Source organism: Artibeus jamaicensis, unplaced genomic scaffold (assembly GCF_021234435.1).
Source record: "Artibeus jamaicensis isolate MK-2021 breed Jamaican fruit bat unplaced genomic scaffold, CSHL_Jam_final contig_373, whole genome shotgun sequence".
NCBI lineage: Eukaryota > Metazoa > Chordata > Mammalia > Chiroptera > Phyllostomidae > Artibeus > Artibeus jamaicensis.
This window is the reverse complement of record NW_026521807.1, coordinates 668035-1176387: the sequence shown is the minus strand read 5'-3', so window position 1 is coordinate 1176387 and position 508353 is coordinate 668035. Positions and strand designations below refer to the sequence as shown.

The window sequence follows — 508353 nt, the reverse complement described above, 5'->3', positions numbered from 1 at the left end:
GGCTAAGGTTTTAAGGAAATTAAACCACGTGTGGAGGATTTAAGAGAAGGGTTTTTTCTCTTTGGGACTAAGACTGATAAGATCTGGAGGAATGTGGGACTCTTCTATACCTGTGCGCTCAGCTGTTTGTCAAATGTGGAATGTGTGAGCGACCAGATGGGTGGCAAAATAAAATAACTGAGGTAGAAGAAAAGGTAACAGAGTGGCACCATGGTTAAGCCTGCAAAGATACTGAAGGGGGCCAGCTGTTTCCCATTTCATATGGGAGATGTAGTCCTAATCAAACTTGCTGAAACTCAGATTCCTGGGCCCCACCCTCACAGTTCCCACATCAGTCGGTCAATGGACCATGGATTTACATCTCCAACGAGATGCCCCGTGATGCAGACGCCAGAGATCTGCAGACCAAACTTAGAGTAGTTATTTAAAAACAGCCACAAAGGATTTCAGCTGGACTTGGGGAAATCTCATTCAGATGGAGAGCAAGAGGATTCTCACCGCCTGCCTCCTTCTCGTGGGCCTTTGATTATCACTTGGTTGGAATGGAAAGAGTGGGATTTTTCTTCCTCTAAAAGCAGTTGTCTCTACTTTAAAGAGCAAATCAAAGGTGAAGGCCACAGGTTGAAGCACAGCACTCAACTGACCAGTGTTCACCCAGAGGGAGAGAATTTCCTGTGTTTCAAGAGGTGCTGAACTGACTTGAATGTCTAAGTTTCATTGCACTTCTATAACTCAATTCCATGTATTAAATATTAACAATTAAGCCCATACTTGCACATAACCAATTTTCAGTATGAATGTGTGATTTAAGGCCCCAATCAACAGGTAGTCTAGGTTTCTTAGAGATGGTGGGGAATCATTGTGAACTATAATGGTCCAGGAAGGATAGAATTTGCAAGTGTGGCTGGAAATGGTGGACCTTGAAAAATGCCCGAGTTGGAGGAAGAATGGCCACTCTTGGAAGACAGGCAAGGACAAGGGACAATGGGGTGCGGGATGAAGGTGGGAGGGGGTAGAAGCTTTGAAACCGGACAGGAGCATAGGAGCATTTGAGAGTTCTTAAAGGTTTGGGGCATGGGCACTGCGTGGTGCAAGGGAGTTAGGGCAGGGGGGTATCGCAGGAGGCGTGGAGGATGGACTGGAGTGGGGACACGTGGAGGTGCAGGCGCCTGATGAGGGGGCTGTGGCAGAGACAGCGGAGAGGTAACGGAGAGCTTCCGTTAGTCGGCCCCACTGAGAGTGATGAAGGGGAGTTTTGATACAAATAAGTCAATGCCATCAACACATATAAATATCACAGATTGTAATAGAGTGCCTGTCTGTTTATGGTAGAAAATGAGGGTTAAAGCATAAGTAAGCGATCTTCAGGAGAGTAGTTCTAAGTTCATGTTCTAGCTGGTCAGTTCTTCACCGAAGGGTCTGGGGAGATTTTGAGGCTCCATCATGACTAATGTTTGTATCGAGAAATTAACACTAAGAAGAAATTAAAAGTAAAAGCAAATGCTCCTGATCTTTTTGCAAGTGCTGAAATTAATCTTTTGGAATTCAGTCTGTATCCATTGGGTAACAGAACTTCTCCACAGAATCTCAAAAAAGAAGTTTGTCTGCAGAATTCCGGGCTACTGTCTCTTCAGGTTTAACATGGGAGGGTGATTCAAATATATACGAGGCAATGTGCCAGCTGATTTTGCCATCTGACTGTGCTTGCAAGAATATTAAAAACAAAAACTGAGGCCATCTTGTAAAAATGTTTTTTAAAATAAAGCAAAAAGTTTTTTCATTAATGTAAAATAAAAGGTGACATCGGGAAATTAAGTACAGTAAATAGTTTTTAAAGAAATATTGTTTTAAAAATGATTATTTTCTAAAGCCCATCATTCTCCTTTTTCGATAAGGTGAGATGAACATGAGGGGTTTGGGGAAGAGGCTACTTTGTTTATAACAATAGCAGATCATTTATGTCAAGAGGTTCAAGCAGGATTAACAAAGGTATGCTTGAGCAAAAATCTCGGCATGCAACTTTAACATTCCATTCATCTTTGAAAGGACTTGGTGATTTTCCAATAATACCGTGTTATTGATCATTTTCACATATTTACCAAAATGGTGACCGATGTGCTTTCAAAGCATTGCCAGAAGAGAGGCATGAAAAAAATGGCAGGAAAGAAATGAATCAAGGTTTTTTTCAAAATCCTGGGAGCACTTGGGTTGTCAAGGTTTTCTCTTTCCCCGTCCTAGTAACAGAGATGCTGAGCAGGAATGGTACTGTATTGCAAAGGAGACACCTATATCTAAATAGGAAACCATTACAGTCCAACATTGTTTTTTTAAAGGAATCAGAACAGAAATGTACACAACAGTCAGCGTTTCAGTTCTCAAAACCATAAGTGGGCGTAGTGGTGTCTGGGAGACCAAAACTAGAACTGAGAGTCTCTAAGCATCACTTGACGGGGGAGAAGACAGAGAAGCACAGAGTCGGAAGTACCCTCCGAGCCTCTGGAGAATCTCTGCCTGTTGCTTTTTCAGTTGGACACATTTTTGTTTACACACTGACATACATATTTTTTCCAGTAAGGTCCTTTTTCTCTTTACTAAAGTATACAATTTTTGACAGCTTTCAAATATTTTGTCAATGTTAAATCTGCAAACCTCCCAGCAATCTTCCCTTTTTCTCAGCTTTGAATTCTAAACAAATCAAAGTTTGGAAAGACTGTTTAAACTTTCATTTTAGCACACAAATAAGTAAAACCATGCACAATTCCATTGTTATTTTCCCCATTTCCCAGCTTAAGAAAGAACTGTGACTTGGAAGATGAGTCCCGGGGTCACCTCGGAATGAGCGGGAGAAGGCAGCATCCAGGTGCCCCCCCCCCCACATTTTACCTGCTTTATCCTGCTCTTTTTTCAATTGTGTTTATCACCTGACATACCATATAGTGGTTTATTGGTTTATTGTTTGTCGGCTCCTTCTAGAATGTGAGCTTCTTGACAGCCGGGGTGTGGTCTAATTCTTCGCTGCTATGTGCCCAGGCCTTGCTGCAATGCCTGGAATGTAGTAGCTGCTCAATTATTTTATTACAATTATAAATTAGCTAAATACTAAATATACCAGACACTATACTAGGAGTAGTTGTTACTTTCAGTCCTGTAACTACTCTGTGAAGAAGGTATCATTCTCCTTATTTAACAGTGAGGACTCAGACTCAGAGTCTCACGGGTGGTAAATGTAAGTACTGGTTTATCTGAGTCCAAACATCACCCACCACCCCCCAGGAAGCCAATATTTTGTTCGGGGAACTGATAAAATTAACTACAAATGTCAACATGTTCACCTTCTATTAAATACATGTTCTCTTCTCCCAGGTGAGTGTTAAAGGACTGACAACAAATGTCCCCAAGTTACCATCATTTTTTGCCATCACGAAACTCTAGGGACAGGTCCAGTTGGTGTCCAGGCCCTACCCCGGATTATGGTTTCACTGGTCATTCCTTGCGGTTCCTTATTGGTCTCATATGTATTAATGTGATAAGATCTGAAAGGCGCTCAATAAAGAGCTCTACCACATACCCGTCAAGTTGTTCCGAATCAATTTTTTATGATTATTCGTTCTTTCCCATCGACTTTAACGTCAAGTATGCTTTATCTTCATCTCAGATTGATCTCTCTTTGGCAGGAGCTCTTGGTCCGAGCTGACTGTTCTCTGCCTGACTCTTGCACGGCCCTTCTGGAACATTCTGTCCTTGTGGATGGGAGGCAAACAAACTTCCATCTGACCCAGGAAAGCTTAGATATTTTGAAAGAAACTGCATTATTTACCAGGGAATGAAAACTAAAACACCCACTATGTTGTCAAAAAAGTTAAACGTTTCTCCCTGACTGCTGTGGCTCTGGGTTGAATGTCGTCCCATAAACTGAAAGGTCGCCGGTTCTACCCCCAGTTACAGCACATGCTTTGGTTGCAGGCCAGGTCCTCAGGAGGCAGCCAATCAATGTTTCTCTGCCTCTCTTTCTCCCTCCCTCCCCCTCAAAAAATAAATAAATAAATAAAATCTTTTAAAAAATAAATGTTTAACAGGTGTGGGCAGTCAGGAGCTCTTATACATTGTCAGGAGGTGATTATTATGAGCATTCTTTTTGGGGAATAAGTTGGCGATCTCTAGCTAAGGTAAAGATGCAGATTTCCGGAAATCCTGCAGTTCCACATCTATGAATGTCCTCTAGAAAAGCACCCACATACAGAAATACACGTACAAATGTTAACGGCGAATGGCACCAAATGTTAACCTCAGTCATTGATTGAGTTTGGGCTAGGGAAGAAGTTAGAGCCAAGACTCAAATACAAGCAAAATTTTATTTAGACAGTCACAGAGGTGGAAGTGACTCATGGAAGAAGGGAGCCAGCGGGCTGTGAGGGCTCCGGAGACAAGTTACGGAGGCAAAAGAAGGGCCCTTGGAGCTGAGGAGAGAGAAAGCAGAGGTACACACCTGGAGGGAAGAAAGGGGGAAGGAAAGGCACCGGTGTGCTCTGGAGAGAGAGTGTGTGTGCGGAGGGTTTTTATCTGGAAGTATCAGGGGAGAATCTCAAAGGAACATTCATCAGCTTTCCAGATGTATCCCCTCAGGGCCATGGGGGGATACAGGGCCACTAGTCTCTGCTGACTAGTCAGCGCCAGGGGATGGGGTCATTAGTCATCACAGCGGGTCGGGTCCCGACGTCAGCCAAGATGTCGCCTACCTGGCCTTGCTGCTTTTCTGGGCCTGGAGCTGAAACACAACTGAGGACCAGATGTTATCTCTAGAGCTTAATGCTTAAGGGAGTGGTCGTGCAAGGGAGTCTCTTGAGGCTGTTCTCTGGCCTCCTTGTCCCTTCTCTAAGGGGGTCTGCCATATGACTAACGACATGGCAGGAGAGAATAGGTTAGGGGAGGATCCGAACTGCATGACCAGTGCTATGGAAGGTCAGAGGGTCTAAACCACATAACCAGCGATATGTTAGGGAAGGAAAGATCACCCTGGGGGTTAGGTCCCGCCTTATAATTGTCTGTTGCTAGGCGCCCAGGACTTCCTGCCCTGGTGAACTTCTGTACCTGGCTTATCATTCCTACTTTGTTCACATCTATCTCACTGCCGATATCTCACAAGAAAATTCATCCCAGAGAAAAACTGAAAACAATTGTCCTTCAGTGGGATAAACACATTGTGATATGTAAAAATAAGATAGAGTATGGCCAATACGATGCAATGTCACTTATGTATAATTACAAACATACAGAATAATATTACATGATACATATTGGGACATATGTGTGTAGTAAACATGCACAGGAAAAACATACCAATTTCAGAATAGCAATAACCTTCGGGAAACTAGGGAAGGGAACAGCAGCTGAGAAGGCAGACAAGGAACATCAAATACGTCTTTAACATTTAATTTCCTTTTAAAAAGTGAAGCAAATTTGGCATTTGTTGCTTCCAGGTCTTATATATATAAATAGATGTGTGTGATATTTTATCCTAACAGTCTCTATGTTTGGGATGCTTTTCAAATATTTTTAATAGGAAACATGCATTCCGTTAATATAGTCAAAATAGAAGTAATGTCTTACATTGTTGGTTTCCAGTTTTTAAAGTTCAGATTCATATAATTTTCTTGATTAAGGAAATCTACATTATTTCAGAACAAAGCCTCATGGAAATACATATATTGATGGTAGCGATTTGGATATGCAGACACACACATCTTTCTAGGAAGGTGCTTATTGTCTGAAAAGGAATAGTGCTTCCACCCCAAACTCAGCTGCTCCCTCCACGGCTTCTGGGACCCACTTCCCGATCACTGGCTTCTCTGTTTGGGGGTGTTCCAGTGATTCCTGGCTCCCCTAGCTCTTCGCTGAAGGCATGGGTAGAGGACTGACTATAGGGCAGTTGTTCCCTAAGTAGAAATTGCTACCCTTTCACAAAGTACTGCTTAAACATTGTCATGGCAAGCCCCTCTATTTTAAAACCTCCACTTTTTTCCCTTTGTGTAGCAAACCAGCTGCTAAAGTTCAGTTACTCAGTCAAGAGTGAACTTCACATCTGGATCTGTTCTGCCCGAGTGTAAAGGCCCCTAGTGCGCAAAGGAACACCACGGCAAGGGCAGCCGGTATCGCCGGTGCCTGGCTTCCGTCACAGGACAAACACCACTGTCACCTCAGATTCAGCAGAGAAGAAAGTCAGCCCATCCAGTTCCACGTCACCCCCAGTCCGCCAGTGGATCTTTCCTCTGCTTGGCACGCTCCGTTAGTACATACATTCCCGTGGCTTAGGTTCCAAACCTCAATCTTTGGATTCCTCTGGGATCATTCCTTAGCATCCAGTCTGTCATGACGATCGGTGGGTCTTTCAATATCTCTCTCGTTTGTTAATGTCTCTTTCTCTTTGCTCTTGTTAACCTGAAAATATAAGGCCAAAGTGAGAAGAAACGAGAGTTAGAGGCTTTGTTTTGTTTTTTAATAGCAATTTGGGAAGCACTGATTCAGTAGAGATCCAAGTGGAGTTCTGATTAAGAGGTGAAGGCAATTACACGAATAGAAGGAATTTCTATGGGACTTAAACTGAGGAAGGAATTTCTGTAGGTGCAAGTAAGTTAACATAATGATGCTAATTCTAAAAAATGTCTTTAATTTTCAGCAGGTAGCATGATGTCTGTTTTCCTAATAGCTTTGCAAACAGTGCTGCTTTAGGCCCAGTCTAAAGATTATTTCTCACATTAACATCCCAAAGAATTGAGGAGTAAGATGTGCAAGGCATTTCCTCCAGGATGGCAGTTCTGACTCCATTTGAAATCGCTCCATTTACGTTATTCTTTACACTCTCATGTAAAGAATACATGCTCTTACCTGGGTTGTTGGTTTAAGCTCTTACCTGGGTTGTTCCAATGGCTATTCCGTATTGGGATTTTTTTTTTCCTTTTTCCAATTTAACTTGATTATTTCCTCCTCTGAATTTCTGTATCAAATACCTTTGTTATACTTAGCTAATTATTAATGAGGAAGAAAGCCAAGGGAATTGGACGTTCTTGAGCGTGATCAACGAGGGAGCATAAGCCTGTTTTCTTCACAGGGAAGCTGCAGCTCACACACTCCAGGGGTCGAGGATCAGGAGCCCTACCTTCCCCCCTCCAGTACCAGATTGTTGGGGGGGGGGAGCAGGAGGAGGTGAGCCTATGCACAGAAAAGTCAAAATGGCACAGGGGAAGGTGCTTGACCATAGAGGCATGTCAATCTAACTAGGACTAACATTTAATATGACACAGAAGCCTTCATTTTGACTTTGCCGAATACACAGTTGGACTTTTTCTTTGGTGGGAGGGACAGAGATGGGACACAGGGGCAGCCTTCCACCTGAATAAATCTTGGTCTCCACACCATGGTCTCTGCACATGGGTCAATGGAATGCTTCTCTCTCAATCCTGTGAAACAACCCCACTTCCGCCGGCAACACCTTTATTGGTGCCCTCCTTTGAGACTTTAGCTAATAGAGTTGCTATTTATGTTGTACTCTTAATGTTAAAAGAACAAGCTAGCACTTGGAGCACCCAGATTTCAACTCTACTTCCCAACTGGGAAACCAAAGACGTGACCCCCGAGGGTCCGGCGCGGCGGTGTAGGAAGCCACGGCTTTGGAAGCCTGCCGACCTCCCACGTGTAAAATCCTAGGCTGGGATTTTCTTCCTAGAGACTTTTGAGTCTAAAAACTGAGAGCTTTCATGAAGTTTGAATTTTACCTTTGCCCAGAATAAGTAGGTGTTCAATAAAGATTTGACAATCATAGTAGAGAGCTATTCGGGCAAGAAATGACATTAACAAATGGAGTCCAACCCTGGCTGGTGTGGCTCAGTAGATTGAGCACTGGCCTATGAACCAAAAGGTCGTGGGTTCAGTTCCTGGCCAGTTCCTGGGTTGTGGGCGAGGGCTCTGGTTGGGGGCAATGTGAGAGGCAACTGACTGACCTGTCTCTTCCTCTCTTTCTCCCACCCTTCCCCTCTCTCTGAAAAATAAATGAATAAAATCTTTTTTAAGTTAAAAAACAAAAACAAAAAAGCACATACAGGGTCTTCCTACTATTAAGTATTAAGATTTATTAAGATTAAGATTTATCATTTGCTCTCTACAATTTCTGAGCCAGGTCAGTAAAACCGGCTGGTTTGTGATGGCTTCTTTCTCAGTCAGCACTGGCCGCTATGACAAAATGCCATAGGCCAGACAGGGTAACTTAAACAATAGGCATTTGTCTCACAATTCTAGAGGCTGGGAGGCCCAACACCATGGCTGCAGCTGGCTGGGTTCCTGATGAGGGTCCTCTTCTTGATTCGCAGTTGGCCCTCTTCTCATTAGGTCCCCACACAGACTGTCTTCGATGCTTGCATGCACACGGGGAGGGAAGCAGAGAGAGATCCTTGTATCTTTCATTTTAGAAAATCATTAATCCCATCATGAGAGCCCCACCCGCAGGGCCTAATTTAACCCAATTTCCTCCCCAAAGCCCCACGTCCAATACCATCACATTGGGAATTCGGGCTTCGACATAAAATTTGGGAGAGAAAGGTGAAGTTGTAGGAGGGAACACACTCAGTCCATAGCAATTTCTTTTCATTTTCCTAAAACTTCTGTATTCTAAGCATGTTAGAGTGTCATGGTCATTTTACCAGATTACATGTGCTATGTTTTTGTGAGACTTTGCTATGGACAGAGACCATGTATGCAGAGTAAGAGTGGTGTTGTTGAAGTGTAAGGCAGGAACCTTGTGCCGATCCAACACGGGTCGAGGGGGGGAGGGAGGCACAGCAGCCACCAGAAAACCACTGCTCATGCTCTGTCGTGGTGAACCCTTAGTGTTCATCGTTAGGGCTCTCAAACCCTTGGCTCTTCTTCCCATCCCAAATGGTGCGTGTTGTCTAATAGTGTTCATTTAAATTATTTTAAAAGGCATTTTTAAATGTTTTCACTTTGAGAATGACTTCTACAATCTCTTGAAATAATTGCAGACATTCCAGGAGGCAAAATTAAACAAACCAGAACAGAATTAGGAATTTACTTTTTGTGCACTATCATGTTAACTTTAAGTATCCTTTAAAATGTGGTGAATTCAGCTCTTTTCAATATCTGGAGTTCATAGCTTCTCAGAAAATATGTTAATTGACATAAACAAAGAATGAAAGACAAATTCTAGTTGGAAATGCTATTGAGAAAAGTCCTTTTAAATAAGCCGTAAGAGTTATGATCAAAAATTTGACAATCTGGCCCAACACACACACAATTTCTTTTTGAAATTACTGAGGATATATCTAGGATTCTAAATCCCTCATGGGCCAGAAGATCTGACCTCATTTTTAGTTTACTTCTGATTTCTATGCTAATCTTTTTATAAACAAATTTACAAATAACACTTTTAAATCTTAAGTGACTCGTTCATTCTTCATTCTATTTTAGCATTATGACTTTTTTTAGTTCCTCTACTTAAGTTAGAGCATCTCTATGATAATACAAATTTTAATAGAATTCAGTTAACGCGTGGTATCCACTCTGTGGTTAGTTTTATGGTACTTGAACTCAAAAATGAGGTCTTGAAATTCCATTCCTGTTGACTTCTCTTGATATAGCTGCTTAGTACCTTAAAAACAAAACGAACAAACGAACAAACAAACAAACAAACAAACAAACAAAAAACAGGACCTAGTGGCCAGGGTCCATGAAGGAAAGGGGACACACTCTCCCCTCTGAAGTCTTATGCCTGGCCAGCATTGGCTCTTCCCCGGGACGCCTCTGTCAGGCTCCATTAGTGCTTCTGATGAAAGAATACTCTTTTAAAACACTAAAAAAGAAGAAAAAGAAGAAAGAAAGAAAAGGAAAGAGAAGCATTGATGTACAAAATTTCTATTTCCAGATAATTTTCATATTGGTTCTCCAGGACTTGGAGCTGCTAGTAAATCATCTGCTGTTCTAGTTTAACCACTCTCAGGTTTAGTCTTTGCTTGTATAACCTGGGCATCACTCATAGTAGCAACCCAATGAGTATCTGTCATACCAATGAATGATTAACTTCAAATTTCTCTCCAAAATCAATTTCACAGTACATCTTCTATCACTTACCTTCTTCAAACTGGGGTCCAGAAATCAATTTCTTGCCTCTTCTTGGGTCTTTAATGCCAATAAACCCTGTGTGACTTTCAGTTAAATCTCATATTTGATAAATGACCATGCAAACAGTGTCTGGTTGCAGCAGAGAGCTAAACCTCGGCACATGACCTGTATGTAAATTAACAAGTACCTGCACTGCAATATCTCCCACCAAGAAAAGAACAGAGCAGCAGCACAGCACAATCATATATGTGTAATATAAGCATGGAGTTGAGAGAGAGAGAGGCAACTGTGAGATCTCTGAGAAGGAAAAATGCTCTGGAGTCTCTTGGAAAGTTACATGCTTTCAGTGCAAGGTCATTCACTCCAACCAGCCAACCAGTTCAACATCCAGAAACAGTCTCACAAAACATGGATCTGTCTTTTCTAGGAGCTGCCCATTGTGGACAGGACCATGCAGTGAGAAAGCATCCAGCTAGAGAAAACCCTGTAGTAACAGCAGGTCATACTGGCTCCAGCTCCAGGAAAAACAGCCTTGGGTAAAAGTTGCATTGACACGTTCTCCTGGCTCCACTGTCTAGGGACCAGCACAAAAAAGAGGGGTCAAAGCCGGGCTGCATAAATAAAGGTAGACAAATGACAGGTCACACCTAAGAATAGAAAAAGAAAAAACCCAGGGGTCATGGGAGGCTTTGAGCATCCACAAAACACTGTCTGGGCCAGTGTGACGCTGGTTTCCACCGCTGGCTTAGAAGAGAGCAGGAGTGGAATTCCTTCTGCCATGTTCTTCCTCCACAAGCAGCTTCTCAGTGATGAATGCAAAGTGGTAGGTATTATACTAGGGGAGAATCTGAAGGGAAGTGGTCAATGATTACCTACTTGGGAGTCAAGAAGCCAGGAATGGCTTAAAGATAATTATTTAGTTTCTGAGAAAAGGGATGAGTTGGGAACTGTGGTGAAACTGTGCCCTGAAAAGTGTGTTTGTGAAAGGAGCTATAATGTAACAAGTGAAACTGAGTAAGATACAGGAGGGACTTGCTGCGCCCTCTGCCATGAAAGGGCATAGTGAGTGTTCAGCTTGAGGACAGCCTTTCCGCCTGCCTGCTGCTGGATCCTAATGCCCATGCATCGTGCTCTAAGCAGTTGCTGGACTTCTCTCTGTTCAGTTCTTCTGCAGATTCAGCAACTTCTCTGACATCTCCTCTGGGAGGATCTCATGTACATGTCAAGGAGGGGTGGAAAAAAAAGAATATAAACCACATGCCATGCTCTGTAGTAGCTTAAGTCCCATTTTGTCCTTGCCCTAAATTTGTGTGTGTGTGCAGATCTGTTATTACAAAAATCCAGCTGGGTCCATATAACCTAGACCAAGTAGTAAGAGTGGTATGGGGCAAGTTATTCTGTTCACCTAGGCTATAATGTGATAGCCACAAAAAAATGTTGTTTACATGTTTAGTTTCATTCAAGAGTAGTTCAAAATCAAATAACTGAATGGAAGTAAAGGCTCATTTTTATCATTTAACTATATTTTCTGAATTAACTACAGTGTGTGTCCTTTATAATGTTGCTCTCTTATACAGTTGTAGTTGTTTAGTTAAAATAGTGTGGAAGCTTAAAAAACTGAATATTTTTTTCTCTCCCACCTTCTAACTCCTTCTAGCTGGGCTACTAATCAAATTAACAGCGACAGATTCATAGGAGAAAAATCAAATTGGCAACATATGCACAGGAAAATTCCTAGAAGCACGAAACTCCAAAGCCAGGGAGGCAACATCAGGTATGCACGATGTTCTGGACAAAGGAGAACGTGGGGGTTGGGGAAGTGAGCATGGGCCATCTCCTGGCAGGCGAGGAAGCGTGGGGCACACACGGTGGGCACATTCTCAGACAACTCAGAAGTCATGGGACCCAGGGGTCACCTCACAGACAGGCCACTTCCTGAAGTCCTCCGACTTCCACACTTAATCCCAAGTGGGCTGTGGTGAGCATCCCGAGATTGCCTTCCTGAAGCAGGTGTTTCTATTGGAATCTTTTGGGCAGACGAGGGGAGAGGGTCAAAGGTTCTTTCTGAGCCTTTTGTTTCTTAATGAACAGCTTAAAGTCTATATTCCAAAAGGCAGCTTCAGGAGAGCAACATTTTGGCCCCCTTCAATAGCGAGGTGGTATTCCGAGCAGAGAAATATGTCTCGTTGTCCCAAAAGTTGTCTGTCCAGTTGTGCTGCTTTTACTAGTTTCAGAGGATCACACTCTGTGAGTTCAAATACTTCCTTTTATGCTGAATAAATAGACTTGCTTCCAAGTCAGGACGAGCACATAGTTCCGAACACTAAACACTAACTGGCATTCCTCAGGGAAGGCCTGAACGTGATCTCTAACATCAGCGTTAGTACCTTCTGAACCTTTTTAAAAAGGAGCACAGAGTCATTATGTAGTTCTTGTACAACTGACATTCGTATGTTCATAATATTCTCTTTATATGTATGTAACATATACCTTGCTTTATCATTTAGCACAATAACCAGGCTTTTTATTCAACCCTGTGTCCCTGAGGCCGCGGGGGTCATCTAGGGCACCAGGTGACAGGAGGTGGGATAAAGTTCAGAGAATTCAAACATCATCCACTTCACACTGTTGCCAGGGGGCATCCTTAAGTTCCCCAGAGGGGCGTGCTCTGAGCAGAAGGCAGTCAGAGACCCCTGGCCCTCCAGGGCCTTAGACCTGTTCTACTAGGTTTTTTTGGTTTTGCTTTTGTTTTTTTTTTTGTTGTTGTTTTTTCAGGAAAAAGCTGGGGAACAAGGGGTTTAAAGGATGAAAATCAGATACCCTTGGTTTTGTGTTTTCCCCCTACTACAATAGTGTTTCTTAGTGAGAGAAAGAAGGAAGTCGGAAAGGCTAAGTTGCCCAAGGTCATTCAGGGCTTTTGTCCAAGTTCAAAACGTAGTTGGCTTGGGTATCTACCTGGAACATTCCTGACTAATGACCTGGAAGCAAAGATCTCCTCTACAATTAGGTGCTGCCTCTCCAAAAATATCTTCCTGGGAAAGCTTTACGGTTTTAGTTTAGTTTTAGGTTTTTTTAATTTAAGATTTTATTAATTTATTTTTAGAGAGAGGGGAAGGGACGGAGAAAGAGAGGGAAAGAAACAGCAATGTGTGGTTGCCTCTCAAGAGCCCCATCCTGGGCACCTGGCCTGCAACCCAGGCATGTGCCCTGACTAGGAGTCAAACTGGTGACCCTTTGGTTTGCAGTCCGGCACTCAATCCACTGATACATACCAATCAGGGCAACAGTTTTAGGGTTTTTTTGAGCTACAAAAGGAGGACGGGAGAAAAGAATGGATAGAATTATTTTCAGGGTCAAGATACGGATGTGAGGTATCAGGAGGCTGGCAACATTACACGTGGCTCTTGGCTTGACTGCTTGTTAAGAAGGGCCTCCCACTGTGTAAACAATTTTATGTTATGTGTTAGGGGTGGGGAGGGTGGTGTTTCAGCTGTTCCTGGGGCATACAGGCCCTGGGTAGACATGTTCTTTCCTGTGCCCTAGTAATCAAGTGGGGCCCACAGACATTTCACTTAGCTTGTACCCTGCAGGACCACACAATGTTTAGTTAAATTAGTTGCCAAAATATAAACAGCTGATTGGTTTCTTCCTTCTCCTAAAAAAATTCTAAAAAAGACAGCAACAACCTGGCAGGTGGGGCACACATTCCCATGCAGCAGCAATGAGCTGGGGCGGGGGTGGGTGGTCAGGGACCGGGCGGTGGTCAGGGGCTGCCTCTGTACCTGGGACACAAGCCCTCAGCTGGCTAGAGCCCCGGGCCATGTGTTCTCTGTCTGCCTCTGCCGCCCGAACTCTCCCTCCCCCACAGCCTCACCATCTCGGGAGCACCTGGTGCTGCCGGTCCTGCTAACCCACCTGCGCAGTCAGACTTCCCTGCTGAGTCCTGCTGTCTTCTGGGGGCAGCCACACATGGGCCTGTCTTACAGGCTTGAGTCTTACCCCCTCTCGAAGGACACTTGTTCCCCTCACAGGGGTTTTCTGGACGGGAAAGAGGATGGGGGGTTGAATTCTACATCAGGTAGTGGGACAGGTGGACTGCTGGTTGTGCTAGCCTGCAGGGGCAGGTGGGGAGGGGAGGCTGGCGGCTGCTGCACCTTCCTGAGAGTTGGAACCAACCCAAGATATGAGCCCTGTAATTAGGTGGTAGGGTGGTGGAGCAGTTACGCCTCTCCTGAGAGCCATCCTGGGAAAGGAGCAAGGGCCTTTCCACCCAGAAATTCACCCCCAGAGGGTCGCTCCAAGGAACTGCTCCCAGGGCTTCCTTCTGGGGCCAGGTCAGCCTTGACCAGGGATCAAGTGCCTCAGGAGCCCATCAGAGCCACCTGTGATGCCAGTGGGGTGCTGGGCCTCCTGGCCAGGTACCAGGCACTGCTTAGGGAAAGACACGGCTCCTCCCTCGCCCTGCAGGTACTGCTCCAAGGTCCACGTCAGGCTGGAGGACAGCCAAGATGGGCGTGGCTCCCACAGCCCAGGGGGAAGGGAGCTCTTTCACTTACCAGTTCACCTCTGCCTTTCCCTGTCCCCACATCTGACCCAGTATTGGTTCTGTGCCATGATTATCTGACTGGCAGCTGGTTTAGTTCCTACAGTTTTTCCTTCTTCTTCTCTAAACCTCTAGCTTTAGGAAGTGTTGTTTTGTCTTTTTTTAAATAACTCGGGTTTAAACAAGAACACAGCAAGGACCTGGGAACCTTAAGCAATGATAGGCAGTGGGCAATGATCTCCTTCATAGTCCCTTAGTTTTTGTTCACAGCCCAGAAGGGACTGTATGAATTTGGAAAAATCACACTGTCATCTGAGAGACTGCCAGAGAAAAAAGGGGGTGGGGTGTGGACAGAGAGAACACCCCGAGTTTGGAAATAAGTTATTAAAGCTAATGTGTCTCTGAAAAACGTTTCTAAGTTCCCCAGGTTTGCAGGAACAGGAGAACTAAAGGGCTGAGTTTCAAGTTATCTTATGTATTGTCACTCTGCACACATAAACTCACAGCCTGGATTTAGATCCAAGAGAAAAAAGTGATAGAAAACTGAGAGCGTGCAACTCAATGCTTAAAAACAAAATTGATGATTTGCTGAAGTGTGAACATTTTGATTCAATAGGGAAAAAAGGAAATTATTAGGTATCAGAAATGATTTGCAGGGCACACTTATCGAGTGGCTGATGAGTGCAGAACCTCTGCTCTCAAGAAGTTCACGGTCTATATGGATTAAGGAAGCATGGAAAGAATTAATAACAAAATAAACATTTGCCAGTCAAAGTCAGGCCATAGGAATAAAGACATTTTAAAAGTAAAAACTAGTGTTATGGGATTTTAGGACAAAGTAAAAGTTAGATCCATCAGGGAAGGTTTTGCTGAATTTGGCATTTATACATTTGGTCAGCAAGAACTATGTCTTATTTCTAGCATCTAGAACATGTTGGCGTAGTGTGTGGGGGCTTATTTTATGAATGAATGAGTGAATGAATGACCTCAGATTAGGAAAGCAGGCAGGTTCCTCTGTTTTCAGCGTTCCTTTTAGACGCACTTCCCAGCAGAAGCTGATGATTATCAGAGTCACAAGCCCTCCCCGTATTCGCCAAGACATCAGTCTTGGTGAGGCTTCTTTGCCAGGACAAATCAACAGTAGCAGTTACGCTGCTTATAGCCATGTGACCCTGAGCAAGTCCCTGCATCTCTTAAGCGATTGTGCCATCACGTCAAGCAACACCTGCTTCGTGGGCTGTGGGAATGCCAAAGGAGACAATGGAGGCACAGCTGCTCGCCAAGTGCTGAATGGAACTTGCTTTTGTCCAACTCATTCTAATTTGCATAGAAGAAAATTGCACATTTACCTGCCCCAAAAGCAGGTAATTTTTTAATTAAAAAAAGAACCCCTCTGTTTGGTCTTTCTGTTTCTAACTGAAAAAAATAATTTGTTCATAAATAAAAGAGATTTTCTGGGGAAACATGCACTCGCGTGGGGAGCCAGGAGAACTGCTGCAGAAGGACTGTGGCCTCTCGCTGAGGAGGGGCTCTTGCCCCCCACCCCAGCATGCCAGATGCCAGGTGCCCTGCCCCCAGTCGCCACAGCGACACCAGGGCAGATGGGGTTAAACCGTGCGGTGAATGGTGAACAGAATCTCTCTGGCATCTGCCCCACAAGCCACAGCACCCTGCAAGCTGCAGCTCTCCCCACCTTCTGCTCTGCTGGAAGCAGGCCATTCAGGCGGCTCGTTGCAGTGTCTGAGCTTATCAGGGACAGATTTCAGTGGAGAGGCCCCAAACGGGACTGTACAAAGTCCAGGTAATTGGTCACGCACACATCTCTCTCCTCCATGGACTCCACCACCAAGCCTGTTTGTTCCCCCATGAAGCTGGGGGACCTAGAAATTCTGCAGCAACAAAAGAGACAATGTTGCCTTGAGGGGACCAAGAGAGTTTCATTTCCAGGGAGCTCTGCCAGCTGCAGCACCGGGCTGCCCTTGGCCTTGCAGATGCAGACAGGAAGCCTGGAGGTGTCTGGTGGGCAGGCAGACTTGAGAGGGTCTATCTGAGATAGTCTGAGGAATACACACACCCCTGTCCCCAGCTCCTCTTCTGGAAGCTCCTGGGCAACACGAAAACCAGATGGTGGGGAAAAAAAGAAAAACAAAGACCAAAACAAAACTCTACTTAAAAATGCAAATACCCAATCAAGTGAACAAACATCCTTCAGTTATTTGGGGTGGAGGTGAAACAAAACACTTTTTATTGGGCCAGAAAAGCATCGGTTAGTGAGGCACTCAGTGGAGAGATAGTGAGGGTGGTAGATAAAATTCAGCTTGTGGCTCCACCTTTACTATGTCAGTGATGTCGGTCTTAAGCATCTTCTCACAGTGCCAGCTCATGAGGTGGTGCTGAGGGCTGGATGAGAGAATGCGTGGCAAACCCTTGGCAAGGTCGGGGCACACAGTAAACAGTGCGATGATTAGTAATACCGAATCCTATAAAATCCTGCAAGGTCAGTGTATCATTTTGGGGTCCTCTGGGAAACAGGACCAGCAAGTTGTTCTGTTTCGCACACACTCTCCCCCAGAGCGAGGGGGAGAGTTTCCCAGACAGTGCAGAGAAGCAGAAGCTTCAGGCAGGCGTGGCTGGAGGCTGCAGGGCCGGTGAGTCTGACTGGAGGCCGGGCAGCGTGGGCAGGACTTTGTATTTCCTTCTATAGGAGATGGGATGTGACAGGGGAGTTTTAAGCCAGGAATGATGTTATCTGGTCACTCACTTTCTGGGGGGCTGGGAGGTCAGACCCTTTCCATTTCATCACTCTGCCCTTGAATGGAAAATGAGCTCTTAACAAATAAATCCTTGAAACAGGATTACATTTAATGTCTAAATATTAAATGAGGACAGCTCTTCCCACCCCAATGGAACATTCTTCTGCTTCCTGCCTCCCACTGGTCCCTGAAGGCCCATGTGGCACCCAGGGCCTGGAGCTTCCAGGATGCCCTCCATCCTTGACTGCCCGCCCTTTACGGGCTGGGGCTGGGCACTGTGCCACAGTGGCCAATAAGGCTGCTGGCCTAGACCAAATGACACAGGCACAAGACAGAAGTGGCTAGACCTTCTGCTGAGGAACAACCTGAGAGCTAAAATTAATACAACTTTTAAAACATAGAAATAAACATGAATGAAGAGGGCTCTGTGCCTGGGGGATACAAACCTACAGGTCAGACTGATTTAACCAACCATTGGTCTCTCCACTAATACCCCTGACACTGAAGTCAGGCTGCGGAAATATAAGATGAATGTGTGTGAAGGAGAAATAGAGGCAACCCAAGAGTTTAAGAGTTCACCGGGGGCAGAGGGGAACCCTTCAATATCTGTAGGAAGGCGTTGCATTCAGCCCTTCAAACCCAGGATTATTGTGGTGGAAAGATTCAACACCAAAACGAGAACATATTTGAGAATGATAGGATTCAAGTTCAAAGAGGCTATCATGCACTGTGGAAATGAGTTTGCAAATGAGCGGAAAATCGAAAATAGGAATTTAATGGACAGTTGAAACGGGAGTTCCAGCTTTGAAAGAGGGTGAAAAACAGGAAGCCTGCTGATTAGAAGGAGCCCCTGGAGCCCCCCAGGCAAACCCGGCGCCTGTCAGCACACGCCTGCAGCCTCGGAAGGGGACCAGCCGATGGTGTAGACAGTGCCCTGCGTGCTGGGCATTATTCTGAGCACGTTCATGCATGTTTTCGCTGAATCCTCAAAACCACGTTTGAGGTTGTCTGTCTCCAATTTATAGACAAGAAACCTGAAGCACAGATCGTGCCTGTCCAAGGCCCACTCTTGTTCAAGGTGGCCTCGCTAAGGGGTAGGACTAACTGACCAACGGCTGAGGGTCAATTGCATGGATCAGAGACTGACAGGTGAGGGGAAGAGCAGGATTCCTGGAGCAAGAAAGACCTGAGGTGCTTGCACACCTGTGGCTGCCTCCTTCCTTCCATCCCAAGAGCCAGCAAGCCTTCGCTGCCGTCACCCTCCCACTGCGCTTTGGGTCCCGTGCACTTCGGTCTCTTCCAGAGCCACCATGTCCCTGATTATTGACCCCTTTTCTTCTCCGTCCTTAACCCCTTCTGTGGCTGGCTCTCTCTCAGTAATCTGTGAAGGGGTCCGGTGTCCCCCACCTTCAACGTCCCCCAGCGTCCTGTGCCCTGTCTCTCCTGAAACTGGTGTCGGCCCTCGGCCCCACCCCAAGGCCGCTCCTTCTCACCTTGTTCTCCATCTCAGTCAGTGGTATCAGTATCCGTCTGAGTGGCCAGGCCAGAAACCTCATCGTTCCTGATTCCTCCCTCTCTGCCACTTAGTCATCCAGCTCATCGCTGAGTCTTGTGGATGAGACCCCGCACACATCTCTCAAATTCCTCCACTTCCCTCCGCGGTCACCACTTTCAGCTGTCATCATTTTGGGGCAGCTCACTGCTGTCTGGACTACTCTCCCTTCTTCTAGTTTTGCCAGCCTCCCCGACCTGCCATTCATCTGTTCTCTGCACAGCAGCAAGAGTGGACCTTATAGATACAATGCTGACCCTGCCACTCCCCTGCTTAAAACCCGGTCCTGCCTCTGCACTGCTCCCAACTTAAAGACTAAACATACTGTGGGACATGGACCTTTGGTCAGAGGTGACCTCATGATCCTGGTCCCCTCCCCAGACTCCGGGTACTCTCCTCCCAGAATTCTCTTCCCCGTCACCACCCAGCCAGGGCAATCCTCCTTACCCTTACAAAATTGACTTGGCCCAGAAAGTCTCCTCTGACCTCTGCTGTGTGCTGAGACCCAGTGCTCACCCCTGGTGACATTTATCCCACCATATTTAGTTGTTGATTTGTCTGCACCCTAACTGAAGCATTGCTCCTGATCCTTGAGGACAGGGACTAAATTATCTGTACTTACTCTTTTAATGATAGTGACTCTCAGGAAAAGCTCAATAAACACGTGCTGAGTGAATGAGTGACCAGCAAGGACATAAGGACATAGGAGTAACCACGAGCTTCTCAGAAGGACTTGAGAGTTCAGAGTTCAAAATGTCTTTGTCGTTAGGAGCCAGGTTGGCAGCAGAGCGGGACTGAAGGGTCCAGAGGGAGCCCCTGGGAGCTCACACTGGCTGAATACCTGCTGTGCTAGGTACTTGCCAGTAACTGTTTTCTGTTCATTCTCATAGTAATCCTATGAGGATGTCCCTATTTGACAGATGAGGCTCGGAGATGTGAAATAATTTGCTGAAAGTCACACAGTGGTGATGCTAAGATTCAAGCCCTTACCTTAGGCACGTTTCTCTGTGTTACACTTTTGTACCATTTCCTTCTGCAGGTACTGAGATCACTCGGCTCACCCAGCGTCTTTCCAAAGTTGCCCATGACTCCAGATGCAGAGATAAAACTAGGAAACAATTTGTAAGAAAAGCAAATGTCTTACTATATCTGCCAGTCTTATGCTTAAGAAGTCTGGGAATCTTAGCCTAGCATCCAGATTAACTTAGATTCTGTAACCTTGGAGTCTGAGTGCAGGACAGGACCTTAGAAATCATGTAGCCTGGTTCCCTCCCTTGACACATGAAGGAGCCAGTGACCTTGCCAAGGCCGGTCAACGAGGGCAGAGGCAGGGCCGAAACACTGGGTGTCCCGAGCCTCTGATCAGTTCATGCGTGCGCTGCCATTCTGGTGCTTGGTTTGGCTTATTTGAACCTCAGTAAAATGGCCCTTTCAAAATGTTGAACTGCATCTCGCCTTGTCCAGGAAATAATCTCAGCTTCCTTGATGGCTAGACGTCCTTACGACAGTGGGCCTGGGCCTGCTGGGACCGGGAAGTTCGTGGGATCCAGTGAGCTCGGGCTGAAATGAGGTTTAGGTGGTGAGAGAGGCCTGGGGAGGAGCTGGTTGCAACTCTTTCCCAGAAGGGCTTTCCTCTCACAAATGTCAGGGAAAACATGAGGAGTCTCAGTTTCATTTAACACACACCAGGCAGGGCTTAGTGAAACAAAGGGTTGCCAGTTCAATTCCCAGTCAGGGCACATACCTGGGTTGTGGGCCAGGTCTCCAGTAGGGGGCGTGTGAAAGGCAACCACATATTGATGCTTCTCTCCCTCTCTTCTCTTGTCTCTCTCTTCTAAGGAAATAAATAAATAAAATCTTTAAAAGAAAACACATGCCAGATAGCAAGAACTGGAGAAATTGTCCTCAAGGGCTGACAATCCAGGAAGGCAGCTTGCCTTGGAGAGTCAGTGCAGGTTCTGGAGGAACTGGCTCCCTGCCGGACTTTGAGTAGAAGATGGCAGAGGAAGCGGCATCTCAGAGAGAGGTCCAAGCCAGAGCCAGAGGGGAGGGGCTGGGAGAGACGAGAGTGTCAGTGAGAGCAGAGCTTCTCCGAGCGTGGTTTGTGGATGAGCATTACCTGGGACGAGCATGTCTGGATGAGATGCCAGATACACTGAATCCGAGCTGCCGAGGGTGGGCCCAGCAACTGCTTTAACCAGACCCCCCAGTGAATCTGATGTACCGTAAAGCCACTGAATGAGATCATTCCTAATTGGAAGCTCACAGCGCCCTTGCCCCATGGTAACACTCAGGGACAGCAGGGACGGGTGCAGACACAGAGTGGGTACCTGCACTCTGGTTCCCTTCCGAAATGCCTCTTGGGCCCTGGTCCTTCTTGACTTCACCAAGCATCACATTCGGCACATGCCTACCACGCCAGAGCCCTGCCAGGGTTCCGCCTGGGCCTCTCACCTTCATTGGTCCCTAATGACACAAACGTCACTCTCTCCTATGGACCTTCCTGACCACCTTGTTTGAAACTGTCCTACCCCTGCTCCAGGCACTCCCTCTGCACCGGCCTGGCTTCGCTTTTCTCTATCACATTAATCACCTGTCCTGTGTTTTCCTTTTTAGTTTGCTTCTTGTTAGTCCTCTCAACCTCCAACAGAAGGCGAAGTTCATGGGGCAAAGGCTCATGTTGTGTTTATTTCGCTGCTGAGTTCTCCATGTTTGGATAGAGCCCTGCACATGAGGTGCCTGATTTGTCCAGTGAATGAGTGGTTCATACCATGTGACTCTGCACGTGTGGCTTTGGTTACAATCGATTAGGCCAGGAATGGGCCCCTAACCCCGTGGCAGCCTCCCGCTGCTTGGGCAGTGGCCTACAAGGGGGTCCGACATGAGAGCTTTGTCATGGTCACAGGCCGAACCCACTGGGCCCATTGTTGAGGAGGTTGTGGGACACGGAGAGGGGACCTGAGAGGAGAGTGGCATTAAAGAAAGGGGCCACAGAGAAGAGGCAGCAAGAGCTGGAGGCAGAGAGAACAAGTCAGCAGGAAAAGAAAGGAAGTGGAGATAGAGAAAAGCCGAGTCATCGTAATGGAGGAGAGACTCCAGCCTGATCCTGGAGAATGAGTGGACGCTGCAGCTGCAGTACGAGAGCTGCTGGGAGCCTCCAGAGCTGCTCTTCTCTCTCCAACGACGTCCCAGGTACCCAGGAGACCCTGCTCTGAGGCCGAGTCCTGCCCCCTTAGTTCTTTTGCACATCTTAGCTTGCCATCAGCCAAGATGATGAATGGGAGGGCTCTCTGCTCCTTCAACAAAGGCGCCAGACAACACGAACCTGAGTGGCAGCCTAGCCCCTTGCCTCTGCAGGGCCCCCGGGGACTGGCCCGGGCTGGCCCTTTCTCCTGAGGAGAAGGCGCCTGCACTGGGGGAAAAATGCTAAGGGTGGCACTGGGGTAGTTGTCCTCACCCTTCCCAGGCAGCGATGGTCAGGTAAGGTGCTCCCTTTAAAATGTGGCAATACTTATGGAAGCCGCTGCAACATCCACTTTAAATGCACCCTTTCCCATTACCACTGTGTGGGGAAAAGGTCAGAAAGAGCCCTGCTGCTTCGTCAAGTCAGCAAACAAAATCCCATGTTTGCTGTTCCGGGACGGCCCTGGAGTGGCTCCTCTGAGATGTGCTGGGGGCAAGGTGGGAAGTCAGAGGTGAATGGTGTGCAGGTGGAGGCCTGTCACTCTGCCCCCTCCCCTTGCTTGTTACTTGACCCACACAGGCCCTGGCCCCTCCTGGCCTGCCTGCCAGACACCACTGGACTATCCTGAGTCCTTTCCCAAGGCTGGATCTGGACAGTGTCCCATTGCTCCAGATAGATCGGTTTTTCTAGAGTGTTGCAACTGTAAACCATTTTATTTTTATTTTGCTCCATGCTGAGATTGCTGGGATGCGTACGGTTTTCTTAAATGAAAACCATGCTGTGCAGATAGCATGATAACAAAAGTTCATCCATTCCATGAATAATCATGTTCCACTGAACTTCAGGAACTAAACCAGATATTGAGGAAGAAGCAGTGACAAGAAAATTCGTGCCCTTACTGAGTTTCAGTCAACAGGAAAGACAGATATTAAACACGTGATTATAAATTACTTTGAAAGAAGTCCAAGGTACCACTGGAGCTTATCACAGGGACACTAGGTTGGGAGTCTGAGCAAACATCTCCGAGGAATGTGGAAGGTACTTTAGCTGGTCGGGAAGGTGTGGAAAGAATTTAAGGCAGAGGAAATGACATAGTTGTCAGTCCAGGGAGAAACAGAGATAGGGAAGGGAGGGGCGGGAGAGAGAGCAAGGTGTTTGAAGAAAATATCAAAGTCTAGTATGGCTGAACAAAGTCTATATGGAACCACTGAGAGACACCAAATACATTTTAAAGGAAAATAAAATAGCCTTTGCTTTTTCACACCCACCAAAATCTGTCATTTGATAAATAATGACATTTTCTTTCCCTAGCTCTGCATGACAATGTTTCTACCAGTTCATAAGCAGATAGACAAGCAATCATACTCTGAGTGTCTTTCACATCCACAGGTGATGCATAAGTTGGCCACGCAGCTCGTCACTCTGGCCAAGTTGACGGGTCCAGTGGCACCTGCTCTCTGAGGAGCCAATCTATAGGCCCCGAAATGACCTGCTACAAAAGCCTTGTGAAACAGGGGTAGCCTATGCTACGTGGTGATGGGTGAATTGAAAAGCATGTCTCCCTTCGGGCATTTGAATTCGAGGCATCAGAGTCAGTTAATAGCAGCAGGGACAGGAGAAACAGTCAGAGTCGCCCAGGGTAATGGTGAAACCCTTAAGTGCGAAGCCCCAAAAACCCACTGCTGAGGGTCTTCCATTCCCCAGAGCACAGCTCCATCTCTCTGCGTCCTGGGTGCGGGGCCGAGGGCCCTGCCTTCCTGTCTCTCCATGAACCCCTGCAACCACCTCGCTCACCCACGGGACTCTCCTTCTCACCACAGGAACCCAGACTCCACAGAGTGCGCTGCGTCACATACGCGACACGCTGGCCGCCTTCTCACTTTTCCACCAGTTGTTTAAGCCACAGCCTTACATCCGTTTTTCTGGCTTTGCTCATTTCCCACTAGTTAAGAAAATTTACTTATGTTTTTAGTATTGAAAATAACTCAAACAATTCAATAGCAAAAAAAATATCTGATTAAAAAACAAGCAGAGGGTCTGAATAGACATTTTTCCAGAGAAGATACAGATAGCCAACAGGTACATGAGAACCACTGTTCACCAGGGAAATGCAACTCAAAACCACCAAGAGGTATCGCCTCGCATCTGTCAGAGTGGCACCATCAACAAGGTAAGAACAAGGGTCGGTAAGGATGTGGAGAAAAGGCAAGGGCACTATTGGTGGGGATGTAAGTTGGTGCAGCCATTAGGGAAAACAGTATGGAGTTTCCTCAGAAAGTTTCCAGTAGTACTACCATGTTATCTAGCAATCCCACCCCTAGGTGTTTGTCCACAGGAAACCGAAACATTAACTAAAAAAAAAAATTCTCTGCACTCCCATGTCCACTGCAGCGTTATTTACAATGGCCAAGGCACGAAAACCACCTTGTGTCCTTTGTTGGGCAAGTGGATAAAGAAAACGTGCGCACACACACACACACACACACCCACACACACACACACACACACACCCAGTATTACTCAGGCATCAAAAGGAGGAAACCTCGCATTCTCAACAGCATGGATGAGCCTTGAGGGTATTGTGCTAAGTGCAAAAAGTCAGACAGAGAAAAGCAAATACTATACGATCTCCATTATATGTAGAATCTAACAAGAGAAAAAGTGAACTCACAGATACAGAGAACAGACTGGTGGTTGCCAGAGGCAGGGGGTGGGGCTTGGGCAAAATGGGTGAAGGAGGTTAACTGTAAAATAAACAGGTAATGGAGATATAATGTGCAGCATGGCAACTGTCCTTAGTAATACTGGATTGCACAGTGGGAAGTTGCTAAGAGAGTAGATATTATAAGTTGTCATCACAAGAAAAATATTGGAAACTGTGTGGTGACGGATGTTAACCAGATTTATTGTGATGCTTATTTCACAGTATGTACATAGATCAAATCATGTTGTGCACCTGAAACTAATATAATGTTATATGTCAGTTACATTTCAATTTTTCAAAAGTGGAATAGTACCATGAGAAAAAGACAACTCAGTGGTTGAACAGGTATAATGTGTTCAATAATGATAAAAATGCGGTGTTTGAAAGATTCTGGTGAGTGTATTCACTCCTTGTTTCTTTGAGATGCAGGATCTCCTGGGCCTGGCTTTGGCCCTCATCAGCGTTCCTGGTCGCTGAGACAGGAAGGTCAGCCTGATGGTCAACTGCACACGGAGTGCCAGCTCTGTGCCCCCCATAACATTCAGTACCAGATGGAGGGAGGAAGGGTACTTACACTGCTTAGGACTCACTCTTTGCAGGCAAAATATCACTTGTCCTTAGGACACCCCTAAGAGGGAAATACGATTGCCCTCTTTTTACAGCCGGTAGGAGACAGGATTAGCATCTAAACCCAGGTCAGTCTCTCATTTCCCTGATCACTTTTACCGTACTCTGCTGCCTCATTCATTCGTTTAAATACATAGTGTATGATTCCTACCATGTGGGGGGTATATGACTTTAAAGTTGGCATTGTTCTCATGGGGTTTGCAGTTGAGGGGGAGGCGTCAGGCCAGCACATTAATGGGGACAAAACTGAGTGACTAGTACTGTTCCAGGGATGTGTGAGAGCTCGGAGGAGGAGCAGCTAACTCAGATTTCAGGGACTGCCTGGTGGTGGCCAAGGATAATTTCTTAGAAAAGATTACCCTTGACCTGAGTTTGAAGGACTACTTGGAATTAAGCAGATAAAGGAGCAGAGGAAAGGCTTTTTAGGCCCAGGGAACAACAGAACAGCACCAGGCTGAGACGGCATTGCCGGGCCCGGGAATCGCGAGTGTGCTTTTCTCACCAGGACTAAAGTAACCACGAATATTGCATGGGGTTGGGTAGAAATACAGGACACCCAGTTAATCTGAATTTCAGATAAACAATAGATAATTTTTGAGAATAAGTATCTGCACATTTAAATGGTGTCTATATTTTTATTTGCTAATTCTAGCAGCCCTCATGTAGGGAGTAGCAGAAAAATACGGCGGAGGAGGTAGGCAGAGGCCAGCCTCGGAGAGTTTGTGCTCTCGACAAAGGACTTAAACTTTACCCTGAGGCCATCAAGTACCATTTGGGAGCTTAAAACAGAGTTGTGTAAAGAGCAGACTTGTGTTTTAGAAAAACACAGAGAACAAATTGGAATGGGCCAAGTAGGAGGCAGGAAACCGGCTGGAAGGTGAAGAAACTTGCTAATTCTGTCCTCAACTCCATTTCTTCTTCTTCCCTAGTAAGAACGTTCCAGCTTCCCAGCTCAACAGTTAACTGCTTACTTACTTACCAAAGACAGCCTTCGGTCTTCCTGACCAACTTCTCGTGGCTTTAATTAGCATCGCACTCAGCTGAAAGGGACAGAAAACTCCATCATCATTTGGAGATCAAGCTCCCTCCATCCTCTTGCTCTGCCCTTCCCAGGCTGGCGGCCACCCCACGGTCTGAAATGACCGCTTGAGGTCCAGCTGTGATGTACACATTCCAGGCAGCCTGACCTTTCTGGGAGTTATACTTGACACTTCTACTTACATCCCCTTGGCTAGAAGTTAGACATATGGTTATTTCTGCCTACAAGGGAAGTTGGGAAATGCAGTATTTATTTTATGGCTATGTATCTAGCTAAAAACAGGGTGTCTATTACTAAAAAAAATAAAAAAGGAGAAGAAGAAAACAGAACCAGGGGCCCCTAGAAGCAGCAGTTAGTATCCTCAGGAGTTAAATGATGTAAATATAGGAAGAAATGCTTTTTAAAATTATGCTATAATAATAATGACTTTCCTAAAAAGGTCAAACAGGCCTCATTTATCACTCTAGGGCACGACCGTGTCACTGGTCAGAATGAGAGCAATTTCCCAAGGAGAGGCGATGCTTAGCTGGAGACAGAGAGGATGGATTTTCAGAGCAGAGGTGGGGCCCGTGTCTAGCCTGGTTAGCGTCAGTGATCAGACGGGAGAAACTCTGTCACCCCTGGTGCAGTTCCCAGCACCAGCGGCTCAGGTCACCTGCTTCTTATCTCTTGGAATCAAGACAAATCATGAGTTTTGATGCCTTGAAACTTGAGCTTTGGGGAATTTGAAGGAGCCTGTATTTAAAACCAGATGCGCATGTTTGGGTCACGAGGCCTATTTGTGCAGAGGACAAAGTGGACCACCCCTGCTTAGTCCCTGTGCCCTCACTTCACATGCTGAGCTAACGCTGGGTATTCCACAGGGTACGTTTGACTCCACTGGAAGTAAAGATAGGTGGTCAGAAATAGAATTATGCCTTCGGTTACTAGTGAAAAGTGGCTTTTAAAGGAACCTTACTTTTTCCCAGATTAAACTATAATTTGAAAACTGATTCATTCATTTGTTTTTCATTCTAGGTCAAGCATCACTTGGATGTCTCTGAGCACTCAGCAGGTGTACAGAGATAACTTTTGAAAGCTTGCTCAGTTCTGATAGATTTGCAGGTGTCCACGGTTCCTGGGGACACTCTGAGTTCCTTGGCTTTTTATTCAGATGGGAAGGCAGTGTGGGAGGAAGAGCGCTGAGTTGGGGGACCTGAGTTCAAGTCGGCCCCCATGTGATCTTCCTCGGGTCTCCCAGCCCTTTTGGGGCCCAGCTTCCTTAACTGGATGATTTATGGTTGAGTTAGATAAGGGGTCTCAAGTCAGATTCCTCAAGTGGCCAGGCATGTAACATAAATAGGTGTAGTAGACCTGGCTCAAGAAAAATAGAGGCGGAAGCCCCTGGCTTCTCTCTTAACTCGGGTTTAAGAAGAATAACAATGTCCCCAACACTCAACTTCTCATCCAGAGAAGCCCCAGGGAGCAGTGGGGACCAGGGTACCCTGAAGAGGACCGGCCCCCTCCAGGCGGGGCTGCTGTGGCTTATCTTCAGTTACAAATGTGGGCTAAGTGCTGCCAGGTCTTCTCAGTTTTCAAGAGAATTGAGAAATGTGGATCGTTTTTCTTAAGGGAAGTGTTCTGATCTTGTATAAGCTGAACCCAAGCAAGCCTGGTGTCCAGGGCCCCCCGTTTGTGATCTCTGGCTTACACTGCAGTTTCTGCAGCAGGGATTCTAAAGTGGGGATCTCTGGGCCCACCAAGAGCTTTGGCCAGTCCAAGCCTCCAGCAATCACATGCTAAATTTTGTAAGTACATTTTTGGGATGAGAGGACTCAAGTGTCATGAGGGTAAAGAACCCATGACCAGCGGACTTTTAGGATTCACCAGTTAGCCGAGCACAGGTTTCCAGCACCTGCTTTTCAGAATGGCAGCCCACAAATGGTGACGTCACCAGACACCTGGCGTTCACTCACTCATTTGTTGAACACTTGCTACATCTGAGGCGCCAGGAATAGAGAAGCAAATAAAGGAGACAAAGTACTTGGTTTCATGAAATGCATGTTTTGGTGGAGGGACACAGATAATATCTATAAAAGAAAAAATGTACATGTGATGTCAGGTGGTGAGGAGGACGATGTGAGTCAGGAGGAAAAAAAGTGACAGGTAGGGTGGAGGGGCAATTTAAAGGCCTCTGTCAACATTCTACCTGTGCAGAGGCTCAGGTGAGAAAGAGAGCCATGCGATCATCTGGAAAGAGCATTTCCCGAGAGGCCGAAGTCAAGACCAAGGCCTGAGGCAGGTGCATAAAATGGTCTGTTTGTGGGGCCGCAGGGTTAAGGTTAAGGTAATGTACTTACTAGTGGGGTTGAAGGAAGGCTTCAAGATTTTTTTTACAAGGCAAAGAATTCTTCCAAATTGTTTGCAACAACATTATCTTTTTATATGGGTTTGCCCAGCTGAGAAGCAGATCTGAGGAAAGGGGCGCCCACTCACCGCTGACTGGTGTCGTAAACTGGCTCTGTCTTTCCTGAACACTGTCTAGTAAACTTAACAAGAGTTTTAAAACTGCTCACACCCGCTGACGTGGTTGCTTCACTTTGTGGAATACTTCTACAAGGCTAAAGGGGGAAAAAGTTAAAACCATTACCAAAATGCTTTTAGCAAGGTCTTGTAGCTTTGTACAATACACGTGAAAAATTTAAAACAATCCTAATCCTTAAATTGGAGTGAATGTAATTTTAAAAATACTATTTCAACATGCTTAGATTCTTAACCACTGTTAAAATGACCCATGGTGACAATATTAGTGAGGGGAAATGTCGTACATGAAAAATTAAAGCAAAAACCCAGGATCCAGACCTGTGTATTTATGCTGATCAAAATGATAGAAAAGCTATTGTTGAACATTAACAAAGGCTAAAAGAGAATTTCAAGGGGTCCAAAAAAAGAAAAAAACTTGTCCAGTCACCTCTCCTTTTGGATGGAGTTGCTGATGTTCATAATGGATTTTTAACTTTTTTCTGTTGTTGGGTTACATGTCAGATTTTTAAAAACATTTTTATTAAATTTACTCAGGCAGCACTGGTTAATTACATAGGTTTCAAGTGTACATCTCACTATGATACGTCATTTGTATATAGCATTGTGTTTACCACCCGAAGTCAAACTTTCTGGGCCCATATGTCTGACCCTCTTTGTCCTTTTCTACCTCCCCCCACCCCCTCTGGTACCCACCACACTATTGTCTGTGCCTATCAGTTCTTGTTTGTCTTTCTTCTCCATTTGTTGCTTTCAGTCTTATATTCCTCATATGAGTAAAATCATATGACTCTTGGTACGTCAGATTCTTCAAAACTGCCATTCACCACCTGTGAAGCACCGCTCCTCACTGGTGTCACTGAGTGGGACGGAGCTCTTCCGCAGACACTGAGGTCACTGTGCAACAGTGAGAAACATGTGAGTGGAGTCCCCAGGGGCGTGGTCTGACCTGGCACCCCGCTGGAGCCATGAAACAGCAAGATGTCCTTTGTCGTGGTTTTAGTACCTGCACTACAGACAGATTCACTGGCTGGGACAACACTAACAGCAGCTCAAGTGAGGCAGCTGGAACTGTAAGCCGCCTGTGGTTTCAACTGTGGCGAGGTGGGACACTTCCCACACCCTGCCCGATGCAGCCCCACCTAATTTTGTCGTTGTTTCTTTGAGGGAAGAGGGGGTGCCTGGGCTTATACATTCCACAGCAAAACACTGTCTAGCCCAGACTGAGCTTTGAGACATAGTCTTGTAACTCAGGTCAATGGGCATTTCTTCAGAGAGGGCTTCCCAGGACATGAAATCTAAAGTAGCTCCCACAGTGCTGCTTTGCCTTCTGTGCTGTCCTTCAGACCATCACACAGAGGCTTGTGAATTTGTTTACTTGTCGATTGTCTCTTTCCCCATTATTGTGTAGGCTCCTGGAGTGTGGGAACTACTGTGTCTGTCTTATTTCCTATTGGCGTCTACAGTGATTTCTGGTGCACAGTGGTTCCTTGGTATTTACTTATTTTTAGTGAATTAATAAACAAACTTGCAACAATCAGCAATTCAGGAGCTCTGGACCACCCTGGCTCATCTGGATGCGAATGAAGGATTTCACACTGGAGAATGAAACAGCAGAGGTGCTGGTGGGATTGTTAGGACCTCAGCAGGGGTGTCTCAGGCCCCAGGGAAAGGGCTGTTCTGGGGAAGGAGCGAACCTGCTCCCCGTCCCCTCCTGGGGGAATTCCCTATTGCCCCGCATCCCTGCTCTTCCTTCTCCCCGAGGCTAGACGGCACGTCGGACAGGCAGAAAACCTCTCTGTTTACTTTTCCCCAGCAGCTGCAGGGCCCTTAGAGAGGAGAACTGAGTGCCTGGAGGGTGGGATGGGGGAAGTGGCCACTCAGGACATGCAGATTTGTGGTCGTTTAGTTCTTGCATCATTTTAAACAAACAGCTCACAAAATAGCTCCAGACAAAGAAGATAACACATGTCCTTCCTTCATTCCCCAGAACTGGAGTTCAGTATCTGAATGTCAATGGGAAGTGACACCATTATCCACTGGAAGCTGATTTCCCATGGGCGGGTGTGGAGGGGCTGTCCTAGGAGCACGTGCTGCAGACGGTGCAGCCCCTCCTGCAGTTACTGCTCTGGAAGGTCTGACACAAGGTTTCACACTGTGTGAAGGTGAAAAAATGTAGCGATGGACATGAAGGCAACAAATCCGTCTCTTCCTGTGTGTTTCAACGATCTTTTTTTCTAGTCAGTCGTTTTCCGACCCTTTAAACTAAATTGCTGAAAATGTGCTTGTCTCTGGTGGTGGTTGCTCTCACCTTTACTGGAAGCATACTACCGTATTTTTCAGACTATAAGATGCAATCCCCCCCCCCCACGATTTGGGAGGAAAAATAGTTGTTAATGCTGCTGTCGAGTTCTGTTTACATTTACATTGGTGCAATATTATGGTATTTATGTAATTAATTATTTTACCACATTTTTTGCTTCAAAAATTTTTTCCTATTTTCCTCTAAAGCCTAGGTGCATCTTATGGTCCAAAAAATACGGTAGGTACCTGGCACTCTTCTAAGTGCTTTACATTAACACAACAATTCAAAAGGGTGTCACTACTTCTCTATTGACGAAAACAATTGAGGCACAGAGCAGCTAGGCAACCAGTACAGGTCACCCAGCTGAAAGTGGCAGAGCCCAGAAAACCTGGCTCCAGCTCCACGCTCTTACCCATTCCTGCTACACTGTCTGTATTTAGAAAGAGGGACACTTGTAGATTTAGCTTTATTTACAGCTATGTGCCATATGACGGCATTTTGGTCAATGACAAACCACCCGTATGACGGTGGTATCCCATATGGCCAAGGTGTGGAGTACGTGTGTGGAGTAGGTGTGCGTGAGGACACTTTATGACGCACAACAATGAAATTGCCTAATGACACATTTCTCAGAATGTATCTTTGTCGTTAAGCGGTAGATGGCTGCGGGGTCAAATGACTGAGGTGTGGCCTCCTCTGGTGGAGTCAGGCATCAAGGTAAGTGTGTTGGGAGACACAGGTGAATGAAATACAGTTCCTCCCACTCGCTCTTACCAGTTGAGTGGAGGAGACGGGTACACAGTCACTTTTAACACAATGCAGTGAGCCCTGGATGCCAGGGGAGCTCCTCCACTGAGGGGACGGGGCTGCGGTGGGCTCGTTTCTCACCTGTAAGAAGGGAGGAGATGCGGAGTATGCGATGCAGGCCCCGATCCCGCTGCCGGAGTGAGACATTCGTTTCCCGCTGCCCGAATGCCGTCTGCGGATGGCCGCCGCTGGATCCCTCCCAGGCCTTCCTCTGCTTCACTCGAGGTTAATCCGCACCCTTATCCAAGAACTGGAGGTACAAAGACCCACACCCTTGTCTCATTTCGGGACAATTCTGAAAGCCGTCCAATGAGCAGAGCCTTCTGTGGGATCAGCTGAGACCTCTGCTGCAGCTGCACCACAGTTCAGCTTCCCCGGCCCATCCTGCCTTCCTCACTCCCTCACCAACACTGCCCTCATGCGAATCTGTCTCCCAGAGTATCTTCCTGGGGAAACCTGACCAGAGAAAGTAAGCGAGGCAGAAGGGCCTTCTAGGTTGCGGCAGCAGCGTGAGCAGTCTCCGCGGTGTCTCCCAGCACACCATGCGTCAGTGAGGTGTATGCGCTTGGCAGGAAAGGTGGCTGGACAGGGAGGCAAGGCTGCATCACAGAGAGCCCTGTATGTAGGCTCAGGAGTCGGATTCCACCCTCAGAGTCATTCGTCTACGAATTACGATGTGTACCCCTGGCTGGGATGGCTCAGTGGATTGAGCACAAGCCTGTGGACCAAAAAAATTCTGGTTCGATTCCCAGTGAGGGCACATGCCTGGGTTGCAGGCCAGGTCCCTAGTTGGAGATGCCTCTGGCACATCTCCAGCCAGAGGCAACCGATCCATGTTTTTCTTGCACATGGATGTTTCTCTCCCTTTCTTTCTCCCCCCTTCCCTTCTCTCTTAAAATAAATAATTTTTTTAAAAGAAATACTATGTGTAAGGCATGGTCCAAGACACTAGGGGCACAATGGCAAAAAGTGAAACAAAATGAAGACACTTACCACTGTCTCCCTATGGGATTAATGGGAGGGTGAAATAACAACATCAGTGAAGCACTGGACGCAGTGACCGCCATGCCACTAGGTGCCTAGTACTTGCTATCTCTCTCCCTTCTCGCTTCTCTCTCTGGTGGTAGCTTACTGGGGGCTGAAGGAGGCAAAGGAGGCAGAGGCAGGTAATTAGAGTTTAGAATCAAGTCAGAGAACCTGTGGCTATAGCCAGTGGAATGCTGGAGTGTGTTGTGTGGGCTTGCAAAAGCCTATTGCTACATTTTCACAAATTTTGCAAGCTGTTGCTATGCATAGTCATTAACAGTTAAATTACATAAACAAAATTATTATATTAAAAACAAAGGTCATAAATACTGAGAACATATCACTTCCTAATTATTTTACTGCCTTTTCCATTATCTACGCTTTTAAGATTATTTACACCTGCTGTATCTGTATGCTAGGAATACTATGTAAGAATGAGCTTGGGCCTTTATTCCCAAATCCACATTTGGAGACATCACGCTGGTAGCTGACATCAACCACAGCAGGAGTATTTACATCAAGGAAATCTGCAAACACTGCAGATCTGGAAAGATGGATGTTAAATATTTACCAAAGCACCTCTGGCTACATCCCTGTGCCTGTTGTGTAAAAAATATGAGCACTGGGGTGGCTATGGCTCTGAGCAGCGAGGTTAAGCGCCTGGTGTTTGGGCATTTCTAGATAGAGAGGCAGTTTAGTGTGGTGCAGGGGTGCCGGTGCAGGGTGCCGGTGGGGGGCCTTCTGCCTGGGAGCCAATCCAGGCCCTTCCCTTTACCAGCTGCATGACTTTGGGCTGGTGGCGTAAGCTCACTGTGCTTGAGGTTCTTCTGTACACAGAAACACTTTCAGATAGGGTTGCTGTGAGGAGTAAAAACGCTAAGTGCGTAGCATGAAAGCAGTGCATGGCGCTCGTTAAGCCGGCTCTAATTTTTAGCTATTATCTCTGAGTTGGCTGGCAGAGGAAAGAGCACTTGGGAAGTCAGCCTGGCAGCTCAGACAAGTCAGGACAGCTCAGCAGCCTCCAGGCCTTCCTCCAAGTGCAAGGCCAGGCCAGGACGGCAACGCTCCTCCAGCCCCTCCTGTCAGGGCCCCTTCTCCCACTGAAAGCTCCCATACGCCCCGAATGTCTGCAGAAATAATTCGTATCATCTGGTCCTTGCCTGTTTTTTTGTCCGTCTTCCCCAGCTGGACTGTTGGCTGGGAGAGGAGGAACTGAGTCTGTCCTGCATGTCCACCCTGAATGTCCCCAGCAGCCAGCACAGTACTAGGCAGGCACAGAGCAACTGCTCAAGAAACACTGTTGAGGACTTCCGCCAAGGTGGAGGCGTAGGTGGACCCACCTTGCTTCCGTGCACAACCAAATCTAATAACAACTATTTTTAACAACGGTTAACACAACCAGACCACACAGAAAATCGACAATACGGAGTCCGAAAAAAAAAAGGACGAAATGCTCGGTTAAACGGGTAAGCCAGCAGCGAAGCCAGTTGACCAAAAAGATCCCTGACCTGGTGGCACGCAAGCAGCCGAAGGTGCGGATCGCGGGCTAGCTACAGGCGCACACAGGGAAGAGGCGCGGCTGGCTGTCTGCGGTAGGTCGCGCATTTGCGTGCAGATAAACCAGTAAAGAGGTGAGCATTGAGACCGCAAGGTGAGGGGCAGCAGGCTCGCACAATTCCGATCGGATAAACAGGCCGGGGCAAGTGGTGGGACGGGAAGGACTGGGCTACCGGAGAGGACCGCCATTGCTCCCTCTCTGACCACGCCCCCACACGCAGCGTCACAAACCAGCCACCTGGGTGGCCCCGTCCTGGTAAACAACTAAGGCTTCGCCCCTCTTACTTACTTACCGGTGCGAACAGACCAAAAATGGCTCAAGAACAACTCAGAGCCCCAGAGCCTATAATTCTAAGCGATGAGGAAATAGCCAAACTTTCAGATGCACAGTTCAAAACACTGGTGATCAGGATCCTCACAGAACTGGTTGATTTTAGTCACAAATTAGAGAAACATATGAAAGCTAAACTAATTGAAATGAATGGTAATGCAAAGGATACCAATAGTAATGGAAAGGAGTCTGGGACTCAAATTAATGGAGTGGACCAGAAGAAAGCAAATATTGGCCAAACAGAAAAGAATGAAGAAACAAGAATTCAAAAAAAATGAGGAGAGGCTTAGGAACCTCCAGGACATCTTTAAATGTTCCAACATTCGAATTATAAGGGTACCAGAAGGGGAAGAGTCACGAGTGGAAACCTTATTTGAACAAATAATAAGAGAACTTCCCCATTCTGGCAGAGGAAATAGACTTTCAGGAAATCCAGGAAGCTCAGAGAGTCCCAAAGAAGTTGGACCCAAGAAGAAACACACAGAGGCACATCATCATTACATTAGCCAAGATTAAAATGAAGGAGAGAATCCTAGAAGCAGCAAGAGATAAGGGGACAGTCACCTACAAAGGAGTTCCCATCAGACTGTCAGCTGATTTCTCAAAAGAGACTTTACAGGCAAGATGGGGCTGGAAAGAGGTATTCCAAGTCATGAAATCCAAAGACCTACATCCAAGATTGCTGTATCCAGCAAAGTTTTCATTTAGAATGGAAGGACAGATAAAGTGCTTCTCAGATAAGACCAAATTCAAGGAGTTCATCATCACCAAGCCCTTATTATAAGAAATGTTAAAGGGATTTACTTAAGAAAAAGAAGATAAAAAAGTTGAACAGTGAAAGGACAGCAAACTCACAGTTATTAACAACCACACCTAAAACAAAAGCAAATTAAGAGGACAGCTAGATCAGGAGTGAACCATAGAAATGAAGATCACGTGGAGGGTTAGCAACAGAGGAGTGGGAGGAGGAGATGGGGGGAAAAGGTACAGAGAATAAGTAGCATAGACAGTAGATAGAAAATAGATAGGGGGGAGGGTAAGAATAGTAGGGGGAAATACAGAATCTAAAGAATTTGAGACACGTGTTCATGAACTAAAGGGGGAAATGGTGGGGGAGGGGCATGCAGGGTGGAGGGGGGAATAGAACAAATGTAATGGCATAATCAATAAAAAAGTTAAAATTAAAAAATAAATTAATTAATTTAAAAAAAAAAGAAACACTGTTGAGTGAATGTCTGAACTGCATGCTGACTTGCCCTTCTGGAGACGCTTCTAGGTGAAGCTCTGTGAGGGAAGGGACTGCCCATCTTCCTGAAACACTGCTGTTCCTCTGGTGCCCAGGGCGGGAACGGACACATGGAAAACACGCTTACCCCCAGTGAATTAACTCTGACACGCCAGAACGCTCACACTCTCCCTTCTCCTTTCGGAGCTTGCCTTTCTCTCTGCTGTCTGAACATCAAAAGTGAGACTATTGAGCCAGTAACACAGATGCTTGGCCAGCCCTAAGTATGCAAGGACTATAGATAGCCCAGTCCTTAAGACTGTGGCCTTTAGGATCAGGCCGACCTAGGTTTGATTTTGCTGGTCATTTACTAGCTATGTGTCCTTAGCCAAGTGCCTTAACTTCCCTGAGTCTCAGTTCTCTCATCAGAAAAATGAAGATAATGATATACCTATTAGGTTATAAAATACCATGACAAAATAATTTATTAAAAATTATTTAAGATATAAGTAAAATAAATTATGAGTTAGATATAACTTATTTTTAATTAAGTAAACAAGCTACTTAAAATAAAAATATAATAAATTATAAACTCGTTTAAAAAAAAAACAATTGAAAAATACTGTGTGTAGCCCTGGCTGGTGTAGCTCACTGTATTGAGCATGGGCCTGGGAATCAAAGAATCATGGTTTGATTCCCAGTCAGGGCACATGCCTGGGGTTCAGGCTAGGTCCGTAGTCCGGGGCAGGTGAAACCAATTAATGTTTCTCTCCCTCTCTTTCTCCCTTCCTTCCCCTCTCTCTAAATAAATTTTAAAAAATTTAAGAAAGAAACTAATTTCTTTGTAACCAATTAAGGGCAAGTTGCTTTTTTTCTGAATTATCTTTAGTAACCTTGGCATTAACATTGTATTTATTTAGAAAACTTGGGTGAAATTTACCATAGAAGGAATCATAAAACTGCTGGTAAATAGGTAGAGGTCCAGATGTACATAGGGAGTTCAGAAGGATGCAAGAACGCCAGAAGCAGTCTGGGGGAGAGCGTGACCAAGGGCCTGCTGACCAATGGGTGAGTATAGGGTGATCTGGGGAAGGTGGAATTTCCTAGCATGTGTATTGGGCACTGGCTGCTACAAAACACCATTGCACATGTCATTGGTGCACATATGCAAACGTTTCCATCAGGCATTTACCAAGGAGAGGAACTCTGTACCGTCACATAAGTTCGCCTTCGGCTTTAGCAGGTATTTCCAGACACTTTCCCAAAGTGTCATACCAATGCAGCTTCCTGCCAGCGGTGGGGTTCCTCGATGAGAGCTCCTTGCCAGTACTTGGTGGTATCAGAACATGGTTTTATTTGCCTTTCCCAGAGGACTCACAAAGGTTGTTTTCCTGCATTTAATGGCCATGTTCTTCTGGGCATCTTTTGTGAAAGTTTCCATTTAAGGCTTTGCTCCTTTTCTACTGGGTTATCTGGTTTTTTTTGTATTGATTTGTAGGAGTCCTTAATCTACTCTGGATAAAAGTCCTTTGTTGGGTACCCAAATGCCGATATCCTCTCTAACGCTGGCTTGCCCTTTTGCTCCTTGAATGGTGTTTTCTGATAGATACTGAAGACACACAAAAGAGAACTCCAGCTGGATGTAGATCTAAATGTGAAATGGAAAACAGTAGCGCAGTGAGGTGAGGAGAATGTCATCATGACCTTGAGGTAGACAAAGATTTCTTTTATACGATCCTCAAAACTTTAACCTAAAATGGAAAGGTTGATAATTAGACTATAATTAGACTGCTTTAAAATCAGGAACTTCTGTGCATCAAAAGACACCACCAAGAGCGTGCGCTGAGCACTTGTATCTCACTCAGCCTTTCCAAACCGGGCCGCAGGGATCCTTGTACTACAGATGGGGGTTGGGGCTCAGGGAAGTTAATCAACTTGCCTTGGACCACACGGCTTACTAGAGCAGAAGCTCAGGTTTGAAATAAGGTCTGACTGAATCTAGAGACCAAGCTCCCAAGTCCTGGTGGTTCTGTCTGTCCTTCGTTATCTCCCAAGTGTCATCCGTGGGGCCCAGCACGGTGCTGGGCTCCAGACATGTGTTGCCATTGGCTTCCCACAGTGCCTTCCTGTGTCCAGGGGTAACTGAACATGGCCCTTGTTCCTCCCTATAAGTTATTCATTTCCTTCATCACACTTTTGAAAGCTTGGCCTCCTGGGAAGAGTTGTTCTTTGGTCTTTTTTCTTGGTCCTACGGAAGCAAGACTCCTCTGGGTGTATTCGCTACAGCTGCAGGAGGCAAAGACTTAGACTACCAGTCTGTGGAGTAGGTCCACTCCAGCAGGATGAATGGCACAGCCCCAGGTAACAGAGGAAGAGGCAGCTCTTGATGGGCAGTTCCAGGTCTGCAAGCCCTGTACCCCTGGGCGTGTACTCATGGGTGGCTGGAGTCAGCAAGGCCCCCGTATCCTGAGTGCGTGCCACCCCTTCCCGGCTGCCAGAGGCCCTCCTGTGGAGCTGGGCATCTGGGCACTCAGGCAGGGCACTGTGAGGCTGCCCTGTGAGAAGTGGAACTGCAGCTGGGTTTGGGGGTTGTGAGTGAGTCACTTGGAGTTGCTGCCAGGGTCACCACAGGCCAAGGTCCCTGCTATGCATGTGATGACCATAGAAGCTCAAGTTGCACAGTCCTGTCAGAAGTCTTGTGAGAGTTAGACAGCGCCAGGGTTCCAGCCCACGTGAGGCCTCCAAGGGGACCTGGCTGTGTCTCAACATCCTCATGGGAAGGAGCAGCTTTGACCCAGGCATGCCAATCACAGGGGCTGCTGTTTGCTTAGGACTTACGGCACTTGCCTAAGACTTTCCTTTACATTGTCTCACAAACCTCAGAGAAATGCAAACTGTCATCGCTTCTCATGCGCGGTAGCGGACATGGACACGCAGGGAGACCTGTTTTAGCTTCCTCTGTGCCCTCACAGCTGCTGAGTCGCAGAGTCAGGATTCAAACTCACTTGTCTGAGACTCCAAACTCAGAGGAGTGTTTACCACAAAATCAATGAAGCTTAAGACTCAGGGCCCCCCATTTGCATGGGCAATGTATTCCCTTGATCTTATGTTCTTTAAAAACTTGCAAACCCCTCCCACAAAATTGCAGAATGAATAAATTGTTTCCCTAGTCAGGTACAACTTTCCGTTCTTTCTACTCCATCTTTTTTTTCTTCCACATTACCTTGGTGTTGGTCGGAGTTCTGGCTAAGAGGAATGTGAGTCACGGATATGTTCGGTTTGGGGTTGGTGGGATATAATGATGTGGTTCACAGCCACGGCTGCGGCGGTGAACTGACTGGCTGCCCCGCTGAAGGCTTGGCCTCCGGGAGCACCGTGCTGCCCCTGGGCCCACTCACCTGGCCTGGTGTCTCCGATGTACAGTCAGAGACCGGATTGCAGATATGAATGCGGTCTGTGACTTCAGCACAGGAAGTCTGTGGGAAGTGGAGAAGAAACAGGAGACTTAAAAAAAACTGCTGGTAATCGCAGCGAACTTTACATTTATATTCTCTCTGTGGCAATGACATCACCAAATTGCTGTCACAGGAAGAGGCAATCAAAGGCTATGAAGCCCAAAAAAAATATGTAGGAAAAAAATATAGAGGCGTGTCGGATACTTCATTAATAGAAAATAATGTATTATTTTTCTAGATTTTATTATGGTCTGTGATATTTGTCAGTTTTTTTAAATTTACAAATTGCAGTGGTTTCTTTTCTCATTCCAAATAGACACGTTTGTATCATTTTTCTTAAAAAGTGCTCTTCCCCCGCCCAAATGTGGAACTGACTCTGCCCAAAGTCACGCGTAGCAACAGCCGCATTCTGCCCCCTGCACTGGAAGGTTCGCCAGCCCTCAGTGCGGACGGACGTTGGGAAAAGCTTGTGCCTCCTGCGCTTCAGAAAGCGCTGCAGGTGTCTGCTAATGCCGAGGGGAGGCCGCAGGCGTCCTCCGAAGGAGGCAGGGGGCTGAAGAAGGTGCCACATTGCAGCAAAGCTCTGGGCCTGTGGTGGGGTATGTCTGATGTTTTCAAAGCCCAAAGAGGGAGGGGGACAACTTACAAGTCACTTAGCCATTTGTGATGTGCAGTGGCTTTCCTTATAAAGTCCCAACCAAAACAGAATTTGCTGAGATTTCCTTGGACATCTCAGTCCAAAGGGCATTTGGTGCATTCATGGTCTGTTCTGCCTCCTGTTGGCTTTTGGCCAGGGGACCCAGAAACAGGACCGAGGGCAGGCGGCCACTGGTGCACTTGAGTCTGGGTTGGAGCTGACTGTCTCCTCCGTGGTTCCAGACCACACCGCCTGGTTCATTCCGGCCCCGGCAGTTAAGGCAGCTGCCAGACTGGAACCTGCCTGAGCTTCAGGAACTCCTCTCCTTCATGGCTTTCAGTTCTCCCCCTGGTGTCTGGACCGCAAATTGCAGGAGATGACGACACATCTGTTCTCCCCACTCAACAAAGGGATGGTGGTAGTAACAGGCTCCCGGAGCCTGTCTACTCCAGCTCCCGGAACCTAGCTCTGCTTGCAGCCATCCGGGGCACAAGCTGGCCACGGTCCTGAAGGAAGCTTCACCAGGGACATGTCCACAGAAGGGCTGTTTTGCTCAGAAGCTCTGGGGTAGGAAACAATGTAGCCTCAACTCCAGGATTAAAATGGTTGTACAGAGGGAGCAAAGTCTCACTTGGAATTCTAATAAGCAGGGAGAAGGATGCAGAATCACTGGTCTAAGAGGAGCCCCGCAGAGACCACATAGCCTGGCTAGGCTGCCCTGGAGTGTCCTCCAGAGTTTTCCATTTCTGGCTTATGAGTGCAAGGCCCTGGAGAGTTAGCCCTCAACTGCTTTCTTATGTCCCTCTCTAATTGAACAGCACGCACAAGAAGGAAAAAATACTGTGGACAAAAAGGGGGCTCCGCCATACCTCTAACAGAAAATAACTGCACGGGGTGACCTGCCCACAGACTTCTACCCGGGTGGTCATGCTTCAGGCCTGTGACTTCCCTAGCAGAAGGTCACCTCTGCCTCAGCAGGCCTGTCCATTGCTTTTGTGCACCTATGTTAACACACCTTTGAAATGCCTTTTTTTTTTTTTCAGATCCTTTGGAAGTGTGACCACCCCCCAAGAGAGCATGTAATGTTGTTAACTATCCTGTAATTCAGTCCTGGAGGTTTCCCTGCCTTGCTTTCCCCCACCTTCCTGTAATCTTTCTTACATTCCCTCCTTGATTCCAAATGTAAAAGAAAGCTATGAACTGTCCTTCCCAGAAGCATTCTTCTCAGTCTGCTGGCATCTTGCTCCCAGGTGCGTCCTCTGTTTGGCTCCAGTAAACCCTGATGAACCCTTATAAAAAAACGCCGTCTGCCGGGGTGGCCGTCCCCCCACTGACAATGCGCACAGCTGTGCTGCCCTTCCGCATGGCCGCCGGCGTGTTCGATCACACTCTGTGCACAGTATCTATACACACGACACACTCGGCACACGGTACACACACACGAGTAAGCAGGGATAATATTATGGGCTGCACTGTGCCCCTTCCCAACTTCGTATGTTGAACTCCTCCGTCCTGGTACCTCAGAATGTAGCTGTTTTGGTGATATGGTCTTTAAAAAGACAATTGATTTAAAGGAGATCTTTAGAATGGGTCTTAATCCAGTATAACTGGGGCCCTCAAAAGAAGAGAAGATTAGGACACAGGGGAGCATGGAGAGAACAGCACACGACCAATACACAGAGCAGAGGGCCACGTAAGGCCAAGGGGAGAAGATGCCAGCCCTGCCGGTACCTCGATCTTGGACTTCCAGCCTCCGGAATTATGAGAAAATGAATTTCTGCTGTGTGAGCCTGTAGCAGTCTGTGTGTGGTGCTTTGCTGGAGCAGCCCCAGCAAACTAATATAGACAATGGTAGTGACTTCATGGCACCGGACCTCAGTAAGGAGAAAAAGATATTCCTTTAGGACCTGTGTTGTTTTGTTTTACATACTGATCGCTAGGAATTTCACATTTGGGATTTTGCAGCCACTTGTCCAGGCCAGGCCTGTGGACGCCGCCTCCAGACCCGACAGTGATCCCCGCCAAGCACACGCAGCATCTGGTGAGTTCCCGTGCTTGCCCTCCCCCTGATGCTGCTGGGATGTTCAGCCTGCGGACACATCTTTTCTTTTCCCTTCATGTAAGAGCCTTCTCATACAACAGGAAAGACAGAGAAGGGAGGCAGATGGTGACTGCTCTGGAATACTAAACAGGTCTTCGCCCTGCTGGGCTGGGCCTGGGCAAGCGGGGAGGCCTGTGTGGGGCGATGAGCAGGGCGTTTCCAGTCTGCTGCAGGAAGAAGAGGGGAGTGAAGTTGCTGCAGCAAAACGAAGGGCCCCGGCCCGGGGGAGAGAAGCCGGAAGGAGGGAGAGCAGCCCCCGGAGAAGCAGCAGCCTGCGGAGGGCTGTGTGAACGCACAAGTCCCAGGGCTGTGTTTTCTGACTGTCTTCCGTGATGCTAAAGTGGTCTATGGTAGCCACGGATCACATGGAAACTGAACAAATGAAATGTGGCAAAGTGCGACCGAGGAACTGAATTTAATTTTAGTTATTTTGAATTTAAGCATAAATAGCTACATGTGGCTGCAGCGTGAGACAGCTCAGTTCTGGAGCTCAGGGCTCCTCAGTGGCTACCTCCCTTCTTCCCTGCTCACTCACTACCCGGTTCAACCGCTTTGTTCAGGCAGTTGGAAGCCATGTGCTTCAGAGGAGAGTGAGCTCCTTCCAAGGTGTCTGGGGGGAGGGAGGTCTTGATCAGCTTGTGCCAGTTATGGGAATCATATTCCCCTTGCCAGTGACTGGTCTAGGAGTAGGCAAGATCCAGCCAGTGAGACAATGAGATGGGCTGGGTGGTGGGGAGAGGTGGGGGGCAGCATCCACTGGAGGATTCTGAGAATGTCCCCCTTGATCTTAAAAAAGGATCGTGAAGAGGCTATGGTCCCTGTCTGGCCCTTAGATGTTCGCGTGACGGTACGATGCCTACGGCTGCTGGAACCATGTCCTGCCCACGAGGGGACAAAACCATGGTGCGGAGGACAGCCGACCTGAGAACAGAAAGCGCCTGGGTCCTCGATGATGTTGCTAAGCGACATCACGGCCAACCCTGGAATTGTCCTACCTTCTTTATTATGTGAAATAACAGTTCCCTTCATTAGTAAAGATGTTTGAAGCTGGGCACTTATTTATTTATTTATTTAATCAAACCTCATCAGAGGACATGTTTTTTTAATTGCGTTTAGAGAGACAGGAAGGGAGGGAGATAGAGAAGGAGACATTGATGTGAGAGAGAAATATCCACTGGTTGCCTCTCATAGGCTCCTGGACCACGGACCAAACCTGCAACTTGGGTACGTACTCTGACCAGGAACTGAACCCATGACCTTTAGGTGTACTGGACTGACCAACTGAATCACACCAGCTGGCTCTTCTTTCAAATGCAGTGAAAGGTATTCTTTTGGGAGTAGCAAATCCACGGCAGGCAGTCCGGGTCTCTGCCTCCAATGCCAGTGCTATAAAAGGCAGCACTTCTCCTCATCAATCTTCTCAAACTCTGGTTCCAAGCAGCCACCGCTGAGCCATGGGAGTCCATATGCTGGTTACAAACCCGTCTGCTCTTCCCGCTCTCGGCAAGAGAACACAAGCATCTGCTTCTCCACAGACGCCCCCGCAACATTTTCTTCCCAGTGATCCTGGCTAACAATCAGAGAGTGTTCCTGTAAAATCAGCAATGGATCCATACCCCTGGCACCAGCCCACAGAAACAATTCAAATAAGCCCAAATCAAGGCAAACAGGTTCTCATGATGTCCAAGGACGTTTTTAAAAGTACTTACTTTTTAAGGGTCAATTCATGCTTGGAAGGGAAGTCAGCCACACAGCAATCTTTATTTGAATATAATGGAGCAAAAAAAATGCTCTTTTATTAATCTGATGTACATTAAATACCTTTGCAGCTGCTACATGACTGTTGAGTATCTGACATATACATGTATACACGCTTCCACACTCGGTAGATTTATGCTGTACACGAGTCACCCCCCACGGAGCATGACCTTTCACAAGGATACGCATGGCTGTCTCGGGATGTTTGTCAAAACACACTTGGTCCAACATTTTGGCAATCGGGAATCAGACACAGAGGAGCACACCAGAAAGATGAGTTCACAACAGGACCAGCTGTACTTAAGATGAAGTTTCCAGAAACCCGGACCAGAATTTATTGGGGTTCACACATGCAGCACATATATACAGTACAATTGGGGTCATTGGAACATTCGCAGCAGGAGGCCTTACAGAGCAGTAAAAACAGGAAAGGAACAAGACGAGACGAAACAAGACGCCCAGATGCCCAAACCAAGGACAGGCCACTGCCGAGCTCTCCCTGCAAAGAGAGTGGCCTGCAGGTCCGCCTGCGGGAATGCAGGCCGCCCCAGAGGCAGAGCGCTCCCAGGAGTTTATTGATGGTATCTGGATGCTAGTGAGGGGTGTGTGACCCACCCAATGTGCTCCTGGGTCAGGGCGAGGAAGCACAGCCACACTTTTGGATGCTGTGAAAGCACACATCGAGGAAGAACAATTTCCCCCACCATTTGATATAGGGCACAGATTCGGAACAACAGACATGGTGAGGCGGAAGTGAGATGAAGCCACAAGTCCGCCCCGCCCTGTCTAGGCAGGCCTGGAGAATGCCAGAGGCGAAGAAGGAGTGCCCTTCTCGGGTGCCTGCTTGGGTGTGAGAAGGGAGATACTCTGTACTTCAGACGAGTTTATTTTTGTTTGCACATAACAAAACAGCCAACCTTCTGTATGTTCTTCCTGAAGGAATAAAACCCATGGAAAGCGGTGGATTCTCTGCACTGGGGCATCCTATTCTGAGTCAGTACAAATGTGGGAAGAAACCCTTTGTGCCCTGACAGGAGGCTGAGCTTGCTGAGCCTTTCCTTCCCTCCGGCTCATGGGCAGTGCTGACCTGCACACCCATGGGGTCCAATCTGGTGCGGACTGGGTCTGTGCAGTGGGAGGCCCCCCACGACTCAGGCTGCTGCGGGCAGGCTCAGCCAGTCACTCTCCAGGCACCTCTGCTCCCAGGGTAAGCTGCCAGCTTGGTGTTAAACTCTACCTGAGTCTGAACAGAGGGCTGAGGGCTGCTTTCTGCTCCTCCTAGTTCTGGGAGCTGTTGGCTATGAGGGGAGCACGGATGTGGCAGGGTAGGCAGAGCAGAGGCAACCTCCGTACTTTCAGCATTTAAAGCTGAATGAGACGCACCGAGCCTTTGGCACCAAGTAAGATCCACTTTAGGCAGGAGAGGCGAGTCCACCTTCCACAGGTCAGTGGATTCTGAGAGATGGGTCTCTCTGAGAGTTCGTGCCAGTGGTGCTCCTCCACCTATCACCCACAGGAGCTGAGAAGCAATTGGAAATCTAGCCCAGTGTAGGGAGCTGGGTCAAGCTCAACAGTCTAGAGCTCCCGCCCACGCCCGCACCCAAGTTCTTCATGCGCTCTGTCCTTTGGCCTCCACCTCACATATGACTTGATTGGCACCTTCTTCAGTCCCAGCGCCCCAGGAGCCTGGCCTTGCTTTGAACACTGCTAGAGTCAAGAGGTGACAAGAGGAGAAAAGGAGAACGAAGACTAGAAGGGAAAGAAAGGAAGTGAGTACATACTGCCTGGGGCAGATAGAGAAGAGATCTCCTGGGTGAAAAAAGGAAATCGGAGCTCTCAGAGGGGAGAGGGGAGGGGCACCGACAACCACCCTCTGTCTGTTCTGCCCCCTCGGAACCCCACCAGACCTTTGCAGCTTCAAGACGCTTCGCCCCAACCATGCACTGGTGTTTAAACCGAAATCTGAAAACCTCCTGCCACTGACTGTCAGAACTTGTTTGCTGGGTGGCTTATCTGCTGAGGCTGCTCTAGGATATCTGCAAAGACACTCGACTCAGTCACGAGTCTTCAAAATCAGAAAGGAAACACTGAGGGCAGCAGCCCAGGGACTTGCTGACGCCACTGGGCTCAGGAGGGAACACTCCGGCACCGCCCGCCCCAGCACCGCCCGCCCGGGAGCAGCTTGCCCGCCCCCACCTCTAGTTTCAGGCCATGAAAAGATGATGGTGGAGGACATGGGGACTTAACAATGAACATCGTTCTACCGACGGGGCTATCTTTGCTGCTGCTTCTTTCCCTTGGATAATACCTTAGTGCGATTTCCCACCGAGACATTTTAAGAAACGGCACAAGTGTGGCTCCATTTTTTCAAGTACTAGTTAGTAATCCCTTCAACAAAGTCCAGGCAATTGAGGGGCTTTCTCCTCTCAGAGATATCCCCAAATTTCAAAGGGTTCCTGCACTGTCAACCATAGGCAATTATGTCTTCTAAAGTTGCGGGAAACACCCAACACTGTGTTTGACTGGGAGGGGCTTTGAGGAGGGCTTTTCAATATGTAATGGGGTCAGTATGAGACCCTCCCCCATTAAAGATGTTTTCTGTCTACTCCCCCTCTTTTCCTCTGGCCTCACTGAAGTCCCACAAAGGGTGAACTGTCTGCACACAGCACAGTGCCCCAGCCTAGCACACGGGAGGAACACACTAAATATTTTTATTGAACCATCACATGAGGTGACAGGTCGGCGAATGCTCTACACAGCTCTTCCCCAACTAGCCCTGCTAGCCTTAGACAAGGGCCCAAATGGACCCGTGAACCGTATGAACGAGACGTAGATATTGTCTGAGGAAGACCAAAGGCAGCCCTGGCAATGGCCTGTCCGGTGGGTGAGACGCTGTCAGTACTTAGAGCACAAGGACATCACATGATCACATGGAGAACCGTCGCTCCACACCTGAAACAAGGAAGGCGCACACAAAATGCCTGGGAGATACCGACAATGTTCTTTTGCTTACATGGCACAGATTATGAGAGAAGCTTTACTCAAAACATACTTTGCTGGGCAGAAACAGACGCTGTGAGAAACACACAGTCCATTCCAGAGGCCCTACTGCGTAGACGGCTTCCTGCTGTCCCCCCGTGACTAGCGCTTCTGTGGGTTTGGTAACTGGACTAAGTTCAGCATGATATGGGGGTGAAAGGAAACCCACACATGTAGCCAACATGCACCTAAACACCCAACCAGCTGTCTTTCTACGCTACCAGGTAAAGGCCGAATGCAGACATTCCTGGCTTCAGAGTCTTTAATGCATGAACAGGTGAAGTGTTTCACTGAAGAACTAGATAAAGGCCATTTTGATATTGAAAAAAAAAACGGAAGAATATCATATTCCACTTTGGTTGGCAGAGTGAACCAGAAGGCATTCCCACGGAATGCTTTAGAAGTGGTCCCAGGGTCTAGAAAGTCTCGGCTGCGCCCTAGCCCCTTCCCTGGAACCTTCACGCTGCTCTCTGGTCTCTCCCCATTGCCAGTACACGTCTGTTCCTTCCTCTCCCTTGACTTCTCAAGACACCCAGAAAAGCAGCTCAGTCATTTTGGGGGCGGTGAACCTGCACTCTGATTTGGTGAGATTTGTAAATGAAGGTCTGTTTGCCAACTTCAGTGAAATCACTTAAAACCTGTTCCTGAAGGCTTAGATCTACATAAGCCCATGTCTGAATAATAAAGTGGAGAACAGTGTCAAGAGAGCCAGCTATACAATGCGGCCCTGGTGATTAGTACAGTGATCGGAGAGCCTTCCGTCTGGCCGGGTGGGTCCCTGTCCGGGGCAGGCAATGGACACTGTCCAACCAGCACCGAATTGAGACAATGCTGCGCATCCTTCAAAGCTGGAGCACAAACAGCACGAGGACTTTGCTCTCTGGCCCGTGCCTTCGGGACTTCCCGGACAGCTTCCTGAGCTCTTGCACAGGGGCCTGGAGCCTAATTTTTCAGTTTCAAAATTATTTGGTGCTTATGAAGATGAGTTCAGCATCAAAAGGTAATCAGAGAAAGCTACATTCATGAAGATCCTCTAGAATCCTGAACTAGTCCCTATTCTTTACTCTATAGACAGGGAAACTGAGGACTAGGGATGTTCCATGACTCACATTCTCACCGGCAAGGTCTGGGTCTCACTGTTAGTGGTGGAGCCGGGACCCATCTGTCTTACCTCCCAGGCCCAGCCTCTGGGTCTGAGATGACCCCAGCTGCTGGGTTTGGCTTCTGAGGCACAGGACTGCACCGAGCTGGGGCTGTGAGACCCACGACTTGGGGTGGGATGTGGCACAGGGTCCACAGTTTGGAGTGGCTGAGTTGTCTTTCCTACTGAGAGGACCTGGCGATAATAATAGGATTCAGCCGCAGGCTGGATTGATTCCAAACTGCTATGAGGAAATTTTAGATAGAAAAGGCGTTAGAAGCAGAGGAGCAAGTGGGGCTGTTTCCTAGGCTTTCGCTTTTGCACACACTCTCCCTTTCCTTCAGCTGCAGCTGAAATGAGATGCCGGGTGCAGGTGTCTGTGCCAGCAGCCTCCTACGTTGGTAGAACTGAGTTTCTGTTTAACGGCACGGCTATGTCTTAATCCAGCTAACCCCAGAACAAGCCAGACAGGCCACACCACATACTTCGGGAAGAACCTGAGCTCTTGTAGAAAACCCAGGTGGTAGGAACGACGGGAGGGAGGCAGAGAAATGCTGCACGGAAGGTGGGAAGGTGGTGACCAAGAAGGTTTGTGACCATAGACTGTCCAGGAGATTAGAATAGATCCTGCTTGGGCCACCTGGGAGGCTTGGATTAGGTGAGGAGAAGGCCAAGAAAGGCCCTTTGGAAGGGAAAGCATGGTGGCCAGTCTTATGAAGTGGGGTTCTGCTGGTTTATCCTATTCTGACTCAGGCCAGTATCCAAAGCAAAGTCTGCCTAAACTGAGCTCGGCAGCCTGGGAGATGGTGAATACATGCAGAGCCATGGCGGACACTGGAGACCTTTCTGAAGTAAAGGTAGTCCACTCAGCACAGTCAGCCCTCATGGGAGATGAGAGAGCAACACCCATGCACACCTCTTTTTCTTTTGAACACGTCCATGGAGATAAACACTTTACATTTGCAGTTATCACTGTACATGCCACATTCAGTTAAAAAAATGCCTGCTTAGGTCCCCCAATACGGTTTTTTTTAAGAAGAAAAATCAAGGGGTAGAGATAAGTCTGTAGGAAGAAGAATAACATACAGGTCCCTTCTTGCTTTTGACACTGTCTCTCTTCTCCAACAGTATTACAGTAGGCAGAAGTGAGAGTGAGTTCTGTTGCTTTCCTTGCTCTGTTGATATCGGTCTAATGGCTCTCATCTAGTCTTTATTGATTTTCCTTCTGCCTGCCCCCTTAGTTTTCCTGGGTTGGAGTTTTCCTGATGTTCTGGCCCTGAGCCGGGTCCCCAGGGAACCCCTTTCTTCCTGCCAGCCCCCAACCCCAGGCTGCCCCTGCTCTACAGACCCGAATTACTTCAAGGGGGAGTCGATTAATGGCTTATGTTAATGAAAGAAGCTTTTCAGAGTCTGAACTCTGCAGTCTGGAGCTCCAGGAGGATCATTAGGAAGCGGAGAGGGAGGCAGAGGGGCCTCTGGGGTTAAGACATCTTTGCATGTAATGACTGTAGGGAACAAAGGCTGTCCTTAGTGAGGCCCCGGGCTGAGGGCTGCTGGAAATGCCTATAATAAGCACGGGGTAACCTCCTCACAAGACATGGAGAGTTAAAAAAGGAATATTGTTTTAATATGGGATGTATTCCTGGCTACTGGTCATTGCTGCAAGTCTACAAGAAGGCTTCAGATTTCAAAGATGAGTAAAAGGGTTGAGCTTGGGGGAGGGGCAGCCCCAAGGGGTGAGAAGGTCATGTCGCTGACAGCCCGTGGGAGCGTCCCGCTGACCCTCTCTTCCAGGCCCAGGCAGATTCCACAGATCAAATGAGCAGCCAAAAACCACCAGGAGAGGCCGCGGTGCCTGCCAGAGGGCCCCTGGGGGATGGCAGGCTGTGCTCTCACACAGAACACCCCAGCCCAGGGGACCGGCCTCAGGGATGCCAGCAACTAAGTCCAAGGTCAAACACTGGGGTCACTGTCCCTCAAGGTATTCTTTTGCATTTCCAAATGGCTTTAGGTGTGAACGGCTGCCTAATTTGCGATTTGTAACGATTTGGGTGACTGACCATCCCCATACTAGAGACAGTTGGATGATCGGCAGTCAGGTAGGCAGACCCCATTTTGAGAGAGTGGCTTTCTTTCCCCCGAATCTGCTTTCTGGCAAGATCAGTGGCAGCTGGGGGTGGAAAGCAGGGGTGGTGAAAGATCTTCCTCGGATCCCTGCTTGTCTACCATTCTGAGCCACACGTCACAGCCACGGGCCTTATTTCCTCACATTTTCAGATGTTTCATGGAGCTTTCTGGCAAGATCTTGCTTGTTCGGCTCACACAGGCCTCTGCTCCTAACTGTAGAGCCTTTATTTTTCTTGTCGGTGGAGTCACCTTAATTGTCATTCCTGAAAGAGCGCCACCCAGCTCTGTTTGGTGCCACACGGTTTTCTTTGCAAGGCTCTGCTGTTACGGCTAGAATTGCACGGTGTCCTTTTCTAAATAAACAGGAAATGTCACTGTTTGAAAAAAAAAGAGAGAGAAAGAATCCCTCTCCTCAGCACAAATGCAGTAATATGCCAACTTATATTTCCTGTGAATGTGGAACTAGGAGCAAGATCTATTTCTCACAGCAGCGCAGTCCTCGTAGCCTCCCACCCTCCAGCGAGCAGCAGAATCTCAGGGAGGCCCGATGACTGGGCCATTTTAAAAATGCTTTCATGGATTCTGGGGAGGCAGTAGCAACAGAGGAAAGATAGCGACGCACGGGGGAGGAGGGGTGGAACCTCTGCAAAATCACATTTAAGGGGCAAGATGTTATGCATCTAAATTTTAGTCACAGCAAGAGTTAGTGTTCTGATATTTGACCGCCTTTCTATATCTGAAAAATCCGAAGTCCTGACTCTGTCAGGAGAGTTGATACAGGGCAGATGGCTCGCCTCCCGTTACATCAGGACCTGGGTCTGTGTGTCGGGCAGGCGCAACCCCACCAGTCCCCCACACACGAGCACCGTGGAGGCCAGCAGGATGGGGATGGCTTTGGTGATGCTGACCAGGGAGCCGAATATCAAGTTCCCAAGGACGGCGGCAGCTTTGCAGAGTGCGTTCAAGAAGCCAAAACCCGTTGCCCTGCGAAGGAAGGAGATATGGACAAGGTTGAGCAGGTGACTTCCCAGAGTCTGATTTTAGGCACAAATATCCCATACGGTACTTCCCCACGACCTCCAAGTTTTGTGTATCATTAGAGCAAGTAACTAAATGCTTGTCGGCACATCTGGAGATGGAAACCCCAGCTGCTGGTACTGGTCCTTCAACTGTCTGTTGAGTTTCTCCTCACCCTCAGAGATTCTTATTCTGCCCAGGAGTTCCACTTTATCAAGAGAGCAAATTTCAGAGCCTGGGATTCTTTTCTCTTCCAGAATTAAATGAAAATATGACAATGTATTACTTAGGGGTTTTTTTACTTCCTGGGGTTTTTTTGGTAGCTTAATTAATACATGAGGTTTTAAGTAATTAAATCTTATTTTCAAAGAAAATCAGGGATGAGTGAATTACATTCCTCCTCTTCCCGGTGCCCTGGAGGTGAACTACATGCTCTCTTCCCAAATGTTTCTGGCCACAGGCAGAAACTGAATACCGAGCTGGGGACTCCACCCACGGGCTAGTGAGTAACCCAGTTCTTATGTCCGCTTCAGAGCTCCAGGTGGGCAATCAAGGCCAAGAAGATATTACAGAGAATTATGGCAGGCCCGGCGATCTTGCTGACTCTGCTGGCATTTGAGATGTGCAAGGGGCTTGTCAATAAGACATATCCCAGTCCTTAGGGCATTCTTTGGAAAAGAAAACCTTTACTACTTTATATGTGTTGAGTGTGATTTTACTGTCATCTTCTAGGGAGGAAACGAAATTTTGTTCATGAGATAACAGGAATTTCTGGTGCCGCTACACCAGCCCCGCTTTTGTCTGTCACTGGGTACCTGTGTATTAAAGGCTATTGAATATAGGTAATCCTCAGATACATCGCTTTCCCTCCAGAGGGAAATACATTTTATGTGCTGCAAAATGAAGTATTTAGTACACAGCTTTTTAAAAATTGATTTGTAAATCTGTAAGGATGAGTTTTCCTTTGGCCAGCCATAACAACTACTCATCACTACTTGCGCTGTTCCGATGATATTTTCTCCAACGTGTAGGTATTTACTGAGGTCGTTCTCCAACCCTTCCCCTTCTCACACCATAGGAGAAGACTCAGCCCTCCTCTTGTGCCTGCAGTTAGTGCAGGGCCAGCGGCTTCACTGATTAGAACAGGCAGACCCGAGATGGGGCAGCGAGCATGGCTTTCCATTTGGCCATGACACCCAGCACGCAGAAGGAGGAAGGGGTGTGGCGGTCAGGCACTTCCTGAGAAGAGGGTAAGCTAATTTTGTCTTCTTCTTTTTTGGCTTGTTTGAAAAGAAAGCAACTAGTCATAGCAACAACCACCAGAAAGAAAAGGAGATTTAATATACTGATAACTTCTTTCAAATGCAATTGCTTGAGGCTTCAGACTGCCCATCAGGAAAACTGTATGTGTGCGTTTAATAAGTAGTCAGTAGTGCTCTGTGCCAGAAAAATAATTAAGAGACACTTTTTAGCAGTTTTAAGTTTACCAAAAAAAGGAACACCCCCCCCCAAAATAAACTGAGTGAAAAGAAAAGAGGGTTCCCATACACTGCTTTCCCAGTTTCCCAAATATGGTACATTTGTTACAATTGATGAGCCAATATTAATGCTTTATCATTAACTAAAGTCCACAGTGTATACCTTAAGGTCACTCTTGATGCATGTATGCAGGGGCTTTGACCAGTGTGTCACAGCATGTACCCATCATCACAGCATCATACTGAATGATGGCTTCACTGCCCGTAAACCCCCTGGGCTCCCCCTGTTCATCCCTCCCACACCCCTGCCCCCACCGTTTCTGGCAGCCACTGATCTTGTTACAGCCTACAGTTTTGCCTTTTACAAAATGTCATATAATTAGAGTCATACAGTATGTAAACTTTTCAGACAGGCTTCTTACACTTATTTTTAACTACATTTTCATTTCACGAAGGACCAAATACATCTTCTGGTTGTAAGATAAGTTGTAGTGTTCTAGAAAGAAAATGGGTAGTAACTACGTTGCTGATAAGAAAGAAAAACATTCTTTTGTATGAAGTCTCTCAACGCTGAGACTGCAGACTGACCTGGGAAAAATTTACATCTGTGTTAAAATAACCGTATTTTCCCCCAGCTGTAAGCCTCTCCTATAACTCAGAACAGGGTGTAACATACGGGCGGCTACCTCTGTGTATCACTGCAGCTGTAACAGAGGAAAGGATGACTTCCTGAGATTTCTGTGTGGGCCTGAGAGGGGCCTCGGGAGCATCTGCTATCTGGAGTTTCTAAAAAAAGATGGTCAAGTCCTCACTTCCTAAGAATCTCCTTTTTCCTTTACTGAGCAGAGGCGGCCCTTCGGATAAAAATCTGGTGTGGGTGCAAAGCCTCCTTAAACTAATGTTGGCGTTCAAAAACACTCGACTGTCCTTCTCTCGGATGAGTAAATGATTTCTCCAAACACTTGCAGTGGAAAGGGTTCGAATTTCTATGCGTTGGAGGCACAGATGTCTGAGAAAAGTCATTCTCAGACTGGCTGTCCCTTGGGAGTTACATGTTTATATTAAAGTAAAGAGGCTTTTAGTTGATTTATTCCCTGTTCTCATGTAAAGAAAGAGCACTAACTTCTGCAGACATGCGAAGCACAGATCACCTTGTGCTCCTGAAGGCCTTCGAGGGTGGGGAGCTCAGGCTCGCAGGCCCCACCTGCCACCTGAGCGGCCAGGCAAGCTGCCGCATCCCTGCCCACCCCGACGGTGCCTCGTGCTCTCAGCCAACAAGCACTGAAGAACGACGCGATCTTTCTTCATACCTTTCCATAAGCTCGATCCCTCATTCCCTCTGCAGCCAGAGTTTTGTTTTCAACTATTGTTCAACCTGTTTATTTAAATCTCTTAAATGGAAATCTCCCCCGCTGTGATGGCAGCAGCCCTGTTTGTTCCTCGTTCCACAAAGGTGGCCCCTCTCCCTGTACCATTAGTTCCCTCCTCTGCCTGAGAACCCGGTGCTGATGCGGGCAGCTGGCAGGGGACGTGGCTACCAGAGCATCCCCTCGCTGAGGCTGGACTGCGGATGCTTCTTCGGGGCCTTCACAATCCAGCAAGTTCTAGTTCAGTTATATCATTTTATGTCCTAACTGGTGACTGAGAAAAGGAAACTGCTGGCTCAGTTCTGGACAGAATATGAGGGTGGTTTTGCCCTCCCACCAGCCTCTTTCTCTTTGGGTTTTCTGACTCCAGGGCAGGGTTAGCTGAGGGTTCTAGAGGCTCCCGGGAGGAAGAAAGGGATGCTGACTGCTGGAGACTCTGAGGCCGTGCCCCGAGCATTAGCCATCATTTTCACACTGACCAAATATCCGCCCCATCAACTGATGAAATTGTCAGGAAAAAAACATTTTAATGCTACTTTTAGAAAAGGACTGAAATGACCAAGGCCCAGACTGAGCTCATGGACTACCTGCTAAATGGTACAAGGTGAACATTCTCTTTTCCAGTCTAAACTTTTGGGAGGGAACTTCCCCTGGACGACTCTCCAATCACTGGAAGAAGTTTCTCAACACGGGGCACTTGGGAGAGTGTGGGCAATCCTCAAATCAGGAACGCATCGTGATCTGAAGACTCATCCAGAAGTTGGCCATTTGAAACACGGAATAAATTTCATTTCTCTCACAGTGACGATATTACAAATGATGACTAGGCCCCTGGGTTAGCCTGAAAAAGGTACTTTAACACCGACTCCATCTAAGGTGTTGAAATACAATACTGAGAACACCAGAAGCCTCTTGAATATTTATCTAAAAAGCAAATTTGCCCTTAATAGACTCCTAATTTACATAGTCTTCTCTGTACTTACTCCTTCACCCATCACTCATGCAGCATCTATTAAGTGCTGAGAACTGTACTAAGTGCCGGGAACCCCCAAAAGAATAAGACGAAGTGTCCTGTGCACTAGACAGGTGCAACGAGGTCATGATAACAACCTACGAAGTGCAGTGACACAGGTACCCTGGGTACCACAGGGCGCAGAGGGTAGGGAGTGATCTCAGGCTGGGGGTGCAGGTGAGAGAAGGCTTCTCAGAGGGGATGGGTGAGAAGAGAACTGGTTTGGGGGGTAGGTGGAGCTCACCACAGGATGGACTGTGGGCAGAGGTGGTGTTTTCTGCCTCTCAAAATATCCTCATGTCTTCCTAACTTATCTCTGTGGTACCCCACTCAGGTGGGCCTTAGACAACCCCTCCGGGGGCTTCTCAAGTGGGGCAGATGGCCTGCACCCCTTCAGTCCCCAAACAAGTCTCCCACTTCCTTGTGAAGCTATTCTCAACTTAGGGTGATGGCAGCAATCTGGTGGAAGTAGGGGGACACAGACATGTATAAGCACAGCCTCACCCCGGGGCTGCTCAACCTGGGTGCACAGTGTCACCTGTGCAACTTCTGAAACACGGTAATATTGTAATACCAATGCTCAAGGCCATGTCCACAGAAATTCTGATGTTACTGCTCCAGCGGGGGCCCAAGCGTTGTAGGTTTGGAGGCCGCTGTGATTTTAAGGTGTATCCAGGGCTGAGAACCCTGCAGTCTCCCAGAGACACCTGTGTTTTGATTTGGATTTACTGTTACATACCACAGGAAATTATGTAAGCAAAACAGCCACTCCACCGCTCCAACAAATGGTTTTTATTCCTGAATCCCCTTACATGTGCTTCCAATCATATCCATATTTTTATATATCACAGAATTCATAGAAATTTGCTTTCTGCCTTTCCCCACCAGTAACATAACTATTTGTCCCATGTCGTTGATGGTTTGTTCAAAATGAAGTGATTTGCATATAATCATTATTTCTGTAACCATGCTCTTGGATAGTTAGGAGCTTTCCAGATCTGGGGGAACACAAACGATGGCGCAGTGAACGCCTTTACACCTCAGACCTCTCCTTTGTTTGGCCTTTGACGTCCTTCGCTCCTTTGGGCAGCTCTGGGGGCGGCGCCGCAGCACAGCCAGGGAGAAGGTCTGCGATGCGGCGCTGCGGCCACAGCAGAGGAGCCCCGGGCACGGGCCTCGCCTGCCTCTTTCTTCACCTCCCTCTCTGCTCCTGCGCTTGAACCTCCTCTCTTGCGTACTCAGCTTTCACAGCTCCTCAGCCTCAGAGGCAATGTTTCCCACGCTAGCCAGCCGAGTCTTTCCAGGCCTTCCAACTCGGACTCAGTCGCTGTAGGTTGAATGGGCAGCCATGGAGGCGGGCCCTGCTGGGCGAGGCCCCGCCCCCGCCCCGCCCCCGCTCCCCTTAGGTGCCTGCGGCAGGACTGCTGGTCTGGAGCCTGAGTGAGGTCCCCGCCACAGCCCTGGGATGGGACTGTGTAGTCTTCCCATCCACTCAGCACACCCCTTTTGGGACTGGCACAGGGGTGTGAAATGAATGAAGGGATTTCTGATACCTTTAAAATAGGTTGGAAGTAGATTTTTGTAATGGACATTTCACTGGGCATTAGTTGGGCCATATTTGTTCATTGTTGCCAGACTAACATCTTGCTTTTTCAGAGGGGAAAAAATATCTAATTTTACATTCTTAAGTTAGAAAAGGCTACATTACTTTCTGGTCTTCAAAGAAAGGAAAAGTTTGTCTCACCCAAGTAAGCAGTGTCTGTGTGGTATGTGTGAGGTCTGTGTGCACCTCCTCGGCCTGGGAAGGTGGCATCCCACACCCCTGCAAGCAGGGCTCTCCTCACTCACCCCACAGCTGGGAGCAGCCCCTGGGCCCAAAGCAGCCCTCCATCTCCCTCCATCCCACCGCCATCCCTGGGCCTTCCTGGTGCTTATTCCTGTTGAAATGCAAATATTCATGGACAGGTGATAATGAAAGCCTTTGTGCCTTATCATTTATCTGGTAAACTTAGCTAGGAAGTGAGGGCCTGGGCCAAGGTAAGTATTGATGGAATGAAAGGGAGCTTTGGGAGACAACTTGAAGTTCATCTAAGGCCAAGAGGTTCACCTACGTGGCTGCAAGTCCCAAATGCCAGGTGTGCTCTGAGGAACAGGTCCCTGGGCCTTCACCCCAGACCCACTGGGAGGGGTCAGATTGGTCCGTTTCGGGAGTGGCACCACAGACCCCCGCATCTGCGCTGCAGGCTACAGGCTACACGATCCGGGCAAGTTCCCAGCCTCCTCTCTGCACCTCGTTTCCCTCACCTGAAAACGGAGCGAAACAACCTACTCTTGTAGGGTCGGAGCAAGAATTACATGGGTTAAATGAGGTCATCCAAACACGCAGCTCAGTGCCTGACTCGCCCCCCTTTCTCAGGCCAGGAGGCCGAGCCCCAGAGAGGTGCCATGTGACTGCAGAGTCTGCGACAAGCGGGGGGATGGTGGAGGCGTTCACAGGGGAAGGCGCTGCCACTCGGACGGAACACCGTGTGTTTGGTCTTCACCCCCAGCTCTTGTCACAGAGCTCCTAAAAACCGTCAGAATTTCCTGAGTGACAGAGTCCTTTGTTATTCATCAGGAGCCCCCTTTGACCACACCCATGTTTAGTTCGCCCTAATGAGGTGACTTAGGGTGTCGCCCCCGAAAGCCTCATGATGGGGGCTGATCACCAGAGAGACTGAGGTTGGAACTTTCAGTGGCCTCTGTGGCTTTTGCCCACTGATCTCTGGGGGTAGGGGGGCAGGGTGGGAAGCTCTACAAAACTCTTGAACAGCGAGACCTGATGAACTTCCAGGGTAAAGACTACAAGAAGGTTTTGGGGGTGCGTCACACTGGGGACAGGGCGCGGGGGCTCCGTACCCCTCCTTTCATACCTTCTCCATGCACCCCCCATCTGGCTGGCCCTGAGCAACAGACTTTTAAAATAAATCAGGAAACATAAAGAAATATTTCCCTGTGTTCTGTGCGCCATTCTAGCAAAGTATTGAACCTGAGGAGGGGATCATGGGAACTTTGATTTATAACCAGTCAGTCAGAAGTACAGGCGACAGTCTGACATTTCGTGGAGTGTCAAGGTGAGGGACAGTTTTGCAGGACTGGGTCCTTAAACCGTGGGATCTGACACTGTCTCCAGGGAGCAGGGTGAGAATTGAGTTAAATTTGTAAGGCACCCAGTGGGTCCAGAAGTGAAGTATGGAGAGTAAAGGGAGAAAAGTAGAGATGACTGGGTTTGCAGTCATTCTTTTAGGCACAGAAAAGTAATGCTCAATAAGTACGTACAACTTTAATTTCAAATTTACTGCCCCTTTTTAAAGTGATTTAGGGTAGTTTCTAAAAGACAGAAAATTAATAACTGGAATAAGAGGGGGAAGGCAGGGAGGAGGAGGAGCAAAGCCAGTGTCTGGACCTCGCAGACCTAGCGGAGACGTGGGCTCTCCGCCCGCCGATTGCACATCAGGGAAGGAAACATGAAGACCTGCCCGGTTTTTATCACAGTGTAAATGACTAGACACATGGAGCCACTTTAGAATGGAGTGGATGCTGCCACCCAGAGGAACTGCCGTGCAGGTCTTACACCTCAACCCCTTGGGATGCCAGGGAAGAGTCACCTTCGGACTGGGCCTAGAGAAACGCCGTCCCAAAGACACGTCGGCAAAGGTAACGAGGACGCGGATCTTGTGACGACCAGACCAAGGACCATTGGATTGAAATTGAAAACAGTATTTACAATTAGCTTCACTCTGTCAGCTTATCAGCACCGATAGACATGCTTCCTTCTGTTGAGGCGCCTAACAGATCCCTTCCTGCTGTCCCCTAATGGAGCACTATTTGGGTTCCTGACTGAATCAGTGCTCACCAATAGCTATTCCTTTTGATTTCAAATAAACGCTGTTTCCTCTCACTTTGGCTGTTTATTTTTTGGGTTAATGATACAAAGCAAAGAGGCAGATCAGCTTCTCTGAGGGGGTCCAGAAGCCCCTGTATAACAGGGTGGGAAGGGGTGGACTCTGCAAAAAGGACAAGTGGGTTGTCCTGGGCAATGCCCTGTCCTCATTGGTGTTTTCACAAAAAATGCAAATGTGACCCCTAGTGAAAGTCAAAGGTGTAACATTAAAGGCAAAATCTGTAGCATGGTTGACAAATGTGGCTTGCAAATGTTACAACTTTTGTAGCACCTAGACTGTACCTTAAAACTATGTTTCCCAAATGTAATCATTCCGACCCGGCCCATGTCAGGAGTTGGCTGTTAAATGGCTCTGAAGGCTACTTTTTAGCTTGGGGCCTGGAATCAGTGTCCTCTTCTGGTCACTAAGGGCCGATTCTAGAAACTGGGCAAGGAGTTGGCAGTGCTAAAGTTCTGTTAGGAAAAACTAGAGCCTCAACCAGAATTCTTGTCAGGACATCTATTCTGTCTCCACACAGAGACCAGAGGGGATTTGCACAGCAGAGCCAGAAGTCGGCAGAGGGCTCCTGACGTGACCCAGAGCAACAGGACAGAGACAAAGAGAAGGTTTTAAAGCCTGAAATGGAGTAGGTGGTACTAGCCAATTCACCAAGGCCTTAACGGTGCTGCTCTGGGGCACAAGTTATCTCTGAATCATTGAGGGATGTGAGGGCGTAGTGTTGTCTGGTAATGACCGCTGAAGTGCTGGAGAGTGACAGCCCGCAGCAGTGCGGCTGGTGAGGATGCTCCGCGCAGACCTCCCAGTCACTGCCGAGTCACAGGACAGGAATACTGTAACAGGCAGCTTTCCCGAACAAGCAGGCTCCTCTGAGGCGGACACTGTCATGCCTCTTCCCCTGCAGCAGCCTTGTCGAACCTGCCTCAGATGGCTGGTCTGGGGCGTCTCCACCCAACCACCCATCCTGGCTCCTCACTGGGTGCGGAGTCACATTTTCACATTTTGGGCGTCCCAGACTTCACCCCCCCACCCCTTTCTCTCGCACAGGCACTTCCCCTAATCGAATCTGTGCATGTTTAATGCCATCCTGACCTCTGTTTCTTGGAAGAACTGAACTCACAGAAATAGCAATTTCTGTTTTTATCTTAGTTGACGGTTAACCTTTCCGACAACAGCTGAAAATTGATATCCCAAGAGTGTCTGCGCAGCCCGAGAAAACCCTGCCCCGTTTCAAAGGCCAGACAATACTGACTCTATCCTCCAGCCGCCAGGGGTTCCATGGTGACAAAGCACACAAAAAAATAGAAAAAGGCAAGGCCGTTTGTCTTCACTCATGTCAAATGGCAAAACAGGACTTCTCTCAATCACCCAGCTGCTGAAGCTCTATCCCCACCCCAAATCCCTTCTGGCCCTTTCTTTGATACGAGGTGCAAAGTCTCTGTGTCTCCATTTTGGGGCAAGATGCATTATTTTCTTGTACTAGCAACCTCTTTTGGTAACTGGAAACCTGTTGGACCTTTCGTCCAATAGATCAGGAAGGTCAGGAAGATAGCTCTCTGTGCTTACTTAATGCAGAGCGGATGCAGACACTTGCAAACGTAAGGAAGGACCCTCTCAGAACTGGTTAGTGGCTCAGAGTGTGGGCCAGAACAGGCTGTTAGATTCTGCTCCTCACCACCTTGTTACAGCTTCTCACACCCTTAGTCAGCAAACTAAGGCGTGGACACAATTACATTCCTTCACTGGTTTTGCTGTGAGACAGGATAGTAAGAAGCCAGGAGAATTCCTTGGCAAATAGAATGGGGGCACTGAGATAGACGGCTGATTCAAACTGGCCTCATCCAGCACCCTGACTCACCTGCCTCCTTCTCCCTTGCACGTCCGCTCCCCTACAGCATTAAGCCCTCAGGACAACGAGGTTCTGACCCGCATCAGATCATCTGAGGAACAAAGCCTGGGGTCTGCTGACCACAGAGACCGAGGTTTGGTCAAACGAGAGATGACATGTAGGCCTCAGGTGTGTTGCAGCTCCAGGCCCAGAAAACAGCAAAACCAGATGGAGCGATGCCAGGGCCGCCGTTAGGGCCCGCTGCACTGACTAACGACCCCCTGCCCTGGCGCCAGACCGTCATGGAGGCCGTGACCCTGATGGAAGCACCTGGGAAGCTTGTGAATATTGTACTGAGATCCTTCCCTGAGACCTCCCCTACAATTCCTGCCGTTAGAAAACAGATGAAAAACCTGAAGACAAGGACTCAGCATGACGCAGGCTCTCTCCCTCCCTCTGGAGCACACTCGTGCCTCCCTTCTTCTTTCCCAAGGCAGGTATCTTCACCTTCTTTCTCCTAGGGCCCTTCTTTTGCCCCAGTAACTTGCTTCCCAAGTCCACACAGCCTGGCTGGCTCACACTTTCTGCCTCTGTGACTTTCTTTCTAAAGGACCAACGCACTTAGGTCCAGGCTCAACTCCTCCCCACATTTCCAAAGGGCCAAGGCGGCTCCACCTAGGCCCGCTCCCGTTGCTGAGACCTTGCCTCTTCTATGTTGAGCTCTTCCTTTGTCTCACCAAGTCCAGCGTTAATAAATGTGCTCTCAAAATCGCTTGGACTTGTGTTGTGGAATCCTTCCTGCACGAATTCAAGCACCGAGAGCCCACATCACCGGTAATAACTGTCCTATTAAATCCTGCCAGCAGCTACATTCCCCAACAGCTGTACAAGTGCAACCTGCAACTTCATGTACCAGATATTTTTGGATTTTTACTTTCTTGGAAACATGGCAATTTGGTTTATTTTCTGCAACTTTTCAGTGGTCCTTGTGGGGCTCAGAGCATCTCTTCCTAGAGGCCTGTTTTGACATACCTCCTGTCCGTGGGGTACAGTTCCACAGTGACCACGTCAAGTGAGTTCCAGGCTGAGATGGTCAAGCCGTTGTACAGACACAGCATTCCGATCATCATGGACTCGCTGGTGCCGAACCAAAGGAAGAAACAGCTGATCCCCGAAAGCACCATAGAGCCACCTGCCAACAAAGCAGACGAAGGGCTGGGATATTTCCTGTCATCTTGGCAGAGCAAAGGCTCTGGAGTCTGCAGGGTCTCCCGGCAACACAGACCCCGAGGGGAGGCTGCAGCCTGGGCTTGACAAAGCTCAGGCACCGGTATGTGCACCTGGATGAAGGGCTGGCCTCCCTAACTGCCTGCAGAACACAGCGAGCACGAAGTGCACATCATTAATTACCCAGCTGCTTAAGTGGGAAAATATACATTAGCGGCACATAATTAGTTTTCCAGTCTGTAAACTTATGGAGGCTGCTCAAATGAAATGTAATTAGACGTAATTTTCACTAAAATTTAGTCTTAATGAAAGGTCTTGAGGGATCTCTCTCATCTCGGTGGGGTGCAAATCCCTAAGGAGGCAGGAGGTACAGTGGGAAATGGGCCCCCCTGGGTGGCAGGGGTAGTGCTTTCATTTCACAGGAAACCGAGCCCTTACCCAGCATCGTTAAGCGCCCAATTCTGTCCATCAGGAGAGCGGACACGATGTTCCCAGGTAACACCGCCAACGTTCCCAGGAAGTTGACAAAATAAATCCAGTAGGCACTATAGTCATCATCAAAGGTGATCTGGCATCCCGTTTTATTGTGAAAAAATGAGCAGTTTTGAAATTCGCTGTCAATGAATTTGTATTGCTCAAAATCTGTGAACATAAAGAAAGATGATTCATCAAGCTCTTAAAGGTTGTACACCAGTATTAGAAAGCCTATGAACTTCAGAAAAGAATCATGATATTGGGAATTTCTGGAAAGCTCAAGGCCTGGATGGTTTGACTTTTAGTGTCTGTGCTGGGCCCGACTACAAGGTTTAGGATGTTATATTACGAAGTATGGTTGGCCCTCTGTACGCATGGACCCCACATCTGTGGACTGAAAAACTATATATATTATGTCATTGCTGACGTGTACTACGTAGTCAGGCCCATGATGAATGAATGTGCACTAAACGTGTATAGATATTTTCTCTTGTTTTCCTTAACAATTTAGTATGATGACTATTAGATATTACAAGTGATCTAGGGATGATTAAAGTTTATGGGAGGATATGTGTAGGTTATGCAAATACTAGCTTGAACATTCATGGATATTGGTATCCATGGGTATCCTAAAACCTGTCCCCCTGACACTGAGGCATGACTACCGCTGAATGAATAGCTATGTTGAAAAAAGGAATAAATTAAGCTGAAGAATCCAGTTATCTTCGGATTTCTTTTGATTGACCACTGCTAATTTTAGTGTTTGTTTATGCCTCTGTGATGCTGGTTTGTCCTAATTATGTTACATAAGAACTATCATTACAGTACTAATGGCTTCCATACAACAATTACAGAAACAATTTGTTTCAAAATATGCATAAATCAGACATATGTTCATCATCTCTGCTGACTGTAGTTCAGGCATGCTGACTTAAGCAAACACCAGGTTTAGAAATAAGGATCATCAAAACAAATAAACTACAGGTTAATTCTTCGCTTTAAAAATTACTCACCAGAGGTGAGGGGATTAAGAAGTACAAAGAGGTAGGTACAGAATAGCCATGGGGATATAAAGTACAGCAGAGGAAATGCAGCAGCCAAAGAACTTACACACATGACCCATGGACATGAACAATGGTGTGGGGATTGCCTGAGGGAGAGTGGGGTGCTGGGTGGAGGGGGACAGAGGGGGAAAACTCAGGACAACTATAATAGCATAATCAATAAATTATAATTAAAAAAAATTATTCACCAAACCATTTATTTTTCAACTTTGAACTTCAGCAAGCCCCATTTTCATTGAACCTGACAAAACCAAACAATACGTATCCACCTTTGCGTATTGATCCAACCTGATTTAGGGAATCCATTAATTTATACTTCAATCTCCATGTCCCCATAAGCCCCTGCCCACACTGTCACATGGGTGTCACATCTGTGCAAAGCACCAGGCCCTCTGAAGAGGCCTCCGCAGGGCAAAGCAGCACACGTACCTGTGTGGTCGAAAACAGTATCAATAAATGTGCAGTTCTTGAAGTAGGTGTTGACTGAAGTCACATCCTCAAAGGTGCAGGCCTTAAAAACTGAATCCTTAAAAGTTACAGATTTGAACTTGACCCCCAGGAATCTGCTCAACACACAAAAGATTCACATCAATGATTGTCCATCACGGTTTGGAGCAAAGTCAAACAGGCTTAGACATGGGGTGCTCCTCTATGGCCTCTCGATTATAAAGGACGTTAGTTTCTGGGTTTTCTAAGCTCTTGGCTTCCCCTCCTTTTCTTCAGGCAGACTGTCCTTTGCCTATCCATTGCTCGCCAAGCTTATTTTCCATCAAAAGACGAGGTGGCACTCAAATGAACTTCACTTAGCTTTTTGCAATGTTGGGAAAAGGTTTTGGGGGTTTGCAACTGCAGGTAGAAAATTTGGAGATTACTTGTGGCTATTAATTCTTTATTTCTTTATTTTTAAAGATGTTATTTATTTAGTTTTAGAGAGGGGAAGGGAGAGAGAAAGAGAGGGAGAGAAACATCAATGTGTGGTTGCCTCCCACACGCTCCCCACCGGGGACCTGGCCTGCAACCCAGGCATGTGCCCCGACCAGGAATCTAGCCGGTGGCCCTTTGGTGTGCAGGCCAGCATTCAGTCCACTGAGCAGCACCAGCCAGGGCTATAAATTCCTTATTTTTTAATCCTATCTTCTTGCTCCTCCCCATAAGCCTTCATTTGAAAATTCTTCGTGTGGGGTTAATGGCTCCAACTCTAGGATGTGCTCCCATACACACTTTTAATGGAAATCTGTTCCCTAAATTGAAAACCCAAGGTTTCTTCATTCTAGTGTAGGATTACCCAGAAGGGAAAACCTGAGGATCCTTCGTTTACATAAGGAATGATTGACTCAGGGGTCAGGAAACTCATAGGTCACACTCATTCCAAGAATACTCCTCAGAGCCCACAGGCGCTCCTTGCACCAAGTGGGATGACGAGAGCTCTGCTCATTTTTGGAAACGTGAAGAATGATGAAACCTGCTCACCCACAGTTTCGGGTGCTGCAAGAGGGAACTCGAGGTGGTAAAATGGTAAGTCGTAACAATCCTAACAGCTTAGAAGAGTCTATGATTCAGATCTGTTGGTGTTGGTGAGGACCCCCAGGAGACCTGGATAACTGCTCAACAACGTGTCTCGGTAATTTATCAGGAGACTCTGAGTGTATACTTAGTCACTGGGAGGAAAATGCTGGTTCAGTGGAGGAAGAAGTTTTGGTATCAAATGTCATTCTTATTAAGGGCAGAAAGGGGCTAATCCTCCTTGGCAAGTGAGATGGCTGACTTAAAAGCAGTTCACTAATTTCTGAGTAGCACTTTCAAAATCATTCTCACTTTATGATTGACTGTGCGCTGCGGCCTAACAGACCAGCTGCTTAAACAGCAATCCCATGTCAACCCTTTGCTCTAGTGGTCCAAAGAAATACCATCTAAACTGCAAATTTATCCTCTGAAAGAGGGCATGCATCTAAAGATTATTTATTTTTCTGAAATGGAACCGAATCTGGAAAAGGAAAACCATTTTTTGAATGGGTAATACATGCACAGAGTACACGAGGTACAAAATTAGAATACTGAAAAAGGAAAGAGCAAGTTTTTCCCCACCTATCCTCAAGCCACCGGATTCTTGTGCCCACAGAGAACCACTGTTGGTTTTCCGTGCGCTCTTCCGGGAGCGTCCTGCAGAGGGAGCTCGCAGACGAGACACGTGACTCTATGAATTGCTTTGTCCCTGGCAGGCTACCTGGGGCCTTAGTCCACATCAGAACATGTAGAGTTGCCATTTTATATCTTGAAACAGAAAAGCTCTCTTTAAAAAAATTCTACCACCTTCTAAAATAAATGTATGTCTTATGAGGATATAAATGTATGTTTTAATACTATTAAAATTATTAATCACTATATTGGTAATATAAAGTACTTCTTAGTCATAATTGAACATCCATCTTAAAATTTTAACAAGTATCACTAAAATATTATTGTCAGACATGCAAACATACATTACGAATTTCTAATGAAGTAACAATATTTTAAAAAAATAAATGAAGTGAATTTTCAACCTAGAATTACAGAGCACTTGACTCTAAGGATTCCGTGGAGACCAAGCGCCGACCTGAAGGAGGGTTTTCTGTGGGAGGTGCAGGCGATCCTTCGATTCTTCATGCTGGGATGAGGACCAGGCCCCTCCCTGAACTGTCAATTCAAACAAGTGTGTCCTAGCTGGTAATTCTCCTTTTCACTGTAAACCATTAACATCCCACAGAGTTCTTTTTCATCTTTCCAAACTTGTTTTTGCTCTGGGAAACTGATTATTTTAGATTTTTACTTTTGTTGCTTTTGAAATTGGGACAATTTCCTAAGAACGATGTAAATCTCCAGGAACTCAAACCAGAGATTATTTGCTCAGACAACAAATAAGGGATGCGCATCGTGACCTTGTCCACCCCTTTGCTTTTTTGGATGAATGAACCGGAATCACCTTCCTGAGCCACTTGTCTGTCTTCACCAAGAGGCATTCCAGATTCTATAATCAGAAATATCCTTTGCAAACTTGTTCCTTATTTTCAAAGCCCTTAACTGTGGAAATCATTTCTGTTCTCTAATTGAATCTCTTCCTGAAAAAATTTAACCCCAATTTTTGAATCAGCATAATGGAGAAAAAGGAATCCCTCCTTTTTAGGAACAGAAGGCAGGCAAAAACTTACACTTCAGATTTCTTCACTGAACCAAATAACCTTACAACCCATGTTACTTTCTCATATTCTTCATTCTTTTGTTCTTTAACTTATTTTCATTTCTCACCCGGGTTTCTCTAAATTTTTGTTTCGTATCAGTTTCAGAGGTAGTTTTAAGTGAAATAACTGATCTCTTGTCTTTAATGCCCATTTGGAAGTATTCACACTCTGCTAGAAAATGACTGAATGTATAAAGTAAAAACCAAAACCCCAAACTATGCACATTTCAGTGCAGTGAAGGCTGGTTAAGAAGTAAGTTTCTGTGAGCAGGTAGCATATTAAATAATTTCAAAATTTCTGGACCTGCCGTTGTAGTATTCCATTCCGGTGTGAATCTGATTTTCCATTGTAAAGTTGATACTGAAATTTGCATATTTCTCTCTTGGCACATTCCTAATTAGTAACGCATATTCATCCGACTGCAGATGTTTGATGACATCGGGGAACCATACAGATAATCCATAGTACCTGTGGAGACAGAGGAACGTGAGTTGGTAAAGACGCCTGCACACCGGAGGCAGTGCACGCCGCCCTGACACGCTCAGAGACCTGGTGGTTCCCGAGAGGCGTCCCCTCTGATGATGACCGGCCCCCTAAAGCACTGTCATCCATCACGCAGTAATCTGCATGGCTCTCTCCCCACCACAATTAGGACTGCAAAAAACCAAGCTAGACGTATGGCCTGGGGTTCCCTGGAGAAGCCCAGGAATACCATTCCTGAAGCCTTACTTCGGGGGAGGCATGCACAGAATCCCACGCTGTACCCATACGTGGCCCCCGGGTCCTGATGTTTCCTCATTGCCCCAGACTGCACCAAAGAGCCCCATTTCCCAGTCTGGTGATACAGAATCTTGGTGTCCAAAAACCATGAGGGCCCTTAAATGATGATCTCTTTTATGAATGGAGAATCTTTCTTTGTTTCTACCCTACTCTTCTGCTTTAGCCAAGGGGTAGAGCCCCATTTCTCAAAGCAGTTCAAGGCTCACAAAAGGGCCATTTGGCGATCATCTGAAAATCCAGGTTATTTCTGCTTTCTGTCTCTTGGACTCTAACATGTCATTCTAACAGGGAACAGCTGAGTCACGCCGCTGTGCTGGCCAGCACGGCAGCCACTCCCCACACGTGGCTACTGAGCAGCTGGTATGTGGCTAGTCCAAACTGAAGGGTACTGTAAAAATAAAATATCAACAAGGCTAACAAAAAAGAATGTAAAGTAACTCATCAATCATTGTTATATGGACTGTATGTTGAAATGGTAATACTTTAGACAAGATGAGTAAAATAAAATTTATTATTAAAATTAATTTCACTTGTTTCCTTTGACATTTATTCATGTGGCTGCCCAAAAATTTAAAATGATACGTGTGCCTCACATTATGTTTCTACTGGACAACAATGCTCTAAAATAGTGGTTCCCAGATTGGGGTTTCTGGACCAGCAGCATCAGCATTACCTGGAAACTTGTTAGAAACACAAACTCTCAGGCTCCACACAGACCTGCGGAATTAGCAACGATGGGGGTGGAATCCTCCAGGTGATTATTCTGATGTGCACTCGAGTTTGAGAACAGTTGTTCTAGTTTATCCTGTTGCAAGTCTACTGCTAGGTTAGAATCCTGGCCTCGCCTCTTACCAGCTGTGTGATCCCCAGCCAGTTATCTCAGCCTCACTTACCATGTATACCAGACTTATGATAGTATCCTCCTTCCGGGTGGGTGCTCAGATTAAATGGGATGCAAAGTAGCAGCAGCTAGAGAGTGCTCAAAAGGCAGTATGTGTTGTTTTATCATCACTGTCATCAGGATTCTAGAAACACCTCTGGCTCAGCAGTCCACAGATTTCGACCCCTTCTCTTCATAGATCACAAATTAAAGTACTGTGAAGGTATGGGTGGTGGCCACTGAATACAAAATGACTCAGAGATGCAACATCTATAGCATTAGTCTCTAGCCATATACACAGGACAAAAAATTTTAACAACAGAAACTATGAGGAAGCACTGTAGTGTTCCATCCATGCTACTCCAGAATGTCCATAATTGATGACGTGGAGAAGTTTCAGCCTAGTTTTCATTTATTCAGCCAACATTTACTGAATATCCACTAAATGCTACACACTGTCTGAGGTTTGAGAGATATTAGTAAGGAAATCATAAGTTAAAATGTGGGCAATAATAAATTCTTAAATAAAATAAAGTAAACAAATAATTATTATCATACAACTTCACATCTTGAGAGTAGAGTGTTCATCTTACTTACTACTCAGCCTAGTGTTTAGCACATAGTAGGCACTTCATTTCATCCTTCTCTTCCTTCATAGATTAATAGGTTTTCTAAGACTTGGGTGGGAGTTTATATGTTCTAAACCAACCCTCTCCAATCAGAAATGAGGAACTAACACTCAGTAATGCCCCCAAGTCCCATGCAGAACAAGGGGCTAGGACTCCTGACTACCACTTTCCTTGTTCATCCTGTTATCTTGACTCACAGCACCAGGAAAGATTGGTCCTATCTGATGACTTGCCTGTTGCCATTTGGGGATGTTGGGGCATGGAACTTGCAGCATAAATGTGGGGCTCCACCAGCTACAAAGATCCTATTGACCTGAAAGTGGAGTATATTATTCTTGCCTGTGGAAGAGCAAAGAGGCCGGTGTGGCTGGGGCCAAGCACAAGAGGAGAGGAGGGTGGAGAAGTCATAGGGGACAAATCATTCAGGGTTTTATCAGACTTTCAAAATACTATTGATTTTGCTACCTCATCTTTATGACAAGATAAGTAAAATTATTGGGTGATAAAACCATAATTGTTAGCAAATCTAAGCTGGAAAAAATTCTTTTCTAAAAGTTAATGACATCAAATGGTATACGAAAGCAGCGTGACTGGGAGTTACAGTGTGGAAATTTAAAGATTTCACTCATCAAGAATTCAAATATCACTTACCCAAAGGACAGGGTGAACCAAACAATTGTAAGCTTTATTGTATTTTCCTTGACGGGGTAGTTGAAACACCTCATAAAAGTCAACCAAATCTGTGAAATATTAGAGAGTTAGTTTACTTACGCAGCTATTTAGTCAACCTCACTCCCTTCAACAAATTATTTAAGAGTTGAGTTTTCTTTGCATCGGATTCATTTGAACCTAAAATGTCAAAGCTAAAGGCTATAGAAAACCAAATACTGGAATGTTCGTTTATCAGCTTCCTGGAAGCCAAAGGGCAAAGTAACTCAAGGCTTCAGTGCAAGCGTCACTGCCAAGAATCCTTGCCAAACACCTTCCCTTCCCAAAGACAAAAGTCTTAGTGACCCCGATGAACCCAAAGGATCCAATAACTGGTCCTACTCTAGGAGTCAGGTGTCCTGGGCAGAAGGAACCGGTCCAGCCAACCCTGCTCTGGCCAACCTCAAATGCAACAAGTTGGCAAACAATTCAGGGCAGGCTTGTTACTTACTCCATAGAGTTCTGTGTGGATCCGAACGAAACACCTCCTGTACCATGTTCCTGTGTCACTCTCAATTTCGATCAGCTCATCTATTTGTTTTGGGATTTTGATCCTGTTTACCTGTAAAGAGCAATAGGACACAAAGTGCTGAGTTCTCTCCTCTGAGGCTGCTCAGAGTAGGTGTATTAATTGTTTTTAGGGGAGTGAAAGCCGACTGCAACAAAAAAGCAGGTATTTGATAATCACTCTATACATACATAAGATTACTGGAGTAAGTGTACAGACCCAGCTGGAACCTAAAGAATGGAATGAAGAAGGAATGGGAGGGATGACCATGGAGAAATGGGGGAAGAGCAGGTGGTAATGGAATAGCATGAAACCAAAATGCCCCTCTGCGAATCATTACAACAAAGGCACACATCAGCAGATTAAACATCAGATAGGTTCACTTCTGGATAAAGAATTATTTTGCTTAGACTAAAGTGATTATACATACTTTTCTTTGGGACCTACTTATTTAATGAATTTGGAACCCTAACCATAATTCTTAGTTTACCTATCAAACTTTTATTTTTGGAGCATCACTATGATCCTCTCTTCCTTTTCCCACAGCCTAACTAACCCACAATGACTGGTCAGCAAATACCTACAGGTGACTATGGTGCAAGGTCAAATGGATGAGCTTCGACAGCAAGCATCAACACTGATTCTTCAGCCATACGAGTGGAATGAATGATGGAGTTTTGGCATGAAAATCTGTATCTATTACTTAAGTTAGTTGCCTTTTGCTAAGGAAAAGAATCAAGAGGCAGGAGAAGCAATGCTTTCAAAGTCGAGAATGAATCTTGGGTGGAGGGAGAGAAGGAAAGAGGGAGAGAGAGAGAAGGAAGAATGGTTCCTTTGTTGGATCTGTCCCTTTTTATCCTGTTAGTCCACGTTTACCTGCTCTTGGTAAATCTGAGAGAGGCGCAGAAATGTGCACACGTTATCCCTGCCAGGGACAACCTTTGAACGACTTTTTTTTTCCAGGAAATTTTGCCAACATCCAAAGTAGCACTTCTATTGTGAGAATCTAGGTACCGAGTTTGGCTCTTAATGGAGGTGATCTGGGGACCCTGCCTCTCTTTCAAATTGTACCAGCTAGGCAATAACCTTCTCCTGACTGTGTAAAAAGGATGTCTGTATTTAATGAAAATAGTGTCCTAGTTAAACAAAAGATTCTAAATACAGTCAGCTCAAAATAATCTCTGTTTATAGATATTATTTTGTGACACTCTAGATTTGTTAAAAATTTAGTTTTTTTTTACAGGGGGGAAGAGAGTGAGAAAGAGAGGGAGAGAAACATGCAAGAGATATATCGATTGGTTGCATCTCACATGCTCCCGTCTGGGGACCTGCACCACAACCTAGGCTTGTGCCCTGACTGGGAATCGAACTGGTGACCTTTTGATTCGTGGGCCGGCGCTCAATCTACTGAGCCACATCAGCCAAGGCTAGATTTATTTTTAATTATGGGGTTGTTCTTATCACTCAATATATTACTTTTGGGAGACTTCTCCCCTCATCAGTGTTTGTTTATTCATTAATTTATTGACACCCATGGGGTGTCAGGCCTGACACTGGCCCTTGGAGATGCAAACATCAAACAAACATCATACCCCCTGAGCAATTACTGTACAAAGTAAAAAGTACTCTGATGAAAGTCCATATCAGATGGGAGAGACATATTGTACAGAACACCCAGGTCGATCTGGGAGTGAAAGAGAAGAGAGAAGCCTTCATGAGCTACAGAGTTTGAGCTGGAGTTTATGAAGAACACATCATTTACCATTTGTGCAAACTATTTGGAGGCTATTCCAAGTGGAAGAAATATCATGTGCAGAGGTGTGAGAAAAATAGTGTATTAAGCAACCACAAAGAGTGTGGTATTCCTGAGAAACAGTCCAAGAGCAAAGGGCAGTGAGTAATGAGGGATGAACCAAATCAGTGACGGTAATGGTGGAAAGTGAGAAACAACGATCTTTAGGGTGCAGAATAATAGGACACAGTGATATTTTTTATACAATGAAGATAAAGAAAAGAAGGCAATAGGAAGTTTTCAGGGCTCTAGTTTGGGTGGTACCAGTGGTACTTGCTGGTAAATTTAGGACAAGGAAGAAGCTCAGAAACTCTTAAGATGGTAGGTTTAGATTTCAAAATTCAGAATTTAAAGGGCCCGTAATACATAGAATAATGGCCCCAAAGCTCTTGCACATGCTTGTCTGGCACTCAGGAGCTCATTAGCCTACAGAGACGCAGAAGAAGAGGAGATCAGCTGAGGAGAGTGAGAGGAGTTAGAGAAGAAACTAACTGAAAATAAAGCCCTGGAGAGCAACAGGGGCATAGGGAAAGGGGCTCGGAAAGGAGACCTTGAAGGAGGGCAAGCAAATTCTCTGTATTGTAGATATAATGAGTAAAAAGACAAATTTGTCATGGTAGAATCACATGATGACTTTGGAGGTCACATATAAATGATTTTGAGATTCTTCATTTCTTTGGACTGTTCCTACCTTATTCCCACCTTATAAAAAACCTGAACAGGGAGGAGCATGAGGGGACTGGGTAACTGCAACCTGCTGAAAGAAAAGCAGGTAAGCAGGGACACGAGGCCCTGCAGAGACACCTTCTCAGAAGTCGTTGGTAAAGGATTCACCCTCATCTGGCTGACAAGGGTTAAGTGATATTCGGCTTCTAGACAATGTCTCAAGATTCCTCCAGCCCCACGATCCTTTAATTTAAAGACAGTCTTTCCCTAATATGCATCTATTCAAAGGAATGGCCTAGTCAGACTTCTAGGTCCTCCACCACTGATCTTAATTTTCTCCACTGCACAAACGTTTCTGCTGGTGAAGATCGATGATAATTTGGATAGAGGCCAGACTGAATTGTATCTTCACCTTATGAAAAATGTATTTCCTAGATTAAAATAAAATAAATAAATTAGATATCAGGGGGCTGTTTAACTAGGAACTATTTCATATTTTAAGAACCATAATTGGTATTATTTATAAGACACTGAAGATCTTACTTTTGTCACACTTGTGTGTTACTATATGTCCCCCGAAACCCGTTTTAGACAAAACATTTTTCATCTAATTATATGCTGTATATATCAAGAGATTTTAAAGCCAGTTTCCTTCTAAAAATTCCATGCACCCAATTTTCATTAATTTAGACTGGTTTTCCCATTGAAAGTAAACTTTGTAACAAGAGAATTCATCCATGCAGAGGGAATGGCACATTCAACAGCAGAGTGGCCAGCTTAGGTCTAGTAACATGGCAAGTCTGAGGAATGGAAGGACAAGCGGAGCTGGTACAGGGAGGGGAGTTTACAACCTGGCCTTTTCAGAAAAAGTTTCTGCTGCAGGCACAGACGATTCACTGAGGGGCAGTACTCACCGTGAAGACCTTCTCGGGCTGACCCCGTGCTCTCATGTTGGTGTCATGAATTAACTTCAGAATCATCCAAGCTTCATCATGCTTTCCAGCCTAACAAATGTAAATAGACGGTGAAGTGTAAGGAGGTGAAACACTCATATTCTCTGACTTCCCAACAGCCATCTTGAATTGCCAGGCCCAACTAAGTATAACTGTGCAAACACATTTAGGAGCGTCCCAGTGGAACACACAACCACTGGGGTATCCTTGACCTCAGCAGGTCCATGGACATGCCTATGACTAGAAATAGCACCTACACATGGTAAAATTTCACCTATGAACAATAAGCCACATTTTCTTCATCGAGCAAAAGGCTACTTTTGCTTGAGGAGGAACGTGAGTGCTTTCCGGCCCCAAGGCGGCTTGTCCACATGCTGGTGGTTGAAGGCATGTCTCCTCGACACCAAACCCTCCACAGTGCCACAGTCGAAAGGAGAAGTGTGCCTCCCAAAGAGGCCAACAGACTTCCCTAGAATTAACAGGCAACTCCTTCCAACGAACACGGCTTCCTTGAGTATAGGTAATAATAAGTGTTACCTCCAACAAGAACCGTGGGCTTTCCGGCATGAATGTGAGGGCCACCACCGAGCAGACACAGGGGAGGGCGCAGACAATCACGAACACACGCCAACTGTGAAACTGGTAGGCCGACCCCATGCTGAAGCTCCATCCTGGAAAAGGAGGACGGGAGGACTGAGGGGGAGTGCCTCTCAAGACTGCCGGCTGGGAACGTGGCCACTCTGCAGTCACTGGGGTGTCTATACCTCGAACTTATTAGTCAGCTCTTCCCACACACAGAAGGATGTGCCGATCTGGGCTGACCAGCTCAATATCACCAACGGCACCACCACCGGCAAACAAGACCACCAACAGCAGTGCTGAGAAGAAAGATGCTTGGAACCTAAGGGGTCAGGGCCTAAGCATGGGGGTGCATGTATATTTACATACAGCCAAATTTTGAAGGCTAAGATAAATTAATTTGGGATAATAATTTTCCCTCTAGAGCACCCTGCTGGATATATTCTGTTTGCTCCCGCAGATCACCCTCCACTCTCCACCATGCTGTGTGCCAGGAGGGAGACCTTTGTGGACCGCCTCAGCTGGCTCCTGTGCCCACCAACCCCCGCGTGGGTGTGAACAAAGGAAGCACTGGCAGGAGACCAGGGAGTGGGAGCAGGGTTCAGCATGTTTATTTCGCTTGCTTTCCTTCTCTCTTCTCCCCGGCTGGGTGGAGGTTTGACCCTGGGTTCGCTCATCCACTGGAATCTTCTATAGCTACACCTGTTGCTAGGTTCTGGCAACCCCTTCTTCCCCTTGCCCTTTGAGGTGCAGGTGGATACAGGATGCCCTTCTGCTACCAGCTCTCAGGTGCTTTATTATTTTTTTGGTTTCTCCCAACCCTTCCCACATAATCTTTTTAACGGCTCTTTATGAGAGTATCGTCACTTTGCCTGTTAGCACCCTGGCCGGTACAACTAGTAAGAATTGGCAGTGTGGTATCTCTCCAATAGAGCAAGAGAATTTTATATTTCTAAATAGTATTTTTTATTATAATAAGAAAAACCATGGGATATGAACAGAAATCTCTTCATGAACTAAAAGTAAAAGTCTTATATTTAAATGAATATAAAATGGTTGGAAACAAAATTCTAATATGATTCTAAATGAGAAATAATGAGGCACATCAAATCTAATTAAAAGAGAGGAGCTTATAGAGGCATAGATGAATTATGTGAGGCAAAATCTTGATTTCTGGCATTGCTTGGTATTTGTTATAAGGCTTTTTTGTGAACAAAAGTCAGGTAGTCTACACCCAGCCAGCAGAGGGGCGGTGTAATTGCTCACTGTTTACACAGGAGCCGAGTCAGATTCTGGAGGCGACAGAACTTCCGCAAGGCCACACACTGAAGTTACACACCAGAATCTTCCACCCAGGATTTGAGGCAGAATCTTATAGCACACACGGCCTCATTCACTGTTTTTTTCTTTTTTAAGATTTTATTTGTTTTTAGAGAGGGAAAAATAGGGAGAAAGAGAGGAGAGGAACATCAGTGTGTGGTGGCCTCTTGCACACCCCCTACTGGGAACCTGGCCCTTAACCCAGGTATGTATCCTGACTGGGAATCAAACCAGTGACCCTTTGGTTCACAGGCTGGCACTCAATCCACTGAGCCACACTAGCCAGTGCCACATTTACTCTTAAACACAGAATTTGTTGACAAGTGACGTAAACATGCTCTCTCAGTCGTGGATGACATTTTCTGGAAATGTAACAATACATGGGGATGATGTGAATTGCTAAATGAACCACATTATGAACTTTAGGAAGGGGGATCTACCCTCGGTGTTTTGTGCAGCAGAACTTCAAGTCTCAAGTATCTAAAATGCAGAAGAAATGCTATGATGAAACAGAGAAAACACACCTTGTTCGCATTTGACCTAAAGCTCTAGATCCTATTATTGTATGTGTTAGGTGAAAAATAAAAGCTGTAGACAGTGATTTAGGCAGATGCATGGTTTTAATTTCATGCTACCACCTAGTACATGGGGAAAGAGCAGAGATGAGAGGGAAAGGTCTCTGGTGCCTCTGTGAAAATAAATTAGTTCTGAAGATACAGTTTTAGAAATGCAAACAGGAGGGGTTGGTTTTTTGAAATGAAGTTATTTAACTAAGGAGAAAGTCCCACTGGTGGACAGAGCAGGAGACTCCGTGTGGTGGACAGAATAACGCTCCCTCCCCCGGCCAAAAGTGTCCTCACCCAGATGCTCTAGACCTGTGACTATGTCCCTTTACATGACAAAGGGACTTTGGAGGTGTGATTAAGTTTAGGATCTTGACAGAAGGTGATTGTCCCATGTTTTATGCCTGAGCCCTACATAAGTACAAGAGTCCTTAGCAGAGAGAGAGAAAAGCAGGAAGGAAGCCAAGGCAGAGTGGGGAGAAATTTGAGGATGCTGCAGCATTGGCTTTGAAGATGGGGAAAGGGGCCACGAGCCGAGCAATGTATGTGCCTTGTAGAAGCTTGAAAAGCCAGGGACACATAGTCTCCCCTTGAAGTCTCCAGAAGCCCTGTCAACATATTTGTATTTTTTTAGATTTCTGAGCTCCAGAACTGTAAGGTAATAACATCATGCTGTTCAAAACCAGTCAGTTTGTGGTGATTTGATACAGCAGCAATAAGAAAGCAACACACTTCCCTTTGTAGATAAAGATCTATTGCTAACTTGACTAATGTATTGGGTTGGCCAAAAAGTTCATTTGTTTTTTTCTGTAAGAAGGCTCTAGTATCTCTTAGTTGTCTTTAACTTTATCTGAGACAATTTTGTTAAATTGTATTGTGAATTTAAAAATATCAAAATTGGTACATTGTTGTGTAACCACTTTAATATTGAATATGGAAGAAAGTACGCAACATTCTTGGCTTATTATGCTTTATTATTTCACGGAAGGTAAAAATGCAACTGAAATGCAAAAAAAATACATTTGTGCAGTTTATGGAGAAAGGGCGATGATTGACTGAATGTGTCAAAAAATGGTTTGAGCAGTTTTGTGCTGGTCTCACTGGATCACAGAGATCGGGTAGACCAGTGGAAGTTGATAGAGATCAAAATGAGACATTAATTGAAAATGATCAATGTTATACTATGCAGGAGACAGCCGACATACTCAAAATATCCAAATCAATAAAGTTATTGGTGAAAAGAAAAAATATATCTTTTATTTTATGGAAAAAAATAACTAAACAGACTTTTTGGCTGACCCAATAAATTAAGTTGGAGAATTTCATTTTCTCTGTAAAACCTCAGGCCCTTTGCTTTTGGTTCAATTTCTCCAAATGCCTCACCAAGGACTTCGGGCTCCTTGTTGACAGTCTTAGAAATACTGCCCTTTGCTCTTACTTCTCCCAAATATCACATCCGTGGGTGGAGAGACAGATGGCAGTATCACACCAGTTTTCAGTCTACAGGGAAAACTGACTACACATAGAATCTAAACCTAGAAGAGAACTAGCTGGTCCAGAGTCCAACTCTCCTCAGGTTAGAATGTAGTTTCTACAGGCGGAGAGTCTTCTGTCCACCAGCTGAAGTTTGGCCCATGTTCTGCGGCTCAGGTCCTTGTCTACTTCATTAGCTGTGAATCTGTCTTCTGGTTCCCTGCTTGGGGCCTGTGAGTGAGCATGAGCATGTGTGCACACAGACATGCAGTGTGGTGCCCCTCTCTGTATCAAGGGTGCATCATCCACCCACTTTCCTCTCCATTTATTTGCAATGTGCTTTCCCCTGAGTCTCTAAAACTATTGTACCCTTTTTTAGTCTCTCTTCACATCTCTAGAAGCCTACTCCATTCCTTGCACTTGACCTCACCAGTAGCTTTGGGGAAACAAACACAGAGAGCTACACACGTCTGAGCTTCGCACTCCTGAATCTCCCCACCTAACTGGACCCGTCCATCTCGCTCTGCCTTCCCCTTGGTTACAGTGGATGAACTGTCCATGCTCCTTTCTGCGGCCAACCTGTCCACATGGCCTCTGGAGCCCAGCCAACTCATTGTGTCAAAGACAGAAGTCCTGTGATTATCCCTCCTGTCCAGCTCCCATTGTCACGGTCTCTCATCTTATAGGACTGGTCACTCCATCAGCATAACTCCTCAAAAGAATGGTCTACAGCAACTGTCTCCACTTTCTCTCCCAAAGTTCTCACCCCAAACAGGCTTCTGCCTCATAACTCCACAGAAACTGTGCTCATCAAGGTCACCTGGCCAAATTTAATGGTCATTTGTCCTCATCTTACTTGAACTCTCTAAAGCATTCCACAGAGTTTGACCATCCCCTTCTGTTTGGACAGCTTTTCCCCTTGACATCTCATCACTGCATGTGCTGTTTGTTTCCCGCCTCTCTCTCTGGCTTTCTTTGGTTTTCTTGTTGGCTCTTCCTCTGACTGGCCCCAGAAAGTTGGGGCACCAACACCCAAAATCTTGATCATCAGTTCTTTTCTCTAACTGCATGTCTTCTCTAGGTGGATTCATGTATTTCCAAGACTTTAGGTGGCATCTACATGCCACTGTCTCTGAAATACAGTCTGTTTTCTTCCCAGAGCGCCAGCATCCTACTTACATCTTCACAAAAGTGCCTAACGGGCAGCTCAGTTACTGGGTCCAAAACGGAACTTCTGATTTCCTGCCCTGCTACCAAAGCAAATTCTTGTTTCTCCCTCAATTTTTCCTGTTTCAGCAAATGATATGCTGCCAGCCACCCAGACATTCACGCCCCAACCCAAGACTTCGTTCTTGATTCCTCTTATCCACCAGTCTCAATATCCATTCGGTCAGCAAGTTCCATACTGAGATATATCTTAAAGTCACCCCACTTCTCCCAGTTCCCACAGCACAGCAGAGCTTTGGGCTGGCAGCTCTCTCTCTCACCTTCTGCAGGAGCCTAACTCTCCTTTTCCTGCCTGTCCTGGTCCCCCACAGTCCACTCTCCTGACAGCAGCTGACTCAAATCCTTTTAAAATGTCAATAAGAGCACTTTACTCTGCTGTCTGGGAGCCTCCAACAGCTCCTAATAGCTTTGGAATCAATCCAAGTGTCTTACTGCGGCCTCTAGGGCTGATAGAGGCTGACCCCTGCCTATGCATCTGGGCTTGCCTCCTGCTGGTCCCCTCAGTTTGGGCCAGTTCCATTGACCCACTGTCAGCTCTTCCAACATACAAAGCTTATGTCCAGCTTAAGGGCTTTGCCATAGCTTCTTGGAAGCCTAGCCATGCATTTGAAAGGATGTTTGTTGCATTTTATCCTGCCTTTCTATGATTTTTGAAGTGGGAGGCTTTTTCAGTGTATCTCCTCTATGCAGTCCCCTCAGGGTGTCTGTGTTTGGTATTTTCCCTGCCTGGACTGCTCTGCCTGAATATTCGCATGCATGGATGTCTTCTTCATACCTCCTGGGTCTCAGGTTATCTCCTCAGAGAGGCCCCCACACTCAATGCCACTCTCTATTGCCAAGGCCTGTTCTGTGGTCTCCTAAGCACTTACCACTCCGTAAGGGTGTCATAGTCATTGAATTACTCACACTTTTACTATCTGTCGACCCCCACCACCACGAGAGCAGGAACTCAACCTTCTTTAGTCACCAACATATGCCCACCATGTGTGTGTGTGTATACACGAACATGCAAACTCACTGCAGACTACTAAACAGTAGGTACTCAAGTTTCCTTTTGACTTTTTTTTTTTAAACTGAGTTCACACTAAACAGCAAAACATCCTTGGTCTACTTTCACATTACATTAGTAACTTACATACAGTAAAGTTTATTACTTTATTGTTATATAGTTTGTTAGGAGTTTGACAAATGCACAGATTATGTAACCACCATCATAATCGGGGCACAGACCAGTTCTGTCACCACAGAACAGACCTTCCAGCTGCCCTTTTGGAATCAACCATCTTCCATTCATAAGTCCTGGTACCCACTGCCCTGTTCTCTGTCCCTATAGCTTTGCCTTTTCCAGAATGTCATAGAAATGAAATTGAACTGTTTGGCTTACTAGCATAATGTATTCATGCAGACTGTGGCACATATCAATAACTTTTCCCTTTTCACTGCTGAGTAGTGTTCCATTATGTGGATATACCAGTTTGCTCACCTACTCACCAACTGAAGGACATTTGGGTTGTTTTCAGTCTTAGGTGAGTATAAATAAAGCTGTTACACACATTTAAGACGTGTGTTTGTGGGTCCCAAAGCTTTCCCGTTCCCTTGGGTAAACCCCTAGGAGTGGGTCAGTTGAGTCATTTGATGAGTGTATGTTAAGCTTTATAACAAACAAGCTGCCAAACCCCATTCCCACCAGTAGTGTATGAGCGTTCTAACTGCATCTCTTCCTTCCCACCACTTTTTCGGTCATTTTTATTTTTAAAAATTTTGGCCATTCTAGCAGGTGTTTAGTGGTATTACATCACAGTTTTAATTTGTACTTCCCTAATGCCTCCTGACATCCTGATTTACTTTTTGTTCATCCATTCAAACTTTTATTGAGTGCCTACATGTGCCAGTCATAATGCTGTGATGTGGAGGCCAATAAGACTTACCTCTGCCCTCTCGGAGCTAGAGTCCAGTGGAAGAGACCTATTTGTTCACAAGCCATAGTAAACAGCACTACCCGTGCTGGAACAGGTTATGAAGACAGTGTGCCTGCCGGGAGTGCAGACGCGGTGCCAGTGTCTCTCTCAAGAGCCCTAGCCAAATTTCTTTTCTGATTCGGGTCTATGAATAAAGAGAGTAATTCCTAAATTTCCTTTTTAAAAAAAAATTTATTGCATTTATTAGGGTGACATGGGTTAATAAAACTCTATAGGTTTCGAGTGCAAAATTCTAAAATACACCATCTGCATGTTGTAGTGTGCATTCTCCACTCAAAGTCGAGTCTCCGTCATCATTTACCCCCTGTACCTTCTCTCCCTCCCCCACCCTCTGTCCCTCTGGTAATCACCATACTGTTGTCTGTGCCTGTGAGTTGTTTCTTTTTGTTTATTTATTTATTTTTGTTTTTTCTTAATCCCTTTTGAATTTCTAGCATCCAAATTAGAGATATAATTCAAATCAGTGCTTCAGAAGTAGATGAGACCATCCAGGGACTGTGCCATGCCAGACCCCTGGCTCTAATTGTTCTGTAACCAGTTGATTTGGGGAGAGGGAAGGAGGCCCCAGGGAGGTCGGAGGGAGTCCAACTCCACTCCACATTAAGGATATGCCCCAGGGGTGTGTCTGTGTGTCAGAAACTGATGGATATCCTGTGGCCTGAATGAAAGACAGACACAGCGAGGGTCTTGAGAAATGACCTAGCATATGCTTTGTAAAATGAAAATACCATAAATACCATTATCTGAATTACAAATGAATAAAAGAATGAAGGGGTGAAACACTGACTACTGCCGCTGTGAATTCTCGGGACCCCTCCCCAGCTCCATTTCAAGATGGCTTAAGTCTGGATTTGTGAGTGACACAAAAATCTAAACCACAAACACGGAGTGAAGAACCGGAACGTGCAACCAAGCCACATGCAACTGGGAAAGAGGCCATGGCTTTAGGACACGCATCTGCACTTAGTAACATGGATTCTCTTAAATGAGCCTTTTATGTTAGCACCATGCCTGTTTGTCTTAAAAAAGGAGAGATTCTTATGTGAATGGTGGTCCTTGGACTTTTTTACAAATACCCATTAAAATGTCATACGAGGGGTTTTTCTAAACATAATGTAAACTCCATGCAAAGAAGGACTTCAATTAGGGTGTTCTGGAAGGCAGTCACTGCAGAGTGCTAATTGGTGTGGAGCTAATAAGAGTGTTATGTGTCTTGCATAATGATCAAGGCCATTTACAACCTCAAGCTGATACTTGCTGTGGCTGCAGAAGCCAGCTGCCTCCCCATTGCCTGTCTGCACTATTTCAAGGTGCCAGGGCAGAAGCATGTGACGCACGGAGGAGGGTGCTGGCTTTCAGGGCTCCATCCCTGATGTGCTGGTGAATTCGCACCCACTTTACGGATCTGTGTATGTTTGGTTGCCAGCAACGTGATAGCATCAATGAGAGTCTCTGACCAGACACACTTTAGATGCAAGACACAGATCCAATGTTCTAAAGCATGAGTATAATGTTAGCTACTATTAATAAAAATTGATATAAGTGAGATTAGTTTTCAATAGTTAGGAAGTAAATAACCTATTTATTTGTTGGTAGTCTTTACTCACCAGGCATATAGCTAATTAAAATTCTCTTTGGAAAAGTAGCTCCAAATCCATTTTCTCAAGTGGCCAACAAGCTTAGGAAGGGAGTCATCATCAGATAAATTTCTGCTTTTATTCTCACAGAAGTAAAATTGTATCCCCTTAACGTGTCACTGATTAAAAATGTGAATCCTTCCATTGGTCCTTGATGGGAAACTCAGGTTGCCACACATTGAGCATCACCTGTGCCTCTGGAAGGCTTGACCAGAAGCAGCTGGACAGTCCCCATGGCTGATACCAGCAGAAAATTTTACCCTCTTCCCATTTGTTTAAAAAAAGAGAGAAAAAAGTGTGGATGAACGAAGTACTATAGTTATATAAACTATGGTCCAGCCATGCAATCGAATACCACATAACTACTGGCAGTGAACGAAGCAGATCTTTCTGAACTGATGTGGAAACTCTCCAAGTTGGTGCTCAGTGAACAAAGTTCCTTTCAAAGCAGTGTAAATAGCAGTGACTGCATTTCACGTACACACTACACTAAACATATCGTTATGCCTGGAAAACGAGTGGGAGGGAACAGGCCCAACTATCTAAAATGCTTGCTCAGAGTAGGGGGTGGGAACCAACAGGGCTTTCACTTCTGGCATTATTTCTTTAATTTTTGAGTTTTGTATCACCTTGTATTACCTTTTACTCAGAAAGGGGAAAAAACTTTTTGAAGTTTTTGATTTTTTTGAAATACAAGGTCCTATGGGAAAAGGGAGAAGACGAGGAACCTGGAATGATAACTGTGACGCTTCACACCCATGCAATTCTCAGAACCAAACCAAAGTTGGTAGCTCTGACTGTGCCCAACCTAACCATGGCCACTGCAGCACGCACTTAGGGATGGCAGCGAGACCTCGGGGGAGCCTACCCCGGTGTCTCTCTGGGTGGGAAAGACGACTTTCACAGACCTTTCATTTTTAAATCTGTCACTCCAGTCACATTCTAATTGTGGATTCTTGGGGCAGAGGCCAGTTGCATCTCAAGCCAAAATTGTGTAAGCACTATTGCCAACATCGATACACAAAGCAGTCACAAATAGAAAAAAAATTGGCAGGGACCTGCCTGCAGCACATAATCAGGCCCTCAATAAGTGAGAGCCAACCCAACTGGAATTATACATCCTGGGGAGAAGGCGCAAGGGTCAGATTCCAACCAACTGCAGTAGTCATCTGTCTCTGAGAGCAGGCCCCAGCAACAAGCTGATCTTTCCTGCTAGTTTCTCTACTTCTGTTTCCAGGCTCAGGCCCTGCCATTTGGAAAGCACAGAGACAGTGGCCAATGGCAGAAGGAAGTCACAGTTTATGTCTGGTTCTTGAATTTGGCTAGTGACCTTCACCATGCTTTCAAAGAAACAAATTTCTGGTGGTTCCTAAAACTCATAAATGCATAGGCTTCTTTTTTCAGGGTTATATTTTTCTGGAACCTAGTCTGTGAGTGCTGTAAAAATAAAAAGAGCAAATGAAAGGACCTTTCCAGGAAGAATTCCTTGTGCAAGCATGCAAAACTCCTTCAAGCATGGCGCTTACCAAACTCCGCTGAGAAAAATGAAGAGTCTGAGCATTTGAAAAAAACAGGTGGCATAAAATTGTGTGTGTGTGTGTGTGTGTGCTTTAAACAAAGGCCTTTGGGGATTTTCTTTGTAGATAGACCATAATATAGTATTAACATTATGATGTAGGTCAATCAAAATTTTATCAAAAATTTTTATATAAATATATCCTACAATAGTGTATAGGATAGTCAAATTTTGACCATATATATGAAGCTTATTTCATAAATATAAAGGCAGTTCTTACTCTATAAAGACACATTGTGTATATACATATTTATTATCTTATAGCATAGAGGGGCATGCATTAACTTTCCTTTGCTATTTTACTAACAAATAATTTAAGATGAACTATATATGTTTGCAGGTTTATATTAATATTTACATTCATATAAGCTGATGTCCACAGATGAAAACAGTAAGTTAGTTGAGTTCATTTTGTGACAGGTGTTGTCTTAGGAAACCGAAAAACAGACAAAAGGAAATATTAAGACTTCTTACGGTAGGTAGAAAGTCAGACTAACAGGCCCCAAGGCTCACTCCAGGGTCAAGGCTCTCTCCGATTCTAAGTCCGTCTGCCTGGAGCAGATGAGGGCGCACGGAAATCTCTCTTGAGCACAGAAGCGCGGTAAGAAATGAAACACTTTGAAAATTTAACAAGCAAACTTGTAAACTGCAGTTAGTTCTCACACAAGTGTGTAAAGGTTGGTAGAGGACTTGCCGCAAAACACCGATACCTGTTCTCTCCATTAACAACTCAGCCGATCTGCTGTTAAAGAAGCTGTCCTGAAACACCTCCTCCCCTTAAGCAGTGTCCTGCACCACCCCATGCCCTCTTCTATTCCAGACCGAGATTTAATTGGGTCTTTGCACATGGCCTCAGCAAGATTTTGCTCATGGTCAAGAAAAGCTCTGTCCATTCCCAGAAAATTTTTAATGCTACGACACAAAAATGCCAATGGAATTCATTCTTAGGTGAGAGAGTTTTTCCCAGGGTGAGGTGGCTGTAAGATCTCCAGTGTTATCACAACAGAGGTCAGCCCAAGCGCTCTTTGTTGCTGACGCCAAAGGTCACGCTCAAATGTCTCTGCTAACCGTTGAACTCTCTACCTGCTCCTTTTTTCTAGCTTTTTGTGTGTGTGTGTGCCCTGTAGCCTCTGATTTAGAACAAATCATTTAACACATGACAAGTGAAACAGCTGCTTACTCAGGCCCCAAATGACCCTTAGAGTTTTGTCATTTATGTCAACGAAATGCCATTCTAATGGGCTGGGAAATGCAGGCAACCACAATGCCTTGAGAGCTCTGATTTCCAGGCCTTGTGCCTCAAGGAAGGGACATCACACCCCCACTCCAAGCTCAGTGGATGGAAGTATGACCCTGGAGAGTTCCACTGTATTAGCTCTGTAACTAGGTATGGCTCCCTTGTACGCAACTCAACTCACCAAGAGAACGGCCTTCAGATCCTGAGGTTTACTGTCATCAGCTGCTCCCCCAAAGACCCCCAACCTTCCTCCCAGCCTTCCAGACCAGAAAGGTGGGAGTCAGCTTCTACCCTCCTTCCCTATGGCCAGTGGATCGCTGAGAAATGCAATTGCATTTTTTGTATTTCTCCCAAACCTGTTCCTCTCTCTCTCCATCCCTGCTTTCATCAAGGCCCTTGTCATCTTTCTCATGGGTCACCGGAACAGGGTGGCTCTGCAGCTGGCACGAGTCTGTGTGGCAGGTCCACTGCTGGGATTCTGAGGTGCGCACGTTGTGGTTACTCCCCTGAGCCCTCAAGCCTTGGATCTCTCCACTATCCAACAACGAAAGGGGGAGCACCTGGCCCAGCACCGGCTTTCCTCTCTTCTTACTGGCCAATGCCCTGTTGTTAAATAATTTTAATACCACCTATCCTTTATAGAGTACCCAGCTTCCAATCTGCCTATCTATGTTCCACGTACCTTCAAGAAGCCTTTCTGTGATAAAGATCCCATCCCATCACTCGCTAGCTTAAAACCTTTCAGTGGTTCTTTGTGGGCTGTTGAGGAGAGAGTCTAGACTCTAGTGTGGCCACAAGGCTCTCCAAGACCTGGCTCCTTCCTCTCTCTCCAGCCTCAATCCTCCCAAATCCTTCCTTCTACCCTTGGCTACCTGGTGTGTAACAGCTTTGCATTTTCACCATTCCCCACCCTCATCAACTCCTAAATTCAGTCTTCCATCAACCGGGTGCAAAGGAATATCCTCTGTAACTTCTTTGTATCCTGTCGATTCCCACAGCCCCTAGCACAGGGCCTGGCATAGAGAAAGCCACATCAGAGAGTGACAGGCTGCACGTCTGTCCTTTCAGGGCAGGGGTCATGTCTTATTCATCTTTAGGAGAAGACAGGGGTAAAGAGTAATCACTCTGCAGATGCTTATTTAGTTAATCAGTAAATAACCCACTCCTGGATTCCTTTAAAATTAGAGATTTTAAAGAAATCAGCCTAACACACTGTAAAGTTTTATATTTTGGAAACATACCTATTATGTTGCCTAATTTCCAAATAGATGGACTTTTTTTCTTTCTGTGATTGATTTTTAGTTTAATATCCTTGTCAAAAGAGCACATGCTCAGTTGTTTTTTGAAATACACTGGAACTTGCTTTACAGCACAGTGTGTGGCCCGTTTTTGTTTTATCTGCTTTTACTGATATATGATTGACAAATAAAAATAGTGGAACTTATAGTGGAAAGTTTGGACTTTCTGACCGAAGTCTTCCCATTTCCCCCAGGTCCTAATGTTACACCCACAGCCAGCCAGCTAGGAAAGCCAGCTTCCCCGAGAGCGATGACTGTATTTTCTCACGGACAAATTTAATACTTCACCCACACAAAGGACTTCCACCCACTGGACTGCCTTTCGGAAAAATAAAACTCAAGATTTAATAAGCTCATATGTAGCCCATAGGGGCACTGTTAACATCTTTAAAGCATGTTTCATTTCAGATTGGCTGGGGATAAAATATAAGAGCCCAAATCAGTTCAATTGTTGGCAAAAGCCTTTTCACTCTTGCCCACGCCTGATTTATGACCCCGCGGGAGACATACAAACGCTACTTCTCCTCACCCCCTCCTTCCCCCTTTGTTTCAAAATGTCAGGCATCTACCCAGAGTTAAGTTTCACCTTTGCTCCCTGGAAAGCCTGCCTGCACGGGTCATTAATCTTGGCCCAGAAAGAGGCTCCTCCCTGCTACCGACTGTGGAGATGACTGGTCCTGGTGCATCCCAGGGAACGGTTTTCCAGGGCGATGGCGCCAGAAAAATCAACCCGAGAGTGAGCCGGTCTGAACGGATGCAGCCGTTTTTCATTCCACATCACCTTCTCCAGCTGCTATGCGGGAGAAATGATCTAGTAACTCAGAGAGGCCAGTGACCAAGTACTAGGGCGCCAGCAGACTGCAGCCCAGCAGAGGCGGCTGCAAAACCGGCTTTGACCAGAGTGCTAGTTCCCAGTACTTACAGATTCCCACGTGGGCCCCCTTTCTCCTCCTGACAGCATGTCGACTCTGATTACAGTTTTGGAAAGAATGGGAAGCTCTGAGTACTAACTGAAGCCTCCAGGGAGGACAAAGATGGAGCAGACTCAAGGTCTGCAGCAGATTACCAGAATGGGTACAGCACACCCATTGCGGGCCAGGAACCTCACACTCATTACTTTGTTTAGTACATCAACAATCCTGTAGCCCAGCACCCATCCCCCTGCCCAGGGTGCCCAGATAAAATACAAGCCACCAGTTAAATTAGATTTTTTAAAAATTAGTATAAGTATGTCTCATGCAATATTTGGAACATACTTATGAGGTCCATCCAGAAGGTATCCAGCCATGTAATATGCAACATAGAAATAATTACTGAAGCAGAGACAAAATTCAAGAAACATTGTACATAGGAAAATGAAGCCTTAGTCCCCTTCAAAGTCAGTACCTTGGGACCTCATACAGTTCTAATCACCATCAGCTGCCCCATCATATTTTTCTGAATCTCATCAATGCACTGAAATCTCTTCCTTTTCAAAGGCGATTTTAGTTTGGGGAAAAGCCAGAAGTCACAGGGCACCAAATCTGGGCCGTAGGGGGGCTGAGTCACCTGGGTGATTTGACGTTTTGCCATAAACTCTGCACCAGAGGTGATGCATGAATGGGTGTGTTGTCATGGTAAAGCTGCCAATCACCAGATGCCTAGAGCTGTGGCCTTTTGAATTGCCCAAATGGTTTTCGTGGAGGAAGGTACAAGCTTAATGCAAAATTTGATGCAGATTTGTTGCTCTACTCACTCAGTCATTTTGAATGTGATGGCCACACAGTACACATGCTCACTCAATGGCATCTACCGCCCCCAATGACTAGTACAGTGGAGTTGTCCTTGTTCACCAACATGCATTTTAGTCCACTCTCCTTGGCTGCCAGGTTACATAATGTCTCATAAACCATTCTGGTTATATTAACAGTAGCTGTACTTTTTCCAGTCAGAACTCGAATGCTAAAACATTATTTGTTGTTTATCTGAAATTCACATTTAACTAGGCATCTTGTATTCTTATTTGCTAAACCTGGTCACCACACCCCATTTGGCAATGTCTGGAGACAGCTTGATTGTCATGAGCTTAGGGGAAGAGGGTCGCCACTGGCACCTAGTGGGCAGAGGCCTGGGATGTGGCTAAACGTCTTACCATGTGCAGGGCAGCTCCTCCTGCCCCAGAGAGTGGTCCAGCCCGGGTTCTCAGCAGGGCCCAGGGTGAGAGATCCGGCTATAAATTACTCACTAGGCCTGTGTCACAAGTGCTCAACGTTTATGGAATAAAAAATTAGAGTACTTTGAAGCTTGTTTTCAAATAGAGGTTTGGAAACAGACTTTCAGAAGACTTTAGACTTCATTCCTGCATGAATACATATTGTTTTTATGTTAGTTTTTATTAAGTTATAAGCTATTTTGATTTTTTTTGCTGTAAAATTGATCTTTCAGGGTTGTTGTTTTTTATCATTATATACTTTTAAATGAACCCTGAAAAACAAGCAAAGGTGGCACAGTGTAAGAAGAACAAAGAAATGTTGCTTCCTCTGGGGCTTTGATGGAATTAGCATTCTCCATCAAATGCTTTCTGAAAACACCCCCGGCTTATAAATGGTTATTACCACAAAAAAGTAATAACCATGTATTTCCTAAAGCATTTGCATTCTTATTTTATAAGGGTGGGGAAGGTTTGCTCTTAAAATTCCCTGCTAACCTTTAGAAATGGGAATCAGTATCCTGAGTATTAAGCACCTGGCTTCAAGCACATGTCTTTGCAAGTCACTCCAATAAAGCTGTGGCCAGTCAGCTGGAGGGGCCCACACTGGGTTCCGAGAGACCTGCATTCAGAACTCTGGGAAGTGTGCATTCCCTTCAGGGCCACCTCAGCTCTTGCCTCTTGGAGTCCATCTCTCTGTTCCCCCCTGTCATTGTGGATTGTGATTCAGCCCTCCTACCCTTCAGTACCATTCAGAACCACTCACCTCTGCTTCCCTCCTGCATGGCCACTTCTCGGAGCCCCCAGTCGATCATCCAGTCTCCTGCCTGTTTTACAGCAGCCTCCTCGTCCTCCCTCTTTCCGGATTGCCCAGGATTTGCCCTTTTAGGTATTCCCCGTCTGTTTACCTGCCGAACACCGCTGCCTGGAGCACAAGGCCCTTTGTCACTTGGCCCAGCCTGCTTCTCTGCCTCATCTCCACCCATGTGCTCCCCACTCCAGTTCAGTGATGCTCTCCACTGTACTTTTGTGTGCAATGTAATCACAGGGGACAGTATTGAAAATGCACGTTCTCAGCCTCTGCCACTAGAAACATCCCATTTAGGAGGCCTGGGGTGGGGCCTGGGAATCTGCACCTCAAACAAGACCCAGGTGGTTCTCATGCAGGTATTCCAATAAGAAACACAGCTTCCAGCATCACCCCGTTGCCTCCTCTGGCTTGCACAGCTCTCTGTGCCTCAGCTCAGGCTCTTTTCTCTTCACCTCTATTATCCGCTTAGAAAATTACTATCAACACTTCAAACGTGACCTCTCTAGAGCTTCCCCTGCCTACGAAAGACCTGCCCCGAATCAATGGCTCTGTGTCTGGTATCCCTGCAGTGATTCATGTGTCACCCCCCCCCCCCACTCCCAGCATTTGTCACACATTCTGCATATTTGTTTATAATGTGTACTCTGCTGAATTGCAGAGGCTGAAAATTTAGTCTGTTGAATAACCTTAAGTAGAATGGAATAAATAAAAGGGTATTTAAATTTTGGCATGATCTCCACAGCCAAAAAGGTATGCATGGCACAGACCACCAAGTAAGTTTAAAAAAGTCACATTGCACTTGGACTTCATATACATATACAAAATTACACATCTATGAAGTTTTGCTTCCATGTCTATTATTTATCAGGCTGCACCAGATATTTATTTAAAACTGGGTCAGAGTGACCACATCACTCATCCCCGCCTACTATTGTGAGCTATTTCCAGGCACGCCCGGGAAACAGCTCCTATGCACAAGTGAATGCTGCCTGTCCAATCACCCTGTGGTGTCTTTTGTTTCTCTCTCTTGGGAATCTACTGCCAGGCCCAGAGGCTTTCGATGTGCAGTAAAGCCCTAAGATGCCCTGCTCACTGGTACAGCCTCAGACATTGAAGCATCTGTGGGAAGGGTGGATAGTTCAGACTCTGAATTGGACCCCCACAATTTAAATCCTCATTCTGCTGGTTCCTAGCTGTGAGGCCTTGGGCAAGCTACTTTTCAATGGGTTTTCATCATGGTAAAATATGCACAACATAAAAATCTATGATTTTACCCATTTTTAAAGAACAATTCAGTGCCACTAACTACATCTGCCACATTGTGCAACATCACCGCCATTCACCCCGGGACTCTTCGTCCTGCAAAACTGAAACCCTGTCCCCACTAAATGGTCATGTCCGGTTTCCCCTCCCCCTGCCCGGCTGCTGGTAACCACTCTCCCACCTTCTGTTCCTCACTTTAACTCAGTAAGTGGAGTCACACAGCGCTTGTCCTTCCGTGTGTGGCTCATTTCACGTGGCGTCCTCCAGGTTCACTGATGCCATGCCATACCGCGAGTCAGGATTTCATTCCTTTTCAAGGCCGAGTCACGGTCCCTCGTGTTCTTACACCACGTTTGTACGCCCTTCCTTCTGCCCATGGGCGATTTTTGGTGATTGTTAACTTCTGTGTGGAGGAGCCACCACGCTGACTTGACCATTTTGACTCAGTTTCTTTGTCTGTGCAACAGGCAACTGAAAGGATGACGCCTACAGGGTTATGAGCAGTGCCGGGCAGCACCGAGGTTGCCCCAGCTGTGCCAGATGCCGGTCTGGCCAGTGTTACTACTGACAGGACTGGACTCCGGGGCTCCTTTGACTACTATCGAGATTCCCCTTCTCCTATCTGGAACTCCATTAAGGTCACATGATTCCTTCAAGGACACTTTTTCCAGTTCACTTGGAGTTCCCTCGCTGTGTTCATACTGAGAAAGGATGAGCTAGACCTGTGGGAACAGAAGCTGCACTGTCTCCAATGGCCCCGCTCTTCTCCGATGGCCCCTGGGCCAGGCTTGCTCTCTGGCTCCTCCTTCCCCTCAGGACCCTGCCCCAGGTGGCTCCTCCGCTCTGCCAGGCAGCGTCCCTGTGGGTACAGGCTGATTATGGGCCTTTCAGATACCCTCAGATAATACACTCAGCTCAGACTCCTAAACACCATTGCATAGATTTAAATAGGGGAGATTAAAAAAATCAGGCTTAAAATTGAATCACCACTGTTCAATATCATTAGTCTGCAAAGACGTGCAAATTAAAAACCCAGTAAGATGCCTTTCCATGCCCACCCAGTGTTGGCAGGGATGGCGGGGGAGGCAGGTGGCAACCAGAACTCTTACGAATTACTGGTAGGAGTGTAAAATGGTACAACCCAAGAGAACTGGCAGTTTCTTATAGAGTTAAATATACATCTGTCCTATAGTCCAGAAATGCTACCTCCTACTCCTCGGTCTTGATCCAAAAGAAATAAAAAACGGAAGCGGAGCTGAGGGTGCTCAAAAGACTTAAGACGGATGAAAACACAGCCTTTAGAAAATGAATCCCTCTGTCCCCCAAACCTTCCCCCGCAAAAAACAAACAAACAAATAAAACAAAAACAAAACACCCAGAAGCAACCCAAATGTCCATCAATAGGAGCCTAGAGGAACACATCATGGTGCATCAATAAACCAGCTAGTATTTTACAATAAAAAGGAATGAACGACTCATACATGCAACAACATGGATGGGTTTATAAGACATTATGCTGACCGAAAGAAGCCAGAAAGGCCCATACTGTCTATGAAGTTCAAGAATGGACAGAACTCATATTTGGTGATAGAAATCAAAGCAGTGGTTTCCTCTAGGGTGGGGAGTAGAGAGTTTAAAAATGGGGGTGAAGAACCTTTTTTGGGGAGAACGAAATGTTCCATTATCTTGATTTGGGTGGTGGTTACATGCATGTACACAATTGTTAAAATCCACTGAACTCTCTGTTTATGACTCTTGCATCTATTTCTCTGTAAATTATAATTGCAACTTTAAAAAGAGTGGTCAGAAGCGATAGCAGCAGGGTGACATTACCAGTAATAGACCAAAGCCCCAGGCATGGTATTAAGATGCTTTATGAAGTACTGTATTTTGCCATGTATGATGCATACTTTTTGCTCCAATTTTTGATGGAAAAATAAGGATGCGCATTATAAATGGGCAGAACTAATTTCATATCTATATAAATGGCCTTTAGTTATTTTATTTATGCTTATACATTAAATGTGTAACTTCAGAAAGCAATAATGACATCCATATGTTAAAGAATAAATACTAAGATTCCTTTATAATATAAAAAAACAAGACCTAAATATACATAAGTAAAAATTGAATTAAAAAATTAAAACAAAAATCTTTTTCCTGAAAGTTTGGGCCAAAAACGTGGGTGTACATTTTACATGGGAGTGCATCACAGCAAAATATGGAAGTCTTTGATTTGGAAGTATTCAAATTGTATTGTTTTTGCACTGTTTCAACTGATTGCATCTGAACAGACAACATTCTTTCTGCTCTTCACAGCACAGATGAGAGGCCAGGCTCAGGTTGCAGACTGAAGCTCCTTCTTCCCTCCTGACTGAGCTATCCTGGACTAAGGTAATTCCTAAAGAGGGAATTCCCAACCCCAGGGAACTAAGGAATCCATTGACCTTCTTTCTGACCAGGACCATGCTGCCCAGAGTGGTCTTCCATAGTCGTCTGTATGGATCAAATACAAACTACATCCTGCTTACCCACCACAGAGCCCACAAAGGGGTTGGATGGTCACAGCTACTGACTGTTGAAGGGTGCAAGCCACAAACCAGGTCGTTCTGACTTTTGCGATCTCAACAAGAGCTCTCCCTCCCACCACAGCCCTCAAAACCAGACTCCTCACACGCATGTGGGCTACAGAGAATATTTAACTCCAGAGGTGAGGTTAATCAGTAGCATTGCATGTTAATTAATAAGACTGATAAATAAGCAATGGAAATGAGAAATTTCTTTAACCCAGCGGTTCTCAAGGTGTGGTGCATGAAGAACATCTGGGCTGTGAAGACTAAGAACCGGATGAACGCAATGGAGGGTGCTTCCACACAAAGCTAGATTAAGGAAAATTACAGAAGAGAGGTGTTCAGGGGTCTAGAAGTCACTCTCATTTGGCAGGAGGCAGGTAGAAGTTGAGGTGTTATTTTAGAGACTTCCAAGTCCAAGAGCAGGAGGAACTACTTGGTCACGTCTGTTTTTTAACTGTCAGCATCTTTTGAGAGCAAGTGAAGATAGACCTGGCCATCTTGAAAAGAAAAATATAGTCCTGGCCAGTGTGGCTCAGTGGATTGAGCGCTGGCCTGTGAACTGAAAGGTCACTGGTTCAGTTCCCTGGGTTGCTGGAGGGTCCCCAGTAGGGGGTGTGTGAGAGGCAACAAATCTGTTTCTCTGTCTGATCTCTCCCTCTCTTTCTCCCTCCCTCCCCCTCTCTCTAAAATAATAAATATAAATAAATAAAAGTAAACTGATGCTGCTAAAAAAAAGAAAAGATAAGATAAATATAATGACATTTTACAGGGGAGGTAGATTTTAAAAAGATTTGGGAATGGTCGGGATTCTGGCCAGGAAATGAATTTCCGTGGAAACGGCTCTGCTTCAGAACCCAAATTGCGCAAAAGCAAACTGAAGTGAGTTTTAAAAAATACCTCCTGAGCCCTTCCATAGACTCGATTTTCAGAGGTGACAAAGGCAGGGGAAGCTTCTGACAGAAAATCAGACTTGACACGAATCACAAACCTAGAACACATCTTCATTCTAGTGTTCCAATAAACGGTGAACTGTGATTAACCCTCACCGACACTGGGGGGCACCCTGGGTCCACAAGACACACAGAGATGAGGCTTTTGAAAAAGCCTCTTCCCTGGTGACTTCCATTTGCAAGTCTGAGGGGAAGTTTGGAGCAGTTCAGCGGTGCCTGTCCATCAGGGTTCTCATTTACTCGCATTCTGAGTGAGCTGTTGCGTTCTGCAGTTCAACCTGCCAAGGTACCCACCTGGGGGGATAAATACAGGGTGTGACCAGGAGAGGAGGTGAACTTGATTCACTATACCTGCCTAGGAATCTTTTTTTTTTAAAGATTTTATTTGTTTATTTTTAGAGAGAAGGGAAAGGAGAAAGAGAGGGAGAGAAATACCCATGTGAGAGAGATATATCTATAGGTTGCCTCTTACACACTCACAACTGGGCATCTGGCCCGCAGACCAGGCATGAGCCCTGGCTGGGAATTGTACTGCTGACCTTTTGGTTTGCAGGCCAGCACTCAATCCATGGAGCCACACCAGCCAGGGCCTGGCTAGAATTCTTTTGATCCTTTTCTCTTACCCTCAAATAGCAATTTTGTTGTTGTTGTTTCCCAGGTATAAAAATAATACATGCTTGTGTAGCAAATTCAATCAACATAGAATATAATTTAAAAGGAAGCAAATCACCCAAGTTTTAGCACCCAGAGAGACACATAATTAACATTTTAGATTTAGTACAATTATTAGTATTTAATTAAGCCATAGAAAAATTAGTGAGAGTCATGGACAAAGTAGGAGCTTCACTCACTAATATTTACTATGTGAATGTTGGGCCACAACACTTGGGGGGCAGTCTCCGTATTTCACACCAAATATTAGGGCATATCTGCATCAGACATTGCGTTGTGTACCTGGAAATGTTCATGAACTGCTGTGGCTAACCGGCAGTTCACAGGGGCTGAAAGAGTGAGATCGAGAGAGAGACTCCTCCTGAAGCTAAACACGTGGCCTGGAGCAACGCTTGCGTCATGTCTCCCCCAAGCTGGACTTCTGAGCCTGCAGTTCAGGGGGGGGAGTGCTGCTGCTGCTGCTGCTACTCCGCCACTCGGCTGGCTGCACTGGGTCATGCATTGTATTTTGACCTCTTGCCAAATATGATGAGGAAAGAAGCTCAGATTTTTAAAAAATCAATGAGAATATTCTGCAGTCGTTTTTCATCTTAAGAGAGGAAGAAAGTTCTTTTTTCTTAGAACACATGGAAATACTTGTTTCTAAATTAAACTATACTTGTAAGTAAAGAGGAAAGATTCTAACTTGGTGATTAAGGATTCTGATACCTGTCATGATGCGGGGAGGGGTGCTTCTCCAAACATCTAAGCCATTCTGGACACCAGCTGGGTGTCTTACAGCCCAACTCTATTCTGACAGTAACTATGCAGAGACGTCATCAGATTCTACGGGTTAAGGGCTCAGTCGCACAAGGCACCCCCTGCCACCAGCACCATACACTTCAGACACCAATCACAAGCCAGGTTGTCACCTGTGCTTCTGACAGAGCAGCTACAGATCAGAGGCTCCGGCGACTCCCACCCTGGGTTTGAACAATTTGCCAGAGTGGTGCCCAGAACTCAGAGAAACATTCTCCTTACTAGGGTACCCGTTTATTGTAAAGATATAACTCAGGAACAGCCAGATAAAAGAGATGCACAGGGCAAGGTATGGGGAAAGGACTTGAAGCTTCCATACTCTCTCCCAGGGCACCTCTCTCCCCAAGCACCTCTCTCCCTAAATCTCCCGTGTTCGCCAACCTAGAAGCTCCTCAAACCCTATGCTTTGGGCTTTTCTAAAGGCTTCATTACATAGGCATGACTGGTTAAATAACTGGCCACTGGTGATTAAACTAAATTTCTAGACACTTTCCCCTTTTCGAGAGGTTGGGGGAGTGGGACTCAAAGTTCTAGCCGCAAGGTTGGCTCCACTAGTGACCAGCCTCCATCCTTAGGGGCTTTCCAATTTATTTCATTAATATAATAAAGACATTCTTATCATGCATCACTAAGGAAACTGCAAGGGTTTGAGGAACCCTGTCAGGAATGAGACAAAATATATACAAGGTCTGTCCAGAAAGTATGTACCCATATAATATGAAAAATAGAGACATTCCTTGAAGAAGATACGAGACACAAGAAACATTGTACATAGGACAATGACACCTCAGTTCCCTTCAAAGTAGGGACCTTGGGACCACACACTGTTCTCCCAATTGCCATCAGCTGCCCAGTCATATCTTGAATCTTACCGATGGTCTGAAATGTCTCCCCTTTCAAAGGTGATTGTAGTTTTGGAAAAAGCCAGAAGTCTCAGGGCACCAAATCTGGGCTGTAGGAGGTCTGAAGGACCTGGGTGATTTGATATGTCTCTAAAATCTCTACCCAAGACTTGATGCATGAGCAGGCATGCTGTTGTGATGAAGCTGCCAATCACCAGTTGCTCATAGCTGCGGCCTTCTGAATCACCCAAATGATTCCCATGGAGGAATGTTCAAGCTTAATGCAAAATTTGATGCAGATTTGTTGCTCTACTCAGTCATTTTGAATGCTAAGGCCACACAGTGCACACACTCACTCAATGGCATCTTCCACCCACACTGACTATACAGTGAAGTCATCATCGTTTGTGCATGCACATTCCAGTCCATGCTCCTTGGTTGCCAGGTTACATTGATGTCATGCAAACCATTCTCATTATATAAGCAATGGCTGGACTTCTTCCAGACAGACCTCGAATGCTAAAACATTATTTGTTGTTTATCTGAAATTCACATTTAACTAGGCATCCTGCATTCTTATTTGCTAAACCTGGTCACCACACCCCATTTGGCAATGTCTGGAGACAGCTTGATTGTCATGAGCTTAGGGAAGAAGTCTCACCACTGGCACCTAGTGGACAGAGGCCTGGGATGTGGCTAAACGTCTTACCATGTGCAGGGCAGCTCCTCCTGCCCCAGAGAGAGGTCCAGCCCGGGTTCTCAGCAGGGCCCAGGGTGAGAGATCCGGCTATAAATTACTCACTAGGCCTGTGTCACAAGTGCTCAATGTTTGTGGAACTAAAGAATTAGAGTACTTTGAAGCTTGTTTTCAAATAGAGGTTTGGAAACAGACTTTGAAAAGACTTTAGACTTCATTCCTACATGAATACATGTTGTTGTTCTGTTAGTTTTTATTACATTTGAGCTCACTCAATGGTATCTATTTTTTAATTGCAACATCACAGTGATAATAAATAAGCAAGCAACATTCATTTCACAAAGATGAAATTATGATGGTAAAAACAGTAAGATTTGGGGGGGAGGGGGATGGAAGGAAATATGGCGGGAAGAGGAAGAGAACAGAGACCTTGGTCTGCCTGAGCGTGCCTGCAGCTCGTGCCGTGCGGGGGAATCCGAGGTGAACTCGGAATCCAACTTTATGCTCGTCTAATCCCAAAGAATACTGAGAAATCACTCCCTTCTCAGATTTCTAAATCGACACTGACATTTTAATCTTAGTGCTGGATGTATATATTGCTCAGTGCTGGCATATTGTAAATAAAGGCAACCTTAAATAAAACCATGACATCACTTTAAAATGGAGCCAAGGTGATGTGAACATCACAGCAACTGGGAACGGCGTCAGCTGCATAATAACCACAGGGACAAGCTCTTGATTAAAGGAAAATTTATGTGCTCCCCTTTGCCCTTGAAGTTGAAATTCCATTCCACCCTCCCCAAAGAAGTCTAATCTAACGTAAGCATATTTTCATGCGTAAATCATGTTTGTGATTTTATTGATCAATCTGTTATACTTCTCTGTAACACACATATTCCAAATTTAAAATGGAAAACAATATCCTGTGACCTTACGCATCCTAAGTGACAAAAACATTGTGTTTATCAAGCTATTATTATAATTATTACATAATTGATTGATATAAAATGTATTATACAGTTTGTAAGTTTGTGACAATCTTTAAACTAAAAAAATAAAATGTCATTGGAAGTATATCTTTTAATAACATGACATGGAGGGTGTTTTTTCCCCAATTGCTTCTTTTGTTCATGAGCGAATATTACTTATTGCTCAAGTGAGACAGAGTTTGTCCTTAATTCCTATTCACATAAGTAAATAGGAATAGAGGGAGTTTTACTTACAGCGCCATCATTCAGTTCTATGAACTCTAAGTTCTCTAAGTTACTTATCAAACATTAGTAATCATGTATCAGCTTACTTGATTAGATTCTTCTTTAATTTTGCTAAAAGCAAATAATTCAAAACCAAGTGAAGGCAAAGGATTTATTACTCACTCATCAGTCATTTTCTGTCTCCCCATCTATACCAACATTTTCAATCACCCCCTATTCAGAATCTAGGGGTCACCAGTGAGGACCCTCGTGAGTGCTACCTTCTCGTGCAGAGTAGGAGAAGGGTGTGTTCTCAGGCCAATTTAAGAGAAGTCTGTGAATGGAAGTGGAGCTTCTTGAAACTGGCTTTCTTAAAACTGCCTTTGCTTGTATCCTCCTTGGACAATGAGTGTGCATGTCTGAGTTTGGAGAACAAAAGGCTCTGGAGTTAGCCTGGCGACAGTCCTATGCTGCCACCTCACTGACCTTGAGCAAGGCACCTACTGCTTCCAAACCTCAGTTTTCTCTCATAATAATATTCTGTGATAATAATTATTATTATTAATAAGCCACAGGGTATGAAGGCTTGTAGGAGGTAATGACAGTAAAAATGCTTTGTAAACTGCAAAATTCTATGATACCACTAGGTACTGTTGTTTTTGTTGCTATTTTCAATGCCAATAATCTAAGTGTAACTGTAAGACCAAGGGTCATTTGCCCAGTGATGTCAATCCCTGCACCAGGAAAGCTTGTCAATAAGTTCAGAACACTGGTCTGAACCTCTAACCATAAAATGCTGACTAGGTGCGTGGCTAGTTCTAACACTGGATGGCACTGGTTCTCTAAGTGTGGTCGCTGAGTCACAGCATGAGTGTCATCTGGGAACCTGTTACAGATGCACATTCTCTGGCTCGCCCCAGACCTAGGGAATCAGAAATTCTCAGGGTGGGACCCAGCAACCTGTATTTTAACAGGCCCTCCAGGTGGCTCAGTTAGACGCCAAAGTCTTGGAACAGTGCTGTTTCAGGATGCTAAATTTAAGTGTGGGGACCCTACTGGATTTTCCAGAAGAGTAGGCGGCATGAGAAGACAGGAGGAAGCATTTAAAGTGCATTAGTTCTGTATCAACACGCCACCGATTCCCCAGAGGTCGGAGGTGCCCTTTCATTTTACAGGTGATGTATTATTATGTGCTGCGCCTGGTCTGCAGGTGGCAGGATAAACAATGGGACCTCAGGACAGGCGGCTCGGGGTCTACCCAGGGGTTTTCAGAGTGTGACTTAAGAGCTTTTATGATACGCAAGCTAATGGCTGCTTCTTTCATGGGCAAGAACAAGAAGTGCTTTTGGTCTTCCCTTTATAAAGAAAGAAACAGGATCAGAAAGAAAAAGCATCCATTGAGATTTCAAGGGAGATTAGCTGTGCCCATCTGGCTACCAAGAGCTGGGCTTTGTTCTGGACAGTACAGTTTTCTGTTTCGGTGCTGTACAAGGGTGGCCTGGCCCTCCTTCATCAGTCTCCAGGCTCCTAACACTGACCTGGCAGGTCTGCTCTCAGGCAACCTCGAGTGCATGCAGAACAGGCTGCCTCTTACCCAACAGGCTGCTGTACTAATCCATTATGGCTCATATAGAAAGAATGTAGCTATCTGTCCAAGGGGACATACAGCCCCTTTATTCCAATACAACCTATTCAACGCATTTAGAAAATAAGGGCAAAGGGATGGCTCAGAGATACTGGTGTTCATGGGGTTTGGATGCTGTACAAAGGAAGCAAAGTACAACAGAATGGAGCAACAACGCTAAACCACAGCGTACTCAAGAAGAGAAGCACACACCTTCAGTCAGTGCATTGCTTGTAGGTTGACTTAACGTAGTCTTTTTTAAATATAAAGAGGTTTTTGTTAACAACGTGTAAGAAACCAAATTCAAGTTAAATAAAAGCCTGGAAGGCATTTTATTTTTAAACTAGTTAGGTTTGGAGTTTTCTTAATCACATTTCAAGAAAAGCAGGAGCTGAGGCAAACAAACAGCCGAAACAACAGAGTGGAGAGTGAGGCAAAGACCGGGCATGTGCTGACATTTCTTCACCACGGAGGTAACTCTGGAACATGGGTGCACAAAGAAGGATTAAAGTCATCAATCACTTTATTGTCACACCTGCTTTCTACTTTTCGGAGGAAGAGAATTTGAAAGAGAACAGAAACATCTCTCCACAAACCGGGCGCTCAGAACAAAATATTCCAATTGTGTAGCAAATGCCACAGTAACCACGTGAGGGTTAACACTCAGAAAAAGGGTTAACACGAGTACCCTCGGAAAAAATCTCATTACGAGGATGGTGGCACATGGTTGAGCTGTTGTGGGGTCGACTGGTTGGAGACCCCGGAGGTCTACACACCCCGTGGCCCTGCGGAGTCGTCTTTTGGGTCTGGCTCAGTGCTGCCACTGACACCACATGACACCAGCCCTGTGTGTCGTCATTGCATAAAGATAGAGATATCATCTCACTAATCAAATCGAAGCAGCTGATGGTATTAACATGACTGTTCAAAAGTCTCAGATCCTGTTAAAATGCTACCCAAACTGGCTTGAAATGACATCATGGTGTTTTTCGGTGCCAGCGTTGAATATTTAATAAATAGGGGATTGCATCATGCATCTTTTTCAATCTACTTTCCATGGTATTTTTTGAACTTCTTGAATATGAGAATGAAAAATTGATCAATGTTTTCCATCTGGCATAAGACATTTCCTGTTTGTGTGAGTACATTAAAAATAACAATGAACCCTAGAGTAAACAAAGTCTACTACAGGAGCCTCCAACCCAACATTTCTAATTGCTCCGTCAGCTCTGAGTCGTAACATATGACGCAAGCCATCTATCACCTGTGTCCCTCAAAGAGAGACTATCCAAGTCCTTTGTCCTTGTCTCCTTACGGCTGATCCAAAATTTTCTTTCTCTTCAGGTTTAATAGTGATATCATTGTTTTTGAAAATCAGATTGCTACTTTCTCTGAGTGGCTCAAGCTGCGGCGACAGCATCGTCATGCTTTTGCTCCCGATATCAGCTCTTTCCTCTCAGCACAGAACTAATGGTTAATTCAGTCAGCCATTTGACAATTATTTACCAAACACCTACTATGTGCAGGGCACTGGGCTGGAAAATTGGCTGATGTTGTAGGTGGAATTGTGTTCCCCCAAATTCAAAGTCTGAAGCACTAACTTCCAGTACCCTAGAAGGTGACTGTGTCTGGAGATGCAGCATGTAAAGAGGTAATTAGGTTAAAGTGGGGCCGGTAGGATGGGCCCTAGTCCAATATAACAGGTGTCCTGGGAAAAAAGCACATTCAGACACAGACAACACAGATGACCATCCTAGGACACATGGAATGCGGCCACCTACAAGCCAAGGAGAGAGGCCTCAGAAGAAATTAGCCTGACAAAACCTTGGCCTCAGACTTACACCCTCCAGAATTGTGAGAAACTAAATCTCTGTGTTTAAGCCACCCAGTCGGTGCTGCTTCGTTGTGGTGGCCCTGGAACCAGTCCAACCGTCTTACACACATGTATGCTATGCATTTGAATGACTGCAGAAGATCGTCTGATAATATACGAGTAAGGAACCCAAAGTCCACAGTCATGTGTTCTTCCCTTGAGAATATTACCAGTTCTGCAGCATTCTGAAAGCAAATGGGTCATGAATATAACGTATTTTTTTGGGTTTTTTTGCCACCAGTAACTCTAAATCAGGAACTCTCCAGGCTCTGGGCAATTAATTTCCTGCCTTCAGCACGCAGCCTTGTTTCTCCTCTGGCCAGGTAACAATGCATGCCATCAACTGCCTCACTAGGAGGGCAGGTACTCGCTGACACCTTGAAATTCTTGCTTTCTTATCTACCTCTTTACAAAGTACCAACATGCAAGTAGTCTTTGATTTTCAAACTTAATCTTCGAAGCGAATGATAATGGCATTGTGGGGACTTTGGGTGGTTTAACTGTTTTCAGTTTCAATAGAAAAAGAAAATCTACTTTTGTTCCATAATTTAAAAAAATTTTGAATTAAATTCAAAATTCAAGTGTGTAGATCAACTGCTGAAGAGAGTTTTAGAACTGACCTAGTTCCCAGATGCTGTTACAGCCCTCCCTTTGGTATGCAGTGATATTTTATGTCAGCTTCTGAGTACCCGTGTGCAGCAACTGGAAGAAGGAGCAGGTGTTTACAGCAGTAATAACTCATACTCTGAAATGAGCACACAGATAATAAGTAATCACCTCAAAGGAGGAAATGAGCTGCACTCAGTAAAAGTAATTTTTTCTATTTCCTTTGTGCAATTCACAGTATTTACTTGCACGCCTAGTTGTGGAAAGGACAATTGGCTTTAAGTGAGTGACAATTACAGGTTGATAAGAAGTAAACATGGTGAATGGATAAGGAGCATACAAATAATTGCAGCATATGCCACAGGAAAACATTACTCCATTACAATGGTACCTGCAAAATTGTAGGGTCACCTCTGTGGCACACAGCAGGTCCCAGACACAGTCATCATCCTCGCCTGGTTGTTTCCTCTCGTCTTAGCCCTTTTGCAGCTCACTCGACGCTGATTACTACTGGGTCCTTGCCCCAGGTATGTTGTCAGCATCTCTGACCCCGTCTTACTAATCAGGATACTGGTTCCTAGAAGATTCTGAGTTTCTGATTCTTTAGATCTTTAGATCTTTAGATGCTTTAGATCTAGTTCTTCCATTTCCATTCTGAAAGGGTTATCGGTATACCTCTCAGCATGTAAATCATCTCTAATCATTTCCAGCTAGACAGTTTCAAAGGAACAGTGAGGATGCCACTTGAGTCTTTCTGTAGCCTCTGCCTTTCCCATCCACTCGTGGGTCCTAGTTCTGCGGGTGTTTCCCTAACTCAGGACCCAACTTTTAAAATCATTTGTTGGCACAGGGAGGTGATGTCAGGGTAGAAAATACAAGTGTGTGTGTGTGTGTGTGTGTGTGTGTGTGTTCGTGTGTATTTGGGGGGGTGAAGCATGACAATGGTGAAGACCCTGAATCTTGGTATCTACAGGGACAGGGGAGCAGCACCACTATGTTCTGTGTCATTGGTAGTTGGGCATAATTTGGGTCCATGCAAAGTACTTCAAAGCACTCGCTTGCCCCCTCCTCTTCTACCCTGACTATCGAGTCCTTCTGCAGTCTGGAACTGCTTCCACCCCGCCCCAGTTGTGTGTAAGGTGCAGAGGAAGGGGTGTGTGTGTGTGTCTGTTGTTGCTTAGCATTTATGAGCATGCACCCAGAAGGTACATTTTACACAGTCTCCAACAACAACTCTGACAGATTTTTTTCAAGTTTAGAAAATACTGACGTTGACCAGTCGTTTTGACAATCAGTGGCAACTGAAAAAAATATGTCTAGGTGACTGTCAGAGTACAGAATTTGACAATCAGTAGGACAGTCCACTGGTAGGAGGGACACAAGACTCACTTAACTCTGATGGCACACATCGGTGATTGTTCGAGACAATTACTGTTATTGTCACTTTCCTGTTTAGATAAATACTAGAAATTTTTGACTTGCACCCTGTTTTCTTAGTGCCAGTAATTTTGGTGAAGGAAACCATAGGCCTTACACTGTGACGAAAGTAAAGGTATAAAGGTAAAAAGGTAAACAGAAAGGCTTAGACCTACACTGGGGCCTTAAATACAAATAAAAGGAAGTGACTTTTATTTTTAAACCATTCCCCCTCCACCACCCAGAGATCTTGTGATACAGACATGGAGTTAGAAAGTTGATATTTGCTGAGCTGATGGTCACAGTGTAAACAAAATTTGAAGATAAACATATGCCCTTGAAATCCCCAAACAGAATCTCTATATGCTGGAAAAACATCTTGTTATAGCCTGTGTGTGCACTTCATTTTACACACACACGCACACACACATACACCCTTGTCTCACGGATGCAACTAGAGCCCTTTTTTTTAGTTTTTACTGCAGTGTTTTAGTGGGCCATTTAGTACATTGTCTTCTGTGATTAATCACATCTCTCTTCCTGGCTCCAATAATTTTGTACTTTAAGTATCTTTTGATCAGAAGCCCATAAATCACACAGTGCCCCAAGCCAGCTATGACTCCCTCACAATTTCAATTAGCATACAGATTTAACAGCTGTCATTAGTGGGGACTGCAGTAACTGGAAGGATCACAGCTGACCAAACATTTAAGACTTGGATATGGCCCTGGAACCCCGTCTACTCACAACATTTAACATATCAACCACTCTTAAATCAGGGATGACAGTGAACTTATGGAGAGTGTTGAGCATAGGTTTCTCTGACTGTCTCTGTGGACTCCCATAAAAATGGTCTCCTGGCTACCAAATCTAACAGCTTTTCTTTAATTCTCATCTTCTCTGACTCCCAGAAGTATATGACATGGTGGCTCAGCATCCTGCCCAAATTGAGCTTCTGTCTCTGTCCCCCTCCCACACTGCCCTGGCTCCCCTTTCATGCGCTGGCTTCTCTGTTCTAACAGGGTTAGTCCTTTTCTTCTTCCAAGGTTCAGCCATTCAATTAAGTCAATCATCACTTACTTATTTATTCCACAAACACATATTGAGGGCTAGGTACTGAGGAATCAACAATGACAGCTTACTGGTCACAGGAAACTTACAAAGTAGTTGGAAATACAAATATAATTATATTGATGACAATTAGAACATAGCACAACAAACTGAAGATAGAAGATGTACAGGCTGTTCTGAGAGCTCACAGTTGAGGGGTCTAATCCAATCTGAGGGGGCTGAGGAAGGCTTCCTGGCAAAGCTAACATTAGGCTGAATCCTAAAGAAAGAGACAAACTCTCGTCAGAAGAAGAATGTGTGCAAAGGCAGTGCTCAGACCTTGGGTCTCTTCTTTATGTGCATTCTTCATGAGCGTGTCCACTTCCTACATTTACATGCCTTACCTATCCCGCGAGACCGCCTGTGCTGGCAGGACGTGTGCCCGCCGAGCCCTTGCAATGCTGCTAGTGTGACTGCGGAACTGCAGTGGGTTTACGTGTAACAAATTTAAGTCTCAACTGATGCTTGATTCAGTAACTGACAAGATGTTAAGTATGTTTGGAACAACTTGGATAGGAATCTACTTTTTCAACTCTAAACTTTATAACATATAAATGGAAAAAGCAAGCATGACCAGTGAAAACCTAGATCCAATTCAGATGTTTGGTCAATGTAAACTACGTGCCAGAGTTGAAGACTCTGTACCAAACAAGAATGTAAAATATCTCATTTTTAGTTATCAGTTACATGTTGAAATAATATTTTGGGGTGTTTATTAGGCTAAATAATAAGTTGTTAAAATTAATTGCACTTTTTAAACTCTTCAGTGTAGCTACTGGTAAAATTAAGATTACAAACGTGGCTCCCACTCTATTCCCATTGGACGGTGCTGTGCTAGATCTTGATTCTCTGAGAGCAGGGACTGGGTCTCACTATCTTTCACCTTGGCACTACGTTTGTGCATGAGTATTTGTCAAACACAGAAAATATGTTACATGTGGGTAGGTCCCCTACCTACAAACACTTCATGCAACATTCATTCCACAAATCTTTTAGGAGAACCTACCATACCAGTCCGTCTTAAGCCCAGAGGGACACAGCAGCATGTACAGAGCTCTGGCACTAATGGAGTTTCATTTAATTGGTGATGCCATAATTAATGCAAACTATAAATCAGTGTAAATCATGAGCTAGGATGGATTTGCTACTTTAGGTCAAGTGGTGAGGGAGATCTGAATGTGGTGAACAGTCAGTGCCTATCCGAGGGAAGAACGTCCCAGAGGAGGGGCACTAAAGTGCAAACACGCTGACAAGGAAACACGCATGGTATGCACACAGCAGAGCAAGGCCAGTGTGGCTGGAGCACCATAAGTGAGAGAGAGCAGTGCAGTGTGAGGCAGGCAGGCGGGGCCGGGGAGACCAGGCAAGGACTCAGACTGTACTTCCTGGTGTGATGGGAGGACCGCAGACCCAGACGGGGACTGGCAGGATGCGCGTTTACTTTGGGGGTCACTCCGGTTGCCTCACAAAGAACAGACTGGTAGGCACACGGGGGAGTCAGAGAGACCAATGGGGAGGCTTTGGTGCTAGTCAGTAGCAACTCATTGAACATGGCAGAATATGTGCAGCAGGCAACGAGGACGAATAAATCTGGAACCCTGCTGTGCCTCTTACTACAAATTTAAAACAGTTTTAATCAAGAATCATGATTTCACACATATAAAACAGAAAGCAACAAACAAGGCAAACAAGCAAATAGCTCATATACACTGGCAACAGTATGATGGTTTCCAGAGGGGAGGAGGGAAGTGGGGTGGGGGGAAGTAAAAGAGAGTAAAGGGGTCAAATATATAGTAAGGAAATGAGACTTGACTCTGGGTGGCGAGCACACAATATACAGATGATGTATTATAGAATTGTGCACTTGAAACTCATAATCTCATTAACATGCTATGCCAATAAATATAATGAAAATTTTAAAAAGTCATCTTTTCAAAACTCACTCTTCATGGTCAAAAGCATTACAAGAGTCCCCAGTGTGTTCACACAGGACTGTCTCTTTGTGCCTAGTCCTTGTCTTGGACTCAGCAGAGGAAGCCTTAGACGGAAGTCTCAGCTGCCTCAGGTAACAAAATCCCTTCAGTATTTGCGTCAGTCAGTATCTGCTGACTGCAGAACTCACTGGGGAGAGCCCTTGTGAAAACCTTCACTGGAGGTTTGCAGGTGGTGGACAGAATAATTATGGTCCTAGAAAATGTGCATTTTCTCAGTTCAGGGCATTTCTAAAGTGCAAACGTATCACACTTAAACAATGACATTGCTGCCATTTAGGGAGCACTTGCCAGAACGCTTCACTCCACACCAAGCATTTCACATAGGACATCTTATTTAATTCTATTACCAACCCATTGAGTAGATGATGCTATCTTCATTTTCCTGATGAAGAAACAAAATGTTCCAAGATAACGCAGATGGTCTGTGCAGAGTATGGCTTCAAGGCAATGATACCTGGGTTTAAATTCCACCTACCATCTCTGCACCTACCATCTACATGACCTCAATGCATTTTCTTTCTTCATCAACAAAACTAAGTCTGTCCAACTGGAAGCCACAAGACCAGTGTTCCTTAAAGGCGGTCACATGCAGGCATGTTGTGACCACGGCACCATGGATAAAGAGAGCCTACAAACTCACAGAAAACATAGGTTGTATGCAGAGCAAAGGGAGTCGGAAAGGCATCAGATTCATCAGCAACACTGAACACTAGGTGACTGTGGAGCAGTATCTTCCAACGTTCTGAGGCAAAATGATTTTCAACCTGAATTCTATACCCAGCTTTACTATCAAACTAATATATGGTCTACTAAGTGGGGAAAAGAGGGACCATAAGTCAAAAGGTCTATGGGTCCCAGATCTTTGATAGGGAATCAACTCAGGAGAACTGTGAAAGAAAGTCCAAGTGTGCAGCAGACCCGTGAGATACACAATGCCCAAAGACTCTAGCAGGAACATCTGCAGTGAAAAGTAGTTGAAATGATAGGTTATCTAATATATTTCATTATGTTGAAAACTGTATTAAAAGGCTGTAGATGTGGAAAGATTTTGTAAAACACATATAGAAAGCCAGGCAAATGAAAATACAATATAATTATTAGCTCTAGGAAAGGCAAAAGTTATGTAAGAAAGAAATCATACCACTGTAATCAAAACAGCCTGGTACTGCCATAAAAACAGGCACATAGACCAATGGAACAGAACATAGAGCCCAGAAATAAACCCAACTCTCTACAGTCAATTAATATTCGACAAAGGGGGCAGTAACATAAAATGGAGTAAAGATAGCCTCTTCAACAAATGGTGTTGGGAGAACTGGACAGCTACATGCAAAAAAATGAAACTTGAGCACCGACTTACACCATACACCAAAATAAATTCAAGGTGGATAAAAGACTTAAAATAAGCCATGAAACCATTAAAGTCCTAGAGGAGAACATTGGCAGGAAAATCTCAGATATTTCACACAGCAATATTTTTACTGATATGTCCCCTAGAGCAAGGAATATAAAGGACAGAATAAACAAATGGGATCTCATCAAAATAAAAAGCTTCTGCGTGGCTAAAGAAAACAGTATTAAATTAGCAAGACAAACAACTGTATGGGAAAACATATTTGCCAATGATACCTTAGACAAAGGTTTAATCTCCAAAATATACAAAGAACTCACATGACTGCACTCTAAGAAGACAACTAACCCAGTTAAAAAATGGAAAAAGGACTTGAACAAACACTTCTCCAAGGAGGACATACAGAAGATCTAAAGACACATGAAAAGATGCTCAATATCGCTAGCTATCAGAGAGATGCAAATTAAAACCACAATGAGATACCACTTTATACCCGTCAGAATGGCTATCATAAACAAAGCAACAAACAACAAATGTTGGAGAGGTTGTGGGGAAAAGGGGACCCTAGTTCACTGTTGGTGGGATTGCAGACTGGTACAACCATTATGGAAAACAGTATGGAATTTTCTCAGAAAACTAAAAATGGGCCTGCCTTTTGACCCAACAATTCCATTGTTGGGATTATATCCTAAGAACCCTGAAACACCAATCCCAAAGAACTTATGCACCCCAAGTTCATAGCAGGACAATTTATAATAGCCAAGAGTTGGAAGCAACCTAGGTGCCCATCAGTAAATGAATGGATCAAAAAGTTATGGTACATATACACAATGGAATTCTATGCAGCAGAGAGAAAGAAGGAGCTACTACCTTTTGCAACAGCATGGATGGAACTGGAAAGCATTATGCTGAGTGAAATAAGGCAGGTGTTGAAAGACAAATACCATATGATCTCACCTTTAACAGGAAGCTGAACAACAAAACAAGCAAGCAAGCAAAATAAAAAGAAAGACACTGAAACAGAGAACAGGGGGATGGCGACCAGAGGGGAGAGGGGAGGGAATTTAAGGGGAAAAGGGGGAGGGATTTAGAGGAACAAGTATGAAGGACACAGGGACAATAACTAAGGGGGTGGAGGTGGGAGGGAGGTGGGGAGCATGGGGTGGGGTGGGCTGGGATGGGAGAAATAGACAGAAAACTGTACTTGAACAATAATGAAATAAAAAAACAAAAGAAACCATACAAACATCACTTGGCATAGCAGGAATCAGAAAGATGTCAATTCTGGTTGATGTTTTAACCAAACCTTATGAGTTGACCATATTGAGAGCATGGGGGAAGGAGAATTTGGGGATGGGGTGGAAGTGTAAGAATACTAGTTCTCAATTTCCATGTTACTCAACGAATAATGTGTAACATAGACACATCAAGGGGAAAATGGTTTATCGACATAATTCTGGAGAAAAGGCAAATACAGAGGAAACAACTCTAAGAGTTGAAAGTAGTGTCCCTGAGAAGAAATGGAGGACAGGCAAGGGCAGGACAGAGAACTGCTAGTTCTTGCTGTCATCTCTTAGAGGTATTTGATTTTGTAAAACTATAGACAAATGTGACTGATTGTTAAAGATTAATGGAAAAAGATAAAATGCATCCTGAAGCTCAGAAATCACTTTAGTGTGCTACCCATCGTGCCACAGAGGCCGTTTTGTTTGATGACGAAGGGGCCATGAGAGTCTTCTGCACGCTGCTGACCTAGTGAGTGGAGCATCTGCCGTAAAAATGAAAAGAAGGATGTAATTGCATCCCAGAAAAAGAATGCTTCAGATGTGGGATTTGTTTCTTTGTAAGAAAACACAGGTCTCATCAATAAGCTATTTAGCATGCAGTTTCCACCTTAAGATCATTTTGTCTTCTAAAATATACAAATCCTTTAATTTCATATAAAATGGGGTGGGAAGATAGCTCATATTACCAACTATTTTTTCTCCACTTTAATAAATTTAGATGTAAGAGGAGCCACGCTCATCAGCAGGAAACTAATGAAATATACTAAATGTATCTGTGAACCACATAGAAAAGAAACCAATGTGGATTTGTACGATCATAATGTTTTTCCTGGATCTGCGAATGGGTCGAAGGACATTTTATTGTGTTTGTATGTGTTTTGACTGAGCTCATCTTCCGCCCTCGGTGATCACCGTGTAAAATCAGTGGTGGGGGTGTTGGACAGGAGCGCTCACAAGACAAGCACGAGGAGACTTTGTGCCCTGGTTTCCTGCCACGGTGCAGTCACGGTGCAGTACTCTGTCCTGAGATTTTTATATGGAATGTATTTGTATTATTTTTCCTTATAATTTTAATCTTCCCATCCGTAAGTATATTTAGCATTATATTACAGTTGTCCCAAATTAGAAATGGTTTTTCTCAGTGCTGTGGTACAGAAAGTTTGGCTGCATTTCCCTTTATCAAAATGTTTATCATGTCTTAGAAAAATCCATAACATACCAGGAAAAAAAATCTAACAAAGTCTGGTTTACCTGACCAACAAATATCATGGCATCTCTGCATTTCACTAAAGCATTTATTCCTAGACTTTGTCTCTTTTAAGACATCACAAAACACCTCATCACCATTTTATTTACTTTTTTTCCTTTTGCCCTCTTCTCCATGGATAAATCTCTTTGTTTAGTCTTTTTTCCTGAACCTTTAAATGGGAAAATACCACTTAAATGCAATCGTACTTAGGTGCTTTGATCCTGAAAGGCCAAGTTAATAACCACAGGAAAATGGAAAGTTACCCGGCTTTAAAAACAAAGCAAAACAGGAATGCGTTGTCATCTAGCTACATTAGTTCTTTCATCTACGCTGCTGAAACATCCCAGTCTTAAGAAGTGTGCTACGTAATGCTGACGAGTCTGGCCAGCGTGTGGAGTTACTCTAGCTTTTACCTCCTGGTGATGGTCACTGCAGGACAGCAGTGTGAAACCACTCACCCCTGTCACCTGTCATGACAGGTCAGGTAAGCACAGGCCGCCCTTCTCACTGGCTATAATGAGCTGCAGCTGGGAAGCTTCCATCTCCCACTGAAGTCTGCATCAGAGGGAGAGGAGAAAAAGTCGGCAAATCAATAACCTTTCCCTAAAATGAAACTATGATTTATAATGCTCTCCCAGCATGCCGGGACGTGCGTTTTCTAGGATGCAGGCAGTGATGCTGCCGGCGACCAATGAAAATGGGAGCCTGGGTCAGGTTATTTGCTGCTCAGGCTGCTGCCTTACTGAGGAAGCAGGGCAATATATCAGAACACAGCTTCACTTCTTTGGATGCCTCCACCTTGGAAATCACAGTACCACACGCACACAAAGCATTTGATTCTTTCTGATTAACCAACCTCCTCTTTCCACCCCCCCCCCCAGAACTTTTCCTTTAAAAATTTGCTGTATCTTTCAGATAAGGCCATTGAAGGCAAACCTTGAATATGCTGTAGTGAGTGTGATGAAATGGGTCTGCTACCTGGAATTGTGCTTTAGATTTTGAATCACAATTTTCTTCAGAAACATGCATAGACTGATGATATAATATGAACTGTATTACTCAGTATGAATTTTTCATACATATACTTAATTCTGGGGTAGGCAAAAGGGCAAATATTAAATTACACTGGCTAGGCCAGTCTAGAAACATATACTAGGAGTAATCTAAATTACTGGCTCCGTTAAATTTAAGTATTTATTGAATAGCATGTCACCTTCATACAAATCAAACTAATATGCCTATTCACATCCTATCTTACAACAGTGAACATTTTAAAGAAATAAAACAGCATTGTTTAAAATAATTATATATACATAATTTAAAATGTATATGTAATTTAAAATAAATAAATATATACATGCCTTCCTAATAGAGCTTGTCTCTTCATGTTGGGAATAAATGCAGTTTTACTGTTTTGACATGCAAATTATTCCAATAAAAACTTCAAAAGACAAACAAACCAAAAACCAGCTCTGAGCTGCAGCAGCACCAATACATTAACACCTGCGTGTTTGAGGACCAGAAGAAACACACCCGAACTGAAGGCAGATGTCCGGGAACCCTGGCAATGACTGACTGCACTATGTTCGCAGGTGCTGATTAACCCTGCAGATTCCTGCACTGGACGGAAATTTCATTCAGAGAGCTCCTAGTCCATTTCTCAGCCTCTACAAGATACTTGTCATAGGACAGCCGACTGCTAAGTTGGAATCAGGAGGTGCTATCATGTTCTAGCGCAGGTGTGTCAGGGACTGAGCGACCTGGGCAGCCCAAGGGTATGGGGGTGTGAGTAAGATGGCCTCTGAGTCTTGGCCCAAGACTGTGATACTTTCTCTCTGCTCCTCATATACCTCATACTCAGAAAATATTTAGTAAATGGATAATCAAAGTGAACTACAATGAAACTCCTGACATTTCTTTTCTTTTTCACCTGTACACACAGAGGGCTGAATTAATTTTCCTACCCACCACCACACTATGAACAGCATCATGCAAATGAACATCTTCATTTCCCCCCTTTTATCAACATTTCTTTCCACTCCCACCAACCATGTGTTTGACTATAGATTTGAATTTGAATAAAATCCTTATAAAATAAGTAGCATGTCATTTTTACTTTCATAATAGCAACATGTGAGAGTCCTCTCTTTTCTTACTCTTTTCACTCAGCACTGTCATTATGGTCTATTGTGTCACCACTGTTGTTTCTAATAAACACAAAATATTCCACCGCCCTTTGCATACCTCTTCCCCTAGTGAGGAACAAATAGCTCCAACTGTCTCTTTTCACAAGCAACACTACTGAGAACATCCTCAGATACGGCCCCTGTGAGTTGATGTAGGAATTTCTCTGTGTATGTACCAGGGACGGAGTATGCTAGGGCCAAGTGCACGTACTCACACATTTTGACAAGCATCATGTGCTTTTCTCCAGAATGACTCCCCTACACACTTTAGAAGAATGCCAATTCAACCCACCCTCCGCTCACTCCAAACCTTGTCCTCTCTCTCACTTTAAGTTTTTAGTCAAGGCCACAGCCTTCGCATGGCTTTGCAGAGGAGTGAGGGCCTTGTGTCCTGCCAGTTGACTCCCATGGATGTGGATGCTGTCCACATGCACCACTGCTTGATACAATCCTCTCTCCTCTGCTGGGTACCATCTTGTCCTCTGTAAACAGAATGAGGTAAGGGCTAACTATGCATTAGCCTGGAACTTGGACGTTCAAAACTGAAAAAGAAGGGCCTTGTATGCAGGTGAGGTGAAGGTGGGAGAAGGTGTTAAAGGAGTGAGCGTCAGCTGTCATGGCCCCTAGTAACTGACCCTCTTGGAGGACTTGCATTCCAAGTCCAAATGGAAATAGGAGGTCAAGAGCCTGGGCTAACTGCCTGGAAGGAGCAGTTGGTCTTCGTTCATTTCACTACCTTTCTATCCATTTCTACTTGTCCAGCTGGAAGGAAGGAAGGAAGGAAGGAAGGAAGGAAGGAAGGAAGGAAGGAAGGAAGGAAGGAAGGAAGGAAGGAAGGAAGGAAGGAGGGAGGGAAGCAAGGAAAAAAGGAAGGAAGGAGAGAAGGAAGGAAGGGAAGGAGAGAGGGAGGGGGAGGGAAGGAACTCGAGAGCTGGGAGCAAACCTCGTCTGTCTAGAGATCCTCAGACTCTAAGCAACACAGGCACTGCAAAGCTGGATGGGGAGGGGAGAGCTCTGAGCAGATGAACTGCCTTCTCTTACAGGATGGGGGTCCTCAGCCTGGCAGACGTAGGGGATGGGGCTGGGACGAGCAGGCATCAGTAGAGTTTCCATTGTCAGCCACAGTTTATACAGATGTTGGTTCTAGAAACTTCCCTGCCTTCCTGGCTAGGCTATTTGGACAATCCACCTTGGAGGAAGGGGGCAGAACGAGGAGGAGGAGGGGGAGGAAAGGCATTGCCCTTGAATTTAGAGTCTGGGCATGAGCCGGTGTGGGTACAAGAGGCTTCTGGGGGGTCACACCAGTAGAACGGGAAACACTATGGTGAAGCCACTAACTGTGGTGTCTGGAGGCATGCTGCATGGTTCTGAGTCCCAGCTCCTCTACTTTACTGGTTGGGTGGCCTGGGACAACTCCCTTGAGTTCTCTGGGTCTCAGTGTCCTCACCTGTGAAATGTAAATAATAGCACCTTTTCATGGGACAGGTTTCTCCTACTCAGTCCCACTAGTACCACGTTTGGCTCAGAAAGGGGAACATGCCCCTTCTGCAGCCTTTCTTTCACTTCTCTCTTCATGGTGCTCCACTCTCTGTCCAGTACAAGATTAAAGAATGAACATATGTTTACTTCTCAGAACACCGTATGGTACGTAATACATACTCATTAAATATTAGGAAAGAGAATGACAGCAAATCTTTTTCCAAGAGGCGAGGTGGGGGTTTCTCTCCCCTGCTCCCACCTCCAGTGCCCTCTGTTCCCCTTGGGACAGTGACCTCCACCTCAAACATGGAATCCCACAAATCTGGAGGGTGAACTGATGATGATATTCAGGCTTTAGCTTTCTAGCTGCTCACTTCTGGAGTTTTCTATCCTCCCCACTACGTTGCAGAGTCCTCCTCCACATGACCGTCAACTCCCTGACTTTCCGAAACCTCTCTGCTGTGTGGTTCCACTGCCATGGGTCACAAACTCCCAGGTCACTGTGGTCCACCTTCCACTCTGTCGCTCTTCAATCAGGCATCAGTGCTCTTCAGACCATTACCACATCGACAGGCTTTTCTGTGAGAAAAGCCCGGGTACATCTGATTTGACTGGAACTGATTCTTCATAATAGCAGGAATGTCTCCCTGATGGCATCTGACTCTGGTGCCTGATGAATGTCTGACTCTTTACAAATAAATGCAACAGCCTGGCTCCCTCCAACAGCTGGCAAAGGCCACTGATAGACCATGCCTGAGAATTGAAATGTGAGTTCTGGACCAGGGGGAATAAAAGGAGAGAGAAAAAGAAAAACAACCCAGAAGCTCGAGAATTGCTTTTATTTATAATAATCTAGCAGTAGTTTAGCAATGGCAAAATCTCGGGCAATGGAAGAGCTACTTATAACTCTGCTATTCTAAGCAATATCTCCTCCAGAGGTTTGAGCCAAGTGAAACGTGACAGGACAAAAAGTCTTCCCCTCCAATCTCCATCAGCCACATCATCGTCGGGACAGGAAATCATTCCCAAATATGTTGATTCACAAAGGAAAAAATAGCTTCACAGCACAAGCTTATTAATAAAACTAATTAGAACTTGGATCAGACATTTGGAAGAGTCTCGCATCCCCAGACAGGTCATTTATCACCTGGCTCTCTGACCGAATTCAGCAGAACAGTCATTGTGGGCTAGTCTGGGTCAGGCATTCTGTCTGGTACCATGGAGGTCATAAAGATGACTAAGACTTGCTCTCTGGCCTTAGAGTTCAGAAATTGCTTAGAGCTTATTTTCCATTGAAGCTATAAAGAAAATTCTAAAAATTCTGGTCCCAAAATAAGACAGAGGTGTGCACTGGATGCAAGAAGGGCATGAAAGGACATCTCAGCAAAGCCCTGGGCTAATGGTTTCTGCTACTGGGTCCCACTAGTACCACTGTTGGCTGGGAAAGGAGAAAGTGCCCCTTCCACAGCCTTTCTTTCCCCTCTCTCTCTCATTGTACTCCACCTTCTGTCCACTGCAAGAGCAAAACGTCATCGCTGGCCCTGGGCATCCTTGAGTGCCAACTGCACACAGCAGGGGCAAGGCGGTCATGAGAGGAGCTGGCCCTGCTGCCCGTTCACTCTGTGCAACCCCTGTGCCAAGCCAGCCTTTGTGCATAACAGGTTGTCACATAATTTGACTTTCATCTCTGTTAGGAGATGATGCTTCTGAAAGCCTTCATAAGCCACCAAGGGTGATCCTCGTGTGAAATGATGGCAACTGCCAATAACACATTTTGCGGCCCACCATCCCTTCAGGTCCCTGGAGTGGTCCTTTCTTCTCTTACTAGATGGGCCATACTCAATCTCTGCCCTTCTGGGCTCACTAGCTCACTTACAACCTGTGACCAAAATTGAGCTCTTATTCTCTGGTGGCTGAGACTCTTCCCCTGGGGGCCCAGCGCCATTCCCTTTGGCTTAAGGGCACAGTTGTCCCACAGGTGCCTGATGACCAGGGAGCCCGCCTCCCTTTCTCCTAATTTCACAATTAGGAGAGGCACCACTAGAGAGACAGTGAGGCGCCAGCTCTCCATCACCACAGGCCGATGACCTCCTCTCCCCTACAGGTCAGCTCAGCTCTCTGTCTTAAACCCAGCAGCTCTTGGGCCAAGTGTGGCACCTGGCTTGCATGTGTTTTCTGTTTGGTCCATATAGTGTTTTGAAGACTTTGGGGAAAAATCAGGATTGTGATAGAGCCACTTAGGAAAACAGTTTAGCAATTTCTCATCAACATAAACAAACATACACTGTTACAAAACAACACGGCCATCCCCCTCCTAAGTATTTACCCAAGAGAAATGAAAACTTCATTCACCCAATGACTTGTACCCAAATGTACATAGCAGCACTACTTACTCATAATAACCCAGACCCTAAACAACCAAAAAGGTTAATCAATTGGTGAATGGATCAACAAACTGGTCCATCCACTCTGAGTAACATTGCTCAGCAACCAAAAGGAATGAACCACTAAGTGCCCAGCAACATGAATGAATCTCACAGGCATCGTGTCAAATCAGGGTCCAGGCACAAAAATTCCACACCATATGATTTATATGAAATTGTAGAAAAGACAAAAAAGCACATCGCTGCTTACCATGGGCCAGGATGGTGTAGGAATTGACTGCGAAGGGGCACTAGGGAACTTTCTAAGGAGAGAACTGTTCTGGATCTTGATTGAGGTGGTAATTACACAATTGCATACCTTTGTCAAATCTCATTGCTTAAAATGGACAAATTCTATTGCATGCTGTATTCATCTCCTATTGCTCTGTGACAAATTAGTGTACACTAAGTGGCTTAGAAACCACACAAATGTATTATTTTATAATCCTGGAAGTCAGCAGTCCAAAAGAGATCTCACTGCACTATGAGCAAGGTGTCAGCAGGGCTGTGTTCCTCATGGAGATGCTAGAGGACACTCGGCCTCCTGACCTTTCCCAGCTTTGCGGAGCTGCTCACATCGCCTGGCTCATAGCCTCTCCCTCCATGTTTACAGCCAGCAGCATCAAGCCAGATCTTGTCCATGCTGATAATTCTCTGGTGTTCTCTTCCTGCTCCATCTTCAACTTCTTAAGACCCTTGTGATTACATAGATCCCATTGGATGATCCAGGATAATCTCCCTATTTTAAGGAATATTAGCAACCTTAATTCTATCTGCCACCTTAATTTCCCATTGCATGTAACCTGATATACTCAAAGGTTTTGGGGGTTAGAATGTGGATATCTTTGGGGGACGGTCATTATTCTTCCTACCACATATGTAAATGATCTCTATAAGAACAAACTTGAAAATTGCTGGATTAAAAATTAGAGAGACTTTGTATAAATATCCAGAATTCCACCTTCTCTTGGAAAATCAGATCTGGCAACACTGGGCTTCAGTAGCTGCATGGCTAAATCTGCAGCTTAGTCGTCTGCACCTACCAGAGAGGGCATGGACTCTCTCATTTGCTTCAGTTTTCTTTTTTGCAATTTCACTAATGCATGTTACCTGTTTGGTCACTAAGACACTTAAGTTGACTATTTCGGTCTTAAACTATTAAGTCAAATTAAAACAAGGCTTTTTTTACTCTTTACAACTCATCTTCCCTTTTGCCCCACTCCTCCCAACCCTATGCCAAACCTTTGTTAGGGTTGATGTGTTCTAATGTATAACACTATTTGTATATTAAAGAACACAGTGGAGCTCAAAGTAGCCCAGAAAGGCTGAACTCCCAAATCCATCACAGTATCTGAGAAAGGGGCACTTTGAACCCACAGGCTCAAACAGGGAAGATGAGAAGCAAAGCCTAGATTCAGGGCTCTTCATAGTCCCCCAAGGCAGGATGTTTCTACCCTCCCACCTTAGCCTAGGAGCATCTCTGGTTTCCAACATGGGGCCAGACAGAGGAGACGCCCTCAAAATGCTCACCGCACAAAGTGCTGTGTTACACTTTATCAAGTAATTGAAATGAAGGCTCAGTCTCATCTGGTTTAGCATTAATGGGAGTAAAGTCCTAGATCCATTTCTATGTAGAATAATTTAGATTTACATAAAAAAATATATTGGTTTCATGACCCTCAACCTATTTCCTAACCCTTGCCTGTCATCTCATTAAGACACACTTTGAATTGTCGAGAAGACTGGGCAAAGAAATATGCAAATGGCTGAAACAGCCTATTTCTCTTTACCACCTCTGGATTAAACAATCAGCAAGAGCATTTTTTTTGTCATAAGGAGAGTTCATTGGATTAATATCTATAGTAACCACCCCTCCTGCTCCAGCCCACAGTGTTTTCTTTTCCACGTTTCACCTCCTTTAATCGTGCCAGAGTTAGCGCCTGACCATTTGCCATCACCCCACCATGGAGTTCTCAGGCTCACTGTTCTCCCGTCTCTTTGCAGTGTCCCATCCAAACCTCATGAATGCCTTTGTCTTGTACATCCCACAGTGTGATGGGCAGCCAACTGAAGAGATCACTGGGGGGTTAGGTGTGAGACTGAGGAATAAGTGGACAATGCAATTCAACATGTCCTCAAGTGGAAACATACTCCTTCTTTACAAAAAAGATCAGGAACTTCCTAAAAAAAGCACGCTCCAAACTTGAGAAGGATCTCTTTAAGAATTACTCAGTTGCATATTTAAATTCTCCTCAACATGCTTTTAACCACAAACTCTGTCCCTTTAACAATCTGTTCCTCTAAGGCCTGTTCTAGGCACTGATTGTGTATCTTATGGAAGTGGTTACACAGACATCCTCAGTGTGGTCCAGGGGTGCAGAATGACACTCTGGGTCTTTAACATGGATTGCCTTGAGACACTAGAACAGGGTATGAAGGGCCAAATGTAATTTTAGGACTGTATAAATGTAACTACTCCTTAACTAGGGGCAAGGAGCTCTACATTTGGCCCTTTGAGGGCAACTGTGAGACTGATGTGGCCACTGGCGAGAATGAGTTTGACACCCCTGCGCTAGAAACAATGGAGTAAATCTGAGTTCAATTTTGACAGAGACAGCTGCCAAAAAATATAATCACTAAATCAGACTGTAAAGAGTAGGAACTTCCAGGTCATTCAGCATCAATGCCTCTGCTGGTAGTGTATGTAGAAATGAAAATTTGGCTTACTCCTTAAATATACAAGGATATTGCACTTACCAAAAAACAGATGGGCAGATATACAACCTTTTACCTTAACAATTGGGATAAGGGAAGAAAGCATTGTTTTGGGGGTCCTGCTATGCATACGAAAGAGAAATGGTGTCTAGGTACTGTAGCATGTACACGAGATATCAGGAGAGCCTTCTCTACTCACCCTTTCATATAACTGTAAATGTCTCTTTCCCTCTAAGCCGGTTCAGCATTATTGGTGGAAATCGGGTGAATGATCATCTGCTCAAACAAGGAACATTTTAGAGGATAACAATTTTTATGTTCCTTCAAGTGAAAGTTAATTTAGAAGCACAGCAGTTAGTTATCAAGACTTGGTAATGGTACTAATTGTAAGTCTTGGATAAAGGATCTAATTAGGTTAATGATGAATTCAGCCGAGCAAGAGTATTTTCAGAATAGTTCTTTTTCAAATAAACACACAAAGACATGCATTTTGTCTAGTTCAGAATACAGAAGTGTTCAGAGACATGAGATGGCCACCTCTTATGGAACCCCGAGGACATCATCAGACCTTATTTAAGAAAAAAGAAAAAGATCAGTGTTTCAGAGTTAGCTCTCCAGTAAATATCTAACAAGAAAAACAGAAAAAAATAACAACTCCCAATGCCTTCAAAGGGTGGGGCAGGTAGGTGGGTGAGCTTCTGATGACTGAAGGGCCCTCTGTTTGCTAAGACCACAATGGCTGTTCTGTGTGGACTGTATCTTCCCCAAATCCATATATTGAAGCCATAACCTCCAATGTGAATGCATCCAAAGACAGGCTCTTTTGGAATTAATTAAGGTTAAATGAGGTCATAAGGGTGGGCCTGAATCAGATACAAGACCAGGAAGCAGTCCTTCCTCTACCCACTCAGTGTCTCTCTCTTCCTCACTCTGCTACTTGAGGACATAGCAAGAAGGTGCCCAGGAAGAGAGCCCTTAACTGGAAACCAAATCAACTGGCAAGATGACCTTGGACTTCCCAGCCTGGAGAACTGAGAAAATAAATTTTGATGTTGAAGCCATCCAGTCGATGGTATCCTGGTATGGCACGCCAAGCAGATGAATATAGGTTTCTGTGTGAGTTTGGAGTTAGAACCTAGGCAGAATTGAATGTCTCTGCATGCTTATGCAGGAGAGTGGGTGGGCAAAGCAGTTAGATTCCTGGAGGAAGGAGTGGCTAGTGATGTCGCTTGCTGTGTAGGGTGAGGAGAGAGAAGGCTACCTAATGTAGCCTTGGAAACACCAATGTCAAGTGAAAGTTTATAAAGTTGTGGGGTATGAGGCATGTGATGCAAAAATCTCTTGTCTCTTACATCATTTTCAGTAAGATAATTTTTAAAATGATTGAGTGCTACTGGGTTTTCTTATCACAAATGATGGAGGCTTAGGTCTCAGGCTGTTTTGGAAGGGGCTGTCACAGTACCCTTGGGGGTGGGGAAGGGGGAAGGGGAGGGGTGGATGCCTCAGGGCCACATGCACACACACCTTCTGTGTTGCTCTTTGAGAATGTCTCTTGGCTTTGTCATGTCTGGAGAACATCTTGAAATGAGGATGAGAAGATTGGCTCTAATTTCTAATCTTCCATTTTCTGGGTCATTTTGGGATATGACCGACTTTCCGTACAATAGGTTTTCCATTTGAAAAATGGGAATACCATTTACTACTGCTTTTGCTCCCAAGATTATTAGAATAAATAAGATAATATATGTAAAAATGCCCTTCTAAAAAGGTATTAGTCATTTAATTTTGAAATAATTTTAGATTCACAGAAAGTTGCAAAGATAGTACAGAAAGATCTCATGCACCCTTCACCCAGTTTCCTTCAGTGGTTAGAAAAGGTTAGATCTTACGTAACTGCATTTCCACATCCAAAATAGGAAACTGATGCTGGTACAACGTGCGCCTATACTTCTATGCCATTTTATCACATTTGTGGATGGATGTAACCACCTCTGCAACCAAGAGAGCATTCTTTCTTCCAGGGCTAGCCCACTGTAGTCATACCTGCTCCTCTTCTCATTACCACCCCCAACCTTGACGTTGCCAACCATTACGTTGTCCCTCATTCTGGTATCTGTCATTTCCAGAATGTTAATATATCTTCTGAGATTGGCTTGTTTACTCAGCAAAATGCCCTTGAGGTCTATACAAGCTGTTGTATCAGTTGTTCACTGCCTTTTATTTCTAAGCAGCACTCTATGGTATTGTAGGATATTTTGGTTATTTCCAGTTTGGAGATATTACAAATAAAGGTGTTATGAACAATCACAAACACATTTTTGTGTGGACATAAAATTTCATTTCTCTGGGGTAAATGCCCAAAAGTGCAATAGTGGGCCATATGTCAGGTGTGTCTAACATTTTAAAGAAAACTGCCAAGCTTTTTTCCAGAGTGGCTGTACTATTTTGAGTTTCCACCAGCAGTGCATGAGATTTGTAATTTCTCTGCATCCTCACCAGCATTCAGTATTGCCATTAACTTTTTAACCAGTTTTTATACTATAAAGTGTATTCACTGTCTTCAAGGCAAGCCCTAACGTCAACAGCTCTTGGAGTACGCACCTATATCCACAGTAAACAAAACCAGCTTTTCTCATTTTATTTATGGTAGATATGAGGGCCTACTCTCTCTACTGGAGATCAAGTCCTCCAGGTTTGTGGAGGACCTAGTTTGCTAGTCAGGTTGGGATTCACATTGCTTTGGGGAGGACCCAGTGGTCTAGTTAACTGTGTGTGATCTGAGAACTGGGAAGTCTGGTCAACTGAAATGCTGCAGAAAATTCATAGCAGCTAGGGTTTTCTAGGGCCTCATACCTACATTTTCTGAAACCAACATGGAAAGGCCATGCTGGCCAAACTACACCCACCTTCATATGGGCCCAGATTTTCCTCTCTGACACACATTAGTGTGCCTAGGGACCTTTTCTGAATGACAATGCTGAGACTGATACCTTTGTCAAAATCGTGCACTGGTAATTATTATTTACTAATAGCAGGTGGTATCCTAAGGATTGCAGCTTGCAGAAAAAACAGTTTGTCTCTGAAACATTTGAAGAATAATCAAGCCAACATCAAAGCTCCTCAGTGGACTGGAAACTGAAGCTGTGCAGTTTGAGCCAGCCTCCCTCAGGTTGTCTTTTCTTTGAATCTGGGTGCTTAAATTCTGAGTTTGCTGATGGGTCAAGACAACCATCTAAGGAAAAATTCTTTTGGCTCCTGCCATTGTCTGAGCCTGGTTCTCCAGCATTCCTGGCCATTCTGTGAGCTACTCAGTGGCCTTCCAAAATTTTTCTGTTCTGACCCAGTCAGCTAGAGTTGCTTTCTGCTATTTGTATCCAAAAGCTGACTAATACAGAAAGGCCATATTTAAACTATAGTTAGATTATAAACTATACAAATATTCCTAAAGATTTTTCAGAGGACAAATGGAATGGTGTAGCAGATGTGGTTAGTTGTCTCCCAACATCCACTTGATCCTGACTTGATTCTCTTTCCTGCTTGGAACAGAAGACCACTGCGTCTTTTCAAGACTCCCTTGCAGCTAGGTATGGTCATGTTTGAAGTTCTGGCCAATGAAACATGTGGATTTGTGTGGGACTTTCAGGAACATTCTTCATGGGGGCACAGACATACCCTCAAACTTCTTTCCTGACTTGTGCTGCCTAGAATGTGAACCTACTGACTAGAATGTCCTAAAAAATGGTGGAACTATGAGATAAAAGGAATTGGGGACTTTGATGATGATTGTGGAGCTACCATTCCAGTCCTGGACTTCCTCCATCCAAGCTTCCTTTATGTGATATAAAACAAACTGATATTTTACCTATGTTTGATAACTTGTTTTCTAATTTTATATCAACTTATATAGATGGTGAAGAAATGGAATGTGGGATTCTGGGAAGGACCTAGAGTTTAGTAGTTTCCTAGTATTAAAAAAAGTATCAGTTAATTTCTCAATTCTACACTCATATCTTATTCAAAATTATAGTAGCTACTAGACTACCACAGATGTTACTAGATGTTGTGACTTAATATGCTAATACATTTTGATAGCTATATTTTGAAACAATTGGTTTAATTTACAATCCTATTTGTTACATTTTCTGCATTAAAAAACATTACTCTGAAAGGAGGTCTGCAGGCTTCACCTAATTACCAGAGGGGGTTGGATTACAGACTCAGCTCTGCAGTGTTGCCTAGCAGTGTTAGCAGCATAGGAACCCACAGTTCCTTCACATCAGCACACGAACAGGAAAACTGCCAGATTTTTAAAGCCCATTTCACCATTTTACGACCATGTGCCCAAGGTAATGTGCCTGCCACATTGTCTGGGCCGTAGAAGGCTCTCAACAAAGACAGACACCCCTTCCTTTTCTGGGGAAGCTTAACTAGAGGAGTTAAGACCTAAGCCCCGTGGTAACTGGCTTAATGCCCAATAGAGGAGGCAGGTCCTCTGAGTTCACTATTCAAACTTCAGAGTGAGAATGATGAAAAGCACTTCCCAGAACTGTGAAGAAGGGGAAGTTATCTGTACCCTGGCTGTTAAACATGTTTTCTGCAGGTGATGCATTTAGGATGGGGAGAGAGACAGGAAAGCTGAGTGGGAGAGCTGGATTGTGACTATGTTTAAGAATGAGAAACTTCCAAAAACACTTGATTCTGAGCACCATAAATAATGCAACATAGTCACTGAAAGAAATGGTCATATACTTGTACCATAGTAATGCCTCTGTGACCCCATATCCATTTCTTAAGCCCTTAAAGACCTTATCATTATTGTTTGTGGCTGATGTATCTTATTACTGCATGGGAAAACTGAAGCACAGAGTAAAGGAAACCTGAGCCCAAGGGTCATTGTGTTGAAATAAAAGATCAGGTTGATCCCAAAATGGACAAATTAAGAAATCACACTGGTGTACACTCATGTACTAATCAACTCCCCTTGAATGTCTTACTGAGACCCTTGAGCACAAATATCTCCAGGGCTGTGACATTCAGTAGCGATGGCAAAGCTGGGTAGTAGGGCTCAGGGCCACATGGCACCTGCCTGTCCCAGCTGGGCTGCTGAGTGGGACCCCCGCTCTCATTTTAGGCTTCCTGTGTCATCCTGCAGTGGGTGTGGACTACGGTGGCATGCCTTACAAGTTCTGCTCTTGTAGCTTTCCCTTTTTATCTGTCTCTACAACCTTCAAATGATAAGTGAACAGTTGAGAGGACATGTTTAAGAAAAGGTGAATAAAGTCTTTTTAAGATTCCAGTTCCTTTTTCCTCCCCTCACCTCAATTTCACCTCCTTTTGTAGGAAGAAAAGACTACACAGACTGAACATTCGTGTCAGGTATTGTGCTAAGTTACTACTTTTTGTACATAGTTCTTTAATACAGCAACCCCTGTATTACATACATTTTATAGATGAAAAGAAAACTGAGGGCCAGAGAGCCCATGTAACTGTCCCAAAGGTGACAAAGCTAGAGAATGGCGAGCTGGCTTGGAACCTGAGCCTGTCTTCCATCTAAGCCCATGCTGTAAACTAACTACATACTCCGCAGATGGCCTGTGTCCAGAGTTTATAATGTCTTGCTGCTAAGACAAAGCTTGGCTCTGTCTGTTCTGTTTCTGTAACCTGCAGTGTTGTCTGGTGATACAGCCAACAAGTGAGGGGTGTCAGGCTCTTGTTCTCTCTACCTGGGGAGAATGGCACTATGGTCTTCAATGTGGGTCTTTATATAGTATGTGCCCTTTGAATATCAATTCATCCAACAAATGATTGAAAGACTCTGATTCACTGGGTTCCAGTAATCAAGGTCTTACAGTATTATATTTTCCTTGATTCTCTCTCCTTATCTTAACTTTTATCCTAGTTTGTCTTTCCCCTGACTCCTCTGAGCTTCTCACCCTCTAGTGAAGTTCACACATCTTACACATTTCAGCTCATTCACCCTCTTTCCTGGAGCTCTAAGCCCACACTAGACTGTGCCGACAGAGCCTGGGTATCTGAAGTAGGATATGAGCCTGATGCCAATCGCAGCCACCATTTCTGAGCACTATCTGTGCACTGGGTACTCTAACGTGATCATTAGTCCCCACCACAGTGCTGACTAGGAAGTAGGGCTGATGGAGGCTGAAAAGCTTGGCAAAGCTCACACACTCAGAAGGGGGGGAACTGAGACACAAAACTGGCCCTTACTGCCCAGTATTTTGGCCACAGTGCCTTCCTTCCCTGCTTCCTTCTTTATAGGGAACCGATCAGCATGGCAATGGCAAATGAAACCCAGTATTGATCTGGAAAACAGATCAAATGCGAGGCAGCACACAGGAGCCAGGTGTGCGGATTGGCTTTCCCATGGGGAATCAGGCCTGCATTGTACCTAGGCTGCTGTGAGACTTGCTTTTGCTAAAACTCCCTTGCCCTGAGTTAAGACTGCAGATATTTAATATATATCTCTGAAGCAACTCCCTAAATTCTGTGCTAAGATGTCCCAAGGACAAAATGTAACCAAATCAATCATTTTTATTGTTCCCTTGCATTTGCAACTTTTTTCTTTTTTTGTTATCTGTAAGAAGTAATCACTTAACTAAATCTAGAAATAATAAGAAAGTTCTTTGATGTAATGCAACTAGAAAGCAATAAAAGCCTGTCCAGGCAAGGGTCAGCGTGCTCTCTTGAGAGGGTGGCTGAGACGCTCTGGGGTGCTCTTCCCTTGAGAGTGACCATGCTGTCCCTTTTCCCCCACAGGACTCGGTAGTCCATGTGAATTTGTTTACCTCATCCATAACACACAGACTCCGGAGGGCCAGAGTCTGCTTCACTTTTTTAGCCAGACAGCTATTCGACCCCCTCCTCCTCCCAACCCAGTTTCACCATTAGGGAGAAGAAATGTATTAGCCTCACACACCTTGTAACTAAAGGAAGCAAGGACATTTTGGTCATTGGCAACCTCGGGAATATGTGTATTTTTAAGACCAGACATCTTGTTGTCACTGGAAGGAGGGCTGGGCTGGGCTCTGGCTCTGTGGGTACCCCTGTAACGTTTGCAGTGAAGGGCAGAACAAATGGAGGTGGAGGGGGGCTGCTCTCGGGCTGAGTGCCGCCCCCAGGCCACTGTGGGCTTTAAGAGCTTAGGCATTTCCTGCCCAACGGAGCACCCTCCCACTTAGCAAATGGAATGTGCTTGTTGCACACTGCCATGCATCCCTGCAGGGGACAGCACCTCATCTGATTTACTAATTTAAAAGAGAAAATGACGACAAAGGGCTTAATGGAGCAGTCAGCACTGCCATCAGCAGCAACACCCACGCCTGGGCCTGAAGCAAGCTCCCAGCCCCGGAGGGAAAGTGCCTATGATTCAGTGCTTTGTCCTATTTTCCTGTTAAGTCACTGGGGCTTCCAGTAAATGCTGAGATGCCCTGATTACTAGGGACCTGGGGGAGGGGGCAAGGTTAAAGGAAAATCTTTACACCCAGCTCTCTGTTCTCACACATAGTGCTTGCTCTTTTGTGAACCACTGAGGATCTCCACTGTGGATCAGATGTCATGAGCTTGAGAATAGGGGCAGGGTCAAGAAGAGCCACATTCTAAACACTGGGCCTCCGCTGTCACATGCAACCCATTTCTGAGGCAAGGGCATCTCCTTCTGGGTTGGCTGTTCTCCCACCCTCCCATGGTTTATAGGGACTAGTCTTTGCCACAGGGTGGGAAATAGCCCAGGAGCTCCTGGATGGATGGAGCTGGTCACAAGGAATGTGACATGATGATATCCAAGCACTCTACCGCCTAATGTCTTGTCACAGAAAGCAAGGTAGTTCTATGCTGGGAACATAAATATTGGCAACTGTCGGTCTCCAGGGAAATTTCAGCCCTAAGATCGGTGATGTGAAAGTGAAGTACTGTCATTATCGGACGCTGGTCCAGAAAGTCGGCCTCTGCAGGCCAGAGAGATCCCGCCATCCATCAGGAATGCGGGCACAGCCCACGTCAGCTCGCCGGCCCTAGCTGATGTTGTCTCTGACGTCAGAAGAATCTTTCCTTCCAGCATCTCGGTGATCAGCTAAAGGACCACTTTGTACCACAAGCTTGTCAGGAGCCAGAATTCCAGTCTCATGGCATCAGGCTCGAGGTGTGCCCTGACCACTCTGCCACAAATGCAGAAAGGTGACACCCGGAGACAGGGAGGAGCACATCTTCTCTCATGACCACATGTGTCATTTGAAATGCTTGCCATATGGATGCCAATTATTGACTTCTTCCCTCAAGAGCAAATTACCCTATTACCCATGTGAGAGGACCCGGGACCTGACTCTCAGTCATTTATCATGTGCCCAACCCGTTCCCTGCTGGGTGAAAGCTTAGTACATGTTCGGGTGATGGCGCCCGGCGGATGGGCCCTGAGTGGGAGAGGACGGAGGGCAGGACCTGCCTGCACTTGTTTCCGTGGTGTGGCATCATTTACACACCGCAGAATTTCAGAGGGAAATAGAAAGCTTTTTATTTTTTCACAAACTGCACGGCAAATGGATGTACTTTTAATCCCTTGTCTCTTTTACACAATGTAAAAAGATGTGTCATGAAAAAGAAGAGGTACCATATTTTTTGGACTATAAGATGCATCCCCCCTCCAAATTTGGGAGGAATAATGGTTGTTAATGCTGCTGTTGAGTCCTGTTTACATTTACATTGGTGAAATATTATGTTGTGTTGTTAAATATTTTACCACATTTTTGCTTCAAAAATTTCCCCCCTATTTTCCTCCTCTAAAACCGAGGTGGGTCTTATGGTCCAAAAAAACCCAGTAATCTGAATGTCCAAATTACTTTTGAAGTATGATTCTAAGCCTGATGAGCAGACAAGCCCTATAGCCTGGACGAAACCGACAGTACTGACACTCCCAAACCGAGCCAGTAGGCCGACCCTGCAAGTCAGACCACTGTTCTCCTTGCCCCATTCACAGCCCTCCCTGTGCCTGAGGAAGACCCAGGGGCTTCCGAGGTCCCCCACTGGGAGAGGCAGGGAGCGGAAAGGATCTCAAACCAGGTTTCAGGGGAAAAGCACCTGGGGCCTCACAACCGATCCCTGCCCAGAGAATCTCATTCAATGGACCGGGGCTAGTAGCATGGGTATTCTTGGGGTGGCAGAAGTGGTACACATTTACGGAAAAGTGCTTCTGAAAAAACAGAAACAAACTCATAGAACAAAGTGATGGTTGCAAGATGGGGGTGGGGGGAGGAGAGGGCTGAGTGAAAAAGGTAAAGGGATTAAGAAGCACAAATCGGCAGTTGCAGAGTAGTCACAGGGATGCACAGTACAGCACAGGGAATACAGTCAGTAACAGTGCAATAACTACGTGCGGTGCCAGGCGGGCACGGGACTTCCGGGGGGTCACTCTGTAAGTTACGGGAATGTCTAACCACTCTGCTGTAAATCTGGCACTAATATAATATTGAATGTCAATTGTAATTTAAAAATTTTATTAAAAAATAAAAAGGCATATTCACAAAAAAATCTTAGCTCCACCACTAAAAAAGAAGAAACATTATATATTAATCTATATGGTGACGGGCACAAGTCTTAAGCACCCACCTTACTGAGTTCTATAAATGAATACCTCTGCCTGCCCCCCCATCAAGTTACAGACCACCATCATCCCCCAGAAGCCTCAGCATAGGATTTTTAAACTTAAATCCTATTATTTTGAAAAAAAATTAGGACTCTTCACATTGAAATCATCATGGGTATTTTTATAATTCCCTCTGTTGATTCTAATACACATGCAGGATTGATTGCAATAATTCGCCGTTTTGCCACATTTCTGCCATAGACAGCCGTCAATAAAGCACGAACATAAGGTTCAATATTCTGTTACTGATTTCTTAACCAGGTCATTACTCCTCAAGGCCCCTTCAATACAGAAATTAATGGCAGCCTCAGCCACATTTAATTTTGTCATGTTGTGATTGTTTTTGTGACTTTTCACGCATTGTTTATGATTCAACAAGCACCCTCTTTCCAGTGATATACAAAGGGGGGGCCCAAAATGGTATTTATAAAAAATTATGTATTTATTCTTACATGTTTAAACTTCAGTACCTTCAAAGTACTCTCCCTTTGATGAAATACACCTATCGAGACATTTTTTCCACTGCTCAAAAAACACTTTTTGAACTTGTCGATTTTGATGCCACTTAGTGCTTCTGTAGGTTCTTATTTCACCTCTTCCACATTGGGAAAATGTTTCCCATTGAGGACTTTTCTCATCCAAGGAAACGAAGAAAAGTTGTGGAGGGTGAGATCAGCTAAATAGGAAGAGTAGCACACAGGGATCATGCTGTTTTTGGTCAAGAACTGCCAAATACTCAGTGACGTGTAGGCAGGTGTACCTGTAAATCATCCATCACGAAATGGGTAAACACCTTTAAAGTCTTCCCAAAAGCCCCCACTAAAGATGGACACAGCCTTTCACAACAACACCAGCTGGTATCAATGTACCAGCTGGGTGCCTAGAACACTCGCCCAGAGGGGAAGCCTGCAAGGGGTCCACCCTCCAGAAGATAATTCTGGGGGTTTTTTGGGTCCCCACTCAAATGGCTTAGGCAGACCTTTTTGCTCTACACAAGACTATCTTATATGCGCTTGAGAAAAGTAAAGGTGGCGATCATGCTCAATTTTCGTGGGTCAGCCATTGGCTGAGAGTCAGCAAGGTCAGAGACAAACTCAACCTTGCCCACACCTGCTGGAAATATGTAGACTACAGAAACCAGTCTGAGTTACAAGTTTAGGGAGGCCAGCAGTAGAAACTCTGAGATATGATGGGAAGGGAGGACAGGGGAGACAACAGCTATAAACCCAGAAGCCAAGTATAGCCAGAGTCCCAGAGGTGTGCTGTCATTAGGTGGAGACCCAGAACGAGGCTGTCGTCAGGAGGAGTCCCACTCCCAGGTGTGCCCTGTGCAATTATCTGGTGGAGACAGCTGATGGGGCCGCACCTGTGTCCATCTGCACACCACCACTTACTCTAATTTGCACAGAGGCTACATGTGGACTAGCAGTGGCTCTGGGAGCAATGGTGGGTGCAGCTGGACTCTGCCCAGGCCCTGCATCTCCTTTCTGGCTCCCTGTACATAATTCCTAAGAAGCAATTCCTCACATGACAGAGAAGTGGCTTTTCTATTTGAAACAGACAGCTAAGAGGGGTGGGAGTTAGATGCAGCCCTTCAGAAGAAGGTTCTGCAGGTGGCTGAGGCCCTCAGGTCCCAGATGAAGGTGGAGAAACTCCTTGAATTCCTCAGGTGGTGGCAGAAGACGAGCCTTATGATGAATGGGGGTAACTGCCTGGATGAGGGCATCTCTGGCCCAGAAGTGAACAGTCTAACAGAGGTAAGCCCTGTTAGACTTGAACTTGCTACCCCATGCTCAAATATTTGACAGAGAAAAGTTCCATTCAGGCAAGTAACAGAGTCCTTATGAATTGTTTTTGTTGTTGATAAATGCAATTTTGGTTTGTATGTAACATTCTAGACATATTAAAAGAAAGAGTGCAACAACATGAATTTTTGTAACTCAGTATGATAAACAAATGAGGCTGTATCTGAATACTAAACTCTGTCTTGTCTTTGATTTTAGCAAGAAGTTGAATTCACTTAAGGTTGTTCCCTAAAAGGACTATGCCTTATAATAAAAAATTCCCCTGTTCAAAAAAAATGGCACAAAAATACAAAATGAGCAAAAACTGGATTTTTGAAATCTAAGTTCAGATTGATTAGATTTTAGACAGAACAATGAGTGAGTTTTTGAGTCACACGTGGTTTCAGTTTATATGGTACACAGAGAACCTCTGCACCCCAATGTTCACAGCAGCACAATTTACAATAGCCAAGTGGTGGAAGCAACCTAAGTGCTGTCAGTAAATGAGTGGATAAAAAAAATATGGTACATTTACACAATGGAATACTATGCAGCAGAAAGAAAGAAGGAGCTCCTACCCTTCGCAACAGCATGGATGGAACTGGAGAGCATTATGCTAAGTGAAATAAGCCAGGCAGTGAAAGACAAATACCATATGATCTCACCTTTAACAGGAAGCTAATCAACAAAATAAGCAAGCAAGCAAACTATAACCAGAGACATCGGAATAAAGAACAAACCAGAGGGGAGGAGGGAGGAGGATAATAGAGGAAAGAAGGGAAAGTGTCGTCAAGGAACATGTATAAAGGACTCATGGAGGAAGCCAAAGGGGAGAAGGACTGAGGGTGGGAGGTGGGAGGTGGGAGTGGGGAAAGTGATGGCGGGAAAATGGAGACAACTGTACTTGAACAACAATAAAAAAAAGATCGGATGCCATAAAGCACCAAAGGGGTGAAGAAAATAGGGCCCACTGTCCATCACCTACTTTTGTAAATAAAATTTTATTAAAACACACACACAATTTATACATATTTGGCAAATTTCAGTCTGTCTGCATACACACACACAAATATAACCAGAACACCTCCCCTCCCTTTTTCTCATATATTAAATTTGACTCCTGGATTCAGTTAACTTCTCCCTAAATTTCACTTTTGTGGGTGAAGCAATGGGGAGCCTGTGGCTTCCACGCAGGAAAGTACTGCTTGAAATGTGAAACCTCCGAGTATTCTGAGGTGGCAGGGGCAGTACGCATGGTACTTAGGAGGAACTGAGGAGGGCATCTGCAGAGTGAGGACAGTAGAGTCGCCTCTTAAGTTCTGCAAATTGATAGCCCATGACAGGACAGGGTTCTTCCCGCTGCCACCCCACTTCTGAGCTGTCAGAGAGGGGGGTTGGCACCGGCTGAGCTTTGGGCTGGGCCAAGGGGGAGCAACAAAGGCTCTTATGCGTCTGTACGTATGTATGACAGTCCCCCAATAACTGTAAGTCATGTTGCCTTAATGCTAATTACAATCTGTATCCTCTCCCATCCACTTGGGCAGGGACCCCAGAGTTGATAGCACATAAGAAACAAATGAAAGTGATATCTCTAAAAATAGCAAAATGCTAAACAACCTGACCAACCACGGGCACCATCTTACCTTACACAGATCTCTGTGTGAGGGGAAATCCTAGACATTACAAAAGGGCAAAACGATGATGACAGTGTTGCTCTCAAACCAGCACATACGAGAGAGAAAAGGAGCGGGAACGGAGGCCAATTTAAAACGTGGGGACCGTTCCTACCGTAATGCGGGATGATGGCCCAGGCCATGGCAGAGGCGTAGATGCCGCCGATCATCCAGAACATGCAGAGCCAGCTCAGGTGCTCACCCCGCTTCTCTCGGGCCAGCACCTCAGCAAAGTAGGAGAACACGATGGGAATGGCACCTCCGATCCTGAGGAGAGGTACAGAGAAGACGTGAAATCAGGGCCTGCAAGTCATGTGAGATACAAAGGGCAGAATCAAAGACAGCTCCAAACACATGCTCTATCTCTATCCCAGCATATCAAAGAGAGTGTATTTTCTATTATTTTATAACTTGAATATTATACTCTCCATGTGTAATACAGGTTTATCATCCCTTTAATACCTTGAACCTGCAATGAAGCTAGGTTACTAAAGGGTGGCAGAGGTGTCCTACTCATGGCTTTCAGACCTTCACTTAGGACTCTGATGAGTTTCCAGCTCAGTGGTGAATGGTCTACATATTTGTTAGAAATTACAATATTTGGTATGATATGTCCCACCCACAATGGAGTGACTTTGGAAATAGCTTCAAGCACTTGTGGGAGGGAGGCCATGTCCAGCTGTGCTCACTCACTGCTATGCTATTGCAGATGTGTTGATAAACAGGGTTGTTTCCTAGGGTGACCCTGGTCCCAATCCAGTAGATTCATTGCAGAATGAGTCCGTGCGCAAGGGGCCCTCACAGAACCATATAAGGAGCTACTAGCTGAGACATCAACAGAATGAGGTCCAGTGCTTCTTCCCAGTCAGGGTAATTACAGGAACGCTGAGTTCTAGAGGGACGATATGATTGGTCACTTCTATTCAGGTTAAGGGATCTCCAATGTGGGTCTATTGAATAAAAATTTTGGTGCATTCCAGGAGGATGAGCCATGGATCTCATCAGAAGTTCCAATAGGTCTTAACCCCCCAATTTTAATAACCATTGCCTCACAAACTAACATAGTATGAGAACACATTACTTTCTATCACCATTCTAAACTTTCTATTTCTATTTCATTTCTATTACCATTCTAAACTATATATGAAATCTTAAAATTTTTTTGAAGATGTGACCAATGTAAGCAAGTTGGAGAGACAACACCCTAGTGATATAGTTTTAAAAATAAGTGCTGATTCCTTTATTTTCAGATTTTTGCAGGGTGAATTGATATTGACATTTCATGTACAATTGATGTCAAGGAGTAAAATATGTGTTTCTCCATTTAGCAATAACCAAATGGATTTCTTTAGAGATCTTGCCATGATAAAGAAGTGTGGGCAGTGACCTTAGCGAATGCAATTTGGAGAAAGGCCGTATCTGCGGGAAACTGCGTACCAGATGAGCTGAAGGATCTGCAACGCCACCCTGCCTCAGCTGTAGGTAAAACTACCGCCACTTTTCATGGGTGTGTCCTGCTTAAACTCCTGCACAGTGGGACAGGGGTGGACCACTTAGGCCAGTAGTTTTCAATTAATTTGAAAAATATTAATGGAAATTAATTTAGTAGCTATAAGCAACATTTTAAAAATTAAATAGAGATAAAGATATCTGAGTACCACTCAAGTAATAAGGATATGTATCATTTCATAAAACCTTTGTCTCCATTATAAACATACTTATGTTACAAGTATATCTGTATATATGTATGCATATCTATGAAAATACATAATGAATCCCAATGTGTTCCTAAACAAGAGCTGCTGTTCAAGAGTTTAAAAATCACTAACTTAGACTTCCAGTCAACATGGAGGCATAGGTAGACACACCTCACCTTCTTGCACAACCATAAGAAGGATCACAGCTAACCTCAAAACAAAAAACACCCAGAACTGCCAGAAAACAGAACTGTGTGGAAGTGTGATGACCAAGGATTTTAAAAAGCCACATTTATCCAGACAGGTAGGAAGGGCAGAGAAAGGGGGTCAGGGTGGAGAGGACGTGGGGTGGCAGCCTCGAGACAGAGGTGGCAGGGCAGCAGTGGCAGCTGCCAGCAGAATGGTTGGTCCCACATTCATGTGTGGTGGATAAAAATCAGGAGGGACAGCTAGGGAGTGAAGCAATCCCAGCCCCAGGCCAGACTGCGCAGCCCAGGGTCCTAGCAACAGAGAAATAAAGCCTCATAACTTCTGGCTTTAAAAACCAGTGGAATTTGGGGTGACAGAAGTAACTGTGGGTCTCTCAGGAGAGTCCGAATGAAGGGCCCTCAGGGTCCTAGAACATAGGCAAACCCACACGCTCGGGGATCCACAACCAGGGCAACAGCCAGAGGGGCACCAGCTACATAAATGTCTGGAAGTGGGACTAGTGTCAAACAAGTGTCTAGCAGTTAGGAACAGCACTGTTTCCTCTCTGACCGCTCCCCCACATATAAAGCCACAAAGTGCTGAAGTGAGTCACCCTACCCTGGTGATTACCTAAGACTCCACCCCATAGAACGTTAACAGGTGCACCAAACAGGGAGTCAAAGCAGCTCTACTTAATACACAGAAACAAACACAGGGAGGCTGCCAAATTAAGGAGACAAAGAAATAATGCCCAAATGACAGAACAGAACAAAATCCCAGTAAAAGAACTAAGTGAAATATAGATAGCCAACCAATCAGGTGCAGAGTTTAAAATACTGGTGATATGGATGCTTAGAGATCTCACTGAGTATAGCAAAGGCATAAGGGAAGAAATGGAGGCTACATTAAATGAAATAAAGAAAAGTCCACAGGGAACCAACAGTGAAGAGAAGGAAGCCAGGGTTCATATCAATGAATTAAAACATAAGGAAGAAATAAATAGTCAACCAGAACAGAATAAAGAAATAAGAATTCAAAAAAATGAGGGGAGAATAAGAAGACTCTGGGACATCTGCAAAATGGCCAACGTCCAAATCACAGGGATGCCAGCAGGAGAAGAGGAAGAGCAAGAAACTGAAAACTTATTTGAAAAAATAATGAAAAAAACTTCCCTAATTTGATGAAGGAAATAGACATGTAAGTCCAGGAAGCACAGAGTCCCAAACAAGCTGGGCCCAAAAGACGCATCATAATTAAAATGCCAAAGGTTAAAGAGAAAGAGAGGATCTTAAAAGCAGCAAGGCAAAAGGAGTTACCTACAAAGGAGTTCCCATAAGACTCTCAGCCGATTTCTCAAAAGAAACTTTATAGGCAAGCAGTATCCAAAGTGATGAAAAGCAAGAACCTACAACCAAGATTATTCTATCCAGCAAAGCTATCACTTAGAATGGAAGGGCAGATAAAGTGCTTCCCAGAAAAGGTAAAGCTAAAGGAGTTCTCATCACCAAGCCCTTATTATATGGAACATTAAATGCACTTATTTAAGAAAAGATCAAAACTATAAACATGAAAATGACAATAAACTCACAACTATCAACTACTGAATCAAAAAATCAAAAACTAAGCAAACAATTAGAACAGGGACAGAATCATATAAATGGAGAACATTTGGAGGGTGATCAGCAGGGAGCGGGAAGGGGGAGTATGGGGGAAAAGGTACAGGTAATAAGAAGCATAATTGATAGGAACAAAATAGGGGGATGTTAAGAATAGTATAGGTAATGGAAAAGCCAAAGAACTTATATGCACAACTCATGGACATGAACTAAGGGGGAGGATTGCTGGAGGGGAGGGGGTTACTGGGCAGAGGGGGGAAAAGGGGGAAAATTTGGACAACTGTAATAGCATGATCAATAAAATATACTTTAAAAAATAAAAAAGTAAATTCTCTAATTTAAAGCATCTAGGTCTGTCCCCTTGGGTGATGAATGTGGCTGCTGAACCTAAAATTTCTAACTGTAGGACTCCACGTGACTTCAGATGCAGCACAATTTAATGCTATCACACCAGGGGTAGCCAGGCAGGTCCCAGTCCATCAACCAGATGCCCCCACAAGAAACAAAGGCACGTGGCACTCTCAGAGCTGGCTCCATACCACACGACCCCAGGCACACACAGTCCTCTGGCTGGCTTCTGGAGGACCTCGAACTCTGAACAGCCAGTTAAATTTAAAAATTCAACAAATATTTTGAACAGATTTCAAATGGTTTCATGACAATACACAATTTAATGGGAAGTAAAATCTCTGTGTCATAAATCATTTAATGCTTTTTTTCCCCCCACTCGTTGTGAAGCATCCATTTCTCTGCATCATAAAGTCCCAGGTCCCTAATCTGTGCCCTCACTTCTCGGTGCAAAAAAGAATTTTTTGTGGACTTTTCACACCCTAATTAACATCTCACCAGGATTCTGGACACTGCACGTAACAGCAATGTCTCACACTTCATGCAGGCACAGCTGCATGGAAGACAGGGCAGGCTGCTCTGCACGGAGATAAATGTACTCCGGGCAACTGAAATGCAAGTGGAGGACTGTACACTCGCTTGTTGGTTTTAAACAAGTCATTGTTGCATAGAATATAATACCAGCTTTTAAGGTCATACAAGCAATCCAACTGCTTTTGATTCAATGCCTTTTTTTAAGGTGATTATTTTTGCATGGATGTCTCTCAATGTTTGTAAGACAGATAGCAAGAAACTCTAACATCAATGGATAAATGACTCTGAAGAATGAGGGAGTCTATTTAAATCCTTTGCAAAGTTCTTCAGATTCAGAGACCTACAAAACAATCCAAGCATTCACATTTCTCATTGTGGGCTGACCATCTATTTTGGGGAAAACATTTCTCCCCATCTTACTATGATGTCCTTTAAACAAACATGAACAAAAAATTACAGTGTGCTGCCGTGTTAACTGTTACAGCAGGATGAGGCAAAATGCCGAATGTTACTGCATGCACAAACCTCCGTAAGAACCTGGGAAGCCTGCCTGTCCTAAGCCCGCAAACTTCACAGTCACACCTCGTGTTACTCCAGCTCAGAAGGCAATTCACTAGTGGGTTGCGTTGGCCCTGCACCCATCATGCTGAATTATGCTGGCTATAGAGATGAGGAGGGCCTCAGGTTTCTGCAGTGGAAGAGGGGAGTTGTAGATAAAAAGAGTAATTGCACTTAAAATGGCTTGATGTGTGATAATTTAGGGGAGAAATTATGGAATATATGACTTCTTGTCCTGAGGAGGGATTCTCCTGAGTAACCCTGCTCTGCTTTCATTCTCCAGTGAGCATGTCACAGAGAATAATTTCCTTCTAACTTATTCCACTGTGTGATTGTCATGTCCTTTACCTGGATCTTCCACTTCACATTTCCACTGGAAGTGGGGTGCTATGGGACAACATGACTAAGGAGGAAGTTGAATAACTGCTGTAAAGTCACGTGTTCATACAGATTGTGCACAGAGGGCAAAGTCCATCAAGGGCTGACTCTAGCAGCTTTTATTAAGACAAGTATTATGGGTCCATAAGAAGAATAGTGAGTGGTATAGCTTATGCAAGGGATCACAGTTACAAATAGTTTTTAAGAATATATTTTTAATCCTTACTCAGAATCAACAGAAAAGCAAGGAAGCAATTAAGAACCAATTGACTATGTATGTTTTCAATTGGACACAGAAATAAACAGCTAAAAGCAGCAGCCCCAAAGATGGCCTTTTCAGCAACTTTCTCTTCGTGAAAGTAAATAGACTACCACAGAGGAGGCTGTGCAGAGGCTTAGATGAATGAGCACAGATCTAACAGTCTCTGAATGAGCTGGGTTTGCACAGAAAATGAGATGGCTACATTGATTAGAAGTCACATGTGTATTGCAAGTAATCAAGACGGAAATAAGAGAAGGCTTCCTAGTGTCCCACTCATCAGATCGAGAATGGGAATCCCCCACACCCAGTGGCAGTGCAAAAGTGATCGGTGGTCTGGAGAGCTTTAGTCCCCCAGTCTCTGAAGCCACAGTTTAAAGAATAATATTCTTTGATATAGGCAGTCTCGCTATTTTTCAATAATATATAAACTACCAATAGAATAATTGGTAGCAAACAACTACTTTGAAAATACTGATATGTAAACAAATAATATAGATACAAATTGTGTTTCTAAGAAAACGTAGCTGCAATCCAACCCCTAGCCCTTGTTTGCCATCTGACTGGTGCCCCGAGCTCCAAACTTAAAGAAGTCCGTGTTCCACAGTAACAGATCTTTGCCACTGGGAGGAAAGGCACAGTGATAGACGGGGAGTCTAATGCTTCCTGGAAAAAAATTAATCTGGCTGTTGAAAGAGCTGGAAGAATACACTTATTCCCATAGCACCTAAATGGTGTCACAAATAAAGATGATCATCATGATGAACTGTAAAAAATGATAAAAATATGCAGGTTTTTCCAGGCTGTACATATCTACTCATTAATTCCTCTGTTCGCCCTCCAAACCACCTGCCACTTACCCATCCGTCTATCATCTCCCCAACACGCCCCAACCCAGCCAAACTCTGGGCCGGGCACATCACCAGTTGCTGAAGGTACAGGTATGAAGACCACAATTTCCTGCCCTGGAGGAGCTCACAGAGTTGAATCTAAAGCATGCATATGGCTATTTTTTCACAATTACACGCTGTGAGTCTGTCTAGATCTTTTACTCTGTTACTTCTCTCTCGAGATCAGCAGCAACTTTGCTAAAGGGTGTACCAGGAAATAAAGTATGTCCAGAAGGTCAACCTTATGTTGGAAATTCTCGTAAGAAGCACTGTCTAAAACAGCGCTTTCCAATAGAAATACCATGTGAACCATATATAGTTTTTAATTTTCTAGAAAATATATTAAAACAGCAAAAAAATCAAGTAAAGTTAATTTTAACATATATTCATTTAACCCAATATCCAAATATTATCAGTTTCACACGTGATCAATATAAAAATTATTAATTAATAAAGATTTTGTATTCTTTTACATGTGCTATACATTTTGACATTTAGTGCTGTGTAATGTTGCACTTACAGCCCATCCTAATTTAGCCACATTCCAAGTGCTGGGCAGTTCCGTGTGGCCTATCGGACAACACAGGCCTCAAGAGAGCACTGACCCCCTGTTCACAATTTGGGTTTATAATTATTTTTGGATTAAAGCTAACTTAGCCTGTTGCCTCACATTCCATACTGAGAGAGGTCTTTTCATTTTGATTCTCTAAATCAGAAATATCCTGAACTGGTCTTTCTTTTTAATTTATTTTTTTTATTGATTATGCCATTACAGTTGTTCTATTCCCCCCTTCATTCCCCTCCACCCTACCCCCTCGTCCCCACCATTACCCCCCTTTAGTTTATGACCATGGGTCTCAAGTCCTTTAGATTCTATATTTCCCATACTATTCTTGCCCCCCCATCTATTTTCTATCTACCATCTATACTACTTATTTTCTTTCAACATGTGTACTTACTTAGTGCCTTAGTGCCTATCATGTTTTGAGTCTTGTGTCCTATGAAATCAGACATTTCTTTCTTTTCTTTAAAAAAATTTATTTATTTATTTTTAGACAGAGGGGGAGGGAGGGAAGAAGAGAAGAAGAGAAACATCAGTGTGTGGTTGCCTCGCATGTGCCCTCACTGGGGACTTGGCCTGCAACCCAGGCATGTGCCCTGACTGGGAATTGAACCAGAGACCCTTTGGTTCACTGGCTAGTGTTCAATCCACTGAGCCACACCAGACAGGGCTGAAACCAGACACCTCCTATTGAATCTGAGACAGCACTGCCGGCTGGTTATGAGCGTGGGCTCTGGAGCCAGACTGCCTGGGTATGATTTTACCACTTACTGTGTGACCTTGGACTAGAACTAACCTCTCTGTGCCTCAGTTTTCTCATCTCTAAAGGGGGTAGAATAAATATTGTCTTCCTCATAGGGGTAATATAAGATTTAAATGAGGCGATATTTATAAATTACTTAACGCAGCATCTCTCACAGAAAAAGGTCTTTGATAAAACACACTTTAAAAGTTTTGAAAATTTAAAAAATGGCCTGCATTTTCCCAATAGGATAAGAAAATCAACATATCAAGAAGTCTACTTTAAAAGGAAACCTTATCATCTAGAAACAAACAAAAAAGCAGAAGACCTGGGAAGGCAGGTGTCTACTGAGCATTTGGAAGTCAATCTATCTGTGTCTCTATCTTCTAACTTAAAAAGGCACGGCATTTTTGCATTCCTAATTATTTAAGACTGTTGTGGAAATAAAGGAGATGCTGTGTATAGAATACCTTGAAGAATTCCAGTTAATGGCGATCATTTCTACAAAACAAAAGCATTAATATAACTTAATATAGCTAGATAATGGATAGATGTTGCAAAGAGATATGAAGCACGTGTTTGTGAGGCTCCATACGCTGAGGGAGAAGTGACTGTCCATTTACTAGGGATAGACGCTGGGTAATTTCATCTTCATTTCCATTGCTGTTGTACTTTTCTCCTGACCTTCAGGCTCAGCAATGCCAGGCCCGCAGGGGGCGGCTCCCACCCCGGATGTTACCCAGCTTCTGAGGCATTACCATTCCCACAATTAACAGTGACTAGAAGCAAATAATTTAATCCTGGGCGAATGAAAATGAATCAGGGATGTCAATTCCACTTCCCATCTTTCTAGTTTTCTGTAACAAAAGAGGAGAGGAAAGTGTCTGTTCCCTGGAGTGAGATTCACTCGGAAAGTGAGAGAGGCAGCTGAATAATTGGAGATGCCCTTTGCCTCATTCCTGCAAAACACTGTTGTCCCTGGCAGGAAAATTATTCTTGGCACTGAATAAATATTTCAAGTCCCACAGAATATGGCAGCTGGACATATTTATGTTACTAAGAAAATATACTCGTGACTCGGTGTGGTGAATTAAGCGGAAAGCACATTTCGAGGCAATGAAATCATAAGCCCAGAGAGTCCTCAGGCCAAGCCAAGTTTTCCTCCCTGTCTCCTTTATGTTTAGAAACGGGGGTATAACCCAGTGCTGCTAATGATGCTTCAACAATGAAGTAAGACAGAGCAACCTATGGCATTTTCAATAAAATCAACACGAAGGCATTTTAACCTTGGATTTAGAATGCACAGTTTACTTCTTCACACAGTTGGTAGTTCAAAAGACTTAACTGTAGCTTAAGTCCTAACTGTGTCGTTCCTGGTTCCATTAGTGATGCTTTGGTCTGTGACCCAGAAATTCTCATTCTCCCCTGAGATTCCCAGTGTGTGGAACAGGTGGACACCTGCTGTGCCAGTGTGAAGACTCTGTCCGTTGCGATACAGTGGGATCTGGAAACAACCACGGGACGGATTCAGGAGCCCACTGAATGCACTGCGAGATGAACCTGAGCTAAAACTCCACGGATCATCTGATCTCCATCAGTCCCTTCCCTGACGGTGGGCCACAGTGACATTTTAGGTCTTCTGGAATCAGTGTCAGTTTAGAGCTGGTGCCTAGTAAATAAGTCCTGAAAAGTCTGATAATTTCCTTTTCCCTCATGCACAGTTACCCTGGTAAAAGGCTAGAGGTTCCTTGTGGAAGGCTGGGAGAGAGATTAACAGTGTAAATTTTCAGTGGTGTGCAAGGGTCCTTCCTCAGGAGACCCAGTCTCCCCTCCTCTGTAGCTGGCTCGAGTCTGGGAATTGATTGAGATGCCATGACACTCTGTTTTTATGATTCAAGTTAAACTTTTGTTCACTGGAACTAGGACTCTTCTGTGTATACAGATCAAGTAAGATCTATCTGTTTCACTTCTAGGAGCACCATCCACACAGGTCTGTGCAGTCAGGCTACTCCGGCTGCTGCTTTGACTCTGCCCTTCACAGTAACCACACCTACTGAGGGCTATTGAGCGGTGAAGGCAGGATACTTGTCTTACCAATCCCTACCCTTCTGGAATTCACATGCTGGTAGAGGAGGGAAATAAGCTCATAAAAAGTAAATATAATACTTTTATTATGAATAAGTGCTACCAAGAAGACTAAACAGAACTTCCAGTGTCTTTCTGTGGTGAAGGACACTGGGAGGTTGGTTTCTGGGTGGCCTGAAGTCATGTGTGCTGAGGGTCTGGGAGAAAAGCCTTTAAAGCAGAAAGGATGGCAAGAGGGATGCTCCTGAGCAATGTGTAGAGCGTGGCAGGATCTGAGCACCAAAGGCCCACGACAGAAAAATGCCCAGCATTCTAAAACCTCGCTTCCTTGGTCACCTGGTTTTCCTCAATTTACAAACCAGATCCGATGTGAATGGAGGGAGCTGCTTCACTGAGTAGATATAACAAGATCTCTTACTTAAGGACTCCAGGATAAAAGCCTTAACTGTTTGGCTTAACTTTTAGTAAAGTGAGCTTAAATAAAAAGGGAACACATCAATGCTCCAGCTGCTCATGCACTGAGTTCATACGTGATGGAAATGAAAAGGGTTTACATATTACATGCTTTTAAAAATAAGAGCAGCCTTTATATGGAAGTTTTATCATTTTCTCTTTCTTCCCCTTGTTATGTCTGTTCAGGCACGTACGAGTTCTTAGCAGCTGGAGAGTGAGGGATCTGTGTGTCTTCCTTCTGTGACCAGACTGAAAGCATCTTGCGGCCAGGGCTCATCCATACCTGTGAAAGCCCCAGCATCGTTTCAAAGCTGGGACTACAAAGCTACAGCAGGTGCCAGAGTGTTTTTCTGAGGTGAACGAAGAGGAATTGGAGAAAAGATTTGGCTGAGACCACCCAGCAATTCAGACAGCTGTCCGAAGGAACTCTAGAGCTGCTGAGAAAAACCTATATATGTATGTATGTACACACACGCACGCAATGGAGTATTGTGCAACAATATAAAAAAGAATGAAAGCTCGTCATTTGTGACAACATGGAAGGATCTAGCACGTGTGCCCAACCTGCAGCCCACTATGGCTATGAATGTGGCCCAACACAAAATCGTAAATTTACTTAAAACGTTGTGAGTTTTTTTGTAATTATGTATCACAATGTATTTAATGCGTGGCCCAAGACAACTCTCCTTCCAGTGTGGCCCAGCGACACCAAACAGTTGGATACCACTGATCTAGAGGGTATTGTGTTAAGTGAAATAAGTAAGGCAGAGAAAGACAAGCACTGCATGGTTTCACTTATATGCAGAATCTAAAGAAAAATGAGAAACAAACCCAAAAAACCCAGATTCATAGAAATAGAGACCAAAGGGATGATTACCAGAGGGGAGAAGCTGTGAGATGGGTGAAAAGAGGAAGGAGACTATAGTCAGTAATATTATGATAGACTTTCACAATGACAGATGATTACTTAGAATTAGTGGGGTGATCGCATTATAAGCTATAAAAGTGTCAAAATCACTATATTGTACACCTGAAACTAATATATATTATATCCAGCAGACGATTGTATATCAACTATAATAAAAATACTTATAAAAATCCTCTGCCATAGATGTGGCACTTTATATGTTATATGTAGGTAACATGACCCATAAACTCAGCTGAAGAAGAACAATAACTTTCTTCATTTTCTTTAACAACATTTCTCAGGTCCCCTCAGCTGCTGGATCTCACAAAACTCTGGGTGTTTTGCCACCTGGGCCCAGGTAAGTAAGCTTACGTGGCTCCTCTTAGCCCTGCCCCCAGCCTAGGGACTCTCCATCTCTTCTGGGGGCCAGGGAGGCTTTATGTCACTCGCCCTGGTCTCTCCCAAGTCTTCTGCCTGTGCTTCATCCTTTCAGTTGCCCTCACAGGTAAGACTTAAAATTTCAGAGCCAGAAAGAGGCTTCTTTTTCCCTGTCCCTCTGCTGTCACTCTGAGGCACCGAGTACAGGCAGCTTAGCTGAAGGATGGGACAAAGAGCGAAGAAAACAGGAAGTGCTGCACCATGGGGGAGTGCTCCTAACCCTCATCCTACCTCTCCTCCTCTACTGGGACTTTCAATACATTATATCACTTGATTCTCACACTCCCAGGTAGGAATGTCAAGCATTATTATCTCCCTTTTCAAAACACGTACCAGACTGGGAAGGCTGAGAGACTTTCCCAAGGTCCCACAGTGAAGGGCAGGAAGGGGGTAGATGGACTTGGATTTCTGGACTTTCAGTCCTTGCCAATTTCCCAAAGGCACAGTGCGTTTGCCTCCAGTACTGTAATTTAGACAGCCTAGCTGAGTTAGCAATACACAGTCTGTGCTTTGCCAGGTCAATTATGTTATTCAGAGGTTAGCAGCCCTGAGCTGCTAGCTGAAGAATGATTTGTCGGCAACAGGGAATAAGATGACGTCATGAATATACCCAAGCAGGCTCTGCTTCTGTGCTGCCTGTGAATTAGTGTCTGGACAGTCCATTAGTTTTGAGTGTTTTGTAGCCACCATAATAGCCCTTGTCTCTGCAGTCAACTGGGTTGGCCACATCACAATGCAGACTGGCACTTAAAATCGCCATAATAATTTCACCACAGTAAGGTACTTTTGAGTCTGTGGATATGGGTGAAATTTCCTGGGAAAGACTGCAAATGGGAAGGTCTGGAAACTTCAAAATTTAGGCTATTAGCCTTCTCCTGACAGGCTAATGGTATTACATAGGTAATAGGAAGTGGAAGGAGACCTTGGTTTTTCCTGGTGAAAAAGAATGTCTCATCCCATGGATCCGTAGAAGGGCCTTTAACAAAGAGCCCCAAATAATACCTGTTCTTCCTCAGGTATCCCATTTCTCTCAGAATTAGGTATGCTGTAGCCCTTGAATCCACGAGGCAAATTACCTCCCAGAGTCAGTAGTGCATGTAAGCCCATCTCACACAGAGCTCTGAGCATCAGAGAGGCCCTCTGCTGAGGAAAAGCCCTCCTCCTCCACCATCATAAAGCAAATTATTGATTCTGATCATTTTTTTCTCAAGGAAATAATATTTTTACACTTTCTCAAACTTTCCAATTCTCTAGGTTTACTGGAATGTATGTATTCTGAGAAAATTTCCTGAAGTTTGTGCAAGTTAGTCTCATATTTGCCCATCATATGCAGAATGTAGCATATGAGGGGGTATGAGAAGATTAAAAAAGAGCCTGGTGGTGTGGCTCAGTGGATTGAGTGCCAGCCTGCAAACTGAAGGGTTGTTTGTTCGATTCCTGGTCAGGGCATATGCCTAGGTTGTGGGCCAGGTCCCCAGTAGATGGTGCATGAGCAGCGACTACACACTGATGTTTCTCTCCCTTTCCTTCTACCTCCCTTCCCCTCTGTCTAAAAAATTAAAAATAAACAAAAAACATGTTGTAGTTCTCTGACCTTCTGTTTTGGCAAAACTGTGTTTTGCTGTGTGGGTACCTCCCCCATCAACAACCACAACTGACAGGCTTTTCAAGTTCATAACTCAGCATTATATCCTTCTCTATCTTCATTTGTTTATTTTTATATAATTCCTATAGATTTATCTTATGTCAGACACTCTAGAGAAAGAATGTCTCTAATGAAAGAAAATAAAGTTCTCAAGAACAAATCAGAAAGTTTTTGAAAAATTTTTTTCCTTATCAAAGCAGTTTCTTGAACTCATCTAATCGAGTACTAGGTTTTCCTAAGGTGTGAGTTGACTTTGTGGTAGTGAGTGCTTCAAGCTCCTTAAAGAAAATGGCTACACCAGTGGCTATACTATGCCATTGCACTCGGCTAACAGTACAACTTCTCTTAATTCAACAAAAGTCAAACACAAGCTTCCTTCCTAGTTGTATATGCTGTCAATGTAGATCAATAAAATAATCTTTATTGGAGACACTCTCATCCTGGATTTAAGAAAATGCCTGAGTGGTCCAAACCTTTAATTTGTTCATAATGTAGGACCAGAGCTATTTCTTGCTTAAATTAAATTTTCAGAAGAAATATGCACTTATGAATGTGCTCTGCCTTAGAAACAGCTTTCCAGTTAAAACAACACCCATTTCCCAGAAGTAAAGCACTAAACGAATCAGCCGCGAGAACACAGGCATGTGTTCCCTTCTCTTCTGGACCGAAAGGCTGATGATTACATTTCTAAGAACTGGCACTATGGCCCCATAGGCTGACACAAAGGCAGGGAAGGGGATTTGTTAAGGGATAATTTCTCGGTCATGAGGTCCTCTAGAGTGGATAACATGTACAATTATTAAGAATAAATACATTACTATAAAATACAAAGGAGAAAACCTTACCCGAATCCAGAAAGTAAGCGACAGAAGAGGAAGAAGCCATAACCTTGGACAAATGAAGAAAGGAAGGCAAAGAATCCGTTGACAGACATGCAAATCAGAAGAGACTGCTTCCTTCCCACTTTGTCAGCGAGTCCTCCCCAGAAGAACGCCCCCACCATCATCCCGAGGTAGACTATGCTGCCTGTAACACACAGAAAGCAAAGAAACATGTCAGAGATTGGGAGTACATGACACATGTAACAGCAAAGGAACAAGGGACAAGATACGTTGCAGCATTATGCATGGAAAAAGTTTCCTTTAAAAATATAGCCTGTAGAACACACCATTCAGCTTTCAAGTTGGAAAGTAAGCTTTGTGGGCTACCTTTGGCTGCCGTGACCAATGGCAAGTGCAAAAGACAAAATAGTCACGTTCTCACCAGCCACATGGAGATAGGTACAAAGTGGGCAGACATAAGGAGTCTCTACACAGAACAGTCCTGGAGTTTGAGTCATGGTCACATCCCCTTTGATGTGAACACCTGACTTATCACCACGACAAGGCCAAGATGGGGGACTGTAAGGTCAAGTGTTCCAAGGTCAAAGTGTATTCCCCAGTCTGCTTCCAGTCTCTGCCTGTAGCATATGACTGTATATGACCTGGGCCAAGGTCAGGCCCTTAGGGACCCTTTAGAGCATTTTAAGGATTTTCTCTCTAGTCCCTTCAGAAAGCTTTGGCCCTTCCTTGGGAAAGCAAGCAAGCTAGGGAAGGTGAGTTTAGAGGTTATAAAAGTTAATTTGAAAATACTCTCAAATTCCATTCATAACAGAAAACTTTTTCTTGGAGTCAGGATTTTAAGGAGCCTAAGGAGAAAAGAAAAAGCTATTAGTAGTTTAGGAATTATGAAACTCATCATTGTTGGCTCTGCTTCCATAAGGAAACAAATGGAAAATGAAAAGCTAGAGAGCTGTCCTTCTTGTATCACTATGAGCATACACTTGAATTTCTAATTCACTCGCTGCTTCTAAAGAACCAGGCCCCCCATGGGCCCTGTCCAGATTCTTTCTTAGGATCAAATAACATTAGGTGTGGCAAATGTTACTTCAGAGAGGTTTCCAAAAGGCTGTGCAATGACTAGGGGAAATGGCATAATTAATAATGGAAGTACATTCTATTTGAATGAGGTGTTTAAAAAGCTGCTACTATACCTTTCATTTATTTCTGCTTTTTACCTTCTTCGCCAAAGCACCATTTGAACAATTCCTTTTCTAAAGCACATTTAAGATACTCAGCAGCATCTAAGTAATAAGGTAAAAAAATAAAACAAAACAAAAAAAAATACTGGCTGATTTATTGCTTTAGATTTCTTTGGAAATGGCCTGTTCAAACATTCACCCTGAATTTGTTTGCTTAACACACAGTTAATGGATCAATATGAGATCCAGAAAGACAACAGTTGGCAAAGCATAATGACCCTCACATCAATGACATGCAGATGCTGCTTTGTCGATGCTCAACTGCAGACAGCTACAGTGAATGCCAGTGTCAGAGCAATTGCAGAATAAAAAAAGACAAAAGCTGTTTTTATTTAGACTGGGGGAGACTGCCAAGATGTGACTGGTCAGCCACGCCTGGGTGGACATGGCATATTTTTCTCTGTACTACAGGGCCGACAATACACAGATCATCCTTCTTTTTTTTTTTTAACTATATTTTGTTGGTTGTGCTATTGTAGTTGTCCTGATTTTTTTCCTCTTTGCCCCTTCCACCCAGCACTCCCCACTCCCTCAGGCAATCACCCCACCCTTGTTCATGTCCACGGGCCATTCATATAAGTTATCTGGCTACTTCATTTTCTGGACTGTAGTTTAAATTCCCATGGCTATTCTGTAACTATCTATTTGTACTTCTTAAGCTCTTCACCTCTTCATCCATTCCCCCATAGTTTTTTCCTATCTAGCAACCATCAAAACACTTTCCATATCCATGATTCTGTCTCTGTTCTTCTTGTTTGCTTAGCTTGTTTTTTAGTTTCAATTGTTGGTGGATATGTATTTCTTTTTGCCATTTTACTATTCACAGTTTTGATCTCCTTTTTTTTTTAAACAAGTCCCTTTAACATTTCATATAATAATGGTTTGGTGATGAAGAACTCCTTTAGTTTTTTTCTTTTTGGGAAGCTCTTTATCTGCCCTTTTATTCTAAGTGATAGCTTTGCTGAGTAGAGGAATCTTGGCTATAGGTCCCTGCTTTTCAACACTTCTAATATTTCTTGTCAGTCTCTTGTAGCCTACAACGTTTCTTTTGAGAAATCAGCTGACAGTCTTAGGGGAACTCCCCTAAGACTAACTAACTAACTTTTTTTCTCTTGTTGCTTTTAAGATTTTCTCTTTACCTTTAACCTTTCACATTTTAATTATGATGTGCCTTGGAGTGGGCCTCTTTGCATCCATCATAAATGGGACTCTGATTCCTGGACTTGCATGTGTATTTCCTTCATCAAGTTAGGGAAATTTTCTTTCATTACTTTTTCAAATAGATTTCCAATTTCTTGCTCTTTCTCTCCTTGTTTTGGTATCCCTATGATGTGAATGTTGGACCTCTTAAAGTAGTCCCAGAGGCTGCTTATACTATCCTCATTTTTTTATTCTTTTTTATCTTGTTCTGATTGGTTGTTTTTTGCTTCCTTATGTTCCAAATCATTGATTTGATTCTTGGCTTCAACCATTCTACTGTTCTCTGTAAATTGTTCATTTCAACTAGTGTATCCTTTGTTTCTGTCTGGATCTTTCTTATGTTTTTAAGGTCCTCACTGAGTTCCTTGAGCATCCTTATAACCAGTGTTCTGAACTCTGCATTTGACTGCATATCTCCATTTTGTTTAGCTCTTTTTCTGGAGTTCTGATCTGTTCTTTCATTTGGGCCATGTTTCATGGTCTCCTCATTTTGGCAGTCTTCCTGTGTTTGTTTCTATGTATTAGGTAGAGCTGCTTTGACTCCATGTCTTGGTAGTGTGACCTAAGTAGTAAAGGTCCAGTGGCACAGCCTCCCCCATCACCCAAGCTGGGTACCTAAGATATGCCCTTTGTGTGGACTGAGTACACCCTCCTCTTGTAGTTGAGGCTTGGTTGCTGTTGGCAGATCAATGGGAGGGATTCGCCCAGGCCAATCAACCACAAGGATTGACTGTGGCCACTTACCACCAACTTCTGCTCTCTGTGGGGGACCAGCCGTGCAGGTTCAATGTGGTCGTGCTCCAGCATGGTCTATAGCTGTCCACTGGGTGCACAGGCCCTCGGATTTCCTGAGTAGTGCAGGCCAAGATCAGCCCCCACCTGTGTTTTCCCTGGGGCCACCCTGCCTGAACTATAAAGCAATCTGAGATGGCTGCTACCTGTGCTGGGCTTGGAGATTCCCAGGCAAAGCCAAGCTGTGAATCTAGGCTGGATGCTGCTAGTACTGGGCCTGGGGCCCACTGAGGTCAGCTGCTACTTGTTTCAGAGGATTTAGGAAGTTGTGAAGCATGAGCCAAGATCAGCCATTCGTATGGAAAAGTAGCTTGGGTGGATCCATTAGTTGGGTGGGGTGGAGTCTCTGGGGATATCCAAGGTGGGTCAAACAGTGTTAGCCAGGTTGATGGAGTCTCAGATATAGCACCAGCTCTCCGGCTCTGTGGCTCTGCGGGGGAGGGTTTAGAAAAGGGACAATGGCTTCTGCTTGCTTTGATGCCAGACAATTCCATTCCTCCTTGTATGCCAGTGGTGCCTTTGAAGCTGCTGCCCTGGCAATGGAGCTCAGAGGGAGTGAGTCTGAGTAGGTGAGTCCATGTATGGGTTCTTTAAGAAGAACTGCTTGGGGCTTCAGAAGTTTCTTTCACCAACTCAATCTCCCCTGGTTTTTGCAGCCAAAAGCTGTAGTGACTTATCTTCCTGGCACTGGAAGCCTGGGCTGGGGGTTCTGGTGTGGGGTTGGAACTCCTTGCTCCTGAGATATCTCTCCTGAATTGTATCTACCACATGTGGGTGTGGGATTAGCCTGTTCCACTGCTGCAGCCCAGATGGATGTGTATTCTTTTTTAAAAAAAAGATTTTATTTATTTATCTTTAGAGGGGAAGGGAAGGAGAGAGGAAGAGAAATATCAATGTATGGTTGCCTCTCGTGCATCCTGCTGGGAACTGGCCTGCAACCCAGGCATGTGCCTGACTGGGAATCGAATTGCAATCCTTTGGTTTGCAGGCCCGCACTCAATCCACTGAGCTACACCAGCCAGGGGAGGATGTGTATTCTTTAATTCCATAGTTGTCAGGCTTCCATTCAACTCAATTTTTTAGAATTCTGAGTGATGACTGTTCCACATTTTAGTTTTAATTTTGATGTGGTTGTGTGAAAAGGTGAGCCATATCTGTCTACACCACCATCTTCACTGGAGGAGTGAAGATCATCCTTCTCAATAAAGAGATTACATGTCTCCTGAGGCCCAATGCATGTCCAGAACACAACATAAAAAAATTTATCAGCACAAGGCAAAAAGAATTCCAAAAGCAGACAGATTCACCTGGTGAAATGCATATGCGGCATATCCCTTATTTACAGCATAAGAGGTACAAGTTTGCTTCATGTCTCTTACAAGAATTACCAGTAGCTAAACTTGTTTATAACAATGTCTGCATCTTTAAAAATGCCTACGAATCAGAAAGTGAGCTCTCAGACCAGGAGTGGCCTGTGGCTGCTGCAACCCGAACACTGGGGAGACTTTCTTTGAGCTCCAGCCCCAGAAACAAAATATCACGAGCACTTGCTGAACCCTTACCAGCCCTAAGTGCTTGTGTAAATTAACTCATTTAATTTTCATGACAACACTTGGAGGTTAATACTCTGGAAGTCCAGCTCGCTGGTGAGGAAACTGAGGCACAGAGAAGTTAATGATTTGTCCAAAGAAAAGTGAGTGGTGATTACATTCCTGTCTGTCAGCAGTTTGTTGTGTAGTGTGGTTACGATTCTCTATCAGCCCTGGCTGCCGTCCCGTGAAAACATCCCAGTTTGTCCAGGCCCCTGTGTGGTGGGTGGTAGCACCCAGAACAGAAAGTAGTACCTCCAGCGTCTCTGCAGGGTGTTCTCCCTGGGCACCACTTCCACTTTCATAAAATTAGTTTAAGTCAGGAGTAATAGAAAATGATAGATGGCAGCTAAAAGAAAATAATGCTTCATTCTACTCTACTATGGAACAAGGGGTGCACTACTCCTCCCAAGGGGCACATTCCCAACCCTGGTGGGGAGTAAAGGGGTTAATGCTGAAAACAACTCAGTGTGCAAGAGAGGAAAAGGAAAATCCAATGTCTTGCTAAAAAGAACAGGCTCCTACACTGTGGTCCAAGGAGGGCAATTCTCTTGCTTTTCTGGCGCAGGAGGGGCATGCCCCTGCTGCACTGGTCTCCGTATCCTGTCATTCTGCTTCTTCAGGGCAGTCACCAGCAGCCTCGTCTTCCCTAAGCCAGCATGGCTTTACGAAGTGGTCATTCTGGGACTCGAGGGGCTCAAACTGGGTGCTCAGTCTCCCCCACCCAGCAGTAGTGTGAGGGCACAGCCCAGGAGCTGCAGAAAGCTCAGCGGAAGCCATGGTGGAGCAGGCTGAGCTCGCCCTGGACTTCTGTGACAGAGACGGCTTAGAGACTTGGCAAGGGGCGGAACACCCTCATTCCTCATTAGCGCCTTGGACTTAAGCCATTTGAAAATAAAACTTAAAAATAACATGTACTAGGGACTAATCTATAAAGGAGTAAAATAAAAATGGCCTGTCCTTCAATCCCCTCAGCCATCCTTGTTAATATACATTTAAACATGCCTACATGGCCAAAAAGTCACACCACACAGAAATGCATGAAATGGAAACAAATCTTTCCTTTTCCTCCACCCTTGACCCTCTTCGCAAGCATGACTATTATCATTTTTTCTAATTTTTCTAGGAATTTTATACATACAAATATATTAAAAGGGCTATCCTATAGGTATTGCCTGTTAAATACAGTTTTTGTCCTGTGTGGTGTTTACCTTCACTCTACTTATGTTTAGGATTTCTAAACTAATCAAACTAGAAATAAATCTCTGCCAGACTTAATAACCACTTCAAAATACATTTCATGTCCTTCAGAAATGCATTCAGTATCAGCTGTTTGGGGAAAACCAAAGCAGTTCTTTCTCCATGTTGTTTTATTACTATGCTTAAAATAAATGCACCTAACCTCCTTAAAAGACAGGATATTAAATTCAATTTTAAAGAATTTGTTAAGCACCAGCTTTCCTGAAGTGCTGGAATGTAAGGATTTGTAAGTTGTGTTCCCTGACCTTAGTAGAAAAGTTAAAACACACAAAAATGTTCACGCAATGCCTACTCCAAGCCAGGAGAGCAGGGAGACAGTGTCACACCCATTATTCACGCAACCCTCCCGACAGCCCCTGATCATGTCCACTACAGAAAGGGGCGGCCAGGCCAGAACTCCCCATAGCCACCTGGGGACAGATGACCAGGGCAGAACAGTGCAGCAGTGTCCACTCAGGTACCTAGGCTCCAAGTCCCTAAACTCTCTTTCTACTCCATCAAGATGCTTGTCATTCAGTGAGGGAGGCAACAGGCACAAAACTGGAGGAGCCGCCAGGTTTTGCTCCCCACCTCCCTCCCATTTCCACCCCCCCTTAGTTGTTGTCCATGTGTCCTTTATACTTGTTTTTATAAATCCTTCCCATTTTTCCCCAGTGATGAGGTGTGTGTCTTGATGGAGGCTACTTATCCTGACTGTGGCCTCTGGGAAAGTTTCACCAAGGAGGGGACATCTGAGAAGATTCTGAAGGATAAGAAAGATTTCAAGACAGTACTAAGTTCCTCCACAACTAGCAGGTTCAGTTTTTTAAAAAAGTGGTATTAAGCTGTATCTTTGCTTCTACTCTGGTTAAAAATATGTTTCAGATCTTAAGGCCATAATCTTGTGTGTCTTTATTGAATTATTACTGGTAATAAGACTGTTCCATTGGGCATGCAATGGAGAGAATGAAGCCTACCAAGTAGCTTTTTTAGAGCAAACAATTAGACGGTTTTTTAGTTGATCCTGTGATCTAAGTAAAGCCAGACTTTTTTTTTCATTTTTAACTTTTTAAGCCAGACTTTTCAATGTTAGCAAAGGCACGATGTGAATAAAATTGGCAACTCTAGGATGGTAAGAAGAGGAACTATTTCCTGCCTTGTTTGTTTTCCTGTTCCCACTTTGCTTTCACGGTGTGGTAATGGCGAGTCCTCGAAAACTCAGAGCGGAGACGTTCTCTTGACATAGACCAGCCATTTCAGTTCTCTACTCTTGGTGCAGCTGCGGCTGGTCAGAATGAAAAGGCATTTTAGTTCAGCGTGCCTTATTTTACCAGTAGGAAACTGTAGCTGTGGTAAGTCAGTACTTGAAATGAGGTCTTTTAAATCCTTGCTCCTCAGAGTATAAGGCTGGACCAGCCCCCTGGGGAACTTGCTAGAATTGTAGAGTGTCAGCCTCCACTCTGGGCCCACAGACTCAGACTTTGCATTAGAACAAGACCTGACATGACCTTGGTGCACTTCAGAATCTAAAAGCACTTTTAGGCTGTTGTGCTTTCCAGTGAAACATGTAACCTCTCCAGTACATTATTTTTTTTACTTAAAGTATGTATTTATCTAATACATATTTGAGAGGAGAAGATGCAGGCTATGAAATATTGGAAATCCAAAGACGCAGAACAACAAGATCTCCCGACACAGGCTGAAGATTTCTAGAGGACGAGCCAACACTTCAGGCGCCTCCTAGGACCTGTCCTCCTTGGGACTAGAGGCAGACCTCCCATGGGGAGAGAGACTGGGCAGAGATTCCCAGATCCTTTCAGGAATCTAAAGAAGATTCTAATTCAGCTGGGCTTTCAGGAGGTTGAACCTGGCCTGAGAAACCTGACCTGAGGCTCACTCTCCATCTCCTGCCTCAGCTGGGCTGCAGGCCATTCTGGGCCAGCCCAGCCATTCAGTCTTTTAAGAGACAAAAGAGGCCTCAGGCATGATTTCCCATTAAGGAATTTTCTAACATGGGGGCCTATTCCATTTTTCTTAATCATAGCCTCATTTCCCCTGACAAATATCACATTTCCATATCTGTCTCTTTGCTGAGGCTGCTTTTGATTCTGACAATCCCTCAGGGGCCACATCTTTTTTCCCAGCATCATTTTAAACTGCCTTTAAACTAAATAGAACAATTTTAAGAAATGATCTATAGTGTTTTTCTCATAGCAATTCTTAGCCAGTAAGTTTTTAAAATTTGTCTTAAGTACTTCAGTTACCCATGACTAATGTATTACTCTATAATTTATACCATCATTTATTTATAGATTGATTTTCAATGAAAAACATTTTGTGGCAGTGTTCTGAGTTCAGTGGTAAATAATCTCCATGAGGTGATGATCTCACCTGCCCTTTTAAAGGGGATTTTTCTTAGGTTAAAACAAAATTTTAGGTAAAAGTTAAAAAATAAATATATAAGCGTAAATGACAACAGCTATGGAAATGGTTGTTGGAAACAATAATAGAATATGATCTGTCATATTTAGGCTTTACTGCCTAGATTGCGTTCATTAGTTTTTAGACATCATTCCTTTCACTAGCGGCAGGTGCATTTGTCTTCCCAAAGGTAGGACTTTCTCCCACCGAGCCCATTTTTATTAAACCAACTGAACGAGTTAATCAACCCACCAACAAACACACTGAGAACTATTTCTTTGAACTTCTTCCTTGAACTCACCCATCTTCTTTCTGCTTCACCAGCAGCACTTTAGGCTTACTATAGTTACACCCAACCTGTTTGACTCAGTTCCACTTATCATTAAGTATTTATTTAATTAAACATCAATCAGGTGAAAAATGAAATGGGAGTGTGTAAGGAATTGGAGCCACTTCTATAAAAACTAACTGAAGAAAGATTCGGGAAAACTAGTTGTGAAAGAAAATGACTGCTATTAAACAAATGTGACCACTGGAACTCTAAAAGGCTGAGAAAAGTCATAGATGAGAGATTCTGGGCTCATACTGGGCCCTCACTCCACCTGAGAGAGATTAAAACTGAACGTCAAAATCACACAGTGGCTGGCGAGGCAAGAAAGATGACAGATAGGTACTCTAGTTCGAAGACCCCTACTCTATGGAAAGCCATTGCTCCTGCACCCAAAGATGGTCAAGTGAATGTATGCTTGTATGTTTAAGTACATTTTCTTTCTTTTACTATTTTTTCCATTAACTGACCAATCACCAGTCCAGATTAACTAGATGGGGTTTCTAGATAACAGTGTTGATCAGCCCTGCAAAGCTGGCCCAGGCTTTCTCTTCCATCAGGCGGGACAAGGTGTAGGGTGAGGCGGGCAACCTCTCTCCCTTGCTGCTCTCTTATGGGTCCTCCCCACCTACCTACCCACTGATGTAGAAGCTTTCACAGCTGCTGCCCTGTGGTCACTGCTCTTGGACCCCCAGAATGGTTTGCTTTGAGCGTGGCCAACCCTTGGCAAGACCCCGCTGCAGTGTGTAAAAGGCTGATTCCGAGGACCACTGTCCCTCTCCAGCTACCCCTGCACTCACCCAGTGCAAAGAAGGATGCAGTGTCTCCCCCTTTACCTACAACTTGCTATTTCCCATCATTATGAGCTTCAAATTCTGTGCTTGAATTTTTATTTTCTATTGGATTCTTTCACTGAATGTGTTGAGCAGAGGACCCATTACTAAAGCAATGGGGGTAGAGGTAGGGGAAGAAGGAAGCCATGTTGTTGTTCCTTTTGTTTTTTAACCAAATGCAATATCCTCCATCTTCATTCCACTACTGTCGACCACTCTGAACTTTGCGGTCAGGCAGCAAATAGTTAAGCGCCCAGGCTCTTGAAATACATGGCCTAGATCTGAATCCTTGCTCTAGCTACCATTTACTAGCTGTTTGATGCCAGTTAAATTGCTGGATTTCTTTGTGCCTCGATTTTCTTCTCTGTATGATGGGTTAATAACAGCACCTACCTCACAGGATTTTTGAGGGATTAAATGAGATAAAGCATTAAGAACTGTCAAACATAGGTAGTCAATAATTTTAAAAAAATACTAATATAACTATTAATGTGAAGGAAAGAGAGAAAGGGAGAAAACAAATGCTGGTAAAAAGAGACAACAGGAAGAAAGGGGTGAGCTCTGGAATGTTATAGAAGGCGAAATTACAGCTTCTGGCCTCCCTCAGTTCTACTGAAAAGATAGCACCTGAAACAGCGCTGAAACAGTGATCTAATCTGAAATCTCAGAGACTTGGTTTTCTTTGCAATTTGAAATAATCTAAATAAGTAATTAATAGGCTTCTAAAACCAAGCCCTTGCTTTTCCAATTATTATTTTTAGTTGCCACAGGCAAGGACCAGTATGTGTTCAAATGTGTCTGTGGACCTTCACGAAAATCAAATAAAAATAAGGGAAGTGATAATATTAAAGGCATATGTACAAATGGAAAAAAAGCCCTTTCTAATTTTCAGTGGAGAACATTTGCAGTGAAAGTCAGCTCACCTTTGCTGGAAAGAACTGCAAATATCAGATGCAGTCCACAGCACGCTCTGACTGCTACATCTGGAAAGTCTGACATTTAAGTTCATCAATCTAGGCTGAGACTGACGTAGCTGCTTATATAGGCAGGTAATGACATAATGAGCAATAGTACTGCTTGTTACCTAAGTCCACCTGGGCACCTAAAGACACTTTCACTGAATCCAGTGAGTCAAGTGCAGAAGGAAAGTCCTAATAAGGAAGTCTAATGTATTCCTTAATCTTTCCTGAAATGGCTAACATACAGCATGTCCCTTAGATAGGAGAAGAGATATTAAAATGCTTTTTGTATGTATGGTTCTGCAGAACCAAAAAAAGGGCAATTAGAGCTCATTTGGTGTTCAAAGCAATGCAGAAGCAAGTCTTCGAATCAAGAACATTACAGAAAGTCCCTTTGTGGTGAGCCACGGATATTACATATCAGTTCCACACCAGTGGGACCCATCTGCAAACTTCCCCCACTCCAAGGCCTGTGCTGAGGAAGAGGGGTGGTACCTGACTGAACCCCTTTTTCAGTAATCCCAACCACTGAGCCAATGATAAGCAGGTTGTCATTAATTCTGCAGCTCTTAGAGGACTTCTTGCTATAAGCCAGGCACCTTGAAAGGCCTGAGGAAAGGCGAGGAGGAGAGAGCACAGGGCAGCGAAGAGAGGTCCGCAAACATGACAGGGACCTGGCCCTCGCTCCCAAGCAGCTCGCAGCCTAGTGCTGGTTTTGGTCGAGGGCTTCATTTCGGAATCACCAGAAAGCTTGAAGGAAAAGAACAAAGATGCACAGGACACACCCTCATCTTTAGTTCTGGGGTAGGACTTAGGGACACTACTTTTAAAAAACTTTCAAATGATTTTAATATAAACCCAGGGCTTTAAACTTTTGGTTTCCTGGGAGATCAAAAATATGCAAAAAAATCATCACTAAATGAAACACAGGCTATAATTAAGGTGAGTACATTATGCTTAAAGGGGAAAATGGAAGGAGTGACTTAATTAATTCTAGAGAATTCTGAAAAGCCTCCCATAGAATGTAAGAGGGGGTCATGCTGAGTTTTGAATAATGAATATGAATTCTCTTTGAAAAAGGGGAAAGTTCCAAGGGAGAGAAGAAGATCAAGTTTAAAGGTTTGGAGGTATGTCAGGTGCACTGCACACCAAAGGGACTCCAGGTCATTCAAGGTGGGTAGAATGTAGACTCTGGTGGGGACAGTGAGAGTGATGAGAGATAAGGCAAAAGATAAAGGGAAGTTGACCCAAGGAGTTGGCCTTGATCCTTTGGAAAACGAATGATCAGACTGGACAGCATTCATACCTGAAAAGATCCACGTTGAGGATAAACAGCAGCGGGCAGACAGAGGGGAGGGGAGGCAGGGCTTGGACCAAGGCTAACCAAGGCCTGAGATGCTAGGAACACAAAATTTAAGGAAGCACTCACTGTCAGGTGCTGACTCTGAACTTGCAAGACTCTGTGAGTGAGTTGCTTCCTTAAATTTTGCGCTTCAGGTACCTCACTTTCCTCACCCTAGTCCTGGCTGGGGGGAAAGACCCGTTGAAGGAACAGCACTGAGAAGGTAACTCCAGGAGCCCAGGGAAGGACTGCCGACAGCCTGAGTTGAGGCAGCAGCAGTAGGCTTGGAAGAGGGACAAGGCTAGAGGTGGGTTTTTATAGTCAGAGTCCACAGTTCTTACAAACTGAGAGACGAGGCAAGGAAGTGTGGAAGTTGACACTGAGGATATTGGCTCAGGACAGGCTGTAATCAAACAGAGAGTATAAGAGGAGGGCAGGCCTGACTGGGCCTGTGGCTTAAACAAGGGAGGAGGATGCTCACATCGGTAACCCTCCTTACACTACATGTAAACAGGGTGACACAGGCAAATCAATAAGGCAATGATCAATATAATGATCATCAGGAAATGCTCCAGGAGGGAAGCAGGGCTTGAGTCGAGCCTCAAAATAAAACAAGGAGGTTATGAAGACGCGGATGGCAGAGGAGTGCGGTGAGCTCCCTCTCGGGCACACACGGCAGTGCGGGGACTGGGAAAGAACATAAGGCTGGGAGGGTTAGCAGAGTGGGGGCCTGGGTTGGGCTTATGGAGAAGTATAACTAAGCTGGATAAGTAAGAGAAAATCCTTAAATAACAAGCTAAAAAAATAAAATTCACTACATTATAAGAGAATGGGGAGCCACTGATGGATTCATGGGTGGGGGATTAATGTAATCAGAGCCCTTGTGTGAAAAGACCTGGGCACTTTGATCAGGATGGACGAAGCTTTTCTTTTTTAAAATATATTCTATTGATTTTGCCATTACAGTTGTCCCATTTCTGCCCCTTCGTTTTCCTCTACCCTGCACACCCTCTCCCACCCACATTCCCCTCTCTAGTTCATATTCATGCATCATAAGTTCTTTAGCTTCTACATTTCCCACACTACTCTTGCCCTCCCTCTATTTTCTACCTACCAGTCTATGCTACTTATTCTCTGTACCTTCTCCCCACTCCCCTGTTGCTAACCCTCCATGTGATCTCCATTTCTGTGGCTCAGCTCCTGTTTTAGGTGTCCGCTTAGGATGGACGAACCTTTTCTGTAAAGGACCTGATTGTAAGTATTTGAGACTTTGCAGGCTATCTGTGCCCTGTTGTCCCTACCTACCCCCTCCCCTCCCACCCCTCCCCCGTTCCCTCGCAAGACAGCAGCTGCAAACCACATGAAAGCTAAGAGCGTGGATGTGCTCCAATTTACAAGATAGGCAGAGGGCCAGATTTGGCTCAGAGGCTGGAGTCTGCAGACCCCTGCTCAGGAAGGGTTTGCCTGTAACGGTGCTGAGGCCAGGTGTGGGGGAATCTGAGAGGCAGTATTAAGTTAACACCGGGGCTGGGGTGCCAAAGAGAAGGACCGTGCTCTTGAGGGACTGCAAAGCAGGGCAGTTCAGAGCCCTGTGAAAGACGGGATTTCCCTGCAAGGATGAATGAAAAAGAGAATAGAGACCCAGGGTATAAACCCTTGAGGAAGCCACCTTTAGAGAGGGAAAGGAAGTCAGGCGCACAAAAGTGTGGGGAGGACATAAGAAAAAGTCCAGATGGAGCACAGACCGTTTCAGAAGGAAGGGAGAACAAGGCCCAGAGCACTGGAACTCAGAAAAGCCCTTTGCGCTTGCCTTGGAAGAGGTCACCAGTGGTCACCGAAGGAGCAAGCTCAGCCTGGCAGTCAGGACAAGCAGAGAAGAGCAGACTGGAGCAGAGCACGTAGCTGTGCACAACTGCAGTTCGCAGATGCAAGGGGGCACAATGCTGCCGGGCGGGAAGAAGCGCTGGAACAAACCATAAAGCAGAGGAAACAGCAGAAAAACATCACGCCTATTAACACAGACATGACTGTCCTGAAATCACAGCCACGGACACAACAGAGCACAGCCAGAGCATCTGCAACCAAAGGAGCGAGCTGTTGAGAAGACCAGGGCTGTCGTGTGTCTTGTTTCCGGAAGATGATAAAAAACAGGCTTATGAGAAATGTGTTAATCGCCTTAAGTTTAAGCACACCCGCAGGTGAGGAAAGGATTTTTTTATGTCAGGACAGTGAACAAATAAAGCATAAACTGGTATCTGAGAGAAATAGAATAAGAAAATAATCTCTGGACAACATCCATATTATATCTTTTGATATGTTAAGCAACAGACCAGTCTGGAGCGGGAGGACCCCTAGAGCTTACTTCAGGCCATGCCCAGACACTGGGGGTGTGGCTGGGCCTCTCGGGCAAACGGGTCTGCCCAGGGACTCAGAGGTCACACCGTGCTTGATCGACACTCGTTACACATAATGATCCATTCATTACATCCAAGTAATGAATGATTACACAAGTCCTCCAAGACCCCTGTCTTAGAGAATTACGTGTAAGTTTTCTTTGTTATCGCTGTGTGTGTGTGTGTGTGTGTGTGTGTGTGTGTGTATGTGTGTGCTTTAAGTCTAGGTGGTAAATACCACACAAAAAAAACTATTAAATTATAACAGGTTCTGGTCTGTGTTTAAAGGGAAAACCCAGGAGCCCATTTCCAATGCTCCACTATGACCTTTTTTTCTCTAAATAGGCAGATTCCTAAGCTGCCAGCCCAGAGCCATGAGTAAGTAAATACGGAGATCGGCCTTGAACTAATAATGGATGCTGCTCCTAATCCATTACTGCCGGTCAAGCGGAGGTGAATTCAGAGCAGCACTTCTTGACACTTGGGATTTATTTTGTCATTAGTGATGAAACATCACATAAGGGCTCCTCAGTTCTGAACTGTCAGGGTAGACGTAGGTATTTAAGAGGTCGCCCAATGTTCAGATGTCGGCCCTCGGTACTGAAGCTGTTATTGAGTGGCTGATTGTTTTTATTGTGATTATATGTGATTTGTGCCTAGATGGAGCAGTTTGCTATCTGCTTCTCACATTAAGAAGGAAAACTGATCACCTTGAGAATTAAGAACAAAGTAGAAAGTTTAATCAATTATTATATTATGGTGCAAAAACAAAACAAAAAAGAATGTTGAATCCATTTTGTTTTCTCCTCCAAAACCCACCCAAAAATCTCTTGATATTCCTTAAACACACTATAGTCATTCTTATCTTTGAACCCTTATCCAATTAACCTTTCCAGAAGCATCTTTCTCTAGCCTTTCCTCCAAAACCTGAACCTTGGATTTTACCTTCACATTCTTTGTGACAACACCCTAAACTACTCTAGTTTTCGTGGGTAACTGTTACCTAGTCTCGCCGACAATCTGACTTATATTATTTGTCAGTCTTGTCTCTACAACCAATTTGCAGTTTGACCCCCTGGTAGGCACTATGTGTCACGGCATCTTATTCTGAATTTTCGTGAGACTCCATTATTCTATATACTAGAAGAATGATAATAATTTAAAATAATTGGTAAAACCTAGCTAATTTAAATTTAACATAATAGGTTCAACTCAAACCCTAGTCCTTCTCACTCATAGCTATGCAGTTGATGTAACTAATGTAAATCTGAAATTCTGACCATAAAATCTTCAGTGTCTGAACAAAGTCTGATAAGTGGCATACTTGAGACCTTTGTCTAGAAGACACATCTGTAGGATAGACTTTATAACAAAATTTTCACCAGCCTATAGTGAAATGAAGAAAACAAGGAAAATAATAATCCTTTTTTATAAAAATAAATGTATTCCGTTTGAATGAAACTCCTTTATTCTAAGGGTATGTCCTTCCTATTTCTTGATGTGAACATGCCTTTTGTTTTATATAGTGATATAGAGTAGTGTGTATGGTAGGAATCACTGTTATTTTTATTTTTTTATTGTATTCATTTATTTTTAGAGAGAGAAGAAGGGAAGGAGAAAAAAAGGGAAAGAAAGATCAATGTGTGAGAGATACATCTATCGGTTGCCTCTTACATGCACCCAACTGGGGTCCTGGCCTGCAACGCAGGCATGTGCCCTGACTGGGAATCAAACCAGTGACCCTTTGCTTCACAGGCTGACACTAAGCCACACCAGTCAGGGCCATTGTTATTTTTAAATAAAGTTGCTCAGTAAAATTAAAAGTGGGCTTCTCTATGTGAATCCTTCTCATTAAAAGAAAATAGGCTTTAAAATCTAGAAGACTGGGAGCTACTAGTATAAAACATCAAATAGTAGAAACAATCTTTTGGAAATACTGCATTCTGAAAAGGGCCAAGGAAAGAAATTTCCTAAACCGTGGTTCATAAAATGAGTTAGAGAATAGAGATGTCCCTTTCATGCGTGAATGATGATTATACAACATGACATCCCTCCCATCAAGAGGTGGAGGCTATGTTTCCTTTCCTTGTTTCTGGGTAACTGCTTGACCAACAACAGGGTATGACAGTAGTGACGCTATGTGACTTCCAAGACTGGTCCTAAAAGGCCGTGCCACTTCATCTCGCTCACTAGAACACCTGCCTTGGATCCTAGAGCCACCAACTGAGAAGTGTGACTACCCTGAGGCCAACAAGCTGGAGGGGTCACAGGTGGGCTCTGTCCTCCGCATTTCCAGCTGAGCCCAGCCTTTCAGCAGTCCCGCCAAAGCGACAGTCATCTCCGACCCTCCAGCACAGTCCATCTCCCAGCCAGACACTGCTAAGTGACCTCCACTGGCACCAGAAAGGATCACCTAGCCAGGCCCTGTCCAAATTTCTAACCCACAAAACGTGAGGTATTATAAAGTGGGTATTGCTTAAAGCCACTAAATTCTTAAGTAGTTTGTTACACAATAATACATCTGGAAAAGCATATTCCTTAAAACACTTTTTAAAAATACTTCATTCACTGGAATACCGAGACTATAAGGAATATGGTATTAAGAATCATATATATTTCCTTACTTTCAGTCTTAAGGAAAATCAACATGGTTTAATTGTTAATATTTCTCTTAGGACTGGATATCATGTCAAAAGAAGGACGTAATAAGCAAATCTACGAAGTCCCCCTCCACTTCCAGTCATAAACTAATCCGTGAGTGGGGGACCAGAAATGAAGCTAGAAAGCTGTCCCTTTGGCTCCTGTCAAGTCTTTTTCCAGAAAAATTGCAGGAAAGGTTTCCTGGGTTTTGTCTTGCTTTGCCTATTAAAGGGTTTTGCTTATTAAAGGGTTTGCTTATTATAAAAAAATACCATATTATCACACCTTTAACAGGAACCTAAACAACAAAACAAACAAGCAAGCAAAATAAAAACAAAGACACTGAAATAGAGAACAGGCAGACAGTGACCAGAGGGGCGAGGGGAGGGAATTCCAGGGGAAAAGGGGAAGGGTTTACAGGAACAACTATAAAGGACACATGGACAAAAACTAAAAGGGGGTGGAAATGGGAGGAAGGTGGGGAGCACTGGGGGGGGTGGGCTGGGATGGGAGTAAAAGACAGAAACTGTACTTGGACAACAATGAAAATAAATAAAATTTAAAAATTATTTTAAAAAACCAAAATAAAAAAATAAAAAACCATTAGGGTGGGTTTTAGGCATAGGGGAAAGGAGGAATTAAGTGAATGGTGCCAGGATGAAGCAGGGGTTGTTGCTTCATGAGCGGAGATAGTACTGGGTGATCAGTTTTACGTTGGGACCCTTGGTCATGACTGCAAGGAGAAGAAATATGGAGAGGGCACTTTCTCCCCAACAAAATGTATCCATTAGCTCCTGGAGGGGAGAGCATGAGGACACAAATTCCAAGTGCCCTAGAGCATGCCAGCCACCATGTGGCTCAAGGACAAAGCTTGAGGCAGAAGGAACAGACCGCAGCTCTTCTTGGTGGTGGGCTAGCAGGCTAACAGCCATGGTTTCCTCTGCACCGCTGCCCTCCCCCAGCTCGGATCCTCCAGGCCCCTCCCATTTCCCCGTGTTGGTCTCCACGGTGGGTTAAATCGTGATCATTTAAATCGTACAGCCCAGATTAGACTAAGTGCATTACACTGTGACTCGCTGTTGGCTGCAGCAGGGGTGGGGGAAGGGAGCACGATGCACGCAGGGCTGTCACAAGTAACAAACACTCCTTGGGCCCAGGCTGGAGCCTGACAGCTGGGCGTGCAGATGAGCAGAACGTTGTCACATGTAGGGAGGGCTCAGAGGGCTTCGGGTGACAACACGCCATCACCCGCCCAACACCCACCGCCCACCTGCGACTTGCTTGTCCCAGTGGAGAGGTGCTGACAGAGAGGCAGGGGTGTGGTGGGACAGAGCCAACGGGGCTGATGTTGCCTTTATTACTGAGTTCCACCCTGTCTCTCTCAGGGGCCCCATGCTGACTTCCCCAGAGAATCTGACTCATTAAACTTCCAGGTTGTAAGGTTAGTTTTCACTTCAAACTTCTAATTTTGGCTTTTCAAAACAATAAATTATAGGTTTCTAGATCTTATGTCTTAATTGCTTAGCAATTTAAAATACAATTATAGATAATTTTTCTTAAGTTAAGTGCACTCAGGATTAGGGTTAAGAGGGCCCCCTGAGCCAAACATGTCTCCCATACAAAGTTGTCTAACTATGGGGAAAACTTGGCACTGTTTAACCCTTCTTAGATTCAATTGCTTTCTGCACTTCAACAACTATAATTGTTACCATTGTGTAAACATTCTCAATTCTAATGTGTCCATTTTTCTTGCAAACTAAAACTCTCTCTATTCTTCAACTTTAAAGGGGAATTTCTCTTTTTAATTTAATTATACCTCATCCCTGAGCCATGTGAGTAAAATCTAGTCATGGGCAGATTTCCTTTTGCTTTGAAATAGAGTGATAACAAATGACAGTTTGTTCTAGGTACATTAACTGTTGTTGGCAAGCTCTGGCCTCTAGGGGGAGCCAAAAACTCCCCCCCATTTCACCCAGCGAAGAAGAGCTCTGAATCTGGGAAGAACAAAATGGACACTTTAGACTTAAAATGAGGTCAGAGTACTTGGGGTGGAAAATGATCTCTATTCGGATCATTTTTCTCCCATGTAGTGTGTTCTCGTGTATCATCTCCTGCCCTCACATGCCTTTAATTCCCCTCTCTCCCTCCTCCTTCCTTCCCTCCCTCCAAAAACCTGACATTCCCCACAGCTGCCGCCCAACCCTCCAGAAGACATCTATGACCGTTTGGGAGACCACTTCTTTCCTACCAACCACACTATTCCTCCGCAAGTCAACACCACTCTTCCACCAGCACGGTTTTTGTAGCCAGCCCAATTATCTCGCTGCCTAGCAAGCTGACCCACCCAGTGCCACCTTTCTCAAGCCTCTCGAATTCTACGTGCTGTTGCTGCCAGGACGGGTTTCCAAGCAGCACCGGCAGTGTCTGGTAGCTTCATTAATTGGTTCCACGGAAAGGAACCAGATTAGAACATTAGTTATTATCATCGATCTGCAGTCGACACAGGATTTACCCAAACCTTTGCTAACTGGGTCATGGTTCGATGCATTTGATGGAGTCCCCTGGTGTTACTGAGGGACTTACCAATTTTGTTCCGTATTTTCTGATCCAGTAGTTCATGCGGCTTTCAGAAAGAGAATTCTAACTGACAAGCCTGAGATAAAATATGCCTACTTAAGCCTTTGTAATACCCCTAATTCCTAGTTTTTTACCACCTGGCCACAGTTTTCAGCAACGACTAAGAAGGTTCCTCTGAATATCATGTCAAGTTTAGGTGCCAAGTGCAGTGCACTAGTCACAGAGATCTGAGCTAATCTTGTCCCACTGGAAACTGGAAGGACACTCAGCATAATGCCACAGTGATTCTGGGACTGGCCTGCTTCTAAATGGAATCACTAGCTGCATCTCACCAAATACTAACCACCCAATGTTCCTAGATTAATTCATTTTTAGCATACATTCTGAATTGTCCCAAAGGGTTTCATGGGACAATTGTATTTAATGCTCTTGTTTTGTTATGCTTTTCTTTTCATGCCCAGTTAGAAGAACTGCCTGACATGGGAACCCGGTTAAGTCAGCAATACTTTAAACAACAGTTCATTAACTCAGGGTGAAAAGTAGAGGGAGGTTGCCGGAGCCTTTACACAGCTACGTTGGCACTGAATTAGCTCCTTGAGATTAATGTCACACTAGAAGAATTCATTAAGCACTGGTGTCTATAGGGCAGTCTTGGCATCAAAGGAATGGGGCGGGGGGTTCTCTTCAGGGTTAAATTCGTTACTGGAGCGTCCCCGGAACATCACTGCAGAGCAACTGAAGCTCCCGCAGCCTGCGTATTTTCAGAGAAGAGAGCTTGTTTTATAACTTGTGAGAAAATCTGGAGAGAACCTTTATTCTCTGAACTTTACAGTGCGCACTTATTAGAACATAACTGGGGTGACAGAGATGAGGGCTGACGAGAAAGGGAAGACACATTCACCCAAGCAGAGCCGTGCGAGAGAGCGGGCTGGCGTCAGGAGGGCAGTGCGGAGAGAGCCGCCGCCCCCAGGCCAGACCTGTCACGGGCACTGGGACAGACAGCACCGTTACCCTTCCTGCCACCATCTCCACAAGGAGATTCGGAAGCCAGTGAATTCTTCCTTACTTAATGACTTGTTATGAATCTGTCACACATGAACATTTCTAAAATTTTATAGAATCTTCTTACACTTTCTGCTTGTTTTGCTTGACCACTTCTGTTTTTGGCCAATGCAATTAAAGGTGGTAAAGGAGTTTTACTCATTATTGTCTGACCCACATCCAAGGTAAGGAGGGAGTCCAGGGTGGGCAGGAGGGGTCTGGCAGCCACCAGTGGCAGGCAAGGGAGTGAGTCCGCTGAAGCAGGAGCAGCAGATAGGGCCATGGGATGCAGAGTTCTGGAGGCCGGGCAGTGCCAGCGAGGGGTGTGCTGGCAGGGACCCTCCAGTAAAGGCCGATCAGGGCTGGGAGTGGGTGACTCTGGGCCCATGGATTTTTATCCTGCCCAGAAGAGGTCCACAATTTATGTGCAGGATATAGAGGCCCAGGGGTGTTCGGATACTTGCACATCCATGCAGAAAACTCAGGGACCCTTTCACCGGTATGGCCCAGCCAGGACTTACAAATGATTGCTTTCCACTGCGAAGAGAAGGCAATGAGAGGCTCTAATAGCCAAACCCCTGTGGTGGGTCTGGAAACCGTGAATTCTGCCTGCAAAGTAGAAGCAGCTTTCTCTTCCTCACACACTGAGCTGTCTTTTCTATAACACTTGAGGACCAAAAAGTGGTATCAAATGCATCCTTCAGATTGGGATTTTTTAAAAAGAGCCTAGAAATAACTCAGTTGATAGAGATTCTGATTCCAAGTCCTGGATCTGAAGCCTTTGCCACTCACCACTCCGTGGAGCAGGGCTGGGGGGCTTCTATCCAGACTCTGACACTTGTTAGCCATGTGACCTTGTACAAACTCATTAGCCTATCTGGGAATCAGTTTCATCATTTGTAAGACAGGGATAATAATAATACCTTCCTCACAGGGCTATTATGAAGGTAAAACAAGTTTAATCTCACAAAGTGCTCAGGCTGTTTCTGGCGCATAGTAAAACCTATGTAAGTATTTGCCACTATTATTATCTTGGGTTTCCCCATTTGTAAAGACAAGCTAGCGCTATCTTCCTCTAGCTCACAGAAATAATGGAAATACACACACTCCACTCTGAGAGTCATGGCCACGTGAGCCCTTCCCCCCTCATATTAAGTAGTCACATTCAAGGCCACCAAGACACAAAGCCTAAGAGGATATAGAGCTAGAAGGGACACGAGATACAGAGTCAAATTACTCATTTCACAAATGGAAAACTCTTCTGTGACCTTGAGCACTAGATTCTACTGAAATGGGAAATGAGCTCTGCTGTAGAAAGCTTGGGCCTGTGATATCGAAGAGGCTGAAGTTTGTAGATGCCTAAACTCTGTTGTCAGTCAGTGTCGTCCAGATAATTCCTGTTGCTTTGTGGACGGAGCACACACGAGGGCCCACACACTGCTACAGTCCCGGACTTGAAGGCGTGCGGGAAGTAACACAATGAAACATTTGCCAAGGCAGCTGTCTATTGGCTTGACCCCACCTCAGCTATTTGCAGGACTTACTTAGCATTATATCAAATGATGACTTCCACAAAGGTGCCTTTTATTTGAATTTGTGGCAAGTCCCATTCCTTCTATCATTTTACAGTCGAATCTGGGCAAAGCAAAGATATTTAATTGCTCAAGTAGAGGGTTGTGGATTCTAAATATAAACTTGGAATTAAGAAGTCCAGTTTCTACTTCTTCCCTGTTCCCTGCCTTAAAAGGCTTTGGAATTTGCACCAAGTCACCTCAGCTTCCACCCTGCAAGGATGTGGAATGCTGCTGTGTCATTCTGTGCTGGGTCAACGGATAGGAATTTCCTTCGCTTTGAAAAAAATGCCTAAAACCGAACCCTTACACCTTATCTTCATGTCTGTTCTGGGCACGATATTAACACATGACACCGTGGGGCAGAAACAATACCCAGAGACTCAGAGGAAACAGGGGGCTGGGGCCCTGGGGTTAGTCAGGGACAGGTGGAGGAGACACTGGGTATTCATGCCCCCACTCCACCCCCAACACGCACACACACCCTGATTTTTCTTCCTGGCCACAGCCACTCCTGGATGGGAGTTCCACCCCGACACACCTTCGCCGCGGCTCCCACCTTCCTGGGCACGGCCCTTTGCCCCTCCCTCGGGACCTGGACCCTGACCCTGCTTTCTACCCAGTCTGTCCTGCTGCGTCTCTCCCTCCCTCTCCCTGGCCTCCCCTTATGTGCCCCCAGTTCCTAAGTCAACTCAGCTCCAGGCTTGATCTTTTTCACTTGGATCTTAATCTAACAAAAAAACAAACCAAAAACCCAAGCTCAATAGAGACTACTCATACTACCCAGCAATAAATACAAGCGAATGATTAATATACACAATCACTGATGGATGTCAAGGGAATTAGACTGAATGGAAAAGCCAATTGTAAAAGGCTGTGATTCTGTTTCTGTAACATTCTCAAAATGAGAAAAGTGCAGACGTGGAGAACAGATCAGGGGCTGCCAGGGGTCAGAGGGTTAGAGGGCGTTTCTCTGTGGTGGTGAACAGGGATTCTGGCCATGACTGTGGGGCGAGCTGGTATGAATCTGCATGTGATGCAATTTCTTAGCACTACACCCACCCTCTGAAAGAGTGAATGTAAAAAAACCTGATGAAATTTAAATAAGGTCCATATTTAAATGAACGATATCATACCAATGTCAATTTCCTGGTTTGACAATATATGAAGGTTTTGAAAGATATTATCATTGGGGGAGAAGGGTAAGCAGAACTCTCTGTACTAGTCTTGCAACTTCTTACAAATATTAAATCACATATATCAAATTACATACATCCTCAATAATAAGGCTGTGATTTTACCCTCAGAAGCAGCTCATCCTAAGGAAGGATAAAACATCTTAAGCAAAATGTCAAAACGCCAAAACAATAATTCATTTTCATGGCATTCTTAATGAAAATATACAGAATTTAGTCTTATTAAAAGACTAAATGAGTTGGTATTAAAAACAAAACAAAACTGGATAAGTCACACAATTTAACCTGGGAATGTCTTCGGCTGGCAGAACTCAAACAGTGGGCACATAAAACAGAGATGACAGTCAAGTCCGGCTGGCGTTCCCTCCGGTGAGTGTTTCCTGCCAGTAGTTCTTACTCTGCTGTGAGGATTATATATTTCTCCCTGGTAGGAACAGTGGTTCCTAATGTGCGTGGCTACTGTACGGAAAATGGCCTTGAGGGAGTCTACAAAGGGAACAGGTTAATTCTCTAACAATTCACGAGTTCTTGAAGAGTATTAAGCACCAGTAAAATAACTCCATACTTCTAAGTCAGATTATCTAAAGAAAAAACATGGCACCTTAAAAAATTAATTGTTCTCACTTTAAGAAAGAAGGTGGCTGGAGGGAATGTGGGTGGGAGGGGGTGTGCAGAGTGGAGGGGAGTGAAGGGGGGAAATGGGACAACTGTAACAGCACGATCAATAAAATACATTGAAATAAAAAGAAAGAAGGTGGCTGGACTTCAGTTTTGATTTGGCAATTGAGTTAAGGCGTAGACAAGCCCATTTCTGTCGGCTGCGGGAAAGGTGGCTGTGGGCGAACACGTCTTACCAGTTCTCAGAAGATGGGACAGTAACTGTGCTGCTGGCATACGGACCAAATGTGAAGACTATAGGAGGGGCGTGTGCCAGTCGGGAAGCTTTCCGACTTCAGTGTCTGCCCCACTGCACCTAACCCAAGGCTTTGGAGACATAGAAAGTCAAAATGAACACAGAACAGTTCATTCCTCCTTCTCCAACAGGAGGGCAAGCCTGAGGTTCAAGAGTCCAAAGAAGGTGCTGGCCTTGAAGTGAACCATTTATAATGATGGTCATCACAGGTCTAATTAGATTTTTATTAGGAAAACTCTTAGTGTTTGGTTTGTGTGAGAGAAGGAGGTCAAAGAGAAGGAGGAGCTCTGCTTTGAGGCCAGACTGCATGGCTAATGAAGAGCCAAGTCAGACTTGGGGTAGAGGCAGGCCAACAACACTAATAAAGTGCGTGGTGCCACTACAGAGGGTCATAAACTAGCCGGGTGACAGAACCCTTTAGACCACCAACCTGGAACACACGAGGAAATGAGCTGAGCTCATTTATATTATGCATGCTTAATGCATCAGTATTGATTCAAAGAGAGGATGGCTGGATATAGCCCACCATGCACACATTCATTGGTTCATTCAATCATTAATTCCACAAACATTTCTTGAGTAATGACTATGCCCCAAGCACTGGTGACCCAAAGATGAAGAAACACAGAGCCACAACAGAACGTTTCCTAGAGTCATGGATTTTGACACCAGTTCAACGGTGTCTGAGGCCTCTGAACTGGATTCCTAGCTCAGTAAAGTATTGATACTTGCTTAGTGAAGCATTAATACATGCTTTGTGAGACAAAGAATTTCACAGTCAAACCCCTCTGGCAAAATTGTATCAGTTGCCTTAGTTTTGCATGTTACAGGCCCTGAGAGGTCCTACCATAAAGACACTAATACCCTGACCAGTCCGAGCAGCGCTGCTCTCGGGACTGCGGCCTGGTGTAGGGGCGCGGGGAACACAGGCATCCAGGGTGAAGCCACGGCTAAAAGACAGGATCGAACAAGTCATATATACTTCACGTCCCGTGAAACACCCCAGGGCTCAATCCACATAAGCCAGCTGCCTCTCCAGAAATGTCACTGTAATCTAATTATCTGACAGGATGCCATGTGATATGCATACAGTACTCTGTTTTTCTGGGGGGGGGGTTAACCAACTTTCTTCTGCTGAAAACACACAGAGATAATTCATCCTCCATAGAATCTCAGCACCATGGAGGGCTAGAGCCGGTAAGATTGTTGGGACACTTCTGGTACTGTCTCCTTATTCTACAGATGAGTCTGCACAAAGCTAACCAGTGATGCCGAAGAAACTCCTGCCTCTGATTCCTGGCCCCAAGGCCCTACAGAGCAAGTACCTGTGTGTTGTGTGCTGTGTGCAGCACTGAGTGCACCATGGGTGCTGAATGACAAGGACTAGATTGTTCAAGTCAAAGACAATGTTTCTAATGTCACACTGTAAAAACAAGAACATTAAAATATACACCCATTCCCTAGGAAGCATTTGTGGAATATTCAGGGAGGAAAATAAAGGTACACATTTCATTTAACATATTTACATAATTCATCCAGGTTGTAGCATGGGCTTCATCCTCTTTTTTTGGACACACAGCGCTTACTGCATGTTTAAAACACTGCAGACAAGTCCGAGAGCCCATCCAACACCTGTTGCTCCTGTAGCTCAGTGACTTAGACCTTGTCAGCCTGCTACACTGTTCCTTCTTCAGGAACATAGCCGCCATCCAAAATCTTTCTGATAACCTTGTTTTTCACTGCTGTGGCTTGCTGAATCAAAGCAGCTAAATTTGATAAAGTTCAATGTCATTTCCTTCAAGAACTAACTCATCTTTCTGGGCTTTCATTCCTTTCTATGGTCAAGTAACATTCCATTATATGTACACACCAAATTTTATTTATTCATTCATCAGCTTATAAACATTTGGGCTCTTGCCACCTTTAGCTATTATCAACAAAGCTGCTATAACATCCAGGCACAAGTTTTTGTATACTTATATGTATAGGAACTTTGGTTTTCATTTCTCTTGGGCATGTACCTAGGAGGAGAATTGCTGGGTTATATGATAAGTCTATGATTAACCATGTGAGGAACTTCCAGACTTTATCCCCAAGTGGTTGCACCATTTTACATTCCCACTAGCAAGGCATCAGGGTTCCTACTTCTCTCCAAATGCTTGTCAACACTTATTATCATCTCACTTTTTGACTCTAGCCATCCAGTGGGTGAAACGATGCCTCGTGTGGTTTTGATTTGCAGTTCCTTATGACTGATAATGTTGAAAACCTTTTCATGGACTTACTGGCCATTTGGAAATTTTCTTGGGAGAAATGTCTACTTAAGTCCTTTGCCCACTTTTTAACTGGTTTCTTTGTCTTTTTAGAGTTCTTTATACATGTGGATATAAGTCCCTTATCAGAGATATGATTTGAAAATATTTTCTCCAATTCTATGAGCTGTGTTTTCACTTTTGTGATTGTGTGCTTTGAAGTATGAATATTTTAAATTATAATAAAGTCTAATATATTTTTCTTTTGTTTCTTGTGTTTCGGTGTGATATCTAAGAATACCTGGTCAACCCAAAGGTCATAAAGGTCTTGTTTTCTGCAAAGAGTTCTACAGTTTTACCTCTTTGATCCATTTGAGTTAATCTCTACACGTAGTGGGAGGAAAGGGTTGACTTCCTCTTTGCCTGTAGCTATCCAGTTGTCCCTGCACCGATTGTTGAAATGACCATTCTTTCCACTTAAATGGTCTTGGCACCCTTGTTGAAATCAGTTAACCTTAGATGCATGAGTATTTATGGACTTATAATTTATATCTCATCTTGTGAGGAATCTCCTTAAAAATTAAAAATAGAACTACCGTATGATACTGCAACCCCACTTCTGGGTGTGTACCCTCAGAAACTGAAATCAGACCTGTGAGAGCTGCACGTCCATGGTCACTGCGGTATTATTTACAGTGTCAGAGACATGGAAACAACCTAAATGTCCACTGACACATGAATGGATTTTTAAAATGTGGTATATGCACACAATGCATTGCATTGTCCCCCTGAGAACAGGGATCTGGGATCCCATGTACCCTGCGAGGTACAGCAGGGGTCTGCGGGAGCCACCACCACACACCTGGGTCCCTACATTACAAATTTAATGTGCCCACTGTGCAGAGTGGGGCGGGGTAGAGAAGCCTTCTCTACTAATCCAGCAGAAACCTAGGGGACAAAGTTGTCATGTGTGGTCACAGAGGACCCTCAGACTGAGTCATCTCACCCCCGGGGAGTGCCTCACTACGAGCTACCTTTCCCCCTCCGTGTGCCTGCCCTGGGCAGTTCTGTACTGTTCATCACTGCCAGCTGAATGCTGAAATGTACGCATTTCAATGTTTACTTTACTATTACATCCAGAGGTACCAATAAATGACACTGTTTTCAGTTTGGGAAAATAAATAAAATGAGATAGCAAGTAGCTCACCCTGCCTTCTCCAGGTTTGCCAATTTACCTCTCATATCTACTCCGGATGTGATTATTGGCACATAATAATGAAGAAGTACTAGATAATGGCTATAAATCTGCAATTTTCCTCTTGCAGAAGATGATCAGTATTTTTTCAGCTGCTCTGGTCTCTCGTATAATTATGTTATTAGATGCATTATCTCCAATGAACACAGCACACTACCTTATAACCAATTTTAAACACTGATTTGTTTCCTTCCCTTTAAAAATGTACCTTAAAACTCAATTTGGCAGTTAACCCAACATCTGTCCTTCCATTCTCTGAAACGGTTTTCTCATTGCCATGGCTAATGTCCTCCACTTCTGATGCCCTGAAACCCTCTCCACCCTTAGCCTCCAGGCAGCTGAGACTTCTCCTCCTTTTCCAGTCATTTATTTCATGACTTTTCCCCTCTCGCCCCTCACAGCAGTCGCTGACACTCTGCACTGGCCGTCTCCGCTCCCTCCATTTCCCCCTCACCAGCCCTCCTCTCCTGAGGACTCTGCATTTCTACCGAAAGGTCTGTCCGATGCCTACCTCCAGGGCAAGTTTGCCCATCACGCATCGGAACCCACTTCCAAACACCCTCCTGGATCATTTCTCCCAAGCATCCTGCTTGGTACCTCAAACTCGACAAAAATTCATTGTGCACCATTTACCACCCAGGCTCTGTGCTACATATGTAAGGGTGGTCTGTGAATTAGACACAGTTCTTGTGCTTGCAGGTGTAACTAAACTCATCTTCCTTCCTGTGCCCTGGCTCTCCCCACCTCCTGACCAATCCCAGAACCGCAATTTCTACTTAAGGCACTGCTGCCCAATATGACACCTGGGCATGAAGCCTCAGTGCCGTGCACCTTCCTCCTCCCTGCTCCCACAGCTAACTAGTCACGAGGGACCAAATTCTCGCCTCTCCTTGCCAGGCCCTCTGCCATCAGCCTCAGTCAGGCTCTCGCCACCTATAGGCTGGACCATTCGAATGCAAATGAATCTTAACTGCTGGCCGGCTTTCTCCTCTCCAATCCATTCCAAACACAGCAGGTTCCCAAAGGAGTGTTTTCACCACATCACTTCTCTGCTCACACATGAACTACTCCCCACCTGCTCCAGAATAAGCTCATTTAAAGCTCTGCATGAACAGGTCGGTCCACATCCACCTTTCCAATTGCTCCCTACCATGTATGTTTCACTTGGACAGAACTGACCCACAATCTACTCACAATGCTCAATCCAGGATTTTCATGTCTTTGTGCCTTGGCTCTCTGGTCTCTCTCCCAGAAACCCTTTCTCCACCCCGTGTTTGGCAAGTCCACGTTCTACCTACAATGCAAAGCCTGGCTCAAATACCACAGTCTTCTGAAGGCTTTTTAACATTTTTTAAATGGATTTGAGAGAGGACGGGGAGAGGGAAGGAAAGAGAGAGAGAGACCGACCAACTGGCCACCTCCCACATGCACCCTGACCAGGGATCGGACCCACACCCCAGGTATGTGCTCTGACCGGGAATCTAACCTGCAGCCTTCTGGTGTTCAGGGGTCGGGGTACAACACTGCAACCAACTGCCCCACCTGGCCAGGGTGTCTGAAGTTTTTTTGAATCCACATCTTCCTCGGGTAGAATTAGTCTAAGTTCCCTGGTTCCCATACTGTTCAGATGACAAGGGTCTTGTTGCACAGGTTTTTGTGTGGTAGATCTTTTTATTTGTCACAATACAGAGGGCAGTGTTCTGCTGCAACTCAGTAGGAATGTGAGGGGTGCATGGAGGAACGAGTCTCTGCTACACTTGAAAGGTGGTGTTCCACGAAGACATCTACGATCTGGTAATTAGGGGAGAAGGGATAATGAAATGAACGGTGGGCACCGAGCAGCCAGCCCTCTCTCACAGGTGCAGTCTGCCTCCATTCGGGTGACATGCTGACAGCTGAGTGGACCCTCTGGACACAGCAGCACTTGAATATTTCTGATTTAACTAGATTCTGCTGAGGAAACTAAGCTACTCTCAGAAAAGCCATTTAATTTCATGTAGATAGAAAGAAAAAACCCAACAGGGTGAAATTATAGTTTTATCACCATGACAATGGCACTGAGAAGCCAGTCCCAACACAGCGGAGTCCCACTGTGCCCTGCACACCTGGGGTCCATTCAGGATGTGCAGCTGCACATGTGGTCGGGGACTGTGGTTCCGGCCCCCAACCACTGTGTAGGGGAAAGGCCAGCGTAAACACGTCAATACCCATTTCGTTGGGGAAAAACCCCAAATGTGCATCCCTTAGCTGTTGATAAGAGATCTACAGTTTTGGAAAGAAAACCTTTCCTCAAAAATGGCACAAAAGTCTCCCTTGTAGTGTATGGTACACTACATTGGTGTAACAGTACATACAGTACAGGGTACTGTACATTGGTGATAAGGAAAACACTCCCACCTATGTCATAATCCCCCATGGTCCAAAGTCAGAATATCATTTATAACCTTCACTGTCACAACTGTTGGGGATGCTGCTGCTTCTTGGCTGATGGGGCCCAAGACGGTGCTGCTCAGTGGGGTTCAGAACCACCAGCATCAGATCCCCGGGAGCCTGTCAGATGGAGGCTCTCGGGCCGCTGCCGGTGGCTGCATCCTCAGGTGATTTATTGGCACTTCTGTGTCTGAGAAACACTGGTCTAGATCCCTGTGCTTCTGAAATTTCCCTTTGAATAAGAATCACTTGGGCCCTGGTCAGTGTGGCTTGGTTGGTTAGAGGAATGTCTAGTGTTCCAGAAGGTCACAGGTTCAATTCCTGTTCAGGGCATGTACCTAGGTTGCAGGTTTGGTTCATAAATTTTCCACTCTTAGTGGATAATATAGCTCACTGTCCTGTATTGACAATCAGCATGGTTTACTTGTTCATTAGAAAAAAAACAGTATCAACATAAGAAGGTCCAAACACTTCTGCTGGACTGTGGAACTGCAAGAGGTTGGGAAGAGATGGTTCTCAGCCTTTTACTTTGTAGGGGGGCCTTCACCTCTACCCAGGTCAGCTCTCCAGTGACCTTGTCTTGAAACCTCATGCCCCTCCAAGTTATTACATTTTTAACTGCACTCACTGTCCATTCCAGCACCTCCTCAAACACAGGAGACAGGTGAACTCCATCCACCATCCATCACTGAAGATAGCTAGGTGCACCCATTCACCTCCAAAAGGACTTTCTTCTAATAGTTTCATTCTTTTTTTTCTATATTGTGTTAACATTTGTATAACATAAAATTTGACACATGCTACAACATGAATGGACCTTGCTGGGTGAAATTAGCCAGATACAAAAGGACAAAAGATTATCTGATTCCACTTACATGAATTATCCAGAATAGGCAAATTCATAGAGACAGAAAGTAGATTAGAACTACCAGGGGCTGTGGGGAGCGGAAATAGGGAGTTACTACTTAATAGTTATGGAGTTTCTGCTTGCAGTGACGGAAAATTTGGAAAGAGATAGCGGAGATGGTTACACAACATTGAGAATGTAATTAAAGCCAATTAATCGTACCCTTGAAATTAGTTCAAATTAAATTGAAGGTAAGAACTACACCTAAGGATTTCTTTTACTTTCCTCTCACAATCTTAAAGGCCAATAAGACATTGCTAAGTTTAAGGTAAGGATGTTAGCTTGCAAATATGTGGCTTAGGAATACTCGCTTTAGTAATTTATCAGACTAATTCCTCAAACTGAGTGTAATCGGCTTCCTACTCTCTGAAGCAGACTGCAGGAGGCTTAGGTCCTGCACGAGCTCCTTCCTGTTAGGTGAGAATATTGAGAGGTTCGATGTCCCACGAAGGCTGCGAGTGTGCCTGGATGTGTGAAGTTCACATCTACAAGCCTTTATTATTGGTATTTGGCTTGTTCTAGTTATCAGGTGATAATCTCAGATTGCCTAATTTAAGTCAAAGTCCACAGTTAACCAATTCCCCAAACTGCCAACACATCACCCAATTCTTAGTGACTTCAGGGAGAGTCCCAGACCGATAGGACACAGAAGGGCGGTATGGCCAGAGGACCAGAATCCTCACCCAGGGTCTGCTGCACATAAGGGTACAGGGACTCAGCCTGCAAGAATCGGCCCTCAGGTTCAAAGCTGTATTGTGAGAAATCTCCCCGTGTCCCTCCAGGAGGCAGAAAGGCATTTACTGTCACATTCTTTTTCCTAGAACGCTGCTTATAGCAAGTTTCAGGAATGAGGCTGGGAGTTCCATTCACTCCTGTCCTGTGAAAACTGATCGCAGACCCTTTGGATGGAGATGGCTTTTTAGGCCACTTGGCTCAACTCCATTCTGGTGTCAGACTCGTCCCTTCTCTCAGGAGAATGTGGAAGACGGGAGGAAGCAAGACCCAGGAGTATAACGGCGGTGAGTTACTGAGTTGTCTTCTCCAATTTGGCAATAATGAATCCAAATTAAATTTTGCTGGTGTTGGTAGACAGGATGTTGTCCAGAAGCCAATAACTTTCTAATTCCAATTAGGCTCGCTGGGACAGCCGAGAGCCTTAAGGAGGCCTGAGGCACCCCCACCATGGAGAGCAAAGCTCCCTTGAGATAATGAGGTGGGCCGTGCAGGACGAAGGGACTGGGCAGCCTACGGAGCCGCTGACCGCCCCCACCTGCAGCGCACACTTTAGGGTCTTCACATGGAGAGAACACTCAGATGCCAAATGATCAAAGTCTTGGATGGAAGCTCAAAAATGAAAATGTTTGCCCCACTCTTTGTTATTGGCTGGAACACCTGTCTAGCTGGTAGCCCTGGGCAGGGTGACGCACACCCAGCAAAGACTGGCTCTGAGCACAGTGGACACGTTGCTGTGCTCGGCCTCCAGTCTCATGGCAAAGGGTAGTCAGCAAGGCTAAAAAAAGGGGATCTCAGGAACATGAAGCTACTTTTTACAAAAATACAGACAGCTAGAGATAAAGGACCTACAAATCCCACAGAATACTTCTTCTCTTGTTAATGCCTAAAGGAATATAGGAGCATATGGAAGGACAGAGAAAGAGAAATCAGATATAATGGTTTAGGTCATATCCACCCAGCTTAGCCTTCAAAGAAACTGGCCTCTGTATAAGTAGCCCACAGGGAATGGGGTGGTGGTGGGTTGAAGAGCGAGCAAATTCCCAAGTTCCAAAAAATCCCACCACCTGGATAAAAACTATAGAAAGAGAGGTTGAAAGAGTCACGCTGAAGGCCTACCGCAGGTTTTTCTCCTGTTTTATTTGCTATTATATCTTTAGAGTCTAAAACAGTGCTTGTCATATTACAGGTGTTCAATAAAGATGTCGATGGAAAACACAAGAATGCCAGAGTCTGACTTGATATGATGGACAGCAGAGGACTGAGTGCAATGGAGATCACGGCCCCACTTCTCGCCCGAACCACCCCCAGTCATGGGACCTTCCTGTCAAAGGGAAGGTCCTTACAAAGGACCTTCACTTTTGTTCCTTACAAAGTTTGGGGCCTCGACATCTTTAACATTTTCCTGAGACGGCATTCTCCCTCTTATCTGCCTGGGGAATTCTTATTGATCCCCCAAAACTCTGTTTAAATGTTGCTTCCTAGATCAACTTTTACCAATTCCCAAAGGCAAGTCTAGAGGTTCCTTTTTCTGTGTATACAGCACTGACATGAACATCTCTGTCACAGGAGAAAACACACGTCCTTGTCCCACTGGTAAAGAAGTTCCCGGGTGACAAAGGTCATAACATGCTCATCGGAATATCTCCTATTGCAGCTATTTGGCTCATAGTTGGTACTCGATCAATGTTTATGGAATGCTATTTTCTTATCATTCGCTTTTTATCCTATGGTGATCTAGCCTTGTCCCAGCCATGCTACTAAAACTTCTATGCTGAAAATTACCACGGCATGTGGAAATTAGGTGTTACAGCTGATATTTGCCTTAAAAAAGGATAACAGAAACACACAGAGGATATTTAGTTATTATTTGCTGGGATTTAGTTATGAAGTATATTTTGGTTTAGAATATATTGTTTTCCATCTCTTTTGCACCAGCCAACACTTGGCCATGATAATGCTTTAGGTTCTAAGTCTTACTACAGTTTTGTAACCGCCCCCAGCGAGAAAGCCTTTGAACCAATACTGATGAGGTTCCCACTTCACTAAGTGGGTCTTTGGAGGAAACAGGCCATGGAGCGAGAAGCCAGCCCCTCTAAAGGAAGAACACAGGGGAGAATGGCCAGTGAGGAGCTTACTCTGCTCTGATGGGCGAGAGATGGAGTGGGACTGAGCCTGGTCAGGACTTGAGGCTAAAAATATCATGACATCGTCCTGCCTTAGACCTCGGTGCTCCCCACCCTACCCCACCCCACCCACCCCAATAGCTCTAGGAGCTAAGATGTGGTTTGAGAGGGCGGTGCACACAGCATCCACTGTAAGGCTCAGTGTGGTGAGGTCACAGCGATCAGAATGCCTGATGCCTGAGAAAACCCTGCATGTGACTGGGGCCGGGAAACAGAAGGCACACTGTCACTTCACTCAGTGCACAGACTCCTCCCTTAACAACTTCCCAGCCTTGATCCTTGTGTTCCTCTTAACAGCCATTTACAGCAGCCAATAGCTTCTACAATGCCATACCTGAGAGACCCATTATAGCCTTTACTATGAGACTACAACAACGAAGAATTACACATCCCTTCCTTCTTTCAGCAACTTCCAGACCTCCGCTGCCTCCCAGATACTCCCCCTTCTCTGGCTTCACCTTCTCGGTCTCCTCAATGAGATCTCCTTCACCACCAGCCCCTAAATAGTGTTCAGCAGGAAACCACCCTCTCCCTGGTTAAGGTCACTGGCAGGTTCATCTTAAATGAGATGACTCTCACCCATTGGGTGCTTCAGTCCAAATGGGAAGTGGCCCAGTGGAAAATGGCCCTTCAGATATGCCCAAAAATCTCAAAGTGAGAAGTCTAAAATGAGACCTTCCATCTTTCTCCCTCATACTATAACCTCCGCTCTGCAAGACTTAACTGATGAATTGCCTTCTTTCATTAACTGCCCCTTTCCTCCCTTTTCTGAACTCCTCAGTGACCTAGTACCCCTGGAACAGCCCTCCCACCCATCCCCCCTCCACCGCCTCAATCAGGGCCTTCCCTTTCTATGGTCTCCCTGCCCGAAGCTTCCTTATTAATGCTTTTTTTACTGGCTATCAGTACTTGCTTCCCTGTACAATAAGCCACATATTTGTGATTTCTTCATACTTGACCATGACATCCTTGAATACAGAAACCTAGTCTTTTTTTGACCTATTGTTTTCTGTGGTAACATTGTACTTTGCACATAATAAATGCTCAGTAAACAGACTTCAGCAATAGACAATGGATTATCTTAAAGTGACTGCACTTATTTCCCCAAAGAACCATTCACTACACAATGAAATATTTGGTGTTTTCCCAGGCCAATTAACAGTGTTAAAGATGCAGACAGACCATGTGCACACACTTGCACACACCACATGCCCTTAGCTGTATTTAAGACAATCTTGTAGCAAACAGATCTATCTCCCAAATAATGAAAGCATAGATTGGTTCTTATTTTTTGTTCCTGGCTTGCCTTCAGGAAAGTGACACAATGCATAGTAACAAATGAGAAATTATTTTGCAAATCCATATCCTCAAAATGTCACCAAACACAGGTCATGCATCTCTCTTTCCTGCGTTTTGGTCCCGCTGCTATGACTTAGTGTGGTAATTATGTTACAAAAGCTATTATTTGATGCAATGAAAATGACAAAACAATTTAAATGCTTGTCTAAAAAGGACTCGATTAGTATGCAATTATAAATGAAATTACAATGGCAAAATAATTGAAATGCGAGTCTGGAAGGCACACTGATGAAACCAGTGAGGTGCTTCTGTTGTGGACTCATAACACTGAGTGAAACCGTACACTCCTGGGGACACGTTTTTAATTCATTAGAGCTGGCAACATTTATGGAGGAAGAAAATATCTGTGTGTCACTAGTTTCACAGCATCATCTACGCTCCTGAATGCCACCTGGGGGTGTGTAGCCTCGTCAGAGCTGATAGATTTATAGGCGAGTCAAATGAGAACCATGTGCCTACTTGTGCTTCCTTTCAGCACAAAGATAAAGGCACAAAGGCAAGCTCCACTTAGATTTTCTGAAATGTGTCCAAAATAAAAGGTAGAATCATAAAATGAAAAGATTATGTATTCTATATTTAATCCTACAATTATTAAAATATTTGTGTAGATGTATTTTTAAGAATCTATCTTCTTAAAACTTTCTGCTGATATACTCCTTTAACAAAATCTTGGTAATTATTTTGATGGCCAGGCTTACGGTGGGTATATTTGTTCACCAAAGGAAAAAATACGGTGATAGACACAAAACAGGCATGCTAAAATGTTAATTAGAGTAGTGACTAAAGAACCCCCTGTGAACCATGCATGTTCTGCATTTTGATGGCTGAATACCCAGCAAAAAGCACGCAAAATATGCCCCCTTCAACCAGTACCCCACACCACTTGCTTTCACAGACCCAGTTCTTTCAAATAAATGGGCCACATAAAAGGAATGAGTGTTAAAGGAATAGTGTATAAATCCTTTTCTCATTCATAAATATCTCTCTTGTGTTGTTGAGAGCAGATTAGGAAGTGATCTTTAATTGTTTTTCACAGAGAAAATCTCTCTGCATCCATGATTATCACATTACTTAATGAAGTGACAGAGTTTCCACAAAAACAGTTATATATTTTTGTTTTTCAAGCTTTCATTTAAAAGAGTCCCTTGGAAACAGAGATAATGGGTATTCTTACTCTCTTTCACAGACTCTGAAACACATCAAGATTTAATACTCACATAAGCATGTTCTCTGAGGTGTGCTTAGCAAGATGTGCTGAGCGTCTGAAACAGACTCCTGAGCTGCAGGGGGTATTCACAGTGTGCACGTTTCTCTGCCTTCCTACATTCACTGCACAAGGCAAATGAGTGGGGGTGTTAACTACAGCTTTGTAACAATGTGCTACTTGAGTGCATGACAGCTTTATAACAAATTCCAAATCTGCTATCTAGATATTTTATAGGGAGGTCATATTATTTCTAATAGATATCATGGAACTAATAATATGATTTTAAATAGATTTTTAAATCCTATGTGAAAATAAAGTTTTTCCAGTTTAGGGACAAAAGTATAAAGACAAAGATAGAAAAAGTCATGTAGAGAATAACCTATAAATAAGGGTAAGTGAAAAAACTAACAAGAAAACATACACATAGATTGCTGGGACAGTAAAAATCAGCAAGGTCCCAGAGTGTTTAAACTGTAGTATTAAATGTAAAACTTAAAATTTGGAATTTAAAATCACATTTGTCAGAATTTCATAGAATTAACCTCTGTATTTAGAAACATGTCAAATAAGTTTCATATAACAGCTTTATTAACTTCCAAGGGCATATCTTTGGAAGTCAATAAAAGATAAATCAATACAACAGTTATAATACCGTAAGAAAAATATATGGCTCTAACTTACTTTGAAATGCATGAAAATATAAATCAGATTGATGGGTGGGTAGACAGACAGGTGATAAAGAAAATACAGTAAACGTTAACTAGGGAATCTGAGTGGTGGGTGCATATGGATATCACTGACGATAATTTTTTATTCTTTTGTATATTTAAAAATTTCATTAAAAAGTGTTGGAGAAAATACAGTGCTCTAGATGAAATGTATTTACTCTGCTTGTTAACTGTGCTCAACAAATAAACCAGCTTCAGAACTTGCCTCCCGGACACGATGCACTCACCTAGCCACCCAGAGCCTGAGTTCGGAATGCACAAGTCTGTCTCAGCGCTGGGCAGCACGAAGCCAACCACGAACACCTCCACGCCGTCCGCCATCAGGGCCATGCCCAGGACGAAGAACAGGGTCCACTGAAAACGGCCATGACCGCACTCCTGGATTATCAGCTCATACTGCTGAGCTAGTTCTTCCTCATCAGCTTTCCTCTCCGACTCCAGCTCCTGTCGATCCTTGTACTCATCGCCCTTGGGCTGTCCTATCGACACGATGCTGTCTTTCCCTTGGTTCGTACTGGGGATGCCCTGGTACTCCCCTTCGTAGATTTCATCATCCTCATCGTGACCCTCAGTAGCTTCGCTGGAGCCTTCGTCATCATTGGCCTCCCCATTATAGGTTTCTCCAGGTGGGTAATAGTCATCGTCCTCTTCTTCATCCTGGAACCGACTATAGGACCTCTGGGTGTACTCATCCTGGGCCCGGTCCACTGCTTGATTCACCTTCTTTACTGTTTGTTTCTTTACCTCTTTGGCAATGTCCTTGGCACCCTTCACCAGTGAAGTCCTATCCTTGTAAGAGTCTTCCATCTTATCTCAGCTGAACGCCAATGAGGAGATGGGGCTTCTTCACTGACTCTGGTCACAGGTGCAGCCCTGACAGCATCATCCACTTTGGGTTCAAAGCAGAACTGCGAAAAAAAAAAGAGAAAAGGCACAGAGATATTTATTATTGCTTTCTACATCTTTTTCGCCATTGCTTTCTTGGTGTCCTTTCACTGTCCCCTCAAACTGAGACACATATTTAGCATTTCCTTTCTTTGATATCACTGTAAACATGCACAACTGGTGCTGGTTCTCTGCTCAAGTGTGATCAGCACTTCAAGTATTTAGGGTCTTTACTGTTATTAATGTTTTATTTTTAAGGAATTCTGACCCTGTGTACCTTTGCATAGAGTGCACAGGTGCTCCCCTGAAAATAAAATAGGACACCTGGCCCCTTGAAAAGTGAATCCAACACGTTTTGAAAGTGCTACACAGATGCACCCCGACTGAGAAAAATAACACAGGGCGCTTGCACACATGCACACCGACTACAAAGGCAGAACCAAAGCAGGGGAGCAACTGTCTGACCTTATTTCCTCACACTGAAAAAAACAAAGGAGCGGGCAAGCGGCCCTGTTTACAGTGCTATGTGCATACATTTGTAAAGTGTGTTTCCCTCTACGTTCATTGTATTTCCTTCCTATAAATGATAAGAGACTTGCATGGCCCCCCAAAGCTGACACCAAGTGCTTTCCCCGAGTACAGCAGGCATGTCTGTAGGAAACTGGCAGAGTTCAGCAAATGGTTTCACAGATGCCTTTGTTAGTCACTGAATTAGCACATTTGGCTTGTTTAGTGGGGGGGGGGGGAGGTCTGCCTTTTCAGATGCCACCCCCAAGACAGCAGGGGCAGGTAAGCTACATGTGATGTCCCATCACAACCCCAACACCCCTGTAAGTACTCAGGCTTTGTCCCTACCTTTTCATCTCTGGACCCCCCACCCCACTGCACACACTCCCTCCCCATCTCCTGACTTTGTCCCGCTGCTGCCCAGGAGACCGGAGTCAGCCGTCTGCCCTGGCCATCATTCGGTTTTCTCTCTTACTGACAGCCCTCTGGCTTTTGGCTCATTACACTTGGGCTGGCCTTGCGGTCACTGATCTTTCACTTGTCCACTGAACTATCTCCTTTGATGGCCCAAGCGAGCCAACATCAGGCTCACTCTTGTACGTAGACGATAGAAAGGTGAAAAAGTCATTCTCCCCCATTATAAATCCCCAAGCCCAAGGTTTGGAACGGCAGCATTCCCAGCACAACTTATGTAATGGTCAGTTCTACTTCTCCCTTTTTTACTGAGTATAAAATACTTGGTGTGGCTACTACGAACATACGTTTAGGCTGCTGTCTCAGACTTTGCCAACAAACCCAACAACAGACACAGGCTGTGTGTTATAAACGGACCGTGCGTCGTCACTGCTGAACGCCTGGGGGAGCCCTGCAGGCAAGACAGAAGCATGGCTCTGCACACGTCTGTTTTGGAAGACGACAAAGTGAAATAAAAATAAACATACGATTACCAGGCTTTTTGCCTAATGTCTTAATAAAGGACTTTTCTTTTATTTCGGAGAGCTGAGAGGCAGGGGAAGAGAAGGACGAGAGGATCTGTGAGGAGAGTCAGAAAAAATGGGAAGGCAGTGAGAAGAGAGGGTGAGGATGGAGTGCGCAGAAACTCAAAGAGGAGGCAAGAAAAGAAAGACGGAGAAGGGAGAACAATGATAAATAGCGTTCAAGAAGGAGAGATGTTTCCTACTTTAGAAACTGAAAGCAAAATTAAAACATTTCACACAATCCATGAAGCTGCTCTGCTCCTCACACATGGAGCTGCACAGGCAGACACCGTACACCAGCTGCTTCCTGGGCAGAAATAGCACCGCAAACACCACAGAGCAAGACCCGAAGACTGGCCAGCGTGAGAGCGTGTGGGGCAACCGCAAGGCGCCACCCGGGGAGCGGCGGTGCCTGCTCGTAATGGAAAGCTTCTGGAATAGCGTTCCCTTATAAATAGTAAATAAACCCACTGCATTCGGCTCAGCCACAAATATTATTGCCACATGCTTTAAGGGGCTCTCACCCCCAAAAGATCCTCGTGGGACAGAAAATAGGCACGGTGCCTTAAAAGCAATGGTTATGACAGAGAAGTGGATAATTTTAACTCCCTTACTAATCATGTGACCAATGGAAAAAATATTAAAGATTTTTACAATTAATCATTTATTTTTTGAAAAATGCTTCTTGTATGTCTTACTGTGGCATAAAACAAGGAATGGGTATATGCATTCTCTTTTTGATTCAAGGTTCCACCTGCCCCAAATCCACGCTCTGGCTGATTTTAAGATCCTTGGCAGAATGGACGAGGTCTTGTAGTTTGTAGTCTGACTAAAGCAAAGAAGAGTTTTCTATATGTTTGTGTAAATAAAGGGAGGTCTGAAAACATTTTAAAGTTCTGTGTAAAATCAGATGTTAGTAGATGTTGCCCTTGGTGAAAACAGGGAGAAGGGGAAGGGGATCTCAATGTATTAGTTCTTACAACTGCATGTGAATCTGCTCTGAGTGATGCCCAAATGACACGTCAGACTAGAAAACAGCTTTGTACCAGCTTCACTAAGCAATCTTAGTGAGTGTGCAAGCTGCTTTGCTAGTGGGGAGACAGTTCAGGGGCAGGGTTGTATTCCATGGCTGTTCCTCTCTCTGATAAATGGAAAAGTGAAGAAAGCTTGGCTCACTCCAGAGACCACCAGGAACACGGCAGACTGGTGTCTGAGTTGGAAGGTCATGGCTGCATTACAGCAGATGTTCGAGGTGTAGCCTGCACGGCAGGTGCGGCCTCCGAGGATGTCCAGGAGTAGCTGCTTACTGTATCATCGGCGTCTGCAATCATATACCTGTTTTGGGTGAGCTACTGAGTTACACCATGTAACATGCTCCAGGTACCCTTTTAATGAAAAATGGTTTGACTTTGTGTTTGCTCTATGTTACACATTGTGTGAAGAACTTTATATGTATTCTTTTTTTGTTTTATTTAATCCTTACCTCAACACTACAGAATAGATATTATATTCTCTATTTTACAGGTAAGAAAATCAAGGCTTAACAAGATTAAATGACTAGCCCAAGGTTACAGAGCTTGTTGGAGAGATGCTGGGACTCATAATCAAATGCATCTGACCCCAAACGCTCACCCCTTATTGCCACCTTCCCCACAGAGGGTTCTGGCTGAGGTCTTACAAGTGAAGTAGCATCCTTTCTAGTCATTCTGGTAACTGGTTTTCCCATATAGAAATGGTCTTATAGCCTCATTGCTAAATTGTCTTGAAGGTTCCTTGAAACAAGGAGCACTTTTGTGATGTGTCATCAGTGATGGGCTTTCTATGACTATTAATTCCAAAGTATGGTCCTGTATGTTCAGATAAACTAACCCAAGATGATAGCTGTACTTCAAAAAACAATATGGCCACATTACATATGATGCCAGTAGGCCGAGCAGTCAGGAAAAAAGGCAAAGTGATGAACCCCTGACAACCTCCATGAAGTACAAACTGCCCCTTCTCCCTTATTCAAGGCAGTGCACTTCTCCACGAAATAAAGATAATGAAAACTACCCTACAGCACTGTGAGGGTTAAATGAGTTGGTGTTTACACCATGTTCAGCACAGAATTTGGCATAAATTAAATGCACATAATTCGAGTTCCCCAGAAGCAGATCCTGTGACAAGGAATCAGGCAGGAATCATTTATTAAAGGAAGCCTGAGAGGGAGTGGAGGGAGCCGGCAAGGGAGGGGGAAGTTGAAGCAGGGCTGTGGTTTCAGGCAGTGTCCCACGGGTGTGAGCTTCAGTCTGATCCCCGTCTCTTGTCCTGAATAACTCAGGAGCGTGGTTATGCCTCAGAGCTCTTCCTACTCAAGGCCAAGGTACTAGGCTTTCATTCTCCCACACTGTCCACTTATGACTAAGGGCCACCCAGGGGTGAGGATGGACCAGATGCACCTCTGGCTCTCCCTCCACATTGAAAGCAGTCCCAGGGGTCCCAGGGGCCCTCCTTTGGAGCTGGCTAGGTGCTGTCTGGTGGATACAAAGGCACAATGAAGCCAGGGGAGGGGAGTTCAAGAAACAACACAGGAAAGGGATCCGAGTGTCTGGGCAGAATGTGAACAGTATCTCCTCCAGTTAGCATTCACCACAACTTGTTCAGATGCCCTGCGAGTCACACTAAATGGCAGGACCCACGGCTAACTATAAACGATTTATAGAAGTGGCTGTCAAACCCAATAACACTCACAGCAAAGTTTATCTGATATAATTAATGACCTGCACAGCCCTGGTATGTGTCCATCCCCTCACACAAATAGTAAGTTGTACACATAAATAAGAGCTATTCTGACAAAACACACTTTTAGTTCTTTTTTTTAGATGGCCCATGCCAATCAGCATGTATCCATAACACTAATGCTATTCCAAAGCCGTCCTACACGCGTTCCCATCACCCACAACCCACACGGCCACGCACGGATGTGTCCCTGTTTCCCCACACTGCGCCCAGGCCCCCAGCGCTTCCTTCAGCTTGGCCCCTCACAACCACCATCACCAAAAAAGTTTGAATAAATCCTCCTCCCCAAAACATTCTAGAATCTTCTAGATGCTAGGAGAGTGCATCCTTTTAGTAACTGCATTCGTGTAGCTTTAAAAGCACTGTGCCCTCATCAAGTAATTACAGCAACAATAACAGATCACCTATTATTATGTCGGCCACATACTAAGCCATTCAGAAGTTTACTGCACAGCAGCAATCCTCACAAAAGTCGCGTGTGGTAGGTACCTCTAAAATGCCCATTTTACAGATAGGAGAAAGCAAACCCGCCCAGTGAGAATTGAAACCCAGACAATCCTACTCCTGAGTCCAGCTACTTACCCACCACATCTACTCTCAGTGGAAATGGGAGCCCGTGATGGAAACAGAAATTGGAAACTGCAAAGCTGTGCTAACAGAGAGCCGCCCTCCATGCCTGGCCTCTAAAGTACTTGTAGAGTCTAGTGTGTTGGGGTTAGGGAGAGGGGTCATGTGTAACAACCCTCTCCCCCTGCTAAATTCTGATCTAATGGAGACATCCGACCCAGAAGATGCCATACCGTCTTCCCAGTGCAGGCAGCTGGACCATGCCGGACTCCTTCCTGGGAGCAGGAAGGGGGCCATCCAGGGACATGGCCACGCTGCAAGTAGTAGACCTGAGTAACTTCCTCCCCAGAGGCTGAGGCCAGCAGGCCAAGGTCTTTCCCCAGATTCACCAGAGAAATCACTCCTTTCCTGAGCCAATGTGTACGGGTGGCCAGGGGAAACTGCAAGTGTGTTTCCTCAGCTGTCTCTCCTGCGCAGCAGGGGGGATTCCTGCACCGAAGGGGAGACCCAAGGAGTGGGAATAACATCCCAGATCTACTCGGTGCTGTGGAACTTTGTCCAAGACCATACGGCTGAGCATGTCGGCCCCCCCAATAAGCTGTACCACTTTCCATCTCTTATGAGATATAACATAAGACTAATTGTATATGACGACAGTAATGTCATAAAACAGGGTTTTATGAAATAAAAAGACAAGGAAGTGAAGATCTAAAGTTGGCAGTAAGTCCAGAAACACTTTGAGAGATACTAGAATGCATCACTCCAAATTAATACACATTTTTATTTATGGTTAATACCAGAAAGAAAGGCAACATATAATATTCTCCACCCACAATGCAAATAAGGCTTATTATAAACAACTAGATACTTCAAGGCTGTTTCATGTAAGGCTGAAAAAAATGGTGATTTTTTTTAAAAGCCTAAAATCAATTTCACTGAGGTTCAATAGATGCTCTAGTGATTATTAAAACAACACACTCTAAGAGATTTGTTGCAATATACCATCTAGATTATGAATATGCTTATTCTTGCTGGCAATACTCATTGAAATGCTTTTTTAGCATAGGTTTGAAACCTCTGGACCTTATACTGACTGTCAACAAAAAAGATCAGCACATGGACGTTGGCGGTCTGGAGACAGCAGGAAGAGGCGAGGGTGGGCGTGGCCTCGTGGGAGCTGTAAATACCTTGCAAAGACATCCACATCACTACTGCATGAGAGTTAGACTAAACTCTCATAGTGAGGATATTGGAAGGGGACCAGAGGTGAAATTCAGAACCCCGTGTCTTCGGTCAGACAGTATTCTGAAAAGAAGCCTTTGGAAGGGAGAAGAGCACATTCTGAGATGAAGGAACAGCTACTGACCCATCATCCCAGCCATGCCCAAATCTTTGACATCACACTTTTATCACTGAAGGATGCCTCTTGTCCTCCAAACCTTTAAACTTAGTGTAAACATGTGTAAATTCCCATTCTTCTAGATGCAGTTCAAGGCCACCGTCTTCATGAGGTGACTTCCTTTCGTTGCTGCTTAACCTAAGCACACCTTCCAGTTGGCATGGTTGCTTTCTTCTGGCATTCAGTTGTGTCTCTTTTTTGATTTACCCATGAATGTGATAGTCTTCCCTATTAGAACACAAACTCCCTGAAAACAGGGACCTAGCAAAATAAAACATTATAAAGCACCACAAGCACCCCAAGGGGTCATCTCTCAGATCCCCTTTCCTCAAGAGGAAGTCGTCCAAATCAGCAGTTCCTTGGAGTGCAGTCTGCAACTTGCAGCCCTGCAAGGTTCTCTGAGAGAAAAAAATTCATGCTCAAATCCAGTGAGGACATTTCTGTCTTATATGTCATATATCCTCAATGCAAAGCTTGTTTGTTGTAAAGAATCTGTTTAAATGTCCCCAGGGCTCTCCAAATCCCAGGACCAAGGTACCCCTCAAGGCCTGTTAGGAACTGGGCCACATGGAAAGCTCGTTTGAGCTCTGCTCTCCCCGCACCGCCCGCACCGCCCCCCCCCCCCCCCCGCAGTATTCCACAGAACTGGTCTGGTACCTGGTGCCAAGAAGGTTGGGGATGGCTGTGTTACCCAACCATTTCCCAAACTCCCCTAAAATGGAACACACCCACCCTCAACATGACAGCGCTGAGCACTCCTCACTATACACTATGGGAAAAAGTGTGTTGAGATAAACACCAAGATCCTTTAAAATTCTAATGTCTCTATTATAAAATGCCACAAAACTCACTCATTAGAATTAATTGAGGGAAGCAGGATGAAAGGCAGAAAGTCTACATTAAAATAGTATTTCTAAAATGAAATACACTATTTCTTTCAAGTCTAGCAAAAATGAATATATTTTCAAAATTTAATCTCTTATGATTTCAAAACGGTCTTACTACAAAAATAGAGTATTGAGCGTATCTGCTAAATCTCTTTTCATGTAATAAGTCATTACAAGAACCTGAAAATTTTCATTTTAATTAAATGAATATAGTCTTTCTGCAATTTTGACAGAACTAATTTGCTCTAGGAAAAACAGCTCTCTGAAGCCAGGGTAAACTGGCTCAGCAGTTGTCTAAATCTCCACAAATTCCACATTAGTGAAATCTAAAGGCCTTATCCAAATAGCAAACCTGTTCACACCCATGACCATCTCTGAAGGTCTCAGACCTCCTAATAGATGAATGTTCTCAAGGGAGCCAAAGTGATCGATATTTTCTTGAAGAAGTATCAGAATTTATTACAGCAATCTTTTTTTCTGGTTACAAAAGTAAACTGCACTTAAGAAATAATTGGCCCTGGCTGGTGTGGCTCAGTGGCTTGAGCACCAGCATACAATCCAAAGGGTCGCCAGTTCAGTTCCCAGTCAGGGTGCGTGCCTGGGTTGCAGGCCAGATTCCCAGTAGGGGGCTCTTAAGAGGCAACCACACATTGATGTTTCTTTCCCTCTTTCTCCCACCGTTCCCCCCGTAAAAATAAATAAATAAAATCTTAAAAAAAAAAAGAAATAATTGGAATAGTCAGAAAGTCACAAAGAATTTTTTTTAAATATGTATTTCTGCTACCCAGAGATCCTCACTCTTAACAATTAGCAATTATATTTTCAGTCTCCGGGCTATGCAGGGACTTGAGCATGTGATTAATTTAGATCATACTTACATTTGGACTTGAAGCCCTTCTCAGATTACTCTACTACCTCTAACTCTTTGCTGTGAATTTCCCCAGTCTGAACTATCTCAAATAGTTCAGAACGTCACATGTTTAGCAATTCTTGGCCATGAGCATATTTTCCATAGCAGCGGTCTTCAAGGTATGGTCTGGGGATTCTCAGAAATCCTCAAGACCATCAGGGAAACTGGAATGTCAAAATAATTTTCACAGCAACAGAAATGTTATTTGACTTTTTCACCACTTTTTCGGCAGGTGCAGTGGCATTTTCCAGAGGCCACACACAGAGCTCGGCATCGTGGCTGTGACGGTTGATGGATGCGCACTTGCGGTTTCTCGTACTTCAAAAGTTTCTTGGTTTTAGTTTCTCATATGACAAATATCAATAGATTTAACCTATAAAAATGAAAGCTCTTTTGTCTTTAAAAATTTTTCAGAGTGAAAAATGGGCCCTGGGGGCCACCCATTTTTTACCCATCAGTTTTTATTAGTGTTTGTGTATTTAATATGTGGCCAAAGATGACTCTTCTTCCTGTGCGGCCAAGAGACGCCAAAAGGCTGGACACCCCAGGTTAGACATTTTCTTCTTATTATGCCTGTTACTTAATAGACAAGATGCATATATACACATAAAGTGTATATATATAAATATAATATATATACATTTTAAAATTTTTTATTTATTTGTGTATTTGCTTCTTGGTTTCTTGGAACCATGCTATACATTTTGGCTACAAACTTTAGGTTCTGTCAGATCTATTCGCTGGGCCATGAAGTATGCTCTCTCTCAACAGAACATCTTCCTCAAAGGGGAACAAAGGTGGAACCAAGGTGCCAAGATTCCATGGTGGATTAGATCAGAGGAGCTGCATGGGTGGCACTAACGAGGCAAATTCAGGAAGGGAGGCTCTGACCCATGCTGACAGTCCTAGCTTAGCTTTCCCTCACCGCCCTTCTGCAGACCAGGCCACTGGTCTGGTAAAGTGCTAGAGGGAGCGCCTTTGTAGGAGAACTGGCAGGAGCATCAGGGGTGTCATCAAGTGGAGTCCAGTCCCTAAGTAGCTGCTAGGATCTTGCCACCCCATGGGGAAACCAGATGCCTGTGGAGCATCAAAGCAATCTGCACTGCTAAACACAATCAGTAACAAAGCTGCCATCCACAGTTCCCCCTCTTAAGTAACAGCAAGACATCCTCTTGCGTGAAATGACCAAAGACCTTCTGGCAGATGATTTCCCTGGCATCACAGAGAGGCTGGCCATCCACATATGCAGTAATAAGCACTCAGAGTGAGTGAGGTCAGTTCTTCTTTCACTGGGACAATGAATCACCTGAGGGAAACTCAAAGAGAAAACAAGGTAGGAACTGCACTCCTTCCTGGAAGCACTTAGGTAACACAAAGGCTCTGCAAAGCCAGGAAGAGTAGAAGAGTGACTTCCCTCAATACCTCTCCTCATCTCCCCTGCAATGACAAAACAGCCCCCAAAAGATCCTATCATTCACCCATCCTGTATTTATTAAGCACCTATTATGTGCCAGGTACTCTTCAAGGAGCTAAAAATGAGAGGTTAAACAAAACACACAAAGTCCCTGACTGCAAGAGCTTTCTTTCTAGTGACAAGACAGATATTAAAACAAATAAATACGTAGTTTCATGTAGTGGTGAGTGCTGCAAATAAAAATAAAGTAGGGTAAGAGGTTGGAGCAGTGGTGTCCCATGGGACTTTTGGAGATGTTCTATATCTGTTATGTCCAATAAAAGTACAGCAAAGACTTGTGTTTCAATAACCATACCTGGCTAGTAGCTGCCACGTTGGACGGTGCAGGGTTAGAGTGTGCAGGAGGTGCTGTTACTCTAAGGGAAGTGGTAAAGTGGGAGCCTTTGAGTAAAAGACTGACGAAGGCCAGAGCGTAGGCCGTGCTGTTTCCCAGGGACTCGGAGCTTTGCAGACACACAGAACAGGAGGAGCAAAGGCCTCGGGTGAAGAATGGCAAGGAGACCAGGCAGCCGAGCAGTGTCAGAGAGAAATGACAAGGGAGGTGGCTGGGGACAGATCATAAAGGGCTTTGAGGGCCACAGTGAAGGTCGTGGGTTTTAGTCTCAGTGGGAGGGTGTTACCGTAAAGGATCTAGAAGAATGTAGCTCAGTAAAACCCTATTTACCTGAACATTGGAAAGACCTCTTCTTTAACTGAGTCTCATTAGCCCTGCTCCTTCACATCTGCTATAATCTTTATTCTGACTATAATCATCTGATAATATGACAGTACAGGTGGCATTTATGAAATCTTTAAAGACAGGTTTAAGGATGAAGGAGCTGGAAAAAAAGTTCCTCAATACAGACCAAGTGATCAAGAGAAAAATGCAAGCAACTCTTAGTTGTACCCAGTAGGTGCTTCATAAGACCTGCGATCATTTACCCGTCTCCACGTTCATTCTCTCATCGGAGCTACTTCAAAATGAGACTAGTTCAGTTTCTCTGCTTGCTCATCACTGGGAATAGAGGGGAAAAAAAATGGACCCAGGGAATTTACAAATAAGATAGTTACATCTCATGTGTTTAAAAGTTGGCTATGAAGCCAGTGAAATACTGGTGTTGATCAATTACTGAGACCCAAAGATGAAGGAACACTGAGAGAGTCATGTACTCCATACCCCATCTCAGGGGAATAAACACACAATTGTTCTTAAATTTATACAGGAATGCCAAAACATCCTTTGAGCAAACAGGCGTCCTCAACATATTAAAATGACCTAAGTGATTAGACATAATCAGTGATCTTATTAGTGAGACAAACACACAGCTTGGTTCCAGACTGCTTTTGCCACTAACTAGCTTTGTGACATCAGGCAAGTTACTTATGGTCCTTGGTACTCAGTTGTTTTGTCTGTAAAATGGAAAATGAAAGTGCTCTTGGGAGGATTAAATAAAATGGCATCCAAAGGCAAAGCTTGGTACCTAGTACCTAACTCAGGAAGTGCTAGTTGACTTGAAATTAAAGAAGACTAGAATATAGGAGATCATTCTGCATGGCATGGGCCCAGCTCCCACTCAGAGATGCACAGTACCCATGCCCACGGATAGTTTCTCCTGTGGAGAATCAAGCCTGTATTGTACCTAGACTGCTATGAGACTTGTTTTTGCTAAAACTCCCTCACCTAAATTGAGGCATCAAGTGCTTACTGTAACTTCCTAAAATCTATGCTAAACCTTCCAAGGATGAGCGCAACTAGTTCAACCACTTTTCCCTTTGCATTTGCAAATATCCTTCTTCTGTGATGTGATTACTGGCATCCTCTCCTTTGTTTTCTGTAAAAGGTAACAACCTAAAGTGAACCTGTGCATAGTAAATGAGGACCATCATGTAATGTGCCCAGAAAAAACAATAAAAGTTTGTCAAGGCAAAGGGTCAGGATGCTCTCCCCTTGAGAGAGTAGTCGAGGTGCTCTGAGGCTTTTTCTTCTTTTGAGAGAGAAGCCATGCCGTCCCTTTTGCTTCAGGGGACTCGGTAGTCCATGTGAATTTCTTGTATCTCATACACAATGTGGCGCACTCCATGAGCCCAGGTCCGCATCACTAGAAGAATGCCCTTTGTAAATATAATTCATGGTCTAGCAGTGCTAACACTGGCCATTTCCCTTTATGAAAGGAACAATGACTGTTAAACATAGGTTGTTGTGCTCCTGCCTAGCCAGGAAGTCAGGAAGCAGCTGCCTCTCCTTCAGAAAGAACTCATCCTGGGTGTTCCTAGCTGTTGCTGAGATACACGCTCCAAGACTTAGCTGTAAGGAAAGCACCAAGAAGCATGCCTATTTGTCTGCTTGCCTTTTCTGAGCAGGTCAGGCAATGTGCTTAGCATACTTGCAGAGTGCTAATGCCATTTATAGACAGAGCTAGATTTATCATCTGCCTCACTCATATTACATAGATAACAGCAAAACACTTTCTCCTGAACATCAGTTAACTAACTCCCTCGGATGTCAACAGGATGAGGGAACAGACCCCAACCCCTGGGCTTGTGCAGGTATTCTCTTCAATGTCTGAAAGTGACATTTTTTTCTTTTTGCTTTGTCCATGTTTTTCTTAGTAAATATTTCACTTTGCAAAGTTCCTAGGGTGACGGCTACTTCAGTAACTCCGAGCTTGGGATAAGATCCCTGGAGCATGATCCCCACGGGACATTGGAGCTCACCACCTCCACTGTTCATGGGCTCTGGGAGAGAGATACCAGAAACTTCCCTAAGGCCTCCACCAGAATTCTGTGGCTAAATGAGGGTGCAGCTTGAAGACCAAGGAGTTTCAGTGCTGCAAGTGGTGTGCAAGTCCCCACGGCATGACCCACAAAGCAAGAGAACTGGGGTGTCCATGTACTCGGTGTCCCCTGGTCTGCCCAGGGTTCTCTGGGAACCAGACACTTCTGCAGGATGAAGGTAGCTGGCTGCTGGAGAACAGGAGCCCTCATCTCTCTGTCTCTTTTCCAACAAAACCTTCTCCTTTACTGTCTTTGGAAAAATAGCTGCTCAACTAATTCACACACAACATATAAATGGAGCTCTGAAAGTAGTCCGCCTTCCCCGGAGGTTTTTCTCATTTTAATTTTTTTTTTAGTCTGAGGAAATACATAAATTGAGGGATTTCAAGCTCAGTATGTGGGTTGACAAGTTATATATTGGGGCACAGGAAAGACTTCTTGATTTAAATCCTCCCAAGTGGGCTACTGAATATCCCACCAGTGCATGAGAACAGATCTAGGTCGAAAGCTGTGATCACGAGAGGAGTCAGAAGGCATCCATCCACCCACCAGACTACTAGTTCTTTAAAGAAAGAGACCTTGTTTTGGTTCATCTCATATTCTTGGTGCCCAAGGCAAATCTGGAGAGTCATTCAACCAACAGCAATTTTTTACCTACTCAACGGCAGGGTCCAGACTCTCCCCAGACTCTGTGCATACAAAAATTAAAGGCACAGTCCTCACCATCACCACCGTGCAGACCCCTTAACCACACTAAGACAGTGCCCCATGTCATCATGCTCTCACCTTTTAGGCTGCTCTACTTTTTAAATTTTTGTATTGCACATTTTCCATCACAATTTAACACCCCCCACAAACACACTGTTGTCCATGTTCATGAGTCCTTTTTCTTTTTTGCTCAATCCCTCCACTCCCTCCACCCACAGCTGTCATCCTGCTCTCTATCAGTTTGTCTCTATTTTGCTTGTTAGTTCAGTTTGTTCATATGATGCCATATATGGTATTTGTCTTTCTCTGACTGGCCTATTTCCCTAAGCATAATGGTCTTCAGGTCCATCTATGCCATTGCAAAGGATAAGATTTTCTTCTTTTTTATGGCCAAGTAGTATTCCATTGTGTAAATGTCCTGTAGTCATTTTACCCACTCATCTACTGATGGACACTTGGGCTGCTTCCGTACCCTGGTGATTGTAAATAATATCGCAATGAACATAGGGGTGCTAATATTCTTTCATGGTAGTGCTTTGGCTTTCTTTAGATATATTCCCAGGAGTGGGATCACTGGGTCTAAAGACAGTTACATTTTTAATTTTTTGGGGACTCTCCATACTGCTTTCCACAGTGGCTGCACCAGTCTGCATTCCTACCACATCCTCACCAGCACTTGTGTTGATGTATTGATGGTGGCCATTCTGACAGGTGTGAGGTGATACCTCATTGTGGCTTTAATTTGCATTGCTCTGATGATTAGTCTTTTTAAAAAAAGATTATTCGTTTATTTTTGGAGAAAGTGAGGAAGAGAAACATCACTGTGCAAAAAAAACATCAATCAGTTGCCTCTTGCACACCGTGAACCAGGGAGCTGGCCTGCAACCCAGGCACGTGCCCAGACCAGGAAACAAACTGCTGACCTTTTGGTTTGCAGAATGACACTGAACCCACTGAGCCACACCAGTCAGGCCTATGCCGTTTTTCTTATGTATCACTATATGACAATATATTATATATTTTTATTTGTTTATTGTCTCACTCTCCCCAAAAACTATAAATTCCATGAGAAAAGGAACCTCTGTTTTGTTCTTGGCTAAATTCCCAGCACCTAGAGGAAAGCCTGACATGGTCTAGAATTATTTGTTAAATCACTGAACAGAACTCTAAGTTAAGCAAAATTGAATTTTTGTTGTTGTTGTTGTTTTCATAAGGCTTGTCGGAGCCTTTGATAGACTAGCATGCATTGTGTGCCTCTTTCCTACTGGAAGGTGGAAACTTATCTGAGCCTACAGCCCAAAATAATCTTCCAGAACAAGCATTCCCAGGACTGGTGTTGGGGAGCCCTCACAGGGTGAGACGTGTCAGGGTGACAATGTGTATCCCAAGGCTGCCAACGAGGAGAAGTCAGCTCCCTCCAGGAAGACCGAGGCCTTCACCTGCCGCCACGCACTTCCCAAAACACAGGGGCAAGGTAAACATCACTGCTTTTTAGTCCAACCCCAGGAAAGCAAATTAATTTTGATGTTCCTTGGTCTAATTTTGAGGAGGCAAATTAGTCCGATGCTGTCCCCAGGCGGCAGACAGTGTGCGTCACGGCAGGCACCGTCTGGAGAAAGATGTCTGCCCTTGTCCACTTGTCTCCACCGGCAGCACGGCATCTAATTATAACTGTCCCAAAGGCCCCGCTCTAAAGGGAAGTATACTGCCGGACATATTGGGGCTGGGGGAGAAGGATGAAATTCATTTCCTTTCTGGAAAAGGGCCTTCCTTTAACATCTCTCCATCTCACATAATTCACAAGCAGTCACCGTACAGATTCATCGCAAGTCATCACTTTTGCTTTCACCTCAAGGAATTCACGTGTGATTCTTTAAGAAAGACAGGGCTAGGTTCTGTAAGGCAGGTTTAGATTAAAAAAAAAAAAGTCAGTGATGGTGTTTAGCATTCAAAGGTCCATTAAAGAAAAGCAGCTCCTGGGCCATGGTAACATTTAGTCAGTACACACTCACAGGCGCCCACCCACGCAGAAGCGGAGCGGTGGTGGGATGGGTGGTATGAGACATATCAGAAACCAAGCATAGTGTCACCTGCTTGCCATAAAGATGCTGAGAACCGGAATTGGAGGGGTGGCATGGGAGCCCAGCGAGAAGGAAATGCAGTCTTCTCCCTCTGAAGTTGCTCCCCACTTTGACCCCATTAGCAGTAGCTGAAATGCACACCAGCCTCGGGCATGCTGTGCCCACAAAGGGCTGGGGCAGGACCAGCGGGCAAGGGGTCATTCCACTCGCCTGCCAGAAGGGAGAAAGGTCTACGGGCTCAGGGTGGACACTGCCTTGCAGTTGATTCCACTGCTTTTGAAAGCACTGCAAGCAGGTGTGTGAACGAGGTTTTGAAAGGCTTGTCATGAAAGTGACCAGTGAGTTGGGCTTTAACAGAGTATTTGGGACATCTGGGCTTTGAGGACTGAACCAACACGTCTGGAAGGACAAAACAAACAAGCACACTTGTGGAAAATAAGTGGATTATTTTCTTCCTGGCTGGAAATAGTTTCATCTGTTCTAAATTGAATTTTTTACTTTAGTGAGAGCTTTTGGTCTTCATGATGCAAAAGATTTTTTAAGGATCTCTAAATGTAAGCAAAATACATCAGGCCTATCTGGTCCCTTCTCCCCACTTCCAAATGTTTCCTCGGTTGGTCCATAACACCCAAACAGCCATATTCCACTCCCAGCGCTCGGTGTTCAGGGATATGCATTTATGGCATGTAGCCTGTATAGCAGATTAACATTTATAAAGTATTTATTTAACATACATTACCTCATTTGATCCTCATTTGCACTTAGAGGGAATTGTACAGATAAAGAAATTGAGGTTGAGCCCTAGCCAAGTGAGTCAATTGTTTGTAGCATTATCCCTTTTACTAAAAGTCCACAGGTTCTATTCCCAGTCAGGGAGCATACCTCGGTTGTGGATTCGATTCCCAGTCAGAGCATGTATGAGACAACCGATGGATGTTTCTCTCTCACATTGATGTTTCCCTCTCCCCGCTCCCACTTCCTCTCTCTAAAAATCAACAAACATGCCCTCAGGTGAGGATTAAAAAGAGAGAGAGAGAAACTGAGGTGGAAAGGTTGAGAGATGTAATGGTACTGGCCCAGAATCACAAAGGATCAGTTCTAAGAAATGTGAAGCCAATTCTGAGACTCCCAGCTGAATGCTATTTTGCAGCTGCTAAGCCATGTTGAACCCAAACATTTTGGTTCTCAGCGTCTTTATGGCAAGTTGGCAACACTGTGCCAGCTTTCTGTATGTTTCATCCCATCCTGGCTTCCAAAATCCAGTTTCTAATTTCCCTGCGAAATGCAAACAAGGAAGAACAGCAGAGCTCCATGGTGAGGTCAGGGCTGGTGGGCTGCCAGACTGGTTCACGTCCCCATCACTTACTTCTGCACACCAGCCTCCCAGCTCTTGGTACTACAAGTACAGTACAGGTACTACAAGTCAGAGAAGCTAATGGGGCTGCTTTTGATTGTTCATTCCTGAACGTTAACTCCACAATCCCTGAGGGTCTGCCGAATTAGATTATAGCTCCTGGAACATGCCTTTGCTTGAGAGAGTGTCCTGCCTACTAACTTTACATGCAAATACAGCAATTCTACCCAAGTGTATTTCTATTGATGCTGCACTGTCAAGTAGATTCATGCCTTCCCTTCTTGCAAGCCAGAGAGGAGGCCCACCAGAGATCCTCTGCACCCTTGACTTCAAGCAGAGGGGGCCTTGCTGTCCCATGGCCTCCGCCTGAGGCTCGCTGGCCTCACCAGCTGCTCTGACAGACACCCGCAGCTTCTCTTCTATTCAGTAGCATTCTCTTCCTAAAGATCTCAAAAAAAAAACCCATAAAAGTAAGTCTTCTGTGACATCCATGTAAGAAAAATGCCTCACGATTTGGTACAGAGACACCACTTACAGTTGTTAGGTGATTAAAAACACCACGGGCAGTCAGTCCCCCAAAGAGCGGTTGGTAGCAAGATGTAACCCCTAATTGTTATTCTGTTCCTATGGAAAATCAGAGTTGACTTAAGTCATTGTGTCTTGAAACATCTATTTCATGGTTCATTAGTTAGTCATCCTTGTTTTTGTCTGCACAATCCAGACAACCAAATCAAGTTTTCTTCACCACAACTGACCAAATTAACAAACTGTCTGTTTGCTTTAGGATGGGAATACTGACCTCACATTTTGTTTCCATTTGATCCCTGCATCAAGTAGCAACAGATAATTTAACGCTTCATCTTGAAACCAAAATAGTCTTTTATGTCCTAAAAGGTTAAATGATTTTTAAGGTTATCCCATGAAAAGACCTTTTTTTCCCTCTATAAAATACAGATGTTTATTTTCCCAGAACTGGAAGGTATTTCCCTAACACAGTGAATCATAGCATTTCAAGAACATTAGTGCTTAAAATCTTTTAATAAACATATAGCAATTAAAACGTTTCTTTAGAGAGAGTTCTGCAGATGTCACCCATGCCTCTAACACCTGATCATCTCAGCATCTGATCCGCAGGCTCTCTGCTCCTCTCGGGTCCCTGGTGCTGCCTGCCTGGGCAGCTCGGGGACATCGCACCCTTCTTGTCTCTTTTAATGCACCATATCCTCAAACAGAAGTTACTTCATTATTTTCATGTTATCGTTTAATTGCAAGTCTTTGTTGTCATTTTTTAAAATCAAGAATTAGAAAAAATGCTTTCTAAATACTTTTTAAAATGTTTAATTTGCTTTCATATCACATGATCTTCTGTTGATTCCTCACCCTCCACCAATCATAGGTCATTGGCCCTAAAATAAGGTTCCCTGGGGCTCAATGTAAACAAATACATCTAAAAAAGTGCCTTGGAAAACAGGCATTTTCAACATTTGCCTACTGCATGGTCCAGACTAAATGTGAATGACCTTTTCTTAAAGTGTGGTTTTTGCATACTTAGGTGTAATGTAAAGTTTAAACAGATTTGTAGATATTTTACTGAATTCAAGAATTAAACTTTAGTTTAAAAAGACAGATCTTAACAAAATGCTATAAAAATTAATTCTTTTGTGAAATTTCCTTCTTTTATGGGTCTTCAAATACTCCTATGTCCTAAGGAATCAATTTTTATATACATTTATTATTTTTCTGTGTGTTTTGTTTTGTGATTCCTTCCCTCTTAAGAAATCAATTCTTAATACTGCCAAACAAGTATCAAAAAATGTAATTGAAAATAATCTGAGCCCTGGCTGGTGTGGCTCAGGGCATTGAGCACTGGCCTGTGAGCCAAAAAGTCACCAGCTCGATTCCTGGTCAGGGAGAGTATCTGGGTTGTGGGCCAGGTCCCCAATTTAGGGCATGCAAGAGACAACTTATCAATGTATCTCTCACACATGGATGTTTCTCTCCCTTTCTTTCTTTCTCCCTTCTCCTCTCTCTGAAATACAAATAAATAAAATCTTTAAAAATAAAATAATCTGAAAAGTATAGGTATTATTGGTTGTTCTATCTAAATTATGTATATACAGAATCTGACTTTTATGCCAGTTCGTTATTTTATGGCAGCATTTCTTAAACTAGTTTCAGTGGAACACAGATTAATTCAATATTAATAGGTATTAATATATTACATATTTAGAATTCACAAAAGAAACAAGGTCTCATTGCTCTCAAAATTGTTGAAATTGAGGAAAAGTTTCATGATTCTCACATTTTGCAGCACACTGTTGCTCTTGGTTTAGACCACTTCTACACTTGATCTTAGCCAAAAGGCCGAGAAGCGATAGACCACTTCTAAACTTGTTAATTATTTCATTTTTTTGTTCACTTACTGATTTTCTTAAGAAGCCTCATGTTGGAAGTGTTTATTTTTCCAATGAATCCTATGGTCCTTTATGGCAGCACTTAATTCCTTTGTGCACTAATTTTTGTGGTCTACTTTACCCATCCAGTGTAGCATTTATTGAGCTTCTGCAGGTGATCTGTGAATGCGTTCCCTCTTTTGACATTCAAAGGATCTGCACTGTCTTCCTGCTATGTGCCAGCCACTCAGGATACCACTATAAGCAAGACTCCTGCCTTATGGAGTTTTCATGAAAGCATGAGGAGAAACACAATAAACATAATAAAATAAATCACGTCATTTATTAGGAGATAATTCGTGCCACAAAAAAAAAAAGAAAAGAAAAGAAAGAGGAATGGAGAATGGGGGAGGGGTTACATTGCAGTAATAATTAGGAAATATGGGGTGGGCTTCATGGAGATTAGTTTAAGCAATGACTTAAAGGACTTACATCATCCAAGAGGATATATGGAGAAAAAACTGCAGAACAGAGAAGGCGGGACAAAATCCCTAAGTCAGGAGCATGTTTGATATATTAGAGAAGCAGCAAGGAGGCCAGTGTGGTGGGAACAGAGTCATAAAAGGGAAGAGTAAGAGGCAAGCTCAGAAAGGTAGCAGGGGGTCAGGTCATGTAAAACCATGTGGGCATCTGTAAGGACTTTGACTTTTACCCTGAGTATGATGAGGAGCCACTGCAGGGTTGTGAGCAGAGAAGGGACATGATCTGACTTCCTTTCAAGAGATCTCTCTTGCTGTTCTTGCTGAGGATGGACTCTAGAGTTTGAGAGTGGAAGCAGACACCAGGTAGGAAGCAATTTTAGTAACTCAGGTGGTTCAGACAGGGGTCAGGGGCAGCAATGGAGGTGGTAAGAAGCAATCAGATTCTGGACATAATTTGAAGGTAGGGGCACAAGGACTTTTTAATGTAGGGTGTGAGAGGAAGGGAAGGGTGGATTTCCCATCAAATAAGACAGAATTAGGTATAAAAACAACAGCTTCGGTGGGGGTGGGGAGAAAAGATCAAGAGTCCAATTTTTAGACATACATATTAAATTTAAGGTATTGATTAGACATGCAAGGGAGAGACTGAGTATATAGTTGAAGTTCAGGGGACAGAGATCTGGGTCAAAGTTATATACATTTGGGAGTCAACTGCATAGAGATGGATTTTAAAGCCATGAACATGAATGAGCTTGCCAAGAGAGTGAGTATAGGTGGAGAGGAGGGAAGAAGGGAGGAAAGATTTGTACCCTGGATCACAGGAAGGTTAGGGGTTTAGAAAGAAGAGAATAAATCAGCAGAGTAGATTGAGGTGTGACCTATTAGCAGGAGGAAGCCCCAGAGAATGTCATTTCATTGGGAATTAACAATAAAGCTATCAGGGAGATGTGTATCAGCCAGGATCCATTCAGGAAGCTGAATTGAGAGAATTTAATATAAATAATTATTAAATATGAACTTGTTAACTAGGTAACAAAAACAGGAAAAAGTGAACTCTAAAATATCACAAAGGATGCAACTGCAAGGGGAAAAAACAAGCACTTCCAGGGCTTGGGGAATTATTAAGGAAGCTTAGATAAGGGCCCCACAGAGATGAGCTCAGACCCCAAAGAAGCAGGTGCTGCCCAGCTGGTGCTGGTGTTCCTGAGCTCACAGGAGGGACCACATGGGTCTGGGAACCTTTTCTAAAAGGAGGCTGTCAGCACCTGGTGCTTCTGTCTCTGACAGGGCTATGATGAGACAGTGCATTCGTGTCCCAGGGCTGTTGTAGAAAATGACCATAAACCCAGTGGCTTAAGACAACAGAAATCTGTCCTCAGTATAGAGAATAAAAGCATGTACGCAAGGCATTAGCAAGGCCACGTTCCCTCCGAAGGCTGTGAGGGGACATCTGCTACGTGCCTCCCTCCTAACTTCTGGTGGTTGCCAAGCATCCTTGGTGTCCTTTGGCTTGGAGGCACATCACTCCAAGCTCTGCCTCCATCTTCATGTCGTCTTCTAATAAAGACACCAGTCACTGGGTTTAGGACCCATTCTGACCCAGCATAACCTCATCTTAACTAATTACACCTTCAAAAACTCCATCTCCAAACAAGATCACATTCTGGGGTTCTGGAAAGACATGACTCCAGAAGGAACACTATTCAACCCAGTAGAGATAGGCCGCACAAGCGCTGGAAAAACTTCAAACTGGCTCTCCTCAGCACTGCCTGTGGAGGTGGTAGCCAGCTCCTACTCAGCACCGTGGCTGCCCTCAGACCCCTCATGAAACCCAAGGTTGTCAAAAAGAGGACCAAGCTCTGGCTGGCGTGGCTCAGTGGACTGAGTGCTAGTCTGCAGACAAAGAGTCACTGGTTTGATTCCCAGTCAGGGCACCTGCCTGGTTTTCAAACCAGGTCCCCAGTAGGGGGCATGCAAGAGGCAACCACACATTGATGTTTCTCTCCCTCGCTTTCTTCCTCCCTTCCCCTCTAAAAATAAATAAATAAAATCTTTAAAAATAAAAGAGGGCCAAGAAGTTCATTTGGCACGAGTCTAACCGTTATGTCAAAATTAAGCAGAACTGACAGAAACCCAGAGGCACTGACGATAGGGTGAGCAGAAGATTCAAGGTCTTGATCTTGATGCCCAGCATTGATTATGGGAGCAACAAGAAAACAAAGCCCATGCTGCCAGTGGCTTTGGGAAGTTCCTGGTCCACAACGTCAAGGAGCTTGAAGTGCTGCTGATGTGCAACAAATCCTACTGTGCTGGGATTGCTCACAATGTCTCCTTGAAAAACCACAAAGCCGTTGTGGACGGAGCAGCCCAGCTGGCCATCAGAGCCACCAATCCCAATGCCAGGCTGGGCAGCAAGGAAAATGAATACACAGATTGAGTACACGTTGTATCTGTGTTAATAAAACCATAAAATTCTGCCACAAATCCCTCTTCAAACTGAAATCATATGTGGCAATAGGAAGAAACTGTCACTTCCAGGGTGGAGAAGTTTTTCTAAGCCATAACACCAGAACCACATGGAGACAGGAAGTCCTGGGAAGCACATGAGAAGAAGCCAGCCCCTCCTACTCCTCCAGGCTCTCAGTATGCCCTGTTGACAGAGAATAACATGGCACCACCTCACAGCTACGTTGTAGCTGAATGTCGGGTGCAGAGTCCATTGCCAGCACCAGTAACTGAATATAAATAGGTTTAGAGCTGATAGACAATGTCTTAACAATTAGCACAAGGAGGGAATGATCAACTGTGTCAAAAATTGCTGATAGTTAACTAAGATGAGAACTGATAATTGACCACTGGATTTAGCTTCAATTGTTCCATGGTCAAATAAGTTCAGGAAGTGTTGCTCTGTTTTTTTGTTGGACCGGCCAGGCATTTCAGCACTCTGGCCAGCTCCTTTCCTTCCCATTCAGGCAATTTTGACTGCCATTAGAATACTTAACAGTCATTCTGTACAAGCTGCCACACATACAAATGCTCACAGTGCTACCCAGGGCCTCCACACTGCCTGTCACTTCCCTCTGCTGGACTTTATTTTGATATTTGATGCTTCTTAATTTCAGCAAAAAGACCACGGATAATTGAAAGCAGGTGCTTATGTTTGTCTATTTCTTTGGAGGATGATAAAAGCAAGTAAAAGTGGCAGAAAGAAATCGTTTTGGTAAGTCTGGAGCAAACTCAATGCACATCTCAGAGACCTAGCTGAACCCTTGATACCTCGTTGGTACTTTCTCTGTATATTTTCTGCTGTTCTTTAAAATAAAATTTATAAAATATGCAGATGTCCTGAACATTTAAAATTACATAACACAAAAGGAAAATAAAGAGGAAACAATATAAAAACAGCATTGAACTATGAATGAAGAAGGTTGGATTTCAAGACAACCTTTGTCATTAACTCATTCCATAGTTAGGCAAGTGTTTTAACAGCTTTTGGTCTGTTTTTCTTCATCTAGTAACTAGAAAGCTGGCATAAAACATCTAAAAGAACTGTCAGCTTTTGATTTGTGTTACTGAACACTAAAACCCAGCATGTATGGTAATCAGTGTTATTATGCAATTACTATGAATTTTGAGAGTAGAAGTTAGGAGAGGATTTAACTTTAGTATATAAATTACTACTTTTGTGCTCTATAAAAGGGTTTGAATTTTTCACAGAAAGATGACAGTACTCAACAAATTTATAAACTAATACAAACTAAAACACTGAAAGTGAAATTAGAAAAAAAACCTTACTTGTCTATCACTGTTACCAGTTATTTATTTGACATCTGTGACTTCCTCAAAAATTAACCAGTTAATGTGTCTAAACTAGATAGTAAAACAGAACCAGGGAGCACTCGGTGTGTATCTGCACGTGTTTAAAACTGATAGAAGAAGACAATGTGAAGAAAGCATACACTAAATCAATGTGGGACAGGTCATTCATCTAATTTAGCTCTATGAGGAAACAGAGTCCTGACTTCTTTGTGTTGAGTCTCTATATGTCCCGAAATTACATTGTTCACACTTGTGATTCATTTCTTTGGGTCTGAAACTACCCAAGAACCCCTCTACACTGTGCTAAATATGGAAAGGGTGGGGACATATATGGAACTAGAATTCTACCAGAACAGGTATTTGGTCAAACAAAACTGATCAATAGTAACTGTGGGTATTACTAAAGTATCTTAATTTAGAATAGTATGTTGCTTGCTGATCACAGAGAAAATCAGTAAATTTGGATACACTTGAAAATAATCTCATGAAGGAAAAAGAGGGTTTATGACAGATTCTGCTTGGCACACACGTGTGTTACTGTGACTGTTTCCATTCAGTGATAATTACCAACTTTCAATGTAAGGTAATAATGGAAGCTATATCTCATTTAATATCTGAAAACACTGTAATTTAATTAAGTATTAGAAAGCCATTTTCTTTAAAATTACTTGAAAAGAAATTGCTTGCAATAATCCATTCATTTCTTTTTTGTGTGTGCAGAATATAGCTATTTCCCTCATGCTTTCTTATACTTAAGAGAAGCAATAAATGGTCTTAACTGCCTTTGGCTGCATAGACCTCATTAAGAAATTTAGGGTGAATTTTTTCCACCATTTTATTGGACCAAAACATTTAATTACTATGAATCAACATATCTTTGTTTCAGTGTCTCAGTACTTGAGTGTCTAGCAGTCAGATGAGAAACCAGGTGCTTTGTGTTACCAACAATCTGAGTTTCTAAACTGGCCAGTGACTTTGAAAAAGTTCCCCTGAAGCCCTGCTTCTCAAAGACTGGTCTATGGGCTAGCAGTGTTGGCACTACCTGGGAGCTCATTAGAAATGCAGACTGCCAGGTCTCACCCCAGACCTAATGAATCAGAATCTGCATCTTAACAAGAACCTTGAGTGATTTGTACCCACAGTAAAATTTGAGAACCACTCCCTTAAAGTATCAACTCTCACTCATTTGTATTCTGATATAGCTCCTTGAGTAGGAAAAAAGGGAGAATTATATTGTAGCTGAATATGCCATAGCAATGTACCATGCAACTCATGCAGAAAATTGAAGAGCTACTTATATAGCCACTTTTAACTTAACCAGCTTAAAAGTGAACGTGAATTGTTGAATACCTATATAAAATACCTGTGCATGAAATTAGTGTGACCATGTATCCCAGATTCCTGGGACAATTGTAGTTTATATCTGATATCCTGGAATAATTATTAATAGTGTCCCACCACCTTTTTTATTAACATAAAATATATTTATTTTTAAGTATATTTTATTGATTATACTATTAGGGTGGTTTCATTTTTTTCCCCTTTATTTCCCTTCATCCTGTACCACCCCTCCCACTGGCATTCCACCCCCTTAATTCATGTCCATGTGCCATACATATAAGTTCTTTGGCTTCTCCATTTCCCAATACTTTTCTTAATCTCCCCCTGTATCTTTTGTACCTACCAATTAAGCTTCTAATTCCCTGTACCTTTCCTGCCCACTCTTCCCCCTCCTCCTAGTCACTGATAACCCTCCATGTGATCTCCACTTCTAGAAATCTGTTCCTGTTCTAGTTGTTTGCTTAGTTTGTTTTTGTTTTGTTTTTTGTGTTAAGCTCAGTTGTTAATAACTCAGGGTTTGTTGTCATTTTACAGTTCATAGTTTTTTATCTTCTTCTATTTTCTAGATTAGTCCCTTTAACATTTCATATAATAAGGGCTCAGTGATGATGAAGTTCTTTACCTTGACTTTAACTAGGAAGCACTTTATCTGACCTTCCATTCTAAATGATAGCTTTGTTGGATAGAATAGTCTTGGATGCAGGTCCTTGCCTTTCATGCCTTTGAATACTTCTCTCCATCCCCTTCTTGCCTGCAAAGTTTCTTTTGAGAAATCAGCTGATAGACTCATGGGAACTTCTTTGCAGGTGACTGTCCACTTTTCTCTTGCTGCTTCTAGGATTTTCTTCATTTTAATCTTGGGTAATGTAAATATGATGTGCCTTGGTGTGTTCCTCCTTAGGTCCAATTTTTTGGGGACTCTCTGAGCTTCCTGGACTGGAAGTCTATTTCCTTTGCCAGATTGGTGAAGTTCTCCTTTATTATTTGTTCGAATAGGTCTTCAATTTTTTGTTCTTTGTCTTCTCCTTCCGACACCTCTGTGATTCAGATGTTGGAGGGTTTAAAGTTGTCTCCCCTCATTTTTTTTTTTAATTCTTGTTTCTTCATTCTGTTCTGGTTGAATGTTTATTTCTTTCTTCTGGTCCAAATTGTTGATTTGAGTTTTGGTTTCCTTCCTTTTACTCTTGGTTCCCTGTATATTTTCCTTCATTTCACTTTGCATAGCCTTCACTTTTTCCTCTCTTTTGCATCTATAGTTAATAATTTCTGTGAGCATCCTGATTACCAGTGTTTTTATCTCTTTCTCTAGTAGGTTGGCTTACTTCTCATAACTTGTTTTTTTTCTGGAGTTTTGACCTGTTCTTTCATTTGGGCCATATTTCTTTTGCATTTCATAACAAAACATGGTGTTGAACATCTTTCTGTGCTCATTTGCCATCCATATATTTTTTTTTTTGGTGAAGAGTCTCTTCAGATACTTTGCCCATTTTTTTTACTGGGTTGTTTTCTAATTTGTGAGTTTGAGTTATTTATATATCACCCATACAAGTTCCTTATTGGATAAAGATTTTGCCAATATTTTCTCCCAGTCTGTGGCTTGATTTTCATTCTCTTAATAGTTTCCAAACAGAAGTTCTTAGTTTTGATAAAGTCAAATTTTTCAAGATTTTCTTTTATAGATCATGCTTTTGAGTTCATATCTAAGAAATCTTTTTCTGAACTTAAATCACAAAAATTTTCTGTAATATTTTCTTCCAGAAGATGTATAGTTGTATGTTTTTCAAATGCTTCTATGCTCCATTTGGGATTAATTTTTGCATACAGTATAAAGTATGAATTGAAAATTGTGGGAGTCTTTTTGCATTTGGATGTCTAAAGATTTGAGTGTCATTGCTTAAAAAAAACTATTCTTTCTCCATTGAACCCCCTCTGTACTTTTTTCAAAAATCAATTGATCATATATATGTATGGGTCTATTTCTAGAATCTTTATTCTTTTCCAGTCTTCTGTATGTCTATCCTTTTGCCAATATAAGACTATCTTGATAACTATAGCTTTAGAGTTGATTTCAAAGTCAAATAATGTTAATCCTCCAACTGTTCATTTCAAAGCTGTTCTGCTATTTTTCTAGTTTCCTTGCCTTTCTATATGCATTTTAGAGTCAACTTGTTGATCAGTGCAGCTGGGATTTTTATTTGGATGCACTGAATCAATAGATTAGTTTGAAGGAAACCAAAATTTCTACTACACTGAGTGTTTTAGTTTATGAACACAGTATAATTCTCCATTAAAGAGTGTCAATTTCTTTCATTGATGCTTCATAGTTTTCAGAATGAAGATATTGCACATATTTTGATAGACTTATAACTAAATACTTGTTTTGTGTACTATTTTAAATATACACAAAATTTACTTAAATTTGAATTTCCAACTGTTTATCACTAGAACATAAGGGTAAGGATATATTCGTTTCAGAAGTTTTTGTGGTTCCTTGGAACTATATCGTCTGTTAATCTAGACAGTTCTCTATTTCTTCCTTTCCAATCTACATACCTTTCATTCTTTTTCTTGTTTTGGCTACAGCTTCTAATATATTTTTTGAATAAGAATGGTTAAAATAAGCATCCTTACCTAATTGCCAGTATCAAGGGAAAAGCATTATGCCTTTCATAATTAAATATTATCTTTGCTGTAAGGTTTTTATAGATGCCTTTTATATGGAAGCTCCTTTTTATTCTGAATCTGCTGAGAGATTTTTAGAAAATGATAAATAGATACAAAGTTTTATCAAATACTTTTTCTGAATCTATCAGACTGTTGATATTATTCTCAAATGTTAAAACAGTTTTGTTTTCCCAGGGTGAAAACTTCATCATAATGTATTATCCTATTCATACATTTCTGGATTCAATTTCTTTGTATATTGTTGAAAGTATATTTGTCTATGTTCATAAAGGATATTTGTCTGAAATTTTCTTTTCTTGCAATATCTTTGTCTAATTTTAGTAGTAATGTTGGCCTCATTAAATGACTTGGAAAGTGTATGCAACTTTGCTATATTCTGGAACAGTTTATGTAGAATTAATATTATTTCTTCCTTAAATGTTTAGAATTTACCAGAAAACACATAAAATTTAATTGTACCAATCTCAAAGTATTGTGAAGATTAAATGAGACAGTGTACAAAAATAGCCTCAGTACTATAACAAACACCCAAGCAATAACAAACATTTGCTATTACTGTTAGTCTATTAATCCAACTTACCATAGGTAGTTAGCATATTGCTACAAGACCACATACCTGCCCAGGGAGGAAGCCTATAGACCGACCACAGCTGACATGCAAACCCATCTAGGTTGGCCAGAACTGGTAATGGTAAAAACCCAAGATTTGAAGAAAAAAATCTTTATTTGCTATAATCATTACATACCTACTTAACATATGTACTGAAGGAGCATTAATATTTGAAAAGAATTTAAGCATATTACTCAAAATGTTTTGTTTCACAGTTGTTCTTTACATTTCTATGCTCAAGGAAACATGTTGCTATTTACCAGAATCATAAACTTAGGGACCAGCTTAGATGTAGCTGAATGATATAACAAAATTCCTCTCTACTTTGTCCACTTTGCATTTCAGTGTCTAGAAAAAAGCATGAGGACTAAAGAATAGTAAGTAATGAATCAAAGGTGCTGCAATTTTAGAAATCAGTTAAACAACACACATATTTTAGCAGTTTCAATTGTGCATTATTACATACTGCATAGTTTTTCCACACATCCCAATATGGTTTTGCAGACTGACATTATAACAGAATGGATGTGAGGAGGCAGTGAATCTTACCAGGTACCATAATTAAAAGCATTTGTGTAAATGTCTAATAGAATATTAATGAATCAAACAATGAGAAACAAAAATCTAGATTTTCCCCAGGCTAATGCTTCACCAACTGAGAACAGAAAAGACTCAGGCATTGGCAATCCTAAACTGGAGATAATCACAGAAGCACCTCAAAGAAAGACACTGTTCAAGTCAAGATCTTGTCTGCTGTTTGATTAATAATGAGTATTATTGAATACTTCTCAGCAAGGTTACCAGTAAACCATCTTAGTTAAATGATTCTCCATAATGCGCCTGCACAGCTCCACAGAATATACAGATTCCCTTGGAATATAGAGAGAACCTGAGTTTTTAAGCCCCACAGGTAGAGATCCTCTATTTACAGCTCTGTAACTTTGAGCAAATAACATATGCTTTCTGAGCATCAGCCTTTTCATTTCTAAAATGCATTACCCCACAAGTATTGTTGATTGTGCTGGGTCCTTGTGTGAACCTGCTGGGTGCACCAGGATGAACCTTCAAGAACCCAGACAAGGAAATGAGCATCCACATACCAGGGTCGTAACTGTGGCTACTGCATAAGAAGTGCACCTGCTGCACGTTGGAAGGGTGTCTAAATTAGACCCGGGACAATCAGGTAAGACTTTTGTAAGGAAGCTACCTCTAAGTGAGTCCTGAAGGATGACAGGGAGTTAGCGAGGCGGGCCGTGGGTTGGGGTGGAGAGCTTCCAGCAGGCAGGGAGGCTCTGAGGAGGCAGAGGGAGAGCACAAGGCTTTCAAGGACCCTAGGAAATTCACTGGGCCCTGGTCGGAAATTGCTAATTGATCTTAAGGCAATGAAGAGCCATTAGTGATTTTTAACATGAAAATGGGTGTGACCTTTTTGTGCTTTACAAACATATAATGTATTGAAGAAGGACAGAACTAAATGACAGATGACCTGCTGGGAAGCTGTATTCTACCGGAGAGATCCTGGGGCGCTGGCCTCATGCTGTGATTGAAACTAAGTAACAGATGTCCAGAAGCACCGCTGGCTGGCATGTGCTGCATCCCAGCAAACATTAGCTGCCTTCTTTCTTTTTGCCTCATAATCTGCCCCCACTGGTTTGCAAGGAACTCTCCAAGTGTCCAGATAGCCATACAAGTAAAATCCCTTTCTGTTGAATAAACTTACAAAGTAATGTTCTTCGTTAAGATACTTTTATATGTCAACGGGGAAAAATACATTCTATTTTACCTCTATTTTTGGCCATCTAGGGATGAGATTTCTAATGAATGTTGATGTAAATGTAACCTCATTGTAACAAAGTTGTCAGGATATCTTCATTATAAGTTTGATCATTAATAGCAGCAGCCTCTCTAGTCACTAATGGTCACATCAACTGTTTTACTGTCTTCATAGAGTGTAAGTACTATTTTTAAAGTATTTGAGTTACATTTTTATGGGTCATGTTTGTCTCCTCCCCTTCTAGAATGTAAGCTGCACGAGAACAGGGGCTTTGTCTCATTTGCTGTCCTACCTCCAGTCACTGGGAGAGCCAGTGCCCGCACTTGAGAGGCACAGTAAGTGTGAGGGCTGCTTCACAGAAGGAGTGAAGAGCGAGGGTCCATGTTCACGAAGTAACGGGAATTGGCCACTCCTAGCAGGCATCCCTCCCTCACAGCTCTTCCTGCTCTAGGTTATCGTACACCTGACTTCAGATTCATCTTTCTAAATGCCTGGTTCTGGCGAAGACAGTTCCCCCTCAGCAAAATGACCCGAATTGGCTGTACCTGCCCTTCCGTGTTCATCTCAAATGTGACTGCTTTAGAAGTTTTTCTTCATTCCTTATGTCAGTGGTTCTCCGTGGGGGTGATTTTACACACTCTCTAACCTGGGGACAAGCAGCAGTGTTGAGAGCCATTTCGGGTTGTGGAATCTGCAGGGGAAAATACTGATGGCACAGAGGGGGCAGGAGGCAGAGGTCCTGTCCGCCACTGCAGAACACACGGCGCAGCCCCCACACCAGAGGATGGTCTGGCCCACGTGGCAGTCGTGCTGAGACTGAGAAACCTCCCTAAGCAAACGTGCTGACCGCCTGGAGTGTTGGACCGCTTTCCCTGACCTCCCACCCTTCCTTTTGCAGTACCTACACGAAACCTGTCTGAGCCCCCAGGTCTGCAGCTGGAGATCCCGGGCTGCGTCCCACCCGCCTCACCTTCTTCCCTATGGGCACAGCATGGCCCTTGCATAAGGGAGATGATCGATTTGTTGCCTGAAATTTCACTTTCATTTGAAAGAATATTTCCATTTTCCACTCAAACCTACTTCCTCCTGCTTCCTCTTAAGAAGAAAAGATAGGCACCATCTTTTGTGCTTTTCTGTTAAATACATAAAGACTGCTATTATTAAATAACTTACTTGTCTTCTTATCTCCAGATAAATTCAAGTACCTTTTATGATCCCATAGAAAAGCATGCCCTTAAGGGCAATAACTGTGCTAAATTGGATTAAAGTAGTTTTGATGCAGGTTTTCATGACATCCTGTGACGCTGCATTTATTCCATGTAGCATATCTGGAGCTTTGCAGCTAATAAACGAACAAATAAAAACCCAAACTTAAACTCCAAAGGCACCTTTATATGAATCAGGGCTAAATAATAAATGCCATGATTTATCTAAATCTCCTCCTTTTCCAGTTATCCTACTAGTTAACAAAGGTAATAAATTTTAACTTTATAGTTAATATTTATAGTTAACTATTTGCTGAGCATTTTACAAATAAAATATTATGATCAATTTGCTGACAGGGGTGTACATTTAGAGGCTTTTGGCACATTTTAAAAATTCAGCTAAGAGCCAGAATCTACACCTGACCGCCAACTCCTCATTTCGTCTCTTCTGAGACATGAGAAATCTATTAGCCTGAAGAATGTGCAAGCAGAGATATGTACTAGTTCTTAGACTTCAGTTTGGAATTTTGAATGAAAGGTTTAGCTTGGATAAAAAGAAGGAAAATTTGATGTGATCAGAAAAGATCATCTCAAACTGCTCTCGCCATTATTAGAATGTAAGCTGAGCTCCCTGGAATGTAAACCTGAACAGCCTTCAGGGTGAGGACAAGCACAGAGGCCGCCCGGTACAGGGAGAAGCCAGACATCCTAATTCCCAAGGCCGTCAGCCAGAGAGGCAGTGAAAACCATTAAGTGAGTTTTGTGTTGTCGTGTGTCAGCCAGACCAAACACCAGCGGTCAGCTTCCCTCCAGGGAAGGAGCAAGGCCCTCAAGCAAAAAGGCACATACATGGGATCTGAAGACCCTGCGAAGGCACTTAACACTGTCATCATGGTCTCCCGAGCGAAGGTGTCACAGTCCATCTACATCAGCTAGAGGAAATGAACACACACACACACACACACACACACACACACACACCCAGCAGAACACGGCAGTAACATTATCAGCAGGAGGTTGGCAGAAGTCACTTCAGAAACATGGCTGGAAGCTCCAAGAACTCAGGCACACACTGTACCACACTGTGACCTTAAACAAAGATAGTTCGTCCTCTGGTTTTTAAATTTTTATAGTACCCAATGTCAAGATCTACTAAGTGAAAAAAATTTCTAAGCCTGCAGTGGCATACAGCATGACCTGTCAGGTTCCTCCTTATTCAGGAGCTTTATTAAACGAGTATGATGTTACACACTGAGTGTCTGGTGTGGTAATCAGCACAGCAACTGTGTAATAGGGTAATAATTAGGGAGTGCTTAATGCCAAAAAATTGGGACTAACTGAATTAGACCTCCACTGCAAAACACCCCTTTAATCTTGGCTCTGGCCCCATCTGTGTACAATGTAGGCAGAGCTCAGACGTCTCCAAATCTCCCACGGCCAGCGGCTTGTGTGGCTTGCTGTCTGCCCTTAAGAAGAATCATGTCATTCTTCTGATGTTAGATAAAGCTGCAGGTATAAGATGGGCTCCATTCCTGTCTCACAATCAACTATATTGACCACTGGCTTTTCTCCTTGGGCTTTCTGGGAAGTGAATGTTAACCTTTATAGGTTTGAATTGTATTTTATTTTTTTGTATTCACTGCCTTTGAATGTAATCGAGCCTTCTTTTTTATACACAGCTGCATCCCAAAAGGCTAGCACAATCATTACATATTCAAGTTCATAGTAATGAATGTTGGGCAAACAATTAGCTGTAATGTATTTGTCAATGAATGAAGTGAACCCTGAACCAACAACGTCCATTGCTGGCCAGTAAAGATTGTGAGCCCTTGTCAATACTCCAACTTCAGAGTAAAGGGCACACAGAGACCCCATGTATTATTCAGTCCCGGTCACTCTTTCACTGTCTTCTGACTTAATTCTCCCGAGTTACCCTCACAGCATTTTCAGCTGATAGCAAAACATTGACATCCTTGAACTATGGATCGAGACGGGTTGCCAAGTTTTCATTACCTCTTTTTCCAGAATCTCTTCTGGAAACAATTCCGAGAGCTCCCACCCTCACACACAGAAAACTCTGGCAGTGAGACCCCACAGGAAGCACTGTCTGGCAGTGACCTCAGGGGACAACGGGATTCTAGTAACAGAGTCAGGAAGAAACCACCAGATTTCCAGGGGTGTCTCCTGCGGGTGTTGGAGAACCCCCTTCAAGCATGTCAGATGGTCTCCTCTTTCTGCTGTGTTTTCTCCAAGTTGCGGGTTATGTTCAGGTTTCCAACCCTACTCAGAGTGACTGACTACCCTGCTTTTACCCAACACTAATGAAGATTGCAGCAGTACAGTAAAAACTCAGTGCCTTCACAGCACCAGTCCCCAGACTGCTTGCTTTTGGGGTGAGCTTCCCAGGCAGAAGTGTGATAAAGGCTTGCGCACTCTCCACAGACACACCGGCTCTGTTGGCAGGTCCAGCTCCCACCCCGCCTCCCTTCACAGCCACTACTGGAGAGAGTAGGTGGCGACCTTCACAGGAAAAGCACCGTCCCCGCAGATGCAGGGTGAAGGTGGAAGAGCCCTCCCTGCGTTACAGCATGCCCCTTACCACCTAAAGCAGAAGTCAGCTCACCACACTTGGTGCTAAAATATGGAGAATTTAGGGGGCCCAACAACATCTGCTAAAACATATATTTTGCAACGTTATTAAATAATTTTCATACACAAAATAACCTTACCTATACACATAAATTTAAAATATCTATATAATACCATAACCATAGTAAGGAGAAATGAAAGAAATAATAAATTATGTTTTCAAATACATAGATGTTACAGTGTAACAACTCAGAATACAAACCAAAAACATGAGCTACTTGCCTCTAAATGCAGAATCACCATGAACGCAGCCAACACCAGTGCAGGCAAACAGGGCTGAGCTTATTAGCAACTCAAATATCACAAATGTTTTGGGACTACTGGTAATGTGAGTTTGGGACATGATGAACAGTTCTTGGTAAGACTTTAAACAAAACAAAATACAATGTTTCCTTGATATATAAGTAGTTTCACTACTAAATATATATATATGTATATATATATACACACACACATATATATATATATGTTTCACTGTATCAAAAGTTATGAATAGAGTCCTTGTGTTTATATATAAAACAGAAAAAGTTCTAGGCTTAAGTTGTCAGAAAAAGATTTTCCCCTAAGTCGATGTTTGAAGGGGCATCAGAGACTCACTGCATACGTGCAGCGGTGCCTTGTCATGCAGGACCGCCTGTGTTCCGCACATCTCTGGTCAACAGAATGTGAACTTAAGTGACAGGGTGCCAATTTCCACTCACCTTTCTTGTACTGCTACCCTCTCCATACAAAAAAAAAAAAAAATAGAATTGGGCAGCCAATTATTCCAAGTAGATTAAAAGCCTGAACCTAGCCCTGGCCGGTATGGCTCAACGGTTGGAGCATCGTAGGTGTGGCTCCCAGTCAGGGTGCATGCCTCTGTGGTAGGTTTGGTCCCCAGTCGGGGTGTGTGCTAGAGGCAGCCAACTGAGGTCTCACTCTCACATCAGTGTTTTTCTCCCTATTTCTCTTCCTCTCTTCCCCTCTCTCTGAAATCAATAAGCATGTCCTCAGGCTAGCATAAAAAAGGAAGAAAAAAAAGAAACCTGAATCTAACCTTCAACTTGGGAAAATCTCAGTAAGCTCACCCTAGGTCACCTAGACCCCAGCCAGTCGACAGATGCATGGATGAAAAGAAATTATTATTGCTTCAAGTTACTAACTTTTGTAGGGACTAGTTAGGCAGTATGATGTAGTAATAAACGTGTGACAAATACCTGCCCACCCAGCATAGCGGAGGCAAGTGTGATTAAAGGAGAAATAGAAGAGTCAATGAGAAATTCATGATATTAGACAGAGAATGGCTGGATATTAGGAAAAAGGAGGAATAGGTGGGATTCGGGGAAAAGGTAGCAGATAACCAATTTTTGTAAACACACAGTGCGGAGTCACTAGTTGAATGAGTCTCTGGGACGTAGAGAGCCCTCCAACAGACCATGCCGATTTGCACTGTGAGCTCACTTCCCCTACAATCGCCCTGAAGGACACAATGTGCAGTCTGCCATAGCCTGAGAAGGCAGGCGGAGATGTAATAAGGACCAAGTAAGGCCCGCGGTGGTCACAAAATCAAACCCTTGTCAGAAAAATTCAAATCATGATTCATTTATCCTTGCAGATTATAAACACATATAGCATTAAATAAGCAGTAGACCCACAGAGAGCCCATGAGTGTTTCATTTTTACCAACATTTTTCTTTTCAAAGACACTGGTATCATCTACAAACATAGGTTCTTTCATTTAAATATTTTTAATTGATTAAGTTTATGTCACTTTATCTGGTTGTTAATGTTCTGGTACTTTTAGGGCTGCCATTCAATGATAAATAGTGAGTTATAATATTTGCGTGTAACCAAGGGAAATTATTCCCTGTTCAAATGAAATAGAAATACATTTTTAACACATCAGTGATTTATCGAGCAACAAAGATACGCCATCTGATATATGTTCTTCTTTTTACATAAGAGGATACTAACAGAAGCCATTCTATGAAACACTAAAAATATCCAACGTGATAATTTGCTCTCTGGCTTCCTAGAGAAAATATCTTTCATGATAATATATTTGGCTTCCAGGAGAAGTATATCTTCTGCCAAAATTGGGAGATCACTCCAGCCCCTACAAAGTAGGAAGTAATACATCTTAAATAATTTATATATCTTTAAGATTCTAAGGTAATGCCACGAGACTCTAGAGTTCTAGAATCTATACCAAAAACATCGATATGCAATAAGTTTGACAACTTGGATAAAAATTCACAAATTTCTTTTTTCAAAATGTAGCTTACCAAAACTGACATAAGATGAAATAGAAACTCTGGAGCCTTAAGCTATTAAAAAGAAATGATTTTGTAATTACGGACTTAAAAGCATTAGATGAAGGTCTAGACACATTAGTAAGAAATTTTAGCAAACTGGAGACAGAAGGAAATATCCAATCTGATAAAAGTGAAGGTCAAGTGACAGAATTGCTCATGAGGAACTTAGACTAAGGTCACAAGCAGAGCTGCTCTGCAGCCCAGAGGAGGGCAGGATGAACAAGGGACCTTTTCTCTGCCTCTGGCACCTCGTGGACTGGCAGTTTGGGTGTCTAGAGACAGTATCACGGGCACAGTCATGACACTCTCATGTCCATCAGCAGCACCAGGGCTCTGCCAACCAGTTTCCCAGACAGGAATAAAAAAGCTCGTCCGAGCAGGAGAGCTTTGTTAGGCACAGACAGGACTGAGGTCAGGATAGTGGAAGGGGTTTGTGACTGGAAAGGACGTGCAGGGGGCTCTGGGAATGACCTCTGTCATGACCGGAGTGTTGGTTGAACAGATGTGTTCAGCCTGTGAAAGCCAATGGAGTCATATACCCTTTTAATCCACGCGCTTTCACCTCTGTATTTTATATTCCAGTTAAGGAGGTTTTAAAAATTATTTAAAATATTTTCAGCCCCTACATGTCCAGCACGGAGAGTTACAAAGCTCTCAGTGACTTGGTCTCTTCCCTTGAGGTTCAAGGGACTCAGAATCTAGCAGGAAGGCCCACGTGGAAAGGACAGGACGCCCACGCATGAGAAGCACTCCTACAGCGGCGGCTGCGAGGGGACTGGGGGAGATGAAGCGCCCTGAATTCTGCCACTGAGGGTCACAAAATTTTAAGCTGAGGCTTGAAGGACAGGTAGGAGCTTTTCCACAGACAGATGCTGGAAGTAGGGAGGATGAAGGGTGGGAGGGAGGACCTTCCAGGCCCACAGGGAGAGAAAATAAAATATTGCCCATCTCCAATCCTATCAAATACACAGACACAGCAGAATGAAAAATGTAACTAAAAGCAAAACATTCCAAGTAATAACACAGGCTTTTGACAGCTATTGAACACAGAAGATTTATTGGGAACAGGGTGGGGGAAGCAGGCAGGTCCTCAGCTTTATAACCTAAGGCAGCAATGTCCTTCTCAAGGGCCCTTGTATTCAATGGCTATAAGTGGGTACTTTTTTTTCATTCAAAATGAAAATAGCTTTATTGAATACCAACATAATGTATGTTCTCACAACTTTAATTACCTCACCTATCAGTACCAGGCACTAGAAAAGTATCCATGGGAAAGACAGGCACAGCTTGCTAGCTGCTAAAACATTAGTGTTTAGGCATATTTGAAAAACAGCATCATAGGAGCACCTTGAAATTAATTTTTACCACTTTTACTGGTGGATTAATTACATAAGTCATATGTGCTTATTGTCCAAAATTCAAATAATTCTGAATTCAAGCAATTTCTGAATGTATAAAGTAGAAAGTGTAAGGTTCTACCTTTCTCCCAAAAGATAACTGTTCGGTCTTTATCCTTCCGGACTTTTAGATATACCTTAATTTTTAAAAATACAGACATACCACATATACTCTGGTCAATAAATTGCTATATTTTAAACTAATAGCTTCAAAATATTGCCATCTTAATCACATATTCATTTCAAGGGCTGTGTAGTTTTTCATGATAGAGATGAACCATAACTGACCAGATAACCCTCTGGTGGACATTTAGGACATTTCCAGCCTTTCACTGTTGCAGTAATCATCCAACAAACATCAGGGACAAACCTCTGATAATTTAGCTGAACACTGTGATACCTCTGACCATGTCTGGAAGGCAGGGCTTTTATCCGGGAAAGGGCTCATCCCAAGTGAGCAGCAACCTGAGACCCACTATTTATGGTCCTAGGACAATGACCAGAGGGGACAACTGATTAAAAATACGGGATGCTGTGTCACCTGAGGTGTCCTCTCACCAGCCTCCCTGCAGCCACATATCCTCTAAGCTCTCCAGGGACAGGAGGAGCACACAGGAGCGTCAGCAGTTTCGGTGGTACCGGAGCCAGAGCTCTCCGGGCAGCAGTGCTGTGGGACCGGGGACAAGGACTGCAGGACGATCCCTGGGGACTCAGCGAACTCGTGAGGAAATCTTTGCAGCAGCCTGGGAATCTACAACTCATGTAAAAATAGGACCAGAAAAATGACTGTGGATGCTATTGTGGGTCTATATTCCTAACTCCACACGGATGTGGCCAGCCAGAAACCCAGGCTGCAGATTCAACTGGATACTTTAAAAAGAATATTTATACTTAAGTTACTTTTCAGTGCAGTTCACAATGTGTCTAATGATAGCATGAAGGCAAGCAGGAGAGAGGGCCCCATGGAATTATTAGAATGTTACTTCTTAAATAAAAACATATAAGTGCAAAATAGAATAAAGAAGAAATGGCTCATTTAGAACTACTAAAAGGTAATATTAAAATGAGTTTACTTAAAGCAAGCTAGTCAAAGCTTGAAATGATAAAGTGGGTCACCTTCTCTACCCACTGCCAAACGCAGGGCTGTTCCGTGCTGCAGAGGCTCCCGTGCTACATGACTCAGCTGGGCAATTTAAAGCAGAGAACAAACACCTCATATTTCTCTTGGAAAAATTCAACCCCTCACGATCACTGTTTACCTTATGTAAATCTGCGTAGTTTAGAAGCTGAACACTGGAGGCGATCGCGTCTAAAACACACTGCTGGTGCTCTGGCATTCCTGCAAAGGCAGACCTACAACTGCGAGCTCCAGTCCTTCAGCAACGTCACGAGCAGCGATGGGGAGGGAGGAGAGGTCCATAGGGGGACCTAAAAATAGGAGACCTCAGGCTAGTTCTTTAAAAGCCCCCGACGCTCAGTCAAGGGTCTGGGTATACTGGGTGGTTGTAATCATTGAGGACGGTCATGGTGTATTGCAAAGGACATCGAATTTGGTTCAGTCGATTCTAAGCTGTACCTGGGAAAAATCACAGGTTCCCCAAGTCATGAGAGGCCCGGGGTCATTAGGAAGACTAAATATAACACTCCCAATGCATGTGCTATATAGAAATGCACCCTGGGTACCAGGACCAGCGACATAACTGGCAGGGCCCAACACAAAAGGAAAACGTGGAGCCCCTGTTCCCCTGTTCCAAGAATTTCAAGCAGTGATGGTAGAGTATAGGTTGAACACAGGGCCCTTCTAAATGTGAGGGTCTGTGTGACCCCACAGCGAAGAAAGTCCATGAAGCCGGCCCCCAGTGCTACTGCCCTGCAGACGGGCACTCCTTGAGGACTGCCCAGCTGAGTCTCCAGAGCACCCTGCATTCGGTAAATGTACAGGAAGCCTCTGACTGCTTACAAGACTGCATTACAATACAAAGGAAGTAGGGTGATTTCATATATTAGAAAGGAATTCTTTTATTTTATAAGACAAACATTGAAAGAAGAGAAAAGACACCTTTGAAAGTACAGTGTGTACATAGTAACATGCTAGGAGATTTGTACTTATTTTCCCATTTAATCTTCATACACAATCCTAAAAAGTATATATTAAAATCCATCTTTTCACAGCTGAAAAATTAAGGCTCAGAGAGGTTGAGAAACTTGTCCATTTTCCCCATACAGCTCTTGATTCATTTCCTAATATTTATTGAGTTCCTGTTATGTTCTGGATATTTTTTTAGACACTAGGAACAAATCACCAAGACAAAACAACACCTACCCTTAATCTTGTCCTTGGCCTCCTGGAGTTTAATCAGGACAGATAGGCATTAATGAAAGACCCTTTTTTAAAAAAAGGAAATGGTTCAATTAATGAGTTTTATAAACAGTTGCCAGATTTAGCAAATAAAAATACAGGTGCCCAGATAAACTTACATATCATATAAACAAATGTTTTAATATAACTATGTCCAATGCAATATTTGAGACATATTTATATTTTAAAAGGTTCATTGTTAATCTGAATTTAAATTTAACTGGACATCCTATTTGTCTCTGATGACTTATCTATAAGAAAAAGTACACTATGAGGGGGAAGGAATTTTAACCTCATAAGAGAGGTCTGGGAGGCTTCCCCAAGAAGGGAAGTCAGGGTGAAGTCTGAAGAACATACGGAGTTAATACAATAAAGGTAGGCTGGGGCAGGTGTTAAGGTTGTTACACCAGGAAGAGGCTAATGTCTGAAGGTTGCTAAGAAGGAAAAGGTTTGGGGGTTATGCAAAAAGAGGCCATGGGAGTGAGCAGGGGCCAGACTATCCACAGCCTTGAAGGCCCTGACGGTTAACATTTTCAGTCTTTACTCCACTACCAGCCATACATGACATTCCATCTGCCTATGCCCTCCCTTCTTTGATATCATCTGGACAACTGTCTCACAGAGTCCTTCCCAATCACCTGCCTCATTGTGATTCTTACCAAAGAATTTAGTCATCTTTAAGTCTGCCTTGCCAGCTAGAACATAACTTCTCTAAGGGCTTCTATATAAATCGATATTAAAGAGAACAACATACCTTAGAAAGTCCGTGCATTCTGGGTCTCTGCCACGTTGCCTAGTTGAAGGGCCCCTGCAAGTGTGGCCCCTAATGATGACAGCCAACTCACTTGGCAGAGCTTGATAAACAGCACATTCTGAGCTCACCCACAAAACTCTCACTTAGGACGCCTTGGATAAGGCTCAGAAATCTCCATCTGAACAGGCTCCCCAGGTAGGTGTGCTATACACAACTATTTGAGAAGCTTTGGTCTATTTGGCTACTCCAGGATTCTAGTTCACAGCATTTTCAAATTATGGCAAAGGACCAGAGAAGCACTTGTTCTAACTTGTTATACATCTCGCTGTGCTCCTGAATTGTAAGAGGGTCCAAGTGCTATGAAATACAAAAGCCTGTCAACATAGTCCCTTGGGTCTGGCCTGAGTCATTTGTGTTACATACTACCATGGGAACATACATAGCAGGCATGGCGTGCCTAAGGTGAGCAAAGAAAACATTTCAAATGTTGTCATGTTAAATAATTTAAATATCCGCTTTACATTAAGCTGAGAATGTTGTTTTTCAAATACAGCCTTTTAAAAATGTTTTAATGAATGCCCCCCTCTGTGGCATAATACAAACTCTGAGACCACTTCCTCCACGGAGACAGAGCCCATAGCTCCAAGTAAGAGTTTGATATGAGTCTATCAAAAGCACTTCCTATATTCTACTTATAAGCAAGGTTCAATTTTAAAATATAACTCATCATATATGTTGACATTTCATGGTGAGGAAGACTATTAGGACCATAAAGGACCAAACCATCCAAATTCACCACTCTCTATTTATTTTGGTCAATTCTTCCCAATAGGGGAACCATGGTGATATGTTACTACAGACAGTCCCTAAGAGTGGCATCCAGGATAAAATGAAATGGTGTATTTGTATCTCACTAAGACAGATTTCCAGAAAGAATTAAAAGAGTATCTTTTTCCCCATGGATACTCCAAGCTGTCTCAAAGAATAAAGCTCCCAATTCTATCCACTGGAATAGTTTACACTGGTTGCTCAGCTGGACTGGAATTGAAAAGCAAAACAAAACAAAAACCTACTCATTGACGTTGTCCCCAAACTGCACACAGCTGGGGAGCTGCCTCTCCTCGGTTTACAAACAGATGTTATAGAAGTGGTACCTTTGTGTGAGTTTAATTGGCCATGATATACATGTCTAATCCATGGGTCAGATAGAAATTTCAGGAATACGGAACCAAGAAGCGTAGTGGTGAACCCTAGGATTTCCCCTGCGGCAGCCTCATAGAATAAAAAGGGGCATTTTACTTTCACTAGTCACAGAAATTGATCATTAGGTATGAACAACATGAATAACAACACAGTGAGCTGGTCAGGAAGGCTTTCTGACAAAGCAGATGTTTCTATTTGAGATATGTCAACAAGCTTACCTCAGAGGAGGAACCACTGTAATAGCCCTAATTACAGGAAGTGCATTTCCTGGTACTTGCAGTCACGTGACATACTGCACATGATGGTGCCCTTTGTGGGAACCTCCTTGAGGACAGAAATCGCATCCTGTTCTCTGAGGCACCTTCCATATTTAAGGAATATTCTAGAGTTAATAATGAGTGGGATTTTTCCCTGAAAGCTCTTAGGCTAGTCTGCTGTTCAGACCAAAGAAGCTACTTTTACTGTTATTTGGTCATAAAAGATAAATCTGATATCTCTACTACATCACCAAAACATTCAGATGCAATCCAGAGCTTGCTTTCTTTCCTTTCCTGCTCCAGACAGCAGCTAATGGCATTTGGTTTTACATTACAGGGTTAGGAAAAGTCTATTGTCTACATTTGCTGACTCCGGAGGCCTAATTCCATTAAAGCAACAGCGCTTGGGAAAGTCTCCAGAATTTTTTAAAAGACAAAATTGTTCTTTACTCCCTTAAAGGGACTTTATTGTTTCATAATATTTTCCATTCATAAAGAATTTGCATGTCCAAATCTCTCTGAACCATTTCTTTTGTCCTCAAAACAACTTTGTAATAAGAGCTAGTCTGGGCTGTTTTCCACATTTCTCAAAAGGGCATCATGAACCCAAGAGGTAAGTCACTCGCCCAAGGCTACAGAACGTGACGCCTGGACCAGTGGGAATTAGGGCCTTTGTCTCTGGGCTCCCGGACAAGGGCTGTTCTTCCCCCCCCCCCCTTCTTCATTCCTTTTTGCCACACGCACTGCATATCTGGACGCAGTCAAGCCAGCAGAAAAACCTTTGCCATTAGGTCTCCAGAAAGTGGGGTCTTTAAAACAAATAATCATAATAACAATAATAACTCATAAAATGAAACGTGGGTTGAGCTTTTTGTTTTCCACTAGGGAATGCATTTGTCGTACTGCTTTTAACGCACTTTTTTTTTTTCCGTTAAAAAGGAAGAATGCGACGCATTGTCTTGTAAGCCATTCTCGAGCTCCCCTTAGAGGCCGCGCCGCCCGACAAAGCTGGACCGGGTCAGCTCCGCTGCCCTCGTGAACCTCCACATCGAAGCTTTCACACGAAAACTTGCCGCGAGCACGAGGCCCTTCGGAACTTGCCCCGAAAACCAGTGAACGCCGGAATCTCTAACGCCAAATTCTCCTCCAGGATTAAGAACAAAAATTAAACTGAAACAACTTTCTCGCACTGTCAGGTAAGGTGCAGGGAGGAGGTCCCACGAGAGAGAAGACCATCGGGTTCCCGTCCCGGAGCCTTAAAAGACACCCCATCTTTTCGGTTCCCCCCGGGCGCGCCCGGCCGCCGAGGCGCCTTCCCGGCACTGCGGCGCACTGCGGAGCCGGCTGTCGGCCCGCGGCCCGGTCCTGCGGGGCTGTCAAGCCGCTGCGGCCCCCGCCGCAGTCCGTCCGCCCCGCCTGCCAGCCCCGCCTGTCCGCCGGGTCGCCCAGCATCCACCACCCGAGAGCCTCTGACGCACACGCGCGCGCTCCCAGACGGAGACTCCACCGCCCACCCCGCCTGCCCCTCGTGGGTCTGCATTTGCATCACTCGCGCACGTAGCGGGTGACGCGAGCGTCCCCCGCTCGGGCCACCCAGGCGGCGCCTCCAGCCCCCTTGACTCAGCCCCTCCCCCTCCGCCCCCGCGTGCCCGGCGCCTGAGGTCCCCGGGCGCCCACAGAAACGCTCTGGGTCGTGCAGCAGCGGCGGGGTTCCCACCGCCCCGGGCCAAGTCCTTCACCGAATTCCGCAGTCTTCGCGGGCCCAGCCGGGGGCGCTCCCCGCGACACGCTCGAGAAGTCTTCCCAGTTCTAGAACCCAGGAGAGAGCCCTCTAATAAGAAGGATCAGTGATGGATTTGGTGATCGCTTCCACAGCCCTCACCACAATCCGAAACCATCTCGGGGTATTGTTTACAGGTGATGGGGCTTTCTCCCCACTGCGCCGAGCTCCAATTTGTCTGTCTGGCTGCACCTGGATGGAGCACGCGGGGCGCCCAGCAGGGTTTGCTGGAAGCAGGCGCAGTGTAGTGAGGCGCAGGCACTTCCAGCCACAGCCCCGCGGGTTTCCCTCTTTCCATCCCCGCCTCGTTCTCGCCTAGACAATAGACAGGAGCGTCGGGGACTTACGTGGAATAGTTTTTAAATCCCCTGTGCTTCTTTTAAGCTCCCGCAGCGCCCACTGCGGCCGCCTCTGCCTCCCGCCATCCTCACGTCTGCAGAGGGATCCCCGCCCGAAAGTTGAGCCCAAAGCTAGGATGGAGGTCCTGGACAGACACCCGGCCAGCAGCTCAGAGCTGCTTGTTTGGAATCAGCCTCCCCGGCCCATTGAACCAAACCAGACAAGCAAGGGATCGTGTAGGTCCGGGCAGAAGGAGGGCGCGGCCCCGCTTCCCCGCTGCCGCCCACCTACCTGCCTCTTCCGGGCACCCAACGTCCGTGGTGAGCCTACATCCCCCGACCTACCCTGGGCAACTGGAGGGGGGGTGTCAGCCCTTCCTCTACACCCCGACTTCAATGGTCCGACCCCAGCAAAGGCGCCCGGCCGGGCAGCACTGGCGCCAGCAACCGCTTCCCCGTGGGCAGGCGGGGCAAAGTTGCGCTTCCACAAGGATGCGAAAAGTTCCCCACAGGCTGCAGGGTCTATCCTCTGGGTCTGAAGGCGATATTAAGCAGCGGCGGGAAATCCCGGGGTCCCTCACTCACCGCTCCAGGCGCCGGGGACCCCCTTGCCTTGGGTGCTGTCTGCGCCGCAGCCGCTGCCGCCCGGGCGTCTCTCTGGCTCGCTCCCCGGGGCCACCCCCGTCTGCCACTGTCTCCTGCAGCGCAGGAGTGGTGACTCCTCCGAGCGTGTCAGCGGCGAGAGGAGGGGCGGGAAAGTGGCGCCCGGCGGGCACGCTGCGGTCCTCCTCCCCCTGCTCCGCCCGCGCCGCCTCCCCGGGCGCTGCAGTGGCGGGCGGCGGCGTGGCTGGAGTAGGAGCGGAGCGCGCGGCTGGAGTCGCGGCGCGGGGAGGCGGGGGAGCCGCGCCTCTGGGTTCCCGGCCAGCTGTAGCGCTCGGGAAAGTCGAGGTGCAGAGGGCTCTGCGCCGCGGGATTGGGGTGAGGAGGCAGACACTTACGGGGAAGTCAGGACTCTTGAGTTTGTGGTAGAGCGAAGGGGCGCTAGTCCCTAATTAGTCACGGAGCGTGACTGTGCGTTGCGCACCTGCGGTCCGCGGCCCAAGTCTGTCCTGAGGAGACCAAGAATCTTGACTACCGAGCCTGGCTGGTGCCAGGGTAACGAGAGCTTGCCCCCAATTTCTGGGCCTGGGACTGACCCGTTAGCTTTGACTCGGCTTCCGGGAAGCCACCAGGCAGGGCTAGATTGGCCATTCCGCCCACACCTTACCCCCACGCAGGCACACGGGTGGAGGAGAGCTTGGGGAGCTGTAGGAGAAAACTGGAGGAAACTTTGCAGGGTGTCTGGGGGTCTCCTCAATCCAGGTAGGGCCAGACAGCCCGACTCACCAGCAGTCATTGGAAGCGGCTCTTTGGGCAGGGGGCGGGAGGGGGCGCTACCGAATATTTTAAAACAAAAACGGGAATTTCCCTTGTATTCTCAAAAACGTTACACCTCTCGGCGTGCCTGAGAACCCTGCCTCTTTGAGGCCACACCCATGACTGCTCCGCCACCCCGTCGCTGCTGCTCGGAGGGTGTCGCCCTCCTCGGACCTTGGGCCCCGTCCCTTCCTCCCCTCCGCCCCTCCGCCCCTCCACCCCTCCACCCCTCCACCACTGCCTCCCGAGCTACCACCTAGACGCTGCGGGTAGCTGGGCTTTCCCAAGTCTCCGAAGGCGCCAGCTGCACGCTCACACCGAACCCCTGTGGGGTGGGAAGCAGCTGCACAGGCAGGTGCCTTCCTCATGATGGGTGACCCCAAGCGAGACAAAGCACAGCACCCTTTTGGGGCTGCAGTGGATGTAACTTACACACCGTCTGTGCGCCAGTGTGTTCTATTTGTGTAAATATGCCTGGAAGATGGTAATGGCTGGGTGTGTGGATATAAATATAAACATTACTTGTACTTGTGTCCGAAAGGGGATGAATCGGGCACCTTCCACTATTCGTGATACTAACCGGTGGAGAGAAGAAAATACAGATAATCCGTAGTATGGATTCTCGTGTCCCATTGAGCCCGCATGTGCTTGGTCTTTGAAAGCCCGCCTGGGTCCTGTTTGGGTTAAAGGCTGTGAAGTGTTGCAACCAGGAATGGTGCTGTAGGGTACTCAGGTGAAATGGTAAGTAGGGAACACACTCATTTACATTTCATGGATCCTTCTGCATAAATGAATTGCTTAAATAATTACTTGGGCTGAAATTGTGTTGTGACCATGAGAAGGAAAATATACCCCATGGGAGTGTCTATAAATCCAACACTGGAAATAAAACTGTAAAATTTTTTAAAATCATAAGTCTTATCCAGATTGCCTGCATATTATATATTTAAAAATTGACTTCTCATCTGCAAACTGTGCTGGTAATTCATTGAGCTCTCAAGTGAATACCCTCTGAGAACTCAATGTCCCCCAAATGTCAGAGAATAATGGATTGTTTCTCCAAGTGATGGAACAAACCTTAAAAATGATCTTTCCCTGTGAGGCCCATGGAAGATATTTACAGAAATGTATATATTTTTCTAGTGGCCAAATTTTCATGTCTTGATGCACTTGAAGATAACAGTTCTCATGGGAAAATCCCTGATCCTGTGTTTGCAGGATGTGTCTGATTGAAGGCCAGGTTGTGTCAAAGGAGGGTATTTCAATGTTGTGCCTTCAGAGCACAGCAAACATTTTTTCATGATAATACATGCAGAAGTTGCTTGGCCTTCCCTCCAGAGCTGCTCTCATTCTAGGGTCCCTCCTGAGATCCCCTGGGGTCCCCAGGTCCCTCCTGGGCCTTGACCCCAGGCCTGTTGGGTTTAGCATTCAAAAGTTTAAAAATTTTAGCTCTAGTTATAGTTAATAGGCTTAGTGATTAATGCATCTAGAAAGCTGTTGTTGCAAGAACTGGAGTGCATGACCAGACCTACCCTCACTCCAGGAGAACCATACAATTCAACCTATATGCCCCAGGAGGACTGCAAGTGATCAAGATGGCACCTGAGCCATTGAGCTCCAGGGAGAGAACATTTTCTGCCCACGGATGCAGATGAAGAATGGCTGGTCAGAAGATGAAAGGATGCTAGGAAAATGGCCAGACTGCAACCTTTGTCTGATGGACCTTTCACCCGAATCTCAAACTCCTTACCTACCCTTTTCTTTTCCTTATAAAAAAAAACATTGGCTTGAGATGAGCTGTTAAGACAGTTTTTAGGATATATAACACTCCATCTTCCCAGATGGCTGACATCTGAATAAAGTGCCCATAAAGATTCAATGTTTGTCTCTACTTATTGGTTCTGGTAGTGACAAGCAGCCTGAACGCTAACTTTTCCAGTTTCAATAATAGTCTTCTTGCCCTGTCTGGTGTGGTTCAGTTGATTGGAGCATTAACCAGTAGCTGAAAGGTTGCAAGTTCTATATCTGGTCAGGGTACATGTCTAGGTTGCAGGTTCGATCCCCAGTACAGGCGTGTATGATACCTCGTCTGGGTGCATGCAGGAGGCAACCCATCAATCCTTCTCTCTCACATCGATGTTTCTCACCCTTCCTTCCTCTCTCCCTAAAAAAAAAGGCAATGAAAAAAAGTATCCTTGGCTGACTATAAAAAGAGAAGAAAAAAAAAAGAATAGTCTTCTGTACACCTTCATTGTAAGGCTGCCTTCTCTCCTAAAAACACTTGTCTTATAGGAGCTGATGGAGGGTAGGGAAGACACCTGCCCTGTTCCCACAAAATCTCAGTGATCTTGAGTTACCACCCTCCAACAAATCAGGAATTTTATTTTTCTGTGCAATGTCTGCTCATGATGCTAGACAGCAAGCCATCAAACACCTAAGTATCAAAGATCTGTCTTCACATCTGCAAAGTGGTTTCAATAAAAATAATTGCATTAGGTACAGATGCCACGGTCATTAAATTTGATAACATGCACAAGAAGCACGCAGTGGGCATAGAACAAATGTTGGTTTTCCATCCCCTTTCAGTAGCTACAGTGAGGTGTTATGGACAGCTAGTCCTCCAAGTTCAGAGTAACACATAGCTTCCAGAACAGGGGTCTAGAGAGAGCCTCATATGTTTGGAACAAAGCCATACCTCTCCCATTGTCCTCACCTCCAACACCGAGGGCCTGTAGCAAGGCATAGATAGCCACTCTCTTACCCCCAAATACTCACAGCCTTTCTAGCCCTTTGTGTCTTGAGTCTATCAATGTTAATCTCATTAAACCCTTCCTGCCTGTTTAGAACAGTTACCACAAACAGCCACAGAACGTCAAGTGCATGTCTCATCTCCATTGCTCTAATGCTCATAAGGTTTAGCACATCCTAAATTCTTCCCTTCTCTCCATATATAACCCCTGAGACCCTCTGACTAAGCCTTCTGGAATGCACAGTTCATGACTGGTAAAATGGTCTATATCCTCAGCCTCTTCACTCAATGTTCCCTTCCCACTCCAATCGAAGCCTCCTCCACCCGAAGAGGCTTCTCCCCATAACCCTTTCAGGTGATGGCTGTCTATTCTACAGTTCTTTAAATATTAAACTACCTTTAAATCTTGCTGTCATGATCAGACTTCTAAGTCACTCTGTACCTTTCCTAATTCAAGGTCACTCCCTAAACATAAATCCTGTCCTACCTAATTCTTGCAAATTCAATAAATACAGAGATGTTCATTTCAACCAGTACTACTCTTAGTTTGGAGCAAGCAAGGGCCCTGTGCTCCACCCGCCTCCCTCGTACCTGAGTGGGCTAGTGCTTTCGAATGCCTTACTTAAAAACATTTGAAGTCCCCCTCTGGTGGCTGGGTTTGCAGCCCCAAATTTTCATTAAATTATGAATTCAATTGAATATTGGGCTGGTAATTTCCCAGGGCTTTGGCAGAAGAAAATGTGTATCTTTTCTGGAGGAGTTCTCCTTTATCCTAGACTTCAAGAAAAGAACATTTTTCATGAAAGTTAGACAATAACAAAACAAAGCACCTGAGCTCACATGAGGGACAGCTGTCACATGAGGGACAGCACCATGAGGAAGAGCAGGTAAGACAGAAGAGACATCAATCCTCCCCTGAGGAAAGACTTCAGATGTTGGAATTACTGGTCACGGTTCTTACTATACTGGAAGAAAAATAAAGAACAAGCTTAAAAATACGTACAGGCAATAGGAATATAAGGAATGACCAATCGTATTTGAAAAGGTGCCAAATCAAACTCATATCCAACTCTGCTGGTTGCCTTACCAACACCAGCCCAACATCCACACACACACACACCTTACCTTCTCCTTAAAGAATCCTGATTTTATTTAGGGGTCTACCATTTTAAAAAATTGCACATGTGTGTTTAACAGTACAGTCTCACACAGAATGCTAAGAGCACTTTATATTTTACATTAAGAGCTTGTAGTAATGTGGACCGTCTATTAATGTTCACAGCACAACCAAATACATGGATTACAATTTGTTTAGACTTCAAAGCCTTAATGGCAATAATCAGAGAAGGAAACTAGTAAGTTTTTTGGACATAACTGAAAAAATAAATATTGTGTTGGCCAAAAAGTCTGTAAACGACACATTTTTCATTTTCACCAATAACTTTATGCATTTGGATATTTTGAGTATGTCAGCTATATCCTGCATGGTACAACATTGACTGTTGTCAACTAATGTCTCAGTTTGATCACTACCAGTTCAGCTGGTCTACCCAACTGTGGAGCATCATCCATCGAGAAATGTCCAGCATGAAACTTCACAGACCAGTTATGACACATTTGATCAGTCACAGAACCTTCTCCATACACTGCACAAATCTTTTTTTTGCATTTCAATTGCATTTTTACCTTTTTTAAAATAATAAAGCATAATATGCTGAAAATATATTTTCTTCCATCTTCAATGTTAAAATGGCTACACAGAAATTCACCAATTTTCATAAGTTTTTTTTAATGCACACAGATATGACAGCTGTCAGAATACAATCTAACAAAATCATTTCAAATGAAGTTAAAGACAGCTAACTGCCACTGGAACCATCTTACAGAAAAAAAGCCAAATGAACATTTAGAAGACACACAATAGAAGAAATAGGAAAATCCAGTGCAGTCCCATGTGCCCTGGGGGAGGTGGTGCCTGATTTGGAGGAGCTTTGGCTATGTCCAAATGAGGACTATTTGAAACTTTTGTGACTGCAGGTCATGAATCATCAGTCCTCTTTCTGTCAGACATCATTCAGCCTATCTCCTTTACTTGTCTTTGAAGATCTGTAAAAAACAATTACAAAATTGAAATGTACGCCCTTCTTTCCAGCTCCTAGGTAGACTTCTTTTACTGACCTGGTCACCTCTCTCAAGCCTGCATTCATTCAAGCATAAATCTGCAGCTGTCTGACATCAGGAGAGCTCGTCCAGTCCCATTGGTGGTGGTGGCCATTATTGGCGGTGAAGACCCACAGCAGCAGCAGCAGCAGCAGCTGCCAGCATGTCCTCTCCTGGGCACCTCCACTGCCTGCCAGGTGCTTGCTCTGACTTCCAACCCACCCCCTGCTCCCTGCCACTCCCCACCCTCCAGCCAGAAACTGCCGTTTTCCACAGGGCCACGTGCTTTAGGGGCTGGCCTCATTACATCTTGACCTGTCCAAACCAGTCACATAATCCCATTACCCTTTCCAGCGACTGTTTTGGATGTGGACATATTACACAATTCTGGCCAAGGTCATGTGAAGGGGAGGGCCTCTAGAGAGCTTTTGGGAAGGCTTCCTCACTTCTAAAAACATGAATGATGGCCCTGGCTGGTGTGGCTCAGTGGACTGAGTGCTGGGCACATGCCTGGGTTGCGGGCCAGGTCCCTGGTTGGGGGCCTGCGAGAGGCAACTAACTGATGTTTCTCTCACACATCAATGTTTTTCTCCCTCTCCCTCTCTGAAAATAAGTAAAATTAAAAAAAAATAAAAACACGAATGACAAAGAACAAATTCCCCTCTCTGATTTTAGACCTTACCATGCCTAAATGTGACACATAGAACTGCAAACAGCCTGTGATCATGTAGCCTAATGACAAAACATGCGCAGGATATAAGGGCCACGTGCACTTCAGGGAAGTGGAGCCGCAGCCCCCACTGCACCTGGAACAGCCCTACCTCTGATGCGTAGTAATGAACTTTGTTTTTAAAATCCACCTTAAGTTAGATTTTTTAACTCACAGCTAAAAGCATTTTTAGAACTACACTCCCCCCAAATCTAAGAGTATCTGGCACCTAGCAGATTCTCTGCACATGTCTACTAATTTAAACTGAGCTGTGCGTTGAGTATGTTTCTGTTGAGAAAACAGGAAGAATGTCTCCATCTGTTGGTCCCCATATCGTAGAAGGTGTTTGGCAAATATTTGCTTAAAGCCAAAATGGCTTCAGGATTTCAGCAAAAGGGAAACTGCAGGAGTCCAGATGGAAGGCTGCAATGAAAAAAATAATAGCTCAGTGAAAACTCAGATTCTGGAAGAATCTTTCTGCTCAAATTGTCAGGGAAGAAGCTGCCTCAGGCAGGGTCAGGGAACGAGAACCTGAAGAGGGCTCTAGCCTCCCCTGGTGGCTCCGAGGGAAGGCAGGGCAGCACCCAGAAGTCTGCTGGGGTGGAGATGGGGGAGGGAAGTAAGTGGAAGAATAGTCACAAGACACATTCCTTAGGAAAAAGGCATAATTTGATATCTGAAAAACTTCCTGTTAAGAAAGAAAAGAGATAAATTATGGGACCCTCTAAGCTGTTCAGGGATGTACCCTAGGTATACTTCATGGGCCCATAATTGCCCCCATCTATGTATATTGTTCCCATATGTATTTGCATATCTAGAGTAAAGCAGGTTTGTCACTCAGAAAATGTCTAGCCTCAGTGCATGGGGCTACTGATGAGACCCAAGTGGGGGAGGTTGTGTTCCTGAGGCCTCAGTCCAAGGCAGAGGAGCCCCTCATGGCTGATTGGTAGCAGAGAAGGCTGGAGCTACCTCACATAACATCATCAGGTCCCAGCCACTAGTTAGGAGATGCCAGGAGGTAATGCTGAGAGTTGACAACCAGTCTGCTCCGCATCTCCCAATGACTGCACAGGACCACCCAGTGAAGTGTAAACCCCCAGCCTGTTGGACTATTTCAGGTCAGCGCCCACCAGGGAGCATTTGGCTCACAGGAAGCATCGAATGACGAGGTGGCCAGAATCACTTAGCTAGGTTCTGACCTCAGCCACCCTGGGACTTGCACAATGGCCCATGAACCGTCAGCTCAACCAATGAGGGGTGTGAGTTCTTACTCCATGGAGGGGCAATTCTGAGTAATGTTCTACAGTCTCTGAGAGGGTTTCTGGTGGCCCAGTGGCCCATAGTGGTGACCAGCTCATTTAATCAACAATTCAGTGACTTCTCCCCACCCCCACTCCCTTGTCTCTCTTCTCCAGTAAACTACATGCTCAAACCCTAAACCCAAACTGAGAACCTGCTGGACAGAGCCATCTGTAATCTCCCACCTGTCTTTGTTTCCAGCCCTTCAACCCCACCCCGCTTCATTGCGGATTTGAATGTGAGGCCTCACATATTCGGTACCAACTGCCATCCCCTAAAGAGTCCCCAAGTTTCTCTGCCTCTGTGCAAAGCTGCTATACCCACTTACTCCCTGGAATACCAAGTGCTACCTTTGCCAACCTTATTCTAGGCAGCTGTTCTTCCCAGTCCACTTTCCCGTAGCTCTTAGGTTCAACTGCATATACAACCCTCATCACTTACTGGCTTGGTTATAAGCAATTCTGCCTCATTTCCTGTAGTGCAACACCATTTTGAAGGCCACAAACTCAGTGTCTTCTAGATGAGAGGCCCTAAATACAGTTTCAGTGATCTCTCAGACACTTAATTGGTCTTCAACATCCCTTCTTGAACTTCTCTTGCCAAATCGAGACTTACCAAGAGTCTTTCCACACGAGGGACCTAACAGCTCCAAGTCACTCATGGCCTTCTTTGGAGGGGCGATAGCACATCAGCGCCCTGAGAAAGCACCAGTGTTTTTAGAATGTTAATTAGATTTAATTTATTTTAATACAGGAAAAAATTAAAATAAAGAAAAACACAGATGCCCACCTCATTTCTGAACAGATGAAGAGAGATGAAGAGTCATCTCTCTGAATTTTTTCTTCTCTTTTTCTTTTCAGCAACTTCTGCTGCTGCTCTAGGCTTTATAACGAGTGTCATGATCTTCCGTATCCAGATGATTTATAGGTCATGTCTGAATATTCCCATTGGGTCTTCTACATTATTACTGCCTGGATTTTCCTTTTTAACATTCTACCACAGGTTTCCTAATACACTGAAATCTATCAAGTTATTTTCCTGCTCAAGGGAAAATTATTGTTTCCATGTTCAGAATTTGTTTTGCATAAACTTCCTGCTCCAAATTAGTGTTCTAACATTCAGCTTTTCTATTATAGTAATAAACATCCTGATTTCCCCCATTTGATCTACCTATTAAAAATACATGTAGTAAGCTCTCAGGAAGTTAGGTTCTCTTCTATTTTTGGCATGATCCATCAATATTGGTGCTGACCAACTTTTTGGATCACAAACAGCTTTTTATTTTAAAAGGTAGCATTGCCATGAATGTTAATATGGAAACATTTGATATTTATAGTTTGTCTGATTCATGTTTTGCTCTTTCTCTACACTTAGACTAATGCCATTTCCTGCTGATAAAAATATTTTTCAAAAACTCCCCACCCCTTGGCTCCATTCCCAGTCTCACTAAGCGTTCTCTGGATGCCATACTACCCATTTCCTGCATAATGATGCATCATATATGGACGTTAAATTTCCCATGATGCAACTTGAGCTCATTTCTGTGTTCACTGGCAGCCTAGAACTGGAGGTTCTTTAATAATGGGGCCCGAGTGAGCAAGTAAAGCTTAGTGTCTCTTCCCCACACACTTGACAGAGTTTCTCTGCAAACCCCAAGAAGGTAGCTTCTCACCTTTGTGACTGAAGTAAAGTCAAATCAAGCTCATCCTAGGATATGGTCAATTTTAAGGGAGGGAGTAGAAAGTCTCAATTTGTCATTAGGTCTAAGCTATAGTTTACCAAAAGTTCTGTGCTTGGGACTGTGGAGAACTTGCCTGCTCTCTGAAGGTCTGGGAAAGAAACTTCTTCCCTTCTTTATACCCCCCTCTCCTTCATCCCACAAGAGGTTGGGGGGTCAGGTTACTAGTGGATGCCTTACAAGTGCAGCAGGCTCCATCTTGTCTTTCTGACTTATTACCTCAAATGTCACCTTAAAGCTGTGTAATTCCTGTTTCCAAAAGAGGTAGCTCATCTTTGAAGGTTTTCTGGAAATGTAGGCTGAAGGACTCCCTGAAAGAACAGAAATTGGTCCTGGATTTCTATCAGAGAGATCTCAAAAACAGCCTTCTTCAGGTTGTCCCAGAGGCAGTGCAGAAACGGTACAGAGGGCAGAGAAAATTCCAGGTCACTGGTTCTCAGAATGAAATTCCAAGGAATTTCCTTGGAATTTCATCCACCTAGGTCAAGACCAAGAGGTCACTGAGCACAGTTTTTATGAAGTGCTGGAAGATGGCTGCAGTTTAACACCTTGGTAAAACCAAAGCCAAATGTCACCTTGGTAAAACACAATTTCCAAGGCCAACTTCCACTCCTCACTCTTCCAGAAGACAAGATCCAGATATCCTGGGGCAAAGGGCTCAGAAATCAGTGGCAATGGGCAGTGGTCTTAGAGGTGATTGTCTGAGACCTCAGAGTCCTGGAGAAGGCCTTCGTATCCTTATCTACAAAGAACATCAGGACTCCCACCAGGGAGAAGACACTGAAGCATCACCATCACAGATTGGTGTCTGTATCATTACAGTGGGATGGTAGACACTTGCCTGGTAGAAGAAGACCTGGGCATAAGATTAAAGACACAGTTGTCACTGTGGTAGGTGGCGAGAATACCTTCTCTTCTTACCTGGAAATACCTGTGCATAAACAGGGCACTTATTGAGGTTCCTGGGAGCAAGGACAATAAGTTGGCAGAATTCTGCTCAGAACATGGGCAGCAGAGCAGCAGAAATCTGATGAGAATTCAGATCGGTGACATCCCCCAGGAACTCAGGGCATTAAGCCTGGTCTTCTCTGTCAGGATGAGGGAAGCCTAGCACCCTGGATGTGGGCTGGGGTCCTGAGGACCTGGCTGGTCTTGGACATAGGGCAGGACTGGATTCTAAGCTGCAGAGCGAGGAGGGTGATCTAAGAGACAGCTCCCAAGGATGCAGCTGAAGTGACAAGCCAGCAGACAGTACAACTGAGGCCACGACCCAAAGGGGCTACAGAGAGCTAGAATCCAGATATGAGGCCTGTGCCAGTGTATGGTCTGCAGACAGCAGAAAATGAAACTGAGGCTAACTTAGCCCCCCCACAAAGTGATATATTGGAAGAAAAGTGAGTCAGTCACAGAGTTACAGGAAGAACTGAAGAGCCAGGATATCTTTGAACTCTGAGAAGCCTCTTCCAGGGCTGTTTTTATCATGCATGATCCAGCTGCCTCTGCCGTTAGTCTTTGTGTGGCTAGCCAGGGATTCTCAGGAAGTCTGAATGGTCCCGATCAGGGCGCATGACTAGTGGAGGGGTGAGCCAAGGGCACTCTAGTGGACACATCCCCCACCAGAACCGCAGAGAAGGTGGGAAGGGGCCATTCAGCAAAGGGAAAGTAGGATATGGCTACCAGGGGAACAGGGAGGAGGAGGTTCTGTACAAGACAACACAAGTTTTCCACTTCAGCTGAATGACAATCAGGGTGTCAGAGGCCTGAATGGAAGGTGGATAGTTTGATGTGGAGCAGTGCCCTGAGGCAAGGGTCTTTCTACAGCCCAAGCTCAGCCTGAGAATGGAGCCATGAGGGGAGCTGCTCAGACACGAGGAGTGGCCATCAACTCAGACAAACGGCCTGTAAGAGGACAGCAGCCCTTTTCCCCTTAGATGAGCCTCATTGCATGTGGTGTTCATATAGGAAGTCTGTACCCCAGGCGCTTGGCAGAGTGTGATTATAACTTCAAACCTTGTACTGCTCATTTTTTATCAAAAGCTCGGTTGTGACTAAAAAGAATATTTATTCTTTTTAGAGCCTAAAGACCAGGCAATGCATTCATTTGCTACTTTGAATGTTATACCTGTATCACAGCAGATTATCTGGGAGAGCTACATAGCCGAGGTGATTTTACTGTATCTTTTTGTGCACTTTACTTTTTTTTGCACTTTGACAATTTTATTCATTGTACTTTGATATTATATCCTCAGCCTGCAGGATATTATTAGAAACAGCCTCATTCATGCAGAGGTGATGAGGCCTTTGGTCAATAGGTCAGACAGATGAGATTTTAAGTAAACCCAAGGAAACTTTTCTCTAACTCTTAGTATCAGTAAAAGTTGTAATGCTTCTATGCAAAAGTTTTATTTTGATCCAGTTATACTTTGTCCTTTTTACAGGTTTTGGTAAAAACTTCCCAGTTCTTTTAGAGCATTTTGGGATAGAAATACATAAGGATGTAGACAAAATTATTTTTCAATCTTTTTAGATAATTGTTACTGTTAACTATTTTCAATGGTAGATAAAACATCAGAAGCTATCTAATTAATTATGAAACTAGAAAACCATGTATAAAAATATCTCAGCAGTAATACAAAGAGAACAAAAACTACAGACCAATCTCAATCATGAATATAGGTATACTCTGCTTTCTCTTCAGAGAGTATAAATCTTTTGCCATTTCAATAATGAGTATAGATACAAAAATCCTGAATAAAATGCCAGCAAATTGAATTTGGCACATTGGAAAAGAACAAAAAGCATGACCGTGTTGGTTTTATCAGGATGAAAGCATAGTCTAGTATTAAGAAACGTATTAATAATCACAGTCACACAAAACCTAGGATTATATCTCAGCATATGTTGAAATGTTAATCCTTATAATTTTATACCCACTCTTGACTTCCTAGTATAAAGAAATACATTCTCAAGATGCATTTGTATCAAACTGACAGCCACGTTATTATCGGGAATCAGCAGCAGCATTCCCATTAAAATCAGGAATGAAATAAACAGGCCCTACTGTAGTCAATATCATTTATCCTGGTCTTTATAAGCACTGGCCAATGGAATACAAATATGGACCAGAGATTTGAGATGTAACTATAAAAACGTTAGAAGAAACTATCATTATATATAGTTGCTAAGACTGTACATGTATAAACATCAAGAACAAACTATTAAGAAAAATAGTTGAATATAGATAAATATAAAAAATCATTAACTACTCTGTATACTGACAATAACTGTAATAATGTCTAATGGAAAAAGATTCTATTCACAAAAATAAAAGAAAATGTAAAATATCTAAGGATAAATTTACCAAGCAAAAAATTATAGAAACTACATAAATAAAACCACGAATTATTTAAAAGTTGAATACATGGGGACACCTATCACATTCTTGAATGGAAAATCTGTGTAATGTTCACATTTCTGTTCTCCCAAAGTTAATACATATATTTACTAAAATACAAAATCCTTAAGGAGTTTGGGGGAATATTATCAAAATGATTATAAATGTTCCCAAGCAAATAAACAGACAAGGATTTCTTAAGCATTTTAGATAAACCAATGACAGAGTACCCATTCACCCGTTAGGTACTATAATTAATTCAGTTTGGCACTGGCACAGAATAGCTTGTAAAATTAATGGAGGATTACAGATGGCCAAACTGACTCTATCATATAAGAATTTTAAAATGATAAAATTATCAATTAAGGAAGAACTCATTGGTTAATTTGGGGGAATAAAATGGGTTTGGATCATTACTTTGTGAACAAATTAAATTTCAGATGAAGAGTTTACAATAAAATTATTAAGGCAGTAAAATACTAGATAAAAATTGGACTTATTATTTGTCAAACCTCTGGATCAGTAAGAAATTTCCAAGTTCAAAAGCAATGAAAAAAATAACTACTACTACTACTAACTCACTAACTACATACTTTTAAAGTGTACTGTGGAGAATTTGATTAAATGACAAGGAAACTTTTATTAAAGTTAAAAATAACACAAATAAAATCAGAAAGAAAGTTGTTGTGCCCTTGCAGTAAATGTGAAAAAGTTTAATAGCCTTAATCTACAATACTCATACAAATTATTGATGAAAAAATAAGGACTCAATAAACAAACAGGCAAAAAAAATAAACTGGAAGCTGCCAAGGAGGAACTACAGATGGTTAAAATATTCAGTTTCACTTATACCTGATAAAGTATGATTTAAGGCGACAATAAATTGTTTGTCATCAGAAATTGTAAGTGAAAATTCTTTATCAATTAACTTAGGTCACATCTATTTTCATTAAGAATTAAAAGCAGTTTAAAGCCCTGGCTAGTGTAGTTCAGTGGATTGAGCACGGGCCTGTGAACCAAACAACCACGGTTCAATTCCCAGTCAGGGCACATGCCTGGGTTGCAGGCCAGTTCCCAGCAGGGGCCAGTTCCCAGCAGGGGACACACGGGAAGCAACCATACATTGATAGTTCTCTCCCTCTCTCTTTCCCTTCCCTTCTAAAAATAAATAAAATCTAATAAATAAATATATGTTTTTAAAAAAAGAATTAAAAGCAATTTAAAAATACAATTAATGACATAAAAATATTTTGGCAGTAAGTCAAATCAAAGCCAAAATATGGCGGAACAATAAGGGTTTCACAATGCTGAAAAATGAGCCACAGTCCACCTCCCCTGCTGGCCAAACGGGGAAACAAACACACGCAATTGTACATCTGAGTACAGTTGTGAGGTGATTACCAGGGGCACGGATCTTTTTTTTGGCAATGCAATCTGAGCAGGGGTCAGTAAGTGACAGACGGACCGTGTCTTCAACAACGCCTGCACAAAGATAGCTGTGTATGGTTTTTTCACTGCATATGTTGATATGGACTTCAATTTACATATTTTTCAAAAGCGAGGGGGGGAAGCATATGAAATGAGATGACAGAATACTGGTTATAGAACGAACTTTTTTTTAAATAAATATTTTATTTATTTATTTACAGAGAGCGGGGAAGGGAGGCAGAAAGAGAGGAAGAGAAGCATCGATGGGTTGCCTCCCACACGCCAGTCCCTCAGGACAGCGTTCAGTCCGCCAGGCCACACCGGCCAGGGCCGAACTGTCCTTTCTGACAGACTCCTGATGGCAGTTTCAACTGGTGCAGCTGCTCGAGGGCTTAAGAAAACAACTTTCAATACATGCCAAGAGCTCTAAAGCCATTTCTGCTATAAAATGCAGCAGAAATGGTTCAGGGTCTACAGTAAGGTGGAACCCTAAAACCTGAAACCTTAACCACAAAGCTGTTATATGCAGTATGATTGAAAACAGCACGAAATTGGACAAAACTTAAATATCTGACAATAGAAGACTGTCTTAACATATTATGGCACACCTGTGTACAATATACAATTAGTTACAAAATATCATGTAACCATTCAAATGAATTAATGAACAGTTTATAACAACATAGGGAATCACTAAATAGTAAGAGAAAAACAGGGTATAAAATTGTTTATGCAAAATGATCTCAACTGCATATACTATGTTTAATAGAGCCACATGAAGGAAATATTCAAAATGTCAACATTATTTTATATTTGCCTATATTTTTCATAAAAATAAAAGGCATTTGTTTTAAATCATAAATATAAATTTTAAAATTCATGGAAGACAGATGGTTTACTAAATAGACGTAACCATTGTGCTCAGTGTATCCACCTCAATGCCTTTTGACCCCCACACACATGGGCTACGACGTGGTTTTTATGTCTCTGATTATTAAGATTTCCAGTTTGCTATCTTCTGAAAGCTGTTCGGTCCTCTAGCCTTGAGGTTCTAATACAGGGCATTTAAAAATAAACCTTTTAACCCCTGGCTGGCATAGCTCAGTGGATTGAGCAGGGGCCTGCGAACCAGAGTATTGCGGTTCGATTCCCAGTCAGGGCACATGCCTGGGTTGCAGGCCAGTTCCCAGCAGGGGACGCATGAGAGGCAACCATACATTGATATTTCTCTCCCACTCTTTCTCCTTCCCTTCCCCTCTCTCTAAAAATAAATAAATAAAATACTTTAAAAAAATAAACCTTTTGTAAAGTATATTTTATTTAATATTTTTAGCAACAGGTTTCTGTTGGGTAATATATTTTAAGCAAATTTTATTAGGCTAAGGATTATATTATATTTTAAAAATAAATGTTCTCATTTGCTGAAAGTATATACACTAAAGATTGAGATTAGTCTTTTGTTCTTCCTTGAAATCTTGATTTTTTTATTATAATTCTAGGGGACCAAAACAGAGAAACTTTTTCCAGTGAAATTTAGAGTTTGACATTAAGACCTATCAACAACATCAAAACCAGACTTTCACATGTCAAAGACAGTAGTAAATTATAAAGTTTGTTGCCCTTTTTAAGTTTCTTTTAGATCTAATAATTATGAAGAAAAGGAACAGATGAAAATAGTGTTCCATGTTGTTCCTTTTGTTATTCATAAGTCTATTATTCTTAGCATTTTGGTGCGTTTGATCTTAATATCACATTGACAATAGGAAAATATTAACTGTTAATAAAGCATTTTGATGTTCTCAGAACACCAATATTTAAAAGAAGAAGGGTTAGGGAAAAATTCATCTCAACCTTCTGACCATCGCAATCCAGTTCCTGCCAAGACAGAAACCAGGTTTCAACCACAAGGGATCAGGCAAGAAGGGGAAGGAGGGAGGTCTGCCCTGAGACCTGAAGTGTACACCTAGCAGGCAAGAGCGACTTCCGGATTTGCTCTGGGCAGGACCTGGCACAACACTCATGAAAAGCAGCATTTTATAAGTGATTTGGGGGATGAGGATGGAGCAAGTGATGTGTAATATGCAGAACTAACAGAGATCTTTGAGGACTGCTTTCAAGTAGAAGAAGCTACTTACATAATAGATGTAAGGGGCATACTATTGATTGTGTGTGTGTGTGTGTGTGTGTGTGTTTTATTTATTGTTGCCAAGGTGACATGCCAAGGAAGGGTCCTGTGAAGGCACTGCCATCCCTCCTCCTCTCATGTCCAAGGCCTAAGCGCCGTGGTTTCTCTAAAGAAGGCTTGTACCTTGAGATTTGCAATCTGCTTGCTCCTCCTGTTCTTTCTCAAATTTCTATTCCTTTCATCCTCAAGTCTAGTAGTAGCGCTCATCTCCCCTCCACGTTCCGCACCAGTTAGGGCTTACTGCCCAGTACGCAAAACACTAGTGCAGAGTGCGAGTGTAGTCCGGTGTGTATGCTGCCACGCGCTTCATGCTGTTCTGTTATTCTCTCCCTCACCCTCCCACTCCTTTATTGTCACTATTTCCTTTGTTCTTTTTTTAACCCATGTTTGATTAGCAACGTTCCTAGGCCTCCAAGGGATATCTGCCTTTCTGAATCATTCTAAGAATATCACGTAAAACTGTTTAAATTTGTTTATATTTCTTTAAATATGGTTTAGAAATAGAGTAAAATATCAGTAAGTTCTTTAAGAATTAAATGCAAATCTCTTGTAGAGGCAAGGTAATAAAATGTAGTTTTGAATACAAAGGTTTGTTACAAAAATTCTCTATCCATATATCCCTGAGTTCTTTGTTGTAAACAAAAAGAGTCTGAGACAATTCAATCAGAAAAGAACTCTTTTAGAGGCTATTAAGTAGCTTGCAGTATCTCTGAGAGGATCAGAGGGTCAGATTTAGAGCCTACATGGTGGGAGTTAGTGTCCGGACCACCCTGTGGATGCTCCAGCAGAGTCCAAGGCCCTCAGTGCTGGCCACAGACACCGAATCTCTACCACGAGTAGAAGGCCAGTGCCGTCACCACCACTTCCTTCAAAAGCTGGACACTTTCCCCACTGCCTCTGCTAGGAGATGGCTGTGACTAGTCTCTCCCACACTCTTTTCTTCGGGATTAGAGCCTTTCACAAAGACGCTCTAGGACTGGCAAACACTAGGACACATATCTGTATGTTTGCTGCAAGGGAAGCTGGGAAGGAGTTTCTGGCTTTTCCCAGGGGAGGTGAAACACAAAATGTAGAACATCTCACAACCCTGTGGGGCAACAGAGCAAGACAGTTCAATGAGGGTACACAATTCATGCGCTCCCAGAAGGAGAGGAGTTCTGTGGAGGGGCAATCACCTTCTGATTAGATAAGAGCAATCGCATTTGACGATGCGTGGACTAATTTTATCTTCCAGTGTCAGGCAGGTCATTTTAATGGTCTGGGGAGGGTGTGCATAGAGTTAAGTACCTACCTAGGTACGAAAGAAGTGTTTACCACCTCAGAAGACGTGACAACAAGGTGAATAAGTGGGTAGCTCCCCATGTGTCTCCTGAACCTTTAAATCTGAACGCTGGCTTCGTGATCAGAACAAGCCCATGCAATTCAAAAGACACACTGCTTTGTTCTCTGCGCCTCCATAAGAGCTTATTTGGGTTTAATTAAAAGCACTCCAATGATTTGGCTAACCGCCATGGTAAAAAATGTAATATTACTTTTGGTACTTTCATCTTCAAATGACCCAAGCATATGACATGGGCCTGAATAAAGAGCCTTTCCTGCTTCCCGAATTTTTTTTGCCAAGTCGCCAGAGCACAGAACTATGAAAAAATAATAGAAAGTGAACATAAGAAAATTACATAGTTTTTTTTCCAGGTACAATAAAACCCTGATAACCCAAATTCACATAACCATCCCTCAGACCCCTCCCTGATTCTCCTCTTCCCATAGTGTAAAAATTGCATCAAACAAAAAACTACCTGGATTATGTTAGCCAAAGATGACAACAGATTTTATAACTATTTTGAAGGCCACTAAGCTACTAGCCTCAGGGATAAAGGAAACTCGGGAACATTTGAACTATCTCAGTTCAACATTCCTTCCTCCTTTTGTATCCTAAGAAGATAAACGATGAACCAAACTATATACAACTACTTATAAATAAAATAGTGTTTGTGTTTTGCACTTTATACAAATATCATTTTGCAGATTAATTGGCCCCTTTTTGCAATTCTCTCACTGTACATTTATCTCAAAATGACCATTTTAGAAAGTTTCAAGTAAATAAACACAGTAGGGTAAAATTTAGGGGGCAGGTTTCCATGCCTCTGTGGATCCTGTATAACCCTCCCTACAGCAGGAACTCAATACATATTAGCTGGTAAAAATGACGTGTGATTCTCTACCCTAAGAAGAAGAGCATAGAGAGGAGAGGGTATGCTCTATAATTCCGCACATTTGGCTATAACTCTTACTCAGAATACAATCTGAATTGGAAGGAGGGCGGAGTTTCACTTCTTTTTTTCTGACAAAGCGATCTCCTGAACCAAAGTCCCTTAACATAAATAATAAAGATGACAAATCTAGTCTTTAAAATAATTTGAGAAAATGATTATAGCTCTTTGTTTTGATGCTCCATTCTTTATTATTTAAAGTTAGAATATTTGCAACCACTTACAGATGTGTGAAACTTGAAAAGCATAACAAATTTGAATAGATGTCCAAAATAATGATCGAATATTTACAAAGAGTATTATAATAGAGCTTTATAAAAATCTACATGTATTTATCTTAATATTTTGAGATGATCTTAAAATATTCTTATACTTTAAACCATCGTTAGAGATGCTTTGTAATACTAATTTCAAATTTCAACTTCTAGTCACACTCACACTATAAGGCAAATCATCTCCAAATTTATTCTGTTACAAATTTAATTTGGTAATAAGAAAAAAGTAGATGTTGAGTGATGGTTGGAATATTTTCAGGTCTTAAGAAGTTCCCAGTCTGTATCTATATTCTAATAAGCACTTACTAGAATGTCTTTGCCAACATTTATTTTTCTTCATTCTTAGCTGTTGCTCCACAGAAATGAGAATAATCAGCCACGACAGTTGGAGCAAATAATCCTGACTTGGTCAGAACTGGCTTTGGGTGGGCAAGTCAGGACCAGACAGGAGGTGACTAGGTTGGAGTAGTTCTGGCAATAGACCACCCAAGCATTGCAACAAGCAAGGGGCTGATGGCAGGGTTTGGCACCCTCCAGGACAGATCGAAGAGCTGAAGATGGCTCTCCTTGGAAGATGGCATGATTCTCACATCAGACCCCACCATGGCTGGGTTTTTTGTGCTCATGTCAATTGAGCTCAGGCATAGAGACAGTTTTAGGACTTCTTCCCTTGTTACCTTCCTTCTTACTATAGCCAATTTCCTCCCTGCATCTGCACCCCTGAAATTAATGTAGATGGGGTGCCTGGCTCATAGTTTTATGGAAAAATACAAATAAGAGGAGGTATCAAACACATCATAATGGTACCTCTGTGTGGAGCAAAAGTTAACCACCCCTAAAAGAAACATTCTCTCTAAAGTAAAGACATGGACAGTAAATAATCCCTATAAAGTACTTCTCAAGACAAAGGATACAAGAAAAATATTCCTGAATAATTCAAATTACTCAAACATTGACCTGTTTCAAAAAAATTTTTTTGTTTGCTATAATTTTCCAGAATGGCCATACAACTTGATCAAAATTATTAGACCAATTGATGAGAACGTAACTCAGAGTAATAATAATAGTAATTACAACTAGTCTTATTGCTCTGTACTTGTACATAAATTATAGTCCTTAATACTCACAAACCCCTAAGTAATAGGTGCTGATATTCTTTACAGGTGAGGAAGCTAAGCGTGAGAGGTTAGCTTGTCCAAGGTCACATATCTAGTTAGCAACAGACACAAAATTTGAACCTATTACATTTAGCATATGAGTGCAAAACTGTAGCTCTGGGTATACTGTAAAGCCAATTTTATGTAAAAATTCCTTTAACACTTTTTCCTCTCGTTAATTGCTACTAATAGTTTTCATGTCTGCTTCATCTATGGCACAGTATTTCAGCTTTAGTACCTTAGTGTGCACCATTACATTTGATCCTCACCACTCCCTGTAAGATTGCAGGACAGGCAGTGTGGTCTTCTTTCTATGGACAAGAGAAATTGAAGCTCTGACTTACCAGAGTCACAAAGCTGGACCCACAATCCAGTGATTTTTCTCATAACACATGCTGCCTCCTTGGAGTATATCTCAAGATAAGTGGAGAACGAGAATGCATATTAAAGAAGCACAACCCAACTGCCTAAAAACCAAACCAATCAAATGAAAACCGCTGTGGATATTTGACAAAACATAGTTTCAGACCAGAAGTAGTGATAGAAAACATTTCTTTTAGATTGTAAGTGACAAAGCCATTGTAAAATCATTTCCTGCAAAATGATATTGAACAATGACAATGTCTCACTTGGTCTATAACTAGTTTCGTTTAGATAAGAACAGATTGACCTCATGGTGCCACACACCAATCAATTCACATTTTTCCAGGTCATGACTAAAGGCTGAATGACAGGTCACCCCCAACCACAGGACTGAAATATCTGCTGTCTGATCTGATGGCTGGAAGATTCAGCACTGAAAATACGTTTCTCTCGTTTCAAATTCCAGGGACTAGCGATGTCTCACAGAGCTCACACCAGCTGGGGAGTTTTGTTGAGCAATGTGACAGAGTCATGACCTGAAGCATCCAGGGCAGACCTGACCGAGCTGAAAAGACAGTTGACATCTGAAACAAAAAGGTCAGCTTTCATCAGGCACAGACACTTGTTCCAAGTTTTAGAATCCACAATAGTTATCTGAAATTGTTGAGTGTTCTCCTCTTTTTTGGCGCATATTGACAGATTAGGAATTGAGATACCTTTTGTCTCCCATCGACAACTTCACTACCTCCACTTTCAACAGCTCTGGGGATTATAACTTAAATATTTGATAAACGGAAATGTTATATTATTGGCATTCCCTTACAACTATTATGATTGAATGTTTCTGGGGCATAGTAGCTAAGCAGTTATATTGCATCTTCTGTGAATTGCTTACTTATATTGAGTATTAAAGTCTACTTGTTTTCTTAATGATTTGTGAGAAGATTTTATAAAGATAACTTTTTGTTATATTTGCTAAAATTTTCCTTTGTTTATCTTTGTGTTAATTATGCTTTTAATTTGAAGAACTACAAACATTGTAAATTTGCATGTAGTCATATGTCTTTACTTTGTTTTTTTTTTAAGATTTTTAAAACTTATTTTTAGAGAGAGGGGGAGAGAGAGAAATATCAATATGTGGTTGCTTCTCGTGCACCCCATACTGGTGACCTGATCTGCAACCCAGGTTTTGCCCTGACTGGGAGTTGAACTGGCAACCATTTGGTTCACAGTCTGGCACTCAATCCACCGAGCCACATCAGCCAAGGCTATACTTTACTTTGTGATCTGGCTTGTTTATCATTATTTTTTTCAGCCAGGCAAGTAGCAGGGAAGTTTAAATGCTTTTCTCCAGTGGCTTTCCCTCAATGAAGTAACTTATCTAAATTTTATCAGCAGGAAGAAAATTATATATTTCCAAATGTAAGATTCATCTTGATTTTACTCCATTATTCAGTACAACTCTGAATTGCTGCAGATCACTTTCTTTTGATGCTTTACTCCAGTGCATGCAGATAAAAAGCCATGGATGAGAACATGGGCTTATAAACAGATTTAAGTGCCAGAGTTTTAAATTCTCTAGAGGTTTTTGATCAGGAATTGGGGGAGGGACATTAAGGTGGTAAATCCTTTATAAGGGAAAAATGTGAAAAGAAATGGATGAATGGGTAATGAACAAATGAGTTGAAAGAGCCCTGAGTTAGCAATGCAAATTTCATTGTTCTCCAGCCCTTGTGGGTGAACTCCATTATTACCTGCATCTTATCAGTTCAGGATTTCAAGGCTCTGACTATGGGGATCTCCGGTGACTTTTCTGTACATTCTGTCCCCTGCTTGCCAGGGGTGTCCTCCTGCTGGATTTGCATACTCCTCCTCTGTAAACTCTGTCTCTACAGAGAAATATTGTGAGACTATCTCAAAGATAAAGAGGCTTAATCATGGAAGAAAAAGAACATTAGGCCACTTGCCCTGTGTTGAGACCAAATAATAATGCTACTTAGAGCATCTCTTCAACTCTAAATATTTTTATGAATACTAATTGAATAAGTTGGAAAGCATTTAACCAACATCCACGATGTGAATAATAGTACTTACAACAAGAGCAAATACTGAACAAGTGGTTACTCTGGGTCAGATATTATTCAAATGTTTTCCATATGTTAATCCTTATGAGGAACGAAGAGTTGGATAAATTGCTCTGAGTTAGACAGTCAGAAATGATGGAACTAGACAGGAATCAACCTGGGCCGTCTGGCTCCCAATTTCTGCTCTTTGTGGTTATGACATGCTACCTTGAATAAAAACAGTAATATAACTAAAGCCATTTATAACTATTGAAGCCTTTGTTACAAAATATACATGAAAATTAAAGTAAATGTAGAGTGGAAGCTGCCACTTACCAAAACACCAGCTTCCTCTCCTGCTCCTGGGAAACCCCTCCAAGAACAGGAAACAAAACCAAAGAAAACTCTACCAAAACCAATGACCCACAAACAAAACAAAACAATTGTTTCCTCCTGTCCTTACTGACTTTCAGCCCAAAGTGACATTACAGTTGTCCCACCTTACCCCTGGGGGATACATCCCGAGAACCCCAGTGGAAGCCGAAACCGCGGATAGTACCACACTCTGTGTACTGTATGTACATGCATACCCGTGATAAAGTTCAGTTTATAAATGGGGCACAGTAAGAGATTAACAACAATAGCTAATAATAAAGTAGAATGGAGACAACTGTACTTGAACAACAATGAAAAAGAGAAAAAAATGAAAAAATTCAAAATAATACAACAATGATAACAATGCACTGTAATAAAAGTTATGTGAATGGCTTTGATGCCACTATTAAGTAAAATAAAGTGTACTTGAACACGACCACAGTGGTCTGATAACTGGGACTGTTACTGAGTGACGAACAGACAGGTGCCCGTACAGCCTGGGTGCACCAAACCGAGGGGTGATGCACGTCACATCCCCCGCAGGACAGGTGAGGACAGAGGGAAACAGAACCCCATGCAATTTAAAACTTACAAATTGTTTACTTCTGAATGTTTCAGACCTCAGTCAACTGCAAGTAACTAAACCCAAGGGAAGCAAACCCGTGGGTAAGGAGGGGGCAGTTGTACTTGCGTGATTACAACGAGTTATATAAAATCTGGGCACCTTAGAATTGGGCTCACCTTGCCCTACCTGCCTCCCAGCCGCTGCGGAAATTCCTTTCACAATAGTCCTGCCAATCACCACTCAGCCCCTGACAGAGCATCTGTACTGGCGGAAGCTCACTAATTAGTAAAATGACCTCCTAGGCAGTGTTAAAACATAAACTGAGGCATATTAAATCTTCTTAGAATGAATAAAAAGGAACTCGAATTGGGCAGCATCCAGTCCAGCAGATAGAAAGGATGTCTAAGGAGCTGTACAAAGTGAGACTTTCATAGGCAGAGGGGAGCGGGAACCAGGAGGTTGTATTAGGCAAAAGGCTAACTGGTTATTGCACAGTTGCTTTCCTTTAGGGGGTGGCAGGGGTCTACCAGGCAGATTCCCTAACATAGTTCTGGTAAAGCAACTCCTGATTGACTGGCTTAAGATTCCATTTCTGGGAGAGCTGAAACTGTAATTAAGTCTTGGTTTGTTGACTTGGGCTTTACTAAGTGATTATATATACACGGGGTCAGGCGGAAGTAACACTTGCTTGAGCATTGTTGGTAGGGTAATAACATGGGTATAATAACTTATAGTTTTAATTGGAACATTTCACTGAAAATGTCACACAGTGTGCTTGAGTGTTATATTATGTTACAGAATTACATGCCTATAATTTTGTAATAAAAGATTTTGTAATAAAAAGCGGCATTATTTGTACCAGATCCTGTGTGTGTATGTGTGTGTATACATATATACAGTAGGCTGGTTTCTTACCTAAAGTTGAAATTTGCCTGTTTGTGAAGTTCATTTATATGTTCATCAAATGTTTGCCGAATTCATATGCATGTCAGCCTCCACCATGAAACAGCCCCTAAAAGCCCTGTGGGGACTAAGGTACACACCTTGTTTTCAAGGAGTTTACTGTATATTATAATTTCATATGTTAGAATCTTGCCTGTTCTACAAGGAGGCACCACATAATGACAGACCCAGAATGTAATTCTTTTCATGCCCTCCCTAATCAAGAGGAACTTGACCAGGAGAGCTGGCACAAAAAAGGCAATGAAGATAGACTCCCATATTTATAATAGCCAAGATATGAAAGCAACCTAAGTGTCCATCAGTAGATGAGTGGATAAAGAAGTGGTACATATACACAATGGAATGTGACTGACTCAGCCATAGAGTGAAATTTTACCGTCTGCAACAATGTGAACCTAGAGGGTATTGTGCTGAGTGAAACAAGTCTAAAAGATACAAAATAAGCAAGCAAGCAGAACAGAAAGTCGCATAGATACAGAGAATACTTCGATGGATGTCTGATGGGAGGGGAGCTGGGGGTCTGGTGAAGGGATTAAGAAGTACAAATTGGTAGTTTAGGCGCAGGGACGTAAAGTGCCGTGCAGAGAATATAGTCCATAATATTGTAATAGCTATGTGTGGTGTCAGACGTGTACTAGATCAATAGAGGTGATCACTTAGTAAGTTACATAACATCTAATTACTGAGCTGTATACCTGAAACTAATATAATATTGTATGTCAACTGTAATTAAAAAATAAAGAATTATTTTTTTAGATCTTGCATGTAATGATAGAGTATGTATTAACAGCATAATAATTTGTTTCTTATAAATCACATACAAGTTCCACAAACTGATTTTAAAGTCATCCACTTGGCCCCATACTGGGAATAACACAAATGCCCCAAACAGCAGAAGGGAGAAACACTGTGGTCTATTCATGCCATGGACAACACCTGGGACACTGCAGCACCTGAAAAGGCACAAACTGCTGCCTCCACGGCCATGTAGGTGACTCTCAGAGACACGCTGAATAAAGGAAGCCCAATAAGAAAGAGTACAGACCACAGGATTCCATTTGTGATCACATAATGTTCAAATCAGGCAGGACTAATCACTGATATTCGAAGTCAGACTGTGGTTGCTGGGGTAGGGGGTCGGTGACAGTGACTGGGACAGATGTGAGGGGACTTCTAGGTGCTGGGAAGATTCTGTCTCATGATCTGGGTGCTGGTTACTCAAGTTGTGTTGTTCATTTTTTGAAAATTCATTAAGCTATACACCCAAGATCTTTCTACTTTTCTGTAGGTACATTTCAATCAAAACCACACAGAAAGAAAACCATTACTAGAAACATTAAAAAAAGTCAATCAGACTCAAGAAGAACGTGGGTCAGGTAGTGGAAAAAGCAATTCACATTCTTCAGTGGACTGTGTATAAGCACTCAGTTCAGAAGATGGATTGAAAGAGAGCCAAATAATTACCATTAATAAATACAGTCTTGGGGAAAAACATAATGGGAAAAGTCAGAGGCAGAGCTCTGCAGCGTGAAATGAAAGAACAGGGATTGTCACGTTCAGACCTTCCTAAGATCTGAGGAGTTGTGCTGCCAGGACATGATGCGAGAGAGCCCCGCCTCTCGGGGCCTGGTCCAGGCTGCCTCCTCTTCCAGAGAGGTCTTTCTGGCTCAGAGCCACAGGCATTTTTAGTTTAAAAATGCTGACTTGGCAGCTCTGTTCCTTATTAGGAGAGCAAGTGAAAGCACTTCTTTATGTCCTTTGCATTTCATTTGAATGCTGTAGTGCTGTGGGGTGCATGCCGGCGACCAGACAGTAAGTTGTCTCTCTAAGAAAACCTTTTGAGGCTTTCTGTTTTAGACGGTCATAGATTTGAGCTGAATAGTCTGATGTTCTGAAATAGACACTATACTCGTGTATTAAAAATTCCCTCACGGGTCATCCTCTCCCGTCTTCTTTTCTGCTTTATCTTTTAAGACCCAACTCAAATGCCACCTCCTCCGTGAAGCCTTCCACAAAGCCCCTTCAGAATTCACTGCTTTTTCCTTTTCTTCTGTGGAAACGTGTGTCTTTATTTTAGCATTTCTAAAGGGAGATATGGTACTGTGGTAAGGCAGCCTTTGAATTACACAGATCAACATTTTCTTAATTTCTCTGGACCCAAATTATTTTTTCATTTTTCCATTTACAGAATTGGGTTATTTTGATGATCATGAATACCCGTAACATATCTGGTATGCGGAAGAGACTCAAATAAAGACCCTCAATTCCCCTCACCCTGCTCTGTTTTTCAGCTAACATACGTTACCTTCTTGGGTGTGATAAATCTCACATATTAAGTTATTATTTGGTATCTATCTCTTCCCTTTTGAGCAGAAGCTCTCCATACCTGTCTATTTTGTTCACTGACAAGTTCCAAATGCCTGGAACTTTGCCTGCAGCATGTAGGTACCCCAAAATTATTTGGAAAATGAATGAATTCCTTCTCACTGCTCCCGCACACCACCCAGGAAGCCTGGTCGATCTATTACCCATCACTAACTTTCTGCTTTTTAAGGGTAGGAAGCTTCCTCAGTGCAGCTCCTTTGAGTCCCCACCTAGCATTGGTTAGTGTCTTGCAAATAAGAGGTTATTAAGAAGTCAACAGCAAGGTACCTTGCTATTAAACCTTATACTTAAAAGCAACATAAAATAGGTTTAAACAGTGAAGTTTAGAGCAACAAAACCTTAGCATTAGCAGCATAAAAAGAGCATAAGCAACTTGGCCCCAAAGCTGCATCCTGGGTTGCAGTAGATTAATTTAAGTGCTGTTTGGTTTACACTGCTGCTAACCCACTCAATACACATCAGTATAGAAGAGTAAAAGAGGAGAAAGGGAGTCAGAGCCGATGGGAAAACTGGTTGATGCTATTAAATGTATATAAAATTTTCTACTATTTTTGTTTATTTTACACTATGGAATAAAGAATGACTTGATGATTTATGTAAAGAAATGAAACAAAATGCTTGGACAAAGCACTGGAAACAATAAAAGTAAATAAAGTGATTATACCCTGTGGTGTTTGGCTTATACCAAAGTTATACAGAATAGTAAATCTAATGCAGCTTCACTCAGAAAATGAAGTATGTATTAGCATATGTATGGTAGTGGGGTGGGCTTGGGGATTGTTACTAAGCAATAATAAGTATATCTGGGGCTCTCTTGAATTCTAGGAGAGGCAGAAGGTATAATGGTTAACCACCTGGGCTTTGAAAACTTGCAGTCTGAACTTGTATCTGGGTTCCACCACTTATCAACTATGAGTGACTTCTAACAACTTACTTAATCAACAGCTGGATTTCTCCAGAGCAAGTGATGAAAGAGAGAGAGAAAGTGAGTGAGAGAGAGAGAGAGAGAGAGAGAGAGAGGGAACAGAGAAGCTTCAGCCTTTTATATCTTAATCTTGAAAGTGACATCGAACAAGTATTTCTTCCATGTTATTGGTGACACACACCAGACTTAGTACAATATAAGGAGACTACACAAGAGAGTGAATAGTAGGAGGTGGGGGTCACCAAAACCATCTTGGAGGCTGGTTACACAGATGGCTTAAACAGCTAGGAGCTGGCAGGCATCTCTCTCTCTCCAAATGGGCTTCCCATGTAGCTTGGACTTCCTTAGCCCATCTCAGTCTCAAGGTAATCAGGTTTCTAGCAAAGCAATTCACTGTATTCAGAGTGGCCTTCTAATGCCTAATGTGGGAAGTTGCCAGTCTCCCTAAGGCCTGGGCTCAGAAATACTGGAAAACACACCCTATTGGTCAAAACAATGACAGAGCCCACTCAGTTTCAAAGGTAGGAGAGATAGACTTCACCTTTTGGTAAGGTCATGTTGCAACAGTGGAAGCTGGATCAGTGAGCGAGACCAATCACAGCAACTGTTGGAAACACAACCTACCACATGCAGAACAAGAGAGCTGAAAGGAGAGAAGGGTTGTGGTTCTCTGAAGAGGTTAATGCTAAGCTAAGCTTTGACAGAAATAGAGCCCTGGACTTGGAGAGAGGAGGTCCAATGCCGAGAGCCGCTCAAGGGCTGGACACACTGCAGCTGGAACGACAGGAGCAGAGCCATGGAGGCCAGACAGTGTGAGTCACTTGTAGGATATATGGAAATTTTTTGGCAGGAACAGGAAAGTCACACCAGGGACAGACAAGAGATGGGAGTGGAGACAACTGCCACCGGGGCCTGGATGCTAAACCAAACACCCAGACATGGAAGGAGCCTGTATAGACTTTGTCAGAAATCATACCCTCGGAAATACTTTTGAAGCAAGGACCTTGACATTTCTGGAACACTTATCATGAGCCAGGCACTTGACCAAGTGTTTTGCACACACTAGTTCATCTAATTCTTACAGCAAGCCTACAAGGTGAGCATATCTTCTTCATTTTTTTAGATGAAGAAATTGAACTTCAATAGCTTGCCAAAGTTTGCAAAGCTAGTGAGTGGCAGATCTAGGCTTCCAACTCCAGTCTGTTTGAAATCTCATACTCTCCATTCACTCATTTGGGGTCATTGTAAAAATCCCAGAGGAAAGAACTCTTTCAGATGTTATTTAAAAGAGGCACCTGAAGCAGGCAGACTCAGGGGACTGGTCTGTAGTCAGTGTTGTCCTAACCAGCCTAGAGTAACCAGACCAGGTGAGCAGCACCCTGGACAGAGCCAGGAGCTGCTGTGAATGGCTGTGAGTTACCCAGGGTGCTGCGGGGCTCTCCAAGGTCACAGGTAGAGCGGAGGAGCCTATGGGCAGAGAGAGCTGGAAGACACAGCCAGAAGAGTTGCCTGGGGGAGAAGGTGGGGCAGGGAAAATCATTTAGATTTTTGGGTGTTCTCAGAGGGGAAAGCACTAGAACCTCCTCCATCTGTGAATGTTGTTTTCTTTGACTAATGGCACTCATATGGGAAGAACTTGAGGTAAGGATTAAGATCCATCAGTTAAATCAACTCTGGTATCCAAAAGAGGTCAGGGGATAGGTGTTGGCTACAAATACTACATTCAGATTGCCTAATCACTCATCAGTGTCTAATCAGTGTCTAATCACTCATCCCAGCCTCAGGCTAGAGGGTGCTGCTATGGTCCTCATCTGGGTGTGTCCCTGGTTATGAAATGAGGAGTTGGCCAGACCAAAGCGGTATGTCCACAGGGAATCGATCCCCATCTCTAAATACCTGGCATCCCAGAATTCTCTGCCCAGATGTCTTGAATTTGTTTTCTGGGTCTCGCAGCCCCACTCCCTGGCCCTTCTTCCCTGGACTGAATTCTGCCACTGCTCTGTGCACCTCTAGGGCAGAGGGGTGGTGCAAGAGACAGTTGTTCAGCTGGGGAGTGTGTTGTAAAAGGAGCCTAGATGTGCAGGCTACAATGTCCACACACATGTCCATGAGGCTCTTTGGTATGAGGGATAAGTCTGGAGGTGGGAAGAGATGGCGTCTGACTGAGGACTGGAGCAGAACTCACAAAATCTGAGGTTCTAAATTTAAATGTAGCTTTCTAGTTCATTTTGAAGTCACATTTAGGAAGGTAGGAAGATGGAATACATTTTGCCTAGCATTAGTTAGCTTATTGATAACAATGTAGATGTTCAGAGCATGGACCTGTATTTGTATTCCTGCCCAAACCCTGCAGGATCCTGACCCTGGCACCAGCTCAAGAGGCTATTGATTAGATCTGCTGTCTCCGCCCTCTCCTCCCAGCCAGCTTGACTCACAGGACCCCACACTCTGTTCCCCAGACTGGCCAATGGTAGTTCTTGACCATGGGCCTTGAGATAAATGGAACGTTGCCTATTTTGCTTAGCTGTGCTGCCACAACTCTCCCTATTCATAAAGCAGACAGATTTCAACTGTGCTATATCCCTACTTTCTCAGTTTGAAAATATGTCCAGAAGGGTAGCATTCAAAGTCCCTGTGACCACTCAAAGTAGCCCATAGTGTAGGGTGAAAGCACTGTGAGTGAGGAGTCAGCTGCTCTGACCATACCACTCTGACAGCGTCAACTACCGGAGGCCGAGAAAGACTTGGTTTCCACACTCAGTGTGCACAAGTGTTTGTCTTTAGCCCATTTGCTTCAAAAGAAGCATCCAGGATTTGAAATGTTATCTCCCGACCACAACTGCTTCTCCTCTCCAGGGTTACTTTCTTTGTGCCAGTGCTCTTATACCAGCCTGCAAATACAATTCAAAACGTCTTCACAGAATTTAATATTGTACTTCTATTCAAGTGAATATTTAATTTGGCACATGAAGACCATTTCTGCATCTTCTATTTGATGATATCAAAGGCATTTTCTGTTGCATTATTCAGTATTCTTTGAAGGAAATTTCATGCAGTAAATTTGTCTCATAATTCAGTGCCAGGAAACTGTTTTACTGGAAGAACCAGAACGATTCCTTTAAACAGATTACAGTTGATTTTCAACCCATTATTTTTCCTTACTGCATTGGCTGCTAAGAGTCTCAGAAGTTAAATTTAACACTCATAATAATTATCTTATTCAATCACCTCTTGTGTTCCTTTCTCTCACTTGTTTCACCTCTAATTTTAACTATGCTTTTGTATTGGTATTTTATATGTCTTACTGTTAAAACTTAAAGTAAAAAGAGTCAATTATTTTTAGAAGCAGGCATGCAGCTTATAAATAAATAAACTTGTAAGTACATGCACCCTTTTTATTATGCTGTCATTTTTATAAAAGATGTTGTTGTTGTTGTTGTTGTTAATTTGTATGGGAACATACAGGTTAAAGCTGGGTAGCGGGGAGCTGGACAGCGATGCCTGTTTTTTCTTTCTCAGTTCCCGTTACATTCTGTAGATGAATGGACGCAGATCCGTGTGACATGGTAGGGGTACTGGCTATGCTTCCAACCACTCATGGGAGGGTGGTGGACCAGTCAAGATCCTTTCTAATTTCAGTGTTTTCTACTTCATATCCTGAAACTTCAGCAACTAGAAGCAATAAACTGAATGTATATTGGGTGACTTCTGGTTTTCCAGCTTGGTCACCTGGCATGATCCAGGACTGTCACCTTCCCCTGGAGGAACCATGAGCTCCATCTCTAGGACTGAGCTATGTCACAGGCAACAACTCGTCACCGCTACTGAAGGCCAACCAGGGAGGAAAGGACAGGGCAGGAACCTGCACTGATCATGCTTGTGCGGCAGACTCGGGGCCTCTTCATTCCCATGTCTTTCTCCAGTGTGTGTCCATGGCTTCGGGGGCCTGCATGTGTAGTCCTGAGTAAAGCAACTGCAGAAGGAAGGCCAACAGCAACTCTGAAACACTAAAATGAGAGCCCTTGAGCAATGGAACTTTGTACAGTACCTCACCGGTACTGCCGTTTCTTCTGGAAAAGAGGAGACCTAACTGAAGTGTCTCATGCGTTTGTCTGAGCGCTTACGAAGCCAGCTGTGTGTTGATCTGATTATGTGATTCCTCTGAGCTGTTACAGAGTTCTTCGCTCACACAAATGGGTGAGGACAGATGGTGTCTGAGCTGCCTTGCAGGAAGCTTTAACCTTCTCATAGATATTTCACAAGCTATTCAAGACATATGAAAAATTTAAGAGTGTTTATTTATTTATTTATTTTTGCTATCAGTTTAGCGTACTTTGAGAATGTGTTTCCTGTCTATACTAAGATACGCTCGATTGCTCTTTAGGATGAATATTTTCAGTAGGTGACATGAGTGGCCAGTAACATGATAAAGTTTTCATGTTTTTATCACTTGCTATCCACCTGAAGCTTTATTACCTTATTTATAACTTATACGACTACTCTGTAATATAAATATTACTGCCACCACACTTCTCATTTTTCTGGATTTTGAAACTGAGGCCCATAGAAGTTAAGTGACAAGCCCAAGACTACGTCACAGGTAAGTGCTAGACCCGGGATTCTGGCCCAGGTCTGCCTGGCTCCCACACCCCTGCTATCTCCACTATAGAGCACTTCCCTGCGAACCTCATCCCCCCACGTCCACGTTAAACAAGAGCCATTCATTCATTCATTCGTTTATTCACTCATTCAGACATTTAGTTTGTACATTTAGTGTACTGGGTCCTTTACATAGTGTGAGAAGAGCGGTAAATAATAAGACATAGTTCCTGGCTCTGGAAAAAATCACATTCCTTTCTTCCATGTGTCAGTTAATTAATAATAATAATAAAATGGCTGTGCTAGTTGAATATTCACAATTAGTTATGTCACTTAATAATATGTACTTGTACTTTAAGAATATGCATTCTTAAAATATTTAGAAATAAAGCCTTTTTACTCGGTACTTCATCTCATTCCAAAGGAAAGATTTTGGGAGACTCCTTTCAAAAACAGAAGCAAATATCTTTATATTTCCCCTTACACCATACTGGGTTTGGGTCCTATGAAGTGCTGGCCAAACCGCCTTTTATCTCACTCAGCCTGGGCTACGAGGACAGAGTCCACATACCACACCAGGAGGTTCAGGGCAGACAGTCGGCTTTGGGAAGGCTGAAAACTAAACATGTGGGAAAGGGCCCGAGTAAGCTGCTAAGCTCTTGAAATACTTTGACACCTGTGGTAAAGAACATAACAGTAGCTGAACTAAGCAGTAGATGTAATTACTAATGTAATTTCTAGCAACAGCTCATTAATTCCAGCTGATTGTTGTAGAATGTCATCCCGACCATTAACAAATGGTCTCCTGTTACAGTGTGACCTAGATAATAATAGAGGTATTGAATATGTTAACATTTTAGGCAGTTTGCTGTAGGTTAGACAACTTTGGAATGCAATTGCTGTTTAATCAGCCGGTGCTAGGAGAGGATTCAACACCTTGAAAGAGAAATGCAGTTTCCTAGTTACTGCAACTGCTAGTGTGAACCCAGTGGTGCTGCCCAACTACAGAGTCAGGCCACTGGGTCTGCAAGCAGCCCCTGCAGGTGTGGAGGGATCAAGGTGACAACGGCCATAGGGGAGAGTGCAAGGCTTGCCTGTTGCTCTAGAAACAGCCGTCGTTGCTGGGGCTGCATCAGTTGGAGGGGTTGGTGACAAGGCAGATGGGGCACCGTCACTGGCAGGGTCTGAGATGGTTTCTCTGAGTCCTGACTGCGTGCAAAGCACTGGCATCGGGTGTGCACCTCACCGCAGGGAGCAGATGGTGCGCCCAGCAACTGCAATAGAGCCCGGGAGGCAGGAGTCAAAGATGACTGATTTGATGGGGAAGTTACTGAAAGAGTTTGATGCAATCCCTTCACCAAATGGTGGCTCAGACAGAGGCACCATTTAGTCCAGGAAAGTGGGTCAGACAAAAGGCACACCTGTAATTTTTAAAATTTAACAAATCATTTCAAAAACATTGGGATGATCTGATGTATATTTTGCACAACTTGTATCAGTTGGCGAGCAGTTGTATGCTATCTCATTTAGTTGATGTAGAGAATGAAAGAAAAAATTTTAAGTGTTTGATTTATATGTTAATTTAAATTACCATGCTGATTGTGAAGTATTGCTATTATTTTAAATTTCACTCACAGATGGGCCCCACACTGGAGCCAGCAAAAACTCCAGGGGCTGTCTCCAGCCCAGAGTGAGGCGCAGGTCTGAGCCAGACTGCTCTGGGGGAGCTGCTCAGAACACTGCTGCCAACCACTCTCAGGGTGCCTCCCAGAAACACGCAAAATGATGGCAGTGAGTCACGTAGGTATCAAGAACCCACGGTTCTTAATGCGCATTACATCATCATTAGACCAAATTGGTGGTACCCACTCCTACAGGTCCCTTTCGTTGCTAAGGTAATGATTCCCGAACGGCATCTATCTTTTTGAATCCTTGACCCATTACTGCTAGAATACCCTGTGGCCAGTGAGTCTGTGAAGTGCTCCGCAGCCAATGTGTCATTTGTTCCTATGGTTTGTAATTTTGGTTTATGGGTTCACTTTCTGTTGTTTTGCCTCATTCCTTTACAAGTCTCCTTTACTCTCAGTAGTGAAAATATTTCCACTTAGCAGTTTTTGCTTTGATTTGATTCTGCTGAGAGCTAGAAAGGGTTTTACCTATATAGAACTAGATTTTGTTTGTTTTTAGTGGTACTGACTGGTGTTTTAATATTTTGATTTCCCATAGGACCCTTTTTCTCCTCCAAAAACCCTAGATAAAGACACACTTCTTTATCTTTTCTCTGAGTTGGTGAATAGGTTCCCCCCTCCCCACCTTACCACTGAGGAAGACAGCATCCAGAGTCTTTGCTTTCTGAAAATGGCCTTGGGTCCAGTTTTATACCTTTGGCAAGCCCAAGTTCATGCCTATGCACCCATGAACTTGTCAAGCCCCATCTATAACCCCAGCCCCGGATGCCCAGGACATTTGTCCAGGCCAACACCCCATTCCCCAGGCAGCCGTTCACTGTTGTGGTTTTAAGGTCCTGCTTCACTTGTTCACTAGAGATGTCTCTTCATTCACTTTGTATTCAACTGTATTTAAAATACTTTATTTGTTCTATTTTAGCCAGGATTTCCATGTATTTCCGGTGGAAGGATACAGTAGCAGTGTTTGCTCAAGTGCGTCCGTTAGACTGTAAGGGATCACATCTTAGACTTTTCGCACTCAATCGCCCTCTTAATGGACCCTCCATAATTATTTGTCTCATGAATAGTGCTGTGCTAGGCTCACCAATGTTTGTTGACTGGAAGTTCAATAAAAGTACATAGAAAAAAATGTCATTTCTACTATTCACTGCACCTAGCCCATTACCACCTACAGCCTCCTTTTAGTAGTGTTGGGGGTGGTGGTGGTGGTGGTGGTGTGTGTGTGTGTGTGTTAATCTGCCAGGCTGGTTTCTACTGAAAGAAATCTCTTTAAATATTCAGACCAGCACTCCTCAATCTTTTTCTGTGTGCCCTCTCACCTGAAGCATGTCATCATTTCTAACTGTAATTGGCTTTCCTGATTGTACTTTGGGTGGGGGTGGATGGGATGCCTTATAAAAGGATATACCAGAATCCTGGATGAAATGTTAGTTTTAAAATTCCTTCTTCGTATATGTCCCACCGTCCTGGTTGAAAATCACTGCCTTAGTCATCCAGACAAACTTCTGGAAAGGACTTCTCATCTAAGCTAACATTTCCCAATGTTTGTTACTCACTCTGCATCCACACACGTTTGGAATGGTCAGGCGCGAACAAGCGTAAGTGCTTTGACGGGCTTTCCCAAAGCTTCCCCAAAGCGACGCAGCCGCCTACTGGAGTGACGCAGCAGAGACGGGCCACCTGACTTCCTGTTTTCTCAACGCGCTATCAAACGCACAAACTCCTGGTCGCCACCCTCATTTCCTTGGGTGCCCAGCTGCACGTACGTATGACACAGTGTGGCAAACCATGCACATAGAAACGAATGGGCTCGGTGCCTCCATATAGGAAATAAAGATTTGGATGTTAATTTGCTTTAAAAAAATACACAGTTTTAGCAGATGTGATAATATTTTAGGGAATGCTTTCCTTGTACACTCATTCTTTTACAGGAAAGGAATTTTGGATGTGATACGATGCTTAAGGTGTTAGGCAGAGCTTCTAAAAGCCTGCTTTCAGAATTCTGCCACAAATAAACAGCCCGGCAGTTTGTGAAAAGGCTTGCTGCCATCAGAGCATATTAGCCTCGTGGCTGTCTCCCTCACACTGTCGGTGCACCTCCTTACTGAATGTTCGCTGGCAGAATTCCCAGCCAGGAATGCCCTGCGGCCATCTGCTCTACCTCTGGTACCCGCCTGCATGCCAGGGGGTGGCAATCTCTCCCCAAGCACCACTTAGGTGTTTGGCCGGCTACAAAAGGGCAACATAAAAATAATGATTATGTGCTCAAGGCACATGGGCTGTTACTGGGTTATGATATTTTATTGTACTCCGCTGTCTTGCATTTTCAAATCCATGATCCTAGTTGTAAATATGCACAGATGGAGTGCTGAGGAGCAAGGGCAGAATGGGAACAGCTCCCTGACGACAGCGCTGGATGAAGGGAAGCCCCACATGGGGGTCTGCGCCCTCCCTCTGCTCCATCTTTAACTGAAGGAGCAACTTGGAGTGAGCCACTCCTGCCTTGTACTTTCCTATATTAAAAAGGAAAGGTTTTCCCACAGATTAATTTTATAACAATGGGGGAAATTATAGTGTCAGAAACAATCCAAAAGATAAATGATTGACTGCAAAAAAAAAAACCTCCCAAGCAACGAAATTATTTGCAATACTTATGAAAAGGATTAACATCCCTAACAAAATATCTACAAATTGGTAAAAATAAAAAAACACAGATAATAAATAGGCAAAGGACATAATAAGTTTCATGGAACATGGAAAGCAAATGACCAATAAATAAGTGACAACATGCTCACAAGTGGTCAAAAAAATTAAAAATCGAAGCAACACTGGGACACAATTTTTATTAATGCATGTGAACAGCAAGCAGGAAAAAAAATGGTTACTATCTGTGACAGACTCCGGCCAGCAGAGTCCACCTGTCGTGGCTGATGACGAGAATGAATGCGCAGGCGACGAGAATCCTGTGCAGAAAAAGGGAAGGAACGGCAGGCCTACTCTCTCAAGGGGGGGGGCGCCTCTGGGTGCCTCGGCCACTCCCTCAAGGGGAGGGCCCCAACCCTTGCCTAGACTGGCTTTTATTGTTTTCCTTGGGTCTTACATCAGAGAAAGATTTATTACCTATTACATAGAATATTACTGTCTACATTTTAGGTACAATCAAGGAAATGAAAATAACATGGAGAGGAGAATGACGATGAGCTGATTAGCTCTGTTTGGGGGCAAATTTACACAAGCTTTGGATATTACCTTGAAGATAGACAATAAACATCTACTGTTTTAGACCAGGGTGATGAAGTTTTAGCAAGAGCAAGGCATAACAATCTGTATGCATTTTCTAAGCCTGATTCCCATGGGAAAATTCAGTTTGAAGGTTTGGCTCCTGCCCACCACTTCGATTCTGTAGGTTTTCCATACAGAGCTGAGTCATATTTGCCAAACCAAAACAAATTCGACCCCTACAACTATCCAGTGCTGGTGAGAGTGGAGGGGCACTTTCAGACACTGTGGTGGGCACGTGAATTGCTGCAGGCTCTTAGGAAAGTAACCTGACAATGCTTATCAACTTCCCTCATTTTCGGGAAATGATTTCTATAGGAATCATACCCTACAGAAATACAAGCAATGTTGTTTATAAATACATGTATGGAGATTTTCATTGTGGAGTGGGACAACAACAACGGAAAATAATCTGAGTCCCCATTCACAGGAAATGGTTGGATAAATTGCATCGGTGGTTCTCAGCCAGGAGTGATTACGTGCCCCAGGGGACATCTTGCGGTGTCTGGAGATATTTTTCATTGTCACAACTGGGGGCTGTAGGCCACCTGCATCCAGTGCGTAAGGGCTATGAAGTTCACTAAACATCTTATAGTAGACAAAATGACCATCCCAAACAAATAATAATTTGGCCCCAGATATCAAGAATACTGAGGCAGAGAAAACTGTGTGTATGTGAGTGTATATACCAAAGATAAGTCCCTGAGATAGTATTAAGAAGAAGCTACAGACTGATTTATAATATTATTTTATTAAAATATTAAAGAATTCAAATTTCTTTATTTACTTATGTGAACATGATGTGGAGTGTAAAGGAATTTGTGCCAAACTGGTACCACTGCTTACCTAGCAAGGACGAGGGGAAGTGGGGGAAAGAAATACCAGCACCCCACCCTCCACAAACACACACAGACACGCATGTGCTCCTGATCGCCTGTTTTGGAGGTGGCTGAATTAGAAGTATATAGGATACTTTTTTAAAATTTGTATTTCCTGGATATAATCTGGATCAAACACCATGGATCTGAATGTTTCAAAAGCTTTTGAGTCGCCCCCACTGCCGCCACCCAAATTATCCTTTGAAAAGACAGAGCAGTCTTCTTTTTAAGTCCTTATATCTCATGCCATGGAACACCCTCGGTTACTTTATTCTGATAGCAAAGGACTGTTTGCGGGGGCACGGAATAAAGTAGCCTGAAAACTGGGAACGATGTTTACAGAGGTCACCCAGCAGAATCTCATGTCCTGACATGATGGAGAGAGAGCACTCTGGCCCCTTCATTCCCTTATATGGGCGCCGAACCCATCACAGGGGCTCCCCTCCCATGATCTTATCCAAACCCAATTAATTACCTCTCAAAGCCCTGCCTCCAAATACCATCACAGTGGGGATTAGGGCTTCAACATAAGAACTTGGGAGGGACACCAATATTCAGCCCACAGCAATGGTCCTGCAATAGCCAATTAGCTCCTGCCTTTGCCTCCTGAGGGCAGGTGGTATTTCCCAGCAGAGGACTGTAATAGTTTGGCTGGTATGAAGGTGATAAAGAGGAATTGTTGTGGGGTATCCTAGCAGTTGATATGGTGAAAACACTCTGCAATGCTAACTCAATTTTTTGCAGTACTTCAGAGAGCACGAATGAAAGGGAAGACAAAACAGTGTGGGTCAGAAGCTGGGTCCTGTGATGCTGAAGTGTATACTGTTCTGTTCTTCTATCACCTGTCACTCATGGGAAGTCAGGTGCCTGGGGAGGTGCTTTGATACTGTGAGGCCAAGAAGGCATCTGTTGATGCACCAGGCATGCTGAGAAAAGCAAATCATCTTTCAGTGCACTGACACCGGTGAGTTAATGCAGCTGTTAGGCATGAGGCACCAGGGAGAGTGGGAGGCAAAGGAAAACTGTCTTGGTGAGCTGCAGTGTCTCAGCCTGGCCTTGCCACAGCTGCGAGACAGTAGGGAATAAATCATTTTCACCTTGGCTCCCTGTTCTGTTCAATGAGATTGTTGAGACCTGCCTTGAAGAATGACAATTAGAAATAATCCGAGAGGTTTGAGAAGACACAACATGATATTAATAATTTCAATAATTTTGTTATTTATTTTTATTTTAAGAACAAGATCAGATAACTTTTTTTCACCTACAAGATCTTAATACAATAAAAGTCCACTTAAAAGCCTTCATCATTTTTCGCCCTGGCCGCCAGTTGATTAGAGCACCATCCCACACACTGAAAGTCATGGATGGGTCTGGTCCCATCCCGGGGCAACTACAGAAAGCAACTAATCTTTCTTTCTCACACTGATGTGTCTCTCTCTCTCTCAAATCAACAAACATATCCCCAGGTAAGAATTGCAACAACAAAAAAAGCTTTCCAAGGGATTAATTGGATGAAATGAAAGACAGAGAAGTTTCAAATGATTCATTAGTAAAACTGTCCTTTCAATTATAAAATGACTTTTCCAGGAAATCGATAAAACTGCTGTTACCAGGACAAATAAATACCTCAAGGATCTTTAGACCTTTCCTGTATCACTTGTAAGTTCATCTTTTTCAAATTAAGTTCAGGGTCCCAAATATTAATTTGGTTCCTAAAATGTGAAAGTTGCCTCACTAGGTACTGGGGATAGTGAGATAAACTGGCAACAGGACAAAAATGGGACATTTGAATTGCCATGAAAGCAGCTGAAGGGATTGATAAAAACTGGCCTGTACAGTGGCAATTAAATAGAAACATGAGGCTACTAACAATACAAAGCAATTTCTTTTTCGAATGAACATTCATTTGTTATGATCAAACATTTTCTTCTTCCTGTACTTGGAAATTTTGCTTTAAACCAGGGATTTTTCAATCTCTTTTATCTCATGGAACACATAAACTAATAACTCAAATTCTGCAGCACTTTAAAAAATATATATTTTGCTGATATGGCAAAAATAGATATAATTTTGATTTATTCACACCAGAGGGCTATTGTTGTGTTGGGTGTCGTCTTTTTTAATTTGACAGTCTAGGGAAAAAGAGGTCAGTGCCCCTAACTAAACAGTGAAGTATTGCATATTTTGAAAATTATTGTGGCACACTGGTTGAAAATTGCTGCTTTAAACTCATATAATTCATATATTCAAGTTTCATAAAATAGAACACATCAAGTTACTGATTATGGTAAGTATATAAATTCAAGTACTTAACAATTTAACATAAGCTACATTATTGTTTACTGGGGCAAATAATGCTTGTAAACAAAGAAAATGAATCTTCATATTAATCTTATTTTTTTTAAACCCACAAGTGTCCTACCTCCCCTTTGGCCAGATCAGTGGCCTCAGGCCATCAGCAGGACAAGATGAAAATGAATTCCTAAAAGTGAGTGGCTGTTAGATGGATGTTAATGTTACTTGTACTGGCTAAATATGAAGTTTCAGAAGAAATACTAATCTACACTATGAAGATTAATGAGGAAATGCTGGTTAAAGTACTATTTTTAAAGTTTACTCTTTAAACTTTAAACTCTATTTTTAAAGATTACTCTTGAGTTTTAAAAAGTTAACTCATTTTTTTTTTAAATTTTAAAAAGGACTGTATGTATGTCTTTTTAGAGAGGGGAAAGGAGGGGGAAAGGGAGGGAGAGAAATACCCACGTGAGAGGGAAACATCGATCCGCTGCCTCTCACAGGTGCTCCGCGCTGCTTGGAGTAAAAGGCCCGCAGAGCCTTCAGTGGAGCCAGAAAAAGAATGGCAATGAACACTGCACAGGGCTAATGGTGCGTTCATTTGTTCACGAGGAAATTACAGGGGGTATATTTATAATCAAATAAAGTTTAACTCTCCACCTCTGGATAATGAGAAGTTACTGTGGAAAGGTTGGTGAATTATGATAATAAACACAGCTGCGCTGATGCAGCTAACACAGGTGTGCGTGTTAGTAATGCTAATGACATCTGGCACTTTTTCTTCTTGCATCACGCCAGGAGATTCCCTCTGTAAGTGGGGTGCGCAGAGCCAAAGCCGTGCCCTCGAGGTTTCCTACAACAGTGCAGTGTTTCACGTAGTTATTTAATACCAAGTGAACTGAATCCAGGCTGTGTTTCATTGGGTACCTTCTGCAGTCCAAAATGATTAAGGTGCTGTAACGTATTTTACTCATGACATTGTCATAGGAATCCTGGATGGCTGGTATTCTCTGCCATTTTACAGATGAAAAGGCTCAGACTCAGAAAGAATGAATGATTCACACAAGGTAGTAAGCTTGTTAGCAATTTTAGACCCCTGTGTCTGAATGAGCAGTGGGCACAAATGGGTTTTGCTTGCTCAGCACTCTTCCCCCTCCTTGTGGTTCGGCTGGGTTGACTCTGCCACTCCCAGGGTTAGTGTGGGACCCAGGGCACCAATGATCAGGTCATCATGTCCTTCTTGGCACAATGGCCACAAGTGTCATGTGACAAAACCACAGCCTACCAGAGAGACCTGCCTGGCTTCTCCTGGAGAAAACAAGAGGGACTTTTTTCTGCTGCACTGAGATTTTGAAGGCAGACACCTATAATGGTTGGTGACCTCTTGCTACTGAAAGGAGACAGGCTGCTAAGAATGGGGTCAACACCGTGGAAAGGGGAGCTGAGAGATGGAGGGAGAATGGTCTTAATGACATCTTCGAAGTGTCTAAATGCAGACACCCCTCAACTCAGAGAACCTATTGACTTTTCCAGCATATAAGGAAAGGAATTCCTTTACTTCCTACTCTATTTAACTCAGGCTCCAAAGCTTAGAATCTTTCCATTGGGTCACACTATTTTAATTATCAGAAAAGAAACAACCTCCAAAAGGAAATAAATAAAATTTTATACAATAACAATTATACACATGATTTTGTTTATGATATATTCTCTAGCTTATCTAACTAGAAGTGATTTTTAAAATCATTTTAAGAGATTTTGAGTAAAAAAGACTTGAATAATTTTTCCATAGTGTAAATTATTATGTCATCAAATCTCATTGGAAAATTTCTCAAGACAGTCTATTATACATTAATAATAACTTACTTCTTAACATACTAGTCTAACCTGCCACCTTCATTATAAGTTACTAACAAATTATATGAATTAAGAGGCTTTGTAAAAACCAAGAAAGGAATCAGCCCATAAATATAAAACACATTTCATTAAGATTATTTCAAAGAATCAGATTATTAGTGATTATAATATTTCTCCACAGAATATGGCTCCGTGGCAGTGGACGTGTAAGTGAAGAAGAGAAGAGTCCAGGACACTGGCTCCTTCTAAGTCAATCTGATGATTGAAAATGTACATACATCAGGCAGACTAGAATAAACTAGGCCAGGCAGTTAAAAAAAGAGGTCCCAAAAGTAAAGGGGCTTTGCTTTTGTTTGGCTTTACACTGCTCATGCTGCATGTGCAGTGTGTTGGGGGCTCTGCTCCACGTGGTCACTCGGGGATGGAGGCATCCTCACCTGGTGCTGCCCCGCCTAGCAAGCCTGGTTCTGTAATCTGCTGCCGCAGAGGAAGTGAGAGGATGAAGGTGCTCGTGCCAGCTGTTAAGTATTTATGCTAGAAGTGGTGTACATACCTTCTGCTCCCAGCCTGAGGCAAAATTTGTCACAAACCCCAACTTTAACTAAAAGAGAGGCTGAAAGATGACAGTGAATCACGTGAAACATTTGAGCAGTAGCTACGGCTTCTATGGTATCCAAGAACAAAAGAGTGGGATGAAAGCCACTGTGCTCCTCTGACTAGGCTGTCATTACACAAAGTCATAGGGATATCTTCTATTTATCCATCTGTTTTGGCTTTTTAAAAAGTGAATGTCTACACCAGCCAACAGGCTGCAGTAAATGCAGACATTTACGATAACCAATGATCCTGGACTCTGTGTCACTATACCTGGTAACTGCATTGGAGGTGAACATACCTCGACTCAGTAATTGAGTGGTCATAACTGTGTCTGTGTGTTCAAGGCAGAGTTCAGTGGATGTCCAGCCTCGGTCTCAGGGGAACATGAGTGCGCTGGCTTGGTCTGCCTCATCTCGATGGATGTGAGAGAAGAGGGAATATTCACACCTAAGGAGTAATTTAAGAAATCCTACAGTGTATTTTTATTCAATTTGTTGGGGAAACTAACATTGGTTAAAAACATTTTATGTTTCAGGTGTTCTACTTTACAAATATGACGTCTGTATCCTTCATTGGTATATTTTTACAGAGCTCTGGATGACAGAAATTTTTGTCTTGTTAAGCAGTCTAAACTCTTAAAAGTGGCCTAAAGCTGCCAGTAGTTCTTAAAGGGAACTGTACTGTCCCTTGGGAGTGTTTTGAAATTTTTTTTTTGGTATCATGGTACTGTGTTTGGGGAGTTTTTTGTTTTTATCTATTAAAATAATTGGAAGGTTCTACTGGCATTTAGTAAGCAGGAGTCCTGCACCTCTTGCCATTCAAAATTCTCAACTAACATTTAAGTCTACCATTTTCTGAGCCTATGCAACCAAAATATGCCTTACATATATAAAAAAAATAGGGAATGGGGCTGGACTTTCATTTTTCTTAAATTTCCCAAGAATGTTACTATTATATAAATGGAGGGGAGGTTGCACTTTGCTTTGCTGTCTTACCAAAAATTGTTTATTTTAAAAATTCATGTTGCCCATGGTAACACTAATGATATTTGCATTCCTAATGACTCACCACATGCATGAAGCATCTGATGACATTACTGTATCTCCTAATGTGGTCATGCTGGCTTATTTATATATTTCAATACATATTATCTCTACCGCTTATCCTTAAAATATTGAATGTTTTTCAAAATTATAGAGTAGTCAATATCTATGAAATTGGTTTTAGAATTATAAAGGAACATTAAAATATTTTCTACGAAGGGGTGGATCTGCCAAGTTGAGAAGTCAGGGCAACATGATGGGATGTTTAAAAGTGTGGCATTTGGAGTTAAATGGCTCTGAGCTCAAGCCAAGTTCTGCTGCATCACCTCAGGCAAGTAATTTATCTTCTCTAAGCATTAGTTCTCTCACCTCTATAATGAGAGTACTACCTGTTACATGAATATTTTGAGGGCTGAGAGAGTTAGATGTTTAACTTAGTTCCTGGCCCTTAGCAAGCAATAAATAAATGATGCTTATTATTTCAGTTATCATCACGAATAAAGTTCAAAACTCAACATAAAACATGTAGAAGCCAAAGCCCCAGAATATGAGAGGTCTTACCCAGCCATGTCGAAATGGCTAGCTTCTTTTTTCTCTCTTTTCCATGGGGTGGGAAGGTGTCTGTTTCCTCAAATTCTAGCTTGGACCTAGCAAGTCGACGTGGAAAGTGAAAGTTTTGGCCTATCTGGATCGAATCTCTGGGCTTCTCTGTCCATATATTTCTGCCTTCATTTTTCCCCTTTAAAAAAACAGTTACTTATCTGAGCTCATGCTATCAGCTAACCACGCGCCAGCCACCCCGCCCAGGCTGCCATCTTGGGGGTGTGAAAGGGTGGCTCCACTGTTACCTGCCCTCAAGAGCTCGCTCTCTGAAAACAGTCAGCTCTGCTCTACAGACTGAAATCAGCTTCCACTTTGCTTTAGGGTCAGACATAATACAAGGTTTTAATGATCCCATTAGTAAAATATGCTCTGTGGTGATTAGCAGTCTAGACTAAATTGGGCAATTCTCCTCAGAGCCTTCTCTTCCTCCCAAATTTAGTTTCATATTGTAGCTGCTAATTGGACTAAAAAGAGACATTTCCAACTCCTAGCCTGAATCCTTGCAAACTTAAGACACACAACCTGGACTCTTTTTTTTCTTCCTCTCTGGTCACCTAAAAAACTGTGTGATGCCAAAGACAATACACTGAAGCTTGTGTTGGTAAAAATACCAAGTTTCTAGGTTTTTACCTGATTTTGATGTTGGAATAAGTACAAAGTAGTTCCAATGTCATCAGAATAACTAAAACTGATCTCTTATTTTTGCTTAACTTCCTGTTTTTTTCTCAACAGTTCGCCAGAACATTTAAGGGTTAAAAAAATTGAAAGAGGAAGGAGGAGGAGGAGGATTTCAAAAAGAAACTTTTAGAGCTTGCTCTTCTTCTTATCTGCAAACTGAAGACTATAAGAGGGAGCTCTGAGACTTTGTAAGGCTCATCCTTTTGAATACTCACCTTAATCAGTTTTAAGAAAACTGCTGCCCTTCATAAACAATATCATAATTCAGCTGCCTTCTCACTGGATAATTAGCAGTGAGTGATCATCTATCCCAGAGAAACAGGCATGAAGACACCATGGAGCCCCCAGTTGGGTTCCCAGTGATTACTAACTTCTCTGCACTCCAAAAAGAGTGAGAAGAGAGACAGAATGATGCTCCCTCATTCTGCATATTGGGCTGCAATGGACCCCTTCTCAAAACACAACATACCTATTCAACGAATGTGTTCTGAGCTCTTAATCACATAACAGGTGCTCTTTGAGGTCCTCGGCATACGGCAGAGAAAAACAAGGCAAAATTCCTGCCTTGGTAGAGTTAATATTCCAGTGGGAGAAGATAGACAATAAATGTGTAAGTACATGTGATATTGTGTCAGAAGGTGATAAATTCTGATAGAAAAAGCAGGCAAGGGTGTTGGGAGTGCCAGGAAAGCGAGAAGCAGTTTTAGGATGAACAGGGTGGACCCACTGGGTAGGTGACACCTGAGACTTGAAGGGAGTGTGCCATGGAGACCTCTGCAGGAAGAACATTTCAATCAGGCAGAGCAAAGCTTCCATGGAAAGCCCTGTTTGAAAAGCAGCACAGAGTTCAGTGCAGCTAAAGGGTGAGGGAGGGGCTGGTAAAGGTATGGCCAGGTTGGTCATGGCGACCAGATCCCATGGGGCCTGCAGACTCTCCTAAGGATTTGATTTTACTCTAAATTGGGAGTCACTGCAGAGTGTTGATGAGCGAACTGACATGACCTAAGTTTTGAAGGATCACTCTGGATGGAGAAAGGCCTGGGAAGGAAAGGAAAAATGCTTTCTCCTCTATCCTCTTTTGGTTCAATGGCTGGGGCCCTGCAAATCATACTAAAAAGAGACATTAACAGGAGAAAAGCATGTAATTTTACTTGATGTTAATTTTTATATGATGAGGGGAGCCTTCCCAGGAAAGAAGTGAAGACGCAAAGAAGTAATAAGCCTGAAAGCTTTAGCAAATAGCAATTGATCAAGACATTAAAAGACAAAGGAAAAGGGATTTTAGCCCCCCACCCAGGGGCTGCAAAGTGTGGGGAGGTAAATATGTGGTGGAAACTGAAGAAAATGGAAGAAAAGGGCTAGCTTAACCTTTGTTCATGCAGGCTGACCTGGGGACCAACTTTTCATCTTCTTCATGGCCATAAAGCTCCCCCAGGAGAGGGAACTCAGGGCAGTCCTCATTTCTCCAATGTTTGCTTTTAGTCAGGGAAGGGCTCCAGAAAGGCTTGTTTCAGAATCTGAACCTCAGATGTCTTCAGCGCAAAATACTCCTTCAGCCAAAGTGGCATATTTTGGAGTGGAATATTCTGATCCGCTTTAGCCTGAATGAGGACAGGGACAAGAGGCTCCAACAGTAACTCAAGCAGGAGATGGCAGAGGCGGGGACAGTGAGAACAGGGAGGGGGTGAGGGATGACTGGATTCTGGACAGGCTTTGATGGTAGAGCCAGGAAGGCTTCTAGTCATGTGGGAATGGGGTGTGATAGAGAAGAGCCTGGGAATACTCAAAAGTTTTAAAGGCCTGGCATTCACAATCATCTAGGCTAGCTGAGAGAATAAATGGTTCCACTTCAAATTTAAGTGTGTTATTTCTGGAATCCGTTTGGCTCTGTCGATAGAGGTTAGGAACATTTCTTCATCCCTAGAAGCTTCTAACTCCCCTTGAACAGTGGCCGTGCCAATGGGCCCACATGGTAATGTTCCATAGCAGCAACGCAGGATGCAACCTGTTTACGGTTTCCAGGTTTCCCCGCTGAGACAGACAAGGGCTCACCCTCAGAAGTCTTTGCTGTCTTTATGACCTTTGTGAGTGGACATTTGAGTGTAGAGGGTCAGTGTTCATTTTTTTAAATATAAGTGAAACCATTCACTCATTTTGTAAAGAATGTGAGCAAGAGAGGACATTTTCTCTTCATCATTGCTGTGGGAAAAATTCACACAGCTCTTGGACCTGCCAGGTTCTAGAAATTTGCCGACACCCTCATAGGGTGAAGAAGATGGAAAGGGAAGCCTTTTTGCCACCTGTGCCAGGCTTCTTTGCTGGCCTTGACCTGGGAACAACTGTCTGATCTTAAGAGAATCTCCTTGTCACAAAGAGGTGAGGGGAAAAAAATTATTGTTCTTAATACTTATGCTTCAAACTATTACAGCTAATTTCCATAAGTCACATGAGACAGAAGACCTGTCATTAATTTGGAGACAAAGAGGGAGAAGCCTCTGCCTTGGCCACTCTCAGATCCCCAGCATCTTGCAGAGTTCCTTGAACATGGTAGATGCCCAGATGCTAAATGAATGAATGTAAGGGAAGATGTTACCAATTTCCTCCTAATTTGCTAATTTCCTCTAATGTAATAGCAGAATAAGGTAAAAAGAGCTCAACTAAGGGTCACCGTGATGTGAACGTAGAGGGAAGGGAGCTAATGCTCATTGAATACGTGCTACGTGCCAGAGGCCAAATCAAGAACTGCCCACCTATTATGTTACTTAACCCTTTTCACAATTTACTGTAAGTTACATATCACCACTCACTTTTTACAAATGGAGAAACCAAGACTCAGACAATTTCGGTAACTTGTTCAAGCTCACTCTGCCTGCTTTCAAATGCTATGCACATCACGCTGTACTCCGCCCTCCAAAAACTCACAGACTAGGGATTGAGGTATGTGTTGTTGTTGATTATGATGATGACTGAGAAGTTCAGGAAATGCTTTCTGGAAAAGATAGTATTGCAAGAGAGAGTGGACTTTGGATAGGTAACAATGTAGGGAAAGTGCCAAACCCATGGACCAGAATGATGACAGAAGGCATGGAAAGTGTCTGGAGAGTGTGTCAGAGGAGCGCCAGTGATGAGTTTAAACTTTCTGAGCTTGTTCCCTAATGTGTCAAATGGGGTTCTGTTTACTCACAGGGTCATTTTGCAGTTAAAAAGACATAAACTAAATAAAACATACACTTGAGGGCCTATTACACAACAAGCACTCAACAGGTCAATAACTACATTTTCTTGGTCTCAAGTGTTATCAAGAAATCTAGGGATACCACTAACTGCCAGGCGGGAGATTTTCTGATTTGTGCAAAGCCCAGGATATTTGAGGACAACACAAATCCTAACAATAACACTTACTCTGACACTGAGAGCATACCATGTGCAAGAACTAACCTGTGTGCTTTGTAAGTCTCATCTCACGTGATCCTTACAATAACCCTGTGAGGCAGGCCCTATTATTATGCCCACTCTACAAATGAGGAGACTAACCCCTAGAAAGCCTAACTGGCTTCCCAACACTTGCACCAGCTGAGTGTTGATACCTTGCCAGGAAGTGGCCAAGGTAAGAAATGGGTTTTACTTGCAGCAACTGTGCAGTTTGACGTAATACAGAAAGTGTTTAGCAATGGATCTGGTCATCACTCCAGAGGTCCTTAAATGTCATTGTCTTTAGAGGTTTTGCTGACTGCCTCGCTGTTGGAACTACTGGTTTCCACAATTCTTTCATTTCACCCTAGAAATTGTTGAGATGGAATGAGGAAGAGAGAGTCTTTGCGTTTGAGCCCTTCCCCGCACTTGTCCCCTTCCATCGAACCTGTCAGAGCCTGCAGCACTCCATAAAGTCCACTGGAACACCTTCTTAGCTCTCCCCGCCACCCGTCCTGCTTCAAACTCTCTTGTCCCATGTGGTCTCCCTTTGGAGCCTGTGTATTTACTTCTCCCTCTTTGCCTGGCTTCTGATGAGCAACTCACTTAGACAATATGCCTATTTTTGCTTTGGTTTCTCCCTAAGACACTCCATAGTTCTCTCAGCTCCACACTCCAGAGCCCTGGGAAGTGGGATGTGCTGACCCAGACGCCCGGACCTCGTGCCCCAGCTGGATCTACTCTCGGAGGCTTATAAGGATGCAAGGCTCCTTACTTGACAGTCATGTTTCATTCTTCTGCCCCTTCCTCATCCCCTCAAGCCCTAAGGGGCCTGGGTGATGCTGCCTAAAGAAAATACTCTCCCTAAGCCCTACAAGCACAAACAAATTGAAGCAGAGGGTTTTGAGGCCCCTGAAGCATTAAGTAGCAGAGGAGATACAGGCTAGCAGTCACAGCTGTCTGTCTATGAATCCGTGTTTCTGAAATTCAATTATTATAACGACAGTACATGAACAATCCCACTCATCTGCTTGCCTATATCATCTCAGTGTCAGCTCTTGAGATGTGCTGTATACTTAAAAAAAGTAATATATGAAACTTGTACTGAAATACGGCCCACGCTCTTACCTCCTCTATATATTCCCTCTGCTTACTTTATCTATTTAAAAAACACAGAAGTAATGGGCAGGTGATGCAAAAGAAGCCGTCTTTCATTTTTTATCATTTTTATCTAGGCTTCCTGAAAAGTTTCATAATTACTCCCCTCCTAACTGGGATAATGGGAAGTTTCCTGCAATTTGTCTTTGGCTTTGCTGGTGTCCAGTTATCAATGTTTGCCAGAGAATCAGATTATAATTTCCAGAAAGGCCTCACCCTCTTTTCTTCTTTGGGCCCCTTAGATATGTTTTTGTGACTTTAAATATATGTTACAGCTTCACTGGGATACAATACACATACCATACAATTCACCCATTTAGCAGGTGCAGTCACATGGTTTTCAGTGTGTTTGCAGAGTGCACAGGTGTCGCCATAATAAATGGTAGATCATCTTCATCACCCCCCAAAGAAACCCAGTACCCACTAGTCGTCACTTACACCCCGCCCTGGGTCTCTTCACTTGTCACAAGTGAGCAGTAGAGGTTACAGAAATGGCATCGCACCTTGATGAGCTCTTTATTCAGATGCCATTCCTGATCACACTGGGGAGTGGTGCTTTCTCAGTGGCTAGAGAGCCATCGCATGAAGAGGAGCTCCAGTGCACATGACTTAAGGATGACATTTTAGTGCCACAACCAAGGTCCACAACTAAAACCTTGTCCATAGGGCCCCAACTACTAGTAAATAGAATATTTAAAACTTTCCTTTTCTTCAGGAGCCATTCCTGAACTGAAAGAAAGGTTTTTAAAATTCCCTCCCAAAATCCTGTATGCAAAATTGTTTTCCCATGGCCACCTGGCCCACGCTTGGCACCACTTCCTCTCTCTCAGCGCTCCAGCCACTCCGGGTTCTCACCTGGCCGCAGCCAAGGAGGGCTCTCCACCTTTTGCTGTACCACCAGCCTCAGTCATGATTCTACATTGCCAGTCTGCTCTTTCTGCCTGCCCATCCTGCCACCCTCCCCATCAAATCTTAACAACCATACCCCATTTCCACAGGGCACTAGTTTTGTTGATTGCAGGGGATGGTACTAAGTTAATACGTCATCTACCTGCTTGATGTAAAATTTTAACCCAGTGTAAGGAAATCAGTCTGAAAGCTGTTGTCCTATTTAAACATGACAATCAATGTTGTGAATAATTGTGTGGGGAAACGAGAGTCGGTAGAGGAAGGGGAAGAAGCTGTGATTCTTTTAGGAGTTAAAATCATTGGAGATAGAGGTCTGTGTCAGAGGTCATACAGTGAAGCTGGTGGAACAGTAGTGGGTGGAAGGCAAGTCTACACAGGAAGTGCAGAACGACTTCTGAGCCTGGTGATGCACCAAAGCTGGGAACCCTCAGCGAGGAATATCACCCCGCCATATTGTTCTTCTCGGAATGTCTAATTTTTTAAAATTCTAGTGTAGCCTGCTAAAAACAATTTACAATACTAATTAATCTCCATATTAAATGTCAGGGGTTGGGTTGGTGGTGCTAAGTGCGAAGTCAGATGCTGGTGCAAGGTTTCTCAACAAACTGGAATGTACGAAGACTCACAGGGAGCTTGCTAAGGTTTTGTCTTGGGCCCATATCCAGTTCTAGCAGAGCTGGAGCGAACCCGCATCATGCAGGCTCACAAGTGGTTCACCAGCCACACATTCAGACACACCATGTAGGAGACCCTCCAACAGGCATAACAGTTGTATGTTGCAAACTGGGAGCTTGCGAGTGGCATGAGCTTCCCTCCTGTCCTCCTCCTCTCTGCTTGCTATGGGGAGAGTAAAAATATGTGGACACTGGGCCAGTGCTACCAGCTAAATATTTCAAGGGCTTAAGGAAAGATGTCTGCCACTTTCTTTTGAAGAATTTTAAACCCACAGAAAGGATGAAACAACTCTTAGAAATTTTTCACATCCACTCCATCATTCACTGTATATAGACATGTTTCCCTTTTCATAAGCCATCTCAGACAAGATGCCAGAATTCATGACAATTCACCTCTAAGTTCTCCAGTTTGCATTTCTCATGAACAAGGGCATTCTCCTAAACAAACACACCACCACTGCCACATCTAAAAAAACCCCACTAATTCAATAACATCATATAACACACAGTTGTATTAAAATTTTCCTCACCTTCCATCAATGGCTTTTGAAGCTGTGTACCCACCCAGAATCCAGTCAAGATCCAAACATACTATTTGGTTATTATATATCATTATCACCAACCCTTCTGTCTTAAACTATGTCTACTCCCCTTGGTTCTGCATAACATTGAATTCTCCTGGTCAGTTGTTCTAAAGAATATCCCACATTCTGGATCCTTCTGGCTCTGTCCTGGAATTTAGTTGAGGTCAAACATTTATGGCAAGGATGCCACCTAGGTGATGTTGAGTACCTTTCAGTTCACGTTGAGTACCGTCAGGGGGCACATAATGAAAGTGCTCACATGAGAGGTGGCGATAGCACAGGTACAGTGTTAGTATTCATCACTCACCATGGGCCCCTCTTCTCATGGGGGGAGGTCTTACCTTCATTCCTCCACCGCTAGTATTAGGCTGGCCCTCCTCACTGGCATAGCTCATGAGTTGGCTCTGCTATTTTTATTTCTTCACTATAGATAAGTTGAAGAGAATTGCACTAACTTCTGTATCCTGGTTATGCTGTAGGCTTGAACTATATAGATTATTTATTCTCCTTGTTGATACACAAGCTTTTTGGGAGGAGTGTAGAAAATTGGGACTTAGACAGCCTGTCATTATTCTATAACTCGGAAGCCCTGGATGAGCTTTTAATGTCAAGTTTTCCTGAAGCATCTAAGAGTTTGAGCCAGTTGTGAGCTATAAATAAAACTGATTGACTTGGATTCTAAGAAAATATTTATGGTGAGTCAAAGCTTGTTTTTTTTTGTTTTGTCTACAACTGAGATAAAAATAAAGAGTCAATAGGCAGTGATGGATAGCTATTAAAATGAATATGCTGGTAGTTAGTTTATTTGTTTTTTTTATTTCTTCACATTTTATTCCAAATTATTTTATTGCATTTATAACTGGCTATTACATGAATGATGTTGTACTTTTAACATAGTTTATTTCTATGAGTAAATTTCAATTGCCTTCGGTCATGTGCTAATCTTTGCTGACAACTATCTAATCTAGGAAGCAATATGAAATACTCTTGAAAACCTTTGAAACCACAGACCATGCCTCAGTTTGGTTGAAGGTAGCCAGGGTGCAGGGCTGGGGATAAAAAGCTTCCTCATATGTGCACACCAGAGGAATAAAGTGATGGCAAGTTAGCTTAAATCCTTCCTGGGAAAAAGTTGGGCTTTTAATTTATTTTTAAAAATTAGTCTATTGACACCAAATATTCCTCCAATTAAAAGCATTTCTCATGAGTAACTTCCAAAAGTCACAACAGCATGGCATTTTAGACAGCCCCTTTGATCCTCTCACTTTACAGAGGAAGAAGCCAAGGCTGGAAAAGATAAGTACCTTGTTCAAGGTCATATTGCTATTCAAAGGCAGACCACAAAGACTCTTAAGAAGTCAAGATAAAGCAGGAAGTATGGGAACTTCACAAGAATCTATACCCAATGAGGCAGGTCTTTTAGTTTCTCAAATTACACCCTGGAGCGGGAGCAGAGCATCTATAAATACAGCTGGCTCTGCCTTCCATGCACCTTTACATCAGGGACCAGGAACAATACGTGTTTTGCCTCAGATTGCATCTCACATTGCACCGTCTGGCCAGTTTTCTTTTCAGGACTCTTTCCCCCAAATTGATCGTATAGTAGAAATGATTTACCTTTTTAAATTTGCTCCTGTGTACCACTGCAGGCAGACTCCTTTATTGGGCCAAAAATAGCAGCGGTCTCATCTGAGGCATTAAAATCAAATGACCCTGTTAAGCACGGCCAGTCCTTGCCGGCCTCATAAATCACTTGCATGGCATGGAGAGTATCATTGGGGTTTTAAAGGAAAAATTCTCACTTAGAGCCACTGACAGAAACTGTATTTTTTTCTTTCTCTTGTTTATTCCTTGGCTTGAAAATGTCTTTGTGCTTTCCTTCTGCTTTTAAACCAGCACATCAATTCAGTGCTGGCTATCGGCCCAGGAAAGATATGCCTGAGCCCATCAGCCTGAGAGGGTTTCACTGAGTCAATGCAACTGAAGATTAAGTGGCCAGGATGACATCACACAAAAGACCTGGATTAAGAATTGTCACCCTCTCACCTGAAACCTATAATTTTATTAACAAGTGTCACCCCAATAAAGTCAACAAAAAAGAAAATTAAAATTAAAGAATTGTTACCCTCTCTGACATAGCAACTAAGACAGCAGGCATTTTTGACCTAGACAACCTGGGCTCCCGAAGGAAAGGGAGCAAGAATACACACTCAGACGACCAGGGCCAGAAACGCCTAGTCTTATAAGCAAAGGCTTCGAAGGAACACATTGCATTTAAATAAACTACTTATGGGGAAACACAGCCTCCCTTTCAGTTTTATGGAGCTACAATTGACACGTGGCTTAGTATAAGGTGCACCGCATAATGACTTCACTCACGTGCGTGGCTTCCCATAGTGAGCTTAGATAATATTCATCATATCACATGAACAGAAAAAGGGGAAAAAAGCTTTCTTCCTTGTGATGAGGACTTTTAATATCTACTCTCTTAGCAACTTTCCTATACACCATAGAGCAGTGCTGACTACAGTCATCGTGCTGCATATTACATCCCTGGCACTTACTGTATTTAAGTTGTAACTGGAAATTTGTACCCTTTGACCATCTTCATGCAATCCACCTACTCCCAACCCTCTCCCTCTGGATACTACAATCTATTCTCCATGTTTATATGTATGAGTTCAGTATTCTGTTTGGTTTTGCTTTTGTTTTTATAGATTAAAAAATTTTTACCGTTGTTCAATTACAGTTGTCCCCATTTTTCCCCCATTACTCTCCCCTGACCTCCCCCCCCCCATTTTTCTTTGTCCTTGGGTCCTTATACATGTTCCTTGACAACTCTTCCCCTTTTTCACCCATTGTCCCCATCCCTTCTCCCCTCTGATTACTGTCTGTTTGTTCTTTATTTCCATGTCTCTGGTTCTGTTTTGCTCACTTGTTCGTTTTGTTGATTAGATTACATTTACAGGTGAGATCATATGGTATTTGTCTTTCACTGCCTGGCTTATTTCACTCAGCATAATGCTCTCCAGTTCCATCCATGCTCTGCAAAGGGTAGGAGTTCCTTTTTTCTTTCTGCTGCATGTTTTTTTAATAGATTTCCTGTATAAGTGATAACATGTGATATTTACCTTTATGTGACTGACTTATTTTACTTAGCCCTTAGGGTCCATCCATGTTGTTGCAAATGGCAAGGTTTCCTTCCTTTTTATTGCTGAATAGTATTTCATGTATTGCTGAATAGTATTTCATTGTGTGTGTGTCTGTTGGTGAACACTTAGGCTGTTTTCCTGTCTTGACTGATGTAAGCAATGGTACAGTGAAGTGCAGGGGTGCAGATATCTGTTTGACGAGGTGATTTTCAGGAAGGACCTTCTGGAGGGGCAGTGTCCCACAAAGCTCCGTAGTGGCACATTTCATGCTCTAGGCCAGTGGTAGTCTGTCTCGTGGGTGTTATTTTCTTGCTGAGGTGAACGGCCTTTCCTATTCCTGCCATCTGCTCTGAGCTGGGGTATTTTCCCTCTGCTTGTCCTCCTAGCTCACTCTGCTCCCTTGTTTTCTCTAGTACAGGCTGTGTTCACTTTGCTTTGCCACGTGTGATTATAGAAAATGACTATGCAAGCTGAAACCATGCAAAATGATCTTATCAATGAAAAAAAATTACAGTTTACTCTGTGATACTTATAAATTGTTATTTGTTATCTGAGATAACAGAAAATATATATTGTTCCCCAGCCAGTGTGGCTCAGTTGATTGAAACATTGTCCTGTAGCTGAAGGGTTTGGGGTCCGATTCCTCATCAGGGAACCTACCTAGGTTGCAGGTCTGATCCCCAGTCTGGGCATGTATGGAAGGCAATTAATCAATGTTTCTCTCACTGGTAGGTGAGTGAAACCTCCAGGTAGGTGGTGTCAGAACTGAGTTGAGTCGTTGCACACCCCACTGGGGTCCCAGAGCATTGTCTGCTGTGGAGAGGACGTCCACACATTTTGGGACCAGAGGTGTCAGAAGTGAAGTGTGTTGTGTGAATAGTAAAGGAGACTAACAGGGAAAAAACTCATAATAGAAAAAATGCTGAGTTTTTTCAATTATATTGTCTAAACATTTAAGATGTTTGCTGTTGGCAATAAATATATTGAAAAATAAAAAAACCCAAATTATCTAGTACACTGTAATTTAAAACATTGGAAACATTGAGAGTTAAGTTGCTTTATTTCACTTCTCAAAAATAGTTTATTTCTCAAAAGTAATTTGAACAGCAACCCTCTTATTGTTGTATAATATGAAGCTAGCACCTTCCCAATGCCTTTGGAAAATCATACTCTTTTTCAGTTTGTGTCAACTTCCAGCATTTTATCCTGTGCATTTTCGATGTCATGAAATGTCTTCGAGATTCCTTCACTGTGAGGTTTTTTGCCAGTGTCATTTCTCCGAGACATGTGCACCCTTTCTGTCACTACCACTCTTTACACGTGTGTGGACAGTCTGGTCTGGCCCGTGGCTGCCAGTCTGGAGCCTCCTGGACAGCAGCGGAGTCCACACTCCGCAGTCACTGTCTCTTCCAGGATCTCACGGCATTCAATTCCCGTTTCGCTTCCAGCATCATCACTGGTTTTTTGCTGCACTTTCACCCTTACTGGCCAATGCCCTCTTTTGACCAGCCATTTTTTTAAAAAAACATCACATGGGTGTATTGCTAGGACATAAGAAGAGAACCATTATACACTTGGTTGTCGGTGCTGAAAAGTAAGCGTGTGCTGACTAAGCACTGACAGATGCTGAAAAAAGAGACAGGCTGCTCACCGATCAATTTCCTCACTAAGTGATTTGTAGCCTGGAGAGCTAGCGGTGAAATCTGCACTTTATGCAATTACTCATAGTTAATACAATATGGTAAAGGAAATCTGAACTGTGCTGTTGGGGGCTGATGTTATTAACTCAACTATGGTGGCTGGAATTCATGTATAAACAAGGACCATATATGCAGAATGTATGTGTATCTATATGTGTATGTCATATCTTTTATGGTTTTTATATTCCTCATACTAAAAGGCTTGTCCTGCTTCTGTTTAGGCAAAATGGAAAAACTAAGTCTACAATCTTGTTCTTCCTCAGCCAAGGAAGTTATTTATACCACTATCTCATTAAAAACTAGCCCAAACTGATTGGACATGTAGACCATGACCTGGATAGAAAAGCTCAGAATTATGATGATGTCAGTCACTTCTTCACGAATTCATCTAGTAACATGAGTCCAACAGAAATCTCAACGGAATTTTAAGGAAGAGGCTTGATAAAATTATTCTAAAGTTTGTCCGCAAGAATAAATACATGAGAAGTTGCCAGAAAAAAATTTCAGAATGAGCCCTGGTTGGTGTAGCTCAGTGGTTGAGCACTAGTCTGGAACCCAAAAGGTCACTGGTTCCATTTCCAGTCAGGGCACATGCCTGGGTTGCGGGCCAGGTTCCCAGTGAGGGCATGTGAGAGGCAACCACACATTGATGTTTCTCTCCCTCTTCCTCCCTTCCCTTTTCTAAAAAATAAATAAAATCTTTAAAAAATTTTCAAAATGCCCTGGCTGGTGTAGCTCAGTAGATTGAGCACGAGCCTGTGAACAAAAGAATCGAGGTTCGATTCCCAGTCAAAGTACATGACTGGGTTGCAGGCCAGTTCCCTGCAGGGGATGCATGAGAGGCAACCATACATTGATGTTTCTCTCCCTCTCTCCTTCCCTTCCTCTCTAAAAATAAATAAAAATTAAAAAAAAATTCAAAATGAAAATAATGGGATAGGTCCTGCCCTATCAAATATTAAAATGAAGTCTAAAGCTATAATAATTAAAATGATAAGGAACTAGCATAAGAATAAGCACATTTGGCATGTGATAAAGCTGCATTTCCAACCAGTAAGAAAGTGATAGATTATTCAATAACCATCATTTCATTTAAAGGAATAATGGAAAGGAGATCTATTTCCCTGGTAACTGCAAATAGGAATGGAAACAATGGGATACCATGTTTAACTCCAGATTGTCAAATATCTGAGAGAGCAATTCCCAACGTTGCTGATGTTGTGGTAAGAGTGAAAACTGCCACATATCTGAATGGTATTGAGTAAAAGCCCTTAAAACATGCATATCTTTCACCCAGCATTCATGAGGATAAAAACCTATGTGTGTGGTTTTCCACGACTGACCATGGGCAGTCACCAAGGCTTTGCCCGGCAGGCTTCACCAGAAGCTGCGCTGCCCACTCCTGACTTGGTGCGGAGCTGTGCATCCCAGTCCTGAGGGAAGATGTGGTCGAGGATCCAGGTCCCCTAGACTAGAGGGTCAAACTCAGAATATTTACATTGTAAGCTGGAAACTTCATTCCTAGGTCTCTCTGAGGCCTTGGGCAGAGGCCTACTTAGGGGAAAAAGAGGGAGCAAGCTGGAAGACACTTTCCCCACCCTGGCCCAGTACACACTCCTTTTCCACTCTGTCGCCCTTCCCTCTCCCGATCCCCACAATCCCAGAGTCCAAAGAACTGCTGGGGCCTTTTGTTCGAGCTCCCTTAATGGTGAGACAATCCCTCGACCAGTGCACAGTTCCACTGGGACAACTGAGGAGGGGAGCCAATGCTTAGTCCAGTGTAGCCTTTTACTTAAACTATTGCAGAAAGTGAGCAAAGCCTTGACCATAACTTTAATTTTGGCTCATCACTGCTTAAATTGACTCCAACATTTGATAGCTCAGCTTTCCCTCCTGGTTAGCTGGGCTCCCAAGTACTTATATGTCATAGAAATTATTCCAAGGAAATACTAAGACAAATGTGAAAAGTGATGTGTAAAGATGGTCGACATAGTATTCTTTAGAACAGGAGAAAGCTTTGAAAAACCTAATCACTCATCAATTAGTGATTGGCAAAATAAATTAAAATACATTTATATATAGAAATACCAGACTACCACTGGAAGTGACATACTGACTTATATTTACTGGCATGGAAATATGCCCCCTAAATAACATTACATAGAAAAAAATGTGTCAGTCAGTATGGCATGTAAAGTTCCATCTCGATTTAAATATGTGTGTGCCTGGGTGTGTACTTGTGTATGCACTGAGCTCACAGACAGAGCCTGGAAGGACGACAACACCACATTTTGTGTGTGCTTACTCTAAAGAATTTTTCTGAATATTTTACATATATTATCTGATATGATTGTCGAAAGGTAGGAGCTATTGCCACACTTATTTTACAGATCAGAAGTTTGATGCACAGGATGCTTAAATAACTTGCAGAGGTTCACAGCTAATAACTGATGGGGCTCAGATTCAAATGTGAGCAGCCTAACCAGGCTCCCCGGACAGAATTAGTGGTCCCTGCTGGTAGTCGTTGCAGTAGTGATTGCTTTGTTTCTACACTTTGATATTGTTTGAATTTTTAAATATATATTATTTTTATAACTTAAAACAACAAAATTATTTTTATTCTGACCAAAAAATGCATGCAGCCAGAGTAATATATTTCTCTTTGAACTAAACCTTTTTTCTTTTTAAAGAGGGAGAATAACATCAATGTATGAGAGATACATCTATTGGTTGTCTCTCACACACCCCCAACTGGGGACCCAGCCCACAACCCAGGTGTATGCCCTGGCTGGGAATCAAACAGGCAAGCTTTTGATTCAAAAGCCAGAACTCAGTCCTCTGCACCACACCAGCCAGGGCTCTTTGAACTAAATCTTTAGTCACCTCTCATCAGAGATGCCTTCGGCTGCCAAAACAGAATGTCTGCTCAACATTAACCGAAGAGCAATTTTGTTTTCTCAAGTAAGAAATCTGCAGGTGGGTAGTCCAGGATTGGTTTTCCTGCTCAAAGATGTCATCAGACATCTGAACTCCAACTTTCTGCTCTATTATTTTTAATGTTTTGACTTTGGGTCTCATGGTCGCAAGACAGTTAGTGTATCTTTAATCGTCATGTCTGAGTTACAGGTGGAAAGAAGGGGGGACTGATGAAGTAACCAAGAAAGTGTGTTTCAATGCACCCTCAGCAGACTTGTGTTCACATCTCAGAATGAGCAGAAGCTACGTACGTTACACGGCTACCCCAACTGCCAGGCCATCGGGAACTGGGAAGGCTCTGAGACTTTACGTGCGAGCTAACAAGTTAGCCTACCACAGTTTCACAGTTGCCAGCCAAAGCCTCCGTAGTCAGAGACCAAGGACTTTATCACTCCCAGGGCAGCAGGCAACACGACCTTCATGTCTGCACAGATTCCCTTGCCACCTCCACCCAAGTCCTACACGGGCAAGGTAGAGGCAGGTCCAGGCTCATGCTAAGAACACATCACCAATGAGAAACCTTGACGGGGTGGGGTGGGGTGGGGTGGGCTGGGATGGAAGAAATAGAAAACTGTACTTGAAAAATAATTAAATAAAAAAGAAAAATAGACCCCCCTAAAAAAGAAACCTTGAGCTTAGTAGGCCCCTATCTTTTGAAAACGTTGTTGATAAACATGCCCGACCCACGCTCCAGAGGATAATGATTTTTATTATCCTGCCCTCTGCCTCCAAGGAAGACACTGTACCTGTCTGTCAAGTCTCTTCACTACACAAACTCTGAAACAACAGTGCAGAACAAACTCTGACACGAGATGTGAAGAAATGCAAGAAGCCCACAGAGAACTGTCTCCCAGCAAAGGCCATCCCCAGCTAGGGAGAAAGAGGCTGTGGATGGCAGCCAGACAAAAGTATTTCACCTGCTTTTAAAGCATTGTCCCGTAACTGTCATTAAGCCCAGCACAACTGACCTGCAAACACTTTCTCTATGTATATCAACACAGTAGTCCTCCATCAATGCTGTAACAAATTACCATAAACGCAGTGGCTTAAAATAACGTGAATTTACTCCCTTACCTTTCTGGAGCTCAGAAGTCCAAACCCAGTTTCCCAGGGCATCTAGGTGCAAGCAGAGACAATTCCCTCTGAAGGTGCTGAAGGGACAATCTGTTCCCTTGCCTTTTTCAGCTTCTAGTAACCACCTGCACTCCCTGGGCAACGACCCCTTCCTTTGTCTTCAAAGCATTTCATTCCAATCTCTGTTTCAGTCAATATGTTAGCCACTCCTCTGGTTCTGACTCCTCTTGCAAGCACTGTTGCAATTTCATTGGGCCCAGCTGGATGGTCCAGGAGACTCTCACATCTCCAGCTCCTTAGCTTAATTACATCGGCAGTCCCTTTGCCGTGTCTCACAGGTCTTTGGGGGGCCACCAGTCAGCCTACCACAACCTACTTCACTAAATAAAATATTAGTTATTTCTTTAAATGTCATGTATTGTAAAACTTCATTACTTTAGAATCAATTCTGAATCATACAAAAAGAGTGGTTGCTACAGATACAAACAGGGCAGACTCAACTTTTCATTTACTTAATGAGCCTTTTATTCTGTGATTCTTCTGATTTGTATTTAATAGTACCATGAAGAAAATGCTCCTAAACCTAACAATAAACTATTTTTAAGAAGCCTTATTAAACACCATAGATGCATCTATTCTCATATTGCCCTTCACACATCATTTTCTACCTTCTAATGTGGCCTCCCTCTGGGCCTCTACTAAGCAAACCGTAATATCATTAAACCAAAGGACTATTGAATTTTCCTGCTGGGAGCGCTCTAGTCTAACCACCCTAGAACAAGAACCCCTCACCCCATTCCTTACAAATAAGTAAGTAGGTTGTGTCTGCATGTTGATGGTATTAACAAGAACCCACTTTGAAGAGACAGGCCCTTACTAGACTATTAGGTGAGATGACATCCTAAATAGAGCACTGGCTTTGGGGATAGTGTGACTGGGTTTGAAAGTCAATTCTGCCACTTAAGATGGTATGACTGTGAGTGTGACAGTCATTTTTATGTGTCAACTTGGTTAGGCTATGGTGCCAGTTAGTCAACCAAACACTAGCGACGGTGTTGCTGTGAGTCACATTTTATCAATGTGATTCAAGTCTATAATCTATTTAAGACAGGAATCCAGCCTTCCCTTGGCCTGATTATTTTAGAGATTAATCCTAGATAATTTCAGATTTGCCTACTAAGCCCTCACAATCCTATAAACCAATTCTTTCCCAAATCTCTCTCTTTCTCCCTCTCCTTCTCTCTCTTTTCCCCCCACCTCCTATCTTTGGTGAAACCCTGACTGACACAGTGAGTAAATTACTACCTCTCTGATTTTTTATTTCTTCATCTGTAAAATGGGTATTGAAATGACCTGAAGGGCTTGCTGCAAAATCTATATTCCATAACTTGATAAACAAGGTAAGGCACCTAGCATGGTGACTGGCATGTACTAGACCCTTAAGAAATCAAGATCTCATCTCTCCCCTCTCCTTTAACTTATTAGATGACTCTCCTTCACCTGAAACCTGTCTGCTTTTCTGTACTTATATCCACTAGCCCTAACTCTGCCTGTGCAACCAAGAGCAGTATGTCTATTTCACTGTTTCCATTAGACTTTCTGAACCAAGCCACACTGCACTTATTTAGCTCTATGTGAGTGGGCTCAGTCATTCTTCTCATTTTGGCTGGCCTCCCTCACATGGCTGTGGGCTGATTTAGGACTGCTCAGCTGGGGTTCAGCTCTGTTGGCTGAAGTGGCTGGGACAGCCAGGCATCTGAGCTTTTCTCTGCTGTCTCTTACATCCCTCCTGCAGACTAAGACAGAGATGTTCTCATGGCCTGGTAGAGAATGAACAAGCCAATTATGCAAGAAGAAAAGCAGAAAGCGTAAGTGCTTTTCAATTCTCTGTTTGGATCACATTTGCTATCTTTCTATTGATCAAAGCAAGACTCAGGGCCAAGCTCAGAGGCACGGAGGAGACTATGCAGCTACAAAACATCGGCATGGATACAAGGCAACCATTAAATTAGGCTATTAATGTCACTAATCTACTACAGTCTGCTCTCCAGCCACCATTGTTTGCAATCTCCATCTACATGCAAAATATAGGCATCACCTGCAAAGGCCTCTGAAAATCTTATCCAAACATGGCTTTGGGCTCAAAGCCCATGATTTTGTGATCTGCCTCACTTTAGATGTGGATCTTTTTTATCTTGGCACTTATGAACAACTGGATTGTTGATAATATAAATAAACATGATGGAGTTATCACATGTGTGCAGTCAAGAACAACTACTTCATGAACCCTGCCTGGATGACAAAACTTAAAAGATGTCATCAATTGCAAGACACAGGCTGATTTAAAATACAGTAAAGTATGGGAAAAGTGTGCCTTAGCACTGATGGAATGTGGTAAGTGGAAGAGTGATCACCATTTAGAAGGCATTTGAGGCCATGGGACTATGTGATATTGCCCAGGTCATGAGCAATGCAGAGAAGCGGTGATAAAACTAAGCCTTGAGACACTCCGGTATTTAGAGAATTGGAGGGTGAGGAATATCAGAAGAGCTACAGTGTACATCTAATGAGGTAGGAAGAGAACCTAGAAAAATGATATTACGTAGTGCAAATGAAGAAATCATCTCAAGAGGAGTGAGTGGCCAGCTGAGTCAGATGCTGTTGACAGATGGAGCATGAATAGGACTGAGAACTGAGCGTTGGCTGGTAACAGCATGGGGGTCACTGCTGATCTCAGCCAGAGCTATTTCAGTGAATCGGTAGGGGTAACACCTTGAAAGGCATGGTTTCGAGAAAGAATGGCAGATCAAGAAGAGTGAAAGGTGAGTAAGGAGAAATTTTAAAAGAAGTTTTGCTGAAAAGGGGAGTTAAGCAATAGGGCATAGCTGGAGGGTGATGTCAGGCCAAGGGATGACTTGTTAAGATGGAAGATACTAAAGAATGTTTGGATGATAATGGGAATGATCCAGTAGAGAGGGAAAATCTGATACTGTGACAGAGAGGGGATAAGTGCAAGAGTGATGTCCTTACTTAGGTAAGGAAGATAAGAGCCAGTGCACAAGCGAAGGGATTGGCCACGTAGAAAACCAAAGGCGATATACCCATTACAGCAGACACAAAGGCTGTACATGTGTCAAGAGATGTGCTGGTAGAAACGTTCACTTTTGATGGCTCTGTTTTCTGAGTGAGGCTCGGAATCTGCTGAGAGTGATTTGGGGACTGTTTTTGAGGGTGACAGGAACAGGGGACATTGACTAGAGCCTCCAATAAGTTTTTGGTGGATTTTCTTGGGTTTGCTAAATAATAGATATTTCCTATTTATGCAAAATACATTTACACCATAAATAACAATTGTTATCTGTTCCCATACTCTTTCCTATCATTGCTGTTTCATTTTTATTGTATTGTCCAGAACTGCTATAATCAGTTAAACAGTAATGACTTCTAGCAAACATCCTTGATTTGTTTGTTTCTGAAATTAATGGAAATGCTTCTAGCATTCCCCCACGGGGTGTGATACAGCTTCTGTTTTGAAAGAGAGCTACTTTCTCAAATTAAGAAAACATTCTATTTTTAATTGTTTAAATTGGAAACATATGTGGGATTTTTAACACACTACTGTCTGGGTACCTATTGATTATACAATTTTTCTTATTTAAGTCCCTGATATGCTATATTAACAGATTTTTCATTCCCTAAAGGACTTACTGGACTTTATCTCAAATACTTAGAAATGCCATTGAATGACTTAACTTTTAAGTTAAGAGGTAAAAAGCATGGTAACGTCCAATTCGTCATGATGTTTCTGTCGTATGAGCTCTAAGGAAGACACTGCCACAAAGGAATATCACCACTGGGGATGGAATCTGTCTGAAAGCCCACATTGTTATGCAGCCTGCATCCTCTCTGCACAGCTCATTCCAATCTCATTACAGAGAAAATTATGAATTAACAGCAGTGGGTGTAGAGTTTAAATTCCATTTTTCTCTTGCTAGCTGTAAGGCACGAAACAACTGTAGATTTTTCTCAGTAAATGGCCTTCACATTTCTTATTTTGTGAGGAGCCCCACCCCTCCAAGAGAGAGAAAAAAATCTAAAAACATCTTCTAAAAAACAGTATTCGAGAGAGGAAAAAAAAAGGAACTTGGCATTGATCCAATGCTTTTAAACAGGTTGATATTAAACAAACATATCAATTTTATTTTCTTCTTTGCACACAGTTCTCAATTAAACTACACCTGCCATTCAAGTGTGCGCTTCAAATGGGCTATTGCACTGTTATTCCTGCACTGTCTCAGTAAGTGCAATTGCATCCTGGCTCTTTTGTAGTGTTGATTTAAAGTTAATGATTTCCGATTATAGCTAGTGCCACAAAACTCTTGTTTTTTGGAACAGGAAAGCATGATTTAAGCTTCTCCCCGCTTTGTCTATCACCCAGGACAGTTGAAAGTGCAGGGCTGGAAGGGATGGAGAGACTGATGCTGCCTGAGCCTCACTGCTCTCCTGAGTTTATGGTGTCTCTGTGTTAAGACAGCTGTGCTCTGAGGCTTTCCCTAGAGCCTCACCAAACCAACTCTGTCCTTATTTTTCAGTGTCTGTGAGGCATACATCCCAGGACTCTAGATCAAGCGTAATTAAAACAGGTTTTCTTCCTAGAGGCTAGAATGTCCTTTCTGTTGCCAGTTCTTAGTACCAGAGGGAGAGGTTTCAGGATGCTACTCCCTCTACGAGGTGCTGTCTATCCTGGCATATAAAGCCTGAGAGTGCGTAAGAGATTCACACCGAGGGCACAGTGTTAACACATTCAACACGAGAAACAGGAAAGGTCAAGAATAGGTCTTAGGCATCTTCTAAGTTTTAAATAAATTCCCACATGAATTGGAAATAAAATGTGTCCACAGACATGCAGCCAGGATTTTGACATATTAAATGTGGTCATTTGTATTCAAGTTCAGTTGATAAATTCACAAGCCCACCTTTTCCTTTAATTTTAGGCAGACATCAAGTTGAACTGAAGAGTGACAGTTGCTGCCATGTAATAAGTATTCCAAACCACGAACTGCATACAGACAGTCCCTGGCACATAGCTGGTGCTCCATAGTAATTTCTGAATGAAAAAAGGTCTTATGATCTGAGGACAGAAGCATCAAAGAATGGGTTTATTTGCAGAAAAATGACCTTTTGGTCACTGGAATACTAAGAAGTTCACCACAAAGTATAAATATCTCAAAGATTCAAGTAATTATAGTATATAACCTATTCACTCAATCCTCAATAACTGTATTAACTGCAGATTATATACATGTATTTCCTGAAGAGTTTCATATACTCAGAGAAAGTGAGATAAGTAGTAAGTACCAAAGCAGTGGGCATGAACCCGGGTGTTTGGTCTGTGTGCTTCTCCCCACCATGTAATGTAATGTGGTAGCAAAACTGTGTCTCTGAGTATGGCCACCTTTGTTGTTTGACCACCGAAAGTGTGATTGATTTCCCCACACAAAATCTTAGCTTACTTGTTTCTTTCTCATCTTAGATGAATGTATTAGAATTACTGGGATTTTTTTAAAAAGGGTAAACATAAATCTCAAGCATAACTAAGCCAGAGGGCACTTGTAGTTGGATCACGTTAAAGTCCCAGCAGTTAGTTTAGTTATAAACTAGAAAAGGTTTCTTCTTTGCTATACTTTCCTTCACAATTTGTATTAAAGGCAGGTAATCAATAATGTTGAAAATTTGTGGCTTCAGGGAAGCCAGATCATCAAATGCAGGTGTAACGGAGTCTTTGCTTCCATAACTGTATGGATGCATGTTCAGAAGCTCAATGGTGACGACTTTAAACTCTTTTTTCCTGCTCCGTGAAGCTGATCATCTTAATGGAAGGATTTGATATGAGAATGTTAATCTTTTGCCTTTCTTTATATGTAAACTATTTTGACAGCCAAGTAAAGCTATGCTAAATAATTGATTTTTCTTGTTTCTCTGAGAAATCAGAGGTAATCTCCCAGCACTTGAAAAGTTCTGGCATTTGCTCCTTCTGTTGGCCTAGCAACAATACAGTAGTAGGTAGAATCCATGAACTCAGTCTAGAATAAATGTGTAAACGTACACCAGGAGGACCACCTGGTATCCTTTTTTTTTTTTTACTATAGTAGAAAGTATGACTATAGTAGAAAGAAAGAATAAAATTACAATTGTTGGCAAAGATGTGAAGAAATCTGAACCCTTGTCCTCTGTTGTTGAGAATGTAAAATTGTATCACAGCTGTCAAAACCAATACAGTGATTCCTCAAACAATTCAGTCAGAAAGCCTGTTAATTGATTAGCAAAAGAATTAAAAAGGAATAAATTCATAGCAATAAAGAAACTAAGAGGAAACCCATGAATGGATGAAAGATTTCAAAACATTTCTGAAAGATAGAGAGTGGGAGAAGAGTGTTGATTAGGAGAACATGGCCAAGAAAGCCTTAGTAAGAGTATTCTGGAGACGGGCTCCCGGGGGTGGATGACCAGAGAGACTCCAGCCTTGGGTGCAGCAGGTCTGAAGGCTGAGTATGAGGAGAGAGCTGAAAACAGGAGGGGAGGTATTTGCTGAGAGCCCAGCAACAAAAGAATTACATCGATGGCTCCACTTCCCTATCTCATTAGTGAGCATAATATTTACAACAGTTGAATATGGTAGCTGAGAGGCATTTCATAATATTATACAATCATGTTGCTTTCAAGTTTGTATCATGCAGAACTAAATGTAATATGTATGGAAATATATACTAATTCTTTACATTGGTAACTAGCATGATTTTTTTGTTCATATTCCTTTTTTTTAAATGACTTTATTGTTGTTCAATTACAGTTGTCTGCATTTTCTCCCTACCACTCCCCCCCAGCCAAAAGGATCTTGAAAATTAAAATTGTACATGATTTAAAATATTTAATGTTATATTATTTAAACTTTAAAATAGAAATTAAATATCAGGTTTTAAAAGTGATTTTATTTCACTTTCGATATTAGATTTTATAACTTTGAATAAAATAACATTTTAAAATGTAAAATTTTGTTTCTATTTCATATTTACCTTAAGTTACATTTTAAAAAATTTAACTATACATTAATATAAATTTACTTTGTTTTTATTCTTTTCAATCACTTTCAATGGAAGACAAATTATCTTAAAATCTTGATGACAACAACATAATCAGTGCGGACAAGAAAAATCAATTTGATTAAATATATGTAATAATGTATGAATTATGTATGTCTTTACTGCTTATCCAAAAAGCACCAGCCCACAGACAGAACACCTAGATCTATGCAAAAATAATTACGTCAAGTCATCTTTGAAATCTGTTGCCTTTCAGTCATACAGAAACCATGACTTTACATGTGTTTTTCAATTTTACTGTTACAGAGGTGTATTTGCAAAGTAAGAGGAGAAAGCTATTTTATTTAAAGGTGCAATAATTTAGCATATAATTTCTAAATGTTTAGATGATGGTATGTGGGCTTCCATTTGTATCGTTGTCTTGGCCCACAAATATCAGGGACAGGTCTTCAAAGAGGCACAAGACAGAGTCCCTAGGAATCAAATCAATTCACCTGGACAGTGCAAAGGATTCAGCTACGGTACAGGTGAGTGTGATATGCAGCAGAGCAATAGATACTGGAAACGAATTGTAAACATTACAAAAGAGCAGAGCAACAGACAATGTCAAGTGCTAATCTATCCTGGTTATTATAGAAAACATTCATGAGTTTTGAGTTTGTTGATACTTGATTGACCTTCAAAGGTCACATAAAAACAACATCAGAAGGAATTAGAATAATGATTGAGTGTGGTAGCAAAAAGATTCTATAATCCCATGATACCACTTCTTAGCAAGATTCAAACCTTAAGCTTGAATATAATTTTTCATCATAAAGCCTTTTCAGCAAATTTACCCTGTAATAAAAATGAGATGTAGAAGCATTACTGCTAATTTTGCCTAAGGAAGCAATAATAATGCTCCAGGTCTTTAGATTATTGATTTTTAGTGCAATTTCTCATTTCTTTGTGCATAGGGCTGGTCTTTTTCCCTCTATAGAAAAGAAGAACATTTGCAAAGTCAGATATTTTTATCTCTGGACTGACAGAAGTTACATAGAGAGTGAGGATGTGAGCAGTGGACCATGCAAATTAACAAGGAAGTAATGCTGTCTGAAGCGTGTGTTATGTCAGCTCTTAATTTATATAATTGATACTGCCCACAATGAGACAGACAGAAGACAGATTAAATTCCATGAGCAATAGTTTAATCCCCGGGGTTCAGAGATAGCTATTAATCTGATGAGTATCTTCCTGAATCTGTGTTGGGAAGAAGGATCACTTCTCTGACAGTCCTTGTTGGGAGGAAGGAATGGATAGCAGTATGCAATCAGACCCTTGCCTAGGACCATATCATCTCTCCCTCTGTCTGTCACAATACAGGTCCAAAGGTTCTTGGCTCATCTGGACATCCCACTTATCATACTGGTATACATGTTAGTTAACATGTTTGACATATTAACCAAACCTGAAAAGCGCCACATGCTAAGTATTTTCATCCCTCTGGTAAGACACATGTGTGACACATTGTAAAAGTGTAGAAATTCAAGTTCAACGAAGTCAGAATAAGTAAAGAAATTCAAGTTCAACAAGGTCAGATAAATTGTCTTGGTCAGTGTTATTTCATTGCTCTGTACTTCAAGCTCACTAAAAGCAAGTTGGGATATCAACTTTTATTCTATTTTTACTGGCTGTACTTACTGAACTCTGGGTTATAATAAAGACTTGTGAGTTTTTTGGGCTATATAAGTATGATTCCTTATTGTTCTTACTACTGCTCACCAATCACTTCAAAAGATTTTCTTGCTTGAGGTGGGAGCAAGGGAATAAGTTTTTTAAATTAATTAATTAATTTTTATAAAGAGGGGAAGGGAGGGAGAGAGGGAGAGAAACATCAATACGTGGTTGCCTCTCATGTACCCCCTACTGGGGACCTGGCCCACAACCCAGGCATGTGCCCTGGCTGGGAATTAAACCAGTGACCCTTTGGTTCACAGGCCAGCACTCAATCCACTGAACCACACCAGCCAGGACACAATTAATTTTTTATATGTTCTTACTTCCTTTGTTGTGAAATTAGTTTTTTGGTGAAAAGTGTTATGGGAGACACTATAATGGTGAAGAAGGCTTTCTGTAACCTCACAAGCAGAGCTGTTGGCAGGAGCATGGGTCATCAGGAAGGCAATCTATATCCATATCCGGAATGAGTGTCTGGTTTTAGCGTTAACAAATCACTGCCCTGTCCTTTTTTTTTTTTCCACAAGGTCAAGTAAATTCCTAGATTCAGACCATTATATTTAGTTAGAATCTGCTTTGTTCTTTCCTAGTTTGGCCAACATATCCCCCACAAGTCACATGTTGGGACTCACTGGCATGGCTTACAATCCAGAAAGGCTTTCCAACCTTGAAAAATTTGGAAACCTTGGATCTGAGAGAGTCTTGCTGAGATGGAATAATTTTTTCTTTCAGCTTAAGAAGCCCTGGCAGTTCCCACTTCCCAGCAGGCAAAAGCAGAGTGATCAATTCTGAACAGCATCTCTACTGAGAGCATTTTAATCAACCAGAATGAGCACAGAGCAGCTGGCTCGCCACCAAAAATTCACAGACATATTTGCACCCAATTGGAAAACAGTAAACATCAGGCACCAGGCCAAGCCCATTTGGTATATTAATTCCTTAGTCTAAACTAGGTCTTAGAAGCAAACTCAATTTTATACTCTCTTCTACAAGAATCCTATCCATTTCTTCCTGCCATCTAGACTATCCAGACAGAACTAGCTCAAACCTAGCTTACAATAATAACAATAGTTTTTAATATCCTATGGCATTTTTGTATGCAAAACTATAGGCCAAGAATAGAGAGGGAGGATGGGTGGTGAAAGTCAGCATGAGGGAATCTAATTTCACCCTTTACTATCTTTCCTCATTTTAAAGACAATCAGGTTCCCTCATTTGACTTTGAGCATGTAGTTATAACATAAAAGAGATTTCAGCAGTGGTGCTTGTATACCTAAATGAAGGTGTACACCATGAAAGAAACATAATCATTCCAGGATATTGCCATTGTTCAAAATATTTATAAATTCCTTCTTCAGAGTGTCCCTCAAGCCCATCAGGAAATTCAATCTTATAAACCCAACTCCGAGTTAACAATAAGACATTTCTTAACTTGTGCATCCATTTATATCTGGCTTGACTCTGAATGACTTTTGGAAGTTTTAAAAATGAAAATCCACCCTCAAAAGACATTTTGCCATCCCTAAGGATTCTCAAAGCAATGTCTATGAGGGATAGGGTAAGCATAATTTCCAAATATATTTTGACCAACTTTAGTATCATTAGAGTAAGTTTCTAGCCATCTAAAGGAACTACTTCAAAAGAGGCAGTATTCCTCTGAACACATAAGTTTTCATATGTTTGTTAAGAATTAGTCATATTTTATAATATTAACATTTTAAAATTTATCAAAATGCAAAGTAACTTTCTAATTCTTCCCCTCTGTGTGAGGTTTTTTTGAAAACCATAGCATACTTGAGTGATTGTAATTATTGAACTCATTTGTGATGGTCTATCCCTCAAATGTATTCTCTTCATACCAACCTCAGGTTTAATTTAGTTTAATTATGTTTATTCCCAAAGTATGTGCCATTAAATACTAAACTCATAAGATAAAGCACAGGTTCTATAATGGAATAAATAAAAAAAGTGCAGCCTACTGTATTCTCTCTTTGATGTTTACAATGTATACAAGCACATCAAAGGCGTGCCAGAGCTCAGTTCCAGCCACATCTACTTCCTGAGTGGATTTGCTAAGGCTCAGGCTTTGCTCCCACAATCCTCTCCTCCCCCAGTTCTCCCCATCTCAGTCAATGGCAATGTTATTCTTCCAGTTGCCTGAGCTGGAATCTTTGTAGTCACCCTTTGATGCAGACCCTGGCCCACAGGGTCTGCGTGTTGTGGCTGCGATAAACAAATTTACACAGACTACAGAAGTCCCGTGGAGAAAAAGGGATGGCATGGCTGCTCTCTAAGTGAGAGAGAGGGCCTGACCCCTTCCTGGACAGGCTTTTATTGTCTTTATGGGCACATTACATCAAGGATGGTCCTCATTTACTATGCACAGTTTCCTCATTTACTATGCACAGGTTTGCTGTAGGTGATTGCCTTTTACAAATAACAAAGGAAAGAATGTTGCTAATTACTTAGAAGGATATTGCATATCAAGGGGAAAGGTGTTTAAACTGGTTACACTCCATCCTTGGGAGATTTAGCACAAATTGTAGGGAATTACTTTAGAGATATGCAGTAAACATTTTCTGCCTCAATTCAGGGTGAGGGAGTTTTAGCAAAAGCAAAACTCAAAGCAGCCTAGGTACAATGCATGCCTGATTCCCCACAAGAGAACCTGTCTGTGGGCATGGGTCCTGTGTGCTGACATGGCTCCCTGTCAGTTTTCCAAATCAGGGGCTGGGCTACATTCCCCACACCATTCAGAACTGTCCCCTATAACCCTTGACTCCCCTGTTTTCTCTATCTAATCCATCAGGAAATCCTGTTGGTCTAATTTAAAATTTGTCACATCTCTTGCCACCTCCACCACTATCATTACAAAGGATCACCAACTCTCTTCTAAATTATTACACCTGCCTCCTAACTTGTTTCCCTACCTTTGCCTTTGTCCCCCTTCAATCTACTGTCAACATAACAACCCAACTTATGTCATCCCTCTACCTACATCCCACCAAAATTCCAGTTCTAACCTTCAGATAATCTACTACATATGGCCTGTTATTCTGCCCCCCTATCCTGCCTCTCGTCTCTATCCCCTCTCTCTTATCTCTTTTCTGCTCACTGTCAACCTAGATTAATCCATTCCTGTCAAACCAGCGCCTTTGCCATTTCTGGAACACACTAGGCACACATATCAGTTTTTGTATTGATGCTTTCCGTAAACATTCCCTTCCAGATATCTGCATGGTTCTCCTCCTTACTTTCTTCAAGTTTCTACACAAATGTCATCTTATCACAAAGCCTCTCCTGAGCACCATCCTGCATAATTACTCCCGACTTCCTCACCCAGAATGTCTCTCTATGCTCACCCTGCTTTGTTTCTCCTCGTGGCACCTGTCACCACCTAGCACATCATATCTCTGTTTGTTTATTTATGTGTTTGCCCACTAGGATGTAAGCTCTGTGAGAAGTGTATCTTGTTCTTACTGTTTTTGACTGATTTCCCAGTGTCCAGAATGGTGATTGGCATAGTGGATTCTCAATAAATATTTGTTGAATAAATAAATGTCTGAAAGTTTCTGAGAGACCCTGTAGTAAATATGCAGTCACGTGTATCTACAAAACCACATTTTAAAGCATAATGCCTAGTAGCGGCTTATTATGTTGTTGTTGGTCAGTAGAGAGAACACTGAACAACCTGCACTCATTTTCCTCAAAATCAAATGCTGGGACATAGTTGTGTTTAGACTAACCAAATGGCATCAGACATTTGATTTGATGGGTAATTATAACAGCCACATTCCAAAAGTTTTTATATAAATGACCTAAAGAATTACTCCTAAAATTATGCTAGATAAAGACTGCCAGGACTAGATTAGGTGCAATGTATACAAAGACATATACACCACCCTGTAGTGTAAAATTTTTCAAAAAAACACATAATAATTTATGTTTATAAACAGCTGTACATATATATACACACACACACACACACACACACTGTTATAAAGAACAAGACAAACTCAGAAAAAATCAATCAGAGTATTACTTCTTACACACAAGGCAACTAATGCCTTAATATTTCAAAATTCTTTGCAAAAGGAGATAGTTTAAAAAGTTCTAGTTCAGATTTTTTTATGCATATTACTTTTTTCCATCTTTTTCTTTTCATCTGCTTCCATTTAAAGCTTAACCCTTCAGCTGTAAGAGCTGCCAGTTTCTTATTCTTTGCTTTCTTAATCTTTTCCTTGATGGTAGCCCCATCAATTTTAGTTTCAGCAGAAACTTGCTCAGGTTTCACAACTGGTTTTTCTTCAGGTGGAATAAAAGCTCTGATGCTTTCCTCTTGTCTCTTATCGAGAGCTTCTGCTTGTTTAACCTTTATTGCTTCCATTTTCTGTCACTTTGTCTTAGTAGCAGCTTATTGAATGCACTTTGCAATCTCATGAACATAAGATACAGTCCTGCCATACATGTGCTGCCAGTCTAGAGTAGCAGGTGAAACATAAACAGATAATTCAATGTAATGTGGAAAGTGAGAAAATAGATGTACATGAAGGTTGCCATGAAAATATAGAAAGAGACCATTTAATCTAAGGGGACCCTGGAAAGGTTGTTTCCAAAAGGAAATTTCTGGATGTGCTCTTACAAGAAATATGCTTTTGTAACTGACCACTATATAAATCCACCAGTCATTGCTAAGTAATAGTTCTCACTGAGATTTATGGAGTGCAATGAGACCTCCCACTCTTGGTAAAAATGTGGAAAACATAAAACATATTTGGGACCCTTTTAATAAAAGTAGGATCATGGAGGAGACAAACGTTACATAGTCTGATAATGCCCAGGGTGATTATTTTGTAAAAAGTTTCAAAGATATGTTGATAAGGGGTCATATCTTTCTCATTTGAGACAGGGTGTTTTAGTTACTAGAAAAAAAAATGTATTCGCTCTAGTCAGGAATACTGTGCCCTTGGGTGACTCAGAAAATGATCCGTGGCCACCACAGGCGGAACGACGACACCTGTTATCTTTCTTTCATTCAACAAACCAAGCACATGCCCTCGCCTGCCCCTCCCACCTCATATCCAGCCTCACAGAAGAAATCTTTCAGCATCCCAGAGTCTGAGGCATCAGACTTAATAAGACCTGAAAACAATTTTAGGATTATGATGCATCCCTAATGTGAAAAGTGGCAGGGTTTTCCAAAGGAGGGGACAAGGAAAACAGATTGTAAAGTGGGTTCTGAATAGAGGCTGCAGAATGAAAAACTAAAAATGAGATGAAAAGGAATATGGAGTGAGTGATCACTTGAAAGGCAAAACCTGAAGGCCTCGTTCTTCCTTAGCACCACTTCCAGTTACTCATTTAGTTGGATTAAGGCAATTCCTTCCTAATCCTCACTCTCTGTACTGATTAAGATGTCCTAATGAACGTTTATCTTTATTCCCACAGCCACCTCCAAACTCTTTTTATTGTGGAAAACTTCTCAATTGTATAAAACTTTAAGGGAGTCCGATTAAAGAGGCCAAGAGCAACCTAAGACTACCTCCCTCCATCCCTGGAAGTTAAGGCGTGGTCACCAGCCAGCTCCGCCCTTCAGATTCTCACACATGGACCTTTCAGTCTTGAGCAAAATATGCAAAGATAAAAGATTATTAATAAATACTATTTTAAGGTTTTTTAAATTTTAAATGACACAGTAAATTTTACTCATTTTGTTATACAGCTCCTCCAGTTCTCACAAATGGATAGAATCATGTACCTATGACCACAATTAAGATCCAGAACAGCTCCATCACCCTCCAAAAACTCCTTCATGCTAATACCCTTTTGTACTCAAACCCTCACCCTGGCAACCACTCATCTGATCTCTGTCCCTGGGGTTTAGCTTTTCCAAAGCTTTTTGTAAATGTAATCAGAAAATATGTAACCTTTGGAGTCTGTCCTGTTACACTTAGGATAATACATTTGACATTCATCTTTTTTGTTAGGTATATTGATAGCTCATTCATCTATATTACTGTGTAATATTTCATTGTTATGCATAATGCTAATTGCACAGGGCTTAGAATAGTTAAAACAATTTCAAAAAATAAGAACAAAGTCAGAAGATTCACACAACCTGATTTCAAGACAGACTGTAGGGGGGTGGGCTGGGATGGGAGTAAAAGACAGAAAACTGTGCTTGAACAACAATTAAATTTAAAAAATTAAAAATTTAAAAAAATTTAAAAAGACAGACTGTAAAGTTACAGGGATCCAGACACTATGGAACTGACAAAAGAACAGCTACATAAATTCATGGAACTGACTACAGTTCAGAAAATAGCCCACGTAATACAGTCTTTTTTTTTTTTTTTTTACTAAGACGCAAAGGTAATTCAATGGAAAATGAATGGTCTTTTTTAACAAACCGTGCTGGAACAATTGGCTATCCATATGCAAAAATGTAAAATATTTACTCCACACCTTATTCTTTTAGTATTTGTGGGGTCTTTATTTACATCTCTTTCATTCATGATATCAGTAATCTGTGTCTTCTCTTTTTTCCCGGGTCAATCCAGATGGAAGTTGATATATTTTCAATCTTTACTCAGAACCAGGTTTTAGTTTCACAGATATTACTGTGTGCCTTTCATTTCTCTTCTTAATTTCTATTTTCCATTGCTTTGCACTTCATTTTTTCCCAGCTTTGTAACATGGAAGCTTAGATTATTTCCAAGACCTTTTGTTGAGACCTTTTATTTTTCTAACATAAGCATTTAACGCTATCAACTTTACTCTAAGCACTGTCTTGCCTGCCTTTGACTCATTGTTTAAAAGTCTGTTACTTAATTTTCAAATATCTGATGATTTTCTGAATATCATTCAGCTGTTAATTTTTTATATAATGTAATTATGGCTAGAAAGAATACTTTATGTAATTTTAATTTAAAAATTTTATTGTTGACATCATTACAGATGCCCTCCATTCCACTGTCCCCATCCACCTGGCATCCACCCACCCTGGCCTTCACCACATATGCTTTGTATAAGTTCAATTTTTAGAAATTATTTAAGGTTCATTTTATTTTCCAAGATATAATCTATCTTGGCAAATGTTCCATGTGCACTTAAAGGTAATATGTTTTGTGGTTGTTGCCTGAAATTTTGTATAAATATCAGTTATGTCAAGTTCATTGATAGCCTACAGCAGGGGTGTCAGACTCATTTTCACTGGGGGCCACATCAGCCTCTTGGTTCAAGGCACTGAAATAACTTTAAGACTGTATAAATGTAACTACTCCTTAACTGTGAAGAAGTTGAAATTACATTGGGCCCTTGCTTAGCATTAGCGAGGCTGATGTAGCCCCCGATAAAAGAGTTTGACAACCCTGGTGTACAGTATCAGGTCTTCAGATACCATATTTTTTAGTTCTAAAATTTGTTTGTTTCTTTTCATAATTTCTACTCTGCTGAGAACTCGTATCTTCCAATTCATTTTGAGAGTGTTCACCATCATGTCATGAAGCATGATAGTTGCTTTAAGTCTTGTTCCAGTGATTCCAGCATTTGGGTCACCTGGATGTTGCTCTCCATTGATTATTGTTTCCTGGGTTTTAATGAATTATTTTTGTTTATATTTTAGTCACTTAAAAATTTATTCATATACTGAGTAATTTCGGAATATTATGCTGTGAGACACTGGCTCCTATTAAAATCCTCTGGAGAATGTGATTTTAAAGCAATCAACCTGGTTTCTTTGAACCGCCAAGTCCAACTTGCCTTCTGTGTGTTGTTAGTCCCGGTATCAGTTCATTATGAAATGGGTCTGCTAACTGTTGGGTCTGCTTGGTGAAGATCCAGAAGTTAGACTGGGATGTGGCCAGTCTTTTATGTGGCAGTTTATTTCTTGAAGTCTTTGCTATGTTTCTTTGAGTCTGGTCTACAAGTGTCCTAACTTGGATCCTAGACCCAGTGTTGGTTCAGGCAGAGAATTAAGTGATCCTTATCTCCAGTCTTTCCTCTGAGTTCTATAGATTCAATTATGCTAAACAAAGGTTATTTTGACCAGGAGGACCATTAAGCAATTAGAAAAGTGTCTATTGATGAATAGATGTTTATTAAAATTCTTAGAATTTGGCATATGTCAAAAGGATATGCTAGACTAAACAGTGGTTATAGGAAATTTATTAAAAGGCCTTTGTGGTTGGAGTGTCTAACTTAGCTATCTTCCTGTCTATAATCTTTCTTTATGTACTTTGGACTCTAACTCCTTTGTAATTTTTCCTTCATTTGTAATAGTTAACCAGCTTCCCCTGCTTCTTTACCTGTCTAATCCATTAATATGTATTTCTGTCCAAGGTATAAGAGGGACTGTTACTCTATCAACTTTTAGATGTTCAGGAACTACCCCATCAGGGGGTACTTTTGTTCTATGGCCAAGAAATCATTTTGTACAACCTCATTGGAATTCTGTGAATCACTGGGCCTAAAATACAGGTGTCTAAAAATCCCACCACCTATTAGTAGCAAAGACAGACATGCAAGAAGAGACAGACAGGAAATCCAGCCACAGTTGTCTCTGCTGTGCAGATGCATCTCATCTGTCCTGACTGTGTCAATGGTCGGCTGTTGGTCGGCTCCCAACATAAATTTTACCAATGGGTAGGGGAGAAGAGAATGAGAGACAGCATGCCTTTTATTTTATTTTACTTTGTCATTTTTTTATTGTTGTTCAGTTACAGTTGTCCCACCTTTTCTCCATTGCTCTTTCATGCCCCACCTCCTCATTCCCACAGTCATCCCTCTGATTTTCCAGGCCCATTGAGTCCTATATTCATGTTCCTTGGTTTGCCCCTTCCCCTGTTATCCACCTCCGACCTCCCCTCTGGTCACTGTCAGCTTGTTCTTTATTTCCATGTCCATGATTCTATTTTGTTCATTTGTTTGTTTTGTTGATTAGGTTCCACTTATAGGTGAGATTATATGGTATTTGTCTTTCACCACCTGGTTTCTTTCACTTAGCATAATACTCTCCAGATCCATCCATGTTGTCATGAAGGGTAGGAGCTCCTTCTTTCTTTCTGTTGCTCAGTATTCCATTGTCTAAATGTGACACAGTTTTTTGATCCACTCATTTACTGATGGGTACTTATGCTGTTTCCAGCACTTGGCTATTATAAATAACACTGCTATGAACATTGGGGTGCATAGGTTCTTTTGAACTGGTATTTCAGGGTTCTTAGGGTATAGTCCCAGCAGTGGGATTGCTGAATCGAAAGGCAGTTCCAAAAGGAACATTCCAAAAGTGCATGTAGGCTCATCAATTCTAACAAATGTACTCTGGTGAAGGATGTTGATAATATGCATGTGTGAGGCAGAAAGTATGTGGGAAATCTCCATATCTTCCCCTTAATTTTGCTGTGAACCTAAAACCGTGCTAAAAAACAAAGTTTATAAGAGAATGAAATAAAGAAAAAAATTACAAGCCATTTGAAAAGAGCTGTAGGGTCTTAAGAAAGTGATAAAGCAAACATAAAATTACATTAAAAATATTCTTGTTACCCAAGGGTTATCAATTTCACTTATAAAGTAACAAAAGATTAAGAATCTCCTGCAGTTTAAACCCTTTCAGGCATTAAACATTCTGATCTTGTTTTCTCATCATGAAATAGTGCTGTAACTTCTACAAGGATTATCTGCCCTTTTCTCTAACTCTCTTTTATTGATTTAGTTAGTACAAGCCACCTCTGAGAGGCAGGGAGCAGTCACACTTTGAAGTAAGAAACACACCCATTAAGAAGTAAATCAAGTGTGACAGAGACTCTTGTCTATGAGATATTAAAATCTTTGTGCATTGTGCCTGGCTTGCAAATTTTATTGTGAACCAGGAGGACCATTAACTGGTAGGAAACAATTTTAGAGCCATCAAAGCAAAGGTAGTAGATATTAAGAAAAACAACCCCTGGAAGCAGAGGTGAATGAAAGTACCAAATATCACTTCAACTGTATTTGTTAACTGAACAGTTATGGAATGCCCATCACAGTAGTGCCCCCTTACCTGCGGAGGACATGTTCCAAGACCCCCAGTGGATGTCTGAAATTACACATAGTACTGAACCCTACATACGCTATGTTTTTTCCTATGTGTACAGTTGTGAGTATGCAAAAACACTGAGTTTATTTTTGTATTATTACTTATTGTTATATTTATCCATATGAACAACTGCAAACCTACTTTTGCCCACCCTGCATACATGCCTATGATAAAGTTTAATTTATAAATTAGGCCTATTAAGAGATCAACAACACTAATAATAAAATAGAACAATTGTAACAATATGTTAATAAAAGTTATGTGAATGTGGTCTACTTCTCTAAATCGCTTATTGTACTGTACTCATCTTTTAAATTCAAGGAAGTACTCCACAGTTTCTCTTTGACATGTCTGAATTGCCAGGATCACTATTCTTATGCTGGTGGGCCATTATTAAGTAAAATAAGGGTTACCTGGACATAAGCACTGTGATACCCTGACCCCTAAGGTGATAACAGAGGTGGCTACTAAGTGACTAATGTGCGGGTAGTGAATACAATGTGGAGACACTGAAGTGGGAGTCCTTCACTGTGGAGGAACAAAGCCTCGGGTCGGCTGACCCCAGAGACAGAGTTTTGTTGACTAGAAATATCATCCAGACCTCAGCTGTGTTTCAGTTCCAGGCCCAAAAAAAGCTGTGAAACAGGATGAAGAAGACATGAGGACCAGATACACTGATCAACTGCCCTCTACCCTGGTGTCAGCTAATCAGGAGAGACCATGACCTTGACCATGACCCTAACTCCCTGAGTCACCGTGATTAATGATTTTCCCCTTTACGACCCATCCCCTGGAAGCCATCCGGGAGCCGGATTTTTGAGCATCAGCCAGCCTGTCTCCCAGCGTGGGCTACTCCCTGAAAACAAACCCTTACTTTATTTGCTGCAAACTCCTGTTCATGTCTCATCGGGTACTGATGTGCCCAGAAAACAGACCCTGTTAGTCCAGTAACACTCTCCCACTATACAAGACAACACATTTTTTCAGACATTATATATTATCAATATTTTTATTTAAAAAATGGTAAAATTTTTACTAATTGGGTAGGTGAAAAAGTTCACTTTTTGTTGCTATAATTCTTATCATTCAAAGAGCAAGAACATACATTTTAAAAATTTTATGTAACTGACTTTTGAGTATTTAATTTAGAATACCTGGGTTCATATAGGGAAATTAAGTATGAAATTTCAGCCATGTCTGAAAAAATCAATATATAAACTATTATGGTAATTATAAAAAATAACAAACCCATGGACATTTCTTTTAAGTAAACTTGCCATGTAATTAATTACACCGGTGACATTTTTATATAGCAATATCTTATAAGCCTCTGTTGTTTTTCTATAATGTAACAAAGGTGAGACACAAGATAGACAACACAGGATGACTTAAAATGCAAAAAAAGAAGAAGAGTTGTTTTGCTCCATCTGCTCCTGCCCATTACATCAGCATCACTGTGTGCTCACCGCCCCTCTCTGCCTCTCTCCGCCTGTGTAGCAGAGAGAATATCTGTGCACAGGCCCCACAACTAACTTGAACCCTCCTCCCCTCCTCGTGGTAGAATAGGACTCAAAGGCAATAAAATTAGTAAGACAATAACATAATACACCTGATTTCTCTAAGGCTCAAGTCATTCTAATTTCCTTTTTAAAATTTCTTCATGTTTTGAAACAAGGAGAGAAATAAACCAAAGCAGAATTGTGGCGGACCCTGGCCAGCAGAGTCTGCCTGTTGTGGCTTACAGCAAGAATGAATGCACAGGCAACAACAACCCTGTGGAGAAAAAGGCACAACTACTCTCTCAAGGGGAGGGCACCTCTGGGTGCCTTGGCCACTCCCTCAAGAGGAGAGTGCCCCGACCCTTCCCTAGACAGGCTTTTATTGTTTTCCTTAGGTCTTACATCATAGAAAGGTTTATTATCTATTACATAGAATATTATTGTCTACATTCTAGGCACAATCAAGGAAATAAAAATAACATACAGAAGGGAATGATGATGAGCTGATTAGCTCTATTTTTGGGAGAACTCACAGAGGCTTTGGAAATTACCTTGAATATAGACAATACACGTTTGTTGTTTTAGACCAGGGTGATGGAGTTTTAGCAAGAGCAAGCCATAACAGTCTGTAAGCAATTTCTAGGCCTGATTCCCATGGGAAAACTCAGTTTGAAGATCTGGCTCCTGCCCACCACTTTGCATCTATAGGTTTTCCATACAGAGCTGAGTCACATTTGCCAGACCTAAACAAACTGGACCCTTACACAGAATTTAAAAGAAACTCTCTTTCCTAGGAAATAAAGCAATGTACTTTGGTCTGAGTGGAACATGTTACATAATCATAGTCTAATGCAGTGGAGAATTAAGAGTATGGGCTGGCCCTGTACTCAGACCATCTGGGTTTGAATCCCAATCTTACTTTGGCCAACTCACTTTCATTGGTCTAAACTTGTAAAATGCACATAATAATAGTAAGTACTCCACAGAATGGTTGGAATCGAATGAGAATTGAATGCAATCATCCCGGTAAAGTTCTGAGCCTCTGCCCAGTCCCACCTAAATGCTAAGTAAACAGTATTAAATTTCAATGGAGTTGAATAGTGATCCTGTGTTTTCCTAGATACGGATAGCCTGTATGTGCCCTAAGGTAGGTCCCAAAAGGACTAAGAAAGAACAGAGGAATGAGGTGTCTTTATTGGGGCTGGATACAGTGGTGTGAGCCAAGCTAGGGCAGGCAGGGTGAGAACATAAAGCATAAAGCGATCATAGATGAAAAACTGAAACAGACTGCTGTAAAAAGAGGGAGGTGATAGAAACAGGAATGTAGGGGGGCAGGCGCGGCAGCTGGAGCCCAGGTAGTTCACCGCTAAATGAGGTAGGTACTTACCTATAGCAAAGCATTCAGCTAGGATCTTATTCCTATGCAAAGGAACAGGAGTGGAGTGACTGATATGACTTGGCATCCATGGCCACTATGGCTGCTGTGTGGAGATGAGATCTGAGGGCATAAACTTGGGAACAGAGGGAGGCTGTTGTCCAGGCAAGAGTAATGGAGGCTGGGACTAGGGTGGAAAGAATGGAGATGGAAAGAGGTGAAGAGATTCAAAATGCATGGAATAAGAAAAGAAAGGAATTAGTGAGGGCTTAGTGAGTGAGCAGAGGATAGAACCAGATGGATCCTGGTTCCCCAGAGGCCTGAGGGGTATCACTGAAGCCCTGGATCTAGGGATCCTTTCAAGAAGTCAGCTAGTGAGGGACTGATACAGCATTGTCCTGGGGAAGAAAGTGATATGTAGCAATGCTGTATTAATTAAAAAAAACAAAAACAAAATTCTAAAAACTTACCACTCAAGGACTTACTTGGAAAAAGTAAGGAAATCTGAAAAGCCAAATTCAGTTCAAACTTAGAAAAAACGATAGAATTAAACTCTTCTATTGAATATGAAATCCACTGACACGAGAGAAAAATGTACAAAATCAAAGGTTGTGCAAAAGAACCCAGTATTCTTCCAAATGTAAATTTCATTTATCTAAGTGTCTTTTGCAGGATACTGTCAAAAGAATCTGGTTGTTTTGGAACATAGCTTTGAACTTGCTGTTTTCAACAACAAATTAGGTTTAATGCAGTCTCAGCCTTTCATTTGACATTAACATAATAGGCCAGCAATGGATTGGTCCTCAAACAAGTGATTAAGGCAGCATCTGTGGAAAAGGCAGCATGTCCTTTGGAACAAAACTCTGCCAGACAAAGATTTGTTCATGCATTATAGCTTACAACAGCAAACACAAAGTTACACGCTGTTATAAGGGCACTTTTAATCATCACCACTTCGAACCACAGTGTTTTAGAGCTGGAAGGGACCTTTAGAAAACATATGATCCAACTCTTCCATTGTACAGATAGGAAGCCTACGACTCAGAGTAATTGACTGACTGATGACCGCATGTCAATGTGGCCACGATGAGGAGATTTGGGACACAGCATAAACTGACACGCAGCTTCATACCCTGGGCATTTTCCATTATACCCACTACCTCTCAAACGACTAGAGATGGAAGAAAGGCTGCAGAATGGGGCTCCTTAGCTGGTTATTCCTAAAACTTGGATTCTGTCTCTTAGGACACGACTTAGAGGGGTTGCTTATTGTGACTCCCCACCAAAAGAAACTGATTATCGAGTTAACATAAACAGTCTATAAAATAGTTAACATATTATTCTCAAATGTGTTTTTTCTCTTGAATGTAGACTGTATTCACATTTTTTAATTTCCTCAGAAGCTCCCCCAAGTTTTAAATGTGCCATTAGGACAGTGCTCATAACCGTGAACTTCCAACTTTCATACCATCAATTTGCAGTGTCTTCCTTTTTCATAAAGGTCAGTGAACAAAAATTGCATTCTGAAATGCAATCCCCTAGATTACAACCCTTCTAGAGAATTCTGTCACTGTTCAAGCCGTGTGCACACTGCACAACCAATTCCTGACCCATGAAGAAACGAGCCGTCACACAGACCTTTTGTACAATTACTTTCGTTAACAGAACCAGTGAGCCTCAACTGAATTCAATCTTAAATTTCCAGCGCACCAAGGCTGGGTATCCACAGAGGACCGTGTGCTCTTCTAGGATATTGTAAAACTTAAAATTGGGCACTTTTGTCCTTTTCCAGAATAATGTGAGAAAGCATGAAAACTTTCTGCCTGCATTTGGATAGTTCCCTTCAATGTCTCCACATTGCACCTGAGACCATTTGATGGATGTTGTCAGACTTAGCGGGGAGAGCGGAGAGAGACAGAGTGAAGGGGAGGCAAGGAGAGGGGAGTGGAAGAGAGTGGAGGAGAAGGTGAGAGGAGAAGTGGAGGCAAAGGGAAGAAGGGGGGAGAGGGAAGGAATGCTCATGAACCAGCTCTCATTAAGCTTTTCCCTTCAATGTTTGCTCCTAGAACTGAGAAGAAATTTGGGAAATTTGTTGGCATGATAGATATAATTTTGATAGCAAAAGTTCTGGTAAATACCAAACATACACAATTAGTTCATACTTGGGACTTCCAGAGTTTTAGGATCCTGCCAGCATTTTACAAAATGTAGTGTATTTCCCTTAAAATAAAAAAGGTAGTGAATATGCTCAATGAACAACTGAAGACTGAGAGCAAAGAGTATGAGACTAAATAAGAAAATTTATATAAAATGATTAGTATAGTACCTGACACTTAGAAGAGTCTCAGACAATAACATTACTATTTGTGTAGTAGTGCAACCAATAAAACTTACAAAAAATTAATTAGACAAATTACTACTGTAGACAAATGTAGTGCATGTGATAATTAATCAATGATAAATCATTGCAATTAATACTGCCTTCAGAGAACCATATCTACTTTATCTTTGTTTTGCTTTAGGGTCTCCATCTTTATAATGTACTGTTGTTTATATTTTCCCCAAGTGCAAGTTAATCCTTTCTGCAGTCATGATGATTCCACTCCTGGAAGCCATAGAGCCCAGACAGTATCCCCCAAGCAAGTGTCCCTACTCCCCCTCCTGGCCTTGGGCAAACATTGGCTGGATCTCCTCTGGAGGGAGCCTGGCCTTGGTAGCTGAGGGCAGAGGGCTCCAGGCTGCTGACTCTGGAAAGCAGGCAGTACAGAGCGGGCCAGCAGCATCCCCACCCAGAGAAAGAGTAGGTGTAGAGGGACAGGCTAGGATCAGGGAGATTCAGAGCCAGGGGATTGAATTGTTCTAGGGAAAGGGCCAAGTGACAGTCAATCCCAAACCCTGAGGGGTTTTCAGCAGAGCCTGCAGGTAGGATGGGTGGGAGGGATCCAGCTGGGCCAGGACTGGGCTCCCAGTAGGGAGGGAAATGCCCATGAGCCGTTTAATTTCTCAGCACAAACTCTGCAGGTCAGGAGAGAGTGAAAGAATGTATTCAAAGTGCTGAAAGAAAAAACTCCAACCAAGAACTCTAACCAGCAAAGGTGCCCTTCAAAAATGAAGAGGAGATAAAAAGACTTTTCTCAGACAAACAAAAGCTGAAGGAGTTCACAACTATGAGACTCGCCTTACAAGTAATGCTAAAAGGAGTTTTTAAGGCTGAAATTAAAGAACAGCAAATAGCAACATAAAAATATAAAACATACTAGTAAAAGTAGCTATACAATAAAATTTAGAATATGCTAATACTATAATAGGCTGAAGTATGAGGAAACACAGAGACTGAAAGTAAAGGAATGGAAAAAGATAGTCCATGCAAATGGAAACTGGAAGAGAACAGGGGTAGCTGTACTTTTTTCAGATGGAATAGACTTTAAGTCAAGAACTGTAACAAGGAACAAAAAACTATAGCAAGAGACAAAAAAAGGTAATTATATAATGATAAAGGGATTAGTTCAATGAGGCGATAGAAATCCTAAATATTTATGAACCCAGTATAGGGGCACCTAAACATATTAGATCTGAAGAGAAAAACAGACAGCAATACAGTAACAGCAGGGGCTTCAATATCCCACTTTGTTGTTGAGAGTTTTTATCATGAAAGAATGTTGAATTTCATCTTATACCACTTACAAAAATTAACTCAGAATGGGTCAGAGACTTACATGTAAGACCTGAGACCGAGAAACTCCCCAAGTGAAAACAAAGAATGCTCCCTGGCGTGGTCTGGGCAATGGTTTTTTGGATGTAACACCAAAGCACAGGCAACAAAACCAGTAAACAAGTGGGACTACATTAAACCGAAAAGCTTCTGCACAGCAAAGGAACAAGCAAAAAAATGAAAAGGCAATGTGCAGGATGGGAGAAAGTATTCCCAAACCATATCTTCAGTAATGGGTTAAAATCCAAAATATATACAGAATTAATACAACTCAATAGCAAAAATAAATAACCTAATTTAAAAATGGGCAAAGAAGCCAAAAGACATCTTTCCACTGAAGACATACAAATGGCCAATACTTAATGGAAAGGCGCTCAGCACCAGTAATCATCAGAGAAATGCAAATCAAAACCACAATTACATACTGCCTCATACCTGTTATCAAAGAGACAGGCTTTTATCAAAGAGACAAGAAATAAGTGTGTGTGAAGATGTAGAGAGAAGGGAACCCTTGAATACTGTTGGGGGGAATGCAGACTGGTACAGGCATTAGAGAAATGAAGGTTCCTCAGAAAATTAAAAACAGAGTTACTACATGGTCCAGCAATCCTATTTCTGGGTCATTATCCTAAGGAAACAAAATAAATATCTGAAAGAGATACCTGCACGCCCATGTTCATTGCAGCATTATTCACAATAGGGTTGGTGGGCTCCCTCAGACCTAGGTGCCTCATCCATCCATTCCTACCTACTCTACTGCTCCCATGCCATACTGAAGGTAGGTTTTCTACATGCTGAACACCTGACTGGGCTTCATTTAGAAAGCAAAGAATGGGCCCTGCTTGTTGGCAGAAACCCATGCAAATCTACACATGGTTTGGAACACACATGCCTCTGATCTTCCACCCTGCGCTCAGCTCCACATGTCAGAGCGCAGGATCCTTTCTCAGAGAGACACAGTGATAACAAACTGTCTCCCTGTTCAACTCTTCTCTCTTCCCCAGTCTGCAGAACCCACAGCTCATTTCCAACAGGAAAAACAAGCTTTGTCATCCACACTATCCCTTCCAATCTAATGTGTCAATTGCAAAACTTTTATGCACTGAGTCCTTCAGGATCTTAGCCTTTGATATTAAAAAATTCAGGCTTTTGAAATCAAAACTTTTTCTTTCAAACTGATGAGTCCATTTTGCACATCAAACCTGAAAAGTGATTCCTTATCTTTTTTGTCTGCTGTAACAGTCCTTCCAGAGGAAATTGATACTTCTGGTCTGGGGGTGGGGTAGTGGGGTGGGGGGCCTTGGGGAGAGGGAGGAGGAGCCAGAGGGATTAAAAGGAACCACTAACAGGAGGACTAGCAGAGATGTATGAGGACTGCTTACCAACGGAGTTTGGCCCATTGTGGCTGTGCATACATTCAGCTTAGCAGGAACACAGCTTATATGTACTACTCTGGCCCACAGTACCCCTTTTTCCCTATTTATTGGCAATATCCGGTTATATACAATGTATGTTCATTAGGAGCATTTGGTCTCTATCATCATCCAAGTGACTTGGATTTAGAGCCATCAGATACACGGCCTATGCAGATAGGAAGTAGAGCCAGCCTATTCGGTAGGTTCCAGTCCTTACCAAGAAAACTCTGGCACTATGTAGGGAAAACAAAAATGGAAAAGATACATGTGTTTGAGTTATTATAATTGGTTATCATTCTTTAAAGCAAGTAAGAGCCCGAAATTCTGTATCAGTAGCAAAGCTCATTAGTTCTTTTTATGTCAACTGAAATGCCACAGACCCCTCCTGTCTTTCCAAGAATGTTTTATTATACTTGATAATTTTTTATTGAAATGAACTACGATAACTCTGAAAGAAACTTCTATCATACAGCTGCAACCTTGGAGCAGATGTGAGTTAGGGCAAGCTAAGGGAGGAGAATTTATTTCTGTGTCAAGCTACACTGGCTTGCAATTCTTTTCCTAAATCACATAACAACTTTGATTAAAGTGAATGTTGCTATTTTCTATCAGCCACAGTCAAATGAGATCTATATGGAAGACATACAACTTGAAACTCAAAGAAGCCCCAATATTAAAATTATATTAATAATTTTAATGCTCAATAATTCATACAGAGTCCTACAATCTCTGGCTCAGATATAGGTCAAAAACAAAAGGAGTCAAAGAAACCCAAGTGATTCACAGAAACCTAAGATTAAGAGGTCATTCAGTTCATTTAAAAGGTCACATTTCTAGCTACCCCAGAAGATGATAAATCATATTTTTAAAATCTATAACCTTCTCAAATCATTTATTCTAATAATCTATGTTCTGTTTTTAAAATTATTTCCTATTTATAAAATTAATATTTTTAATGTATATAATAGAAAAAATAATAAAGAGGAACTCTCCTTCTTGCCCCACCCCTGGTACTGGCACCAAGTTTGTGCTTTTGAGCCCATGGATGACTCAGATGCTCCTGGGGTTTCAGGGACAGCGTGTCAGCACCTAATTTGTGTGAAGACTTGGAAGCCTCAGGAGGGAACTCTTCTGAAGAAGTGCCCATATTGAGCCTCACATGAGAAAGCCCTTAGCTGTTGTGGGTTGATTACTATCTGAGTCTGTCCTGTGAGGGTATGGGGAGATGCCATGAACAAAAATTGTAAAAAGCAATTTCACTACATACTCTGATACATGGGGGCCCAGACAACACTACCTTGAGACCCTCCTACAGATCATGCATGACAAAGAAGAGACATTGTTTCCCAGGGCCCAGAGGTGGCTTGGATGCGGCTGCGATGAGCCTCGTGGAACACTGGACTGGCTTTGGTGCCCACTGGGCGCATCCTTGCTGGTGAGCACATATAAAACCCCCCACTTCCAAACTGCCAAGATCTATCTGGAACATGTTTTATAAGGCACTTAAGTTCTATTTAATGCAGGGAAGAGGCAGAGCCAGAGCAAGTGAGGGGTTTTGCTATTCGTATAAACTCATTAGTATCTAACAGGCAGGTGAGGGTTATGAAAACATATTATAGAGTCATAATTTTTCATGACATGGGGATTTCATTTTCTGGATGTTTTGTATCTTGCTTTTTGCAGAATATTCTGTAGTGAATAGTCTCCTATTTCATTAAATATTCTTCAAAATGTGCTTTTTTTACTAGCTCCTGCATTTCCAGTCCTGTTTATAAGGTCTCCCTCACTCCTAAATAAAGCAGCTTGACATAGTGTGTGGGGGGGGGAGAAGGAAGGAGGCAGGCAACTAGACTTTGAAGTGGAATATTTAGCTTCGAGTAACAGACCTATCATTACTGCCTGCATCATCTAGCCCTTCAGTTATTGAATCTATAAGGAAAAATAATACATATTTTACAGGATAAAATAGGGATTGGTGAAATATGCATAAGTATAAATATTTTAACCATATTTACCTATGTTTTTATAAAACTTTATTCCTTTATCACGGCACATGTTCTGTTTTGCAATGATTTGTTCCTATAGCTGTTTCTCACACTGGACTCTGAGCTTTCTGAAGGTATTCAGGCCTCATTTGTGTTTGTATGTCTGGAATCTCCCACAGTTTTTGACATATAGTAAACACTAGATGACTATTTCTTAAATGAATAACTAATGGTACCTGGTACCATTTTACACTTTATACCTTTAAAATAACCTCCTGTACATTATCTCATGGAATCCTCACAATGGTTCTTGGCACAAGCTTGGTGGACACCATGAGCCTTTGAAACAAAATGCTGGGGGCCCCGCAAACACCTGATTCCTCTCTGTTGTTCGCTGGTTGTACCAAAGACTGATAACACATGAAAGTGGGTGCAATCTTTAAACCATGATGTTAGCACCATATACGTGTCCTCGGCTCCTGGACAATGTTCGTCTCCTCTGCACCTCTACCAGCATCTGCTCTCAGAATGCCCCTGTGCCCTCGGCTCCCTTCTAAAGAGCTCCTGTCCTTGAATTCTTGCCTAAGAAAGTTACTGATGTCGATTCCTTATACTTGTGTAACCACCTGTCGTATCACATATCTCTGCCACCCAACTGCACGTTTTGGCCCAGGGGAGGGACCTGATCCAAAGGCAACAAATCCCCAAGTTGAACATCAGTCCCTAAAGAGACCGTAGGGACTTCAGCTTTGTCCAAAACTGAAAAAGCAGTTAATCAAAACATATCAAATTCTTACACTCTGGAATTTGAAATTTAAAAATAGAGAATTTGGCAGAGCGTAAAGAAGTTGAAGCAGGAAGACACAGACAATGCAGTATACAAATACCGCTGTCCTGCGCTGGCTCCCCAACACATCAGCAAAACAACCTATTGATAACAGAGAGCTGGGTTTATTGTGTTCCTGCGGAGTTTACCTCCTGAGAGAGCATCCCACCTCCATGGAGTCACAGCAGCATCTCGAAGAGTAAGTGGCAAAGTCAGGATATGGACTGAAACTTTGAGGTCTGGTTTAAGACGGGTCCTTTCAATGAGTGGGAGGGCTTCATTCAGATGGAGTCAGGTCTAGGATACAATGAATTAGGGTTGCTGCACAAGGCTAGGTGAAGATTTTGAGGAGAAGGGCTCAAAGAATCTTAGGTATAAACTGATTTGGGATGCATTCTATTGAAAAATTGATGGACCTTTCAGGAAATTCCTGAAATGAACAATAAAAGTATTTGTAACTTTTATTTTCCTGGGGAAGAGTCTCCTGGAATACAGTACAGGTATGCTGATGAACATAGTCAGTGATGTAAATGGTTTTGGTACTCATCCCAAAGCAGAAGAAGTAAACAAGAAAACATAAGCATGAAGCAGAGAAACACTACACAGGTCAGGAACAGAATCAGAATTGCACCGATGTTTTGACTTCAGAAGGCCACCCTTACTGCAGAAAGTACGGTATGTTTTTTCTCCCTGGTCCAGGCCGCCTTGCCTCCAGACACTCTGGGTCATCACTCTGTCCAACCAATAACTGGTAGTGTTTTCTCATGTTGATCAAAAAGAATGAACCAATCCAAAATGGGGTATTCCATGATAAGCCTTGGGATCATAAGTTTACATTCTCACTTAGAGTTAGTTCATTCAACAAAGCTTTGAAGTTGGTGTAATCCCATCTGGATATAACAGAAAAAAATAAAAGAATCTCGGATTCTGCTGGCGTGTGACACTTCCCTGGCATCAGGCTGACAATGTAGGCTCGCCATACAGTAAACACTAGACCTGCCAGTTTGCTCCTACCCCTACCGCCTTTTGAACGGGAAACGTTCACAGGGGGAGTGCTTCTGATTTCCAGTCATAAACATGTGTGGGTTACGATGGTTCTGAGGGTTGTGTTTGTCTTTTTTCTGCATTATCCACTCTCTACCATAACCCATCTCTCCTCTTGTTCTCTGACCTGAGGGGCACCTATCACTCCTGTCATCTACCACGAGCGTGCCAAATGCCATCCTTAGGGAACTAGTCCTTTCAGTTTTGATTAATTGCAACAGGCTCAGTGGTAGATGACAAGGAGAGAAGAGCTGCTCAGCATGAGCAGGCTACAGCCCCTCAACCCCAAACGTCACAACGGCTGCCACGCACGTGCAATCTCGTGAGGAGCGAGTTCTTCCTCTCATTTCCCCAACTCAGCATCTTTTCTTCACAGAGCCTCCATCATTCACCAAGATGTAACATTTACTTAATTAAAAAGTCACAGCAAATTGTTTGTCATTGAAATGACAATAAATATGCCACTGTTGTTCTGTTCAATTGACTATAAATTGCATAATATACAGGAAAAGGAGTGTAAAGCCTCAGCTTTCATTCCTTCTAGAAACATTGAGAAGAAATCTGGTTGGGCTTACTGTATGTTTCAAAGGGCTGTGGTACTGTTTGGGGCCATCAGGAGGTCACTGTTCCTTGAGTGGCACACTGTGGTGTGACACCAGTTCCACAAACCACTGGCCCTGTGACCTTATCCAAGCTACTTCAAATATCACTTGTTCGTTCGTTAAGCAAATATATTTTGGAGTTTATGGATACAGTGCCAAGTAAAATAAAATCCTTACTATCCTAGCCTTATGGCATAGTGATGTTTTCAGCTGAAAAATAAGGTAATAAAACCTACTTCCCTGGGTTGTGAGGTTTAAATGAGGTCATCACATGTGGTAAGAGCCTGAACTGGAGCCAGCTCTGTGGTAATGCCTCCTGTCACACGTTCCCTTCTCTCCGTTTGGTAGCATTCAGGTGTGCTTCACTCCGGGTATGGCTCCGCACCTAACTCCCGCACTTCAGGGGTCACATGCACAGAAGGACAAAAACATTGCACACACCTGTCAGATACTCATGCTGCCTTCCAGTGGCCAAATTCTCTATTGTTGTTTTGGTTTTTAAATACTTTTTTGTGTTAGCATGGTAGTAGTTAATTGTCCTAGACATCTTTAAAGAAAGTCTGCTATTTTAAAATAAAATCTATCTAGACCTTAGTCTACATTAAACAGATACTAATACAAGGATTAACGTGCAAAAAGTTTCATTGGAAAGTTTTTTTTAAATCCATTTCTCTACTCACAACACTTCTAATACCAAATTTGTAGGTTTTCAACACCTATCACCAAGATGTCAATATAGGCCATTTCCAACTTTGCTCCCCATCACAAGAAGAACAAAAAAAACTATTCATGGAAGACACCATTGAGAAAATTCGAGAACATATTTAACAGTAGCCTGGGCTTAGAGGAAAAAAGAGGCTAAAACTAAAGGTCAAAACCTGTGTTTATGCTACACATGCTCTCCTACTGTTCCAACAGTTGCTTAATGGGAAGAGACCGAAATCAGAAACAATTTTACCACTCTCTGGTACTGTCGAACAGATAAAACACCACAGAGAACAAACACTCCCCCTCTACCTTTAGCCCACTTTTCATCTCTCTCTTGCTGGCGTCTCCCTCTCCTGCAGACACGCTGCTTTCTAGTCCTCACACTCCCACGGCGCGTCAACAGAAATAAGAGCCCGTACTCAGCAGCTGCAATTAGCTAGTCATGACGCTGTTTACAATAAGTGACATCTTAACTATATCTGTGGTCCCCAAGAAAAGGCAAGCAGGAACACAGATGCCACTGCAATCTCCAGATAAGAAGGACAATTCCTCGGTGTCCTGCCAAGGAAGCAGGGAGAGCATTCAGGACGCTGACACACATGGACAGGCTGTCATTCACAGAGCAATTCGGCCACATCTTGCTGTGGCCAACCCTGCCCTGTGGAATTCAGCATGAAGCCTTAGGAAAGAGAGAAGAGAAGGAAACCCAATTCTGGAGCCAATGCGCTGCCTCTGGCTTCTAAGTCTGAGCCTCTCTGATGAACGAGCACAGTAACGTCCACCTCCTTCCCTCCTGACACAAGAATGAAAATCGAGTGGGATATTATGTCACCATGCTTTTGCAAATTGTAGAGCATGATGCCCATAGGAACTATTAAATCCGAATGACATTGTTGAATACCAAAGAGGTTTTTAAGTATTAAGGGAGGCAACTTTTTACCGCTGAAGAGGTTACCGAGCTCAGGAAGAAGCAGTATCAGAGGCTGGTGGAACCAGACCACTGGCAACAACAGGTCTACAGTGTTGGAGGAGAAGACAAAACGGGGGCCCGCAGAACCGGGGAAAGGGGCACATGTGGGTTCATCGTTGCCCTCGCTCATCTGGCACACACACCGATGAATAAAGGTCACTGCGGGACACCACCCAGGTGTCTGTCCTGGGAGTGCTCTACCAAGAGAAGAGAAAGAGCACGGGCAAGGCTGTGCAGCTACCGGGCTCAGGGACCTGATCAGAGGCCCATGCTAGCGGCTCTTAGGCTACCCTGTCTTTCTTCCAGCCTCTACTAAATTGGAACAACTCAGATATTTTGCTTCATCTGTTTTCTTTTATGGTTACTCAGAATCAGACGAAAAAACCAAAATGAACAATCTCCCCACCTTTCAAACCTCAGACCTGTTTAAAGAGGCTCTGTCCAGGTTAGCTCCAGCCGTGGTCCCCACCAGCAACCACTAGCTGACACCTATGCACAAATCCACAGTTCTCAGCTTTGCTCTGACACATGCCAGATGACAACTGTCCCACACAAAACTAGTCATTCCTGTTATTCTCTCTCAGGGCCCTTTTCCTTTCGGCTTATCTCAGTTTTATACTGGTATTTGCTCCTATCTACCTCCTCCATTGGCCTGATGGTGTCACCATAGTGTAGCAACCCTGACAGTGAGACAGCTTTGCCCCTGCCCCTGGCACAGGGACTGGCATAGACCAGACTTCCTGGAAGCATCTATTGAAGCAATAATAATAATGGAGGGGTGCCGTGATCAAGACCGCCTCGTTTCTTTAATGTAATATTTCCCAGTCAGGAGTCAGAACTCCTACACCTGTCTCCTTAAGCCAAATTTGTAATGAGCACACATTTTCCCCCAAGGCACTCCTCCCTTTCAGGACCATCCTCATCTATGTGGTATAGATGGGGGTAGCCATGTGGCCCTGCAGCTATGGTTCAGGCTGTTATTACGGCCACTTTGATTGGTTCAAGGTTGGGCCAGTCAGAATCCCCCTGAAACATCTCCACCAGCATATTCAGAAAAGATGCTCTAAGATGGGGTTTTTCAACATCAGCACTATTCACTTTCTGACCAAGATAACTGTCTGATATGGGAGTCTATCCCATACACTCTAGGATGTACACCAGCCTTCCCATAGACGCCAATAATGAGCCTCAGTTGTGACCATCAAAATTATTCTAGACTTTGCCCAAAATCTAGCAGGAAATGCAAAACTAACCTCATTTAGGAACCGCTGCTGCAAGGTGTGCCTGTGATGACAAAGTGAACTAGATTTTCCTGGATCCCGTTCCCTGGGGCTGCCTGGGGGGAACTTCCACGGAGAAGCCGTCTGCAGGAGGAGAGCGTGAGGCTGACGGAGACAGAAAAAGAAAGCTGAGGGACGGGATCTAGGGACGCCTTTTAAACCTCGTCTGGGTTTGATTTTCAGGTGACCTGCAATTGAAATAGACTCCTGACATTATATCCATATGTAACATCTTCTCCGAAACCAAGCATGACCCCAGGATATCTTTCTGAGATACATTCGCCTACTCTAACCAAAGGAAGTCAGCTGGTCAAAAAGACTTACAATCTGCCAAAAACAGACGAGCAAACCTGCTCATCCTGTCCACCTTCTCTATTCCTCACATCCCTTTTAGTACAGTGTGGAGGACACAACATAGCTATCACCCAAAAGTGGTTGAAAATGGTGTGCTAGTTCCGTAAGGGTGCCTGAACAAATTACCACAAACTGGGGGGCTTAAACAAGAGAATTTTATTCTCTCACTGTTCTAGAGGCCGGAAGTCTGAAAGCCAGGTGTCAGCAGGATTGGTTGCTCCCAGAAGAACTTAGGGAAAACCTCTTCCATGCCTCTGTCCTGCCTTCCAGTGATTGCCAGCAACCCTTGGTGTCCCTTGGCTTATAGCTGCATCACTCCAACCTCCGCCTCACCTGGCCTTCTTCCTGTGTGTCCATGGATACAAGTGTCCTCTCAAAAGAACATCAGTCATTGGATTTAGGATCTGCCCTAATCCAGTAGGACCTCATCTTAACAATTATATCTGCAAAGACCTTAATTACAAATAAGGTTGCATTCTGAGGTCCCAGGTAGATGTGAATTTGTGGGGAACGCCAATCAGCCCACTATAGATGGCATAATAGTACCTTTTATTAGAAAGAGTTACAGCTCCCAAAGTATTTTTTAAAGAACTAGAGTGGCAAGCATGCAAGTCACCTGTTTGAATGATGCCCTGAAGGTAAGTAGAGAAACGTGAGCTCCACAGAGTGAGCTGGAGAACCACCTTCAGAGCATCGGCTAGGGAACTGGAGACAAGTTGGCCTGCCTGTCTACAGACCACTACCCCTGTCTCCCCCTCTCTGACTCAAATATTATCTGCAGCCTCAGCACAAGGATCTCAGTGCTTTGTATATGTTTCAAGAGTCATCTGAACCTCCATTTGGAATTCTATCCAAACAATATAACACTACAGCCAGCCAAAGGAGTTGCTATTCCTCTTTCCAGTTTATTTTGCAACATGTGTATGCATTTCTTTTCTTTTTCTTTTAAAAAATTGTATTGGCTTTTAGACAGACAGAGGATGGGAAAGGAAGAGAGAGAAAGATAGAAAAATATCAATTTGCTGCCCCACTCACTCACACATTCATTGGTGGCTTCCCGTACATGCCCTGACCACAGACCTAACCCACAACCTTGGCATATCTAAACAACACTCTATTCAACTGAGCTACCCGGCCAGGGTGGGTATGCATGTCTCAGTGCATGTACTAATCAAACTGCTTACTAGATGGTCTGACCCCGAGGAAGAGCACAAGGACTCTGGCAGAGCAGCAACAGCCAGGAGTTTGGCATTTGAGAGTTATTGTATATCAAGAGCCTTTGTTCTCATCTGATAACTAACAGGACTCTTGGGTAGAAGCAAAGGATAAAAGAAAAGGCAACTTTGCTTTGTTTCACAGATCTCAGGGTGAAAGATTCAACATCACTGGAGAATCCTTAAACACTCAGGAATCCTTTAATATAAAAGAATTTGTGTTCCTTCGTGGCCGCAATACCATATGGCAGGACTAAATCCTAAATTGGAGCTAAAAGCATTACTCCAAGGATACACTGGAAGCAGGGTCATGCTTACCTCCAGTTATCACTGATAATAATTTAAAGTGCTGGAATTACCTACAATTATTTTTGCTTGCCAGTAAGAAATGAGGCTTCAATTTTATTCGCAAAAGTGGATTATGTGTCCTCTCTGTGTACTATCAGGATCTAGCCAACTCAAGAATTCAAAAGAGCAATAATTCTTACTAAGATGTACTATCTTTATGTAACAAAGTGTTATGCATCATAACCAGACCATAAATAGTACTTAAAGGGATGGATTCACTAAAATGGATCCTCACGGCACAGACATTAGCTATCTGTGTCTATGTCTGTCCAGGGGTCGGGTGATAGATGGAAACTATGTCTTCTGAGGATCCAGTCCCAGAAACAATGGCTCAAACTTGGGAGTGGGACAGGAAGTCAAGCCATTAAATTGTGCAGACAGATGAATCGTGAGTTGGGTTTCAGGGCTCCATTTTACTGTTCCACATACAGAGAAGAGCTTTGTTCTTGAATTCTGAATACAGGACAATTCTGATCAATATGTAACAAGACAGTGAAAAGTCACAGGACACTCAGAGTGGCCGGGGTATTTCATTTGACTAAGCCCACCCACAGCCACTTTTTCAGGACTGTGGCCTCTGGGATGCCTGACGCCAGGTAATCTAGATTAGAAATATCTCATGGGCCCCCAGACAGTGAGCTGGTACTCCCCTTAACTTCCAAAGACCTCTTTTGAGCAAACAAGATATCCTAGCCAAAAATAAATAACTTATTAAAATATTTTTTATTTTAATTGTTGTTTAAATTTTTATTTATTTATTTTTAGACAGAGGGGAAGGGAGGGACAAAGTGAGGGAGAGAAACTCCCTCAATGTTTGTCTGCCTCTTGCATGCCCCACACAAGGGAACCTGACCAGCAACCCAGTCATGTACCCTGACTGGGAACCAAACCAGCAGCCCCCTGGCTCAAAGGCCAGCATTCAATTCACTGAGCCACACCAGCTGGGGCAGAAATAATATTTCTATAAGCAGGAATTTGTTCACCTGGATCAGAAAAAAAAACCCCACCAGTTTCTCCTTAACCTTTTCAAACATACCAAACTACAAATCAAAACTATAAAAGATGGGAAGAGCAGACATTTGGTCTTGAGCTATAATGTATAATTCATGCTTTAAACATATATGTGTGCTTATGTAAACCTCCTATTCCTTGAGTACGCCTTCCATAACACTGCTAATTCACAGGGTGAATCTTGTAGGTCCTTGATTAACATCACCCACTTAGCAATTAAGAGTCTCCAGAGATCAATGTGTTCCTGATTTCCTCACCCAGAGGCTACTACTCAAAAGCTAAAGCCTTTTATTCAATATCTAGGCTATATAATTCAAACATCAGTTGGAGTCTTCAGCCTCTTGAGATCTAGGAAAAACTGTCTCATCTCACACAGCTCTCTGGCCTTCGGGACTGCAATACTTCTCCCAGGCTATTCGGTCTGTGAGTCCCTGGTGTGCTTTCTCTCTGTCTCAGGAGCCTTTTCCTCATCTGACAGCTCAACATGCTCCATCACCTTAGATATGAAATCAGCTCACCAGCTTACAAACCCACAAACTCTTGTACAAAACACTTTGGTTTTTAAAAATATCTGGGACTTCTAGGAAGAGTTCAGAAGAGTACCATCTTGCAGATGGTACAAGAAAGTAATATAAAAACCCCTATTAGTCATTCCTACTCTCCAAACTTCTTATGCTCACCTTAGCTCTAAAGATGCATCTTTTGTACCTTTCTCCTTATCCTTCTGCCTGTCTCTTCTTCACCACCTCTTTTCCCCTGGAAATGACACATACAGGCCCCTCCTCGTTCATGCGGGTCTGCCTTCTTTCCTTCAGTGCTGTTACTAGCTGACACCTATCTATGCCTTCGGTGTCTTCACTTTCTACCCAGGTGCTTATTTTCCCAAACATAATTTTCTCCCTAACAGAAATTACCTTGTCAGACATATCAAGAAGTACAATTTTTTCAAATTGTTACATGAGAAAAAAATGATACATCTCACTGCCTAACTATCTACATCACATAAGAATCCCATAATATGTTCCAGAATAAAAGCAAATGTGAGCTGTCAACTAGAAATCTGTATATTGAAGAGTAATAATAACATTATTTGGATGGGATAAAAATCCATGACATTGCAGGGTGGATTTAAAATAATGACCATCTAGAGGACTCCGCCCTATAACATGCAGCCATGTGACACAGCTCACCCTCATTCCACCCACGGAGCCTCCTTCATAAATCTTCTCATTAGGCAGGTCAGTTAGTAGGTAGTGACTGACATGACATAAACCACAGAAGGACCAAACCAGGGGCACGTGAAGATCCTTAATACCAGGGAAGAAATGAATCCTTTTAGCCCCTGAAGTAAGGGTTAGAGTTTTCCTACAAGACCAAAACCAAATCTGAGCTGTTTTAAATGACCCTGAGTGCTCAGCTGGCCTGGGCCTGCGACTGACTGACTGTCCCTCCTTGGCATCACCTAGATCTCCGCAGCGCAGAGCGGGTGGTCCCCACTCACAGTCTAAACGCAGCCCCCATAGAGACAAACAGGAGAAGGAAATGTATCCTGCAGTTCAATGCCAGGCGGTGCACATTTCTTTTTCGAGTCACGAACACATTTACATGGTCTGAGATTGCAAGGCAGAGACCCCCAAAATAAACTTCAGGAATGAAAGAAAAGTGGATTTTAAATTGCGGAGGTAGCCTTTCTATTTCATGTCATCTGTTACAATTCAAGTTTTCAGCAAATTGATTATTCACCAGAAATGATGCAAAAAAAAGAGATCAATTTTTAATAGGAAATATATTTTTAAATGATGATAAATGGATCACTTTAAAAGTACTGAATCTATTTTTTAATTTAAAATTTACTCACAGATTACTGATTACACATCAGTGTTCTTAGATAGACCAAAATGATAATAAATTAAACCTTTTCCTGAAATAAAACTAGAAATGCAAGTGAACATTTTACCTACTTGACAAATTTCCTAACTCGAGTACTAACATGTGGGCATTTGCCTGAAAAATGGTCCGTTGTGCAGCTTCCCTCTGAAATCTGAGATGGTAAACGAAGGCAGCTGGCCAATGGCCAGGAGGTCTGGGCATCCACTGCAGGCCCAGGGAGACCTGGCGTTGGGACCTCAAGCCTCAGAGTGACTTAGTTTTCATTGTGATCAATACCAATGGCTGATTTATATAGAAAACAATTAAGACTCCCTGAATTAGGGATGGCACGAGTACCTCAGAATCAAAAGGAATCAAAACATTCAGTCAGGCATATGGCTGAGGTGCTTAAGAACAAAACAAAACAAATAGGATGAGATATTTACCGCCAGCCTCCCCTGGCAGGAACACAGCGATGTTGCTCAGAGAAGAAAAGACTATTTCAGTAGTACCTTGCCTCTAATGTCTCTACATGGCCAACCAGAGAAATGGCGGGGGATGGTCACTGAGTGGCTTGCCCTCATTTGCCTCTACTGACACTGATGTAGAAGCTCTGGCCCACTTCAGTCACAGGCCTAGCCCCCCTACACATAGTGAGCAGGCCCCAAAGTCCAGGAAAATCAGTACAATGGGAGGTTTGAGCAAAGATAAATACTAAAGAGAGATAGGACTGATGGACACATAGACAACCACATAGTGTGGTGATTATTGGGGGAAGAGAGGTGGGTGTAGGAGAGGGAGGGAATAAGGGGATAAATAGTAATAAAAATACAATAAAATGGTTAAAATGAAAATAAATTAAAAATTTAATAAACTTAAAAAATAAAATAAAATATACACAATGGACTGAGATGAACAGAAATGTTACTCTTTAAATTTGCTAAACCAAACTCGGGTTATGAGATCCTATTTTCACTGGAAATAGAATAAAAGTTTATGCTTATTTCTTAGAAAAACCCACACACACATTTGAATGCTTTTAAGCAGGGAATTAGAATTTAAGTGTAATGGAAAGGAAAACAGGCTCCTGCTATCTCAGTTTCTGGCTGCGGCACGAAGGCAGTAGACCGAAGTCAGACCCACGCTGCTATTTCACAGTAGGCGTCTAAGAACTGGTTACATGACACCTAAGCTGTTTTGCCACATTTTGTGTATAAAAACATCTGGAGATTTAAAAAAGAGGTTAGGGAACTTTAAAAAAAAGAATTGTGGTGAGAACTATGAGAATGCCCTAAGTCCCACTATACATTATTGCCCAGAACACCTCCTTAGTCCACTTTGTCAATAATATCTCGTCGATTTGACTGGGTAAACAAGCAACAAGTATATTGAGGCCTTCTTAAGTACCAAATTCCAAAGGACAGGAGATAAACTCTGAGAAGATGCTGAGACATCCCCTCCAAAGTGAAGGACGAACTACTTCATCTTCACCTCCCACCACTGAGAAGGAGGCACCATGCCAGGCAGGCCTAGGCTGACTGACCACCCAGGATATTCCAGGACTTTTTAAGGGGCAGAGTGAAAACCGAAAAGTCCCAGGCGAACCTGGATAGTTAGTCAGCCCAGTTCACCTCTTATTTTTTTAAAGTCACTTTGAGTAGGTCTCTGTTTTTAGTAGCATTCTAACACACATTATCCCAAAGTCTCAAAGAGATCCAGCACGGAGTAGAGACTGTGAATGTCTGTGTTTGAATGGAGCTCTAAGCTGAATTAACTGTTCCTGAGCAAACAACAAGGGCATCTCCGGCTGCTGCATCTTGTGCATCTAACGCAGTCCCTAGATCACAGACGCATTTGGCAAATATCTGCTTAAAGCTAGAATGTTAGCCAGAACAAAAGAAATGTTAAAAGGCTGGATGAAAGACTGAAAAGGAGAAACATTAGCTCAGTAAAAACTCAAGTTCTGGAAAAATTGCTCCACTCAAATGGACAAGGCAGGACCTGCCCCAGGCAGGATCAGGGGAAGAAACTGAGGAGGTCTCTAGCCTCCTTTGCTGGCTCTGAGGGAAGGCAGTGTGTCATTAAGGAGCCCCAACAAATATTCCTCAGGGGAAAAAAGGGAAGAATTTGATACCTAGAGACTTTCTTAGAAAAGAGAGAGATGCATCAAAGGAAACTCCATGCTGTCCTGCCTATACTCATCCCATTAGCTCCTGAGGTGACTGCAGCTGAGAAATGGTCCATCTAGATTTGCCCTGGCTAAATAGGTCTGGCTCACCCAAGGTCAAGCTCCCTTCCTGGGAGTGGCCTAAAGCCAAAGATTAGCCCATGCAAGGACAAAGACCCAAGCCTCCTCTCAACTCCACAAGACTCGGAATGGCCATTCTGCCTTGAGAACAGTCTACGGAATTGACTGAAGCTTCTGTTGTGGCTGCACTACAATGCAACAGCTTAACTGCTTCAGCCCAGCCCTCTTACCTTCATTTCCATGATGCTGTTGATGTCATGAGCATTTCCCATTTGTGCACGCAAATATCCCTCTTAGAGTCTGCTTATTGGTGTCAAAACTGTGAAGGGTCTGAAATTTTTACCAACTTGCAAGTTAAGTTAAGCTGCCACAGGTTCGTAGATTTCTGGCAGAAGACTCAATAGAGACTCCTGGGTGGAGCACAAAAAAAATGTTATTACTCATGGCACAGCAGCCAACATGAACTTCATGTTCAAATTGTCTTTTCGTGCTCCCCAAATCCCACAGTGGGATACAAAACACACGTGGGCTTACATCGTAGCTGAGGTAGCCTGAACTCAGGAAACCCCCATCTTTTGAATGGGATTACTAGGAAACCTGCCTTCCCTTTCCCCTAAAAGGAGACATTATATTTATTATACTAGTCAGGAAACAAACCTGCCTTCTGTTCTGGAGGCAGATACTATCTCTATCTTCTAAGCCTGTTTGCCATATACAAACCCTTCAATAGATAGTTCAGAAAAAATGGATAGAAGGCATGGAGGCACATGAGAAAACCATGGAGAGGCGCCTCCCAGCACTTGTGGAAGCGGCCGGTGCTGCACACAGGCACGCACACCTTTGTGCTCACACACGTGTGTCTTTATTAGTTTTCAGAGAGGAGTGTTTTATCATTTTCAATTATGTATGTGGGAGTTACCATCATCTGTTTTTGCTTTCATTTTTATCTTTAAATATGTACATAACTTTTTAAAAACAGTAGTCCCCTACTCAATCCACCTTACTATTTACAATTTCCTAAAAGCAACAACTTTTAATTGCTGTAGCTAATTGCTCTGGTATCTACCTTCATAGTCATAATTTTTAAAAATACTGATCATGTCATTTTTGTCTGTTTCTCTTAAATAGGATTTGTTGACCTCCTACAAAATTAAAGGATTTAATTCATATCAACTGTCATTACACACATTTTTCCTCTCCCATCATCTCAGTGTATGTTTTAAATTATATTTTGGTTAATGCACATTTTCATATTTATGATTAAATGTGTACCAAGAAGTCAAGTAGTATATATGATTATATTTCCTTCCTTATGATTATATTTCCTTCCTTATTCACTTCTTTCCTGGAATTAATTACTTTTTTCCCCACGTTTGGTTTGAATCTCCAAGTGTTCCCACTGTCTTGGAGTGGCTTCAGAAAATGCCTCCCAACTCAACTTTACACATGGCCAAACTATCAGGAACCTACCAGTCCAAATTCTCCGGAAGGCACTCCTCTTGGAGCTTCCCTGTAACATCCTTTTCCAGTGTGGGAAGGCTGCTCTCTGGGACAGATACACCGATGCGACCCCTGGGTCCCCGTGGGAATTATCTAGGAGCATTTCCTCCACCTTTCTCCCTCCTTCTGGTAAAACAACTATCCTCTAATATTTCCTTAAAAACAAAACAAAACGGTGCACAGGTGGTAAAATCTGTAGACCCTGGAGGTATGAGTGTGGCTTTTTCCTCTCCATATACTCGAATACCAATTGGTTTGGGTATCAAATTTTAAAGAAATCATGAATCAAGTTCTGGCCTCCAGAGTTTCTTTTAAGAAATTTGCTCTCTTTCTACTTCTTAATCTTTTGTGTGCTGTTTTATATCTCTGGGAGAATTTAGCATCTCTCTTCTATTAAAAAGCATCTTCTTTTACTCAGTGGGCAGGGCACTTTCAATCTGGAAATATTTCTTTCGGTTCCAGGAATGTACGTGAATAATTTTCTCCATTTCATTTTCTCAGTTCTCTGGTTCTGGAATTCTGCTAAGTGAATATTGAAACTCCTGAATATATCCTTTACTACCCTTATTTTTTCTTGACTACTTTGTACATTCTACCTTAATTTTATCTATTGTTCTTTCTAAAAATGTACTCATCTTTATCTTCCAACACCTCTCTTGAAGTTTAAATCTTTGTTCTTACATTTTTAAGTTCCAAGAGGTTTTTTGTTGTTGTTATTCTCTGACATACTTTTTATTTCTTCCTTTTTCACAGTATCTTATTCTTGTTTCATAAATGCATTACCTTTAACCTTTCTGGAATGATTGTCAGTTATAGATGCTTGATGGTTTCCCCTGCATTTACTGCATTTATTGCATCCCAATGTGTTAATTTTGGCCTGTGTACATGTTAGGGGGTATCTTCAAATGTCAGGTGATCTTAAACTGTCTACTGTGATTAGTAGTGAGGATTCAAATGCCAATTAGAAGTATTATATGAATAAGTCAGACATATCAACAGAAAGTTTTTAATATTGTTGAATGAATGGGATCCTGGCCTTTCTTGGAAGGAGCTCTCAAATGTCAGTATCAAAGGTCATTTAACCTAGCCCTCTTCTTTAGATAACATGGCAGCCAAACTCCCAGAAAAAAGGAAAAGAAAGAAAAAAGAAAAACAAATAAGCAAGCAAGCAAAGAAGGAAGGAAGGAAGGGGAGAGGGAGGGGCCAAATCACATAAGCCACAGTTAAGTTTTAACTTTTCCTGGACCCAGCAATGAAAAAATCAGTTGTCACAGATTTTCAGAGTTATCCAAGTGGGAAATTCAGCTTTCTTTACCACTGAGCAGCCATTATTATAAATACAGTTTGTCTAAAAGCCTCTACTGAGAATGCCTTGCAACCAGAGAAATTCTGCAGCACAAGGTGGTGAGTCAGAATTCTGATGCTGTACTAACTGCAACAGAAGGAAGCGTGGGATGTGCAGCACTACTGTCCACCACACACGCCTGCAGCCATGTTCACACATGCTTTGGTTGCAGAGCAGAGAACACTCACTGCGTGTGATGCCCACAGGGCACTGTGCCAAGAATGTGTGCTATGGCTCTAGGCTGAACCGTGCCTGACCACCACTCCTGGAGCCTGGCAGGCCCTTGTCTGAGCTCTCTCTCTGCAACTTACTAGCTTTGTGACCCCAGAGGAAGTAGGAGGAGGGAGAAGAGGGTAAAAAGTAGGAAACAACAGTACTTGTTTTGTAAGACTACTGTAAGGGTAAAATGAACTAGCGTACTGAGAACATTACTTGATAACTCCTCCAAAAAATGTCAAATGCCATGATTATTAGCAGCAGTGGCACCATCAATATCTATATTAGGTATTAGAATTTCTATATTATCAGAGGGCTTAGAAGGCGTAATTTCATCAAAAAGGAAGGGATGATGGTAGGACAGTCTTAAGCTATATTGATGAAATAAGACTTATAATACGGTTTATTTGAAATGGTTTAGCAAGGAAGCAAAAGCTGCTTGGCAATGCCACTTGCCATTGTTATACTGGTTTGTTCTCATAACTTCTATGATGGCTGTGGTTTGAGGTAGCAAATTGTGCAAGTCACAGCTGCCTGCATTTGAGGTACATTCAGACTTATATGCACATGTGTGTGCCCACACACATAGAGCCAATAGAAATTAGCGTCCATTCAAATACTAGATAAATTTAGATTTTAGAACTGAGAAATAAATCCCTCCAAGGTTCTGAGACAGCTCAGGTTCACTCCAGGGAGCAGCTGGTGTGTCAGGGCAGTGACAGTCTGCCGGCACCGAAGTCTGACACTCACCCTGCCTCCCCTGCACACTTGTTTTAGCTCAGAGAGGAGTTCGGCATTCAGGACTCGGGATTCACACCCACATGTGGACAAATGCCTGCTTATGGCACAGGTTCTATGTAGTGCACTGCAGGATGACCTTCTTCATAAATGGTCCTGGTTCATTTGAATATCTTCATTAAAAAAATTAATCTTGGCCTCTACTTCATAAAAGCAAAAGTCAGTTGCAGGTGGATTTTCAACTTAAATATGAAAAGAATAAAGTTTTCAAGAGATAACTTAGAAGTGTTTCTAAAATAGGTCCACACAAAACTCTAACCCTAAAGGAAGAGATGATAAATGGGACTACACTAAAATGAAAACTTCTACTTATCCAAAGATGCCATCAGCACAGGGAGAAGGTAAGCCATAAAATAGGACAAAATACAGGGTGGGCAAAAGTAGGTTTACAGTTGTGGTTATGTGAGTTTATTCTTACTGTTACTTATTAATTATTGCCTTATTTTTCCATACAAACAATGGTAAACACACTTTTGCCCCACGCTATATTTACAATACATAAGTCCAACAAAGGACTTAAATCCAAAAGTTGTTTTTAAAAATCCTACAAATCAATAAGGAGGAAGACAATTCAACTAAAATGTACAAAAAATGAACAGCCACTACACAAAATATTTTCAGTCTTCTTAATAAACGACAGGGTAGTCTACTTCATTAGTAAGAGAAATGCGAATGAGACACTGCATTAACACTGCAGTGAGATACTATACCGCATATCCGCAAGTATGGCTACGTTTACAAATATTGGTGTGCGCTGCTGGTGGGGGCCTAAATTGGTACCAGCACTCAAGAAAACTGTTTGGCAGCATTTACTGAGGTTGAATACAGGCACGGTTCGCGACTTGGCTATTCACCTCCTAAGTGGATACTCAACGAAACTGCATGCCCGTGCTGCTTTAACAAAAGACAGGCACAATGATGGTCACGGTGGACCCAAACTGAAAACAACCCACATCCACCCACAGAATGAACAAAACACAAACTGTGATCTACTTATACAGCAGACACCACACAATAATGGGAACAGACATGATTTACACACATGGAAGAATCTCATAATCATGATGTTGTGTGAAACGAGTCAAAACAGAACACAGACTGCATGATTCCATATAAAGCTCAAAAACAGACAACTAGTCTATGCTGTTACACGTCACAATCGTGGTGACCCTCGGAGTGACCAGAAGAGGGCATGTGGGGCCTTCCCTGGGGACTATAATTTTTTATTCTTAATGAATTTTTTTATTTTGTATAATCATGAAGCTGCACATTTATAATTTGTGCCCATTTTTAACTGTGTTATATCTCAACCTAAAGTTACATTAAATTTACAAAAAAATAGTAATATAAAATAATTCAGCATTAGCAGGATTTGGGGCAATAACAACAGCTCAGAAAGAATCCTTGGGAGTCCAGAAAGAATTCTGAGAACAGCCAGGAAAGTACTGGTGACAGCGGGGGTGTGTGTAGAGGGTGGGAGGTGCCAATCACCTGAATGATGTAAGATCAGGTTGACTCAGAGGTCAGGTACATAAAGCAGGATAAAAAAAATGATGACCTTAACTTGTGCTTGTGTGTGTGACTGTGCATGCTGTGTCATTTGTTGTTGCCGATTCTCCTGTTTCCCATACTGGTATAAATTATTAATAAAGTTAAGTGGTATAATTTTCCCAGGAAGATTTTTACTTTATTTCCTGTTTGACTCTCACCAAAGACAGAAGTCCTAATGCTTGAGTTGTAGAACTCTCTACAATGCTTGAGAGATCTACTCTCTCTAATGCTTGAGAGAGCCAGGTGTGGGAAGCATTTTGAGGACAACACAGTTGTCAGGCCACTAGACATTACACTACATTGTCTACCACCTTGAACAATGAGTTTTGATGATTCTAAAGAAGCATCATGGAGCCTGAAACCTGCATAGAATCTTTAAGATGACCAGGGTTGTCTTTAAACATGTAAATGACTTTGTATGCAATGGGCAGGGGATTCTGCATGTTCCACAGTGATATACCAGGTGGCAGATTTCAGCTCAAAGGAAAAACGAACACGGGACTTTTCCAGAAACAACTGAGTTTGCTGGATGATTTCAAGCACAGTCTACACAAACACCCCATGGGCGTGCTGTGGTGGCAATTCAAGCCGTGCACGTGTGCTAGGATATATCACCTTAGAACAGAGGCTCCCAATTGGGGGCAGCTCCAGCAATGCCTGACACTTTTGGTAAGCAAATCATGGGGCAGCTGGGGCTCCAGACATCTTGTGGGTAAGGCCAGGGAAGCTGCTAGACAAACTACAAGGCACAGGATAGCCAATATACACAATAAAGGATTATCTGGCCTAAAATGTCAGTGGTGCTGGAGTTGTGAGAGAAGAGGGGGGAGTTTACTTGATAATCTCTAGAATTTGTTTTGCCCCAAAAGCCACATTTGAGACAATAAGCAGTAAATTTCTTGTCTGTGTCACAGCTCTATGATAAACCAGTTTGTAACATTTTCATATGTTGAATCATGAATGTATTACACCCAGCACAGCCTTTAGTCTATTGTTAACTTGCTTTTGTTGCCTTGAATTTCAATATTACCTAGCATCTGAATTGTCACAAAGGTTTTTAAATATTATGACTATTAATTTTGCTATGAATATCCAATACTGTGTGCACCTGTATGTTGTTGCTGAGTTCTATAGAACGTGTCTCACTTAACATTTCTGTGAGTTTGTAACACAAGCAACAAGCACACATCAGCCCAGTTTTACATCACGAAATAAAAATAAACAAGCCATCAACCCTGTATAATAATACTTTAACAATCAGAAAAGGCAAGTCTTCCTTTAATGCTTTTGTAGGATATTATTTGGCCATGTAAAAACAAAGTGTATTATTTGTTATTAAAGTTAAAATAGTCTCTAATTATGCACAGTTTGATATCAATGACATAAAAGCAATTATGGTACAATCAAGCAAAATGGCATTGTTGGCAGGTTCCACTTATCATTCCTAAATTACCACACTGACAAAGTGAAGCATTTATTAGTGCTACTGCAAAGCCAATCAAACAGTCGGTGCACCAGGTCCTCTCTGGTGCTTCTCAAAAGCTGCGCTTACACCTGGGTAGCATGATTAATTCACTGTGTTATTTTTTCAGTTTCCCTTCCCCAAGAAAATTCCCCAAGACTGCAGTGTATCTTTACAGAGTTTAATAGAAACCAAACTCACTTTTATTGAGTGCCTTTATGAATTTCTTTATTAATCAAAATTTTCAATCTCTTGCATCATCTTCAATTAAGAGGTCAACTGGGAAATGATACTAATTCTGAAAACTCAATTGAGTAGAATATTTAGACAATGGTCTGCTTCAGTTAATTTTATTTCCCAGTTAACAGGGTTAAAAAGAATATGCCTGAAATAATTCACTTTGTTAAAAAAATCTAAAATTTGTTATATACTTTTAAGATTTAGTAAGTACACTAACAAAAATAACACCTACTGCTGTGTAGTATTTACTATGGCCTAGTCATCATGCTTGTATCAGGATCAAACTTCCTAAGAGAGACTAGCAAGGTGACTTCATTACTAAAACATGTTGTATACTTTCAGATTACTGCTAATAGCACATGTGATGGTGGAAGAGTCACCACATTCCTCCTAAAATTGGTAGGAAGACAAACCTCCTTCACCACTCCTATTAATCATTGTACTAGAGATTCCAGCTGGTTCCACAAAGTAAGAAAAAAAAGTAAAAGGCACATATAAGGTGATAGGATATGAGGTAAAAATATAAAAAATAAGTACTTCTCTCACACAGCAATTAAAGTGGAAATTGAAATTCTTAGTGCCATTTGCAATAGAGGGAAAACACACAATTCACTTAGGAATAAATTTAACAAAACATCTCTGTAAGATCAGTAAACGGAAAACTACGGTACAGTGCTGAGAGGACTGAGAGAAGAACCAAGCAAATGAAGAGCTGTGCTGTGTCCTTGTTTTAGAAAACTCAATATTATTAAAATCTCCCCGAATTTATTTATAGCTTCAATGCAATTCCATTCAAAATTCCAGTGGAATTTTTAAATAAATGTTGACAAGCCAACTTCATATGAAAATGCAACAGACATACAACAGCCAAAATAATTTTGGAAAAAATAACAAAGTTGAAGAACTTAAAGCACAGGTAATCAGTTTTTCCTTACATCCAATATTCTTCAAAAGTCCCATAGATAAATTTTATGTTGTACAGACTTTTTTGTAGACTGCAAGAAAAAACACACACACAAAAATTAATGCAAAGAAAACTCTTCCACACTCTTTCTAAAGGTTCTGAGCACCCAATTCCAATGTGTGTGGGGGGCGGGGGTCCACACATCTAAGGAGTTCTCTGACATCAGCCGAGTGTCCTACAATTCAACTTAATTCTGACACTATCTATTCAGAGATAGCATTGGATTCCACAGGTTAAGAGCTCAGTCCCACAAGACTGTCACTCCACTTCACATACCAGTCACAGGTCTGACCAGCTCTAGCTAGATCAAAGATTCCAGTGACCACCCCTGTCCTTGGGTTCGATTTACTAAAGCAGCTCACGAAACTCAGAAACATTTTACTTAGATCACTGGTCTACTACAAAAGGATGCAACTCAGTCCCAGTCAAATGCACAGAGCAAGGTATGGGAAACGGGTGTAGAGCTTCTAAGCCCTTTCCAAGCACACTCTCCCCCCAAACCTCCCCATGTTCACCAACCTGGAAGGATTCCAAACCCCATGCTTTGGGAATTTTATGGAGATTTCATTATACAGGCAGACTGATTGGATCATTTGATTGAATTCAGTCTCCAGCCCTTCTCTCCTCCAAGGAGGTATGGGCTGGGATCAGGGAGGTGAGCAGGGCTGGGGGGGTGAAAGTTCCAATCCTCTAACCACATGACCACTAGTCTCCCCTGCAACTAGTCCACCTCCTTAGGTGTGGTTCCAAAGTCACCTCGTTAACATAAACCCAGATGTGGTGGAATGGGGCTTGTTACAATAACAAGACATATTTCACCTTTATGGCTCTGAAGGGTTTCAGAAACTGAGGACAAATGTGACCAAAGATGCTCCCATTGCTCTTACTTCTCAGGAAATTACACGGGCTTTGAGAGCTGTGAGCTGGGAACTGGGTGAAGAGCACACACACATTTTGTCACATTTTGAGAATACATTTTGGTCACCTGAGTGACCAAAGGAACACTTCTTATAAGTCATAATACAGTACTTTCCCACCCTGGACTGAAGCAGAACTGCCTATACCAGTTATTTTTAATGTAGTCTTATACAAAGAATATGGTTTTGGGATTCAAGCAGACATGAATTCAAACACTGGACTCACGTTTTTAATTCAAAACTGAACTTACTTGCAGAATATAGTTTAGCAAATAGCTAATATATAAAATATTATCTAGTTTATAAAACCCTCTAAGATATCCCCCTGAAGAATCCTTTCATGATGTATACATATATCAAAACATCACACTGTACACTTTAAATATGTTACAATTATGTCAACTACACCTCAATACAGCTGAAAAAAGTAAACTTTGATATATATACACATATACATTATACATATATATGTACCTGCAGATATGCATGTTTTGTATATACATATACACATGTAAGTGTATACACACATTTACATATTGAGGTCTGTCTGGGAAAAGTACAGCCATTGTTAATATAACAAGAACAGTTTGAGCAACATCGATGTAATCTGGCAGCCAAGGAGAGTGGACTGAAATGCATATGCATGGACAACTACGACTTCACTGTACTGGTCAGCAAGGGTGGTAGACACAGTTGAGTGAGCATGTGGACTGTGTGGCCATCACATTCTAAATGACTGAGCAAGTAGAGCAACGAATCTGTATGGGCACCAGGTGATTGACAGCTTCATCACGACAATGTGCCCACTCATGCATCACCTATGGTGCAGTTTTTTGACAAAACATCAAGTCACCCAGGTGACTCACCCCTCTACAGCCCAGATTTGGAGCCCTGTGACTTCTGGCTTGTTCCAGAACTAAAATCACCTTTGAAAGGGAAGAGATTTCAGGCCATCAATGAGATTCAGGAAAATATGATGGGGCAGCTGATGGTGATTGGAAGGATTGTGTTAGGTCCCAAGGTGCCTACTTTAAAGGGAATTGAAGTATCATTGTCCCATGTATAATGTTTCTCGTATCTTCTATTTTTTTCAATAAATGCCTCTATTTTTCATATTACATGGCTGGATACCTTCTGGACAGAATGCATACATACCATAATCCCACAGAAAAGAATAAGCTATTGTGAGATGAGATTTATCTCCTGGGTCACCCTGCATAGCTATCGCTGGAGCTAGTGATCCCACCAAAACTGAATACTAGTATGTGTGCTGGCCTGGCATTTAACAGTTAAATTCTGACCAATGTTATGTAGTCATAGCAACAAATGGGTCATTTTGTTCTTGGAAATGAAAAGTGGTGATCTACTCAAAGAGCTAATTTCATACTGTTGACTAGAAGAAAAGAAGAAACTGCGGTTTCAAACCTTGTCTTTAAAAGCCTAATAAAATCCTAAGTATTTGGTGGTCATTGAAATGAGTGCGTTCCAAAAAGTGTCATCTTTCTTTACACAGGTACAACACAAACTGACAGGAAATCAACTTGCCTCAGAGGGGAAAGCATGCTCAGAGCAATTATCGGAGCTAACAGTGCCTGAATATCTTTATAGAACATATGTATACTTTGATTCAAAGCTTCTAATTCAACAAATTCTGCAGAGAAAGAATTACTTAATACATTTGTTAGTCTAACATCTAGTTTTATCTGCTAAATATCCTTAATAAAAATCAACAATCAATAGAGAAATAGCGCCCTGGCTGGTGTAGCTCAGTGGATTGAGTGTGGGCCCGTGAAGCAAAGGGTCACCGGTTCAATTCCCAGTTGGGGCACATGCCTGGGTTGCAGGCCAGGTCCCCAGTGGGGGACACATGAGAGGCAACCACACATTGATGTTTCTCTCCCACTTTTTCTCCTTCCCTTCCCTTCCCCTCTCTCTAAAAATGAATAAAATATTAAAAAATAAAGTAAATAAAGAAATAGCAAACATTCCACTAAGAATAGTCATCTCTGAGCCTCTAACTCTACCTTAAGGCAGGACTCTCCTTCCAGTCATTGATAAGTTTATTGAATAACTACTGTGTGTCAGGCTCTGTGTTAGGAACTGGAATAAGACTTGTATGGCCTGTCCTTAAAATTTTTACAATGCTTCCAAAAGCACGTTTGAAATAATCATTGTAACTAGGTGGTAAGTGCTACCAAAAAAAATGCTATTGCACTATTAGAATCAAGACTAACCAAACCAAAGCCCTGGCTGGTGTAGCTCAGTGGATTGAGCGTGGGCCTGCGAACCACACCATCACTGTTCGATTCCCAGTCAGGGCACATGCCTGGGTTGCAGGCTAGTTCCCAGTGGGGGGCACACGAGAGGCAACCGTACATTGATATTTCTCTCCCTCTTGCCTTCCTGTCCCCTCTAAAGACAAATAAATTTTTAAAAATCTTTTAAAAATTAACCTAAATAGAATTTTTTTTTAATTTAAAAAAAAAAGACTAACTGAAACTTCCCTGGCTAGTGTGGCTCAGTTGGTTGGAGTATTGTCCTGTGGACAGAGGGGTTGCAGGTTCAAATCCCAGTTAGGGCACATGCCTCAGTTGCAGGTTCTGCCCCTGGTTGGGGTGCATATAAGAGGCAACAATTGATGTTTCTCACATCGATGTTCTCTCCCGTTTTCTCTTCCTCCCTTCCCTTCTCTCTAGAATCAATGAACATGTCCTTGGGTGAGGATAAAAAATATCCCTTTTAAAAAAAGAGACTAACCTAATCTAGGAAGTAAAGTTTAAACTGAAGCCTGAGTATAAGCAGGAGGTAAAAGGCCCTGTGAGCATAGAACACCCATGCAGCAGAAAGTATCAAAAGGGGAGAAAGCAATGCAAAATAACTTCTTAGTTTCATTCTTATTCATCCTCAGATATGGTTTTAAACAAGAAAAATGTATTCTCTCAGAGTTCTGGGGGCCGGCCGTTGAAAGTCAAGGTGTCAGCAGAACTATGATTCCTTCAAAGTCTCCAGGAGAGAATCATGCTTTGCCTCATGCAGCTTCTAGCGGCTCCGGGTACTCCTTGGTTTGTGGCTGCAAAACTGCAGTCTCCGCGTTCACAGGGCTGTCTTCCCTGTGCGTCTTTCCTTTTCTCTGTCTGAGTAGGACTCCTGTCCCTGGATTCAGGGCCCACCCAGATAATCCAGGATGATCTCATCTGGAGATCCTGAATTATATCTACTAGAGATTTTTTTCCAAATGAGGCAACATTCACAGACAAGTGAATATATTTTTTTGGAGGACACTGTTCAATCCTCTAAACCACTCGTTAAATCAGAATCTCTGGGTTCCATTACAGCTTCTCCTGGTCAACATTTCCTACCACTGGTCTCAGAGAAAAATCTTTAGGGGAAACATGAAATGTTCATTCCACAGTATTGAATGACAACATAGTCATACAATGATTTTCAAAAGAACCCAAGAACTAACCTTTTTCTTTTCTCATAAAGAACATTTATTTATGGTTTCTTAAGAATGTTATAATATTAGCACAGACCACTTTGTGCACATGGCATTCCTTATGTACTAATAAATACGGATTCAAATGATGAAGATTTTCAAGAAAAAAATAGAATTAAACAGCATCATTTACTATGTCAAGAATATCAAATCTTTTCAAACATTAGAAATATAAATTTTTTCTCTCTTCAGAAAACCACTAGCCATCATTCCCAGCAGTTATAATAAAAATAATGAAAACTACAAACATGAGATATTAAAATATTTTTTGGAAAAAATTTAAAGGAAGGAAGGAAGGTGTACTATGTTCTAATTCAATTGTGTTCTAATTCAATTGCCCCGTAAGATTTTGCACTTATTCCAAGGTCAAGGCTGTTACCCATTTTATAAATGAACAAAGTCTAAGGGTTAATTATATTCTGAAAATCCACAATGATCTTGAAATGTCAAATGAAAATCTTTTAAAATTTTTTCATCTTTACAAGCTTTTAAAATTCTTAAAGCATTAGTACTGACTAACCTTATAATGGAGTAAATTCCATTCACATTTTTTGATACAGAAAAACCAGTTTGCATGGGATACATAGATAGATAGTTAGATAAATAGGCAGGCAGACACAGAGGTCCAAAACGATCAGGTAAAATGGAAAAATCCAGGCCAAGTATTATTCAGAAACACACACTAGAAAGAGAAACAAGTGTCCTTCCCACAAACACATGCACACTGTTGGAATACACAGCCAGTGGTCTATAAAGGTATGAAATCTGTCCGGAAAAAGTCCAGCCATTGTTAATGTAAGGAGAATGGTTTGCACAGCATCAGTGTAACCTGGTAGCCAAGGAGAGTGGACTGGAATGGGCATGTGTGATGTGAACAATGGTAAATTCACTGTACTCGTCAGTGGGGGCAGTAGACATGGTTGAGTGAGCATGTGTACTGTGTGGCTGCAGCATTCAAAGGGACTGAGCAAGCAGAACAATGAATCTGCATCAGATTTTGCATTAAGCTTGAACATTTCTCTGCAGAGAATATTCAGATGATTCAGAAGGCCTCAGCTACAGGCAACTGGGGATCGAAAGCTTCATCACGACAACACGCCCACTTACACATCGCGTCTGGCGCAGTTTTTTGGCAAAACATCCAATCACCCAGGTGACTCAGCCCCGCTACAGCCCAGATATGACACCCTGCAACTTCTGGCTTTTCCCAGAACTAAAATCACCTCTGAAAGGGAAGAGACTTCAGACCATCAATGAGATTCAGGATAATATGATGGAGCAGCTGATGGCAATTAGGAGAATTATGCGAGGTCCCAAAAGGCCTACTTTGAAAGGGACTAAGGCATCATTGTCCTATGTACAATGTTTCTTGTAACTTGTATCCTCTTCAAAAAACGTCTCTGCTTTTCACATTATATGGCTGAATACTTTCTGGACAGGCCTCATATCCTCTTCTGGCTGAGGACTTTTTTTGGTCTAGCCAGACCATGGATTTCTGTTCTCATTCTATTGTAAACATATGTGTGCATATGAAAAAACCTGTTTTTGTTTCCCTCACTCTGATAAAAATGTGCTCACCTGAGATGCACCATTTATAACCACCGTCTCTTCCCTTCATTACACTGGGATCTAAGTTTCCTCCTTTTATTCGGGACTTACTCTATGGGTGGATCCTGCTTTATATTCCCAGATATCGCCCTAGAGCTCCTCACACCCCTCAAACTTAGATCAAAGAATAAGGAGGCTTTGTTCTCAGCTGTGAATTATTTCTACATCAATAGAAACTCTTTCTGCCCGATGGGAAGAAGTGGGCAACTATAAAGTAGACTTGAAATAGTGCAACAAGGAATGGTTTGTAACATCATCCTGCGACACTAACTATAAAAACTTGACAGAATTCTAGCTTTTAACCATTTCCTCTTTCAAGTCAGTGCACACAGACAAACACAACTAAAAAAAGTGAACTTGTGTGCTAGGCATCTACATGGACACCACACTTTCTTAGATGGCAACACAATAGTTTGAAAGTCTGAAGAGAAGCCAAGAGAACATTCATGTAGTACAAATTTTGATACAGTCAACGAAAGCCAGATTCATGTTGTTTGAAAGCAGTTAGAATCATTCAGAGAGAAAATGGAGATTTTCATAATTCTTCACAAGTTTATAATCCTCAACACAAGACTGGTGTTGTTTGAAAGCATTTAGAATCACTCAGAGAAACTGGAGATTTTTGTGATTCTTCACAAGTTTATAATCCTCAGCTCTGAAAGAGCAATATGAAAACAGACACAGAAAAACAATGGGGAACTGACAATGAACAGATAATCATTTGGAAGCCCCACTTTGTTCAAAGTCAAATAATGATCATAACAAAGGTGACTTAACAAAATTTAAAAGGCAACTAATTTGGAATAAAGAGCACAGGCATATTTAATATGTTGAGCTAGAAAGTGGTTCAATGCAAATTAACTGGATCGGTGTTTCCCAGGCAATTGCATTTAAGAAAGTTTCAAGAGGTGGTAACTAAGCAACTACATTCAGCCTACACAAATTATTCATCGTCCCTGGTAAATTATAGAAAATGACAGCCTGTCATTACAGAGTAGAGACATACAAAGGGCATTATTATGCCATGTTCCTCCTACATAAGAAAGATCAATTATATCTTTGGTGCAATGATTAGGTTAAATAACTACTATAAGTACTGAATGTTGGTGTGTCGTGGTGAACACATGTAAAAGAAAGCCCAGGAGTGTTCCAAAGAATGGCCCTTGCCAGCAGGTACAAGCCTCCCCTGACCTGACTTTACATAGTGTCTTTCCTGTGGAACCAGAGCAGCTCAAAACACTTCACTTTACTGGCAGAATTTTACATGAGTCTTTGGTAGAAGAGGTATGTAAGAAAAAGAAAACCTATATAAGTATTACTCACAACTCCAAATTCTTCATTATCTCTAATCAGATGATGACATTCTTGGAGCCAAGGCTGTTTCGATAGTGGTACCTTAATGACTGCCTAACTATTCCTCTAGATAAGAAGATCAATATGTAACAGTAAGTGAACTCTAACTGCCCCTGTTTAAAAGTATCAAGAAAACACCTTGTTTCTTGGGAGACAAAATATTTATTTTAAAATAGTATGCTTCTGCAACTGATTATTACATATTATCACACTGATATTTCCCTCTCTTTCTCCTTCCCTTTTCCTCTCTAGAACTAAATAAAATCTTTAAAGAGATTATAAAAATAAATAAAGAAAAAATAAAATAGTATGCCTCTGAATTTAGTTAACAGTAGATAATATGTGTTCTCAAATTCCGGGGTAAACCTACTGAACAAATATATTTTGAAGTTCTACTCATTTCCTCTTTCTAAAAAAAAGAATTCTGATGGTTGAATAAAACCAGAACTCTACTAAGCTATGCATTTCCTTTTAAAATGCATTATAAAACAATACATGTTTAGAAACAGTAAAGCATTTTCTTGAACCCACTTCCCACATCTCCTTCCAGACCATAATGACCAAGTACAGATGGAGGTAATGAGCACTGACCGGCTCTTCCGTCCAGCTCAGCAGCGACCATTTACGCGGCTATTTCTCTCTAATGGTGGCTCTCCCCATCATGGCAGTAAAAATTCTGGGGAAAGAAGAATCTTGTTTTCCAGCCTCGCCATTTCAGCAAATCTTATTGCCATGTAGGGCACTATTACTGGCTGTGACCTAGAAAACTAGGTAAGAAAGTTAAGACTAACATCGAGACCAATGAATACCCTGGAACTGAACAGGGACTGCCAGACAGGGGCCATTCCAGAGGCCCCCTGCCTATCATGGTCCCTCTCCAGGGCTACATGAATTTTCTCTCATTCCATTTCTCCTTCTGTCCTCATTGCATCTTCTGCTTTCTCATAGTTCCTGACTCTTCCATGACACTGATTGATGCATGGCCTCATGTATGGATCATGTTACTCTTTCATCTCTACCTCCCACTTCAAATGAGATCACTCTTCCTCATTACTCAGTTTAAATTTTTGAAAAACAGAAAATGACTAACCCGGTTTATCTTTTTAAGCCAGACCATGGTATACACTACCTGGCCTATAGTAGAGGTCTATACTAAATCCTTAAACACTCCTCTTATCCAGGGATTTGGCAGGGGGGTCCCTATGTCTTCTCCCCTTAAATGTGGGTTATGTGAACATAGTATAATTGGCATTGCTGTCCTGATTTCCAGGACCTGACCTTAAGAAACTAACAACTTGCTCTTGGAATTCGGCCATCATGCTACAAGGGAGCCCCTGGCCTCACAGAGGGACCTGGTAGGTGCTGTGGCTGAGAATTCCAGCTCAGGTTCCAGTCAATAGCCAACATCAACCACCAGACAAGTGTGAGTAAAGCTCTCTCCAAATGATAGCAATCCCAAGCCAATCCCCAAATGATACCAATCCCCAGCCATTCAGTTGCTCCCAGTCACTCTAGCTGATGCTTCAGATAACATAACGGCGCTCTGTCCTTACAGGGCCCTGTCAGAATTCTTAATTTACAGCATCTATGAGCATTATAAAATGTATGCTTAATACTACCAGTTTGTTCTGTAGCAATAGATAATTGGAAAAGATTTTGCTATAATAAATCAATTATTCATAGCTGTGTGAGTTAATAACACATTTCACTGGCTTAAAGCAACAATCTCCTTTTTTCTCCTATTACTGGGGGGTCAAGAATTTGAGAAGCACTCAGCTGGGTAGTTGTGGCTCAGGGTCTCCTATGCAGCTGCAATCAGTTGAAGGCTGGAGCTACAAGACCATCAGGGCTGAAGCAGCTGGTGGCTGACTGGGTACCTTTCTTGTAAGGTTTCAAGAGCTCTCTGTGTGGTCCCTTCCTCTGGGCTGCGCTGGGCCTCACTAAATCATGGCAGACTCAAAATGATAAATTATTACAAGGTGATTCAGGACTCCACTGTGACTGTCCCAAGGAACCTGGTGGCAGATATGTTGCCTTTTTTTTTTACCTAGTTTCCTAAGTCATATAGCATTATTTCTACTACACTTCATGGTTAACTGGTCACTAAATTTAGCTTAGATTCAAGGAATGGGAAGACTTATAAGCCACCTTTCCAAGAGAGAGGTTTCAAAGAATATGTCAATGTCTCTTAAACCACCACAGTTCAGCTCTGAGCCAAAGCTCATTCCTATTCTAATGAGCTATGTTCAGGGTTGGTGAGGTCATAGGTGCACCTACAGTTGTTCCTTTGTAAGGGGACGGGGCAGAGATGTCCCCCTTAGAAGGAGCTACATTGGCTATTCAGAGCACTAGCCCCCCTCCCTCCTGGCACCAAGGATCCTTCCTATTTTTTATGCTCTACACCTTCTACATCCTATTGATTCATTCCATCTATAGAACATTTCTTGAACTTCTCTTCACTAGACATTAATAAACATTCTTTACACAAAATTTAGAGAACACAGAAAACTATAATGGAGAGAAAATACCCTTCCTCTGACATTAAAAGTTCTAGAGATGCTTACTCCCAACAAGGTTTAACTGACATGTTTACAACCACAAACATGCTACCCTTCTGCTAATAGGAAAGCAACCCAAACTCATGAAGAGTTACAGCATCCAGAGAAAGTGTCAAAGGGCTGCTTTAATAGCTGCTTGCCTACCTCAGAGTCCAGAGCCTTCACTGAAGTCTAGCCTTTTTTCTGTTCTCCTTTTGCCCTGTTCCTCCCATCCAAATGTTATTTATTACCCTTTTGTGAACTCAACCTGTTCACAAAGCACTCTGAAGACAATAAAGAAAAAGTAAGTAATATTCATAATAATAATTTTCATTTGAGAGCAAAGGGCAAATAAATGACCATCTGAAATTCTAGATTTATACACTTGTGATTGAGCAGTATCTACAAATTTGCATTCTGCATTTTCTGTTAGTATTATAAGCTTTTTATTATTATTATAATCTCCTAAATCTTGTGCTTCCTTGATTCAGATCCTGGCTGGCAGGATCCGTGTGTAGTGGCAGCTATGAACAAATATACACAGGCAATAGAAGTCTTGTGGAGAAAAAGGGATGGCATGGCCACGCTCTAAAAGAAAGAGAGAGTGCCCCAGTCCCTGCCTGCACAGGCTTTTATTGCTTTTATGGGCACATTACATGGAGGATGGTCCTCATTTACTATGCACAGGTTCACTGTAGGTGATTACCTTTTACAGATAACAAAGGAAAGAATGTTGCTAATTATTTCAAAGAGAAGGATGTTACAGATCAAGGAGAAAAGTGGTTGGACTGGTTACACACCATACTTGGGGGGTTTAGCTCAGATTTTAGGAAGTTACAATTGAGCACTTATGCCTCAATTCAGGGTGAGGGAGTTTTAGCAAAAGCAAGTCTCATAGAAGCCTAGGTACAATGCAGGCCTGGTTCCCCATGGGAGAACCTATCTGTGGGTGTGGCTCCTGTGTGCCAACTCACTCCCCACTGGCCTTTCCGAATGGGGGCTGAGCTATATTCCCACACCATGTGAAATGGCTCCCTGTACTTCCTCTTTATAATCAATTAACAAAAAAAATAGTCAAAAGAGAACACTTGAAGTAAATATCTAATAAGAAATTTGCTATTTCTATTTTTCCTCACCTTACTAACAAAACATTTTATTTTTAAGTTGAATGGCCCAGCAAACTAATTTGCCTAACTATAACTCTATTAATCACTTCTTTTATTTCAAGGTTTTTTTCTTAATTTAAAATGTAACATGCACTTCCAGCCAAGATGAAGGCGTAGGTAGACACACTGTGCCTTCTTGCACAACCAAAATAAGGACATTTTAGAAATGAAATTACAACCAGAACTGACAGAAAACTGAACTGTATGGAAGTCCAACAATCAAAGAGTTAAAATAGATACATTCATCCAGACAGGTAGGAGGGGCAGAGCCGGGCAGAGAGGGATCACTGCAAAAAAAGCAGTGATACCAGGCATGGAAGGCAGCAGCTGAAACACCCCAGGCATGCACAGACCCTGGGCACACAGGTGGTGGCTAGCAGACCCTGGGTATGGGGTGGCAACAGGCAGACCCAGTGAGGGGCAATTGGGAAGTGAGGCCTGTAGCACAAGGCCACTGGCTGACCAGGCAGTCCCACATTTACACACAGATAAACCAGGCAAAATTGGGGAGCAAGACAGACCATGCAACCCAGGGTCCCAGCACCAGAAAATAAAGCCTCATAATACCGATTAAAAACACCTGGGGGGGGGGGGCTAGGCTGGAAGAAATAGACAAAAAACTGTACCTGAAAAATAACTAAATAAAATTTAAAAAAAAACAGAAAGGTCATGATATTAAAAAAAAAAAAAAAAAAAACACCTGTGGGGGGTGAGGTGCTGGGAGAGACTCCCAGCCTCACAGTAGAGTTCGTTGGAGAAACCACAGAGTCCTAGAATGTACACAAGCCCACCCACCAGGAATCAGCACCAGAAGGGCCCGGTGTGCTTGGGGGAAGTGGTGGAAGGGACTGAAATCCAACAGAGAGTGGAGCAAGCGCCATTGTTCCCTCTCGGATCCCACCCCCACATACAGTGTTACAACCCAGAGACTGGGTTGTCCTGCCCTGGTGAACACCTAAGGCTCCACCCCCTCAATAGGTGCGACAAGACAAAAAAAAATGGCCCAAACAAAAGAACAGATCAAAGCTCCACTGCAAATACAACTAAGCGATGAAGAGGTAGCCAACCTATCAGATGCACAGTCCAAAACACTGGTGATCAGGATGCTCACAGAACTGGTTGATTTTAGTCACAAATTAGAGGAACATATGAAGGCTAAACTAATTGAAATGAAGGGAAATGCACAGGAAACCAATAGTAATGGAAAGGAAACTGGGATTCAAATCAAAGGAGTGGACCAGAAGAAGGGAAAAAATGACCAAACAGAAAAGGATGAAGAAACAAGAATTCAAAAAATGAGGAGAGGCTTAGGAACCTCCAGGAAATCTTTAAACATTCCAACATCTGAATTACAGGGGTACCAGAAGGGGAAGAGGAACAGCAACAAATGGAAAACTTATTTGAACAAATTATAAAGGAAAACTTCCTCAACCTGGCAAAGGCAATAGACTTCCAGGAAGTCCAGGAAGCTCAGAGAGTCCCAAAGAAGTTGGACCCAAGAAGGAACACACCAAGGCACATCATCATTACATTAGCCAAGATTGAAATGAAGGAGAGAATTCTAGAAGCAGCAAGAGCTAAGGGGACAGTCACCTAAAAGGAGTTCCCATCAGACTGTCAGTGGATTTCTCAAAAGAGACCTTACAGGCAAGAAGGGCTGGAAAGAAGTATTCCAACTCATGAAATCCAAAGACCTACATCCAAGACTGCTGTATCCAGAGAAGCTTTCATTTAGAATGTTGTTGGTATAAGGGGACCAACAACAACAATAACAAAAATGGAAAAATACAGTAAAGATTAAGTTTTAAAAGGTAATGAAAAAATACAATAACAATTGTTTTTAGAAAAAGAAAAAGAAACTGCTGATAAGGGGTCTACTATACTTCAAATGAGTTTTTTGTGGTGAAGGCCAGTTTTGCATCTCTATTAACAAATTCATTTCAACATTCTTGATTTTTAAAAAGTAAACTACAATGAGATATCACTTCAGATCAATTAGGATGGCTGCTATAAAAAAAACAACAGAAAGTAACAAATGTTGGCTAGGGTGTGAAGAAATTAAAACTCTTGTACATTGTTGGTGAAAATAAGGAAGAGTGTAGCCACTATGAAAAGTGGTATGATGGTTCCTCAAAAAACTAAAAATAGAGAGACGGGGCAGAGGGGGGGGTTGGGATGGGAAAAATTGACAAAATAAAACTGTACTTGAAAAATAACTCAATAAATTTAAAAAAAACTAAAAATAGAAACACCATATAAGCCAACAATTCCACCTCTGGATAGGTATCCAAAAGAATTAAAAGCAGGGTCTCAAAGAGACATTTATACACCCATATTCATAATGGCATTATTCACAATAACCAAAAGACAGAAGCAACCCAAATAAACATTGATGGATGAATGAATAAACAAAATCTACATGTAAAATGTACATGCAATGGAATATAATTCAGTCTTTAAGAGGAAGAAAATTCTGAGATGCTGTAACATGGATGAACCTTGAGGACACTCTGTTGACACAAATGTTGTATATGCAATTGCACTTACATGACAGCAGTCAAACTCGTAGAAACAAAAAGTAGGATGGTGATTGTTGGGCTGGGGAAGAAGAAAATGGGGAATGCAGAGGTATGAAAAAGCTCTAGAGATTGGTTGTACAACACTGTGAATATACTTAGCATTACTGAACTGTACACTTAAAAGTACTTAAGATAAGAAATTTTATGCTCTGGGTATTTAGCCAGAATTTTAAAAATGATTAATGGAAAGTAATCATAATGCATTACATAGCTCAGCTGTGAACATCATTTGCATACTTATTCATAATAATACAGCACTTATTATTTAGACAAAAATTGCAACATAACACTATTTGCAAAATCAAGGAAGCTTAACTTGGGGGATGGAAAAACCTCAAGAGAATCAAATTTTTAATGATAAATTGTCAATAGATAAATTCTAAATTTGAAAAAATAGCATAAACATGCTTTTCAGAAACACAGGATAAACACCTGTGCTGGTATTAGGTGTTTAAGCTCTATAGTTCATCCTCCACCTGTTCTCTTCTCTCTAATAAGGGAGATATCTGATCTCTGCAGGCATTATTCCTCAGGCTGCCCTGTCAATTGAAAACAGATGGCTTGGCCAATGGGTGGCACTGTCAGGAAGCTAAATAGCAAGAGGAAGAGAAAATACAGTATTTTTCTCCTCCTTCTATGCTTCAGGTCTCATCTCAAGCACTGTCTCATCTCAAGCACTGTGTTTCCTCAATGACATTAGCTCCTGCCAGACAAGTCTCCCATGGTTCTAGGTTCTGCTTCATTACCCTGGCTACTGAGCTGAACAGCACCTCCCCCCATGTCTCTCCATCCTAGGCTTCCTGATGTTACAAATCTTTGAGTTGCTCACCAGGCCCCATTTGGCCTCTCAGCTTTTCCTTTACTAATTCCTGCATAAAGGTTACTCTATTATGAGAGTTTTGTTTTTGCCTAGCATGTGGCTGAAAAAGTGTCATTCCAAGTACAAATATGGTAAAGTACAAATTCATTACTTTCTTTAACACATCAGAGAACTGAAATCAAAAAGCAACCAAGTAGATCAAAAGCCAAGGAAAGACAGGAGCTTCCAAGGAAATGGAAGCACTTGCTTATTTATGGCAGAGTATGAGAGGATGAAAAACTGGGCACCAAACAAGCAGGCGAGAAGAATTCAGCTAAAATTCTTAACAAGTTGCTAAAGGCTCTGTGTGGAATACTGCGATATTATAGAACCATGGAGTTTCAGGCACAAGGAGAGTTCACACTTCTCTGCAGTTCTCCACAGACATCCACATAAGAAAAATTGGGGCAGGGTGGGAGACAGGAGACACAAAGTCCACTGAAAACTTTCTCTTCTGTGGAACTGGGTAAGGGCAGCAAACCCTGTCACCCCAGTAGAATGTGATAAGCAAAGGATGTACATCTAAACTCAAAACAACCTCAAACAAACAACAACAAAAAAACCCTAAACATAGCTAAGAAGTTAATAGTGGAGATGAAATATTATAAAATAATCAATTGACCCTCCTCAAAAGAGGAAAAAAGGAACAAATGGGAGAAATAAAAAACAGGGACAAAATAATAGCTTTAAATCTAACCATATCAATAATTATATTAAATGTAAATAACTAGAACACTCTAACTAAAAGGCAGAGATTATCAGAGTGGTTTAAAAGAAATCCACAGAGGGACTTCTGCCAAGATGGAGGCGTAGGTGGAAGCACTGTGCCTTCTCACACAACCAAGTTTAAAAATAACAAAGTTTTAGCAACAAAAATGCAGCCAAACCACAGAAAATTGAACTATATGGAAGTCTGACAACAACGAACCCTTCAGCCAAACCGGTAAGAGGGGCAGAGCCAGTAGCAGTGCGGGGTCAGGCAGGAAAGATCCACTGGACCGACCCAGGCACATGACCCAGGCACGCCGGCAGCTGTGGGTGGATCCCAGGTGTGGAGTAGTGGGCAGACCCACTGAGGGCTCAAGGCGGTGGACTCACTGAGGGCTGACCACAGTCACACATTTGCGCGCAGATAAACTGGTGAAGGAGTGAGAGATGAGACAGACCGTGCAGGCCCCAGTGGCAGAAAGTGGCAGAGGGGACCGCCATTGTCCCTCTCTGACCCCGTCCCTACATACGGCATCACAAACCAGTGACCTGGGTGGCCCCACCCTGGTGAACACCTTCTCGTACATAACAGGCATGAACAGATCAAAACATGGCTTAAGAACAACTCAGAGCCCCAGAGCCGATAAATCTAAGCAATGAAGAAATAGCCAAACTTTCAGATGCACAGTTCAAAACACTGGTGATCAGGATGCTCACAGAACTGGTTGATTTTAGTCACAAATTAGAGGAACATATGAAGGCTAAACTAATTGAAATGAAGGGAAATGCACAGGAAACCAATAGTAATGGAAAGGAAACTGGGACTCAAATCAAAGGAGTGGACCAGAAAAAGAAAAAAAATGACCAAACAGAAAAGGATGAAGAAACAAGAATTCAAAAAAATGAGGAGAGGCTTAGGAACCTCCAGGACATCTTTAAACGTTCCAACATCCAAATTATAGGGGTACCAGAAGGGGGAGAGGAACAGCCACCAGTGGAAAACTTATTTGAACAAATAATAAAGAAGAATTTTCCCAATCTGGCAAAGGAAATAGACTTCCAGGAAATCCAGGAAGATTCCCAAAGAAGTTGGACCCAAGAAGGAATACACCAAGGCACATCATCATTACATTAGCCAAGATTAAAATGAAGGAGAGAATCCTAGAAGCAGCAAGAGATAAGGGGACAGTCACCTACAAAGGAGTTCCCCATCAGACTGTCAGCGAATTTCTCAAAAGACACCTTACAGGCAAGAAGGGGCTGGAAAGAGGTATTCCAAGTCAAGAAATCCAAAGACCTACAACCAAGATTGCTCTATCCAGCAAAACTTTCATTTAGAATGGAAGGACAGATAAAGTGCTTCTCAAATAAGATCAAATTCAAGGAGTTCATCATCACCAAGCCCTTATTATATGAAATGTTAAAGGGACTTACCTAAGAAAAAGAAGAAGATTAAAAACATGAACAGTGAAAGGACAGCAAGCTCACAGTTATTAACAACCACACCTAAAACAAAAGCAAACTAAGAGGACAGCTAGATCAGGAGCAGAACCATAGAAATGAAGATAACACGGAGGGCTAGCAACAGGGAAGTGGGAGAAGGAGAAGGGGGGAGAAGGTACAGAAAATAAGTAGCATAGACAGTAGGTAGAAAATAGATAGGGGGAGGGCAAGAATAGTATGGGAAATATAGAACCTAAAGAACTTGAGACACGTGGTCATAAATTAAAGGGGGGGAATGGTGGGGGAGGGGTGTGCAGGTGGAAGGGAACGAAGGGGGAAATAGAACTGTAATGGCATAATCAATAAAATATATTAAAAATGAAATCCACAGATATGTTAAAAGTAAAAGGGTGGAATGAGGTATAACAGCAGTCCCTCCACTCTGGGGTCCTCAAGTGTGGATTCACACTACCAGCTTTCCTGGTTCTCCACTTGCAGATGGCAGGTCCTGGGGCTTCTCCACCTCCATAATCATGTAAGCCATTCCTATAATAAACCTCCTCTTACAAATATCCTAATGGTTCTTTTTTTTCCTGGAGAACCCTAAGACAACATAAATGGGGCAAAGCATTTGTATACAAAATACTATATAAGATCTTTTAAACTTAGATACAAGAAGAAAAACAACTCAAGAAAAATTTGACAAATGTACAATAAGCACATAAAAAATATGCTCAGCATTATTGGCGATAAGGGGAATGCAAACTAAAAGTACATTGAAGATTCACTGTTCCCACTAGAATAGTTAAAATTTCAAATATTACAATACCAAATGTTGAAAAGAATGTGGAGCAACTAAAATTCTAACCATTGCTGGTGGAAATGCAAAATCAAACTATCACTTTGGAAAAATGTGTAACAAGCTCTTACAAAGTTAAACCTACTCTTGCCATAAGACTTAGCAATTCTACTCCTAAGCATTTACAAGAATGTAAATACTTGCACAAGAATGTTCACAGAAGTTCCATTCATAATAGATAAAAACTGAAAACAATACAAATATCTACCAATACGTGAACAGATAAACAAGTTGATCTGTTCCTACCCCAGTGCCACTGCATGCGTGGACCGGGAGAACACTATGCTAAGTGCAATAAGCCAGTCAGAGAAAGAAAATTACCATATGATTTCACTCATCTGTGGAATCTAATGAACTAAACTAACATGCAAAATAGAAGCAGACTCATAGAGAATGGGCTGACGGCTCAGTGGGGAGTCGTTTGGGGTGGTGGAGGAATTAGCAAGAAGGGAAAAAAGAGAAAGAACTCATGGACATGGACAACAGTGTGGTGATTGTGGGGGTGAGGGAGGTGGGTGGGGTTGGAAGAGAATACAGAAGAGACAAATACAATTAAAAATGATGTAAAAAATAAGTTAAGTAAAAATAACTAGTTAGTGATATGTTTTAATACTTTGGCATGTTTTGAGAAATTTTGCAAATTTTACTTCCAAATATTCTTTTCAATCTGCCCCCAACCCAAAACTCTGATAAATCCTCATTCAAGGGGGGAAATTGTGCAAGACTAAATCTACCTACCCAGGATAAGGCACCATCGTCACTTCCTCAGGACCTTTTCAGGAAATGGAATTGCTCTTACCAGATATCTGCTAACCTACACCACAACTCACTACTAATATCCCACTAGGACACTTTGATTTTTCTATTAACAGTGCTGTGTTCCTGAGTTTGGGGCTATGGAGATCAAGAGATTTGCTTTAATCAGTAGGGTTCATCATGTGCTGAGGGCCAGTTCTTCACAGACACGATCAGAATTAGAAAGCAATCATATGTTGTTACCGGAACTGAATTCAGTTTAACTTAATTCAATAATCATATATTGTGTCAGACAAGGTGCTAATTTCTGTAAGGACTCAAAGATGAAAAAGTCATGGGCCCTGTTGTCAAGGATCTTTCACTTTGTGATGGTGGCAACCATATAAACCAAAAAGCTTTGGGGAGGCAAATTGTCCTAAGGATGCAGAGACGCTGTGTAGGCACAGAAGAGAAACTTCCTATTTAGGTAAGAAAAAAAGCAACATGACAAAACCAAAACTTTGCCCTGGCCAGTGTCACTCATTTGGTTGGAACTTCATACAGTAACTGAAAGGTTGTAGGTGTGATTCCTGGCCAGGGCATATACCTACCTTGCAGGTTTGATTCCCAGTCCAGGTGCTTATAAGAGGCAACCAATCAATGCTTCTCTCTCATCTCATCTCTCTTTCTCTCCCTTCTTCTCTCTCTCTAAAAGTAATGAAAAAAAAAAAGTCCTTGGGTGAAAGAAAAAAGAAAAGCAGCATGACAAAATCAAAACTTTAATATTTTACCTAAAAATATTGATTCAATTTCTTGCATCTTTTTTGTAGCAAAGCCTGAGGGCTAGAAACTTGCTGAACTTGGTGCTTTGGTGACTAAGTTCAATTTGCTTCACTGCTCTTCCAACTGCAAGGTTTAGAACATTCTGAGCTTATATTCTGTTTTGCAATGATATTTCTCACATTACCTGCTTAGGCAGTCATTCCCTTTCAGCTAAAAATAGAATTTTCCTAAAAAATTTACAGAAAAGTTAATGCAGGAATGAATGGTGGGGCAACTCTCCATTTTATATTTTATTGCTAATTATAAATTTACTGCATAATTTCATTTCATAAGGAAGCTTACATTTAGTTTTAATTATAAAAGACAAGTGGTGTGTATCAGAAGCAGCTGCTCCAGAAAGAATTTCTGCTAAGAGTCATTTCCAAATTACACACACGCCAATGCACTCGGCTTGTATCTTTTCCTTTCAACCTTGATATGTGTGGGTTGTAATTTTTTCACATGCAGTATAAAAAAAATCAGGTAATATCTCAAGATTTTATTAGGCCTATTTACTTCATTTTTTAAAATTCTATGCATAGCCATGCAGGATAATCCCATTAAAATCACTTTTTAAAATGTGGAGATGAAAGAAAGGAAGGACTAAGGGAGAGAGTGACTGAAGAATAAAGAAGAGAAGGGAAGAAAATGATGAGAGGAAAGAAACATGAAAAGAATAAAAAAGGTGAATAGGAAAAAGTTCAGATAGCGAGCACAGTACTGGAAGAGCACAGAATAAAGAGAAAAACGACTCCCTGTGCTGTTTCCACTTTATAACAACACATCCTGGCTTAACAGGGAAGTGTAAGCTAGAATGTTGATGCTCAAGAGTTAGATACTCCATGGTCATTACTGATTTCCTGTCCCCTACTAATGTGAAGCCGTGGACAAATTATTTTCTAAGAGTTTGATTCCCCAACTATAACACAATATTAACAATAATACCTGCTACCAAGAGTTGACATCAGAGAAGAAAATAAGAACTATAATGTAATATTCACATCCTACCCATCAGATAAGCAAAAATACTCACATCTGATAATAACAAGTATTGTAGAGGACGTCAAGAAATAAGATTCGAATGCACATTTGCTGGGAATGTAAAGTGGTAAGTAATTTAACAACAGAAAAAGTTAGACACGCACATACTCTATCCCAGCTCTGCATTCAAAATCAGCCTTTGCTATGTATTAACCACATCCTACTAGGCATGTTTCTTAATCTCACTAGGCTCTGATTTCCCAACTATAAAATGAGAGCAACAATAATACTCTTCTCATAGTGCAGTCTTATTCAACCAGTACATAATGGCTGTCAACGCCCAACCCCCTTGCCTCACTCAACTCAGGACAACTCTGAAGGGTCATCCAATTCTCGAGCTTGAAGTAGAATTGGCAGAACCTTATGTTGCAGTTTCATCTTATTTCAACTTCTTCCTCTGCCCAATCCTGTCTCCTTTATTTTAAGTGTTATTCCTGAGATCTCTTCCTAACTTCCTGCACACACATCTCCACCTAAGACAAGTAGCATCACCATCACAATTACTATTGATGACTGTTGTTCATTCCCAGGCCCCAGGTCCATGGCTTTATGTGCACTGCAGTAACGCATTCCTCAGTCCTTCACATGAAGGACCACTTCTCCCCTGTGGACAGAGTGGTCCTCACACTCTCCAAAGCGATGACCCACTTCAATGGTTAAACTTTAACATCTCCTTAGCATTGCTAGTAATGCTGGTGGATGATGAGCTAGGATGAGCGGAAAGACCAGAAAAGAGATTTTTCAGCTGGCAAAAGTTCCCCAGTGCACCTAGACTACATCAATAGAATAAGATCAAAGTAAGATTTGAAGAAAGTTTAATAGCAGAAGTCAATTATTGAAATAAGTCACTATTAGGAAAGCAGAGATGACTGGTAGTTATTGAAATAGAGATTTAATAATTAGCTCCAGAAGTGTGGGATTTTCAGAGCTGTGTTGATTTGCCCACAGGCAAAAGCCCACAAAAAAAGTAAAGGAGCCATGCCATGGAATGACAGCAACCTGGAACAAGAAATAAAATGATACCTAATGGCACTGGGGCCCAACCAAACCCTGCAGAGAGGAAATTATGTTATTAAATGTCAAAACTCAGTGATTCCCTTTCCTTGCTAAGAAAAGCCAGCTGCTTCCATCCAGCAATTTATAGAATAAAGATATTTTGTATATATGAATACACAGAAGTGGTCACATTTCTTTTAAAACATTCAGAGATATTTCTAGTAAACCTACCTATGGTCATCCTCTTTTATATGTCTCCCCAAAATTAAGTGTGTTGACTCTTCCTTTCAACTTTAACATGAATCTTTAAGAACAATAATATAACAGGGGCCTCAACACGAGCAGTCAATCTGTCAAGAGATTTTTCTTTTTAAAACTGGAATGTTAGTTCTCCTTTCCGCAGAGAGCTTTAATTATCTGATGACTACAGTTTTCAGAATTACCTAAATAGCTTTCCAGAATAGTGGCTGTGAAGGTGCAAATAGTGAGCACTGGGGAAAGTTATCCAACAAAATGAGCACATTTTATGACTTCTAGGCATATACCACTTGCAGTGACTCAATTTCTAATTTATAAAGCATATTGTCACTTCAGATTCCCATCTCAAAGCTTATTACTTATGTTTAAGCTACATAAAAATAAAAGAAAATGAAAATGTAGAGACGCATAAGAGATTCCATTAAGCCAGCTCTGCTACCCTTGAATTCACCAAGGCATAAAATCCTGTCTCAGCCACCTCATGTGCTGAAGTCCCAGCAGCTCATTGGCTGGGTCTTCCCTACTAATGAACTGAACCTACCTTTGCTAAGTGCAAGTCCCTCTGTGGAGATCAAGAAAAAAGCATGGCTAAGGCAACCAGGGGTACAAAGAGCTTTTTCACTGGGCTCCTGGTAATGGAGCAAAGGTAATAGATATCACATTACCTTGCAAGTCAGTGGGGACAGTGAAACAGCTAGAGGAGAGGTGCAATGCTCAGCTCAAGACCATCCAAGGGCACAGAGAGGACACTGGGTACCTTAGATGGAAACCAAATTGGAATTTGATGTGACCCAAAGTTGAGGGCAAAGGTGCTGAAGATGGAGGGGCACACATTAATATTTTATGACCAACATGCAAAAAACAACTAACAGAGAATAAATATTAAACTTGCTCACAACTTTAAAAAACAGCTAAAATATTTATTTCTATAATACCTCTTTCTCTGAAGAGCTCAGGACAATTAATATTCACACTTAATGAGTTCTCGTAGTTCGAAGTTTCTCATAACTGAGAAGATTTTAGAGATGACTGTAAAATCATCTGTAAAATTTTACATGAGAGATTCTGAAGGAATATTTTTAAAGGGGAAGAAATACTTGTATGTGGAGTCAGGTCATTTTTGTCCACCACCTAGTGGGACAAATATTGTTTTCCCAAGTTGTCATGGGTGTGCCTCAGCCCAGCACACCCTTAGGACTAAGATGGAAAACCTCTCAGCCAGATCCCTCAGTTGGCAGTACTTTTTGGAGCTCTGTATTGAGAGACACTCAGAGACCCAGCCCCAAGTGCCAACTGTGTGGGAAGGATGCTGTGATCAATTTATATCTTGCATGGATAGAGAAGCATAACAAATATTTAACAGTAAGCTTTCCCTAAGAGTTTCTTCTAGAGAAGATCATCCCAAAACAGATAACCTCTCCATGTTGCCAATCGGTCAACCAGAGCAGATTGGACTGTTGTGGTACATTTCCATTACCTGGTTCACAGAAAGTGGGTCAGGACCAACATTAATGCATAGAAGAAAGGCATGGGATGCTCACACTGTGTCAGGGTGGAGTTTTCAGTCTCCTTTATCTGTTTCAATTTTTCCCAGGTGGTTGGGAGTCTTTTAATAAAAACATTAAGCCATTAAAATCGATCCTTATTCTTGTTTTTTTAAGAAAAATCAGTTTCTTTTGATTATGCTATTACAATTGTCCCAATTCTTTTTCTCCCCTTTATTGCCCTCACCCTACACCCCCCCACCCTCCAGCACTCCACCTTCCTTAGTTCATGTCTTGGGTTGTACATGTAAGTTCTTTGCCTTCTCTATTTCCTACACTTCTCTATTTAACCCCCACCCCTGCCCCATCTATTCTATGCCTACCAATTATGCTTCTTACTCCCTGTACCTTTTCCTTCCCATTCTTCCCAGCACCCCCTCCCCATTGATATCCCTCCATGTGATCTCCATTTCTGTGATTCTATTGTTATTCTAGTTGTTTGCTTAGTTTTTGTTTTTGTTTTCTAGGTTCAGTTTTTTATAGTTGTGAGTTTGTTGTCATTTTACTGTTCATAGTTTATGGTCTTCTATTTCTTAGGTAAGTCCCTTTATAGTTTCACATAATAAGGGCTTGGTAATGATGAACCCCTTTAACTTTACTTTATGTAGGAAGCATTCTATCTGCTTTCCCATTCTAAATGATAGCTTTGATAGATAGAGTCATCTTGGATGTAGGTCGTTGTCTTTCATGACTTTAAATATTTCTTCCCAGCCCCTTCTTGACTGAAAGATTTCTTTTGAGAAATCAGCTGATAGTCTTATGAGAACTCCTTTGTAGGTAATTGTCCCCTTTTTCCTCTTGTTACTTTTAAGATTCTCTCCTTTACTTTAATCTTGGGTAATGTAATTATGAAGTGCCTTGGTGTGTTCCTCTTTGGGTTCAATTTCTTTGACCTTCTCTGGGCTTTCTGAAATTCTATTTCCTTCACCAGCCTGGGCAAGTTTTCTTCATTATTTGTTCAAATAAGTTTTCAATTTCTTGCTCTTCCTCTTCTCCTTCTGGCAGCCCTATGATTCAGATGTTGGAACACTTACAGTTGTCCCAGAGGTTCCTCATCCTCTCCTCTTTTTTGAATTCTTCATTCTGCTCTGGTTGGGTATTTATTTCTTTGTTTTGCTCCAAATCATTGATTTGAGTCCTCGTTTCCTTCCCTTCACTGTTAGTTTCCTATATATTTTCCTTTATTTCATTTTGTATAGCCTTCATTTCTTCCTTAATCTTGTGACTAAGCTCAATCCATTCTGTGAGCATCCTGATTACCAGTGTTTTGAACTCTGCATCAGATAGGTTGTCTATCTCCTTATCACTTAGCTCTTTTTCTGGAGTTTTGATCTGTTCTTTCATTTGGGCCATATTTCTTTGTCTCCCTGTACCTATTACATTATAAGGGGTGGAACTTTAGATATTCACCAGGGCTGAGCAACCCTCTTTGCTGCATTGTGGTGCTGTGTGTGGAGGAGGGGTCAGAGAGGGAACAATGCTGCTCAGTCACTCCACTCTAGCCCCATTTTCCAATGAACTCTCCTGTGACACTGGGGGTTTCTCCAGCCTTCGTAACCCCCATAGAATTTTATAGCTAGAGATTTTAAGTCTCTAGTTTCCCAGTTGGCCAGCCCTGCCTCGCCCACACCTTGCTGCATTCCACCCAGCTGCCCATCTCTGCCCCTCCTACCAGTCTTGATGAATGTTTCTTTAACTCCTTGGTTGTTGGAGTTCCATGTAGTTTGATTTTCTGGCAGTTCTGGTTGTTTGTCTTTTAATTGGTTGGTATCCTTCTTTTGGTTGTGTGAGGAAGCAAAGCATTTCTGCCTATGCTTCCATCTTGGCCAGAACCGAAATCAATCCTTACTAACTAGAGAAAGGTTAGCTCCTGTCACAATAAAAGACCTAAGGGAGCTATTGACAAGAGCACACTACCATCTGTTCAGGAAATAACCAGTTGATTCACTCCCTGTGGCTGAACAAATCACCATAAATTGGTGGCTCAAAGTAACACATTTATTCTCTTATAGCTTATAGTTCTTGATGTGGGAAGAGCTGAAATCAAGGTGCAGAGCTTCATTTCTTCCAGAGGCTTTAGTGGAGAATTTGTTTCCTTGCTTTTTTTCACCTTTAACTGCATACTTTGCATTCCTTGGTTCATGGCCCCTTCCTCCAACTCCACAGACAGCAGCATAGCATCTTGTGTCTCTCTTCTCATTTATTTTCCTTCTATAGTCAAAACCCCTCTGCTTCTCTTTTATGAGAACACTTGTGATTATATTTAGGGCCCAACCAGATAATCCTAGACAATCTCCTCATCTCATAATCTTTAACCTAATCACAGCTGCAAAGTCCCTTTTGTCATATAAGGTAACATTCACAAGGGTTCCAGAGATTAGGATCCAGATCTCTTTGAAGGCCATTATCCAGAAGCTTACCACAGCCAGAAACCATGACTGCCCAGCCTTCACCACACAAGCAAAAGAAAGCTGGGCATGTGGAGAAAGGGAAAACACAGGAAAGGAAAGAGGGAAGGGCATGAGTACAGGAGGTAGTCGGTCTAGGACTGAGTTTACAGGGGCTGGAAAAAGCAAAAAATGTCATATACCCTCCTCTGGACTTCAGATTGTTCTCTTTTTGAAATTTAATGTACCTACTTGCCCATCTAGACATAACAATGCCCACCAATGAGGTTTTGAGTTTATTTTTCTTCACTAAATTTTTAATTTTTCCTAATTATAATATTAATAGCTATTTATATCAGAAGTTTGGGAACTACAGAAACTAAAAATCACCTATGATACCTCCATTATTAACAGTTTGACATATGCTCAGTTGATCTGAGTATCTGAGTCCATCTTTCTTAAGTAAGTCCTTGAAACATTTCAAATTCAGCCTTACCAAGAAATCCTTATTCAGAAAGTCAGAAACAGTCTTTAAATTTTTTTGTTTTTTATTTTTAATGAAAAGACCAAGATATACCAAAGGTGAAGTGCTTCATGCAAAATCACTTCATTAGAGTCAACAGTAAACATGAGACTGGTCTCTTTCTTTACATTATTCTGTTCTAGCCATCATCAAAGATTTCTTGACATTTCACATTCAGTTACACACGTCCATATTCCTAGTCAAGATTTCAATAATTTATTTGCTATATATGTTGATCGCACATCAATATTTTGACCATTTTTCCAAGTTATAAATCAATATCTTCATTTCCCTAGTCTACACTGTTATTATAGATAATAAATTGAAGTACAAATTAATCAATAATTTAGCTTATTAAATCCCTGGAGAAGAAAGAGCATAGATAAGCCTAACATGATTATTTCATTATTGTTGTTTTCGTTGAGCATACTTTGATGGTGAGAAAACTAGTGGGTGTTTTCCCTCATTGATGGCCAATGTGACTGTCACACGCAAATATGTCAGTTGAGCTTTAGTTATTAGACAATGAATCAATAACCATAGCGCTTTTACCCTTCAGAATAGGTTTCCTTTTTAACTGAGCTAAAGGAGACTCTCAAAAGCATGAGAGAGTTCATCATAATGAGCTTGAAAATGAAGCTATTCATTTGAACTGAAGAGATCCAATCCATTCTCCCTCTCACTCCATATTAACCCATTATTCCTGTTATGGAGAAAAGTATAGGGGCCAAAATGCCTTCAGCACTGCCAGCTAAACACTACACAATTTCTTCTTTAGGGACTCTACTTTCTAGCTCTTCACACAGAGATTGCAGTATAGTTGGACTCTTTTGAGTTACTGTCTTACTCCATCTATTTCTTTGAGTGTAATTCTGATCTGATTGTTAGGATTTGAGTATTCCCAGAACTGGGTTAAGAGATGGGCTAGCAAGCAGCAGCCAGCTCTAATGGGCATTTAAAGAATGCTGGAGTGAATCATAAGGAGAATGTCATTAACTCAGGCTTTCAAAATCAATCCCTTACATAATTGGTAAAATGTAATCTCCCCCTATTTCCTCTGAGGTAGAAAGTAATCTTTACAGAGGGTAAAAACACTCCTTGCTAGAGCCAACCCATGTCTTCTGAGCATTTTTTGTGACACACAAAGATTACATGGCCCAACAATCAGTGGCACCAATTCTGAGAACAGTCATCTAGCAGAAGCCTGGAAACTGACAAAATTAGAGTTAAATGACACATAGCATAGTGTGTTATTGAAAAGAAGAAAGAAATTTCAAGTTCTATGATACACCTCCAAAAACTTGTTTGATTTTTTGTTTTCCCAAGAAAACTGAAGAAAGGACAAGATACACAGACAAGTGGGGGAAAAAAACAAACAAGCTTCCGATATGAACAAGACCCTCCTTCCAGCTGTTACCTCTAATCAGCTGGAAAAACAGAGAAATGAAAGGTAGCTTTTAAAAAGTTAGAATTTTCTGAAGTAATTGTTTGTCTTGAACATTTAACAAGTATAATTTTGGAAAAAATGGGGACAACTGTAATTGAACAACAATAAAAAGAAACATAAATAAAAAGTATAACTTTATGATTAATAGAAAATCAGTTTCCTTCTAGCTCCACAAAACGAATATGTAAGAAAAAGATCTTACCTATTTTTAAATACTGGCCTGAAGAGAGCCCTGCAACATCAGCTCGCTGACGGTACCTACGGGTCTCACCCTGGACCTTTGCTCTGTCACTCACACGTTCTCTCCCAGCTTTCACCTCCACACAGCTGGTCCTACAAGGACAATCCGCAGCCAAACCACTGGGCTCTTCCACTTTCTAGTCATATAATTTCGTTTAAATTTCCTGACCTCTGCACAGGCCTCAGTCTCCTCCTCTGTAAAAGCTAGTAAGCATAGTACTACCTCACATGGTTAATGCAATGACTAAATGTTTGGAAACATGTAAAGTGCTTAGCATTCCTGGAAAACAGTAATCATTCACAAAATTATAACATCATTATTATCATTTGGGTGCTGATACATGGAATTAAATTTTATTGTACTTTATTTAGGTGTTATTATTTCAAGCTTTACTGAGGTATAAATAAATTATTTAAAATGACAACTTGAGAAATTTTAACATATATACACACCCCAGAACCATGACCAAAAGCAAAATAGTGAACATATTCATCACCCTGAAAAGTTTCCACATCATTCTTTTGTAATCTCCCTCCCGAATCTACCCTATACCCCCCAACATCAGGCAACAACTATGTTTTTTTGTTACCATACATTAGTTTGCATTTTCCTAAAATGGTATATAAATGCAATCATATTGTATGTAGTCTTTTTTGGTATGGCTTATTTTACTCAGCATTATTAAAGATTAATCCATGTTGCCACACATGGATTAATACCTGAGTTAATGGTATCGTGCCAACATCAGTCTTCTGGCTGTGCTGATGTACTATGCTTATGTAAGATATTATCATTGGGGAAGCTTGGTAAAAGGTATGCAGGAATTATACCAGCATTTTGCAACTTATGAGTCTTAAACTATTTTGTAAAAAGAGCTGTTTTTAATAAGTTATAGCCCAATCTCTACCATATTTTAGGGAACTTAATGGAAGGGTCTGTCCTACTTATGGAATGAAATAGACAAGAAGTTGAGAATTCAATATAGATTGGCTAACCCAATCACTATTTTTAGAGATATACATATATAATATATAAATACTCTTGGCAGCTAAATATGGCCACTTGACAGAGTTCTGGCCATAAATATATATGTACAAGCCTGCTGGTACTAACTCTTTCCTGTGTGCCTTGTTCCTGCCTGGACTGAACTAGGATCTGGAGATACAAGCAGCCATTTTGCAACCATGAGGATGAAAACCACAGGGTAAAATTGGTGGCACAAAAGGAGTATAGATGATACACCTCTGAACTTGTTTTGTGACAAAAATAGATTTGTACCATTTAAGCCACTACAGTGTTGTGAAAGCTGAATGCCATCTCTTTAAGGAGAAAACTATACCTTTTCTCCTGAAGCAGTGGAGCTCCCCAGTAGAGGCACAGCTGGGCCATGCAAAGCATGAGAGCTATCAGCCAGAGAGGCACCACTGTGAAGGTGTGACAGGGAGAATGGAAGCAAGACAGTGAGGAAGTGGGGCTTACCACATATGAGGCAGTACCTGAGGACTTCTCCCACATATCTGAGTATACCTTGGGGAGGATAAATAAAGGCAGTAGGACGTAAGCCATCATAATCTGGGTACATTTGGGTAACCTAGATTCCTTGCTGGTCCCCAAGATCACTACTATGGGAAAGGCAGGGTGAGACCAAGTAAAAAACACACCAAACACCAAGCTAAATCCATCTCAGTAGCTAGTTTCTCCCCTAGAGACTAAACGAAACAAGGTCCTTTCTCCTGGGGCTTCTGACACCAAAGGCATTCTACAGTCCACGCTTCAATAAACATCTCTAGTCCTCACCCACCATCAGCACCATCTCAATTACTTGAGTGGCAAGAGACTCCATCTCTTTTCTTCTCTTTCTACCAGCTTTGAAAACTTCTATGACATTATTTCATACTTGACCTATCTATGGGTTTGAGGGTTTTATTTGCCATGTTTAATATGTGGTTTCTTCATGATTTTGTAACATGCTTTTGTAAATGTTGCCACATTTTCTAACATTTATGTTTTAGACTCTCAGTCATGTTCTGAGCAACACCATCCTAAAATACAGGCCAAGGGCCAGCACATCCCACCTTACCATTCTGTTTTGGTAAACAGTTCTGTTGGTTCGCTGCCATACTCATTGTTTACTGATTGCCTATGGCTGCTTTTGCTGAGTTGAGTAGTTGTGACAGATATCCAATGGCCCCACAAAGCCTAAAATAGTCACTATTGGTCCTTTACAGAAAGAAGTTTGTCAACCCCTGGCATAGGCTATCATGTATTCCAAGTTAATATAAAACATCAGCATATCCAAACTCAAATTTATGTTGTTTATGTGCTAGCCATTTGAAGAAAACCCTTAATTTACCTGTTGGTGATTGATTTTTGCCATGCTTTCTGTAAAGGAACATTTATGCTTTTATTCAATACCCTCAATTGCTATATAATATTGTGAATTAAAAACCTGATGTTAAAATATAGCTTATTATTTGCAATATATGGTTTGGTCTTCACATATAAAGCATAAGATACATGTGAAATACCATTCATGGATTTGCTATAGTATTCTTTCTGAATTATTACAGTTAATATTGGTTTATTTTCAAGGGAACTTTTTTTGACAGGAGGAATCCTCCCATAATTATTTATATAAAACATATTATCATTCTTTTTGGGTCAGTAAACTAGATGACAGCTCAATCTGAGGCATTAAAAAGGCTTTAGAGAAATCATTTGCAGTTTTGGCAAAACATATTTATATATATATATATTGCCTTTTGGAATAGAGATGCTGAATATCTCTGTTCATGAGGTTCATGATACTGAATAAGAAAACTGTAAGACAATAAATAATTGTGTGACAGCAACATGCCTATCCACTAAAATGAGATTTTTAAAAAAATAAGCCAGCAACAGAGAAAAATTAAAAGGGAATGAAAATACATTTTCAATGAATTTAAAATAAAACTGCAGAATTTAGGAAGCCTGAAAACAACGAGCCCAAAATTTAATTGCTTCCTCTTTGGGATGCAGAAAGACCATCCTGGAGGTGTCAGTGGAAATGGAACAAGTGCTAGAGAGCAATTTTGCAATATCCATAGCTGCAGTCTTAAAGTGTTTGTACCTTTTAAACCCAGTCACCTCTACGTATGTACCTGAGGAAATAACCTGAAATGTGGATGGAGAGGTGCACTTTGACATTACCTACAACACTGCTCAGCAGCAAAAATAGGAGTAAAATCAATCAAATGTTAACCATATTTTAAAAACTGCTGGATATCGGTGATTCAGTGAACAGGCTTCAGTGAAGGAGTAACATTTCAGATGAGAAGCAAAAGAACTGGAAGTTAACCTTTCAAGAGAGAATAAAAATGGATGTATTTGTGGTTTCTAAATGCTGGTCTTTAGAGTAGTGCCACTGGCTCCTAAGAATCACCTGGATCATACGGTATTTGTCTTTTCCTGCCTGGCTTATTTCACTCTGTATAATGCTCTCCAGTTCCATCCATGCTGTTGCAATGGATAGGAGCTCCTTCTTTCTTTCTGCTGCATAGAATTCCATTATGTAAATGTACCATAGTTTTTGATCCATTCATTTACTGATGGGCACCTAGGTCGCTTCCAACTCTTGGCTATTGTAAATTGTGATGCTATGAACATTGGGGTACATAGGTTCTTTTGGATTGGTGTTTCAGGGTTCTTAGGATATACTCCTAGCAGTGGCTCGCCTTTAACAGGAACCTAAACAACAAAACAAACAAGCAAGCAAAATATAACCAAAGACACTGAAATACAGAACCGGCAGACAGGGACCAGAGGGGAGAGGGGAGGGAATTTCAGGGGAAAAGGGAAGGATTCACAGGAACAAGTATAAAGGACACATGGACAAAAACTAACAAGAGGTGGAAATGGGAGGGAGGTGGGGAGCACTGGGGCGGGGGGGGCTGGGATGGGAGTAAAAGACAGAAAACTGTACTTAAACAATAATTAAATAAAAATAAATAAAGTATTTTTAAAAAAAAGAATCAGCTGAAAAAAAACCATTTTAAAAATACAGATCCCAGGGCCCTCTCCTCTAGATTCAGATGTTTTAGACTAGGAGTGAGGTCTGGAATGGGCATTTTGTTTTTCCAAGCTTCATCCCATGATCCTGATGCACACCTAGAGCTGGATATACATATACATACAAGAACTCGACAGGCCATTCAGTGGGTTCTGATAGCCAATTCTCCTCCACACTTCATAACTAATAACCATTAACATGACATTTCCATACTATATTCATCAGGACATGCTTTCTATGAGATGTTAATAATAAATAAATATCTAAATGCACAAACAAAAGTAAGGTTCTATATTTAAAAAATTTGAGAAACACTTGGTTTAAATAAAGTTAGAGCATTTTCTTTACTTCCAATAGCTGTCTCCACATGGGAAGATATGATAGGTAGCATTTCTCTAGTTTATTTGACTAAGGAACCCTCTTTTTGGTATGTCCTATCTTAATATCTTGCAGAACTGATGTTCTACAGAACACAGTTCAAGAAACTGTCTTACCCAGAAGGCCTAGGAAGCAGTAAATGGGATGCTGCTGTCTCAGTGCTCTACCATGAACCCTGCTGTACTTGTCCCTCTTCCCAATTTTCCACCATGCTGTGATGTCTCCTTTCCTCAGATCCCCTTGTGTCTGGTCGCAGATAGCTCTCACTCTTCCTCCATGAACTTGTGCATGCATAGTCATTGAGGATTAAGTCATTACCATTGGTTAGCATGAAAGATTTGCTTCCCTCTAGTTAGCTCTACAGTATTATTGTGGCTGTGATAGAGGGGTCTCTCTCTTTCTCTCTCTGTCACTGGAGGATGGGTTTTTTGGAGGTGTCACCACTCTTGCATGCTCAAAGAGTAGGTGGAAAGGGATCCTCCTTTTGAGCTTCTCTAAGTCCTGCCTGACACCATTAAATACCCCAAAGCAACCCCAGGATAGTTTTCATTCTTGGTACCAGATATTGTGTGGATGAAGCTAAAAAGGGTTACAGATGCAAGAACCTATTGCCCCTCAACCACAATCTCTAAAGTCCTGGGAGAACAGGGAGGATGTTAAAAGACCTTTTTAGACAGATAGTATCCATCACATAAGAGGAACCAGTCAATGCGCAAGTCAGAAATAAATGTTCACATGGATTTTATAAGCTTTACATATTTACAATAAGTTCTACTTCTCTCCCAATTTGATTCCCCTCCTGTCACCATGGCAATTTGTAAGAGAAAAGAGAAATCAGGAGAGGTTCCTGATCTTGCCCCTTAAAAAGCACACACACGCACAGTGTGTACAAGGTCCCTAGGAATTTGTTTGTTTATGAACTTTTGACTCCCTTCACCCATTGATTCTGTCTTGACCAGATGCTTTTATATTCCTTTGGTAATAAAAATAGGTAGTTACTATATATAGAAAACATATATTCTTTGCATTTCCTAATCAATACTCTACTTCATAAAGGCCTTCAAAGGTCTAAACAAAGTAGAGAATCTGGAGAGAAAAAAGAAAAAAGGAACAGCCAGCAAAACAACCATGCAATTATATAACCACTCAAAACTGTGCTGCCCTGAGGAAGACGAGAGAGGGAGAAAATGTGAAAGATTTTTTTACCCCTCAATGCTATTTCAACATGAGATTAGTATTAATGCTCTATGTGATTGATTCATAATTACATATCTCCAACAGAGACTGCAGAGCTGGGCCTGAAATCATAGTCTGTGAAGTCTGGGTCATGCAAGAGTACAAAGTGACCCATATGACATCATCATGGTGACCATACTTAAAATTGTTCCTCCAAGGGTGACTTGACAACAGAGAGTAGCAGAATCATTAACAAAACTTCCCTAGAGACAATGGAACTGATGGTGCAATTATAACTCGTGAGCACAGGTGGAGCCCCAAGGAGAAGACAGGAGCTGGTCTTCTCTGGCCTTTGAGTGCCATGACATAATCCCCTGGGTCTCTGCACTTCTCCAAAGGGAAATCCACCACCAAGTAACAGTACCAGCTACTGGAATTGGAGGTGCTTTTATAATTAAATGTTACCATGTTTCTGACCCTTTGAATTCTTATTCCTTGTTATAAAATTTGCAAGTGGTTATCCCAGAGAGTTTTACAACAATGAAGGACTATTTGCTAAAGGTGTGCCCTTATTCCACATTTCTTTTTTTGATTCCCTAACCCAACACTGGAAAAACCAGGGACCAACCCATCAGTTCCATGGACTAGTAAATGGACTGGGATCTGCAAAGAAATGAGATACATATTGACTAGACTATGCAATGAGCTGACAGCAAAGAGTAGGTACACCTGAAACCTTGGTGGTGTTAACTGAACAAGTTCAGCCTTTGTCAAAGAAAAGTACTCTCTATGAATTACAAACTGGAAACTAGAGAATTGGCTGCCCCCAGTCCTGTGTACAGTAATCTGATAGATAAAAGAGAATATGGCAGCACCAATGATGCTCCTCTACAGTTCTGCGTGGTGGGAGCCATGAGAATGCACTGCTCAGGTCTGTTGGCAAGAGCAGAATGGACTGACTGCCCCAGCTGCATCCCTCTGGATCCATCACCATGTCTGCACCAAGACCAGCCATGCTTCTGAGTCTTGACTGTGCACTGGGGTATGGGGGGTGTGGTACTAGAGCAGTCCATCCTGTAGGATGTGAAACTCCAACAGGAGACAGGCTGGAGAACTCTCCATTTATCTGGCTGACACATTCCTAGAACTGCACTGCAGTCTGAGACTCTCCCTCTCCGTCACGGGTATCAGACTTATATCAGAGCCTGCAGCTCTCTCCATCACTGCTGTTCTCTCTCCCTTTTATCTTTCACTGCCATCTCCCTCAGTAAATCTGCAAACCTATGCCTATCTTGGTGACTGTTTACCCAAGAAACCAAATGATGCAGAGTTTTACATGAAATAATCAACATCTGAATATTGACTTTAACTCTCTCAAAGTCTTTTTTGTACATAATCTTATTTGATTCATATATTTGTAAGGTTTTATTGAGATCCTTCATGAATATAAAGTTCTTCCTCCTTAAATTAATAATAATGCCCTACAAGTATCTGTGACCACACAAACCTATTAAGAATAAACTTTTTTTAAAGCTCTATTATTCATTCATCCATTCAACAAATACTGAATCACATAGAATCACTTCTGTGAACCTATTGACAAAGATTCTTTGCTTGATTAAACTTCAGTCAGAATCCTAAGCCCTCTCCTGGGCCCATCTGTGCACTGCCATGTAAAATCAAGTTTTAACAAACCCTGCTAAGTCAGTTTAGCAAGAACTTCACACCCTCAATATCTGCTCACCCTGGATACCATGTTTTTATGGATTAGTATCATTTATTGCTATGAGACTGTGTTCAGCACCAATTCTAATGTGCTTCACATATTATTTTTGTCCTTCAAATATTATTTTTGTGACCCATCAGCTGACAATGCAGTTAGATCCTCCTCAATTTTGTTGAAAGCACAGAAGTGAACATCATCCTGAATTGTGAAGAGATTACCCATCATTAAAAACATCAATTTTTCAATTTGGGGGAAATTCATCAAAAACACTTCTCTAAGACTGATCAAATAACTACTAATTAGACTGCTTACTCTTTTATTTAGAGGCATCTTCCTTGGCCCAATAGACTCATAACAAGTTGGGAAAACTAAGAGATCATTAGTTATATCTAATGTTGTTAACATGTTTTCAGTAAATTGTTAAATCTGCAGCTTATAAAGTTTTTTAAAAACATACTAACAAAGGTATATTGAAAATACTCATCACATAACCTAATTAGAAAAGTTACTTTTCATTGTCAAGCAATAACCAATCAAAATTCTGACTCCATTTTCTATTTCAAATAAACCCACCTTCTGAATTCTAATTGTAGATGCCTATGTAGGCAAAGCATGGAGCCATGCCAAGTCTGTCACCTGGATAAGAGAGAGGCATGGACAGCCCCTGTTCTAGGAGTAATTATGGCTTTTGCCATGATTCATACTAATTTCTGAAAAGGAATTATATTCATTGTTCCAGTCAACATTAAGGTATTTGTAATAAAACATTTATGTAACTATTATCATTAACATCTGTTTATATTCTATTAGATTTGTTTAATGATTAGGCTGATGGCATAGTTACAAAATAAAATCAAATAGGAAATCTTAGATCCAGTATTTTGTGGTGGGAAAGGAAGAGGATGAGAGTCCGCTGGAGGAACCACATCATCAGCTACACAAAAACTTTTGCTGTGGCTCCTTGTGTGGTGTTGAGAGCAGAGATAGTTTTCATCATGCCAGTCCAATTTAACTTACAAAATACAGCTGATTTTCACACAACACAATGTCAGTATTAAGTGCGAAATAGGCTGTGGTCCACGTCCTGGCAGAACTTATATTTTTACTGAAAAGATAATACATATTCTTACCCATATAAAATTTAAAAGCCAAAAAAAAAAAAAGTCACAGAATACAGTCCTTCAAAAAACAAAAGGGATAACTGTGAACTGGTATAGTTAGAACAGGCTTCAAGGATCTTGATCTGAGCCTTAAAAGACAGAGTGAAAGGAAAACAGGCATTCCAGGTAGAGGGAGAAAAGTGAGGAATTACTTGGAGGTGATTCGAGGATCAGTGAAGAAACCACCAGCCTGACACAGTGACACTGAATTTGAAAACAATGTAAGAAAAACTTCAGATTATAAAAAGCCTGAAATGAACCTAGACAGACTGCAGCTTGATTTTATCAACAATGGAGAGCCACAGGAGCTTGTGTACAAAGGAGAAATACAAATATCTTACGTTTCATAAATGGAAAAGTGTAAGAGTAAAGACTGGAGAGTGCTAAGAGCTTATTGCAATAAACCAAGTCTCAAGTGGTGACAGTGATGGTATGGGCAATGGAGCCAAAAGGGCAATAAACTTAAACTTGACTTCTAGTCCCAGCTTTGTACTAACTGGCTTAATGATCTTGGACAAAGCACTTAAACTCTGCATCTCTTTTTTTTTCCCCCCACTCCAGGGAATCCTTGCGGTTAAATAAAGCATCCTTGAAGGCAACAGCAAGCCAACAAGAATGGATCAAATCAGATTTAGTAGTAGTAGCAGTGGTAGTTATTGTTGTCATCATTATAATAGTTAATTGGGGGTGTCATTTGGAGAAAACTTTCTGCTACTTAAAAAGTTTTGAAAAAAACTGGACTATATGGGCTTTCTTCAAAAAGATAAAATTTGGGATTCTATGGAAGAGAGCAAATTTACAAGAAAAGACTTCATAGGAGTTTGCAACTGATTGCATAGAGAAGGAAAGAGTGAAAGGTCTCAAACAAGAATGAATGGCTGAAAGACAAGAAGCAATAATGATCAAAAGGAGCAGGAGTTAGTTCCTGGGAGGAATGTTGAGTTTTCCCTAGTTTGAGGAATAAACTAGGATGAAATTTTGTATTTTTTCTTCACTGTTTTGTAATCCTTTCAAATTAGATTTTAAGATATAATCTGAAACACCCAAAAAGATTATGTTATTTAAAAGAACATAATTTAAATGTTTAAATTATCATTTAAAAAATAATAAAATAATTTTTTAAATAACTAATGATTTCTTAGTTTTCCCAACCTGTTATGAGTCTATTAGGCCAAAGAAGATGCCTCTAAATAAAAGAGTAAGCAGTCTAATTAGTAGTTATTTGATCAGTCTTAGAGAAGTGTTTTTGATGAATTTCCCCCAAATTGAAAAATTGATGTTTTTAATGATGGGTAATCTCTTCACAATTCAGGATGATGTTCACTTCTGTGCTTTCAACAAAACTGAGGAGGATCTAATTGTATTGTCAGCTGCTGGGTCTCTAAAAAAAATTATTTAGGCAATATTTCCAATATAACCTAAAATATTATATATGGTACCTTTTATCATTTATTAGAAATGGAATCAATATAATCTCCAATTGAGGATACAATTATATAACTGTGTACTTAAGAAAAAATAATTTTGCTTCTATGATACAGATGTTCACAGTAAATCTTTGGGGCTTAAATTATTGGCTTGAATTTTCTGTTTCCCACATGAAAACCAAACCACAATCTCAAGAAGTATTTTTCTCCTAAGTTAATTTGATACATCACCTTTTGAAATGTTACCTTTGCCTCAGATTGTTCACACTAGATTCTGGATGGAATATTGAAGAATCCTTTGAACAAACAAAACGATCATCCTTCCATATATAAAATCAGCATATACTTTAAAGTTCTTATGCAATTACAGTATCACCTGTAACTGGGGGGGCAAAGCTGCAGGGAACAAAGTGTAATGGATCATGATGATTGTTGGAGAGCAGCCTGAATCTCCTCACAGCCTACAAGGAGGCTATGTGAGCTGAGTTCTGAAGTACTGTAAATGGACTTTACTGCAGACCACACATTTTGGGGACAAATATGCTTTCTTATAACTTACCACTATAGAAGGACTCTCAGGTAATAGGATTAATGCCAATGAAAAGCTATTATCCCCCATCTCCTTCCATTTTGTGGATTTCTTAATAAAAAGCACACAATCACTCACAGAATGGTTTCTAAACTATGATACATTTTGTTCCAACTGCTTGCCAGTAATGTATCAAATTACATTTTTCTACCATTTCACTGGTGCTATGATTCTTCTTTTCTGAATGGAATTATTACACCTACAATAAATTGATTGGATTTAATGTTTTGAGATGAAAGAGTACAAAGAGTTTTTGATTCATTGTCTCCATAATCTACATGTATTATACTTATATTTGAAATGATTATATTAAGCACAGAAAGGACAAAAAATAGAAATGTACCACAAGTCCATTCCACTGAAGCTTCTAATATCCTCAAGCTCCTTGAGGATATCTTCTAGTACCCTTAGCTCCTTGGAAGTAATTTTCATTGAGCACAGGGCCACTTTTGTTCAGATGAAATTTTTTCAAGCAATGCTCTTTCAGCAGGCTCTTAGTGAAAAGAAGCCTCCCACATCCTGAAAAATCATGTCCCTTCAGTGTGACTGAGATGATAACCTTCAATTCCCCACTGAGGGATTACAGACAAATATATTAGGGAAGACTAATAACCAAAGACATTTGACAATGGTAATGCTGTTCTGCCTCTAAGGTGACCTCCACCCCTAACCCCTCCCCGGAAACCTGGCATGCTCAAATGGAATCTTTCATCAGGAGAGAATGCCATTGTTAAATGGCTCTTTGGTTGCTTAAGAATCAAGACACAGATTTAGCAGCCCATAAGCATGTTAGTATATTACTTTTGGAACACAACAGGAAACTCTCTTCATTAATTTCATTTCTCCCAATTCAAGTCCTCCCAGGCAGAACTCTCACATACACTCTCTCCTTATTTCTTGTTTTGTGACTCTTCAAACTATTTCTGATAGAGTCAAGCAAGCATTTAATGGTACAGAACAAGTAAAGCAGGCCTCTCAGCAGTCTACCCCACCACACTGAAGAGGGTACACCCTAAGACTCAGAATGAATCAGATGGAGAGAAAAAAAAATAATTGCAGCTTAAGAACTAAATGTCAACCTATGACCAGAAAAAGGCTACATTGCTGATTACAGTTACCCAAGAACTAGTTGTCATGCCTGCTGCATTCTTCAAAGAACAGGTAAAATGGCCCTGGCTGGTGTGGCTCAGTGGATTGAACGCCAACCTGCGAACCAGACGGTTGCTGGTTCAATTCCCAGTCAGGGCACAGGCCTGGGTTTCAGGCCAGGTCCCCAGTAGGGGGCGCATGAGAGGCAACCATACATTGATGTTTCTCTCCCTCTCTTTCTCCCTTCCTTCCCCTCCATCTAAAAAAATAAATAAAATCTTTTTTAAAAAGGAAAAGAACAGAAAGAATGTAGAGCAGGTTTTTCTTCCAAAGGATAGCAAAACATTCTGTTATTTAAACACATTCTGGCAAAATAAAACACTTACCTGTTCTTCCAAGAAATCAGCGGTATGTGTCAAAAACCTGTTCTTTGCATTTACTTTTTTGTAGTGCCCCAATTTTCTGCCCTGTGTATAGGTAGCTTTACAAAGTTTTATATATTGCGTTGCCCAGAATGTTCATTTTAGCTTGTTCTGTAAGATGGCTTTAATAGTGCTTAGTTGTCTTTAACTTCATTTGAAACAATTTTTTAGATTGCATTGTGACAGCTGTCATCTCAGCATGCATTTTTAAAAAAACTTATCAGAACTGGTGAATTTTTGTGTAGCCATTTTAATACTGAAGATGGAAGAAAATACACAACATTTTCAGCATATTATGCTTTACTTCAAGAAAGGTAAAAATGCAACTGAAATGCAAACAAAGATTTGTGCAGCATATGAAGAAGGTGCTATAATTGATCAAATGTGTCAAAAATGGTTTGTGAAGTTTCCTGCTGTACATTTCTCACTGGACAATTGAGATGAAAAAAATGAAGGCTAAACTAATTGAAATGAAGGAATCAATAATTGAAATGCACAGGGAACCAATAGTGATGGGAAGCGAACAGGGACTCAAATCAATGGAGTGGACCAGAAAGAAGAAAGAAACAACCAAACAGAAAATAATGAAGAAACAAGAATTCCAAAAATGAGGAGAGGCTTAGGAATCTCTAGGACATCTTTAAACATTCCAACATCTGAATTATAGGGGTACCAGAAGGGGAAGAGGAACAGCAACAAGTGGAAAACTTATTTGAACAACTAATAAAGGAGAAGTTCTCCAATCTGGCAAAGGAAATAGACTTCCAGGAAGTCCAGGAAGCTCAGAGTCCCAAAGAAGGTGGACCCAAGGAGGAACACACCAAGGCACATCATAATTATCATTACCCAAGATAAGAATGAAGGAGAGAATCTTAGAAGCAGCAAGAGATAAGGGGACAGTTACCTACAAAGGAGCTCCCATCAGACTGTCAGCAGATTTCTCAAAAGAAACCGTGCAGGCAAGAAGGGGCTGGAAAGAAGTATTCCAAGTCATAAAAGGCAAGGACCTACAACCAAGATTGCTCTATCCAGCAAAGCTTTCATTTAGAATGGAAGGACAGATAAAGTGCTTCTCAGATAAGGTCAAGTTCAAGGAGTTCATCATCACCAAGCCCTTATTATTTGAAATGTTAAAGGGAATGTTTATCTAAGAAAAAGAAGATAAAAAACATGTACAGTAAAGTGACAGCAAACTCACAATTATTAACCACACCTAAAACAAAAACAAAAGTAAACTAAGCAAACAACTAGAAGAAGTACAGAACCACAGAAATGGAGACCACATAGAGGGTTAGCAACAGGGGCGTGGAAGGAGGAGAGAGAGGGAAAGGTAAGAGAATACGTAGCATAGATGGTAGGTAGAAAATAGACAGAGAGAAGGCAAGAATAGTATGGGAAATGTAGAAGCTAAAGAACTTGTGACACATGGACATGAACTAAAGATGGGGAATGTGGGTGGGAAAGAGTGTGCAGGGTGGAGGGGAATGAAGGGGGGAAATGGGACAACTGTAATAGCATAACAATATAATATATTTTTAAAAATTAAAAAAGTACAAAGAAAACGTTCGACAAATTTAATCATGTAATAAAAAATTTCTATATTTTTATGAATAAAATATAAAGGTAAAAAACACTAGAGGAAATATTTGCAATGTATATGAGAGTTAAGAGTTAATATATTAATATGTAAAGAAGCTCCATCCATCAATCAAAAAAGACAAAAATATCAACAGAAATATGGACAAAGATTATGAACAGGCAACTTATAAAAGGACTGTTCAGATTTTCTATTTCTGCTTACATCAGAACTACATGTCAGTTTTAGTCAACTGTCGTTTAGGAGTTAGATTTCATTTATTTTTTAACACTCACTGGAATAAATATTTATAATATTCTCATATCTTTTTAATGTCTGTAAGATTTAATGTGATGTCCATTTTTGATACCTGATATCGGTAATGTATAGCTTCTCTCTTTTTTCCTGGACAACCTTTCTAGCACAGAGCCAGCTTTCATTTATGTTGATCCTCTTTACTATATGTTTGTTCTATTTTCTTTATCTTTATTATATCTATTATAACTTTCTTCCTTTGGGTTTCATTTGCTGTTCTTCCAGCTTCTTGAGATAGATGCCTAAATTATTGATTTTCACCTTTCTTGTTTCCTAATATGAATTATGGATTATGAACTTCCTTCTAAACAAGGGAGCATCCCTAAACTTTAAAATAGCTACAACAGTTTGCCTAGTCATGAAACTAAAGTCAGTTAATTAAGTGAATTCATTTTTAGTAGCAATGATAATGGAAAGATAGTAAGTAGCAAGGAGACAGAACTTTGGATTAAAGGTAAAATTGGCTAGGGAGAGACTGACCATAAATGAGCACAAATTTCAGGAAACTAAAAAAAGAAGATAATGAGAAATTTATTCCTAAAAGTGAATCAAATTTTGTCTTTATTTCCTCATTAAGGGAAGTAGTCTTACAACAGATGTTTCATCTTATTTTAATGAAACTAATATTCATTTCTCCCAAAGCTTTGAGATTATCATACATGACCCCTGAAAGGTAGCAGGGATGGGGAGAACAGGTTGCAAAGTCATTGATCAGGACTGAACAGATGAAGGACTGGAGGGCCATTTTTACTAATATATTGTAAAATTTTACTGGAATTGTTAAAGTACAGAGGAAGAGAGAAAAATGACCACAATAACTACAAGAAACTGGTATCTACTAGTAAATCTGTCTACTGATGGAACAGAACTCTATCAAGTCACACACATGCACACATGCACACACATGCACACCAAAGAGTTTTGAGAAAAGGAAAATAGTAAACTTGGAACTATTATCTTCCCAGAGTCCTCTTTATTTTTTCATGTTTTCTGGTAGTAGAGAATCCCAAGGCTTAGTCCTGATTCCTTTTCTTCTTGATCTACACTCCTGCCTTGATTAGCTGACCCAGTCTTCTAGGTTGCAGAAATTTTATATATCGTCTCCCAGTGTATTTTTCATTCAGATTCCTCTCCCAAACTCCAGAAATGTGCACACATGAATGTGTAGCAGATATCTCCAATTTATAATGTCCCAAACTGAACTCCTCATCCTCTCTAAAACCTGCTTTACCGCAGCCTTTTACATCCCAGTTAATAGAAATGCTGTTTTTTCTTTTTTCTTTTGAAATAATGTTCGGCTCATTGAGAAGTTTCAAAAATAGTACAGATATCATATGAACATTTCATCTACCTTCCCCCAAAAATAACATCTTACATAACCAGGGAGTTGTCACTGGTACAATACCAGTCACTAAATAAAGAATTTATTTGGATTTCACCAGTTTTCATGTGTATTCTTTTTTTGTTTGGTACATAGTTCTATAAAGTGTTATCACAGGTCTAGATGTTTGTAAACAGCAGCAGATAAAATAAGTATATAGAACTGTTTCATTACCCTAAGGATACTTCCTCATGCTTATTTTTTTTTTCAGTCAGTATATGCTTATCATCGTGAAGGTCATGCTACTTTATTTAAAGTCACATCCTTCTCACTACAGCCCTAACCCCTAGCAAACACTGATCAACCACTAATCTGTTCCATCACTATAATTTTGTCATTCAAGAATGTTTATATAATGGAATTACATAGTATGTACCCTTTTGAGATTGACTTTTGACTTCCAGCGAAGATGGAGGTATAGGTAAATACTCTTTGTTTCCTTGCACAATCAAAGGATGGTAACAACTAATTTTTTTTTAATCAAGAACTGCCAAAATATTGAACTGTATGGGAGTCCAACAACCAAGGAGTTAAAGAAGAAACATTCATCCAGACTGGTAGGAGGGGCAGAAACAGGAAACCAGGTCAGAGAGGACACGTGGCAAGACAGCAGATGAGGCAGCAGCATGCAGATAAGCTGGGAGGAACAACTGGGGAGTGAGACAGACCATGCGACCAAGGGTTCCAGCCTCAAAGTATAGAAAAATAGATATATTTTTCTATATCCAGAAAAATAAAGCCTCAAAAGCACTGGCTGTAAGAACCTGTGGGGGTTGTGGCAGTGGGAGAAACTCCCAGTTTCACAGGAGAGTTCATCAGAGGGGCACACAAGACTCTAGAATGTACACAAGTCCACCCACCCAGGAATCTGCACCAGAAAGGGCACAATCTGCTTGTGGGAAGCAAGGGAAGTGACTGAGAGCAGGGAGAGAGCTGAGCAAGCAGCATTGCTCCTCCTCTGACCCCACCTCCACATACAGTGCCACAACACAGTGAAGTGGGTTGCACCACACTGGTAATTATCTAAGGCTCCATCCCTTACAATATAATATGTGTGCCAAGACTAAGAAATATGGCCCAAATGAAAGAACAGATCAAAGCTCCAGAAAAAGAACTAAGCAATAAGGAGATAGCCAACCTATCAGATGCAGACTTCAAAACACTGGTAATCAGGATGCTCACAGAAATGATTGAGTACAGATGCAAAATAGAGGAAGAAGTGCAGGCTATGCAAAGTGAAATAAAGATTGAACTATATAGGCAGGGAACCAAAGTGAAGGGAAGGAAACTGGGACTCACATAAAAAATTTGGAACAGAAGGAAGAAATACACATTCATCATCCAGAACAGAATGAAGAAACAAGAATTCTAAAAAATGAGGGGAGGCTCAGGAACCTCTGGGCCAACTTTAAGCACTTTAGCATCTGAATCATAGGGCTGCCAGGAGGAGAAAAGGAACAGCAAGAAACTGAAAATTTATTTGAACAAATAATGAAGGAAAAGTTCCCCAATAGACTTAGAAAGTCCAGGAAGCTCAGAGAGTTCCAAAGAAGTTGAATCCAAGAAGAAACACACCAAGAGACAACATGATTGAGTATATTACCCAAGGTTAAAGATAAGGAGAGAATCTTAAAAGCAGCAAGAGGAAAGAAGATAGTTACCTACAAAGGAGTTCCCATAAGATTATCAGCTGATTTCTCAAAAGAGATCTTACAGGCAAGAAGGGGCTGAAAAGAAGTATTCCAAGTCATGAAAAGCAAGGACCTACAACCTAGATTACTCCATCTAGCAAAGCTATCATTTAGAATGGAAAGGCAGATAAAATGCTTCCCAGATAAGGTCAAGTTAAAGGAGTTCATCATCATCAAGCCCTTATTATAAGAAATGTTAAATGGATTTATCTGAGGAAAAGAAGATAACTATGAATATTAAAATGACAACAAACTCACAACTATCACCAACTGAACCTAAAAAACAAAAACAAACTAAGCAAACAACTACAACTGGAACAGAGGCACAGAAACGGAGATCACATGGAGAGTTATCAGCAAGTAGGGGGTGGGTGGAGAATGGAGGGAAAAGGGTACAATGAATAAGAAGCATAACTGGTAGGCACAAAATAGACAGGGGGAGGTAAACAATAGTACAGGAAATGAAGAAGCCAGAGAACTTGTATGTACAACCCATGGACATGAACTAACCGGGGAGGGAATATTTGAGGAGGGGGGTAGAGGGGAGAAAAAGGGGAGGAGAAAATGGGACAACTGTAATAGCATAATCCATAAAATATACTTTAAAAGAAACAAAAAAAGAGAGATTGACTTTTTTTCACTCAGCATAATACTCTTGACATCTATCCATGTATTTCATTTTTTTTCTTTCTGAGCCAGTATTTGTTTAAATTATTTTATTATTGTCAATTATAGTTTTCTGTGTTTAACACCCACCACTCCCTGCCCAAACCCAGCCAAACCTCCCTCCTTCCCTTGCTTCCACCCCCACCGCTTGGTTTTGTCCATGTGTCCTTTATGGTTGTTCCTGAAAACCCTTCTCCTCTTCCCCCCACTATCCCCTCCCAACTCCCCTCTGGTTACTGTCAGATTGTTCTTTATTTCAATGTCTCTGGTTATATTTTGCTTGCTTTTTTCTTTTGTTGATTAGGTTCCTGTTAAAGGTGAGATCATATGGTATTTTTCCCTCATTGCCTGGCTTATTTCACTTAGCATAATGCTCTCCAGTTCCATCCATGCTGTTGTAAAGGGTAGGAGCTCCTTTTTCCTCTCTGTTGCATAGTATTCCATTGTGTAAGTGTACTGTAGTTTTTTGATCCATTCATTTACTGATGGGACCTTAGGTTGCTTCCAACACTTGGCTATTATAAATTGTGCTGCTATGAACATTGGGGTGCATAGGTTCTTTTGGATTGGTGTTTCAGAGTTCTTAGGATATAATCCCAGCAGTGGAATTGCCAGGGCAAAAGGCAGCGCCATTTTTAATTTTCTGAGGAAATTCCATACTGTTTTCCACAGTGGCTATACCAGTCTGCATTCTCACCAACAATGCTCTAGGGTTCCCTTTTCCCTGCATCCTCTCCAACACTTGCTTGTTGATGGCCACTGCCATAGGTGTGAAGTGGTATCTCATTGTGGTTTTAATTTGCATCTCTCTGATCGCTAGTGATGCTGAGCAGCTTTTCATATGTCTCTGGGCCCTCTGTATGTCCTCCTTGGAGAAATGTCCATTTTTAATTGGAAAGCCAATATTCTTCAATGTAGAAATCCTGCAATTTGTTTATCCATTCACTTGGTGAACATTGGGATTGTTTCTAGTTTTTCCCTAATATAAATAAAACCTATGAATAGTCATGTGTAGGTTTTTGTTGAATATGTTTTGATTTCTCTGCGGTGAATATCAAAGATTGGGATTTCTAGGTTTTATGAGTAGATATTTAACTTTATAAGAAACCACCAAGCTATTTTCCAAAGTAGTCATGCCATGTTATATTTCTGTCACCAATGTGTGAGACCCAATTGTCCCACATCCTCACCAGCACTTGCTACTATCTATATTTTTGGTTTAGGCATTCTAATAGGTACAACGCAGCTCATAGTGATTTCAATTTGCATTTCCCTAATGGCTAATGATTTAAGCATCTTTTCATGTGCTTATTTGCCATCCCTTTTTTAAAGTATCTGTTAAAATCCTTTTCTTATTTTTAAATAGGATTCTTTGTTTTCTTACTGTTGAATCTTTTCAAGATTTTAATGGTATCTTTCAGAGAGCAAATATTTTTAATTTTGATGAAGTCCAATGTTTTAGGTTTTTTCTTTTATGAATCATGCTTTTGATGTCATGGTGAAGAACTCTTTGCTACCCATTTAGGTCATGAAGATTTTCTTCTAAAAATTTTAGAACTTTACACTTAGACTGATGGTAAATTTTGAGGTAATTTTTGTATGGGATACACTATCTTTTCAGTTATTAAGGCCAAAAATTTTGACATTGCATTTGACTTGTCTCTTTCTTTTATACCCTACATCAAAACCATTCAGGAGTTCTGATTCTCTTTTCTCACCAGTTTCACATCTACCACTCTGGCCTAACCCACTATTATCTTTCATCCCATTACTATACATGCCTCCTAATTAATCTCCATATCCCTTCCCTGTCCTGTCCAGTCTATCCTCAATGCAGCAGTAAAAATAACCTTTTAGATACAGAGAATAAGTAGCATAAATGGTAGGTAGAAAATAGACAGGGGGAGGCTAAGAATAGAGTAGGAAAAGTAGAGTCAAAGAACTTATATATATGACCCATGGTTATGAACTACAGGGCGGGGGGGATGCAGCTGGGAGAGGATGTGCAGGGCAGAGGGGAATAAAGGGGGAAAAATGGGATAACTGTAATAGCATAATCAATAAAGTATATTTTAAAATAACCTTTTAAAAGCATAAGAGAGATCAGGTCGCCCTTCCACTAAAAACCCTTCAGTAGCTCCCATTTCTCTACGTGATCTGCACCCTCCCTTCTGTTTCTGGCTACTCATGCTAGGACTTTATCGTCCAATCCCTCCACTACCTCCTCACCGACTTCCTGGTGCTTCTTTGACCATGACAGACATACTTCCACTTTGTACTCTTCATACGGTTGTTCCCTTGATTCAAATGCTCCTCCACCAGACAACCAACCACATGGCTAACTGCCTCATCTCCTTTAAGACTTGACTCAAATACCACCTTTGTGATGAGGTCTATCCTGATCACTCTAACATTTCAACCTGCTACTTGTGACCTACAAGCATTCCTAATCACCCTTATCTTGCTCTAATTTTTATTTTTCCATAGCGGTTACTATCTCCTAATGCATCTCCAAATTTACCTATTTATTATATATTGTCTTATTGTCTGTCTCCACTGCTGCTAGAAAATAACCTCCAAAAAGGGAGAGATCTTCATCTTGTCCACTGACACATCCCGTGCCCTCAGAAGTGCCTGGTAAAAATAGGTATTCATTAAGTCTGTTTCTGAATAATAAAATGCTAGCATTTTGAAACAGTGATTCTCAAAATATGGTCTGCCAACCACTGGGGATTCCCAAATCCTTTCGAGGAACCCACAATGTCAAACCTGTTTTCATAACACTACTAAGATGATAGCTGTCTTCTTCACTAATTGATATTTACACTGATGGTGCAAAGCAATGTGAGTAAAACTGCTGGCACCTTAGCACCAATCAAGACAGTGACACCAAATTATTCTAGCAGTCATTGAATTCTTCATCACCACATGCTCCAGTTTAAAAAAAAAAAAAACAGGTTCACTTAAGAACACCCTTGATAAAGCACTGTAAATGGTTAGTTATCGACCCTTGAGTATACTTCTTTTTAACATTCTATTTTACGACATGGGAAGCACTTATAAAGCACTTCAGTATACCAAAATACAATGGCTCAAGGAAAACAACTATGTCTTTCAGTTGCTAGACAAACTAGACACTTTTTTCATGGAACGCAATGTTGTCTTGAAAAAACACTGACAAGGTATGGTTATTCCGATTTGGGTGCTGGTAGACATTTTTACTTCACACTCTAGTTACTTTAAGAAAAAGAACACAGTGTTTGCTGCTGATTACAAACTCTAACCTTTCAATATAAATTAGAATAATGGGAATGTAATACTTATAGGTTAAGTATTGTAAGCTTCCTAAAACTTACAGATTTTTCTGATCTAACTTCTAATATGGTAAATATAAATAGATGTAGACCACATAAACCAAAGTCCTTTGGGTTTTTCAGTAATGTATAAGGGGTCCCGAAAACAAAAAGTCTGACAACAGATGATTTGTCCCAATAATCATGTGACCCTCCTTGATTTTCCTTACAGCCCCAGCTGCCTCCATGGGTCCATTGCGTAGCAAAACACAGAGCTGTGCACTGCTGCACTGAGAGGCCCCTGGCCCACTGCCTGTCTATAAATCATTTATTTTTGTTGGACAACTAAGGGTTGCTTTGAAGGTGGGGCATCTCTAGCTGAGATCATTGCTTAGTGGGAGCGAGAGGTCCTGGTGATTAGGAGAGAGCAGGAATTTGACACAAAACTCACCACCCCCAAAATAGGCCTTTCAGGTTTCCAAGGCCAGAAATGGTTTTCTGACCAGTTCTTAAAGAAATAGCAAATACCATCTGATTCACTGTACATTATAATATTGCATACCAACATGTGCTTTTCGCATTTGGGATTCACCCCATACCCTAACCCCCAGCCCTGGAAATAAAGTTGTACACAAAAATTAAAATTATAAAAGAATACACACACACTTATTCACTTGCCATTTTCACAAACTTATTTGGAATTGGAGACCAGGAGACAAACATAATAACAATAATGTAATAATTTTCTCTTCTGCAAGGAAATATAAATAGAAGCCACTCTTTTCTCTCAGGGGCATGGTAATGCAAAAGGTCATAATTTTACACATATTCTGGTTTTTAAAAACATCTTCTTAGGTGATAGCAAATCAGTTTCATTGTGTTTAAGGAGATTTTTTAAATCATCAAGCTAAGTTTCTCAAAACAATTTTTTTCTGATACAAACATTTTCTAATTTGCATCTTCAGCTTCTTGCCAGTTCTGAGTATGTATTAGTCAGAACTCTTTCTCTAGCAGGTGCTAGAACCTTACTTAAACTAGACCAAAGAAATACATATTAGCTCAGAAAAATTTACTCAGCAGGTGCTGACACAGAGCTCAAGCATAGCCAGATCCAGGGACTAAAGCTTCAGGACCCTTTGACTCCACTACCTGCCTCTAAATGGTTCATTCTGCAGGTAGTCGCTCCACCTAAGCAGTCAAGATAGTGACCGCAATCATGGCTAGTTTTATATTATCTCAGATTAGCAAATAAGGCAGAAAGAGACCTTCGGTCTGTCAGTATACACAGTTTGTGTGCCCAACCAAATAGTGCACTAAGATTAGTCCAGCCCTGGTCACATGCTGTCTGAAGATTCTTCGTAGAACTAGAACCATTGTACATATACAATATATCACAAACATATATATACACACATATATAGCCACATATACAGTCATACAGCTTCAGAACCTGTGAAACCCTGTACTCATCGCATTTTGACGAGAATAAATGTTTCAGCACTTGGCACTTGCTCAGGACTCATCGCACTTGCCTGAACTTGCATGAGTCATGATGCTGCCCCACAAGAGAAAATGCTTCATCACTAATCACTTACTTGCCACTTGTAGGTTTTTTTAAAGATTTTATTTATTTATGGACTTTTTTTAAAAGACAAGAGAAGGAAAGGAGAAAGAGAAGGAAAGAAACATCAATGTGTGAGAGATACATCAGTCAGTTGATTCTTACACACCCCCAATTGGGAACCTGGCCCACAAGCCAAGCATGTGCCCTGACTGGGAATCAAGTCAGCAGCTTCTGGGTTCACAGACCAGCACTTAATCCATGGAGCCACACCAGCCAGGGCACCACTCATGGTGTTGGCACTTGTCACGGGTTCTGGAACCAATTAACAACAAGTACCAAGGTGCCACTGTATTATATGTGATATTTATCTCTATATGGCATATGGCGATTGATATCATATAGAAGGAGATTTATTATGAGGAATTAGCTCACATTATGATGGAAGCTGAGAAACCCCAAAATGTGCAAGTTGGAGACCAGAAACGCCAGTGGTATAATTCTAATTTGAGTCCACAGCCCTGAGCACCAGGGGAACAAATGGTGTAAATCCCAGTTCAAGAGCAGAAGATTGAAAATGACCTGGCTCAAGCAGGCAAGCAAGAAGGAAATAAATCCTCCTTTCTTCCACTTTTTGTTCTATTCAGGCCCTCGACAATAGAGGACTGCATGATGCCCACCCACACCGAGAAGGGCCACATACTTCACTGAATCTATGGATTCAAATGCTAATCTAACAGACACACCCAGAAATCGTGTTTAATCTGGGCACCTGGTGTCCCAGTCAGGTTGATACATAAAATTAATCATCGCCATGTATGAACCACAGAAAGGGTATGTAGATGTGTAAGACCTCATTACAGACATAGATACACAGTCAAACAAAGTTAGAGAAAGAGAGATCCACAAGAAAAAGATGCTGGCCAAAAAAAAAAAAGCTTCCCAATACAACCTAGGACAGGAACTCTGTTTAATGTACTCTCTGTTCCCACCCACAGCAAAATATCTTATCAACAGTATGGTTTTTATAAGTAGGCAGTGCTTTACTTATATTTTTCAGAATCATTACTCTAGAATTTTAAGAACTGTCTGATTTAAAGGAGCAAATTGATTGACACTAGAAAATCAAACGCTTCTCCTTCATCCCACCCCATCTAACTACTCAAGACAGAAGAAATTACAATTGGCAATAAATTATTATATAAGTAGAGACAGGGAAAGTAGAGATGGACAATTCATTGTCTTATTCAGGAAATAAACCAGAAAAGGCTACATGATGGACCTACTTAATAGTGCTTGAGCTTTTCTTCCAGAAACACTGTATCAGTAGAACAATAAAGAAACATTCACCAGTAGAGTAGAAGGAAGCATAACTGTCTCTTAATTTTGTGAAAGAATTTTAGTCTAAAATAGAACCAGTGGATATGAACAGGAGAATCTCACGCAGGCACCCCGAGGAAAATGAAACTTACTGAGAGACTCACCTTATTTACAGAAAACCAGAAACTTATCTCCTGCCCAATGAAGTTCAGCCAAGAATCTCTCTCCTGTCCTGAAAACAATGAACTCACTGTGCGGGCGCTGGCCGAACTGGTCCACTTTATACTCTTTGCCCATAAATAAAGTTCACCCAAACCCTCCCCCATTCCCCTGTAGCTTGTGTTTCCTGAATTAACATTGCTCTGCTACTCTGAATAAACTCAATTTCTGGTCATCTGCCTGTTTGCGTCTGTATTTAAGTGGACAATTTGTTCTCAAAGCTTGAGTCTACAAATCACAGCGCTGAGAGCAGGGGTCATTCTTCTGCCAAGGTCTCCAGCTACAGAGGACACTACTAGTTCCCCATCTAATCCCCTGACAAGGCCACTTCAGTGTAAGTAGACTGTTAACTAAACAAGGACACCATTAGATCAAGATGGTTTTAATGCCATGGTGGCCTGTGTTATGCTCCAAAGGCCTCAAGGTTATGAAACGAAAACCTAAGGACAACCAACCACACACAACACACAAGGTTTTAAGCTGAAGCCTAGCCCAGGGGTGGCAAACCCACTTTCACCCGGGGGCTACATCAGCCTCCAGGTTGCCTTCAAACAGCGAAATGTAATTTTAGGTCTGTATAAATGCAACTACCCCTTAAGTAGGGACAAGGAGCTCAGCACTGCTGCTGGGTAGAAACAAGGTGCTGGGCCAAATAAAACGAGGTGGAGGGCCAGATTCAGCCCCAGGCCTTGTGTTTGCCACCTGTGGCCTAGCTCACCAGTAATTTTCTTACTATTTCTACCTTTTCTCTATAAACACCTCTCTCAGCACTCCTGCCATGGAATGCTCAGCACCATTTTGAGTTTGGCCCTGGCCAGTTGAATCAATTTGTGCTCAATAAATTCTTAAAATTTTAACAAGCCTCTGTTTTTCCTCCACCTTACCAGGACAGCATTTCTTTACCCGAAATCTATCTTTGGCCACCTCCACACCCCCCACCCACCCACACATGCACCCGTCCGTACGTGCACGCAAGCACGCACGCAAGCACGCAAGCACGCCCTGCATGAACGCAGAACATGCAGAAGTCCTAACACTCCTTCAACATTCTCCACTGACTGGGGGCTTGGGGCTGTGCTGTCCACCGGAGTGCCCAGTGGGCAGAATTTTGATAACACACACTCTTGGCTGCCTTCCCTTCTTTCTCCCGCTTCCCTGCTTGTATTTCCTTCACCTTCCAAATAAACTAAGTCCCCAGGTAACACTGTCCATAGGTTCTGCAACTTTGAGTGAAAGAAGCATAAAGCAATCAACTTTACCATAGATTAATTGATAGAAACAAGTTACACTCCTATAGCATTTCACAAAATGTTAAAACAGCATTGAACACAATGATTTTATTTGAGGAATTGCTGTACTCAGTTGATTTCTTATCGCAGGATCTGCTTCTAGGACAAGAAACAGCGTGAAAGAACCGTGTCTTCAGTGGGCCATTCAAGCTTTTTCTAACTTTGAAGTACACAGATCCTTTTTTCTCCAGCTTTATTAAGGTATAAGTAACTAATAAGAATTGCATATATTTAGGGTAAAAAGTGTGATTTAATATTTGTACATTGTGAAATAATTACCACAATCAAGTTAGTTACCACGTCCATCACCTCACATAGTTACCAGTGTGTGCGCGTTTGTGTGTGTGGTAAGAACACTTCAGATCCACTCCCTTAGCAAATTTCAAGTATATAATACATTATTATAAACTCTAATCACCATGCTGTACATTAAATCCCCATGAATTATTCATCTTATAACCGCAAGTTTGTGAAGTATACAGACCTTAGTTCAATACTGTGCCATGTCTCCAGAAGTCACTCTTTGGTCACTTTGATAAACTGGAAGACCTATGGAACAAAAATAAGAGAAAAAGGCCTATGAATATATCCACTTAACGTCCACACGAAAGCTTTTGGAGTTATCCTTGGACCCCACTGCAAAACCAAAATGCACAAGAATGTAAAGTTAAGTTAGTGAGGGAATAACCAAGGTTATCTGGTTCCTTGTACCTACCCCCAGTCTTCCTATTTGTAAATAAATAGATTAGAAGCAAATGGGCGTGGTAAGGAGGGCAGCGGGGGAGAGAAGAGGCATTAATATGTGGCCCATCATTTAATATATGGCCTCAAGCTGCTTTGTTGCCTATTTTCTAATCTCCTCCTTTGTGTCTGCACTTCAATAAACCTCAAGGGCAGCAACTCCTGGTGAACTGACATGTAATCATCAATCTACAGAATGCATAATTTATATTCTATATGTTCTGCTTAATATGGCAGGAATTCAAGCAATACAGTTTTTTAAAAGTAGTTCATTAGTTAAAAGGAAAAAGGCAGCTCTTGAAGGTATTAGTTTTAGGTGTTCAGAAAACTTATTCTAACATGTCCTTCCCCTCAAAGTCATACAAGCCATTTATATTAGACTCTAAGTTCCTTTACCCTCCATTTCTTAATTAAATATTTTAAAGCCAATTCACAAAGCACTTGTGTTTCACATACAGGGCGGGGCAAAAGTAGCCTTACAGTGTGAGTACAGGTAACAGTTTATTTTTCTATTATTATTAATTATTGTGTATCTTTCCATATGAACTGTAAACCTAGTTTTGCCCCATGCTGTGTAATAAGTATGCATTTAAGTGATGTTTGGCAAATACTATACTAAATGAGCAATTTAAAAACAGAAGCTATTTTACTTACAATTGCTCACCAATAGTCAATATAAATATACAAACAAAAACCTACAATATTGTACTCCTGTCTCAAATAATCATGGACTTTAAAATGTCAATTACCTTCATGGTCCAAGCAGCTCATAAAAATTCATTGTCAGGAAAGAAGTGAAATTAGTGAAGTAAACAATGTGTTATTTGTCTTTTACTTCAATAATCTTAATACCTAATTTTATGAAGGAACTTTTTGGAATATTGATTGCTTTCTTAAGAATCTACTGATTGCCTTAGTACATGCCAGAGGTTCGGTTGGTATTTAAAAATCATAAACAAAGCAACAAACAAGTGTTGGAGAGGTTGCGGAGAAGAGGGGACCCTAATCCGTTGGTGGTAGGATTGCAGACTCATACAACCACTATGGAAAACAGTATGGAATTTTCTCAGAAAACTAAAAATGGACCTGCCTTTTGACCCAGCAATTCCACTGCTGGGATTATATCCTAAGAACCCTAAAACACCAACCCAAAAGAACCTATGCACCCCAATGTTCATAGCAGCACAATTTACAAATAGCCAAGAGTTGGAAGCAACCTAGATGCCTGTCAGCAAATGAATGGATCAAAAAATTATGGTACATATATACAATGGAATTCTATGCAGCAGAAAGAAAGAAGGAGCTACTACCCTTTGCAACAACATGGATGGAAATGGAAAACATTACGCTTAGTGAAATAAGTCAAGTGTTGAAAGACAAATACCATATGATCTCACCTTTAACAGGAAGCTAAACAATAAAACAAACAAGCAAGCAAAATAAAACCAAAAACACTGAAATAGAGAACAGGCTGACAGGGACCAGAGGGGAGAGGGAAGGGAATTTCAGGAGAAAAAGGGGAAGGATTTACAGGAACAAGTATAAAGGACACATAGACAACAACTAAGGGAGGTGGAAATGGGAGGGAGGTAGGGAGCACTGGGAGGGTGGGCTGGGATGGGAGTAAAAGATAGAAAACTGTACTTGAACAATAATTAAATTTTTAAAAAGTGTATAAGAAAGAAAAGCCCCTATAAATTAGTTACAAACCTGAACTTGCAAATTGAATTATTTACTATGGAATAAATAATTCTTACTTTTGCTGAATTTGACAGTCTTTAATTCAATAACCCTCCAGAATCACTTAACACTTAGGGAAAAGGATATTTGACCCAGGTGTCAAAAGCTGTAATTCCATGGATCCAGGGGGCTGCTTCACTCGGGACCCACCTACAGGTGCAGTGGTTTAGTGGTTACCCTGCTACAGCTGAAAACAGTCGGCCTCCCGAAAATGTGGTGGCCCTCTGGGGAGTCACCAACTGTCTGAGCTTTTTTTTTTTAAGAGTTGCCCCTACTCTCAGCTCTGTGATTTGTAGACTTGCATTTTGAAAACAAAGAAATTGAGTTTATTCAGAACAGCAGAGGAATTTCAATTCAGGAAACACAAGCTACTTAAGGATTGGTTGCCTAAGAATATATGTACATAGATCTCCAAAGAACAGAGATTAGAAAGAATATAGGGCAAGTTTATTTAGTTACGAGGAGGGAGTCGTGTGGCCCCTGCACATCTGCATTTTTCCTTATTGCTGTGACCCCATATTTACTTTTTATGCCTTCCTTCCTGTGGGGGTGGATGATTCCACCTGGCTTACACTCTGGTTCCATTTGCCATTGTTTTTTTTTTCTTATTTCATTTTATTTTATTATTTTTATCGAGGTATAATTAACATATCATGTTAGTTTTAGGTATACAACATAATGATTTGATATTTGTATACATTACAAAATGATCATTACAGCAAGTCTAGTTAAACATACATCACCTCATTTTTTTTTCCACACTCCCACCCACCCCAGCCATCCCCGCCTCCCACCCTCAATCCTACCCCTTGTTGGCTTTGTCTAGGAGTCCTTTATACATGTTCCTTGATGACGCTTCCCTCCTTTCCCCACTTTACCCATTGTTCACCTCTTTATCCATGGTTCCAATACAGTAAAGACCCAAAGGGTTCATTTTGCCTTCACCTTCCAGCAAAGGACTACATGTTTCCCTCTTTGACTAATAGTTGTGGTGACATCCCTTAGTCCTGTGAGTACTGACAGGAAAATCCTAAATAAAACATTAGCAAATCAAACCCAACAAAAATAAAAACATATGATACATGACAGCAACTATAGTTTCTAGTATTTACCCAAGAATGAAAACATATGCCCATTAAACAACTTGTATAGGGATGTTAATAACAGTCCAAATATCTATTCACAGGTGAATAAATAAATCGTTATATATTTACACAATGAAATACCATTCAACATTTAAAAAGAACAAATTACTCAGAAACATAGTAACATGATGAATTTCACAAACCTTACACTGGGGAAAAGTGGCCGGGGTAAAAAAGTACATACTGTATGATTCCACCTGCATGAAATTCTAGAATAAGTTAAAACTCATCTATGGTAACTTTTAAAAACCACACCAGTGTTTCATTAAGGTGAGGGTGGAGGAGTGTTTGGCCCATCAGGGCAGCTATAACAAAAATACGATAGACTGGGTGACTTAAATGGCAAACATTTATTTCTCACAGTTCTGGAGGCTGGGAAGTCCAAGATAAGAAGCCAGCAGATTCAGTGCCTGGTGAAAGCCTGCTTCCTAGTTCACAGACGGCTGTCTTCTGTTTCTCACATGGTGGAGGAAGGCTAGCTAGCTCTCTTCTCTTTTTTTGTAAGGATACTAATGCTGTTTATGAGGGAGGCCCCACCTCGTAGTACCAGCACATTAAAGGTTAGGATTTCAACCTGTGAACTTGGTGAGCAGAAACATTCAGTCCATGGCAAGGAGGTTAACTGCCAAGTGGCACAAGCAAACTATGAAAAATGCAATCTTCTATACCTTGATTTTGATTGCCATTACATAGGTAGATACACTTGACAAGTCATCAACCTATATACTTAAAATATGTGAGTTTCATTATTGATGTGTCCACGGCATTATGGATGAGAGGAAATGAATTCACACGGACTACCGAGTCCTGTGGAGGAAAAGGGAAGGCTCGGCCGCTCTCTCAAGAGAACACCCCAACCCTCGCCTTGACAAGCTTTTACTGATTTTTCTGGGCGCATGACATTGAGGATGGTCCTCATTTGCAAATGAGGAAGGATATTTGCAAAAGTAAAGGGAAAAGTGGTTGAACTAGTTACACTTATCCTTGGAAGGTTTAGCATAGATTTTAGGAAGTTATTTTAAAGATATGCAGTAAATGTTTTCTGCCTCAATTCAGGGTGAGGGAGTTTTAGCAAAAAGCAAGTCTCAAAGTGGCCTAGGTACAATGCAGGCCTGATTCCCCATGGTAGAACCTATCCATGGGCCTGGGTCCTGTGTGCCGGACCTCAGTTTGTCTGAGTGAGAGCTGGGCCCAGGCCACGCAGAACAGTCTCCTATACAGGATTATAAATTGTATATTAAAATTGACTTAAAGAAAGGGTATTATTGAAAAGTGATGAAAAAACCATCTTTTTTATTAAAAAAAAGTAAGTATCCATTTTAATTTGGGGGGTGCTCCGCTCACAGAGCTCTCCCTCCACCCCATTCCATCTGTCTAAGGCATGATCTACTTGGGGAGGAAAGGTGTCCAGTCTCTCGAAGGAGAAGGACCAGGAGCCTGTTCCTCAGTGGACTTTCACTAGGTTCGATTTGCACAGAAATACAGGTAAAGCTCATCAATCATTCTCAGGTAGTAAGGTTAAACAATAGATAACACGCAAAAAACTATGAGGGCTTATTCTGAGTCAGGGTCAGTTAGCTAACGGGCCATAAAACTTGGGGGAACAAACTCATTTCCTGCTTGGATCCTTTTCAGAAAATTGAGGACATTCTTATCAAAGCAGGTTTCACAGGATTTTATGCATTCTTTCTTAAACCTGTTCCTGCCCAGAGCTGCACTGCACTCCAGCATTGTTTCAGGCTTAAGTCAGGTAGGAGAAGTAAGGCAGCCAAGAGATTAGGAGACTTCTTGCAGACAGAATGAGGACTCAGGTTATGTTAAAGCCAAGGGGTAAGGAAGGGCCCATCATCCCCTCTTTCTATGGCCCCCCAAAGTCCTTCCCTGAGGGCCCCTTTGAAACCATGCCTGTCTTAGGTCATCCCTTCCTTGAGGAATCTTACTTGTCATTGGCTAACCAGTCATCTGCCTAGGGCCAGACAGGGTGAAGTAAAAGGGGTCAGAGGTGGTGCCCCTGTCAGGAAGATAAGCTCCGTCTCCTCAGTGGCTTAAGGTCTCAAGGTCTCTTTACTCAAACCTTAGCCACGGGGGTGGTTACAGCTTCTGAAACCAGTCAGGGTGGTTCCCAACACAATTATTCCATTTTCTGACCACCACCTCTTCCTCTCCCAGTCTGTGTATCACCAATGCTACAATTCTTTGACCCCAGTGGGCCCTCCAACTTTTCACTCTCCTCCTACTTCGTGTCCTCCTTTTCTCCCTCATCCCACTTAGGTTCCATTGTCTATCTTTAGAATCACTCCCATGCATCCCTCATCATTCTTGCCCTGCACTTCAACTGGTTAAATGGTATCCCAGGTTAAAACACTCTGCCTACTTCACACTTTCATCTAACCAGCTGAGTGGGGTTAGAGAAAACTATACAACTAGGATGACTGGACTCATTTTAAATTCATGACCACTAACTCCAGGTGGCCCATGGCACTACCCACATTGCCTAGTTAACCCTCTGCTCCACTCTTCTCAGCAACCATTTCTTATCTTCTCATGGAAGGGTTCCCCAGAAGAAAAAAGAATTCTGTAATTAGAAGTAAAATGGAGTTCTGGTCAGAAAATGGCAACAGTCTTCTATTCTGCTTTTTAAAAGGCTGGTACTTTGATAACTTCCTCTTTGATATCAAATTGAAGTGTTTCCTAGTATGAGCATTAAAATTCCTAGTTTCAAACATCCTTTATTTATAGAAAACATGCTACTTACAGAGGTAAATATTAAAATGACTTTACATTTAATCACTTGTGGTTGCTTTATCTCATTTATTAGATCTTAAATCATTTCCAGATTATAATATTATATTATATTATATTCTTTCTTTTTTCCCTTCTTATTTTCATATGAAAATTTCCCTAGATTTATAACATGGTAGAATTTTTACAAGTTATCCCAAAGTTTATGTCTAGAAAGAAGAGTAGATATTTTTATTCCTTGTTCCCATCAGGGTTGGAGGTGGCAAACGATAATATCTACTTTGGTTGGCTTCTTAGGTGGAAAAAGGATCAAAGGCTAGTAGGTAGCTCACAGAAGCTCTGTGGGGGCTTAAGAATCTGGCTCCAGGCTGAGCAGCCAGGAGCAACGTTCAATTCTTCCTGCAGGAGCCACTGCAGCTCCCACAGCCCTGCTGCCACTGGTCGGCACCTCTGCCAGGACTTGCACAGATGCTGTGCAGCTCACACTGGTGATGCTCAGGAGCGAATGCCAGAAACTCTGGCACTGATGCCCCTGAACAGCCCAGTACTACTGTTGTCATGCTTTCCAGCAGACAAATTTTGCATGCCTTCATTCTTCCATTGCTCGCTTCTGGATGCAACTACATCTGATTGGTTAAATCCAAGCCTGTGGTCTTGCTGCAAGGGAACCTGGGAAAGCCAATTTTCTGCTTCAACCTGCGGAAGTGAAACTCATAAGACAAGACATTTCCCAAGCATTAGAGTGTTTAAAGGGTCGTGGGCAATCAGAAATGTTCACAAGACAAATGTCCACAGAGAAAGATTTCTCTCTTAGTGAGTGCTTCTGAAACCAGAAAAGTTGGCGTTCTTGCTGCCTGTCTCTACCAGAACCAATAAGCAGAGACAGGAATTGACTCTTTATGGATGCTTCATTCAGATTGCTGGCAATCTAAGAAGACAGCCAGTTATGTACCCTAACAGACTGTCTTACATTTCCTTTCAAGCCAGCCTTTGTATAAGGAGGAAAAAGTGTAGGTAAGGGATTTGGAACTCAGGAAAGAGGTTAACAGGTAAAAGCTGCAGTTTGGCAATTTCCCTAATGTCCTTTAATCCCCTGACCAGTGCTTTTCTATCTGGGTCCTGGGTGCTGGACATCAGGATGTCTCCCTCAGGAACACAATGGCTCAGATACCATCTTAATTGCTTATGATTTCTTCTGAAGCACAAAGACTGAATTGCTCATGGTCTCCTGGAGTCAGGGTGGGCTGTACCTTCAGTTCCTAAAACAATAGCTTTTTACATGCTATTAACTATTAGCTATTACCTAAACTTTAACTATTAGTTAAAACTTATTAATTATTACCTAAAACTAAAATTTTCCAACTACTGAGTTCCTCCTTCACTTCCTCTATCTGAGGGTTTCATCAAATACTCAGAAAACCTACTGAAATGTGGAAATGATGACACTTACCAAGTACTTCAGAGTGTGCTCCTTCATAGAGGAATATGGTACCAATACCAGAATAATGCAATTGTCCCTTATTTCATCATATTCCAGATTCAGAGGAACTTCAGCGATAATCCCAACTCTAAGACAATAACAGTATTTAAAAGCTCAGAAAACATTTTGCACAAATAATTCACCTGCAACAAAAGCTAAGCATTTTATAACCCCCAAAATACTGTTTCTTAAGAATCAGATTAATATCTTAATTTTTTATAGGAAAGATTGTTTGAACATTTGCATTCTAAAAAATAATTGTGCCTTTAAGCTACTCTCATTTACAAAATAATATAGCAACATTAACTTTCAGTATGATCACCTCTACTCCTTTATATAAATGCAGAAGTTGGCTCTGATCTTCCAGGACACATATTTATTCTCTCTGTGTACCTGTTGACAGTGCAAATAATAAAACTTTTTTCACTGTTCCTTGTCAGTAGCAATTGTATAAATCACATGAGTCTGAAATCTCTGATTGAAATGCAAAAAATTAAGCTCATTTAGCCCTTTTGTGTCGAATTATTTTCAAATGTTTTCTTCGTAGAATCACTGCCTTATTTTTCCTCATACACCTGCCTTGGTGGCTATGCAGGCATGGGTCACACTGCCACCTGGCGTGCTGACGCAGACTTACTCCCATTCTGTGGAAACTGCTCCCGCAGGGACCACACTCAGACCCTGCATTGCTGAGTCATACCGCAGGTTCAACTCCGTTCTGGAGAACTTTGCAGGCATACAGAAAGCCAGGAGAGAGGTTTACATCAACGGCAAACACAAATCATTTCATAAAGGAAGGGGGAAACCATAAGTATTCAGCGTTTTTAATTCAGCAAATGTTTATTATTAAAGGGCCACTGCAGATAAGGTTTGTGCTTGGTCCTACAGGTGACCCAAAAATGAGGAAGACAATCCCTGCAGCAGAAAATATAGTATGAGTTAAGCACACAAAGTGCATGAATAGGTAAGAATCACAAGAAGAAATATCAAAACAAGAGGAAACAAAACAAAAACAGACCTCTTAGAGGAGTGGTGTTTGGAATAGGCCTAGAAGGAGATCGGGGATTTTATGATCAGAGAAATGAAGAGGATGAGAAAATATATATGCCAAAAATACTAAAATAATAAATTTAAATTTCTAGTTAAAAAAAGTCTTATTTTATTATCTTATTTTATCATCAGCAAAGTGCACAAGAGAAAATTTATAGTTTTCACAGTCACTTGTGATTAGAATTCTATTATTAGAAGGGTGAAAAATATTTACATTGAAAAATTGAGTTAAATTTTGCTTTTCCTAAGAAGTAATTTCTAAGTATTTGATAGCAATACTTTTAAGGTTTCTTTAAATCCCCTTTGCCTCAAAAAAAGACAAAAACCCTCCCATATAGATTTTTCATAATTTTATTAAAATTATCATTTAAATAAAATTTAGATAATATATTTATATTATGTTAATACAATTGCATATTCACTGGCCATAAATGAATTAATAACTGTTCACTTTTAAAGTTTTTCTTGATACTTGAATGTTCTTAGAAATTCAGCAAATTAGTTTCATCCCCATTCTAATTATAAAATTAATGCTTTTATACTGTAGATGTCAATATCTTCAAATACCATTTCAATTATTTGAATTGAAATAATTGAGATAGTCCAGACAGCTATCAGTTTATTTTGCAATCTTTAATTTAAATTTTGATTTTACAGAAGAGTGTGCCCTTGGCATATATTTTTCTTAGATTTCTGTGGTGTTTGCATAAATTCTGTAAGTGTTCTGTGTCACAGAAATAAATTGATGACCTGAATTTTCATTACAATAGTCTTAAATACATACCCACTCATTTTGGGAAAATAATGTTTCATGTAAATTGAATAATACTCAACACAAAATACTTTCTAAATATATCATTCTATTAACTCCTAACTTTCAAAAAGAACTTTTTGCTTTTTTCATGTTAAGAAAATCTATATATTTTTTAAAGTTATATGATAGAATTGCTTTACATAGTGTTCAGATTACATATCTTATATATCTTAATAGATAAATATGACACTTGAGGATTTCAAAATCTCATTTTTTAATGTAATTTCTCTTCTAGATGTTTGTAGACTAGACATAACCTTTAATTAATCTGGTTTCATGTATTTGCTTTCTTATTAATAAAAATTCTGAAGGGCAAAAATCATTCTAAAAGTTCTTAAACTTTTGAGGAAAATACACAATACAGTATTGTAATATGTAATAACAGTTAATAGTACAGCACAATATTTTGCACATTATCCAATTTTTACTGTGAATGTATTTCTGGTGCCATGGTTTAATGATGTAGAATTTTGTAATTTTGTAACAACTAATAGCAAAATATATGAAATATTCTGCTAGTATATTGTGTAATACATTTTGAGTTAAGCACCCCACAATCTAAGGATCTGCCCTTTCTCTCAGCAAGAAGTTACCCTGATGTTCAAAGCCACCCTCAGAAGCCCTAAAGACTCGAAATACAGTATCCGTATAGGACTCGAACATCAGTGGGACTCAATAACATTGTCCTCTAAAAAATGAATTAACCCTACCTCACAGCTAGTCCCAAGACTGCTTTATCAGGGGAAAGAAATGCTAAGGGTAAGAAGATTTTTATATGGCTATGTTACCGAACAAGAGGAGGAGGTGGTCCGAGGGAGGGGCAATACAATATTCGGCCCACCTAGGGATGCCCAAAACTGCTGTACAACAGGGGCCCCTCCCAAAAACCAAAATACTGAAATCTACTGGGCCCTTCTGTCCGCCGCCAATTGGAAACACATCTCTTAATGCCAGAGATTTGTGAAAAGGAAACAAAATGTTTATTTAATGCTATTTAGGCCTAATGCCACCACTAAAATATCAAAGTCCTTTAGGTTATACACCTACACCCACACAGCGCTCCCTTCCCTCTGTCCCAACTCCGGGTACCGTAAATCAGGAAAAGAGCACACGTCTGTGTTGCAGGCCGCTGGCACCATCAGCTGTGTCACTGTGCAGGCAGGATCTCGAGTTAATCCAAAGTACTGTGGTACCCTCTCATAGTCCACTGGCAAGAGTCCTTTGTACCCAGTTCCAGTCAAAGTCTCTGTTGCTTTTCAGGCCCCGCGGCCAAAGGGGGCACCCCAAAGCCGCGTGGGCCTCTTCTACCAAAGCTGCAGGAGTCCACACTCCACCAAAAGCATGTGGCTGTCTTCTTCACCTGGCTGCAGGGATCTCCATTCTGGCCAAGCTGCGTGGTTTTTCCCTTTCACCTGGGAAAGAGGGGGTCCACACCCTGCCAAAACCGTGTGGCTCTCCCTTTCACCCCACCAAGAGGGGGTCCTCACTCTGCTGAAACCGCGTGGCTCTCTCTCATCTGGCCAAGCGGGGACCCTTCATGTCTCGGAGCCAGTCTTTTCCAAGCTCCCACACAGGCCTTCTCACTCCGGAGCCCAGACCTTAGTTCCCATCCTGAGTCCCCCAAGTTCCATCCTCAGTCCCTGCTACAAACTTCTCCTTCAGGAGTGCAGACTTTAGTTACATCCTCCTGAGTTCCATCTTACTCCCTTCTCCCTTCTCAGGAGCGCCGACCCTAGTTACATTCTGAGTCTCTGCCACCACCTTCTCTCTGGCCCCAAACTTGGCCACTGCTATTTAACATATCTATGAAACCAGTTAAAGGTTATAGATATGTTAAATAACCATTCCTCCAGAGGTTAGCTCCAAAACTATTGCTATGCAAAATAGCTCTCAATGGCCTGGCTCCATTCATCCCTTCCCCCTGGGGGGGGGGGGTGTGGTGAGGACATCTTAATATGTCTCTCCAATATTTCTATACACTTTGAATTCTGGACACTTTTCTAAATCTTTTTGGGGGGGCCCCTCTGTCTGCACCCTGTATCAATTCCCTCCTTTCAGATATACACGTTCTTTATAATCATATAAAGGAAAATGGACGCAGATCTCATCTTCTTGTAACTGCTTCGAGCTGAAAATGGACGCTGTCCTATGTACTCCGAGGTCAGGGCTGCCCTGAAAGGGGAGGGGGGTGCAGCATGGAGGGGGTCCTTCCTGTAAGGGGAAAGACCTTACAGGGTCCTGGTCAGTTGGCTGTCACCCGGACGTCGCAGGCTTGGTGTCCAAAGGCTGGCATTACTGGACTGTTGGCATTCTGGTCAGGTCATATTCTGGAGGTGACAGATTAGGCAAGAAATTGGAAGCACAATTAAATCATAACCATTAATTGACAAAGGCAGACACTCCAGTAAAGAATGGCTTATCCAGTGGAAGGTGTACAAGGCATGCTACACCTATCTAAAAACTCTTGCGCTCTACTATACTTCACTCAGGCTGAGGGGAATACATTAAGATTTCCCTCCTTTCAGATTTCTGCGCCCTTTCTGCCCAAGCCATCGAGACAGAAAAGGGAAAACCAGTTTAAAGTGAGGCCACAGACCGCTCCAGCCTTTTACCAACCCAACTACTTAGTTCAGCCAAACCGTTGAGTCTCGGGGGGTGATGACAAAGATGGGCTCCTTAAGTGAGGCCTATATTGCAACCAATCACTCACAGGCATAGGCAGGTCATAGGCATACACTCTATGAAAACAGAGAACACACAGGTTAATTCACACAACAATTCCCAAACCAGTCTCTGCGCTGTGAGACTGTCTTTTGGGAAAACATTCCATTGCAAGATCCTTTGCACCTGTAAATTGTACATTTTCAGTAACATCACAAACCTGGTTTCAACTTTCAAATGAAAACAAACTTTCAAGACAATTAGCTGCGCCATTCTGATGTGTAATACTGAGCATTGTGATTTTCCTTGAATTATAATTTTTCTCCTTAAGATCACCCTCACTGTTATTACAGGGACTACTTTGGGTCCCGCTTTTGATTTTGACTGTTCATTTGCATAAACACACCAAGAGCAGCCTGGATCACTTATGATCCCTAAGTCTACTTTGCTGGAACTGACACAGGGAACCTTCAGATTGACTTCTCACTCCGCCCCTCAGGGCACAAACGCAGAGCCACACACCTGCCATCTGGCTTTGCCTGTACCAGTTTTTTCACTCAAGTCCTTGAGCCTCCATTGTGCCTACAGGTTCCTTTTTAGCCATCTTTCAGGAAAGCAACCTTCGTTTCTCCCCTGGAAATACTGGCACGAACCGCACAACCAACTAAAGTACCAGGCTTTTCTTGTGGGCTTTCGCTACCTTCACAGGTCAATCCCAGTTCCTCTGAGCTTTCTGGTAAGGACCAGAACTCATACATGCCTCCTTCAGGCGTGACATTCCAGCCAAAGTCCTGGTTAACAAAACTACTATCAAAGACTGGTCTTACTGGTTTTATGCAAAGAAACCTTATATTATCACTCATTCCTTTAGAATGCCAATTTCTGGAGAGATCACGTAGGGAGAAAAATATAAATCATAATGGAAAATCCTTTTCCTTGTTCACTTTCCTACAGAGTATGAAGTTTCAATCTTTCCTGGAATCCTCAATTTCCTTTTCAGAGCAGATACAGAGCAAAATCTCAAACACAGTGTTCCGAAACAATACAGGTAGAGGCATTCTCTGGCACCAATGCATCCACTGGTGCCTCACAGAGACATGCTTCTTCAGGCCCGGTCTCTTGGCAGAGACATGCTGCTTTGCCTCAGGCTGAAACACTCATCAGCCACAACTGACCCTTCCTGGGTCCCAGGTGGCAAAGGCATTCTCCCCAACTGGCTACAGTGACCACTAGGTCTTACAATACAGGTATGGAGACGTGCTCCTTCAGGCCCGGTCTCATGGCAGAGACATGCCGCTTTGCCTCAGGCTGAAATGCTTGTCAGCCCCAAATGACCCTTCCTGGGTCCCGGGTGGCAAAGGCATTCTCCCCAACCGGTTACAGGTGACCTTTCTTAGGTCTTCAGGTACACAGGGTTTCTGATCAGAAGTAAAACTAATGGCAGAGACTTGCTCTCTTCTAATCCGGTCTCATGGCAGAGACATGCTCTTTGCCTCAGGCTGATACACTCATCAGCCCCAAATGACCCTTCCTGGGTCCCGGGTGGCAAAGGCATTCTCCCCAACCGGCTACAGTGACCACTAGGTCTTACAATACAGGTATGGAGACATGCTTCTTCAGGCCCGGTCTCTTGGCAGAGACATGCTGCTTTGCCTCGGGATGAAACACTCGTCATCCCCAAATGACCCTTCCTGGGTCCCAGGTGGCAAAAGCACTCTCCCCAACCGGCTACAGGTGACCTTAAACAGGTCTTCAGGTACGGAGACATGCTCCTTCCGATCCGGTCCTTTGGTGGAGACATGCTGTTTGTCTCAGGCTGATATACCCATCAGACCCAAATGACCCTTCCTGGGTCCCGGGTGGCAAAGGCATTCTCCCCAACCGGCTACAGTGACCTTCAATAGGTCTTACAATACACAGGGTTTCTGATCAGAAATAGAACCACATGTGAGAAATTTGTTTTCCCCATGAAACTAGAAAACAAGTAGTTGAGGTTTCCTTTATTCCAGGTTCAAAACTTTCATATCCTTTATACTTATTCCTACTCATCTAGATTTAACCATCACTCTCTTTTAATCTTGGTCCCTTTCCCACACTGGGAAGGACTATACTTCAACTCAGTAGTTAAACTCAGTATGTGGCAGCCAAAAGTCCCTAGCACTACAGATAGGTACCCTCCACTAAAAGTCCCTAGATTTGCAGGGACATTTTGCACCTTTCTGAAACTTAGACCTTGCAAATACCTTATAAATCAGATGGTCACTCTTGGACCTCAGTTCATGACCTTCAAAACCAGAGTCATTACTATCAGAACCAGTTACACAGAGAACCTGACTGCTGCAGTACCCACACAGCAGCAGCATACAGACCATAAATCAGAAGAGAAGCCTTATCCAGGTCCAAGATGGCGGCGCCCATGCACGTGGGGTCATCCAACATGGCGGCACCCAAGCATGCAGGGTCATCCAAGATGGCGATGCCCATGCATGCTCTGTCCTCCATGGTGGGGCACTCACGTGGCTCATCCATTTTACCCAAAATGGTAGCACCCCGACTCTGTTTCCACCCACCTGGGAAGGTTCCAAGACTCCGGTTTCAGGAGCCCCGGAAGCCCCCAAGGCCCCTTCCACCAGTGGGCAAGGGGGCACCACAAAGCTGCCCTCTGCCCAGCGGGGGTGGTGCACTGAGGCTGCAGTCACCAATGCAGGTGGAGAGCAGTCTCCACCCACCTGTGAAGGTGGGGGCTCTGTAGCTCTGATTTCGGGAGCCAAAGTGGCTCCTGGCAACCCCTGCTGCAGTGGGTGAGCAGAGCCCATTTGCAGAGGCTGCGAATCCATGGTGGAGACTTCTCCCACCTGCAGGGCAGGAGAAGCCATAGTGGGCCTCACCTCCCCAGAAAGCAGTGTCACCATGGGAGACACTGCTGTCTGGGGTCCCTCATTCCCTGGGTTCAGAGCATTAATGAGGTTTCTTTCCTCATCATCTCTCTCCTCCTGTGATCTACTATCAGGGAGGGGTTCTAAGACCCCTTTCTCCTTCTGGACCATTACACACTTCTCTGTAGAACTACTCATATAGTTCCAACAAGGAAAACAAAGGCTCAGAGTAAAAAGAATACAGAGGGCGCAAAGACCAGGTATTTCCCTTGCTATCGCCGACCATTCCAGCTCCATTATTGCCAAAGAGCAGTCAGAAACCAAGTTTTCAACCCAAAACACTTTCACGTCTCTGCTCCCTTCCCTCTTTGTTTCCTTTTCACCTTTCCAGGCGTGATTAGGCGGCCGATGCCCTCAAGAGCGCAGAGAAATGCTCAGAGACTGGGAAAATTCCAGAGCCTCACTCTCTCGCACCTGAGGGGGTCGGTCTGCCACGGACAATTATCGTCCCATCTGGGTCGCCAAAAACTGTTACCGAACAAGAGGAGGAGGTGGTCCGAGGGAGGGGCAATACAATATTCGGCCCACCTAGGGATGCCCAAAACTGCTGTACAACAGGGGCCCCTCCCAAAAACCAAAATACTGAAATCTACTGGGCCCTTCTGTCCGCCGCCAATTGGAAACACATCTCTTAATGCCAGAGATTTGTGAAAAGGAAACAAAATGTTTATTTAATGCTATTTAGGCCTAATGCCACCACTAAAATATCAAAGTCCTTTAGGTTATACACCTACACCCACACAGCGCTCCCTTCCCTCTGTCCCAACTCCGGGTACCGTAAATCAGGAAAAGAGCACACGTCTGTGTTGCAGGCCGCTGGCACCATCAGCTGTGTCACTGTGCAGGCAGGATCTCGAGTTAATCCAAAGTACTGTGGTACCCTCTCATAGTCCACTGGCAAGAGTCCTTTGTACCCAGTTCCAGTCAAAGTCTCTCTTGCTTTTCAGGCTACGAGGCCAAAGGGGGCACCCCAAAGCCGCGTGGGCCTCTTCTACCAAAGCTGCAGGAGTCCACACTCCACCAAAAGCATGTGGCTGTCTTCTTCACCTGGCTGCAGGGATCTCCATTCTGGCCAAGCTGCGTGGTTTTTCCCTTTCACCTGGGAAAGAGGGGGTCCACACCCTGCCAAAACCGTGTGGCTCTCCCTTTCACCCCACCAACAGGGGGTCCTTACTCTGCTGAAACCGCGTGGCTCTCCCTCATCTGGCCAAGCGGGGACCCTTCATGTCTCGGAGCCAGTCTTTTCCAAGCTCCCACACAGGCCTTCTCACTCCGGAGCCCAGACCTTAGTTCCCATCCTGAGTCCCCCAAGTTCCATCCTCAGTCCCTGCTACAAACTTCTCCTTCAGGAGTGCAGACTTTAGTTACATCCTCCTGAGTTCCATCTTACTCCCCTTCTCCCTTCTCAGGAGCGCCGACCCTAGTTACATTCTGAGTCTCTGCCACCACCTTCTCTCTGGCCCCAAACTTGGCCACTGCTATTTAACATATCTATGAAACCAGTTAAAGGTTATAGATATGTTAAATAACCATTCCTCCGGAGGTTAGCTCCAAAACTATTGCTATGCAAAATAGCTCTCAATGGCCTGGCTCCATTCATCCCTTCCCCCTGGGGGGGGGGGGTGTGGTGAGGACATCTTAATATGTCTCTCCAATATTTCTATACACTTTGAATTCTGGACACTTTTCTAAATCTTTTTGGGGGGCCCCTCTGTCTGCACCCTGTATCAGCTAGAGGATGGTAACAGAAAGGTTCAGGGATGAGTCTTTATAACTAGAAAGATCAGAGGGCTGATGATGAAGGCTAAGAAATAAGTCCCTTCTGCAGTAAAAGAGTCAGGAAGTGCAAAACACAACTGTGGAATCCAGGACATCAAACAAAATATTCTGAACAAGCTCTTACTCCACAACAAACATCCAACCCTGCACAGCACTGTCTGCTGCAGCCACGATGCCTACAACAACCTGAGTCTTTGCTTAGTGACAGTCTTTCTTCCTCTGCTCTTCTTGGCTCTCGCTGTATGAAGCGACTCTAAACAGACTGTGTAGTCCAGCTACAGATCTATTTGGAGACATGCATGGTGTCACTTGCCCCAAAATAATCTACAATGTTCTTTTGATTGATGGATGGATAGATACATACATAAATACATAGGTATATATCCATTTATCCATCAATAAACATTTATTCCCTCCTTCTATTATAAAAAAAATTGAAGCTGGGTGACTACCTGCCTAGTTAGACTACACCTCCCAGTCTACTTTGAAGTCAAAGTAACATGAATGGAAGTGACATTTATTTACCCTCGTCATCCCTTTAGTTAAAGTTGTTTTCATCTCTTTCCAGAACATCTAAAAACATCTCACTGAATTCTAAATAAAATCTCAAATCCTTAACATAGGTCCCCATCTCTATCTGTAGCCATAACCTTTGCCACTCTGCCCCTCACTACAACTTTTATTCATCATCCAAATACACTAAACACTTTCTTATATCAAGGTCTGAGCCACTATATTTATTTCGTAGGGATGCCATAACAAATGATCACAATCTGGGTGGCTTACACACCACAAATGTATTCTCAGTCCTGGAGACTGGAAGTCCAAAAGCAATGTATGGGCAGAGCCATGCTCTCCTGAAAGCTCTAGCCAAAGATCTTTCTGCCTCTTCCAGCTGCTAGTGGTTGATGGCATCCTCTGTTTCCTAGTTTATAGAGACATCACTCCAATCAAGTTAAATTTCCTTCGATAAGAACATTAGTTATTGAATTTAGGTTCGCCCCCAATACAGTATGATCTAATTTATTTTCACTTGATTACATTTATAATGCCCTACTTTCAAGTATGATCACATTCACAGGTAGTAGAGGTTCGGACTTGAACATACTGTTTTTTGAGGACACCGTTCAATCCATAACAGCCTCACTGACCCCAGCAGAACATGAGTGATAAGAACACGGACTCCGGAGCCCAGATTGTCTCAATTAGCCATGTGATCATAGGCAAGTCACATAACCTCTCTAGGCTTCAGTTTTTATATCCGTAAAATGACGATGGAAATAGCATCTCCATTTCAGAGATATTTTAAGAATTAAGTGAGCTGAGTACAGTTTCCAGAACATAGTTAAAAATTCACATTCCCTAGGCCTACTCAAAACTAAAGGAATGGCAAGGGCGGGAGGGGGGGTAGTAGCGAGGAATCTGTACTTTAAAAAAAGCCCACATCCAAGAGATCATTTTGCAAAGAACCTGTTGACGCAGGTGACTTTTATGCAGGAGGACCACACGCCAAGACTTGGTATTATGGAAACACAACAGCATTCACCTCTGCTGATTTCAGGACTGCTCAGCGTGACCAAGTCCCCTCAGAACAGAAGTCACCTCCCAGTCCACAGTCGCAGAACCGAACTGAGCACGCTCTCCCAAACGCGGGGCAGGGCTCCTTACACCTCGCTTCCTGCGGCGCAGGGGGCGGGGCTTTCCTTACAAAGCTGGTTCGGTTTCTACCAGCTTAGGTCTGGAACCCCGCCCCTGGCTCTCTGACCAATCACACGGTAGGTTGCTGAAGCTCGAGACCAATGCTCAGGGCCGTCCTTAATTCCTTTCTGCAGTTTGAAACTGTCAGGTTGCTGCTAAGGAAGCCCCAGTACTGGCTGTGGCTTTAGCGGTGACGCGGCCAGCATTAGCGGACGCTGAAGTCTGGGTTCGTAGAGAGCTGCGACGGTGGGTAGCTGCGCCCTCGGTCGATCCTGCACCCCTGGCAAAGGCAGTGGAGTGGGATTTAAAGTTCCTTGGCCCGGATTTTCGCTCCTGAGGCTCGTACAGGACGGGGCTGGGAGCATCTTGCCCCGGACGCGGGCCTTTCTGCTATTCTGCGGGGCGGCAAGGTCGAGAGCTTTTCCTCACCGAAGCGTGGAGAAGAGAGGGCAGGAAGGAGTGCCTGGAGTATAGCAGTTGTGTCGCCATAGGCTCTGGTCATTTAAAACGTAAGGGGAAGAATAACCATGTGTAACGCTTTATTGCTTTTAAGTAAGAATTTTATGAAAACGGGTGGGTAGGAAGGTCATCCAAGAGGACTACCCTCTTTGCTTACTCGCAGCTGCTTTGCCCCTCTGCTTCTAGTCCTTGGCGTGGGGAGCGGCTGTTGGGCTCTCTTTTCTTGCCTGCATAAATGGGCGCAGGGACGTCACTCTGCCGCCGGCTTGCACCTCAATTCACTCTACCTCTGCCTCTTAGGGGTTACTTTTGAGTTCCCAGAACCCTCTTTCCCCATCTTTCAGATCATTACCAAGATAAAATTTGATTTCTCTTGCAATAGAGAAGCACTCAGAACTTTTTATCTCCTGGTTTCTGATACATTGGGTTAGAGAATAATGAAAATTTAGTGATGATATACATCCGCCACCTAGTAAAGCAAGCTTCGTTTTCCTCCTTTGTTTCTGAGCCTAGAAGCACCAAGGAAAATGCTTGAGTTTCCTACAAAAAAAAAAAAATTGTAGAGTTTCAAATAAATTGTCTTACCTTGTTGGCATCAGATTAGGACAGCTGGAAGATTTAGAGCATATTTTCCAAAAGTATAATAGTTGTTTTGTGTCTGCAGTATCTATATTTAAAAACTCTTTTTAAGTCCAATCATACTTTTCAGTTCATTTGTTTTGTTTTGTTTTGTTTAAATAATCAGCCTCACCCCACTCCCACTCCTATATCTTAACTGGTCAGCAGACACATCCTAAAGGAAGAAATGAATGAAAACAAATGGACCAAGTTATCACAGTGGTGGATTTGAAGTCCCGAGAAGCAGCCATTTTTTGCTTAGATGTATGTGCTTATTTTATCCTCCCTAATTGGCTTAACTAAGGACAGTCCTGCTGAGATTTAGTTTACTTATTATGTGCATACTCAGTGATACTCATTGAATAAAGTTGAAGTAACCTTTCCACAATCTAGCCCCAACCCATGTTTCTTCTATACAGCACTTTCTCCTTCAATTTACTCCCCTCTCACTTATTTTTTAGCCCACTGTGACTGAGACCTGCTCTACTTTCCACTGAAATTGTTCAGGCAAATACCATAGTAACTTCCCAATTTCAGAATTCAAGAGACTCTCTCCAGGTCTCATCTTTCTTTGCCATGTGAGTCTGACTTCTCCCTTGAAGCTTTTGTGGTGCCATTCTTTTTGAAAGTTCTACCAATCTGCTTCCTTTTTAGTCTTCTTTGCTGGCTATTCTCTTGCCCCTTAAAATGTTAGTGGTTCTGGCTTTAACCTCTTCTCACTATGGTAGTGATCCTTAACTGTATTAGGGGTATGGTTCCCTCTAAACACATATTGGCAGCTAGGGATCCTCTTCCTAGAAAAATACATGTGTGCATTTATACTAAAAAATATTGCATGCAATTTGGGTATATGGGCTTCAGAGTAAGAAATCTTTCTTATACTCCTTTTCATAGGTAATCTTATCATCTTCTTTTTTCAGCATTTCCCATTGGCTGACAGTACCTCAAACTGTATCTCCAACTAAAGTTCCAGTGCAGGGCTCCCACATCGCTTAACTCCAAGAAGCACCATTCACATCACACCCATTGTTAGTGGCAGTCCGTGGAGTGGTACACAACATAATGGGCGTGGCCATATACTGCATACCTGCAGCTTCACCTCAGTGCCTTATAGGGACCTGGTACCCAAAACATCTGATATTGAACCCACTGTTCTTCCTCCCAACCTGTTCATCATCCTACATTTTTTTTGCCTTGGTGAATGGCACTATCATTCATCCAGTTACCCAAGCTAGACATCTGGAAGCCATCAACAATTCCCCCCTTTAACCCCTTAACCAATTACTGATCATGGTCTGTCATTCTCATTGCCATAACACAGCTGTCTCATAGTCAAACCCTCCATCCACCTCCCACTGCTGACTCCTACATTCAGGGCCTCATTTATCTCCTGGATTACTGCCAGAGGGAACACTTACTTCTTGGACTACTGCATTCAGCTCTCAATTGATCTCTTTTTTCAGGACCCCAACTCTCTAATTCATCTAATTCATCCTGAAAGTTGGCAGAGTGCTCTTCCTAAAAGACAAGCATGATCTGGTTATCACTTATTTAAAACACTTTAATACCTTCTCCAAAATAAAGACCAAACTTTTTAACATGACATAATCATGACTTTCCATAATCTGACTGTTCCTAACGTGTGCCTATTTCATCCTTAGCCTTGCTGTGCCTTGCTGTGCACCTTTTGCTTCAGCCTTATAAACTACTTAACGTTCCTAGCACACATGTCCACGCCTCTGTGTCTCTGCTTATGCTGCTCTACTGCCTGGCACCTCCTGATAGCTTCTGTCTTTCAGGTCTGAACACCAGGGTTCTCTTCTCTATGAAAATTTTCTGTGGGTCCATTTCTACTGCTTCACACACTCATGATCTCACCCCAGGAAAAGTGGCTCCTCCTCCCCTCTCCCTTGCCCCTCTGTTGTTTTAGGATCTGGCAGCACTTTTTTCATCAGTCGCTGGCCCTCTCTATAGACTGTAAAGTCCTTCAGGACTCTTCATCTTACTTCCTCACCGATGTCATACCTGTTACTAGTATCCCGGTAGTTTGAATACTCACAACTTGTCTTTTAAATAATTTATTTACTTGTTACTAAAAGTACTTTGTTGTTGTTGTTGTTGTTTGGCTAAGGCTTTCAATAATTTGTGTGTATTTTAGAATCTGTCATTTTGTACAGGCTTGCTTTTCTTAAAATAATACTCCTGAAAGATAAGTTTCCCAAGCAGGGAATTAGCACAGATAATTCATTCTCCTTGGTTCTGGATCTTCACAGAGTGCACAGCACTCAGGCTGTCACACGTTGTTGAACAGATCACAATCTGCTGTTCTCTGCGGCTCGACTGCAGATTCTTTGAGGAGCCTCCATTCTTCTTTAACCTTTTGTGTATTTGTCTCGTCGCCTTTGCTACCTTATACACTCGCTAATTCTGGGAATTGAGTCTTTAACTATTTTTCCTTACCCAATGATTTTTGTCTATAGTTGCTCAATATGTTGAATGATTTTAGCATGTCCAAATGATTGTTTATAGCTTAGGATGGATTCCACCTCTACGTAAAACATTTTATTTTAGTTTAAACATGGTGGGGGAGAAACTAAAGTTTCCTTGTGTTTCACAGTGTTGGTGCAGAATGTCATCAGATGAGGAGAGGTGCTCCCTTCCAGGGACGCAGAACGACTCCAACCGAGGCAGCTCAGTCTCTTCAGACCTCCAGGTAGGAAGACGGGCCTGAACGCGCCAGCGCCATGGCTTCTTTCCAGCAAGGAACAATGTGAGGAGAACCAGGAACACCTCTTCCACTCATTCGTGCCGTTCACATTTATCATTGTAATGTGTGTATAACGGATAAAGTGTATCAGAGTGTATCAAACTTTGAGAATTACGTTACAAACTTTGGGAAATATCTTACATTGTTTTAACCTTTCAGAAAATAATCATTTTCACTCTGTACAAAGGCTTTAAACACACACAGGGAGGCAAAGCTGGAAATGTCAAGAAACTTTTCTTTCATGAACGCTGCTTTCACTTTCATGCCAATTAATACAGTATCACACCACCCAGAGTTCTGGGGCCTGGACTCCTTAGAGTTCTCCTCTGGGTTCCAGGGCCCGTTGCCACAACAGTTACACATTCTGCTGCCCAGCATCTGGACAGTGACAGGTAAATTGACTACAGAAGGTATGGATTTTACATGAAATGTATTATTTCTAAAAGTTTTATCATCAAAAATATGGATTCGGATTTCTAGAATAGATTTAGAGAGAATACTGACATGGTATATGTTGAGTTTTATATTTATATCGCTTAAGAGGAAAAAAAGCTGGACATTATGTTAAGTAGAGTAAGTTCTTACTGACACTATACAATATGAGAAAAGCTTTAGAAAAATATAAAACAAATGTGTTCCTTTAATTGAAATTACAGATTTGAAAAATGGGGAGCTATTTTTTAAATATCTGTGATTATTTACCAGTAAAAACGTGTGAGTTGTGACATTTTGTCCTTGCCTTCCCTTTGGATGGTAGCTCTCCCACTTAGTGCCGTCTTTTAGGTGACACTGCTTTCCTGCTCCCTTCATCTCTGCTTTATGCGGACTTCATTCAAGAAGGAACTGATTAACTCATGTATACTTGTGATATTGTGATTTATAATAAGAAATATGTATTTGGTTTGATCTTCATCCTGATTGCTGGCACAGCGTTCCTAAAACCATTGGAATGTCTTAAGAGATGAGAATGATAAAGGTACCCTTTGTTATCAGGTGATTTTTGAACCCTCACCTCAAGGTGGGGCTGGATGCCAGAGGAACCAACCATGCAATTAGGCAGTTGGAACTTTCAGTCCTTCCCCCTAACCCCCAGCCTCCCAGGAAGAGAGAGGGTCTGGAAATTGAGTTCAGTCACCACTGGCCACGATTTAATCAATTATGGCTACGTAATGGAGCCTCCATGGAAACCCAAAAAAGAGAATTCGGGGAGCTTCTTGGTTGGTGAGCACATGGAGGTGCTAGGTGACTGTCATGCTAGGAGAGGGCATGGATGGTCCATGCCCCTTCCCCATACCTTGCCCTATGCCTCAGTTCTATCTGGCTGTTCCTGAGTTATATCCTTTTATAATATACTGGTAACCTAGTAAAATGTTTGAGTTCTGTGAGCCACTCTAGGAAATTAACTGACCCGAGGAAGGCGTCATTAGAACCAGTGATGCATAGCTGGTCTGTTCGAAGCACTAGGGATCGGAAGTTGCGGGTGGGGTAAGCAGTCTTGTGGGGCTGAGCCCTTGACCTGTGATCTGATGCTGTCTCTGGTGATAGTGTCAGAATTGAGTTGAATTGTATGACACCCAACTGATGTCCAAGAATTGCCTGTTGGTGGTGGCGAAAACCCATACATTGTGATTGTTGGGTCTAGACACTTTATTACTAAAATGTCAACACCCTACAGAAGATCTCAAGTTGTTGTTGTCAGGAGACAAAGCTTTACATCAAAAGAATAGACCTCTGGAGTAGAATTTAATAGAGGAACAAGGAAGGATGTTCTAGACGTGCCAGAAATCATTTTGTGTTATTGGTTATTGGTTAGAATGTCAGCCCAACTAAGATTCTGTTTCTTAGAAACCCTCAACGGTGACCCTACTGGTTCTTGACTACAGTTGAACGCCTACCCATGTTCCATTATTGAAAACATTTCCAAAGATAAATAACAAAAATGATGTTAAAATAGCTATACACTTTTACACATAGTAAATATGTACCACCTTTGTTCTTTTGTGTGAGGGTCCATTGTAGCAGTGCTATAAAACATTATTTATTATTGGTTTCTCACAGGAAGAGTATGAAGAACTGCTTCGTTATGCTATAGTGACGCCAAATATTGAATCGCGTGTTTCACAGCCATCTCATTCTAAGGGAGAAGTGGTGACAGATGTTAGATTTCCTACTATAATTGATGATATTCTTCATAATCAAGGTTATGTATATTTTTCAATATCTTTTAATTTAAGATGTTATTTGAGCTTATTAATGTTATTGACGTACAGAGAATGCCTCTCCAGTTATTCTTCTTAGTCGATGGTGTGTATCACTATTATCTGGGGAAACATTTTACATTTTAATATGTTATTTTGGCTCTTCTAGGACAGCTGGATTTTTATATGAGCTTCTTTTGATTATTACTCTTACGAAAAGTGATAAAGTTAAAGCAACATTGCATGTCTCCTAGTGCAGTATGTTGTGTCTCTGTACTTGCTCCAAGGGCAGTTTGCCATTGTCATCTTGGAAAATAAATGCCCAATCTCTCAAGTTAAAGATGGTCCGTAGGCAGCCCTCAGAACCCCTTAATGTTATGAACCATGTGCTAGGGCTTTGTCAGCAGTCTGTGTGTGGGCACGAAGGACTGTTTGGATTATCACCACAAATGGGAACCCATCTTGGGACTATGTCAGTGACAGAGTTGAGAGCTAGTACAATCCAGGATGTGTATTGACAGATGAGTAAAGGTAGAAAAAGGAGGGTGACACTCCTTTTACTTACGCGTTCCTTACTCAGTAAAGTACAGGATCCCAAGCAACTTGCTCTGAATAAGGGTACAGAAAGCCCACATAAATAGCCCTGATAATAGGCAGTTAAACAATAGGTATAACTCTAAGGTTCCGCCTTGAAGGCAGATGACACAGCTGTGTCAGCAGGCTCCTGGGTTTCTGGTAAGTCTCAGCCCTAGTGTCCGTGGTCCTTCTCTCTCTGTAGACGTGGAGTTTTCATTGCTTCTCAGTCTTTGGCCTACTGCATTGAATCAATAAATAGACCACAATTGTAAAGTAAATATATTTATTTACTCTACCACTGAAACATTCTAATACTGAATATTTTATACCCAAATTTTATTGATCTTGAAGTGATATAACCCTTAGATTTATTTATTAGTATCAGTGGTCCTGACAGTGTTTTGATTACAATGGCGCACCTCAAGATGGAGTTCATGCTGAGCAAACCCAAAGTTCTGTGTACTCTTACAAATGTGCACAGACAGCCGGGTTATCGTCCTCAACCTCTGTCCTGAAGGTGGTCACCGAAACCTTTGTTTCCCATTGGCTACAGTACTGCTGTACTGTTGTTCCCAGTGACGCGATGCGGAAGACCTTTCCTTGCTCAAACTGCAACCTTTCAAAGTACCATTTGGGATTTAAGACCCTGCTCTTTCTAGCATGTAAGATAGTATTTCTTTAAGTTTTGCCTTTGTCAGAAAGGACTTGGGACCTAAGCATACAACATTCAGTGAATTTAGATGATTGTGCTTCACACATAGACTTCGTTAGAATGGACTGTGTAACTTTACCACCCCATTCTCGTTACTTGTAGTACTGCCACTGTTTGGTGTAAGTGAGGTGTGTCAAAGTTGGCAAAGTCATTCCTATGAGGTTTTTCCTGGTTTCCTTTTCACCATATATTGACTAAATACATGGAAGTAATACTGAGATGGAAGTAAGGATATCCCTGTTTTGAGGGGAAGCGGTATCACTTCAGTTCGATTGCAGCTAATGAAAAGCAGCAGGCCCCTGGAAATATCACCCTTGTTAGGTAGCATAGTCTTTTCTAAGTTCTAATGTCATTCACCCACTGATTCTCTTAGTGTGAATTGAATGCCATAGTAGACTGAATTCTCTTTCACCATATTTGGTGGGTGAAATTGAGCTTATTAATGACATAATAACACTTCCTCTAGTTTGAGAGTCTTTTCTTTATCCTTGTTCTTTGTTTTAACCTTCCTATGACCCTAGCATGTTGTATATTTCTTGTTCTAAAATTTACTTATGTACCTTACCTTCTTAAATTAGGTGTCTGTGGTCAGGCATTTTATTCAAGAGTGCTTTGGTGTAAGGTTTTAAAACCACTTTTTCTTTTGAGTAGGAAATAGCCCTGCAGAGAGAGAAGCAAAGATGGAAGTTGGAAAAGGACGGGATGTAAATACTGTAAGTCATCCAAAGACAGAAGGTACGACTTTCCCTTAGCTCATTTGTTATTAATATCAATAGATAGTGGTATTAATAAATTTTATTAATATTTATTAAGTATCATATTTGATAAATGTCATTTATTAATATCATAGGTGAATATCATCTATGTAGTAAGAGAAATAATTTTAGCATATTATTGGCAAGATTTTAAAATGCTATTGTTGCTCATTTAGTGGGTAGTATTATTTAAAATAATTTCACAAGATTCAAAAGAATACAGTTAAGACAGGTCTATGTATTATAGTGTGTGACATCCTTTCTTAAATCTGCTAGATTAAGGGCAAATATTTGTAAAGGTTCGATGGGATGCCAGACAGTTTGGCCAGTTTAAATTTTGTCCTAAACCTGTGCATCAGTCCCCAAGTAAGTGCACTGACGTAGTGATTGTCATCCTGTCTTTACACCACCTATTCTATCAGTCACATGCTTTTCTTCAGATATGTTTATTTTTACCTTAACTTTATTTTAAAAGAAACATTCACATGTTACTATTGGTAACATAAAACAAATATACATTTGTCACAAATAGAAAGCAATGGTAAAAATAAGTGAATCTAAAACAAAGTTACTAAAGTTTGGTTGAATACCAGTTGGCGGTGTGTGCAACCTGAAGTCTGTTGAGAGATTAGCAAGTGTTACAATGGTTTTAAAAGGGTGCTGGCACCAGTTTGAAACTTTCTTTGACATGGAGTAATTAATACCATAAAAATAGAACACTTTTTCATACTACGTGATTCAATGGTATTTAACTTAGGGGTCATTTAAGCCACTATTTAAGAAATGCCTCTATCCTTTAGTTTCCTCACTTGTAAATAGAGGGCTCGGGCAATGTAATCTCTGAGGGACCTTCTGAGTTTTTCTGTGCAACCTCTGCTTCTGGTTGAGGACAATCAGCTCATTTTTGGGGAGAATCATCTCAGTGGGGTAGGGAGAGCTCCTGTGTGGGCTAATCAGCCTAGGAGCTCTGAGTTCTATGCCACATCTTGGGAACTTTGTTCACCTGAATGTGCTCAATAACCAGAGAATCTACATGTAAACCCTTCAGGTCAGCATTACTCTCTTCATTTGTAAGCATGTGCGGCAAAACTTTAGCACTCTTTTTGATCCCCTGACCCTGTGTCCATCTCCACTGTTTGGCCTGGGCACACTTACCAACTCCGCCATTGTATCAACAGAATGCCACACATTGCTTCTGTACAGTGCCACCCTTCAGATACTTGGTGGCTTTTTGGATATGCATACTCTTGATAGCCTGGGCAGTTTCACAAGTGCTCTTAAAGTGAACTTGAAGATTTGAATGTCTTGATTTGCATGACTTTATAGGGTTTTCTAGGTCAAGTGATTAGCAAATTATTTTCAGAGGTCACCTCAGGCTGCTTTCTGGAAGAGCCCAAGCTAAGTTACATGCTTTTTTTTTTTTAAGGGTGAATATTTAAAAATAAATGAATAAATAAATAAAAGCCCTGGCCAGATAGGCTCCGTGGGTGGGGCAGCATCCCATACACCAAAATATTGCTGTTCAGTCCCCAGTCAGGGTACATAACCTAGGTTGTGGGTTCCATCCCTGCTTGGGGCACATATGGGAGACAGTGTATTGATGTTTCTCCAGCACATCAATATTTCTTGCTCACTCGCTCGCTCTCTCTCTCCCCCTCCCTCCCCTTTCCTCTCTAAAACACATATCCTCAGGTGAGGGTTTAAAAAGAAAGAAAGAAAGAAAAAAAGCAGAGGCTATTGCTTTTCCCATGAATGCAGATGTAGTTGGTAAAATCTACTAAAAGAGATAATTCATGTACTTTGTCATTCCATCTTATTGAGTTCCTAAACCATCTTCAGAATATATAAGTAGGGTTTCTTTTATTTATGCTTTTAAGTTATATTTTATTGATTTTGCTATTATAGTTGTCCCAATTTTTCCCCCTTTTCCCCCATCTCTCCAGGACCCCACAGTCCCTAGGGCAGTCCCCACACCATAGGTCATGTCCATGGGCCATGCGTGTAAGTTCTTTGGCTGTTCCATTACCTTTACTGTACTTTACCTCCCATGGCTATTCTGTGACTATCTATTTGTACTTAATCCCCTTTTCACCCATTCCCCCACACTCCCCTCCCGTATGGCAACCATCAAAACACTTGCTGTATCCATGGTGCCGTCTCTGTTCTTCTTGTTTGCTTAGTTTGTTTTTTAGATTCAATTGATAGATTTGTATTTTTTGTCATTTTCTTGTTCATAGGTTTGAACTTATTTTTCTTAAATCCCTTTAACATTTCATATAATAATGGTTTGGTGAAGATGAACTCCTTTTAAAAAAAGTTTTTTGCTTGTCTGGGAAGCTCTTTCACTGCCCTTGATTCTAAATGATACCTTTGCTGGGTAGAGCAGTCTGGGCTGTTGGACTCTGCTTTTCATGACCTTGAGATTTTCTTGCCAACAGCTTTCAAAGCCTACAAAGTTTCTTTTGAGAAATCGCCCAAGAGTCTTATGAGAACTCCCCTGTAGGTAACTAACTTCTTTCCTCTTGCTGCTTTTAAGATTCTCTCTTTATCTTTAACATTTGGGATTTTAACTGTGATGTGTCTTGGAGTGGGCCTCTTTGCATCCATCGTGTTTGGGACTCTCTGTGCTTCCTGGGCTTGCATGTCTGTTTCCTTCACCAAATTAAGGAAGTTTTATTTCATTATTTTATCTGGTAGATTTCCAGTTTCTTGCTCTTCCTCTTCTCCTACTTGCACCCCTATGATGCAAATGGTGGAATGCTTGAAGTTTTCCCAGTGGCTGCTTACACTATCCTCATTTTGGGGTTGGTTTTTTTTTTTGCATTCTTTTTCCTTCTTGTTGTTCTGATTGGTTCTTTTTTACTTCCTATATTCCAAATCATTGATTTAATTTTCATCTTTATCCAATCTACTGCTGTTTCCCTGTAAATTGTTCTTTATTTCGATGAGTGTATCCTTTGTTTCTGGCTGGATCTTTTTTATGTTGTTGAGGTCCTCACTGAGTTCCTTAAGCATCCTTATAATCAGTGCTTTGAACTCTGCATCTGATATATTGCTTATCTATATTTCATTTAGTTGTTTTTGTGGAGTTTTGATCTGTTCTTTCATTTGGGCCATGTTTCTTTGTCTCTTTGTTTAGCAGCCTCCCTGTGTTTGTTTCTATATATTAGGTAGAGCTGCTTTGACTCCATGTCTTGGTAGTGCGGCCTAATGTAGCAGGTGTCCTGTAGAGCCCAGTGGCACAGCCTCCCCTATCACCCAAGCTGTGTACTCAAGGTGTGCCCTTCATGTGGGCTGAGTACACCCTTCTCTTTGAGCCATGATTGTTGTTGATAGGTTAATAGGAGGGATTTACCCAGGCCTGTCAGCTGCAAGGACTGGCTGTGACCACTGACATCAACCTCTGCCCTTTGTGGAGGATCAGCTGTACAGAGGCAGAGTGGTGGTGCTGCGACATGGTCGGCAGATGCCCAGTGGTTGCACAGTCTCTGGGGTTTCCTGGGTGGTGCAGGCCAAGGTGACTATAAAGCATTCTGAGATGGCTGCTACTTGTGCTGGTCTTAGAGATTCCTAGGCAAAGCCAAGTTGTGAATCTCAGCTGGCTGCTGCTATAGCCAGGCCTGTGGACACTTGCAAGAGGTACAGGGGCTGGGGACATACTGAGGCCTGCTGTTGCTTGTTTGATGGGATTTAGGAAGTTGTGAAGCTTGATCCAAGACCAGCCATCATATGGAAAAGTCATGATTAACAGTTTGGATGGGCCTGTACATTGGGTGGGACAGGGTCTCAGGGAATCTACAGAGAGAGGCAAACAGTGTTAGCCAGCTCGATGGAGTCTCAGATATGGCACCTGCCTGCTGGGTCTGTGGCTCTGTGGCTCTGTGTGGGGAGGGCTCAGAAAAGAGACAATGGCCTCTGCCCTCCTTTCTGTCTGGGAAAAAACTGTCCCCCAGTGTTCACTTTGATTCCAGACACTTCAGTTCCTTTCATATGCCACTGGTGCCTTTCAAGATGCTACCCTGGTGCTGGAGCTCAGAGAAGTGAGTCTGAGTAGATGAGTCTATGTGTGAGATTTTTAAGAGGAACTGCTTGGGACTCTAGAAGTTTCTTCCACTGACTCAATTTGTCCTGGTTTTTGCAGCCAGGAGTTGTGGGGACTTTTCTTCCTGGCACTAGAACCCTGGGTTGGGGTCCCTGGTGTGGAGTTGGGACTCCTTGCTCCTGAGATATCCCTCCCAAATTTTTATCCACCACACATGGTTGTGGGACCAGCCCGCTCTGCTTCTCTACCCCTCCTGTCAGTCCTGATGGATGTGGCTTAATTCCGTACTCGTCAGACTTCCATTCACCTCGATTTCTGACGGTTCTGAGTGGTGGCTGTTCTATATTTTAGTTGTAATTTTGATGTGGTTATATGAGACAAGCTGTGTTCACCTCTGTAGCCATCCTGACTGGAAGTGCCGAGGTAGTGGTTCTTAGTTTAACTAGCTTGTGAACATCCGTTGATTTTTTTTTCACAACATATATATTAGGCCTGGCTGGTATAGCTCAGTGGATTGAGCGCAGGCCTGCGAACCAAAGGGTCACAGGTTTGATTCCCAGTCAGGGCACATGCCTGGGTTGCAGGCCAGGTTCCCAGTGGGGACCATGTGAGAGGCAACCACACATTGATGTTTCTCTCTCCTTCTCCCTCCCTTCCCCTCTCTAAAAATAAATTAATTAATTAAAGTATTAAAAAAACAACAAAAGAAACCATATATATTAGGTAATGATTTTCCTAATAGTTTTTTTAAAAACATCTTGAAAGATTTTCTTTGAAACAACAAGTTCTGTATTAGATTATCTTTGAGTCATTTTGTAAGGATGAGAGAAAAATCTTTCAGTCTTAGTTGTAGGAACTTCATAACAAAAGTGTGATAGGTGAGAAATGATGATGAATCCTGTCTAATTCTAATATACATGTGTGATAAAACAGTGACTTTTCTAGTTTATACTTTTTAAAGATAGATATCAGTTCTCTTTCTGACTCTGGCTTTCACCCCCATTTCCATCCCCCATGTATATGAGCAGGGAATGGAAGTGTGTGTGTGTTATTTAAATATATAAATATTATATTTCTCTTCTATGTGTCAGAGGCAAAAAGGGTGCCTTACAGTTGACTATCTCATGAAGTACATTCCTGGTCTCTTCTCTACTTAGAGGGTTGAATTTGTAGTGTTAACACCCACCCCAGTGTTTGACATAAAGTAGCAATGACCTACATACAACCGCTCTGACCTTGGTCCATTATCTAATCCTTTCTGAACCTCAGTTTCTTCATCAGTAAAATGCAGATAATAATACCCTTCTTTTAGGGTAGCATGTATTACATAAGCTAATCCTTATAATATTTTTATTATAGAAACATACAAAGCACTTAGAACATGTTGATATGATTACACAGATGATAATGGAGTCAGCTTAGGCTGGAAGAGGATACACGAGGGGAGACCCCCCCAGAAAACAGAATTTACTTATAAAATACTGTATTGTATATTTATTCTACATGTTTAAACTTCAGTCACCTTTAAGGTACCCTCCATTTGATGCAGTACACCTATTGAGACGTTTTCCCACTGCTCCAAACAGTTACTGAATTCATTGATTTTGATGCCTGTGGGGTTTTTTGAGTTTTTTTCCCACCTATTTCCACATCAGCAAAACATCTCCCTTTGAGGATTTTTTTTCATTGAGGGAAACAAAAAATTGCTCAGGGCAGGATTGGGTGAATAGAGAGGGAAGGGCACAGGGTCAAAAATATTTTTGGTCAAAAACTACTGTACAGTTAGTATGGTGTGGACAGGTGCACTCATAAGTCACCCATCATGAAATAGGGAAAAGTATTGAAAAAGTCTTCAAAGATAGTCACATTAGCCCTGGCCGGCGTGGTTTAGTTGTTTGGGCATCCTTTGGCAAATCTAAAGGTTGCTGGTTCAATTCCCAGTCAGGGTACATGCCTGGGTTCCAGCCTCTGTGCCCTGCCCGTCAGGGCCCTTGTAGAAGGCAGAAGCCAACCTGTCGATGTTTCTCTCTCTCTTTTTCTATCTCTTCTCCTCTCTCTAAAATGAAATTTAATTTTTTTTTTAAATTTCTAAATAGCCAGATTATATGGAAATGTTTTTGCTCTGCATTTTTCTCAGCCTCTGTTGTAACTGACATCTTCTAGTCTTCCAAAGAAAGTCCTAATTTGGGTTGTTTTGAATTTGCCTTGACAGCTACAACTTTTTTAAAATCCTAGGGTCATCACCAGTATCATCACCAAGGAAGCCTTCTCACCCAGTCATAGATTTTTTCAGCTCAAATCTTTTAGGCGACTCTTCCTCTGCAGGGTCCAACTCTAGTCCTGCAGGTGTTCATGAACTGGCTGTGGGTGATCTTGTTTCTGATGAAAACCTTCAAAAGTTGGAAAACGTACTGGATCTTTGGAGTTCAGGCCTTAAGGTACTGTCATTGAATTGGCAAACAGTTTTGCTCTTAATTCCATTGTTTTTCTTTTCCTTGAATGAAAGTTGTTTTTTTTTTTTTTTTTTTAGTTTTATAACATCAGTGCAGTGTCTTAAATGTGTGCTTCTCAGTCTTTAATGTCCATATAAATCATTGTTGGGAATCCTGTTGAATTGCAGCCTCTTGGTCTTGGCAAGGCCTTCAGGTGCATTTCTAATAAGCTCTCAGATGATGCGCTTGTTCAGAAAACATACTTTGAATAGCATAGTTTTAAACAGTTGCTGGAACAGCTTTGAACATTCTACTGAATTTCTCAGAGGTTTTGAAAAACCTCGCCTGCGTGTGACTGAGACACCCACTAAGCCTTTACTGTATTGTAGCTCTGACTAATGGAAATGTCTCCTTTTATATGAAACACAAAATCCAAGTTTAGCAACATATATTCATTTTATAGCCACTCTTATAGCACCACAATATATAACTGATATGTCTATAAATATTGGTTCTTATTTTGGTGATGTTAGTGGCCTTTAAGTAAAACAAAGTATTATAGAAATGGCAGGGGGTTTTTTTGCTATTTAAATATAATTAAGAAAATAATCATTTTTCTGAACAGTTTGAGAAAACAAAGCTGAGTATTCCACCTGAGTGGATAAATAATGGTCATGACAGTTCTGTGGTATCTATATTTCTCAGTTATTTGAACTGTAAATTCCAGATAAAATCTTTTAGTACAGTTTCTACCATTTTCCCCGATGGAAAAGGTTTCATACTTCCAATCATGGTGTCAGTCAACTGAAATTGTGTACCACCAACCATTTAAATTGTTCTGTATTCAGATAACATGATTATTTGGTCTTTTTACTTAGGCCAGTCAGCAGGGTGAAAATGGATCAGACTTAGCAGTTTGTTCTCGTGGCCACTGTGAGAAGTGATCTGGGGGAAGAAAGCGTGAATCCCTGTGGTTCCCGCCGTCCCCACCTGCCTAAACAACTTCTCGGTCCTCTGGCTCAGTGCGGGGCAGAGCCCCTACGTTTCTTTTTTCTTGATCCATCTTAATATGGACATTTAAGTCCTTGAATGAACAAAGAACCTGTGTATTAGTGCCTGAGACTTGGGATTTTTTTTAAATGATGAGATTCCATATAGAGTGACTTAAAATAGGAAATATTTCATAACCGTAGTATGGTGAATGTGAACTAAGAGGAACTGTAACTGTTGAACTTGTAAACATTTTCATTAGTGACTTTATTTCTTTTTAAATAGTTCCCATGTTGATTGCTTGTTCTGATTTTTTTTTTATGTTTCTAAATTTTAGTGTAATTTTAAGAAGCACCATGAAGGAACAAACTGCTTAGTTATTAGTATCTTTACTTTTCAGACAAACGTCATATCTGAACTAACGAAATGGAGACTAAATTTTATTGACTGGCATCGTATAGAAATGAAAAAAGAGAAAGAAAAACATGCAGCACATTTAAAACAACTGTGCAACCAGATCAACAGCTTGAAGGAGCTGCAAAAAGCCTATGAAATCTCTATTGGGAGAAAAGATGAGGTGTTCTTTTTTTATATTTCTTTTTAACTAAGATTCAGTAAATGCCTTACTAAATAATAAACACCAGGAAGTGGTTTTTTAGGTCATACAAGATACAAGGTGGGGGGATCGCTTCAGAAACTGTTAGAAAAATAGGTGCATAGATGTATGATTTATTCTTCCTATTAAACATTCTATGGTCACACCATTTTATTATCTTTGAAATCAACTTCAGTGTGCTTGATGTTTTAAGAGTGCATGCTAAACATGGGAACACTGATTTTTTCCTTCCTGGCTGCCCTTAAGAGAACTTTAGAGAACCAGCATTATCCACATTTTCAACCATCCTTTTTAGGGGTCATATTAAGTATCTCACTTCTATCTATGATATGTTTTTATTCACAGATGAAGTCTTTTCTTCTTTTATTGGTAAACAGCACTTTTTTTTATTCTTACCCAAGGACATTTTTTTTCATTGCTTTTAGAGAGAGGGAAAGGGAGAGGGAGAAACATCAGTTGGTTGCTTCCCTGATGGACTGGGGTTCAGACCTGCAATCCTTTGGTACAGGACGATGCTCCAATCAACCGAGGCACACAAGTCGGGGCAGCAAACAGAACCTTTTATTTCACGTTGTGTTAGCCTGTTTAGAACCTGAGAGTCAGGTTCAGGTGTCTGCTGATTTACTGCCTCCAGACAGCAACCTAAACAAAGCAGATGGGTAGCAAATCTGCGGCCACCCCCAGGAGGATGGTGGCTTTCAGAGAAGAGGGACTCACAGCAAAAACTTCAGTTGCTTGTCTGCAGATGCATCACTCACTATTCTAGATAGAGACTGTGACTAGATAGAATTAACTAGATAAAGATTATGAGTTTTTCAAAATAAAAAAACAAAACACACATTTCTATTGGTATTACAAGGTATAATATAACATTGAACTTTTTCATAGTTTACTTTTTTGAAACAAGATATTAATGTTAGTAATTTTCTCTATTACCCTCAAAACTATATCCTAAGGTTTTTTAATATTTGAAGTTTAATGTTTTAAATTTTAAAGTATCACACATAAAAAGTTGTACATATGTCACATTTTTTAAATGAAAAATGAATAACCATGTGCCAACATACAGCTTAAGAAAGAATGTTAACAACATCTAAGAATGTATGCCCTTTTCCATTTTTGAAAATGTATACAATATACTACACAGCAGAGAGAAAAAATGAATTCCTACCTTTTGCGACAGCATGGATGGAACTGGAGAATGTTATGCTAAGTGAAATAAGCCAGGCAGTGAAATAAAAATACCATATGATCTCACCTGTGAGAGGAAACTAATGAACAAAATAAACTAATGAATAAAATAGAACCACAGGCACGGAAACATGGAACAGACTGACAGTTACCAGAAGGGAGGGGTCGTGGGAGGGAGATGAGGAGGGAAAGAAGGGGAAGGGACTAGTCAAAGAACAAGTACGAATGGCCCACAGACATGGACAGCAGTGTGGGGATGGACTGTGGGAGCAGGCGGTGGGCTGGGCAGAGCAGTGCAAAGGGGGGAAAATTGGGACAACTGTAATAGAATAACAGTTTTTAAAAATGAAAATTAAGCCCCGGCTGGTGTAGCTCAGTGGATTGAGTGCAGGCCTGCGAACCAAAGGATCGTGGTTCGATTCCCAGTCAGGTCATATACCTGGGTTGCAGGCCAGTTCCCAGCAGGGGACACGTGAGAGGCAACTATACATTGACATTTCTCTCCCTTTCTCCTTCCCTTCCCCTCTAAATATAAATAAATAAAAATCTTTTAAAAAAATGGAAATTATTTAAAGAACCAGAATAAATGTCTCTCAGTAAATGAGTCCAGTTTACCAAATCTCTTTTTAATGTGGCCTTTTTTCAGATACATATTTCAGTTACTCAGTTCTAAGAGTAACTCGGTTATAAGAGTGAGTATTAGGATTTGAAAGATTTCATGGCTTTTTATTAAAAAGAAGAAGAAGAAGATCACTGAAGAAGTATGTCAAAGTGTAACAATTATTTGCTTTTATGAGTTTATTGAATACAGAATGTAATAATACAATTATTATTAAATAATTGAGAAACATCTTATTAAATGTACTAAAGGTATTTTAGGGAACAGAAAGATGTTTAAAATCTGGCCTCTGCCTTCAATTGTAGTCAATAAAGACCTTTTTGTGTATGTAGCAAAACTTTCAATGTATGGTTGTTTTTCTGAATTAAATGTCAGTGACCATACAGGGTTGGGCAAAAGTAGGTTTACAACTGTGAGAACATGAAACACAGAGTTTATTCTTGTATTATCTTTTAATTATTGTATTATTTTCCGTATGAACAACTATAAAACTACTTTTGCCCCACTGGTACTCATTCTTTTTTTTACCTGTTATAGTTTAAACTCATTTTTATTTTTATTTTTTTATTGTATTTTTTCCATTACCATTTTTGTGTATATAAAATTTTTGGGGTGATTACCAACATACACATGAGATTTCTTTTCTATTTTGTTCCTCTTCATTCATTGATATTTAATATATTTCTGTTGGGCAGTTTTGAGGGTTTTCTAAAGATAATAATGAGATTAACTGGATGAATGTAGTGGTGATCCTTAGGTATTCTCTAGCATTTGTTAATATATGAGAAAAATTGCTTTACCAGTTGCTGTTATTACAACATCAGAATAATTGGTTTAACTGCTGTTTACAGGTGATTTCCAGCTTGTCTCATGCCATAGGCAAGCAAAAGGAAAGGATAGAGTTGATGAGAACATTCTTCCACTGGCGAATTGGCCATGTCAAATCCAGACAGGATGTAAGTATAAAAATGAAAAGACAACTGACAAATATTAGACTCCTGAACTTGAAAGTGTTTAGGATCACACATTAGAAAAAAAGTTAAAGAAGGTTTTATTGTCTAGTAAGTCAAAATGAATTTACAATTTAATGTAGCTCTGATTTTAAATGAATTTGATTCAGTATAGTTTGGGATACAGTATAGTATGGTTATAACTATACTTGTAGTACAGCTCATATTTTATAGGTCTATTGATATATCATTTTCTACTTCACAATATATCAGTAAGAATTGTGCCTAGATTATAAATGCCCTGGTAATGGAATGCCTTTAACAGATTTGACTCAGATGAGATTATATGGAAAAAATTTACAATCTTTAACATAATATGCTTCCTGTATTGTTTCTACTTCTAAAGTGCCCGAATACATTCTCTCAAGAAGAGCCAATGTTGTATTTATACATTATAAAATTGTATAAATGTTTGTTGTGTAGACTTCCCTTAGAGTAAGAATTTTAAAAAGCCATGTCTGCATAGCTTTTTAATTATACTCACTTTGTACATAGTTTAAATTTGAACATTCTTTATTTTAATTAAATAAGAGCTGAAGCAGTATATCAGAGTAAATAAAAACTGAGACAGAATAATAGTTTATTGCGTCAAAATTTGAAAAGTATAAGTATGGACTTCAGGTCAAGATGGAGGCATAGGTAAACATGGCTCACCTCCTTGCACAACCACATCAAATTACAACTAATGTATAGAACAGCCATCAGGCAGAACCATCAGAAATTGAGCTGAATGGAAGTCTGACAACCATGGAATTAAAGAAACCACATCCATCAGACTGGTAGGAGAGGCAGAGACAGGAATGCGTTGGTATCATATCCATATATGGTAGATAAAAATTTAGGAGGAATATCTCAGGAGCAAGGAGTCCCAACCCCAGCCCAGCCCAGCGTTCCAGAGCCAGAAAGAAAAGTCCCCATAACTTCTGGCTGCAAAAACCAGGGCAGATTAAGTAAATGGAAGAAACTTTTGGAGTCCCATGCAGTTTTCCTTAAAGAACCTACACAGGAACTTACTCAGACTTGCTCCCTCTGAGCTCCAGCACTGGGATAGCAGTTTAAAAGGCACCAGTGACATACAGGGAGGAACTCAAGTGTCTGGCATCAAGGCAGGAGCTGGAGGACAGCTTTCTCCCAGACAGAAAGGAAGGCAGAGGCTATTGTCCCATTTCTGAGCCCTTCCCACATAGAGCCACAGAGCTGGCAGGCAGGTGCCATATCTGAGACTCTATCAAGCTGGATAACACTGTTTGCCCCACCCTGGAGATCCCCTGAGATTCCATCCCACCAAATTTATAGCCGTCAATGGTGGCTTTTCCATATGATTGACTGGTCTTGGCTCATGCTTCACAACTCCCTAAATCCTATTAACCAAACAACAGCAGGCCCTAGTTTGTCCCCCCAGTCCCTGAAACTCTTGTTCCATAGCCCCAGGCAGGGAATCATAGCAGCGCCACCTAATACACAGAAGCAGAAATAGGGACGCTTCAAAAAGAGGAAACAAAGAAACATGGCCCAAAATATAAATCTGTCAACAATTGAATCTATAAAACAAATAGGAACAAAGACAGAATTATGGATATAGTGAGAGTTTTGCTAGTTGCCAGAGGGGAGGGGAGTATGAGGGAATGAGTGAAGAGGTGAGGGGATTAAGAAGTACAAATAGGTAGTTACAGAATAGCCATGGGGATATAAAGTACAGTATAGGAAATGGAGTAGCCAAAGAACTTACATGCATGACCCTGGACATGAACAATGGTGTGGGGATTGCCTGAGGGAGAGTGGGGTGCTGGGTGGAGGGGGACAAAGGGGGAAAACTCAGGACAACTATAATAGTATAATCAATAAAGTTTTTTTATTTTAAAAATGAAAAGTATGAGTATGTACATATCATAGATGGAGTATAAAGGCTCAACAGTCTAGAGGGAAAAACTATATATATATGTATATATATATATGTATATATATGTGTATATATATATGTGTGTGTGTATATATATATATATATATATATATATATATATATATATAATCTTTCATGTAATGCTCATGTGAGCCATCAAGTGATTGCTGTGCATTTAGTTCTAAGAGGTTAATATTTCTAGTGGGAAATATTATTTCTTAGAAATAATATTTCTAAGAGGAAAAGGTATTTCTAGTATATGGTTTTTCTTTCAGCATACTTCTTAGTGCTTTCCAATAGATTAAATTTACATTAATCAACTGAAAAGAGCCATGTAAAATGAGTATTTTTACCATATTTTGAAAGCTATTTATCAAGTGACATGAGAATATGTTATGTTTAAATGTTTGCTAAAATAGTTGAGACTGCCATCACTTTTTTAATAGCTTTTCAAATGTCAGAAAATTGAAAATTAGAACTACTTTAAAAGAATTTAAATTCATTGATAAAAAGGATGGCATACATTCATTCCTGTTTGGATCAGTTTGGCACTATATATTCTACAAAGTGTGTAAATTAAGTTAATCTTACCTATGGTTGTGGCTACTAAACTGAAGAGAAAGCAGTGCCCCCTGAAGCCACAGTCCGCTGCCTGCCTTCCAGCTGCTCTGCTGTTCTCCTCGCCCTACTTTCAGCTCCAGGGCCTGTGGAGTCAGAACTAAGGTGGCAATTGGCAAGTCACTCATTTTCTTTTGCTTGTTTATTGTGGTTGTTGTTTCCCTAGCTTGATTAGTTACTTAAAATGATATAATGGATATGAAAGAGTTTAGGCTCTGGGATAAAGCAAGGATGGCTTTTTGCTGTCCACTGTGGGGCCTGGGGAGATTACTTAACCACTCTAAGCCTGTTCTCTTTTCTGCAGATAATAATTACACAGGATTGAATGACAGTGTATGTACAGTGCTTACCATGCTGTTACATTTCTTCTTATTACAGCCGGTACATTTTCCAGTACACTGTGTTTTAAGGTTATATCACTTTCATTTAGGTTTACGAAGGTAAACTAGCTGACCAGTACTTCCAGAGAACTTTACTGAAGAAAGTGTGGAGAGCCTGGCATTCCACGGTGCAGAAGAAGTGGAAGGATGTGGTGGAGCGAGCTTGTCAAGCAAGAGCTGAAGAAGTTTGTGTCCAGATTTCCAATGATTATGAAGCCAAAGTTGCTGTGGTAAAACATTTTCTTTATAATTTTCACTTTCCTTTAATAGAGATAAAGATGGGTGGCATCCCTCACAGTTAGTCTGTGGTTAGGCAGCATGACCTAGCTCTCTAATTCCATTTAACGCACTGTATCTTCAGATGAGACTAGGCTATTTGGGAAAGAACAACACTAATAAGTCAGACTCACAGCCTTACTTACTCTTTCAGATGGTGTGACTCTTATGGCCTCCAAACTTGTGTTGGATTTCTTGTGTGTACACGTGTACCCGTCTCTTGAAAATGTAAATCACCCATAGATCCTTACATCTCTAAGAAAGTACACTTTCTTATGCCCTTCTTTGGCTTTTATTTAGCCAAGAATAGAGACCAAAAAACAAAAATGTTTATCCTCTTGTTAATTTATTTTTATTTTTATTATTTTTTAAATTTTATTGATTATGCCATTACATTTGTTCTATTCCCCCCTTCATTCCCCTCCACCCTGCAACCCCTCCCCCACCATTCCCCCCCTTTAGTTCATGAACACGTGTCTCAACTTCTTTAGATTCTATATTTCCCCTGCTATTCTTACCCTCCCCCCTATTTTCTATCTACTGTCTATGCTACTTATTTTCTGTACCTTCTCCCCCCTTCTCCTCCTCCCACTCCCCTGTTGCTAACCCTCCATGAGATCTTCATTTCTATGGTTCTGCTCCTGATCTAGCTGTCCTCTTAGTTTGCTTTTGTTTTGGGTGTGGTTGTTACTAACTGTGAGTTTGCTGTCCTTTCACTGTTCATCTCTTTTATCTTCTTTTTCTTAGGTAAGTCCCTTTAACATTTCATATAATAAGGGCTTGGTGATGATGAGCTCCTTGAATTTGGTCTTATCTGAGAAGCACTTTATCTGTCCTTCCATTCTAAATGAAAACTGTTGCATCCACCAACGCGAGAGACAAATTGTCAGAAACTTTCAGGATTCAGAAATGTTACTTTATTGGCCAAAGTTTTAACCTGCGCAGGGGCGAACCCTCAGAGTGCCCAGAGACACGGTGCTCATAAGAGCTGCAAACGAGAGCCACGCTAAGCGCTTACAGCTAAGTCTTTTTATAGACGTGAGCAAGCAAGCATTGTATAGAAGCAAATGTGGCTGTTAGCTATTGGCTATTTGGGTGACGCGAGCATGACCTAAGATTTCTGGGTTTTGAGGAATGGAAAAATTTTAACCTAGACGCTTGGTCCTCTATTTGTTCAGCCCCATTGGTTTTGTAGTTCCGCCTTCCCCACTCCCTATGTTCTTTCTTAACTTACTTGTCGTTTCTGCTCTAAGTTCCTTGTTCCTTTTATTCCCTATTTTTCTGGTTTCAACAAAAACTTTGCTGGATAGAGCAATCTTGGTTGTAGGTCTTTGATTTTCATGACTTGGAATACTTCTTTCCAGCCCCTTCTTGCCTGTAAGATCTCTTTTGAGAAATCCACTGACAGTCTGAGGGGAACTCCTTTGTAGGTGACTGTCCCCTTGTCTCTTGCTGCTTCTAAGATTCTCTCCTTCATTTTAATCTTGGCTAATGTAATGATGATGTGCCTTGGTGTGTTCCTTCTTGGATCCAACTTCTTTGGGACTTTCTGAGCTTCCTGGACTTCCTGGAAGTCTATTGCCTTTGCCAGATTGGGGAAATTCTCCTTTATTATTTGTTCAAATAAGTTTTCGTGACTGTTCCTCTTCCCCTTCTGGTACCCCTAGAATTTGGATGTTAGAGTGTTTAAAGATGTCCTGGAGGTTCCTAAGCCTCTCCTCATTTTTTTGAATTCTTGATTCTTCATATTTTTCTGTTTGGTCATTTTTTCCTTCCTTCTGGTCTACTCCCTTGATTTGAGTCCCAGTTTCCTTTCCATTACTATTGTTTTCCTGTGTATTTCCCTTCATTTCAATTAGTTTAGCCTTCATATGTTCCTCTAATTTGTGACTAAAATCAACCAGTTCTGTGAGCATCCTGATCACTAGTGTTTTGAACTGTGCATCTGAAAGTTTGGCTATTTCTTCATTGCTTAGATTTATTGGCTCTGGGGCTCTGAGTTGTTCTTGAGCCATGTTTTGATCTGTTCGTGCCTGTTACGTATGAGGGGCGGAGCCTTAGGTGTTCACCAGGGCAGGGCCATCCAGGTTGCTGGTTTGTGACACTGTATGTGGGGGTGGGGTCAGAGAGGGAGCAATGGTGGTCCTCTCCTTTCCCCCAGTCTGCCTCACTGCTCACCCCCGCCTGCTTATCCGAGCGCAAATGTGCAAGCCCACCACCTTGCGCTGGCCACCGGGGCCTGCTCGATCTGTCTCAATGCTCTTTACTAGTTTATCTGCATGCAAATGCGCGACCGACTGCAGACAGCCAGCCGTGCCTCTTCCCTCGGTTCCTCCTGTAGCTACCCTGCACCTGGGATCCGTGCCCTCGGCTGCCTGTGCACCACCTGGGTCAGGGGATCTTTTTTGCCCCACCTGCTCCGCTGCTGGCTTCACCCCTCTCACTGGTTTAGCTGAGCAGGTCGTTGTTTTCAGACTCTGTATTGTCGATTTTCGGTGTGGTTTGGTTGCGTTTATTGTTGTTAAAACTTTGTTGTTTTTAGATTTGGTTGTGGGAGGACGCAAAGTGTTTCCACCTACACCTCCATCTTGACGGAAGCCTCCTCTTGTTAATTTAAATAAACTTTGTTCATATAAGGTTGATTTAAAGCAGTTGTGTATAAATTGGAATTATTTTCTCATTGACTTTTAATTATAAAGTTAGCATTGTTTCCATGGGAATACATTTAAAACTCAAAATGAAATAAAAACCATACTGAAAAATGCAGTAGGCCTCTTGAAATCAAATACTAACAGGGAAAAAAATCATCATTATAGTACGAGTTCTTAATATTAAAAGTCAGTGTCATAATACACATAATTTTCTGCAGTTGAAAATGACATGCAAAAAAGAGCCTGTTTAGATTTGGTCTATGGGAAAGTGTTGTAACTAATATCACTTTGCACTTTAAATTCTATAATAACATTTAGTTTTTTTAAATTCTGTTCATATTGCAGGCATTTAGTTATTTTTTTCTAAAATGGTGAGGTTTGTCTGTGGCCCTTAATGTATTTTGTTTAACATCCTACATAAAAGATTTACAGTAAAAAGTGGCACATCTTTTCGTATAATTAAAACACATCAACCTTCAATGGGGCTGGTATGAAATTCCCCTTGTTTGAACTTTGACTTTATGGGTAGAAATGAAAATGGTTTGTTGACAGAAACAAAAGAAATTGAGACACATAGCAGAAGAGGTATGTGGGAAATTGTATTTAGTATTTCACCTAAAAATCACTTCACAGAATAAATTTATTTCTTAACAATAAATAATATTCTTCCTTGTATCGTGAATCTTTTTCTTTAAAAAAAAAAAACTCTTTATTTTAGTTATCTGGAGCTTTGGAAAATGCAAAAGCTGAAATCCAAAGAATGCAGCATGAAAAAGAGCAGTTTGAAGATTCCATGAAGAAAGCTTTTATGCGGGGTGTTTGTGCATTAAATCTTGAAGCCATGACAATATTTCAAAACAGAAATGATACAGGTTAGTGTCTTATGATTCTCTGCCTTTCAGAAAGGACTTGGGATTTCAGTGACTGGTATGGCCTACAGCGCTGATTTTCTGCAACGACTATGCCTCATTCAGGCACCGTATTTTTAATTTCATAGTGTCATGCCATTTCCAGTTTTAAATGTCATGAAAATTCAGTCATGTGGGGTTACTTACGGTATCTTAGATATGAACAAGTAAACTGTCAACTCTTAAGTATTTAGGTTCATTGTTACCATAATGCTTTGAATGTGTAACATTTTAAGGTTCTTTATAATCATAATGCCTTTAAGTTCAAAACTTCTCTTGTTTTTTCCTAAGTAGCCAAATTCCTTGGACTATTTTTTCATTAAATATTTCTTATCTAGTCATGGTTTCCTGTTTTTAAATATTGCTTGTTTTCCAATTTAAGAGAAACCTCAACTAAAACTCATTTTCAATAGTTATAAACACAGGACTATCTATAGAAGTAAAACATAATAATTTAATTTCGAGAATAATATTATTGGCTTGGATCTGAGTTGTTTGTCAGTTTCATCACCATGGCTTGGAAGAGCATATGATAAGAATCCTTTGCCACCAATTTATAATTAGCCCTATTTTCCTTATTGGGCTTTAAGAAATAAAGAAGATAATTTACCTTTTTTACCTGCTTAATAGGCAGTTCTTGTGGGAATATAGTGAAATATACTTAAAAACACTTTAAAAGACAAAAAATATTTGGGCCTGTAAGATGATAGTCATGATATGATTACTGTAGTCTTCATTCATTCAAGTTGGCCTCCCGTGCTTCATGCAGACACGTGAATATGTTTGCAGTATTATAGTAAGTCCTATTTGAGACTCATAGTTAACTTATCAATGAAACAATTTCATTTTGTAACAGCATTACATGATTTCATTCCAGGGAATAGCTCCTCTGTGCTTATTGTGCCTCGTTTTTGTGCATCAACAAACTTTTATTATTTAAGTTGTTCATGTTGGGGATGTCAGTGAGTTAAGGCAAATTGTTTTCTCTCTGAAACAGTTTGACTGTGGCCCATATGTAAGTTAGAAACTTAGAATTATAGATTATCAAGGCTAAATAATTTATCTTGCTGATACCCCAAAGTGTGCTTGATTCCTGTAATAAATTGTCTTTTAATTGAACGTCAATGCTGAAAACAACTGACTATCTCCAATAATAGGACAGTCTGCTTTCAGTTATAATTGTTAGCAAGTTATATGTATTAAATTTAAAATTTAATTTATCTACTTAGAGGAGATATTGGGCTTCACAAGTAAGGTGACAAATTATTATTAGAACTTATGTGTAATTTTTAAAATCTGTTTCTCATAATCTACTTATGAAGATTATAAATTGACTTAGGACAAAGTATTTTGCCACTTTTGTAAATTGAACATCTTAAATAAATACAGCTGTCTCCTACAGGCAAACATTCATAACAGGATTCAGAGAAAATATATTCTGATAATTGCCCAACATGATTTGTTTTGCTCCTGTTGCATTCATGTTTAGCATCTTCTGCAGCTACTGTCAAGTTCTGGGAACCCAGCTGTTCTGAGTGGCCTTGTGCTTTATCTTAACAGTGAGGGACAGGTATAACAGGAATAAGAAGACACAGAATAAGCAATAGTATTGGTGGAGCTATGAAAGGCAAAAAAAGGTTCAATGTATGAGGCAAGACCAAAAAACTGGGAATTGTCTTCTGGAGGGTGGGCCCCTTGTAATGCAGGCTTCGCCCGCTAGGTGAGTGTTCTAGGAACTCCTCTGTATCGGTGTATTAGCTGGTGGTGGTGTGAGAGGTTGTGTTTGGCTTCAGTCAATTTTTTTGAAGACTCTTTTAATGTTTGCCCATTTTGTGATAGCTGATTTACAAGTGCAATTCCCCACACTGTGCTGAGTGTCCAGTAGTTTTTGACCAAAAATGGCATGATCCCTGTGCCCACCCTCCCTATTCACCTAATCTCACACTGTGAGAGTTTTTTTGTTGTTTTCCTGATTTAAAAAAAGTCCTCAAAGGGAAATGTTTTGCTGATGTGAAAGAAGTGAAATGAAAAAATGGCAGAAACAATAAAAGGCATAAAATTAAGGAGTTCAAAAACTGGTTTTGAGCAGTAGAAAAAAGTCTCAATAGATGTAGTGCATCAAATGGAGGGCACCTTGAAGGTGACCGAAGTTTAAACGTGTAAGAATAAATATACAATGTTTTATAAATGAATTCCAGGGTTTTGGGGGTCCCCCCTCATAATCTAATGCTGGATTTGCTCTATGATGTTTAGGTTTTGTGGCATTTTAAAGACAGCTATTAATTCTCACACAAAAAAAATTACATTTGGCCTCTTTTTTCTTTTCTTTTTTTTTTTTTAAGATTTCATTTATTTATCTTTAGAGAGGAAGGGAAGGAGAGAAATATCAATGTATGGTTGCTTCTCGTGTGTCCCCTGCCGGGAACTGGCCTACAACCCAGGCATGTGCCCTGACTGGGAATCGAACCGCAGTTGTGTGGTTCACAGGCCTGTGCTCAATCCACTGAGCTACACCAGCCAGGGCTCTTTTTTTCTTTTAAGACAATTGGTTTTTATAATGCAATTTATTTTTTTAAAAATTTTAATCTTCACCCAAGGATATGTTTATTGATCTTAGAGAGAGAGGAAGGAGGCAGAGAGAAACAAACATCAATGGGAAAGAGAAGCATCAATCGCTTGCCTCCCATACCCCAACCAGGGATAGAACCTGCAATCTAGGTATGTGCCCTGACCAGGAATCGAACCTGCCATCTTTGGTGTATGGGACAGGGCTCCAACCTACTGAGCCACCCAGCCAGGGCATAATGCAATTTTTAATAATACGATGTTCTTAATGTTATCTGCCTTATTAGAACAAAACTAGTATTTGATTTATTTGTCCTGATTCTCTGCTGTCTGTCATCTGCAGTGCATCTCAGTTTATGGCAGTGAAAGTAAGAATAATTATGAAAACTTACAGTTATCTCACAAACAGGAACTGCATACACCTGCCCACATCAGTGAGAGTTGGTCATCTGCCTTTCTTCCAGGGAGTCCCTTAGCCAGACACGACCTGTGCATTGGTCCCACATCTCATACGAAGTCTACCACCCACCTAGAAAGTTACAGTCAGAATCACTTTCTGTCAATAACATGTTAAAACTCAGTGTGTGTATGTGTATATTTCAAAGTAAAAGTATTTTATATCAAATTAGTCCCTTTCACCGAATGATTTCAGAAGACCTCTGCATTATAATCCTAATTAAACTTTGTTAATAAAGTTTACATATTTTACACACATTTAGTCTAAGAAGAGGACTTATTCCAAAGCCTAAATTTGTAGATGGAAAGAGAACAACATAGAAAACTATTTATCCACAGGGTTACACACTCTATTCAGATAGTCTGAAACATCTCAGTGACTGAATTGTGAAACCCTCACCCTGGTCTTTGGCATCACATAGATAGAGTTTTAGAAATTTCAACCAAATTTTAATACTCTGAAAACTGTAAAAAGTACCTTTCATCCTAGCTTGTGGAAGCTGATATTCACTCCCTTGATCTAAAGAGATAAGGTTACTTGTGTTTCACAAAAATCAGTTAAGTGTGCAAAATATGCTCTTAATTCATGATTTACATAATCTACCTACAAGAGCTCGTTTTTTTTACAATGTCAATATTTACTTACTGATTAATTACTATTTGCTGAAAAATCAAAAATAAAAATACATTGTCTTGGTTAGGCGAGGAGCAGTGGAAGGAAAAGAGAGTGTATGGCGATACAAAATTATTCTAAAGATCTAAATAACAGGTCATTTATCGGGTATTGCATGAAAGAATGCAAAAGGGCATATGTCCTTAGGCTCATGCGATCTTATTATTGTAATGATTGTGATAGCAGTACACTTTTCTCAACGGAGGTACTGGCTGAGCACGTAATTTATTTTTATCTTTTAAATAAGAGCGGGCCATTCATTAGCTTTTACATGTTGAAAGAAGTGGTCTGAAGTCTTTGGTGGTTAATGCTGACATTAACCAGTTAATACTGACAAACTAGTAGCTGAACATTGTATCCAATCTATGACAAATTTCTACAATTCTATTAAAACCAAATTGTAGGGACTTTCAGCCACGATGGAGGTGTAGGTAGATACACTTTGCCTCCACGTACAACCAAAAGAAGGACAACAACAAATGTAAAAACTAAAAAATACCAGAAGTTCCAGAAAATCAAATTGTATGGAAGTCCAACAACCAAGGGTTAAAGAAGAAACACTGATCCAGGCTGGTAGGAGAAGCAAAGACTGCAGCTGGGTGGAGAGGACTCACAACAAGGCCGGGGCTGGTGGAGCGGGCAGTCCCGCATTCACATGCAGACAAACCAGGAGGAAGAACTGGGGAGTGAGACCATGCAACCCAGGGTTCCAGCGCAGGGGAATAAAGCCTCAAAACACTGATTGAAAACACCTGTGGGGGCTGAGGTGGCAGCGGGAGAAACTCTCAGCTTCACAGGAGAGTTCGTTGGAGAGACCCACACACAGGGTCCTAGAATATACACAAAACCCACCCACCTGGGAATCTGTACCTGAAGGGCCCAATTTGCTTGTGAATAGCAGAAGAAGTGACTGAAAGCTGGCAGAGAGCGGAGCATATGGCACTGTTCCCTCTCGGAGCATCAGCTCCCCCACATACAGCGTCACCACGCAGCAACGTGGATTGCCCCGCCCTAGTGAACACTTAAGGCTCCGCCCCTCACTACATAACTAACAGGCGCACTGAGAGAAAAAGAAATATGGCCCAAATGAAAGAACAAGTCAAAGCTCCAGAAAAAATACAACTAAGTGATGAAGAGATAGCCAACCTATCAGATGCAGAGTTCAAAACACTGGTGATCAGTATGCTCACAGAAATGGTTGAGTATGGTCACAAAATAGAGGAAAAAGTTAAGGCTATGAAAAGTGAATTAAAGGAAAATATACAGGGAAGCAACAGTGAAGGGAAGGACACCAAGACTCAAATCAATGATTTGGAGCAGAAGGAAGAAACAAACATTCAACCAAAACAGAATGAAGAAACAAGAATTCAAAAAAATGAGAGGCTTAGGAACTTCCAGGACAACTTTAAACATCCCAAAATCCAAGACATAGGGGTGCCAGAAGGAGAAGAGGAAGAGCAATGAATTGAAAACTCACTTGAAAAAGATAATGAAGGAAAACTTCCCTAATCTGACAAAGGAAATAGACTTCCAGGAAGTCCAGGAAGCTCAGAGAGCCCCAAAGAAGTTGGACCCAAGACAGAACATACCAAGGCACATCATCATTACATTACCCAAGATGAAAGATAAGGAGAGAACTTAAAAGCAGCAAAAGAAAAGGAGACAGTTATCAACAAAGGAGTTCCCGTAAAACTGTCAACTGATTTCTCAAAAGAAACCATGCAGGCAAGAAGGGGCTGGAAAGAAGTATCGAAGTCATGAAAGGGAAGGACCTACATCCAAGATGACTCCATCCAGCAAAGCTTTCATTTAGAATGGAAGGGCAGATAAAGTGCTTCCCAGATAAGGTCAAGTTCAAGGAGTTTATCATCACCCAGCCCTTATTATATGAAATGTTAAAGGGACTTATCTAAAAAAAAGATGGTCAAAAATACAAACGGTAAAATGACAACAAACTCACAACTATCAACAACTGAACCTCGAAAACAAAAACAAACTAAGCAAACAAGTAGAACAGGAACAGAATCACAGAAATTGAAATCACATGGAGGGTTATCAGCAGGGAAGAGGCAGAGGGAGAATGGGAGAAAAGATACAGAAAATAAGAAGCATAATTGGTAGGTACAAAATAGACAAGGGGAGGTTAAGAATACTATGGGAAAAGGAGAAGCCAAAGAACTTACATGTATGGCCCGTGGACATGAACTAAGGTGGTGGAATAATGGTACCTCCCCCTGTAGGGGAGGTACAGGGTGGAGGGGAATAAAGGGGAGAAAAAAATGGGACAACTGTAATAGCATAATCAATAAACTATATCAAAAATTTTTTAAAACATTGTACTATTATGTATTTTTTCTATTTTTTCTTATCCTTTTTATCCCCTTCCTCCCTGTACCCTACCTATTATGTATTTTTATTGTTGCAGGGGTGAAAGTAATTTTGGAAGAATTTTAATGGAATTAATTTGTGATTTATAGGGATAGACTTCACAAATAATAAAAAGGAAGAATATGGTCCTGGTGTTCAAGGGAAAGAGCATCCTGTTCATTTGGATCCTTCGGCTCCTCCAGTACCCTCAGCAGCTGCACCAGCACCATCCTCATCAGCAGCCACCATGGGAGTGACCAGCACTGCTGCCTTTCCCTCTGTGGCTTCCATCACTTCCACCGGGGCTGCTTCCGCTTCCTACACCCACCTTCCTGTTTCTGCTCCTCTCGGTGCTGGACCTACAGCTCCTGCTGCACCAGAAGAAATGGTTAGTGAGGTCCATGCGGGTGCCTGCACTGGGAAAGCATTCCCAACTTGTTTGTATATTGGATGTTTTGAACTTAGAACATATTTTCTCATGGAGAAAAATGCCGATATGCTTTTAGGCCAAGTCACAGAAAGTAATCAGTACACAAAGTGACTAAAACCTTAATTTGTAAGTTCTTTTAAAAGTTCTATTGCAGTAGTGATAATTGAACAAAGCTAAACTTCTTCATTTTACATTTGCCAAAACTACTTGGGAAAAATAGATTTAATTTAGAGGTTTTTTTAAATTTTAAAGAAAATCTGTTATATTAAAGGACTTAGGAGGTAATGGCTCTTTTGTATGTTTGCTGTTCAAAGGCAGCTTTCCCTTTTCCTGGATGCAGGCATGTTATTAACAGTACTACTCTATAGTAACACCATCTTGATTTGGTTAGGCTTTAATTTTTAATTCACAAAAGAAGTGAAAATAGGAACAGTGTTCCTAGAGTCACCATTACAGAATGCTTAGAGGGGAAGAGTGTTGTCTGGGGGAGTAACTGCAAGAACTGACCCGAAGTGAAAAGAACCATGCTGTTAACACGGTGAGAATCGCAGAGAGCACCTTGTGCTTCTGACTCCTCAGCCTCCTGGTGCTAAACCTGTATCTTCGGCGTTTCTCAGAGAAAGGTGTAGGGCTACAAGGCAAGCTTATCAGACTCACCTCTGCAGGGCTTCTTTTTTAAAAATTTTATTGATTATGCCATTACATTTGTTCTATTTCCCCCCCTCCATTCCCCTCCACCCTGCACACCCCTCCCCCACCATTCCCCCCTTTAGTTCATGAACATGTGTCTCAAGTTCTTTAGATTCTATATTTCCCCTACTATTCTTACCCTCCCCCCTATCTATTTTCTATCTACTGTCTGTGCTACTTATTTACTGTACCTTCTCCTCCTCCCACTCCTCTGTTGCTAACCCTCCATGTGATCTTCATTTCTATGGTTCTGCTCCTGATCTAGCTGTCCTCTTAATTTGCTTTTGTTTTAGGTGTGGTTGTTGATAACTGTGAGTTTGCTGTCCTTTCACTGTTCATCTTTTTTATCTTCTTTTTCTTAGGTTAAGTCCCTTTAACGTTTCATATAATAAGTGCTTGGTGATGATAAACTCCTTGAATTTGGTCTTATCTGAGAAGCACTTTATCTGCCCTTCCATTCTAAATGAAAACTTTGCTGGATAGAGCAATCTTGGTTGTAGGTCTTTGGTTTTCATGACTCGGAATACTTCTTTCCAGGCCTTTCTTGCCTGTAAGGTGTCTTTTGAGAAATTCGCTGACAGTCTGATAGGAACTCCTTTGTAGGTGACTGTCCCCTTATCTCTTGCTGCTTCTAGGATTCTCTTCTTCATTTTAATCTTGGCTAATGTAATGATGATGTGCCTTGGTGTGTTCCTTCTTGGATCCAACTTCTTTGGGACTCTCTGAGCTTCCTGGATTTCCTGGAAGTCTATTTCCTTTGCCAGAATGGGGAAGTTCTCCTTTATTATTTGTTCAAATAAGTTTTCCATTCATGGCTGTTCCTCTTCCCCTTCTGGTACCCCTAGAATTCAGATGTTGGAGTGTTTAAAGATGTCCTGGAGGTTCCTAAGCCTCTCCTCATTTTTTTGAATTCTTGATTCTTCATATTTTTGTTTGGTCATTTTTTTTCCTTCCTTCTGGTCTGTTCCCTTGATTTGAGTCCCAGTTTCCTTTCTATTACTATTGTTTTCCTGTGCATTACCATTCGTTTCAATTAGTTTAGCCTTCATATGTTCCTCTAATTTGTGACTAAAATCAACCAGTTTTGTGAGCATCCTGATCACCAGTGTTTTGAACTGTGCGTCTGATAGTTTGGCTATTTCTTCATTGCTTAGATTTATTGGCTCTGGGGCTCTGAGTTCTTCTTGAGCCATGTTTTGATCTGTTCGTGCCTGTTATGTATGAGGGGCGGAGCCTTAGGTGTTCACCAGGGCAGGGCCACCCAGGTTGCTGGTTTGTGACACTGTATGTGGGGGCGGGGTCAGAGAGGGAGCAATGGTGGTCCTCTCAGCTCGCCCAGTCTGCCTCACCACTCACCCCCACCTGTGTTTATCTGAGCACAAATGTGCGAGCCCACCGCCCTGTGCCACGAGGTCTCAATGCTTGCCTCTTCAGTGGTTTATCTGCGTGCAAATGCGCGATCGACTGCAGACAGCCAGCCGCGCCTCTTCCCTGGGTTCCTTCTGTAGCTAGCCGGCACCTGGGATCCGTGCCCTCGGCTGCCTGTGCACCGCCCGGGTGGGGGATCTTTTTTGCCCCACCTGCTCCGTTGCTGGCTTCACCCCTCTCACTGGTTTAGCTGAGCAGGTCGTTGTTTTCGGACTCTGTATTGTCGATTTTCTGTGTGGTTTGGTTGCGTTTATTGTTGTTAAACTTTGTTGTTTTTAGATTTGGTTGTGGGAGGACGCAAAGTGTTCCCACCTATGCCTCCATCTTGGCGGAAGTCCTGCAGGGCTTTTTTAAAAACACTATACTCTTCCCTCCTCTAGCTCAGCACAAAGGCATGTATAATTTTGTAAAGATCCTGAGATGGTTTTGATGTGCTTGTCTCCCTTTTCTTCCCCACCTGACCACTTACACAGGAGGGGAGGTAATGGCAGAATAGGTCTTAGGTCTTACAGTCCCCCCACAGGCCATCAGAAGGTGCCTTTGCTCAGAGTCACTAGGGCAATTGGTCATGCTTAGCATTCCAGCTGCCTTTTGGGAACTGCCAACTTTAAGGAAAAATATATTGAGATCTGCTCTTCATCATGTTTGCTCTTGATTGAAAAAAGTTTTAAAAAATGTTAAGAGAAATTTGAATGTGTGAGGGAGCTTTGACTTAGAAATAAGACACCAAAATTCAACCCTGAATATGTTCAGCTGTGTTTATTTTTCATGATTATGCATTTTGAACTGTAATTCTATACAGATGATCTCATTTAAATAAACATTTAAATTTCCTGTTTGTCATTCACGTTGCATATAACACACATGAGCTAGAATTTTTCAAAATTCTCTTAAAATATGACTATACCATTTATTCATCTGCATTTATATATAAATCTGAAAATGCATGGGAAGAATGGAATGAATGTGCTTACCAACCTTTTTGTTACTAACTTTTAAACACAACTGATCACCTGAGTTAATTTTGAAGTCTTTGAAACTTGAAAAACAGCCTTTATTCACCCCCACCCTCCAACTATGTTCTACTGCTTCAGAAACAAATACACATTCAATTTCATTCACAGATGTACAGCCTTTAGGGCCAGGGAGAAAAGAGAATCACAAACCAAAGTGTAAGGCTACTTTTGTCCTTCCTTGTATAATTATAATACTCAGATTCACCTCAATATGTCTTCTTGTTTTTAAAAAGAACCGAAATAACAAAAGTAGGATTTACAGTTGTTTGTATTTAATGCAATAAATAATAATACAAGAATAAGCTCTGTTTTGTGCACTCACAACTGTACACCTACTTTCCCCCACCCTCTATATTAATTGGATAACTAACCTAATGTGAAATCATCATTGTTAGAAACAGGAAAAGAAGAAGAGAGATTCGTGATCCAGGCCAGTTATTGTTCTGTCCATTTTAATCACAGAGGCTTCCTGCGACATTCAAAACTTTTTCCAGTCATCCTCAGTATACCCAATAGCTAAAGGGAAGAGTGTCATTTGGGAAACAAATAACTGGAGAAAGGAGGATAATCATTCTAGTGAAATAATCTCCTCACTGTAAAAGTCTTTCCTTTCTGCATACATCCTCAAAGAACTTCATGGTGGAAAACATTTTTCGAAACTACATTAGGCAGTTATGCAAGCAAATAAATTGCAGTTCATGAGTTTGAACAATAGATGGCACTTTGCTTTTTCGAACTCCATTTCAGATATATAACAGGAATTTTTGTTGGATTTTTAAGCTATTCAGTAAAGTTTCTCTTCTAATTTTCTCTTCATCTGAATGACTATGAAAGGGCATCATTAGGCCGTTGCTGCTGCTCTACCACTTTGTAAATGACGAGCTTGAGGCTCAGACTAACTTGGCTGTGGGCACGATTAGTAACAGAAGTAGAAAATAGAATACTTCAGTTCCCTCTTTTCTTATTCCTTTCACTTTTGGCCCAGCTAATGTAATTAGTTGACAGAGGGAAAAAGTGAGTACACATATGTATTGTTCCTGATGTAAATTTAATTTTTATGGAGTGTTGTCTAGCAGGAAGCAACAAAAGCTGTAAAAGCTACCATGTGTGACCTTTTCATCTGATCATTGCATTGTTTTGCAGTATATTCTACAGAAAATGTCATAAGAAAATACGAATTCTTTTTTTACAAAACTTTGCTATGTATAATAGTAAGAGAACTGAGATAACTAGATAAACTGTAGTTTGTTGACTTTAAAATCTCTCAAAAATTATAGCAGTTCTCTATTCATAAAAAAAATTATACTAAAAAAGCTAAGAGAAAAGGCAGAACAGAGAGCATATGCTTAATGATAATATTAATTATGCATAAGGATCAGAAGAGTTCATAAGAGAGATGAGTGGCTGCCCAGAGTTGGGGGTGGGGGGAGATGGAGACCACTGAAGGGTATTTGAAGATCTTTGTGGTGACGGGATAGTTCTGTGTGATGCTTCTTAATGGCCATGACTGTTACAGGAACCTACACATGTAATAAAGTGATACAGATCTGTACCCACGCATTATGCCAATGTTAGCTTCCTGGTTTTAATATCACAGGATCTCTCTACACCTTCTTGGAACTTCCTGTAAATCTATAATTACTTCTAAGTTAAAATTCCTTTAAAAACTTTATGAAGTCCTATAAAATAGCTGGTATACCAAAGTTAAAGTACAATGTTGTTTTATGTTTTGATTTTTGTCTCATTGTTTAAATTTTTTATATTTTGCATGTTAAAATTGGTTGAATATACAATTATTTTAAGTGCCTGTGTATTTCCTTTATAAGTTATAGAACCAACAGTACTATAAATTTGGCTGTGGATTTTCTACCAACTGGTATTTCTTTGCTTCTCTAGCACATACCCAGAGTTGTGACATCTGCACAGCAGAAAGCTGGAAGGACAATTACGGCCCGTGTCACAGGGAGATGTGACTTCGCTTCAAAACACAGAATTAGCAGCAGTTTAGCTATAATGGGAGTTTCTCCTCCCATGAGCTCGGTTGTGGTGGAAAAACATCATCCAGTCACAGTGGTGAGTCCACATTTAATAACCTTTTGTCAAAATCCTTTTCCTGAGATTTATACACTAATAAACACTTCAATGACATGCTGAGATCAACATTCATGATGACCAGTTCTTATTCTGCCTTTTACTGTTATGTCTTTCTATACTTAGAGTTATCACACCTGCTCTGAATCTGCCTTTTTTCTTTTAAGAAATTAATTTCAAAAACATCATTTCTTCTGGACAGTATAAAAACGATCAAATACAAAAAGTAATCTAGTATGTCAGCCATCAGAAGGGTAAAATATATAAATAATTACTCATTAATTTAAAAAAGAAGGAAAAATGGTCCACTCATTAACTAGCTGTTCATGTAGCAGGTTTTTGATCACAGGAAGCACTTCCCTACTTAATTTTTGCTCCTTTTAAAAAAAGTCTTCTTCCCCTTTTTCAATACAAGTGTCAGCATATCTCTAGTTAGGAAAAAATTTTTAATTACAATAAATTCATGTGCCATAAAGAAAAGTACACGGAATTTAAGCAATAATAAACAAAAAAACCCTAAGTTAGTGCCCCAGTGTGCTATTTATTGCCTCTGTGATCATATGGAAAACAAGTAAAATATGGGAGCGTTCATTTTGTCTTTTGTAAAATGGGAGTGATGAGACCACTTAGCTCCTCGGGTTTGTGGTCAGAATTTGGGGTTAATGTGAAATTAAATGAGATGTAGAAAGACACTTTGTAAACTGTAAACTATAAGCAAGTTTAATTTAATAAAAATTACTTAAGAAAGATACAGGGATACCTATGTATTGTTTCTTATAACTGTATGTAATTAATAATTATCTCAAAAAGTTTAATTTTTAAAGTTATAAGAATATATCCCTAAAGAGAAACAGGATTGATTTCAAAAGAGAGTAGCCCTCCATATAAATTCTCAATAGTAGACAACATCCTTCCTGCTTAGTATGTCAGAGTATTAGCGAAAAAGACATATGGAATGATTTTAAATCCTTTTTTCCTGGTCACTAGATTAAATCCAGAGAAGCTAGACTGATTATTTAAATTTAGTCTCAGGTAAAGTGTGACCACAGTGAGGTGGAACACTGACATGGGGCACCAAGTCAGAGAGGGGACGGGGAGGGAGAGGGGCTGTCGCAGACTTCACCAACTGGATGGACTCCAAAAGTCCTTGGATGACATCTCTGCGTATTGTTTAATATGTAGATAATCAGAAATGAGAAGACATGAGCACATTTCTATTTGTATCAGCACTTATGTACGTAAAGATGTCTGCTAAGACAGAGAAGGCTCACAGAGAACACACGTGTTTATTTTTAATTTAGACAACCTTTTGCTTTTGGATTAATAATAGAAATTCACATTTTACAGAAGAGAAAGAAGGACTAAACTAAAGATGTACAGCCTGTTTCTGGTGTGTATCTCCCAAACTGTCCTTTGCTTATTCAGCCTGTGCAGCACTTCTGCAGTGATTGGCCATGAATCAGGAAACCACGCCCTGCTCCCAGCGTTGCCTAATTTGGATTGTGTGACAGGCACGGTGGCAGTCCTTTGTAAAATTTTTCATTTTTCCCACCAAGATCTAGAACTGCCAGAAACACTTATTACTAATAAAACAGTGATCAAATCTCTGACACGGTGGCCCCACCTGCTGGGTGGTTTCTTGCCCCTGGGGCTGCTTCCTGGCGGAGTCTGTAGATCATGATAACAGTGGTAACACGAATCCACTTCCTCAGTTCCTCCTGCCCATCCTCCTCAAGGCAAAATATCTCTTTCAACAGGGTCAGATTAAGGGGTTACCAACTAAAAGTTCATACTACTGGCAAGACTATCTTCCATTTGCAATGATTACCCAGTTATTTATGTACAAAGAGACATTTATATAAAATATTTTAAGGTTATTTTTCCATTTTATTAAAAAGGAACTTTTATTCTTAAAGCAGAATCTGAAATGAAGACCTGTGTAGCTATATCATTGAGCTTTTGAAATATATAGTGAATGTTTTAATGAAATACATAATTTTACTTCAAGTATTTGAGATGACTTTTCTAAGTAGAAGACTTACTCAGAATCTACATGCGCTGGTCAGTGACGTGGGCTGAGTGACTCATCTGCGTAACAAATTCCACTACTGCCTATGAAGAAGCTGTTTTGGATATAATACAGAAAAGTCTTATGTGTGTACATATTATGCATGTATATACACATAACGTGTACTTAGCATAGTATGAACTTAAACATGTTCCATGTGCAGGTGGAGGTGGATATGCCCTGACTTTAATGCTTCGGTGCTCATGTCTGAGATGTCCCTCTGAGCATGGATGTAGTGTACATATCCTCCCTCTAACATAGGTGCTCAACATCTAGTTACCCCTTTATTTAGAAAGTTGTGGTCCATATTAAGAGAGCACCAGGCCTCTGGGAACACTGCCTCATGTGTGATCATAAAATGTTTAGTCAACTTCCAGGTGAACCAGGTGGAATGAGGGACCTGCTTTACTGGTTTGAAGCAAGGACCAGGCCAGATTCCTCCAGGGCTTCCTGCAAATGTTCCCCAGGACTGGACTCCACGTATTAACAGTTACTAACAGTTGGATACGAGGAGGAGGAAGTTGGATAGAATGAGCGGAGAGGAGAGCTTGGGGCAAACCCTTCTTCCAAACACCACAAAGCCCTTTCTATACTTAGCTTCTGTAAACATGACAAGATCCCACCCACCTGAGTCTTCCTTGAGGAGTAGATGCCCCCGTGGCTCCTCTGGAGCACAGCTCTGATACACACTGTGGGCACTGGGCAGTCAGTCTAACTGGTGTGGGCTCCTTTCAGACAAGGACCACATCTTGTTTGTCTCACTGGCTGCTTCATCCAGTTCATTGCGTATTTCCACTGGCACAATGATTGTTGGGTTAAATTATAGATGATAAAATGATATTTGATATGTATAATTCTATGGGATTATTAAAACAGATTTTTATCTTTTCAGCAAACCATTCCTCAAGCTGCTGCAGCAAAATATCCCCGGACTATTCATCCTGAAAGTACTGCTTTGGCTTCCAGGTCTCTCGGGACCAGATCAACTCACACTCAGTCTCTTGCGAGTGTTCACTCCATCAAAGTGGTTGATTAGAATGGATGTGTTCATATGAGGCTCTTTTAAGTCCTCTGGGTTTACCAAGGATTATAAGTCTTTAGTTTCACATTTTTCCAGCGTGGACACATGATGCTCATCTTTTCAAAATCACAAGAGACTTTTTCAAGCCACACTATCATTTGTAACTATATGTAGGATTATTTTAATGTTATTTTTTAATTTAAGCAATTAAGTAAAACTTTTTTAAATTAAAAAGAAACTGGACTATATTCTTTAATAGATTCAGCCTGTGGCTGATTATATCATCAAAGTATATAAATTCTATTCTCTATATTACTCCAAAATTAATCATTTCCAGTGTTACCAAGTAAACTTTTCAAAAGTATACTTTAAAAATTATTAAAACTATTAGAAACTAAGGTACTTTTATCTTTAAGTGAAAAAGATAAAGACCAAGAGTAATGGTATTTTCATCACAAATTTTTTTGTGACTGTACTATATTTATCTTCATTTTTCTAGTACTGTAGTGATTAAAATAGGGGGAAATAGCAATACCTATGAATAATTTTTAATGTTAAAAGGGAAAAATTTACCAGCACAAAAATTTTCAGAAACATCAGAAGATCATTTCCTTTTAGAGTGAACCTATTTCTGGTGTTCCTCCTCGCCTCTTTTGAATCTGTAGTTCTGAACTCATACTGTGTTCTCTGAACATCCGCACAGCATCCTGCGGTAGTGTGGCTCCAGGCAATGCAGCAGGTCTTCCCAGCCTGGTAGAGACTTTTCATTGGCTGGCTTCTAGGAGGGAACCACTGGGGCGAAACTGAGCCAGAACAGGACCAGGCTTCGAATGGTTTGATTGCTGGCTGTCTGGGTTGAAGTACTTACGGGTTACATAAAAACAAGTAGAGTCTGGAGGATCTGTCTCGGACCTCAATTTTCATATTTTCAACAGAAATGCATGTATTTAATCTGAAGCCTGTTCCATTTTGAACATGACCTAGCTGTATGCTCTAATAGTACTACAGGAAACAGTTTTTCTTAGTGCCTTACATTGTCAACAGGACATCAGAGAATCTGTAAGAGAGGCAAATATCCCATTTTCTAAAGGGACAAACAAAGGCTTTTATTTATTATTAAGAGTACCTGGCCATGTCTTAAAGAGTGTTAGATCCTTCTCACGAAACGCTTGTCCTGGATTCTAGCCAAGCTACTCCTGTGGCAAACAGCCAACAAATAAGCACAAACCAACAGCACCTCTTCTGCTGCCTGTACAGAGGGGCACACTCCTCCCCTAGGATTCCCCCACTCCCAGTTAGTCATGAGAGATGGGTGGGCTCTGCCGTTGTGGTAAACAGATCGGTTCCTCCTCTCTGCCTATGTGAAGGGTCCTGAGATGCACAACCACCCCGTCTCTCATCTCTCGGAAGAGAGTGCCCTCAAGGTCAAATCAGTTGTGCTTGATACCAAATGGCAGCCAATGTAGTAATTCACTCTGGTCTTGGCTCTCCCTCCTTCCCCATATCACCCCTTTTCCTTCTCTCCCGTTTCCTTGGATTTGTATGCCTGAAAAAGGCAGTGGCAAATAAACTTGGGCTTCGGGTTTTGCTTTTTGAAGGACCTAGATTACAATTAGGAATGGTTTGCAGTATGCAAGCCATAACCATGTGGACAAACTGAAGGCAATTCTATGAACACTAATTAAGAATATTATATCTTTTTAAACTTTACCTGAGCTCTGAAAACTATATATTGTCTAAAGCATCCAGTAATTAGTGTCAGCCTATGTTAACTTAAATTCGATGATTAAAACACTTTGTACAATAAGAGTATGTTTTCATATTTATTTTTATATAAAGAGGTTACCAGATTTTGGAGGGGAGAGGATTATCAAAGTCACTAGAAACTGGCCAGACTGAAGACCATATGGAGGCAAGACTTTTCACCGAATTCCTCTGTTAAAAACTGTTGGGAATCAAGTGAACATGTTACCTGTTTTAAACACTCAGAATGTCACATGGGCCAAAAATGTAGAAATATAATTCATGACAGAATAACTGGACCCAAATTGCTCATGATATTATTTCTGGCCTTATAGACCTACAGTCAGAATTTGAGAATGAAGGGCCTTAAATTTTAATGAATAGGTGCATGTGTGCTGACATAAATTGATACTTGATTTCTTATCTATTTAGTAACTTTCTCAGATTATAAAAATAATACATGTTCATTGTGAAAAAAATTGGAAAGTACCAAAAAGTACAAAGAAAATAAAATCACCTTTAATTAAATCCCCAAGAGAAAAAAAATATTGGTATATACACTTTGTTCTTTTTAAGTAAAATATTACACATATGTGTATTTAAAGCCAACAGCAACTACAAATTTCCAAAGCCAGTTTCTCTTACAAAAGAAACAGTAGTTAATGATTTCAACACTATGGACATGGAATGATACGTTTCACAGGCATTGTCCCTTCATTCTCAGCGAAATGCTAGGGTAGGCATTTCTCCCATTTTGTAGAGAAGGAAACTAAAAATTTGGGGATTTGAATATTAGAATGCTCAAAGGTTCATAAATAATAAGGAGCAAAACCATGACTCAAAACCATGTCTCATCTTAAAACCCCAGGTTTTCCCTTGCACTGTGATGCTGCCCCATCACATTTTTAAACCATGATGTACAGAACCCTCCCAGACTATGCTATCACATATGTTGCATCAAATGAAAGAAATGGGAAAATCTTATACAACTTGCCTGAAGCAAAACCCTCCCCAAATTTCGACTTCTCAGTGGTTGGGAAGTATACCATTTTTTTCTGTTAAGGGATCCTGCTACCACCATCTTCACAGTGGAAAGGAAAATCAATCCTACTGCTACAGCTTTATGGCATTAAAGAACTAAATTTAAAAGGACTGGATGCTGAGTGGAAAATCATTTAAATGCAGTTTCTCTAGGCACTTATGAAACTGCACACTTCTTGGGCTCTGGGTCGGTTTCGCTTTTGAATTGATGGATTTTTTTTCTGGAAAAAATAGCATAACATTATTAATGGCTAACACTTATTAAGCACTTCCTGTGCAGGCATTATTATGCACTTAACCCCACAACAGCCCTTCGTCACAGATTGCTTCTTTTACTAGTTAATAAATGAGAACGCTGGCAGGCTGGCACAACGTCTCAAGGCCACACAGCCTATGAGCGTTGGAGTGCAGGTACAAGTCCAGAGCTCACGCCCTTTACCGCTTCAGAGAACTGCCCTAGTCACCCCCTGGGAATTCTTATCGAGACACTTTCCCAGGAATGAATAAATATAAGGTGGAAGGAAAAACCCCAGTGCTATGAGTATAATGTCATAGAAGGTAGGCTTTATCCATTTGTACGTTTATAGTCTCAGCTTCAGGTAAAGCTGCATCATGAGAATAATGGCAGCTGCTGCTGTACTTTGCTTGAGTAGCTATTATTACATGCAAGTTATAACAACAGCTAATTTACTGATAAGTTTTCAAAGCATTTTCCCTGACAGTATGATCTTTGACAGGGTGCTTTTTTTAGCAGTAACCTCAGCTGGCAAAGCAACAGCCTGTCTACTCTTTTCTTTCTACCTAGACATACCATTGTTAAGTACACTGACTTGCAGTTTTCCAAACAGGGACCAAATAGCCTTTGGAGCGAGACAATTCTTAGTTGTAGAGAACCTACAACCTGATATATAGATTCCTGTCCCCCTGTCACCTTCCCCACCCTCTCACCCCTGCCCACACAGACACATAAACAAAAAGACTCCTATACTTGTTCAAATACCCAGTTGACACTGAGGTAGACACAGAACCACAGGGCTAAAAAAAAACAAGACAAGTATTGACTGAGTCACTCACCAGAGGAGAAGCTGCATATTCTGACTGAGCCACAATGATCACCCAGCTGGGGCTGTTGCTGTTCAGGGCAGTTGTATTTCTGTCAAGGGTCCCCTAACATTTTAAGGGAGCAGGAGTGTCTGTTTATTGAAAACCGCCACTCACCGGCTAATTCTGGGAAACCTGCACGCACCAGCTCTTTGTACAGGTGCTTGACTGGCGTGTCCTGCATCACCAGGGTCCCATGCAGCCAGATGAGCAGAGCCCTGTAGCCGTGTTCTTGGAAGCTGTCCTTCCCTGAGCCACACACAAAAGGTCAGAGGCCAAACACCACCTGCTGATGATGTCTCTTTTTATTGCTGTGATCTCGATTCTGAGGTTTCTCTCTGGCTGGGGTTGCAAATTCACTCCTCTCCTGATGAATGTTAGTTAGGTCAAGGCCCAGTGGATGAGAGCCCTTCCAGTTGGCCTCACTGGGGCTGCCTCTGGGTAACCAGTGTTCGGACTGACCCCAGTACTTCCCATGCACCTACTGGGTATGACCTAGCCCTAAGGAGCTGATAGATTGTACAGCTGTGTCCCTGCCCTGCAGTCATGAGCCATCTCGATGAGAAGTGGAGCTTTTCAAACACAAAGGGCATTGTCTCACCTGGGGATCTTGTAAAAATGCAAATTCTGGGGACTTCTGGCCAAGATGGAGGCGTAGGTGGACACACTGCCTCCTCTCACAACCAAAATAAGTACAACAAAAATTTAGAAACAAAATAACCAGAACTGACAGAAATCAAACTGTATGGAAGTCAAACAGCCAAGGAGCTGAAATACATGCATTCATCCACACTGGTAGACGGGGCAGAGTCCAGCGGCTAAGCAGAGAGGGGTTGCAGCACAAGAAGCAGTGACACCGAGTTCGCAAGGCACCCTAGGTGTGCAAGACAGCAAAAGGCAGACCCTGGGAACCAGGCAGCAGTTGGAAGACCCCGGGTGTGGGGTGGATACAGGCAGACCCAGCGAAGGGACGAGTGTAAAGCAAGGCACTGTACGCAAGGTGGCTGGCTGACCAGGTGGTCCCACGTTTGCATGCAGATAACTGGGGAGCAAGACAGACTATGCAACCCAGGGTCCCAGCACTGGGAAATAAAGCGTCAAAACACTGATTGAAAACACCTGTGGGGATTGATGCATAGAAAGAAACTCCCAGCCTCACAGGAGATTTCAATGGAGAGACCCACAAGGTCCTAGAATGCACACAAGCCCACCCACCCAGGAACCAGCATCAGAAGGGCCCCATTTCCTTGTGGGAAGCGGCAGAGGGGACTGAAATCCAAGAGAAAGTAAAGCAAGCACCATTGCTCCCTCTCTGAGCCCGCCCCAACATACAACATCACAACCCAGCAACTGGGTTGCCCCACCTAAGGCTCCGCCCCTTACTACGTAACACGTGCAACAAGACAAAAAAAAAAAAAAATGGCCAAAACAGAAGAACAGATCAAAGCTCCAGAAATAATACAACTAAGTGACCAAGAGCTAGCCAACCTATCAGGTGCACAGTTAAAAACACTAGTGATCAGGATGCTCACAGAATTGGTTGAATTTGATTGCAAATTAGATGGAAAAATGAAGGCTATGCTAAGTGAAATGAAGGAAAATGCACACGAAACCAATAGTGATGGAAAGAAAACTGGGACTCAAATCAATGGAGTGGACCAGAAGGAAGAAAGAAACAACCAGACAGAAAAAAATGAAGAAACAAGAATTTAAAAAAATTAGGACAGGCTTAGGAACCTCCAGGACATCTTTAAACGTTCCAACATCCAAATTATAGGGGTACCAGGAGGGGAAGAGGAAGAGCGACAAGTGGAAAACTTATCTGAACAAATAATAAAGGAGAACTTCACCAATCTGACAAAGGAAATAGACTTCCATGAAGTCCAGGAAGCTCAGAGAGTCCCAAAGAAGTTGGACCCAAGGAGAAATGCACCAAGACACATCATAATTACATTACCCAAGATTAAAATGGAGAGAATCCTAGAAGCAACAAGAGATGAGGGGTCAGTTACCTACAAAGGACTTCCCATTAGACTGTCAGCTGATTTCTCAAAAGATACCTTATAGGCAAGAAGGGACTGGAAAGAAGTATTTCAAATCCCTTCTTGAAAGACAAGGACCTACATCCAAGATTGCTCTATCCAGCAAAGCTTTCATTTAGAATGAAAGGGCAGACAAAGTGCTTCTCAGATAAGGTCAAGTTCAAGGAGTTCATCATCACCAAGCCCTTATTATATGAAATGTTAAAGGGACTTATCTAAGAAAAAGAAGATAAAAAAGATGAACAGTGAAAGGACAGCAAACTCACAATTATTAACAACCACACCTAAAACAAAAGGAAACTAAGCAAACAACTAGAACAGGAACAGAGCCACAGAAATGGAGACCACATTGAGGGTTAGCAACAGGGGAGTGGGAGGAGGAGAAGAGGGGAGGAGGTACAGAGAATAAGTAGTGTAGAAGGTGGGGAGAAAATAGGGGGAGGGCAAGAGTAGTGTGGGAGATGTAGAAGCTAAAGAACTTGTGACACATGGACATGAACTAAAGGGGGGGAAGGTGGGTGGGAGGGAGTGTGCAGGGTGGAGGGGAGTGAAGGGGGGAATGGGACAACTATAATAGCATAATCAATAAAATATATTTTAAAAAATAAAATAAAATGCAAATTCTGATTCAGTCGGTCTGGGGTGAGGATCTGCATGTCTAAAAAGCTCTCAGGTGCTGCTGTTGTTGCTGCTGTCCGTCACCCGCACTCCAAGCAACAAGCATGGACTGTCCCTCTGCTCTAGTTCCTGACAGAAGTCTGCATCCTCACCATCTGGGGCACTACATACTGGACCAAATACTCACTGGACACTGAACGCTGAGAAGTGCTGGGGGAGGGGTGCTGGAGTGTGGAGATGAGAATCCACTGGCAGGAGGGTTCTCATCCAAGCAGGAGTTCACAGTTACAGACACATGACCGGCTTCTAGCTCTATCAAGTGTGTGCCCCTGAGCAGACAGATGCCACAAGAGAAGGGACTGAGCTCCAGGGAAGGAGTTTGTTGGACAGACTGTTGAAGGGGCAGGCATTTTGGAGAGAGCAAAGTACATGCATGCAAAATGTACTCTGAGGTGAATCCTCTTAATCTTACCCTTCCCAAACTAATTTTTCTCAAATATCATCAATAACATGTCACTCTTTTGCTCAAAAGTCCACAAACTCCCTAGTGCCAGTACCTGGATCACAGTATAAGCAGATCGTGAATGTTACTGTTAGACCAACTGGAGTATAAACTCCCTCAAACATGCACCGGTTTACCCAGGAGATGTACCCTCGCCTGTCCTAAACACGCTCTAACCACTCTAACATTGGACTGCAACATTTCAAATTCCCCTTACCCTGATGGCAAGTACTCTGAGGGTACACTGTAGTTCCAACTCATTTCTTTAGGTCGAGAGATTTCCAGAAGACATCTTTCCTTAAGACTTCACAGAACACTATAGATGTCTAATTAATGACAAGGGATAAATAACAAAGAATTCTTTTTGGAAACTGTAGTCAAGAGTCAACATCCATTTTCTTCACATGAAGTCATGTTGTTAGAAGTAGCCATGAACATGCCATAATTTGTGGTACAAGTCACACATGCCCACGGGCTGTGCTTCTGCACCTACGGTCCCCAGCAGGAAGCAATTCGAACTGGCCTCAGCATAGGACGCATTCACATCTCATTGTATTCACGACGGGAAGTGCTGTAAGTAGGAAATTTTTCCAAGAAAAGTGTTTCCTTCTGTGTTTAATTAGTTGGTTAATGCCAAACAAACTCTATATTTTCTAGATTTGGGCCAAATCATTAAGAAGCAAAGCTAAGGACTCCGGCTGACGTGACTTCATTAATCCTGACAGCTAGCCTGGCTGAATGAGTTCATGGCTCAGCATCCTCTGAGGGAGCCCAGAGTCTGTGTCCCTGGCACTTACTTGGAAGATCTGTCCCCAGGAAGGACTGCTATCCCTAACACGGAATGCCTCCTGCCACATCATCTATGCCACGCTCACCTGACCACTGTTCCTTGATAGCTCTGATCTGGTCCTCCGTGAAGTTCCACGAACGGGCCAGCCTCTGCCACTCACTGGCCTTCAGCTTGGTGGTAAGCCAGGTGCCAGAGGAGACTGCAAATACGCTCAGTCTCCTGACTGTGATCTTGCTTGAATGTCAGAGGAAAGTTGGTTGTTGGGACCCTGATGTTCTCACCATGCTTCTAAATCAAAGTATCAGATGGTTTCAGACTTACTGCCTTTTCCTCTTATTGCCTTATTACAGAATATATATTTTCAGATATAACTTGGTAAGGTGGTAAATGAGACCACGCTTTCAATGTTACCTGCTATTGGATCATTTCTGTCATTCAAAATGTAGACAAACATCTGAAATAAAGAGCTTGAATACTCTCTGTCTGACACAGATTAATGTAAGGGATTTTCAGTGTCATGTCCCTTGCTTCTGTCTCAACCTGCTATTTACCACCCTCCAAGGAAAACAGAGGTGATACCTTGGCTAAAGAAATGTCACAACAGCAGATGCATCTTTAATTGAATCATTCTTCCATACCTCTCTCCAGCCGTAGTATTATTCTGCTTTTATGAGCATGTCCATGACAAGTCTGTGGTTGCTCCTGGAGGCCACAGCCAAGGCCGTCTTCCTTTGCTAAAAGTTGAAAATGAAAATGTCAGGTGATGTAGCCTCGTGGTTAAGAACTCTAAAAAACAAGAGAGCCTGGGTCCAGGTCTGGATCCTACTGCTTCATTGACAGGTGAACCTGGACCACCAGTCCTTAGCTTCTCTCCATCTCAAGAACTACCCCATGGTGTAGTGGAAGAGGCATATGTGATAACACATGTCATGCTCTTAGGACAGCGCGTGACATGTGCAAATTGTCCAAGAAATAGTAGATATTGATAGTGTCTGGTGCTGTAGCAACTGGTCAAAGGAAAGAGTTTGGGTTCAGGGACCCACCATCAACAAGTAACGTTTTACACAGGGTCTATCAACGAGAACCCAAATGTTTTCCAATACCCTCAGGGGTCTCCCTGGCTCACTGCACTGGGCTGTCCTCAGCAAATAACGTGCTTCTACATTCTTCTCCTCAAAGGCAGACTCCACCTGTGGCAGAAGCTTTAGCCAGTGGCCATGCCCCAGCCCTCAATTGCCTTTTCTTCCTTTCTTCTATAGGAAGAGACCTCTGAGTTTTAGCTGGGCATTTGCCATTCTAAACATTTTCTAGCTTTCCTTGCGTTTAGGCATGTGACCTAAGTTCTGGCCAATGGTATAAAAATGGAAGTGGCACACACATCTTCTGGGAAGAATCTTTAGAGGGAGGAAGGGCGTCATTCTCCTTCCGTTCCTCTTCTTCCTGAGTAGAATGCTGTCACTAGTGCAGGACCTTATACGGCCACCTTAGACCTGGAAATGGAAGCCATGTGTTGAGGCAGGCAGAGTAGTGAGACAGAAGAGGGCTGGACCTTATTAAAAGTAATATCAAACGTGACAACATGACTAGTTCATAGTACAGAATTCAGATTGCTGGACTCCTCGCTAGAACTTTTTTCTATTATATCATACTGCTTCTAACCCAGCGTGATGGTTGGAATCTTAACCAAACAGAATGATCGGTAAGGGCTGTTCTAGACATTTGGGGCATGAGTGGTCTGGTGCCCATACGGTACCTTACACAAATTACAAAAGACACCTCAGTCATGATAGATACATACAGGTTTGCAAACAGTGTCCCCTAGATATGTTTCCCTAGATTTTATGCAGCACATGATCTAGACGTCTCTACATGTTTTTTTCCTGAGCAAAAGGTGGTGGTTTTCATTTGTTTTGCAAATCACCCATGAAATTTTGTTCAAGAATCCTTACGAGAATTATAATGAGTGGTCAGACATACCCCAAAAGAAGTTCCAACCCGGGGGGACTTCCGCCAAGATGGAGGCATAGGTGAACACGCGTGGTGCCTTCTCACACAACCAAGTTTAGAGACAACTAAATATTAGCAACAGAAAACACAGCCAGACACAGAAAATTGAACTTTTCGGAAGTCTGATAACAACAAATTCTTCAGCCTGACCGGTAAGGGGCGAAACCAGCAGCTGGTGGAGCGGGGTTGCACAGGAAAACTCGGTCAGACGGACTCAGGTGCGCGGAATTCAGGCGCAGGGTTGGACCTAGTGAGAGACCGAGCAAGCGACCGAGCGAGCGACCTCGGGGAAACAGCGAGGAAGCAGGGCTGCGGGTTGACTGTGGTCGCACATTGGTGCGCGGATAGACAAGCAAGGGAGTGGGCGATTGGACTGGGACCCAGCGGGTCCCTGCGGCAAGCGGCAGCGGAGGGCGCCGCCATTTCCCGGCTCTGACCCCACCTCCACATACAGCGTCATAACCCAGCGACTCTGAGTGGCCCAGCCCTGGTGAACCACCTAAGGCTCTGCTCCTCACCCAGCAGCTCGAAACAGCAGAGGGTACCGCCATTTCCCCGCTCTGACCACACCCCCAAATATAGCGTCACAACCCAGCGACCTGGGAGTCCAGGGCTCCGCTCCTCACACTTAAAGGGCACGAACAGACCAAAAATGGCTCGAGAAGATCTCAAAGCCCCAGAGCCTATAAATCTAAGTGATGAAGAAATAGCAAAACTCTCAGACGCATGGTTTAAAACACTGGTGATCAGGATCCTCACAGAACTGGTTGATTATAGCCACAAATTAGACAAACATATGAAGGCAAAACTAATTGAAATGAATGGAATTGCACAGGAAACCAATAGCGATGAAAAGGAAACTGAGACTCAAATCAATGGAGTGGACCAGAAGAAAGCAAATAATGGCCAAACAGAAAAGAGTGAAGAAACAAGAATTCAAAAAAATGAGGAGAGGCTTAGGAACCTCCAGGACATCTTTAAACGCTCCAACATCCAAATTATACGGGTACCAGAAGGGGAAGAGGAACAGCAACAAGTGGAAAACTTATTTGAACAAATAATAAAGGAGAATTTCCCCAATCTGGCAAAGGAAATAGACTTCCAGGAAATCCAGGAAGCTCAGAGAGTACCAAAGAAGTTGGACCCAAGAAGAAACACACCAAGGCACATCATCATTACATTAGCCAAGATTAAAATAAAGGAGAGAATCCTAGAAGCAGCAAGAGCTAAGGGGACAGTCACCTACAAAGGAGTTCCCATCAGACTATCAGCGGATTTCTCAAAAGAGACCTTACAGGCAAGAAGGGGCTGGAAAGAGGTATTCCAAGTCATGAAATCCAAAGACCTACAACCAAGATTGCTTTATCCAGCAAAACTTTCATTTAGAATGGAAGGCCAGATAAAGTGCTTCTCAGATAAGATCAAATTCAAGGAGTTCATCATCACCAAGCCCTTATTATATGAAATGTTAAAGGGACTTATCTAAGAAAAAGAAGTTAAAAAAACATGAACAGTGAAAGGACAGCAAACTCACAGTTATTAATAACCACACCTAAAACAAAAGCAAACTAAAAGGACAGCTAGATCAGGAGTAGAAACATAGAAATGAGGATCTCAAGAAGGGTTAGCAACAGGGGAGTGGGAGAAGGAGAAGGGAGGAGAAGGTACAGAAAATAAGTAGCATAGACAGTAGATAGAAAATAGATGGGGGGGCAAGAATAGTATGGGAAATATAGAATCTAAAGAACTTGAGACACATGGTCATAACTAAAGGGGGGGTAATGGGGATGGGGAGGTAGGGTGGAGGGGAATGAAGGGGGGAATAGAACAACTGTAATGGCATAATCAATAAAAAATAAATACATTTTAAAAAAAAGAAGTTCCAACCCTAGGAACCGATGTTTCTATTCTTAGGGATCCACGAATGTATCCCAGTAAATCTCTCATACATGACTATTTGCAATTCCCACCATCCCAAGTGATTTGGCTGTTAATTCAGGCATTAAGATGGAGGTGAGCCTGAAAATTAAGGCTGAATGTAATCAGGTTCTAATCAAAAGAGACGGTAATGAAATTAGGAAGAACTGCATTTTGCAGGCATTTAGTAAGCCTCTAATTGTACACTGTTTAAATTCTGGTTTGTAAAGCCATTTGCGTCATCATAATTAGTCTATTTTGGGAAGGCAGCATTCTGAGAGCCAGAGTCTCCAGGCTCCCAGGAAACCTTTCCTGGGAGTGTGTGCTGGGGTGGAAATCTAAACACTGAAGCCATTGAGGGGAAAAGGCCCTCGGGGGCCTGGTGACGTAAGTCTCAGGCCCAGAGAACAGGCTTCTGAAAAATCAAATTTACACCAAATCTCGGCTCCTTTTATCCATTAGATCTTAATTCAGTTTTAGAAACAGTCACTTATCTTTGGTAAAAATTGTAGGAGCAGATAGAAAAAGTAGCTTTTATTCATTAATTAAATATGGATTTGGTGCTAGCTATATTCCAGACCCCGAGAAGAAAGAGGGAGGAGGAGAATGGAAATCAGGGAAAGTCACATTGTGAGGTCTAGTAAACTGCGGGCTTTCATTCTGAAAACAAAACCAAGTGGTAGCAGTAATGGCGTTTACCGGAGCAGCCAGTGCACTAGCACCAGGGGACCCAACGGGAATTCCCTGCCGCTCCAACCTAGATTCTCTACCCACAAGACTTCCCTGGGGCCGTGACGTATTCATGAGAAAGTAGAATAAAGTACAAAAAGAAAGCATAGAAAAATACTAACACTAAATGTTAATACTAATGCTGAATGCTATCAGAAGTTAACTGGTGGGATTCTACCTAGGTGATGAATTATGGGTTATTGTGTTTTCCTAATGATTTTCTACGTTTTCCAGATTGTCCGCAGAGGGCTTGTATTACTTTTATGATCAGAAAAAAATTTTAAGTTAATTTAAAAAACCAACATACAGAGATATGTAAAATAGCACGTCACTACTTCAGATCCTAAAAATATAAAATAGGTGATTCTGAAATCCAGCAGGATGGATTCAGGCTCACCCTAGGAATTAGGGATGCGCTGAGCTGATGGATGGTGTGCGGGAGACAAGGGCAGGAAAAGCTGCAAGTTGTGGAAGCTGCCTTTGCTGCCAGTTCTAGGAAAGCACTGGACAACCAACTGGCCAGTAGCCTTGGGTCTGAAGCCAGGCTTTTACTATATGTGCATCCTGCTGTCATTAAATCGCTCAAATCTTGTTTTGAAAACGGGGATTATTTTGTCTGCCTCACAGCGAAGATGTCAAGACTGAAAGAACACAGAATGTGTGTGAGCCCCCAACAGGGCTGCCACACAGCAGTCTCCCGTGTGTGCACCTTTCAGTGAAGCTGGACTCTAACGGCAGTCGTCTTACTCCCCTCTGACAGCTGAGCCAGCACTACCTCATCCAACAAGTCTGCGCAGCAGCCAAGAGGAGAGAGCCACCCAAATGTCCCCACAAATGGAAGAATAAAATGCGGTACAGTCATACAATAAATACAACTCAGCCTTAAAAAAGGAATCAAATTCTGACACACACACAACATGAATGAACCTTGAGGACACAAAGCTAAGTGAAATAAACCAGTCACAAAAGGGTCAATACTGTGTGGTTATACTTACCATATACTGGTAAATCCTGTATGGTTATACTTACATGAGGTACCGAGAGACAGTTTGAATGGCAGTTGCCAGGGGTTGGGGGTGGTGTGGACGAGAAAACGGGTGGTTGTTGTCCACAAAAGTTCAATTTCGTAAGATGAAAAGTTCTAGAGATTGGTTGCAGAATAGTGTGAATGTAATTAACAATACTAAACTGCACTCTTAAAATGGTTAAGATGGTAAATTTTATGTTATATGTATTTTAGAATTTAAAAACTTTTTAAAATAAAGAAAACAAGTTTAGACATGCATGTGTCCATTTATTCATGGCATCTCTTTTTATAATAACACCTCTTAGGAACAATTTAAATGCCCGTCGGCTGAGGATTAGTTAAATTAACAGTGTGTCCATACCACAGTCTATTACGCAGTTGTGCAAAAAAGAATGAAGAGACCGTTCACGTACTTACATGGGAGGGTCCCCACTTTCTGTTGTTAAGGCAAAAAAGTCGCGTGCAGAGCAGTATGCGGAGGCACGTCGCCACTGTGCAGAGAGGACAGAGGAGCGGCAGGAGATGCAGCACACTTCTGCCTGCTTGTCTCTGCATGGAGACCTTCTGGGACGAAGAGAGAAGCGCATAATAATGGATTTACGGGGCAAGGGTGGCAGGGGTAGGGGAAAACTTATACTGTCAAACCTTTCCTAATTATATGTATTTTTAATTGAACCATATGAATCTATAATCTTTTCAGAAAGTTAATAATTTGAGTTTTAAAAATACATTTTTAATTGTTCACAGTTAAATTTCTTACTGACCTATCTTAATAAAAAATGGGATGTTTTACTGACTATCAAGGCACAGGTTTTCTCCAGTTTGTGTCCATTTCTCACAGGCTATGCTGCTGCTAAGGGCGGAACGCCTACACGGTGTTCTGGCAGCCACCTTAGCTGAGCGGGGTGAAAGCACCTCACCAGCAGCCTTCAGATGGCAGCCTGCCTTCAGCAGCGTTCCCCCAGTTCCACATTTCCAAGGTCAGCAGCCAGGTGCAAAGGAGCCTGCTGCCTCTGCCACGAGAAACTTCAGAAACGTCATCCACACACACTACAAAGGGGGGGAATGAGCATCATGAAAAGACAAAGGGAAAAATACAGATGGCCTATATAGGCATAAAAAAAAGAGACAAAGTCACATGTTTTTAAGTAGGTGCAGGGGACATTCATGGTAGTGTTGTTTATGGCAGTGAAAACTGTTAGGAAGTTACACATTTAACAAGGAGATTCATTAGATGAACTATCGTGTGTCCACATATTATAACAGTAAGCAACTATTAAAAAGGTATTTAAAAAATTTTTTTCAATATGAAGGAAGTACCCAGAATAATCAAGTTCATGGAGACAGAAAGTAGAATGGTGATTGCCAAGGGCCGAGGGGGGAGGGTGGGCAGTTATTATTTAATAAGTATAGAGTTTCAGTTTGGGAAGACAAAAAAGTTGTAAAGATGGGGAGAGGTGTAGTTCTTCAATAATGTGAATGTACTCAAGGCCACTGAACTGTACATTTACGAATGGTTAGAAAGGTAAATTGTATGTTATGTGTATTTTGCCATAATAAAAACTGGTTTCAAAGATTGTTTTTTTTAAATGAAAAAATACTTACTTAACATTAAAAGCCTTAGGAAATAAGGAAATGACATTGTATTTAGCCAAGCTATCTCTCTCTCTCTCTCTATACACACACACACACACACACACACACACACACACACACACACACACCATTGTTAACATAAGAAGAACAGTTTGTGTGACATCGATGTAACCTTGCAGCCAAGGAGAAGACTGGAATGCACATGTGAACAATGACAACTTCAGTGTACCAGTCAGTGGGAGTGGTAGATTCTGTTGAATGATCATGTGTATACTGTGTGGTCATTGCATTGAAAATAACTCAGCAAGTAGAACAACAAATATGCATCAACTTTTGCATTAAGCTCAAACATTCCTTCACGAAAACCATTTGGATGATTGAGAAGGCCGCAGCTACGGGCAGCTGGTGACTGGCAGTCTCACCATGACAACACGCCTGCTCACGCATCACATCGCATACAGAGTTTTTCTGAGAAACATTGAATCACCCAGGTGACTCAGCCCCGCTACAGCCCAGATTTGGCGCCCTGCAAATTCCAGCTTTTCCCAAAACTAAAATCACCTTTGAAGGGGAAGAGATTTCAGAGTGTTGATGAGATTCAGGAAAATATGATAGGACAGCTGATGGTGACTGGGAGAACTATGTGAGGTCCCAAGGTGCCTACTTAGAAGGGCACTAAGGCATCATTGTCCTGTGTACAATGTTTATTGTACCTTGTATCTTCTTCAAGAATTGTCTCTATTTTTCATTTACATGGCTGAATGTTTATATATATAAAACTCAATATACATAAGAAAATAGCCCTGGCTGGTGTGGCACAGTGGACTGAGTGTTGGACTGTGAAATGAAGGGTCGCTATTTCGATCTATTTCGATTCCCAGTCTTGGGCACATTCCTGGGTTGCAGGCCAGGTCCCCAGTAGGGGGCACGTGAAAGGTGACTACACATTAAAGTTTCTCCCCCTCTCTTTCTCCCTTCCTTCCTCTCTCTAAAAATAAATAAATAAAATCTTTTAAAAAAAGAAAATATATCAACAATGTTTTTAAATGATAATATCTAGATGGAGGGATCAGAGTTTATTTTTATTGCCTTCTCCATTTCATATTTTGTAAATTTCCTGCATTGTAATATAGAAAGAACAACAAGACTTTTAATTTTTTTCTGGAATAATAATTTTCCTATCAAGAGAATGAGAGTGTTTCAACAAATTACATGAAATCTCAAGAAATCATCTATCATAACCTCTCATCCAGACCACTGCTCATGTGAAACATTTCTAAACTGTTAGGACAGAAAGAACACTGGTTATGATACAGCCCAGCCCCGAAACCAGACAGAGGAAACAACTTTCCCAGGGTCACACAGCCGGGCAATAACATCTAGCCCGTACTTGCACAGGGACAATTTGCTTAGGATGTTAGCATAATTAAAGTAGAAAAGCACTTACTAAAGACCCCCTTTGGCCAGCAGTGTGCCCTCAGGGGGCTCATCATCCAAGACATTATTACATTTACACTGACAAACCTATTGAAGGTCTGTACCAACATGGAATAGAGACACAAGTGTAATACGTCAAATGCCAATGAAATTTCATGTGACAGTGGTGTTGTAAGTCTAGAAGGCAGGAAACTGCCCCAAAGTGTTAAGAGTTCTCTTTTGGGGGGGAATTACAAACAAATTACAAGTTGTCAGCTTATTTATGTTTTCTTATTTTTATACATTGAGTGTATTCCTGGTCTACCAAAAAAAAAAAGAAATGATGAAGTCTGGCTCTGTAACTGGAGGGTAGTCTGTGGAGTGGACTTGGCCAGTTGTGGTGAAACCAAAACCACATCTGTGTTCTGTCTGTGTGTGTAGCAAAAAGCCTGCCCATGAGGAAAGACTGGGGGCACTGACATATTTGAACACATGATTATATTTAATAACATGAGGAGTTTTTCTTTCCCCAAACTTTTGGGATAGTAAACAATGAGGGGGGAGGAAGGCCCTGGGGAAGGAAAGGACCAATGGGGAAATAAGTCTCCATTCAGCTCAAGGCACAGACGACCTCACAGGAGAAGACTGCAAAGATCTGAGCCGGTGCTCTGGTTGGACAAAGGAGAAGCAGAGTGTTATACAGCCGGTGAGCATGGCCCAGCCACCTGGCCTGGCTGGTCCCCACCCAGAGGGCTCTGCTGAGGCTACTCTGGGAAGAGGCAGAGAAAGGCAGGAGGAGCCCAGAGGTCTCTGTCCTCAAGACTCTGGAAAGGCTCCTCTCTGAGTTTCTCTTCCCAGTCCCTCCCTCCAACTCCTGGAGGGGGCAGCCCAATGCCAGGAGCAGGCCCTGAGGCCAAGGTGCCCCTCCCCATCCTTGTTAGTCGTCCACCGCTGCCATTTCCAGCCAGTGACAGATTCTGGTTATGAGGAATATGATTCTGCTCCAGCGGATTGCATTCATGGTGATTTTTTTATATGAAGATTTTGCCTCTGGGCTAAAAGAAGACACATTTACTGTCTATAATATAATATAGAAGCAAAGCTTCCTTCTAGAGGTGAAGGGCTCCCCCAGTTACAACATTTCATACAGGGTGAGTGGCTTTTCATTTAAAGAGCCTCTGGCAATTTACCTCTGAACTATTGCTTATCAGAAGGGCTGGGCCTGTTAAATGAATGTACTGGCTGAATCCCAGTTGTACATTTGAAAAAGACACAGTATTTATTTGCAGGTTACAGAAAAACAAAGGAAGAAGAAAAAGAACGTGCACATTCTTCCCAAGAAATTTTAAAGTACCTTGAATTTGATCAAAACTACCCCTAAACACACACTGAGTTGAAACACATAAGAAAATAGACACTCCGGGTGCTGACTTGCTTGATACGATGTCAGTGTCATGCTGTGCACTTAATAAGCTGTTTACTACGGTGACATGGTTGTTGATAACAGCTAAATGAAGAGGGGACTCCTTAGGCTGCAGGAAGAAATGAAAACTTCAAATCCAAAATATTCTGGCTTCATCATTCAGATCAAAAGCAACTCATTTCAGCAGACACTTCCTGATACTCTGCTGAGTACTGAAGGTAAGTGTCCAGCTGTCATTTCCGTACCAACAGTACGCAGCAAACCTGCTCACCAGCGATTGGTTTCTCCCTTCATCACTCTAGAACTATACACTGAGCACCTGCCGTGGGCCAGGCTGAGGACTGAGTGGCGAGCATGGCCCATTCTCCGAAATCTTCCAATTCAGTGCAGTAAGCAACTATTAACTGTTTCTAGTCACTATATATGTATATATACACACAATTACAAATTATGATAAGTGCTTTAAAGGAAAAGTAGAGAGTAGTATGAGAGCACATGTCAGGGTTTGGCAGAAGGCTGACCTCATTCTGGAGGTCAATAAAGGCTTTCCTTAAGAACTGACATGTGAGCTCAAATGTTAAGAATAAGAAAGCAATTAATAGGCATAACTGCAGGACTTCTCAGAGCCTTCAGAGAGCTACAGTGCAGTGGGAAGAGCCACCAGGAGGAAACAGCAATCACATCTAGCATTTCCTGAACTGATTTGATCTCAAGCTCTCCCCACTCACCCAGAGGCACCATTCTTGTGCTCAGCCCTCCAACCAACATGGAGTTCTGCCGTGATGTATTCACCACATACTTGCAACCTGCTTCCCTTTCCTTCTTGTTTCTGGCTAAAATTCCTGTTTTCCGGCCACACCCCCACACTCTCACTCATCTCCACCTCGTGCTCCTTGCCCAGCCCTCTGGGCGGCAGTGCCCACCTCCAGGAACACACTTGGCCTCTTGCTGCCTCAATCTCACCCAGCTGCCACCGGCCCCTGAAGGCATGAGAGACAAGATGTTTCCAGGGCAAAGAAGGCAGCTGAAAGCAGGGGAGGGGAAGAACAGAGCTGTGAGGGAGAGTGAGGTGAGAGGCATCCCGTGGAGAGGACTGGAGGCGGGTGTGAAAGCACAAGGGCAGAAGATCCAGTGCGACTGGTGAAGAGTCGCTGTGCTGAAAGCAAAGTGAGTGAAGGGAGGAAGGCAGGTGTGTGTGAGCATGGGTGAGGATGGAGGCGGTGGTGCTCAAGTGGAATGGGTGTTTATAAACAGCAGTTACTTGCATCCAATGTGTTCTTCTAATGGTAGTGAGTATACTCACTTCCCCAACAGTACTCTGTATTAAATACAACTTTTCATTCGCAATAACCCTAGCAGTTAGGTTTTCTACTCCCTGAGTGGTATATGAGGCACAGAGAGATTAAGTAACTTCCACTAGTCATAGGAGTGAGGAAGTGGCAGACACAGGATGTGAACCCAGATCTTCCTGATGCCAATATTGCATCAGGCTCCTCCCCAGAAAACAGGGGTAGATTGACAGAAGAGAGATGTGGTGAGCTGGCAGGTGTGTCAGCAGCACACAGAGGACGAGGAGAAGAAGGGGCACGTAGGATGCCATGGCTATGTAAATCAGGTTGTCTGAGGGTGAGCCAAGGAAACGGGAGACAGATGGGGCTGCAGCGGGCAATGTGAGGGGAAGGCTTTCTGTGCGGGACCCTTCCACTCAGGAAGGGAAGAAGGAGGGAGGGGGAGGAGGAGGGAAGGGAGGAAGGAAGAGCAGGCATCCCTCTTCCCAGGAAGTGGGCAGTGTCCTTCCTGCTGGGACCACCAGCCTTGCTGGGGCCCAGCCCCTCCTGAGACACAGGAAGCATCTTTGGACCAGCCAGGAGAGTTCAGGGCCAGTTCCCTTGACGCCATTCTCTGAAAACGACCAGTCATGATTCAAATCACATCCCTTCTCTTGAGTTCATACAAGAAATAGTAATGGCTAAGCATGATCAGAGGAAATAATATTCTCCCAGGAGAAATGAAAACATAGTGAAAAATAGAGGAATGTTTCCCATCTAATTCCAGCACAGAGAACTTTTGTAAATTTTACCAAAGCCAATTCAAACTTCAAAAAACCTAAATCAGCATAAAGGATTGATTTTCAAAAGAAAAACAAGATTGTTCAGTGAAGGGGGTAGAAATAATCATTCTCATTCCTATTGACAGCAGCTTCATCATTTTCCCAGACTGATAAGTTTAATCCAAGAATAATGGCATCTCTAGACACATGATAAAGTTTTATTACTGTGAATATAAATATTTAAAGCACACAGATTTCATTTTGTTCAGGAACTTCAATGACTTTCTAAAATTCAACCCTTGGATTTTATTTCTCAAGATTAAGTCTCAGCCTCCAAAAGAAGTCAGCTGGCCATCCCAGAAAGAATTCCTCCTTTGTGAACACCTCATCCCCACCATGTATCTGCAAGGAGCATCTCTCAGCACAGCCCGCCTCCCAGCCGGATCAAAGCCCGAGTTATTAGCATAGACTCACTTCCCCATTCTGGTGCAGATCAACATTCTCACTGAGAAGAAAGCCGACAAGCGATGCATGGCCATTCTGGGTTGCTATCTGCAAAGCACTGACACTGAGCTGCAAGACAGGTGAAGAGGGCCCAGAGGGATTCCTGTTAGAATCCAGCATGCTTTCTGGTTGATCACATGGCAATCAAATAATACAACAAAGTAGTACAACTATTTAATAAAGAAAACCCAATGTGTTTTTGGTAATTTGCAGGGTGTGGGCACTTGGTTACTTCTAAGTGTCTCCCAATAAAGAGTCAGAGTCCTAGGTAATACATACCTAGGACTAGATACCTCTTGTCTAGGAAGTACAAAGTAGACTAGTGACAAGTCTTTCTATACATCCTGCAAACCCCCTCCCTGAGCCAAAATAGCTGACTTGGTCCCAAGAAAAGCCCTGGCATTCTCCTGCCTCCCTGACTATTTGCTAGCAGCTCTCCCCTCCGGCATAGCTCAGCGGGATTGCTGCCTACGTGCAGTGTTCCCTCGTGGCCCCTTTCCTCAACTCCTTTAGCACCTCCTCTCCTTCACTGCCAGCAGCTGTGTCCCACAGCTCCCTGTGCTCCGATGTCTTCAGTCAGTGTCCACATTAGGTGCCAAAGTGTTTCACATCAGGGCCTGCTTTTAATGATCCTGCCATCCTCCAAAAGGCCTAGCGGGTGCCTTGTAATAATACAAGATCAATTAATAGTGATTGATGAACTCATTGTAAGATCATTATGAAGTATTTTCAGGTCCTCCAAATAAGGATGCTGTAGGATATTACGTTTTCCTAAAAAGGCTGCATAAGTATCTCCCATCCCAGATGCTCTTCTGCAGTGTGACCCTGCCACTCCCCCATCAAGCACTACAATAACAAGTAAGAATAGAACCGGAAGACTACTCCCAGCAAGTAATCAAGAAAGTCTTCTTGGATAGAGTGACATTTAGACTGAGATCAGAATGATAAGAAGGGCCGCAGTAAGGAGATCTGAAGCAGAAACAAGTTTGTGAAGAACCCAATGCCAAGGACCCTGTAGCAGGCAGATCTGTGGGATTTTGCAGCATTGTATCCATGAGGTACTACAAGCTCAGTGCACAGGGCCTGCATGTTACCGAACAAGAGGAGGTGGTCCGAGGGAGGGGCAATACAATATTTGGCCCACCTAGGGATGCCCAAAACTGCTGTACAACAGGGGCCCCTCCCAAAAACCAAAATACTAAAATCTACTGGGCCCTTCTGTCCGCCGCCAATTGGAAACACATCTCTTAATGCCAGAGATTTGTGAAAAGGAAACAAAATGTTTATTTAATGCTATTCAGGCCTAATGCCACCACTAAAATATCAAAGTCCTTTATGTATACACCTACACCCACACAGCGCTCCCTTCCCTCTTGTCCCAACTCCGGGTACCGTAAATCAGGAAAAGAGCACACGTCTGTGTTGCAGGCCGCTGGCACCGTCAGCTGTGTCACTGTGCAGGATCTCGAGTTAATCCAAAGTACTGTGGTACCCTCTCATGGTCCACTGGCAAGAGTCCTTTGTACCCAGTTCCAGTCAAAGTCTCTGTTGCTTTTTCAGGCCCCGCAGCCAAAGGGGGCACCCCAAAGCCGCGTGGGCCTCTTCTACCAAAGCTGCAGGAGTCCGCACTCCACCAAAAGTATGTGGCTGTCTTCTTCACCTGGCTGCAGGGATCTCCATTCTGGCAAAGCTGCGTGGTTTTTCCCTTTCACCTGGGAAAGAGGGGGTCCACACCCTGCCAAAACCACGTGGCTCCCTCTTTCACCTCACCAACAGGGGGTCCTCACTCTGCTGAAACCGCGTGGCTCTCTCGCCAAGCGGGGACCCTTCATGTCCTGGAGCCAGTCTTTTCCAAGCTCCCACCCAGGCCATCTCGCTCAGGAGTGCAGCCCCTAGTTACATTCTGAGTCCCAGCCCTTCTCACTCCGGAGAGCAACCCTTAGCTACATCCTGAGTCTCTGCTAGTTCCTTCTCTCTTCTTCCTTCTGCCTCCTTCTTCCTGGCCCCAAACTTGGCCACTGCTATTTAACATAACTTGGCCACTGCTATTTAACATAACTTGGCCACTGCTATTTAACATATCTATGAAACCAGTTAAAGGTTATAGATATGTTAAATAACCATTCCTCCAGAGGTTAGCTCCAAAACTGTTGCTATGCAAAATAGCTCTCAATGGCCTGGCTCTATTCATTCCTTTCCCCTGTGTGTGGGGGGGGGGGGTGAGGACATCTTATATGTCTCTCCAATATTCCTATACACTTTGAATTCTGGACACTTTTCTAAATCTTTTTCTGGGGGGGCCCCCTTTGGCTGCACCCTGTATCATGCAGACTTCTTAGGGCCAAAGAAATATTTAAAATCTTTAAAAAAAATGTTTCCAAGATACCAAAAGAAACTAAATATCTAAGTGACATATTTATACTTCATTGATAGTTAAATATAATATTCATAAAATATACATTACATTTGTAAACAATTTGTAGGTTAAAGTTTTTCACTTTCCTGAAATTTCCAAGTACAAACAGAGGCCTAAGAAATCAGTCAATCAGCAGTTAGGGGAGTTTATCATATCCAAGCAATAATGAAAGCACAAATTTTAAAAATCCTTTAAAAATTATTTTCAGCAAAAAAAAAAAAACTGTTTAACTTGAAAAATGGGAAAATTTAAACAGGTTTAATAAGGTGAGGATAGGGTCTCCAGAAATATAAATTCTTACCATCTACAAATGTCTTCGCTGGACCTGGGCAGTTAGTAGGGCCCTGAAGGGAGCCTGCTGCCCAGAAGCCTGAGCAGTCTCTCCCCGCAACACTAATGGAGGAACTCTGTACCATCAGCTAAATCCACAATCTACCTCAATTACCTCCTCATAAATGACTCAACCCTTTACCACCCCGTTTGGTTGGGGGTGGGGACACAAAAGCAATCTTGTGGAGACCAAGACTAATCAATGGCAGCAGGTGGAGCACTTCCAGGATCAAACACAGTAATCACCTACAGATGTGAAAGCAAAACAAGTCTAGTGTATCCCCTGAGTAATATCTGTGTGCAGGTGGCTGGCCTCTTGTTTCACAAGGCCTCTTTCCCTGGGGTCCTCACTACATTGGGCAGAGACAGGTGTGGTGGCCAGTAGGAGCTGAGGTTGTAGATCCAGGAAGTATGCTAATGAACTCAGTGGGAAACCTCAAGATAACAAAAGAGCTGAAAAAACGGACTCAGGAGAATTTCCAGGCTGCCTACATGAGGCCAAGACCATAAAGATATGGACAACGTGGAGTCTGTAGTCTTAGACAGGTGAAGAGAAGAGAGCTTGTAAAAGATATTACGAAGGGCCGAATAATTAGGTCCAGAAGGGCGGGAGGGTACACATTCTGAATATTTCCTGGGCCCCATGAATTCTTAACTTCGTGCTCATTTATTGCATAAGTAACCTTGCAACACCAGTGTGACTCACTTTACATTATCTGCATTTTTCATACTCTCACAATCCTGTCTGTGTATATATAAATTGTACATGATGAAAATATATGTATAAACACTATTTTTTTCAATTAGTGTTCTATCATGAATATTTTCTATATTATAATATATTTAGTATTTATAATTCATATTTTTAATAATTTTATTTAGTTATTTTTCAAGTACAGTTTTGTGTCTATTTCTCCCATCCCAGCCTCCCCCGCCCCGTGCTCCCCACCTCCCTCCCATTTCCACCCCCCTTAGTCCTCATCCCTGTGTCCTTATAATTAATATTTTAATGGTACACAATTTTCCATGAAACAGGTGAAGCAAATTTTTATTCAGCCTTTCCTCTACCATTCATTACACTTATAGGTTGTACCTAATTCTTGGCTATTGGAGGAAACTAACATCTCTGTTAATGCCTGAAGCTTTTTCCCCCTTTCATAGTATTCCCTTAAAATAATTTCTCAAAGGTGGGTTGTGAAAGGAAAGTGACAAACTGCTTTTCAAGAGGATTAAATAAATGTATACTCCTGGTAGCAGAATACAAGGATATAAAGCATTATCGGCTAGGACTTTATTCTTTAACACTTCCGAAGAAGAGTTGTTTACACATTGTGCTGATAAGGAACAATCTCCAAGAGATATTGGCAACTAAAACAAAAACAAGGCCCTGGCTGGTGTGGCTCAGTCGGTTGGGCGTCGTCCCACAAAGCGAAAGGTCGCCAGTTCAATCCTTGGTCAGGACACATGCCTGGGTTGCAGGTTCGGTCTCTGGTGCATTTGAGACGTTTCTCTCTCATATCAATGTTTCTCTCCCTTTCTTTCTCCCTCCCTTCCCCTCTCTCTAAAAATAAATTAAAATTTTTTTAAAAAAAAACAAGGTGCAGAGCAACATATATGGTGCCAGTGTGTATATGTGCATGCGTTTAATCACATTTTCCTTGTAAGATTAAATCATCTGTTAATAATGTTAACTCTGAAGAGGTGAAACTGAGATGTGGAGGTGGAATAAGACACTTGCTATCATATACCCTTTGGTACTCTTCAAAAGTTTTTTGTTACTATCATTATAATACAAAACTAATTAGAAAAAAAAAACAGAAAAAGAACATAAAACCATCTGAAGACAAGGCCATAGCAGTGGTTAGAAGCTCAGGCACACAGCTTGAATCTGTACTGCCATTAACTAGTTGTATGACACTAGATGAGTTTCTTAACTTTTCTAAATTCAAGTTTTCTCATCTTAAAAAAAAATGAAGGCAGGTGTGAAAGGATCTGAGCACCGAAGTATTTAGAAAAAGCCTCCATTCTGTTTTCTCCAGGCCCCAGACTGAGCGCTGGGATTTTATATACATAATTTATTTTGCAATACCTACTGTGAATAAGCCAGGTAAGCACTAGTTGCTAGGGGGAAAACAAAGCAGTGTCTCCCTATTTGAGAAATAACAACTATCTGCTCCTTTTGCCCCATTTTAAATTATTCCTTCCCCACATAAATAGGGAGGACAGCATTGCTTTTGAGGAGACAATAATTAGGGAATATCAGATATAAATCATTGATTCTTATCCCAAACCAAGCAAATTATAAGTAGGAATCCTACAAAAGCCCAGGGAGTGGGTCGGCACAGGACCACATTGCCCAGGAAGCATCCCGAGTGCCCCTCACTCGGACACGCAGCACATGCTTCGTTTGGAATGTTGATGTCCCTCCCTGCTCCCAGCAGCACTTTGCTGCATTCTTCATGGCCTCCTGCAGCAGCTAGGAAGAATGGTGTTTCTCCATTCTAACAAAAGGAAATATGTTAAAATTAATTACCTCTTGGCACGGAATGAAATTACTTGAGAAACAACATGCTTTCTCTATATCTTTTATGTATAACTCTTAGTAATGGATGGTGCTTATTAAGCATCTATGTGCCAGCATACACTGCCAAGGCCATATGCTTTGGCTCAGTTAAATTGCATAATAGCCCCCTGAGGTCAGGATTAATACTACCCTCTTTTTACAGATATGGAAACTGAGCCTCAGCTGAAAAGTGGCAAAACTGGGATGCAAGTCCAGCTGTTTGGCTCCAAAACCTGCATTCTTAACTATTGGTTATACAGCCTCCTTTCAGACTTTCCCTCCACCATGTAATAATTCTTAATCTTCCCTCTTAACCTTTATCAATTTATCCAGCAAACATTTATTAGACACCTACTAACCAGACACCTCTTAGATACTACTGGGCACTGGGACTGGAAAGACAAATAGGACACAGACCCTACCCACCAGATGGTAACAGATTGTTAAGAAAGATAATCGCAGAAATAAGGAATTATGATGCAGTGAAACATACAAAAATAGAAGTACACTTGTATCAAGTATAGCTTTAACCTTTAAAACTGATTTAAAATGTTGTATGTCACTAAAAAAAAAGTAATACGCTGTCTTGGTAATTAAGTTTCCTAAAATTTATGATAAACACCAGCAGGACAAAAGCGAGTTTGGATTAGGCCAGAACATAGAGAGAAAAGAAGGAACTGGTCTCACACAGAAGAGCTATTTGGATATTTTCCCCTCCTTGTGCGGATTCTTTCCTATAAATATTGGGAAGGAATGCAGAATTCCTTCCTTACTCCCCAAACATTTCCCCCATTGGATGCTAAGAAAAACATCCTTAACAACCGCATTAGCATACATTCACAAGGGTTTACTTGTAGCTACTTAGATATGAACAGCCATGCTGACAGGGATGCAAGAGCAGGGAACAATATTCCCATTCCGACAAATTGGAAAAGCTGTATCCCAGGCTGTTTTACCTGAGTGCCTGGGACAGCCATCTGTTACAACAGAATTTCTCTTCATAATCTACCTTCTCGTTTTCCAGGAAAAGAGATGCCAAAAGGCAAAGCCCAGTGGAAAAACATTTGCAAAATGTGAAGGAAAGAATTCACATCTTTAACATATTAAGAGCCTAATAAATGTTCATATCTTTGATCCAACAATCCTACCTCTAAGAATATACCAAAAAGAAACAGTGAGGAATTCACACTAAGGTATGTACGAAGAGGTTCACAATAGCACAAAACAAAGAAGCACTGAAATAAACTAACTAAATATGTAACAGACTAAATGAATTTGGGGCCGCCACTACAATGTGTAAATGCATAGGAACTCAAAGGACACTGGCAGAAAAATATATCAGATGTACACAGGACAATCCTTCCAGCGCGGGGAAAATATGAACTGCTATTTATATTTATGCTTATCTCAAGATTTTAAAATGTCTATTTCTGGCATCTGTTTTGTAACACATTTATCTAATTATAAATGTATATGTGATAGGCACATGCACAAACTTTCTTTACTGGTACAAGTTGGCTACCAGCAAATACTTGGACACAGCTGCTCTAGTGCATATTCACATGGGTCACTCCAGCTGCCCTGGCAACAAACAACTTCTACAGAGAAGCAGAGGCAGCCTGAAACCCTATGAGTACTGTGGGCCTTATCCAAAAGGCTAATAATATCAACCGACACTTTATGCAAATGAATCCTCTCACAATCTGTAATTACACTTTGTTGGATGTTATGAGTTCTCTCCAATGTGCCCTAACTGGAAAATAGTTAAAAGGTGGATGAAACCCAAATGCGCACATTCCAATGGTAAAGCACTAGAACCGGGCAAGCACAACGAAGACTTTACATCCTGTGACTGCAGGACTCGATCTCTATATTGATTTATGAATGCAAATCATGCCTGGGGCATACCCGGGGTGATTCGTGTTCACTTTCAGTTTCTAAAACATTGGCCCTGACTTTCATTCAAATAGACCAAGTTCCTGGAATCTTCTTTAATTGAGTTAAATCAATTAAACCTGGTCATCAAGCCAGAGGGTCAGAAAAGAGTGAACTCACACACACAAAACGAAACAAATGGAGGCTCTATTTTTGGCCAGGGTCCTCAGCTAAAAGCCTGGCTTATATTCTTCTGGAAACTGGAAGAGAAAATAGTGAAAGTGGTAACAGTACATACCACTGATACCAACAATAACCACAGTCCCATTCATTGCACCCAGACAACACCATAATAACAGAAGATACCACTTGCTGCACACTTACCACATGTGTAACACAGCCTTTCCATTTAAAGCTCCCAGTGGCCTTATGAGACTATTTTACAGGTGAGGAGATTGAGGCTGAAAAGGCCTAGGTAACATGCCCAAGATCAGCCAGCTGGAAGAGTGATGGAGCCAGGACCAACAGTCAAAGCCCTGCTTTTAACCTCAGCATGTCCAGGTCCAGCGAAGCATCAGATCAGGCTGATGGGCTTCACTGGCCCAAAGGGAATATACTCTTGTCCCAGGCATCACACATGCTCACTTGCGTAGCCTTTAGTTTCCATTATGTTACCCACAGTTGCTGTTTTTATGTCCACACCCCACTGGTTCTAAGTCACATGTTCTTTCATATGTTAACCTATCTGAGATCGGAACCCTTCTCGCAAACTCTGTTGACCAGGCAGCAGGTGTGACACAGCTGTCATTGCTCATTATGTGCAGAATGGCTGTCCCTGGCTTAGAAGACAATCTCAGAAACAATAGTGGGGCACCCTTTGATGACACAGAGGACAATATTTTGTTTGGAAGAGCAAGGACCTCAAGACTCTGAGTAAGAAAGGGATTTAGAAGAATAAGACTCAATGCGTGAAGTACAGGAATACTTAACTCCCTTATTTGTTCCTTTACATATACATAATAAAAAATATAATATAAAAATCTAAAAAACTCTTTCAATAAATACAATGTATTCTAAGAGACAAGAAAGGATTTTTTGTGTCATAGTTTAATTGGCAGGATTATTTTGTAGTATTATATAAAATAATGATGTGTCTTACAATCCATGGTGTCTTAAATGAAATGATTACTATATAATATTCCTTATAGTATCTCTCAGGAGAGGTGCCAAGTTTAGAATTTATCAGAACATTAAAGTCCAAGAAGACTCCACTCATCTGAGTTTCCAGAGAACCAACCCAAAACTCATTGACCCAAAGGTTAAAAAGTGACTGACTATCCAGAGTGAATGACACGAATCTACCTCCACAGCCACAGCCTCTCCACTGAACCTCAGACCCAGTTTTTATCTCCCTATTCTCCACTGAACCACGGACCCAGTTAACCTCTCCCTATCGCTCCCCACCTGAATATACCCCACTGCCCCCCCCCAGGCACTTCAAAGTGAACCCATCTAAACCCTTTACTATATAGCCCCTGCTCACCTGCTCCTCCCCTGTGCTCCACGGCTTAGGGATGGGTACCCCGCCATCCCAACAGTGCAAGCCAGAGAGCTGGAGGTCAGAAAGCCTCTCCTCTCCCTAATCTCTGGTCCTAATTTCTGTGGCCCCCTGCTTTAGCTTATCACCTCATCCTGTTTGCAGCCCACGAGTGCCTTGATGAGAGGCTTTCCAGAGCTTTCCATAGCTCTTGCTTTAGCCATCTGCACAGTCACCTGACTGGGATCCCCCACCCCCACAACCTCTCCAGGCACCATGACAGTTAGTTACCTGCCTACACCCAAGATGGATCCCCTCCTTCTTTGCTGCTTCAAACCCTTCTGCTGCCAACAGGTCAAAGCCAAACCCCCTGCCTGGTAGGTGTAGCCTTTCCTCACCTCTCTGCTTTGGCCCACTCTGCTCCCACCTTTCCTGGCCCACTTGTCCTTTACTTGTGCCCCACTCAACTTGTAACCCCCAGGACACACCATGCTCTTTCACGCCTCAGTTTCTTTATATGGGCTCTTCTTCCTTTATCTGAAATGCTCTGTGCTTGCTTGCATCCCCCTCAAACCTCCTCCTACCATTGTCTATTTAAATGGACCTGGATAATGTATTACCTCCTTGTGAAGCCTGGCTGATTTCTGAAACACAGTTTCCTCAGGGTCCCCACAGCAAACTGTATAGATATATATTATTTAATTTAGCCCAATATATTATTTTGGCATGCCCTTCCTGCCCTATAGGTTTCTAGAATAAGTATATATACTCTACCTAGCATAGCATACATAGTAAACATTTTTTTGATGAATGAGTGAATAAATAAATGGATTAACAAATGAATTGCTATAGGTTACTTAAAAGAAAAAAGTAGGAATCTTTCGGCATCACATTTCACACCCTGTGACATGAACATCTTTGTTTTCTTCTCATTCCTTTCTCAAAAGTTACCCCTGCCACCCTTGTGAGCCCCATGCCCAACTGTGATGAGCACCTCCACGTACCTCACTGATCTCATTCACCTCTTCCCGGCTGGGAGCAGCAGCTGCACCGCAGAGCTGTGACCATGCTTCGCCGCAAGGTGCAGGGCCGTGTTCCCCTCCAGCAACGCAGACACACTCGGGCAGCATCCGCTGTACAGAGAACACGCCCTTTTTCTGGTCAGGCTGCAGTGGGGCTTCTGGGAGGTTTCGTTTGGTTAAAGCTGTGATCCAGGCTGTGGGCCGCATTATCCACAGTTTCAAGTGAAATTTGTAATATTTTAAAGTTTTAACTAAAAATACATTGCTGTTGGAACTAAAAGGAAAAAACTCTCCATACTTTTTGTTAAATCTTTGCTGCCAATTTGGTGGTAAAAGTAGAAAAATAAAAGTGATTTCATATAAGTTCTGTGAAGGTAAACTGGTGAAAATTTTAGCGATGTACCCCAAAGTAGTTTTAAAAGTATAGAACTCTCTGGCTGCAATTTCACACCCAGGAATTTGTCCTAAGAAAATAATCAACGCTGTGACATAGATACAGATGTCCATTGGGGGTTCCCTCCCCAGGCAGGTGGGGCTGAGCCTCCAACAGACCCCAGGGGAAGAAAAGAGAGGAGTGGAATCAGAGGACTGCAATGAGAAGGAAAACCCGAGTAGTTTATTAATTTTAAAACCATTTATCGATCAAAAATGGACAATCTGTCCAATCCAAACTGTAAAAGTGGGGTCATTTGACAATCTGGATATTCCATGATTTTCTCTGACTGTAGTAACAACTAAAAACTCCACTAGTGACCAAAATGCCATCACCAAAATATACACCATCATTCCCCTTCCTCTTATTCTTTAACAAAATAAAAGTGAAAAAGTGAATAAACAAAAGTCCAACTCACTTTGTCCTTTTCTGAAGTATGCAGCTCGAGGAAGATAAGTTTTTCTATCATCTCGACGTGGCCCCTTTCAGCGGCCAAAAGAAATGCTGTCCTTCCTTTCTGAAAATCAATCATAAGCCTCCGGTGTATATTACACACTTATTGAACAAGCAAGACGCCTGACGAGGTAGGCAGTGTCTTGAGGATGATGAGGAAGCTGAGACGGTGTTTCTCGTCAGAGCATTCTGGGCCCTTCCTGGGGGGAGTGGTAACAATTTCTCTAAGCCTATACCTGATCCAGTTCTGACTTATTCCCCCAAACTTTGGGAGTTCCCCAGTCATCTGGGGGAAGCACTGCTCAGAAATGGCCTCCCCAGCAGCTGGGAAGGTGTCATCTCACAGCTGGACAAGTTTCCCTTTCAAATGCAGCCGTTTTACCAATCTCCTGTGTTTACTGAATAGTTCTTTCACTCAAGGATTTTATTACATGCCCGACCTGTCTTAGGCACGTGCATGTCACACATTAAGCCTTGTCTTTCTGACGAAAATGTCTGAAGCAGAAGTTTTCCAGGGCTCAATATTTACATGGCCATCCAAACATGACCTTTTAGCCACTGCTCCTTTATGAGGCCTTGCTTGCTTGCTCATATGTTTATCTCCACCTTTCACTCAGAATCAGGAGAAAAACTCTTGAGAATGGTCTATGTGAAATGGAATCAAGAAATTAGGCATTATGCAGAGAACACAGCTTAAAAGGGGTGTCCAGGTGTGATTTTGGGGGAAGGAAAGTTCAGTGCAGAATTTTCTGATTATCATAATTTCTCCAATTTCCCACATTGCAAATGGAGCCTGCATTTGTAACAGCCAAACTGTCATCAACAAAAGTAAAACATCTATAGAAACTTTAATTTTCTAACTCAACATATTTAAAAGGAGAAAAAAGGAAGTTGGGGCAGCAAAATGGAGGCAGAAGTATTTTTTTTGACTAAAGAAAACTCAAATCGGCTTGGTGTGTTATTAACTAAAAGCTTAGCAAGATGTGTGAGATGTGAAAAACAAGACACAAGCCTCTTTATAAGAAGGTCCCTGAGTTTGAGATTTGTCATCTGATCTCCTGCTAAGGTGGGGTAATGAAAAGATCATGGTCACTGTTAACCTGAGATACAGTTCATGATTTCCCAGAAACCAGAAGAAAAAGGAAAGAAAAATGCTGAAATAATAAATGGCAAAAAAAAAAGCCTACAGGGATAGCTCCATATCCATGCATACATAGAGGCTGGAGAAACAACTGGCACCAAAAAGTTCAACTAAATCTTCATTCTTGAGCCAGATGGGCTGCCAGTGAGGCCTACATTTCCAGCTCTTCAATGTGCTGCCAGTGGCCAGGCCTCTCCTGCCCCATGAAGTGGTCACATAACTCATGCAGGTCACAGTGATTGGTTCTGGGTTGGGCATATGATTCCAGCAAGGCCAAAAAGAGATGTTTTGGAGATTTATATATGAGCATTAGATGAGTGAGAAATTTTCTTTCTTATGAATTAAAATCCATAAAAATCTCCATAAGAATATAAACTTGAGGCTGCTAGCAGCCATATTTCCGACCTTGTGGCCTATCAATAATGCCAACACAGAGATAGCCAAGAGATGTGGGAAAAAAAAAAGAGCTGGATCCAGCCATGCCTGAAGCTAAATAGATATACCCTCAAACTCTTTAGTTAGGAGTTAAAAAAAATACCTTTATTGCTTAATCTAGATTAAGCTGATTTTTTTTCACTCATAACAGAAAGCATTCTAACTCATACATATTTAATAGTTTGGGGAAAAATACTACTAGAAGTATCAGTGAGTCTGTTCAACTTTAAAATGACCTTGTTGCTTTACCCTTGCTCTGCAGTCTAGCATTTCTGTATATCCAAACGAAATGATATTCACCCAAAAGAAATTCTCATCTGGCAGGAAATGGGAGGTTATCACAAATGAAGCATCTTTCCTTGCCAAAAAACAGTCGTTACTTTAAACTTTGGATGCCCTTTAAAAACGTTATGATCAAAACAACAACAAAAAGTTAAAGCGAAATTATACAAAGTAATCTATATTTTATAAATATATGAAAATAACATAAAGTAATATATATGTTTCTTTAAAGTTAAGATTACTGTGGAAAACAGTATGGAGTTTCCTAAAAAAATTAAAAATGGAACTGCCATTTGGCCCAGCGATCCCACTCCTGGGAATATATTCTAAGAATCCCAAAACACCAATCAGAAAGAACCTATGCACGTCTATGTTTATACCAGTGTTATTTACAATCACCAAGATCTGGAAGCAGCCCAAGTACCCATCGGTAGATTACTGGATAAAAAAGCTGTGGTACATTTATATAATAGAATACTACATAGGTGGAAAAAAGAAACCCTTACCCTTTGCAATAGCATGGATGTACCCAGAGATTATTATGCTAAGCAAAATAAGTCAGTTAGAGAAAACAAATACCAGGTGATCTCATTCACATGTGGAATCCAATGAACAAAATAAACTGATGAACAAAACAGGACCAGAGGCATGGATGCATGGGACAGACTGACAGATCTCAGAGGGGAGGACTGTAAGAGATTAGCCAAAGAACATGCATGCACGTATGCATAGCCCATGGACACAGACAACAATGTGGTGAAGGCTGGGGGTGGGGGGCAAAGGTGGGGAAATAGGGGACATCTGTAATAGTGTTAAGACTGAATGAATGAATAAAATTAAATATTTAGTTGGCTTTATTCAACAACTCATGAATTGGGCAGCACCTCCACTAGTAAATAGAAAGCTGTTCCTAGTATCTTACAAACGTATCGAAAATAGCATAAAGATAAGTAACATTAAAATGAGATACTTATCTTTTCTCCTGCCCTAGAACATGAGGAAAATACATGGCACCCAATAGGAATTTCAAAAATAGGTTTTTAAATATAGTTTCCTATCATGTCTTATTTCAGTTTTAGGCACTGAACCCTTTTTAATGGATAGGCCGTGACCCAGTGCAACCCCATAGGACTGCCCCTCACTTGGGAGGCAAGGAGACAGGAAGATGTTTCAGCCAGGACAACAGTGGAGCCTGGCGTCAGAACCCCAGATTTGGGGTCCCAGACAAGTCCCAATGCCTTCCCAGCTCAGGATCCTGATTCCCTTTCCTAATTAACAAAAAATAAGGAGGCCCCAGAATTCCTGCTCCTTTTTTCTTTTATTCATTTAATGTATACTTAACCTAGGATGTTTTAATTCAGTTCATTTAAATTTTTTTGCATGTCAATAAGCCTGAGGAGTACCAATTGTTTATTAGAAATGATTTTTCATTTTTAAGTTTACTGCCAGGGTTATAAATTTGACAAGTTACCAAATTCAGCAAGAATTTTTATAAACAGTCGTTAAATTGGCACCCAAAGTCCCACCTGACCATCCCTGCCCACAGGGATCCCAGAGATGGTGCCCTGGGCAGCCTCTGAGGGAAGGAGGCCGGTGGAACCCAGCACACAGCGCCCAGGGCCTTGTGCACAATGGACGCCACACCTTTTCCCTTCTGCTGGGATCAGGAATTCATAGCAGAACACCAGCAGAAGGGGGAAACCAGCAGGTCCCTGAATAAGCAGAGATCTGAGAGGGAAAAAGAATGTTGTCATAAGGTAGAAAGTGCTGAAAGAGCCAGCAGTGAATATGAAGTTGTGTGCCTAGTATAGGCAGGGTTAGCTCTTCCCTTACACACCGCAGCCAATAGATTTGTTGACTCTAAGGCTGTTAAATACTGCTCTCAGGTACACAGAAGAAGATATGTCTTCTCAAACCCCTCGTGATCACTAGTCCCAACACTTCCAAAAAAAAGCTTCTTTGCATTTGGATCTCTAGCGATTTCCTATATAGATTCCTTTAAACCAACACAAGTTTCCATATATCTGCAGCTGAAACCAATCTAACACTGTACCACAAAATTCTTATAAATATTCAAGAAATATGTGAACGGCCTCTGAGGCCATACCTTTCTGTGTCACCCCTTGTAGTCAGACTACTTATTTTTGATCACCAGATGGGAGTTTACATGGAGATTCAAAATATGTAGCCAAATTTACCTATAACTTATCTGGCTGCTCCAATCTCTGTCCCCTGGAAAGGCCAGGTGATTTCTAGAGCTATAGGGTTGGGAGCAAGTGACGCGTGCACTGCCCAGCAGTACCCGTGGCACCGTGGATGAGTCATGAGACAAATCCACGTGGACTACCGAGGCCCGTGGAAGAACAGGGCCGGTGTGGCTACTCCCTCCAGGGGGGAGAGCCTCCGAACCACCTGGCCACCCTCTCAAGGGGACAGTGGCTTGGAGTGGCCTGGCAACTCTCTCAAGGAGAGAGAGAGCGCGCTGACTCTTGCTTAGAGAGCCTTTAACTGGTTTTCTTGCACAGGAGTTCAGGTACAACTTATTAATCATCGTCAGGCAGTAAACAATACATAGTATACAAAGAACCATTAGGGCTTCTCCCAAGTCAGGGTGTGTCAGCTAAAAGGCTACCGAACTTTGGGAACATAAACGCACTTTCTGCTCGGGCCTTTATCATTTAACGAAAAGCATTCTCAGCAAAGCAGGCGTCACAGGATTGTTAAGAATTCTTTATCTTGCCAGAGTACCCCGGCCCTGTGCTAGCTGGTGAAAGGTTGCACCGTCTTCCCTGTCACAGGTCTTCAGGCTTAAGTGGATTAGAGCCAGGAAGTGCTTGGGGACATGGGGACTTGGGCTTTGTCAAAGCCTAGGGGTAAGGATCCATCACTCCCTCTTTGTCGCAGCCCTCTGAGTCCTTCCATGATGGCCTCCCAAGTGATGTGTCTGGCCTAGGCTGCCCCTCCTCTGAGGGGTCTCACCTGTCTCTGACCATCTGACCATACCTTGGGGGCAGGGAGAGGAAGCAGAGGCAGCGTTTGCTACCAGAGATACCAGAGACAAGCTTTGTCTCTTTGTGGCTCGAATTCCAGAGAGGTCGCTCACTCGGCCTTAGGCACGAGAGACGGTTTAAAATTCCTGAAACCAGGCAGAGCAGTTCCCAACAAGCAAGGTCCAAAGATTTTCCGGTGCCCTCCATCTCTCCTATTTAACCAGGCCACACAAACTCTCCTGGTCTAGTTAAATCCATTTTATTAATAAAGACCTCACAGCTGGCCTGCCTGGTTAGCTTTTGGAGTTCCCTCCAGGCTAAAGAGAGGATTTCACTAACTCTGGGCAGATAAACAAGATCACTTTCTGTTGAGGAGACAGTACACCAGAGGCCCAACTGTGAAGGTGGAGCAGTCTTTTCTATCAGATGTGTTTCAGGAGCTTCACAACACTTCTAAGTGAACACTGACAAAGCACCTAGTGATGAATTAAGAGACCCTGAACCCCTGGTTTCTACTAGCTTATGCCAGCATCCTCGATCCCACTCACAGATTTCAGAGGAAGAAGAAACTGTCTGCCTTTTGCATTGATCAGTCCAGGTTTCTGACGGGACTAAAAGTGAACTCAGAGATTCTTCTCTCCCTAGACAGCCCAGTAGGCTCATTATTTGCTCATTCCTCATAAGTCTCTAAACCCATCTCTATTTTAAGATCTCTCGGCAGGACATGTGACTTGCACAATCTGTTGCCAGGGCTCCGTGGCCTTTTACCCGGCAGATAGTCAGAGGATGAGGAAGAGGAGTGGAACAGGACAAACCCAGACCAGCTGAAGAGACAAGAAAGTTGCTGGCTGGCAAAAGCTCCAAAAGTAGGGAAGGGTCCCCACAAACGTGCATTGGTCTTTGAGCTCTTTCACCTGCCTGGTCTTCCCTGCACTGCTGTTCTCCCATGAAAGCAGCCAGAGTCCACAGAAAGGGAAGACAGTCCTGTGTCTTAGGTATAACAGGCCTTTTCTGCTCAACTGAACTGAATGGAACTCATTTGGAGGCTGCCTCCCCACTTAGGATCAATCACACTGGGATGATCCAACTTCTTCACCCTGGCACCTGATGCTATTTGACTATGATGATCAGTTTGAGGAAATCAGGCCATGTACTTTATCCTATAACGGCTGTTATAACAGCAATCATTTAGTGAGCACTTGCCATGGGCCAGGCTCCTTGCTTGGTGCTTTAGTCATGAACCCATTTAGGCATCCCCAAAGTGGCTGCTCCAACATCTTCTACATAAGAGTGGTTTAGGGGTGGTATCTGATTAGAAAGGGGTGATAGACTAGCTTACCATGAAGCTCACTGGCATCCTCATTTTTACGGAATCTTAATACCAATTTTCTATATCAAAGAATGGAGGTGTTACCAAAAAAGAATTATAGTGCAGTCAACCCACCCTCCCCAATCATTCCCTTGATGCCACCAGAAGCAGGTTTTATTATTCTCAATGTACATATGGAAATACTGAGGCTTCCAGCAATTGGGAAATTTGCTTAAAGCCACATAGCTAGTATATGCCCAGACCATTGCCCAAGTCTCTGCCTCTGAGCTATAAATGTATAATAGTTACTTAGTCACACTCAAAGGAAGTAAAAGAAATTTATAGCCCTGGCTGGTGTGGCTCAGTAAATTGAACTTCAGCCTACAAACCAAAAGGTCTGGTTCCATTCCCACCCAGGGCACCTGCCTGAGTTGTGGGCCAGGTCCCCAGTTGGGGGCGTGACAGAGGCAACCAGTCAATGTTTCTCTCCCTCTCTTTCTCCCTCTCTCCCTTCTCTCTAAAAATAAATAAATAAAATCTTTAAGAAAAAGAAATTTGTAGGCTTTATTTGAAGAAGTAGTTTTTTTTATCATTGTTAATTTTAAGTCTAAAGTCAGAAAACAACATAAAGGGTTTTTTTTTCATGAATGCTACTAATTAACTTCTAGAGACTTATCAAATATAATGTTCTAAAGGCACAGTGAAATGGTGGTCCCATTCAAAATAAAACTGCCAATCCCACAGAGAATACTGCCCTGTGGGAAAAAGCCTAAGAGATATCACAGAGAAAAAGCAATCCCTGGTACACGGGCAATGACCACGGTCATCTGGAAAGGGAGACAGTGCAGCACAGGGACTGGGTCAGCCAGACCTGAGCGCAGTGCCTGGTTCTGTCACTTTCTAGTTTTGGAACTTTGGATCAGGTACTTAGCCTCACTGAGCCTCAACTTCCTCACCTTTAAAAATAGACAAAATATTCCCTTCTTTATAGGATTATTGTGCATATTGATAGGATAATTCATTCATTCAGCAATGAACTGTTTAACATCCATGTGTGCCAGGCTCTAGCCTCTTACTGAAATGAATGTAAGTAGCTTTCCTCTCTACCTAGCCCACTAATAAATACTCAAAAGTAGTACTTGCTATTATATATCTCCCTATGAAAAAAAAGAATATAGACAAATATGGTAAAATTGCATTACATTTCATGACTCATTGCTGCAGAGCCTTGGGTCAAATACATTCCAAAAGGGTCAGGCATAATAGCGTAAAATGCGGTCACCCATTCTGAATACCAAACAGGGTGGATGCTGTCCACACCCCTGCCAGCATGAGGGAGCAGAGAGGGAAGAAGGAATCCCAGGGCTTCCTTACTACTGCCTGCGCTCCCCACATGCAAGTGCCAGGGCCACCACCAGCACCTGCGCTTTCCTTCTGCTCTGTGGTCCTCCAGGATGATGGAGGAGCTTGCTGCAGGTTCGTGCTGGCTGTGCTGGCATCTCCGGCAGGGACAGAAAGAAAGCCGAATTTGGTGGATATATGTATCAGATGTGTGCCACCACAGCGAGCACACCTCATCAGGCTGGTCCAGGTTCTTCAGGTGCAGATCTTGAATGAGGTACTCCACAATGCGCACATTATTGCTCTGAGCTGCAAAGTGGAGGCCACTCATTCCATCTTGGAGAGAATCGAGGTACAGGAGGTAATCACATAGTGATCTCAGGACCTTCCCCTCCTGTATTGTGAGGTGGGAGCTTCTGTCCAGGTGTGACCCCCGTACCTACCTGATTCTTGGCTCTCTGGTCTGCTCCGGCTCTAACCAGCATGAGCATGATCTCGAGGCTCCCGGCCCAGGCTGCAAGGTGAATTACTATCAAGCCATGTTTCCCCAAGAAGAGAGAGAAAAGAATCCATCACTTGGATGAGCCATACCACATAATCTTAAATCACCAAAAGCCAAACTGACAGTCGACTGTAGAAAATTAAGAAATAGAGAGAGAATTTCATATACAGCAAAGGTGATATTTCAGTTCTACGGGGAAAACAAATATATTTAATAAATGATGTGGGCACAAGTGGCTCGCCATCTGAAAGAAAATAAAATTAAGTCCTATATGTCATATTGCAAACACACAAAAACACAATAACAATACATATATCACAGGTAAATGTAGACTGCAATGTACTGTGCCTTCATCCAGACATTATAAAGGGAAAGACTGATGATAAAATCAGTAAACAAAGGATAGATTCTTTAAACGTTTCTAAATAAAGATAAATGGTTACTTTCTCTAATATATGAAGCACTCCTACAAATCAACAAGAAAAAGGCAACTGAACCAATTGAAAAAGGTACCAAAAGTGGTATCAGTGGAAGTGAAACCAACATAATTTAAGCAATCTGGCAAAATCTATTAAAATATTAAAGTAACCAGCAATCCCACTCCTGGGAATCTACCCCATGAAAATAAGTTTTAGGGCCCAATGTTATATAATCAAGGATATTAATTTTTTTTTTTTAGATTTTATTTATTTATCTTTAGAGGGGAAGGGAAGGAGAGAGGGAGAGAAACATCAATGTATGGTTGCCTTTTGTGCGTCCCCTGCTGGGAAGTGGCCTGCAGGGAACCGGCCTGCAACCCCAGTATGTGCCCTGACTGGGAATCGAACCGCGATTGTCTGGTTCACAGGCCTGTGCTCAATCCACTAAGCTACACCAGCCAGGGCGAGGATATTAATTTTAACACTTAAAACTGAGAGCAAGGTTAATGTCCATCAATACAGGAATGCTGACCAAATTAGGACACACATCATGAAGCCATTCAAAATAATGAATAGAGCTATAGCAATTGACTGAATTGGAGTGATTTCCATGAGGTAGCTGTTAAAACATAGAAAAGAAGGTGCAGATAAAATATAACATAATCCTATTTTTATAAAATAAGCAATGACCAAGAAAAACCCTCATATGTGTATATATGTATATATACACATATGTATACAGTTGGCCCTCCATATCTGTAGATTCCACATCTGTGTATTCAACTAACTGTAAATTGAAAATATTTGCAAAAAAAATGTTACATAGTTGCTGACATGTACTATGCAGTTAGGCCTACATACTCTATTTAAATATTTACAATTCCAGTAAAAAGAAAATGTTTACCAATTTCTGTATTCTTTTCTTCAAGGAACAGCAATGTACAATAACTAGTTGAGGTTAGCCTTCTCTATAAATCGATGTTATATACTCGGTAAAACCAAATCCAGTTTCACATATGGTCAAAGAAGAGGCCAGAAATATTTGAAATAGAGGATAAATCATGTTTTGATAGGAGCTCAAGTTTTCCCTAAGAGGTCATTTCTAATTTCAAAGCCACAAACACATAAACATTTCAAACACTGATCATAAAATCCAAAAGCCAGAAATTCAAGCTGCAAACAACCTGAGTCTCTGAAAATATAAATTCAGCGTGGAGCCATTATTCCTCGGAGACAAAGAGTGGCTGTTCACCAGTGCCGGTTCCGCCACAAGAACCGTCATAAAACTAAGCCTTCTGATATAGAACTGACATGCCTGAGATGGTATATGAGCATGTGTCATGGATTACACTAGTGGTTGGTACACGATGCTCTGTAAAGTGTTAAATGCCCACCACCACTCACAGCCTGGCCTCAGTACAAGTCTGGTCACAGGTGAAAAGGTCAATAACTTCCTCTGGGGAACACTTGTATTTAAGGAGTTTCCAAAAAATAAGAAGCTCTGAGAGCAGATGCTTGTCATTATTCTCTGAGCATCATCTGCACTCCAGCTGAGATCCTTTCTTCACATCTGGAGGAAGAGCCTTCTTTTACCAGTCTGCCTCTTCCCAAGCCTTGAGGATGCTGTCCACTTTGAACCTGGAGTCTTCAGCATCTGGGCTATGCATTTGATCCTTATGTGATGTCTTGAACAATGCACATCTCTTACAGTTCTGGTCCTTGCTTCCTTAGTAGATTATCAGCCCCTCAAAACAAGGACTGTATCTCATGCCAGTACTTTCGGACACAATCACCTGGGGATCTTGATAAATCACACATTCTAATTCAAGAGGTCAGGGGTGGGCCCAAGAGTCTGCATCCCTAAGAAGCTCCTAGGCAATGCCAGTGCTTCTGGTCCCAGGACCACACTTTGAGTAGCAAGAATTTATATCTACCAATAGTTGAAACCCCAGTAGTTGGCATTGGGACTTATCCATGACAGTCACTGAATAAATATTGATGGTGAAGGGTTTCAACTGTTGACTCTTTACAAAGAGATATTAGAACTTACAAGACAGATCTATTTGCCAAGACAAACTCGGGGCTCATTGCCCAGATAAGGGATCTTCCACATCTGACCAAACATGGCCTTGCATGAATTATAAAAATCATTTTATTAGTTATGTACTAATTTTCCTATGAGTAATAAAACTACTCACAGAAATACTTAACTTGGTGAACCTTCAAGGCAGAATATGGTGATACATCAGAAATTACTGACAGCATTTCAGTCTCACAAGGTAAGTTACAAGGGGCTTCCAAATGGCAAAGGCCTCAAAGAGAACAAGTTGGTAAAAGCATTTTGGGATTAACTGACTTACATTATAACATAAGCCAATAGTATATTGAATATATTAGAAACATGGTGTTTAAAAGAAAAGATGCTATTCAACCTGAGCAATGGATACACAGTTGTTTATTGTATGATTCTCCTCCGTTTTAGATAATGTTAAAGATTTGGGTTTTCAGTCCTGATTAAGATGGGGTACATATGCTCCACTCTGTCTCTCTCACTAAATGTGACGGAAATATCTGGAAGGAATGCACAGAGCAGCTATCTGAGAACTCTGAGAAGTAAATGGTAACAGGTAGATTGGGAAAGAAGCCAGAACCCAAACTATAAACAGTAAGGATTTCCTGATTTTTTCTTTTGCCTTCCATATCTTTTTCATGGCAGTGCAAATCACAGAACAGCACCCCACGCATGGACAGAAAGAGCTCCATGAGAAGCCCTCTCTAGTCTAAGGAGTAGAAGGGGGACCCTATGGGACAGAGAAGGGAAGGGAAACCCTGTTTCTTTTTTCCCTTCCAGACCTGCCCAGGCAAGCCTCATTCCCAAAGCTGCAACCCTATGACAGGAGGGGCAGAAGCTGTGACTGAACAAGACACTAAACCTCTGACAGTGGGAATCCTTCTCTCTGACCAGAGACTGTGGTCAGAAAAGGGGATGACGATACGGGTGGGGAACCCATTGCTTTTTCTCCTTAATCCCAAAGAGAGAACCAAATGTGGAAAGTACACAGTGGAACTGGGAGACTACACCCTTGGCTCTTTAGTCAGAGGAGCAGAAAAGGTGGGGAGGGGCCCTGGAGCTGGAGAATAAGGGAGAGATAATCTTGGAGATGTGGGAGGTCGAGATAGCAACCCCATTAGGTTGTGTATGAATTCCTAGCCTCACCTCTGACTTATGTATGGAACTGACCCTAAACAACATGACAAAGGCTTGGAGAACTGAACTAGGGGCTAGGTCACTGCCCAGGTCTCAGACTGGCCCCCGAATGGCATGCATGTGGGACCGGTCCAAAGAGCACTGTAAAGGTGTTGAAAATGTAGTGGCATTGGTATCAAATGGTGTTGGTGAAACTGGCCATCCATACGCTAGAAAAAATAAGCAAACAAATGAACAAACAAGAACCTGGAGCTATTCCTCACACCTTATTAACTCAAAATGAACAACAGATCTAAATGTAAAACACAAGGCTACAAAGTTGGGTGGTTGTTTTTTGTTTTTTACTCTGAAGGTATGTTTATTGAAGATGGGAACAGTGAAACAAAGAAGGGCCTAGAGTAGAAGTAGCAACAAGAGACAGCTTTGGCTGGGCTGCCTTAACTCACTGGGAAGTCAGAGAAAAGAGGGTGCTGTGGACAGGTTCAGGGCATTAGCCCAGGACAAGCGGCGATGCCCATTGTGCCTTGGTTAAAGTTCTATGGGGACCCTTAGAGTTTAGGATATTTGTGCCTGTGGGAGAAGAAAACAGGGAAGAGGGGAGGGGAATGGTGTGGTTTGCTCCCCAGAGGGACAGCATGCCTATAAAAGTTTGGGGGAAAAAAAAGAGAGAAAATCTTCATGACCTTAAGTTACGCAAATCATTCTTAAATATAACTCCAATATCCAGATTCATTTAAAAAATATAAGTAAATTGTACCTCACCAAAATTAAAAGCTTCTGCTCTGAAGTACACTAAAAAGCTACAGGATGCCAGGATATATTTGCAAATGACATATCTGATAAAAGATTTGTATCCAAAATACATAAATAATTCTCAAACTCAATAAGACAACTAAATTTTTTAAAAATATTCAAAAGATTTGAATAGATACACCACCAAAAAAGACATGCAAAGGGTAAATTCTACAAAAAAGACATCAATATGCCATTAAGGAAATGTATATTAAACCACAATGAGAAGCCCATACAAAGCTGTTAGAATGGCTAAAACTAAGGAAAAAAGTGACAATCCCAAATGCTAATGAGAAGGTGGCACAGCTGGAGCTCTGCCGTGTTGCTGGTGGGAATGAAAATGGAACAGCGACTCTGGAAAACTGTCCGGCAGCTTCTTGTACACAGCTCACTGTATGATCCAGTCATCTCACTTCTCGGTATTTACACTGGAGAAATGAACTTATGCACGCACAAATACCTGTACGTGGGTGCTTATAGAAGCTTCATTTGTGACAGTCAAAAAACAGAAACAACTCTCATGTCGTTTAACTGGTAGAATGGATCATTAAACTGTAGTACATCCACATATTGGAATGCTATTCAGGAATAAAAGGGAGGCATTAGTGATACAGACAACATAAGTGAAGCTCAGACACGTTTTGCTGAGTGAAAGAAACCAGTGTGAAAAGTGATATACACTATGCAATATCATTTATATGGCATTTTCAAAAGGGAAAAATTATAGCAATGTAGAAGAGGCAAATCATTGCCAGGGATAGGGAGGGTTTGACTACAAGCCCAACATGAGGGAATTTTCTGGTTAATGCAGTTTTTGTGGATTTTGGTTGGTTTACTGGTTACATGAATCTATAAATGTGTTAAAATTCATAGCACTGTATGCCAGAGAGTGTTAATCGTAAGTATGTTAATTGAAAAATTAAAGTAAAGTAAAAAGTTATTGTATCAGGGTTTCAATGTCAGAATAATAGATTCTTGGCAATCAGGTCTATGACCAAAGCATCTTTTGTACGCTAATGTTAAAAAATAATCAACCTAAGAAACATGTTCCTTCAGTACCATTACGATAATACAACTTATTACACTTACAACATTGGAGTGCCTTTGGTGCTGATTTTTAAAAAGGGGTAGTTCTTTGTTCTGATTCTGTTATGGATCAATCTACTTGCCCACCAATACCAGAGCAATAAAACAGACAGAGAGGGGTGTACTCTGCTTGTGAAACAGAGAAATTCTCATCATTATCAAGTCTAGACCACGTCTATAATTGCCAACAAAACTAACAAAATGACCAATTGGTTTGAACTGACTTCATTCATTTATCTTCCAAAGACTTACTAAGCAAATACTGAATCCACGCCCTGTAAGACATGTAGGTACAGCAATGCCAAGTCTTACCCTCCAAAGAGTCATTTCGGAGAGGAAATAGAATAGCTCTGTGGGAATCTGCTGAATGGTTTATCTTTAAGAACCATGGTCCATTGAATTAACCAAAAACCAAGCCTATCATCTCTTTCTGCAACTAGAAGTGATAAGCATGATGTTGGATTTCTCCATCCCAAGTGGTTTCCTTGTGCCATTAGTAAAGTATTAAAAAAAAAGTAGGCGGAAAATCCTCAGGATGTGGGCTGATGTATCACTGGCTAATGGTATGGTCTCTGGAATCAGTTAAGCCAGGTTCAAATCCTGCTTCTACCCTTTCTTAGATGTAATTTTTGGGGTAAGATATTTAACCTCTCTGTGTCTCAGGTTCCTTGTCTGTAACTTGGGTATTAATTCTCTTCCAAGGTTGAGGGGCTAAACGTTAAAGTCCTAAGACAGATGTCTAGTATATACTATATGTTTAAAAAGTCTATTTATTTATCAGAGTTCACAGGGCAAAGTCCCCGAGGCCAGTTAGCTTCTGTCTGCCATTGCTCCAAGTTACATTCTGGGCAATCATCTTATTCTTATAAATGCATGCCACTGACAATCAGGTCAGCATGGGAAAATAAGTAAAAGCCAAAGTCCTATAGGTAATGGGTAAAGAATTTAGTCACCAAAAACAAGGAGCACGCAATACATATATTCTCAGAGAGACCTTTCTGAAATGAATACTTCCAATGGAAATATTTTATGTATATGTGAAGAAAAGGTGACCAAAGTGACTAGATTTCCCCATACATTCGTTCAGTTCCAATCCATTTTACCAAAGGAGGAAGACTTTACATTATCGGCAACATCCACCCTGGCCTTGTGATTAAGCAAAAAATCCACTGCAGATAAATGACTTGCCCGCACTGCAAAGTGCAAGGCTGTGCGGTTCATCTGAGGAAACAGAACTTGTGTTTTCAATCATCTGGTTGTTCTTTAGCCTTTTTAAAGTTCCTGTTTCTTGAATGATCACAGTTTTCTACCAGGTGCTTGTATTTTTTATTATTTATCCACTCTGTATTCCTGTCTTTGAAAGTAGTAAGAATTGGGTCTAGCATAATCTTGCCTTCATTTATTACTAGATAATATCAGAGAATTTGGCAATCCACCAAAGGCTATGCCCCAAGCTGACATCCACTGAACAACCTATCATTGCTTGTAACAATATAATGGATTTCAATTAGGGAGCAAAAGTTGTATTTTCCCCCATATACAGTCATTAAGAATGATACTGTATTTTTTAGACCATAAGACACGCCTAAGTTTTAGAGGAGGAAAATAGGAATAAAAATTTTGAAGCAAAAAATGCGTTAAAATATTTAATAACATAAATAACATAATATTTCATCAATGTAAATGTAAACAGAATTCAACAGCAGCATTAACAACCATTATTCCCCCCAAATTTGGGTGGGGGTCAGAGGAAGGGTGTGTCTTATAGTCCAAAACTATGGTGAATATTTTCTGGTTAGAATATATTGATAATGTTATAATAAAATTTTTCCTACATTTATATATATGTATAGTTTTTTTCTTCTGTAATTTTTTGAACTGCGAATTTTACTGAAGCAAACAAATTGCTTCTGAAAGGAAGGGAGGAGGACAGGAGAATGAAACAGACACAGAAAAAGAAAGCTATGAATGTCTTTTGCGTCAAAGGAAAGCCACCAGGTGTTCTAGAGACGTCCAGAGTCAGTCCGATGCATTCCAAACGCATTGTTTTGATGTTTTGCTTATAAGTAAAATTCATGTCATATTTCCCATAATCTAGACACTGCTTTTGTTTCCAACAAAGGTGCCTGGGCATGGATTTACCAATCTTTGTTTCACATAAATAATTTATTGCAAAAATATGAGAAATGTTGAAATTAAATATTTGACTTCCTTGGTAGCTAAACTGGTGATAAACTAAGTTTGACAAAACATTAGTTATCTTGGCATTGTCTGCAATTAGAGCTATATTCTATTATGTCAAATTTGGGCTTACACAATTCCCCACTACCTTTATTTATTTATTTTTCCCACTACCTTTATTTTGAATAAAAATGCAAGCCAAAGCAACATCCAAGATAATTCAGTAAAATCACCTGCATTTTTTTTTATCTCTATCAACACAGATTTCAAGGAACATCACAAGTAACCATGTGAATAATTTGCTGTTAACAGGCCTAAGAGGTGGTATTAGAAAGTATAACACAATTCATCAGTAGTTTATAATAACTTGCCATACTGAATGTAAGTTAAAGCGGTCTAAGTTGCACTGCTTCTCCAAGTACTTTTATATAAAAATATGGTTTAAAATATCAAGAACTTGTATAACCAAAAAATGGTTATAAAAGTATCCTGAAGAATGTATTTCCTGCTACTTGGAAAAATGATTATTGCTTTACTTTTTCAACCATCGATCTAAATAATAGCTTCAAAAGTCCTTGCTTAGTTTTTACTTTCTCTTTCTTCCTTGATTCCTTGATGTTCTTGTTTGTTACTAAAATTGTTATGCTGCAAAATTTGCTATTTTTCTACTCTTTCCAGGATGTCTATAGACAATGAATACTATATACACCCATAACACATCAGAGATACATGCACACATGCACATAATATAAACATAGACACATAGATTCCCACATGTGCATAAACACATACTTCTTCAAATACACACATGAACAACTGCTAAACATCCTTCTACTGCATATGATGCAAGACTTCAGTTTCTATGACCTCACCGCCTGGGACAGATTCAGGTTTTGTGGAACTTGAAGTTTATACACTTTAGGGAGCCCTCTTTAACACCAGAGTCAGGAAACAATAGATTGTAGTTAAAATTTCCCACTTTTTCAGATTTTACAAAGTCATACAACTATGAGAACATAATCCTAGAACCCTTCAAGTGCCTTGGAAGAGGGCTATATAAGGAGGGGCCCTAAAACTTCTCTTCCATTTAGCATTGCATCTACCTCTGCCACTACTACCTCGAACCACTCCACAAATTGTCCTACACAACTGACACAGCCCAGCCAGTTCACTTGAATGAGCTCTGCTTTGAGGGGCTGTCAGGAAATCCCCTCAAAACCAAGCCAGAGGAAATTCATATTCTAGCAGTGGGCTTCTCCTGCCAAGTCGAGCACGTGAAAAACAACTAAGCCAGATTTCCAAAGAGGCCCCATTGTCCAACTTGCAGATGCATTTTCAAAAGCAGTAGAATGAAAACACATATTCTCCTTTAGATTTTAAATTTGGAAGAACCAACCACAAAGGACATAACTGGAGAGAAAACAACCCAGATTGTGTAGCAAAAGATGTTCTGCCTTCCCAGGATGTAGGAGCCAAAGTCATCCACAGGTCGTAAACTAGGACCGAGTCCAGGCCCTGAACCTTGACAGCTGGCTTTACTGCCCACCCACAGACTTTGCACAGATGTGCCTAAAGACCCATGCACTTCCCCTCTGTTAAGATAAATTAAAATGCTAGGAGCCTATTGCACCTTTAGCATAAACACTCAAGTTACCAACAAAAGAGATCTGCCTTACCTCATCCAGCACAATCATTTTTATTTTTATTTTTATTATATTTGGTTGACCTGTGTAACTCAAACCACACTTAGAGCAGTCACTGTCACATGTGTGACTTCCACTCACATTGTTCACAGCATTAATGTTAACCTTCTTTTCAAACAGCTTCTCCATAAGATCCAAATTATTGCTTTTAGCAGTATTCTGGAAGCTTCTCTCACTTGGCAATACTGAAAGACAGCAAGCAAGCAAGCATGACTGAGAGAATTTATGGGGAACGAATAAAAAGCAAACATCGTTTGGTAAACCTTTTAACTCTAAAAACTTGAATCAACAACCTTGAGCCTTTCTCATTTTACCATTCTGAACAAGAAAACTCTGCTTCGATATTTTATAAGCTGTGTTGTTACGATTCCACTTTCTCCTCGCTCTATAAGTGTTTTCACATACTTAAAAATATTCCTGGTCCCAAACAAAACATTATTCCCGGGGACCACCCCGAAGTCAGTAATGCAGTCTCTGGCTCCAGGAGATTGTAGGGTGGCCAAGGACTTCCCAGGGGACGTTGTTTGTAAAATGTTTGTATAAGATTAGACAGGGAGGAGCCTGAATGCTCCATACAGAGATAAAATTGTTGTCTGCAGAACCCTGTACAGATGCCAGGCCTGCTGAAACAAAACTTTAAAACGTAGCACATCACATAAATATATACAAAGTCTAAAAGGGATGAACGTGTTTTATTCTCATTTATATGAAAGGAGATAAAAGTAGATCCACAATTATTATAAACATTATATATCACACACACACACACACATTCAGATGGCAGGTTTCATTACCTAGCAGAGAGAAGATTGAGATTCATTTATTTACTGTCATGTGGGGGGGGGGATAGAGGGCTCACAGGGGACAACCTCAACACTAGAGGATAAAGTCAGAATTGGAACAATGTGAAATCAACAATAGACCATCTCCAAAAAGAAAGGAACCAAAGAGAGGTTTTATGGATATGTTCCTGAGTAGTTTCCCTAGTATCTGCCAAAGACTCTTCAGAATACCATGAAGTCCAGTCGAAGACCAGGGGGCACCTTCATTCTTCCTATCCTAGGTCTCTTTTTTCCTTTCTACCAGTCCTACTATTACCACTCTGTGACTTCAATGTCCACAGAGATGAGTAATCCAACTCCTTAGTTTCTCAGCTCCCTGACTCCCCTGCCTCTAATAATCTATCTGACCTCAGCCATCCAATTTCAGGGTCATATTATTGGCCTGATCACCCTCAAAAAACTACACTACCTCTGACATCTTCAAGAATCCCATTCCCTGAACACCACCTCATCCATTCAGCTCCAGTTCCTCCAGTCCAGAAATTCTACAACCTCATCAAGTCCCCCAATCTACTGTTCTCCCACCGTTTCATATTCATCCCTCATGTCCTTACTTCCCTCCTTACCCAGTTTCGATCCCACCTACCTCTGAAATCACTTCTGTGTAAACACCTTTCCCTCCCTCACCATGTTGGTCAGAATCCTAATTCTGAGGTTAAGACCAACTGCTATTTCCTGCACTTTTGTACTTTGACACCTAAATGATTCTGGAGAAAAGCACACTGCCATGCTGTGGTAGACACTGCTAGTGTTCATCAAAATCTGGTTCTTCTCCTATCCTTCCTGAACACACGATGAGTACACATCTGAGCCTACGTGCAGTTGGGTGAGGTAAGTCCAGTGAACTGAGGGCAGAGGTGATGGTGTGTCACTATGGGGCTAAGTCAGTGAAAAGCCTGTGTCACCTTCCAGGTCTTTCTTGCCCTGTCTTGTCAACCCTGAAAGCTATGTGTTTAAATGTAGGGATGTTATGACTATATTGCCTCCCCTCAAAATCATATTTTGAAGTAAATCCTAAACCCCAGAACCTCAAAATGTGACTATTTGGAGATAGGTTCTTCACAGAGGTAATCAAGTAAAAATGAGGTCATTAGGATAGGCCCTAATCCAAGATGACCAGTATCCTTATAAGAGAAGGAGTTTCGATATAGACACAGCAGAGGACGGCTGACTATGTGAAGGCAGAGGAAGAAGAGGAACATCTACATGCCAAGGACAGTCCTCAGAAGAAACTAGCCCTGCTGACATCTTGATCTTGGACTTTGAGCCTCAAGAACTATGAGATAAATTTTGTTGTTTAAGCTACCTAGTCTGTGGAAGTTTGTTATGGCAGCCCTGGCAGATGACTGCAGGTTACAAGGCGGTGGCACCTCCATCAGCATGGTATTGGGAGACAATCCTCCACGGGTCTCTTGCATTTCTGCACATCATGCAAGCAGAATCACTGACTGCTTTGTTCTGGACTGTCTTCCCAAGGATTCTGTGCAGTGAACTTCATTGGAAGAGAGAGATAATGTCTTCCTCTGAGCAAAAGGCAGCTTTGCTGACAACCTAAAAAAAAATAGTGAGAGCCCTGGCTGGCACAGTTCAGTGGACTGAGCACAGGCCTTCGAACCAAAAGGCTACTGGTTCAATTCCCAGTCAGGACACATGCCTGGGTTGCAGGCCAGGTCCCCCGTCGGGGGCAACCACACACTGACGTTTCTCTCCCTCTCTTTCTCCCTTCCTTCCCCTGTGTCCAAAAATAAGTAAGTAAAATCTTTAAAAAATAGTGAGAGTAAGGCATCCTTACTGCCCATTACAAAAGATGTGGGTTTCCTAAGTCAAGAGCCTCCTGTAACACAACTCACAGCACGTGCAGGTCAGTATTATTTTATAATACTTGGGGCTCTTTGCATCTCACTGTGGGAACTGGGGCTTCAATAAAACTGACACTTATGCTGGCGCTCTGGCTACTGCTTCTGCTGTGAGTAATAACATCCTTTGTATCCAGAAGTGTCTGCCAGCATCTACGATACCATGGTAGGCTAACTTGGTAGCCTGCAAGAAGAGTAAAATCTCAGACTTTTTACAGTTCTTGACATGTGGGGTCCTGAGAGTCTAGGTAAAGCAGACGCCCTCCCGACCCATGTAAGATGTGTTGTATGAGCAAGAAATAGATCTTTACCCAGGGGTTCAGGGGTTATTTGTTACTGCAGGGAAAGCTAGTCTATCCTGACTGACACACGTACTAACAAGCAACAGGTAACAAAGATACTCCTACATTTTTACCCACTACTTTCAAGGAATCTTGAAAGTATCTTTTGGAATCTTTTGGAATTAGGAATTTTTTTATCTCTGTACAGCAGTCCTACCACATTTCCCTAGGCTTCCATTCTCCAAAACTTCATGCCTTTTTCTTTCTCTTCGAATATCCTAATCTATTAATTTACCTTATTGGCCACCATTACCATCCCTTAATTCTCAGTTTATAATAGTGCATGGAGAAAGTATAAGCAATCAGATGGGAATTCCCACATCTTCTCACCAGTAAGTCTACCCACGTATGCACATTTACACCATACCCTCTGCGTGTTTTACTGTTACAGTCAGTGAAGATCCCTGTGCCCCACCAAGGCCAGGCCCTTCCACTTGGGCTCTGGGTCATGCCCCTTCTTACCAGTCATTTCATGTATCAGTTTCCTAGAAATTATCTGCTTGCTCCTCTGCATCATTTAATCATTCACTTCAAAATACCCAGCAGCAATGTTATATATACCTCCAATGTAAAAAAAAAAACAAAACCTGTCTCTTAATTTCACATTGCTTTCCAACTGCCACTCCATATCTCAATCTCCTGTTACCCCCAAGCTTGTAAGTGTTCTATAATTTCTGATTCTACTTCCACACCTCACAGTCTTATCTCAACTCATGTTAATTAAACATTGTTCTCATCATTCTACTGAAATTGCTCTTGTCAGGTCAAGATTGAGATTTGTGAAAATACACTCATCACTTCTCTGTCGTGTGCGGCAGATTTGACACAGAGGATGGCACTTCCCTTGTAACATGTTCTTCTCCAGGCTTCTGTTAGACCACCTATTGCTTCCAAGTCTCTTTTACTGGCTCTTCTCTACTTGCTCTCCAAATGCTGGAGCACCCTAGGGTTTTTATAAAACGACAACCTCATGGAGTAGGCATTAACACTCCCATCTCACAGATAAGGAACTGAGACTGGGAGGGGAGGAGGTGAAACCACTTGCTCATGTCTTTTTTTTTTTTTTTTAATTTATTTATTTGAGAGAGAGAGGAAGGGTGAGAGAGAGACAGGGAGAGAGACGATTTGTTGTTCCACTTATTTATACATTGATTGGTTGATTCTTGTATGTGCCCTGACCAGGGACTGACCCTGCAACCTTGGGATATCAGGACAACACTCTAACCAGCTGAACTACTTGGCCAGGGCCTGGTCCTTTGATTTTTTTAAGATTTTACTTTAATTCTCACCAGAGGATACATTTACTGATTTTAGAGAGAGAAGAAGGGAAAGAGGGAGAAAAAACATCAATTGATTTGCCCCCCCACACACACCCCGGCCAAGGATGGAAGCTGCAGCGTAGTTACATGCTCTGACCAGGAATCGAACTGAGAAACTTTTGGAGTATAGGAGGATGTTCCAACCGAGTTACCTGACCAGGGTTGGCTTACTAATTTTTGACGAAGGTTTGAAGGCTTTGACAATGGAGAAAGGACAATTATTTCAATAAAATGTATGTGAATAACTGGACATCCAAATCAAACAAAATATACCAATCTTGATGTAAATTTGAGACTCATACAACAATTAACTGAAAATGGATAATAGATGTAAATGTAAAACACAGGAGGAAAATTTCATTGGCTGGGGTTGGGCGAACAGTTCTTGGACACAAGAACAACAGCATGACCATAAAACAATGATAAACTGGGCTTCATCAAAAGTTAAAACTTTGTTCTGTGAAAAGTACTATTAAGAGAATAAAAAGACAAGCTGAAGGAATATACTGGCAAGTCACACATCTGGCAAATGAACTATATTCAGAATATACAAAGAACTCTGGAAAGCCAACAGGAAAACAAATAGGAAAAAAGACTTCAATGGACCAAGGAGGAACATTCTCAATTTTTGGAAACTCAACAGCCTGCCTCGGTTTATAATATAAATGTATTCCTGAGGCATAGTTGATCCGTTCCATGCTTTAAAAACCTAAGTACAGAAACATTAAGTGACTTATTGAAAGTCATACTGTTGCAGGAAAATGAAGCAACCAGACACCGAGGGTTTCTGGAGTACGAGGTTTTATTAACATGCACAGACTCAGAGGAGTCAGTCTCCAAATTCTGAGCCCTGAACAAAGGATTCTTGGGGTTTTTATAGTTTCCAGGGTCTTCTTGTCTACGTAGCAAAGCGGGATACAGAAGCGGAGTGCGGAAGTTAGTTCTAGCTATGGGGCAGAAGCAGAGTACAAAGGCAAATTTGAAGGTCAGTTTTTAACAGCAGGGGTGTTAATCTCAGTCCTAGCTAATGCACTGTTTACTTATCCTAGACAGCCCCATCATTCTCCCCAGGGCGCCTGGGGCCTGGGCAAGTAAAGGTTAAACAGAGGTTCTTCAAAGTTTCCCGTATCAATACAATAAATCAATAGGTGAGTCAGGATAAGAGATAAGAACACATAAAACTCCTATTTGTAAAAAGGCTTAATCATTCCTACCAGCTTCCTCTTCCTTATGAGGGCAGAGTAACACTTCCCAACCCTCCCACAGGGCAGGTTTAACCCGGAGTAAAAGCACCTGGGCAACGTCGTCCCAGACCTGGGTGGGGGTGGACTCCGCAGTGAGCGTGGCCCGCCGCCGGGCCCAGCGCCTCCGCCCGCATCCCCTCCCCGGCTCCGCCCCGCCAGGTTCCGCGCTGGGGACTCACTGAGCTCTGGTCCCACTGCCGCCGCCTCTGGAGGCCCCTCCTGCTTGGGGACACCGGACCGGCCTCTCGGGTCTCGCCGACTCCCTTTCCCTCGGGCCGGCGGCGGGGGTCGCTCCGAGCCCCGCGGTTCCCCGCAGCGCGCCCGCCGGGAGGCCCGCCCTCGGGCGTGGCGGCGCGCGGCAGGGCCCGGTTTCACCTGCAGTAAAACGCGCCGAGGAGACGCCCAGCTCCCACCGCCGCGGCTCTGCGTACAGTTTTGCAGAACTGTGGAGGCTGGACTTGAACCAGTGCTGCTGGACTTCAACAGGAAACCATTTCTACGTGGGCTTCCAGCATTTTCTTTGAAATAAAGTACACTCTCAATTTCTTCTCCGCAGGTGTCAACCTTGGTGTCCCATTTTGATGCAGCTGTAACTTACGGGACTTCTCACCTTGGGTATTATCGCTTTCGTCGTTATAAAATAAAGAACTGAGGAAATACAGCAATCTATTCTGGCCAGTCACGGGCCTCCTAAAATTCTGATCACGTGCAAGACAAGTAGAATATGGAGGGTCGACCAGGATCTCTGCCCTCATCCCACAGTGCGTACAATGGACTACAACAAAATAAAATAAGTCTGGGGGAAGTTTTGCATATTCTAGGAGGGAAAAATTTGAGAGACCTCATAATAGAAGTAGGTTTGACCCCAGAACTGACGTACCCTTTTTATGTGTACACACGGGCACACACGGATAAAAGTGCTATTAGGGAAGCATGGTCTATAAAATGCACAAGATGGTCAAGAAGGGAAAAAAAACTGATGAAAGTTGAGAAATGAATTAGAAGGCCAGAGATTAAGCACCTGATATAAAGGTCTGACAAAAGGAGTGGAAAGTAGATCTTTTTCAAGAGGCCACACCAGGGTAGACAGAATTCAACAGCAGATAAGGGGTTAGCAGAGGTGGTGTTTGTATGTGTGTGTAATGTATGTTTATCTATGTATACATATGTATGTATGTATGAGTTTGAAATTATAATAAACTTAAGATACTGAAGCTGGAAGGAGAGGGTTGGCACCATTTGCTTCTCAATTATCTTGTCTCCCTGAGACTGGTGTGATCAGCAACAAGGAGATACCATCACAAAAGAGCTCACACTTGTAAGGGGGGTAGTTCAACAGTATGGTTTGCTTAATAAATTGAATCATGTTTCCAATTCTCACCCTACCGTCTGAGTTTTTCTTGAACTGTTAATCCAATTGTATATTTCAAAGAGAAGTGATTATCCTTTAATTGTACAGCAAAAGAAAAATTTGTGCTCCAGGGAAACAAACACCACCTTTCTGAAGTTCACCAAAATCCTTGCAGGTATGTTTAAACATATCACTGCTGTTAAATGGAGCATTGCTTTAAAAAAAAAAATCAGCACC

General features: G+C 42.4%; 3 protein-coding genes, 2 long non-coding RNA genes, 1 other non-coding gene and 1 pseudogene across 14 annotated transcripts; 2 read left to right on the top strand and 5 right to left on the bottom strand.

Annotated features, from left to right (window-relative positions):
* Window positions 1-5206: 5206 nt before the first annotated feature.
* LOC119048167 (uncharacterized) lies at window positions 5207-26676 on the bottom strand. 2 transcript variants are annotated; one of them, XR_008391464.1, is made up of 4 exons: window positions 26468-26676; window positions 19964-20081; window positions 8282-9856; window positions 5207-6435 (listed from the first exon to the last, which is right to left on the bottom strand). It is a non-coding gene; the product is annotated as an uncharacterized LOC119048167 (long non-coding RNA). The 2 variants fall into 2 exon arrangements; XR_005082282.2 differs by lacking the exon at window positions 5207-6435 and having other exon boundaries at window positions 8105-9856.
* A 19763-nt stretch (window positions 26677-46439) lies between these two features.
* Window positions 46440-230198, bottom strand: SV2C (synaptic vesicle glycoprotein 2C). Its single transcript, XM_037143719.2, has 13 exons — window positions 230070-230198; window positions 185091-185771; window positions 147539-147719; window positions 133508-133659; window positions 74633-74766; window positions 74057-74146; window positions 70628-70738; window positions 70120-70208; window positions 67483-67647; window positions 64394-64527; window positions 62865-63068; window positions 62232-62391; window positions 46440-51540 (listed from the first exon to the last, which is right to left on the bottom strand). Exons 2-13 carry the CDS (start codon window positions 185668-185670, stop codon window positions 51357-51359), a joined length of 2184 nt encoding a protein of 727 aa, XP_036999614.2. The 5' UTR covers window positions 185671-185771; window positions 230070-230198; the 3' UTR covers window positions 46440-51356.
* Window positions 187477-207456, top strand: LOC119048178 (60S ribosomal protein L32-like; annotated as a pseudogene).
* Window positions 204333-204520, bottom strand: LOC119048180 (U2 spliceosomal RNA). The gene has a single exon (XR_005082284.2). It is a non-coding gene; the product is annotated as a U2 spliceosomal RNA (small nuclear RNA).
* Window positions 230199-234014: 3816 nt separating the features above from the next.
* Window positions 234015-392121, bottom strand: LOC119048162 (uncharacterized). Of its 3 annotated transcripts, XR_008391455.1 has the most exons (6): window positions 391987-392121; window positions 359357-359453; window positions 273395-273543; window positions 238433-238513; window positions 235828-236941; window positions 234015-235755 (listed from the first exon to the last, which is right to left on the bottom strand). It is a non-coding gene; the product is annotated as an uncharacterized LOC119048162 (long non-coding RNA). The 3 variants fall into 3 exon arrangements; XR_008391456.1 differs by having other exon boundaries at window positions 234015-236941; XR_008391457.1 differs by lacking the exon at window positions 273395-273543 and having other exon boundaries at window positions 234015-236941.
* Window positions 392122-412265: 20144 nt separating this feature from the next.
* On the top strand, window positions 412266-452975 carry POC5 (POC5 centriolar protein). Of its 6 annotated transcripts, XM_037143722.2 has the most exons (13): window positions 412266-412625; window positions 413655-413771; window positions 415811-415906; window positions 418019-418160; window positions 420095-420181; window positions 426479-426681; window positions 428066-428242; window positions 430943-431047; window positions 434050-434229; window positions 437645-437798; window positions 444006-444283; window positions 449356-449532; window positions 452511-452975. In XM_037143722.2, the coding sequence occupies exons 3-13, from the start codon at window positions 415823-415825 to the stop codon at window positions 452652-452654; spliced, it is 1731 nt and encodes a 576-aa protein (XP_036999617.2). In that variant the 5' UTR covers window positions 412266-412625; window positions 413655-413771; window positions 415811-415822; the 3' UTR covers window positions 452655-452975. The 6 variants fall into 6 exon arrangements, with proteins under 6 accessions (XP_036999617.2, XP_036999618.2, XP_036999620.2 ...); XM_037143723.2 differs by lacking the exon at window positions 413655-413771 and having other exon boundaries at window positions 412266-412362; XM_037143725.2 differs by lacking the exon at window positions 413655-413771 and having other exon boundaries at window positions 426569-426681.
* Window positions 452976-455520: 2545 nt separating this feature from the next.
* Window positions 455521-507520, bottom strand: ANKDD1B (ankyrin repeat and death domain containing 1B). Its single transcript, XM_053664449.1, is given in 19 exon segments — window positions 455521-455644; window positions 456638-456773; window positions 460562-460646; window positions 460648-460764; window positions 461115-461210; window positions 467072-467118; window positions 467121-467167; window positions 470600-470700; window positions 473116-473214; window positions 478294-478392; window positions 482871-482899; window positions 482902-482965; window positions 483740-483838; window positions 491505-491608; window positions 491712-491817; window positions 498405-498500; window positions 501245-501348; window positions 506945-507283; window positions 507376-507520. Coding segments are annotated over 19 exon segments (1977 nt in total). The 3' UTR covers window positions 455521-455580.
* Window positions 507521-508353: the final 833 nt, after the last annotated feature.

Bases quoted from the DNA above. Each gene is read 5' to 3' on its own strand.
- SV2C (XM_037143719.2), bottom strand. From the start codon at position 185,670: ATGGAAGACTCTTACAAGGATAGGACTTCACTGGTGAAGGGTGCCAAG. The intron at 133,660-147,538 runs GTAAGGTTTTCT...ACCTCTCCTCAG, and splicing joins CGCTTACTTTCTGGATTCGG to GATCGGAGGTGCCATTCCCA. The intron at 63,069-64,393 runs GTACGTGTGCTG...TTATGTTCACAG, and splicing joins TACTGTTTTCGACCACACAG to ATTTTGAGCAATACAAATTC.
- POC5 (XM_037143723.2), top strand. From the start codon at position 415,823: ATGTCATCAGATGAGGAGAGGTGCTCCCTTCCAGGGACGCAGAACGAC. The intron at 428,243-430,942 runs GTGTTCTTTTTT...TGCTGTTTACAG, and splicing joins CTATTGGGAGAAAAGATGAG to GTGATTTCCAGCTTGTCTCA. The intron at 444,284-449,355 runs GTTAGTGAGGTC...TTGCTTCTCTAG, and splicing joins CTGCTGCACCAGAAGAAATG to CACATACCCAGAGTTGTGAC.